Genomic DNA, 409,407 nt, shown 5'->3' on the forward strand with positions numbered 1-409,407 from the left:
TCTCCAATCCCCCAACATCGTATTAGAGATTCCTGCAGCAGGTTCTGATTTTCCTGTTCAAAGACGAACCTGAGACGAGTTGCAGTTTAATTAAGGTGCGCGGGAATCCTGTCAATCTTTGATGAACACGGCAAGGTCGTAACTTCAATCAAATTCCTGAAATGTCCAGAGCAAATCTTCAACAGCCGCCAGACAGACCTTCTTATAAAATAGCTCAAAACATATATCCGCAAAATGGCGGTAGCTGGTGAATCTGAATTAACAAGCTTGTGACACAGCAAGTCCAGCAATTGTCATGGTTACAAAAGAGCGGAATTGAAAGAGCTCCTACCGTACATTCACCACCTTTGGTAAAGACAGGAAGTGTAATCGTCTCGTTCTTGAGCCACACATCTACCAAGGAAACAAACAGTGCACCTCAGCTGGCTAGTGGAAATCACCACTAGGAATGTACTTTTGGCAGTATATCAAACATAAATTGGTTTGGGCCAAAAGAATTAAAGCAATTAATGAGGTCTTTCATTTTCCTTTCTTCATTTTGCTTTCTTTGGTTCGTTGTGCAAAGAGAAACAATATGACAATATTTTTTTTCCTCTGGATTTTTAAACTTTTGTAGCGTAATATTCAATTTTATTCTGTGAGTTATACTTCAAAACAATTAATTTTGTAGAAAATAACGTGAAAAATGAACTGATACCGCTTCTTGAGTTTCACCCTTTTCATGCTGTATTATAAGATGTACCGTTCCACCAGGTGGTCCCCTGCTATTGGCCAATACCCAAATGTCAACTAATTTCAAAAAGGATTACTATGCTTTCGTTTTTTTGTATTTTCTGTCAGTCTTCCACCATTTTGCCTCTCACGGCTCGTTCCCATACCATGACATACATGGTCGTTTATGTTGAGCAATAATATCGAAATAGTGCGATACGAAGTATTGCAATACAACTTTCAGTTTCCAATTTATCCCGTATCGGTTTTGAAATGCCTTATTTTCATAATATTTCTTTTTTTTTTTAATCAATCCGCCCTGGAGTTGCTTTCGTATTATGATTTTAATGTCAATGTGTGGTTTCTGAAAAACAAGAAATTAAATTTGTCTATTCTAATAATTTTCTTCAGTTTTTTTCCATCATTATTAATATGCAGGTATACTGTATGCCATAGATTTTTTTTTTTTTAATAAACATATACTATATCACAATACATATTGCACTTCACCTTTGCTGTAACACGGTATATGGCAATACACTTGCGTGTGGTGTGTTTGTTGGTGATCTGGAGGATGTCACATACTATAAGAACAGTAAGCACACACTCTCAGTTTTATATTCCTGGTCATGTGTGTTTCTTTTTTTTAATAGATTAAGTTTTGAAAAATCAGGACCTGGATTGCATGCAATTGCACTGGCTATATTCACGTTGCGGACAGTTTCGTCCTCTGATAGGACGCGGACTCACTGGCCACCTGTTTGAAAGCAACAGCGCACCAACCTGTAATCATCCTATCATAATCCACGTGTCATTTTGCCATTCCAGACACTGACACACACACACACATTGACAGCAGACTCATTCCAAATGTGGCAAGTGTGCACCACCATGCCGCCGCTACAGAAGTAGATCCACCCTCAAACATGTTCCCTGCCGCCCGCTCCTTCATGGAAATTGCTACTCCTGGCTTGTCACCTTTCATTCCATTTTCTCAAGGTCAGCAACGTGAAGGGCGGATGGCTGGCCGAGGTAATGAGTTTGAAATGGCATTTAGAGCGGCGACGGGGCTAGCTCATCACGCTATGGATCCAGAGGGAACAAATAGTTTTAATAAAGATAGGTGGCAGTCCAACCTTTCGGCTCAAAGAGATCAAAGATAAGAACAAGAAAAGACTAATTAGCAGAGATGCTAAAAATCAGTTTGTTATGTAGCTTCCTTTTTAGATTTGTATTTGTTTCACAGGGCGGCTCAGTGGAGCATGTCTGCTTCACAGTTCAGGGACCCGAGTTCAAATCCACCTCGCTCCAGCCTTCCAGTGAGGAGTTTGCGTGTTCTCCCCAAGCCTGTGTGGGTTATTTAATAAATTGTCCTTAGGTGTGATTGGTTTGTGTGAATGGTTGATTGTCTCTGTGTGCCCTGCAATTGGCTGGCAACCAGTTGAGGGTGTCCCCTACCTACTGTCAGCTGGGATAGGCACCAGCAGGCCTGCAACACTCATGAGGATGAGCAACTACGGAAAATGGATGAATGGATTTGTTTACATCGGTGATAGTAAGTAAAAACACATATTATAAGAATTAGATTTAATATGCATTATATTCATATAACATCTCAACCCAAAAAAGTTAAAATATACAATCGTGTTATTATTAAATAGTATTTATTTAATATATCCAACACATTATTAAAAAATACAAATTAAATAATATAGGAGCTTAAATATTTTCTTCAAAAAAGTGTGAAACCAAGAGATTATTTTCTTTTCGGAAAATGTGTATACGTACTTATTTGTTACATTGAAAGCGATCACAAACATTTTCACAATCTAGAAGATTTAAAATATAAAACATGTCAATGTGGCGTGATATACTAAACTTTTATTAGTATTAGGAGTAGTAAAATGTAAGAAAATAATGTTGACAGCTGCATAATAGAAGCAAACAAAAGTAAACATGTTCATCCAAATGTTTTCACAATTTATTTTAATCCATTACGCACAAAAAGTTGGCAAAACAACTAAAGTTGTTTCATGCTTTGATCTTGGTGGCGTTTAAAAAAAAATCAATTATCTCTGATAAACACTTGGATTGTGCAAAGCTGTTTAAATTAGGTATCCGTAAACAATTTGGTATCTTACAAATCACTCAGGAAGGATTTTGTCATCCAACAAAATGGTGGTGCTGTTGTCACAGCAGCATATGGACACAACCAGCTGAAAATCATATATTCTATTCATGTTCTGTAAATGTCACCTCACACTCGAGGGTGCATAAGTGAGCAAGCGAAGAAACAATCATATTTAGCTTGTCCACTTTTTCATTCAATCGTCCTTTCAGGAATAACACAGGGCGGTGGGGACAGCGAGGGGGCTGTACTAACAGAGCTGTTTTTCCAAGCGCCTCGCTCCTCTTCATCTCCACGCTATGGCAAGAGAGTGCTTGTTTACCCACAAGCCACCGGGCCTCGTTGATTGCCATCCCAACAGTAATGGCCAAGGATGAAGCGATCAATAGCCATCTTGCCCCAATTCCTCAAGCAATAACAATGAATGGAGAAAACCATTTACTTTTACTTACCTTTGCTTTATTTTGTGTTATGGCGAGGACTGCCATCTCTGATGAAGAGGAGATTCGACAAGGGGGGGGCTTTATCCACCCCCTTCTGTGTTGTTTTCCATTGAAATATGGTCAATTGCAAAGATCAGAGCAAAAACGGCTGAAGCCACAAATAGTTAATGAAACCATCAAAGGTTTTTCAGGTGTCATTGACAAGTGGATGTTACTTGGGACTGATGGGTGTTGCCCCGTTTCACCTTGAAGTAGGACAAAATAATACTAACCAACTCTTAGACAAAGCCAAGCAATGCGCTGTAAAATCAGTCAATTTACATTAAATACTGACCAATTAATTTACTTTAAAGTTGGGTATAGTCAGGGCAATTTGGAGAAAAACAACAAAGACGAACAATTTTAGCCCAACTTCTTAATCATAGCTACAAAATATAGTACAATAGAATACAATGATGTTATTGTCACACAAGTATACAATGGCAGTGGAGCGCTTTTTCAATTTGTGCATAGTAATATGAAACATAAATAGAATAAATAAATAACTTTAAAAAGTGAAAATATTGACCAGCTTCTCTACGAATTAAAGCAGTTGGTAGGAGTTGAGGAATATTCCAAGAATCAAGAATAATAGCAAACCTCACCCTCTTGAAACAGCCTCGTTAAGCAATCATCTCAGGAGGCGTGGTCCCCTTTTATGCTAATTGTACACATAGTTAATATTGACCTTAAAATATAATGAAAAAGGAATTGGAAGTACATTACTTTAAATAGGATAAAATAATCTGACAAGGATTAATTATCTTCCGTGCCTTCTAGTGGAACAGCATTTACACTAACTTTTGTTTATCACTATTTAGGCACAGGCCAATAGGAGGGGACAATTTGAGGTTTATAGTCCAGTGAGGCTAATTCGAGAACAAAAAATGCTGTTTTTTTTCTCGAATTTTGCTGCTGCAATTTATATACCGGTGTGTCTTATAGTGCAAAACACGGTGTCACCTTTCAATCCAGAATTGTTCATTTCTACCAATTACCCTGTGGGTTTAATTATCTAATGGTCATTTGCCATTCAACATGACTGTGCTGGGCCACAAAAGGTTAGCCAAGCGGTCAATTTTATTTATCCAACTAAATATAACCAAGAAGGTTATGGACACTTGCAATTAATCATCCTATCTGCACTCACATGCAGCATTGTTTCCAAATATACTGCCATAGCAGCCGGACGGGCCTCCGGAGGCATCCGCGCCTCACGTCATGGCCACAATAAGCGGTGTGGGGGTGTCAGTTGTAAATTAGGCGGCACCCCAAGAGTGCTTCTAGTGACGATTAAATCCCGAGCGGGGCCAAGCAGAGGACATGGTAAGGACACGGTGGTCTGTGGAACTTTTGGAAAGTTCATTGGAAATGACCGGGAACGTTTGCAGCGCTCGCTCCATGCACCTGAGCATTTTTGCCAGTAGGGGGCCCTATGAAGCTCTTCAGGGTAGCAACTTTCTATCACAAAGTTGGAACTGAGTTATTGGAGTTTTGTTTTATGGTGAGTCATCAAATTTGACCCCAAGCTTTGCCCACGCACAAGGGCATAGCTAAAATAAGTCGGCTTTTCTCATTGGTCTTTTATGATTCAAAATTTCTAGGGCCAATTTTGGCTTTCAAGGAACTCTGAAAATGGCAAACCTAACTCTCAAATGGCCATTTCAAACCAAAATGGCAGCCATCTTATACATATTCCAGCCTGGGTTCTTGAAGGATTTTTGTGGTGCATCTCATGATATATTTTGGTTGAGTCTACATGGTGTGTTGGGGGGGGGGGGGTCCTTAATTGATGTGATGTAACTAATAAAATGGCAAGAAATATTACATTTTCTTAAGGCCTTGTCCATTTTGGAGTGCTTAACTCTCACAACATAACTTCGGCTTAACAGGACATAATCACACTCTGACACAAGCAGGGTGTTAGGTCTCTTGAGGGACATCCATACTCAAAGTCTTTAATAATATCAGCATACATAATCAAACATATAGAAGGAAATAAAATGACATATTTATTTATCAACGTCTTTGCATGTGCAAAAGTATCCTATAACTGTAATTACACATAATCAATGTCAGTTTTTGTCGAATTTAAATTGGTGAAAACAGGTGCAGCTTTCCAATGAGAGGCCTGGGACAGCTGGTGTCAAACACACACACATACACACCCACACACAATCACAAAGTGTCTGCAGTGCTCTTTTATCCGTCCCAGGTGGAATTGTGTTGAACAATGGACACAGTGGGAGGGAATCCAAACCAAGGTGACCTATCTGGAGGCTTTGACCGTGTGATGGTGTTCTGGTGCTGGACATGTTGCCAGCTAAAGTGCACGAGCACACACACGATTATTGTTTACTGCTATATTCTGTCTGCTACTTCAAAATTGGATTTGACCTTGCAGGGTTGAGTTATACTGAGTTTTGATTTAATGGTGAGTCATTAAATTTCACTGCTATGCTCTGCTTACAGAGGCAATGTGGAAAAACAAATGTTTGGGCTCTTTCATGTAACCTGTACGCCTGCTTGAGGTGATTCAAATTTGGTTGCAATCAGACAAAATCTCAAAGACAAGTTATTTTTTTTACGACCCCCAAAAATGAACAAACTGATCTAAAAAAAATCAAATGTAAACATAGCAGGCTCTTATAAGCATGGCTGAAATATTTTTGGTCAGCCAACTAATGCGAGATGTTCCTCCCAAATTTCATGATGCTGAGTGAAATTTATGAGATCATCATTGGAGGAACCTTGGAAATGGATAAAATAAGCCTAAGAAGCACAATGTCAAATAAATGCCAGACTTCTTCTGTGTTTTAGGCATGGCTTTCTGAGACATTTTGAGGCCCTACTCACAATTTACATGTTTATAAAATTTCATATTCTTAGGACTCATATCAGTAGCTGAATTTTCAAATTCAAATGCTAGTGAAAATGTCAAATTTGCTGTGTCTTTTTGGCTATGTCATATGCATGTTTTGTGGGCCTACTCATAAGTGGCATGCCTACCAAATTTCACGTTGCTTAATGAAACCCACCTTGTATATGTTTCACCCCCACCCACCCACCTACTCATGGTTTGGTATACTTTTTTTTTTTATTCCCAAATGTGTGTAAATTACATGTGGATTTCATTGGATGTTATAGAATAGCAAAAGTCAACAGTTTCACATTTCACAATTTTTTTAAATGTTAAAATAAAATTCAGTGTTTCTACCATTACCAATGTGTGTGCGTGTGTGTGTGTTTGTGTGTGTGTGTGTGTGTGTGTGTGTGGGGGGGGGGGGGGGGGGGATCAATCATACCAACCTCATTGGACATGAAAAATAACTTAAAAAAAAGTTTGTTCGACACTGACATTTAACGTACAAATCATTGTGATTTGGCCAGATTGGATAAAACCCAAATAGTAATTAACGCAAGATAGCAAAGGTTATAAATTGCAACGTGAATACGAGTCAATGAGGCCGCACACTCGCAGCAGATCAAAATAACGCTTTAATTACCTTCAAAAACCAAGCATCTTGAACTTTCATATATATTGATCTTAATTATTTCAGCCCTAGAGGCTTCCACAAACACACAAAGTGAAAACAGAAGACCTCCTCCTCCTTCTCTTCCTCAGACATCTTCTGAAGGAGCTTTGACTCTCTGGGTGTGGAGGTGTTTCAGGGAAAAACAGCCCGGGGGCACCTGGCAGAGGATTTGACCTGTTCCCTTGCAGTCTGAGGAAGAAGAAAAAAAAACACTTTTTCCCACACTAGCCGCCATTGAAGGCAGCTATAAAGGTTTTTCATTTTTTTTTCTTGCCTCGGTGTTCATCTCACAAGGGCCCCGGCGATACGAAGGCATAGCGTGCGGGCCGCTCAACAATCTGGACGTTGTGTCGGGCGACCCACCCTGTCTGCTCTCGGCTTACGTTGGCCCCCAAAAATAAGATAAATAATAATAATTAAAAAAAAAAAAAAAAAGGCCTTGCACGTCTATCAAGGGGGAGGCGAGTCTTACGGCATCACAGCTAGTCACGCGATGGTGTGTGATGCCGTATTAAGTGGGATATATAATCTGCCCTTCACTCCCCACCACCCTCCCGCGTGTAAACGTCCACTCGGCTCATTTTAATGAACAGCATCCGGTTTCTCAGCACACCCAAAAACAATGTGCACTTCTTAAGGGACATCCTGCCTTTGAACACAGTCACTAGTAAAATGATCGGCAAATCAATGCGAATGTTAGTTCCACCCTTGGTAGTGGCCATTCTTTTTGGTTTTGGTTTTGTTTTGTTTTTTTTGTTTGGGGGGTTGTATGTCAAGAATTTCAAGTGGGTCAGCTACGGTATTGACATTATTTACATTCATCAATTGGTATAAATAAACTGGAGGTGTGCCATTTTAGGAGTATATTTCGAAACCTCTCAAGAATGAGACACCATTTTGAGGAAAAAAAAAACCTCTATAGTCCCACAACTTGGGATAACACAGAGTTTAGGGTTAGGGGAAAGATTAGGGCTGTCGTTATGTGGTGGGGTTCGCCCTTCCAGATGAAATCCATCCATAGGATAACTCAACCACTGATTCCAAAGATTCCATGGACTCAAAATTTCACTCCCTCAATTTGGAACACAGGGTAATGGAATTAGGAACTCAGCCCCGATAATTGGATTCCAAACTCAAATTTACGGGTGTGTGGTAGGAAGGACCGGGCGGGGTCTCCATCGACCTTTTTTATTTGACCATGAGACCACGAGGCACTATCATTTTTTAGACAGTCCTGGGGCACTTGTGGGTCGGGGTCGGACCTAGGATCTTCATGCAAATGTTGGTATAAACGTTGGACTCAAACTACTGCATATAGCACTTTTCTACCTCAGCTACTCAACACAATTTACACTGATTAATTCATTATAATAGAATTCTACCACGACTGAGAATACAAAAAAAAATGTTAGAGGTTATTGTTAGGGTTTGGGCTAAGGTTAGGATTAGGGCAGGAACTGAAAGTTAAAGTATGAATTACAAATCGAATGAAGAGTTCCATCACTTGTGAAAAAACAATTTTCTGTCGGGCTAGGGTTAGCAATATAATAAATACAATTTCACTATCATCCCATCACTGGTGGAAACAGAGAATTCTCTCCATGTTTATCTGCTATCTCGTCTTCCTATCTACCTCCGATAAAATGAAGTATTCTCCCTCGATCAAAGGGGGAAAAAGCGAGGAGCACTGAGAATTGCTGACACAGTTTTTCCGCCGCATTTTCACGCTGGAGTCACGCCCGCCGCCGCCGCCGCTCATGATGATTTGATGTGAGACGACGCAGAGATTCCAGAGGAGCATGCAAATCCCCCTACCCCACCCTGCACCCCCGTCCCCCTGCCCTGTAAATCCCGACACTATATAGCCCGCAGCCTGCCGGGAGAGTTTAATATCTGCTGCAGTGATTAAACTGCAAAGGTGAAACCGGCGTTGTCGTAATAAGATGTGTGGGGCTGGGTGACGGGCGGTGGCCATGGCCTGGGAAGGGGCGGTGTTAACGAGGCGGCGGTCCTTTTTTGACCTCCAGTGTTCGCACGCGATCTGCAGTGCTAATGTTGCTAATTTACACTCATTAGCAGCTACTCATTTAACAGTCTGGTTGTCATAGTGATGCATAGCATCGCATCATCAAGCTCTTTTGTTTATAGTCGTTGCATTACACTTAGGGTTAAAATGTTAGAAACAGCTAATATATTGGCAAATAATATATTTATTTATGTATTTATTTACTAGTGCTACTACTACTGCTATCACTACTACTACTGCTGCTGCTACGACTACATTTTTTTTTATTCAAAACCTTTCCAAACTTTGTCAATTTTACTAGATGTAGAATACAAAATATTGTAAGACTTAGGTCCAAATAGTAGTGTAGTGTAGTGTTAAAATTCAATTAAAAACAAGCCATTTTTTAAATGTTTTGATATTGTCATTATTATTATTATTATTATTATTATTATTATTATTATTATTATGTTTTCAATTTCTTCATTACTACTTCTACTATAAACAATGCATGAATATTAGTGACAGTTTAGTTTATGTAAGGTTCAAGATTTTTCTATGACAGTACGAAGTTGATCCAAATTCCGATGGTTTGGTCTTAAAAGAGGTCAGTTCTACCTGACTAAACAATGTTATATTCACATGACTTGTTGAGATCATGTTTTTGTCTTGTAGATCCCTTTCTATTTTTTTTTTTTACTGTGGCATGACACTGGATTAAAATGAAATTCATCTTTGAAACTAAGACACTAACAATTTGAGTTCATGAGCTACCCATCATAGTGCTGCTACGTTTTTAGCGCGTTTGTACTAAATCCCCTCAGTGGGATGACTACCAGGCTCTGATCCTCGCTACTGTCTCACTTCGGCTTGCTTGCAAATCTGCTGCCGCATAACGGCCTTCATCGTGAAACTTTGTCTATGATTTACACCGCATCAGTGCTGTCCTGACTTTTAATTTCAAATATTATGGAAAAGTTTCCAAAAGTATCAGGACTGGATCACAAGGGCGACTTGTATTGTACCTATAAAAAATTGACAACTTTAAAGTAGTGCTTTGAGATAAAGTTAAGATAAGTAAAATCTGTTTAATGAGACAATGCTCAAAACTCAAATAACTTGTCTCAAATCATTGATTCACATTAAAATCGTAAAAATGTCATTTATCCTTTTGAACAAATTAAACCGCATTTTTCTCTTTTTGCATCTGTACGAAAATGTCGGTACAATATTGACCTCACAGCTCTTCTCAGCTTGTCCCATCTCACAGAGGATTAATAAGCTCCGACTGAATATTCTAGTAAAATCTGAATGTCAGAATGTGTTGCTCAATGGCCACCATACAGCAATCCTACAAATGTGTTACTACTGTATATGTTTGTTTGTAGACATTCTAATATCTGGTAAGTAATATTGAAATGACTACTGAATTATATGACTTTAAAACAAAATAACAGCAAACATTGTCCGACTTCATGCAGATTTTTTTGGACCGTTATTACTTTACATCACCAAAATGGGTAAAAAAAAAAAAAAAAAAGCATGTTAATTTTTGAAAGAGCTAAAATCAGTCAGTTAAATCCACCCACTCATGTCTGTTTTTTACACCCTTCCATACCGTTTCAAGAGTGAGCTTTCTTTCAACATTCATCTCAAGTTCATGGGGGTGAAGTTAGTCTACACCACTGCACCCCCAAACACACACATCCTCATTTTCAGGGGCTGACCTCAAATTTCCTAAGACACAGACACTTTGAAAGTTTGTTTTCAGGCCCTCTCTAAGACAACATTCACACTTTTTGTTTTAAGCCTAAATGAAGACGATGACATCACGTGTATGTATTTGTGCTTGTTTGCTCAGACGTTGCGTGTCGCGATGCGTCCCGCTTTCCCCACAAAAATATCTTTTATTGGCTGCCGCTTCTCTTCTCATCAGTTGAAACTCAATTTCGCAGCGAGATAAGCCAAAAATGTAACCTTAACATGAACTTGCCGTGACCCCCTCCTGACCGAGCACGATGGTCTCGCTCCAGTGCTAAATAAGTCCAATGTGTGCCCGAGCACACAAGCAAACTTTCATTGAGATGACGGGCGTACACCCCCTTGCTTGTTTTTGATGCTATCGGCAGTTTCATTAGAGCGACTGAAGTGTGTGCTTGGCAATGTCCTCAACTTTTGAGACCCCGGCAGACGCCCCGGTCATGTACGGAATTATAGGAGCGTGTGATATAACAATAAGGAATTCTGGTGGCTTCATCAGAATAATTCAGTCTTCATAAAAATGTTGCAGAATAATGAATGAATTTGTACTTCGTTTCATTTGATGAAACATGCAGTAGTACCCTGCGAATGGTGCAGGAATTCATGTCGAGACAATGCAACAATATAGTGACAGGGGAGTGCTCAGCCTGCTAACATCACAATAGCAAATCAAGAAAACAGGTAAGCCGCAACATCCGCAAGCCAAGACATCAGTTTCAGCTTCCAGCAGACAGATTTCAACTTTAACAAAAGTTGGCAAAGGCTGCTCTAAAGACACACCACTGAAACATTCTAATAATATTTGCATGGTTAAAAAGGAAGCCTCAAAATGACGTTTGTATGGGTCAATTTTTACATCATAAATTTCAATAGTGCGTGAAAATGTGTGCTTGAAAAGCAATTATTGGAGTTGAACCTGGAATGCTGTACAAAAAGTACCGTTTGGATTTGGGGGGAAGAAAATCCCTAGATGGACATCTGTCAATCAAAGCCATCACGTGAGCCGTCGCTGCGTGTTCCCAGGACTCTCTCCTCAGTGTTTTTGCAAAAACAGATCCGATTGCTCCTCAAACATTGGGCTGCCGCGGCTTTTGATAACAACGCAATAATTCAAAACAAATGATGGTAGCCTTTGATGGGAGTACTTTTATGGGTCACGGAGACTCGGCACGGCCGCTGACATCTGGTTGATTTTATCTCCTTGAACTTTATCCTCGGAAAAAAATTTACTGGCTCTCTCAGACAACGGATGCGTGTTGAGGGCTCGACCGATAGACGGATGGATAGATGGATGGACAAAAAGCAAGAAAAGCAGGCAAGACAGTGATGTTTAGCCCGTAATTTTGAGAGCATTTTGAGATTTAAATAAAAAAGGAATTGTAATATTAAAGCATAAAAATAATTGTGCATTTAACTTAAAGAGTTTCAGTGTTAAAGTTTTAAAACCATCTCCAAAATCTATGAAATTCACTTTTGACCCAAAAATAAGACAATTTGACTTAAACTATTTCTTTCAAATACCACATAAAGCTTCACATTCAACAAAACAAATAACTGAAAAGGAATGACAATCAAATTTGTCTTGAAAACTTTCAAATATTTTTTTTTCACTTTTAACTCACTCAATTGAAAAAAAAAGTCTTCTCCAAAATAACACTAAGACAACAATTTCAAAACCAAAATCCTACATAAAATCTTAAGAAAATAACAATTAAAATTTTCCTCTGGCAAAATGTCAATCCTAAAATAGGATATAAAAATAGCAAATTCTAATTAAAACTACACCAACAAAGCTGCAAATGCATTTCTAAAACCCTCGATGGATATCGCCTTCAACAAGAAATTATTTTAAAAATCCTCTATTCATTTATAACCTTGGAAAAACACTTTCAAAGTTTACAGTATATTCAAACAAGTTTACATTCAGGCTTCTCGAGAAAACCGAAAGGTTTCACCGCCGCACCACTGTGGCTCCTGTCTGGCAGAATGAGAAGCGTGCCGCGGGGCCCTGTGGGAGAGGAAGGTTTATATGCGGCGGCACCACCGAGGGGAACGAGGCGACTAATCGCTAAGCTGGCGAATATAAACAACACACACAGTCGGTCCACTGGGGAAAATGATGCAGCCAGTATAATTAGAAAGTTTAGGAGGAGGAGCCGCGTGAATGGGATAAGTTGGGAGTGCCGTTACATGTCTTGGGCCACCATTAGATGGCTTCTTTTAGCAGCGCTATAATGACCGTATTGAACTGCAATGTCAACCAATGGAAGGAGCTCTGCCAAGACTGAACTGTTAATGAAATATTAACAAAAACAAATGACACTCTTTCGATTTTTTTTTTTTTTTTTATTCAGCAGCTTCACTTCGCAACATATGATTTGGAAGCCATTTTTATCGTGAGGAAGAACCACAAAAGAGTTTCAAGGAGCAAGTCCTGGAAAGACGGAGGATGTCTGCATTTCTGGTTTGAAGTGGCACAGTTCCAGGAATCCTTCAAAAAATTCTCTTCCCAGATTTGATCACATAAAAGAATAAATTGGCTAGTCATGACTATCATGGAAAAGCTAGTTTCACTTAGCAAGGTGAAATCTGGTCGGCATATCTGTTATGAGTGTCAAAAAAGTGTCAGGGATCAATGTATGAAAACAGGGAAGAACTCTACGCTTCTGGTGCCTAAAAAATACTTGTTCTTGAGATTTTGTCCAATTGCTATCAAATACAAAAATGTATACACTGTAGCCAGTTTTAGTTCGTGACAAATAATTTATTTGTCATGTCTACTATTCACACCCAGTAAATATTTGTGGTAAGGTCAGGTTATGTCAAAATCAGACTTTCTGAAACGTTCGGAATATCTCCACCATTATGCTTTGGGGAAGCGGATTCTGTTCATTGTGTTACCTGATTTAAACCTTGACATATGTATCACGTCATGACTCAAAAAAAGCATTCCACCTTCTTACATTCTAGTCAATAAAACACATTATATTAATGTCACTCACCACAGTAATAAAATTATTGGTTTCCTCCTTACTCCAAAAGTATGCTTCCTTTGTTATGTTCAAGTTCTGCCCTGTTTGTCTCCCATACAAAGGAGTACTTATTGTATTGAAATAGGGCTCCTGAATTAGAAGCAACATATGACATGGTGATTTATTTTTTTTTTTTTCACTTTTGATTTTGGTGCATAAACGGCATGGGGGAACATATTGTAAATACTTTTGTATTGGGGAAAAAAATTGATCCCTTTAAGATAGAGAATGCACAGAACACAATCCAGTGAGGAGGTAATCTGGGGGTGTTTACAATTTTGGGTTAGGAAAGAGATTTGCTGACAAATGTAAAGTGCAATACAATACCATTGATTATAATTATTATTTATATTAACCCAAGTGTCTAATTGGGGTTCATAAAATGTGAAAAATGATCTTATTTGGGTTAGTGTGCTCATTTACAAAGCATTTATAACCAATATATTGCCAATAGTCAGGTTTTAAAATACTATATGAAATTTTGTCACAGACATGTGTGTGACATGTATGCGTTTAAAATTTTTTTGGTTGCATGTAAATGTAATCTAACAAAAAAAAAAAAAAATGAAAAGACACAGCAAGTCTGACATTTGGGTTTGAGTAGCCCCCATAGAAAATGACACCAAACCAAAAATTGATAGGCAGATTGATTTTTTTAAGAAGGCCCACACAACAGGCTAAAAAAGGCAAAAGAAATATAAATTATATGGATTTTTTTGCTTAATAAGCATGAAACGTGGCAGGCACGTCTGTCATGAGAAGACCCATAAAAAAGTCTAAAGAAGCCACGGAAACATGTTCATGTACGTTGTGGCATGCATATTCAGGAAATTAAATGTATGTTCACTCAACATACGGCTTGTTGACGATGAGTGTCTGGAGTTCGATTTTTTTGGTGACTTCTTTAACTTCTGATACTGATGATAGATGGCAGCAATTTTATAGGCTGACTTCAACTCTCCTGCCACATTTGTGATATCTCACACACAAGACATTGAAGCCATCTTGGCTGGCCAGCGTGAAAAGAGCTTATGTGGGTAGTTTTTGTCATAATCCTGCTGTTAATCTAACAAGGCCTTGCTGTTAATGCTCATTCCGGGACACTTTCCCTAGGTTTTTTTTTTTTTTTTTAAACGTTCCCACTTTGAGGCTTGAGGAAGGAGCTTTTAATTTAGCGGTGGCATTTGGCAAGAATCTCCCATCTCTGGGATTTAATCACTCGGAATTGTCAACTTGTCGTGCGTGATGCCTTGTAATTACGCCGGTAAAGATCTCTCGGCCATTTGCATGGGTTTTTTTTTTCCTTACCTCCAAACTTGGTTCAGAAACTTGTGGAATTCCTGGGCAAGCTTTTCTGCACCACAGTGCAGTATTCATTTTATTTTTTTATTTTTTTTTTTAAGTTTGCACGGGGCCTCGTTTTATGGGCTGCGAACTGACCGCAAACGCACAGAAAACACTGGAGCGTCCCGCAGCGCTTAGCCGCCGCCTCTTAAGTCTATGGGAAAGGGCGAAAAAAGATAGCGACGGCTTTCAAGGGGAAAAAGCCTTTAATGCAATTCCGACCTTATCTAAAACACCTACATATCTGTCTCCAGCCAGAGGCCTTTGAAAGGATATTTCAGGCCCTGGGATTGGAGGTGGGGAGGTGCATCTTCCTTCAGAAGCGGGCCAGCGGGATGAGTTATAGGCATCTAAAGAGGCTGGGAATCTCCCGGGCCGGGCCCGGCTTTAGCGAGCGCCTCCGACCACGGCCCAGAGGTCTCCCTCGTAGTCCTCAGTCTTAAGAATTAAGAAGGCCCGGTTTGGGTTACTTGGAGACTTTGGTTCACACGTGTTGCTAAGCGGTACAGTGAGGAGATGGAGCCGGGCTTTCATCTCCCTAATCGCTTTTATGATGACCTTTTCACACTCACGCAGTTCATGAAAATACATAAATGGATCTTTACACACCGTTGTTGTGAAAGAGGCAAGCTTAACATCCCATTTTGTAAGTGTTAAACCCCTCAATTGGATTGCAAGACGGCAAGTTGGCAAACTTCAAAGGTTTCACCAACTTTTTGAAAGGCGTCACCCTTCATATATATATATATATATATATATATATATATATATATATATATATATATATATATATATATATATATATATATATATATATATATATATATATAACATTTTATTAATAAATGCCTGAAAATTAAGAAATAAAAAATAGAAATACAACAAAAAAATTTAATTAATAATAATATATGTATGATAACATAATATAATATCCTCATCCACAAATGATTTTGGTCTATGTCGTTTAACAATCATTCCACCCTACTACTACTAAGTCCTAGTGTGCTCAGTGGAGGATATCTTGGCCTTTCCCAATGTTTCACGTGTTTGGGTGAGATGCAATTAACTGCCATCTTGATTAGAAAATGGACACAACATGGAACGCAAATGCATAGGCTGGGTCTCGGGAGGATATGTTGTGCAGATGTTATGACATTTGGTTTAATATATGCAATCCTTTGCTGAAAACGTATCATCTTCGGGGCATTATATTGATACATGACACACTATTATAGAACACGATACAAGATAATAAAATAGAGTATAATTTATTAACTGAAGATCATCAACATAATTATGTATCCAGATAAATCCTCTGATACTGTTATCTTGTTAGGTGCTGCCGTTTTGGCTCGCAATAAGGTTGAAATGGCTTTTATGTGTGTTCCTTCTTTTCAAATGTCTTACTTTTTAACACAAAGTTGATGTGATATTTAAAACCAACACATAAATCTGAGTGGACCAAGATACTGGCCCAAATAATAGCTTGCGTATCTCATGCTGGGATAATTACAGATGAGCAGGGCCAAAGACTGGGTAGACACGGGAACGACTATAGGGCGAGCTGGAATAGAAGTCGACAAAATAAAGGACAACGCCACCGGCTCCCGATGAAGTTGTACGCGAGATTACCAAGTGAGGCGTTTAATCTGATCTATTAACCTCTAAGGCGTCCTCCGTTTCAAAGCTCTCCGAGGTAAGACACCTTCATTTTCTTACTTTTTTTTTTCTTCTTCATCTCCTTCCCTCCTCCGTCTGTTGTTTAGCGGAGGTTTACTCATCGAGCAGTCTGGTTTGGTCCGGCCTAGGCAGAGATTAAGACAAATTCTGATAAGGAGTGGAAGTTGACTCTGGGCATTAAGGAGGATTAATGTGTAGCTGCGCATGTGTGTATGTGTGTGTGGAGCGGAGGGGCCTTCTCGACGGACCCCGCATTAATCCAAAATTAGTACAAAAGATCAGCTGCGGCCACCGAGGCGAACCTCGACGGGGGGGCTTTAGGCCAGCTAATCAAGTCTAACTTAGGGACAATGAGTGCTTGGAAGGTCAGTGAGGGAGGGAGGGAAGGTTCGGTGGAAAGGGGGGTCACAGAGCACCGAGGAGGTCTTTGATGACCACATGGTTTAATTTATCAAGGTTTGGGACACTTTAATGTTAAAGAAATATGTTAGTATTGTGTTTCACAGCTGAGAGGATAACGCACAGAAATAAATGAATTTTGTTGATGTTGCTACGCTAATACAACCCAAACAATCTTAAGTCAATTTTTTCTATCCAAAACTTGAAATATGTGTCATAGTTGGGCCTGTTTGGTTAATTTATTCTCGGTTAGATTTAAGGTTTTGCAAGTGTAACACAACACAAACTGTGGTCAGACCTTTGGTTTCCGTTTCAAAGCTTCAAACTTTGTCATAATTCTGCCTGCCTTTTTTTCTCATTTCCTTCATGGACAATGCTGCACTACACTGAAAAAGATTATATGAACAATGAAAAGTGAAAAAGAAAAATAGGCAAAAAAATGCAAGAAAATGTGATTCGTTTTTTCTTCAAACACGAAAAAAAAGCACAAAATAGTGCATTTAAAAAACTGTTAACATTACTCTAAAATATTCTGTAAGCTGCTATATTAGCAAGTTTTGTCGCGTCATGAGAATAAAAAAGGGTGTGGTGAATTAAAAACTATACTTAATTGATCTTAATCTCATTTAAAAAATTCTAAGCAAAACCCTCAACCAGGTTTGTGTCTTGAATTTAGATACGTTGAGTTACTGTGGTGGATCAAAATATTATATACAACAACAATAAAGTGGCTTCAGTAATCTAATTGTTTTAATAGATGCATTTGTAGCCATTTACCTTCTGCTATATGTGTGCAAGCACAAGCAGCAACCTTTAGTTTTGACTATTTTTTTTTTTGGTCAATCACCTAATAATTAGAAAATAACATTCAAATAAACCATTGTCCATCCTCTCCATCACAGACTTACTCAAACACAAGTTCAGGTGTACAGCCAGTTTTGCGATGGCTTACTAGAATTTCATCTTGGGTCCAATTGTTTGCTGTGCCCACTGTCGCAGCTGTGTGCTTTGCATTTATGTGGGCAGCTAAACTTGAGTTCCTTCAATGGTAAGCAAGCTCTTTCTTACAAACAATTTTACCATCAGGACATTTTTCAAAGCTAAATTTACAATTCATGGCAACGACAACTGTCATGTGCTCATTAATATTTTTATGTATTCCTTTTGCGCTCCTAACCACTACAGGAGCCTATTAGTTTATGCCAAATACAAAGACAGCCATTCAGTGTGCATTTCAGGGTCTAATTTACCGGTTAATCAGACACCCGATTAGGTTATTATTATTATTTTTATTTTTTATTTTTTGCAACATCAACATTAAAAAAATGTCCGTAATGCCAAACGACACTAATGAAATGGAAGACCATTTGGACCCATTCTAACTTCACAATTTTTTTGCACGATTCTATCAGTACTCTGTAATAGTTTTCATCTAGATTTCATATTTATTGTAAATCCCTACTCGGTCTTAAATACGAAGAAGAGCACTATCCAGTGACCCAACAGAAACATCCGTCGTCATGTGAGCGTGTCGCGGTGAACCGGCCAAAGAATGTCTTCTCGTAAATGATGCAACTGCGCACTGAGGGGTGGACATTGATTACAGCTTAGGTTTGGAAACTTCGAGAACAGTTCTGGCACAACAAAAAGTGCATCCTCTGCAACACCAAGCAGCAGCAAAAGAAGATGAAGAAGAAAAAAAACCCGACAGGAGCCAAAAGTGCTTTTAGGTCCAGTAAATTACGGCTGCGGCTTTCAAAGTAAAAAGCGTCACCGTAGTCGACGCGGGAACCACTTAAGAGGGCAGCTGCACGAGTGACGTGAATAATGGTGTCTAATTTGTCTCATCTTGGCAGAACGCGCCAAAAAAAAAAAAAAAAAGCTAGCCCCGCACCCTCCTCCGCTCGTGTCGCTGTTGTTTTTTTAATGCATGGCCACCCTTTCATTTGCATGACTGTTTACACGCCGGGAGCAACATCGACGAGGACGCGAGCACGTGCCAGAATGAAGCAGATGATTTTCTGCAGGGCACTGTAATTTGCCCCAACGCTGTGAAAGCCCTATAAATAAATACTGAAGAGAACTTTATAAGTGGAAAGTATTTACAAGTTCCTACTCTGGCTTTTTGCAGAGATGTTGTAAGGCAGCACCGAGTCCAGAATGTCAATAAAATTGTCTTCTGCAGGCCCAATGAGAAGGCCCTGTTGAACTTGCCCTTTAAGGGGGGTGCATTTATCCTGGTGGCTCTTCTAAATGTGTGGTTTTCAAACATCATCTGACAGCCTGGGGTGTTAAAACAAACCTTGCGAGTTCACAAAATAATTTAATTTATTAAATTAGCGGACTTCTTTTTTAAAACATTGCTACCTTTTGACCAGGAGTGCTCAATAAATCGATCAGGGGTGACCAATCGACAGCCAGAATAGTGTTGGGCGACTTGGTTGCTGCTCACTCTCTGGAAGCAAAAACTTTTGACTATTAGACTATTTTACTGTAATGGAGTTGATTGACGGACAGCACATTCAATGCTGAGCCAATCAAAAGACTGGAAACGTGTTCAAATTCATGTGTTCAATTAGTACTGAAGTCATCCTGACTACGTAAACAACATGATTTTGTTGAATGATTGGATGAATTACATCTATTTAGTTCATTTATTTCACTTGTATTCTGTTAAACAGATTGTTATCGTTGACATTGAAACGTGTTTTGTTATATGAGAATGAAAAAGGTGATTCCCAAATCGACATCAAATTAGATGGGTTTGTTTATGATAATATGCTTATGTTTACAGGAAACATGAAAAATTCTCAACAATCCATTCCAGAAAACAAACAGGAAACCCCTCGTGTGTGGGCAAATTCCACGGCTTACGCATTGACAAACACCTGCACAAGAATTCGCCCAAATTGAAAGCAGGTATTTTTCAGAGGCAGGTGATGCTAAATTGACAAATGTTTTTCGCTTACGTCATTTATGGTGGGCGTAGAATGCCATCAAAGTTTGATGAGCATTTTCTGGAATCGCCATGAATAAATGGTGAGCTTCGTATTTGCTTGCAGCATTTAATTTTTGTTGTTGTTGCAAGGTTGGCTCCAGTCTGAGTGGTTTGAAATAAAAAAAATAATGCACATATCAACACTTTTTTAAGCATATCTATCATCCAAAGGGTGCTGTGGTCGGCACTGCGCTATATTTCCTATGTTTTATTTTCCTAACTGAGTTTGCTTGCTCTCCGTCGGCCAACAGCTCGTGGAAAACTGACGGCTGTTTTTTTTTTTTTTTTTTTTCCTGCTTATTTTCAGTTGGACGCAGTGAGTTTGGACCAGACAGCTTCGTAGCAGTTATGAGTCATATTGAAAGGGGAGACATGCACTACAAGTGGCTGGCGGGATGGTTTCTTTTTTGTTTGTTGTTTTAATCCTGAGCGCACACATTGTGATGGTCTGACACAGCTAACACGTACCGCTGTCAATGCAACTTTAAATATATGACTAAAATTGCAGACGGATAGTAAATAAAAGTCTTCTTTATGAAATGGATAGACCCCATGACTTATTTCTATTGCTCAAGGTGGTGGATGTTATGAAGTTTCCAAGCTATTGCATTAATCATAGGTCGGGACGATGGTTCCGTGCAGAAGGTGCACATTTTTCTTTAAATTATTTTTAGTTGTGCAGTTTGCTTCTATGATGAACTGGGCCCTACTATAGCAGTGGTGTGAAGCTCATTTTTGTCCTCGGCCACTGTCAAGTTGGGGGTTCCCTTGGAGGGCCTTTTGACTGTGAAAACATAAAAATGTTTCATCATATCTTTAATTTATTACATATACATTACACAACAAATTAATTGATAAGTTTGGTTTTAAAATAGAAATCCGAGATGATAGTAAGTTCTGCTTGGTTTAAATTTAGATTAGATAAAAAAAAAAAAATAGCGTTGAGCAAGCATCATGGAAGCTGAGACGCTTGGGTTGCTTTTGTGTGACACGTAAAAAGATGTTGCTGACCATTTTTGGCCCCTGGGCCCTTAATTTGACACCTTTGTGTAATGGTTTACCGTTACATTTTAAATGAGTTTAATTGAGAAAGGAGAAGTTAAATTCTATCCAAATTTAGCCGATTTCAGCATGAGTTAGATGATAAAACGCCTCCCGGTAAAATATTTTTAGAGCCGATTTCTGGCCTTCCGTTCCCATTCCCATAGCTGTGACTTCATTACTCTCTAAGAATCTTGCATATCCACTTCAAATACAGAAGCCCACATAGGGGATTGGAAAAAAGTTGCCCAGCAGGTCGAGATTGTGTGTCTGTCCAAACAACAACGGGGCCACTCCTGCCTCATTGAAACTCAATCGCTTTGTCCACAATCCAAATCGCCGTTATTGGGCGGGGGGTCTGAAAAGGTGGCGGCGGCGGGACGGAGCGGCTGGTTCTCTTCGTCGCCGTCATGATTCATGGCCCTCACATCCAAGTACAGTAAGGAAAAACTCACTTCTTTTTCACGTGTTTTGCATTTCAGTCTGGCCAAGGGATGACATTTCATTTCTTAGCGAGTCATCTCCAAACAGGCCTAATTCAATTTGCACTCCAAGCTGTTTCTAATCCGCCGCTCGCCGTCGTCGTCTGAATGCGAGAACATGTGCCGTCTGATTGCCTTTTAATGGCAAACATGAAGTGTTCTGACACCGCGGTGGCGAAGACAAACGCAATGCGAGCACGGAGTCAATTTTTCGACATTTGACGTGAATCTCGTCGTTTGCTTCAACCTTACACTGATTATGGCCTGCGAGAACCATATTGGTTTTTAAACAACACCAGATCCAGTATACTTGAGGTGGCTGTGGTCAAAGCATACAGGGTTTCTGACAGTGCGGTGGACGCAGACAAACGCATCCAAGCACGGAGTCATTTGTTTTACATTTGATATGACTTTGTTTTAACTTTACACTGATTATCGTGTGCAAGAATCATTTTGGTTCTTAACTCATTCGCTGCCATGGAGGTTTACATTTACCAACTGGAATTTAAACATTTATAACACTAGCCACAATGTCGGCAGCCAGTAAGTTAATGTTTCTTTTTTTTTCTGCTCTTTCTCTGAATTTGGCGTTGAAGGACTCGCATCCATTAGCATTTAACTTAGCCTAGCAGTAGCATGCCTCCCCTTTTCGTTGCAATTATTCCTCTGCAAACGGTGCCAAACAGACCCGGCTTCTGTTCATCGAGATCCCACTGGTAGTGGCTCTTCAATCTTGTTTCTGAATTCTGGGGAGGGGAGTATTCCTCGTCCTCTGGGGTAGCCGAAGCTGGATACACCACCACAGTGAGGGCGGTGTGTCTATCAATCTTGTCCGAAGAGGACGTGGGGAACACCTACATTACTGGGATTTAAATAACAGATATCCACCTTATTGGAGCTGGCGGACATGTGGTTCATTGCAAAGTTTCCCAGACGGGGACAGATGCATTGGACAACAAGCTGCCGGTCTTCTTTTGGGCAAGCGTACAACACTCGAATGTGAGTGGATCCAACCGCAACTTGGAGGCAGTTCCGAGATCCTCGTGTGGAACGGCAGAGAATTTGACGTTTTGCCTCAAAGTAACTGATAATGCTAATTTGGCTAATTGAAGCCCATTTCAGAGTCTCATGCTGTGGACTCAAAGCCGACCACATTCTCTGTCACATACACAGACACCATATCAACCGTCACGCGGGGCCATGTCTATCTATCTATGTGTTTTTGTTTTGTTTTGTTTTTTCAAGAAATTGCTTATTACCTCCATTCATTAGTTAGGAATCTGTTTAAGGTTGAAGCCAATGCCTCTCCTACCTCACAAATAAATAAAGAACTGAAAAAGCGAGACAAACCCTTATGTTTAAATAATAAATTCTACTCTACCTTTTGATAAGTTCAGTGCATATGCAATATTCTTTGGGTTTGGAGTAAGCGGTGAAAATCCTCGAAAATTACTTGCACTATGGGGAACCCTTCTTTGAAAACAGCTGGCTGTGACCAATTTGAACAAGACCAGGCACTGCGCACTTGAGGTGGCTGTGGTCAAAGCTTGGAGAGGTTTGAACTTGGTCCCAGGATTTGACCTGGAGCAGATATGCTTATAACAGTTATAACAATATCAGTTCTGACATCGTTGTCGGCATAGACAAATGCATCCAAGTCACTAAGCTATATTTTTCACATTTTTGGCATTTATTTTCAACTTAACAAAATTCCTGTTATCAAACAAAGAATCTCATTTACTTAAAGTAAGATCAATTGCAATTGATTTTGTCACATAAAAGGACACATGACAAATTTGTGCGTTGTAGCCTCAGTCAAAGATGACAGGGTGCATTTTGTTCAGCGCCGTCTGGCTGTGTGCAGTGCCGAAAACACGGAGGGGGAAAGGAGTTTTAGACTTTTACAACATGGCCACCGCTTTACCACTGCTGGTAAACGACTTTTATAAATGTCTTAAACATGCAATTACTGACTTGTGTCTCTGAGTACCTCGTAATAATGTGAAAGACTTATTGGAGTTACGTAAACAAATGCTGCTACCACGACAAAACCACTACATTTACCAGAACAGCCAGCTAAATGTGATCAGTTCATAATGGCTTTGTCCTTAGGCATGTGGTATTTTGATTGTCAAGTTCTGACTAATCAGACAATTTGCAATACCTTTTTCTGTGAATATGCTCAGTCATTTTGACGTACCTACAAATTGGCTTACCCACACATTGACTTATTAATTTAATCAACTACCCAACAAACAGATTAACATACCCAAATACTGATTGCCAACTTACCTTCATAGCCAGTTCAAGACGAATCAAAGCTAATGTTTACAGACATTTTTTTTTTCCACAGAAAAAAAGTTTCAATGTTTTCATTTTTCTTATTAATCAGATAAAGTTCTAGTGGAATTAAAACGATTGTTTAGATCTTTTTTTTTTTTTTTTGGTCATTTTCCTGACATCTACCGAACATCTCGTTTTTTGAAATGCAAGGTACAATATTATAAAATTTAACATGCCGTTTATTTCGAGCATGGAACAAATTCACATGTAAAATGTGATTCACTATAAGAATAATTTAGGATACAAACTGAACTCACTGGAATGGATCAAATTTGTATCTACTAACTTACCTACCTTTATTCCTACCAACTTCTCTGCCCACAAACTTACGTTCCACTACATTTATTGTACATGCCTACTTATCTAAATAGCAAACAAATGACCAACCAAGGCAAGATGGTTATGGAAGTAAATAGGATTTGTGGTAAGTACTGTACTAGGTAGGTAAGTCAATTTGTTGTAACAAACCAAGGCAACTGCGATGAAACGACAGTTTTACGTTTGTGGTGCTAAAGCTGTCAAATAACTGTCATCTGTGGCTATAAAAAATAACTCGTCTATAAAATCTTTTTTTCAAGCCCCTTACGTGTCGTCAAAGAGCATAACGGGCCAAATATTTGCTGCTTCACTGAATGCAGTAAATGCAGTGTAAAGATTGCCAGTTGTGTGGCTTGTGTGTAGCTGTCGATTGGTGTGATATGGTCACGCATGATCCGGTCACTGTCTCAGAGGGGTGTCTGTCATCTTAGGATACAGTTTCAAAAGCCTGGCGCTGGCTGTAGTCATTAGTCTATGTCTCCTGACCAATTGAGGTACAATTATTGTGAAATTGATATCTAGCTCTGCTTTTCTATTCTCAGAGGGAAATATCTATAAGAATCCTATACAGGCCCGGGTAGTTGAAGGAGTTACTCTCTTTGAGGAATGGTGACTTTCTTTTAATTCTTTGGTGATATATTGGTAGGTTATATGATGGGTAAGAGAGTAGTTGGTAATGTAGGTAGTCACATCAATAAGGGAGGTAGGTTGGTACTGGAGGTAGATGGGTTGGTGAGAATATAATCAATAGGTCAGTAAGTTGGTGGCTTGGTGGAAGCGTGGTTAGCACATCCGCCTCAGAGTTCAGAGTCCCAAGTTCAAATCCACCTCACTGGTCTTCCTTCCAAAAACATGCATGGCAGGTATATTAGACGCTATAAATTGCCTTTAGGTGTGATTGGGTGCGTGAATGGTTGTTCATCCCTCTGTACCCCGCGATTAGCTTGCAACCAGTTCAGGGAGTAAGTCCCTACTGCCTATAGACTGCTATAGGGATAGGCAACAGAATGCCTGCGATCCCTGTGAGGATACGCGGCTCTAGAAAATGGATGGATTTATGCTAGGCCAATGGTATGTAGTAATGTTGGGTAGTAAGTAGATAGGTAATTAAAAAGATGGAAGATAGGGGATTAGTTTGATACATTCAAAAAAAAGTCAGTGGCCCTGTATTTGTATCCTATATTCAATTCTTTGGGCAAAATATGCCTAATCATCTTTATATGCAGGCCTCGTGGGTCAAGCGCACTACTGTTGCTTTAAAACTTTCTTTGCATTGGCCGCTTTCCCGGAAGCCAGCTGAGGTGCAGCAGGCTGCGGCTGGAGCAGATGACGATGTAAACGCAAAGACGAGAAACACTTCAGAAAGCTTCACGGACCTACCCTGAAACATTATATACATGACAGCAAACATGGAAACGCCCTCTAAACGCGTCGTGGTTAACCACCCGGTGGCCAACTTTGTTTGTGCGCCGCAAAATGTTGGGAGTGAGGCAGGGGGACGAGACAGGCAGGTTGCGTAGCGACTCTGGTATCCATATACCATGTTAGCATTTTAGAGTGTAATTCTAGAGCCTAGTGGGGTGAAAATAAGAAGGGAAAATACTGAACATTTCTGGCCTTCTAAAGTTGTCTCTAAGGGAAATAACCGCAAGTGCTGTGTGTAAATAACACAAATGACACTTGGCCTGGTCGCAGGGAGCAGTCATTCACGTAGCCCACATAGAACTTTTTTTGTTTATTTGTTTTAAACAAGTCATCAGAAGGGTGGTGGTTAGGTAAGTCAGTGACTAGAAGGGCTGTGCATGGATTGACCTCGCATCATAAGTAGTTTTGTAATGTTGTTGCATGTATGTCATTTAAAATTAGAGCTCAATATGTGTAGTGCAGATATCTAAAGTGTGTATGCGTTGTTTGTAGACAAGCAAGTTCCTTCTAGCAAAATACCTGGAAGTGAATGTGAGTGTATGACTAATTAGTCAGCTAATAAGCTTTAGATCAACTGCTTATTCATACAGTCATTAATTCCACCTTGTCAGAGTATCAAACCGCTGTCGGTTGCTTGCTGCTGGGCTTTCTCTCAGGCCAGTAACAAATGAAGGAGGGTTGTATTCTTAGTTATCTACCTTAGCTGGGTGCAGCTGATCCCTACTGGCAATGAGTATGTCGTTTTTACAACTATAATAAATGCAATAACTGACTCGGATGCTACTTTTGGCCACAATCTGAAAAAGGGTACCGGTTAAAGTGAGCCATTTTATATTAGAAAGGAAAACTTTTTTTTGTTTTGTTTTAGAAATTAAAAGCGGCCGTCAGTATAGATTACAGTTTTAGGGATTAAGAGAATGCGAGACTTTGTAAAACTTTTTGGGCATCCCAAACTTTCACATAGCCAGCGGGGTAACAAGAGGCAGATGAGTGGTAGACCCAACAGAGAGGAAATTTGTCCCACTAACTTCACCACAACAGGGGAAAGCTCTCAGGTCAGGACCTCAAGCTTTGAGTCGAGACAAGAGAACGCTTTGCTGACCTTGAGAAAGAAAACTTGAGATTTATCACTGGATGTTTGTTCTCATGTCAGCGGGCTGGCGGCTCCCTGAGGTCCCAAATGGATTCATCCATACACCAAGAATTACGGTTCCATTGGTGAGTATTTACAGTACATACAGGATCAATAGGGAGGTGGGTCAGTCAGTCTATCAAATAAAATTCAGGTAAATGTCCCGCAGGCCCATTAAATTGAAGCACATTAGTTGGTAAAAACAGATTTAGCTGGATCATGCATCATATGCGTCAAAACAGTTTGACATATGTGGAGCCTGATGCCCAAAGCTAATGTGTATTCTTACATCTGACTCCTATAATCAGCGCTTTCTTACGCAAACACACAAGTCATGATGACTTAAAGCAAAAACAGTAGTGGGTTCCAGTGATGACAGCTTCAGGAAGCACTCCGCCATGGAAACTTGCACAACTTGGCAGCAGTCACGCTTCATAAAATGTGTTTTTTTTTTTTCCTTTCTTTTATACGCACAAACCAAACTACTTTATAGCATGAGTTGTAGTTCTTTACATGTTTATTAATGTGAGTGTTAGTGAGAAGTGTTGATAATATTGTGGGTAGTGTAATTGGATAAGTTAACCAGGAAGAAAGTGGGTATGTATGTCAGTAGGAACTTTAGGTACATTAGTAGGTATGTAGGTCAGTAGGGTAGGTAAGTCAGTTGGTAGGTTTGTTGGTTGGTAAATTAGTTGGCATTTACAGTTAAGCTCATGAGTTTACAGACCCGATTGTAGATCGTCAAGTTGATAGGCAGAAAAGTTGATAGGTTTGTAGGTCACAAGTTGGTAGGTACTGTAAGTTGTAAGAGGGTAGGTTTGTAAGCGGGCAGTGTCATTAGTCACTAGGTTGGCAGGAATTTGATTCAGTAGGTTAGTGCATTGGTTGGTCTCCACTTGTTCCCTTGTTTTAAACATTCAAACATTCACACGTCAACATAATGGAGCAAAGTGGACATGGTCATGTGACCCCGGCGACATGATGCGACCTAGTGGGAGCTGAGGCTTGTCTGCCAGTCTGTCTGTGATTATCCTGAGAGCTACTGCACTACACTCAGCACTGCAGGTTTTAACACAAATGTTATTGTTTGTCACAGGAAACCAATCTGATTACTGTTTCTCTTCTCATGTGCCGCACTTAACGCCGCACTGCGGGCCCTCTGTTTACGCATGTGGTTCTGATCGGGATGGGGGGATGGCGAAGAGGGGACATCCACCCCTGCCCTGTTTTCATCTTTATTAAGTCACACTTTGGAGGTTCAAGCAAGCCTTGTTAAAACAAAGTGAGAGGGAACACAATCCGTCTGATCGCATTGGGCAATAGATCCGGTTTCATCTTTTGGGGGGTTGGGCAGAGGCGGCTGGGGGAAGGTTGGCCGCCCACTCACGTTGTGGTGACGTTTTGAGTGAAAAAGTGGTCGGAATCCATTACAGAACACAGGCACTGCATTGACAGATGGACTGAGACAATTGACTAAACTTACAAGTTGTTCAAGATGAGAACCGATTTATTGCTTTGACGTGTGAGCGTAGCCTTGAGTTACAAGTTCTATACGGTGACAATTAACTCAACACAATTTAATGTATTATTAATATTTAAACAAATAGAGAAATAATTTGCCAAATCATTTGGCAAATAGAGAGCAATTCATCCAAAACAAATGCTCCAAGCTGTTAAATGCGACAACTGCTCAAAATTTACTGTCGTGTCAACTAATAATAAAATGAACCAGACTAAAAATGTTGTATTGAAGTCAGCCACGAAGATTGGTTTTCAGTCAATAAGCTTAATGCTAATACTCGCTTCTATATTGTGTTGCTTAAACTCTTTATGCAATGGATTGAACAAAAGAACCTTTTATATATAAGTGATTTGATAGTTATTTTTTTACCTAATCTGATTAAGAATTGATCTTTGTTTCAAAGTAATTTTCAATTCAAAATGATTACATTAACAATTTCTGCTTCAATGTCTTGACATCCAAAGAATCATCATTATCTACCCCAGTCTGCTTTGCAATACAGAATGGCAAGAGAAGAAATAGATGTTTTCTTTTTTTATTTTATTAATTTATTATTTATTTGTTTGTTTATTATTCATTTATTAGGTTTTTATGTTTAAAGGGACCCCGTGTAAGATTTAGACCATTCATTAAAAAGGAAGAAATTAAATGGTTATAAATTTCAGTTCAGTTCTTAACAACCAACAGTGTGTTTGAAATATAATCAGAGGCCTACTGTAGTTATCATAAATTAAATTAAATGGGGGTAGGACTTCTCCAGAGGGTGCCATGTTTGTTATAGCTATGGACAATGGTAAATGCAGCACCTCCTGCTGTCCGTAATGAAAATTTGTCTGAATCGTACGCACTGTCTCTTTAAGAAATTTTTTTTTTTTTTTTTTTTTTTTTTTTTTTAACAAAAACTGTGTAGGACACACCTGAAACAGTAGAACATCACTTTTCAGAGTAACCCATTAATAAACAGGGTACAGTATCCGTCTTTTATTTATTGCCAGCTGGTGAGTGGTAACATCCATTTTAGCAACAGTCAATCCATTCATTTTTAATTTATATTCAATCTTTGAATCAATCATTAAAATATACATCATTTGTTTTAAAGTACTAGGACAATTTCTCAGTTATCGGATGACTTCTAAGTTATTTACATATTACGGCGCCATCTTACGGGGTGACAATGCCATTTATCCTATGCGGCCATATACCATCGAGGAAGCAAGAGGACAAAAGCAAATCGCTTCATGCGTATGTTGACTTTTTTTTTTTTCTTCACGCCAATACCTCATTTTTTTTCCAACCCCCATCTTTCCCTGACCAAACCCTCCACACCAGCTGTGGTCGGCACAAAAACTGATTTTCAGAGTGTTAACCACCATGTTCTTCCGGCCCAGCGGCAGGATTTCATTTGCAGAGCACAGGGGGCCAATATCTAGGGTAATTCCCGGGGTTTAGTGCCACTGATCTCTTCCCAGCTCACCTTGGGGAGAAAAATTAAAGTGGCGATAAGGCCTTCACCGGCCCCGCTGCCCCGGCCACCCGCACCCCCCTGCGCCGATGCCGTGTTCACCTTTGCGCTGGCCGCAGCTCATGTGGATGACATCGCCTGGCTCAAAACTACACTACTGTCTGCAAACCTCTCTCAGACAACAACTCTCAAACAACTCTCAGGTACATCCACATATAGCCCCCCATGACCGGACTGATGCAGATTATTATTAACATGTTCTTGCTCTTGATGAGTCAACAGTTTTTACCTCATTCACAATTTGTGACTCGTAGGGCAAAATGCCATCAACACAAGATTTGTGCACAAGCGTAATGAAAGTTAAGTTTGGGTAAGATGTCCACTTTTGGCACAAGTTAGCGTGGTGTTTCAAATAAAGTTTTGGTCAGGTGTAGGGTTTGAAATTAGGGTTTTATGTAAGGGCCGGGGTTTAAGTTCAAGCAGGTGTGGTCAATGGTCGGTTTTCAAACAAGACTTTAGTTTCAAATTAGGCTTTCAAGGAATACAGTGTTAACAATAACAACTTGAGACAGGCTTAGGATATTAAAGAATAGTTAGGAATTCAAATTAAGATTTAAAGGCAGGGTTGCAGATGAAACAAGGGTTAATATTTTAAACCAGTTTGAACCCATTTATATTTTCAAATAGCGGTTAGGTATTCAAGCCTGTTTTAGTGTCTGATAAGGTTTTAATTGTAGGTGTTGAGTTTTTGAATTTTGATAGTCCAGAAGTTTCTTGGAATATTTGTCTTTTCTTCAGTAAACTGTAACTGACATCTCAATGATTGATTGACCAGTTATTTCTTGTATACAAAAGTTTTCCATTTCATATGTGTATCATTTATACAATCTAATGTTTTATCTTTGTGCTTTGTGAAAGTGTGTTTCCAATAATAGTGTGCGTGCCAATGCTTTCAAGTCTTCAACCGGCTGGAAAATATAAACAAATATTTGCTACCGAGCACGTTCATATATACGCCCCAACCACATTTCCCCTTGTCCTCCCCAAAAGAAGCCACAACTTCACATGGAAGAACTTACTGGGGGCGGCTAGGAAAAACATGCTTTTGAAATTACAGTGTCAATGAGCTCCCTGAACAAGAGCAATTCACTAATTGATTCCTATCACAACATTTACATTTTGTCATTGTCTGTGTGTGCGTGCATTGCTTTGGGACACGTGGCATCTAAAATTAAAGTGAAGGACTATCAATTCAGGGTAAAGATTTTAAGTCAGGTTTAAAGAGAAGGTTTGATGCTATGGTTTATGTGGAATTCAAATGAAGGCTTTTGAAGCAAGGCTAAAGATTCAAAGTAGGGTTTCAAGCCACTGTTAGGATTTCAACTTGGACTTTCAAGTTGAAGTTAAGGTTTCAAATCAGGAATTACATCCTGGGGCACAAATTCAAGCCCGGGTTTAGGTTTAAACAAGGATTAGGGTTTCAAGACATGGTTGGATTCGAGTTTGGCATGTTACAGTGTCCTTGATGTGCGTCCACGTTGACATTGTGTGGAGAAGGGCAAAGTTTGATGTTATTGGGAGCAAACCGTGGCACTGAAACCAGAACTGAGGGTCCAGCTGTCTGGGTGTCTGGGCAGGGGGTCCCAGAGCGGATGGCAAGGGGGGGGCCGGGCAAGCCAGATAGAAATGACTCATTGTGATTGTAACCTTCACAGTGGAGAACCCAACCAGCTGTCCATGTGTCCATCCACTCGGAGTTGGCGCTGGGCAGCTAATGTCAACAAGCAGCACTTTATTAAATGAAGACTCTATTAAAATAGTGCCCGTAAACTCTGATGTTGCACATATGTGGATTTCTATGACTGAACTTTTGTCAACCCAGTCATATCTAACATCTCTTACAACTGGGTCTCCCAACTGGTCTCCATGGAAACAAACTCACTTTGGGTATTTTTAAATTTGTGCAAAACATAAAATGAGACTTGCACTCCAGGCAATGTGAATTCTATCTGGCATTCTGGGAAAAGTTAGGCTTTGGGTTGGATTTTAATGTAGTCAAAATAGGGTCAAGCAGAGTTTATCTTGGGTAGTTCAGGGTATCAAGCCAGAGTCACAGCAATAGTCATCAACACGGTACCCACGGGTACCAGGATGACCCCAAGGATCACAACAATAGCCCTATAATATTGAAGCCAAAGTTAGGGTTTTTCAAATCGGGTTTCAAGCCATTTTAGGGTTTCTCAAGTAGGGTTTAAAGCTTGGCCTAGGGTCTCAAACAAAGGGTTAGCTTGTTTGTTGTGAGGGCTTCAAAGTAGGACTTTAAGCCGGGACTAAGGTTTCAAAATATGGTTTCAAATAGGTCTTAAGCATGAGTCATGGCCTCAAATCAGGATTAATTACATTTTCAAAACAGACTCTGAAACGTCTTAAAGTGACAGTACCCTGGGAAGTAGGCTTGGTGTGGTCATATTTTAACACTCACTTATGCATGCGTGTGTGCGAGTTTGTTTGTGCCAGCAGCATAGCTGCATTCAAATAACGGCATGCATTTACACACACATCATCACCCTTACAATCAGCACCCCGCTAACGCCCCCCCCCTCTACGGCCCCCCTTTTGCTCTACTCTGATTGTATTTATAGGCTGTGATCCGAGTGTAAAACAAGCCCCGTTTCTTTTCAAATGCGCTGGGTGCTAATCTCCAATCAGCTCCGAGCGGCAGATAGTTAGCAAGGAGACACTAAAAATAGATTGGCGGGTAAAAAAACATTCCGAGGTTTACTTTGATCCCGCCTGAAAATAATTAGCGCTGGCGTAGCGACGGGCCATGTATAGACCAACTGCTGAGCCGAGGAGGCTTTAGCTTCGCAGTTTCCGACGGAATGGAAAACTCGCTGAGTGACATTTGGAAAAAAAAATAGTTTTGGGTGGGAAAGTGAACACGATGCATGACCTTGATGGCGATCGGGTGATAGCGAGGTGCCAGAGTCCAGAGCGGAACATTTTGTCGACGTGACGGAAGCAAGCCACTTTCGGAATCCGTTGATGCCAAAGCCTGACAGCTCCTAAATTCATCATCAATCACGGATGATTGACTTGTTTCCAACTGACAACGCTGTTCATTTTGGCTTGAACCAAGTCAAGACAAGAATACTGCTCAAGTCTATCACTTTTACTCTTTTTTGTCAGTCCACATGGGATAGGTGTTTAAATCAGGTTTTCAAACTTGGTTAATTCTTCAAAAAAGGTTTATGATTTCACTGAAAGGTTTAAGGTCTAGGGTAGAGTTTCAAACATGGGTAAAAGTATGGTCTTGAGCCAAGATTTGAGTTTCCTTGAAAGAAGGCTTTCAAACTGTTTTAGGGTTTCGAGCAAGTTTTAGGATTTAAAAGTAGGACTCAAGATGGTTTGGGGTTATTAAGTCGTGGTTGGCATTTAAAGCCTTTCATTCAGGGGTTAAGGTATCTAAGTAAACTTAGTGTCAAACCAGGGTTCATATCTCCAGAATGAGGGTTTCAAATCAACGGCTTGAGCTTAAAACTTTGAGTTTTAAGGCAGAGAGGATTTCCAAGCTTGGTTGCGAACCAGTATTACGATATTGAAGTATGATTTTATGACGGTGTTCAGGCAAGCCAGGATAAGGATTCAAAAGTGGAGTTTGCAAGTTAGGAATACCTTTTTAAATACTTATTCAAACAAGGTTTGGGGTTTATCAAAGTACAGTTCCTGGACAGCCTGGAACACACTTTATTACTACAATTGTGCGGTTTTTCTTCCCAAAATGTTGATATCAAATAGGTCATGAGAACCATGGTCATATTTTGTGCCCCTAAGAAACACTTTGGATTGAACCACACAACATAATTAATTAATTTTAAGACACTTTTACTATAATGATGGATTTCCTCCAAAAAGACCAGAGGAGGAAAAATAAAGGACACGGGAGCGCCTCTGTGCGGCATTGTTGAAAGTCTATATGTGTCATTTATTTTTGGAAAACTATACCAACTATTCCATCAGGTCCTCTTGGCTGCAGTTGGGGGAGCCTGGTGGTGGTGAGACGGGTAGTCAGCGTAGCATCTGTTGGGACGTTTAACCATCCCGACGTATTGTTTGCGGCAAGTGGCTTTGAACTTGATTCTGATCAGACAAGCTACTTGATTTAAAACACCACTGGAGAGCTTCCTGGAAAAAAAAGGGGGTGGGGGTATTTCTGTCCGTGGAATTCGATCCAAAGCATGCGGACGCTTGATTTTTTTGAAGATGATTTACGTCAGTGCGGCGTGGATAAATCCATATAGTGTTGAAGCGGCAGGACGAACAGAAAAAGTTTCTCCCGTCGGTAGAGTATTGACTTTTGCTGGTTAGACGTATTTCATCAACAAGGTCAATCATTAGCGCTCAAAGCCTGCAACCAGTCTTTTATGAAGCAAGAACAAAAGACAGATATTACATATTTGAGAGCAGCGGCAAGAGAATTGCTTAGAGCACGTCGATTGAGCCCGAACCGATATTCTGGTTCTCATCCAAACATTTGCACTCGACTAAGGTGGTAGTTATACTGTGTGCTTATTATTAATATTTTTTGCACAGATTCTGAAGTATAAATGAATACTTTTTGTCAAAAAATTTGAACTTCATATTTTGAGAACTTAACAAGGGAAAAAATTCCCTCTCTCACATAGTGCTGATTAGATGAAAAATACACTGTCATCATGTACCATTGTTTAAAAAAACGTCATTTTATTTTGAAAGTACAATGAAGAAACCCATTCTAATAACAGCAACGTATTTAAACCAGGGCCACCACAATCAATGCCATGAAACATTCACCTGTGTTAAGGTAAAGAAGGGTCAAGACTTACTGTATTTTTTAATGCCACAAACTTTTTGAATGCAGGAAAACCGATTTGTAACTATCGATTTTAAAGTTGCTTATTTACCTGGTATCAAGATAGGTAACAAATCTTGCAATAGCATGCACCACAACATTGTATGTTATCAGTTATGCTGCATCTAACTTAATAAAAAGATATCAGAAGCTGTAACTGTTACTGACCAAGTATGGACAAGACAGTTCATTTTGCAGTATCTCAGACCACTACACTTTTGTAATTCAGCATTGATGACAGATCCAACTTACTTAATAAAATAAGTATCATGACACTGTATATACGTAGGTATGTAGGCACTTACTCTAACGACTCAATACCAAGTTTTGTTGTATTACACACCTCACTGAACATGTAACGGTAGCAGTGATGACGCATCCTCCTTGATTTTTGAAAATGATCAGCATAGGCAATACTGGCATCATAATAACTTGGTATCGAATCAATACTAAATCATTCAGTATTGCCCAAAAATTCTTGGTATCAGCGATACTGGATTTGTATGTATTTGCTATCAGATGGATACCATCTCTTGCAGTATAGTACAGTATACTTAAAAGGATAAGTTGTACAGAAAACGGACAGATAGATGTGATGGTGGCAAAAAGGCCACAGGATACAACAGTCCCACCATGTGACAGCGTGGAATTCGTACCTCTCTTTGGACTCGGAACATAGTTTGGCTTCAGGGTGATCCATCAAGCCAAGGTGGCAAATAGTCTTCTAAATTTGGTTGCTACATCTTTAGCATGTGCTCATTGGGTCGAAGGGCAGCTGAGGAGAAAAAGAGCCTCAATGGTGTCTATGCAGTGCTTCTAGTTTTCTGTTTTTACTGCGCAAGATGGCAATTATTAACAGCTGGCGAAAGGCACCATGACACTTAATCACATGATAGTGTTTGTCCACACATAGCCGAGCATGTAAAGGTCTATTTTTATTTTGTTGATCATTTCTAGTCGTACTGTTGATTTCTTGTGTGCAATGTGGGGCAAACCCTTTCTTTGAAATGATTTTTATTTTTATCAATCAATCAATGAAAATAAATGATTCACAAGATATTTTTGAACAAGAACGTTAATGAGCAGCCCTGTCCGGGTTCAGCACCACGTGCCACCGAGTTACCCGACAGCCTACAAGATGAGTCGCCGCACAACTGGAATCATGCGGGGCGGCGAGTATCGAGTGTCCCGTGTTCTCTTCACAATCACCAATCAATGTCAAGGAAACAGAGTCCGGCACAAAGTCAAGTCGGGCGTGAGAGATGTTTCTTCTTGGCATTGGACTAGCTAGCAGGAGCTGGTAGATCTGACCTTTGCTTAATTGTGTGAATGTATATATATATATATATATATATATATATATATATATATATATATATATATATATATATATATATATATATATATCAAATTGGTTTTTAATTTGTTTTGTCGTATAAATCGGTAGGGCAACTAAGTGACTGACATAGGCATGGCCCAAACGGTCTTTTGGACTAAAATGAAAGAAAAAAAAAAAGAAATAGTGAGAAACACATTTTGACATGACCTACGTAAAATTGGTACAAAACAATAGTATCGCTAAATTCATCAGATCCTGAGACAAAAGACCCAAAATCAAGGTGCTACCCAAATTGAGTGTTTCATAACCACTGTCACCCATAATTTCTCCAGTTTCACAAATTGCTTTGAAAATGATAACTTACAAAATTGATCGTATACCTGCTGTACAATGACAGTTAAAGGCGTACCACATTCTAAACTCAAGACGCCTCAAATTTCACATTGCGCTAAATTTGTTGATTGTCAGCACCGTAATTTCACTAAATGCACACTTTCTTTTTGTGAGATTTCTTTGATGAAGCATTATGAGATCCTTTTCTTATGAAATAAATGCCTTGGTCCAAGGGTTGGGCAAAAACAACGATGCATAAAAACAAAATTCAATAAAATGACATTTTTGGTCTTGCCCATTTGGATGTCATGGGAGTTGTTTTAAGCGTGGCCCAGCACAAACAATCGAGTGTTGAGGTGCAAGGGAGAGGTTCATGTTACATTTGTTTTCACACATGTTAATCTCCGCTTGTAAAACTTACACAGGCCCAACGAGGTGCGCTCGCATGGGAATTCATGTCAGGCCGCCGAGCAGCCCGGCGCAAGAGGCAGGAGGAATTAATGAAGTCTGTAATGACTTATCAAAGAGGGGAACTGGATAGCTGTGGGGGGACCCCACCTGTTTATGAGGGTGGAGGGGCGACACACACGCGTGCGCACACATTCATATCGCCAGACCAGGGATTGCAGGTGGGGTTCACAAGCTCCCCCAGCACCGTGACAACAGGTGGACAGACATTTTTTTTATGATGTCTGCAATGCCGTTTGTTGTATGTGTGTATATGTGCAAGTATGTGTGTCTGCATGCTCTCACATGTGTGTGTGTGCATGTGTGTGTGTGTGTGTGTGCAATATGAGAGAATTGACTGCTGGGAGAGAGAAAAATCTAAATCGACTGTATCACAAGCAAATATGAGATACGTTTTTTTCATGTTACGAAGTGGAATAAAAGGTTTTTTTCACCCCCTCTTTCCGACGTTTTTTCCCGCTTTACAGCATCAACAATTAAAAATTCAAACTTGGTGATAAGTCACTGCATGCGTCACTCCATATGTCACTAAAATGCTGGTCTGATATTGATTGGAGTTACAGCTCCTAAGATGCTGGTCTACTATTCGTCGGTGGACGGGGATCACTTACTATACTATTTTGTTACAAATTTTTAATATGTATTTACAATTTTGATGTTTTTACCTGGAGTTTTAGACACATTTGCTAATTTACATAGGTTTCTATTGTCCGCCATGCAACAATTTCGCCTTATGACCCCAACTCCGGAACAAATTAATTTCATATGGTGGGGTCCACTGTACTTAATGAAATCAATACAATAAATAAAACAAGAAATGTTGATTTTATCCCTTGTGTTTGGTGACGACGCTTTGTCAACTTGGCAGAAAGTGCTAAACATTTCTTAAAAGATAAAAACAGGTTAATATCATCAGGAACCTGTTTTGTTTTGCTGTGTTCTCTCCATGGTTTATGTGTGTGCATGTGTGTGAGTCTTTTTTGTGGAATGAGTCAATTGAGTGCAGGCGGTGTCCTCTCATTGGCTGGCTCTCCTGATTGCCGCTGTATTTAAACAGCCCCCAGAATGTGAAGCAAATGGCAATTGTCAGAGACGTTTGTTAGTGTAAAGTAATGTTTGACTCATCTGATTTTGTAACTATTGTAAATATGTCTAAATAGTGTGTGCAGTCAGTAGAAGGGAGAAGCCAGTTTTTGTTAACGCTTTTCCTCCTGTTTTGGGGGTTGTACAGTTTGTCTGTGCATTTCCGTTCCAAAAACAAATCCTTTTCTACCTTACGTTTTAATCCGCTTTAAGAAAAGTCCTATATATATATATATATATATATATATATATATATATATATATGTGTGTAGGTATGTATGAAAAATAAATAACAAATGGAATTGACTTTTATTATAATTACGATAATGGTCTCAGGTTATGTTAGGCCAGCAGAGAAGGGCTTGCTGGCTCTGACAGTCCACCACTGCATACTAAGTAGAAACTACTTTCAGCACAGGCCAGTCTGACTTGGATTATGTTTAGGTATAATAAATGACAGAAAAATAAATAAATTAAGTCTCTAATGAACTTGGAAGATTTGACCCAGGAGGCTTAAACTGGACCAAACCGACGAGGAACGCCTCGTCAATTAAAACGGTATCAAATCCACTGCCAGCTGCAGCCTGCAAGTCATGTAAATATGCAAGCGTAAGACCAGTGATAGGAAAACATTTGGGGGAAAGGAGCCGACACAGGCAATTGCGTCTGCGACCACAAAGAATCCGTCTGAGGACCACGTCAACAGCAAGCATTATTTCACTCACGTTAGCTTTACCGTCCCATCAGCATTTTTATCCACCAATCAAATGCGAAGGAGGGCCTTTTTTTCCATTTTTCTTTTTTTAGTCCAAACTCCCTGGTCCAAATGTCACTGGCGTCTAATCAAACATCCAATATGCAAGCACCCGACATGATTTTAAACCACTTATAGGCTCTTCTACAACCTAATCTGGCCTATAGTCAAAATCAAAAATGTAATCTTTTCTTTATGATTTGTTTTAGCCAGCAAAGCTATTTTCAGTCAGAAACCACACTATCTGCCTTGCCTGTCGTTTTGGGATTGACTCACATTGCAGCGCTGAGTGATTGATTAAAGTCTCCAAAATAGACAAGTGGCGCTGTTGAAATAAACTAATGTGCTGTTTATTGCTTAATGCGACTCCAGCGTGTAATTTATGCCTGGCCGATGTTACTTTATACGTCTTCAGTGGAGCTGGAGAACGCATCACATGTAGACTTCAGTAGGGGAAAACGTTTATGCCCAAGTATAAATAAACTGACAAAAAGGTTATGCTACGGAACTTGTTGCCGTTGTAATATGGGCGTATCAAAGAAAACCCATTCACATGTTTTGAGCCAGGGATATGCAACTCAATAATTGTGGGTGGAAACGGTTGGAGTCATCATTGATGCATTTCTGGGGTCTTTTTGGAACATAAATCATTTGTAGTAACGGTACACTTACTAGATATGTTGCTTTTGGGACCCTTTCATGCAGAGATTCTGCAAAGGTTTCCATATCAATGTTTTTTTTTTTTTTTTTTTTTTTTTTTTTTATGCAACTGGAGGTTCAGTATCTTGCTCAAGGACACATTGACAAAGTCACAAAAGCTGAAATCACAGTCTTTCAATTGGAAAATGACCAGATGAGCTTTTGCCAAGTTGACTTGAAACAAAACAATCATAATTTTAACCCTCTTACTCCTATAGTGTCAACGTCCACTCCACATTGGCCTGGGCCCTGCATATTTTCTCATTTTTCCTACACAACACACCTGATTGAAATGATCAGATCATTATGAGCCCCTGCGGAGTCAGGGTGCTGCAATGAAAAACCTGGAAAACATGCAGGACAAAGGCCGTTGTGGACTGGAGGATGACGATTCTGAAGTAAGAGGGTTAAGAATATGAAGTATGTCTTCAGGAAAAGTTTTATTAGGCCACAGTATTTGTGAAAAAAAAATGTCTTTCTATTTATTCGAGAAAATCTATCATAATATAAAATGGCCAGAAAATATGATACACAATACTGAAAACGTTTTTTTTTTTTTTTTTCTGGTTTGGGAATTTCCGTTTGACAGATGTCTGGAATTGGGAATACTTAACGTACTTGCATTTCTGACACGTATTTTTAAAGCATACACTACGATGAACACCATCAATGGACTACCTCTGAAGCGGGAAACTTCACGTAGCCTATCGGTACAAACAAGTGGTTAAGTCACACGGAAAAAAGTCAACAAATTTCCAAGTTTCACCAAGACACTATCGGGAACGAGAAAGTCAGGAAAATATGGTAGATTGGGCTCAACCTATGATTCCATGTTGGTATCTTTTTAAACAAATCAGCAACCCCGGAAAAAAGCTACCTTTTTGAAGTCAACCAGTGACGTGGGAAAACGCTGCCTTCGACTGGGCAGCGTGAAAGGTCCTTTCGTTCTAGTCGAACAAGGCATTCAGTCCGGGCTTAATGGAAGTCAGCAACTATGAACTGGCTTCCAGAAACAATATTTTAACGTTACGCAATGGTTTCTTTCTCAGCGTCTGTTTGCGGTGAAGTGGGCCGTTATGTAACTGAGAGTCACCATAAAAAAGTTATAGCGCTAGTAGTGTCTGACATTGTCATGCCTGCTGTTAACAGCGTTTGTACTTGCGACTCTCAAGAGGCCTGATGTGTGTGCTCTTAGCTCGAGCTGACCGCCGCCCAAGCCAAAAGAGCAGCGGCGGGAAGTCATCGCCAAAAAGTCGAGAGCTACTGTGCCGCAGAGAAAAAAAAAAGTGAGGGGGGGGGGGGGGGGGGGGGTTGGCAGTGTGTCACTGGAAAGGCTTGTGAGGGAAGTGAGAAAGTCAGAACAGGGAAGGCAGATGTAAATAGAAAATAGAAAGGGTAGCAGCGTGTGTGGACACAACAGAAAGAAGATGTGTTTTGTGGAGGAGACAAGTTGTGTTTTAAGGAGAGTGAAGTTTTATGTGTGTGTGTGAAGGGGCCAGCTGACAGAACTCGACAATGTGGCCCACCATAAAAATGAGTTTGACACCCCTATTATAAACCATCATATTACGTTAAGAAAAAGAGCATATTATAAAATGTAAATCCCAATAATCAGTCGTTATGAGGCTAAAGTTATTTTTCAAGAAAAAAGTTTAGTCATAACTGTACATGGATTAGATTATTGCGAGGGTAAAGTTCACAGGGGAAAAAAAAAAACAGTGAGATCAAAGTAGTCATAGTATGACTATATAGTCGTATTATTTTCAGTCAAACAAAAGTCAATATTACCAGAATGAATCGGTATTTTTTTGCGAGACTGGATAGTCGCGATGATGGAGCGGTGGCTCCGAGCACGGCTGGATGTCTGCGCCGGAGCGCTCCAGCACCGCCAGAGACAGCTGGAGGTGTCAACGCCGCCGCCAAAACTCCGCCATGTGTCGGCACAAGAGTCGCCTCGCTGTCACAACAAGCGGATTCCAACGTCAACCCCCCAACTCTTCTTTCTCATTGCCATTTTTATCCCATGCATTGACGTACAGTACCTCCATGGAAAAACATATTTCACCGAGTGGACGCCCGCTGTATCTGTTTCCAAAATGAACGCGATTTATAATAGGGTGTGACAGGACGCCTTGAACGAAAAAGCAACAAAGCGGCTTTCATGCTTCGTTTACATTGCAACAATCACTCACTACCGGAGGGCTCGGATTCTTCTGAACCGCAGGGCCTAACGTTTGAGGGCTTAACCCCGCCGACTACAAATCAAACTGCTGGGAATTCATTACTGACTAATGGCTTCCAGAGCAGAAAGGACGCAACGATCACCTTTACATTTCCCGAGCCGGATATTTGACAGTCAAAAAAAATCAACAAAATCGTGTTTGTCATAATTGTAATGTTTGTAAAAAGGAAAAATCGCCATGTCTATCTTGTCATAAACCTGAAAACTGACTTTAAATGGCTTGTTTACCAACACTTGTGTCTCTGGTCACATCAAATACATGTGATCCTCGGTTTATGATGGTCCTGTCAGTTGCAATTAACTGTCTTTTTGGTGTCTTAAGCATACGTTGAAGGCACGCTACATCAGTGTAATACCATTTGGGTCACCATGATTGGAAAGGGTATTTGGAGTTACTGCGAGCACTAACATGGAAGGTTGGCCGGGCAAAAAAGCCACCATTTTTCAAGACTTGTCCAGTCTAAATTGACAGCCCATCATGTCAAAGGCGAAAGCTAAGCAGAGCTGCAGAATTAGCTAATATTTGTGTCTTAAAAAGTTACAATGGAATAGTATGCACTAAATACTCAAATCGGAGTCCACTATTGAAAAAGAGTAGTTAACTAGTAGCTTTGCGATTAAGTGTTGCCTCCAGTGAAAACGTAATGTTTTTTTTTGTTGTTTTTTTTTTTTTAACTTTGGGTTGAAGTAGTCATTCTGCTTTTAGTCAGCAGGCTAACAATAACAATACTCTGTTGACCTCATTGTGGCTCTGTGGGATATGATAGGACAGTCCTATCAAAACAGGTTCTGCAAAATTTAAAAAATGTTTCAAGAGGGTGAAAAGGTCTTGACAATTCATCCTATGTCTTCTTCAACGATGGATATAGTTGTTCTTTGTTCCTGTAACATTTGGATCTGAATCCAGCGATGGATTATATCATAGTTCCCATTTTGCCAAAACATGTTTTATAATGTGTGAAAATGGATTTGATGGGCGTATTCAGGGTGAGAAGACGCAGATGTCAAACTGTGATTCATCTGGATCTGATTGAGCGTTTGGCAGCAATTGAAATGTGAAACACGGAAAAAACCCATTGAACATGTTCAAAACTCACATCTCTGTCAAACCTCATCAGATCATTGCTTGATATGCTTTCATGACGTTTTATAAAAGTAAACACTTCTCAAGACATTCAGTGGTAGCCTTACCTTTATTCGTTAGTGACAAACATGGAAGCCTTGGTGGAGGTCAGTCACAGCAATCTTTATTTTTGTAAGGTTATACCTTTTTACCCTCTATATACATTTTTTTTACGTTGTTAATGCAAGACAATTATGTTCCTTAGCTTTACCTGACTTTGCTATCTTGCGAAAAAATATCACTATATTCTTTTAATGAAATATTATTCATCCCTTTTCAAATACAACTTCAAAAATTCAAACAAAAGAATTTGTTTCAAAATTATTATTGGACTTTTTTTGCACAAAATTAGGACATTCGTTAAAAAATAAACAAGTGCAACTGTGGTTAGTGCATTTTGAAAAAGTTACTCTCATCTAAGCTCTTAAGCTGTTGTATGGTATGATTACCGATTACTTAAACCTTGGTGGGGGTCTTGCTTAAGCTCTTCCTGTTCTGCTTCACGTCCATAACTCCGGTACAGTAAGTTAACGCCTGTCATGTATTCAAGTCGGAATACACAAGCACCACAATCCCTCGTCATATTCCATGCAGCACTTCAGCCTCATTCATCCCAGAGCTCCACTTTAAGCACTTTTACAAGGTGAGAAGTGCCAGTTCTTGCACAATTGAAAACAGAGCTGGCGTATCAGCTGTAGCTATCAATCATACTCGGATCAATCCACACTCGCGGCCCTGTGTTATAGCTGCTGGCAAGGCAGTGTAAAGGGTGGCCAAAGGGGTGGGGCCAGGCATCCAGTTACCACTGGAAAGACATGAAAAAATATGGCTTGAGGATTTTTGTGAGTGTGTGTAAAATGTCAACTTTTTTATTCTGAACAATACAGCTTTGTGCTCATAAAAACAACAAAAAAAGGCTGTTTGTTTTGTAAAACGCAACTATATTTACAATATTACAGTATTTTCTTTAAAAAAAAAAAGACAGAAAATAGCACATCTAATCTTCAAAACTATCTAAAAATTGGGGAAAAAATGTACATAACTTTGTTATTGTTAGCCCTTGAAAAACCTTGAAAAAAAGTAACTTAAAATATGGTTATTTTCTTTCTATTACATTTTATGAAAATAATTTTGAAATAACATTTTATCTTGGAAAACGGAGGACAAAAAATAGATTACAACTCCTGAAAATAAAGATGACCTACTATCGTGAAAAAACATACATTACACTAGTACATTATAATTATTTTTAGTATGGATCAAACCCGCTTCCAGTCAAATCATCAGGCTTACAATTTTGACTAGAAAGACGCTTCATTTAGTATTTTGAGTCTGCGTCCATCCGAAAAAAGAGCATGGCCGTCGTTACAGTGTATTTAGTATGGAGAAGACGGGGTCAGGGTTTAAATGAGGTTTATGACGAGAAAGTGTCAAGAATTATTGCTGACATTCTGAGTGATGGATCGCCCTTCACAGTTCTAATCTACTGTCAGTCAAATGTTCTTGATGGCTTTAGTGACCCCTGAATACTTTCACTAAGCAAGTCTCAAAAAACATGGCGAAATTGTACATGGCAAAATATATATTAGATTAAAGCTCAATTTGATGATTGTTGATGTCCCAGATGACATCCTGTCATAAAAAAGAACAAAGTTCAGACCATACGTGACAACGGAAAGAGTGGACAGGGTCAACAAAACAGAGGAGTTGGAGCCACCGGAGTTGGCGTCTCGGGTTTCCTAGCGCGGGTTTGACACATCAAAGTCGGCGCGAAGACGGTTTTAGAAGTACAACAACTGCCGCTGCGTCCGCCGCCGCCCTTTACGCACCACTGTCATCGCCACCGTGATGGGGCCGACTAGCCGTAAACCCAAACCACACACTTAATCTTAGCTAAACCAGATCAGGATGCCGATATACTGTAAAACCTTACACGCTTACGGTTAAATCATCAGTGGTGGGAAGTACCCAAATACAAATACTTGTATCAGCCTTTTTTTTCCACAAGTACTGCATCTTTTGTTTCAGCTAAAGATTTTAAGTATGCCTTACCTTTATAACTTATAAACGGGTTTGTCTGAACTTATAGGAAGCAAGCAAGATAACATTTCCTCTTGAGTCAAATGTGTTTAACTGCTGTTTATTCAAGGGCAAAGTTCGGATTGTGCCAACCTGGCTGCAAATGCAAGTTCTGGCTTTTAATGGGTCGAGCTAGAAACAGCACAGAGTTTGTCATTTTTCTTTCCTGAAATACGTTCGCAGCGCAAATGGGAATTGCGTCCCTGCATTTATTATTAATGGCCACCGCTGCCTTCTCTCTGGCTGTGATGGGAAATGGTCTCATTGGATTGGGGGTGCGGGGTGCAGAGTTTATCATCGGGAGATCTAATGCGTTGTTATCGAAAGCGGCGGAGTGGAAAAGACGGGGTTTAATATGGCATCAGGGGCTAAGTCTCAACTAATTCAAAACGTCATGCCCAAGATTTATTAGGCATCTTGTTTCCCTTCCAAACATCTGCGTGTTGACTTTGGTGCAGGTCGACTAAATAGAACAAATCTGCTATGACGTATTTGTCTTTATCGATTATGACAAAAACACGCATTACGGCGATTCAACAGACAGGATTTGAGCTCATGAATGATGCGCCACAAAGTCATATGCACTGGTTTATATTTAACAGTTTTTATTCTTGGCCTGCCACTTTTGTTCATGCAGATGTTGACTGTATTTTTTTACTTTACTACTTCTACTAGTGTTAGTTATAGAAAAGATACAGTCAAGTTTGACCCAAATAGTGGACTACATTTTAATCCCATTCAAAGCATGCAGAATAATATCAAATCATAGTAAAGTTTTCAAACACGACCGACGGTTTATCTCGCCCACAGACTTAGTCGTAAATCTAATCATGTCTGGCGTGCAGCACTGTTGACCATCGTAAATAAATGTTGCATTTTCCCACAAACTGCAGCAGCAACCTCTATGGCGCTAGGTTCATCTGATGTCTTTTACATGATTGCAAGGTTCTTAGCTTCTCGCTTCTCAAAGCATTGAACACGACCCAGAATTTGAATTCTGGGCCACCTAACGCCATCTAATAAAGGAGCATCTCATTCTCGTCTTAAACACACATAGAAGTGAAAAGATCAAGCAATCATCAACCATGGGCTGGATTAAATCATGGACCGTCTGGTGTCCCCTCTGCAAAAGTCTGGTAGCTGTTCGACGGTGACATGAGAACAAGCTTGTACTGTTCCAGCCAGGACGCCGGACTTCAAAATAGAAGTTTTGATCCATGTCTGTGTCAATTCTTGATTAGTTCACTTTTAATACATATTTTGCTGATACATTTTGCTTCAACATTTTTCATGTAAAATATGCATTGGCACAGTAAAGTTTAGGACAGTGCTAAATTCAGTTTGTTGCTTGATTTTCATCCTGAAGATCCTTTATGAGTCCTGCTTAAACCTAGGAGATGCTTTATGTGATGACTAACAGAGAGGGTTCTTTTGGCAGAGCCAGACAGAAGACAGAAATTATACTGCTTTCCTTTTTCATTTTCAAACTCATCAATCATCTCGGAGCTTATCTAAGGCTTTATGCTACCGTGATCATCTTATGCTAGCATGACTGATGCTATATATATGTTATTTAGTGTTTTTTTTTTTTTCATCAGAGGAACATCACACCTTAAAGAGAATTATTGTAACTATATTGGAACAATTCTAAGCAGTTCCCAGATGTCTTGATTTCTTTGGTCAAAATATTCCAAGGATCCAGAATTATACACTTTTCACCGTAATCTTCAGCCTGTTTTGTGGGGGCGGTCCTGCTTCATGCAAATGAGCCACTGGTCACCCCCACCGGTCTGCTGCGAAGTGTGCTTGCGTTAAGCACACTTTGCAGAGTTGGCTGGGTGCCCCGAAAGGTGATGCCTACTCTCTGCTGAATACCAAGAGAGTGGACTATGTGAGATACAAGCCTCATCGGTGACCTTGGTGACAGCAATAGTGATCTGGCCTTTACAGTGCCGCTGTGCTCACCAATTGCAGGGGAAAGGTTTTTTAAGAAAAAGAAGTACCACAGATGTGCGTTTGAAGCCTTTTGACGAGCTGGAGTGATACCGATGAGCATTCTAGCTGACATTTTTACCAAAGCCACTCATATTGCACTCACTGAGAAGAGAAAAGGCAGTTTTTTCCTTACGTTTTTTTTTTTCCCTCCTCGTGTCGTGCACCGGTGGACGTTATTGAACTGGAGATGAGGAGTCTGAATCCTGATTCCAGCTAATCCTTTGATTTGGCTGCTGCGGTTAAAAAAAAAAAAAGAGAGAGAGAAAATCTCTGCTTTGTGTGCCAAGGTAATTGGACTGACATCACGTAATTGGGTGTCAAGAGAGAAGAGAGCAAGTGGTCGCACTCCAAATTTTCACTTTTTTAGAGCTGAGGGAGCACACGTTTGCTTCGGAATTGTCATTGCGATCGTATCGGATGAAGAAGTTATTAGTTATAAGAATCATAATGAAAAATATTTATTCTGTGTGTGTTGTATTATGAAATAATTTTAGAATACATTTGTGATAGAAAAGGTGTTCTAGATCTAGAACACTGGTTCTCAATTTGAGCTACAAGAGGTTTGTGAAAGCATTTCATGGATATAGTCCAATTTTAACAGAGTTTCTGCTGGTATCATCAAATCTATTTTAAGGCTTTGCAAAGCCATTCTTTTCTAATCATGAGCAAATTAATTGGACCTGAATCAACCTATTTGTAAGGTGTATTACACTTTGCAAAATCTTGACCACTTTTATTTTGTGAATGTTAACAAGACTCTGCGTTGTAATTAGTGAGGCAAATTTCTGGCGGATGAGCCTGAAATAAACCAGACAATGTTAAATGATCTATCTTCTAGAGTTGCTGGTTGATATATACATTGAGACGCGACTAGTAATATAGTTTAGAGGTTTCTAAATTTCATTTTCAGTGTTTTTTTTAAGTTTGTCATTTAAGATCTATGTTTTTTTCTCTCTGAAAAATGAAAGGTTTCCATAAAAAATAACAATTTTATGATAAAAATGGAATGTGGGGCAGAGGGGGCAATTCTTGCTCCAAAGTGTCAAGTGACAATGACCCTTTGTTTCATGTTGTTTTTGTTGGTTGTTGCCATCAACCGGATATGGTGTCAGCTGTTGATCGATTTATTTCCCCTTAAAAGAGCCTCCGAAGTTGAGTGGGATTGGTGGCAAAGCCTTGGTCCTGTTAATACGGGCCCCTGCTGACCCGTTGGTATTTCAACTGCCCCTCCGCTGCGGCCATTGAGACGTTGGGCCTTTTATAAGCATGAGCTGCGTAGAAAGGGGTTAGCTGGTCCACCAGGGCCAAGCCCTAAACATACGTGAGGATCTGCACTCATCCAACCTGTGAAGTGCTCAATTTATGTCTTGCTGGCTAGTGGAACACACATTCAATCAATCAGCCCCTGCAGTGCTCAAGCCTGCTATAGAAATGTTTAACTGCATCCTGCACAGGAAAATCACACCTAACCAGCCAGTTTCATTTTCAGAATTGTATATTATGAGTAGACAGAAAAAAGCTCAAGAACTCTTGCCCAATAAGACTGACAAGTCTGCCGTTTTTGTTTGAGCATGAAATTCAAAGCTCAAAACCTACTCATGAAAACACCAAGCTTAAGAACTCAGCAGAAAAAGAACTTGACAGCTCTAGCCATCGACATGAAATTGGGTGTTCATTTAATTCAAGACACACGAAAAAGTCTACTGATCCCATCCTCAAAAAAAAAAAGAAAAAAAAAAGAGCATACATACGCACGCACCGACAGACACACACATGCACAGGAGGGGGTTTTCTATTGTAGTGGTGACATTTCACTGACATAATGCATTTACTAGCCCCTAACCCTCACCTAAATATCACAACAGATTGCCTCACCTAACATTGCAACCAAGATTCAATTAAAACATATACTATAAAATCAAAAGCAAGTCTTGACCCTCGAAATGAGATCTGAACTTGTGGGGTCTACCAAAATGGTCCCCACAAGTTCAAGAGGTCCCCACAAAGATAATAAAACCCATGGTGGGGAATAGAACATATTATTGACTTGCCTTTTAAAACATTGCCTGAGCATATTTTATAACAATGAAAAAGTCATTCCGCTGTACTGTGTGACAGTCTTATTCTGACTACACCATCAGGCTTGTGAAAACTGGTGCTAGTTAAAGATAAAAAAAAAAATAATAATAATAGTGCATGCACGATTCATTCCCAATAATTGCGTCAAGATGCAAGCACGGTCGCCAACAGGTGATTCTCACAAACGTGGAATGCGCAAATAATCAAAGTTGCGCACGTGCCATATTGATGACAACTGAACACATGACTAACATGCTGATATTTCCCGCCAGACATGCAAAATGAAGTCATGCGCGCCACCAGGGACCCGCAGTGATGATCCATCACATTAGGCATTATCACTCACGTTATGAAAAATGGCTTTGGGTTCCACTCCCCTGCTTGCTTTTTACCCACCCTCACCCCCAAAACAATCTCATTCCTGTTTTATGATACAAGAAGGTTAGAGAACATTTGGAGGGTGGGGGAACAGAAAATCTTTAGCGACCTTAATTACGTCAATCAGCAAGTGGGAGACTTTCCAAGCGTTTCCTGTTAGCTGAGCGCCGTTCGTGACAGCGCCGCAATTAATTGAAACATTAGAGAGCGGCGGGAATGCGGCCTTGGCTGAGGCCTCCAGTCCAAAGCCACATGCAAGGCTGCACACACGTCCGGCGGCGGCTGCAGCAGGGTCCAGATGTCGCTTTGTAGTCAAACTTTGCCCTTGTGTGAATGGCAAGATGGCATGAAAAGCACCACAATTAACTCTTATGTTATGATGTACGCTATACTCTCACATATGGTAAAGGCAAAAAATAGTAAAAATTCAAAATTTAGCATCAAGAATGCTAGTTTCTTGTAGGAATTAAAAATTTAATTAAGTATGGAAGCTTCATGGTGTTTAAAAAGATTGCTTATATTTTGTCCTTTTTTACATGTAATACTCCTATTGATTTTGGAATTATAATCAAATATAGAGTCAGATTTACCCCACTCAAATTGTCCCATTTCTGACCTCAATGCATTCGCGGCGAACGTAAACTACAAAGAAGATTGAAAGTTTTTGGTGAGAGTTTTTTTTCCAACTTCACAACTTGCACCTCTTTATTCAAAGGGACTTTTTTTTTCAAACTTTCATGGATGTATACAAGCTCTAAAACCCTTTTAACAAAGATATTTTGCGTTAGGCGTCCATAGTCAACACAACACATTCAGCAACAGTCTGTGACAACTTTCATGAATTATTAGCAAAAGATCAACACCAGAAAGTTTAAATTTTGCTTGTTTTTTCTTTTAAACGACATAGTCTCCAAGTTACACTCTTTACATTTTCCATAAAGCTTAGCGTAGCATCACACCAACTGAGCACAAATCTCTCCGCCGTCAGTGGAAATCATCCAAAAAAGCCGGCGAGGAAAGGCAGCAAGTAAATATGTATAATATGTACATATTTAATCCTGTTTATCTTGCCGTAAGGCCAGCCCATGTCCTATAATAGTCTCCAATAAGAACCTCGAGTAAACACAATCAAGGTGAGATTCTTAAATGACTCCACGCCTCCCCCACCCCCAACTGCCACCAAAAACAAATAGATAGATAGATAGATAGATACTTTATTCATCCCCGTAGGGATGATGATTGTTGTAGTAATGCCATAACATTAGCAGTTAGTAGTAGCACAGCATCGACTTCAAGGTGTCCAAAAAAAGAAAAGAAAAGAAAGATGCCCCTCCATCTCTTTCTGTGGTCTCTTACTCCTGGATTACAATCTCTTCATCCATTATTAATGAAGTTAAACTACTAGTGGCATGCTGAATGCGCTGCACGGGAGATTTGTGGCTAATCCAGCACAAAACAGCCCCAGTCACATAATGAAGGAAGGGGAGGGGGGCCACAAATGTCAACAGTTTCACACTGGGACTGGATTAGACACCCACCAGATCACATACACACACACACACCACTGAATGTGGCGCATACGCACTGGCACACACTTTATCACCTTTCCTGTGATGTATGCCAGCAAATGGATTAGTGAATCTGAAGTGCAGATTGGAGTGAAAGGCCAAAGGGTTGTTCAGGTCCGCATGTGACATTATTCAACACTGCTTTTTCATTAAAAAAATATAAAAAAAATATATTAAAAAAGGTCCAGTCTATGCTTGATCATATTAATTATTCTGATGGGAACAAGTAGATGCTGAATACACGCAGTCTTTTGTAGTGTAGAGTGGTGTGTTCAGGTGCAGTCTAGCTTTGATTTCTATTATGGTGCATTCAAGTGCAGTCTGGAATGGAGTTGTACTATGCTTGTACTTTGAAGTCAAGAAAATGACTTTAATGCCTTGAGGTGCAGTTTATCACGGTGTTCAGTTGTATAACGCACAGAACCATAGAAGATATTCTCCTGTATTGCATTCAAGTGCAGTCCAGCTGTGACAACCACCATGATGTTTGTCTGTGGTGCACTCCGGAACAGTTGATAATGGATTTCCGTTTGTGGTGCATTTGAGTCCTGACCAAAGATTTGGTGTGACCTATCGCTTTGATTTATACTGCACTATACTGTACTGTACTCTGGTCAATGGAAATCAGATTCAAGTCTGTGGTGCATTCAAGTGCAGTCACCCAAAAACCTTTATTGATACGCTGAGGTGCTGGCACATAATCCTGGAGATCTCTTGCTATGGAAAAACCAGGTCCATAACAAATACTTTGTTTTAGAGCATGCAAATCCAATCAAGAGATGACTTTCACTGTAGGTGAAATATAGAGTACAAATTTGAGGCTGTGGTGCCCAGCTCTGACCATTTTCTTCTGCATTTGTCAGCACAAAATCCGGTGCAGGGAGGAGGGCTGTGCTGTGATGCATTCAGGTGCAATGCAGCCATGCGAGGCGGCTCCATGAAAAGAAGGGATGAGCGTGAAAGAGTGGAACTAATCATAATGTGTAACAGGATCTTCGCATCCTAATTTGGGATTAGGCGTGTTGCATCCCATCCACCAGCTTCTCTCTACACTGGACTCCTGGCAGGTGATGCGCACAACACCGGCCTATCAGCTTTATGAAAATTCCTGCATAAATTATTCCTTTTTTCTTTCTTTGAGCAAGAATCCATTTGATTTTGGATGCAATTTGACAGAATAGATGAGGCAGGTTAGTTTCCCACAATGGTATTTTTCAATCCATCTTGAAACCTCCATTGGTTGCCTTTTACCACTGAGTTTGATTTGCAAAACATGATGCTAAATTTGAGCTAATTTTTCATCGTTCACTGATAGGATTAGAGCAAGATTTCTGCTCATTTTAGACAATATTAGACACAGAAATAGCTGCATCAAATCATGATGTCTGACATAAAACAAACATTAACAGCTGACAGCATCAACATGTCTTCCACTTTGAGGCAGCTAATCTCAAGGCATGTTTGGATTAGGGCTCTTTGCTCTACACATCTGGATGGGATGTGCCGGAAAAATGGGAATTGAGCACATTGAGCAAACTTGTACACTGTATAATTAGTCCTGTCACTCCCCTCGCAGGTTTTTCAAGATAACCGCTACATTTAATACAATAACAACAAAAAGCAAAGAATCCATAATTGAGAAATTACATGGTACACTTGATCAATGTTTTAAGTGGGTAAAATTAGTATGCCCAGGTGCTCTTACTCGACTGTTGCTAGGTGCTGTATCTTAGGCAGTGGATGACATGGATTAAATCAATTAATGAATGAATACATCTATAATAGGTCATTGGAAATAAATAAATTTTCCCTGTTTGGAAATGTCCAAATGCATTTGAATGCACCTCATGTCTCTGTGTGTTGTGTGATATCCACATTCCGTTTGTGGCCATCTGTCAACATGGGAGTTTTGTGCTGTGTCCTACAATAATGGCATCATTAACTTTTTTTCTACAAGTAGCCAATTTATTGTTGAATTTCATGGTGAATCAGTGGTAGAGTTTGACTGGTGTTCACACAAAGGAACATCCCACGGCTAGCCTGTTTTTACCTTATAAAATGTTTATACATTAAAACACACTATGGATGATATCACTTCGTAAATTGCCTTCCTCACTTAATTGTGCATTTTTTTTACTGCTACAAATGTCATGCATCTGATTGGCTTTCCACATATTTCTTTTCCTCTGCCAAAGCAGACCAATTAAGCGTTAAGACCACTCCCGTCTGGTGACCTTTTGGGCCCACCTCAGGTCCACTGACAGCAGCGTTAGCATGTTAGCTGTCCTGTTTTACATGATATTGACAGGAGCCGCGAGGCATCATAGTCATTTTATCACACCAATTTCATTCTTGGCCGCGTCGCCCTCAGGCTGGTTAGTGGCAGCTTGTCATTGATTTTTTTTTTTCTCCCATAATTGATCAGAGGCCTGCCCGAGCAATTTACCGGCCCGCTCACACCTGTGATTAAGGGACCCGCGTGTTTATGCATGCGCTGGCTAGTGAGGCTTAATAAATGAAATGCCGACTCACAGTGAGGCCTTTCATTTAATGTTGTGTCTTAAGTAATCCGCTGTGACAGCGGTTGTTCACGTAAACACTCGGGCCAGAGTGGAATTGAAGGCATCTCATGCACATCTCACCATTTCTTTAAAATAACCACCACCTTGAACAATAGAAATACACAGAACTTTACGGACAAAATAAAAAAATTGTGATTATCAATAGAGGCAATGCACTGTGTCTAGAGTAAAAATGCGTCAGCAGTTGTTCACCTAAATACAGGTGTTATTTCAAGGCGCACTGCACTAATATGCTGGTCAGCAAAACCACAAAGACGTCATCTGAGTGTTTACCCTGGAGATAATTACAGAATGCCAGTAGCACTCTTTTGGCGCAGTACCAGCCTGTGGACGGCCAGCTAGCACATAGCTACTGTAGCTCCCCCGCCCCTTGGGTGCCGCGACAGAGGCGGGAGCGAGCGGGATGAGCCGTAAAGCCGCTCAACGAGCTGGAGGGCTATCAAAGAGAACACCCTTTTAATTTGCTTAATTTACAGGCGGCTCCGTCCCCGCTAATAACCTTCCCGAAGTGATACTTGACAAATTGATTGGGAGGCGTGCTGGATGCCACCAAATGGAAAGTGTGCATAACGCTGGAAATTCAAGTTTTGACTCCAATAAATATGTGTGGGCAAATCTCAGGGTGATTACTTTTTTATATGGATAGATGCTACACATGGTTAAATAAAGTATAGGTTTAAAATACGCATATTTTAACCTCAGTACAGGTTTAACTTGTATTTTTGCCATTTAAAATTATTTATTTTTAATTAATTCACTGATTCTAATTAATTCTGAAAAACAAACATTTTAATAATTTTTCAAATGTATTATATTAAATAAAATAATTAAGCAATTAATTACTGAGTGCAACAAATACAACATGCAAAAAATTAGATTTGTTAATTTAACAAATTACAATTATGAAAAATATTTTGTACAATCATTTAATAATGTAATGACTGATGCTCATTACCCAATGTGTTTTTATAATCAATTGATGAAGCAGTTATTTATTTAAAAACAATTACTCAATTCAAAACTAGATTAGGGCATTTTTTATGCATATTTATAATAAATCAATTACCCAAATATTTTACCACATGAAGGAATACAAAATGAATCTACTTGACCAAATACAGCTCCAAACTAAAGCTAAAGTTATTTGTCTTGCACTTTAGCAACACATCAGCTGATTTGTGGCTTTTTTGCCCAACACTACAAAATGGCCTCACAGTCACACACAACCAGTTAGATTTGTCACATGTGGTTTGAGGCCAAAACAAATAAGAAACCATCCCTGAAAAATGAATTCTGCACGAGGACGGCGGCTATAGCGTGTCGTGCATGGCCGGTTAGACGTATTTGTTTCTGATTCGAGCGGAGCGTAATGGATTCCTGGTGCTGTGGTGTCAAACAATCGACTGCCTTTAAAGCTCTACGGAGGGGACACGGGGATTAATTTCACAACAAGCGAGGCAATTTGGCTGGAAGTATGTACACTATGCGGACACGTGGGCTTCACAGCTACAGGAGGTAATGGAGGAAAAAATAAGGAGTGTTTAGTGCCAATTCACACTGGGCCATTACCACCGGGCTTGAGCCACTTGCCAGTTATTCACAACAATCGCCACCCTGCACTATGAAAATAAACAGAACGAGTAGAATTTCTAAGTCATATTGTTAAGAAATAATGTCTTGGTCACACAAGGCTTATGCATACATAATAATTTCCACATTTAGTGTCATTGACAACACAAGATGTTAAAGCTCTATTTTTATTCGGCTCCATTGGCAGCTATAGAAATCAAAGATCCATAATAACTATACTGTCGGTGAAAAAGTTGATGTAATTGATTCTCATCCGTTATTCAGTGCAACTGCAAAATGTTCCACAATTAATTTGATATCTCCACCACCTGTTTTTCATAACCTCCATCTAACATAAAAGAAATAAACCAAAGGAAAGAGCCTGCTTAGTCATGCATGGAAAACATACTATTATGTCATCAATACAGCCACTCCTCTTCACATAACTACCCCCTTGCACAGTATAAATAAACCACAGTTCTACAAATAATTCAGGCCTGTTCAATTGACTTTACGAATGATAACACCACCTTGCACATTTGAAATCAGCTGATTGTCTAAAAACATCTGTCAAAAAAAGGGCCCGCTAAGTGTGGCAACATGGAAAACATGGAATTGTAATCATCTCCCCTCAACAGCTCTACATGATGAATGTTAATTCGTTCAAAAGAAAGAAAACAAACTTAAGATAATTTAGAATTAAAGGGTTTCGCAGTAAAGCACAAAAATGTCTTATGAATCATCCACTTGGCTCATCAGTTATTTTATGATAACCACCATCTCACACAATAGTAATACCTCAAATCACGACAAATAATAGTCAAATCAGGGCCTGCTTCAACATGTTTAAAAACATACTTGCATGAGCAATGCACCCACTCTTTTTCCCACTCAGTACTATAACCACCAGCTTGTATAAACAGGAATAGTTTAGCATTTTTGATTGTGGCAGTTATTCCCCTTGCAATTAACAGCTTTTGAAATTCATTTTTATGATTGACTTGATGTAATATGTGTACATTTTTGATCTGGAAGGAAGCCGGAGTGCCCGGAGAGAACCCATGCAGGCTAGGGGAGAGCATGCAAACTCCACACAGGAAGGCCAGAGCAAGGTGTATTTGAACACGGGTCCCTGAATTGTTTAGCGGACATGCTAAACACTCTTCCACCGAGCTGCCAGAAATAAACTAGATATAATTTGGTCAAAAAAGGGCCCACTCAGACACTGATTAAAACATACTATCCTATATCAAAATGCACACACTCCCCCCGGCCACTTCTTTTCATGAGTTTTCAAGTCTCTCCTTCCGTCTTCCTGCTGTTCAGTCCCGTAGCGCCACCGACAGCCAAGAAACATGAAAGCGTGTTTTTAAAAGTCGACACCTCCAAACGGTCCGGGCTCTCGTTAAGAGTCAGGAGAGGTCGCCGGCGGGGAGCGGGTCACCCCCGCTTCTTTCTCACATCAGCGGTGCTTTCAAGTGTCCTTCGCCGTCGCCGCGGATGACAACAGACGATCGATAAGGCGCTTGAAATGAAAAGCGGGAGCGAGGCGCTGCTTTTTTTGCCCCCCTTTCTCCTTCTGCAGCCCCTGAGGCGGAAGATTTGGAAGCCGCCGACGGGCCTTCTCTGAACTGGAGGCGCTTTGCACCTTTGTGTGCATGCGTGAGAACCAACACACTCTTGACAGCTAATGTTCGCCGTCGCAGCCTTCGATATGAAGAAAATAGCAGAAGACTACCATGAGTGTGTGTGTGTGTCGGGGCGGTTACAAGCTGAGGTCACAGCTCAAATCCTTCCATAGACAGCTATATGCAGGAGATCTGCTTCTGGAATTACTGCCAATGTTCCCTTGAGCAAGGCACCCATCCCAGCCAAAAACTAAAAACCAGTCAATAGTGTGCCACAAGAAAGAAATACCTCAGAAAAAAAGAATGAGAGAAAGAATCGAGTTCATTTAGGCAAAGAGCTTTGCTCTGGCTCATTACATTAGCTTCTTCGTTGGTATTGTTAGCTGTGACTGCAGTTGCAACTGTATGTTTTGCATTTATGTGATAGGCTAAACTTGAGCTGTTTCTGTGGTAAACAAGCTCCTCCTTACAAAGAATGCATGTCACTCTATCAAAGTTGCCACTGAAGCTTTTTTTTCATGTTAAATTTACCATTCATCCCACTGAGAACTCTCTACCACAACCACTACTACAAGACACCAACATCATTACCATTACTCATTTAGCGGCATTAAATAGTAGCTCCCTGTTTATGTTGTTAGGTAGCAGTTTCCTGACTACTGTCCACTGTTTAGATTGGAATGGGAGAAGCTCACTGTTATATCACGGTGTGTCACGATGTGACTTATGAGCTAATTTACATGCTCATAAACATTAGCCATGATTACAAGGAGCCATGTATTGCGATTAAAATAAATCGAATAACCCATCAGTATGAAAAGGCTCAATCCGAATTAAATTTCACTGAGAATCGCAGCCCTGGCTATGTCTGGTCTAGTCATTCTTCCTCTTAATGTTAGTGTGTCATGGCATCTTTGTATTCGCTTAATAAAATATTTCAAACTTGTTTGTAATCAAGATGTTGCTTCAAAAAGTGTTTAAACAATCACAAGTACTGTGTCATAAACATAGAGACAAAGGACTATTTTTCTCTGTATAAGACACAGAGACAAAAAAGACAAGACATCCATCAATCCATTTTCTGTAACTGTGTTTCCTCACGAGGGTCGCTGGCCTGCTGTCGCCTATCCCAACTGTCTTCAGCAGTAGGTAGGGGACACCTTGGTTGCCAGCCAACTGTAATATATTTTTATATATATATACAAAGGATATAAGTATTCAAAGTATTTTCAACAGCCATTTTCTGTCCCTGTGTTTTACATGTTGTGCATTGAATTACAAATAAAAGTCCCCAAAATACATTTTGCAAGGGGCTAGCTTACTCCAGGAATAATGCATCCTTTAGCTTAGGAAGAAGTCTGAATCAAAAGGAATTGTCTTTCCCCTCAAATTAGGCGAGTTACAGTTGCTTTTACAAAGTTACATCAATCCAATCAATGCTGCTCTACATTTTAATAAGCTTTATTACATTTTATGGTTGATAGTCGCTGAAGTTTTCAAAAAATGGCATACTCTCTTCATAAATGTGGGACATAAATTCAATTGAACAACAAATACATTTATTTTTCTTTGCCTGGACCTCGGGCCTATTTTATGTTGAATCTATTTTTATCCAACCACGTTCAAAATGGCATCGTGTTGCATGTTGTGCATTTATTTTGTAAACATTTGCCTTTCCAATTGGCCTGGCATGTTGACGCATGCGCATATCTCACCACAGAATGGGGGCGACCTTTACTTGCCAATTAAATAATATGTTTGCTTTCCAAATAGCATACAAAAACAGTGTATGCGAATGCGCGTGTGCGTTGCTAGTGTCTGCGCACAAGGAATTCCCACGTGCACGTGGGCGTTAATTACCACTTTAATGGGGAGTATGACTAAAAATGTAAAAAGGGGATTAGAAGGGGAGGGTGTTTTGAATGGTGGGTGCAAGTCCGGTGTGTTGCACGTCTGCCTTAACATACGAATATACGAATAATAAAAGGGGCAGGGGTGGTGTGGTCTATATTGCACGACTAACTGGGTCCACCTGTAAATATGCGTGGCGAAAAAAATAGGTCGCCATTGTGTTTAATTTAATTTTAGTGGAACTGATTAGTCTTGATTCAGGCTCGCCTTGTGCCGCCCCCGCGATTGTAGCGTGCGCGTGCACTAGCACAGCCCTTTTCCAGGCGCGCGCGCAAAGAGAGAAGGGGGGCTGTTGGGAAGAAGCCGGAGCGTCTTTCAGAGTGGAAAAAAAGTTGAAGCGTGCAGAAGAGGAGAAGAAGAGCAGCGGAAAGTGTGCGTGGACTTGCTCCTGACAGATATTTTTTATTTCCGATGAAGTTGACACTTTAATTTTCTTTATTTTGGGAAAAAAAAAAACTAAAAAAAAAAAAAAACTCGAAGGCGACAAGCAGGAGGTTCAATTTGTGAGCCTCTATGAGCGTTTTGAACCGTGGAATTTATCTCATCACGCACTTAGCAAGAGACGTCCACGCGTGGTAAGATAATGTGCCTATGTTTGTTTTTGTTCATTTTCTTTTTTAAAGTGTTAAATGGAAGTAAATATGGTTTATGGGTGAGCTGCACGTGAATAAGAAATGCCCTCACGTGCTCTAATGGAGTGCTTGCCTTAAATAATGACACTAATGGTAATAGTTAGTAGAGCAGATTTTACTTTTAAAAATTAATTTTAGGAAGTGAATATGGTTTGGATAGTAGATAGCTTTACGTTCTATGATTGAAATCGTTCGTAAATGACGAAATGAGGGCAAGTTATTGCTTTAATACGGCGTTAGAATTACAGTAAAACACATTCTCATATTTTTAATGAGTTAAATAAAACCGAAGATGGGTTTCTATACTAATGACACACAAGTTAAAAAATAAAATAAGCATTAATTACGAAATGAAACGTCAAAGTTTGTCTTAAATTATATACGTCGATTTGAATTCGACGGTCTCAACTAAAAACGTGAAACATTGCAGTAATTGATTAAAATGATGATTTCATTTATTCAATAAGTGAAAATATTTTTAGCCGTGTTGATCGCGTGACCTGCTTTAAAATACAAACATGACGTGAAACGAGGACTAATTAGGCCTAATTGACGGTATTAGTAACATGTATAATATAAAAATAACAAAACGAATAATGACATAACGTGAAATGTCATGGGTCAGTAATGTTGATAATTAAGAAATATAAATTTAATACACTGTAGAAATTCAACATCACGCGAGGCTATTAAGTCACTGTATATTTAAAAAAAATAACGGAAAATAATCTATTTTAAATTGCAATAAATAAATGAAAATAATATTAAACATTCATCAATATATAATTTATATGATGAGTTAACGGAACCTTGTGTGAAAAGGCCGGCTTTTCTGTCTACGCCGGGCTAGGTCACATAACCCTCTTCATTCCCCAACGTTAAATTAGAAGTGACAGATGGATGTATGATTTGCCATTTATTATGTTTGTTAATAATATGATAATTGTTATGCCGGCTATCATGAGTCCCTTTACTAAATGTATGACCCCATAATTATCACTGAGAGCGTAATAGTTCGGTTATTATTACATTATTGCAGTTGATGAATAAAACTACCAAATATTCCAATTAAGTGGTCGAAATAAGAAATTAGGACGTAACCCTCGACATATAAAAAGTTCAATTCCATATTTGCGTATTTGCATTTCTGAGACGAGTAACAGCAGGATGAGGAGAAAATGGCGGCGACTGACTTGCAAATTTGCATTATCATAAGCAAACATTCTAATAAAAGCCCATCTGTGCAGGCGTCGTATAATGAATTTTGTAATATGCTCACACGCCCACAGACTGACATCTCAATCAAGAGCCTTAATCCGGGAGATTTTAGCAAGGCCACGTCACGCGCACGCGCGACATACTGTACACACCAGGAGTAAATAACACCTTTTTGCCGGTGATTGAAATACGTGAAAACAGTCAGGGGAAAAAAAACGTGACTTGGAAACAAAAATGTTGACTTCTTTACCCCTGCAACCATGATGTTATTTATTAGAATTTAAACTGTGCATAGGCTTCGATCATCCAAGCACAAAATTTTAAAGTTATACATGAAAATATTTTTCACTGTATTTTGTTGTATTTTTTTGCCATGCTTTTACCCTGTGTGTTACCTGTTTGCCGTCATTAATTATGATCCCATTTGTATTTTTCGCCATGCACAGAAGAGGTTTCTTTCGTCATCATGGAATCCCATTGCCGCAAACTGGCCACCACCTGTGCACAAATAGGTAAATACTGTGTTTCAATACAATTAAGTTAATCAACATTGTGTTTTTTTTAACGGATTACACAAAGTACTTCAAAATAGATAATAATTGTAAAATGGTTATTAAAAGTACTGTTTTTAATTTTTTGGGATGCACAATGCACTTACCATTGATGAAATCATCACATTATGACGCTCACTAAGATAATTTGGATGGGGAAAAAAAAGAAAAGAAAACGGTTTGCAGTGAGAAGCAAAGTCTTCTTTCCATTTGCTTTCGTTGCTTTATAATTTAAAACCATTTTCCAGCTGGTAATATGCATTACATGGAAATATTGAAAAGTAACGCAGTGGAATTTCGCGCCTGATTTGTCACTGGTGAAGGAACCCGCATACTTGCGACTCATGCGTACTGGCTATTCATTGTCTTACAGTGACACCTGGTGGGCACTTTTTGGTTTGCAGCGTCACCGTGAGAGTTTGAAAAATGCCTTCAGAAACCGCAACTAAAATAGCCAATTTTGACAGTTATTATCACGTGGTTTTATTCACAAATGACACCAAAAATATTTCAAATTATTTACAAATAATTAAAAATAGTAATTAATAAAACTAATTATAAAATAAACACGATCCCTCAAATTTAATTTCAAGTCATTCTGGGGTATGAATATGTAACTTTCCGGCATTTGACCCGTGGCGTATGTCACGCTTATTGTTAATGACGATTGATTAGGACAAATAGAACGTGACAAAAAGTGTGTGCGCATCCAAAACAGTGCGTGTAATGTATGCAGCTCTCGTTGCGCTCTCCACTCTGGGGAAAAAGCACACGTATAATGAAAGCCATTCGTGAGAAGGAATACGCTAATGGAGGAATGTGATGTGTCCGTAATCCTGCTTTAAAAGGCTTGTCGTCTCCCCTCAACCCACCTACTCCCCGCTATATTGACTGAATTGTTAATTAATGGCCCGTGTATGACGGAGAGAGCAAAGATGAGGAGGCGTCCACGGATGAAGACATAATCCACTTCAACATTAAAATAAGACGGAAAAAGACTAACAGTACTATTTGGACGATTAATAATAGCATCGCTCGAGCATGCGTCCTAATTGGACGACTCGTCATAGGAAAGATGTATGTGGATGGAAAGATGCTCCTAATTGTCTATGAAATTTCATTGGTTGGGACTCAATTTTGAAATAAAAATAACTCTTTTGGATCAGGGTGCGTGCCAGAAATACTTTTGTCACTATTGCCAAATGTAATGGTTTTTTCATGAAAGTGAAAGTAGATTTAATTACCTCATTTTAATAAGGCGATCCGTAATAAATATTTGTAATTTCTCAACATTACTAGCATTAAAGAAAGTTTGTTATTTTGGCAAGTATTTTAGTAAGAAGCATAAGGCAGACGCATGGTGATTTGCTTTAGCGGGCCAGAGATGCTTCCCCCAGGACTTCAATTTGATACCTGCATGTGCCCTATATTACACGAGTTGTATATAATGCATGACTCCTTGACGGAAAAAAAAACAATCTTCTATTTACTTCTGACACCATCAATTGCGCCAAACTGTCATAAATGTGACCAAATTTGTTTCTTGTTACCTACTGAAACAAGTCACCGGGTGTTAGAAAGGTTTGGTTCGGCTTTATTTGCCGCCTGCATGCACAGTCCATACCAGGCTAGTTGCATTGCCAGCATCGGCCCAAACCATTTATTACGCGTGTAAACCGGGAATCTGGCTCTGTGGCGTCTCGCCCTATAAACATGAGACGGGTTCTGTTTACGCCGAACTTACTTTGGACCTCTCCGGACCCTTTGCACGCGATGGGTGCACTTGTCGTGTGTTGAATGTGCACTTTTAACCGGAGGGGAAATCCATTTGGCTATTTTTCTAAATGGAGCTTGGGTCTTGAGGGAGACTCACTCGGCGTTATTCTATTTTCCGAAATGTCGTTTTTAAATGATTGTTTTCCATTTCTTGTTTGATATAGTCATTGGCTGTTGGAGCGGGCGGTGGGGGGGGGGGGGGGGGGGGGTGATATCTCTTGTACACCTCACGCACGCGCCTGTCAAGGTAGCGAGTGGGCAGGGCTACGGGCGGTGACGTCACGAGAGAGAGAGAGAGAGAGAGAGAGAGAGAAATGAGCCAGAGAGGGAGAGCTGGAGGGTGCTGCGTTCGCGCGCGGTGTTTGTGCATGCGCGCCCCCAGCTCCAATATCATCTACCTGTCCTTGTCACTCCACTAGTCAGCCGCCGCCCGCCGTCAACGACGTTAGGATGGCAGCGCCCCACAAAGCAACCCGGAGCTCGATCATGTTTTATTGGAGCGTTTGAAAAACTTATACTGAAAACCCTCTCTACTGGCATTGGGATTTATAAGACACTTAAAAAAAATCTTTTTTTTTTTTTGGTTGGTTTTCGGGGAGCGATCGATGAACTCTATGAGGGATCCTTTAAATTTAGACCTCCACCCGCACCATACATTTACCGGGACTAAACTGGCTTCCGCCATGGCATCCGGTTTGCAGCCGCTGGTGCGAGCGGTGGACTCCGGCAAGCACCGCATGGACGCGCACGCTGTTTCAGACACTTCCAGCCCGGAAACTGTGGGTAAGATAGAACAGGCGAATGGGAGGGATGAATTGGGCATGCATCGAAGTTTGACATATGCAAATGACGGCTTAAATGTTGGCTCATGCAAATAACACACTGAAACAATATTAACACATGAATTTGTTTTGTTTTATTTGCTTTTTTTCCAACAGAGAAAGAGAAAAGCCAGAGCAAAAATGACGACTCGTCGGACGACCCGTCGAAGAAGAAGAGACAACGGCGTCAAAGGACCCACTTCACCAGCCAGCAGCTGCAGGAACTGGAGGCCACTTTCCAGCGAAACCGATATCCGGACATGAGCACTCGCGAGGAGATTGCCGTGTGGACCAACCTCACTGAGGCTAGGGTTCGGGTAAGTCTGCTGTGGGACCTATAACTCTTGAAACAGGACTACGCAAAAGCACGTTTCAGAGCATTGCATTTGGTACAATATAAAAATAGCACGAGAGGTTGAGCAAGGTACACAATTAAGACATTTTTTTTAATGGCTTCATTTTAAATAATTGCTCGTACCAAGAAAAATGTAATTTCAGAGCACGATGAGTATAGGACTGAATATTTAAAAAAAAAAATATTGAACATTTAAAACATATGATTTGTATTTTAACGCCTTACATGACAAGGGACAATTGTACAACCTAACATAAAAAACACAAAAATTAACAGCTTTGTACATTCAATTTTGCACTGCATTTTAAATTGCAGGATCAACGCAAATCATGAAGGGCATTCAGAAGTACCACAAAATAATATATTTCCAATCCATTGCAAAATTAAACATTTTAACAAATTTGTGACACGCGTATAAGTGCTTAAAATGCCGTCGTGACTCTCACATAAACATGTTAGAAAAAGAGAGGGACGTTTTTTTTTTATTATGTCCAGTCGTGACACGCATTCACGCATGAATGACTTTTCAAATAAATTTTACAAAAATGCATTTCAGAGCACATTCTCACGAATAAAATGTGAACATTGTATTTCAAAACGAGGGTTTTTTTCATCTCTGCAGGCAAATGGCACGTGCACCACTTAGGTGCTATTAAACAACATTTATATGCAACAATATTTTTTCAAGAGTATATTAAAAAACTGTATTTGTAATGCAAAATGATTGTATTTGATTGATCCATCTCTGCCCAAAGCACAATCGCGACATTTCAAAAGTGTCTAAAATTCTAAAATTGTCCCGATATCACCAAATATCTGAAAAGCAATTTGTCAGTGTAATTCCAACAAAACGTCCATACCGGGAAGGCGGGCGCGTGCAGTGTTAGTGTAGCTAATAATGTGCCCTCTGCTCAGATTAGCTGTAAAACAAATATGCACGCACTCTTGTTTAAACACGCCGCTCCATCCAGCCCAATTTCAGTCACACCTTAAATTGATACATTAATATAATTATACTCCCTACGTGAGAAGATAACGCTTTTTTTCCTCTGCACCCCCCTCCCCCCCCCCCCCCAAATTTACCCCAGCGGTGCTGTATGTTGGGTCCAATTAGGTTGGCCATCCTTGCAGTGACAGGAGTGACAGATACCGTGTGCGCGTTGTGAAAGAGGTGCAAAGCTGCACATTTTGGGACACTGGTGCGAGATTTTAAAAGTAGGAGGAGGGGGCAAACAGCATGGAATACACACCACGGAGGAGTGTGTGAGAGAGTGTGTGTGATGTGGACTGTATTGTGATAAGAACCGAGACGGAAGACGAGGAAATAACAACTCTGCTCGATTATTTAAAATTCTGTGGTTGTTAGATATTACGTCAAGAAATAGCACGTGCAAGCTTTACATTGTCTGATATGTCACCTTTCCAGATTATAATTATTAAATTATCTTGAATTATTTGGTTTGGTCAGCTTCGTGCAAAACAGAAAACATACAGCAGTAAATTTGGAGTATGTAAACATGATGTGATTACATGCTTAAATCATGCTGCTCGCAAATGGGGCATTGTTGTTTTAAATAAATATTCATTTAAAAATGCCACCTGTGGATATCTTTCGGCAGATGAGAGAAAAAAATATTTTTAAATGACCAATTATTTGTTTTTGTCTTACTTTCTAAAGTACAAAAAATATTTTGAAGTTACTACATGCAAATGTGTAAATACTGGCACAAATAACGGTGGGCCATACCTACAACAATCGTTAAGTTATTTTGCAACTAGTAATTGCGTAAGCATAAACGGCAAACATGCCACCATGTTTGTGGACATTATTGAATATGCTTGTTCAGTTAAACGTCTTTAAATTTAGACATTTGAAGTTTTGGAATTCAAGAAGTTTGTAAACATTAACCAATGTCATCATTTAATATGTTTATTTTCTTCCCCAAAATGTTTGTTTTTTCTCTAATCGGCATAAAGTATAAACAACATATGAAAAACGTTTTTTTTTCTGGCATGCTTGTAAGTTTGAGTCTTGGATGTATATATATTTATGTATTTCTTTATTTGAATTTGGAGATTTAACTAATTTTAGGTCTAATATCATAGTACTAAAATACGCGTAGACGCGTAGTATACATGCTAATGAAACACTTTCAAATCCGATAAATGAAACCACAAACACAATAAACAAAACAAAACAAAATAAAATTATCCCATCATTGTGACTGTGTGTGATGGTTTTTACGTGCTGAAACATAAAAAAATCTAAAAGCCTCAAAATAATAATAATATTAATAATAATAATAATAATAATAATAATAATAATGGCCATAGATGGCATTTTTTAAGTAAATTAATGAAACTTTAACAATTATTGTGGTCTAAAAATGTGTGTGAGTGTGCGTGTGTTTGTTTGTGTGTGTTAGTGTGTGTTGGGGGAAGGGCCATTTCTAAATTAACTTATTTTTTTTCCATTGTAAGACTGTATCTTTATTAAACCTGAGATCTTCTGGCTGGCCTCAAACCCTTTAACAGTAGCGAACTTTACGACCCGCGATCTTCCAAAAGTAGCGCATACAAAAAAAAACAATGGTTAGTATTTTTTTTACATGCGTAAAAACATCAATGCAAAATTTGAGGATCCAAATCCTCTCGGTTAGGGAAGGCGACCGAATCTCAAATGTCCATATGTTGTTATTGGAATACCTCAGGTGTGGTTCAAGAACCGCCGGGCCAAGTGGAGGAAACGGGAGCGCAACCAGCAAGCCGAGCTGTGCAAGAACGGCTTCGGGCCGCAGTTCAACGGACTCATGCAGCCCTACGACGACATGTACCCTGGCTACACATACAACAACTGGGCCGCTAAGGGGCTGACGTCGGCCTCGCTGTCCACCAAGAGCTTCCCCTTCTTCAACTCCATGAACGTCAACCCGCTGTCATCGCAGGCCATGTTCTCGCCGCCCAACTCCATCTCGTCCATGACGTCCGGCATGGTGCCGTCGGCCGTGGCGGGCTCCAGCCTCAACGGCCTCAACAACCTGAACAACCTCAGCGGGCCGTCGCTCAACTCGGCCGTGGCGGCGCCAGCTTGCCCCTACGCGCCGCCCACGCCGCCCTACGTCTACCGGGACACTTGCAACTCCAGCCTGGCCAGCCTCAGACTCAAAGCCAAGCAGCATTCGAGCTTCGGCTACGCCGGCGTGCAGAGCCCCGCCACGAACCTGAGCGCTTGCCAGTACGCAGTGGACAGGCCGGTGTGAGACACGCGCGCCCCACAAAAAAAAAAAAAGCAACCCCACCCCGCCCCGACACCTACGCCCACCCTTCAAAGGAGAGAGGGGAAAAAGGCACCACTTTTGAGCAGCAATTTTCCCAAAGGGGATGTACGTAATGCAAAAATACCTTCTATGGGGGTCATTTTGCATCTACAGGAACAAGAGACTACTATATTATTGTTGTATTCAGATTTTTTTCTCATCCAAAAAGGGCACTAAAAACTGAACCACTGATTTTGTTTTTTTAATTCCCCGTTTTTTGTCTGAAAAGTTGTGTATATATCCAAACATCTCCAAAGATGGGGTTCAATTTATTAACGCATGCGTTGTAGGGAATAAATAATAAATCATGTTTTGCTTGCAAAGTTTAAAAAAGGGAATGTAAATACTAAAACGCACTGCAGTGGTGCGTTTCTAACATAATATAAAATTATTATTATTATTAATGTCTGTGTGAATATCGATTTTAGACTAGCAATCCTAGATAAAGATAAAAAAAAAAAACGCATTAAAATGTTCCTGTAAAATATTTGGTACGGACCCCCCTCCCCAACAACATCCCCCCCAAAAATGTGTTTTATTTAATGGAAGTAAATATATTGTTCAAAGCCACCTTTGCTTGTTATTGAATCATCTTTTGCCCTGTTTGCTCTGATGGAACAATGAATGTCCACTCTACTTGTGTGACTAATCCGGCAACAATTGGGCTGCGCCAATCCACATCATGCGAGCGACAGATTAAGAAGACGATGCATGTCTGTCTGCGCTGGAATCAACAAACGAGAAAGGGACTACTTAACAGTGGCGGGGGCTCATTAGGGGAAGCGGGACGGGGTTTGGGGGTGCATGGTGAAAAATAGTTATAGCAACGTGGTCATTTGCATGCATTCAGTAGCACAACGCAAACATGCACGCTTCACAAGACTTCCAAACAAGCGGATGTTTCGGTGGGGAGTATTCAACTGAATAGGCCGGGGAGGAGACATTTTCTGTCGACAGCTGCAAGCCTCGCTGAGGAGGAAAATCCACCGGAGATGGTGTTTGTTGTGTGTGCGTGTGTGTGTGTGTGTATTCTTTTCAACTGTCGATTGCATTAATTGATTTACATCTTCTAATATTTTGTTTTGATTAATTAAAAAAACACATGATGCAATGAATTAAAGAGAAAAAAACTCAGCATCAAGTCCGCATTCTAATAAAGTCAATTTTGCAGGCATGCAAAATTGGTGCATAAAAGTTGGTGCATAAATCAAAACAAAAAAGATAACTTGCACAAACGTGTCAAAACATTAGAGGTTTAGAAGCAGGAGTTGTCCTTCTGACTAGCCGGATAGAAGACCCTCTTGCCAAGGCTCCGCATGCCCGGGTGAGCATGCAGAGGCCGAAGGATGACTTTATACTGACATTATTCTTTGCCTTTGTCTTTTTAAGCTTCAAGACCCCGTGCGAGTTTCAAGTAAAACAATCAAACACATTTGGTATATATAGAATGGAAAAATAAGTTATGTAGTATAAAAAAATACAAAGTCGGGGCAAAAGTAGAAAAGTGCATGCATGCTTGCCTTACATAAATATATTTATGACTAGCAAACGTGTCAATGTAGAGGTTAAGGGAGACTATCTAGCCGATCAAGCCGGGAAAGTCTATACCTGGGCTTTGCTAAAGGCTGCGACACACCCGGGTGCTTCACGCAGATGACTCATCGATTGACTTTTTTTTTTTGGCTTGCCGACTGTATTTATTATCTTTTCAAAATTCATAAACCTAAACTTTAATTTAAATTAAAGGCGCAAATTCTGCATGAGGAAAAGTTTGCGCCATGCAGGTGAGTCATGCATATTCTGCACTGAAACAACATTTAATTAAACATAGTAATGGTGGCAAAAGTGAAATATTGCATACAAAAGGCAACCGTAATAATGATTCACCAACGTGTCCAAAGTCAAATGTTTCGATGGGGAGTGCCTTGTTCTGCAAGTTGAAGAAGCACCAACCGTATGAGTCCCCCACGCCCTGGTGAGGAAGCTCCGTGCACAGGATGAACCGCTCTTATTTGGGAGGTTGTTCAATACGTTTACTCTATTTTAAAACTACAATATTTATTGTAATGCAATACATTTACTTAAATTAGAATGTATATTCTGCACGAAAAGGAACGGGGGAATGTTGCTTAAAAGAGCTGGTGTCATGTTGGAAGAAGCCTCGGGGGTCACCTCTCAAGAGGGGGATTACCACATGGACGAAGCGGGGGCTAGAAAGGCAAATCAGTCAGGACAGATGCTGTTTAATTAAAAAGCACGTCTAAAAATAATAAGGAGCAGTCCAACAATGCGACGAAATCTGCTTGAAGTTGTGTATTGCGCTGATGGGGGAATTAATCAACCGAGGCAAGGATAAGCTTCGTCTACCGCCGCAATACACATCTGCACAATCAACATGTGCACAGGAGACGGGGAGGAGGAGGAGGAGGAGAAGGAGGAGGAAGGTCCATGCAGACTTGGACATGTTCATTTAAAGACTTCCTCATTACGTATAGTCACATTGCTTGTGGCACATTTGGAATACAATCACGCTTAAATGTGGAATATGTAACCAATCAAATTCACTTCTGAGATTTCTGATGTCTTCGCATCTCGATTGGAATATATTGTTTAAAAAATTCTGACTTCTGTACTTGTTGATTTCAGATGTGTTCCGTTATGGCTGATTAAAAACAGAAATAATTTGGTCTTTCTTGAGTGCTGAGTGAGAGTAGGTGGGACATGCAAGCCTGGAACACCTGATTATGGAAGCATTTAAGAGGCACCCTAACCACACGCCAAAGCCTTCTTAAATTTAGCGAGTGTGCAAGGTGGACTAGACATTAAACCCTCCTAAATGATTATAATCACCTAAAACAACACATACAACTTGAATGCTTCTTCTCTTTTAAAGTCAGGTGACATATAGTGCTGTGGGTCAGGGGGTGGTGGACGGTGGAGTCTGGAGTGGGGTTATTTGGCCATGGATCAATGGTGGACCAGTGGCTTGGCTTACAGGTTGCGCAGTGTGACCTGGCACATTCTCACCCTGACAACAACAACAACAACAAATAACCAACACTCAAGAGATATTATCATAAAAAAGGCAGCATTTGTGTTGCATTCAAATCCACAACTTTGAAAACTGAATTTTCAATAATACAGCAAAATTTCTTGAGGGGAAATTGTTGATTTAAAACAAAGTATATTATGACCGATGACTTTCTTCATGCTGTTTAATGCCATTCCTAGTTGAGGTTTCCTGGAATATTAACATAAGTGAAATACAACTACACATTTTGTATTTAGACAAACACAGCATAACCTTTTTTCTGAATAGAGTCTGCAAGCATAATGCAAATAGACAGTGCAACAGGCAGGCAAGTAAAAGTGGACATCTGTCTGTGAGCCTTATAGGCAGATTGAGAAAAATGTTTTATTTGTAAAAGCTAATTGCTGTAGTTTTTATTAATTTAAATGGGGAGATTTGGAGAGGTTTTTTTTGTTTTAATTATGAGCATGGTGTTAGAACAAATTCATTTTCTAAATCAAAGCATCTTTGGAGACTGAAAAATCAATGAAAACACAAAACTTGTTGAAAGAAAATTGAGTTGCCTAAAATTGTTAACTCCAGTATTGGTCAAATTTACTGAATTGGCCATTTTCATATTCACTATTACCAGTTGTTACCTTTGCCTTTCTTGATTCATATTACTATGTGTTATGGTAATATACTTGTAAATTCTCTAAACTATAGGGCCTGGCTGGTCAATTAAATTGGCGAATTGGCTCAGATGGTTGATAAATCCTGATTATTTCAAAATAAATGAAGCATACTTGTGTTAAATGACTCAAACACTACAAATAAACACATATGACATGGATTAATGACCAAATAACTTAATTAATTTCATCAGACATTGTCATTCTTCCCAAAAAGAATGCTGCTAATTTTAGGGAATGGGTAACAGGCTGGAGTGAATAGTGAAACTCAGCATAAGATTGATGCCTCTTTAATTGCATTGGATAGAAACAAATACGAGTTTATTCATTAAAAGGTTTTGAACAAATATGTAATGTTATGTAATTTTCTTTCTGCCAAAAATGAGCATCGGCCTAAAAAAATTACTCATCAGTCAGGCTCTACTACCATACTGTAAGATGAGGTGGGCTATGGAATGGATTGCTTCTACTTTTATTTTTCTAATGGGAAAATTAATGCAAGACCAATCAAAGTCTTTGAATAGACTGTGTTCACCCTATGTCTCTCATGTATGAATCCCTACAAGGGGGCTTTAGGTGGGGGATGGGGTGGTTGAGGTGCAATCAGAGAGCGTGTGAAAGCAGACAAGTAGCGGGTGGGATTTTTGTAACGCGCACATTTCCTGCACTGTGAAGTTTCTATTAAAAGGACGGGATGAAAACAAAAACACACTCTGAGATGTTTTCTCTGCAAATCAATTTGGACACATTTGGCACCGATTCTCACGGACCCTTGAAATCCGTGCATTCAGGTGAGAAGCTCACATTAGATGGGAAAGCTGGCGGACTGCAAGGTAACTTTTAACCTAAAGGCATCTTGACATAAAGTCTTATAAATTGTTACATCTGGCACTGGGTCAGTGCATAAAAAACTAGTTCTTAATGTTTGTCTTTTAGGATATGTGTTGCATTAATATCAAAGAAATAATACAACACAAGGCAAGCCATTGGATGCTTGCTAAACTGTGGTCTTACAAAATGCTTTGTGCAATTTGACAGGCATTTTGCAGAGGAAGGTGAATGACTGTGTAGGGCTTGCCATTTTGTCATTTGTCCATTTGGGACAATACAGTGAGTTCAAATCAATTTGGGCTAATTTGGTACTAAATCTGAGACGCGCCATGTGTATTTAGCCAGGTCAGAGCAGTCATTTGTTTGTCAAGGCTTTAAAACTTAAAGGTGTCTTCTGAGCAAAAAGATCTGAAAAAAAATGCACTTGCTACTGAGTCAGAGTAACAACAACTGAATCCTGCTTTCCCGTATGCTGAAATTCCTTTGGATTGAGATGTCACTCAAGTGGCATTAGGTTATTTTAACACTTACTATTGTTGACCCATGCAGCTGGATGAGACCACATCAAAGGACGCCATATCCACTATACATATATACAGTAGTCTCTCTCTTTCTCTCTCTCCCTATAGCTATATCAAAAACACAAAGAGTGAGCCTGCAGGCTCAGTAGCTACCTAAAACCCATGCGTGCCTCCTCATGTCCAAAGCTGCTAGCATGTTTCATGTTCAGACATCTTTGCCACACACAAAAGATGGCGTCCTGTCACCCAACATTGACATCTAAATTGGCGTTTACATCGAGAGTTGCCCAGGCTGCAAATCCAAATTGAAAAAAAAGGGTAAAGACATGAGGGTCCTTAAATTTTCCTGTGACACTTGGTCTGCTTCGCCCTTGTTGTTGTTGCTCTCGCCATGGCGACCAAAGCCATGTTATATGTTGACCAAATGCTAATTATGAGTTTGCGCGATACGTCAGAAATACCCGCCGTGACTCAAAGGTTGAAATATTAGAACGTGCAGCCACACACGTCGCAGATATATATATTTTTTTTATTTTCATTTTTTGATTGACATTTTCAGAGTTGTGTCCATTTAACATTATATTCATTAACTGAGAACTATTTTTTACAATCATATATACATATAATCATATATACCGGTACATATGAATTTGTACATACAGGGCAACACGGTAGAAGACTGGTTAAGACATCTGCCTTACATGCAGAGGTGCACATACTGTGTGTGTGTGTGTGTATGTGTGTGTGTGTGTGTGTGTGTGTATATATATATATATATATATATATATATATATATATATATATATATATATATATATATATATGTGTGTGTGTGTGTGTGTGTTTTCACAAAACGAGTCTTTTTTGACACAATAAATTCTATTCCATTTCAAAAACACTATCCTTTTTTATTCCTAACTTTACAAATTATGAATAACAGCTTTAAAAGATTTCAAATGAAAGTATCACACATCAGAGGTGTTCATTTTTTGAATAGAAAGGGTACACTTTGAACTTTCATCTGAGCAAACTTGTCAAAATCCCATTTGTCAAAGTCCTATAATCCCTGACCGAATTTATTTTCAATAGACAGCATACAGTAGGTAGCGCATTCTCCTAAATCAACTGCTGCAGAGACAGAGTGTTGCCAGTATGCAACTGATTGACAGTATTGCAGATTTTAGTTGCCCATTCAAATAGAGCACCTGAAAATGATTTGCTGAACTTACCATGAGCTGTGCTGTTCTTGGTTTGTTTTAGGTATCACAAGCTTCCTACCTTGTGACAATCACATTGTCTACTAATCACTAATGTTAATACACTTCAAGTACAATTTTAACTTTTGGACTGATGGGAAATGACAATAAAGACTTTAAGAAGAGTTTGTTTTTGCGGAATCTCAAAATCAAAATTGCTAATCTCTTTGTCCAATTTACAGCTTTTCAGTGTGACATATGCTTTATTTGTGAAAATACACTACATGTAAACTCTTATGAGTCAAAAAAGTGGATGAGATTTACCAGTCCACCTGAGTTGGTGAGTACATTAAACTATGTATTTTTAAATTCATTAAAATGCTAAAAAACAGGCTGCATTTGCTTGGTTTTTTTCTTTGTGTACTCGGGGAAAGAAAATTACCTTGTTTCCCAAGCAATTTCATGGTAAGATAAACGAAAGGATGCAAAAAACTACCTATATGAAAAAAGAATCGGTTTCGTCCTTGTTTATTTTTTATTAATCGTGCTTCTATCAACAGTGTGAGAGAAGAAAGCATACTGAGAACAACGTCTCAGCAATGTATACGCTGCACCTATATGTCACAGATGGCGGGATTTCAGCTGGGTTGATATAGGAAAGCCACCGAGGAGCCGTATTGATTCGGCCGAGTGCTTCTCTCCTCGGCTGAGCTCCGCGGGATTGCCAAACGTCCGCATGCAGAGACATAGAGGGGGGAAGTGTCATTATAGACACGTACACATACTATCTGTTCACCAAGCGTCATTTAACAGTTCACATTTTCCCACAAATCAAAATACCCCAAGAACACGGAAAAAAATACATTGCACTTCTTTTTATTTATTCATTTATTTATTTATTTTTAAAGCGCAAGCTTGTTTTGAGGGGGCATTCCAGTATGTCTGTTTCCATGACAACCAGGAGTGGCACAAGAGATGTAAAGGAGCAAGTGAAAAACAGGGAAAACATGAATTACTGAAGTCACTCTTGGAAATAAATAATAGTAAATACTATTTCTTCCATCTGGTCTTGAAACAGCAATTCTTCGCACAGTTGAGCTTCCAAATGTGGGCAGAGAAATATGATGAGGTGCCGTATTTCAGATGGCTGACAACTACGAGGCTCAGGCTGACCGTTCTTGTGAGTAGGAGTCCATCTGCGCTTTACATCAATTCTCAACTAAGACTAATTCTTCTTTGCATGTATTTGCCTTGATAAACTGCTTCCTGTTGTACAACACATACATGCAACCGCACATACACACAGCTATTATTTAAATGTAATGTATTGTAAGGCGTTCAATTTCAAACTTGATGGATGAACAGGTACTCCACAAACCATTTAAAAAAAAACAACAACAAAACAACAACATTCATTATGTACTGTATATTGAAATAAATTATTGACTGTAAGTTGCTCAATTAAAATTCTACATATTACAGGAAATACAATTTTACACATTACATAGACACACAATCCAGTGCAAGTGTCTCACAAATTGTACAAGTCAACATAGAACCTTCCTGTCAACATTTGCGACCCTTCATTACTGTGCACTGTGGGAGGGGGGGCCCAGTGTGTTAATCGCTGCCGGGGGGCGTCATCATACACTCTTGAAACGGAAGTCATGTGGACGCGCGCACACACGCACGCAAACACGCACAATTGTGAATTTTCAGGAAGAGCTAAATGGAAGAGCTTTTATGTCTTGTCGTCAACTTTGAAATGATGACATGGTGACATAGTAAGTATATACAGTAGTATGCTCTGCGTATAGCATTTTCACGACTTTATTAGTTTCTCTCCTATATACGACTCAAACCTAACTGTTTTGCATTAAAGACGCTTTGTTAAGCGCTTAACTGTCTGTTATTTTTGCTTCCTAATTGGAAAAAAAAGAAAAATCTTTTATCTCGATCAAGGTACTTACAGATGATTTGAATTTGAAATAAAAGAACTACGGTATATTTTTTATTGTCAGCTCCATTTTCACATGTGAAATTTTGTACAATGTATTTGCAAATTGTATTAGCTAGATAACATAACCACGCCCCCTTAGAGTTTCCATGGCCATGATGTTGCATCAAGACTTGACCCGAGATCTGCCGTTTTTTAAGACAGGATCAGGCTTCATTATCATTTTCTAGGGAAAGGTAGACTTGCAATGCTAGCGTTAGATTATTTTGAATGTATAATGGATTGAAAGGTAGACAGTGATACATACGTAACTATTTCGTTTCAGCGATTTTCAGACCCCTCTAGCTTTCCCCCTCTAGGCTGTTCCACTCTACGTTTTTTTTGCGTTGAACGGAAAGTTTTGGGACACATCACGCATATTAACCAGCAGATGGTGCTAACGTTCTGAGTAGACCTAATTAATAGACACAAAACTGTTGTATGCCTTTTAAATGGTGTACAAAACGATGTAATACTTTGCTCCAAGAATGTGTATGGCAGTTTTTTTTTTTTTATTCCAGAAAATCTGGGTGAAGTTTTAGACCAAATATTTGTATTTGGAGGTTTTTCTGTAATTTTGGTAACATTCTGTGTAAGGAAGTAGTACAAATGTATGGTTACTGGTAGGGGAAACATATACCACTGCAAACTACAACCACAATAATAAATATTAGAATTGCACTCGTACCTAGTATAGGATTAGATCTCATTTGATTTGACTGTGGGGTACAGCTAATATTATGACCAGTGCGTTTGATAGGCCTCCAGTAGATGTGTCATCTTTGACTGTCATATCTAAGTAATAAAAGAACAGAAGAAGGGGACACAAAGGGGGATGGAGGAGGAGGTTGTCCGCTCTTGTCGCGGCCAAGGCAGGTGTATTCTCCTCACTTTTATGAGGCATCGCCAAAGTTAATGAAGCGGGAAAGGTCACGGCCATGTGGTGTTTTTCATCGTCTCTAAAGCAATAGGTCTGATTGGCACTTTCCGGGCCACCACTCTGTGACAGCAGCTGCTGCCCTTTTGCTTAAAACAATATTGTCACCTGGGCCTTATTGGCACATATTACACACAAGATCAGACATGGCACATATGCTATAAGATGCGTTGTAATGTAAACTATACATTATAAATCCAATTTGTTTGGGGTTGGGAGGACAAAGGGCATTTGTCAGACAGGTCAATGTGCTACAGAATGTATTATGGATGCTAGATAGCAGTGTTTTGGTGCACACTGTGCACTAACAGTTTGGATGCCGTGACAAACATTTTTTTTTACTAAAGTAAATACATTATTTGAAATCAACTAAATGTCCTTGTTGCACTGTGTTTGTCTCAGTTTGCTTTGGATTTATCGGGAGTTTCAAAGTAACTCTTAGTTTAAAATTATTTATTTAATTTTGTGATGGCTATATCTCTCATTGGGTTGACTGAAATGTCTTACATAAATACTGTAAAAGCACCAACTCAATATTGGTGCTTTAGCTATGGAGTGGCATCAAAATTCAGCCAGAAATACATCTAAAATAATATTTATGTATGTGTGTATGTATGTATGTATGTATGTATGTATGTATGTATGTATGTATGTATGTATGTATGTATGTACAAAAAATCTATAAAAAATAAAAATGAAGTAAAAACTACAACATTGTATTTTTCCTTAAGTTGCATGAAATTAATGGAAAATTCTAAGATCTTGTTTTCCATTTGTTCATAAAATACATATTTTGAACATATATAAGATGAATTTGAAATAAATAAACAAATAATACAATGAAACACAAATATCCAGTGGAAGGAAAATACCCCAATCAAAACATTTGAATGGACAAGTTCATTGCAAGGAGTGTACTGAACTGCAAAAAACTGAACAGAATTAAATGGCGCTGTAGTGTCTCATTTTGGACACTGGGTGGCACCCACGTAATTGTATCCACAACAGAAAACATTTGAAAAAAAATCTCAAGAGAATGGGTCACTGTCACTCGCGATCAGCAAGCTAGTTAGCACAAGCATGGCAACTGGTCACTTGAGCATTTCTGATAAAAGTCAGATTTTTTTTGTGTATTTTAACGTTTGTTGTAATATTCAATTTGCTCCTTCAATTATTTTTGGGTCAAAGTTTCTGTGCTTCATGAACACCAAGATTCTGCATCAATGGGCTGATGACGAAACTGGTAGACTCAGATTTGTGCAAATGATGATAGTCGCAGTGTTTATGAGTTTAATCATTTGCATGAGCCATCAGCTAGTAACTTGTCACAACTAGAAAGGATGCTGACAAAATGTTGACGAATTCCATCAGGTGATGACATTCGTATTTAGTTTTTATGAGGGAAACTGTATCAGCACATGTTTCACTTTCAAAACTTCTCCAGCTGTTTATGCTGCAATGGAAAAACATCAGCACCTTCTTCACTCTGCTAAAATTCAAGAAAAGGGCCGCATAACAGAAAACAGAAAAAAAAACCTCTTCGTTCCATACATACATACATACATGCATACATACATACATACATACATACATACATACATACATACATACATACATACATACATATATACACATACATACATACACACACACACACACACACACACATACATACATACACACATACATACATACATACATACATACATACATACATACATACATACGTACATACGTACATACATACATACATACATACATACATACATACATACATACATACATACATACATACATACATACATACATAAAAATAAATAATTTGCCGGCACTAGGACCCGTGAGAATTCACCAAATGGAGGGCGTGGCTACAGCGAGGAAGGCCGGCCGGCGGGTAAAGGAGGAAGAGAAGCTGCGTTCACATTCCAGTCAGTGCATCAGTAATCTCGACATTCGCTCCTACGTGAGCGCGACGTCCCGACGGCGGGGAGGGCGATGTGAGTGACGGGCTGCTACTGAACTAGACCTCCAGTCCTCCTACTACTACTATTTCTGCGAGCACCACCACGACCCCTTTTTTCCCCACCCTGAAGATTGAAGCCCGAGCTCGCCTCCCAGACGCCGCCAGCATGTCGGTGTTAGCCCTCCAAGAGTACGAGTTCGAAAGGCAGTTCAACGAAGAGGAGGCCATTCGATGGATGCAGGAGAACTGGTAAGCCTGAGTGCAACCTTTCCGCGTTAAACGCTTCGAATCCTGTACCGCAACGCCCCCCAAACAAATCAAATCTAACCGCTGTGGCGTTGCAGCCGCACGTACAAACCCGCCGTCTGATGCCCTTGATTCTTCTGTGATTTCACTTTCCACATCTTCCGCCCTTCTCTTTCACCAGGCATCAGACACCATGATGATGCTGTTAAGGTCATCATGTCCTACCGTGTCCAGGGTAGACCAAGCCTAGCTTAAAATGGAGTGAATTAACGATTTCAACTAGGCTAAATGCGGCACATTTTGTAGCCTGGCGGAGCTGTGAAGCTCAGTCTAATTAAAACCGCATATTTTTAAAACGTAGTAGGACTCATTCAATGTTACGCCTCCGATGCCAATTTTTAATGTACAGCCTTTGTAGTTCTTTCTGCTAAACACAGCAGGCATAAATGACCCAGCATTGTAGTGTGTCATTGATCTTTTCAAGTTTCACAACATAAACGTAACCATGAAAATGAATCACATATCACATGTTCAAGTATATGCATGAGGCCGCATGGGTCACAGCAGCGAGCCTGCCGTCCCCTGGTACTAAGAAAGCACCAATCAGAGGCCTCTACTGATGTCTGCTGACAGAGCAGTAGCCAATCACATTGCTGTTCTGCTTTGCAGACTTCAATCTTGAAGTAGATGTCACCCACATGGTCCTTCAAGGGAAAGTGCGAGGGTCTTACAGAAAACTAAAGAGGAAAGGAAGCAGGGAAGTGAAAAAAATGTCTTCATCAGCATGAGTAACAATAGGCCATGAAATCTTATCTCTGCAGCCTAACCAGCACAACCAGGTAAAAATTTTTATCAAAGAGTATTGTCAATGGCTGGTAAGTGCTTCTCACAAAGTAATTTTACAGGAACAGATAATGGAAGATACTTATAGACTCTAATACAGGAAATCCTTGTTTTGTTCAATTTGGGTATCGAGAAAACAGCCAGTCGGCGACGCTAAATTAGTTCATAGTTCACATGTACGTGACTTTATCTTGATAAGATCGTTCCACGCATAGCGTTTACTTTGTCTATAGATTAAAGGACAGTCTCACAGACGTCATTTTCTGCGCCCTTATCTTTAATGTCAGTTTACATAAGCGCTTACTGGTTCATCAAGGCCATTAAAGGACTGGAGGATTAAAGACAAAGAGGATGATTTGGTTGTTTTTTTTTTACGGCATCTGTAAAATTAATGTCTTTTAGTAAAGAAACCCACTTGGATGTTTGTTATTTTTTGCCCCTTCAAAACACAAAATAAGAATTATGAACAACTGTAAACCTCAATTGTCACTCGAATCTCAATCTTCAATGTTGACTTTTTGTTTTTGTTTTTTGTTTTTGATGGCTATTGTTTTCGCCAAAATGCCATAAAATGACAATAACAGCCATACATGTTTGACAGACTTTGAGTTCAAAGTATGCTGGTACAGTTTGTGTCAGAAAAATGACGCAAGAAGCGTGTTCAATTTGTGTGTTGCAGCATGGTGTGACGGTACATAGCTATTCAAACAACCGTTGAAGAATTTTGACTATTTATGGTGCTACATTTTTCCACATCCCCATTTCCATGAACCAAAATTCCACGAACCAACCTATCAATCAAATAAAGCCAAGTAAATGACAATGGTACTGTGTGTTCATTCTAGATCAATGGCTGCATGGTTTATTCCTCTAGTAAAAGCTCACAAGGCCTCAAAAGTGGGCTTGAAAAATAAATGACAACATTTTAACCTTAGAGTACTGAAGTGGGGCAATTTGCAGGGTCATTTTATATTCAAATCCATATAAAAAATGTGGTACCTCTACTTATGAAATTAATTGGTTCCAGAAATCATTTCGCAAGGTGAATATTTTGCAAGTAGAGCTACTTTTAATATGTAAATGTTCCAAGACCCCCAAAATGCTCAAACTCGTTCAATGAATAATACTAATTAATTATGAAAATATAAAAAACTAACAGACATCGCTGGTTGTGATGTATTATACAAGTCTTGTTAGAGAAGCGCTAGTGTCTGTCTCATTATTATACGCCAACAATGTCGTCTTTCGTACCCTAAATTTTCTTTTGCAACGAGAGACAATATATTTTGCAGAGGTGTTTCATAACCTGCATTTTTTTTTTTTTGTAACGAGAGGCGTTCGTAAGGGACTGTACCACTATAATGGTAAAAAGTAATGTTTCCATAACACCTCTTTAAATGCAGAATTTTGCCTAGTCATGTTGCAGGTTCACACTACCAAAGGATGGAACGGCATTAGAGCTGTCTACCAAATCCAAACCTAACACTGGAGACAAGGAAACGTTCTGTTAATGTAATTCCAGAGAGTTGTATCCATTAATGTGAGCCTGCTGGTGCTGTTGCCATTAAAATGACATTGATCAATCTCGACTGCTTCAACCTCTATGACCACAAGCTGGGCTGCCGGCCTTCTCGCTTGGCTTGTTAGATGTGGGCCAGCTCTTTAGGAATGAAGCCTGGAGTGCTGCACCCGTTTTAGCTTTCACATCAATCCTTCAGGGGAGGAGCACAGGGGCACCAAATTGTTTGATGATTGTATGCTACGCCTTTTTGGCTTTATTTTGGGCTAACGAATTATCTGTCATTGATTATGCTATCAATTAATTCTGCTACTTTTGTAACAATTAATATATAGTTCAAGCTTTTACTGTCTAATAATGTTTGCAATTTACTTAGACTCTTGCTGAACAAAGAAGCCAACACCTTCAGTAAATATGAAAAAGTCTTCTCACAGTTTGTGATTAAAATAAAAAAAAAAAAAAGATAATGAAAAGCCTGTGCAGCTCAGTAGAATTATATGAGAATTTAAAACAAGCAAGTAAGATAATGTGGTTGTTCATGTTAACGTCCTCCAAATTAGAATGTTATTGTGCTTTGTTGACAATTGGGAAAGGACGATTTTTGGCCCGGCCTTTTATCGGGGCAGGTATTTTCCATTTTGATGCATATCGGCATTTTTCTTATCAGAAAAATGTTTTTTGTTCTTATGTTAAGAGGGGCGTGTAAACTTTGTCCATCCACTTAGCTCTGCCCACAGTTGTCACGATAACAAAATCCATCCTTGCATTGGCACTCTGCAGCAGAGAGGGCAGGTCTACATCCCCAAAATCCAATGCCTCTTCCATGCATTGCTATGGCAACACAATCCAGCCTGTTTCCATTGTATCCTTTCGCCCAATCCACTTAATTCAAATGATCAGTGCATCAGCAAACTTTGTAGGATCCTGAAACAAACTTGATCATTTGAATCTGTTGTGTTGATCGAAGGGAAACTTTGAGAAACCCTGCTCTAAAGGGCACGTAAGTATATCATAAGCTACTGTGAAAAACCTCACTCAGTTGTGAGCCCCTAGAACAGTGGTCGGCAACCTGCGGCTCTGCATCCGCATGCACAACTTTCATCATGTTGTGGCTCTATGTGGTTTGGTAAAATAAATAAATGCTTGGTTCAGATTGACTACGTGGACAGCGTGTTCTGTGCGACGAGACACAATGTCACGTGAGACAGGCGATCACTTTTGGCAAGGTAAAAACAGGGAACGGAAATGCAACGTGACCTTCCAGATTAAAAAGACATATTTTCAGAGTAAGATATACCTGAACTATCAAAAATCAAAGCGCGTGACAAATTCTTTAAAGCGCTTGATGAATTCCTAACACAAAATAAATGTCATCCCAATTCCCCTGCTTGTGAGCTAGGATGGACTCAAATGTTGTTCATTATTTTCTGAAACCAAGAAGGTAATAACGTTTATTAACACAAACAACGCTAAGAGCTAAATTACCAATGGCGGTTGTAAACAGGAAATACAGAGTGGAGTTGCAGATTAAAAGCAATACAGTGGACCCCCGGGTTACAGAGTCCCTGCCTTACGTTTTTTTCACTTGGCCATGTGAAAAACAGCTGTCATGACCTTAGGGGGTTGGCTGTATTTGTGTTGTTTTGTCTCCATCTGCAGTCATTTTTAGGTAATTGCACTTATTTTCTGTTTTTGTCTCAAAGTTTACCTTAAGGACGAAAAAGATTCTTCCCTATCATCAAGCTTTGGGCCATATACATACTGTATATTTACTTTGACATTTGTTCATATCAGTAGTTGATTTTTGCTCACGTCTTGGAAATGCTTTTTTACTCTTGGACTTGATTTGTCCTTTTTACTGCACAATTTTTAGGACTCCAAACATTACGTCATAAAAAGGATTCAAAAGAGCCACAATCAGACCCAGGATTCTTTGGCAGATGGATGATGCTCAGTTGTGAAACATTAATAAAGATATGTATTAACTGTTTTAGCCCGATCATATGTATAAGATTTTCTTGAAAGGATTGTTGTCTGAACATACCCTTTAGTAACTCCAAAGTGTTAGAGAATATGAGGTTCTGTCAGGATTCGTAAGCATTTGATCTCTAAGAGGTTAAAGTACGTTGACATAATCAGCCCAAATGATATTCCTCACCTACTACCTAATTCCTTTTTCGTGACCTGCTTCGTCAGGTCATTTTGCACTTTTACTTGCATGATGTAATCATGACTATAGGTGCTTTGCTAATTAGATTACACACGCATGCTTCCGGCTCTCATGCCTGCCACCTCTTGCGGCTCTTCGTCATGCCACAGTATTGTAGTCATTGTGCTTCGCCTCCTCCTTGATAGGGAAGACAAAAGCAGAAAAACCTAACTTGTATGTACATTGTTCACATTATTAACTCGTGGTATCCAACAAAAAAATGCAGATTCCGCCCCAGATGGTCATGGAACGGTATCTGATTCTGAGCAAACAATATCACAGCATCACAATAATTAAATTACAGAAAGAGGATTTTGTTACGTTGGTCATTGATTTGAAAAAGTAAGGATGTTGTCACTGCCAGGTGTTCAAATTTCCATCCATAGTCTATGGTCGTATTGAGCCCCTCAACAAGAGAATAGGCTTTAATAGTTAGTTGATAGATAGGGCTGGGCAATAGGACCTTTTTTTTTTTTTTCACGTTCACATTTTTTTAGGTTATTTTATTTATTTTTTTAAAGAAAAAATACAACACAAATTCAAAACAGCTTTTATCATACATAACTCCCTCTTAGAATAAAAGTGCAAAATGTCTGCCTTGAATGACATACTTTTGTAGAAAAAATAAAGCTTAATAAAGTAAAAATTTAAACCTTTTTTCAACTTGTAGAAGATAAACATTGCGACTTATATTGCTTAGGGTAAGGTGCGGCATGACCGGAGGTATTTGCCTCCCCCCCTTTTTTTTCTTTTTAAATACATTACAAGGAAGACCAACCTGCCCACTACCTCTAGCTTTGATTCATTTTACAGCTAAGAATTCCTCCCCAGTCTTGACCATTGTAGATATGTGTGCTTAATCTCTAGCGATTTTGTAACACAACCAACCGCTTTAGTCATTGCTCTCCATCGTTCCCCTTTCTTATCAAACATGCTTTCTTGTGTAAATATCTCTCCTACAGTAAGCTGCTTTTTAGCAAGTGATTGTTGTTTGCTGCGGTCTTGTTCCCCTTCACAAAGTATGACAATTTACCTCTCGGGTCGGTGTTAGTTGCAGAACTGAGTAACTTAACTAACTTTGTTGTGTGTCTGCCTTTTGTTGCAACGGGCTTTAAACAAACGTTCCTGCATGGTGTTATTTGTTCCATGTCTGTCGGAGCAAACCCAAACCACTTCCAAAACGCTAACAATGCAAATCCTATTGGGGGGGCTGGTGCTTCACTCTCTTTGCCGTAGCCATGTTGTGCTAGCCAATTGATTGGTGTGTGTGTGTCGAGTAAAGAGAATGGAGGCAGAAGTTACGGAAGTCTATGAAGGCAATATACGCCGGGGGAGGACAAACTCGATCTTAATAATTTTAAAATTGTCCATAACAAAAATGTCAATCAAAAAATTGATTTCACCCGTGCCTAATGTTATGTAGGGACGTCACTCGTAAAGCTTTTTAAAATCAGTTAGCCTTTCAATTGTTCCATCGTATAATCAAATAAATACGCCGCCCCCCGATATTTTAGGCATTTTGGAGAAAGGATGAAATTTTGGTTCTTTTTCTATAGCCGCTCATTCTCATCGTAATTTTTATGCTAGGAAAACACCAATGCTATTGCTAATTTTAGCAGAGGCTGAGATGCACTGTAGTTGTTTACAAAGTAGATGTAATGCTGTAGCGTGAAGTATTGCTAATTTTAGCAGAGGCTGAGATGCACTGTAGTTGTTTACAAAGTAGATGTAATGCTGTAGCGTGAAGCATTCATTCTTCCTGTGCCTTAATTAATGTTTCATTAGTTTATTTCACCCACTTGTTCTTTATAATAGACATTAAACCAAACATGATGAATAATGGTGATTAATAATCATGATTTAAATATTGGCCAATATAATCGTGTTTATTATTTTTCCCATAATCGTGCAGCCCTACGATACAGTATATTAGGAGGTGACCATGAATCTGCTTAGAAATGGAGAGTATAACAATGGCGCTTGAGCCCCACCCCGCCCCATTTTTCTGAGGCGCATTCAGAAGCGATGATGTCACCCTGCAATCCTGTCTTGGCGTTGCTGCCATATGAACATTGTTATGTTCTTACTTTATGTCATCGAAACTAAATGACAGTTACGTCACGTGCCTTTTCCACGTTTGTTTGTTAACATAAGTCCTTTTTTTTTCCCCCAGCCTGCTCTTTAATCCTTGGTTTTGGCAGCTTGCTGTCGGCCTTCTGTAGAGCAGTCTTACCACCTGCTTATCAGAACGCTGTGCCTGCGAGCCATTTGACCCAAAATGGCACCATTGATAAGGATCTGGACACAGTTGGAACCATGTGCTTAAAATAGTTCAGCCGTGGAGGCAGTCTACGTGGTCATCAATCCGGTCTCGTTAGATAAACAATACAGAGATGATGCAAGCACTTTACCTCTCGTCACTGTTACGTATCAGTGGGAGAACTTCACCACCACCACCACCATCACCACCCCATGATACGGATACGTGGTAGAACCCCCACCCCATAAAAAAATTTGAAAAAACGAAAACACAAAAGGAAATCAGAAAATATGTACACCATTGTATTTGTATAAGGAGTGTATGTTGTAGACCGCTGATGTAATATTCATTTCATGCTTGTGTTTGCCGTATACAGGAAGAAGTCCTTCCTTTTTTCCGCCCTCTACGCCGCCTGCATCCTTGGTGGCCGACATGTTATGAAGCAGCGGGAGAAGTTTGAGCTGCGGAAGCCTCTGGTGCTCTGGTCCCTCACGCTCGCCGTTTTTAGGTGGGGCAAAGAATCGAGTGACGTTTGTATACTCATTTTCAATTGGTGGAGGTTTTCGTCAATCTATACAGAACCTCTTGACAATGTATTTTACAACTTACAAAAATTCAGTTTTGATTTCTGAAGAACTGTATCTTGCTACAATGTGTCTGTCATCGGCTGAAGAACCAGTAACATCAATTCTTTCCAGTTTAATGCAATGCCATTCAACACAGCTCACAGTACCTTTAAAGAACAGTGATATCTGCTGTTCTTTTTCTCTGTATGCCCTACAGTATATTTGGCGCCGTCCGCACTGGAAGTTACATGATGTACATTCTCATGACCAAAGGGCTCAAACAGTCAGTTTGCGACCAAAGTTTTTATAATGGGCCAGTCAGCAAATTCTGGGCTTACGCATTTGTGCTAAGCAAAGCGCCAGAACTGGGTAAGTCAACTCTTAACATATTTTTTTTTTTCTTAGAGATTGGCATCATCGGGATTTAAACAACTCTGGTTCTCATCACAAACAAATCTCGATAGCCATAAGTTGCGCTACATTCACACTCTTTTTATACTTGTTAAATAAAGGATGGCTGAAAATGTTCGACTCTGTATCATACGCACTTGTTTTCTCTGCGAGCTGAGGACATGAGCGGTAAATCTTGCACCACTTTTAAGTGTGTGTCAAGTAGCGGCACATCTTGGAGTCACTTTTTGAAAAAACATGTTCAGCTCAGGCTCAGTTGTTGTCATGCAAAGGGAAGCATGCGATGTTTCATATCTGTGATTTCTGTCGCGCATACATACTCAGGTACCACTTGTTCGCATCCCTCTTTATAATTAAGATGTCAATGTGCCCCTTTGGAAGAAACGTTTGGATGCTCCTGGTTTAAATGAAAAAGCCAATCTTTTATTTGTTTTAATCAAATGGATTTGAACGCATCGACAAAATTTAATTTCAGTATTTTAATGAACGCTGCTTTGAATTCCTAACAGGCTTATTTTTAACCGGTTATAATCTCAAATCCATGTAATTTGTTTGTAATTTTATTTTATTTTATCTTTGTCTACAGGTGACACACTGTTCATTGTGCTAAGGAAGCAGAAGCTGATCTTCTTGCACTGGTACCACCACATCACCGTGCTACTCTACTCGTGGTATTCATACAAGGACATGGTAGCCGGCGGGGGTTGGTTCATGACTATGAACTACCTGGTACACGCAGTCATGTACTCTTACTACGCGCTGCGGGCGGCCGGCTTCAAGGTGTCACGCAACTTTGCCATGTTCATCACGCTGACGCAGATCACTCAGATGCTGATGGGCTGCGTGGTCAACTATTTGGTGTACTCCTGGATGCAGCAGGGCCACGAGTGCCCGTCGCACATGCATAACATTGTGTGGTCATCGCTCATGTACCTCAGCTACTTCGTGCTCTTTGTGCAGTTCTTTTGGGGGGCCTACATGGGCAAGACCAAAACACCCACTGCTGTAAAAAAGACTGAGTAGAAAACACAAACAAAGAAAGGGTAGACTGAAAAAGTTGGACTCATGGCGGGATGATAGGTGGACCACCGTGATGAAGCCATTGCAAGCCGATGTTTAAACAAAAGTTCCTCTTCAAGTAGTCTTATCACAAAATCAAAAAAATCTGCCACAGGTGTGTGTTTACTTGACTTTTCAAACAGTACTGCATATGAAGAATTGTTTTTGTCTTGTCTGTGTGTGTGTGTGAGCGTTCTTACCTGTCAATATGAATAAAAGTTGTTAATTTTCAACTTTTTCTCAACTACTTGCCACATTTGCTCAGGTTTTGGTTCAGTCATTTGATCATTGGAATAAAATGCAGACATCAGCACACAAAATGACCGTTACATTACTTACAAATTGATTGGTGCTGCTTTTTATGTTTAAAAAAAAAAAAAATAATAAATACGGTTGGTTTTGAATCTGTAAAGTACAAAATGAAGGGATTAAAATACAAGTTTGGTGGGGATGTATGTTTACAAAAGGGAAATAAGCAATCATGCAAATTGTTAAATCTCTTGCACTGACTTAAGACTATCTTAAAGATGGAGTGTCTTGTGCTCTTGCACTGTATTGAGATTGAAGAAACCATGCAAAACTTAACATACTGCTTATTTTAGTTTTCTATTTGGTCTTTAAAGGACTAAACATCAGAAGTACAAATGCCATTGTGTGTAAAGTTTGAATTCTATATTATAAATCCATAGTGTTTGACAACAGCTCCCTCTCAAGTTCCAATGGTAAAAGGCACTTTATAAAGTGTACTTAATTTCTAATTGTGAAAGTTCATGTATAAAAAGTGACACTATTAAAAGCTTGATTTTGCTAACCAAAAAATATCTCGTTCTCATTATTCCATTTCGTTGTCATTTTAAATTGGGGTATTTTTTTTTTTTATTTTTTTTTTTGCTCAGCGCTTTTGAACATTTCGTCACCCACTCAGATAAACAAAGGCTAGGTTCACACTGCACACTGTTTGAAGTGACACTATTCGGATTTTTTATTTATCTATTTGCCCCTGTGCTATTTCGGCAATGTGGACGACACAGATTCACCTTTTTCCATATTTTTTTTATATAATTCTATGTAAAAAAAGTTAATACTGTTTTAAACCAAAAACGGATCGGATTCATGTTATTCTTTTCGGGTCTTGCTCGCTTTACTTAAAGCGAGAACATTATCACTGATGGATTCATGCTATTTGTGGTGGGTCTTGCTCCTCAACTGTTGCACTTAGCAAAGGATTCTGTACATTTTTATTTGAAGCTAATGCTGGTCCCAACCAAACCAATTTCCATATATCCCCCCTTTTGAAGGTGGAACGTTGCCGCAAACACAAAAGCACTGTCGCCATCCACTGGACAGTAGAAGCTTCTGCAGCCAATGAATAATTTCTTCCCCTAATGGACATGAAGGCAAGATCTACTGTTGTAGCTCATTGATAAGTCTCTAAAACTCCTCAGCTTTCCCTCAGGAGACACAAGTTTCAGGACAGCTTCCAGGTTCAGATTCTGGTTGGTGTGTTTATGCATTAGGACCCCCGCGCTCCCACCCTTTCTCTATTGTGATTTTTAAATCAGCCTAAATCCTTGTAAAAAGCAGTGTAACTTTGTCCCTGCAGCAGATCCGTGGTGTGACCCAGAGGATCAGCGCTAAAGCCTTTGAGTGGCTAGCTAATTCTCCGCCAAAGACCTCATCAGCTGTCATCCCGGCTGGAATCAAGTCGGGAGCGAGGAGGCAAAGCTTGTCCCATCTGGCAGGAAAAGAAAGTAACCTTCTCTGCAAACTGCCCATTATTTTTGTGCAAAAATGTTGCTATTTTATTGTCTTCATACACAGACAATATAACATCATTTGACAATCAAAGATTTGTCTTTAGCCAATGAACAAATTGAACAAGTGCAACAGTAATTTTTTGAGAAGTTGGAAATAAAGATTCAATAATAATTCCTAAATATTTTATTTTTAGGAGAGTGCATCAGTTTGAATAGCCTGAGGTTAATTAAATAAGTCACTGTATACATCTGCTTCAAATTTGTTCTTTACTTGGAAAGTACAAAACTAACATACGTTTTAATCACTTAACGTCTTCTTTTTAGGAAAGTGACCAGTATCGCTTTTTAAACTATCTGGGCTATTGTAAATATGTCACGATCTAATCTAAAAAAAAAAAAGTTTTCTTCTTTTTTCTTTTTTGCCCCTTTCACGGTAAATTGTAACACCAATATTTTTTCATATTTATTTTGTTTGCCTTTCCAAAAGGAAGCATCAATAGATTTTTCTTTTTAGAAAAATGTTACTTCAACCGTTAAACTTCATTTTAAAAAAAGTTGTGTGTGCAACACTAACATTTTGAACAGTCTGCACTAAATATTTTTTACATAGATCTTTGAATCTTTTCTTTTTATGAAAGTGTAACATAAAATTGTTTTCTTTTTAGTTATGAGCAACAAAAGCAAGTTGCTTTCTTGGCAGTTGCACCTTGATAAAGTTAGCTTGTCAGGCATTTCCACCCCGATCCTTTGTGAATTATTTAAGTCTTATCAAGACATTTCGACAATTCTCAGCTCTCTTTGGGTACACGTTGTACTTTCTGCAAGTTGGATGTCTCAATCTTTTAGCTCACTCAAGTGGCCCTGACTGCCTTTTAACACCCAGTGTCAATGATTCCTTTGACCCTGTTGCCCAAAACTGAGGTGTAATTCAAGATACATTGATTCTTCTTCACTTTGGTGTGGCCCTAGCCCTTTTTCAGTTAGCACTAATGGAGGCCAATATATAGATAAGTGTGTGCTTGCCAGGAAAATCATTATCCATGTGACACTTGAGGATTTTGTCCCCCACACCCCATCCCAGATAAAATCACAATATCAGTTCAAAAGTATTTTAGAACAAAACAAAGCTTAGAAGTTATGATTGTAGTTTTATTAATGGAAGTACGAACATGTCACAGTTTTGTGTTATTGTGTATAGCTGCTAAACGTTTACTGATAATCACAAAATTCTGCCTACCCAAGGATTACTGTTTAATATACAGGTAATGACATATTAAGGGTTTTACCCAATACACAAGAGACGTCAAAACTGGCCAGACATTCCCAAAAATATCATCATCACTATCCAGTCATCGATTTTCTACACCACCCACTATTTTGAATACAAATAAGGCAATGCCAGTTAAATTATACAGAATAAGGAACGTCAATAGCTCTATAAAACCAGACTAATCATCTAGTCATCTGCCCTTGTGAACAGACTAGTACACCAATGACCCCTTGTGTAAAATGCAGTTATTGCAAGACTTAAACTGTGCAGGAGTCGACTTCAATCTGGGGAGTTATGTCGCGGGATGGAGTTTGGTGACTGACTTGAGCTGTAGAGGAATGTCTGGTTGGTCTCCATGGCAACTGCCGACGCCATGGAGCACTCGTACGCCTGGTTACATTTGGACCATGTCCTTGACTCTTCCGACTGGTTGTCTCCTGATGGATAAGCAATATAAATCGATGTAGGTCCATTTCCACCACAGGTGGGCGTCCACTTTAGCTTCTAGTACCTGTCTCTGATGAGCAGGATGAACATATAGCTCTCCTGGGACAACCTGTTGCTGGGATGACACCGCCTTTTGTGTCGTTGTTCACCACTTTGCAGACCTACCGAGGTAATCGACGGTAATCGATCAGGAGCATGTTTCACAAAAAGGTGCTATAGTCCCTACATATGTTTAAGATACTTTGATGATAGGAGTGCCCATGTGGTACATCATCTTGTCTCTGGTGTATGGAGGCCTACAAAGAGGTGTATCGAAAACTACCTATGAAAAAATATTACTCCATTTTGGAAGCGCGCTTTGCCCAACTGACATCCAAAAGATAGCTCATGGCTTGCTAATATGCTCACCTGCCGTACCGCATCTTTGGTGATCTCCTCATCCGCCACATTGATCTTGCTCACACTATCTGCCGAGGGTTGCTTGTGGAAGAGTCCTTGAGTTCTTTACATAAGAAGATAAAGCGGTCTCATAAAAATAGTGTTTGATCAGTGTTAGGATTCAAATCACATAAAGTCATAAATTAAGGTGAATGGTTATGGATCTGGATGTCGACTGCTCAGATCTCAAGACACAGATTGCTTTTTCAATACAGTTATACCTTTTGCAGGTGACAAAGACTTGACCTGGTATCTGTGAGCCTCAATGAGAAATACACTTGAATTTGAACTACTTACCTTGCAAAAATGTGAAAATATCCATTGTCAAGATTGTGTGCCTTTTGGTATGATCTATGTGGAGATTTTGGGAGGTAGTGTGTGCAAAAATGTGATGGTTAAGTTCAAACGCAAGTACGGATCCTGAGTACAAAGTGGCTAGTGTATGAGTATATGCAATAACTCAGAAAGATTTTATTGACATATGACTTTGTTAACTCGAGTAAGGCTCGGTGCTCATAATTTTCATATACTGTATAATACATTATTTAGTCCAACTTCTGGATGAGCGGTATATAATTTGTCATGTAAATCAACATTTTTTTTTTTAATGTAATCCTGTGTAAAATCTGAATCAAAATGTATTCCTTTAGAGATAAAGACCTTTACCAAACAATTCAAATTTTTCTCAGCAGCAGAAAAAGGCAGCATTTTGACTCATGTACTGGTGTAGCTTGCCAGAGATTTACTAAGTAAATCCAGTGCTTGTATATTCTCTGTGAATGTGACAGGGCGTTTAGGTAAGTCAGTTTCAAAACCAGTGTACTTCTTCAGTGGAAACTATCACGATGTGCTGAGGGGCTTCTTCCCTTCCTCTCTTACAGCAAGGACAATGAAGCAGCAAACTCATAAAGAGCGCCCAAGTGCACTTGCAGTCAAGTGCAGAATGCAATTTGAGGCCAAGCTATTGGCGGCCACGCGTGGACATACCTCAGCGGCTCCATTTTGTCGCAACGAAATGGCCTATTTTGATGTGTAATTGCTGTTGAACAAGCTAAACCAAGCATGTAATTGAAAGCGTGCCACCTCCACAGACGGGTAGGGCGGCACTGTGACCAAGGCAAAACGTAAGGACGGAAGTGTGAGTCAAGAGTGCATGGCGAACTCCGACAGCCTCGTCCGTAAGCCGGCAAAACAACAGCAAAGCAAATCAGCTACTTAGTAACAGCTCAGGTGGAAATAAAGGGGAGCGGATGTTCCAGCTGTGTTGTCACTCAGCTGCGCGGTGGTACTACATGTTGCCACATGTGGCCCCCTGCCTGGAAGACACTTCCATCACACGGCTCACGCATGCCCAATTTTGATAGACATTTTCCTTTGTCACTGGAGCAGTACTACAAGAATGATGCTTACTATAACACAGCACTCTGCTTACAGTAATGTTGATGGACCTGGGGAGCTAGCTGAAGTTCCTTGGAAACATCATCGAAACCACCCTCAGATCAGACATTGTCGAGTTCTCTGAAATATCCAAGCAGGTTGTTATTTTGGAGCTAGAACTACCCTGGAGTGCATGAGGAGGCCAGCGAGAGGAAGAGGGAGAAGTAGTTGGGGACCTCTGGTCTAGAACACCTGAGACAATAACATTCATCATCACGCTCGAGAAAATGCAGACGCCAGAATTTGCATCAATCTCTAGACCTCTACAGTCTAGGATGTGTCACTCTTTCTAAGGACATGTGCCATTGTCTAGGGAAGAAGAGATCAGAATATTTACTGATTGGAAAAAAACACAGAAAGCAGAATCTTTATCACTCACTGAACCATGTCAAACTCTGAATTAGCAGACAAGATATTGTACAGAGTCCTCAGACTCACAAAAACTGAACTATGTATCAGCCTCCGGAAGAAAAATATCAGAATATGTTCATTCTCCAGACCTGCAGAGAGTAATCCATATGTCATGGCCTATACCCCCCAGAATTAAAAAAACAAACAAACAAAAAAAAACATACCAATCTCTACACATTCTGAGACCAAAACTTGTATCGTTTAAAACTGACTCATTTGCATCATTCATTCCTAATACATTGATTGATGTTGCATGTAACCTAAAAACCCCACCCCTCACCTGTAGCAGTAGGCAACACAAGCAGCGATGGAGAGCGCACAAACCAGGAGCACCGAGCAGGAGACGACCACTATGTTCCTGCGCTTCTCCTTCTCAGCCTGCTGAAGCTCCCACCATTCCAAGTCACTGAACTGACAGCGCTCACCATTGTAACCCGCCACACAGCTGCAACAGATGAATATTGAACAATCCATTACTTCGCTATAAATACTATATTATGCTGACAGAATAATACCTGGTTGAAGTTGTTAGAGTGGTATTAAATACACAATGTGTTTAGGATACCCTTCAAAGTGAGTTTCATATGGCAAGTGTAAAATTTGGAGTTTTTCTGTTAGTATTTTCATACCTGGAAGTTGCCCTAAATCGCTTCATTAAACCAAAATGGCTGACTTCCTGTTGCCAATTTGTCAAGGATCCCAGAATCTGATTGCCACTCATTTAGGCAAATGAACCAATCAAACACTGTTTCAATGAACAGACTTCTTGTTCAATTTCGCAAATGGGTCTTTTAGACTTTTTAAATATGTCGTGACATATACATATATCTAGTCTGTTCATCAGTGAAACTACTCCCTACTGAGTGAAACTTGGAAGAGTGCTGTTGAGTCCCCCCAAAAAGTGACATTTCATTTTTATATTTTCACCAGGGAACACAATGCTTGCAAAAATTGGTGAGTTTTGCATGTTAGTACCCCAAAAAGAGGATTCCTTCTTTGGAAGAATACGAATACAGTACAGCCATTCTTACAAAGAAATGTTGTGCGTGTCAGTTAAAAAAAAAATGGGCATTACAATATTATCTTTTTTTGAGCTGTCAAATCACATTTTCACGTGTCCATATTTGTAACTGTGACTTTGCTTTGTGTACCTCATACATACTAATACAGGCTTTTCATAACGTTATAATGCAGGTGGGGGTTTTATGGAACAACAGTGAGCCCTAGTGGTTGAAAATATTCATTATAACTAAGAGCAATGGCATTTTTGGATCCCCTCTACAGTAGTACAGTACTAGATATCCAGTTAGCAAGACAAAAAAAGTGAATTACTTGCAGGCGTAGGACTCCACCTCAGGGAAGTAATAGCAGATGCCCTGGTACAAGCAGTATGAGTCATGGGTGGAGGGACAACTCTCCACCGAGTTCCCAGGGTGGCTCGTCGTCAAAGATGGTGGCAGTTTGCGTACATCTGGCCAAAAAAAAAAAAAAAACATGGAATGAAACTGGAAATAGCTATAAATATTACTACGCATGCCATGCCATCCACTATAGTATTATCAAGCAACAATAAGATGCTAAAGAATTAATCTCACTCCTGCTCCCTGATAAGACTTTCTCAAAAAAATTGTCCTTTTATGTTCTGTTGCTCTTATGCAAGAATGATATAATACACGACCCACCCACACACAAGTGCCCATCGCCAGTGAAACCTTCTAGACAGGAGCAGGTCGGGGTGCCGGCATTCAGGCGACACTTGGCGTTGGGACCGCATGGCCCTGCCGAAAAACACTCGTGCTCATCTGACGGAGGCAATTTGGAAACACATCATTACAAAATTGGTTATTAAAATCAAAGGGAATATTTTTGTATTAGTGTTTATCTATTCTTACCAGACACCATTTTGTCTGTGAATGTCCTCGCTTCAACGCCCGAGTCCACGGCGGTTCTGTTAGAGGGTGTGTGCGATGTGCTTTCATCATTGAGAGTTTTGTCTGGGAGCGGTGTCACAACCACAGTCTTGTTGTTTAACCCTGACCCTGTCAGAGTCAAACATTCACCTTGACGGTACAAACTTGAACCCTAAACCCAATTACACAAATTCAACTCGTAAACCCAGACACCAATCAATTCAATCCCTAACCCAATTTCTAACTCCCATTCCAACACCTACAGCAAACCTTCCCAAACCCTAACCCCCAAATAACCTCTGATTCCAGTCATAACTATAATAAGAAGGACTTTTAATAAAGTTGACTTCCTCGGATTAGGACGAAAAAAAAAAACCCAAAAAACACAAGAAGTATACACAAGAAGTAGGACTTCCAAAATTGAAACTTCATCGAGTAAAAGTGGAAGATGGAAGATCAATCAAACTTGATGGGACTTAGAAGAAGCTCCCAACTCCCGACTTCCGAACATCCATAACCTAATTCAAACAGTGGACATTTACCAATGGAAGTGGAACCATGGAAATCAGCCTGAGCAATTCATGATTAATGGGCAGCCTCAACCATCAATCCTAACCCATATACATTCATAAAATAGATCTTTGTTTGCTTGCTGTACCTGGTTTAGCAAGCGGATGCACCACCACAACGGAAGCAGGTTGGAGCAGGTTGCCAAGCAGATGTTGCACTTCCCTTCCGGTCCGCTTGTGCACGCTCATCAGCTGCTGGTTCTCCTTGTCCACTAACCATAGCCTGTCCTCAAACACGGCTAGGTCAAACGGCCGGCCTGGGCCAGTTGGAAAGGGAATAAGGAATGTCAGTGATACAAAGGAGCACCAAGCATTGAGAACACCTCTGGGCCAGTTCATAACCTCACCTACTTGGTTCTCTTGCAGGATTCGTCGTCCGGAACCGTCCAAAGCGCAGGTCTCTATCCTGTTCCCATCGCACCAGAACAGACGACCCTCAGGGAAGTCGACAGTTAAACCACCGGGCGACACCAGGTTGGTGTTTGCAATCACTGTGCGGCCCGTCCCATTTAAAGAGCAACTCTCCACTGAAGGTTGATGCCCAATATCTGCCCAGAACAACTTCCTCAAAAAAAAAAAAAAAAAAAAAAGGAATCGTGTGGAATAGACAACATTTATAAGGATTTTATGAAATGTAATAATATAACAATAGTTGTTGTCCAACTGACTTTTCCAAGGGATGAACTGTGATGGATGTTGGCTTGTCAATTCCACTGCTCAAGACAGTAGTCATGTTAAGTCCGTCCAAGTTACTGCTGGCCACTATGGACTGTCTGTAATAAATGACATTTAAATCAATTGTATAATAATACCGTACTTTATATTAACCTGATACAAATATTGTTTGACATTCCAGGGTACAATCAGTCTAACTGATCCAGACGATTCAGCAACACTCTTGAGTTTCTGAATGGTAGGAGTGAAGCTATGGACGTATTTCAGGACAGGGCTTTCATTGGATTTTGTGGCATCTTTTTGGGTTCCACAAAACACACACAAAAAAGTTCTCAATGAATCGCTGGGGATTAACCATTTCGTAACTGGGTTGATATTTAAATTCCCATGTGCGCACCTCGTAACGGTCCAGTAAATTTTGCGATGAATCCAGTCAACTGCCAGCCCACTATTTGAATCTGGACCGTCGGTGATGATGCGTTGTCTGGCTCCGCCGTTGATATGAACCCGTTCGATGGAATTATGTGACGTGCTGACAAAGTACACCTTTGTGATGAAAGCACATTCAATTTACTTATTGCAGTTTACTGGGACCAAATAATATACAGTACAATCAAAAAAAAAAAAAAAACTGGCTACGTATTCAGTTATGAGACGTTACAGCTAGATGACCACTAGATGTCACTGCATATCTGCACAGGACACGTGTGCGCTGTGCCATTTAATTACTGTATAGTAGTTGTAGAGTTGTATGTTTATAAAATAATTCTAAGCCTGTTCTTCTTACATTGTTTGACACCGAGTCATAGTCCAAAGATACAAGTGCTCCTCTGGGCTCATCCACAAGGATTTTGCTCTCAGTGCCATCACTGTTTATTCTCTGCACGGCCACTAGATTGGCGATAAGCAGAAATGGCGGTGGTCCTAAAACAATGAACAAAAGATTACATGTGCAATCTTAAATGAGCACAATGAGATAATACGTGTTTAATATGCTGCCTGGCAATTATAACGTGACTCACCAGAGGCAATGCATCGTTTGCCGTCCTGGTGGAGCTGGTAGCCGGGCAGGCAATCACATTGCCATCTAGTGGGGGATACTGGGACGCATAGCTGACTGCAACCGCCTTTGTCTGCCGAGAAGCACCCTGCACCATCAAAAAAATTAACGATCATTTTGCCAAGTATACGACACCCTATGTACAGTAACAGGGAATGCGTAGCTCATAATATTGCATTATTGTCATATCTTCAAAACAATAAAAAAAATAACATCCATCCACCATGTGTTAAAAAAACAACATTAACAACAAAACAGGAGACTCAAACATTCACAGGAAGCCTCCCCTTAGGTGCCTAAACTTAAATCCAGCCATTGTACTTAATAATATGCTACACATTTGCCATTTCTTCTCCTGTAAAACAAAACAAAACAAAACAAAACAAAACAAAAACTTTTTTATTATTATCATCATCATCATCATCATCATCGTCATCATCATCATTATTATTATTATTATTATCATTATTATTATTATTATTATTATTATTATTATTATTATTGTTGTTGTTGTTTTGTTTGGTTTGCACTGATATAAAGAATAAAGTGGTACCTGTACAGCCCTGTCCGTCTTCTTTAATTACAGAGCCCTTTGGACAAACACACATGGGGCCCTCGCCTGTTGCTAGGCAACCATTACCACACTCTGTATCGTTGCCTTCACAGGTTAGGATCTCTGATGACAGGAAACAAACACAATTACAAAGAAATGCTGCAATTTACGAAGGTTGCTAAAAGAAGCATGCTGTCTGCTGTACGTTATCTTTAGATAGTCAACTATTGTAGGTTTCCTGCGTGTAACTAGCAACAAGCTGGTTATTTAAAATACCACTATAAAGTCGTCTTGTAATCCTATAGAAATAGGTGGAATTCTTGTGAGAAGCTGTCCGAACATAATCTTAGCTCACATCAGACTTGGAAATAATGGTTATGGTGAATAATGGTCAATGGTTTTATATCTGTAGCATTCATATGATGTAAAATGTCTGCTCAACAACTTCGACTTGATAAAGCTGGTCAAATATGGTCACTCATGGTTGTCATTTCATCGTCTAATTTCTTTGTCTTTGATGGCAGACCTCATCGTTTAAGATAAGGGAAAAAGTAAAAAGGTTTATGGTTTAATAAATATCCATTTTAAGATGGAAAATGAGTCCCAAATGAGCTCAGTTTTGTGACAACTTTATTAGTGCATAATACCAAGTGATATGCAACCTATACATATGCAATACAAATACAAATAAATGTCCCAACTCCATACCTCTGCATGTTTTTTGATCCGGTAGAAGGGCATATCCGTTCGGGCAGGTACAGAAATAAGACCCTGGGATGTTCTCGCAGCCAAGAGAGCAGCCATGGTTCCAGTGAGCACATTCATTCACATCTAAGGTGAACAGTAGTAAATAATATTTTAGTGTTGAGTCAAAGCTGATCCAACCATTGGATGGGTAATGCCAAGGACAGCTTTTGCCACCTTGACTGGTAGGGCAAGGGTGTTGAACAAAAACGAATGTTGGAAGAGGCACTTCATTACAGAGCGAACCCAATTACACTTGTCACCATCAGTGTTGTAAATCCGTAGCAGACACATTATCCAGTTCTGCCTCCCGTGTTACCAATTTCCTGGTATCAGAAGCTAACGGTGATCATGCTGTGTTCAGTAATGGTGCTTTGATTTGGACTTTTGTGTAAGTGTCGAGCTCCGAACTACAAACTCAATCCGAAGCAGCAGGGAAGCCCAGACCTCCCTCTCCCTGGCCAATTTGTCCATCTCCTTTGGGGGGGATCCCCAGGTGTTCCCAGGCCAGCCGAGAGACATAGTCTCTCCAGCGTGTCCTGAGTCGACCCCCAGGCCTCTTCCCGGTGGGACAAGTCCGGAACACCTCCAAGGCATTCAGGAGGCATCCTGAACTACCTCGACTGGCTACTCTCCACACGAAGGAGCAGGCGCTCCACACTGAGTTCCTCCCGGATGACCGAGCTTCTCAACCTATCTCCAAGGGAGAGCCCAGACACCCTGCAGAGGAAACTCATTTCAGCCGCTTGTATCCAGGATCTCGTTCTTTTAGTCAGCTTGTGACCATAGGTGAGGAAAGGACCGTTCTATCCTACTCTCACTCGTGAACAAAACCTCAAGATACTTGAACTACTCCACTTGGGGTAGGACCTGGAGAGGGCATTGCACCCTTTTCTGACTGAAGACAATGATTCCAGATTTGGAGGTGCTGATCTTCATCCTATCCGCTTCACACTCGGCTGCGAACTGCAGTGAGAGTCGGAGGTCACGGCCTGAAGAAGCCAACAGCACCACATCATCTGCAAATAACAGAGATGTAATTCTGAGACTCCCAAATCGGACCCTGCTCTCTGCGCCTAGAGAATCTGTCCATAAAGGTAATGAACAGAATTGGTGACAAAGGGTAGCCTTGGCGTAGTTCAACCCCCACTGGAAACAGATTCAATATACAGCCGGAATTATCCAAACTGTTACAGCAAATTATTTGCCAATCTTAAGAAACGTGTCCCCCTTACTCACAAACACATTTTAGTAAATAGTCAGCTCATAGAAAATGTACATTGTTCAGTAGAAAGGCACTCCAGAGACCCAACTATATGTAGATTTCAAAGAAAAGTAAAATTTGCATATCTATGAATAAAAACCTCACCTTCACAGTAGAGGCCTTGCTTACTGAGAGCAAAGCCTTCGCCGCAATTACAAACTCCCCGCTCAGCTGTACGTGTGCACACATTGATGCAATTGCCGCTCTGTTCATCGCATCCTGCTTGATGAGAGGTACCATTAATATTGTTTAATGCTTTCCACCATTACAAGAAACACAAATGGTCGAGTGAGATGTCATGTATAACCTGGAAGCCATGATGGTGTGTCGGCCACTGGCTGCTTGTTAGGATGAACTATTTTAATATCAACTGGGACCTTTGCCAATTGTTTAAAGTTGACATTCAGGTGTTCACCGCCTGTGTACTTGTTGACTCGCTTTATTGCTCTGGACGTGGCGTCGGTGTAATACACGTGTTTGTGGAAAACTGCTATTCCCAGCAAATCGGACCTGAGCAAACAAGAGAGGCAGTGTGAAGTACACAAGTAAAAAATGAAAAGGATTGGAAATAACTTCATTGTGTTTACTGAAGGGGCTGATCTATGATGTGTAAGGCTTTGCCGTTGTAGTCCGAGGAAGCGATGGTGCTTTCTCCTTGCAGACCAAACTGGACCCAGAACAGTCTCCTGTCTCTGTAGTCGATGGACAGTCCCTTTAACCGCTGGGAGGTTTTGATTAGCGTTATTTTCGCTTGTCCTGCAGTATCACACCGCTGAACGCTTGGGGTCATTCCATCGGACAGCCAAAACAAAAACCTGTAAAATGTTGTATATTTGTATTTGTTTGCTGATTTGCTCAAGAACGTTTTTCACTCTCTTACAATCTGAATCGTGTTCATAGTATATAGACCTGATCCAAATTTTAAGGTCCGTTGAAGAATAGATGTTCGATGTTCTTGGAGGATTATTGGACCATAATGAATTATTTCTTGTGAATTCTTACACAGGTATGAGGGGTGAGCCGCAGACTTTGTGTTTATGGTGTGATATCAAAGATTAGTGAATAGGGGAGCTCCATGAAGCAGGTGCTGTTAGCAGTCAAAAAAGAGGAATGACTGGTTGTGGAGTGTTGTTTATGTTACGTCTCACAAGTTATTCAGCACTGTAAAAATGAGAAGAAGCCTGTAGGTGATAGATGAGCTAAAAGTTATAGTATTTTATATCTGCTGCATCTCATAGCTATGTATCAGCTCCACCTTGACATGGTTATGTATGGTACGTTCTTTGTTGGTTTTCTGGAGCACAAAACACACTTTAAAATTCAGTTTCTTTATCATATGTAGGGTTTCTCCAGGTTTAAAGACTGAGACTAAAGACTAAACATTCAAAATGTATATTTTTATATAATGCATTTGTGTCATAAATGTTAACTGACATTACCTTTTAGTGGGGTCGATCACAATGGAGCTCGGCAGAGTCAAGTGCCTCGCGAGTGTCCTTTCACTTTTCCCATTTGTATCCATCCTCTTGATTCTGCCCTTTTTATCCCTGCTCGTCCAGTATACAGCATTCCAAATCCAGTCTACAGCCAGGCCCGAGATGTGTTTGTCTGACGAGTACAGTTTCTGCGGAACAAAACAACCAACCATTTTGTGGTAGTCCAGGGTTTGAAGTTTCAGCACATTTTAAAAGAGATCTTGGACAGACAAGCATCTAAAAAAAAGACTAAAAGCTGTACAAACATATCATCTTCACTGTTTGAAACCAGTGGTTCTCAAATGTGGCTACAAGTACCCCCTAGGGGTACTTGAAGGAACTTAAGGAGGTACTCAAGATTTAAAACAAACAAACATGCAAAAATCCTTTAAAATCATTATTGAATTAATTAACTGGGTTAGGACAATAAGCGTTCACCAAACAAATTTTATGTTTTGTAAATTATGCAATTTCATTTTTGTAAAAAGCCACATTCTCCCCCATACTAGAATGGTTCGACCCAACTTGTCATTTGCCTTCTCTGGTTACCTGTCAAGTTAATTATTTATTTTTGTGAACTCATCTGTACTATAATCCCAAAAGAGGACACTTTAAGTTGAATATTTTTTCTGTGGACACATATTTATTTATATATTTTTCTTTTTGATGTCTGGCATTTTAGGTTGACTATTTTTAAGGGACAAATATTTATTAGTAATTAATTTAATATTTTTTTTTTGTGAAGAGATCTCAACTGTAATCCCAAAACAGGATGCTTTATGCTGAATATTCTTCAGTGAACAAATATTTATTTAAAATTATTTATTTTTGAGAGCAGGTCTGATTATTTGATTTTTTGTGGACAAACATTTATTAATACTTAAGTTGATGATTTCTTTTTGTCAACAGATCTCGGTCCGTCATTTACAGTCCCTTCAGTCCACAGACTCCCTTCCGTCATCGCCGGTCTGCTTTTTTTTGGAAGTTTACCCAAACTGTTATCATTGTCAGCCAAATGTTTACGGCACTTCTGTCATCAATTCCGTCACCAAATTTCCTCGTTACCTCATTTATATTAAAAACTGGTCTGGCCCAAATTTCCCAAATTGATAACTCCAATGCCACCTGTCTGTGTGAGCCTCTGATGGGTGACTTATAGATGATTCCGGCATGCTTGTCCACCCAGTAGATTCGTTCCTCACTGAAATGGAAATCAAGCAGGATGGAAGATGGCACCCCAGCCACCAGCCGTCTCTGGTTATTCCCGTCCAGGTCCATCCTGTGTATTGCTTTACCATGGCCGAAGATCAGGAAGGGCTGTGAAGCTTAACACAAGGCATTGTTTTCATCTGCATGTCGAATAACAAGCACCTTCAAATTCAAGGCTACAATTAGTTGACCTTCTAGCCAGTTTTTGAATAAAGCCTTGTTCGTTACTAGTCGTTAACTGATCATTGTCCAATTTGCATTCCTTCAGGGTTTTGGCAGGACTGCGGCAACTACAACTTCATCTATTTCCAACAGTGTCAGAAAAAGAGTTACTGAGGTGGCCTCTATAGTGTCAGACCTTGACATAGCCTATGCCGTATTTTCACTGTTGTTCCTATCATGGAAATACTATGTGCAACCATGGATACTGCCTCGACTCTGTGGAATGAAGAAAAACAATGAGTGATGGCTGACAAACAACATAATGAAATTGAGGTTCATGGGACGGTCAACATTATTCTTAAATGTGTATGTTGCATTTATCCAACACTCAGCACAAAAATGTATGATTTATCATGTTTCATACTTGGGGATGGAATGCATGTATCAAGGTTGTGTAATCAAAGAATAGTTTGATTGTACTCAATTAGAGGCGAAAGCAGTCAGATTAAAGGTAATTTTGTTACAAAGACAAATTAATATTCATGGTTACATTTTTTATTTGAACCTCATCTGCACTAGCGGATTGAGCCACCTTGAAAAATGACCTGTCAAAGTGGGTAGCTAGCAGGCAATTTCTATGCCCGCACCTCGTTTGTAAATATTTCACTATCCCGTCACAAATCACCCATAGCTTTTAAATCGTATTACAGATGCCAGATATTTAACTTTTTATGGGGATTTTTTTTTTCACTTTCAAATTTACAATGATGTGCCTGTGCCTGCACACGTTATAAAACTTAATTTGTCCTCTTTTATTGCTTTCATTTCACTGATAATGAATACCAAGTCATGCGTAAATAATTAAAAGAAACTTTACCATACACAAAACTACACAACTAGCGAATTTAATTTCCCTTACAGAAAAATAAAGCCGCTGTTTATCTCCTAGGGGTGTTTCAGTATAAAATATTAATCATAGTAACAGTTTTGATTTAAAGCATTTGAGTGAATCCATATGTTGCTATAGTCCGCCTTGCACTTTGTTGGTGACCCCTGATCTCCTGTATAATATGATGCACATATGGCCATAATATCTTTAACCAATAAGACCTGATAAATACATGTTATATTGTTGGGTTAGGGTTAGGGTTAGGCTTAGTAATATTACATCAGTAATATTACAACTCCAAAGTTGTATTCATATAAAGTACAACTTTCTCCCTTGCTACTTCAAAAGTGTAATCTGATCTATCTATCTATCTATCTATCTATCTATCTATCTATCTATCTATCTATCTATCTATCTATCTATCTATCTATCTATCTATCTATCTATCTATCTATCTATCTATCTATCATATAAAGGTGATATTTTGAAATCCAATGCAGCTTATAATTATCTATCATATAAAGGTGATATTTTAAAATCCAATGCAGCTTATAATTAGTCCAAAGCCAAGGTAATGAAGGAGTATTTGGGTTAGTGCGCTTCATAAATTGACACTATGTAGGAACATTTTTTAAAAATAATACAACATTATTTATTGCAAATATTTTGTACAATGCAATTCATGAAATGTTGAAACCAACTCACCATCACAGCTACCATTCCTGGTCGCCCGTGTCAACCTCTCGTCCCAGCATGCCGTGCCAAGGGCCAAGGCGCCACTATCCGGCACCGTGAGATAGATCAGTGCCACTGTGAGCGTCACGGACAACATAATTCTTGTTCACTTTGCCTCAGGCATTCCCACAAACAGCAACGGCGTGGAAGAATTTCCCCGAGCCAAGCGACATTTGCGCATGGACCATTTGCATGTCACCCAGTGGCGAGGGTTAGATGTGTGAGACGGAACGTCCTCACATACGAGGTAGTGTCTCAAGTCTTAAAGTGAAAATACAAGAAAATAACCTACGTATCTTGCACATGCCCTGCATTGGCCTCCATGCTGCCAGTCTGTTGGAAGCAAAGGTTGAAATTCCTGACACCCTCTTGATAAATTTTGCACATGCAAACCCAGCTCTGGAGCAAAACCTCCTTTAAGTCGGTGTCCAGGGCAGAATGTGGAAAATGCCAGCAATGAGGTTGGGCCCTGTAGAAAAGTCCGACACAATAACAATTTGGCCACACACCTCCCCCCTAATAGACATGTCCCTTCTCCGTGTAAATTCCTGAATGTGTCCGGGAGAGTTACATGATAATTGTTTTGGTTCCAAAAATTCCATATATTCATGCAGCATTTTTACAAAATATCATAAATGGTAAATGTCAAAAAATGAAAATTGAGTGATTCATATATTCTAAGTCAGAATTTAATTCACTTTAAATTATGTATACATAAAGGCATCTGAAAAATTGACTTTCATCTCCTGCGGTGTCATCTGCGGAAGTTTGTGTGTGTAACAATTTAAACAATGCAGTCTTGTGGAAGCTTTTTTCAATTTGATTTCATGCTGGGGGGGTCAAATTATTTTTTATTTTTGTCCTTTATTAGTTGCTATGAGCATTTATTTAGAGCTGTTGTGAAACTGACATTTGAAGTGAGGACATCTGGCTTATTTTGGAGACGCACCACAACACTTTAGCAACGATGTGCAACCTCTTCTAATTCCGTATTTACATACACTTCGATGACAACTTAACCCTTTTTGAATAGAGAGATAAAGAAGGGCATTTTTGAAAATACATTTAGTCAATAAATAAGACATTTCAAGCCAATTAGATCAAATTGGGTAATTCTTTGTGTCGGAAATCACTGGTCTATTACTGTTCCTGTTCACGGCCATTTGTGAACCTACTTTTTGTTTGAGGGGGCATACAAACTCGACTGGTAACCAACAAATTGTAGGGCAGCTATTAATCTTTATATTCAAACCAGTGTACAATTTGGGGATCTAGCATATTTTTGAAGTGTTGGAGGAAGCCAGAGCACCCACAGAAAACCCATGCAAGCATGGTAAGACATGCAAATCCGACACAGGGGAGCCTGAAATGTAAACCCCCAACGTTAAAACTGGGAGAAAGACTTGTCAATCACCAGGCTCAAATTCAACTTTGATAAACTTCAAACATGTACAAAATGTTAAAAACTTTAAAATACTTTGGACAATAGAATTGATTTTTCCCTGACACCAGGGCGTGTAGAATAGGCCCCAAGCTTCTTCAGCCCTGGCCCGGAATGACTAATTTCTAGAGAACGGCATGGCCTCAGCGCATTATCCCTAATTGTTTGGAGAACAACTAGCAAATGTCAAGAACCAAATCCACTATTCATAGCCGTTGTGACTCGAGTCATTGTCAGCTCCCAAGTCACAAGTAACTTCGTAGAAAAGCGCTGGAAGATTTACGCAGCCCAATGAATGCTTTAGTCCAGCAGTGGCCCAGTCACTGACCTTTTCTCACAATTCTTCTTCCTCCTCCCATGATAGATGATGAACAATGAATGTGGTAATATGTTTGCTTTGCCTCGCTTTTAGGATGTCCTAGGCTTCAATGCAGCTAAATTTCTTCTTACGCATAATTCTGGGAGAGACTAAAAAACAGATATTTTCAGGTTAGATAACCCTTTTTTAATGTTCCAGAATCCATTTTAAAAAACAAACAATTGCAAACTGTGAACAAACAAAGAAATATTTTGTAATGCTTGGAAAATTTGGTCAAAATTACATGGAAATATTTTGATTTCATAGTCATAGTTTAACAAGGGAATGGAATCATATTTTAACAAATGATTCGACAAAATGGAAAAAGACACCATTTGCTCTTAAAACATCTTAACTATATTTATGAAAAATAGTCCTTTGTTTTTAAAAACTAATGCAACATTCATGTTTCTATACCATTGTAATGGTAACTGATTATTCGTGTTTTTCGTTTATAGGCACAAATGTTGCCATTCATAGAGATGCACTTTTTTTTTCTTTTTGTTCATCAAATAATCAAGTGATCTCCAATTACTTTTCTTTTTGAAGATGCTGGTTTAACACCACCCTCCCAAATAATTTCACTTATCATCCTACCCTGTCTTATTACATGAGTTGTATGACGACATTTCAGTTGTATTTCATTTTATTTCAAACAAATGTAACCTTGAAAACAAAAATATACATGAAGACAAAAAAGTGGCAACCTTTCAGAAGAGTCACATTCCATAAACAGTTGTCAGGTCAGGTAAGGCATTGATATTGTGTGTGACAGGATATGGCTACGAATGAATAATTTGTTTTCTCTAGATTATGATATTCAAATCTATGTTTTGGCATTGAATATCACAAGAAATAAACAAACAAAAGGTTTGATGTTACATGCAATTTCAACCAACAAAGCTGTTGGCTTGTTGTGTCATGTGAAAATCTTAAACATAGAGTACATAAGGCTGGATAAGGGCGTAACAATATCAGTCGACCCAAGGAACAAACCCATGGGGGAACTAAAAAGTGCCTTGTAAATCAAAGTTGTTTTAGTAATAAACATTGATTCTCTTGATTGCACTGCTTCCACTTTGTGCTTTCGATTTTTTCGTCCAGTCAGAAGTAACGCGCCTATGCAACTTCAGAATCAGATGTTTAAGTCAAATCAATCCCCACTGACTTCCCAGGTACAAAATGTATGGCCCACCACTGCTAAATCATCATCTAAAACTTTGGATATATATGTCTTATCTTCTCAATTCTGTTTTTGTTCTATGCTTATCAAAGGCATTAAGTACATAGAATCTTTCCAGACGTTTCTGGTATCAACAGAGATACTCAGAACGCGAACTGTCACTCTTGTAGGTCATCTGGGAGTCGATACTGGAGCGAGAGCACAGCAGTAGCCTTTCCGACTCGTGGGTGGGCCTCCTTGCCCAAAGCTCCGTTGGGTGAGGGTTCATGGTCCTTTGCTTCATAGTGATGGTCTCAAACTTGACATAACTATCCTTCTCCAGCTCTGCTTCATCTGGAACAGCCTCGCTCGGCTTGCAGTAGAGGGCAAGGATCTTGTAGACCAACAATCCAATGAGTGGCAATGCCAAGGCACAGGCAATGCCGCTGATGATGTTGAAAAACTGGTTCTGTCCTCCATCCTCTATGTTGTCCAGCGTGTAGAAGTCAGTGCACGGGTCCTTGGCGGCAGCACTACCCTTGGCCACGAGGCAAACAGAGTATCTAATACCAGGTGAGAGTTCCTCCAGCAGAATTTTGCCACTGCCTGCAGTTGTCTCCACTGTTCTTTTGTAGTCATCTTCGCCGTCTTCACCGTAAGGGGAATAAACAACAGTGAGGGGAGAGTTCTTGGGGAGCCCCTCCGCCGTCCATACCAAAACCGCACTGTCAGATGTTTCCTCCACTATCTCCAAATCTTTGACTGACTTCGACATCTCGTTTTTCTTACTTTTTTCATCCGACACAAACTTTCGTCCATCACCATTTTGCTGGCTCTTCGCTGGCTTGAGTAAACCCTTTTGAACAGCAGAAGTTGGTTTTGGCTTGGCTGAGAGCTCAAATGCAGTTGTCTGGACCATGGGCACGGTTGAAGTTGAGACGGTCATATCTCTTTCCGGACCGTATGCCCAGTCTGGACCTGTCGGTCCCGTCCCGGCATCGGGAATCAGTGGTGTGATTATGGTGCTCAGTGAACCGGCCACTGAAAGGGATATGGTGGCTTCTGCTGCACCGGCGTCATTCTTGGCTTTGCAGATGTAGTCCCCAGCGTCCTTGTGTACTATGCCATGTAAACTCATGATGGACCATCGGACGCCATCCCCTGGAGACTCCTGTACTGTAGAGGCAAGCAAGAAATGTCAAAATGAGGCTCCGGAAGTTTCTCTCTTTTTTTTTTTCCTAACATCTACAAATCTGGTCCTCACCACCCTTCCTTAAGCTTTGTAGGGACCTGAAAACAATCCTGATCATTTGAATTAGATGTATAATGGGAAAAAAAACCCATTGAAAATAGGTTGAATAGGGGCTCCAAAGGACTGCATTCAGACACTCTAGGCCTACGGCAGTTGTACGAGTATACAACTCCAGAATCAGTGCAACCACTACTAGAAATGATACAAAGACTAAATGTATGTTAATACCTGTGTTGTTGACCGGTGATCCATCAGACCGAGCCCAGTAGAGGCTTGGTGTCGGGTATCCTGTTGCATCACATCGCAGAAGAACATTACTACCCAGCGGAGATGTGATCTTGGTCGCAGATGTCATGACTGAGGGCTTCACACAATTATCAAGTTCGGCGCGCTGAAAGAGGACGCCAGATAGGTTCTCGGGTGCATTGCAGGTCAGGAACAGGTCCATAAGAACCACGGGCGTAACTGCCATCTTAGATATCTCGATCAACTTTGAGATCTTGCAATCACAGAACCAGGGATTGTCTTGGAGACCTGAAAATATAAATTGGGAGAATTGGGCTTTTGTTGGACTCATGTAGTTTAGATTGAAACACCAGGTTCATTGTCTTGACATGATTGGAAAGTTCCTTTGTCTTTTTTTTGGCATTTTCTTGTGGGTTTTTTCCCAATCTTTATTCAAAGTCAAAATCTCAAGGCACACTACAAAAAAAAGTCACATAATTTATACTGGTACTTTTACCTACGAGTACAGCAACTTACGACAACTTGCGAGGTTTCGCATTTCATTGGCAGCAGAGGACCCTACAATATCTGCTCTGCATCCCATTCCTCACTCATAATTTGAGGTTAGATCTATTTAATTTACTTGTTCACTCTTTAGGCTTATGCTCTGGTTAATTGTACCTTTCCTCTCACTACATTGTTTTGTCTGTCATTAAACTTCAATCAGATACAATTTTTGAAGAAAAAAAAAGTCAAAAATAATTTTCTGAGCATTCTAACATTACATTGCGTATTTCTCGCAGCACGCTGAATGATCTCTTATGACGGTGGTTTGCAATAACTGTTCTAGCCTCATAAAATTAGAGTTCAAGTGTTTTGTTATCAATAAACTATTGCACAAGCACCTGATGTACACAATAAGAAAACATGTACCCGGTTGTTATCAAATCCCTTTAACCAGATTAGCTGTCCTGACAGTGTCAGCCAGTGCATCTAATCTGGCCTTGGCCTTTATTCGATTTGCAGCCACTCACCAGCCATGTCAATAGATTACAGCATTTATGTGTTAAAATGAAGTGAAAAGTGTGATTTATCAGTGTTAGGTACTGACGGCATTTTTATGGAACGTTTTACTTTAAAGAATGAATGAGATATTTTTTCTCGTAAAAAAGACAATCCTTTGAAGTGTGTGCCTTGATATGCATATTTGACTGTACTGCAATACAGCAAGCAGGTTGTTACCGGGTGCACTTTCATGCAGTGGAATCACAAACCATATGGATGCATATAATGATGATGCCTTTACTTCTTGCAGGCTATGGACTATGTATATCATTTTGGCATCTATGATTCTGATAAATGCACAATGATGTAGAGAATGAAGGCTTGTGAACACTGTATACTTAACCTTGTTAATGCTTAGCTAAATTCCTGATTCATTGGTATACATGTATGTTTTTCATTCAGAAGGATGAACATGAGTAGGAATACCAAGAAATGAAGCATAACTGTTTTTAAATATTCTCCACTTAATTAGGGTTATAAATTAACCCTGGACAATGAGCTTGAACTGAGAGGCCCCATAATTAGAATTTGCTAAATTGATCTAGCCTTAGTGCGTGTGGGTTTGTGTAATTGAACCAATTTGGCTAGCTTAGTAGCAGGCTGATGGAACCAACTGGCTGTAATTAACACTGACCTGTCCTGATCATGACACGATCTTTGGTACTCACCCAGCACCACCTTCTGGGAGGCGTTTGATGTGACTGGCTCGCCGTTAAATGGTGGCCAGATATCCATGAGGTCTGAAGGCAGTGTGGCTAATTTGTTGCTAGATAGATCCAGGTATGTAATCTTCACCAGGTAGGAAATGGCCTCGGCGGGAATGCTGGTTAGCCTGTTGTTGTGGAGGTCCAAAGTCCTGAGCAAGGGCATCTCCTTGAGGGACTCCCATGGGAACACAGAGATCATATTGCCATCCAGCCTCAGCTCGTGGAGCACTTTGAGGTTGTAGAAACTCCCCGTGTCCACCGAGGTGATGGAGTTGTATGTGATCCACAGGTAACGGAGCTCTGTTAGGTAGTAAAATGCTTCCGTTGGCACTCGGCGGACGGCGGTCTTCTCCACTCGGAGCTTGACGGTGTCCACCGGGACGTTGACGGGGATGTCGGACATGTCAGGGTCATTGCAAAGCACAGACCTGTGAAGACATTTACGCGGTTGAACTAAAGTGCTCACATCCTGGAATTGAAACATACCTCTGGTGCCCCCACTAACGCTAACCCTTAAAGTTTACTGCACGTATTTACAGTATGCTATTAACATAATACATTCCCATTTCTTGGCTGACATTTTGAACATTTTGATTCGCAAAATAATCCAAAATGAGCCCATGAAAACTAATAACATCCTTTATATTTATATCTTTTTGTTTTCTTTTGTGCATAAGGTATTTTTTATTTAGATCATATATCGTCATTGCTTTTCTCATAGTTTAGCATAGCATTCCATTCCAGCAGGGTAGAGGTGGAGATCAGTGCTAAATAGGCCTCCCTCAGGGATTAATGGGACAAAACACACGAGTGAACACGCATCATATCAGTACATGCATACAAGCCAGCTTTTAAATTGTCAATTAAAGTTAATTGATTTAATTATTTTGGTGGAACCAATAATCCATGCTTATGACGCTGATTTGTTTAGGTGTATATTTGTTTGGGTTAGTGGTGTGTGCTTACAGCTAGACAAATTGGCTAAGGAGAACAAAGTGCAGACTTCTCTGCTAAAGCTTATGCCACAGCAACCCGACCCTGAATCAGTGGAAGAAGTTGGAAGGATGTTTTTGGTCACCTATCATATATCAATCACCTATCCTATATACTGTAATTGATTTTAATGTAAATGTAACAAAAAAGGTTTAAATCTTGACATAGTAATGTGTGGGAGGGCTTTATGCCTTTAAGAATTAAAAACATGGTTTTAATTTTTAACTCATTATTAAAACATACATGTTTTGCTTGAAATTATTTGTATTCAAATACATTTTTAGTGTTTGTAAAAAGTACATTTTATTGGTGTTTTCCAGTGGGACTGAAACTCAACTCCTATCATGAATGGAGGATTTCTTATAATCATATTGTATAATATTTTAAGATGAGCAGTTCCATAATAAATCTACGAAAATGTAAATATTTGAAGAGACTTTACCTTGTTCCCGTTCCTTCACCACGTCCATGGAAAACACAAGTGCACTGGGATGGACAGAAGGGACGAGCCGTGTTAAAGCAGCATATCAACACCAACATCGGGAGGATATGATGCATGATTTCACCAAGAGGACCCCGAATAGTCACTTGGAGCAAGGATCGGGGAAAAAGACATCAGGATTCATTACAAGTTTGAAGGATTGCTTCCAAAAAACAAACAGATGATAAAGAAAAGTGCTTTCAAAGTCCATAAGCGTGGCAGGCTGGTGATGGACTTACAGTACAGGTCACCTGTGAGATGCTAATCGCTCTCCTCCCAGGCTTGCTGAGATTAGCTGAGGATTTCTTTGCTTTGTAAGGGTCACGCAAGCTCGGCAGCAGGCCCTGTAATCGCTAATCGCCCACTTCCAGAAAGGGTTCCCCTTATGTGATTTCCACTAGGCCTTTGCAGAGCCCCGCTCGAGTCTTTCTTTTACATTTAATACCATGCTGTATATTATTTGTAAAAATACAAATACAAATATTTCTGGACCACATTTATGTTGTAAAGACATCAGTCACCACTTGATGGCAGTCAACACACATTTCTAGTGGTTCAATGGATTATTCTTAATGATAGAAGTGCAGATGGGTGGATCCTTGACCATACTGAATGTGAAGGCAAATCCATATGTTTTGTTATTTTAGAGTGTCACAATGTGTCACAATCATGGGCTGCAAGAAGGTTTTTAATGGTCCTAGGGATTATATTGGTTAATATTAGAACCACTTATAAAAGTTTGTCTTTTGTGCTTGTTAAAAAATAAAAACGTACTCAGGGAGCTTTAGGAAAATATTGCTTTATTTGTCTGCTAAAATCATATACAAGTATAGTTGTTTGGTTTTTGTTAGGTTCAATTTGGTTCATTAGACTGTGCGGGTTTATTAATTTTTTTAAAATACACATTTGTTCAATCCTGACCTCTGCATGTAGTATTTTTTTCATTTGGACCCCTGTTTATTTGACATTGACACCTCTGGCTGAGAAAGAGCCATAGTATCAACTGATCTAAAATCAAACATACACAAACCATGTTTTTAATTTTTGCTTAGTTTTTTTAACGTAACTATAACTTGACAAGTTTAGCAAATAGTCAATTCTTGTGCAAGTAAGTGTAACAGGTAAAATTGCTTGTATAATTTTGATAAGTATATAGTATAATACTTTGATAACATAATTCTAAGACTATCAAAAGTGAAGTTTCTGTTTTTCGACAAATACCCATAAAGAACCAAATTGTCAGTACATGTACTTGTAACTGGAAGCATGAAAAATGGCCTTGACAACCCATGTCTGGAATTGAATAAGAAGACAGATCTCTCTCAGTTTTGAACATTCGTTTTGAGGTCTTTTCCAGGACTCAGACTTTCACGAACTATGATTAGGATTTTTGCCCGAATCAGCCTCAAATGGATGTAAGTGTGTGACACTTTTTTTCTGTCTGTACGGTCATATATGCATGAATCTTGAAATTAAATTTGCTAATCACTTACAACATTCTGAAAATGTAAAAAGAGCAACAAAAACTGTAATTCTTAAAGGTTAGTCAGATGTTTCAAATTTCCCCTCAAACCATGAGTGTTTGCACTGTAAAGGAGGCAACAGCGACCCTTAGTGGTTCACAATGGAATTAGCCATTTTAAAATGGTCATCGACAAACACAAGGTCAAGTACACAAGTGAATTTATTTACGCGAGCAAATTTGATCATACAGGTCAAATAAGCCACTTCAAGCTGTTGGCACATGAATGTATACAAAACAAATCCAACTCCCTCCTTTTTTCATGTAAAGCCTGCTACGAAGCATTGGTAGTGAAAGTACAAAAAGACAAATACAAGGAGAAAGCCAATAAGAGAAAGCGAGAGAGCAGGGTCATTACATAGTAAGCAATGTCAGTACAAGTATTAAGCTTTAGGATATTTCCTCATCACAAACTAAATCACAACTCAAACAACTACATCTCTATATCAGTAGCATGAAGCATCATTATATGGAACTTTTTAGTACTGCACGTTGAAACAAAAGGGCTGGTCCAGCAAGACAGGCAAAAAGTGAAAAAAATAAATACAATAAAAGATGTGAGATAAAAAAAAAAAAAAAAAAAAAAACTTTTAGCCAATCTGACAATAGTAATGCATGTCCATGCCACGTTTAACATCTAAAGTCACAGTCTTTACTAACAATACAGTTTTCCAACTTGGAGCACAGAAAAAAATCAAACAAGCGTGTGAAACACCAACAATATTGTTGTTTTTTTGTTTTTCTTCTTCCCAACAGCCAATCAGATGTCAGGTTTCTTCATTTCCGACCATCTGTAGTTAACTGTCAAGAACACTTAAAGAAGACATGTAATGGAAAAACTGACTTTTGAATAGCTCGGTCTCTGGAGTGCCTGCTCGTGTAAAATATAAATGTTTTATTATTTTTTGCTGCAAATAATGATCAGAATGTTCCTAGATTATAAAGTAATACCATGGCTAATTTACATAATCCTGCCGTTACAGAGTTTCGCTGCCCGTGATTTAGGCTAGCTGCCATAATTGAGCAACGGCCATAATCCAGTTGCCAGACTACAAGGAATCATGTCAAAACCAAAAGGTAAGCAGAGCTGCAGTTTTAGCGCACATTTGCATTAGCTACCATGGTAATTGCCATTAGATTCTGATAACCAGAACATTTGCTGTATGAAAATGTGTCCCTATGTGAGTGTCTGGGCCAATTTAAACAATTGTGCCCTCCATCCATTGTTTTTCTTTTTTTTTTGTTACCTATGTCTTGGCCCCCTCATAACCAAGCTATTCCCAATCAGTGTGACCGATGTCGAATGTGCAGTAATGCTTCATGGATTTTAGCCCATGAATCCCAAAAAGCTTTTATGAAGCCATCTGGGAACCGCTTTAAATCGTGAGAAAATTGCACGATATGTCTCCTTTAAGTGGACCAACTTTCTTACTCTCCCATAACTCAAGTTGCAGTGCTTAATCACACATTGGAATGCTTTGATATATGTATCACTATATACATTGCAGAGTCTGCAGGAAAAAAAACAAACCTGAATTTATTATCAGTCATAATTGTAACAGTGGCTTATGAGAGCATGTGCTTTCATGACAATGGAATCATTCACAGTTCAGAGATTTATGATCCCTTTTACACAAATTTAATCCCTTTAATATATACTGTATCAATCAAAAAATAATTTCCCTGTTCAACAGGCTTGGCACACCTAGCAAAGTCATCAGTAGATTTTGGTCTTCATTGTTGTGTTGCTATTTTTTTTCTCAAAATATAAGTAGCTACTGTATTGTTGAGTGGTTTTAATCCCTGGCAATATTTACTGTACGTTTTTAAAAAATAATACTTCAGTCGTCCACATACAGTACATCGATATCACACATGAGATGGGAAATGTGCTTAAGAACCTTTTTTGAAGCCCCTGTTGACCTCCTCGTGAAGCAAAAACAAATTATGCCACCTTAAAACTAAAAAAAAAGAACTGTCCTCAACCTCCTGTTATATTGTCGGTAATTTGATTCATTTTACTATGAAAAAAATCTGTCCAATTTCTTAAAGTTTAAAAAAATAATTCAGTCAGTCCAGTTATTTTTCTTTTTATTTTAATTTTTTTATATTAATTATTCAAACAAGCGGTCACTTTAAACTGTGAGTATGCTTAGTGTTTCAAAGACAAACAATTCAGATTTTTTTTCAATCTCTTATTTGTTGTTATTCTATTGTTATTTTTATTATTTTTTACACTATATATTTTTTAAAAGACTAAACACATGGGTCACATTGACCTGTGAACATTTTGGTCTCTCAAATTAAGCAAACAAAAGATAATATTGTTCTCTCCCCCATTTTTCAAATAATTCCCAAAATATGGTATATCAAAACCCTCTTGAAAATGTTTAATTCTTAAATATGCAGCTAGTCTCATTGGCAGATTCACAAATGTAACAGGAGGATTAGGAGTATTTCATAGGCCAAAGTGTCAAATAATAAAATAAATTAAAATAAAAATCTACGACTGCTACTGCTAATTCTACAAACTACACTACAACTACCACTCAGCATTAAACGACTGGTTTCAATTTCAACAACTGCCAGAATGATAACAAACACCAGCCACGAGAGAGGTAAAGGGGCTTCTTTTTGTTAACTGAATTGCTGTTTGAGGCTGAGGCGGACCTCTGCCCAAACCACATTGCCATGTGATGCACCAGTGATGTTGGCGGTGGTGAGGAAGCCCCGCCCCCCACCCTCCCTAGGGTGAGACCCCCCCCCCACCCAACTTGGCTTCTTATGTATAAGCGTTGAGCCGTTCCTTTGAGCGAGTGGAGTGGATGTCGTGAAGCTCCTGCTCCTCCTTGGACTTGATGTCCTCATACTTTTGCATGCGGCACGCATCCTTAACGTAAGCCCAGTTTGCCGACAGAACCATCAAGTAGTGGATCTGGAGTGATATACACGGCAGAAAGAGAACATCCATGGTTTTAGGACAGAAAAAACAAACAGCCTAATGTCCATTTACTTCCGATTTACTGGGAGAGCCGTCTAACACAGGTACAGGCATACCGATAATGAATTATTGAATGTTCTTTATTTATCCCATGGTGTGGGATGTGTTAAGAATATTTTTTTCCTCCCCACTAAAATATATTAGAGGTCAACAATTATGAATTCAAGAAAATAAATACAAGAGTCCAAATGGAATATATGAGGCGTGTGTGAAAAGTTTTAAACATTGTGTATAAAAAGCTTGAAACCAAATAAAAAAAATGCTTCAGTGTCACTGCGGGGAAAACAATCAAGGCCTACACTTATAAAAAATGCAAATGAGTAATATTACAAGAATAAAGTGACTTTTTGAAAATAGCTTTTGAACCGGGTATTCTACATATTATCTCACCCTTACATCGAGTAATTAGCTCAAAATGTATTTTGTGTGGTTAAGGAAAAATAACACAAGATTAGTTGACTCATTTTGCAAGCCCTGATATAAAATGATGCTCTGATCATGTTTGTTGACTCTTTTGTACTTCACTTCCACAAAAGTCCAGCGCGTGGCAGCATGATGCAGGCTGTATTCTTGTAACTCGTTTCCATAGCAACGCAGCGCAGTGAATCATCGAACTGCAGTGACTGTCATTTAACAGTCTATTTACATGCACGTTATTTTCACTTATGGTGATTTTTTTTGGTAACTGGGCTAATAGTCTCCACATTTATTGTGTTTAGTATATTGGATTTGCTTTGCGATATCTTGAGTATGCATTTCAGACGTTACATTGGTGATTTTTTTTTCAGCCAGTCTCATCCCTAATTAATTAATTTCTTCATAGAAAAGTTGGATGCCTAATAAAATTTTCATCAGAATCATTAAAACTTTCTTCAACCGATAAAATAGCCTCTCTGAAATGATTGTGCGGTATACAGTAGGCGCAACCATCACGTTTCCTTTCTTCTCACTGTTTCCATGACGACACCATGACATGCCAGGCCTCCTCCAAAAGAAGGGAGGGGAGGGAAGCCGACAAACGTTGTCGTTTCACTGCGCAAAAATGCCTTCTCGCAGATTAACGGTGGTCTGCTGCCCTAAACTGCCCACCACCCACAACAAAGAAATTTGCTCCCTAGTTACCGTCGTTAAAAAAGATGGATTTAAAAAAAAAAAAAAGATGCCAACTGCAAGGTTAGATGATTGTACATTCATGATTTCCAAATGGCGTCTCACGCACCATAGCGATGACAGCGGCTCCTGCTCCGGCGAGGGCACAGATGAACAGGTGGAATGTCATGTCCAGCTGTAGCAAGAACATCAACGACAACAAGAACGGTTACCTGCAGTCATTGATTCGTTTTTGTTTTTGTTTTTTTACTTATGCACGTTGCTTTACTTTGCAATCACTTTGTTGGGATAATGAAATAAAGTTGCTCTACGTTCTTGTTCGAATAAAAATATCTGCATTTCAACAGACATGCTGTGATTGCCACATCATCGTGGTTATATTGTGTTTCAATTGGAAAGAGCCACTCTATCAGGATCAAAAGTAAACATATTAACTCATAAAAGGGGGTCATAAATGTCATTCATGCACAATACTTGGTGGTTTCTTGCTACCATTCAAAACAAGAGTTTTCTACTGAGTAACCTGCTCACCTCATTGGATTCGCACATCTTGTAGAACTTCTCAGATCCGGCACACACTGTCTTGGCTTCATTAATAGCCACAATACCTGCAATTTAATTATTATACATTATTGTACTACAAACGAGGCTCCGTTGACAATGACAAGTTGACCACCTTGCAGCTAATTGGATGGTACTAATTCCAAAGGATTTAGCTAAATGAGCCATTTAATGTTTTGACGGGATTGGCCATCCCTACCGTATTGGCGCGGATCCAGGCAGAGCGAGGTGCCCTCCAGCACAGTGGCGTTTTGGCAAATGCTCCAGATGTTGAAGTAGATGAAGACAGGCAGGGAGGTAAATGCAGTCACGCCCAGCCAGGCCAGCATGAAGATGTACGTCAGCATGATGAACTGAAACAAAACAATAGTTGTTCAGGCTAATACACAATCTAAATATTGTGTTTATATGCACTAAAACTGTTCAGTCTTCCATCAAAGTCAATAATGCCTCCTAATTCATTAAACCCTTAGAAGAGTCGAGACGTTTCGATTGGACAATTTTGTGGCATCTTAAGGTAGTTCATTAACTGCACCAAAAAAAAAAAAAACTACTCAAAGGCAAATTTCACAGAAATAATGCGAATTTGTGAAGATCTCACTGCAAATTGCGGTGACTGGACATCAGAGAACATTGATTACGTTGTGAAACACATTTAGTATCAGACTACGACATCATTGGCCTGGTCGTGTTCTTAAGTGTCTTTTGTTTAGTTTTGATTTGTTTCGTGCCTAGAATGTTATGCATCACAGCATTAAAACCATTGCTTTTATTTGAAGTTGCTGTGGAAAAAGATTTCGAAGTGAAAGCTTTTATCCCTGCATTTCCCCCCAAAAATCAAAACAAAACAAAACAAAAAGAAAAATTAGCTCTATGTATACAATGCAGTTTAATGATGAATCTCCCACATAGGATAAGGTTTATATCTATCTATCTGAATAACATTTGTGCTAAACCTTTCTTAGCATTAGTACAAATATCATGTTAGTGCTAGCTACGCCATCTTGAAAAACAATCTGATTGGCCAATGAGCACTTCCTCCGCCTCCCATGCAGCGAGCGGCAGATGGCAAGCTAATTTCACGGCTGACATAATCTTGTTATGTGCCGGCTCCACGATATGACATTTTTCATTATTGTCACAGCCTGGTAATTGAATGATTTGCACTGAAATGTAATTATAGAGCCCAAATGCGTTTAATATTGATGTGACGTTATTTTGTTCATATTTGCTCATTTTCACGTGGATCTGAGGGATAATCTGCAAACTTTATCCAGTTAGCATAATTATTAGCACAGATCCGAATGCTCTCAATCAGAAAAAACATGATGTGACCACATGAGAGCGGGTAAAGCCCGCTGAGAATCACTCATATTGATTAAATTAAGAATTTATTTGAATAAATGGTACTTAGCAGTGCATAACTGCATATATATTTATTTCTTTTTTTTTTTCCCCCTGGACTTAATTATAAGTGTGATGCCAACCAATTTCAGTTTTCTGTGCAAAATATGTAAAATTGTAGCGGCTTACACTCAGCACTCATTCAAGTACTGCACTTTCCCCCTTTATAATGACCATGAACTTACTCAACTCAGTACCAATGGCAGCGCGACAACTACAAAATGTATTTGATAGAACAAAAATGGTTAAATTAACTATAAATAGCATTTTTTAAAATGAGATTTATGATTAAATAATTCGTTAATTTATGATAAATATGTCATCGTTTGTGTAATTGAGTATTTGGTGAATGGCTTCATAAGGAAAAAACAATAATCAATTTTATACATGGATTAATTTGATTAGGTTGATTAGCCACACTTACATTAAATAATATTTAATCAATAAGTCAAGTTTATTAGTATAGCCCTGAATCACCAGTCTCAGAAACTCAGAAGTTCCCAGAACTATATACTAGTATTGCAAATTTATTACTTCATTATCAACACATTCACTGCCAGCCCAGTTAAGAAGGATTTTGGACTTGAAATGTTTTGAGTTAAAATGAGCTATATTCCGTATTTTCCACACCCATTTTTTCGACTATTTGCCGAAACCCACCCAAGCGCTGACGCAGCGTCCACAGGTTGTGATCTTGAAGTCTCCGTAGAGGTCTTTGATGGCCCCGCTGGTGAAGAAGCCCTCCACCATCAGCAGGATGCCGTAGACGAAGAAAGCCGAGGCCACACCATAGATCACATATTTGATGATATCAATCCTAGAAAATTGAAAAAATGTAATCGCTGAAAAATGCACGTCCCAAGTCAGTTTTTACATGTGCATATTTATTTATTACATACCAGAGAAATGTACACATACTACACGTTGGCTCAGGATTGCTTAATTATTAAAATAGTTGTCCATTAATTTGATAACTGATTGCTGATCAACTGATTCCTTTTTACATCTCGAGTGTAGTATCAATAGCATGTAGGAATTCAGAAGTCATAGTTTGAACAGTACAAATTACCATACTGTAAGGACAGTAACACCACTAATAGTTCCGTAACTGTGTGACGTAATTTCAAACAAGTGATGTCTGCTAGCTAGAGAAGCACTGTTTATTTACGGAGTATAAGCCAGTTCCACTTCCTGCACTTTATCTAAGAGGTTCCCAGAACGATGCTTTTATACTCACATTGTGAAGACGTCCAGTGCGTCCACAGGGCTGCGCACCACTTCAAAATAATTCTGCAGGATGGTGACGGTTCCGGAAAGAGCCTCGTGGCCGCAGCCGCAAAACAGGGCCACCCCGGCGTAAAGCAATATGGTGGCGATGAGCGACGGGTAGGGGATTCCACCCAGGCATTTGATGCAGCACTCCAGGCACCCTAAACACACCAAAAAAGAAGGAGGGAGGTCACTCAAAAAGGGCTAAAAGAACAGGCGACGCTGTAGCTTCACTCTGACAGTACAACATGATTTGGCCATTTACAATCTCCCAAATTTAAAGCCCTGTCGGCGGGCATCCACGCACAACAGAAAAAATCCATCAAGTGGACGGGGAAAGTAGGCCACAGTTCATTTTGTGGCTGATATATGAGTGCTGACAAGTGTATTCTCCTACTATCAAGAGTCTTTAAAGCCACACACCATTCACCAGCCAGCCTCAGATTTTCTCTCCGCATTTTGGCTTTGCGCCTTCAATTTGTTCTGTCGGTTGTCCTTACAGACCAGGCTGACCTTTTATCCCATTGCTTGAGATTTAAATTGCGATTACCTTTAACCCCATGATTCTTGGAGGCCAAAGCTTTCCTGGAGTATACGCTGTCAGGTTATAAGCGTGCTTAAGCACTACTTTGCCACAAATTCAATCCCCCCTCCTCTAGCACCTGGGCAAGTCTGACAATACTTGTTAGTCGTCTGGATACCGTTTCTTTCTTTTAATTCTTAGGGATATAAATTTGTAAACTGGCATGCATGTGCTTAGTGTAGAAACTGGCATAGCTTTTTCATACGAGGGAGAGTCTAGTTGACTCTTTTTAGGAATTTGGCAGAATGTGCTAATGGATGTTTTGGACTGAGACTGTTTTTTTATTTTATATGCCCTTAGCACACCTGACAATTTGGTGACAGAACAACATGTTCTCTTGGATTGTTTTCAGCAGCAGGTGCTGGGGAACTGTGGCAGTGTAAACAAATGACATTTGACCGCAGTTAAGTGCTAAACAATAAAAATATATTTGTTTCTTTTCAAGGGGACGTAGGTTTAGTTTATTTGAAGGAGTGGTGCAGGGCTGAACATTTTTAGGAACAATTTGAATGTGATTTTCCTAACAGTTATTGCAACCATCCCAACATTCCAAACTATTGCTCTAATACTGTAATGCAAGGACACTAAAGAGGATGTAAGCGAGGTAGTCGTTTTTAATGGTTTTTAAAAATTTCAAGTACTGCAGAGCTACTGCGCTACTTGCCATGACGTATAAATCCTCACCTTTCTCATATTTTTGAAAACATCAACAGCCCTGCGGGCTGCCGTTGTACATCTGCTTTCAAAAACAGCCAAGTGCAAGCGTGATGCTGCCAAACACAACCATATGTATCTGTTTTGTGTCCCTTTTAGCATAAAACAATGTGTTTAAAACACACAAGATCTACAGCTGTTTCTTTTCGCTTGTGTTTTTATTTTTGGATGGAAAAACAAACAAAAATAATTGGTTTGGGCAATTGGAGGACACATGGACTCGGCTGTCAGGATAGTGCTTCGGTGGGGTTTATTTCCTGCGCAAGGCGTTATCAGCTCTCGGGGTCTATTATCAGTGGGCTGCAATGAATTAACAAAGCTGTCTATTGACTCCGCACACTTCCCTCGTGGGATCAATACCTGGAATACAAATGTTGACCTGATTCTCACTGTTTGAAAGATTCCCCGCATTGTCAATCAAGGATTCCAGCTCTCAGAGTCTCTTTTTCTAAAGTCATCATTGTCCTCATCCCACTCCTGCTCTTCTCTCTCAACTCGTCACTCCTAATTCTGCCACGGGTGGGAGCAGAATATCAAGTAGCTGCTGTTGGCCCAGCGCCAGGTTGGCCCGGATTATCTTCATGCACGCCTACTGTACTGTAGCGCCTCCGTTGTTGGGCGCTGTGTGTTGGATGCGCCTTTTTTTGGTTGCATTATTTTTAGGCCTTTCTCCAGGCAAAATGTTTCACTGTGCAACAACCTAAAAACTACAGCTTCTAAACTAATTTACGCCCAGAAAGTATTATTGTATGTCAGATTTGCATGTGTTGTAAACATCCATAAGAGTTCAAGGAATTGTATTAAAACCATCAGTGAATTTATTGTAATATTGATCAATCATTGTTTCAATCATTAATACCAGGAAATGAGATTGGGCGTATGCTATTGCTTCTGATCTCCCTGTGTGGAAAAACATGGATGGTATGTAGACTAACCCGAACCCTAACCCTAACCCTAACCCCTAACCCTAACACTCTATTTGTTCTTAGGTGTGTTTGTGAGGATGAATGGTTGTTTGTCTTTGTGCGCCCTGCTATTGGTTGACAACCAATTTCGGGTGTACCTTGCCCATTGCACGAAGATGGCTGGGATAGGCTCCAGCACATGAGCGATCCTTTTGAGGGTAAGTGATCAAAGTAATGGATCAATGAATTAAACAATTATTTTACAAACTAAATAAATATAGCATGTTTTAAAAGTTAACAAATTCATTGAATTAAGAAGATCTTTTATTAATATAATAAATATTACAGGTCTGTTGATTTTGGAAATGCTTGGCAAATTAAAGAATGGAACCCCTCTGCCATAAGACCAACCCCTATGGCTATAGTAATGTCAAAGCAAGGTATGTCTGCAGTAAAACTATGTGGCAAGAAGACATAAGGTGCACCGTGCTCGTTGAAGGTCTCAGCCGTAGCAAAAATGTCACAAGTGCAATTTAGTACCACAAAGCGGCCAATAAATGACCTTTTAGCATGGGGCAGAACAAGCCTAATAAGACTTTATGTCACGCTGTCATGGCTTTATGATCTTAGTGAGAGTTTAAAGCTTCTCAATGTACTGGTGTATTGTCAAAAATCGATGGCTACGGTGACACCTCGTCAACAATCTACTGATGCTCGACAGCTGTGACCATGCAGCAGCATAAAATGGCGGAGCTGGGGGCTGCTGCTGGATGCGGAATCCATAATTTTAGTCGGTGCTTGCAAGTGTAGAGCATCCCACATTTATTATTGATGCTGAAAATGACGTTACCTAGAGGAGCCTAGAAGAAGCTCACATTCTTAAAGTGAAAACTGAGGGAAGGAAAGAAGCAAACAAGGCTGGTCTGAGTTAGACGGAAGGCTGACAAGTACGAGGTTTAAAGTATGGTCGGCAGGATTTAAGGATGCATAAAGACTTGTGTGATGAGAGGGAAGCAAGGAAGAAACTAATGAAGGAAGAAAGAAAAAAAAATATGTCCAGGTGAAGGAAGGGAGGAAGGATGAATGAAAAATGTGTTATGAAGGAAAGAAATAATGCATAAGGGATATAAGGAATGAAAGAAAAGTGTTTCTGAGGGAAAGGCCTAAAAGTGTCAAGTTCACAAAACCCTGTATACTGTGTTTTTTCGAGTTTCTCAGTCTGCAACACACCTGCTTCTACTGATTTGAAGTGAATCCAGGGTATTGCAAAGGGAAACTTGGGAAATATGCAGGACACATATGAAATAATATGGGATTAGGTCAAATTATTTTGTGGAAAAATATCAAATAAATTGCTGCAAATGCATAATTTTTGATAGGCGCAAATTATGGGCATTTTGAAAACTTAACTGAATGATTTAAACAATATATGCAAATTTGCAAAGTAAGCCATGACAGTAAAACCTACCTACATACCCAATGCGACTTGGTGACCTCTCCAGTCAAACAGACAGCGTTTTTTTTTTTCCAAAAAAAAAGCTCCCAAGAGCCCTCCCATGCACCTCCCACTTCTCCTCCATCTGTCTGTGTCATGTCCGACAGGCAAAAGGGACATCCATCCATCCATCCATCCATCCATCCATCCATCCATCCATCCATCCATCCATCCATCCATCCATCCATCTATCCATCCAATGTCGCTGAGTACTGACGAGTTGAATTCTTAGCCAAGTGTTTCTTGTTCAGTGATCATTTTCCCATTAAAAAAATCAATAAAATAAAATGAGAGGGATGTCCTCACATATGTGAGATACTATATTTACAAACACACTAATAATGCTATTCTTTTGGACAAAACACCTAAGTGATGCTAAATTTTTGAATATTAGTGTGTTCGCCAAAGTGATAATTAAAAAATGACATCGTTTTATATAGACTAAATTTCATTTGTGGAAAAACGTCCATCTCCTCCTTTGCATTTCCATCCTACCAAACAATCGAAGTATTTTCCCTCTAATCCTGCTCAACTAACTCAATGCACAAGAAGCAGCAATTTCAACATCAATCGCGACAAAGCAACTGCCCATGGTGTTATCGATCGCTCATATCATGTTTTCAGTGGCAAAGGGGCAAGGCCACACCCTGTAATGGCTCCATGGGGTTGCATTCAATTAAGTGCCATTCATTCCCATTGATCGTGATTCACTGAATTCAACTCTATTCTTCACATTTAGCTTCTACCAGTAGATCCTGGAGTGAACTCTGACAAAACATATTAATAAATAAACTCCTCAGCAGTCATGCTGAGAATCCTCCATCGCTCACAGGAAGACAAGTGAAGAGTAAAGAAAAAAATAAAGAGAGAAAAAGCGACGAAGGCTGAGCGGTGCTTTTATGCCCCGAGGGGGACCGTGCTATGCGGCTAATGCGTCTCACTCACTTTATTGTCCCACTGAATTTGTTGACGTACACTAAGTGGGTCACGGCTCTCAAGGCCTCAGCGCAGATTTGGCGCTGGCGTCGTCATGGCGACCATAGTGGTTGATTAAACATGCGAGGATGAAGAGAAAGAGGTGGTAGCTGGAAAACACGGTTGCCTCCAGGGGAGGGGGGCTGCACGTTAAAGCAAAAGGACGACGCCCCACTTCTCTCTAGTTTGACAGCATCGTTGTAACTCAAGCTACTGAAAGCTGATAGTTACAGGAAATAATACATATCAAAGTAAGCAAATGAGATCACTTCACTTCTAAATGTTTGTTGCAGTAAGCTTTTTTTTTGTTTTTTGGGCCATTTTGCTTGTGGAACTTTAACTCACTGCCAGCAGTTAAAATGGATTTTTGACTTAGATGGCAATCAGTGCCAGTGAATGACTCAACTTATTTGCTTCCAGCTCAGTAAAAACGGATGGTTGACCTTTATTGCTGTCAATTGCAGTTATTTTTTTTTAAATAAAGGAACACTATTTCTTTTAATATATTAACATGTCAACAACTAGAATAGAAACTCTAAGCTTAGTTATTTGATTAGGTATTGTAAACATAAATGACTAGGTGAACCATTTATTGATAATTCATTATTATTCTTCCTGGTTAGCTTTTTTATCTTGATAGGAAGCTCCTGTCATGTAGACATGTGCTGTAATTAATGTTTAATGCATTGACTAACTTTTATGTCCAATTGCATTTGAATGCACCATTAATAGGGAGTCGCGAGGAGGAGGATGTGAACAATAAATGCTTAATAAATGTTTGTTTTTTTTGAAAAGGAAGAAAAATTGCCTAGCAAGTGACGCCCCTCTCTGTCTCGTGTGTGTTCATGTGACATTCAAACAGATGCTTGCTGGCAGCGGGTTTTTTTCATCACAACAACGCCATTCTTGGTTTTAATCGTCTTTCAAACAAAAATCATAAATAGACTTTTTGCCATTTTTGCAAAAACTCTTTGGTGGCCAAAAACTTGATGCGCCCCTAATGTTTAGTAACTCGAGTCAAAATGGACACTGGTCCCTTGAAGCCTCTCAGCAAAAGGTCCTCGTTGTACTGAGTAAATGTGCAAAAAATGAGTTTGAAAAAAGTGTTAAGGCTGTAAATACGAAATTTTAACTGTAACTGTCACCGTTTTTTAAGACCCAAGACATCATTGCTTGCTGTCACATGCTGTCACTCTTTTTATATTTTCACTGGCCTTTTACCGTGGTAATTCGTTAGTTCGATCAGTCACCCATTTGTTTGATGTTGGACAAGTCGGACATTAATGGTTAGGCTCATTCGGCCTCGGTGGCGGTCCGCGCGCTACAGCATCGCAAGGTGGGTGATGCGTAATTAAATATGAATGATGGAACAGAAGGGCAAGTGGAGTCTTGCAGAGAAGATTCTTGGCTCAATAGACACTAACAGGTGTTCAATTCTCACTTTTTCCATTGGGCTAAATAATACTCTATGTCGCCTCAAACAAAGTGTCATGCCTCCCCCAGCTTATTATCACTGTTCATTATTCTCACTGTGCTGTGGTCAATGAATCTAAATCAGCTCGCAATGTAATCTTGTTGAGTTGTTTGTGCAGTCGAGTGCAAAGTAGCGACACGTTTGCTTGGCAGCTGAGTGGGCAAAATGTCCACCTTCTGCTTGTGACTCATAAACTCCAAATGTGAGGAATGTGACTTTTTGAAATACTTTAAGGCCAAATCCAAGTTCAATAGGCTTGATTGCAAATGACATCATATTTTAGAATTAAAATGCACAAGGTCTGATCTTTCAAACCTTTAGACGGTGGATGAAGATGAGATTTTAGGCACAAAATTCCAACATGGTTCAATCGACAAACACCACATGAAACAGCTGTTGGCTGACATGTAGAGGCTTGAAAATGTCTGGAAAGAAAGCAGTTTGAGTTTACATGCTAGATGCCAAACGACAGCTTTCACTGTGGTGTGGTCCAGCTAATGAATCTTGTGTTGCTAATTTTCCCAAAAAATAAACACAGTTATCATTTGAGGACTTTTAGCCCGTTTTTAGTACTTGTCCGAAATGTATTTCCTTTTAACGACCATTGCCTCGTTTTAGCTGAGGCATTGTTAAAATATTGTCCCTGCACGTCTTCTTTGTTGCATTACTATCCCTGTGCTTCCTACCCGTGTAAAATAATGTTTTAAGAAACGACCGGTACACTTGAACTTCATTTCAATCAATGAAATGTGAAGAGCACATCAAGCTTGTTTTGGTGACATTTGTCACCCTAATTCCCTGCTGCTTCCAAGCTTGAAACATCAATATTTTCTGTAACCACGATACATCTGTTAAGGATGTTTGAAGGATGATGAAGATTTGGCTTGTAAAAGTACACTTTTAAGTCCTTTCTGCTCTCATTTTTGTCTGAAGGCAATATGGCCACCTTACAAGGACAATGCATTGCTCTAAAATGCGGAATATGCATCAACCCTATTGATATAAGTATGCGTATTTGTCAGCTAGTTAGTTGGTTAGCTAGCTAGTTTGTTAGCTAGTTAACTTGCTAGCTTGCCCACACAAAATGTCAAATTTCTTCAAACCAGATTTAATGAAGTTGTTAATCGAAACAGAAAATGTCATTCAGTGGCGTAAGACCTTTGCCAAGTAGAGGTAATGTTGAAATAAAATAAAACAAAATCAGTAGTATTTAGCATCTCCTACTCAAGTAATCTAGTGATGCAAGAGAAGCTGATAAAGAACAGGTGTAAAGTATTTATATTTTATTACTTACAGCCACCGATCGCACCAGATCCACTACAAGGGCTATACCATACAAGAAAAGGGATATGTTGCCACCCCCCCCCCAAAAAAAAAAAAAAAAAGAATGGACATGACTCAAAGAAATGCATGGATGCCTCTTTTGGTCCGATGAGCATTTGTGTTGGAGGCAAAGGCTTTGCTGAATAGCAGTGCGAGGCCTCAGCTTGCACTTAAGAATCGTGACAAGCAAGTGAGCCAAGTCGAGCTTTCTTGCCCTTGCCTGAAGTAGTGTATGAGAAAATCCAGAAGATGCCAGGTACATCATGGTCATCTATGACTTTCTAGTTCTGTTCCATTCTCGTCGCATTCATTCTTTCCTTTCCACCTTCTACTGACATGTCGTGAGTGAGGGGGTGATGACGGTGATGGTAATGACTACTGTTGGCCAGCGCCATGGCAACAGTTCAATTTCCCATTTTAGAGCTGAATGGAGGCTCTAAAGATACACAGAGAAGCTGTGTAGAAAGAGCTACAAAGGAAAGTCTTGTGGGAAGGAGACTCTTTCATGGATAGGTTCTAAAATGAGTCAATCCCAACGCCCATTCATAAACGTCATCATTTCATGATCATCACATTTCAAAGTCCAAGCATCATGCAAAAACAATTTACTCGTTTCCTACTGAGGTTCATTTGGGCGAACTTCAAAGTGTTTTTGTTCATTCGCGAGTTTGGGTATTCGAGACTTTTTTCTTCTGCTTTTTTTGTCAGGACTATAATCATGGACCACCCTGATTTGGGGGCCATTTTGGTTTTATTTCTTCTAATTTTCTAGATGATGTTTCAGAGCCTTTAAATACATTTCCATGATGATGTGTTGTGCAAAATTTGGGGCCACCAAATTTTCCCCACACAATGTGAGTGAATCATGCAGTTGAATATTGATATTTCAAAACTTCACTGTAAATTGTTATACATAGCTAAAAAGTAAACAAGTGTGGAAAAAAAAAATCTGAAGCTGTACCCAATCATTTGGGTCCTGTATGTGACACTGCCAATGTTACTCAATATCCCCCCTCAAAAATTAAATGCATAACAAAATTGTCTTTGACAACACTTTTACCGATCAGCACAAAATTGTTTATACATGGAAAAATTAGCTTCCTGTTCAGACTAATTCCTGGTAGTGGTTCCGTCCAATCAGATGTGAATATCCTAGAGTTAAAAGGGGTCGGAAGATGCTACCAAAAGGGGTTTCATTTTTTTTTTCTATGCTTAAATCATCTAAATCCCAATTTGTTGGAGTGTCACCACTTGAAACCACAAAGAATCAATCTATAAATCTAAAAAAAAAATAATCGTGTCTTGACTCATTCATGTAGCGGTTTTCAGTATTAAGAAGTAAAGTACAGTGGTATTTTGACTTCTTCATTATTCGAGTTGGGCCGTTGCTTGATCAAATTCTTTGGAGGCTTTTTCTTGCGAGGAAAATTTTGAGGGACAGGCAAACTTTGGATAAATTGCTAAAGTGATGACGAAAAGAGCAATTAAGGTACTGTAATGGCTGCTTATGTGGGCAACGAGAGCCACAATCACAGATGGAGTTTATTAATTGAACAGGACTAACAAATAGTGTTGTCAGGTGATTCTTTTTTTTTTTATTATGAATCGCAAAATTGTCTGTATTTTATCGCAATTAATCACATTTTTCAAAAACCATACTCTTTTGTAACAATGAGTTACGAGTACGAGTAAAATGTATGAACTCTTGAAATTAACCAAATAAAAAATACTGGTGCTTTGTGTCAAAAAATGTTGTAATATCTTTCTCTGGCCCTTCAGTACGATTAATTTCCTGTAAAAGACAACTTTTAAACAAAACTACCAAATCTGACTCATCATTCCAGTCATTTGTTTTGTACTCTTCTCACTGAAACAATACTCCAAATTTCTCTTTATAGGTTTATTTCTGCCAAGGCAGTGTGGATGTAATTTTCCTTGCGATGTTACAATAAAGACATAAATCTAATGTCTGAACTTGAATTTCCAAGTGTGCATTTTTTTCCCATGAGCCCTCAAGAAAATGTCTAAAATGTCCATCTTATTCTTGTTTTTGTCAGTGACCCACCTCTAAATTTGGTTGCAAAGTTAGCAGATTTCAGCTGCCATAGGAAGTAAATACTGTAGACCTGAGTTAATTATTTTTATCGCTTTATAAAATTCCATTGCTGATGCTTTGTATTGACGACCCTAATCACAATACAAACATAAACTGAGAACTGCTTAAAGGAGATACTGTTAGCCATAACTAAGCTTCAGATGCTTCCAGCAACACCAAGTGCTAACCTTACGTCCCTCAGTAGGTCACACCTCTTAAATGCCACAACCAACACATGAATACATAATGCACATATGAGAAGCACTTTATTCATATGTGGTATGTTTTATGATGTTTTTATGTGAGACAGTGTTTTTCTTTTTTTGTATTTTTGGATGATGGGGGCTGGATTGGATCAATGGTATTTAATTTGATTTTGGGAGAATAAATCGAATTTCAACACTTGTCCGCCGTATAAATGAAACTCAAGGTGCCACTGCACAGCAAATACTTAATACATAGTAAGCATTTGTTGCAGTCTGATGAATTAAAAGATGGAGGCTTGTTCATACATACATACAGTAGACGCCTCAACAACCAAACAAAGGCAGTTCAGCTCAAACCCCCTAAATCCACCCCCACCCCTTTGGGTCACACCCCTCCGACGACCCAAACACAAGACACGCAGCCGTGCACACTCCAGTCGAGAGCGCCCTCTCAACGGACAAAAGAAGTGCGCTAATAGCTTCTCCTCATATACAATTCCACATATTTATTATAAATATTGAGAAACAACTCACCCTTCTGGGTCTGTCCCTCGTCCATGTCTTCTTCCATCGTGTTTGTTGTGTTTTAAAGCAGCCAAAAAGACACCTCTATGTCTATTTCAGTGTCTTTGATTGTTTTACGTCAAATGCTTTCGTCCACAAAATTCTGTCCTAGTAGTGATGGGATTCCAGGGAATGCTGTCAGCTCTCTCAAGCATCCGTCTTTGTGGTGCTGTCCATTGCACACTGCCGAGACAAGTGCTGAAAAGCCCTCCTTGGTCCCTAGTGGAGGAGGAGGTGGGGTGGAGGCGGTTGTGTGTTAGGGGGGCTGTGTGGAGCAAATGGTGGTCTCAAAAGCGCATGTGTGGTGGGGGAAGGGGTTGGGCGAGTGCTCGGCAAAGCAGGTGAAATGCGTGATGGGAACACTGCGACGAGCGTCTAGACCAGACTCATGTTTTAAAAAACACCCCCCGCCCCCCGCCCAGAATAGTCCAATCCCACTGCCCCCAAACCGAGCCACTCGGTCCGTTGCATTAATGCAGCGACACCCTTTAAAAAAAAAGAGGGGTGGGGGTTGAAGGGGAACATCTGATTTCTAAATGGGATTCTGCCTAATCGTATTAGTCGTACACATTGTATTGTAAAGGCGCTGATGACGCGTCGCCACATTGTGATCTTTTCCATGCAGGCATTTTCCATAATTCCCTGTCCCAATTCTATGAAAACTGACATTTTATATTCAGTCATCACTACCAGGAAGATTCAATTATGTTTTGTGTTTCATTATTTGGGGATTTCTTTAGAGCCTTTCAGACTTGAACCAACTCAAGAACATCATGATGTTCCTTGTGAGTTTGAGTACTGCCTCTTTCACTCACAAAAAAAAAATGTTCTGGATCAGGAAGGTTCAGTTAGGGTCTTCCTGAGTACCACCAAAACACTCGGATCTTTGTCTACCTACCTGTAACGCAGAGTGGGGTGTGTTGTGCTAAATAATGCTGATGGGTTGATAGAAGTTTGTGGTGTGTTGTTTTGTGTAGGTGTGCTCTTTCCTCACTCTCGTCAGCTGCCATTACACCACTCAGCAGTTGTTTTCACTACTGTGGTCAGTTTAATATTTTGATAGAATGGAATGAGAGAAGAACTGATCGGTGGAGGTACAGACACTCTGGAGAACTTAACAGGAACAAGGAGATCCAACACCAATTTACTTTAGCTACATGGAATGATGAGGGCCAGAGCTGGGCATTCCCTCCGCCAAAGCTAAGAGTCGCTGCCAATGAGTTCCTTTGACAGTGCTTCCACTTTTTCGGCATGTGCTTTGTAAGGCAAAGTTCATAGACACATCTGAAAAGAAACCTGGAAAACATGCAGGAAAGCGGCCCCCGAGGACTAAGTTTGGACACCCCCGTCATAAGGCACTCTCTAAAAGTGTAGTTGGTTCCAAGATGGTTCCATTTTGTGTGTTTTTATAAGTATATTATGAGGAAATTATTTGACATCAAGGGGCTTTGAAATCATGACAAAATTTAGCATGGTTGTAAAAATGCATGTCTGCTCTCATTCTATTCAATTTTCATAGTAGTATTCCCGCAACATTTGATGATGGAAAGATGGATGGACAAACTATAGATAAATGAATATATGTGGAATTTGTATGAGTAAATTACATAAACAAATACTGAAAATTTCACACCCTAATCATCTGCAGTGTGGCTTTGCTTTTTTACTTAATTGCCAAGTGTGCTAATGCTATTCAGAAATGAGTGTCATTACTTATTAATGTCCAGAAGTCATGGTGAATCAATATTTAAATAGTCAATGTAACACACTGCAAGCGGAATAAATAATTCATTCATGGAGGACCTTCTTGATGGATTTATTTAATTACACAGCTTGAGTGGACTCACTTTAAATTTGTGTGTTGAATTTCTTTCTTCGCAGGATTATGCAAACACTGAGTTTTACTTTAACGTATATGGGTGTAAATCCACTCGTGATTGAGGATGTGTTCTATTTTGTACACTACAAAGTATACTGCTGGATAACTAATAGTTCTCAATTTTAGTTTTATGTGAGATGTTGACATTTTTTATCTTTTAGTAATATTTTAGTGATTTATGACTTCACCAATGCCAATTCCTATTTAATTTCTATTTGTATTTCCACATATCGTATTGTACTACAATAGCTAATGTTGAAACCAAAAAATACAAACCAATATGCCATTTTTATCAAAGACCCAAATAGTTATGACACTCATGTATGCTTTTCGGCCTGGATAACATGACTTTGGTAATCAGAGTGAGAGATTTGTGTGTGGAAGTGGGAGGAGGGGTCCTCACTCTTACATACGCCCCCACCTAGCGAGCATCCTACCTCCCTCAGTGCAGCAAGGCAAAATCAGCAGATGGCAGAACACTTTCTAAGGGCATTTCAGACATCTTCTGGCTGTTCCATTTACTGGCACACACAGCTAATGTTCGTTAGCACGTCCACACGCTTGAGTGAATCTTACGTGATGGCTGCAGCACACAGGCTTAAAAGAGGCTCACAGTAAGCTAATTACCGTCTGCAGTGTGGGGTTTTCTGCGTCGTCGCCATAGCAACCCAGCCTGAGTTAGCTGAGCTACACTGATGTGAAGGTTTCAACTTTTCAACCCGTTTTTTTTTCATTAATGGAAAAAAACTGTGCATATGTGTGGATGCGCGGCAAAAGACGATAAAAATTGAAGTAGGCTTTACGCTGCCATGGAAACAGGACAGCGACAGACATGCAGTTGTAAGACACTTCATTAACACGTCAATTTTGACATTTGTTGTAGGGAATGATGGCAATAGAAATACAGATGAAACCCTCACACTTCAATTGATTCTTTAGCCATCTGTCAATTTCTATTGACACAAAATGACGGTGAGGGACATTTTTTTTCTTTAAAAAAAAAAAAAAAACCCTTGGCAAACTTCAGCCCAAAAATACCGCCAGGTGGCACTAAAGTAAAAGTGAAGCATAAGCGCAGTGAACAACGTTATTAGACTGAGTGGATGTTTTATTTACAGGCTGCGCTGCAGTGATTGACCACATACTGTATACCTATCAGTGTTGCCATCTAGTGGTGCTTTTAACCCAAACAGGATGATGTCATGTCTGCAGCGAATAATATTGGTTAGTAGTCTAATCCACCAGTCAAAACATTTGCACTTGAAAGTACATTTCTTTTTACTTTTAACAATTGCCATAATAACAATGTAAATCATAACAATAAGAATGATAATAACGGTAACATTTTCCAAGAGATACACAAAATATTTATCTATGGAGCTGAGCAGAAAAATACCTCATGAGTGAATTAACGCTTAAGTATAAAGAAATATTGATATTTGGTCAAAAAAACGTTAATTAAAATAAAATGTTTTGTAGTTTTCACAGTTCAATCTTTTACCCAGATAACTTTTCACATTTTTCTATTGACTCAGTTTTTATTTTTGTGGTTCAAATGATGCTTTATGACATCGAAGGACTTTCGTTCACATTTTCAAGCGTTAACTCTCCTGGTTATGTTGTGGGTCAAATTGATCCATTTAAAAGTTGAAATAAATGTTGAATTAAGGCTTATTTATAAATGTATGCATATTTTACCTTCCAAAAAACAAAATGCAAAGTGTTAAATTAGAAAACCAGTGAAGCTGCTTAGTTTAGTTTGACAGTACTTGAACATCGCGCGGCAATAAATCTTAAAGGTTGATGATTTACTCTGAAACTGCAACCATACAGTGTTCGTTTCTCATGTTTGCACTCACAACAACAAATCTCACAAATGAGGGCTGTTATCTTGAAAAACTTAAAAATCATGTCACTGGTAATTCAAGGCATCTCTGGATTACGTTTTGCTTTTTTTCCCGGTAATTTTGGGGTGGGGGGTTGGTTGGTAACTTTACATGCAGCACATACTTGGATCTGCATTAAGTGATGTACGATTGGGCGATTTGCTTTCACCGAAACCAGTAAAAATAGGATCCATGTTGTCTTTGTAAAACTTTGCATACAGCAGGCTAATTTCAGAATTGTGTACTTAATCCTTGGGGGAACTTTAAAAAGATCTTGTAGGCAATTTATGTTATTAAGACACTTGGGAACTGTTTTGAATAGGGGGAGGGGAACAATGTTTCCTTTAACAGCTTTGTGGAAGTCTTCTGGCAGGCTGGTTCACTTTGATGGTCTTGTACGAGACAACAGTACCACTCAGTGGTGACTGGAGGAACAGCTCTAGAAAACAGGACATGAAGTCGTTGGAGGCAGAGTTCAAACTAAAGGTACTTACTTCTTTTTTGTTGTTTTTTTTTTGTACCTGTCATGAATAAAATTACAGTGCTTGGTATGATGTAGCTAAAACTTAAAAACTGATCATAAAGGTCTTAGTTATCTAGTTATCTAGTTCTTACGTGATATTTGACCATTTAATGGTATATTCATGATCACATTGACCAGTAAACATATATAAATTATTAGAGATATTTTAGGATTGCTTTTGTCATTTATTTTTCAGTTATTTTTTTAAACAGCATTAAAAAAGATTATCATAAACCAAGACCCATGATATACACATAACAAGAGTAATTGTCATTGTAAAAAAAAAAAATATATATATATATATATATATATATATATATATATATATATATATATATATATATATATATATACTTTGAAACTTTGAATTTCTAAAAGACAAAAAAATGTTGCAGTATTTCTTAATCCAAACACACATTTCAAGAGTAATGTAAGAAAAAATATGACATTGTTGCTGTTGGGCGGAAAGTTTCTATGTCCAAATAAGGTAAATTTCCTGTTTTCCCAGTTCCCACTTCTTTATTTTAAACCCAATATTATTAAGTTTTGTTTAATCTTTGAAAAATAATGCTTTTGGAAAATAATTTCTTCGGACTATACTTTTATCAATGTATTATGATTTCAATTATGCACTGTAGTTTTTCTTATGAATAAATTATGATTACAAAAGTACACGAAATCAGCCTTACCAGATGAGTGCTTTTCATCTTGCCTCAGATCTTTCCCAGCTGTCTGTTTGAGTCTTGATTTGACCAGGCTTGAACGCCCTGTTAATAAAGAACATGACCCACCATTGAGAAGATTGTCCATCAATTAAACCTGTGACTTGACATAAAACGGACTACTGTCTCACCACGCTCAGACAGTGTCCGTTCCGCAATCTTGTCTTGCAGGTGCTTGCTGATGATGGCCTCAGCCATCCTCCCATTGCTGATGACGTCAGGCACGGCAATTACCTCGGTCGTTCTCAGGTTGCTCTTCACGGCCGTAGTGGCCGTGGAGCGAGCCGATGGGGGGAGGAGCTGCTGGTACTTCTGGTCAGAAAAATCCAAGTCTTGGCTTTGAACTGTTCGAGGCCTGAATGGAGGATTTGAGAATTAGCTAGAAATACGTATTATGAAAAATTATAAACAGTTTTATAGCATTTATTTTTTCTTTACTTTAACATTCAAACAAACGGCTAGCTAACACAAGTGTGACTGCTCGCACTTACATTGCAATGGCACCCAGGGTTACCACATAGAGGACCGGTATGTTTTCATTGCATCTGTTTCGGAATTTTAGCTTAATCTCACCTGTGCTTGGTCAGGATGAAGTAAACCTGCTGCACCAGTAACTCAGCCACTCCGGGTTTACAGTGCATTGTCCCATAGACCAGCTTCTCGGGCAGGTGCAGACGCAGGCTTTGCACTTTCTGTTGGTACAAACACAGATGCTCTGATTGAGCCATTAAAAAGAGTGATGACAGCACACTTATATTATTAGGACCTTAATGGCATTTCTCCCTTCGTAAAGGGACCACAGTCAACTGAAAATAGAATTCAACACATTATAAAAATGCAATTTAATATATTCCCGTATCGGGTTACTTAAAACTATTCTTCTTACTCGGCGTATCTTGTTCCAATTATCCTGCTTGGCAGAGAATGATGCTCCTTTGCTGTAGGAATGCATTTCAAAATCCCTGGGATAATAACGGCAAAACATCTCTGCCACATGGTAGCCAGTGGAAAAATCCCTGGGGAGAAAGAGGCCAACCAAAAATACCTTTTCACAACTTGACATTGTCTAGGTAATTGATGGAATTTATAATTTCATTAATTATCTTTTTTTTACAGTACCTGAGGAAGAAATATGTATTAAAATACATTTTCTGGAGGTCGATGTTGGGGGTCAGGGTGGGGGGATTCTATTACGTAGGGCTACCGATTATTTTAAAAACAATCAATTGTTGTTTTATCAACCAGATAAAAGTACATGCGATGTTCATTTCTATCCTTTTAATTAGACATAGCTCGTTCTTTCAAATTGACATTACAGAAAACGAACAAATGCAAATTTGAATTTAGTTCCTTGCATAAAATTGGCAAACAATTCGTTTTTCCGAGTAAGCATACGTTTGCAAGTCCTATTTTGAAAATAATAATAATAATAATAATAATAATAATAATAATAATAATAATAATAATAATCCTTTTGCATTAGACAATTGGATAATTTGAAATGAGACGAATTCCCTAAACTATTAATTATCAAAAATAGTTGTCTGAAAGAGGATCATGTTTCGAACAATGTCCTTGCCATTTAAATTTTGTATGAGCGAAAAAGTCTGGTTAAAACATGAGGATTATTGTGTATTTTCAAATGCCATTTGAGGATGTATTTACCTGCGTACGTTCATTGGCTGGACTGTCAGTTCGAGGCTCTGCAGCCATCTTGTGACGTCCCTCGGTAGCCCCGTCATAGTAATCTTTTTTTCTTCTTCTTTTCCAACCTCCGTCTCTTTTCTTGCTTCGAGCCCAACAACCGCACAAATCAAGCCGAGGTCTTGTACTCGTCGTATACGTCCTCCCTTTGTCATATGGGGGTGGCTTTAGCTAAAGCTAAAGCTAGCTAGTGTGACGTAGGGGCTTGCGTTGTATAGCGTGTATCTCCATAGCAACGCATCTTCTATCTCGAGGCTTCCTGGTAGAAGCACCACAAATGCTGATGTTACGCTTTGCTGCCTCGTTGTGGTCAAGATTGGAACTACCTGACACCACTGATTTGGAAATTTTTCTAGCGCAATAGATATTAAATAACACAATTTATTGAGTTTTTAACAGCTCACAAAACATACATTGACGCAACAATGTACAATAGCATGTTTTCAAAGTGCATTTTCCTTAAAATGTTTACAAAGTGAACATTCATAACGTGGGATGAGTATGGTATTGGCTCGCTCACAGACATTTTTGGGGAGATAGGCATCTCACAAAAGCTTTACTTGTGTGAGCAGGCACTCAAGAGACTCAACTAGTTGCATACAAGCTATTCAAACGTCCTTTTTTTTTTTTTTTTGGCCATATTCACTGATATTGCAGGAAGTTCCTGATTCGACTCGGCAGGGGCAGGTGACAAAGGAGGTGCAGTCGGTCCCGGCCGACGCATGTTCTGATGCACTGGCGGCACAGCTGACTCAGTAGTCGGGGCATGGCTACAAAATGAAAAAAACAAAACAAAAAAAACAAGTGTTTATGAAAGGCTTTTAATTACGAAAAGGAGGCAAGTATGACCTCACCTTCATAGAGTAGCAGAAAGCTTTCTGTCAAGCTGTTGGGTGGGGCAACATCCACAGGTCGCCGACACTCACCATCTCGGGCATTCATGTCGGCTCCAAAGTCAAGCAGCAGCTTCACCATCGCTGTGCAATCTGTCTCTGCCGCTGCATGCAAAGGCGAGTCCAGGGATTTTCCTTTTTGGACATTAGCGCCTGAAAGCATGACGCAAATTATCAAATACGCTTAAAATTAGCTCCCTATGAAGATGCTTTTAAATGCCTGTTGTATGGATCACCAATGTGATGCCCTCGTTTTCAAGTTAGGCTCCATATAAAAAACGCAAATACCATCATTTATGCTGCAGATAGCCAGGAGCTCACTGCATTTAAGATTTTTTTCTCCACCTCTAATAAAGCCTTGAAAGCCATTTTGTATTAGCCTCAAGACAATAGCACTGGTAAATATCACCAATGTATGACATTTAAACAGCTCTGATATTCACATTTACCTGAGGTGGCTGGTAAATGCTACAGGTTAATGATCCAAAAGATGAATTTTGGACCTTTCTGACAAGGAGAACAAAGGCAAAATCACCGATTGGAAAGGAATGATTTTAGGAAGGATTTTAAAAGATATTTCACTTTGGCAGGCCAATCAATTATTTTGGTTGCATTGTGCGAAGGGTGCTCAAATAATTTCGAAACAGCTTTCCACACACACATAAAGACTTATCTTCGACCGCTGATTAAAAAAACAACAAAAAAAATCCAGCCAGGGTGAGTGCTCTTGCGTGATTGCGTACATCATCTCACAAACAAGACGAGCAGGCTTTTCAGTGTCTGCCTCAATGGATGCTAAGTGAAGAGCACCACACACAGGTGTGTTCAGAAGATGCTTTCTAGTTTCTGAGAAGGATTAACCAGTTCACAAAATAGATGGGTAGCTATACATCCAGGGTCAGAGCGATATGGTGGCAAAAATGGCCACAAGCACCGCTAATCACCTTGTCCACCCCCACACCTAGGGGAAATGTTTGTGATTTTTATTACCTGCATATTTATTTATTTATTTTTTTTATAATAAAATACAATTATTTGATTAAATGTAGGACTTGGCAATACTTACTTGCTACTTATTTACTACTTAAAATCTCAGCTTTATCTAAAAAAAAGTTATTTTCTTATTGTTTAAAGAAAGTAAAATGACACATAAAAATGTAAAAGAACTTTTATTATAGCTACCACTAAACATACATGACTTCTCCTTAGAATTAAAGTGCAAGAACATCTATCTTAATTGAAATACTGTACTTTTGTAAACATATTGAGCGTAGCACAGTACGAGAGTGATAAAGGGCAAATTTAGTACTTTTTTTTTTCAACTTTATTCAAGAGAACCATTGCAACTGGTATCACTTAGGATACAAACAAAACAGTTTGAATAAGGTGGTATAGACCTGAAGTGTGTGTTTGTTAAGACACATTATTTTAAGACAATTGTCCTTGACTGGTTTAGGACCCAATTATTGGGACAAATCCACTTTAAATACCTCACACAAAAGGATAATTTTATAAATTTAATTTGTCAAGCGATTGTCGTCCTTGATCGGAAAAGGGCAAGATCGAGAAAAAAACAGCCTGGATTGTTTTTATGTGTATACCTGGCCTAAGTGTACTTTATACCTTATTTTTCACAAGCTGAAATGAAGCCATAATGTCAGACCTTGGAACACCTATGAAGACTGAAAAATTGGGGGATCACATTATTTGTGTCTGTTTTCTCTTTGAACTGAAAAACTCACACCGTGTGTCCAGTAAGATGGATGGTTTTGGCAAGAACAGCAAAGATAAAGTCATCGGCAGAAAAACAATGGCATCATAGCTGTGGTTTCATCATGCAGAGAAATCCGAAAAGTCTGTAGAAGAGTGATATACCTTCCCTGAGAAGCTTCCTGGCACATTCTAATTCCTGACAGACGCAGGCGGTGTAGAGCGGCGTGCCCAAGTGAGGGATGTCCATGTCTACATCCGCACCCCATGTCAGCAGAACCTCCACGCATCCACAATGACCTTGATGGGGGCAGTTGAAGAAGTTTTTATTCTCTCGCTCTCTCAAATAAAACAGAGTGTCCGCTCAATATTTTCCTAGAAAATATACATAATAGCTTTTACATCGATGTAATTGGCTTGAACGGTGCTGGACAATAGTTGCCATTTCATACAAGATTGGTAATTGACTGTCATTATTTGCTGAGTGTTCAATGATGTGGATGACTCATGATTGATTCTGCAAATTATAAATTGTATGAATGTTTAGTGGGGCATTATTACGCCTTTTACTGCACTAGCATGATTACATTATGTAAAGTTGGAATGTTTCCCGTTGTATCAGTTTCTTATTTGCGGCACTGATTTGGTGCTGTTCATTGATTAAAGGATTGTAATTTGATTGCAGTATTCATGAATTATTTCTTTTCCAAGTTGATTTTGTTACACCTGAACGCATGTTCACTTTATGTCTGATTCTTGAACGCCTTCTCAAGTTCTTTGATTTTTGTTTATCCGTGCATCTCTGTCCATTTGGGGCATTGCAAAGATTGATTAAAAAAGTTATTTAAATAGATGTATTGCATCATCTTGTGGTGAGATGTGTTCTTGGAGTCCCAGGAGAAAACTCATACGGGCACGGGTGTAACATGCAAACGCCACACAGGAAGGCCCGAGCGAGCTGGAATTGAACTTGGTACTCCGAACTGTGAAGCGGATATGCTAACCACTTTTCCACTGTGCTGCCCACACTTTTTGACATCTACATATTTTTAAAGAACAATTTAGAGCACTATGTCCTGACCCTGCATGGATTTGGAATGTGGGAGTAAACTGGAGCAGCCAGAGAAATCTCTTGTGGGCACGGGGAGAATATACAAACTCCCCACAGAGTTGAACGTGAACAAACAACCTTCGCACGAGAGGCGGATGTGGAACCAGTCTGCCACCATTTATAAAATATTTATTCTCTTATTCAATAAGCCATCTTTTTGTTGGACATGCTTTATTAATCGTTCTAAAAGATACTCTTTTTTGGAAACTAATAGACCAAATGTTTCCTGGGAAATATGTACTAAGCGAAGTGTGCTGACCTCTGCTGGTGGCTTCGTGAATGGGCGACGGCTGGTGCACGAGGCTCTGAGCTTTGGCACCATTTTCCAGCAGGACTTCGGTGCATGCCGCACTGCCAGCCACGCAGGCATTGAACAGCGGTGTGGCTCCATCAACCGTCGAGGCATTCACCTGCAAACACATAAACCTACCAGTTGGTGTTACCCTGGGGAAAACGGTTGACGTCATGGTTTTTGAAAACGTCACTGACGTCGGCACCGGCGTCGATGAGGGCTCTGGCGCAGGGGGCGTGGTCTCCAAGACATGCTTCGTGAAGAGGGGTCACCTGGTCCATGGTCACGCTGTTCACGTTGTGACCCTGAATGCACACACATGAGCCTTTAGACTCTTTGTGTTCTTAGTTTACAAATAAACATTAGCACACATGAAAGACCAATTAAAGCTTCCTTCACCTGCACAATGAGGGTCCTGAGGGCAAGGAGGCGACCCTGACTGGCGGCATCATGTAGTGGTGAGCGGTCCGTCCAAGATCCTGTGGTCGGCAAAGATGTGCTTGGAGCTTTGGTACTATGATTTATGAATCGGTCGTGAACGTTCTGACTGGGAAGTCCTTTACCACACGCGAGCTTGCTAATCATGCTACGCAACGTTGCACAGGTGTTAAAAAAACAAAGATAACAAGGTTAATGGCTAAGGTGAGTGGAGGCATTTGTACACAAATTAAAGTGTTTACTACGCTCAGCTAGAGCAGTCAATATGCAATTATGTATCATTTATTTAGGAAAATAATCAAGCATAAGTGAAACAAATATCAACATGCCCTACATTCGGTGAACACTTTATTAGGTACACCTGATTGATGATTACCTTCAGAATGAATGAATAGTTCAATTCAAATCTTTCTATCATTTAGTGAAAATTGCAAAATGAACAGGCAATTTATGGCTGTTTCCATTTGTGACTATCGAGAGAGGAGACTGGGCTATTTTGTCCCATGTGACCATGGACAGATTGCTGATCGCATCCCCATTGTAATGTTCACTTCTTTTATTGATTCTTGAAATATTTTTATAAAAAATTTTGCTCTCCAAAAATATACCTAAGCTTATCAGCCGCCTCTATTTTTCATGACTACAAACAGGTGACGTAGTATTTGTTCCTGACATTGTTTATTCGCAAAAGCAGTTTCCGCAGTCAAAACGCACCTTTGACCTTTATGAATATGCTGAAAACCCACTCTAAAATATTTGTAATTGCAAAATTTAGGCATTTTTCCCCCCTGGATTTCTAGTATTTCTTGAAAATTCAAATGAAAATAACGGGATGGGAGCCGACCAATAATCCTACTTAAATTCAAACTCACATATTCAACACTCAACTCAGTTTATCCTCCTGAGACTCAGCCTATTAATTTCTGTCCACTGATGTGTCTCAGCAAGACAGCAAGTTAATTGCATTCCACCCAAACACATGAAACATTGGAAAGTCCAGTATGTCTTCTAATGAGCAGGCAAGGAGGTGTTAGGTCGAGTTATAAAAGTAAGACCAAAACACAAATGTTTTCTGTGGACAAATATTTATTTATAATTTTCTTTTTTAGGACACTTTATTTTGATTGTTTTTTGTGGACAAATAATAATAATTATAATAAGTTAATGTTTTTTTTTTTTTTTTTTTGCTACTTTAATCCCAATAGAGGACTCTATGTTTAATATTTTTCTGTGGACAAATATTTATTTATAATTATGTACTTTGGGGAACAAGTCTCTCTTTGCAATCTAAAAAAAAGACTCACCTATAGCTTTACAAGTGTACAGTATTCTTAATGGCAGAGTAGAACATGAAATAAGTTTATAAGTTTATGCGCCAGTCCCTGTGATAGCGCTGTGACTTTATCAAAATTGTCCTCGTGTCTCCGTTGATGTTGTTGTGGTGTTGCGTTTGAGTGGGAGGGGGAATTTCTCTGCCATGGCTGGGAATGGAAACTAGGCCCGTGTGTGTGTGCTGACTGTGTTCTATTAATACATGAGAGAAAAGAAGCTGCCAGCTTTGCAGTGTTTTGCCACAGTAATGAATGTACAGTGGCCATTAAGGTGATTAGAGTACAATTTGGGATCACTCGTGGTCTCTTAATATGAATATAATGAAACGAGTCTAATGTCAAATTCAGTAGAATTAGTTCAGCACAGTGGCCTAGTGGTCACGTTATGAAGACACATAGGCACCGTGCGCAGACTTACTCGGATTCAAAGGCGTCCGGCGTTCACTCACCACGCTGCTGGGCGTAGTCGTAGAACTCGGCGGATATCCTGGCCGCCTCCTTGCGGTTGCCTCGGACGATGTAGAAGTAGGTGAGCAGGTTGAGGGAGATCTTGACAAAGAGCTTGAAGCAGAACAGTGCCAAGATGCTGAGGTAGACGTTGGACAACTGGGCCGCGAAGGGCTTGTTGCTGCCGGCCAGCTGCTGCGTGGTGTCGGACATTTCCTCGGCTTCTGTGACAGTGAAGGCGGGACACACCAGGAGTGGGGGAAAAAACAGAATGGAAAACATTCCCTGCAGCTGTTGCCTGGACTGTGTGTGACTACAGCGGTGTTATTGTGGGCAAGGGGTGAAGGTGGGGGTTAAGGAATAACACTTTGTGTGCTATTAATAATGATGTATCATAAATTATAACGATGCAACGCACATTTCAAACTGTAGGCTAGATATTGTAATTAAACTGTTGGGGTGATACTGCTGCCTCAGAGGTTGAGTCCGTTCTACATAACATTAGATGAAATTCTTCAACGATCGACTTCAACGATTAGGGTATAAGCATCTGTAATGGATGCATTGATTTCATAAGCCATCAGAGTTTTTGGTTTGACTTTCATCAACAACATGGGGTCCACTCCTTTTGGGTCCGAAAAGACCCCCCTTCCGGAATTAACCAATTTGTTTTTGATTCCAACGTTTTAATTCACCTGGGACTGGGACTTTCATTTTAAACATACAGAAGTGAAAAATGACATGTTTGTTTTTACTGTCTGTCGCATGCCGCCCCTCCCAAAAAAACAAAAAAACAAAAACAGTATACACATTTACATGTATAGAAACATATATATATATATATATATATATATATATATATATATATATATATATATATATATATATATATATATATGTACATTCTAGTACGCAAAAATACAGTGCACTGTCAAGTTAGATTTGATCTGCTATTTAGGTAATGTCTCCCCCTGTTGTCCTTTGACATGAATGGCGCTACATCTCATTCAAGTGTGTCTTTTTGTGACGTGCATTTCTACTTCCACTTTTTTCAAGTAATAGAACGCGAAGTTTTCTGGTACGAGCATGGACTTGCACTACCTGTTCAGTGTTGCCATGGCGACAGTTTTCGCCGTTGTCGCCCCGCTGTGTTGCCAAAACGCGAGTTGGAACGAGGATTTGAAGTTTTTGAACGACGTGACGGGTAATTTTACTCCATTTGGGGGTCGTTGCCACCTCATGTACGAAGGTAAAGGCAATTTTGAGATCTTCAGTCCTTGTTTTCAGGTAAGAAATAACAAGAGATGCGTATGCCATTACAGACCACGCCCCGTATTTTTTTTTGTTTGTTTTAAATTTTTAAAATACTGTATACAGTAATGTAAAACGTGACTTTTTATATTGAAAAGCTAGAATTTCATTTTTTTATTGTTAAATGTTTAGACATATCTTATCTGAGACTGTGAGCCTGCAATGTTTACTTTTGACCCTGTATCTGGTTTTCACATGCTGTATGCAATACCCTAACCTGTATTATAGTTGATTAATTATTTACTTTTATGTTGCTATCATTGTACCCTAGTGTACCAGCATTAACCCATCATTACCCCATAATCACGCTCAATTGCTAATTTTCCCAATTTTTACTGTCTGAATTTATTTTTTAAAACACAAAAATTAAACATGCAATGTCTTTATGAATGTTTTGTTTTTCTTTTGTTGTTGTTGGGACAAGCTAGGATGCTATGGAGCGTCATGCGTACCTCAACTCATTTTCCACACAAGCTCATTCTGCCAAGTACGGAATCAATCAGTTGTCATCCCTTTCACCTAAGGAATTTCATGGTAAGATGAACTTGGAATGCTGTACCATTGTTGTGATACAACTTGTGTCAGTACACAATTTGTGTGTTTCTACCTCAGGAACAAGTGCAATTTGAAAAGAACTGACTTGATTTCTATCTGCCTTACATGTGATCCATTGGGACAGGGCATTGAGATCTTTGTGTTCTCAGCAGATTTGTACCTGCGAGCAATCTCTGAGCGTGCTCCACCATTTCTTGAAGCCAAGACAAAGGCGCTGCCGGCCAAATTTGACTGGCGGGACCGAGCGGTGGTGGCGCCGGTCCAGAACCAGCAAGCTGTAAGGCAGAACATACAGAGGGGTATTTTTAGATGAAAAAAAAAAATCAGTTGTGGAGGTGTTAAAGAATGAGTAAACAAATGATTGCCCCTAAAGTAATACGAAAATTTATTACAACGGAATTACATCAAATGTGTTTTTATGATGAACGCTGCTATGGATTAGATGGTATTTCCATGCATTTCAATGGGGAATTACTGTACGCTTTGAGATGTTAGACTTTTGAGTTGTGAATGTGGCCACAGAATCAATTAAATTTAAAGTTTGTCTCAACACGTTTTTTGATAAAGGCTTGTGTATACACTAATTTAATTTAATGTTAGTCATGGTGGTACTTGGAGTGAGAAATGTTTTCGATGTGGTGTTTGCTCACAGATCTTTAATTAGCAACTGTAGTCATCTCGAAAGTATTTTGAAAATATTTTCAGTATTTCAATTCATTGTATTTTTTAATCAGTTTTTTATATTAATTTAAATGTTATTTGATTACATTTGAATGAAAGTACAAATGAAATTTGCTAATTTGATTTAGTATTTATTATTTTACATTTTATTGAATGTAATTTTAATCCTTTGCCACTTAAAGGACTTCAATTTAATTCACTTTAAATCTTGATCTAAAGCTTTTTGTCATTTAAAAATGTTTAATAATTTAACGTTCAAATCTGTTATTCAAATATACAGTATTGTAATGTTTTGGAGTTTGTTATCTAAATTTTTCATTAAATGTCTTTGGATTAAGGTTATTTAAGATATTGTATTTTACATGAAGGTAATATTTCAACTTGCTACTTTCTACTTGTTTTTTTTCTCTCCTTTATGAGAATGAGCGGGTAGGTTGACTTTTATTTCCATTGTTGTTTGAAGATTATGCAATGCTCGCCTTGTTAAAGGTCAAATCCACAAAAAAACGTGTACTCTTCAAAACTATTATCAGATAATTTCAGTCAGCAGATGGCACCATAAAACCACCCCTGCTGGGTTAGATTTAAAACTATTGAAAGAAGGGTCTAGATGTGTTTGAGTTCTTTCAAGATTATTGTGTGTCTATCTAATAAGAGCAGCATGTCTGATAATAGACTGCTTTTTAAGGATAAATTAGGGCAATTATTTGACCAGCAGGGTGGCACCAGGAAAGACAGCCTCATGCATTAAAATGAACTCTTTTTGTCCCAGTCTCCTTTACAAAGTCACGAAGAAGCTAATTTGGGAAAGGCGGGAGGATAAGAAAAATGTATTTCTGCTGGCGAGGGTAGCCATTTAGGACAGGATTTGGAGTAATACCTCCCTCAAGGGTTCGAACCTTAGCTTTTCTCCATCCTTCATCTTTTGCAGTGTGGGAGCTGCTGGGCATTTAGCGTGGTGGGCGCCATGCAAGCTGCCAAAGCCATCGCTGGAGCGCCGCTAGAGGAGCTCAGCGTGCAGCAAGTCATCGACTGTTGCTTTCAAAATGGAGGCTGCAACGGAGGCTCCCCGACCAAAGCTCTCCGCTGGTTACAGACGGTACTTTGAACTTGAAAATTCAGGCCTTGAAGACAGTTTTAATGGCAAGCTAAAATTGGTAAGCAGTCATGAGTTGACCCACAAAAAAGTGCCAAGGAGCCGTTCTGTAAAAATCACAGGAAGTCAATACTTATGGGTTTACAATGTCCATGTTGAATTGTCGCACGAAACCGAAAAGTCACCCCTCAAAGCCAGTTTGATTTAGCCACATGAACCCCTCAAAATGTTCGGATGAGTCATACCCTTTAAGCCACCATTTCTAGAAAGTGAAACATCTGCAGGGCGGCACAGTGGAAGATTGGTTAACACGTCCGCCTCACAGTTTAGAGGTTCTGGATTCAACCCCGGCTCCAGCCTTCCTGTGTAGAGTTTACACGCTCTCCCCGTTCCCGTTTGTGTTTTTTCCGGGCACTTGTATGTGGTTTTGTGTGGGTGTGGTTGGGAGTGTAAATGGTTGTTTGTTTCTGTGTGCCCTGCAATTGGCTGGCGACCATTCCAGCCATTCCTAAAGACGGCTGAGATAGGCACCAGCAAGCCAGCAACCCTAGTGATGATAAGTGGTTAAAGAAAATTGATGGATAGAAGGGATGGAAAAATGTTGCCCTCCATGACAGATTTAATTATGAACATGAAATTATCCTGTCTGTCAGGAGTAGACGCTCAAAAAAACTTGTCATGCCTGAAACACTCGGCAAGTCAGCCGTTTTGTTTTAAAGAAAACCATTTTGGGGTCAATTTGACCATTTGTATCATGTGTAAAGAGAGAAAAAAAAAAAACATCTTAATAATCCACCCACGAAGGGAGCCAAGACATGTGATGTAACCTTTATGGATGTCAACAAACACCAGAACCTAATACTGTAACTCAAATCACAAATAGATAAAGGAGACAGTCTATTGCAAAACCGTGTCGCTAATAGTAACAAGTGGCCGCCATCATTGTGGAATTTCATGAAACAAGCCCTTCAAATGTTTCTATATTACCACATAACAAATAACAATAGAAAAGAGAAAAACCTTTCGTGCCCCCCCCCCACTAATTGTATAAGTACTGCTAAAACTTTATCTTTGATATAAATCAACCTTCGACAACTGATTGCTACTTTTTTGCAACATTTATCCAGGTTTCAGGTGAGTCTAAAACAGAAAAAAAATCACCACGTGCACCACAGTGCCTGAAGAAAAAAATGATGCCATACCTTACTTATTTTATTGCAATTACACTTCACCTTGGGTCATTCCCCCCATCATCTCACTGGGGGGAATGCCCCACTATTTTGACAAGGACTGTGTGAAATTAAGCTCATCGTTTATATTCATTTAACATTTTCTCATCCATGTAGACCAGAGTGAACCTGGTGCCACAATCCGAGTACCCCTACAAGGCCAAGAATGGAATGTGTCACTTCTTCTCTTGTCCTCAAGAGGGCGTCGCCTTGCGTAACTTCACCACTTACGATTTCAGGTAAATATTTTTTTTTCTGCAGCATGTAGGCAATAAAAGTTTAAAAATTAACACCCCCTTATTTATGAGTTAAAAAGCAATCCATTTGAAGTTCAAGGACAGAGGAGGGTCCAGAACATGTCATATTTACCGTGTCAACACAGATATTGATCACTGAGTAGCACTGATCCTAACAAATACCAGGTGCACAATACTTGAGTTTTTGGAGTGTAAGATCTAGTTGAAATAAAACATAATATGTGAAGGGAAAATGATCTGGATTTGACTTTTATTCATCAATAGATTAAGATTTTTTTTATCTATTTGAATGAAAAAATATACTCGACATACATCCTGAAGATTTTTCACATTAATTTTACATAGAATAAAATGTAATTTTGTATTTAATGACATAAGCCTAATGAACATATATTTTGTATTTACTGTGTAGACCAGTTCGCATGTCTGTCTCACAGCGCAGGGATTGTGAGTTTGCCCTTGGCTCCGTCCCCTATATCTGAAGTTTGCATGTTCTTCCCGTGCCCGTGCAGAGTATGTGCATTTATTTATATGTGTGTCATATATGTGTGAAGTTTGAATGTTCTTCTTGTGCCTGTGTGGGTTTTCTTGAGGCTCTCTGGTTTCTTCCTCCATTCCAGAAACATGCAGGGTAGGTGAATTGGACACTAAGTTATCCTCACGTGTGCTTATGAGTGTGAATGTTTGTCTGTCTTTTTGTGGCTTGCACTTAACTGGCAACCAGCTCACAGTGTACCCTGTCTGCTACCCAAATGCAGCTACGATAGGCTTTAGCACACCTACTACCCTCATGATGGTAAGCGGCATGGATGTTGGATGAATGGATGGAAATACGTCTGGTTCTTGTATTTTAATTTGTACATTTAGAATGTATCAAAATAATTTAGCTTCAAATTGGGAAGGCCCCTAGGGAAGATGAGATCTGCCCGGAGTTCCTAAAAGCTCTGTAGGGCTGTCCTGGTTGACCCGCCTCTACAACATTGCGTCCCTGTTAAAGGCTATTAAGAGGGGCTGGAGAGGAGTGTGTGTCAGAAGGTCGAACCTCGGATTCAGGAGGACCAGTGTGGTTTTCTCCTCATCTGTCGAACAGGGTACCAGCATTACACCCTCAGCACAATCCTCTGGGGTGCTTGGGCGTTCGCCACAAGTCCTGCCACAAGTGGAGAAGTTTTGAGAATCGTCAGGTCATGTTCATGATTGCGGTCACAATGGCGAGATAAATAGGCAGAATATGTACCGATCTGTGGTGGATAAAGAAGGAGCTGAGCCCAAAGGCTTACTGTAGCTCTCTATTTACTGGTCGATCTATGTTTCTACCATCATCTATGGTCATGAGCTCTGGGTCAGGACAGAAAGAACGAGATCACAGATTTAAGTGGCTGAAATATCTTCTATCTTAGAATAACTAAATAGAAAGCACATAGTTATTAGTTTATACATAAATGAGACAATTTAATATATGTGACTGAAAAAAAAAGGTACATTTTGGAATAATTGCGACTATTGCTCTGAATGTACATGCCAGTCAGAAAATTCCTGTTAGAGCTAAGACATATCCTAACAATATTTTGTTATGTTTAGCACCTCAAAATGTTTATACTAGTATAACGATAACACATTCAAAATTGAAATACTATAATACTTTTTGCTAAAAACTTAAAAGTTGCTCTACGTAAAAGTTCACACTAAACATCTGTTAGTTGTCTAGTCTTCCTTTCCGTAGGACTGATGTATTTTCTACTCCCCCTAGTGGTCAGGAGGAGGCAATGAAAGCAGAGCTAGTGGAGAGAGGTCCTTTGTCCGCTGTTGTGGATGCAGTCAGCTGGCAGGACTACTTGGGAGGAGTCATCCAGCACCATTGCTCCAGTCGCTGGCCCAACCACGCTGTGCTTGTCATCGGATACGATACCACGGGTATGCCAAACAACACCACAATCTTTTTTTACATACTAAGTTGAAATTGGAATTATTTCATCGTCAACAACAATGACAACATCCATCCATCCATCCATTTCCTAAAGCCGCTAACAAGAGCTTGCTGGTGCCCATCCCAGTGGGCTTGTATTTGTATTTCTTTATTAACCATAATGTTCCAATGGCAGTGAGTAGCTTCTTTTACATTGACTTTTTACCAAAGGTGTGTTTTATTTTCAAGATAGTTCAAAATTAATTCAAACGGACCACAACCAAATAAATGAATGAATGAATGAATGAATAAATAAATAAATAAATAAATAAATAAATAAATAAATAAATAAATAAATAAATAAAGTCAAAGCCCTTGAACTAAACACACCAAGAAATCTTAAATTTAGCCTGATCCTGCTGGAGAATTGTTATGAATTCATTACTCAGCCAAGGCCAAATATGGCCATTAAAAACAAAAGAACACACTGATAATGCATAAACACAATCAACTGGTCTTTTTAGGTTCCCTTGTGTTTTATACGCAATTAATGTCAGACCAAACGACCATCTCTGAATAGTTCGCTGTTTAAAAAACAAAACAAGAATTGTCCTTATCAGTTGGTTGCCTCATTGGATGTTGACATTGTTGTAGCCTCAAGGTGCAATTACATCATCACAGTGTTATGTAAGAATTAGAAATGTTGTGTTTTATAGAAGTGGGGGTGCCATCCCTTTTGGTATGTTGAAAGGGCTGCAATGCCTTTAAAAGTTAGGTTTTGGAAGAACTGTTTTGAAAGTACCCAAAAGGCTTTGTTTTAATGGAATTTTTAAAAGGTTCCATGAATGAAAGGTGGTACACCATCTGTTATGAAATAAAAAAAAATAAAAAGGATGTGTGTGTGACTTGAAGGCTGAGCTTTCACCAGCCTTTAAAGTATTCGACACCCCAACATGATGCATATCCTCAATTATGCACTCACCCGTACAAATAAACAATTAAACATTTTGGATAATTAGTGCAAAATGAATAAACAACTTTTTAAAGTTTTTGTGGGATATAGAGTATGTCATTTATGTTCATATGTTGAAGGAGGAGCATGGGTTTATAAGTTTGGCAACGGCTAGTATTCAAGGTCCTTTTTGGGGTGTGTGAAGAAGAGGCTCTGCGATGTGCTTGTAATGTCAAATGATGCAACCCCGTCCACCGTACGCACCTTTCAATTGAATAAAATACAGCAATTTTGGTATTTTTATAGCAGTTGCATGGAGGTTGCTGCATCCTTAGTATGCGTTTAACTTTTTGTGACGTATTTGCACACAAAGTGATGACAGCTTTTTATACTTTCATACCAAGTTATACTCCACACCTGATACATTTCAGTGTGCTTGCTTTTTTTTGTTCAAACGGAAATAGGGGAAATTCCCTTCTGGATAGTACAGAACTCCTGGGGCACCGAGTGGGGAAACGAGGGTTACGTTTACATCAAAATTGGTGGCAACCTTTGTGGTGAGTGTAAACAATCCCTGTGTGTTTTCTTTTTCTTCTTCTTTTTACTTTTACACTCACTTTTGAGATGGAGTGTCTGCTGCACGTCACCAAGCCGTGTGGGACCAACATTAATATTCTTTTTTTCCTCGTGTGTTGCCAGGCATTGCAGATTCTGTGGCGTCTGTGTTGGTTTGACATGATGCAAATAAAATATTTTACAAGGGTGTCAATGTTAGGCTTTATTTAGGCATGCACAAACACTTATAATACAAACAAAAACTATGTACAACAAATATGTATTACCAAATTGTACAGATCCATGTGCAACGATTACATCAATCGCCTCATTAAAAAATACATTAAGCATTTTTTAAAATATAGCGCTTAGTTTCTTTTTGTTAGTGATGCTTCAGTCTCAGGGCTGTTCCTATTGATATTTTGACCTTTATGTCACAAAACAAAGCAACCAAAATATTAGCAAGTATGATACAGGTGAGCATAACAATATTAAATACAGTATACGGAAGTCAAACTGGGTTGGGTGTGATGAGTGTGTACCATATCGACATTATATACACATTGTTTTATATATATATATATATATATATATATATATATATATATATATATATATATATATATATATATATATATATATATATATATATATATATATATATATATATATATATATATTTTTTTTTTTAATGGCTAAGCTGTGCAAATTGTTTTAGATGCCGAACATCATTATTCCTTTTAATACTAATTGTATTTACATCCGTGCACATTGGAAAACAGTGTCTTATGTGGTTGTGTGGGAAGACAAACAAGATGAGTCTTTTTTATGTGTTTGTTTGGTTTCCTTTGAGTTTTCTACTCTAGTCTGAGTCCTCGCTACTGCAATAGGAGCTGTCACAGCACTCGGCCGTGTAGAGGAAGGTGTGGACGTTGGGGTTCAACTTTGGCACCCAGTGGCGAGGTACCAAGAATGTGGCCAGGTTGAACAAGTCCACAAAGACCTTGTAACGGTCACTGTGGGGAAAACAAAAAACACGTGTTTAAAGTAAACAGTAGCACGCAGGCTAACCAGATATCAAATGGGTTTATCAAAGCTTGGATATGGTCCATAATAACGTGAAAGGTTTATGTGTGTATGTGACGAACCGAATCTTTTGTGACTCAGTAATTTACATGTTTTGATACAATAGATGAACTAGTAAATTGTTTTGTGGACGGAAACCTAATATTAATTGCTCAATAACATTTATTGAGCAACAGCATGTGTCCCAACCCCAACATGAGAGCATGACTTGCATAATACCAGATTTGTTTTTTCTTTGCTGAGACTTTTGGCCTTGATCCATCCATTTTTGTGGGGGTGGTGGTGATGGGTGCGGGGTGTTACTTGCTCGCTACATGCTTGATATAAAAGTACTTTTTACGGAATTTGACCAAAGAACATTCAACGAAATGGTTAAGCCAAATATATTGATTGGAACAAAATGTCTTCTTGTGAATTTAATGTTCTTAACTAACTCAATGCCATTGATGAACACAGACATTAAAGATCCATTTTCACTTTACTACTGTACTGGCAGGGCCACAAATGTTCGCTCAAGCCGCCAGGCTTCATCGATTTCATCTGTAAAAGGCATTGCTAGAACGTGACAAGCTTGAGGGACTACTGCTAATCCTACCAACTATTCTGCTCCTATTGCAACCTCTACTACTGTTTATGGTAGGCCTACCACTAGGCATAAGAAAAAAAAATCTTTCTCACAGTCTGTCATGGGTAAAAGTCGATGAGGCTATTTTCCACTAGATGGTAGGCAGATATATGGACTAAAGCAATGGGACAAACTACACCTCGAGGAATAGTGTGGTGTAGTGCTTCTCTTCTTCTCTACAATGCAGGCTTGAATAACACACACACAAACAATACCTGACAGTGGATCTCAAATAATGGTACCCGGACGAGCCCCCCGTGCCTGCCTTGCTGCCAATCATCCGGTGCACCATGCATACATGATTGTCTACAACAACAACAACAACAGAAAAAGAAAAATAGTGAGACGTCAATTATTGATTCGCAAATGCCAGGGCAGGGGTGAGTAAAAATGTATTGAGTTGTAGTGGAACTGCTTCCCAAAGGTTTCTAACTTTTTAGTCGGGCAAACTTCCCTGCGCTGAGGCTATGAGCCAAACACTCGAGCGTTCCGTTTCATCATTGCTGCGTTTTTGTGCGGGATACACATACTCACATCTCCATTTTGTCATGAGCATGTCGATGTCCATCAGGGACGTGAGCAGCTGGAATGGAACCTGGAACCTGGGCTCCTCCCTAGTTTAAAAGAACACACACGATGGTTATTACCCGGTACCGCTACCCTAAAATACATAAAGTACTAATCTGACTACTGAAAGATTTCTAGGACTACCGACTGCAGTACTACTACTACTATTCTACTCCCACTACTAACAATCACGGGGGCTGTCTGTACATGTTGCTACCTGTAGAAGTAGATCATGAGAGCGCCTTGCAGAGCTTTGTAGGACAGCCGCCTCTCACCTAGTTGATGAAAAAGGGAAGATCAGTAACAACAATTGTATGACAGATTCTTAATCATTGAGTTCTACAAATATTCAGAAAGCATGCTGACCTTTACTGAGCAAATGCTCGTGACGCTTGACGTCAAACAAGGAGGTAAATACTTCCTTCTGTTTTAGCAGCTCGGCCATCATCTCCTCTTTGTCCTCACAGTCAGGCATTTGCTAATCACCACAAACATCACGTGAGTTCAAATCCACTTTCAATGTCAATTATGAGTGTATTATTACTACAGTATTATTATTATTGACATTATTATTTTTATCTTACCTCAATGTTTTGCTCTTCTTTATGGAGGCCGTCGAAGATGTTGATCTCTAGACTTTCCCAAAAGTTGAAGCCATCTGTTTCCAAGCCAGGGGTTCTCTCTAGCCATTCCTTTAAAGACAAGGGTTTCAGATTTAGCAAGTTAACGGTATTACAGTCACCACTACCTCCGACGCGTCCTGCCATAACTACAACTACTACTGTTACTACCACTATATTAATGTTCTAGTACTACTGCTGCTACTACTACCTACTACTTACACTGTATTCAATCATAGGATTTCTCCTAGAGTGGAGCCAAATAAATAGACTGAATCTTAAATTGCTATTACTAGTACTGTATCTACTTCTGCTTTAGCTAATAGTACTATAACTGCCACAGTTTACCAAATAATTTGGTTATCATTCTACTGATGCACCCAAGAGGTTCTAGTCGTGTCCTGAATTAATTCTCTTTCTAGTGAGGGAAAACTTTGTCGAAGAGAGACCTTAAAATGGCATGGATATCAAATAAATGATCTCGCTGTTTGCTACTACCATTACCTCCTACAACTTCACAAGTAATCAGTGGCACTGCTACATTGTTTGTCTTCTATCAGTTCTAATGACGCATATCCCTTCTAGTAAATAAACAGCCAGCCAAAATCAGTACAATCTGGTTAATAATACACATGTAACATATGTTAACGATGACAAGTATTATTTGTTTTTTCTTTACCTCGACCAGTTTCAAGAGTGTTGGCTCTTGTTCAGTGGCAAGCAGCAACTCGCCCTCCTGACCTTTGAAAATGTCACGGTAGTGCTGCCTGTTGTACGGCACCCTCAGGTTGTCAGGGACCCCAATTTTGTTTTCCAAAAGCCGAAACTGAAGGCTTTGGAAGCCGGAAGCTGGAGACAGATATTCCCTACACACAAAACCAACATCAAGTCAGCATGTTGCGTGGATAATTGAGAGGAAAAAAAAAAAAAAAACAGTGTCAAACCTAAAATCAAAAAAGTCCAAGGCTGTCATTGTCTCCAAGACGGCAAACTGTTCCACCAACAGCCTGAAGATTATCACGATCCTGTGAATGCGAGTGTTAACTTTGAGCATGTTGCGTTCATCTCGCACCTGTGGAGAGAAGACGTGTTTTCAATTGTTATTTTTTGTCTCATTCTCCACACTTCGACAAATTGTATCTGTAACATGCCTCCGGCGTGTTGTGAAAATTCAGCTCCTAAGACCAGTTTCACTTCGCAGCTTGAAATGAGGTAGGCATGTCAAACATCAGTAAATCAACAAAAAATGTCAAAAAGCCATGCTTTAAAAGTCATGTGAATTTTGATATTTTGCTTTGAAGCATCCATTTACGTGTAATTTCCCAATTTCAGTATCACCCCCGAAATCGTTTGAAAATTCAGCCAACAAAGCCACTCTCATTTAGCAGCATGGATTTTGGTTGGCATTTCCATAATGAGTGGGCCCACAAAGCAGTTTAGAAAAGCCCGTGCTTGTACCGTGTACTGTTTTGGTTTGGAACATCAATTTTATGTTGGTTTTAAGCAGTTCCTCAAAGACAAATCCTTTAAGGTCTTTTTAAAGACAAATCAGACATTTTGGGTGCACATGCACTCGCTCGTGAAAACTGACACATACTCATTCTTGTGCCGGGGTAAATTTAGTTTACAGTTTTCAGGAGTTTGGCAGACCAAGTTGCACCTTGCTGATCATTTCAGCAGACCAAGGGGGGGCTTCTTTTTTGTCCAATTTGAAGAAAGTAGACCAGGTGAAAATAGGTCCCAGTTGTGCACAAGCGCTTTACCGTGATTTTGTTAGATTAGGTTGAGGCACAGGCAGACTGATTCTGAACTCTGCAGAAATGTGTTGTTGATGTCATCGTATTTCTTTCAAAAATATGAGTACAACATTGTAGCATCCATCAGAGTTATTGCGAAAATCAATTCTTGGAATGAGTTTTTAATTGTTATCCTTATTACATTTGTTGAAAAACCACCCTGGACTATGACACTGCTATTAGACACATACAAGACAGATTGGAAATCCAAAATTGCGAAACATTTGAGTCTTTGTTAATGTGTAAGTGTTGGAGTGTGACGGTGAAGCTGAATGACTCATCATTGGATTGAGTATGAAACGTTTTGCATCTGATGAATGTCCTGCCTAATAGAAATTCACAAGCGAGCGTAAATAAATAGGATTGCCACTAAAGGAATTAATCAAGCCACAGTTCTCATCATCAATTCATCACCTTGGACTTTTTATACTTTTGATTGAAAGCCAAATGTTTGCAAAGAGCGACTCGCATTTGAGAACATTTTGCAGCATGAAAGGGCTAACTACTAAGTGAATAATTGAGAAAACAATCCACGGATCAATTGATGACAAACAAGGTTAATTGTTTGCTGTGGTTTGGATTGGATTTCAAGAGGTCGACTTTCACACAACAACAGCAGGAAGCTGGCACATATTAATCACGTAATGAGAGGAATGAAAAATGGGACTCACGTGTCCATTAATGAAGATCTGGCGGACTGAATCCAGCTCGAACAGAATCTGTTTAAACCACAGCTCGTAAGCTGCAGTAAAAGACAAAACACACATTGAGACTTGATGCTAGAGGTTGAATGGATATTGAGAAATTAATGTGAGCGGACAATGCTTTAAAACCACGAAATACAAGAAACAATATGAATAACATTTTGATTTTAATAGCAAGTTATTGCCATTTGTTACATATTGAATTGTTTTATATGTTAACGACTTCTCCATATAAATTGTTTTCATTTCATGTCATTAGTTTTTTTTAAACATTTTAATGCTATTTTTCATTTATTTAGTTTAATTTTTATAAATTTAATTACCCTTTTTGTATAGATGCAATTAAATATTTATAGTTTTATATTACATTTTACTTTTAATTGTATTTCATTGTTGTTTTTATTTAATGACATTTTTATTAAATGATTTACATTGGAAATGTGTTGCTCAAGAGGCACAGTGGAATCCGTCTCACATGTAGGGGTCGTGGGTTCGATTCTGACTCTAGCCTTTGTGCGCCTCTGTGTGCCCTGCAACTGACTGGCAACATTTTCAGGGAGTACCTTGCCTGCTGCTCTGAGATACTGGGGTCGGTTGGCATTGCAATTTTTAACTCATGAATTATTTGACATTTTCATTGCCAAAATATTGCAATTAATACAAATGCTTTATTAATTTTTTAGGACAAATAAGCCTCCCTGTATTGGCTGCTTAAACATACGTAAAACGAAGCCAGTAACTAATGTTGAAAAATATGAAAGATCCAGTAAATTGGTTTGTAATGATTTCTTAGTGTTTATAATCTCACTATAAGCAAACTACAAACCTTTCCTGAATTAGCCCTTTTACAACGTGACGCAGACATGAATTTTTCTCAATGTTAGAACGCTGTTCACCTTGATGTGTGACGATGAAGAGGTGCTCGTCATGAATCTTGTTGCCCTTCAGCTCACTTTGCAGCACTTGGGCCGTCACAATTTTATCCAGCTTGGGGGAGACAAACGAAATACTTAGACATTTCCAAAGTGACAGATAGTGTGATAGGTGATGCTTTTGTACCTTGAGGTAATCTCCATAGATGATCCCTCCTTTACTGGCCTTGTTGACGCCTGCCTGAGAGGCATCCTGCTCTTCTTTATGGTCCAGAGGCTGGTTCCGAAATAACCTGGGAAAAAAACAGACCGATTAAAGGATCAAATACCACATGAAAAATCAAGTCTTATTAATATCAAGAAGACGAAACGTACAAATGCCTCTTCTCAAAATACGGGCATCCACTCATGACTTGTACAGATCTGTCGCAACAAATGATATCACACTCTTGGAAATGCCTAAATATACTAAAATTGTCTTCTGCGTGTTGCATGTTTTTAAAGCTTGTCATCCTCCAATCAGAGGCGAAACCACTCATTGTCAGCTGGTACGCCTCCGCTCTGTTTACCTTGAACCCCATCATGAATCCGTGGACTTTGTTTGAGTAGTTTTAAGGCGCGGTCACGAGACTGCATCGGAGCCGTAATTGTAAGAAAAAAAAAATATGTGAGAAATGTATACATTTTCCCAGAAAAGTGCATCAAATCACTTCACTTTTTAAAATTTTCATATTCATATTTTTTCCATAATCTCATAATACTACTACACATCAAAACACGAGTGTTTTTGTTTGGGGACAATGTTCATAACTCAAAATACTTCTCTCAATATTAACCCATTGAAATGATTGGAAACACCATTAATTCCTTCCGGCGTTCTCTCGAAACAACAAATTATTGAAATATTTTTTTATAAGTGTAATTTATAAAAATCAATAAGCAATGACATAAATAGTAATTGTATAAATATGCCATGTAGTATTAAAAGCTTGTGCCGTCCTAAAGACATGTTTATACACTTTTTATTCATTTATTTGGTTTATTTATAACACCTTTAAACCGCACAACAAATTATTATTTGAAATGCTTGATATCATTTGCTGTACTTTAATATTTTAATTAAGCATTCATGTTTGTGTATTATAAATAGTGAGGTGCATATTTTACGCTGTGACTTTTCTTAATAGAAATGCTGTTTACCTAGGACCCACCACCTTAGCATGACGGTGCATCTTTTCACAATGCCATGTTCAGAAAACTTACAAATGAGGATAAAATAATGAAACTTTGTACTCTCATCGACAGTGTTTACAGGTCACAGGAGCCATAAAAAGTCCTCAGCTCTTCACATCCACTCTTTTTGGGTCGGTGGACTCGGCTGTAAATATTTGTCTTCCAGTTAATATTTTGTTCAGCGCTATCAACAACTAACTCACATGTCTGGTTTTCTGTCTGGGTGTAGCCTTATAATTGTTATTGTCACGTGTATAGAATTTTGGCTGGACAACATGGGTGTACAGTTTGATTTCGGGACACAAACTGTTCGGAGACCATTTCGGTAATCGGATTCTTTAAACTCTAGTATACTTGGCCATACACTGGTTAATTGGAAAACCTAGACATTTTTTTGTTTTTTGGAGGGAAAAGTTTAACAGTTATTTGTGGGGTCACTTTAAAGTAGCGCGCTTCACACAACGCTTTGCAACTCTCACATAAACATTACGTCACACTCGTTGCCATTGTAAAATTCTTGTGACACTTGCACATGTGACAAATGCTATGATTTGACTTCATTCAATGGGAGGGAGGGAAAAGGAAGAGCGAGACCCTTCACATTGTTACAGGTGGGAATTTGACCATCATTTTCAGTCAAAATGAGAGCTTTTGACCTCTTTCTTCCACTTGCATGGTTCTTCAAATGTCTTCCTCACAGTCGAAGGCTCACTAGGCATCATTAAAAGTCCCTCCGTCTATGCGGGATCATTAGCACGCTTGTTTTTCTCACCAAGGCTTCTCATGAGGAGTCCCGGCCGCCAGCTGCTTTGAGCTGCTGCTATGGCCTCGGAAACATCACAGGCGTGATAACGAGAAGCTATTTCTGAATGGGGACGGGAGCAAGGAGACCGTGTAAGCTTTGCTTGGCCTCTCATGAGGCCAGATGATAACGCCAGATAAGGCCGCACGTGTACCACCTGTGAGGTCTCAGCCACTCGCTTTACAGTACATATATGTACAGTACTCATGCACTATGATCTTTTTTGCAGCAAACATATGCCAATGTGGTAACATGCTAGGGCAGTGGGTGACTCACTTTTTTTTTTTCCAGGAATCAAACGAAGGCTCGTAGAAGATACAGAAAACACTTTTTTTTTCCGCAAACAAATATACTTTTCTTTTTTTTTTTTCCACTGCAAGGGTTATTCCAAAAATGAACTGATGGAAAACAACTTCCAGTCTTGAGCTAGAAGGATGCTAAATTTGGAGAGTTTGAGTTCGAACTTGAAATTTAGAAGTTTAATAACTTTCGATTTATACAAACCTGTTCTTAAAACGTGCATGTGTACAAAAAGGAGAGCTTAAGAAAGAAATAAACCAATCTTTGCAAAAGATCACATTAATTTTGAAAAAGCACAAATGTGGGTCCCTACCTGAAATATCCATCCATTTTGTTAGCCGATTCTCCTCAACAAAGGTTGCAGGCTTGCTGGTGCCTATCCCAGCTGTCTTTGGGCTGTAGATGGTGTACACCCTGAACTGGTTACCAACCAATCACAGGGGTCACAGAGACGGATGTCTTTTCACACCCACAAACACACTTAAGGGTAATTCTGAGTGTCAAATATACCGGTCAGGTTCACCATTTGTGAGAAACACAACGAAGTAGAAAAAGCATTTTTCCTTTCTCATGCACGAGGAGAACAGAGGAGGACCGCATTAATGCAATTCGTTCTGAAAACCTTCGCTGCACACTCTCTTTTTATTCGCTCAAGAAGTTCCTGATCAGAAGTCATTGCTGCACTGGAGGATTTGGGAGGGGAGACATTTGGCAGCAATGTAAACAATTGGGAGAGACATATGGGAACAAAGGAAACGATTAGCTTGGGAAACCCAATTTGAGCAGCAACCTGTATGCAGTTATGTAAATTAGGTAAAGTTACAATTAGGTAAAGATTGTCAAGTTGGTCAGAGAATGAAGGGACCCTTTGAGTTCTCTCTGAATTCAGACGTGCAGGCAGAGGCCAGATCATTTGCAGGGTAGCAGGGTTAGCGCTCATGAAAGAGGTCTGGTAGAACATATGGTTAAAAATTTTCTTAAGCCAAGCAGACCTGGGCATAATTTACTCTAGTCCTTGCACTCGATGATGCACTTGATGGCCTTACTTGATCTGGAAGGAAGTCCATGGAAAATGTAACCGAGAGAAATATGGACTGGCAAGGAGCCTAAGAGTCTGACGTCTAGCCAGTGATGTATTAGGGTTGGACGCAACATACACCAAAGAGGTGTCAGGAGCCGGCGAGGTGGTGAAGATGGGAACCGGGTGCCAAAAAAAGATTGAGCAAAACGGACCCACAGCTATCTGCCGGTTCAACCCAAGGCAAATGATAACCCACTAGCAATGCTAAGTTACACGCTATTAAATGAAGACAATCTCATTTCAAATTTGATAGATACATTAATATAGTATGAACATTCAGGAAGAAATATCTATAGGTTAGCCATCTAATTTTATAGTTGTTTATGAGAGCATCTTTTGGAAATGTCCTGCATTGGTGAAGGTTTGCATCTGCATATTTTAAAAGCTGAACCTTCTCTTAGCTCTGTGCTTTTTTAAATTACTGACTTGTCATTAACAAGCTCTTATGTCCGTTATGATTGTTTAACCCAGCTTGATTGCACGTTCCCACTCAATGTACCAATGAATCTCTCATGCGCACTTACGTGCAACATCCGGTATGTAACGCATGTTCGGGTGTGACGCGATGTGCAGGGAGGCTCTTGTAATGTTGCGCGGCCTTTGAAGTTACGCCTGTTCCTGCCAAGGCCGGCGGTCCCGACGGTCCACCGCCCCCGCTGCGCCACTGTGGTCTCAGCGTGAGGCTGCAGCTGGAACTCCGGTTTAGTCATTCTCTTTGATGCCTCCTCATTTAACCTGAGGGGGCTGCGAGGGGAGCCAGGGGGGGTCTCTGCCTACTCGCCAATCAACCCTCAGCAATTTATGAAGTGACTTGAGTTCACCTGGGTGAAGCTGCCACCCCCACCCCACCACTTCCACCACCACACACACACACACACACAGCCTATGCAAAAATTGAATGAAATCGGGTGTTGCATGTGCTTCCTTTGTGTTGCTTGATGTTGTAAAAAATTCTGTTTGTGCAAGGTATTAAAAAGGCATAGTATGTTGTGTTTAAAAATAATTGTGGACAAGACTTTAAAAAAACATTAAATTGAATAAGGTTTATCTTTTTTAACCCTTTACTGGGCACAGCAGCTGCTTAGGCTGATAGCCTAAACAGGCAAAAGGCTCAAAAGCATCCCTAACAGGCATTTCTTAATTTCTAACAGACCCCTAAAGTTCTATAAAATCCTGAAAATTCTTGCCTGTTAGGACAATAGAAAAACGTGTGCCTATTAAAGGTCATTTTTGCCTGTTTAGACTATTGTCTGAAAGCGCCCGCTGTGCCTGTTACAGGGTTAATAACACATCTACATGTTTACAATAAGGCATTTTTAAAGACCATGTCTAGTAAGAGACATTTAAAAAAAAAAACAACTTGTAAGCTGTTTATTTAAATCATACATATGCAGTAAGGCTTTCTCTTTTTAATGGCATGCAAGGTAAGATGTGTATTTTCTTCCTAAGATGTGTATTTTCTTTTGAGAAAATGAACATCTAAGACATTTTTTTTCAACTATCAAATACTGTAGTTTGGCGATTAAAAAGTAACACACAGAGAAACACATAGAAAAAAAAAAGAAGAGATAAAAATATGGACAAAGCTGACTATATGTGTTATTTTCTTGAACCAAACATTCAAATTGTAACTTAGCAACCTTTTTTAATGACCGACTGTGAATAGTAAGGCATTTAAAGAAACACAACTGTAAAGCTTTTTTTTTTTTTTTTTAAAGACCACAAAAGCATACTTCCAGTTCATACCACAGCAGTATCGATTTAAGTGACTGGCTGTCATGACTTGGGGTGCATTTTTCTCACGCACACATCAGTGGTGCAAGAGAAATGAAGGGTGACGGATGTATTTGCATTTGGTGTATTTGGCTTGCGTTCACCTCCATACGTTTAACTATAATCAGTAAGTGCTAAGCACATGTGATGATAAGGAGGCAGCGAAGTCAAAAAAAGACTTGAAAGATGAAAACCAGAGATGATTGTGCTCCCATTTAAGTTTGGAAAATCTTCTTTGAAGTGTGATATGAAAAAGAAGCATGTCAGTGTTATTCATATCAATTTAATGTGTTTACTTTCAAAGACTTGATGGTGAGGTGTAAAAAGGAAAAAAGGAGTGCTTTTTTTTTCTACCACTTAGACATGAAACTGCATGAATTTGATTGGATTTTTTTAAGTGACCTTATGGTTATTTTTATTTCATTCCTAACAAAAGGATAGACTTTCATCGCTGTAATGATTACTAGAAAATCAGGACTTATCTGATAGGAGTCAAACATTTTTCTCAAAATAAGAGAACGTTTCAGAAAATTTTGTAATTTAAAAAACAAATGTTTTCTTGAAAAAAAAAAACATTTGAGTATGATAGGATGATAAATAATCAACTTCATGCAATTGTTATTGAACTTCAATGTAAATAATGTATCTATGTATCTGCATTTAATTAACTTATTTGCAAGTCCATCAACAGTGTAAAAATGTCTTTAGAATGATATTGGTTGGTATTATTTGAGAAGGAGCTATTGTTTAGTGGGTGCGCCAAAGACTAAGAGGCAGCTTGCTTACGTGAGCTGCCTTCATGAAATATTTCTAATGAAACAATGAAATATTTAGTCAACAGGCGGTGGGTTGAATGGCATTATGCCCCGAAAATGTGATATTGAGCGACACTAATACCATCAATTGTATATGACACATCACCAGATTCATGGAAACAGGCTCGTAAAAGCATTGGTTAATATTGAAATATATATATATATATATATATATATATATATATATATATATATATATATATATATATATATATATATATAAAATTAAATTAAATTAATAAATTAAAGAAATAAAATAATGTATAGTTGCAAATCTGCCCTAAATAGAAGTTCTTGATCAGGACAGGAACGTAATGACTGGTTTCCGTCCCACAAAATATCAGTCAAGACAAGGAACAAACTCGCCTATGTGAACACACCGCTTCATCTCCATTGTTGCATTCTGCATTGCAAATTCAGCGTTCCTCATGGTTGCAGTTTGCACGGTGCCAGGTACTGTATATGCATGTAGTGAGAGAACCCACGCGGGCTCGGAGAGAACATGCAAACTCCACGCAGGAAGCAAGGTGGATTTCAACTAGAGTCTAGGAACTGTGAGGCGGACGTGCTAACCACTGCTCTACCATCACTATTTTCCATTAGATTCCATTAAAATGAACCTCCATGAAATTCTTAGATGAGAAATTGGCCTTGAAAAATTTTGAACTAAAAAACAACCTCAACATTTGACTGAAAAAAAATCCTGCAAAATAAAAGGAAAAACAGCACCTGGTGATTTTTTTAAACAGACATGAGCGCTTATATTAAGATCAACATGCAAAGAAACCATCCAAAATCCATCTGAACTTTATTAGTTATGTATAAACACAAACATAAATTACTGGTAGTTTCATCATTTACAAAAAGCGGGTTCCCGTGGGGTGCCCGAGGAGTCCATTTATGTCCTTTCTCCCTTTTTTCCCCTGCACACAATGAACACTTTCTATTTAAACATGGAAACAGTTTTTTTTTTTCAAAAAGCATCAAACATGTTGAAGTTTACAAGTGCTAAATCTCATATACATGTCTTTTTTCTATTGTTTTTTAGGCATGATTTCAAAAACAAACATTTGCTTTGCCCATTGATGACATAATGTGCTCGCTTGCCAAGCACAAGTGCACACAATGTAAACATTTCCTGGTCATACAAGAACTGCAGTGAAGCTGGACTTTGTGAAAACAAACTAACACCAAGGAAAAAGGTAAAATGGAAAAACATCATTGAAGACGCAAAGCAGCGATGAACGGGCCCTCACACCCCCTTTTTCAAACACTGACGCCTTGCTCGGACCATGAAGCAGGCGAAAAAGAAAAAATATATATCTTCACATTTCAGTCTCGACAATCTGGTAAGAAACCAGCTTCCATTTGGGGCTCCTTTGGTCGGAATACGTAGAACAATACCTAGAATTGGCCCATAACGATTGATTTAAATCAGAATGTCACATCTTTTGCTTTTGGGCTTGGTTTGTTTCATTGAGACTTTTTCCTGCGTCTTGTCATGATAGCCAAGTCGGCCAAATTTCATGTTGATTAGTAAACCTGGCGTGAGTGGCTTGTTTTTTCTTCTTTGAGAATGATCATCAAACTTTGAATTGGCCCAAAAAGGGTATATCAAAATGGCTGACTTTCCTGTTGTATTTCCAGGAGACGCTACTGAGTGACTTCAGTGATTAAGACCCCTCAGATCTGTTTTTTCATAAGAATTTGCAAAAGTTAGCGGGTGTATTTTGGAGTCTTCATCAAAAAGGCCACCCATTCATTCAGTCAGTCAGTCATTCATTCATTCAATAACTAAAGAGCGATTCCAAGAGAACCTCTACGCAGCGCCACGTGGTGCTTGGGCCCCAAAAATAAGCTCGTTCTCCCTTCACTGTTGCTCCATTTGAGAGTCCAGAAGGCTTTTTGTGCTACAGAGGATGTGACCTGTATCGCCCAGCTTAAGGCTCGGTGACTTTAAAAGTCCCCCCACCAACTCGCAATGCACAGCATTGCTTTCAACTTGGTACATTTTTCTTTTAATTTGATTGTTTACAAAACAGCGACCAGGGACATACACTTACTCACAAAAACTGAGGGGTATTGGGATGCATGAAAATCTTTCGTTCCGGATCAGTTCAATGCATCATGAGATACATTTGTTTTCCTCGTGGCCATTGATGCTCACTACATGTTGCTTTATTGTTTTTCTTCCTCTATGTTGTGAGAAATAATTTGTAACCCAGTTGTAACTGCAGTTCTGTGCCTAAGTGCTGGTCGTGATAGTGGTGGCCGTGTCTATTATCGACTACCGTAGCCCACAAAGTTGAATTTACTCAATAAGTGCCCTTTGGGGTTGTAGTGTAGCTAGCAATTTAGCACAAGCACTTACGCGAAAGGGAGTCTAGTTGCTGAATAGATGCGTAGCCCGGGTGCACCAGGAGTTTGATTGAACATTCATATGTTGATAATAGATAATAGAACAGTAGACCTCAGCTATTTGCAGAGGTTTGTGATTGGGCCTGCCTGTGAATAGCAGAAATCCATGTACAGTATAATGCCGACGATTAAAATACATTGATTGGGGGCGGTGTTGAGAAAAATTGTAAACATAAAAACAAGTAGAAAAATACTGGTAAAAGAAGAGTAAAAAATCTGTGGCCACTGAACCACAAGTAAGGGTCTGCATTAAATACTTGAGCAATTTTTCTATATTATACATTTAGAACTGATACGAAATGAGTTAACTGGGAATCATGTGAATTACTGTGATAAAAGATTCCTAATCAACTGGCTGTAGAGCTGCAAAGATTAATCAATCAAAAAGTAATTGATTCTCGAAACGATGGCAATTTTTATTAAATCAAGTAATTGTTTTGCGATCTAGTTTAATTTAAAATTTTCAGCTGATGATGTGAAGGGACATCACTGGAAACCCTTCTGAGGAGCTACGTTTTTTTTTATGGGTTTGGGTGAAGAAAAGAGTTGGAGGGGAAAAAAAATACCAATGGTCAGTCAGAATGTTTTAAAATTGGCCTCTAGTTCCTCTTAAAAAAATGAGGGATTCATTTATTCTTAAAACAAAGCATATTGATTTTTTGGGGGGTGGGTGGGTGGAATGGATTAAAAGCATTTAAATTCGTTATAATGATAAATCTTGATGAGATAAAACTGGGAAATGTGAGTTACCAGCTTTGCCGCCAAAGATCTTCAAGAACAAAGACCTAAGATATACCAGGGATAAACGGGGCATGACTAGCAAATTTAATTTCAGCCAAATATCCCTAAGCTTTTGTGAGTCATGTAAAACACAAACAGTCACCCCTAACGTTCTGTTACCTCTTCCCAATCTCATTTTGCCTCAGAAGGTGGATGTTGTCGGCGCTGTCTGCCAGCTCGGGGTACTGCTCGGCGGAAAGGGCGTAGTAGCCGTCATATCCGAGCACCTTGCCGCTGCTCAGCAGCTGCCGCTTCTCGCCCTCAGTCCACGGCCGGCCTCCCTCCTCGCCGTCGCGCAGTCGCTTCTGCTCCCTCGCCCAGGCGCCCGCCAAGGCGCGCTGGCGGGCCAGCTCCGCCACGCGGGCTTTCTCCTCGTCCACGGTGGCGCCGTAGCGCACGTGCAGCGCCAGGGCTCCCGCGCGCACCTCCACGTCGGCGAAGCGGCGCGTGCGACCGTCCATGACGGTGGTGGACTGCGACACGCTGACGTTGACGCCGTTCTCCAGCGTCTTGTGGCCGCTGGTCAGGTGCAGGGCTGCCAGGTCGGCGTCTGGTAGGCCCGGCTTGACGAAGTGGTGCGTGTCCCGCCCCTCCACGGTGAAGTGGAGGTCCTCCAGGTAGAAGGCATTGTTAAGGATGCTTGCCACCTTGATGCAGTCCTCGCCCGCCATGTTGAGGGTGTGCGCGTGTACGCTGCCCTTGTAGATGGCGAACATGACAGCGCGGCCCACTGGGGAAGCCGCCGCAGAGAACCACAGCCAAGGCTTCTCGCCGCGACGGCCTCGCCGCAGGTGCACTTCAGGCAGACGCTCAAAGGACAGGAGCGACTCGGCCTGGCGGGTGACTTCACGCTGCACTCCCGAGATTGACTGCAAGGACGCAGCAGAAGCAAGAGGTAACACGGATTTTAATAAGACTTTCCCTGCCACGTTCTCACTTTTTTTTCTTGGGGGAAAAAAAAAGATATGATTTCTCTGATGAATAATAGTTCTTTAAAAAAAATCCTTTAAAAAAATAAAAAGAATACTACTAAAAAAAACGCGAACACCTCAAAAAGGCACAAAATGTCTCGATAAATTAGCAGATAGCACATTGATACTGCAGGCTTTTCCTCTCTGCAGCCAAATGCACACGGATCCCCCTTGAAACTTCCTGTTAGGGACCAAAGCAGGTAGCCTTACATTAAAAACCACACTTTCAACTCCACAGCAATACCAAACACACTGCATGTGGTAGCACCAGACAGCAGCGAGAAAATGTATTCAGTTGTCTGAACTACACTGTTTGCTTTATTATGCAAATAAGAGCCAATTATAAGTAATATTCTCTTAGAAATGCATAATAGCAGCTTCATAACACACTTATACAAAGTAAGGAAATGAAGTGTTATTGCTTCTGCCTGCATTCCGAATAAAAAGTGATGCATCTGAGAGTTGTGCAACATTGGAAAGAAAAAAAATACTAAGAGCAGAAACTTTCCAACTTGTGACCCCCCCCCCCCCCTTTCTAAGAACGACTTTATTTTTTAAGATAAAAGTCACTTGATTACAAAATCAACGCAAATATTTATAGAGCGAAGTCAGGCTACCAAAGGAACATGATGTCGTCTGGTGCAACTTACCATCTCTGAAAAATACTACTACTATATTTTCATAAATATTAATGAAAAACCAAACATGTAAACAATTGCTAATTTAGACTGGACTCACCGGCAAATCATCCCACAGCTGACTCTTCCTCAGCTCGTACGATGGCATACTCAGGTCAAACTTTGGCACGGGAAAGCCAGGAATGGTGTTGTGAAGATGAAAGCCAAAAGTTACCAGCCAGCTGTTCACATCTGTGCGAAAAAAGATAGCAAAACAATTTTAAAGACCAAAGAATCTTATCTTCGAAATAGCTCTACTTTAGACAAGCAGTAATTTTCCTGTTATTTCCTGACATTTATTAGACAACAAAATAGAAGTGCCGTCAGAGTAACTATTTGCTGCCTGACATCACGGAATAGAATTGCAATAATGATCTCGTAAAAGCTTTTCCGACCGCACGGATTTCTTACCTGCCACATACTCTCTCACTTCGTGAACTTTGCTAATGGGGTTGTTATTCCGAAACATGTAAAGGTTAAAAGGTGCCGGCTCCTTGCCAACATCCCTCAGGGTGGAGACATCCGGCACGGTCCACCTGCCGGACATAATGTCGTAGTCCCTCTCGCCAAAGTGTAGCAGCTTGGTGAGCTGGTCGTACAGACCCCCGTGGAAGCCCAGCACCAGCTGGAAATCTGGGTTGGAGTCAAAATAAACCTCGCCGTAGGCCGTGTACTGCAGCTGCTTGACCAGCAGACCGTTACTGGTGAAGACGGCCAGAGGAGTGCCAGTGTTGTCGCAGGCAATGTAGAACTCCTCACCGCTGCTGATCTCCATGGCAAACAGGTGGCCCTGCAGGTCGTAGTACAGCGAGGTGATCTCCGAGCTGGAGTGGTTGTAGACGTGGGTAATCCGGGCCGGGTAGCTTAAATCGGCGTAAAAGTACTGCAAGTGCTGGCCTAGGCTGGTCTTGGAGGACACCCTGCGACTGAGCCCATCGTAGCGGTACTGGATGGTCCACCCGCTGCTTTTGCTATACACCCGCAGCAGGAGTCCCTTGGAATTGTACTCGAAGATTTCGGCTCCTCTCTGGCGAAGGAATCCGTCTTCATCCATGCGGTACTGGATGTCCCCGAGGCGGGTGATGCGGTCCCTGAGGTCGTAGCGAAGAGGAAGGAGTCTTGCGCTGTTCCCGGCATTGAGCAGGTGCAGGTTTCCGTTGAGGTCGTATGTGTAGCGCCAGGTCACCTTCTCATTCAGGTAGACAGTCTGCAGCTGGCCATCCACATCGTACTCGTAGCTATACTTTGTGGTGTTAGCAAAGGGTCCAATCTTGATCTCGCGCCTGGTGACACGGCCTACGTCATCGTACTGGAAAGTGATCCAGTACATGAGCGAGCGGAAGATCTCGTACTGTATCTCCTTGATGCGACCGTGAGCGTCAAAGTGCTTGGTGTAGGTCATCACCGCCGTGGAGATGATCTGGTTGATGTCGTAGTAGATGACGCCGAATTTGCCGAACTGTTCCACCTTGCCGGATATGTCGTCAAACTGGTAGAGGTCAATAGGCAGAGGCGTCTCGTTGATGACTCCCTGAACGCTGGTGACGCGCAGGCTATTGTCGTATGTGTAGTCGAAGCGGGCATTGACCATGCCGTCTTCGCTGAAGCGGAAGATTTGACGGTCTACCAGAGGTCCCACTTGCCGGTACCGGATGGAGCAGATGAAACCATCGCTCTGCAGGTTGACAGTCTTCAGGACCCCCGCAGTCTCATCATAGGTGAAGCTGACCCGGGTGCTGTCATAAAGGATCTCAGAGAGCTTGTTTTGACGCCGGTAGCGGTAGAGCACCCGGCGGCCGGTGCCAAAGTGGGACACCCTGAGCAGGAGGCCGTCTTCGCTGTAGTCCACAGCCACCGAGGCGTTGCTCTCCGGTGGGTGGTAGAGGTTTCGGTAGTAGCCCACAGAGCGCATCGTCTGCATGGTGTAGCGGGCCACGCTGGGCATGGTGATGCCTGAGAGACGGTCCAATGAATCAAAGTCGAAGATGTACTGGCGCTGACTGTGGAGTAGCAGAACCATGGACTGGAGAACCAAAACAGAGAAACCAAGTGACTTATTTGGTTATTTACTTTAGAGCTAACAAAAATGTCACTTTAATCATACCTTGATTTTTGAATGCCTTAACTCACAAGAATTCCACTACGGTATGTATCTTTAGGGGTGTCAAATTAGCAGAATAATTGCAAAACTATAATTACATTCACTGTTAAAGGACTATTTTCTTAATTGTGTTCATCGCCTTTTTAATCAAACTTTGTGCTTTCTGTATGTTGATTTGATCCATTTTATCGTTTTGCCTTTTTGTGCTTAGGTATTTGTGGATTGGAAAACATAACCTGTCATAGCCCGGTAGGTTCCTGTTGTGGGTGGGAGGGCAAGTTCAGTAGCAGAAAGAAAATGTGAGAATGAAGGAGCTTGTGAGAGTTGTCGTGGGAGTTGAGTTGGTGAATTTAACTTAAAAAAAAAGGCCACTTTTCATAAATGTATAGAAATATGCTTTTTTCGTAAGAATGAGCTTGCTTACTAATGTAGCCAGCCATAGCAACAAAGATGTTAATGCAGGAAGCAATATCATTTTGCCAAACTCAACAACACCCTGTGTTTGAGTGACTCTGAGACACACTGGCTGAACGATGTTTTATTTCAAGTTCATTTGGCGAGTGCCTAAAGAAAACTCGAAGTTGCGGCTAGAAATTGGGACCAGTCTCAAATATAGTAGAAGGTAAATTGTCACAACTGATTAAGTTAAGTGTGATAAATCTAAATAATCCAAATCTTTATCTGCCACAATAATACAATAAATCGACATCGACAGGTTTTACATTTTTCCTCCAAAATCTTGCGCTTATAATTTGGGGTTTAATGGGAAGTTTTCAGACTTTGTCACAATGCTCCACATACATGTATTGCCATTGTTTATATTACTTCTACTGTATTGTATGTGGGTAAATTTTATAGGTCACTAACAAAGCTTCTGAAAGTTTTTCTTTAAAGGACCTCATAAAAGTTAAAAATATTTCTAAATGCGACAAAAATGTGAGACATTTTGTGTATTTTTAGTCATGTATTTGTGAGATATTTCTTTTCTGGGTCTCCTTATGATAAATGCACCAGCTACATGTCATGTCAGAGTGAAACTGTCTTTGGGAACCGAATTGTTTTATTTGAAAGTTATCAGACATACTCTCTTGAACAAGTTCATCTTGAAAGAACCCTGGAAATAGCTTTTTGATTGATTTTTTGTTGCCAATTGGAAACAACAAATGATACAGATTCAAGAGGATTACAAATTGTTGAATTCATGATGCAGGAGCAGAACCAGTTTAGACAGTCAGGCGGGCTGTGGAGGACTCTCCAGCTTGAGAAATGAAAGAACACTTGATTGTGCCAACTATTGCTCATGAGGGGGAGCAGTTGGCCAGAGGCCCATTTCTTTATCTAAAAAATGTCAGGGGTGAATAGAAAAATCTGACTGGCACAAGAGTGGATCGCAAGGGGATAAACCAATATAAACTACCAGTATATTCACACAATTGTATTAATGTAGAGAATACCAAATGTAGGGTGTTTGGCATTCAGTAGACGTTTCATGTTAATTTCGGACATTTTGCATGGGGAAAAATGGATTATACTAATTTCATCAAGCACTTACCGAAAGCTACTGAAGAGGGGAAAAATGCAAAAGTCTCTCTGCTTTACAAACATTTGTTTTAATGTATGGTACTCAATTACACATTTATGTTATTTTTAAATTGCTTCTAAATGTGTATGGTATCAGTAAAGTGTGACAGTTGCACAGTATAATTGGCCTTTACATTGTGTGACTACATTGTTGACTTCAGTGTTTGTATACCACTTAAAAAGTCTCAACAGGCCATGGCTGATAAAACAGAGGAACCATTTCTGTCTGGGGTTGGCGATTTACGGTTCTTTAGGTTAGTCACAGGGACTCTTTCAAGATGAACTCAACCAAGAGATTTTATCTGACGGCAACAAAAAAACAGACCCCAAAACCAGTTGCTTAACTTAGGAACGCCAAGCCCAAAAAGATGTGGCCTTTGTCTCAGGGGTTTTGTCGATTTATGACCAAATTTGAATCACATGTACTGAACAGGTGGGTAACACCAATTGCAATTAAGTTGCAATTTCCCCATCACTCGCACACTTGCTCTGACCGTCAACATGGCTCAACAAGGACATGTGATGGGAGGGTGGCTCTTGAACTGGTTTACAGTAAATGCAGGACCAGAGTGCTGGCTGCCTTACCAAGGTTCATTGCCCTCTTGTGCTAAAATGTCAAACCCAGTCATCCGAACACGTCAGCGTTCCCCTGGCTCCCAGAGCTCTCGCCATTGCTCACGTCAGAGTGTGCACATGGGCCTCTTGTGGTCGTGCAATAAAGGCAAATCCCTCCGTGAGCCCAAGTAAATACTCTTTAAACGGGAGTGTCAGCCATAAAACAAGCTTGTTTTGTATTTGCTGACTCTGCGAATTCTAATGCTGATAGTTTTAGGATAAGGCAATAATATCTTTATATCAATGTATAGCAATATGAAGTGAAACGATGAACGTATCACAATATGACGTTTCCAAAATATCGCACATTAATTTTAAGACTCCTTATTTTCCTTATATTTCGTTATAACAAAGTATTCAATAATTAAAGTGGAACCATCCATTTCTTGGTTTTCGTCATCTTTATGTTTCCAACACAAGTGACGTCACAGATATGGCGTGTTTAGCTTATGGTTAGAGCTGAGTTAGATCCGGAGATACAATTGATGTCAGATAAATGAGTCAGCAATCAAGACAAAGTCGAGTACGTAGTTTTTCACAATAAGATGGTAAAATCGTCTATCTGGAAAATTTCAGCCTTAAAAAGAGAATGACTGACAGTAGCATTGTTAATAAAGTACATGTATGTTCAAGCGGCGATGAACCACTTTGAAACCATACATGCAATGTTTCCATACAGCCAAGCACGTCCAATAATATGGAAATGAAAAAAAGTGCTACTGGCAGCAGTCAACCATCCATAACGGACATGTTTTCAAACAATTCAACGGAGTATGATTGCAAGTCAGCAAAAGCCCAGGAGCTGACCAATAAGGTAAACAAAATTCTCCATTCCATCATTTCTATATTTATTTACTATCACATTTCCCATGGTGAAGGACATGCTTGAAAAAAAAAGGGGACATGCTGCTATTTCTTAGAAAAAAATGTTCACTGCTTCTGAAAAAGTCATAAATAGAATTTCTCTATTCAAATGATTTCTCATTTTTTTTCTAGTTGTTATTAATATATATGCCATCAGCATCCTGTGACATGAGCCACATACCTTTTGAAAGAAGTAAATTCAAAAAGAATATCAAAGCAATTCCTCAGTGTGTCCTCAGCGCTCTTTTGAGAGCTCTTTCTTTCTTGGATGATTTCAAGAGATTTGGAGATTTCAAAATCAATACCGAATATGCTTTATATATGTATTCATTTTATTCAGACGCCCGATCAAACATTGATATCACTTTTTTTTTTTAATTAATGCAAGCCAAAACTATTTTAAAACAAATCTGCACAGCTCAGCTTGCAAACGTCACATGACAACTTAGAAGACAAGTAAATGAAGTGCACTTATATAGTGTTTGGTTGTTGCCTGAGCATTTTCAGTTGACAGCAAGTGGTAATGTGGCCATCCTTTAAGGTGGACTTTATTGCTTAGTTTATATTCCTCAAACACAACAAGAATTGGAATGCAGCATTTCGACTTTTATATTATGGGGTTGAATTGAATCAATACAGTATATAGTTGACATGTGGTATTTTTTAATTTTTTTTTAGACTGCTCATGCATCAAACCGTTTTAGAAAGCCTTTGTGCCAACTATCAACATTTAAAAATATATTTTGTGTATTCATGGTCATCTTAAAAGAAACTTTCATCTGCATAAACGATGTAAAAATCAATGTAAAGCTTTTCAATGTTTTTAGACAGTCGATGTGTCAAAGAGTAGTTTAGCCATGTTACCATTTCTTCTCATTTATTTTGAGCTGAAAATGAATTCTGCAGTAACGTCGCAGTTCATAAATAAAAGATGATAAATGAGAATGTCCTCCCAGCAGTATCCACATAGTACAGTATATATATAAAACAGCACTTTAAAGCAAAGCCCAGGATACATTTTCATTTGGCTGCCTTAGTTGACCCCACAGAAAAAACAGCTGTCTACTTTGGATGAAATGATTTTGCAAGCGTACTTACAGATGTTTATGCAGATGCAATCAGGCTTGAAGGATTATGTAAAAATGGTGATTTGCACTGGAGCGGGGCATTTAATGAGGTTTTATGTTCGAGATAACCTTGTTTTGTGACACACTATCCCTCATAACTGAATTCCAAGCTATGTATACCTCGAGTGTGTCTTGTGTCCATTGTTACAAAGTAAGTTTCACTTGGCAGCATGAAATTTGGCTGGCATGTTTTTTCATGAGCATACCGATTGAAATGAAGACATGCCTGAAAACGCACATTTTGGTTTGAAGTGACTACTTTTACACACGGATGAGATTGTTCTGATTACTACCACATTTGAACCACCTATAAATGTCTAACTATGGCTGTCAAGTTAAAGTGTTAACTGTGGAGACTAATTACAAGTTTTTAAAGTGGTAAAAAAAAGCTCAGTTATATTTATCATAAATGATGGCCTACAGTGTACTTTTTAACCACGTTTTGTAAACCTTTAATGTGATGCGGTTTATTCATGAATTATTATTGCAGCACTTCAAGCAGTCAATACATTCCCCTAGTCTTGTCACATCTGACAAATGAAATTAACACAAACGCATCACAGTTGCGATTTTACGTAAATTCCAAGATGTTACCCAAGTAAATATCTGTTACGAGCCTCATAGAAAATTGTTGCTGAAAATGTGATTAATCTCTAATTATCGAAAGTTATACTCTAATTTTTGTTTTTCTCATTGCTTGTTGGTGTAGAGTTGCATGGAGAAATTTGACCAAAAGATTATTTTTATGAGATTTTCAGTGATGATAAGCTTTTGTCACTTACCTGCTCTAGGTAAGTGTAACTCCATATCTTTCCGTCAGCAAACACCCGAGACACCACACGTCCCTGTGTGTCGTAGCCCATCTTCTCCGTTGTTGGACCCCTCTGCAAAGTGCTAATCTGTCCGCTGCTGGTACGACTCACGTTGACTGGCAGCAGCTTACTGCTGGGCACCCACAGCACAGGATGCCCAGCGGTGTCATATATAATCTTCAGAAGAAATTTCCTGTGGTCATCATAAATCTTCTCTGTCCTGAGGGTGCGGTCGTAATCAACAGAGAGTATGTTGCGTCCATTCACCTGTTGGGCAGTAACCAGAGTAGTGTCGGTCGGGTTAGATCTGGACATGCATTTGATTGTGTGTAAAATCGAGAGGTGGGAAAAAGTCACAGAATAAGTCCAAGTCATTAGCGGTAACAGTAGTAGCGGGTAGTAATGCTTTACATTTACTCCATTTTATTTAGCCAAGAATAAGAAGTGAAAATTGCCTTAGCATGCCACATTAAGCTAATGTTAACATTTAGGTAGGGATGTACCATTTATAAACCTGGATGATTGTCGCTGATATTCGTTAAATGTAATCAAGACATCAAGCTCCACAGCTCAAACCGAGTCTCATAAATACCAACAAAGTCAAGTACAGTATTTCCAAAATTTTGGCTGTCCATTCCTAAAACCAAGGTATTACTCGACTCGAATCCCGCACATCCTGTAGAAGCAAACGTACCCTCAGCTTGCGTCCAAACACGATGACCTTTCCTCGAGCTTGCTCTTTGCGGAAGCGCCACTCCACCAGGTTCTGCCCGCTTTCGCCCGGCAAGCTCATGTTGCGCCTAGCCACCGTCGGGTTGGCGGCTCCGGCCAGAATGTGAGGCTCGGTCTGGTAGTGCGTGTCCATCCCATTGGCGTAGGTGACTCGCAATGAGTTGTCAAAGCCCACCTGGTAGCTGCTTTTGCACTGGTCTGGAGAGAAAAATAAAGTTTCATGACACAATAAGAGAGATGGGGCCTCAATCTTTGATAAGGAATGTGTTGTACTTTCTTGAATTCTTCAACTGCGTATTTGTCAAATAATTGATGCAGCCCAACGTAACTGTAAAACAACTCAACTGTTTCAGCCACAGTGCAGCCACGGCGTAATTGGGGAGTAAAAAAGGAAAGCCAACTTTGAGCACTGTTGGGCGGATACCAGTAGTTAGCAATGCTGTCCGAGATTTAAGAAATTAGATGGAGGCAGATGCTGCCAACTTTTATATTGAGGAATAAAAGCCTTTTATTAAGGATAGACCATGCGCCTGTTACCGCTAAGTTAGACCCAAATGACCAGACCTAAGTGAGAATATACGTGTATAGAACTGGAACCCTGAGCAATGTAAGATAGACGAACGGACCATCTGGCCATTAAGCAACAGGATGCCGTTTCATACGAGGCTGATGTGTTGGGTGACAACCTAATCCAGCCCACCAAGTGTCTCATCGTTTATGCTGACATCTGTCTGCAATGATACACGACTGCAGCTCACTCCGGCGACCCTTCGCACACACTGACAAATCACTCACCCAAGGAGAGAGAGGGTGTACTGGGAGTGGCTGCAAGAGGTGTTGGTGATGACGTAAAGTACAACTTACTGGTCTCCACTGGTCTCAACATTGGTTGAACCACGATGGTAGCTATACAGAGACATTGCTGTCCCTCATCAATACATGATATTGTGGCTTGTAGGTCTTTGAACTGCAGGAGGTCTTCATACCAGAGGTTATTTGGACTATAGGGGCCTTTTGACCGCAAGCTTTCTTGAACCTGTAACCCTCTGGTTCCCAAACCCTATCACCAAAAGCAAGTACTCTGGGAATACCAAAGGCCCTTCAAGTAGCAGAATCACAGAATACTGAAACTTATGACGTATGATTCTACCCCTGCGTGCTTTGATTGACGAACAGTTACAAAAACTCCAGTTACTCCAGTCAACCCTGGACTTGTCACTACTCAGTAACCAAGACTTAATCCATTTTACGCTGCTAATTCTTTACAGTGTCATGTGTGAGCTGGAGTCTACCCAAGCTGACTTCATGCAAGAAGTGAGGTACACCCTGGACTGGTCCCCGATGAACAAACGTTTGCAATCAGTGATGAATAACTCACCCTGGGAGAGGGTGTAGTAGGCGTGGATGCTGGAGGTGTTGGTGGTGATGCTGATTTCCTCGTCACTGAGGGAGCTCTCAATGTCCACAGTAAGGGCACTGTAGATGTCAGTGTAAAGGTTGTTCACCATGCCGGTGGGGAAGGTGACGTTCATGAGACGACCCTCACTGTCGTAGCTGGTTTGAAAAACAGATAGTAGTGGATGTTTTATTATACACCCCTGTTCTAACAGTGTGCCCTAACTTATCAAAATGAGCCAATTCCACCCTCACCCCTCTTATGGGGTGCTTGAATATGGAGTGAAATCCCAACCCAGGCTTGAAAACGTTATTAAAATCGCCTCTAGGACGAGCAAATTGAAATTATTGTTCAGAAGAATACATTACAACCCTGTTTATGCCGCAAGAAAAAGATATCAAAAAAGTTATAAAAGCAGTCAATAGTTTTTGATTTATTGATATTTTGTGGGGGTGGGGGATCTGTCTTGTAGCTCTTCTTTGAAACCTTAACCATGACTTGTAAGTTGTAACATTAGTTTGAAATCTTAAACCTAAACCCAGGCTTGCAACATGTTCTCTCAACATAATGGTATGAAGCTGTTCTCGGGTGTGCCAGTTGTGGGTAAATAAAATGGCGCTAAGTAAGTTTTGTGTAAACTTTGCGGCTAGTGGAAGCAGCAGCCAATTTTTTTCTTTTAATTTTCAATTGCTAAACAAACTAATCTGCTCCACTTGAAGGTGACTTCATTTGCATAATTAAATGAGTCTGCACAACCAGGGAGTCTTCACTTGTTTCATCTGGCGTTTCACGTAAACACATTTCAGCAAGCATAAATCAACCAACTCCATCTTGAAAGCCTAACTTAAATTCAATACTTTCATGAATCCCTTCTCTAAAGCCCTACACTTGCCTTGAAACTGAAAATACCAACTGAAAATTGTTACCCACAATTTGAAACCCTACTATCTTGGAACCTCACCCAAGCTTGTATCCACATTTTGAACACCTATGTCACGTGGAAGTGTCACTGTGTATGTTTGACAATAGGAAGGTGATGTGGGTTGTGGTTAACCTGGACATACATTTAAATCTAAAACCCGACTTCAAACCCTTATTTTGATGCCTTGATTCAACATGGATACTTTCCAACAGACAGCTTCGTACTTACTCGTAGAAGGTGGTCCATCCGATCTCCGAGGTCTTGGTGGCCAGCAGGCCGTTGTTGCCATGGTAGGTGAGCAGCACCAGCTCCTGTCCCTGTGCCGTGAGAGTCCTGAGCCCGCCGTTGGTGCCCATCGTCAGCCAAATCACCTGGTTGTCCGGGGCAACGATCCGCACCGGCATACGACTGGAGTCTCTGCGTATCCTCAGCGTGTTTCCGTTACTGTCCGTCACCGCAGTGATGTCATTCTCTGTGCTATAGCTGAAGGTATACTTAAAGTCTCCGGTGAGCAAGCTGGCCGTGTGCTGGTGCGTGCCGTTACCATCAAACACGTAGAGCTCCTGGGCGTCGGGCGACGCCACCTCGTAGCCATTGGAGATGGACACGGGCCCGTTACGAGACACGGCCCGAATGCGAATGTTACCCAGGTCGGCCACGTAAAGAGTCCCGTCCGGCGAGACCACCAGGGAGGATGGCGCATTGAGCCTTGCATCTTTGGCGTAGCCATCGCCCGCCTGGTAGCAGTCGCAGTTGGCGTCGTTCTTGCAGTCGCACTCCGAAGGCACCCCGGCCAAGTGCGTGATCTCACCGTCCACAGAGACCTTGCGGATGCGGCTCAGCTTCCTCTCGTCTGTCTCGGCGATGTAGATGGCGCCGTGGTAGGAGACAGCGATGGATGCGGCCGACTCCAGGGGCGTGAGCTGCGCCCGTTGGCCGCCGGACGGAAAGTTGCGCTCAGGCGCGGAGAGCGGGCAGTGAACAGGGCGTCCCACCGCAATGCTGACTTGGCCGTTGTCTGTGATGCGCAGCACAATGTTGTTGTCCAGCACGTAGAGGGAATTGTCCATTGGGCTCACCGCCAGGTCTGTGGGCCACTCCAGAATAACCTGATGTGCGCACAAACAAAAACATGTATATTTTTATATTTTAAAAAAAATGGTAACATTTATTTTTTGCTAACCGTTTTTACATAGAGGGTCCTTATCATAGAAATCAGCTTTTAATCATATTACAATATTATTTTCTCATAGTAAAAATCCCCAAAGTGTTATTTTTTTTTTCGTTGATCCATTTGAAAGAATTATTTGGCCATTCTGTGCCCTCAGCATTGGCCTGCACCGAGCAGATGAAAATGGCTTGCAAGGGCCTTCATAGACTGAGAACGAACATGAACGCCCTTGCACTGTCGCTACACTGCCTGTGCAGTGTTAAAACACGCCCACATCAAGCAGGCAGCCCGTGTTTTTTTTCTACTTTCTGTATCACACTAGAGCTGGAGTGAAGAGATTTTGCAAAGTTGGCCAAGTAAAGAAAATTTCATTAATTAGTTGTTTTTTTTTTTTTTAAATGTAGGACATCAAATCAAAGTGGTGAGAATATGTGTTTGAGGGCTCAGGGCTCAACAACCAGCAGGCGCTTGTGATCGTCATCATTTCACGGAGAACTGCATGGAGGAACTTGCCAATACAAGAGTGGATTTGCCAAATTACAAATGAAAGGTGGCACATTTCCCACAATTGCACGTGATGGAGAGGCCACAGCTGTAGGTACACTTTAGCTTCGTTGTATAGAAATGAACTATGTGCACTGGATGAATTTACACAGCATATTCATATTGTATAAAGACTGCTACTCGATAGGGCATTTTGCTTCTGCTACAAACCTTTTTATGTGTACTTCATTCGATGTGAAGTACTGTTTACATCTGCAATTGGATTTATTGATGTTGTAAAATTACAGTTATGCACATACGTTTACATACCCCAAGGTTATGTTGGCTTTTATATTTGTTATTTTTTTGTGGCCGGCAGTCTTAGAATGACATGATGAAAGGAGCATGGCAGCCACTCAATGAGAGGCACGGTTTCAGTCAGAGACATTTCACTTCCTAGTTAGAATTGTCACAGCCAAAACCTCTCATATTTCCAAAGGAATCGAATCACTCAATCTAAGGTAAGCTTTCAACATTTATATGCATATGTTGAACTGTGGAACATGATACAAGTCCTTAAAGTTTTAAAATCAGTTCCTTTCCTCTCATTAACCTGACCGGTCATATTATCGGATATTTTATTTTTATGTTGAAAACAAACAATACAAAGAACCAAAAAAGAAAACAAAAAACGATCACATCACTTAGGTATTACGTTTGGAAGGTGGATGGTAAATAAATTGTTAACTACAGTACTGCATGAACTGTTTTTTCAAAGACTAATTAGACCAATCAAATTGAAGTAAAATAAAATGACGGTAACGATGCAGCATTAAAAAATATTCACCTTGTGATGATATATCAACACATTAAAACAGGACCAGCAATCACAGTCAACATGTCAAAATGATTGGCCTGGCCTTCCAAAATGTGTCATTAAAGCTGACAGCGTGCTGATGAAATGTGTTTGATGATTAATAAAAACAATAACAACACAAAACTGATAGCCAAGCCAATTCTTTTCCTCTTGGATGCGTGACAAGCTTACGTTACGGTGTTATTGGCTCACCGCAAATGACTTTTCATTAATTGGCAGAGCGCGACCAGCTCCACTTTTGTCTCACGCCGTTTTAGAGCACCCACACAAGCGTCGATTGCTTTCTCGTCATTAGTCATTAAAGTGTTGTACGCAGCCGGTAAACAACCCCTCGCTTCAACTTCTATTCATGTGCCACTGTTGACGCTTCTGCTGTTGGCATCAATTGTTTTCATGCTTTAGATGGCTTTGTTGCTGCACTAAAATTTGTCTTTTTTTTTTTTGACACCTATTTTTCGTGGGCATGGTTGATGTCAATTTTGCCAAATCATGCGTATGGAACAAAGAATTAACTGATAAACAAACGGCAATAAAAAGAACCAGCTGGATCCAACTTGGCCCAGGCTTCTCCAACCAGACCCGCTCCAAAATTTCCATTTTCTTTTATTTTTTCCGCGGACGCGTTTTGTGGACAAGGGAGATAATTTTTGTGTAGACATTCGTACAAACAAACACCCTGATGCAAGCAGGCTGTAAGGGCAAACACCAACCAGACATGCATTACAGTGTTTAATTTTTGAGAAGTCATGCATACAAACAAACAAGAGAAAAAAGAAGAAGATACCCTACAAAATGCATAACAGTTAAAGAAAAAAAAAGGAAAATAGGAACCTTAGTTTTCTCTCTCTCAGCATTCCTCAGACCTCAATGCCGTTAATGCTCCAGTCAGACTTTTACCACAATTTTGTACCTCGATAAATTCTATAATTGTAAAATATTGCATGTAAACTATTCAAATATTTTGGATAATATACATATAACCCCACATCCTTTGTACATTGCAGAGTTTGAGAAAAAAAGGAAATTCAGCTCTGCAAGGTTTCTTTTTAGTAGTCCATCCACTTTATAATCCACTTTCCATGGGTTATGTCTCGGGAACTAGCAACAATAATGTAAAGAAAGCATTTTTCAAAAAAACAAGAGTGTTCTGAGCTGCAAACGGTGGGTCACTGTCCCAATTGCCCCGGATGCAAGTAGACTACAACACACTCCCCCAGATCAGACGCCATTTTTTTCTCTGCACCCATTTTTCAATGACACAGGTGATAGCAGTTTTCATTAATAATAAACAGCAAAGGTCAAGGTCAAGAATGAGAAACATAAGCACAATGGTTTTGTCCCACGCTAAGAATAAGTAACAATTTAGAATGTACTTTTGGAGGATCAAACCTATACAAGACATGCAAAAATGATCTAAGAAGATTTTTTTATTGAATTATTCATCATCCAAAGGTGTTTAAAGCATGACTTGTAATGTCATGGCCCCACATGACCCCCAACGGAAATGGACTGGAATTTTAAACTCTTTCAGAGCCAAGAAAGTCAAGAAAGCAATGTTAATAACCACATAACTCTCCATCATTTGGTCACAGCAGAGTTGAAGGAAAAAGAGGAAAATAGAAACTGCAGGTTTCAATCCCAGCAATCTTGCTACTTTGAAATAACTTTCTGCAGGTCAGGACTGTAGGAAGGCCGATGAACACGTACATTTCTATGCGGCAAAATCCTTTTCTGCCTCTTTATATTTCCTGCAATCGTCATCTGAAAAGCGGTAAAAAAAAAAATGTGGCACTGCTTCAGCAGAAGGTATTGTAACGATATGACCTATTGTGCCGAGCTAGCGAGGCCACTTTAAAATCATCTCATTGAAAAAGAGTTCCTTTTTTTTCATTTTTCGCTTAGTGGGGCTGCTTCATTACCGTGGATGCCCCGGCTCCACCGAGCTCTAATTCTGCTGCATTTCACATCAAAACCAAGCCCTACCTGAGTAATTACTCATCCCAGCACAGCATTCGCTGTGACTGAGAAGCTCACGGCGACAACAAACACTTCACGGCCTCTCCTTCAAGCGCATATTTTCTGCCGGCTACTTTTTGTTTTCCTTCCTTCAGGAGAATGATGACGCTTGTTTACTTGAGAAGCAAAGTGTAAGGAGAAAGCTTTTTCCTGACTCTCCTCGCTCCAAGTGGCTGATAATTGAGTTCTCTTGTCCAACTCACTAATAATGTGGCTGCACACAGAAATGCACTTTTAAGCTATTATTCCCCCATGTATAATTCAGGATAATTTAAGATCTCCCCCAAAATAAAACAGCTTTCACATTTATACAACAGCAATCAGAAATAGTTACATTACATCAAAATTGTACATGATCTTCGTCAGACTTGAGACATTCTTTCAATAATGAAAGGATATATTATTATATTCAACTCCAGTGGTTCTCAACCTTTTTTCAATGATTTACCCCCTGTGACATATGTTTTCAGCCAAGTACTCCTGAACGAGTGCAAAGCATTTTGGGGTTAAAAAAAATAAACCAACACAAACTTAACATGCCCGTGTTAGACATCAGTGTAAAACCCTTTCAAATTTCATTTGTATTGGTCCACAAAAACTGATTAAAATAAAGTGTCCTCTTTTCAGTCATTGAAGAAATCTGTTAACCAAAAAGATTATTTAATTCAAAATTAAATATTTTTTCCAACAGTAATCCATATACAGCGTCAGACCTGTTCTAAAAAAAAAAAAAATATATATATATATATATATATATATATATATATATATATATATATATATATATATATATATATATATATATATATATTTGTCCACAAAAATATTAAACAAAAATCATCCAGTTTTGGGTTACAGTGGAGATCTGTTCACAAAAATAAATCATTAAATTTAGTATTAATGAATATTTATTCCCCCAAAAATAATGAAAAAAAAAAGAAAAAATAACTAATTATAAAATATTTGTCCACAGAACATTATTAAACTTTTGAGATCATAGTAGAGCTGTGTTCACAAAAAAATCATCAGTTTGGGGGAATCTGGTATGAAAATATATCTTTAAATCAGCGTAAATTGGATTTTTTTTCTTTGATTATTTTTTTTTCCAGTTTTTAAAATGTTTTCTTTTTACTGAGCAGACTGCACAAAAGCATGCAGAAATATTCAGACTCATTTTTTCAAATGCTGCTGCAGCTTACCTCTTACTGAATACATTAATAAAATGTATCTAGCTTGTGTTTTCTAGCCTATGGGGTGTGGCACAATTTTTATGCAGTGTTTATAAACTGCCTTTGTCGTATCTGCCAATATTTAGCCATCTTTTTCAAACTTTTCAAACACCAACTGAAAATGTTGCAACAAAGGTGATTTGAGTTTAATCAGAACATTCTGTATTTTTTCTGTAGGGAAGCCCAGTCCCTTCTTCTATGGAAACGGTAGATTAAATAGATTTTAAACAAATCTATTTCTATAAATTTTGCTCCAAGTGATGTCAAATCCACAGGAGCAATGATGCTGCTAGTGTGTCACTGTAATTACCCCTGAAAAATATTTCATCCCGCATCGGTGACTTGAATTGACAGGCTACTGTTCTGTTTCCGTGTATCAAATAATTGATCAAATGCTTCCACACACCCCCTGCAATGTGCTCATACGGTAGTAATTGGCGCATTGAATCAGTAGTTCCATGGATGTTCGGGATGTCCCACTGTGTGAGTGGTCATTAAACACATCACGATTCAACTGCTGAGCGCGAATACAGTACTTCCTTTCTTTTGCATTTGCAAAAACCTGCTTAAAAAACTGAAGATCAAAAAATTGTGTTCAAGAGAGCAAGCAAATAATGGTGCACCACTTTCACTCGGAGTGCGCGCTTTCCACAGTTAATTACAATGGCAGCAGGAAGACGAGTCACGTAAGCAATTACAGCACGACGTGCTCCATGGAACAACTTCAAAATAAAAGCATTTGTGTGCTTATACTATTTGAAATGGTAAGTTTTTTTTTTTTTTTTTTGGAATGGCTTTTTCATCGCATTGGCAGCATGTTTTACTGTCATGCAGAACATTAACAAGTCGAGCATTCTCCTGTGTACTCCATTCCACTTCAAGCCCAATAAGCCAAAAAATAGATCTCATGCTCTGCAATGATGAGAAATCTTATTACGTACCAATCTCTCGAAGAGCTCTTTCCATTTCTTTTTTTATTTTAGAAAATTCCACAAACGTAGCAGCCACTTATACAAGACATACGCGTTCCACCAAAATGTAATTTTTGCTCCATTAAAGGCTCAATTACACCACCATGTTTTATCATTTTTATCTGTATTGTATTTTGTATATACTTTGTATTGTGACAAATTTTCATGTTTTTAAGAATCTTGTCACATTGCCAGAAGTACGATTCCTATCATTATCCTTTTTTTTGCTGTACTTTCTGATACTTTGTAATATTCAACACTGTCTGTTTACATACTATGCTCATGTCATTTTTACAAACATTACAATTATAATAAGCGTGTATTTAAAGTGCTTGTCATAAATTGTGCCCACTCTGTGTGTCTGTGACAGTATGCACACACATATTACGGTTACTGTGTGAGTTACCTGACTGACATCCATGCTGTTGTCGCAGGTCAGCGGTCGCGCCGACGTCAAGTCGTTAGAGCCCAGAAAGGTGGAAATAATGCCGTTCTGGTCCAACTTGCGGATGGTGGTGCCATCCACGAAGTAAATCAGGCCATTCTTGTCAACGGCGATGCCTGCAAGTCAGGTCAAGTACGTTGAGATAACAGGGTTGAAAGGCCACGGATCGCCTCGCACGAGTCAGTGGAGACGACGCGGCGGATTACATGTGTTGAGCTTGCCTCCCCATTATTCAGGTCACTGGAAAAAAGCACGTCATCAATAATTCACTGGATGCTTTTCTGCTTTTAAATAATTTCTAAGGCAGAAGTGGCAAAAGCTGTAGTCATAGCGTTGCGTACATACTGTATGTACCCTTGTCAGCCCGGCTAAAAAGCTCTCCCATCGGGGAAAGAGATTCTGAGTGCATTTGGAAGATTTTGTCTTGGGTGAAAGCCATAAAGCGGAGCAAAGCCTGCTTTTGGTCTTATTTATAAAGCTTGAGAATATGCATATTTTTGCCTTTGACTGAGTTATAACAAGCTACGGCACTTCATCTATTCATATAACTCATTCTGAGCTGTTATTCAATAGGTGAAGGTCATACAATGCACCAAATTTGCTGTGGTTATCTTGGAAAGACGAGGCCTGCAGCACATACAGGCGCGGCAGAACACTGTAATGTTCCACAAGTGGAATAGTGCGAAAAAAAAGAAAGAAAAAAGCTTTATACTCTATATATATTTATATGTGGTGTATACTGTATATATACTCTCTCTCTCTCTAATATATATATATATATATATATATATATATATATATATATATATATATATATATATATATATATATATATATATATATATATATATGTATGTACACCAGTTATGTTTTGCGTGGTTTGTTCGCGACCCAGTTTAATTAGTCCAAGGAAGTCATAGGCTAATTCTTCGTCACTGTAAAGTGATAGCATAAACAATCTCTTTCACACCTTCATGAGAATGCCAGGCAGCCCCAACAGCCAGTCCAAGCTGCCTCAGTAAATAAATAGGAAAACATGGAACACGCATGCTTAAGCGCATTAAGGGGGACAAGAAAACTAATACAGAGATTGGGTTGTTCCTGTAGTTATTTTTGCGACTAAGCAAGAGGGTGATCTATTGCTTCTGGACCAGCTTGTTTGTTAGAAATGTTGTGCTACATTCACATGCTCTTTTCATACATAGTCTACATCCTGAAATTTTTCGCCTTCATATCAAATGTACCTGTTTTTTCAGCTAGCTGAGGGCCACCTTTAAGTGTGGATCAAGCCACAGCACATCTTGGACCCACTTTTCAGAAACCTCGAAATATTTTATATATATATATATATATATATATATATATATATATATATATATATATATATATATATATATATATATATATATATATATATATATATATATATATACACACACACACACACACACACATTTTTACGATATAGTATTATGTGAAGAATGGTAGTAGTAGGGTCAAATTGTATATTTGTATTTAATCATAGTTGACATGGAAGGACTATCCGTCGTTATCATGGGCCAATAATATAATGGTGGAGGTCAGAAACGTGTGCCGTATGCTTATGTTTGGTGTTATTCTTGCTTTAGGGATTTTTATTTGCATTTGACTTCTTTGCCCCGTTGTTTTGTATTGACAGTACTATTTCTTTGCACCACATCTCTGAGGTGGATCGCGGTTTGTAGAAGCTTGAATTCCGTCTTTCAAAGGAGCTTTTATAAGGTGAACACGTTCGACTCAAAAGAATCCTTGGGAGAATTCGCCGCTTCGTTTGACCGTGTGAGAGTCCCAGACTGATGAAGAGTGTCACATCTGAGCAGAGTTCATCAAAATGTCTCAGAGAAAGATGGAGGGAGTGTGGGAAACACGCAGGAAAAAAAAAAAAGCCATCTGCTGTCTCTTCTGCGGTCTCGGCTTCCACCCACTCCATCATTACAGACTTTCTCGCCCAGGCTGAAAGGCTCGCATCGAGCGCAGTTGGCGTTGGGAGCCGGTGGTGGCGACAGCAAAAACAACGTCTTTTGGTTTGGGCTTTTCATCTTGAGGAATTTATCGAAAAGTGAACAATCACAGCGCAAATGGCACAAATGGACCGCCTCAGACAAAAGGTTGTATTCGGTGAGAACTTTATGGACAGGGTTTGCGCAGCAACAACATGAAAACAAAATAATAATTTGGAACCTTGAACAAAGAAACAGAGCCAAAGGTCATTTGCACTATGATGTGCTGTAATTGCAACACAAACACAACACAACACAAAACAAAAAAAAGTCTTGGCTCGAGTCTAGATAATTATTAATTTCCTATACTCCTCTGCTAAAGTACTGGAACACTGAGATCAACTGGTTTATTAATGGGTTTGCTGCACTCTTAATTTCTCAAACACTGACATCTTGTGACATTTTTCCAAAATATATTTTGGTTTAAATTGACATAATTAAGAGAAAAGAGACAAAGTACTTCAATGGGCTTTCTAACTGTTAAAAGTCTGAAACCCTGATTGGTGAAGGATTCATTTCAAGTGGAGGATGTCTATTTGAACAATGTTAAATTCCTGCTTAGAAAGGTCTTTCAGTGGTACACTTTTAAATGGCTTCGTTAAAACGTAAACGCCTGTAAGGCCAAAGCTCTGTGGCGCAATGATTTTTACATTGTGCCATATCTGTGATCAGGCCCTTTTTTGGTAACATATCAAAAAATGTCACTCTTTAGTACAAAAAGCACGGGCTCTAAAGTGCATGGTGACATCTATAAGCTTCTAGCTAATTAACATGACGCATAAATCCATCTGTAGAGTAAAAAGTACTGTGTTACAACACCTTTGGGCCCAGTGAGCGAGGCGTCTGGAGCTTTGCCACCGTCCCCGCAATGATTCTCGTCGAAAGGCAAGCAGTGTTCTCCGGTCCCGGCTACAACCTCAGCATTGGCCTGGAGGTCCTTCATTCCGGAGAGACTTTTCGGCCGGTAGATTCGCCGCGAGTTGGTGTCCGACACATACAGCTGACCAGTGACTGGGTCGGTGGCCAGATAGTAGCGGTGTGCTGGGTTGTTGCTGCATTCAAGAGAAGGCCATATTATTATTCATATTTTTGTTTCAAATCAGTGGTGCTCTGACACATGGGTGTTATTTGTTCTCTGAATTGGGTCACATCTCAAAGGACTTTATCACATTTTTCACCATTCAAATACATAGAAATAGTGTGAACCCGTAGCAGCTAAAAAAAACAACAACAAAAAAACAGCAACGTATTGTTTGCAATGTTTTTGTTCATAAGAAAAAATTGCATATATATATATATATATATATATAATATATATATATATATATATATATATATGTATGTGTATATATATATATATATATATATATATATATATATATATATATATATATATATATATATATATAATTTTTGTATTTGTTTACATTACTTGCATTTTCATTGTATTTAGTGAAACTCAGTTGTAATGTGATTTTACTTAATTTTATATTTAAAAAAGACAGAATGATTCCCTGAGACGAATACATGTGATTGATTATCAAAACTATTGAAAATAAAAGGTCAAACTGATAATATTTCTATTTCTACACGTGATATGCAACAATTTCAACAACAATAACTTGTGCGTCTTTGTACAACTTTCTTCTCACAGGCTATGAATCATTTCAGGCTTGATTGTATCTTTTCACGAGGCAACCTGCATTTTCCAAAGCATTTTCATCAACCATTGCAAACAAGATGCCATTTTTTTTTACTCTCTCCATCAGTGGTAATTAGACGGTAATTGGCCTACTCTAATTATACATGTGGTAATCACTGGGGTGCCAAAGGAATGGCAAAAAAAAAGGGAGAGCTTTATTTATGTGATGATGATCGTCATCATGGTGATGTTGCTTTTAATGAGCATGCACTAAAAAAAATAACACACCTACCTGTGTCTAAAGTCTTTATTTCTACAGGAAAAAAAGGAATAGAGAAACAAAAGATCAGAAGGTTTCCTATGAAAAAAAAAGACATTTTAAAACATTTTCCCCATAAAAGAGTTTCAAGGTGTACTAAAACATATTTAGTTTTAATTAACCATTTTTGTTCAGGAGGTGATCTTCTGCTCACATGATAAACCTGATTTAAATCCTCCCTTAGGTCGTCTGTGCCAAAGAGTAGTTGACGCGAATGCTTGGATTCAAGATAAATATCCAGGTACTACTTGATACAGTGGTGCTATGGTCACTTAATTCTTCTCTTTAAAAATTGAAAAATGTCTCAAAGCAAAATTGACAATTGAAAATATTCATAATTTTTTAATGTTTTTTATGCCTATTCATAAAGACTGGAATGCTGTATTTTTTTTCAGCGGCTTAGATAGTGAAAGTCACCCCAAAGTCAGTTGTTCTGTGTTAAATCTCTGAATGACTGCAGCAATTACTCAAACTCCAGCAACACAACACCTCATTCAGGCCTCCCAAGCTGTTGTAAACCTAGCTCCTTCCAAATTGAATACACTTGAAAAACCGTTATAAAAAGCCGGGAAAACACCCTGTTTCCGATTTATATGCACATGATTTCCTCACAGGTACTTTTTGAAATGCTTTTTAGGCAACTTCACTGGGGCTTCTATACGGGAACCACATAATTTTACACATCGCTATTTTACATATCTGAATGATGATGACAGTTCACGATGAACACGGTCATCATCTTGCCAATTTGAGAGCAGCCAACTGTCCCTGACACGGCCTCAGCCAAGTTGGCGCCAGGTCTGCTAGCTACCAATTACGTGCCGGAGACAGGATGTCTTTCCTAATTACAAGGACGGAACGGGAAATGATTTGTTGATGGGCTTTTCTTTTTGACATGTAAAGTTAGACCAGCTAACTAGAGGTAAAGGTAAAGCGTAAACAATTACTAGGAGTTTTATCAAGCGAGTTAGTGCATTTATTTTGTATCGATTTCTACTTTGGTTAGTTTGGTGAAACTGTTCTTCACAATTCCTTGAGCAAGTACTAATCAATTTTAGTTATCCTTAGCTAGTTAGCCTGTTTGACGAATGTAAAGTTAAGGAAGCACAGGTGCAATATACAGCATCACTGGCTTGGAGCAAAACCCTAAACCGCCATCAGGAACTCCAAAAATGGCGCGTTTCTTCAACCATTAACATTGCATCATCAAATAAAACAGCTGGTTTTTCAAACTTTAGATTGATTAATATCTTTTTCTAATAACATAATGTAGCAAAAAATGTTTCACATATTGCCTAGCCATCTGTGTTTCCTACCTGAGCTCCATGATGCTAGTGACGTTGCCCGATGGGTAAATGCGTCGAATGTAGTTGAAGTCACCCACGTAGAGGCTGCCGTCGATTCCCCACGCCAAGGCAACGGGTGCCAGCAGCTTGTTGCCCTGCGCCTGGCCGTTGCAGCTGGGGCACGAGATGCTTCGGCGGCGACCATTTCCCATGATGGTGGTGATGACGGGCGGTTGCAGTGAGATGAACTGGTTCTCGCCGCTGCCTTTGTAGAGAATGCCTACAAAAAATAGATGAGACTGTGAGTCACTCTTTATACAATGCGGAGTACAGTGGACCCCCAGGTTACATTGTCCCTGGTTTAGGTTTTTTTCAGGTTACGAAGTGGAACATTGCGGGGTTTTTTTTGGTCCCATTTTTACATAAGTTTTCTCACTTACTGGCATCAACAACAAATACAAATTTCAAGCTTGATGGTCAGTGTGCTTGTCTGCTTTTGTTCGGCGTCACGGCGTCTTAAGTTGCTGGTCTGCTATTGGCAGCATCACGGTGTCCCTAAGATGCCGACATGCGAAAGACTTGATAAATATTTTTTATTAATGATGTTATTTCATTAGATACAGTACATGTATATAAGTATCACTTACTATTCTATTCTTTTACTAATGTTTACTATGTATATAAAATGTTGATGTTTTTACCTGGGGTTTTATACACATTAGCTAATTACCACAGGTTTCCATTTCCTGCCATATGACGATTTCGCCCTACGAACGGAACAAATTACCGTAGGCGAGGGTCATACGAATGGGAAGGTGTAATCGACCAAGATCGTACATTCTATACACGCATAATCATCAGCTCATGTGTCCGGGATAGCACAAAGCGTCTTTTGTCAGTAGTGATTGTGGAAAAAAACAAAACAAAACATGTCAAGGCAAACGCAAGAGATGGACTTTTCCTTGACTTTGTTCGCAAACTTTGATGCCGTCATGAAAGAAGCAGTGGTGTTGGAGGGGTGGGGAAGAATCATCGCGCCCAATCTGTCAAGCCTTCCACAATAGGAAGTTTGTGAAGTGAGTCAAAGCGGCTGGTGTCTCGCTTGGAGCACCACTCCTGCCAGCGCCGGGCCGCTTTTATCCCGCCATCCGTCGGCAAACGAGGCATCACACTTGTGCATTGTAGCGCCTGTGATCAACAGATAGACGCCATGTGTGTGATATGCTAATGAGCCCCCCCACTGCTACATGTCAGGATTTAACGTTAAAGTGGATGTCGCCGCATGCGCATGTGACGACGTACTGGAGACTAAATATAAAGAACAAAAAGCATATGACATCTGTTTTTCTGCCTCACATGTTTTCACACTTAATGCAATATCATACATCCATATAATCACTTGGGTTTTCCTTCCTTGTCATCATAGAGAAGCACCTGGGAAATGTTGGCAACACTGGCTCATACTTGACATGTAGACCAACCAATGCGTGAAGATGTAATGTCTTTTACGAAGACTGATCTGGTGAGTGGATGCTTTCGTGAGGAATGAAAGCTGCGGCCAGTAATGATTGACAAGTACACCGATACTTTAGTGATTATACAACAAAATAAGTGGCTTCAGTCATTTATTGTCTTTATTACATGCAGATGGAACTATTTATGTTGTCCTGCATTAGTCCCAAGTGCTGGCTGCAGTCTTTTGTTTGACCCATCAGGAATGGTGCTGCTTTTTTTTTTTTGTCAATCGCGAAATAATAGGAAAAAAACATTCAAAAATCAACGTCTGTCCTGTCCATCACTGACTTGCTCAACCATGGGATGTTCTTGAGTTCAGGTTGGCAGCTAGCCTTGCTATGGCTTACTACATTAGCATCTCTGCTGCTATTGTTCCCTGTGGCTGCAGTTGCAGCTGGGAGCTTTGCATTTATGTGGTAGGCTAAACTTGAGCTGTTTATGTCGTAAGCAAACTTCTTGCAAATAACTCATATCACTCTACCTTTAGGAAAGGTATTGTTAGGGCTTTTTTTTTTTTCAAAGCTAAATTTGACAGCCAATTAAGTGACAACGTCGGGGTGTAACTAACATTTGTTGTCCAACCCCCAACAATTCAAGCACAAGAAGCCTGATGCGTAGAAATAGATCTAATGAGGACATAGAAAGCATGAATTTAAAGTTTTTAAATCAGATTAATGGGATCAAAAACATAATGCTTTAACTATATAATGAATTGATTAATCTGTTATTTAATCTGTTTTTTTGACATCCGAAACAGAACTGTTCAATCAGACTGTCAAACTCAAGGCCAAATGTTGTTCGCCATGTCACGCTAATGTGTGCATTGACCACAAATTACTTTCCAATTCCCACAACGCATAGTGATTACGTTAGTCATCAAGTGATGGCACAGAGTATGATCTGGGTCAGCATTTTGACACCAAAGGCTGAGCTAAGCAATCCTGGTTCCGACCAGATAAACATGTGAGTGATTTGTTTTTTGTAAAATGCTACATCTGTCACAGACTGTATGTTCATAGCAGCTCACAGTAGTTGCTTGTTCTATTACTTTTCCCCTCTCAACTGTAAAAAATATATTTTCAACAGTTTAGTTAATGGACAGGGCTTAAGAGAAGCACGGATCACGGTTTCAGCGAGAAACCCAAAGAAAAGAGGTTGTGTGGTCACTCAGAGAGCTCAGAGTTCAGCTGTGAATCGTTTTGGCCTGCTGCCGCTTGTTTGTTTGTTTGAAGCAGCACATGTGCATCCATAATGCGTCTTTGCCCTCAGTCATATTAATATTTATCCTCGGTGTCGCCTGACTTTGCTCAATCCTCCACTGAATTATTCAGTCCTGCTTTTCTACATTTTGACATTTGAGATTTATGGCCGACGTGGGGTTTTTCCTTTTCTTTGTGGGAGGGGGAGGCAGCGGGGTTACGGTTCGATATCTCTCCCATCTTAGCCGGCACGAAGATGAATCCAAATATCAGTGATTGCCTCCACGGCCGCCTCCGTATCGATCCCTTAACGTTGTAAACTTTGACTAATGTCTTCACCCTCTGACATGTTCTGCAGATGCATTTTCTATTCCTCCCCACTCTGAGTCATTCTTCATTTCTGTGCCACTTCAAACATCTGCAGATATAGACCCCCTCCCTTCCCTCGACTCTCCTCTTCCTCCTCTTCCTCCTATCATCTCTGTCATACTCGATAAGGCAAATTGCTGGTGTCTGTTCTTTAGTCATGTCCTCCACTTCATTTCTAGCGGACATACTCACATCACCATCTGCAGCTTGTCTCCATCTAGGAGAAGTCAAGATTGTGTTAGTGGTTCTCCTTCTAAGAACTGACACATAGTCTGAACTATGCCCGAGTGAAGACCATGACACAACTGGCCAATCAGTGGCTTGATTCTGTCCCCAATGAAGAAATCACCAAAGAGTAGGTAATATGTTGCTTAACTTGAAAGGAGAATAACATTTAGAGAGGAGATTATGACAGTGCCAACACATTAGTTGTGCTCCAGGGAATGACTGACATGAAGATTGACTAACTGTTACAGAACCGGCCAGCTTCCACTCCATCGCTGCCTCACAATCAGCAGCTTGTCTCCATCCAAGCTCAGGCCACCAGCTGACTCTTATAGAACCGCGGTTGGCCTGTTAGGAGGACAATTAAGACCGCCGCCACGCCTCCCAGCCCTCCACTGCCATCCCTCTAGTGGTGTCACCAAGGTGACATTGCCAAGGGTACTCTAGTTAGGCCGTCAGGTATGTCGGCTCGCCTCCCCGCCACTTTTGTACCATTAATCATCTGGGAAGCTGTGATGTCGGAATGAAAGCTTCTCTTTTTGCATATACGACATGCCTCAAATTAGCCCGGTATCAAAGGAGCGGAGTCCGGCTGTAATGACTCCACAGGAATCAAAACGTTCAGCAAATGTTTCTGCAGGGTGATGCACCCAAGGTCTTACTTACATCAAGCTAGCTACATTATTGTTTAAGGTTTGTATTATCACATTTTGTGAAACCTGACCAATTGAAAATGGCCATTTGGATGGAAGCTAATCATCAATGCTGTCTGACTGATGTAAAATGGCCAATAAAAGAGAGAAGAGAAATCAGTGATGCTGGCTGTGATGATTGAGGTGCAGCAGAGATGCAGAGCAGTCTATTTTAGCGTGTTTGGAAATTTGGTAGCCAGCGGTCCAGCAGACTGAGGGCATTTTCTATTACACACATCTGTGCACCTGACAATTCGGTGACAACGTAGACTAAATTGTAGACGAAGTGAAACCAGGTCTAAGTTGTGGCGATGGTTGCATCACACAATTTTGGTGGATTTGATTGGAGTGCTGGGAGAGAGATTACACGCTCCGCTGATGTGGGGTTGACGTCATCGTATTTAATTAGAAATATGACAAAAGTTTGCATCACATGCTAAAGGATCCACATTTAGAAATAATTCTATTGACTGCACTTTTATTATTGACCTCACCTTTATTGTATTATATGTAAGATCCCCTGGGCCTCAGCATAGCTATTTTAGTCATTCAATTATTTATGCTTGTAAAAAGTCATTGCCTGCAATGACTGACAGTCGAGCGACCAAAGAACAGATGACAAAACATGCCAATCATTACGCACTGTTCCACAGTCATGCTGTTATAAGCAAATGTTTCTGCTTCTGATTGATTCATTAATTCATTTTGTGTTGTTTCTGACATAAAGACTTCAACTTTAAGCAACTAGTCATTTCTTGCCTTTTCCTGAGCACACCAAGAAAAATAAGGCCTTCATCCAAACAGAACACCAACCTCCACACAAACATGCACACACAAACGCACTTTTTTGCATCCTAGCGTGAAAAAGTTTTCTTCATCCAAACTCAGGTGCGGATGATTTAAAATATGTGCTTAAAGATGTTTATATGCAGGCAGCTGTGGGCCTCCCTGTCATCAGCCCCAGAGCTCCGTGTGTGCACGTGCAGACACCAAACACCCCTCCCTCCCAGCTCCAGCCCGCGATGTCACAATTTTGATGGCCGCTGCCGAGCCGCCACCACCGACATCAAGCGTAATGCGTCGTGACCGAGCGCCCTTGAGGGAGACGACGCAAAGCAACTTTTATCTGCTCGCTAACAATGACAGTGAAAAGCTAAGGGGGTCTGCGGTACAGTTGAGGTTTTTTGGGGGGCTGATATAACAGTGTGGTCATTACACTTGTGTGGGACTGGTGTGTATTGTAAACGATGACAAATGTGAAAATAAAGAGAACAGTGGCTGCTTGCCAAAGTGACCTCAGACTTATTTCATGCCTTTTTATTTGCTCTCAACCACAGCCAAACAACTGCAACGCTGCAGCTAAACAATCGTTATTTTCTGTATTTACCTATTACCATTAGGCCATAATTTATTGACAAAATGTTAAAGAACCATCCTATCAATGTTTCTGCATGTATGATTGACAAGGAGACTGAGTGATGAACGATGGACGCAATTGTGACAAAACCAACCAATAAGCCATTTGCATGAATCACATTGGAAAACATAGTGATACCCCTTCTAATATTTGGCAACTACCCAACATTTAATGAGATGGAGACAGATCCAACCACATATGTAACGATTAACACTTGTCTGATCAGTGACTGAGGACCATCATTCCTGACTGCTACTTTATGGTATGCTGCGTGTATATGTGCACATCAGAATAGAATGTTAAGCCAGTTCCAGCAATAATCGGTAATGCTCTGCATTACAGTAAAAGATGCCAGAAATGTGGTAAGAATGCCAACTTCAAAGTAAACCTTCCCTTACAAAAATGTGGACACAATTCTCTGGTGCACTTTTATTTGGAAGATGTTCATCCAGACAACTTGACTTCACCAGACTGCAATGGTTGCGCCGGACTCAGGGTACAATTGTTCCGAAAACACATTCAATCACCACTTCACGGCGCTAACCAACAACTTTATTATGCTGACATTGACATATGGCACCAGTTGCCAGTGAATACCGGTGAAATTATCTGCTAGATAGCAGCGCTGGAGGGCTCCGACGAGAAAGACCTAAATAACTGCAAATGTTGATTCTGACATCCTGACACAGTTCCGTTGATCACATTTTAACATACTACTCAAATATTTTGTTTCTGGATGGAAATTAACCTCTTAAACCAAAATTTATAGGGAAAGACGGTCTAAAATGTAAGACTTCTAGAGAGGAAAGTAGTGTGCTGCAAAGCACAGTGCACATTTAAGTAAAACAAATGTAGATCATCAAAAATGCAGAGAAGTTGGTCACAGTAATTAGATAGGAATATGTTATTTGGGTCACATTATACAATTTATCCAGCGATTCAATATTTGATTTGAATTTTCAGTATGATATCCCAATAGTACTTGAGAGCTGCAGCCTGATTCTGCTCTCTCTTTTTGAAAATGACCCTTTTCCATAATATGTCCCTTTTAGGACGCCGCACTGCACAAACAAAAAATTTAAATTCCAGACATATGTTTCCAGTCACCGCGTCGTCCTATCAACTCGGCGGGAGTTTCATTACGCGGCTCTAAGTTTCCGCGGTTCAATTAAAGTCCCAAGGTCGCATGTTTGATGCCGCCTTGTTGCGTTAAAAAAAAAAGCCACGGCCCGCACCTATTTGTCTTTGTTAGTGGGGCTCAATGTTGTATTCGCGTTCTCGCACCGCCTTTAATCTGAATGTGCCCTTGCATCCATTCAATCAATGTAATTTGCTAATCAGAGGAAGGACGGACAAATAGGTTGGCATGTCTGAAAAAAGCGTGGCCTCACGTGGCCTCTTCCATGCTTCTACTAATGAGGACAGTGGCCAGTCCAACTGAGATTCTTCTTCTTTCGCCTTTCAAGTGTGTTTCCGTCTTTGAAGAGACTCCGACAATATTAGCAATAAAGTCCGCTTGTATCTACCTCTCGTTAAACTCTGTAATGAATCAGCCGTCTTGGTCAGTCCTCTGTGAAATGTTATTAGTGGTGAGGGGAGCTTAGGAGGGATGTGGCGCAATGACTTGGAGGAAAAAAAAAACAGGCTTCCTGGGAAGTTAAAAGAATATTAGTTTGCATGGAATATACCTATGGGGAATCTTTTTAAAGGAGCCCACTGAAGTGGTCTTCTAATTACATTCGGGACTGCCGCATGTTTGTACTCTTTGATCACAAAAAGTTAAAACTCGCATCAAACTTGTGAGTAAGCAACTCGTTGATCAAGGCGACCAAACCCATTTTCTACATTTTTTCTTTGCAAATGAGAATCTGTTCTCAATTGCCTTACTTGGTAAACATTTACATTACTGTAAACAAAAGAAATGATGATATTGAGGGCAAATGACGATAAAGCTATTGCCTTCAGTGATTAACAGAGTGGCCAATGAGTACTGTGTCACCTTGTTCAATTTTTGATCAGGCAACTGATTTGGACTGTCCAAACAAAGTTTTCTAATTAGATTCGGAACAGGTGCTTGTTTGTGCTATTTCATCACATAATGAGAAAACCTTTCATCAAATCCGTTGGGAAACAACACGTTGATCAAAGTGACCAACGAGGAATTGTACAAAATATAAAGGATAAATAAACGTTGTTATGATAAACTGCTTAGGTGGTAGAAAACACAACCACCACCATCACCCACAAAATTGCACTGATTTCTGATTTGGCTGCGTTTCCATGGATACAAACATTTCCACCGAGTGTCCTATTTGTACCTTTTCCTCACTCGCTTTGAATGTGTCACTCTTTTAAAACTGTCTCAGCTTGACTTGCACCTACTTTCATGCATCCCTAAATGGCAAAAAGAAAGAAAAATGTACGTTTCCTGGTGGTTCCCAAACCCAACCAATTTGGTAAAGTATCCTGTAATGTTAAAAAATGTCCTTGGTACAAGTTTTTACATATTAACAAAATTCAGTAATCACGTTGCCTATTAATCCACATGAAAAAGTCTCAAGGTCCCATGCTTGAGGCTGACACTCAAGAGGAAGTCGCTCATTTTTTAAGCAGCTATGGATGACCATCGGCAGTATTCTTAGACGAAGTTAACCTTCGGCATCTTGCTGGGTGTATACGTCTTTCATAATGGAACTAATGAAAAAGTTTTAAAGACTTAAGCATAAAACTGAACTGTAAGTTTATTTTGGTTCGAGTCAACCATTTTGGGTGAATTCCAGCATATCTTTAACTTTCAAACTTTCTGCCAAAGATTCCTTGACATTGAGTGGTTGATTTGTGAAGCTTGATTGGCAATAGACTGACCGATTGGGAAAATTAATTAATTAATTAATTTTTCCAGAAATTAAATGGACCTTTTACTCATTTAAAAAGTATTTTGCAGCCATTTAGGATAAATATTTGAGGATCCGTACCTGGAGTTGTAAAATGTTGATCATCTTTACATAAAACCTGTTTAATTAGGGAAGAAAAAAATATTCATGTGCATTTTTTACATAGGCCCAAGTCAGAATCAGGTATCCTAAACAGATGAGAAGAAGCTATTTTGCAGCTGTGTCATCTAATGTGAGCATAACTGAATATAACACCACTAGGCCAGACTAGATCACATCTCGTTAGATAACAGATCATACAGGAGTTCCTAATGAAGTGGTCCATGAGTTTTGTAGACTATATTGCAAACTAATTTTCTCAAACTAATAGAGGTCTGGAGCTCAGTTTGGTGTTACGGAGTAACACGGAAAGTAACAATAACGCCACTGTGCTTCGCAGCACAAGGAGGAAAACAGATTCATCACCATGAGTCACATGCTTTTGTTCAATTAAATATGAGACATTTTAATAAGGTCCCATTAAAGCTACTGAACCTCGTTAACACAGTCTACCTCGCTGGGCCCCCCGCTGTAGATATATTGTTATAAATAATCACTGCTTTAAGGAGGGAAAGGCAATATTTACTGTATGAGGTTTTTACAAGGCGAAGCGTTGCGTCAGTGCATAAAAACAGCGCTCCAAATAAAAATCAATGGCGTAAAATAACTGTTGTAGTGCATTTACAGTCCCTGAGAGGAGCTTGGTATGTGGCACCAAGGTCCTGAAGGTTGAAATCATTTGCTGAGGAAATCGAGCGAAGAAGAGACGGCAGAGGAGATAACCAAGATATACGCCGTATTTGGAAATGTTTAATTAAATCCCTCAATCTAATGTAACAATTGATTTTTACCCTTCCTCCTTCCATTTACTTTGAATCATTTCTGCATATTCTTCCAGATGAACATCTTCTGCGATTTGTTTAGTTGATGATCGTGTGCATGTGTAACCACGGTTACCAAAGTAGCATCTCAGGAAAGGGAAACCTTAGGAGCTGTAAAGCAGGGCCACTAATGGCACTCAGCATAGTTAATGTACCTGCACGGGGTCGGATGGACCACCAGATACTGTAAATAGCACCATCTTTAAGGTGAAGTGTTTTTTGCAAAAGTTTGAACGAGGCACTTGAGAAACCTGGTAATGCACAAATTTGAAAAAAGATATATTTTTCCCGGTGCTATTAACGATACGTATTACCTTTCAGCTTCTGTGGAACTACGCCTTATGTGCAACACCACCACCGTCCTAAGTTTGCCAACTTTAAAATAAACATGGATGTCGATGTAATGGCCTTAGTACGCCTTAATTTTGAAGCTGGCTTATAAAACAGAGGTTGCTATCAACTACTTTCACTCCTCCTCACGACTCTGTTTTTATAGCCGTCAAATCATGTCCCGACCAAATAATGTCTCTACCCACATGAACACACCACCATTAAAAAACAAAACAATAGCATTTGATCGTTGATGAAGGATACTAAGAAACTTCGAGTCTTGTACACTTTGCTCAGAATCTGACCCTCAATATATGCAGGGTAGTATATATGGGTAGTGAATTTCATGACTGACATTTATGCAAACTTTATGACCAATGGTAGATATTTCCAGGAAAAAAGGACACACAGTAACTCTCACTAACAAAAAATGTCAAAGAAAAAATGGATACTTGGGCTATGGTTATATTAGGACAACCACTGCAAGTGTGAACATGTCCAGGAAAAAAAAAAAAAAAAGAGTACACTATCACTGTTCATATTGGAACCATGACTACACAAAGTGGACTTACCCTGATAAAGGAAGAGAAGAAAATGAGGAAACTTGGCCATGAAACTGAATACTGCCCTTACTAAATCTGGCTCTTACTAAAATGTATTTTGAGGAGCACACGGCCAGAAATGCATGTTGAACCATCGCCAAAACAACAATGGATTTGCCATAAAATTACAAGTGAAAACTGGCGCTATTCCCACAATTGCGCCCTATGGAGAAGCTGTAGATGTAAGTACATGCTAGCTTTATTGTACAGAAATGAAAATTGTGCACTGGGTGAAAATAAATGGGAAGCCAGTGCAAGGATGCAAGGACATGACTAATATGCTTTTTTTTAAGTCACCAAAAGAGCTACTGCATTTTGGACAAATTTTAAACGGTGGAGTGCTGGCTAGTTGAGACCAACAAAGCAATATTCACAAGCACACTACCGTCACCAGACATGAAAGCAAAAAGGAAGACCAAAAAGTTACAAATGCCATCACTACCATCACTATTTCCACTACCAGTAAGTAATACTACTGTCACCATTACTACTGTGACTAGAGTTTCACTTATACACATTTGGTCCTTTCCACAACGACAACTATTCCTAATTTTGGTTCCCAATTCTATTAAGTAATCAGATACGAAAGATATGAATTTTTAAATTTTCACCCATAACAACCAGTGATTGAAAATTTATGCCATCATTAATATGCCGGCTTAATGGGATCATCACTTGAAGACTACCAGGCAATAATTAACAGAATCCAGGTTGGCGTGTTTTAAGAAATAGTTGCACACAGCAAAAATGAATCCACGCTGTTGTAAAACACACAGCCTTCTTTGCAGAGGTAATAAAAAAATGTCCCATCACCCCCATGCGTGGATATTAGAGGGCTTTTGAAGCCGATCACGACAGTAATGAGCAAATGAATCAGTGCGCAAGTGAGCCGTGCCGCCATTCCAAATCACTCGACGCTATCATGAAGATGTGCCCTTTTGATGAACACGCAGCTAATGACATTAATTCAATATAGCAAATGAGTTCTTTGCTCACTCATCTATCCGCAGCACGTTAATCAACAAGTACAATAAATGTGAAATAGTCTTGCGCGTGGCGCACGCATGAGCAGGTGCGACCGAATCCCTCACGACGGATTGTCGACCGGGTTGCGCGGACGATTCAGTGGCGCGCGCTAATGCCACGGCAATTACAAGTGGCCGGCCTCGGGCTAGCGCACGCGTGTCAGCTCGCCGGCCCGATCCCCTTGTTCTGACGGGCTGAAGTGCATTCCGCCACGCAGCCACCGTTCCAGTTGTCGGAGGCAATTTGTGTCACGTTTTATCTGCGAGTACGTCAAGGTCGCCTGTCGCGTCGCTCTGACGGACGCGATGAGGTTTGGTTTGCTGGGGAATATTGACATACTATAATAGGAGTTTAATTTTGGTGTAATGAAAAAAAAACTGATGGTTAATTAATTGCTCGGTGCAATGGAGACAAAAGGGAGTGTGTGCACGAGTTTAATTTAGGGGATTCACTCTCAGCTACGTTCCATTCTCCAACATCAGCTACATTTAGAGCACTCAACACAACCCTGGCAACAAAACAGGTGTTTAGAACATTCAAAGTGATTCTGTTATCCTTGGTTCATTTTAGGTAAAACAGTAAGTGCAACCCGGCTGCAACCAGAATCAGTCTTGACCCATGCGCTGTCTGAAGAAGGAGGAAACATGGTGTCATATCCATTGAAACAATTATTCCCCTCAATGAAAAACTAGCATTGATAATAGCGGGTTGGAACATTCAGGTTGGCGCTCCTTTGCAAAATGAAAACAAAATGTGAGTGTGAGTGTGCAAATACAACTAAAAAACTTGACCACGACCACTGCGTTTCCAGGAAAAAAAATAACTTGAGCTTACTATTGCCTACAGGAAACAGTGACGACACTTAATTAATGACTGCCACTACAACCATCCCCACTACCACTCTTCGATTCTTGTGGACATAACAAAGAATAAAGAGGACACTTGGAAAGCACCACCACTACTACTCGTCCTCATTTGTATAGTAACTCATTGCAATAGTAGACCAACTATCTATATTTTTTCCACCACTGCCTTTCACTAATGTATGACATTTCTGTGCACTTGTAGAAACTACATGTCGCTACAATGAGGTAGCAAAACTTCGCACTTGCCGACATCTGCTTTCTACCGCTACAAATAATGAAGACTCAGCTCTTAACGTGTATAATTGTATACTGTCCCTAGTAGTAGTTGTAGCAGTTACGTGCCATCAGTCTTCAAGGTCTTCGCTGCAGGCTCAAACACAATCAGATGTACATATCTACATTTACATGAAATGGTTATGATTTGTCTAATCGTATTTGAACATCTGTGTTGCCATGCTCATGGTATGTTCCCTACGCCTTCAAAATATCCATTGATCACACAGACCCATTAATTCAAATCAAATTTGAGAAATTTTAGATTCTCCTATCACAGCTTTCTGAAATGTCAACGTCCTCTCATCGCTTCAGGTATGGATAGCTTTTGATTGGTTGAGCTCTGTGTCCATCAAAGCTTTATTTATGATGCAGGACCGTCTCAGAAGGTGATTAAAAATTCAAGTTCAAGGAGCATCTTTCGAGACAAAAAGATGGACTTCATGAGGCTAGGTCAACAGACACTGTTGCTGGCTGGCCTATTTCAATATGGTTAGGTTACTTTTTTAGCACTTTCAGGGTAGTTTACAGAATGATTGAGTCGACATTAGCTTACAGACATGATCTGTGTTAATGCGATTTATTGAAAGTTTCTGTTTCTTATTCAACGGCACACATTGAAGTCTTTCATGAGTGAATACAGCTCATTTGTAAATACTGTACATTATCAAAAGCCAAAATGTGCACTGCAGGAGTGCGGGAGTGATATGAATGCTTAGAAAGGAAAGAATCTCCTTTCAATAGAATCTGCAAAGTTGGTTTTAGTAACATGGTCAATCGAGCCACGACATATAGCAGCATTTATTATATTATTTTTTGACGTGATGGCGATATTAAGAAGTGGATTAGGTCACTAAATTTCCGTTGGAGACCCAGGTCAGAAAGCCATGGCCTGCCACTGAATATTGCAAAACTACCCCTTTCTAGTAACATGTAGTTTTTGTAATGGTGCATCCTCCCCCTCCAATGAATATTATAAGACAGTAGCATAAGACGGAGTCGTTCATCTAGTGTGTTGAATTGGATTTATATATGAGAAAAATAGAACAGTAGTACATAGCTAATAACACTGAATACGTTCTCAATTGACATCTACACCTACTGTTACTAGTGGATATGTTGGGTAAAAATAGGGGACGTGGTCACAACCCCTTAAATTATAAAATGTATCCTTTTTGCTTTTTTCCTTGTTTTTTTTAAAAGACTATACCTTCACTGACTTAGCCCATCATAAATCTTGCCCGTGCAGTACGGAGAGCAACTGAGCTAAGATTTTGCACTGAGGATACAATCATCCCCGAGCGAACGGTTCTTACCATTCTGCACATCCAGGACGTGGTGCTTGTCCAACATCCAGCCCCCCATATTGGCGGCATCCACTTCAAAGCCCTGCAGCACCGCAGTCCTTTTCTCCCAGTGCACCACATCTAGGCACGATTCGTACTCGTAGCCCACTGAGACTGAAACACACAGGGCGGGGTAAGCCAATTTGTCATTTACGCCGGAAAATTTACAATACAGAGCACGCAGAGGTCATGCATCTAACCCACTTTAGTCATTTTATGCATTTTGTCCTGAGTGCTGGGGACAGATTCAAATACTGTCACTGTACTAAAATTGTCTTTTGTACAGCATCCCCTTATTTGCCCCAGACAGTGCCGGAGTAACCTACTAACAAGCATACATTCTTTAAAGAGTGCCATGTGAGCTAAGCAATCACAGCGGTAAATTATGAGCGTTTTCAACATACACACCATGTTGTTGTAATAATGTTGCAATAATGTCAGAACATACAAGACACATTGTCGTGACATAAAAGCCAGCCGCTGCACAATAATCGGCCTTTGCTGAATTGACTTAATGTTGCACTAAAGAACGATAATAAGGGATATAGCCATTCCTGCAGAAATTGCACAAGAGACATCCGCGTTCTTTAATCCATCATGGCAGATTATAGCAAATCTCAGCTACAATGAAGCAAATTCAGTGTTGCAATTCATTTTTTTAAGCATTTGTGAGAATGCTTGCTTAAGCAAGAATTTTTTTATTCCCTTCCAAGAAAGACTCTGAAATAGACTCTCAAAAATATGACTTTATACAAGAAAAACATATTTTTGTAATGTGTTTTTATAATCAGGAAAAGGTGTACTTTCATGCCTAAAAAAGAGAGTATAATTAATTTGTTCCAAGAATTAATGGTTGTAGCCTTCAGAGTACAATGTTTCACTTCCAGGAAATATGACGTTTTCCCTATTCCTTGTAAGAATTTTCTCCCCCCAAAAAAAACATCTTTTGCAAAATTATATACACTGTTTCGAAACAATCTGACTTTCGCTTTGGGACAAAATTTCAGAAAAAAATATTGGTTTGGATAATTATACTTAAAAAAAAAAAAAAAAAAAAAAAAAAAAAAACTTTTGAAATTGTGTTTTGTTCTTATGTTCACTTGCAACCATATCTTTTCTCTGAAAAGTATCACAGCCCATGGTTAATGTTTTCCAGGAAATACTAAAAGTTGAACACTCCCCTTTTTGTATTTGTTATGTTACCAAAATTCTACTCTGACTTGACATCGCAGTCAAGGTGGGGAACTGTGACTTATTTTGACAAAAAAGAGGCTCCTAAGAACCGTTTAAAATTATGGGAAAAAAATGCCTAACGTGTCTGTTTTAACTGCTGCTCAACTGAATTAATTCTGAGAGCGCATATAATTTATTTTGTGAAGAGCCACTGAGCAAGTGCCCACACTTGTCAAGCTGGTGTGATTCAATCATAAAGTCATTTATATGGTTCTTGACTCAAGGGCTCTATATATATCTCAACATTGCGCGTGTAAAAAGATGAGACAGCGGGCAGGTTGATTCAAGGCTTTGACACTGCCTACTAAATCTTTTTGGAGCGTTATAACAAACACAGTAAAAAAAAAAAAAAAAAAAGCTAATAAACAAATATAGATTAAATCAATCAAAGAACTCACCCACAGCCTCCGCTAGGCCGTAGACCTTCTGGCTGTAGGCGTCCGTCTTGTCCCAGATGAAAGTATAAGACAAGTCGGGGAAGGCCGGGAAGGACTTCTGTAGCTGGCGACCCATCACGGCCACCATGAGGTGCACCTTCATCAGGCCGAAGGGTAGACGATCCTGGGTCAGCAGAACTTTAAGGATGGGCTTGTAGCCGGATGCCCGCGAGCTCAAGTAGACCAGATTGAGGTCGCTCCCCGGGATGGCCACTTGCTCGTGGAGGACCTGCGAGGGAAATTAGCAACACGTCAATTTCTTACCATGGATATAAAAAGTCTACACAGTCCTGTTAAATTGCTTACAAATAAGACCCTGAAGAACAATCTTACAGTTTTACAGCAACATCCAAGCAACTGCATTGACTTCTGGCACAATCTGTTTATACCCCACAACATGACAGAAATCTCTTATGCCATGTAAAAATCAAGCTTTTAAAATGATTGTATTAAAAACCCTGAGTGTCAATTTGACCCAATTTGGGCCTTTGATCTTGATACATCAAAGATAAAGCGTTAAAAAAAAAACTAGGGGATAAAGATTACCCTGATTTTCAAAACAGGTAGACGTTCAAAACGGCGCCATGCATTCATTCTTAAATGCTTGCAGATGTGATTCTGTCTTTTTTAATTGCAATTTTTGACACTAAGGATGTGTAGCATCATAGACACTCAAGAGTTTCATTGGACATCGCCAATTTATGTACTCTCATCTTGAAAAAAGAATGTATTCGGACTATTACGGAAGCGGTGGGCAAGGAACCGCAAGCGGCTTTAGCAAAACATTATTGTCTGAGTTTTAACGCCGGCTCACCTGCGTCTCGGGGATAACTGGGCTGTCCTCAGGTGACGTCTTGTACATGGTGGAAAGCGGCGTGGCCAGGACCAGCGGTTCGGGCCGGCTCAGGCCCGTCAGGTAGCAGCCGGGAATGTCGTTGTTCTCCTCGCGGCGCATCACTACCGTGTCCATCACATGGAAGACGTTCCAGGGGATCCACACGGTGCGGCGCAGGGTCGGGAACGGCGCTCGCTCGTACATCAGGGTCAGCGAGGCGCCGCCGTTGGCCAACAGGTCAAACCTGCAAGTAATTAGTGGACACTTGAATAGGGAAAGTGATCACGTCAAATGCTTTTGTGAACATGCCTATGTCTCCGAACAGGAGGTAGGCCATTTTACATGAAATCTTTTTGTATCTTTTTGATGAACTTAAATGAAATTTGACATCAACTGTTCGGAAAAGAACCACTTTGCCTCTTTGTGACTGAAAGCGAAAACATTCTTAGTACAAGACCTTTTTTAAAATACACCCTCCATACCCTCTCATGCTTCACCACTGTTTGATATTTAGAATGGCGGGGGAGGGGGAAGGGGGATGGGGGGTGAATGGGGGAGGATTAGCAGAACCCTTCAGATATTCTGCTCTTTAAATCGCCTGACAAGGAGCGTGATAAATGCTTGAGGATGATCACACTTGGTTGACCAACAGAGCCACCCTTACAAAAAGGAAGGGTGGAAAAAGTGTGTGTGCGCGTAATCTTGCAGCTGTGAAGCCCCCCCCCCATCTGACACCCACCCCTGGCCCCCCTTTGCCCAAAGTGGAAAGCACTGGCGAAAGTAAAGCTGTTTTAGGTCAGCTGCACAGCTTGGCACTTGGCATATGTGTGTTTCTGAATTCATGCAATGTCACCACACCTACACGCACACACACGCACACACAGATGTTTCAGAATCCTCATGGGAGGTTGTGTGTGTGTGTGTGTGTATATATATATATATATATATATATATATATATATATATATATATATATATATATATATGTGTGTGTCTATATATATATATATATATATATATATATATATATATATATATATATATATATATATATATATATATATATATATATATATATATATGTGTGTGTCTATATATATATATATATATATATATATATATATATATATATATATATATATATATATATATATATATATATATATATATATATAGACACACACACACACACACAATACTCAATGGAAGCACTTCTAAGTCCTTCATTTCCAAACCAGTAACTTTTCCTCTGAGTAATGTCGAGCTAATTAAAGCCAGTAGACTCTCTAGACTAAAGATTCCAAATAGTGAAATAGTGTCATTTTTTTTTCTTTTCTAACCATCATGCCTGGTCAAACAAGAGTAATGAATTGGATTGGGGGAATGATAAAACCAGATGAAGGATGCTCTGAGGGAATACAGTGGGGCAAATCATGAATGTATTACTTTTTGTTTGGAATATGTATGCGCAGTATGTTTGACTGGTTCAATTTAGCGAGCTAGTACATGTTGGGGAAAAGGTATTCGGGTCAGATTCTAACCACTGAGCAAGAGAAAATTTAAAAGTGTTGCTTCTTTCTTGGTGCCGTTAACAATTTCCAACCCATCTGGTAAAACCTCCCACTAGATTTAATCAAAAATGGTTAGTCGTTTCGGATCTTGCTTGGGGCACGCAGAACGAAAGAGGGTCTTCTCCACCAAACGCCTGGAAGCACACATTTGTTCAAAATGTCTTGATAAAGTTTGAAATTAACATTCAAGGGTAATGTAATGTTCTTCCAATTTTGAGATATCAGTGAAAGTGGAGTAGGGACTATTTTTTTTCCTAAATTACTAAGAATACCCTGAATAATACAGAGTGGAGCCATGCTCCGCCCACTCTAGGTGGTATGGACCAAAAAGCTTGGCAATTACTGTCGCTCATCGCGTATGTAACTTGCTTCTGATTGGAGTTTGTATGGGCAAATCATGGAGCAGCAGTTTGAGCTGTAGTAAGAGTGAAGTCGCTCGATACGCTGCTGAAAACCACTCCAAAACGAAAACATACCAAGGCATTAATGTCCATATAATATTTGATGTGGTAAGGTTTATTTGGAAGTTGGTTGGCCTTCTAACCACATTTGGTGGCAACAGCGCCGAGCATTAACATATGTGATCTGTTTTCGCAAAATAGAGGAGATTAGTTTTACAAATACAACCTCCTCTGACTTGATGTTCAAGTCCCAGCAGCCAAAAGGTTTACGTTTTCATCAAACTGTATGAAAATAAGGCATTAATTGACGATGCGTACCACTGTGCCAAAAGCTTCATTGAGTTAATCTCAAAACTGGGGATTTAAATTTGACAGCACTAAAACTGCCTTGTCAATTTGTTGTATTCCTACTTTGCAGAATTCACTTATCACTGGTGTTTTCCATTCCCCAATAACCGCAAAAATGAGGGAACACTGTGTGTGTGCTTGTGGGTGTCCAGAATTTTGAAGATCTTTTTGCCTGTTTTCCAGCATAGGTGACACATTGTTAATGGATCATTTTCAACTTTGATTAATTGAATTAATTATTTAACTTAATTGATCTTAATTGCGTTAAATACTCTTTTGAAGGATCCACCGTGGAAAATAGACCACCCGTTGATGTTGCAGCTTAAATTCTGCAGGACGTGTACCTAATGAAGTGGCCATAGAGCGCACGGGAGGGTGGGTTTGCGCTGTCATTATGCGCACGACAACAACAGCGGTAGAAGGTCAGAGCGTAACGCGACGAGTTTAACGACACTGCGGCTAGATTGATTGTAGCCTCACTGAAGCAATGCATTTTAAACAGGCCTCTCCAACAACAGTCTCCGCCGCTGTGACATTTGCATCAGCAATTGTTGGTGCCGCACTCTCTCCATTTGTTGTGATTTTTGGCATGTGCGCCAGGACAACTGCACACTCCGCCGAATATAAACACGGGCACGGGGCGAAAGGTTGCCGGTGTAGCGCTGCCGGATGATTGCGCTTACATGCCGTCCTGTCTGGTGACGGTGTAACCGAAGTCAGGGTGGTGCGGGAATGACACGTTGACTCCGATCAGTGGCGTTCCGTCTCCGGTGAGGACTTGACCACGGATGACTGATACCAAGCTGTAAGGGGGAACACACACACACACACACACACACACACACGCACGCACACGCACGCACTTAGTTAAACAGTCGCTGCTGAACAGAACAGAAACAAATGAATAAATCCATGAAATGCAGATATAATTATGATAATAAAATTGTATGTTTTGTTACTTTAGCAATGGAGTAACCAATACTAAAATAACATACATTGCATTGCAAAATACACACACACACATACATCTATCTTAACCGCAACCCTAGCATAATAAATGTATCTCATACAATTATTGCTATTTTCTCATTACTACAACTTTTTCTTATCATCCCACAACTTTAATCTTATTTTTTTTTCATAAAATGAAATTGTTCTACTCTTTTTTTACCATCAAAAGATTCAAGTCTTTTTCATATGTTTTTTTTCCCTATGTATATTCTGACTAATGCATGCGGCTACTTTGGTAACATATCCAATTATAAAGCAGATGCTTTCTTTTTTTTTTTTTTTTTTTTTTACATAAACATCTTGCATGTAAGGCTCATTTGGTGTGTGAAGGATACTTTTGAGCAGGTTGTCTAACAAGAAGCAGCATGACTCCTAACTGGCTGATTCTCCCCTCAGGCAAGCTGATTTGCTTTGGCTCTGCGCAATAATACATTTTCACCAGCCCGAAAATGAATTTTTGAAAAAAATATTCAAGCACTTTGCTGCATAAACTCGACAGACGCGCGAATAAAAATCTATCAAAGACAAGGGTGGTGCCTTCAGGTGAACTTCCGCATGACTTAACCTTGCTGCTGTATTTTTTTTTAAGTCATGTTTCCACCGCGTTTAATTTATTCACCACCTCTGGAGCATGGAGAGGAATCGGAAACAGGCTCCCTCTTGCATTCATCACGGGGAGGAGAAGAAGAGGGGAAGACATGTTATCTCCAGGTCATTATGTAGCTGAGGCAGGCTTGATCAACAGCAGTGTTAACGCGTGCATGCTTTATTTGCAGAGCTCAGGCAATGGGGCCACTTAAGAGTGCAGCGCTGCTTCTTTCCAAGTGTCTCTATTTGTCTTTAGGACGCGAGACAAATGATACAAGCACAAATAAAGCCGGTGACAGCTGCTGACGCATTAAAATGAGAGTGTTGGTCGATGCTTCTAAGTTTCATTGTCAACCGCAGATGCCTAAAATTCAAGAATAGGAAGACGTTTCCCTTTTTTACGTTCTCAAAATTTTATTTCTGACTGTATACATGGTTTTTTTTGTACTGTATATTGATTTTGGGTGATTTTGATTTAAAGAATTCTATTAAATTTATTTATCTATTTTATATATTAATTAAGAAGGTTTATTTGTTATTCTGTTTTATTTCGACTATTTACTATTGTATTATTTATTAATTTCACAGCGAGAGTCCATGTATAACTGAGGCCCAGTGAAAAACATTTGGGAAAGTAAAATTCTCCCAAAAAATGCTGATTGAAATTTTAAAAATTGAATGCAAGATGGGGCAAGGATCAGTGTTCGAAAATATAAAAAAAATTGTGAATATGAAAATCTAGGGATACTGCATTGGGAGGATGCTGATCTTCATTGTACTTAAGACCATTAAGCACTCAGCTTTCAGTTGGACTAAATAAAAATCAAAACACAGTTGTAGCCACACACATTCCCTGTTTTACTCTATTAGCGCAAATCTTCCTTTGATTTGTGTGAGGTAATTGACACAATTAGCTACAATAGCTAACTTTAATGCATGTTTGTTATGAGGTGGACGAAAGAGAGAAAAACATGATTTCCAACTGTGCCCAGGGAATATTCCCTGCGACGGTTTCAAGTAATCCTTATGTAAATAGCTCGCTTTACTGAAAATATAGAAGCAGGCAATAACCCAGACCCTGGGATGGTGGGTAATCCTTATCCTCATTGTCTTCAGCTTACTGTCATGTTGGTGTCTAGCAGTAGTATTAGCGCTCGTGCTCAAAATATTCATTAGATTCTCTTTTCGCTTTCTTGCGGCTAAAAGAAAAGCAGGCCGTGTTAGAAGTTGAGCATACAGTTAATTAAATGTCACTGTATCGCACCACTGCAATACTGCATTTATTTATTAAAAGCTTCATTTTTAAGCCTTCTGGCTTTAGCATTTAGCTTCGAGCAATTGGGCAAACTGATTTAATGTGGTGGTAAACAGTGCGCTATCATCTTGTTAGCTTTGTTGAATGATTGCTTAGCCAGTTTTTTTTAGCATGTAACTCTCCTGTAAAACTTTGTGGAAATAACTATATAAAAGACTAGCACTTAGTGTTACCCTGCTGGATTTGAATTTGAGCCATAAGGAAAATCAATTTAAAGTGTCGGAAAACAGCGTAATATCTTGTTAGCACTGTCACGTTAGCGTGTGAGCATTCTACCTACCCACATATCTACCTTTAATTATTTTTTAATAATTGAGGGGGAATGTTGTTCACTCTAATTTGTAGGTGTTTTGGGCCAGATACTCTAAAGGCAATATGACAATTAAATAATACTCAAAAAGACTATTTTTCCACATACAAAAGGGTCACTATCTCCAGAACTCTTCATCTGATTTAAATTTTTTCCGTGTTCTGCCCAGACTGAACTGTCATGTTAATAAATTCAGGCAATTTGGATACCTGCTATGAGTTGCATTTCTCATGCTATGCAAACAGCTTAAGCAACTTTCTTCACATCAGCAATCTTGCGCAACTATGCTAACTGTTCTGTTAGCAAACTAGGTATTCCCATATCCTAAAAGTATATCTCTTTGACTGCCTGCTGGTGTGGCCAAATAAGAGTGCCCCATTGTCATCTGTGAGTGCATGCACATCTTTTGTCATGCTCTTTTTTTTTGTGTGTGTCTTTCCATGATATGAAAATACACAGACTGCCGGGATACTTCATACTGTCTTATTTTTCAGATGCTTGCCACAATATTTCTTTGTCTTTCCAGATATGGAGGATGATATGATCCTGTCATATCTCAATGTTTTTAACACTCCTGAGTGACTCAAATGAATATTAAATGAATAAAAACAGAACAAGGGTTGTGAAAGTGTATAGTCGTTCTGAGCACACTTATCAAAAAGCCTAATGATGCAACATTGCGGCATGGCTGTGCAAACACTGCTTACCTGCTGTTGAAGGGGTTCTCGCCTGTCACCACATGACTACCGCTGGGCCCCATCAAGAACGCCACACGCTCATAGAAGCTCCTGGAGGCAGGCAGGCCGACCGGGTTCTGGCCCTGCGCGGCGGCGGTGGCTGGGTCCAGCGAGCCTTTACAGTAAATCTGACCCTGGCAGGAAATCTGAGCGCAGCAGTCCGGATCCATGCAGTCCACCAGACCATCTGGGAAACCAGGAAGAAGTAAGGCTCAGTTTTGCTGTCCTGGTTGTGCATCTGTCACTACAGAGCACGGTCGAAGTTGTCCGCTTCTATCAGTCATTACAGTGAAACTTTATTCTGAGATGGGGACAGTGACTACAGTGAAGAGGCAATCAAAATGTGTTGTTCGATGAGTTCCATGAGTACGGATGTTAAAGTTGTGTGTCAGTCACTTCAGTGGACAGCTATGACCATCTGGGAAAGAGAGGAAGGCAAGATAGCGTCTCTGTTACGCGTCAAGCTCCGGTGCTCTGGCGACCTCTCACGTGAACCGGGCATCATTAAAGTGACAGCACGGATTGAATTATTTAACAACCCCCTGACGTGACCTCCAAATTTGTTGATGAGAGTGCTGTGTTCATGTCAATGAGGTTTTTCTCTATTATTATCTAGGTGCTGAATATTTTAAAGCTTGAAGGCACTTAAACAGACCATGTAGAGGGAGCATTTGATTTGAAAAGTATTAGGACACTTAAAGTTTTTCCAATGGTTTTATTTCATTTATTATTTCATTTCCTCTTCGATGTAATTATTTGTTTATTAGTATTTCCTTTTTATTATTTTTGTTTACATTTGATTGTTTTTTAAACTTTTAAAATGTGTTTTTGGTACTCTATTATTATTGTTATTTTTAGTTGTATTCATTTTTTTGGTAACCAACCCTATATGTAAGTAAAATGGATATAAATAGTTACCAAAAAATTGCAAAATATCATTGAGAAGCACAGGTCCAAACAGAAAAAAAGTTTAGGCACACATTTTTCTATTTTAAAACCTAAACAAGCAAGACTTTTCAGGATTTTATCGAAATGTAGGATTATGTTAGAATTTAAGCAACGGCTGTGGCGGACGCTTTTGGTCGTTTTGCTCGATTAAATTATCAGCCAAAAGCAACCGCTGTGCCCAGTAAAGTGTAGTTACACTTTTTTTTTTTTTGACATTTTTTGATGATAGTAAAGGTGTTAATGCCTCTCAAGTAGAAATTTGATGCAATTTGTGAGTGTGAAAAGGGCCTTTTTGTCTAACATCGGACACTGGGAAATTCATTCAACTTATTCCTCCTTCCTCATCTGCAAGAAACACACCAGGCCAAAACTGGCTTTAGGCAGCCATCTTGAACTGGTTAATCTCCCTACCTCCCTCGTTGTCCTTGCCATCCGAGCAGAGCGTCTCAGTGGCAACATCACATCCTAGGCCACGCCATCCTGACTGGCAGATGCAGTGCCAAACATTCTGATCCAGGACGCAGCGGCCGTTGTTGTTGCACAAGCCCGGGCAGCCGTCTGTCAACACATCATGTAGCAATGTCACACATCAGCACAAGAAGGAGAGATGAGTGGGAAAGAAGGCTTAGAGAGAAGACAGCGGGCAGAAGAGCAAACACAGAGTGCAGAAGACATCTGACAGGACGCGGGATGTGTGAGAAGGTTCTGTCGATTCACATGAGCGCATCGGTGTGATAAAAGCGTCTTAGTGACTCTTAATTAGAGCAGGACAAGGACCCGTGTTGGAGCTTTCTGGTGGTCTATAAAGGTGGTATTGTTGATCCTGGAATGAGGTTCCCGTGGGTCAAACTGCACTCCACAGTGAACCTACAGCCAAACACTGCACACTCTAATGAGATCCAATACAAGAGCTGGAGCAAAAAAAACAAACAAACAAAAAATCTAATAATGCTGAGGTTTTGATTGGAGAGGAAAAACATTTCAGACTATCCATGAAAACTTAATTAGATCCTGTAGTTAAGTAAATACTACATGAATGGATGCATAGGTAGGTAGGTGGGTAGGTAGGTAGGTAGACAGATAGATAGATAGATAGATAGATAGATAGATAGATAGATAGATAGATAGATAGATAGATAGATAGATAGATAGATAGATAGATAGATAGATAGATAGATAGATAGATAGATAGAAAACATAGGAAACATGCAAAATAACCTAATTTGGAAAAAAAAACTAAGTCTGCATTTTTGACAACTCTTGAATTGCATCCTACTATACATTATTTTATGTAAATGATGAACTGCACAGGGAGCTCATTGATTTTTACACATCTGTACGAGTGCTAGAAGAGGCAGACTCCATTTTGGACTCAACGCTCATGTGAAGTAACAACCACAAGGAGGGGACAAGGAAGCCTTTAATGTCAAATAATCATAATAAAGGGAACAGGGGAAAGGGAAGCGTCGGCATCCTGAGCGTCTACATGTACAGTGAAGGACAGAGCACTGGCCTCCACAAGGCCCAAACAAACCACAGCAGCTCCACTGGGTAAGACAAGGAAGGGGGCACGAGGGGACCGTGGAGTCTACTGGTTCAAGACGGACAGGGAATGACGGGACATATCAGAGGGAAAAAGGGGGTGGGAGAAGACATCATGGTCGACTTGGACATAGAACAGGTGTATCAACGTCGTGCTAGGGGGAGACAAAGAGCAGAGGGGGGTGGGAGGTGATCGTTTGTGACAATCTCCCAGGGGAGTGTTCAATTTACCTTTATATCCTATCTTGACCGCTCCTATTACACAACCCAGGAGAGGGAAACATTTAGGAAAAAAGGGAACAAAAGTGACTTAGCTAAGGCTGACAAAAAAGCAACATTTTCTTATTACTTGACAGTAGATAAAGCGCATGTATAAAATGCCCACCCGCCAACGCTCACATTCTCTGTGGAACCAGGAGGCCATTGTTATCATAAATGCTGGGAAAGAGTCAGTATGTTTGAGGCAAATTAAAGAATGATCACAACTATCAAAAATTAGCAGGGCTGAGCCAATAGGAGCCAAGGGTAAGGGTAAAAGAGATAGACATGAGAGATGGAGGTTAATCTTTAGGATCGTGTTTGGGGTGAGGATTAGGTAGATTAAAAATGAATGGTGAGGGTTAGGGCTGTTAGGTGAGGAAAGGGATTCAAATTTTGGATTGGGATTAAGGGATTAGAGCTAGGGCTAAAGTTGTGCCCTGCAGATGGATGCCGACCAGTTCAGGGTGCACCTGGATTGGCATATAGCGTTTGTTGATGGTTGCTAAGTGACCGAACAGGAAGTGGCCTGGTGCCTTTTCCCTCTTATTTAGATGTGAAATAGGCTGCGGTTTGGCAATATGGATTTACCGTATTTGATCATTGGCGAGCTACAGCTATGAGGAGCCTGCTTCAAGGTGTACTTCGGCTTTCTTCAAATTTGTCAGTACTGTTTTTACTGCGCCCTACAACTCAGCCAAAATGTTCATTTCACTCAGAAATGACTCCACCACTTTTTCTCCTATTACATCTGAAGCAAAGAAGTGTTTCGCCCAAATTAAACGTGAATGGTCCTTTTAACCAGAGTTGGAGTTACATAGAAGACATTTGTTAGCAGGTAGTTTCAGGAAATCTATGTTGGGTTAAATTGAAGAGTTAAGTGCTCGAGTAACAGGGAGTAGAGGTACAAATTAGGGCAGTGGGCCCCAATTCCAGACCTTGAGAGACCCATTCAAGCCTCTATTTGATGTTTCTCTCAACCTTATTCACCTTATTCAGTTCATCAGCAATCTTTTGCTGACAACAATCGGGATTATTCGAATCGGATGTGTTTGTAGAAGGAAACATGGTAAACAGGCTGGATAGAAATTCTTGAGGACTGGATTTGGGCCACCGTGGTTTGGGGGTTAGGTTCAGATTAGGAGTTATGGCAGGGCTGGGGTGAGGAACGCGATTCATGACTTGAGGAGTTCGGGTTAGGACTGCTGCTCCAAAGCAAAACAGAGCATACCAGGACTTCCATTAATACATCTGCTGGGATCAAATTAATTAATTTTCTTGAAAAAAAAAAAAAAATCCTAATCTTGGTGGAGACGGAAAGCCAACGCGAAACATGAGTGGCAGGAAATATTCGATATGTTAAAGGCAAAATAAAGGTGGATCGGAACAATTTGGCATGATGAGGTTATTCCCAAGCAAAACGTGTGTTGTGTTGTTATTTATTTATTTTACCTGACACTCTGGAATCCAAGGCTTTATATGGACAGCAAAGGGGAGACAAAGAGGAAGGAAGATAGGAACATAGAAAAAGACAATTATTTTAAGACCATGTCCACATAATATGAGCACCTATTTTCATGATTATATAAATATGTTTCAAACGCATACAGACCGATTCTAGACCTTTTTCATATTGGAAAAAAACCATATACTTAATACAATTATTCAAATGTAAAAAAAAAATATATTGTGGCTCTCAATACATGGTCACAATGGCTGTGGTAATCGAACCGACAGCCTCTCGGCTGGGATATGCTCACTCTACCACCGAGTCATGCTGTCGCATATATGTGAGCAAGCTGTGTGCGAGGATTCATCTGGGGTTTGCAAACATCGTTTTGTATTTTATCTTGTTTTATGAACATGCTGAAGTTTTGTGTTGTGTTGATTACAGACCATTTGATTTCTGTATACAGTAAATACTGTATTTATTCCTCGTAAGATCATTTAATTCACATGTGGGTGTGAGACAGACATGGTGCCTTTTTTGATCTATTAACAGCTGCTTTCCAGCTAAGTACATTCTATTTAGTATGAGGGTGACAAATATTAATCAAGGCTTCAACATGATTGGTCGCTGCTATAAAGAAAGGCCAATTTAATGCTTACACAATCACCACATCCATGGCGGTCAAACTGTTCGTTTACCACGGAGTGAAACATTGCATTTAAATTTGTGGCAGTGTGGCTTTCGTGTTTCACGGTAAACGTGACAACACCGCTTTCAATAAGATCGGATGTATGAATTTCCTCCATTGTTTATTTTTGTGCGTCGTGGAGCTCACTGCATGACTTTTCAGGAGGAGCTACATGATGAGGTCATTGCACAGCATGCCTGATGCAGTATGGAAGTGGACGTAAAAAAAAAAAAAAAAAAAAAAAGTACAAGACTGGATTTGAAGTGTGTGGATTTTTTCTGTCCAAAATTAAGTGTCTAGGACACAGGGCAGCAGCAGGTTTAATATAGACAATACGTACACAAGATGGACATACGCCCATTACTTTCAGTTCATCAGAGATAAAGCAAAGAAGAATATAATAGTTAGGTGCACTCTCTGCAGAACACATAAAAGTGAAATCCCCGTTATTTCAAAACCTTGTCAGCCAGATCCCTGTCGCAACTAGCAATAATGACAGGGTGAACTAACACTAATTTTCACTGTACAATTGCTATTATTAATAGGCTATAAATAGTTCTGGTTAATGTGTATCAAGATGAAGCATACAAAACCTCATACAAACAGTACGTTTATAACACAATAATGATGACATAGTCTAGCTGCTAATGTTAGCCCCAAAGAAACCATCTAATTTTGCAACGTCTGTCCCGAACCTAGCCGACTGCTTGAATTTTAATATTAACATTGAAATTGTGAAATGCACTCTTTTTGCCTGAAGAATAAACAATGCATCAATATGTCATGAAGCTAAGTAATAATGGGATTGAAATCCAAAAAAATATTTTGTATATTTTGTATCTTTAAAGGTTGACAATACAATACAGATTAAATGATTTTCAGATCCAGTAATTGCATTCATTCAATCAGAAAAGGAGTTTCGTGTCTTGAATTCTTGAATTTGTTTTGATATGTGCCATGTGGCCAATGTGGCTCATATTGAACCTCTTTGAAAAATTCCATGTAAAACCTGAGATTAAATGCAGTCAGAATTTCAGGCGCATTTTTATATGATAAAGAGTTTTTGAGATGTTCAATATCAAAATGTGCCCATGGCTTTTGAAACTCCCTGTATTATGATTCCAATACAAACCAACATCAGAAGGAGAAAATTCATCAAAGTGCCACTTTCCAATTCAAATATAAACCTCAAGCAAGCAGAGGACACTAGGTAGCAGAAATGTACGATTATCATATTTAACATATTTATTGAATGTTCCTAATTACAAAACTTTTACAAAAAAATTGTAAAGCAGGGTTGGCACTATGGTAAACTAAAATCAAATAAATCACCCAAAACAGAGGATACTATTTAAAAATATATACGGTATTAAGAAAAATACCCATATTCATGTGGACATAGCCTAAATTGGAGTTAGGCAACAAGACAAGACAGAAATAAACAGATTCAAAAGCACAAAACAGGATTCGCAGATGAAGACGAGTCATCATTTAGTCTTTTTTGTGTTGAGTTATCACACATGTGAGTGCAGTGTTGGACAAAACTGTGAGCTCTTAATTAGAGTGGCTAGTGATTAAGAAGAAGAATCCCAGATGCCAGCCATTAGCGGCCGTACGAATCACCGCCTAAATGACTTCGTCTAAAAACGCTTGCTAAAATATTCATTATGAACATTCTCCGTCTGCTTTGGTTTGGCACTAATGGGCTAGCACAAAGGAAAACACAGTTTCTCTTGATATTTGAACCTCTTTGTTTGCCTTGTCAGCTTCAAACAGAAGTGGGCTCAAAGCAGAACCATGCGGCGCCATTAAGCGGCATACCCGAATCACTTCTTCCGGCGCTAACGCAGCTTTGACGGCGGCTGTGAGTTGACACCACCTCAAACTGCAGAGCAACAGCTTGTATAAAAGGATCACTGTTAGGTAGCCAAAAACCAGCCAGCAAAGTCATCTATGTGAGCTCTGGCCATGGAAAATGAGATTAAGACACTTAATGGACAAATAAGGCCCTGAGAAAAGCGGATGTCAATTGAAACAAGAGCGCAGGGAATGTTTAAGAAAGTCAAATTGAAGACTTAAACGGCGCTTCGATTCAATTTAAGACTTCTCGTCTATTAAATATAGCCAGTAACACGTCGAGCTCCTCTTTCGCTCGGGTCATTTCAGTTAGGCCAGTTTTATTGTTGAATTAAGTAAGGAAAATGGAAGGAAAGTAAATTTACTTTTTAAGTAAAGAAAGGTTTGGAGTTGAAGTGAGAGCCAAACAACCAAAAAGGGTTTGCATTCAAGTGTGAGCGGCATCAAGGGTTCAGGTTAAAGTAGGTTAGGTTAAGTGATGTGTTTTACATGCAGTCTGAATGGTTCAGAAACCCAAATTTTGATATAACCTGACCTTAAACCAGATATTGACTACTTGTTAACAGAGCGAGTGACTGCAGTTACATGCAGTCAATAACTCTTTTAAAAGCAGAATGCTCAAAATATTTGAGTTTTTAAAAACCTGAATGAAGACAAGTAACCCCTTTTCAAGTAAATCTCCCACACAAGCTCCCACACAATTTTTGACAATAACAGTGTCACTGCACCACCTGGTGCTGTGGATGTACAATTACGCTTCACACATCAAAAGCAAAGCCTGTTCCTCGCAGTCACATGTGCCGGCCGATGGCATCGCATCGTGACCAGGGGGCCCGTCCCACTATTTGTGAAGGACTGGATTAAGATAATGATTAGAGTTCAGTTTTAGGCATGACAGAAGGGTACCGTAAAAGGTACCATTTACCCTAATGCCCCTACAGTGGTGAGGGTAGAGGTTCTTTTGATCTGGTCTGGGTTCATTCATGGCAACTGGTGTTTGTCTGCCTGTACTGCTCTTGGCGCAAGGACGTTTTGAGGATGTTTCCCGAACAAACCCCGACAAGACCAAAACAGCCACTATCCTCACCATCGTTCACCCCTCAGTGGGATAGTGGCTTATGAAACACTACTTTCCCTACTTAAGTAACAGTAAGGATCAAGGATTAAGGGATCTGGAATATGACCTGTTCCACCTGCAGTGAAGAAGCCTTACTGGATTGAAAATACATAATTAATTGCCGGCAGTCTGGTGTTGCTGGTTGTTTCCTAGGTGACGCATAGGAACACAGCGATTGGGCTTGCGAGTGGCCCCTCGGCAATATGGAGTTTGACGTTACGTGTCCAGGTTCAACCGGCAGACCACAGGTCAACGGTAGGAAGCGGCATCTCCAAAGTCATTATCCTCATTAGTGGCAACTGAAGTGCTGCCATTTCATGGAAAATGATATTCCAAAGAGGTCTTGACTTACTGTCCGCCCTTGACTCACTAATTCCAAAGTCCCACTTCACCAGATGAAAAAGGAGGTTGATAGATATGATTAATCGTTCAAGGTGACACGGTGAAAACTGTTTGGCAATGTTTCCTTTCAATGAAAAAATTCCCCCCTCCCAAAAATCTTTGGGATTTCTTTTTTTAATTTATTCTTCACAGCATTTTGCAGAAAAGTAAACAAGGTAACTATGTTACAATCTCTTTACAAGAAGAGAAAAATCATTTACAGTACTTTGCTGGTCATGGAATTTTACCACAACACTGTGCGTTTTACTCATACTCACTGTGTAGGAAAAGACACACCTTAGCCACTTTCTGCTGGCTTTTCATGAAGGTATTTGGAACATGAAACTTAGCTTTTGCTCATATTCTTCAGACACAAAACTGTGTTTTTCTAGCTGTGATACACTTACTACGCCTTACTACACATTTATGAACATAAACTGACCTTAGCTACACTCACTGACCTTAGCTACACTCACTGGTCATACTATAACCATCTGTCATTTGTCAGGAAGGTAAAATTAATCTTAACTACATTTTCCTCACTTGTCAGGCACTTGAGTGTAACTTATGTTTACTCACATGTAGGGAATGTAAACTATATCTAATATGTGTTAACCTTTAGAGCCTTTATTTTGTAAAAATCTAATTAAAGACTAAGGCTTTAAAGGATTTGCAGATTTAATTATTTATGTACTGCAATTGATATGTCACTATATCATGTTCTTGTTACATTACACCATAAAATGCATTTCAAACCTTTTCAGTAGTCCTGCAAAGATGACACCCAATGTTGAGGAACATGCCAATAGTGCAGGATTTTTTTTTTTTTTTCACAACACAGAACCCACTGACATTCACGCTTCAAGGTTGCCCATGTTGCCTCCACAATCTGTGGCCTTCTGTCAGGTGTCTGCATGTGTGCATGTGTTCGTGTGGGTGAGAGTGTGCGACATCTTGCTCACCGATGGTGCAGTGCTCGCCCGTCCAACCCTGGTGGCAGTCACACTTGCCCTCGCGACACACCCCGTGATCGATACAGCGTGGGTGACAATCCCTTTGCTCGCACTCGGCACCTGCCCAGCCCTCCTCGCAGTGGCACATGCCACCCAGGCACGACCCATGAGGGCCGCAGTCCACCATACACACCTCTGGAAAGAACAAAACAACACGTCACTTTCTGGCGATTCGCTCACATTGTTCTGCATCTTTTCAGCCTTCGCTAGTGCGTATTTAAAACAACAAATAGTGACTTCAGTTCTAAAAAAACAGACGACATGAGCCTTTTTCACATTATTTTCCATAGACAAGAATGAAGCCTGGTAGAAGGCAAAGTCAATTATACGTCACAAAAGCAATGACATATTCACATCGGAAACCATCGACACAAAGTATGTTTTCAAGTAAATATTGCGTGAAGGTCACTCTACATGAGAAAACAGCATGAGGATGATAATATTGTTCTGCACATGGCAGGATTTCACATTTAGAGTATGTGATAGATAACCATATCAAAGCTTCCCATATGTACCTCATGTATGTCAACAGAGTAGAAAAGCAGAAAGCTGACAGATGTAAGTGTTAAAACAAGATTACACACATAAAAGTGATCTGCTGTGCTTTAAAGTCTTTATTGCAACAGGATGAGATAATAGAAATTAAAACGTAAGATGTGGCTTATCTTTTTGTCGCACTAGACACTCTCGTTTTTTTTTTTTTTTTATATATGACACGTTAGACAGTCTAAATAGTAGGATGGTACTTTGTGATCCGGTGATTAATGTCATCTGCGCACATGACAAGCTCGTTTATAATCATGCAGTTAATAACACGGTTGGTTTGGAATAAACTTCTTTCTGTAGGATAACATATTGGGCAAGTGTACCTAATATTTTGACCTGTAATAAATGAAAAAGATAAAACATTAACTGCATTATTGCCTTTGCCATGCACTTAAAAGAAGTTAACTTAAAACAAATTATCTATGATTTGCCAACCCATCAGGAACTCAAACAATTCATCATGTTTTTGTTTTTTTAGTTAGTGGGGAATGTCAAGAAATCTTTTGCTACCTTTTGTTAATTGATGGGAATGTACAGGAAACAAAGCTAAGCTTTATATACATATAGAGACTGCAAACAAATCTTAGTTACGTTGTGCTATTTTCAATATATACAAACCTACAGGATTAACTTGAGGTGTACTCATGTGTTGGGAAGAAACCATAGATACTGCATTTTTGACTTGTACCTCTTATTTATCTTATTTATCAAAACCTCAACCCTATGTCATGCTCATGTCTATGAAAATGTACATGTGTTTGAAAATGTTTGGTAACGATAGCAGCATGGAATTTTGCAAACATGTCTACCATTAGTAGACACACACAAAAAAAAAAAAAAAACAACCCTTAAATAAGCTATACTTGAAAAGATTGAGCAAGTCTACAATGTTGGTTAAACACTGCTATTTTAGGGTGATTTGGGCTAGTTAAAGGGAAAAATGACAGTCTCCAACCAACTTTGTCCAATTGAATTTGAATTACACGTACTAGAGGGATGAGTGAAAAATTGTAAAAAAAAAAAAAAAAAATAGCTGTGATCATTGTGCATGAGTGGAGCATGAAGATATCGCTTTACATAATTACAGGTGTTATTTTTTTACTTCTTGAAAGTTGAAAAGGAACACAAGTGCTATGACTCACACTTGCTATTCAAAGATTTTCAGAACACAACAGCACAAACCTATAGCAATTGTGTATCTTGCGCTACAGTTTTTTTCCTATTTTCGTATGAGGCATGTGGGAAAAAACAGTGTGAGGAGCATCAGAATAGGCTCCAATACATCGTCTGGACTTTGACAAAAGCAAAGCGGGCCTCATTGAGTCGGCGTTATCTAGCCGAGGCGATACAACAGAGAGCTGCGGGCTGAGGCCAACGCTAGGCGAGAAGCAAGGATAAAAAGTGTGACAATCAGCATGGAAGCTGGAGTGTGTTCTCACAATCTCAAGTGACTTCAGGAAATATACACGAGGCAGTAAAAGTTTCACACTTTAAATTACAAAGTGCGTTTTAGCAACAATTCCGCATGTGTATTATGGTACATTATGGTACTTTCTCACCAGCTTCAAAAGCTTCCAACCTGTTTTTTTTTTCCTCCTTTAATTAATCTCTAAATGTTCCTGCTCATTGCTCCGCTCTCAGTACAATCCCAACCCGATCAAAGAAAACAACAAGGTCCTCACCTTGTTGTGTCACTAATTGAGTGCTGTCCCCGTACCACCCATGAAGGCAAAACACACGCCCACATTCTCCCAGCAGACAGCGATTACACTAGGATTATGTCACACATGGGACGCACACATTGAAAGGCCTCACCTCAAAACAGGTGATATATATATATATATATATATATATATATATATATATATATATATATATATATATATATCTTGTTTTTTCAAACAAGATGATGAATTCCCTGGAAAATATCACAGAGGTATTTGGGCTTCAAACAAAGAGGAACCTAAGCTGTTTGACTCTATTCAAAATGGTAGAAAGCTTACGCGCCGTCACAAATTGTCATGCTTTTTCGACCATGTCAGACTTTTTCTTCAATTGAGCGATGCTCTCGATTAAGGCCCCCCTACCCACCCAGCTCACACTGTAGATTATTAAAAGCACCTCTTGGGGGACAGTCATCGAATTGGCAAAAGGTTCCTCCTTCGCAAAGAATCCATGTAATCAATTTTTCATTAGCGCCAAAGTGTTTATCTGCTTTGAACACGCCACAGCCGCATGGAGGTTTGCGGGCGGTCGATCACAGCCGCCACGCGTGTTAATTAAAGTTTATTTAATTGAAGGAAGAACCACAGCATTAATTGTCCATCTTGTGGAAATTCCGTTCCCACTCGGGTAGGTTAACAGACTCCCTACTTTTTGGACTGAGATGATGTGCTATCGACAAATATTGAGTTCCTGACCTAATGAAGACATGAGAGAGACATAAAAGGGAAAACTCCTTTGTTGTACTAGCTTTTATTTCCAGTTGGAGAACCAAACAATATATGTGCCGTGATACAAATTTTAAAAAAGCTAAAGCAATATGTCCATTTGTAATACAAAATAGTGTTTTTTCTTTTCTTGTTGTTGCCAAGGTAACAAATGTTCTCTTTGTGGTATAGAAAATTGATGGTGTGGCCTGGAAATCTCTTATGCTGAGATGACAATGCTGTTCCCTTTGTTGAATTTTGGTCAGGTTGGCAACATTTGGTAACATTTTGAAAACCAATTGTAGCACTACTAACTAACTACTAACTGAATCTCACTTTTTCTATGGCATACTCTTTATTTTATGCACTTTTAGGATGGTCTGGTTTTTTGTAGCGAGTACAAAAACCATGATGCCTTGAGCACATCAAGAGACTCACTAATGCAGTGTTCCTCTCATCAGCTATATTCACAACAATCTCTAGATTACACAAAAGGAATAAAGAGAAGAGCAAAAAAAAAAAAAATCCACATTAAGAAAGAAAGTACACATAAATCAGGCCGACATAACAGATGTGAGGGTCTGGCCTCTGCACTAACACGTCATCCACTTGTGCTCGGAAGCAAATCCCGATGACAAATTAATAGTCTCAGATGGGAAACAATACTTGCCCCTTTAAAAAAAAAAAAAAAAAAGCAACTTTTCTTTCGGGGAGTAAGAAAGGCTGCGAATAAATCTGCGTCTCATATTTTCTAATAAGATACCTGGGTGACACCTTGAGAAAGAACATATGTCGGGCCCCGCAAGATTAATGCACAGTGTCAACATGGCGTTGTTAACATATGTCGGACCCTTTATAGCAAGCGGCACGCGCGACAAGTGTCACAACTTTTCACCTACTTTGACTATCTGTGAAGCAGAGCATAATGAAGCTTCATGAACTATTTTCTTTTCCTCCCTTTAATTTAATCAAGGCTGTAAAAACAAAGCGCGTCATCAGAAATTCATAAACCCAGAGCCTGGTTCGCATTTATCAAATTCCCGACTTTCAATCAGCGGGACATCGCAAATGAATAACTTTGAGTTTACGAAAGGAGAGGGAAAGACAGAAGAAATAATTTAATTCAGCTGTCTTTTCTGCTCAAAGACTTTCATGTCCGACTGAGTGGAGTGAATAAATTATTCTCTTGTAGTCTATTACAATTTTGAACAGTTAAGTTTATTAATTATCACAGATGAAATGTGGATAATGAGAATTCAAAGCAAAATTCTCACCGGTCATTTAATGTTTTAAATTACTACAAGTGGCCCAAAGCTTAACATCCCAGAACTATTGGGTTAATAAATGTGTCATTTCTCCACAAAGCTAAAAAAAATAATAAATAAAAACATATATATATATATATATACACACACACACAGCAAAAAAATAATCAGACCTAATATGACATGTGCTTAATTACAGCAAAAAAAAAGGGCACATTCGGTCAGCCACAAGAAAGCACACAACATTAGTGTCAATGATTACTGGAATGCAATCAATTCTTACACAATAAAAATTAAAATGAATACTACTATTACTCTTAAATATACAGTACATATTAAAAATAAAAAGATCTAGGATGTCCCAGGTATAAAAAAAATAATGATAATAATAATTTAAAAAATGTATGTAAATAATGTGACCGTTACTCTCACCCACCGCCAATTTACACAATATACACAATCACCTACAAATAAATTACTTACACATACCTAATATGATATTTATCCCCCAAATTGTATTTAAAAGACGGCATATTTCATTATCAAGTGTTAATTAAGGCTCAACCTTCTGTTGTTGTTTTGTGAGCGCATCAAAGGAAACATACACAAACTAAACTAATGTGTTGCCAGTTAATCTGAGTGTACAGTGTTGAAAGGCAAAATACGGCAGCAGCAAAAATGCATCGGGAGGTAATTAGCTTCTCTTTGATGCTATGAAAGCAAAGGAAGAAAATACAACCCTCCCCAAAACTATTATTTTGAATACAAAAGCATGAAACTAATTTCTGGATTTTGATGTATCAACAGGATGTCTAACCATATGTTGTTGTTTTCATTCAGCCCTGAAGGCCAGGCCTTAGCAACGTGAACATTGCTAGACATGTCGAAAGAAGTCATACCCTAAAACAATCAGGAAGTCTCCCATTTTAGGTTGAAATGAAAACGTATTGCTTATGTTGGCCAAATTCCATAGTTGCTAGTGTAAAGATTGACTATAAGTAATTTCATTTCATTTCTACCAAATGTGCATTTTCCTTAGAAGAGGGTGACTCAGGGGTAAAATTTTCACCACCAGACACACGGAAAAAAATCCCATTCCGAACCATTACAAAAAAATACATACATATACATACATATATATATACATACATATACATACATACATATACATACATATATATATATATATATATATATATATATATATATATATATATACAGTTGATCTATTCCTTCCCGTCCCATATAGAAAGACTTTCACTCCCATTTTGGAGGTCAGCTACATAAAAAAAAAAAAAAGCAAACAAACATCTGTCTGATTTTTTTTCTTTGTACTGCATAATCCCCCTTCCCATCTGCTCCCTTCAACCTTTTATTCTGTACGGTCCCAATACTGTGATTAAAGGTTAAGTCCCACAGGATTATAGGTAAAGTCCTGAAAAAAACGTTAGCCTCTATTCTACAGCCTCCTACACTAATGGACAATGCTACACTTTTTATCCCATTGATCCGACTGTCCGGTCCAGTTCGTCCATCCAGGCCGGTCAGTCCGTCTGTCCAAAGAGTAACTTGGATTTGTACAACTGTGACCAAATTTGACCTGTGTACTAGAAAGCTTGACAACCACCAGAGTTTGATTTCACCAAAAACAAGGAAACTATGGTGCCTCCACGTTTACAGAAAACTCAGTCCCCAAAATGAATTTCCCTCTGCAACAATATCAATGATATTTGATCCACCATAAGTAGGCCCCCCATAAGACTAACCATATGTACACATTTTATGACTCATAATTACACAGGGACAAGTCATGACATTTTAATATCGCAATGCATACATGACACACATGCAAAAATGGAAAGTTGTTCTGACCTATGGAGCAATCAGCTCCGGTCCAGTTGTCCTCGCAGACGCACGTGCCAGAGTCAGTGTTGAAGGTGCCGTGACTGGAGCACTGCTCGGGACAAGTGCTCTTCAGGAGCTCGCAGCTGATTCCGCCCCAGCCCGTATTGCAGTGGCACTCGCCGTGATGACAAGTGCCATGTCCGGAGCACTTTGGGTCCACACAGTCCACTGAGCACAAACAGTGAGTGGTGCCACTTGAACACTTTTCCACTTTTTGTTCGTCACATTCAAGATTATTTTCACCTGATTGGAAGTGTGATATGCCACTGTTACTTTTTTTCAACACATTATTAGTTCTTGCCATGAATTAACACTGTTCAGCTGTGACATATTTTGTACTGTAAATTTAATCATATTTCATTAAAGGTGCTGGAAAAACAAGTATAATTAGTGCCCTGTGTCTTAATTTAGTATAACACACTCAGTGGATGAATGTTAGCAATGCAATGCTGAACATTCGGCTATACCCCATCTTGCTGGGCAATCCTTAGCCCACATGACGGGTCACAGACACAACACCAACCTTTGGTGAATGCTTCCGCATTTTCCGAGTATAATGCACGGAATGAGCACCAACTGAGGCGGGTTTACGTTGGTTGATCAGAGTCATGGAAACATTTTGCTTCTCAGTCTGTGTACTTTTACAACGTTTCACATCAATCACTGAAGACTAAATTCTACACATTGTTTACAAAATGGTATTAGTCAAGTTTAGGCTCCACAGGGTGTTCTCTAAAAAACATGACAAAAAAAATGTTTGAAGTTTGCAAACATTAGAATCAATTTAGAATCAAAACATCTATTTTTTGTTTTGTGAAAACTTGTGACACGTTACTAAAACTATGTTTCCAAAGAGTAAGTTGGTTAAATAGATTGCTAAGCTTATCCAGATCTGCACCAATGGCTTTTCTAACAACTAACAAACAGACTACAGAAGCCAATAAAAACAATGTCCTTTCCATCTTCCCTTCAAAGGCAAACAATTCTTTCAATTGCTTCATGCATGTGAGGTCGCTAACCCATGCATGTAAATCTGAGCCAATAATTGCCTTTGGCCAGCGTGTAGGTCGATATCTTAAAATGCAGCCAAGTGGATCGGCTCTGGTAAAGAAAGGAATGACGCTCCTTCTTAAACGATGCCATTGATTGATTAGTCAGAACATGCGACTGCGAAACTTGGCAATAGGTTAGCCCATTAGCTGACTGAGTTAATTTATTCACCGGGCATCAATAACAACAGACGATGCATTATGTGCTTGACCGAGTCAAAAACACACATTAAACAGCTACACAAATGCAGTAGTTCTCAAACATCTCAAACATCAAAAGTATATTATCCAAATCCACCCTATAGGTCAACATTAGTGACCTATAGCGAAAGTAATTAAGTGTCAAAACACACTAAGAAACACATTCTGTGAACATACAAAAAGACACAAAAACTCTAAGAATAAAATGGAAAGAAGATACTCTCGAGTCTGGTTGGAGGGGTGGCATGTGATGCTGTTGTGTAAATGTGTTGGCGTGAACCGTGGTTAATAGCAGCTTGTGATTATGCTTTTTATTATTCTAAGTGAATGAACCCATCATGACATCATCACATATCACAATAGACCAGTGGATACCTCCAAGGAAACGGTATTACCTTGTTCGCAGTTGCTCCCTCTCCAGCCAGTGTTGCACACACAATTTCCTGAAACACACACGCCGTGGCCGCCACACTGAGGGTCCACGCACTGGCCTGAGGCCACGTCACACTCAGTGCCCTTCCAGCCACTGTAACACTGACAGCGACCTCTGGTGTACTGGCCATTGCCGCTGCAAAGAACAGGGCAGGCAGCTTGGAGACATGGAAAAAAGCAATGAAAAAAAATGTAAATTCAGGGTTAAACATTTCTTAGTTTTTTAATTGCTTGAATGAAAGCATTCTGGAACACATACGCATATACGATACATGTAAATATGTAGATTCAAATGTGTGTATGTACTGTATATTATATCAGGGGTGGACGTCAGGGCCAGCAAGGCCTTCTCTGCTGGCCTAACATAACCTGAGATCATGATCATTACTATAATAAATAGAATAACTATAATAAAAGTCCATTTATTTTTACTAAATATATATTGTGTATATAAGATTATTCTCCATATTCTGTTCTTTTCGTGTCATATTATATCCATTTGGTTACGCTCCTTTTGGTATTTTTGTTTAAGGTTAGAGTTGTAAGACGATTAGAATTTAGCTAACTTTGCCTGGCTGTTATAATAAACTGCGATTTGTAATTTAGCATAGTCTTGTAAAAGCTTGCCTGCTCTTGGTGGACTTCATAAAACTTTGTGTACAAATAATTTTAAATGGTTATTATTTTAAGTTTTGACAGTATCATGTAAATTATAAGTTTTTATTGCTGATGCAGGTTTTTTGACGTTTAAATGTTCTGGATAATGGACTGTGTAGCCCAGTAATACGTAAATGTGCTTCTGAGGGGCATTTGTTCGAGTCAAATCACGAAGGCATAGGTGTTAAACGTACAGACCGCCACTGATATATATATATATATATATATATATATATATATATAAAATCGACATAAAAGTGGATAATTACCTCTGGAACAGTACGGCCCGATGAATCCTGGGAAACAGTGACAGGAGCCAGCCGTGCACTCGCCGTTTCCGTAGCAGTTGTGCGCGCACTCGGTGACAGACTCTGCGGGAAGTCAGACTATTAATAACGCATCACGCTGCTGTCACCCTGCCGCAAATCTGGGGAAGATGGCTTTTAAAGTAACTTTTTGACAAGTGCACATTTCGCCACAAGACAGTACCCCATCCACATTCACCCCCACCTCCACCACCAAGCCTCCCTTGTTTGTATAAGGCAAAGGCAAAATGTATCCATTCCACCAAGGTTTAAGCCTCCATAACATGTCTGCTGGTATCCGTCAAATAAACGCCCCAAAAAGCATTTTAAATTAGAGCAAATAATTCAATTTCCTCAACACGTATTCCCCCAGTCTTTCCTACATTTTTATCCTCCTATCGCGGCCCAACGCCCTGATGATCAAGCCGAGTGAAGCAATCTCCCAAGTGTTTTAAATCTTCTCCGACTTGAAGTTAATCTGACACATCCTACAGGGTAAGAACCGGTGCTCGCTTGACAGACTCCCAAAAGGCCGTCGTTTTGATAAGTGTGAAGAGGGCAAACTTTTTTTTTTTGGAGGGGGGGCCTTATTCTCTATACTCTGGATTGTGTTGGGATTTTACGATTGTATTGGATGTTCCTTTAAGCTGGAGGTGGACCCCAGCAATTTCCTGCACACTCGTCAATACCTTCATATTTGGGAGGGCCCAATCGATAAAAGTCTTTCCCTCAAAGGAAATAGAGGGAAAAAAATGTTATCTCCAGCCTTTTGCTAAAGCCTACAAGTTGTTTGGCTGGAAGAATCAATGCGCATGCATGGCTTTTATTACAGCACGGCAGATGATGAGTAGCGATTCTCCAAAGAACAAACTTCGTCTGCCTGCAAGGTTGCGGAAAAGTCTGAAAGACTGACTTGTTTTTGCGGGGGGGTGGAAGTTTTCTCCTCCCCATCTTGATCCAGTTGGTTTATGTTTTGTCACGCAGGTGAAGCAGGAAAGGTGGGTTTGATTTGACAAAATTAGAGCAGAAACAGGGCTAGATTTTTTTTTCTTTTTTGTTTGTTGAAAAGTTAATAGACGGGCAACAGGAAAAAAAGAATTAAAACCCAGATAAAGGATCAAGCACCTGATGTGAATTTAGAAGAGGTCAAATTAAAGAGGGGAGCTTGTTGTAAAAATGTAAAAATTGTTTTGTCTTTAAATGAAAATGTGTGTATTTAATGTACTGTAATGAAGGTATACTGTAAGTACTCTGCATCAGAAAAAAAAAAACACTAAAATCAATCATTTTTAATTCACATTGGATGAAGCCAGATTCTGATGGGTTTTTTTCTTGATGCAAAAAAACCCCCAAACATGTTTAGTTGAAAACCGTCCCACCTTGGACGATGGTGTTGTAGGAGACCGCCTCAATGCTTCGTCCATCATTGTAGAAAGCCAGGTGCCACACGCCAGCTTCGAGGTACTGGATGAACCCCGCCTGATGAACCACCACCTGATGTTCTGGGTGGGTTCCCCTCTCAGGCTCGCTTGGGCCACGGTGTTCATTGGCGATAAGTCGGCTGCCATCCAGAAGTTCCACAAAGTCATACTGCGAAAAAACACACCCAAAAGATTCTAATATCTTGGTAAAATATTGAAGAGCAGGTTATAGATTTGACCGCAAAAGTAAGATGGTTGACAAACTTGGATTGAATATGCTTCATGTAAACATTTCTCACATAAACCTATTAGGCAAAGTATATAGTTGAAATGACAAACAAAAGCAACAGATGCGAGTGATTGTTTTAACTCTAAAAGTGTATGATTGTTATGCCTAGATGGCATTAACGAGTTCAACAAAACCTTTATAACACACACAGCCAATATGAATAAGTTATTGTTTTAACTAAATGAGTGTATGACTGCTGAGCTACATACTATATATATTATAATTTTAAAGTGCCCCGCATTGTTGTACATTTGTACTGCATTACCAAATGTGCTTGCAAGTTCTTGTGAATGTGAGTTTAAATTGCCTCTTGTGCACCACAGCTGTAGCTCATTTGGGCACAAAGCCGTGTAAGATCCGACTATAGCTCCCTTTTTATTTTATTTATTTATTTTTAAAATTGATTTGCTCCTTGATGAAAGACAATGAAAGACAAATGCAGTAAATTATTTCTGCCTTACAGGATCTGTACTACATCTTGTTTCTCATACGGAGTTTTGTGCATGAAGATGATTTCAACCGTTAGTGGATCATGAAGATGATTTTCAACCGTTATTGGTGGATATTGAAAGTGAGTTGCTGCACTAAAAATGGTGAAAAAAAAATCTCCCTCTCTTTTTGGCTTTGGCACATAATTATATTTCTTTTATTTGCATGGAAAGCAAAGCATAATTCAGTTATACAAATGATGGATCGAGTTTGCAGATGGCTAATAAAGTTTGCATTTGTTAAAAATATGCAAATGATCCAAAAGACCCAGAAGATGCTGAGTAGTAATGCTATCAAAAATAAATTAATTGAATTCAAAGGTGGTAATTATACAACATTTAAAAAAACTAAACGATATACTGTACAGCTCGGAAGAGTTCTTCATCAAAGCAAAGCAGGGGTCTAAATGTACTTTCTTCCCACGCAAACAAACATCGACTTACAAGACAAACAAGGCGTAATTCCTGCCTGGCAAAATAATTGAAGAGTTGCATCCGCTCTCACAGCACCCGCTGAACAGCTGGACCTCATTTGGACCTAAACTGTGCAGCACGTAAGAAAACAACCCGTCCCCCAGACAATCTAATGCGTACAGCAAAACACAGCAGATGCAGACAAGAGGATTCCCCGGTTTAAGCTATACGCAGACAAACCGAGCATCTTGTGCAGACTTTTGCTCGGAACTGGGAACCGAGGCGAAGCTTGCTATGCATACAAATTGTTTTTGTAGAGAGCTCGGATTGGACGCGTTAGAGACAATAATAGAGACACAGGGCACGAACATCTTCCCCCGTTGAAGATGTCTCATTGCAGAATGGACAACACCTACAACAGAGACTGGCACTATGTAAGGTGTACGCCCTGAAAAGAATGTGTAAACGATTGGTGGACAAATGACACTTATGGCTACATTTTAACTGAAAACAAAACATTCATTTCGACTAAAAAGTTAATTTGCCCGAAATGAATCCTTTGGAGTCCAATAATAGGACAAAAATTGAGTAGCACTGGAAGGCAATTTCTGATAGCGGTATTAACCATTTATGAGACTGGGAAACAAGAGGAATGATTCTGCCTTTGCTGTGTTATATAAAAACCATCATACAATCTATACTCACAAGACTGGCTACCCTGCGGAAAATACTGAAATTTCAGCAAATAAGGGAAGGAAGTGAGTCCAAATAGATTGTCGGTGTGGCTAGTGTCGAAAATGCAAGGAAGTCATAACAATACAAGTTAAATAGGATGCCCCCAAATATTGCCGTGAAAATGTGCCTCCATTGGAAGACATATGGGATTATTTCCAACCGATTCTAACCATCAATCTAATTTGTGTAAATTCTGTTCTAAACATAACCCCTACATTCCTAGTTCTAAACGATGTCCCCGATTCCTAACCATAACACAACATAACCAAACCGAGACGATAACACCAAACTTCTTCTCAACCCCTAACCGCAATACTTATGTATACATTATAACTGTATCCTACATCCACTAGTCCTAACTGCCTAATCATAACACCAGGATTATATTTAGTCATCTGGAGAATCAAGTATATATTATTTAATTATATATAAATATATAACACATATATTTTAGGTACATAAAGACCGTAAAATAATTTAAGAATATAAACTAACACATTCAAAATAATTTCTGTAAAGGAAGATAGCGTACTTCTTAATGAATAAAGCATTTCAATGTGTTTTTAAGTGGGTGAATTAAGATTTAAAAAATAAAAAAAAGTAAATTATATTAATCAAAGAAAACATCCAATTCAATAGCATTTTTTATTTTACAACTGCCTAACACAAACCCCACAGCCTATTCTCAATACCCTCAACTCCTACCCTAACCCCAACCCTACCCTTTAAAAACTCACCAAATGACTACAATAAAAGACTGGCTTCAACTTGGCCAAATTTTAACTTTTACCAATTTCCAAAATGTTCAGACAACAAAGTAAACCCATGCTGTATCATGCATATTATTTTTCAAAGAGGTACGGAACCACGAGGCTTGGAGCTAAGAAACAACCATCCTGTCGGCACCATCAAACAATCTGTTTCAGACATGCTGCTTTGCCTCCCGGTGGCAAATAATGAATTTGGCTCTAAATATTTCTGAAAGAAAAGTTAATAAGACGCTACATTAAAGTGGAATTTATTGTGTGACAATAAACCATTTTTGGCTAACGTTCGTAGCGCATAGATGAAGTCAACTCTTTCATTGCAGCGGGGGGCCGAGGGAAGAGGGCTGGGTGGATGTTATTAACCTGGCGGAAGTTGACTTCTTTGTGCTGGGGGAAGCAATAATACAGTCCCATCCCATATAGCTTAGAATCTTCCGGTCGAGTGCATCCATCTCGATGAGGTTGTTTGAACCCCCTCTAAGCTCATCTCTGACCAACAATAGTGGTGACATTAGGCGTAGGGAGTCAGAGGACAAACACAGCCTTTAGATTGAGTGACCTGCTACAAATTCTCCAGGAAAACAGCCCAACAAAAGTCAATTTTTTCCCCCTGGAGTTTGTTTTCTTTGTACGGCCGCAGACAAGGCCTGAATAGCAGGACGACAAGGTCTATATTTGACAAGAGGCGTAAAAGCTGTTACTCGTAAATGTTGTCTCCCCTTTGCTGGCCGTGAATGGGACGCTCAATATTGCCGGCTGGGCTCTTTCATGCTCAGTTGAGTAAATGCATTGATCTGCGGCTGAATGGAGTGCAGAGGCGGTCGCGATTGACACGCCGTCCGACGTTGACACAAAAAGGGTCGTCTTGTTAATTACTCTTCTTTCCTCTTTGATTTTTGAGTTTATTTCTCCCTCTATATTTCACTCGCACCCTAAATGTGCAGACCAACTCCCCTCTGTGACTAGTGCCATTCTCCTCTGCACTTAGGGGAAACCTCACTCTTATCCCTTAACCCTGGGATGTCCAAACATAGTCCGCAAGGGATGCTACTATGCACGTTTTTGATGTTTCATTCTCCCATCACACCTGATTCAAATGATCAGCTCATCCTCAAGCTCAGCAGAAGCCTCATAACTATGCCTGATCATTTGAATCAGGTGTCTTGGAGGACGGAAACATAAAAAAACATGTATCACAACAGTCCTCTAGGACCAGGTTTGGACAGCCGTCCCTTAAACCCTACTCCCTAATTCCATTGTTTTGTTTGTGACTGGACATCTTGGAATTTGTTGGCTTCATTACTGCGCTCTCACCTTAAAAATGTGATCCATCTCACCTGTGTGATCAACACAGCTCTCCTTTGCACTCAAGTGAAGTGCTTCTTCACTAGGACGGAATGTCAACAAGGCGAGATTGAGAGCTTTTTTTTGCAGGCTGCTAACGTCTTAGTGTCAGCAACATCCCCAGACATCAAGAATTTCCCAATCTTATTGAAGTGACATGTTGGAACATTTTGGAAAGACTTCTGTGGGCAAATGGCCGACACATAAGGGAGAATGAAAAATGTTTGCAAGGTGAATCAGAAGCTAGAGTAAAAGCTGAAGAAAAAAAATGACTCAGTCAAAAGGGAGTTTTCTTTAAAACTGTGTCAGACTGTAAGCATTAAAGTGTGTCGATTTGTTTGTGTCTATCATGCCAACCTATCTGAACCATTTGAGCTCTGCTAGCTAGCAGCTCATTTTTGTTGGAAGCAGTTATGATGGAGTCTGAGCCACTGCTAAACAATCGCAGCAGGTGCCATATGTCAGTATAATTAAGTCGTTATTTAAAACCCGGAACTGACATTTCAGAACAATGGAGACTTGAGTGAGGAGCAAAAGTTCCAGTAGAAACAAGTGAAACCACTGCTTCACGACACGCTTCTGGAAACAAGTTCACAATAAATGTATACCAAGGCATTGTACATATGTTATGTGGTAAACTAAGATTTAGTCTGAAGTTGGCCTTCTTACTTCATTTCTTGAGTGTTTTTTTTTTTTTTTTTTTTTTTAATCACAACCCACATAAAATACAAATTCCTCACCTGTGTGTGAGAAGGTGCAAGACCCTTACGCCCATATACACCTATAAGGGCGTTCTTCTGCACAGAGATGTTGAATTTCAGGAAGTGGGGCTTGTCCACACTAAGCTGGGAACGCCAGAACATGCCTGGCGGAACGTTTTGGCCCGCGCTCTTCCCAACATCCACTGGCCCAGTGTCCACAGAGTTATTCTCCTGGTGGAGAACAGTCGTCCTTCCTGGTGGATAAAAACAGAACAGTTTGTATTATATCTTTTTGCAATACATTACTTTGACAACATGCAAACCATCTTAATTTCGAAGTTGCAGCTGAGTTTCTATCTACATTGCTTGGTAGAGATTGATTTTATTCCATCCATTCATCTAGAGCCACTTATCCTCACAAGGGTCGCAGGCTTGCTGGTGCCTATCCCAGCTGGCTTCGGGCAGTAGGTGGGGGACACCCTGAACTCTTTGCCAGCCGATCGCAGGGCGCACAGGGACGAACAACCATTAAGGCACCAAATCACACCTAAGGACAATTTATTATGTCCAGTACACCTGCCATGCATGTTTTTGGAGTGTGGGAGGAAGCCGGAGTGCCAGGAGAGAACCCTCGCGGGCTTGGGGAGAACATGCAAACTCCACACAGGAAGGCCAGTGCGAGGTGGATTTGACAAGCTATTCACTGCGCCATCGAGGCATTCCCTGATCTTATTAGCGATAAATAAATTTCCCAGCTTCAGAGTGAGGCTTGTACACACTGGTTGACTAGTCCACCATACTAAAGTGTTTTCTCGCCACTTCACGCTTCACTTTTTGTGGCCTCAGTGCTTTGTGTTTTTTTTCTTTGTTTTTGTTTTTTTTTTGCAAAGGACCCTCAATTTGCAGCAATGCATGATGCACTGCATCACTCCCACGCTCAGACCTAACGTTACGTCTGAAGTAGTCTAACAGCCCTAATACACAATCTTGTTCAAATTAAGGCACTTTTGTTTATAACTAAACCACTGGTGTTCTACATCTGTCATCTACCAAACATGCGGAGCTTTCATGTGGGGGAGGGGGTGGAATGTGGCCAGATTGAACAGTGACAACACAGACTGGGGCTCGCCCTTTAAGAACAGTTGCAATGTAATGTGGAAATTGGTGGAGGGGCGGAGAGAGGGCTAGTGGTAGCATTCTGTGGTAGAGAGAGGTAGGAAATCATGGACTTCGGAAAGAAAGGTAGGGAGGGTGTTACTAAATAAATTTCATACACTTGATTTATGGAGGGACAATGTCACGGGGGTTGGGGCCCTACTTCAAAGAATTCACTTTTCACAGGCGTTTTACGGTCCCTTTTAACTGGGAAAAACGTAAGAACACTGTACCCCAAAATGATGTTTAGAGTATAATGTGGCTTAGTCTTTGATAAAATGTCTTTAGGTTGAAGAAGAAGCAGATATGCTGACAGCAACAGACGAGTAGACAATATTTTTCCCCTGTGTGTCCTGGAAGCGATGCCACTGCTTTGCACCGTACGGGTTGCCTCATTTCTTGCTGTGTTTCTCTGCATTTCCCATGGCAAACCTTGTTATTCAAAGTAGACCCTGAGGTATGGATGTGCCATAATGCTGTGTGTGTTCTTCAGGCAGTTACAATTGCTGCATTTCTTCATAATGGTCTAATTTTATTTTGTTTTAAATGGCACTTTCACTCAACAATTGTAATAAACTGGTTAGACTGTTGAGCATCAAGAGCATACTGTATGCTAGCTGGACACTGTAACCGTGTGTGCATGTTTGTACCCAGACACTACTTTCTTTGGTTCAGTGTTTGTGTTTAATGAGGCCATTGGCTGTCACTTTAACTCCAGTCAGAGGCAAGACTGGGAGACAAGCGCAACCTCTGGGGAGAATAACGGGCGGCTATTGATCGCCCTTTAAAGAGCCCACAAGCTGCCCCACACCATATTCATTAACAGCGCTTATGAGGATTTAAAAGTAGCCAGGGTTCAATGAGCCAATGTTACGCATTGTATTATGTGGTCAGAACACTGCATTTCTTTTATTTTTTTTTTGTTTTGATTTATTTATTGTTGTTGTTTTTTTTTTTTTTTTTAAAGACGCAGTGTGGAATGTTTAGGGTTGCCGTTTACTGGTGTTACGCGAATGAATCAAAATGAAAAATGGTCTGAATATTACACAGTCACGTTAAAGTTAAAAGTGAATTAAAATGTGCTGCCAACTTGCCAACGACTTAGAGAATGTTATTACATCATATTTGGGTGGAGATGATAGCGTGATGCTATTCATAATGCAATCAGGCCAACCAGTCAAAAAAAAGTAGAAAATGTAGGCATTCTAGGGATCTACAACACAACCACTGTCCAATATTTAATAGAAAGTTTAGAAGAAGAAAAAAAACAACTATTTCATTGATCACCTAAAAATTGTCTCCAAGACCCCTGCCCAGGATTAAATGTTCAATAAATTGGTCTAAAGCAGCCTTTCTGGGGTAAATTCCAGAGCAATCTGCAACTGTAGATGAGCCTTAATCTGAAGACTAAATTTGTAAAACAGTTTGATATTTTTTGCGCTGAAAAAAACAAAACAAAAAAAAAGCACTTAAATTGCTTGTGCTCCCTCTGCTCCGAAATGCCTCAAGATACCTTATCTAAATAGGAAGTGGTGCCAGTAAGAATGTTACGGTAAGTGATACATCTCAACTGAAATGCAATCTTTGCATGTCACGGTGCTTTTGGAATTTACAGGTACGTATTTTTTTTTTCTGCAAGTCTGATGTATTTTTTACATTAAATAATCCATAACAACTTGTTTTTTAAGGGTAGTGTAAGCTTACAGTGTACAATGACAGCGTTGTGAGATCCTAGTTTATGGTATACCCACATTTATGGCTTAAACCATTAATAACTGTCTTTAGTAGAGTTTGCATTACGTTTTTTTTTTTTTTTTTGCCCCACTACATATATATTGTATTATCCACTCATATTGGATCTTATTAGACTGTAACAGCTAGCTTGATGTAGATGCCACAGAGCATAATGAAAAATTAATTATTAATCATCTAGGGAAAAATGGCACAATAAGCAGTTGTCGGCTAGCGTTGTTATTATGGACGATAACTCAAATTAAAACATACATACATAAAAGAAAAGAGAGTTATAGTGCGTTTTTCTCACCGTCGGCGGCGAGGGCCGTGACGGAGCTGGGCGGCGTGGGGCCGGCTTTTCTGACTCCGCCATTTTCAAACGCTGGCTGGCTGTCCAACTCCTGCAGCTGCCAGTTGAGGCCAAAAAGGTGCATGGCTGTGAAGTACACAAAAAAGCCGTGTGGGCGCGCCGATACAAATGAGCCTCCCCGGAAATAAAAAGCCGATAAATAAGGCACCTGTGGGAAAGGAGGATTGTGGAAAGTATATATATATATATATATATTGTTATTGCTTTAGTCGTTTTTTACTTTTCAGTTATCTGTATTTTAAATTATTTTCATACGACCCTTTGCTCCCGAAATTTGAAGACTTTCACTTTCTGCTCCATACTTTTGCAAACTATAAATAATCAATCTCTGTAGATGACATGACAGGGGAAAAAAAAAAAAAGATGAACTTTTGTTTGATTATGTTCCGAGAGTAATAAACGATGAAAAAGACAAACAATGACACGGAGGAAAAGGAACAATAATAATTGTTATTATCATGGGACTATTGCTGTTTTTGATTTTATATTTTTGCTCATTAAGGATTGAGAATGCATGAGCCCTCATTTTTCACAGGCATTTATTCTAAACATGTACTCATTCTTATATTACTTTTAATCATATATTTTAAGCACTTCTGTTATTCATACGTTTTTAATCATACATCTTATCATAACTTCGTTTTACTCTGACAGTAAAAGTTATTTACGTTAACAGTTACTGTTTACGTTATCAAACACAAGGAGGGTCACCAAGGTCACAGAAAATGCAAGGCGGGTGTGGGAGAGCGAACAAATGTTTTTTTTTTTCTGTTTCTAATGGGAAAGCGTATACTTGTGTAGTCCAGCATTGTGTTCCAGCATGTGTCAGGGTCAAGCCAAGAAAGGAGCAGGTATCATTGTTGAGAAAAGAATAGACTGCGTTACATCACGTTTCTTCTTTGTACGCCACTCCCCAAGATGAAATTGATGATAAGCTGTAACCATATAATCTTGGACTGGATTGTCTAGAAGCAGTTTTTTCTCTCTGACCCGTTAGCAGGCCGGAGTCTCATGAAGACGAAAATGCCCAGAATTCTGTAATTATTGGACTTTGAAGATAAAGCTTCGATCAAAATTGCAAGTGAGAATGAGTGTCTTCTTAACTGTACTTAATTGTACTTCATGGGTCTTATTTTTAATTCATTACTTTTTAATTGACAGTAAACGAACAAGCAGGATTTTGTCATAGTCACAAGGTAAAAACCATTTTACAAATTCCAACATTCAAGGTTATTATACCGTCAGAATCTGATATCGACCCATGTCTAGCTTTTGATGTATCCATTTTTCTCCTCCCACAGTTGCTAAAACCCTGTATGTTTTTTTTTTTTTTTTTACTGTATCTACCCTTTGTCATTGTGTACGCTCTATCTCCATCTTAAACAACCAGCTGCAACAGACAGTCACTACACAGAGACTGGATTCTGTCCGAAGTTTCTTACTTAAAGAGAGTTTTTTTTTTTTTTTAATCCCCCCTTGTCCCTGTTCCCAAGCACTTATTGTTTAGGGTTCAGTTGGTCTTCCTTAATATATACTGTAAATAGTTCTTGCTGCTCAATCTGTCAAGTGACTTGAGAAAATGTATTTTTCGAACTGGCACGATATAAATGACTGACTTGACTGGAAGCATAGAGACGTAATGATAATGGCAACTGATTTAGCAACAAAAGATATTTTTCGCAACGTGAATGACTAGCACTAGCTTTTCCTCCTTTCAAAATGTATATGACTAGTCAAAGGAAAAAAATACTAGTAAGCTCTAATATTTTGTTATGATTTGATAGTTTAGCATTTTTTTTTTGTTAGTCTAGGGCAGCACGGGGGAAAACTGGTTAGCACATCTGCCTCATAATTCAAAGGTCCCAGGTTCAATTCCAGCTCACCCTCCGGTCTGGAGATTGCATGTTGTCCCCATGCTTGCTTGGGTCTTCTCTTGCACTCCGGTCTCCTCCCACATTCCCAAAACATCATGCACAGTAAGTGTATCGCCTTTAGGTGTGATTGTGAGTGTGAATGCTTGTTTGTCTCTGTGTGCCCTGCGATTGCCCCCCCCACTGCCTGAAGACAGCTGGGATGGCACCAACAAGCCAGCAACCCTAGTGAGGATACCCAGCTAATGAAAATGGATGGATGGTTGAATTGTTAAAGTCTATTCACTGTATCTTTACTTCTATTTAAATACAGAGTATGAGTGTATTTGTCCCTTCAGGACTCATGCAGAAACTCTTTGGAAAGCTGCTAAGTCATTTCTCATTGTTTGTGTGTGCATGTTTTTGCGGCGAGCCGAAACTGATAGCGGTCGTTTCAATCAAGGCGTGCAGGAGCCCTGTTGCTTTAACACGTTTTCACGCTGTTGGCACGGCAGTGTCGGCACATTAACACAGTGATGGTTTTATCAGAGCCTCGGAGGCACCAGCTATGAGGATTTTAATGTATCCTTTTAAATAAAACATTTGGTTTGGGGTGCTTTCCTCACCTGGAGTTGGCCTCCAGTTCCAAGCGGTTGATAGGTTTGTAAACAAATTGGTTTGTGTTTTAAAGCGTATCAAAATGTAACAAAGACACATGGTGTCTTCTTTCATTGGTCACAGGAACGTAAACAGGAGGCAGATTTGAAATCAGTGATAAGCAAATAAAATAGATTGCTTATAATCATGGGTAATTATGTCAAACCATTTAGAGTTGGGTGAACAACTGCACATACATCCCACATTCTTTAAAAGATGTCTACCTATTAAATAGACATTTTATAGAATTCCATTTTTGACTTCCCTCACTCAGTCGAAAAAAAAAGAAGCTATATAATAGTTTTACGTCAAAGAATCAAATAACCTCTCTCTCAATCATTTGTCAAAAAAAAACAATATTTATTTGCCACTACGAGTTGAAGTTTAAAGTTAAAACTTTAAACAAATGCAAGGAATATTTAATTGATCATTGTTTCAACTTTGATACATTCTAATTATGATTAAGTAGCTCAGCAGTAACATTTTATGGAAAATGTCAAAGAGACAAAAATAAATTCAATTAGATAGTAAATATGGAAATTAACACTTTCAAACAAACGGTACTATTACTCACAAGCATAAATTATTTTTGCATTGAGGAAAAAATGACAATTTGCAACTTAGAAGTGGATATTCTACAGTTCAATGCTAGCCAGCATAAAAAAAAAAGCTTCAAAACTCTTCACATAGTAAAAGAATCAAGGGTTCAAAATGCAGCAAACAAGGTAACATTGCCTTTTGAATCATTGGTTGAAAACTTTACACAAGGAAGTATGATTGTTAGAAGTGATAAGCAAATTAAACAACAACAAATTTTTTTTTGAAACATTTTCACATTTAGGTATAATGTCTGTATAAAGTATTACTAGAAATGTATAAATGTTCTTTAACTGAAAATTTCCAGTAAACGTCTATTTGCCAAACAATACCTATACAATTGATTTCACAAGAGAATTTTGTACTAGAGAGAAGGCAGTGTGTTATCACTTCAGGCCTGGTGTGCCTTTTGTTGGTCATTGTAAATGAAGTACACCGAAACTCTTTATTTCTCTGTCTGTAGCTGCAATAAAGATGCCAGTCCTCATTGAGAATGCGACTGCAGCTTTTAAAGAAAATGAGAAAGAGTGGCTGTGGCTGGTGTTACATAACAACACCTACTGGCTTTTATGCCATTTTCGTCATTGTTACGACACAATCTAAGTGCCTTCTTCTTATTTTGGAGGAGAGAAACAAAGTACATTTATGGTGAGCGAGAGTGAGTGTGAGAGAGGGACAGAGAGAGAGAGACAGACAGACAGAGACAGAGGGAGACAGAGAGAAGGAGACAGAGAGACAGAACGAGACGGACCTCCTCCCTCAAAGGCAACTATCCGACAAGAAAATGCTGAGGAAGCATCTTTATTCCCGGGCCATTTGATGTGCGGGAAAAAAAAAGCTTCTTTTTCCAGACGCCTCTGTAGATGGATATCGACTTACAGTGAACAACTTGAGAGGTTGAGGGGGGCCGGAGAGGATATCAAATGTAGGGCGCATCAGCCAAGAGAGTGAAAACTGCCCTGGAAAGTCTATCAATCACCGCTTTGTTAAGGAAAGCAGGGTATGGATCAAAATATGTGTAAGCAGACCAAAACAGTCTAATGACCAGTCCAAAGACAGTCTCATGCTAGTGACTATTATTGCAACAGTTCACATTCTCTTTGACTCATAAAGTAAAGTATTGCCTAGCATTTAATTCTTAACCGTACAGTTTATACTGTAGTCTATTTAGTCACATATTTTGCCTGTTTGGGAAATAGGTAGATGACACAGCAACCTTCTGGACAGACTTCGTCTTATCAAAGACATTTTATTTGATGCATTCCTGTTGCAAATGACAATTTTGGGGGCTGGAAGCTGACTTAACCTTACTCTCTCCACATGCATGTCTAAGTATCAGTGTAGGTAATTTGGTAAATTTGATGCGAGTGAAAGCAAACACATTCGGAGCTCTGTGTGTAGCAAACGTCCTCAATAGTTTTATTATTATTATCTCTGAGAATCTTTGAATGTCTCACTATTCATTTTGATTCGGGATACGAGGTTTCTGATTCAAATCAGAATCGATATTCGATTCAAAGAGATTCAATTCATAATGATTTCTGCTTCAATCTATAGTTGTGCAAAGAATAGTCATACTACATAAGTCTGCCTTGCAAGACAGAACAACAAAGGAAGACAAAGTGTTTTTTTTTTTACATTTATTAAGGAATATGCCTTTTCTCACAAAAAAACGCTACTCTTTGAAGCTAGCTATATGTTGTATAGTTTTTATAAGTATAAAATAAGATGAATCTTTAAAAAAAAAGCAGAACAAAAGTACATTCGGATAGTCAGGTGTGAGGAGGGAAGGCAGAAGAAGACATGACTGAATGCTAATTCTCTTGTTGTTCTATTTCATCATTTTTAACAAATTGATTCTGTCGGTCAAAACGAAAGTGCTGAAAATCTCTTTTTGACAATGTGATGGTTGATAATGGTTGATAACTTAACGTGATGATTTGTGAGGTTTCTCCCAAACCCCAGTAACATTGTCTACCTTATCAATTACTGTTTATTGCACCCTCATCCTGACTGCTTTTATACAGATAATGTTAATAGATTGCTATGCTCTCCTTTTACATACAATCCTGTTGACTATTCTTGCAGCTCATTTTCAGCTTTTTCTATCAACAGTATTCATTGAGTTACCATTGCAGCGTCTAGTTTAATCCTAAACCACTTATACATAGCAATTACGGATACATGTACGGTTCATTAGGTACGGTACATACAAGACATCGCCACGATTCTTGCCAACTGTTCACATTCACCTCCGAGCATAAAGAGTACAGTATTTGGCATCGGTCATTGAATTTCTGTCCATTTCATTCTTAAACGTTTACCCTCTCGACTTAATATTAACAGATATTAGTTAAGCTAATTATTCTGCTGTTGATGATTCTTATTGCATTTATCGCTACCATAACAATGTGGAAAGTAAACAATGTTAATTTAATTCTCAACTGATTATATTTAGTATACCCATTGATCCTTACAGCTTTTTACTTCCTATAATGCCACTGACTATTGCTGCTGCTCTTCAGGTATTTACAGAGTAACGTAAACAAAGGGCATTTTAATCGGATCTCACGTCAGGTCATCCAAATAGGATCTTATTTTGACTTACAGGTCAACATTCTCCATGTATCGCGATTCAGTGTTTGTGCCAATTGGCTCTTAAATCAGATTCTTCCCCCTCGAGCACTTTTATTCCACCTGGGGCCCATTCTCCACTTACCTCGTGAATATCCCGTCATTTCCATAAATTATTCTGGCAACCTTGGCCCGTTGCAATGAATATTTATGGCCCACCGTGAAAAAAATCCCCTTTCCCGCTTAAAGCTGACCTTTTATCTGTTATGTTAAGAGCGTGCCCCGTGGAAAACCTTTGCTGGCCGTAAATTGGGGAAAAGGTTGGATTTGTACGTTCGTTACATGTTAGTTTAAGCTTGGGGTCATTACAAAAAAAAACTCTTCATGTGTGGCTAAAAAAAAAAAAAAGTGTCATGCTTTATACTCTACTGCTAGTGTGAGAAGATAAATTAAAATATTCACATGTCACGCTTCGTGCAGACTGCCATGATAATCGCTCCTGATAGCAGAATGAGCGATGTGGCCCATCTGGACTCGGCGTGTGCCAAAAGCAACGCTGTGGATTCAGGACTTATAATCACAATTATGGACATGAGGATGCGGATGGAAGCATGTTACAGGGCACAAAGAGTCAGGACTTCACTCTTTGTTGCATGTGTAAACAATAACAGTGCATCTCAGTTTCTGGTCAGATAAATGATAGACACCACTGATTTATCTTCAAAACTTAGATTTTTTTTGTTACTTTTGTGCTTGTCTGAAATATATTCCTAAAAAGACAACAACATATTGATGTTGCAATCTACTAAAAACAAAAGATCTAAGCTGTTATAGCAAGTGCTAGATGTCAACAAGGCTTTGATCTGCTCCTCTCACTAGATCAACCTTATTAACACTTGGAGATCTTCGTTGCATTTTGTTTGTTTCCCAAAGCAATTACAGTATTGGTGTAAAGAAAACATTTCAGTCATCAAACTCATTTGAAAGTTTTACTGGTTAATGTCTTCTTGTCTTCCCAGAAAATAAATAAATAAATCCAAACCTTTGCTTTTTGTAACTTCTCTAAATAAAGCCAAATTATTGATGGTCCACTTTTCACCAATATAGAAAAAAAACAAAAACAGTGATACTATTCTAAACATGTTGTTCTGACTAAACTTAATGGTTAACAACCCTAACAAACATGGATGTTGTTCCTCAAAAATTGACTAAATATTAAATGTACCCTAAAAGGGGAAAAAACATTTGTTTTCTGAAAAGAGTTCAATAGAGCTGCTACACATAAAACAATTATGTAATCTTACATTTTGCAATAATGCAGAAATAATAGCGAAATAGAAAATACCAAATTGTCCTTAGGTGATGAATGGGTGCATGAATGGTTGTTCGTTTCTGTGTGCCCTGCGATTGCCTGGGGTGATGCCAGCCTACTGCCCTAAACCACCAGGGATAGGCACCAGCAAGCCTCTGACCCTTGTATTAGGATAAGCCGCTCTGGAAAATGGATGTATAATAGCTAAATAAAAATGTTTTTATTTGGAGACTGTTCATTTATAGTGCTTGATAAATTTGCTGCAAGCCATTTTTTTGTGTTTCTTTTTAAATGTCATCAGTTGTTTACACCAAGAAAATAACTTCTCTTCCCTCATTGTCCCAAATGTGAACCTAACCTCTTACGGCACTTGCTGTCTTAATTACTTTGGTATCTTCCTGACATTTAATAATCAAATCAGTGTACTGTTTGGTGGAAATGAGTCATTAGGGACAAGTGACTCCGAAGTGGATCATGTAATGCCCCAGTGTGTGTTGAAACCGAATTACACTCAAATAAGTGTATGAATTTAATGATATTAGCCCATAAACAGCAGCATGGGTTACGCCAATAAAGGCGCCATTACCACAGCTACAGATGTGGCACATTTACGACCTCACCAGACAGGAAGTGCTTGCATCTGACTCACGGGTAAAGCAGCTGGGAGACAATTGGCACCCTTGCGAGGCCATATTTCACCAGCTCACAAGGACCACCAATTCCCCTCGGCTGAATTAACACAATACAGAGCATTGGCTCAAACCATTGGAGGCGAAGATGGTTTATTGTAATGATTAACTTTTTTTGCCCTTTGGCAAAAAGAAGACACATTATTGAAGGTGCACATTCCTAAAATGAAGACAAAATATTGCTAAATTTACTTAAAAAAAAAATCACTCAAAAACAAGATGAACTAGTGTTCAGCAAAAAAAGTAAAATTGTTTACTCTTTGTCCCAAAAGCAGACAAAATAGTTTTTAACTTTTTCAAAAGAAAACTATTGTGTTACTTTCCTAAAACGATGAGGTCTGCATCAAAGCCATGTTTGCCAGGTTCGGCGATAGCAACCTACCACAAGTGTAACAAAGACATGACTACAGGTCTATTCATCAAAATCAACAATTATGTCAGGTAGAATTTGATGGATGCACGTGTCATTTGGCGTTTATTGTATGAAGAGGTCAAACGTGTTTCAGGTCGTTTTACTTTGCTGCCTAGTTGAAAACCACTCGGAAAGGCCCTGAGCTAAGATTCAAGTCCAGAATTATCACATTCTACGATGTGTATAGTATACAGGGCTATAGTTTGGAATGAGTTCTTCAATTTACGTGTCATTTAGGGGAAGGTTCATATTTATAGACTAAAATATGAACAGGATAAAAAGAGTCCATCATTAATTTTACCATGTGTCGCTTTAGGGAAGCTTTAGTGTTTGTTTGTGATAGGAATGGCTTATGGTTATTTAAGAGGAGTTTCCCATCAAAGCAAGCAGGACATTATGAACAGAGGCTAAGTGAGACGGATGCATTTGTGTCCTAATACAACACGTGCAATTTCCAACCACAAAAAAAAAAAAACATTAAAAACCAGCGTACATATATAGATTAAGAACGACGCCAGACGTGTTCTCTGGAGGCAGCCTGTCTGCGGTGTTCCATTTCACAGAATGACACGTCTAAAGATTGTCTAATGCCACCGGGAGATAATGGAGCCGTGTGTTTTTCTTGCTAAGACTGAAAAGGAAGGAAGGAGGCGTTGTCCTCGTCTGCTGCTTCCATTTTCCATTCCATTTCAAATGCGCTAATTACCAAACGCTAATTATCTTCTTAAATCATGAACATTCTTTGCATGGTTTCAGTTTATGAATGAAACACATTGGAACTGACTGCTTCCATGACTTTACCTTTGTCGCCTTCCTGTGCTCCCCGCCCCCCATAAACACAGACTGGGACACTCGCAGGTGTCTCATTGACAGTGACAAACTATGAAGAAGGAGCACAGGCGACTTGTTCATCTGGAAATGCAGGAAGGACAACTGAAGGTCAAAAAAAAAGACAAGAAGTTTACTGTATCTACTAAACTGCTGAGGCGAATGACTATGTCATGCTGGTTATACTACAATTAACATTATCTTGAAATGGAGATAACAACAGAGAAAAAAATAAAAGCACTATTATGGCGAAAAGATCAACACAGTATTGATTTGTTAAGGTGCCGTATGGATACAGCAGCTTCAAATATTGACACCCCTAACTTGTATTGTTGGCTCCCAGGGTGCAAAATCGATCCACTAGCGTTGAATATCAGTATCACAATGTATTGTATCATTTGCTCTCAGGGAATACTACCACCATGGCAGAATTTGATGGCTGTATCACAATGTGATCCAGCTTTCTCCCTAATGGTACACATTTACAATACAAACAGCATTAGCTATCGATATTGCTCGGGTACAAAATGGATAAATTATCATACTAATCAATATCAAAAAATGTGTTATATCATTTTTACTTGGAGCACAGCACTGGTAAATCATCATTAGTTAAAGATATGACAAGGCTACTGTACTCATATGCCAGCACTGTATTAAGTAGTAACATATTTCTTTTGAGTTCCAGAATTGATACACCAGCACTAGGTATCTACAATGCATGGGTCAATACAAAGGCATTATACAATGATTTGACAATTCTTACTCCCACATTCCAAAAACATGCATGGTAGGTGTATTGGACACCCTAAATTGTCCTTAGGTGTGATTTGGTGCCTGAATGGTTGTTCGTCCCTGTGTGCCCTGCAATTGGCTAGCAACCCCCGACTACTGCCCGTAGACACCTGGGATAGACACCAAGTCGGAGACCCCCGTGAGGATAAGCAGCTATAGAAAATGCATGTCTATCTATCTAGCTATCCACTCATCTATGCCATCAAGAATAGTGTTGAGCAGTACAATTTTTTTTGTAATTTTGTTACAGAGAAAAGTATATTTGTATATCTTAAGGTTTACTCTTGAGCAATCCTTGAGCTACTTCATTTAATCTTTGCAGTCCACAGCAACCTGGTAAAAAAATGGACATTATAGAAAGTTAAAGTGAATTTTTATAGAGTATAAAACAATCAGTATTAAGTTCTTATTGCTGTAAGCGGTGATTCTGCCCGTGTGGCTTAGTTTGCGTGGGTGAGCAAGACAATAAAGATCATAACGCTAATGGGTGTTCTTTTTTTTTTTTTTTTACAGCGCGCATGTTGCGATTGTGGGAGGAAGAACATGCAGACTGTGCATAGGCGGCCTCAGTCTTTTAATGGTAATTAAATGGCAGATAGGCTGCAGTTATATAGAGCAGGGGTGGACAAAACTGTTTTGCTCAGGGGGATGCATTTGATTTTTAAAATGGACAGATGGTCCAGGTCATTCAAAGAGGGAGGAAATAAGTTAATGGGCAGTGATGCTGTAATCTTATGTGAATATACATTTCTTTACCTTTGTCAAAAAATAATCATGGTTCTATTTCATTAAAAAAAATTCAGATTTGAAATTACGTCATTTTTATGTCGATCTAAATAAACAATTAGGGCTTGTTTTATTTTTCTTGAAAAATGTTAGTTTAATAGTGTACCAAATTATTTAAAAAACTTTTAACATATCTTACTAAAGTGTCTGGTTTTAATTTACGGTGAATATTGCTGCCATGTGTTACAAATTAACTGCACGTCAAACTGAATGATCGCAGTCACAATACCCACTTTATGCTCTATGTTTCATGCGGGTTTAGATCCAACACAAATATGATCAACTCAGTTCCTCTGCACAACTACTGTAAACCTAATATGCAGAGCTGATCATCAGTATGTTCCTCCTATTTGCAGTGTATAATTGTAATTACTTTGTAAATGTTGATTTTTTGGCATCAAGCAGTAAATATAGTTGTGCTTTTATTTTAATTCAAACCTCTAATTTTAAAATGACAGTTTTATACTGTAATTGTGGTATTAGAAGGACTAACACAAACTAATTAAACATGTGTATTAAACTTGTATTAAATGGAATACAAAAACAGTTTTTAATCTCAAAACCTACTCTAGTCCCATTTATGTTCTTGATGTTGCTAAATGCATTTGAGGGCATTATCCCATAATTATAACAGTCTTGCATTACAGTGTGGCTATGAACCAGTGTCATTAAGCCCTTTTAAGAATCAAATACTGCCTCATGCCTCATCAAGTTATGCATAACTGAAATAAAATAATCAAAGAATAATGAATGGAAGAATATTTAGTTTTATGAAGTGTTGCTGTTTATGATCCAACTGGTGTTACACCGATTTTATACATCCGTACAAAGAATTCTGAGGAACTTCCTTGATTCTTGCTCTGAATGGATATTTAAGACAAGTGAGGCTGTTGCGTGAGAGTGAGCAAGGATTGCACAGAGTAGACATGAAATGCAACCAATGGGATTTTACAAAAGGGAAATTATGGATGCACGGTAGGGTTGGTTGTCAGAACGTCGTACTCTAAACACAGTCATACCGCAACACAAGCCTTACATACACCATCTCGGTAGGAGCTGTCGTTTGCGTGCGTGTCGAGATACTTTAAGGACACGGCTGACAAGCCTTCATGGAGGTCGCAAATTATGTTCTGCAAAATGGATGATTAACTCTTCAGGCGGTGAGCATTGAATTTCACAACCCCTGTCGCCCACTTTGCTCCACATGCCCCGTTTGGAGAGTCAGGTTTATTTGATGGCCTAGAATAGTTAAGACTTATTAGTTCATATTTATTCGAGCTTTGTATTTTTTTTACCATGTATTGTTCTCATAACAGCTCCCGTTTGGTGTTATGACCTCAAACTGTGATCGGTCGATTTTAGTGACATTTTGCAGCTAGAAAGGTTTTTTTTTTGGCTTGTACTGAAGAAATTGTATTGTAGATAGCTGTCTTTTGCATTGCATTTTCCTTGTTTCTGCATTTTTTTTCACCAATTCTATGTGTAATTAATGCTATCTTGCTGTTCAATCACATTAGCGTCCATGTATAATAACTGCGTGAACAGCTTGATGAAAAGGACTGCTTAAATACCATTTCTAATTGAACCCTCACATTAATTGGTCCATTCACAACATATGTCGGCACTGACCTATGCAGTAGCAAAGGATGACTGACAGCAGCACAGCAACGGCAACTGCGATCAGAGCAGTGCACTTCCAGGAGCAGTGCTTGGGCGACTTCTTGAACTTGAAGGCGCCACGGGACAGGCTGCCGCGGGGCAACGGGCGCGCAGGTGTGGAGTACACTGTGCCTGTCGCCATGGTGTAGCCAGGGGCCGCCGCGCCAAAGAAGGGGGTGCTTCCGGTGCCTGTCTTAAACAGGAAATGCCTGCCGGATGAGGAGATTGAAACATTGATGTCGTTATTTCGAACAATCATTTTGCAAGCCTATTAGCTTAAGTCGTATTTGAACATTTTCAGAAAACAATAGCAATAAATAGCAAGTCATTTTTTAAAATTGATTCACCATTATAAAATAAGATACAAATAACTTGGGAAATAATGCTATTAGTCGCACAATATCGTCACCACCCACTAATGATACCACCGTCTTTGATATCGAGTCAGCATAGCTAAGTGGCTACAGGCTAGTTTTGATAGAGGTAATAGATTTGGCAAAACATTTCAGATTCAGTCAAAACATGTATGTGAACCAATGTGTGTAAAGTGCCCTGCATGTTTATCTTTACTTTCAAATTGCATTCTTGGTATTCAATGCATATTTAAGACATTTCAGTTTTTATCTTTTGCGGTATAGCATCCATAATTCCAGCACCAAATCCATACACTGATATTGGTCATTAACATTGTAAAGGTCAAGTATTGCTGCATTAAATGGACACTGTGTAAAATTTAGACCGTTTTTCATTAAAAAGAAATAAATGAATATAAACAGAAATAAACGTGCTCTTAACGACCGACAGTATGTTTTAAATATAATCATAGGTCTAGTTATCATTAAATCATATTACATGGGGGATGGCACTCCTTTGGAGGTTGCCGTGTTTGTTATAGCTACAGAAAATGGTAAATGCAGCATCTCCAACTGTCTGTAATGAAAAACGGTCAAATTTGACACAGTGTCCCTAGAACGTCATGTCATTGAATAAATTAATAGGGACAGACTAACTCTCTAACATTAGACAGAGTATCATTCACTCAAATTACAGTATCAACTTAATGAAAGCTCGAAAGTTTGCAGAGTCGTAAAAAGCTAAACCAAGGCCCTCACAGCTGCTGATGAGCATTTGAAAAGTCATCTAATAATGCGATTTTTTTTCTTGGCGCTTTTTAACAGTGTTGGATTCATAACAGCATGAGACGAACATGTTTGAGATTCATGAATAATGAATGCTGCTGCCCGCAAGCCGCAGCATGTTTAATATAGTCATAAATATAGATAGTTCCTAAAAAAAAAAAATAAAACAATTGCCAAACCCTTAATAGGAGTCAGAATCAATGGGGCTTGATAGCATAAATACTAAACCAACAAAAGACTACAATACATCATAAATACAATGAACTCACACCTTGCTCGTTTGACCTTTTATGACCAGACTTGTGCTAATAGCCCATTATACCTGCGCTAATTAAGAGGCTTTAATCAAAGGCATTACGCTGCCATCGTCCTATTAACTTTTAAACCCCAAGTGAAAAGCTCTTAAGTAAATGAATTAAGCCTTCTTGCCACTCTTCGCCTCCTGTAGATTAATACCCCCAATGGCAACAGATCTTGAAAACTTGACCCACTGACTTGGGACGAAAAAGAAACAAGTGTTTCTTGCTCAACTTTCTAGGTAAGTCTCTTTCTCTTTCCTTCCTTTTTTGGGGGGGTGGGGCTTCATGCGAATCATGTAGCAGCCTCCAATTGTAGTAAGAGGAGGATGGGTTGCCGTGGCAACTGCTCTTTCATACACAGTTTTGGGGTCTGAATCCAACAAGGATCTGCACTCAAGGGCAATGGCAAATACAATTACAGTGTTCCCTCGCCACTTCGCCGCTTCACTTTTTGCAGCTTCAGTGCTTGGTGGTTTGTTTGGTTTATTTCTTCAAAAGAATGTCACTTTACAGCAGGTTTTTATCAAACACATGTCCATGGCGGAGCAAATCCTGTTTCATATAATTCATATAACGCAGGCGTTTTACGATGCCCATTACCCGCAAAAAATGAGGGAACACTGTAACGGTATCATCTATAATCCACCGCCACAACACCCAAACCCACAAAATGGCTGCTTTAACAACACTAAATAGTCTTTTGTGGAAAGTAGGACATGGAATGAACCTCATGCACGTGCAACATATTGTGATCAATGCTGGGGCACAGAGAGCAAATGTCACACTTTGGACCTGTCTAGAGGTCCTTGGCGGCCCCCGATTGACGCAAGCTGTCTGCACACAGATGGAGGGGGGATTCCGTTTAAAGGTTAGTGTGCGTCACTCCCGGAATGACAATGCTCCAGGTAAATAGGAGGGAGGTGTTGTTCACATTATTATTGCTTGGTTGGAATAGCTTATCTGAGAAAAGAGCTTTGATGTGGAGAATCAATGGTGCATTTGAGTTCTATTTTTTAAGGAGTAAAGATGTGGAGGACCATGTTATCTTTTGATGCTAACCTCTTATTTACCTTGCCACCATATGTTCATCGCACAATGTTTCAAATGTAGCTAGAAGAAAGAAGGGAATGAGAGAATCTGTGAAGAGGAAGGAATTAAAATGCCCAGAGATATGTGAGCGAAGAGTGAGAAATCTTATTCAAAAAGTCTAATTCAAAAGTCTTATTCAAAAAGTAGTGGAAAGGTGCATGAAACAGGTATTGCGCAAGGAGAGCGGAATAAATTCCCCATGGTACCAAACTTTGGTTTCAAACCCTTTCTAAACCTTCCTTGAAAGCCAAAATCCTAATTTGAAATGCCTAAGTAAACAAAAAAAGCTGACCCTTATTTTCTGTTTTAAAAACTTTAAAAAAACAAAATTTTCAAATCCAGAGAAAAAATCCTGTGCGTGATTTTAAAGCACTATGGAGTAAATCACTAATTTAATTGCTAATTTGAAATGCTGAACCAGGCTTGAAGCCCTAATTAGAAACAATACTTTGAAACCCTAACATAGGCTTTAATATTTCATTTGACATCTAATTTGAAACCTTAACCCTTTGTACAAACCCCAACTGAGACATAAAACCGTCACCATGTTTGAAACCCTAGTTTTAAAATCTAACCTTGAAAAGAAACAGTGAATTTAAAACCTTAACTAGAAATTTTAACCCCAAAAATGCCCAGAGATATGTGCGCAAAGCTTGTGGCATCTTATTCCAAAACTCGTGAAACTGCAATTTGAAAGTTGCATGAAATGGGTATTGTGCAAAAGTTTGTAGCATCCTATTCCAAAAGTTGTGAAACTGCAATTTGAAAGTTTCATGAAACGGGTATTGCACAGAGGTTGTCTTATCACAACTGGGTGCTGCGTAGAAAGAGAAGCATTGAAAATCCTGTAGTGTACATGATAAAAAACTAATATAACAAATATAGCACACAACTAACTTTATTTACTGCTAATGTCAAAACTACAAATGCTATTCTACTGATGGCTTTTCATGTTTGTTCTCATTTTGAATTAAAGAAAGCACAGTGAAAATGAAATGCTGTAGGACACAACGAACAAACATCGCTGCCGCGTAATTGATTAGCACCGGCTTGATGCAACACTGCGCATCGCTATGCTAATCCGGCCGGCGGCCAAAGCAAAGGGACAGCCACGAAAGCCAATGAATGGTCTCAAGTCTGAGGGACTGGGACCTGCACGCTTGTCCGTCCCATTGGGACAACTGTGGCGGCAGAAAAGGCCAGCGGCGCTCTGCGGCCGACATGGCTTGTCATCGACGTGACATTTGAAACCAGTCACAAAAGAAGGAACAAGCGAGTGGGTGGATTTGTCCACGGCTAAGCTGCACTAGAAGAACACTCGAAACAAAGCCAATTGAAGTCGCCCAAACGGGTAATCCGCTCCTCGGATGCTAGGTCTTAGCTAGCAGTAGCATTACGAGGATAGAGCTAAATAATCAAACTGCTATGGTTTGGAAAACACAAAAAAAAACTACTGTTGTAGCATGGTGTCACAGCGTCTGTATTTTTGAAAAGGAAAACAAATTATCAATGTTCCACTTTCCTAAAATATTTGTCTTCTGGATCATGAAAGATTTAAAGTCATTTTATATGTAATTCTCTAAATATTGAAACTTGTCTGCAACCATTACTCACAGTCCCTAAACCTGCAAACTCATTAAAGGTTACACTTTCCTAAAAAGAAAAGATTTACAATGATTTTAACGCAATACATTTTTTTGCTCATCTAAATGTCTCAGGGATCGTCACCAGCAACGACCTCCCACAGGGCGGTGAAGCCCCTTCCGACACGCTCCCAATCAATTCCACACAGTCGACATTGTCAACGGAGAATGCCTCTCTTATATTGCACGAATGAACGCTTCGACGGAACAATTGTGAACAACCTTCAGACGTTATTCAAGCTCCCCACCAAAAAAAAGAAAAAAAAAAAGAGAAGCTTGTGGTGTACATGTGCTATGCTGGATCCTTACAATAGATTCTTTCAAACAAGAAATGTGCGATGATATCCCATGTAAGGGCTTTGAGCTTTAGAAAAGGCAACTGAAAACAAATGATCAAATTTGTTGGGCTGGGAAAAATAGATCTGAGGTTTGTCAGGGCTTTTTTTCTTTAATTGACTTTAAAGACACTATTACACGTGTGTTTTACATAAAACATGTCGGTGTGAAATAAATTGTGGGTGGTGTTTGTTGCACTTAAAATGTATTCGCTAGTGCGCAGGCCTTTATTTGTGACATCTTGTTTTGCCTGTTTCCCTCGCTCTTAAAAATCACATGGACTTGTGGCACAACAGGAAGCCAATAGAAAGACTTTGCTGATACCGTCATTTCAAAGTGATTACGCAAGACAACTGTGCTGAGTTTGGCCAAAGTCTGCGCGTGAGGCCATCACCTTTTATTTAGCGGTGTGTAGACTGTGAGGAGCGACAGATTACAAGTACAGATAAAGTGGATTGGCCCACTGGTCAGATGTGGAAGGATAGACTGAGAGAAAAAGTACAACAAGGTTCATGCTTGTAAAGTCTGGTGCATCTTGTGAATCTTTCAAGGGGTGTGACTGCTTCAGTTTTCCATTAAAGAGATTTAAAGAAAAATCGAGACTAGTGTGAGTTTCATGGTACGTCCGGACCAGTAGGAGACGTCTTGCTGCAATGGTTTTTCGCTTGAACACAACTAAACCATTTATCGAAATAAGATATTAACATAAAGCATGTGTGTCGATGAGCAGAATTTATAAACGCTGTTCCCTCAAAGTCATCATAACTACCTGACAAGCCAATAGCTCCTCCCATTTCAATGCTCAGACGTGTTTTTTTTCCACCTCGTCAACTCATTACTCTTACAAGCATAGTCATCTTCGGACCCGTTTAATTTGTTTGAAATGGAGTTGACCAAAAATGCTTTGCTGAAGCCTTCTTTACCCAAGTGATAACTGTGGCAAGTTCAGGGCGTGGGTCGGTTGCTCTTTGTTGTGTTTAACCCCCATCTGCTGACATCCACATGGGCTCTTGCATTTTTCAAGCTGTCTTTTCCTTTTCATTATGGGTCAAAGTCCACCATAAAAATTGTCCACACAACCTTATTGTTGACTCAATGAGGCAATAAGGCAGCACTTGACCAAAGTGTACATATTGGGAAGTGCAAATATAATATATATTTCAGTAGGTTGAATTATGTGCACTGGACTATGTTCAGTCTTTTTCACGTTTTAATAAACATTTGATCAGTGCTGCCCTCGGTTTGTAATTTTTTTTCATTGGAGCCCCTTGTCCATTTGACAATGACACCCCTGCCTTAAACCAATGGGAGGTCCATAGCGGAAGACCTCCAGTACTCAACAAAAAGACCAAGTTACAAAAATCACTTAGCAGCCTTGTGCCAATTAGCGCTGATGAATAAAGTCTTGGTCTAAATGTGTTAATTGGACATAATAGCGGCTCAATACTGTTGGAGCAATCAATTACAAGGTGAAATCTCACTCTATTGTGTTGTGTTTGGACTCTTCAGCGAGAGGGAAATGACATTCATTCCCCGTGGTCCCAAACAATGGTTTCAAACCCTTTTCAAACTTGCTCGAAAGCCAAAATTTTAATTTGAATCCCCTCCAACAAAAGCTTATTTTCTACTTTAAAACCCAACCCCCGGACTGAAGCGAAATAGTCCAATCCTTACTCTCAACCACAGTCATCATTTTAAAGCACTTACACGGGAGTGAATCCCTAATTTTAATTTCTAATTAGAAATGCTAATCCAGGTTTGAAACCTTAATTTCAAACCATACTTTGAAACCCTAACATAGGCTTTATAATCTCATTTGACAACTAATTGGGAACCTCAACCCTTTGTACAAACCCTAAATGAGACATAAAACCGTCCTAAATGTCGTAAATCCTAACCTGGATTCAAACCCTAAATAAAAACCCTAATTTGACTAACCAAAACTAACCTCGATTTGAAACTCTCATTCTAAATGCAATAACCCCAACCAAGATTTGTAACCCCAACGCTTGTTTTGAATTCTGCTTTGAAACCCTTTTTTTCTAAACCTGAAAATGTATTCTTAACAGTGAAGTAGAAACTTTACATTCAAGTCCAAACCCAGGGTTAAAACCAATTTGAAACTTGACTTTGCCTTAGCAAGCCTTGAAACCCTACTTTCACACTTTAATTTGAGTCCATAATTTAATCTTGGGAACATATTTATGAATATGAAATGCACTTAAAATTGCACCCTTATCTGAAAACTCAACTTTGAAACCCCAACACTGAAGTAGTTCCGTGAGTGCACGGAAGCCAACATTTTTTGATTCACTTTTCTTCAAAAATCCGCCGAGAGCTCATTCAGTACAGCACTGCTCACATTCGACGAAGACGTGTGGGAACAACTGCCGCCCTGTTTGGAAAACAATGGAAAAATGGAGGAAAATAAAAAGTAAACAATGATGTTTTAGCCTCGCTCATAAAAAAGCTAAGAGAGAAAGCGAGAAGCGGGCGCAGTGAATAAAATGATGCTTCACCGCAGGATTTGAAGAATTAAAGTGTCGGTTTTATGGCCCACACTCCATCACGCCGTTAGTGTGTCACCAATGTATCGCAAACGATGTCGCCGTCCTGATAAATGTTACACACTTCTACCCCCTTACAGTGAGGCTCCATTTTGTCTTGGAGTTGCCGGATCAGGTTCATTCCACAGTCTAATTGATATTTCATTAAGATATCACACTCGATTCTCCCGTGATAAGGCTCTTACAAGTCAATGGTGTCAGATTAGACATGAAGCCCTACTTTGAAAATCAAATTTACGCTTGAAACTGACTTTAACCCAGCGGTCATTAATACAAAACACCATCCCTGATTTTTGACATCAATTTAAAACATCTGGATTGAAACATACTAATCTAGATCGGAAAACCTGATTTTGAAAAATACCTTGTTTTGAAATCTTAATTTGAAACCATATCATTTACTTGAAACCTTAATTTAGGCTTGAAATGCTACTTTATAATCCGATCACAATTTTATACCCATAATTTGCAACCTTAACAAATGTTAAGAATTACAGTTTATAGATATAATTATAGAGTATGGATTTTAGGTTGTGGATAAGAATTATAATCTAAAACCAAAATGTGAAACCCTAATGAATGGGTCTAAGTGAAATTTGGAAATCTAAACTGGGTCGTGAAAAACAAATCCTGTTCCTTACTTGAAACCCTGAGTCTGTTTTTCAACTCAGACTTGAAACCCTAACTCCAACACGGAACGCTAGTGTGAAATTGATCTACCTAAATCACTGCCATCACTGTTCTAGCCATCTTGCCATGATTGAGCCCCACAGCCTGATCAAGTGCACCACCATACGCGTTGATAATTTGCACCAAATCCTATGAAATTCCCCTAAGAACAGGTTTTTCCATGTCAACGACGAAACGGGTGCTGGTGTGATTCACACCGAGTCAGGCGCAAGACGGGAGAGCTTGTTAAAAGCGAATTCTGCCGGGGTGACACCCAGGGTGCGAACATGACATGACGCAATCAAAGTTCGCATTACATGTCCAAACCTTAACCCTTACCCATATTTGCAACCAACACAGAAAGTGGAGTGGGCACTTTCTCTGCTAGCTAGTCTGTTGCTGTTTGTTTTCTGAAATCACTCCGCCAACACCTCTTCCATAGTATGGGCCCTTGAAGAACATGCACGATAAACAGGTTATAATAATCACTGTTGAGGTCCTACTAAGTGCGCAGTGAAAAAGCTTTCAAATGAAAGCACAACGTAATCTCAAGAACCTATTTTGAAACTTCAATGCTTCTCAACTCTGTTTTGAAACCCTAACTCAGGCCCAAAATGCTCCTTTGAAACCCTGAACCCTGGCTATGCAAATAAGGCTGCTTAGTCCAAAGTCCTGCTGAGTGTAATTGTCAAGCTAACAGAATAATTAATAGAACAGCACTGCTGCTCTTCAACAGATTATCACTACAGGACATGTTATCCCAACCCACGGCGGGATATTAACGTAACCACGGCAACCGAGCCTGCGCCGGGAAACGCAGGTTGGGAAGCAGGGCGCTCCACTTACCGGCTCTCCAAGGCCACATTGCTGCCCAGCACCCAGCTGTCCTGCAGCTGGACGCATTCCGCCGTGCTCTGCAAATCGGCCGCCAGGCCGGCGGCGGGCGGCGGGCTCGCGGCCCTCTGATTGGCCAGTGAGCCGCGGCTCAGGGATGTGATGGAGGGATGCTGCTTGTGGGGTGGCGGTGGGGGGGCCGGCGGCAGAGGGGGTGGACCCTGAGGACTGGACAGATGGTCGCCTGGAGAGAAAGAGAGAGAGGAGGGGCAAACGTGAGACTTCGAAGCATTCGTTTTCTAGTCAGCGAGGCGAGTATTTGATCCCCTACCCCAGATGTTTTAAAACCTCAATTTACAACCCTGACTGATGCTCAATCAAACCCACACTTGAAACCCTAACCCTAGCATGAAACCCGAAATTGAATCGTAGGGCTGCCTTGGAGCCTTACTTTAAATGCCTAAGCTTGTTTCGACTACAAAATTTCAAACCTCAACTTTTATTTAAAGCCATAACCACTAAACACTAGACTAGAAGTTGAAAACCCAGTTTGAAACTAGATGTTAAAAACACTTTCAAATCTTAATTCACCTATCAAACCCCAATTTGGGCTTAAAACATTGATTCAAAATCTTAGAAACCTTAACCCAGGCTAGAAAATATACTTGGAAACCATAACCATGAACATCTAATGTTGTACATTAAAGGGATGATCTACTTAATTATTTACAGCAGTAAAAGTTTGCATTTTGTTTTTAGATGATTTGTTTGTTCGACACCTTGATTCACATTTAAAACCCTACTCTGAGATACTAACTCATGTTATGAAGCCTAAAACAGGGTTGAAGCACAATTCAAAACAGAGCTCCTGCGAGATAGATTAACACAGGCTTGAAACCCCAATCTGTCTTCAAATAATTTCGCAGACTGAAAACCGTAATTTCAACCCTGATGCATTTTTGCAACCAACATCCACATTTGAAATCCTACTATGCTTGGCTTTGAAAATTGAATCCAGGTTTGAAAACCGTTAATTGAAAAACATACCCTTGTTCAAAAAATAACCCAGGTTGAAAGCATTTGAGGGAGCCATTAATGGTTTCCAGATAATGTGTTGATGTTTAAAGGAGTACAAATATGGTATTGAAATAACCGAAGGCAGTTTCCATACCTCAATGAACATAGTGTACAGTGCATGTTTTCACGAGCTGAGATCCAAAATCCCTGCCCACTTACACACCGCGCTGCCCCGCACGTACTCCATTATCAAATTGGCAACGGGCACAAGCAGATGGGCAACACACAGTGCAAAAATCCCCATTAGACCTCAAATAAAGTAAATACAACCAAGAGCAAGACATTAAACTGAGACGAGATGCAAGCATGGCAAAAAAAAAAAAAAAAAAAGAAATCCAGTCGGAGCAGAGTGCCCCTGACAGTCGGCTTTTCTCAAACAGAAGGTCAGTTAGCGAGGCATCTGCTCCTTTTACGGCCGCTTAACGCCATGCTTCACGTTTGATTACTGCCGGAGAAGGCTCTCAGATAACTAATGACCAGAACATCCATTAGCTCTCACTCAGTGAGAACAGGTTTTCCAATTTCACACAAAGCTGTGGAATTGGCCCCCCGGAATGGCATGGGGTGATCATCTATCCATCTCGGACCGTTTAAACAGGTAAAAAAAATCCGCACAGTGCTGACAAATCTGATTTGCTCCAATGAGCCACAAATGGGAAGAGGGTCGCCTTTCCGAGTTCACGCCATAGGGGGAATAATCTGTGTATCACTGGTTTCATCCTTTTTGAAATTGGCAGTTGAAAAATCACTCATTTTTAGAGTGATGTTTTTTTTAAGTCACTGAAAAAAAAAAAAGATTTTACCTTTCATTTTCGACTTCAGAATGTCAGATTTACTGATTGTTTTCAATAAAATTAAATACATTGATTGCTCATAGTCTTTTCATTACTTAAGATCCTGTCCCACTGAGGGGCAAACGTTGGCTCCATGGTCTTGTCAATCCAAGGTCACAATCATTCGCAGAAGTTCCCCAGACGTTCGCCTGTACTGGTCATGTCACAAGAATGTTAGAAAAAAATCACTTGCGAACTTTTGCGACCTTGGACGAACCCAGACGAGTTTATCGGAGCCGCTATCTGCGCTGAATCTGTCTTAACATTTGCCCCTCAGTGGGACAGGGACTTAAGCATTTGTCTTGGCTACATTGCTTCCAGTACATTTTTTTTTTCAATCGGATTTCAGTCTCTGCATTGCCGTGATAATCTAATCTATCCAGGGATCAGAAGTGCTATCTGGTGTAACTTCAACTATATTAGCAACAGGATTGTTCCTTTAAATTCAACTAAGGCAAAAATCTGGTCAGTCTGAGCAAATCTTTTCTGCTTCATGCATTCTAATGTAATAAAACATAAATGTAGATTAGCTGGTTTTAAAACAGACTATGGATTCAAAACAGACTTTCAAGCCAGAATTGCAGTTTAATATCGGTGTAAATTGATTTTTTTGTTGTCCGAAAAAAACAAAAACAATGAGTCACTTTTTTCAATTCTGAATGGCAATTGAAAATGTATAGAAAAATAACACATGCAATAAATAAATACTGAATGACAGTGTGCAAATTTCCGTGTTCCCTACCAGCCATTAAGGGCTTTTCAGGGGATGTGAAAATTCGGTGAAACCGCTCCAGTCAAAGGATGTTGTTGTGAAGTGCCTTTAATGGCTGTGCCATTTTTGTCCTTGTAAAAGTGTCCTTCTGTACATAAAAGGCACACGTTCAATGCAAGAAACCTTCACATTCAAAAGTTCACATTTCTCCCTCTTCAAGGTAAAAAGTGTTGAACAGGTAACATTTACTCTCTGCGGCATACGAGGCCCAATCATGAATCAAAAGCTAGGACACAAAAGTTGTTTTACTCGGGACTGTAAAAATAGTTTTGCCAGGGTTAGGGTGTCAAACCAGTGTGGGTTTTAAAGGTTGCAAAATATGGTTTTGAAACAGGGTTGAAGTTTCAAAGCGGGACATTAAACCAGGTTTAGGACTTTGAACCAGGTTTAGGGTTTTAAATGAGGGTTTAAAGCAAAGATTGGAGTTTTTAAGAGGGGCTTTGAAATTGCCATCACTGATGTTTCAATGTATTGATTTAGTAATATGTTCTATGAGGTCCCGCTTGTCTAAAATCGTATTGTGTGTTATTTCAGAATATGAATAAGGCGGCAAAAGCCAGCCATTTTTATCCATCTCATGGGGCAGCCATTTTACCTCTTACTTACATCATGGCTGCTCAGGGCTCAGGTACGGTTAGGGTTTTAAAGTAGTTTTTACAGTCGTGATATATGATCGGTCGTCGGAACGGTTGTTGGTTTTTGATGCCTTATTTAAAGCCAAAGGTTTATAGTGAACATCTGAAATGATGCAGCAGAGCACAAGTGTGCTTGTTTTCACCAGCAGTGTAAACACAAGGCAACGATAATGAATGAGACATCCCACTCATCTTCTCAGGGTAGACAGATAGACTGATTAGAAAAGTGCTAAGCGGGCTAATAGAAATGTGGATCAGTTTATTATTAACTTGAGCATTTTCCATCAGCAAGTACTCCAGCACAAACTTGATGTAGTGGAGCGGGAAAGCAAAAAGAGGAGAAGTGGTGGAGACGAGGGAATTACCGTAGCTCACCTGGAGCCTAAGTGCTGCGTTGATGGAAAGAATTAGGTTGAAATATCAAGGGAAATATGCCTGGAAACAAGGATTCACTAGCAATATGTATGTAAGGATTTCAAGTTTGAATTTCCAGCCTGGGAGAGAGTTTGAAACCAAACTTGGCATTTCAAAATAGGGTTTCAATAAAAAGCCTACACTAATAAGTGTTTCAAGCCCTGGCTAGAGTTTCAAATTAACAGGGATCGAAAAAGGTGCAAATTTTTCAAGGTTACCTGTATAGTTTAAGTCATGATTTCGATTGAGAGTTTCCGGGATGTCATGACCATGAAATGGTTTCGCATAAAGGGATTAAATGTCCAATTTGGCTTTTAGGACAGCGTTTATCGTTTTAAATTGAAGATTTAACCTGGGTTTTTGTTCTAAGAAAGGGTTGGTATTTCAAAACTGAGTAAGGTTTTCTAAAGATACATTACATTAGGAGGCCTATTTCCGTGCCTAAGTCGAGCGCAATGTGCAGTTTGTGCGCATGTGTGGAGTTTTCTTTTGTTGTTATTTTGCCAGAATGTAGCGCAGGTAGAAGAGGGTGTGTGTGCAGGTGTGCGTCATTGCGGGCACAGCGGGGATTAGCCAAAACATCCAGGGAAATCACTCCAGACATGGTTTCAAGCCAGTATTAGGGCTTCAGACAAGGTCAGAATGTGAAATTTCAGGTCAAATCCAGGTTAGGGCTTGCAAGCAAGATCTAGGGTTTAAAGGTGAGTTTAGGGTTTTAAATTAGGGTTAAATATGGGATTAGGATTGCAAAAAAAAACGGCACTTCCGGTTTCACATTACAGTTTCAAGCCTGGGTAAGTTTTTCAAACAATAATTAGGGTTTTAATTTAAAATGTCTAGCCTAGGATAGGGTTTTAAAAGACAGTCAAGATTAGTTTTTTAAATCCTGGCTAAGGATAAAAATTTGAGTTACAAGATTTAAATAAGTTGTACCAATCGTAAAAAAGCAAAGAGGTGGAGATGAGGGAATTACTGTACCTCACCTGGAGCCTAACCTATTTTAACGGAAAATTGTGTTGAAATATCAAGGGAAATATGTTTGGAAACAAAACTTCACAATTATAACAAAAAAGGAGGATGACGTAAACATGAGACATTTAGCAAAACAAAGCTTTTGTTCTATCATGACAGTTTTGAAGCAAAGTCATTAACTACAGCTATAAAGGGAATACATTTGTGAGGCAAAACAAATGTCTCAAAAAGTTGTATGAAAATGCAAAACGCTTCTCTTTTAATAATGACACCGCGCTTTCAATACAATGGGTAATGATAATAACATGAAGCGACTCACATCCCAAGAACAATTTTCAAAGGATGTGTTTGTTTGAGTAAAATGAGATTTCAGGTCAAAGTTTGGGTGTTCTCTGAGGGCAGAGGTGGCCAGGTCAAGACCTTTTCAATGTTTGCCCTCAACAACACACCTGATTCAATGGATTAGCTCATCAGCATGCTTCGCAGAATCTTGAAAATGACCCTGATTTGACTCAGGTGTTGTTAATGGAAGGTATCACCAAAATCAGGATGGATTGTAGCTCTTGAGGATCTGACTTGGCCACTCCTATATTAGGGTTTCAAGCAAATATTTCTAGTTAGAGCTTTCACCCAGCTTTCACCCAGCTTTATTGACGAAAAAAGGGTAAGGGTAAAATCTTTGACCTGAAGTGGCCTGCCTTCCAAGTGCACAAAGCTGTGTGTCTCATGATACAACTACAACACTAAATTAGTAGGATGTGACACAAAAATCTAATGCTGGACAATGACATGGCCAGTAGGACTTTCAGATGCAGGTTCGGTGTCTAGGAAGGCAGATGAAAAGCACTGGCTTTGAAATAGCATCAAGCCGGATAGCCCAGTAAAAAGATCCAGATCAGAAAAATCAGGATCAGAAAAGGGCTCTTCTTCCTGATGAATACTTCATGCCACAGCTGCAATGACCTGCTAATTCGCCTCCTTAATGAGGCTTGCATGTCTGTTAAAAGCAGTGGTATCGCGCCTCCGTGTTTTTGCACAAACATCTTCCTAAATGTGTCTTGGTATGAATGGGTTTTAGAAGTATTTACATGCACACACACGTAAACACGCACCACCACACATACACAAGAGAAGACACAAAGAGACTTCATCCCTGCCTGCAGGGGTGAAGTCAGAATATGAATGATTAGTTGATCTGTTAATTGCTAATTCTTGTTTATATTTATATAGGTCGGAGTTCATTTGGTCAGTTGTTGGTTAAGTAAATAGATAGACAGGTAAGCGATAGGTTGGGTCGATAGGCGAGTACATGTCTGCCTGTGCTTTGGTAAACTTGGATGGAGAAATGAAAAGCCAGGTAGATAGGTAGGTAGGCAGCCAAACAGGTAAACAGAACATGAAGTAGAATAGTAGTTTTGCTGGTAAATTAAGTCATCCAAAAAAAAAAAAAACCCGGCGCATCTGTTTTAAAAATTGAGCACAAAAGTTGGCCCACTCAGCCAACGCTCTAGCGCAAAGGACATACAGAGCCGCGGTTACCCAGTCAAGATTCCCCGAGAGTGGTCTGTGAATAGAGCATCAGAACTGTACCAGACAGGTTCCCCGTCATTGTGTCACTCACATTTTGCCACAATGGTGGCACTTTTTGACAGCCGGGCCTATTGGGTTCCTGTGACATTCATTTTAAATGAGCATTAATTCAAGTATTGAGAGTCCTTGCATATCACACGGTATAATGTTCCGGCACAAAAGTCGCTTTGCAGCCATTAAGCTGAGCGCACGTCATGAAAGACTTTATGTTCATTGTGTAAGTACCGCAAAAGGTCCTGTGCCATTTTGCTCTCCATTAAGAGACTGATGCCGCCACTAATGGAACTGAAAGGCCATTTGCTATGACTGGCTCGGCCTTGGGCAAACACAAAATGGTGTGTGCATACGATTCCTGCTACTATTTAATCTTTGTATGCGCACAACATGATCTCTGAAAGAAAACTCGCTCGGGATGCCTGAAAGCGCATGATAAAAAGCCCTTTTAGAATTTGGTTTAAATGAAGTGAATAATGGATGACTTCCAGGATTAAACACTTTTGGGGAAGGTAGGTTCTTTATCTGCAGTGTGTTCAATCGATAAAATAGCACAGACTTCCCTGGCTAATAAGCAGCGATCTCAGCGGTTTGTTTACTGACGTCAAAATAAAGGTAAATCATACAACTATAACAAATAATACAAATGAATTTAAAAAAAAACTAATTAAAGCCATGAATGAAGTTAAAAAGTTCAAATGATGATGTGTCTGTGCGTATTCTGGTAGATTAGTTGGAAGTAGGTATGTGAGTAGGTAGATTGGTAGGTTATTTGAATGTGCTGCTGGGAGGTAGGTAAGGTAGGTAAGATGAGTTACGTAATCTGTGGAGACTATGAATGTAGATAAGTGAGTAGGTTCCCTGGAAAGTAGAATGTTGGGTCAGTTGATACGAGGTAGGTAGGTAGGTAGGTGGGTGTAGCTGGGTTGGGTCGGTTGGGTGAGTAGATGGGTCGGTAGGAAAGTAAGTGGGTTGGGTGGTTAGTTACGTAGAGGCGGTATTATGAATTTAGATAATTGAGTTTGAAAGTACGATATCGGTGAGTTGTAAGAGGATAGGTAGATACATAAACGGCTAGGAAGGCGGGTAGGTAGTTAGATGGGTAGGTAAGTGGGTAGGTGGTGCCTGGGGGGATAGAAAGGACTTGGTTAATGGTCAAAGACCATTTACCATTTATAGAGTGCTTTTCTACCTCAAGTACTCAAAGTGCTATGCATTAGTATTCATTTATCTATTGATGACTCAGCATCAGGAGTAACTGGGGGTTCAGTGTCTTGCTCAAGGACACCATACCATTGTGCCATGCTTAGTCCAGAAATCGCTTAGTCCAGAAAACAAGGGAACTCCAAATTTGATCCCTTCTCGATAATGCCATCGGAACATGGCAATGTTCTTATTTCAGCAGAAGGTGCCAATGGAGGATGGGGTGCTCAATCGGGGGGGGGGTTGTCTACTCAGTGGAATTGGGTCTATCAGAACAGCCTTGCCCTGGGTGCGTTTTAGGGTGGTTGATTTACTCAAGGAGAGCTGACAATTTCCAGACTTCTTTTTTTAAGGGAAAGAAACGGGAGTGTTGTGAATTCCATCATATTTTCTGCCCGAAAATCTTCACTGCTCTCCTCCCTCTCTTCCTCCTCCTTTCAATGCTGTCTGATCAGTCAGCGAAACCTCTTTTAAGCCCCGTCTCAGCAGAGCGACGGGTAGGGGGAGTAGTAACCAATATTTCAAAGATTACATAATGGTTGCAGCATAGAAATAACCCTGAGTTATTTAGCAGGCATTCATCAGCGGACATTTGAATTCCAGACATTCATTGCAAATGCATGCCACGTAAATACAAGTTCTGAATGCAAAAACCTCCGCGTGAGCGCAGATGGCAGATGATCTCACAGATGATGACAGCTTAGCATCTCCCTTCTGACAGCTTGCCGTCGCCGCCGCCGCAAACGCACTCTTCTACCAATTAGCTCGCTGACAAAACCTCTTAGTTAATATTTAGCCTGTGTGGCTATTATTTTTTGTTTGACTGTACCAGACTGGTAAAATGTTACACTTCCATATTATTTCGGCACAGGTGGTAGAGTCTCTCAGAGCAACGTTTGATGATACCAGTGATAGTGTAAGTCCCCACGTTTCTCCATACCTGTCAACCTCGGGGTGTACTGAATCTTACAAAAAAGATGTTTCCACCTGCACAAATTATGCCGAAAGCATACAACTTGACAGGTCGGTTGTGTAACTTTTCTTTTCTTAGCTGCTGGTTCTGCATTTGTTGCGTTATAACTACAAATTTTCTTTCTATTGCTTGTTATTTGTGAATGGATGTTATCACGTGATCAGAAATCAGCTTTATACTTGACGGAATCAAGGTCACGCAAGAACATTATGAGGCACAAGAATGAGAATCTCTGTATAATCCTAAAATGCTCCAAACTGCCATCAATACTCTGCTCATTGGAGAGTAGGAACTATCAAATATCAAGGACTCAAGTTTAACTTCTACAACTTCACTATGATACGGTATCTCAGTGAGGAAAAGGAAAGACCAGATATTAAACTAAAATGGCCACAACAAACCAAAATGGATGAGTTCCTGTTTCTTTTGGCATGAGTTTTATGGGTCTATTCATGAGTGATATGCCCACCACATCTAATCTTGCAAAATAAAGCGTGTCTTTGGGGGTGAATTTTCCAAATATTATCAGGGCCCAAATTTTCAGGAATCAGAGATAACCTTATCGTAACCAACATGAACATGCCGACAAAATGTGTTTGTGAATATTGAAAAATGTTTGAGCCCGGGGGGCTCTCTGTGTCAATAGCTGGCTGGTTAGATGTTAGATGACGACATCATGGGACATAGAAAAAATAAGGGGGGGGGGGGGGGGGGGGTGCAGGTTATATAGTTTCACCCAAAGCACTTAATTATTAGGATTAAGAATTCATTTTTTTCTTTACTATTCATATCTCTGCATTTATGGCGTGAGTTGTTTGTGTGTGTGTGTGTGTGTGTGTGTGTGTGCCTGCCAAACTGACTCCCGACATGGTTGCTTTGCTCTCCCTAATTTCTCAATGATTTAAGCAATAATACGCAGTACGAGTATTTGGGTCGCGCTAGGTTGATGAGCGCATTATAAAGACAGTTTGTGAGGTTTTGATATCATGTTGGAGTCCCTAGAGCATATTTTGGAGCCACTGTCGGTTGAAGGACTAAGCTAATATTGCTAATGGCAATTAGTGTGCATTCTACTTTCACGTTGTGCTAAGCTCTAACTTTGGGCACCCCTGGGTTAAGACCTTCTAATTGTCAAAAATTGCCAGGCTCCCTGAAGTAGGCATTCTTCAGCCAAGAAACAAGCACCAATCAGCTTTGGAGTCTTTTTTTTATACATTCTAAATTATTTAGGATTATCTCATGGTTGCCAATGGATATTTCTAATAGAGGCATGGAATGCTCCATAGAGGAGATTTTATGAAATGACTAGGTTTTTTTTTTGTTTGTTTGTTTTTTTTTTAAAGAGGGTAAATACAAGACCCTTCATCAGCAATTGATAAGAGTGAGCGGATCTTCCGACGGTGGCCACTGACTGATTTCTTTAGTTCACAGTGCTTTTTCCCAAGCAACAATGACATGAAAGTCATACAATGAACACCATAAATGAGTGAGTAATTGTCAACAATGTCTGGTCGTTGTAGGGTCCTTACAAAAACAATAACGTGCTTCTACCGGATGGCCATTAATATGTCAACAGTGCTGAACTGACTAACAAATAGATGATTTGAAAAACAGAGAAAGAGATGTCAATGAGCGGAGGAGTCTGATCCAAATGCGTTGCTCAAATTTGGCAACTCCTAAATGCTCTGAAATGCTTGTGAGTGTGTTAAGTACTATGGGCCTTGAGAAGGGCCACATACCAGATAATCGGCAGGTGGGCCAACAGCAGCAGAGTGATATCATTAAATTTCGTCGACAAGAAAATACACAGCAGTATTTCGTTACAACAATCTATTTATTGACGTGTGCTCACAGACACAAAATTAGAAACAACCACATAATAAAAATGGTCACATTCACAATTGAAGTCTATATGATTACTGAGAAATTCAATTGAATTCGTGTTACTATTATTTTACTATTATTGAAATGATGCTGTAGTAAGAATTGTTAAAATTGCTTTTAAACTATGATTCATACGATTGCATTTTAAATAATTATAATCCTAATAATATCCATCATTAGCATTAAAAAATATTCCATTTAAAAATAGCATATTATCTACTGCTGGAAATTAAAATTATGAAAAAATGTATATACATAATTACATTCAAAGATTATAAGATAATCAAAATATATTTCAAACGGAAATATATTTTAAAAAATAGAAACAAGCAGTACAGTACATGATATTCACATATTACGATAACATACCATAATATTCCCTGACAGTAATTAGTAATGTAGATTACTACTAACAAATTAATTCTACAATTATTCATAAATAGTAAAACATTTCAACACTGAGAAAAAAAAAAAACATGGGTTGGGTGGCAATTAGCTGAAAAGCTATGTGGATTAAAAGATATATGGGTATTTTTGCAACAATTTCCATTTTTTTTAGGTTTGCAGTTGGTTCCCTTGCATTAAATTATGCGGGTATACCTAATGCTGTGGTCATTGAATATACAATACTAAGTATGTATTTTTCAGCAATTACATATTCATCTAGTAAAAAAAGAAGAAAAAAAGTTTCAGGCAGTCCATGGTAGTCAGTAAACAAACCATATAATGTAATTCAATACTGTACAAAAACTATTCAGGAAAAATAAGGCAATTAAACATTTTAACACACTTTTCTGAGTGTTTTAAAACAGATAAAATAAAGTATTTAATGCACTGCAGTACAGTGAATGCATTATCCTTATTCATTATTAATGTGTTGTTATTCAAGCTGATGAATGGCGATGAACAAGCATGAATTTTGGCGCCTTTATATTGCACCCCCTCCAGTCCCCTCAATCTCTCCCTGTTTTTTTGCTGAGTGACTTCAAACATTAGCACTTGCTCTTCCTTGCCAAACTACAGCGCTCAAAAAAAAATAAAAAATGCGTTCAGAGTTGGAAGAAGAAGAGCACGCAGCATGCAGCGTGAAAATCCCTCTGCTTTCCAAAGCGCTTTCCCGGGGGCCAAAGCTATGAATTGATAGCCCACAGTTGCAATACACTTGGCAACAGAGTAGAGTGAAGCCAGCGCAGAATAATAATAGCGCCATTCGTTGGTTTACTCTTAAACCGGCGTGCTTAGTGTTTGTGTGTATCCTGCACAATGAAGGCGGTGCATGCAAGCACATGTTGCGGTACACAAACACACACCAGAAGCCTCACAGCACGACCGCTGTTGTGGAAGACCTGCCGCTTAGTCCTCGGAGGCCGCGCTGTATGCGCAATCGGCAACACGATACGCCCCACGGCGCTTGGCTGGGGTCACTTCTGGAGTGCCCGCACACACACATGTATGCGCACACACACACACAACACGCATGAGCTAGCACGGCACGCAATTGCCTCAAGCGAGATAACGTTGCTACCAGCCACGGGCACAGTTACAATCTACGCCGCCATGCTCTGGCCAAATGCAATGATGAAAACTCAAATCCTTAGAAATGACTACATTGACCTTTGAACGGTTGCTTCAAACCAAAATAGCAGTCTTCCTGGGTTCTTTTCAGGCATTGTTTTTGAGACGTTTTATCAGTCTGCTCATGATAGACTGCTATTATGTTGTATGTTAACTGAAATGGGCTTCAGGTGCTGTATTTTGCAAAAATTCTATGGCACGCCAATGTCTCTCAAACCACATCATTTTTCAGATTGGTCGTTATCACAGTCTCTCTTAATTGAACCATGTATATCATGTTAATCAATATATAAAAAACATCCACCAAGTCAGACACTGTTTGTTTACAGCACAAGGGACCACCTTGCAGTCCAGTCCCCACGGAACATACCGCCTTAAATCATATGTGCGTGCGTGTGTGCAGCGGCTGTGAGGTTTTCTCGGCAGACATTGATTTTTACTAGCGAGGTGGTGTTGTCAAGGAGGCATCCAGCCTATGCACACTTCTGCTCTCCTGCACTTGGTCTCCACGGGTAACACACATACACGTAGACGCACGCACACACACGTGCACGTGCAATGGAAAGCCAGAAAGATGCCTCGTGGTTCGCAATGTCTAATTTGTGCCAATATGTTCAAGGCTGCTTAAGTCAGCACACTGATGGAATGATGTCCATATGTTTACAATTACAACGCACGCTTTCTCAAAATCCTATTTGTCAGATAGAAAACTGGCTTGTATATGCAGTTCAAATGGCAGCTATGACTTGCTCATCAGCACTTATCCAATATGTCCTCTTTTAGATATGCCAACAGTATATGTAATGTAGTTCAAGTTTATTGACAATTTTTTTGTTGCACGTCAATATATACCGCATGTAAAGTCCCCAAATAAAGTACTACTAATAAGAGGTTCTACTATTCATATGCGAACATACTGTATACAGCAAACACCTGGCTGTATAATGTTGAATGATTTACACTGGCCTAGACAATGTATACTACGTTGGGTATTAATGCCAGCTACAAATCGAGAAAATGAAAAGAGAAAATACAAATTTGTCATCCCGTTATATCAATCCGACCTCCACATTTATCGAGTATTTGAGCTTTGAGCTATACTTTTGTTGAAAATGTATGGCAAGTTGGCATTATATGAAGTGGTGAAAGCTGATCTGTCGTTTCCGGTTCGCTAGAAAGCAATGGGGGATGCATTATCATTACAAAAAAACAAAAAAGTTTCCTCATCAACTTTTATCAGCATCCTCATCAAAGCCATTTAGCGGTTGTAATGAATGCATTTGCAGCAGCCCATTAGCCCAAATGATCTTTTGGCTCCTGGTGCCATCATAGGCTCCAGTAAATAATGTTTTTTTTTTTTCTTTTCTTTTTGCAAATAACACACAACACTGATGTTCTCGCGCTACAGCAGAGTTTTGGTGCATTAGAAAAGATTTACGGTTGAACTCCTGACCCGTTGGCTATCTCCTTCTAATGTACATGTATGAGCCAGTGGAGTGCAAGCGGCAGTAATAACGCCCGCTGTGATCAAATTCCCCCAGTGTAATCATTTTCATGGATATTTATCTTTTTTTTTTTTTTTTAAAGACAAATCCCCGCGGGGCATTTTTATGTTGCTTGTTCAGAGCGAAGAGAAAGCAATTGTCTGCAGACGCTCGCACATCCGTCACTTGATGGAGCGCTTGCTCATAAACGCTACAAAAGAGATACAAGGATAAATCGCAAAGCATCGTTAAAGTTGTGTATTTATGGCACAAAAGTTTTTGCCACATCCACTTTCTTCCTGGATTTGAAAGAGTTGATTATGACTCAAAGGAACTTTAATGTATAAATTTCAAATATTTTCTATTTGTTGGCCTGGTAGTCATGACTGTTGTTGCGCAACACTGAAGACTCTAGACTCTGAGTGAGTGGTAGTGTTTTTGAGGGGTCTGGCCTCTCCATTTAGCCTCTTCCATGACTGCACTTGTACACCATACACTCTCTGAGCATCATGCCACAACGAGCATCACTTAACGCTTGACATGTCACATCGTTTGCTCTCATGACTGAATGGGAAGACTAAAATGTAACACCAACCTCACCTGGGCTTTTAATAACCAAACATACATACTTTAGGTTTCTTTTCTTAGCTCAATGTGCAGTTCATCCAACACCTACAGCACATGTCTGCATTGCTGAGATGCCACTAAAATGCAAAGACTGAAAAAGGTATTGAGGAAACTAATCGACAAATTGCCATATAGACCTTCTTTGTACCACATGACATTTTTTCCATTCATGTATGCACCTAAATATACCTAATATAATAACCTCCTGACTTACCGTGTACAAAATAAGCAATCAATTTACCTTTTACATTCAGGTTACCTATTTGAGAACTGCCTACCTGTTTAACAACTGGTATCATACCCATCAACCAACTGAACTACCCTACTTGTCAACTGACTTTTCAATTAATCATTTAACTGACTCATGAACCAACCTACCTACATACCATTATCCACCCACCTCTATACTCACCTTCCACCTACATTACTAATAACTTATCCATGCATCATCCTGTCATCCAAACAAACTAGCAACGTATCTCCTACTAACCACATCGACTACAATATGCCTTAATACCGACCTACTACGTGCCAACCCACCAAACGGACTAACTACCTACTCACATATCTTAAGTGGCCAATTATGTTGCCTTCCACAGTAAGAGTAGGTGAATCTCACCATGTTTCACATTCAGGTACACTTAATCACGATCACCATCAATCTGTCATGTCTGACAGTAACTTTAACTCGTACTGTAGGGAAAAAGAAAAAAGAATGTGCGTAGACTGAAATGTGTTTGTGTAGAAACAGTCTGGAGACAACCCCTTAGCAGCAGGTGTGCGTACTGAACATGTCTCCAGCCCAAAAGACAACGTCCGCCCTTCAGGTTGCCTCTAATCGCATTGGCTCAGCCCCCAATTAGATAACTGAGGCGCACACCTCTTCTGACAGATACGGGCGTTCACCAAATGTGAACGCAGGCCGGTCGGCGTTCACGCCCGGGCGACTCATTTCACACTGGAATACATCCATCAGAATTAGGATCATGAGAAGGCTGAGATGACTGACAACTGAGAAGCGAGCTAGGGAGAGAGGCAGCATATGGCCGAGCGTGAGCATCAATTGTCAGCAGCTGCCTGCACTAAGTTCCTCGGCCAGTATTAATATTGTATGAGAGTGGCGTGCGCACTACTCGCTTGGATTAGACATGTTGATACAGCAGCGCCGCCACACTTGTGCCTGGGATCAGCTTTCAGCCGGAATGCACACAGGAATTCCAGCTGTTTGCATACGCTTGCCTTATTATTATTCCCTTGTCTTGTAGAATCTTCGGTTCACAGCCCCTCCTGCACAAGATAATGAGATTCAATACAAGAAAACTCAGACTTTACAAGTCAGGTAAAGTTGTAATGCCCACTTTTCATGAAAAGGAGCGACGGAAACAACACTTGAGCTTCATGTTAAACGGAGAAATGTTGGTGACATCTCATTTACATGTTGCCTATCCATCAAATTAAGTCAGTTGTTGCCTTGGTGTACATTTGCAAATCAGAGCTTCCCTCATACCAGATTTTTCCAAATACCCATTGACCTATCCACTAACTACAGGCACAACCATCGACCTACAGATTGATCAATTTACTTACCTACCTTTCTACTTTCCAATCTTCCTATTTAACTTCTCCCCATTAAGATGCTTACCTCCTACTGACTTGCTTCAATTTTCGATCAACTGTCAATCATAAAATTAATATACTTTCCAAGATCCGGCCCTTCGTACCTTTCTTCCTCCCATACCTACGGCACGTCCCAACCCACACACCTATCTATCTACCTAACTACGTGTCTACCTACCCAACTACCAACCAACTTACCTAACAAGAAAATTAACTGCATAAGGCCTGGCAGGGGATGGTGAATTTCACATAAGAGGAAACAAGTCTCATGTTCCATCTCGAGCTACATTTAATCACCATCACCATCAATCTGCCAAGCCGGACACTATCTGATAGCACAGCGAATCATACTATAGCACTCTTATGATGCACACACGGACACAGGCGCACACTGTTAACCATCAAATTATGCTAATCCCTATTTATAATAGCATTCTACCGGAGCAAGATATGCACCGCTTGATTTAAAACAAGCAACAAAAAAAAGAGAGAGAGAATACTAAAGCGTAGCATGCTAATATGATATTAGGGAAAAAAATGCAGAGTGCATTTTGACTTTGTCCCAATATTTATTCAAAGCCGTGTCAATATTATAAGCCCTGTGATTTAGCAAGCAACCATATGAGTGCCTACATATTCATATGGCTACCTATATTGACTAAGTGTCTTGTTCCGGCTAAAGGTAGACAAGCCAGGCCAAGCGGGAAAATGTCACAGAATGCATACAGGAGATTCAGGGGATTATATTTGTATACCTAACCTAATAGTATCTAATCTAAGAGCATTATGCTAAATTTAACACCTGCAACCTAATTAGGACCCATAAGTTACCACCATGAAAAATACTACACTACACAGGGGACAGAGTCCTATTTCAAATAATGAAAAATGTGTAACGGATGCCACATAACCCATGCAATTACAATAGTATTTAAGGCATACATAGGTCAACATACCAACAATGAGCTACCTACCTCTATATTTACCTACCAACTTAGTTTCTGCTAAACCACTTTGCTTCTGACATACCAACATACCTACTCACTAAGTGAACTGCCTTCAACTTAACAGTGTCCGACCTACAGTAAGTACTTGTGGAATCTTTAACTGCGTCTCGATTAGATTCCGATTTTCAAACCACAATTTGATTCAGAATAATTTTTGATTCAAAATGATTCAATTCAAAATGATTTCTACTTCAATGTGTAGATGTGCAAGGAATCATTATACTACTTAATTCTGCTTTGCACAACAGAATAACAAAAGAAAAAAATTGCCTTCTTATTTTTTTTAAATTTTAGGTTTTTATTTGTAAGAAACATTATTTGTAAAAAACACATGTGGACAACAGCTACTCTTTGACGCTAGCTATAAATTTGATAGCTTTTATAGTACAAAATAAGATGAAACAAAAATAAATTGCATCGGTTTAATAAAGTATGTAGAACAAGATATGTTGTAATATCACACAAAATCATTGCATCAAAATATTATTTTAAAAACTTTTGCACAAAAGAAAGAGTATGGGCACACCTTGAAACATGTCCCAGATTGTTAAACTGCAAACATATCTGGAGTATTTTCAGTCACAACCACCAGATCTGTGACGGTCAAAGCCAGTTGTTTGGAGTGAAATGTTGCATTCACATTCACGCCCGTGTGGCTTTTCTGCATCAAATGAGGTTGCAAAGCGCGAAAAGACTGTGTTGCTCTAGATGTCCATGCATCACATGTGAGTGTTACCCTGATTGTTTCCATCAAGGTACCGGCAAGTCTCTTTGTAAAATTGTGGCAGAGCTGTCTCAGTTGAAAAATGTTTGGGCTGGTACAACGTACTTTGGCTACTTTCTTTTACTCTGGAAGTTACGAGCATAAATACTTTGCTTTCAACAAGGACAGGGAGGTGGAATTTCTTCCATCTTTTGTTATTGGGAGTCTTGCCATGGAAGATTGAGTTCCTCAACAAACTGCATGGGGACAGCATGAAATGGTGCACCTCCAACAGATCAGACGGATTTATTTTACCTTTTTGTAAATTAAAATTGAAATTTCAGTACGTTTTAAATCGATTCTGAATCGTAATAAACAAGAATCCCAATCCTGATTTGAATCCATTTTTGGGCACACCCCTAGTACCTACCTACCTACAGACTTAAAATCTATCCTCATGCTTACCTAGTACTTTCTACCTACCTACAGTAGCAACCTACTGATCTGCTAATTCAGAATGAATTGAGGTTGGGCAGTGCAACAGAAAGAAACAGAATGTAACAAGGGTCTACAAGCAAGCAAGAAAGAAAGGGAAACAATTACACCAACAATGCTTGAACATTTAGTCTCCTCAGTTTCAAATGTATATTGAGTGTTAAAAAAAAAGTGATGTAGCACAGTAAACATGTCCCAGGGTCTTTTTTCAAACATGTTACAGGCATCATATTCCAAATGAGGAAATATTTGTAAAAACAAAAAGTTAGTGTGTGAACATTAAAAAACTTGTCGTTTGAAGTGTATTCAATTAAAAATTAGTTAAAAGGAGAAAATCATTGTATTCTGTTATGATTTTTCATGATGTCGCAACCACTGCAACTTTTTTTTTCTTTCTATCCACCTGCCTTTGATTTACCTAGCACATTATAGAAAGAGCACAAAAAATAATTGGAGAGTTTTTCAGCAAATCCCGGCGGATAAACTCAGGGAAAAAAAAAAAGATTGCTGCCACAAGTTGTAGGGAGAGCAAAATAATTCCAAAACCTGGATTCCAACCTGTAGCTCCCACGTCTGCATCTAAATACGTCTAAATACAGAAGGATGCATTTTTGCCAGAGCGCAACAGATTCTCAGTCAGGTGTTTAGTTGGATAAGGTCAGCCACCCTGGAGACTAGCTTGGCGCTATTTTTTTTCATCAGCGTAATGTGTTAAAAACATGTGGCGGATGGAGTGATTTAAATGCTAAGCTGTAAGAAGATTGGGGACTGTGTGGGCTAAACACATACAGATAAACAAATGAAGCAGGCTTTGAGGACACAGGGCAAGGTGAAAAGCAAATACAGAGTGACCCTTGGGTTGTCGCTTACGCCGTCTTGTAAAATGTCAAAGTAAAAGGCTCAGTGGCGGCAGAAAGGGGTGTGTAGCAACCACTTTGATGGGAGGCCCAAATTTGATAAGCAGTTTTGAGGAATGGCGTTATCCATCCATTTTCTATAGCTACTTATCCTCATAAGGGTCTCAGGCTTGCTGGTGCCTATCCTACCTGACTTGGGGCAGTAGGCAGGGGACACCCTGAACTGGTCGCCAGCCAATTGAAGGGCACACAAAGAAAAGCATCTATTTGCACACCCAATCACACCTAAGGACTATTTCTTAAGTCAAACAACACACCCTTTATGCATGTTTTTGAGAGTGGGAGGAAGCCGGAGTGCCCGGAGAGAACCCATGCAGGCTCAGACGGAACATGGAAACTCCTGACAGGAACCAGGAGCGAGGTGGATTTGAACTCAGGTCGCTTTAACTGTGAGGCGGACGCGCTATTGACCCCGCCACTGAGCCGCCCGCAGTATATTATAAGAATATAAAATCGCTTCCAACTATCTTCTACCTCGCACCTACTCACTATTCACTTACCAACCTACATTCTACTGCTAGCTCTTAATCTTTGTACCCTACCTGCTTAGTTGAACGCCACTAAAACTCCATACTTTGTTGCGTCCTGACCTGAGTTGGCTATCCAACAACGCTTTGATGAAATGCAGCGCTAGGTGGTTGGCAGCCACTCAGGTTCAACATGACACAGCCGCAGCTGCTCATGGTCGCCGGTCACGAAGCGTTCGCGAAACCTGCAGCGGTTCTTGAATTATGAAGTGGTCTGGCTCACGCCGGGACGTGACATTACTCTTTGGGAGCGGCATAATGATCACTATCAATCTCTTCATTGTCGAGGCACATTAGAGGGAAGATCGGGCAAGGGAGGGCGGCGGCGGGGGTGGGTGGGGTGATAGTGGGAGCAGTTTGCCGAATACCGTCGAGAGAGCCCTGTTCCGCCGTGGCGGTGCATTAATCACAGCAGTGGGACGCGCTCTGTGTCCAAGATGAAAGCTGTCTGAGTAAACACTTGAGCTAATAGAGATGACACTGTTGTTCCAAGCCAGACGGAGCCTTGCAAGGTATAGCAGCACACTGGCAAACAGTTGGCCCACTTATGCAGATGATGTAACGGTTTTACAAGTTGTTTACCATGGGGAATCTGGTCTATTCGCACAACCGCTGAACCCAGAGGAGGAATAAAGCCTGTTATTTTAATACAGATTAAGTCATTATTAGTTAACAAATACATTGAAACTGCACCTTGAAACAATCATCTCATATTCACAAACTTAATAGAGGGAAAAAATGCAGACGGATTATCTTTCAACATAGTGTCTGTGGTTGGACTGGCAACTCAAATCTTGATTCTACACATTCCTATGAATTTGCTGCTTTTCCGGTAAATCAGCTTGGCTGAAGGTTGTCTCCCGATTGTACTTACCGTAATTCACCAAATATAAGATGCACTTCTTTCCCAAAAATGAAGGCCAAAAGTATGGGTGCGTCCTGTAAAAGGTAACTTAAAAATTAGATTTTTTTTGGACATCATCTGAGGAAGATTAATACAAGTTTTTGACAAGTCTTTGACTGGTCCCATCACCTTCAGGTTCGTCTCCTTCGCAAGTCACCACAGACTTTCCCTGGAGACTTCATAGTGCGTCTGGTGAGGGTGAGACGGATGCGGTGAATTTTAACCTATGTCTCAACAGATGCCTTCCCAGACTCGTTGAAATTCACTTTTATAATTCTTGACCATATTTTTTTTTGGAAGAAAGGGGTGAGCTAGGAAAACTACAACACTGTAAGCTTTTCAAGAAAGCAGGCTAGATATGCTGCTTATGTACTAGTCATTACAGAAGCTAGTAAAATGATACGATCTGGATTATCAAGGTCATTTGTGATTCCTGATTCAGAATGAAAACTTCAAGTTAATTAGATGCATGGCGCCATCAATGCCAATTGCTTTCAAAGAGCCCCAGCTAGGAGTCCTTCTTTGTTTGCTTCAAATACTACTACTATTTTGAAATGCCTGCACAACTGTTTTGTTATTGTTCAGATGACCTTGCGTTCCGGTGGAAAAAGCACGACTGGCATTTTTAATCAACTGTGCAAAGATGACCGACTGCACAGCACACATCTGACAGACTACAATATTCGATGGCTGTGATGATAGCCTGTCGGCTCAGATTAACAAATGCCAATGTTATTGACAAGACTCCTATTCTCTGATGTTTGAAAAAGAAACACAAAGCAAGTTTTATACATAAGAGTCTGTGCCGATATCCCAATGGCCTTTTGACAGTCATCAGCACGGCAGTAACGATCACACAATGACGTCCGATAACCTCCATCGAAGGTTAATTTCCGGATTTGTCAATTTGGCGCCTTTGGCTCCACAACTCCCTACTCCATTTTAAAGCGTGTCACTTTTTCTTTTTTTTTTTCCCTTTTTTAATCTAAAGCCATTTGTTGGCGCTGATATCCTCCACCAGCAGGAGAGTGGGAAAAAAAGCAACCATTATTTCACAATCAAGCAGGCTCAACAAAGAGTTCCAGAGAGTCAGTGGCTTGTGTTGAATGTGCTTAAAACTGTAATACTGCATCTGATATGCACCATAAAACATCTGGATGAAGGCCCCCTGACATGCGCAGACTAAAAATAGTAACATGAGGGTGGCGGGGCAACTCTGTGACACAATGATTTCATCCATTAAGTCCATCAATCTGAGTTTGCTCAGTCACTTTCAGTTAGCGATGATGTCTTAGCGCTGTTCGCCAAAGATGAAGAATGAATCAGTGTTCAAGGTGGATATATATCCTTAATAACTCTCTTATTATGTGATAGGTCCTGGAGCCAGTTAATGTAATTCATAAAATACTTATGACACATTTGTTGCAACATACATTTCAGGGGTAGTATTAGAGTTAACTCTTTCCTTAGCCCGTTAACCTCATAATCTTTTAATTTAAAATACTGAAAAAAAGGTTGTTTTGGGATTTTTTGGGGGGATTATTTAAAGTTGTCTCAAAACACACACACACACACACACATCAATCAGTCCATCAATCAGTATTTTTTTTTAAATGTAGAAAAAAAAAACTTCCTGCTGTACTAAATGTTGTTTTTAACAAGTAAACTTTGTGGAGTACATTTTACTCTAAAAACGATACTTGATCTTAGTCTCAATAAAGTAAAATGTAAAAGCAAAATTTATATAAAGAATAGTGTAAAAAAAAAAAATCTATAAATAAATATATCTATAAACATATGCAGCATATACAATATAAATATGTATATAGTTTATGTTTTACTGTTAAGACTCGGTCCAAATATACTCTATTTTATCAAGATGAAATTTAGTGTGTATCTTTAAAGGGCATCAGTTATCACACCACCAGGAGTGTGCCATCCGTTGGCTAAAATACTACAACAATGATGCGGAAGAAAATAATCAGAATACTGCACAAGCGTTAAGCATACAATATAGCCAAACATTAAAAATAAAATAAAAATAACAAATACATAAACATAGAACAAAGTAAACATTGCATACATTTTTTCGCCAAAACATACATAAGAAGATAGCTATAAAGAACCCTTTGTCATCAAATGTAAAGGCTGCTCTCCATGGAGGACTACTGAATCGTACTTAGCGTCCCACTTACGTTGCCATCATTTGTTGAGAAATCCTTGGCCTCTGTGTCCCGACCACCTTCACTCCTTCCATAATGGCGTCAGGAGGCAGTGGACAGGAACTGAGGCAAAGAGGCGCTTTTCATCCCTCAATAAAAGACCACTTAAACAGATAGACACTCATCAGTGTTGCTTTTTGTCTCCTCCCGTCCTAGAAGAACATGAGGGAATTCTGCATGAAGGTGAGCATTCCATCTAATTAAGGTCGCCTTTCATAACTGTCCGCCTATTTTTTTCATTGTTTTTTTTTTTCTCTTCACTTGTACATTATCCATCACAGGTCGATCAAAGGTGCCTTTTTCAGTTAGTGTAGCTTGTATGTTAGCACCTGATGCCTAAGGCAGTGGTTCTAAAAACTAGTTGTAAAAAAAAAAAAAAAAAAAAAAAACACCATCCATATATAAATCAGTGGACCAGAAAAAAAAAATATGTGGAGGCAAATTCTCATTGTCAAATGTCCTATCCATTTCTTTGTAAAAAAGCCAAAAATGATCATTCTTGTTATTATCCTAAAATAAGAAAATACAGAGTAGAGGTGTCGGAACTTGATCAAGTAATCATTTATTGTAAATCATTCTGGAAAATCTAAATTAGGCCTTCAGGATTTTCGAGATCTGCCGGAGCAAATGTTGCTGTCCTAAAATGAAAGACGATGTTTTGTGGAGACTTTTTGTTTTGAGTGCTGACGGTGGTAAGCGAGTGGTCTGTCTGTGACTTTGAGCTCCTCTTGAGTGGAGCATGATGGGGAGGAGTTTGTGGTAGCTGAAGGATTACAGCGAGTTGCAGGGTATTCATTATTTAGATGTCAGGGGCTGCTACACGAGAATGGCGGTTTATGGAAAACCCCAAATCTACAGAATGTGACATGTGTGTCACGACACCAGACCTGTTTTCGTATCTTATTTATATGATTATGAATGGCATAATGGCAATGGCATTTCTCTCTCTCTCTCTCTCTCTCTCTCTCTCTCTCGCTCTCTCTCGCTCTCTCTCGCTCTCTTCTCCATCTATTTCAATAGAATAGTCATGGATTTCAATTCAAAGTGAATTTAAGTGTAGGGCTCGACCAAATAATCGGCTGATAATGGCTCTTCAAGGATTGGCCAAAAATAATGAACCAAATTGCTGGTATTTGCAATTAATTTACCTCTATGTACTCTAACTCTAATTTAGAGCAGTTGGAAACAAGTGACACCAGAGCCATACCATAACTGTGTATCTTGAAATATATCTTGAAATCTGTTGATGAGCTCATTCTGCGGACCTGTCATTCAAAATAAAGCAAGTCTTGATTTTTAAAACCAATGCAAGGAAGTCACAACTTTACACATAACCTAAAGAACACGAACAAATACTAACAAATATGAAACACACAGTGCAACATAAATTAAGCATAAATGTGTTAAATGTGTAACCCTAGGAACACAAATACATGTCTGTCAAGCTAACCATGCAATGCAATCAGTGAAAAAATAAAAAGTTGTTTCGTTTTAGGGTTTTTTTGTGGGGAATTGGTACCAGGCCAGTCTGTGACTAGTGATAATCTACACATAATTAGCACAAAACCAAATGCAATCAATAATGCATTGAGCAAGTTTCAAAATTTTTTGACAGATCCATGAAAATGATAATAAATGTTCCACATGTGCAAAATCTGACTGGTTTGTCCTAATAGACAAAGAAAAGGCATATTTTTGCTTTCATTTGAAATATTTATTCGTGGTTAAATTTTTTGAAGTGAATTTTTGCTGTTAATTTATTTGATGAGCACCACAGAGGAAAGTCAAAAGTTATTAATTCTAATTAATGATTACAGTCATGCTCTCAGCTCAAAATCCCAAAATAGCTCATTATTTAGAACTAAAAGAGCAAAACTGCACGCCTCCACACTGAAGATAAGCACCTCCTGTATTTACCAAATGAAGTCACGCATTAATCACGGACAAATTAACTCAAACGTGCTTAATAACGCATTTAATCGCATTAATTCTACAATCCGCTAGTGATGAATGATCTGATCTGATCCAAATCTGCCCTAAAATACTTTTCTTGAAGTATTTAATCGTCTTTTTTATTGTCTTGTTGTCACAAAAGTGAAACAGAAGGCTTATTTTAGTTTCATAAGCAGGGTCAAATATTCAAAGCTGCACGAGGCAATACAGTGCAACTTCATTTCAAAAATATTGGTAGCCTCTCTTACAGTGGTATTTTTAAACTTGTTTGAACTGCTGCTTCCGGTTTTTAAATAACAATTTATGACTGAATATCTTTATTGGACAAACTTAAATGACCATATAAGAATTACACTTAAAAAGGAAGAGAAAATAAAATTACATTAAAAATACAGCATAAATACCAGAAACTAAATGAACATTTCAAATGTGAAAATAGTGAAACCTGAAATGGAAAACGAAAAGTCCATTCAAAAGTTAAAGAACCAACTTTTGTCCGATTTGCCATGTTTGTCTTTTCTGCCCTTGTGAAATAGTTCTCTATCAAAGGAAATGATTGCATGTGGTCACTTGATGATCCATGAAGATCCATCTATCTAGTGTGTTACTGTGACACCCCCCCCCCCCACACACACACACATAATGACAAATGGAAGGACACTGCGGCTGATATTTATGGGTCGCCGTGACCTGCGGTCTCAGTGTTTTGGTCACGTGCTGCGTTCTGTGAAAATGTGGTTAAAGGTTAAATCCAGAAACTGTGGACTCCATTTTCTTGTTGGTGAAACTCAGTGGGATAGAAACGTATCGACCGACCCGTGGCCATTTTCCCCGTTTCTTTGGACATAGCAGTCATACACAAGCAGAAGGATAATGAGTTGAAAGCTTTCAAGGAGACAAAATTTTCCATTAATTAGGATTGGGATTTACAGCAAATACTGTATCTATTTTCTTTTTTTGGACTATAGTTTTGAACAGTACTAACATGTCAAAGCCAAAAACTAAGCAAGGATGCAGTGCTGTGGAGGCAAATATTACCTAAGCAGAATTAGCTTCTGATTTTATTTTATTTTTTTAAGATTTAAATCGGATCACAAAACCATAGAGTGCCTGAACTTTTACAATTATATGCTACTAAATTAAGCCAAGGTGCATTTTTCTCCCGCAAAAATCAAATTAAAAGAAAAAAAAGAAAAAATTTGTCCATCCATCATGACTTCACATGATTACATTCATATCGCACTAAAATCATTTTAATTAGGTTTTTGGAGTGTGAAATGATCAGCAGAGTAGCGCCATCTAGGAGACTCTCACTTTTTCCTTTTTTTTTTTCCTTTATCCTAAATTTTCAATTAAAACTCTGTCTAGTCAAATTGCATAAATGCAAGAAAGAGTCGCACCTGAAAGCCTCGATTGTCTTTTCAGGGGAAAAGTAATTAAAATCTGATTTGCAGTCATAACAGTGAGCAAGGATGATGAAAAGTCTTTATAATGAGATAGAAATATGAAATATACATCAATTAAAGAGAGCAATGTTAGGAATGAACAGAACAGGACAGGCTCTAACGTCATTAAAAGCGAGAATTACACTTTTCACCCTGAAACCATTCAACCTTATTCAATCTGAAGGCAGCTTTTTCCACCTAAAGTGTGTGTGTTTCTTTTTTTTCTTTTTTTTCATTTTGAAATAGAAACTTCACAGGCCAATGCACCTAAATTGGTGGCCTATCATTTTATATTTATAAAGGATTTATGGGTGGGTTGTGATTTTACGTGAAAGTTTGACCTTTCTATTAGTCCTGCCATATTGAATGAGCTTTTGGGGATCACAACATGCTTTAAGAATTAACCCATTTTTTGCAAGCGAATAATCCTGATGAGGATTTAATGCTAATTTCAGAATTGCATCACTCGGCAGCACCCAAGTAAAAAATAAAAAGTACCCACCACTAGTTTTACCAATCCACTTAAAACCGGGTGAATTTTAATATAACTTGACACACAAAAAAAAATCTTAAGGACCCTCCCTCCCTGTGATTGAAGAAGTCGGCCATTTTAGTACAAAGAAATCTTTTTTTAAGGAGACAGTATGACTAGTATTTCGGCCGCTCGGTAATTCAGTCAAATGAGCTCTGATCTCAAGCAAGTTTCCTAAACTAGTTTTACCAACATGAGAGTCGGCGTTCATTTCTATCACATGAGATGCATGAAAAAGTCTCAAGGAACATTGCATGTAATAAAACAAACTCATTCATGATAATTCAAAGCTGATAGTTTTGGCTAAATTCAGGGCTCATCTTTTTCCTATTTGGGAATTCATTCAAATGCCCCAATTGGAAGAAAGCATCCAAGACAGCTGTATAATTGCAATTAATGTGGGCAATTAATGTGGGCAGAACATAAAATCAAAGTTTGATGATCGTGTTGAGGATTTGCCAGGAAAATGAGCGCGCAAGGGCCTCGTTCACTGCTGGTTTAATCTGAATTGTTTTCTTTTGAAAGCTGCGTGTTGACAGCCATGAAAGGAGTTATTTCAGCAATCATGGTGCGTTTTTTGTTATTTTTTTTAACGTATTAATCAACAACTTATGAACGTGTTTATTTTTACGTAATGATTCAAGAATTCACCATTCAACGTCAATTTTGAAATATCACAGTATCACTTTTGTCTGGTCAAGAACTGTAATGGAAACAGATATTTAATTATATTTTGAGCATTTGCTTTATGAGCGTGGTCAAGGAACATTTTAAGGACGTGTTCATTGACCTATTGTCTTTTTTTTAGTTTTTTGTTTTGCTATTTGCAGAAGGGCTTGCTCCAGTTAAATGTATTCACTGTACAATAAGCGAACACAGGAGTGGACCAGTCATAGATAAAAAGACAGCACAAAAGTTAAACTTTCCAGCAAACTTGTGTCATAATAATGAGCAGCTGCAAAGGCAAGCAAAAGATATCAATCTGAGAAGAGGAATTTCAGGAATGCCAACCGTCTGATAATAATAATTGGATTCAGTGATACCTTACCACACTTGACTCTACCCCAGACAGCAGTGTACACACCTCTGATCAAAGCCCGCCTGTGTTGCCCGCTCGCTAATACGTATTAATGTGCCGCATGGATAGTCTCTTTGATAACAGCGGGCCTCGGATTGCGCTCTAAAATAAATAGCTTGGATAACCCCGCTAACATCTTCCCCGTCCTGTTGACGGCCTTTTTTCGCAACGTAACTTAACTGAAAACATGCGGCTTGGAATTTGAACATGATTCTTATTCACGCTACTGAACAACGTGGATAGAAAATCAAAAGGAAATGACATCAATCCGTCAAACATTCAAAGTAACTTGATCATTTTTCTTGCAAGTTACAATAAGTATATAAATATGTATAAATATGGAACAAAATAATCCGGAGTGTAAAAAGTAGTCCATGGTGCATTTCTCAACTTCTCATACAATTAAAAAAAAAAATCAGCCCTTTTAAATTATTCATGAAAGTAACTAGCCAGTGAATAAAAAAAAAAACAAGTGTACACAACACTCAGTCATATGTGTCATAAAGTGTCTAATGATTACACACTGCTCCCCTCATCAGTTATTCATGATAACCTCCTCCTTGCACAATAAAACTAAACATGACAAATATGTGTCATACGATTATACGATCACTCCTTTTGCCAGATGCTTAGGTTAACTATCACCTTGTGAAATAGTAAAAAACAAAATGACTGGAAATAATCCACAAAGCCAAAATGGAATCCACTGCACAGGCATATGTGCAACAAACGTATAATTTCTATAATGTGATGTATCCTCACTTGTTACTTCTGTTAACCACCACCTTACACGACAGAAATAAACAGAACACAAAATAATACACAGCGGAAATGATCCCACTGCATGCACAGGTACATGTGTAATACAGAATATATTTCATAACTGACCATCGCCTCCCCTCACACGATATTCATGATAACCACTATCTTGCAAAACGGAAATAAAGACAACCACCAGTTATAATGTGATGGTCCGTTCACAAAGGGACGTCTTAAATTATAGTGACATCCCATCAGTCCTTTATGATGTCTCACATCAACGACGCGATTGCAGCGGCGGCGAACGTTACTGCGAAGCTCAGAGACCATGTCGTATATAGCAATACGCTACTCAGCAATGCATTGTTTCTCTCACTCTCCCTCTCCTGTGCGCAGCAACCTAATTTTTCAATGTAATTGCAAGTGACACGTATAAAGACGGCTGGATCGCAATGCCCCCCCCCACCACCACCACCACCACCACTGTACACTGCAGAAGTGGCAGACCCAGGGAAACACTTGCCTTGTAGGATGTGTATTAAAGACAGAAACGATGTTAAATAAAATCAAATCAAACTCAAATTAATCAAAATTAAATCAAACATATTTTGCAAGAAAATAGTACATTTTACATTTGGAAACACCACGAAGAGAGTTTTTACAAACCAGATGTATGGAATGCGGTACACAACCTTGAGCTTGGCAGCTGCCGTTACACCAAAACACGAGCCGCCTTGTGATGGCAAAGATACAATTGTCTATTGTTACATGAAACAGAGAGGATAAAGTATAGAGTTGGTAAGAAATCATATGCACCATCACTGGGTCTACATCATAGGAGAGAAAAAAATCTTGAATTATCAGAAAATGCATGTCATTATAAATCTTCTCTATGTTTTCACCTGGTTAGTTAAACTGAAAATTAGATTATTTGGAACTTTTGGGGAAAAAAAAAAATCACTATTTACAATCGACTCCATTTACACTGGCCAACACTCACCACACACCAATTACTCTTTGTCTTGGTGGCCATTGGTGTGCTAAGCACTTCAATCCGTCTCTGTCTGCAAGGCGAGTGACATCAACGCCACACCATTCATCAAAGTCGGGTGAAAAAGCAACACTTCAAACTGGCTTGTTTGCATACATTAGCCACCAGTGTAACATAAAGTATGGAATATGCGGTATATATGGTATTCAAATGTCGTGGGAAATATAGTCATCACTTTCTTGTGGTTCCTATCAGTCTACTATTCCAGCTTCCGATCAGAGCTTAATCGGGGCACCTAAACTGACAGAATGACCGAGGAGAGGAATGCTAAGAGTAGTAGCCAAGACGCCCACGGGCACTCTAGAGGAGCAGCTGAAATTCACAGCTCAGGTGAAGAATCCATCCACAGGACAATTGGAAGTCATGCACTCCACAAATGAGGCCTTTCCTGAAGAGTGGCAAGAAGAAAGGCATTGTTGAAAAAAGGCTCATTTGCTACTTGGGAGACACTGCGAACATGTGCACGAGGATGTTTTGGTCAGAAAAAACTAAAGTTGAACTTTTGGGTCTGAATGCAAGGCACTGTAGGTGGGGAAAAACTAACGATGTGCATGACCCTGAATACAGCATCCCAACTGTGAAATATGGTGGTGGCAACATCATGCTGTGGGTTTGCTTTTTTCAGCAACAGGAAACCTGGCTAGAGTTGATGGAAAAATGGATGGAGTGAAATACAGAGCAATGCTGGAAGAAAATCTGTTGGAGGCTGTAAAATTCTTGAGTACGGGAAGGACATACGTACAACGGAACAGTTTAGATCAAAGAATATTTGTTATACTGGGTCAGCCAAAGTCCAAATCTAAATCCCATTAAGCATTTGTGGCAAGACTGGAAAATTCCATTTCACAGATACTCTTCATCCAATTTCTCTGAATTTTTGCAGTTCCTTCCATTCCACTGTATAATTACTGAATGTAATACTTTGTGTTCGTGAATCACATAAAATTAAAAAAAAAAAAAAAAAAACATTGGAGTTGGTGGTTGTATGGTGGCAAAATTGTGAAAAGTTCAAAGGTTAAGAATCTTTTTTCAAGACAAAGCGGAATGCACAAACCTCCACCGAGACTCACCAATTAAAATTTGGAAAACACCAAAAAGAAAAATGTGCAGCTTGTTTCACGCTCAATAACAGACAAATCCATTACCTCTTTGGTGGAGGCAACTCTGAAGATCAACCATAGACCACCACCAGCAGTGACCCATTTCAAATCCACAAACCAATATAACTTTTGTTACTTAATGGTGTTTCATTCTACTTAACACAGCACTCACAAAGGCAATACATTCCGTCCAGGGCAGCAGAAAATGACGTGGAATTGAGTTAAGCATGGACCTCAACAAGGCTCAACAATGGGATCACAAAACAAATGATCAAATGGAGTTCATATTGAATAATGCCAAGTCCACTCACAGCAAGAATACATTACGTTCTCAGTGGAGGTTACCAGTATGTTCAAGCATAGAAATCCATCAAGGCAAAAAATTGGAACCCACAAAAAATGCATTCAAATAAGTTTATTGGGGTTAATTGTGCTTACCAAAGCATAAAAAACTGTTCCCTCACAGCTTGAGATAACAGCATTGGGCCTCCATCAAAGCCAATTAATCAAAATTTTGAATTGTGCAAAAAAAAAAAAAAAATCAGTACGTTTATGGAGTTTAATGTTGCTCATCAGGACACTCAATCAAACTAACAAGCCAATACATTTCCTCCTGAGTGGATGTAACCAGTATCAGCAGCAAACCTGTATCAAGGTTGAACTATTGAAACCACACCTCCTTGTGGAGGCATGACCAAGCTCAGACCTCCGCCAAGGCTCAACCACTTGGAACAGCACCAAATTGAACACCAGTAACCCTTTCGAGCCAACTTGCATCCCCATTGGCTTAATCCCAGACAATCCTGGCAACAATCAACCCAGATGACAGCATGACCCTCCTTGGCGGAGGTAACGCCATCCGAGAGTGCACATGGGGAGACACAACAGACAGTCTGCAGTCTCAGTAAGGGCCCCCAGCTAAGACAAGCACGCACAATGCATTTATTGTATGCATTGTCCATGACGTACACTCCGAGAGCTGCAATGCATTTTTAACATGGTGATCATCACAAGCAGGCTATAACAAAGAAGTTGTTACCTCGTGAGCAGATTCCCTGACTGGAGACTGAAAGCAGCACTTGTTAGGCGGCGGTGCAGCTCTGCATTGCCAGCCAGCCAGCTTGCAGCGCTCCCCCGATCCAACCCTTCCTCCTCCTCCTCCTCTTCTCCTTTTTTTATCTTCCGACCATGCTGGAAGCCCCCCGTCCCCCTCGAAAGGAATGTATGCAGCCGGCGTCGGTGCGGGAAGTCGCACGGGGTGTCGCGGTAGTTAGCGGGCGCAGTCGCTGTCTGCCGCACTCTCTCCACCACTACCAGCCTCCTCCTTCCTCTTCTTCTTCCTCTCTTTTAACTCACCCTCTCATGGGCTAACCCCCCGTACCGCTCCCCCTCCCCGCTATCATCACCACCAACAACACCCCTCCTCCGCCGAGTAGACGGGAGTGTTTTTGCACCACTATCGCAGATCGTGTTACACCGTCTGGCTGGATGGAGCATCCAGACAAAAAAAAGAGGAGGAACTTGACACATGTTCAATTGTAAAGTTGTAAGGATCATACCTGTATAAAATGTAGATGTACTGTAGATGTGTTATTTTTTTTTTTTAAATTAAAAAACATTTTGGATTCTTATATTGGATTCTTATAACAATCTTTGGGCCAGGTATTACTTGGCATCACAGTGACTCCCAAATCATTGGTTTTGCCCATCAAAGTGCCATTGTAAATTTGTTGACTTCAGATGCACCTTAACGTTTATTTTATTGTTTGTATCACTTTTTTCCTTAAATGTCTGACTCAATCTGCATTCGTGTGCTTGCATGCTTCATTTTGACATCTAACCAAGAAGATAAAATAAAGAAATAAACGCACCCTCAAACGATTACACTGATGCTATTATTAGATAGCGTCGTACCCGTGTTTGTCCCTCTTGACAACACCTGAGATGATGCTGATTCCTTTTGTTCAGGGAATAATGAATGGCCTCATTACAATTCCCACCTGGTATTCCTTAGCGAAGACCCAAGAATTAGAACTGGACACGGTCCCATGGGCAAGCAAATGTACTTTTCACACAACAGCAACACTAAGCATTTCCTCCTCCACAAAAGTGTTGTGTATCCCAATGGGTTTATTTTGGTTGGCTTTAAAATGCCACATTAACTTGCCATGCTAACTTCAAAATAGAGAACCAAACATCTAACTTCTCTTGAACACTTGCTATTGTTTTAAAAAGTACTACAAGGATGGATTTGACACGTGTTAAAAAATGCTCAAGTTTGACACGTTTAACACATACATAAAATCATTTTTTTAAAAATCTGTTAACTCTCTTCTATTTACTTCCTGTGGCAGGTGAACGTTGCAAAATTTGCAATCAAACCTATAGAGGAGTCAAAGTTGCACAACGGCTCATTGGTAAATAAAAAATCAAATAGAAAACTTTGCAAAGCCACCATACTAGTTGTACATCTTTGGCATACCATCTTAGAAAAAAAACACTTGCTCAAGTTACAAGTTCTATCAAAACTCAACGGAAAAAAAGACTTTAAAACTGAGTCAACTTCGGTAGCTATAACAGGTGTATTTTAGAGGAAATGAATTGAAATTTATTACAATAGTTATTGAAACAAAATATTATTTTTTATTTGATGATTTTATGCACATTCTAAGATTTTTTCCGGGTACAAATCCCTCTCAAACATTATAGAAAATATTTGTAGAAATATGCAATTAATAGTGAATTAATTATTAGACAGCACATTTGTTTTACTGTCTGTTGTAATAGTTCTGAATTACAATGTATTTTTTTTTACATGTTCATTTGATATGGTCATTTGATTTTTATTTTACTTTTTAATTTTTCACATATTCATAATGATTTCAGAGGTACGGGACTTGTGTCTGTAAGTGGATAAAAAGCGACAACAAAAAATTCAAAATGCATAACATCTGGACATAAGTTTTCAATAAATTAATCAGAATTAATGTCTTTGATGTTTGGACGCATTTCCATTCTAACAGATTGTATTTACTACTTTTCCGCAAGACGAATAAAAGTGATTTAATGTGATTGTTGCCGTCGTATGGCACAACATCTGTGGACATAAGGTCTGCCTTCAAAAGCTAGATGAAATCAACATCAAAGAAAATGGGGCATTTTCTTGCAATAATATGCCGTTTGTTTTGAGGGGGAAAAAAAAGACTTATTTCATGCATGGATTTTAGAGTGATGTGATACTTGACAATCGTTTTGGAGATCCCAAACTATGGCTTGCGGACCCCCTGGTGCACAGTAATTGGACTAGCATGAGGTATGAAAGCCGAATAGAAGGGCAGCTGTCTTGAGAACACGATTGTCCTGGGAATAAACCACATGATACGTCAACCGAGCTGCGGACGGTCACCCGTCTCCATTCATCCGTCGCCCGTCACGGCAGGATTACCCTGGCCGTTCCCTCTTGGAACCCAATCCACCAACGGCCAAGGATCTTCGTTTTCACTGCGGTGAAGGAAAAAATAAATAAAGGAGAATGGCCACAAGTAAAGCATACGGGAAACGGGCCAGTACGTCCTTCACATAATGTGCTTAATGTTCCAGACTAAAAGAGGAAAACAGCCTCACATTTCATCCACAAAGACGTGTTGCGAAATGGCGGCCAAAACAGTCTGGGACCATGGAGTGGCTCTTTTAATCCAGCAGGCCTTTAGAATATGGATTACGGCGATGCGGCAAGCAGGCATCGGCTCGACGGGGGGCGCGGGACGGGGTGCCGGGCATCAGGGGGCTCCCCGCTGGGACCCCCGGGTGAGAGGACGCCAAGAACCCCCCACCTACCGTCCCCTCGGTTTCAAGCTCGTAGAGAGAGCTGGTTTTCTTCTCGTACCAGCGGCAGCATACGTCGGGCGTGTGAAAGAGGACGTGCAAGAAAAGGTGGCAAAAAAGGCAGATCGGCAGGGGGTTGGCAGGGAAAGGGAGGGAGGTAGGGATGGGGTGTCAGGGGGTAATCGGGGTGCGGGAAAAGAAGAATCTTGGATGTGTCAGATCTAGCGTTTCTTTGATCAACTGCCGGAGAAATTAGTGTACAGTCAGTGATACCTTGACTCCCAAATAATTCAAGAGAATATAAAGGAATTGATTCATTAATGCGAAACTGAGCCACGGGTAAAAGGGCCGTACAAATTTCACTTTTCTCTTTTCTAAGACACGTACTGTATCAAGAAGAAGTAATCATTGCTGTATCAAAGATATAAATCCCTTTAGTTTACATTTTAAATTACTTTCCTGCTAAATGATGCACATGGAATTAGGTCACTCTCGTTCTCAGTGGCTCGATTAAATCACACACGACACACTGTAGAGTTTGTGCGTTGATGTGCCTTTCTGGGGCGCAGCCTAGTTAGTGGCATCAGGATTCGCCGAAAGGGCATTTACGATGGAGTTAGCTTTGTGTGAGGGTCTTAATCATGCTCCTGAGAAATGCTTGATTGTTTGCCTCGTACAATGAATGGCTGAAAGTATATCAGCAAGTGTCGCGGTCATTTTTCATTTTAACTGAATTCAAGCAGTGGAGTATCTAAACCCAGCATGTAATTGTAAAAACAGGAATGTGACATTTTCTAAAAAAAATAAAATAAAAATGCAACTATCGATTTAAATGCAGCTGAAATCTCTAACAGGTTAATTCCAGAGAAAACAAATGCTGACTAAAGCACATGATCCATACCATAGACTCTGATTTTGTAATTAATACATTTAATTTGCGATATTTAAGTAATTTTTAGGGCAATGGTAACGTTTGAAAAAACATAGTCATTTTAAGCCGTGTACTATGAGCACACCTGTTTTGGGGAGGGGGGGGGGGGGCATGTAGGGAACAAAATTAAAGGATCAATTTAGCTGCGGACATAGTATCCTTCTTGAAAACTATAGCAACTGTTAATATAAAAAGGTCATGTATCTTTTCTGCATAGAGTTGACCAAGAAATGCAAGGTTTCAAAATAGTGATTCTTTGTTTTAAATTCAAATGTATAGTTGTTCAAGTACGTCCACGTGAGACAAAACATTTGGATATACAAAAATCCAACACCAAGAAGATTCTACACATTTGTATTCCAAAAAGCACTTATTTCCACAAGACATTTAAAAGCAATCTCATGAACAAAGAAGCAATAACGTGTTAATGATTCCATGTTATACTCAAGGTCCAATCAAGTCGCTCTGATGTCATCCGTATACCGGTTAGGGCCCCCCAGGGTGGCGTATTACCCCGCTACCACTGAATCACTACGATATGCTTTTGATGTATGAACCAGAGTTCTAGTTCCTCACTTTTCTTGGCTTGACAACAGCATCGCTCAGCAGTGGCGTTCTGAAGGCGCTGCAATTTCCAGTCTAATACCACTTGACCCACATCGCTCAACAATGTGACCCCCCCCCCGCTGCGAAAACAAAAACAAACAGATGACAGTTTATGAGGTAGAGGCATAAAAAACGACTTAAGCAGGTTTTAATCTTGCTGGGGAGCTGCTGATGCCGTGTCATTTTTCCAGCGCATCATAAAGCAGTAATTCAATAGCTCATTTATTTCACTTAGGTCTGACTGGGGGTCTCGGCTACGAAATTAATTTCGCATGGAGGCCTACCTCTGACATGACTGATGAGCGGTGCGAAAGGTTTCGGGTTTTGCCATTAAGAACGCTAAAAAGCGTATTTCGTTTCGTCGATTGGTGTAATTAAAGTCTGCCTCCAAAGATCACAATTACAAGGTGGCGGCGGTGGTGTGGCGACCCGCTAATACTCGGACGAACCAACTGGAAATAACCTTTGGTCACAGGTACAGTAATAGATTTTGGTAAATGCACAAAGTCGCTTTGCTGAGAAACATGCTTCCTTGTACTACTTTAGAAGCTTTAATGCGGCTCAAAAGTGAAAGTTACTATCTTTGTCTGCACAGAATCTTTGACACATGGGTTTCCCTCATGCCTAATCACACTTTTTGTGGCTATAGCTCATCATTGAAATCAAGCTGCTATCATCGAAAGGAAATGTAGCGGTCCGCATCTCTTCCCTGCCATTCACGTTACCAAAAATAGAGGCTAGTTAGCTTGTTTTGCATATGACTGGCTTTTCTTGAACTCATTCACTGCAGATGACAGGCAGTTATTAATAGCATAAACTTGGGAGGGTTGACAATGATTGAGACGATGCCATGTAAGCTTCCTTGGCAAGCTACTGGTTAATTTTGTGAGTGTATGTGCTTTGGATGAATCATAGACGAAAGATTTTCCAGTTTTACCAGAGAAAGCATTTTTGTTTTGTTTTGTGTGTGAGCAAAACCTTCGCAACCACAATCAGCCGGTGACATGGCGACGCACTAATACTCAGCCGAATTTACTGGAAATTGCCTTTTGTCACAGGCACAATACTAGAATCCGGTAAATCAAGATGAAAGTACGGCGGTGCACTAGTGTCGCCATCAATAATAGATGGCAAACAAGTCGTCCTGATGGAACCCTGGGCCTAGCCTTTTGCGGAGGTCTTAGTGCCATAGCGGTCGGTGTTAATAATGCATAGTTCTACGCGGACCCACGGCGGTCCCGCTTGGCCTGACTGAGGCGCCACTTATCCCCGGCAGTGATTGGCTGTGCCTCGAGGGCAAAAGAACGAGATGGCGCAGTTACCTGCCCCATTTAGCCCCAGTAGTCAAACCTCAGTGTCTGCCGTCGGCGCTTGACATTTGGACTTTAGTTTAACTCTGGCGCCGTGTGCAGCGGCAGAGAGCTATCGTTCGGATACTTAAGACTTTTTTTTTTTTTTTTTTTTTTTTAATAACAAATGTGGGTCTATTTTTTAAATCCCATTTTCCCTGACAAAGCAGCCAGGGTGACTGACAGCAGTTCACTTCCGCAGTTCTGACTAGGAGCGGGTATAATAATTCACTAAATTTGCCCTTGGAGACGTTAAAATTTGTACAATGACTAAAGCTATACTGTAAGTAAAAAAGAACCATTATATTAATGGTTCCGTTTTGAATCAAATTAAATTGAATAATAAATAATCTATTAAAAAGAATGTAAATTTCAAGTTTATAGAAAAAACAAATATTTTTAATAATGAAAACTATTACATAGAAAAACAATATAAGACATTCAAATTAGGAAATAAATATAAATGTAACTAAATTATGTAAAATAATTGCATTAAATTAAATCTATGAAATCAAGGGTCAGGTGAGGCATGGCTCAGAGGTCGCGTGGTCATTTTACCCCACCATAAAGTTGTGAGTTCAAACGCTCAAACATGCCTGTCCTTGAGCAAGACACTCAACCCCCAGTTGATGGTGTGTGTGTCATCAGTAGGTAATTGAGAAGTCAGTGGAAAACCCTTTGAGGACCTAATGTAGAAAAGAGCTATATAGGCGCAAGTAAATGTACCATGAAAAAAACAACAACATGTCTTTCAGACTACAAACCGCAATGTTTTTTCTCATGATTTAAACCCTGCGTTTTATAATCCAGTGCGGTTTACCTTTCATGTTTGTGTGTTTTTTGCTAGTCACCAGGAGAGTCCACCAGTTACACAAATATGTGTATCTTATTCAATGTGTAAATTTATGGAAATAGAACTGAAAAGATGTGAAACAATGGCTTTATTAAAAAAATATAGTATTAAAAATATAAAATTACATACAAAATGAATAAGATTTTGGATAAAAGTTTGTGATGTATAATTTGATATGTGATTGTACACATGCATGATTGTTTGAATTATGTGCAATGTGTTTAAATGTTCACTCAAATAATCAATCAATTAATCAAAGGGAGAGAGAAGAAGATGGTATAGAAGTAAAAAAGTTTCTCAACCTATCAATTTGTGCAGACACTCCCCTCTTGCGATCACTGGCTGCAAATTATTATATTATATTGCTTGGCCTCGCCGTGCTACAGGGAATTTAGTGCGCTTCGCAGTCAACGCGTGACTGATACGGTAGTATGTGTGATTTCTTTAGAAATACCGGTAGTTTAAGTCATACTATGTCAACGTGATTTGCAATTATACATTGATCCAATAAAACCAGTAAGAAAAGTATCAACATATATCTATGTGTTGTACTTGAAAAACATCATTTTATATTTCACTCAAGAAGGGTTTGGTGAATGCACATATGAAACTGGTAGGGTTCGGTACCTCCAACAAGGTTAAGAACCACTGCTTTAGAAGTTAATACAAAAGAAAAACAATGCTTTGTTATAATCAAAATTATCCAGATGTGAAAACATACTGTATAACAGAAGGACAATCGTCAAATTAAATCACACAAAAAAATAAAAAAACATCACTTGTGATTTCAGTATAAAGAACTTACGGTGGCCCTAAAAGGAAAAATAAGACATCAAATCCAGAATTGTTGAAGCCTTATCAGTCAATTTGGCCACGTGTGTTCTCGACAAAAGGCAAAGCTCGCTCTGAAAACCAGAATTAAGCGACGCCTGTCAGCTTTCCCTTCGCCGCAGTCTCGCAGGAGTACAAGCCTAGCTTGTAAATTGAACTTGATGCCAGTACATCCCGGGCCGCGAAAAGCAGCGCTCGCCACACCACGAGCAACATTTGCCCGGCCGCTAGCTGGCAAAGCCGCGAGGGCCCCGTTCCGGTCCTTGTCATTGAGTTTGGAGATGTTACTCCCTTACAGCAGGTGGCTGGCTGACAACTCAATGAAAAATGTGTCTGGTTGAGGCCAAACTCAGTCAGGGGAAGCCCCCCGTTCCCCGGGACTCACCATTAATATCCCGATCCACTCATTCAAGGGGGTTACTGCTGACATCTGGCTTTCCATGTAATAGAGAGCTAACCTTTAAGCACCGCGAGGAAAAAGACATTTTTCATCATCCACTGTCCAGTTTGGGCAATTCCCCCACACTATCAGCTTCTGTCCTCATTTCCCTTCAGTTGTTTCCGATTCCCTGCGAGGAACTTGGTCGTGTACCTGCAGGTGATAAATGTGTAAGTCAAATAAATTCCCCCAGTTTTATCTTCCTCTCAGGCTTTCTTTTTTTTTTCCCATTTTATTTCGCCCCTTCGTAATTCATCCGATGACTTTACAGTAGCCTGAAGTTGATGACTCGGATGGATGATCAGAGCGCACATTTTGTTGTGCCCAAGTCGCCTTTCCTCTAATTCCTTGAAGCCAGACTCAAGTGTTAAGCCACCGTAAGAAAAACCCGTCACTTCCCCCCCACCGGTGCCCTTCCCAGTGCTGAGCCGGGCTGAAGGAAAGTCATTGTCTCTGCTGCGCACGCTAATGATGATTAGCCACAATCTGGGGTATTGAACGCACATCGGTCAAGCGCGTAGACACCCTCAAAAGGGGAACGACGGCCCACTGTCCTCACTGCCGCATACCGAACAGATTGATTGTGTTTCCTGCAGGGGATTTAGGGCCAATCTTTGATGTGTGCACGGTAATAATGTGGACGACAGTGTGAAATGCAAAGCAACTCGCTGGGAGTTCAAAGAAGCATTTTTTTTCTTTTTCTTTTTGAAAAACATACGCGCTATAAAGACTGGCAGAATGACATCGGACGTAAAGGATCGCCTTGAGAAAACAAAGAGATGAGTGATGCCATTGTGCGCTGAAAATAACAACAATAATAGAAGCTCCATGCCTTAAAGGGATTGGATTCATACAAAGAACAGGACGGGCAGCTAGTTTGGAACACTTTTTAAAAAACTGCTTTGCGTAATACCATCAAAAGCAGTTTATTTAATAAATTCCGATTGATTTTGAAGCAGTATGCAAGTTTTCATCACAATTCTTCTTTGGTTTCTTTGAAGCTTATTCAGTGTCTTTTTTTTTTTTTAAAGTAACCTTATGAAGCGATTTTTGCAATATCACAGTGCTCTGTAAATTCCAGACAATCCATTGCAGGATTTGATTTGTATAATTGCTTTAGAGTGCCGGTCAAAAGTCTGGAAACACAGTGAAATTCAAATGGTCTCAAACACATTAACAGGTCAAGAAATTCAGGCTATTAACTCTTCAAAATGTGAATTGCTGTTAACTTTACAAAATTCATCATAAAGCTGACAGAGAAAACACCAAAATGTACCAAGCTGTTATCTGGGCAGAAAGTGTTTTCTTTGAAGTAATTACAAAACATATTGTTTGTACTGTTTATTGTAAAGTTGATGACTTGGGAAGAATGAAAAATTAGGGGATATTTCTACCTTTTTGATTGGCACATTTCTTTCAATGAAACCGCTAAGAACGCTAGTTTTTGTTTACCTTACAAAGTATGTCTGATGGTCTCTGTAAATTCCTCCGAGCCAGGATTTCAATGTTCCTATGAGATATGTGATATGAGCAAAAAAATGTGGTATTTAGCAATGTATTTGAGCCAGGAAAAATGACAAGCTGATTCCAAGTGTTCCTATCTAAGATGGAAAATGTCGAACTGTGATGCTGGATAACTTGCGAGTAGTGTTGTTGTATATATAGTGTATCTTGCAATCTTTGAGAGGAAGAGGAATCCTCTCTCATTTTTAATGAAGTCCCAAAAGTCATACTTGTGCCTTTTTTTCTTGTTGTTGGTTTTATTGGCAAACGCCAAAAAGCCCCGCTTGAAGCTAAACGCAGAAGAGCTTCTAAGAGGCGGCCATGAAAAAGAAAGCGAAATGAGCTCCATGCAAAAAAAAAAAAAAAAGAAACAACAGGTTCGTAAACACAATATGTGGCACTTGACTCATTAAAGTGACTGTGAGCTTAAACACACGTCGCCGCTTTAATTATCAGGCTTATTTCAGACATTTAAGTATCATTAAACTATTGGAATTTTTGGACTTCAAAATGATTATCTGTTCATCAAAACAAAATGCAGTGCATTCACGCCCCCCCCACTCCCACACGTGCTGCTGTGACTGTAAATAAGGTCTTTATGTATATAAAAATGTAGTATGCTGCAGTTTTTTTCTTTAACATTAACAAAAGAAAAAAAAAAAAACTTTTGACAGATGTTAACATTTAAGCCTAAGTGTTAACTTTTAAGCCTGTCATCCGCGCGCTTCAGGGGGGGTCTGGCCCACTATCTGAGGAGGACTGCTTTAATGCTTGTGTGGTGTTAGTATTTTTGTTACTCACCCAATGTTCATGCTTCTGGTGGACCCGCAAGAGTTTCATATGATTTTCTGTTAAAATGCTCAACATGTTTACTTCAATTTGTGCTTACCCAATTACCAGTTATTTGAACTGCAAGCATGGCTTTTGATGAAAACTGAAAAAAAGTCCCACAGAAGCAAACACTATACGAGGGTTAAGCTTTTGTATTTAACATAACAGTGTTCAGACAGTGGACTATGCTCAAAAGTGACTGGATCTTCAGATAGCATAACTCCAAGTCATGGGTGGAGAATCTTAGAATAATTAGTTATTAGTTCAACTCAATATCATTCCATATAACTATTTTTTTAGTTTAAGTCATGAAATAAGATTTGAACCAATGAGAACAGTCTACCCACTTGCCAAAAATTCTGTCCACAATTGATTTTTATTTTAAAATTAAACATATTTAAATATAATTAAAATATAATGCTAAATTTATTTTATTATTTAATTTAAGAAAATGTATGAATTATTAGGTATTCTAAAATAAGATCATCATTTACAACTTTATTTTAATATTGTTTGTTTCAATTAAGTAACCCAGAACAATTTAATCTTAATTTTTCATTTACAGAAAATAAGATGCAAAGTCCACACAAACTGGCCCGATCTCACATTCGAATCTGATCTTCGAAACAGTAAAGCAGACATTTTAACCACCATTCCACCGCACTGCCCCAAAATGCCACTGTCCCTTGTCTTAAAATGCACAACGCTTTTCTGCTGTCAATCCAACAACATGAAAAATAAAAAAAACAAAGATGTTCAAAGATGACCGCTCATTATCGGTGACATAATCTGGGATTGAGTCGCCGTATGCCCAATTTGTGGCAGATAGTTTTTCCCGGCCGGTATCGATTCCACCCTGAAGGCTTCCTTCCTGCCGTCCGTGAGAGGTGAGGCGGGAGCGTGTGCCAGCAGTGTAGAGGTCACTCAGATAAATTGGCCAGGTTGGCTTTTAGCAGCTTCAGGGTCAGAACCCATTCATCTTATTAGGCTTGGTGGATCCTTTTAGCGAAGTCTTTGCAGTGGGATTAGACTGCGGAGGGGGATGCAGGGCTTGGGCGGGGCATTAGATGACAAAACATTTGGCAAATAGTTGACAGCATCTTGCACTTATTGTCTTCTTTTTGGAAATGTCACCACATTTTTTGCCACCGCCGACTTCACGGGGAAGAAAAAGGAACCCAAATGAACCAGAGTAGGCGGCTTGCCAATTAGTCCCCCCCAAAAAACAACAACATACTGTAATTGAATCTCTGTTTAAGGCGCAATAACACTAAAGGAAAAAAAAAAACTGTTTCTATGGAAACAGTTACACAGAGTCTGAGTAAAGACCCTTTATTTTGCAACCTGGGTTTTTTTTTTTTTTAAACAGCTAACATTCGAAATTGGGGAATTTGGGACTTGATTAGATGAGTTGAGTCTCACAGTTTAGTGCTTAATTCCCATCTCGCAAACACACAGACACTTTTTACGACTAATGCCACTAATTCCACTCCACAGTACAGACTAAGTTGCGTGCCTGCATGCTTTTAAAGTTTGGCTTCAGTGGACATTGGGTACAATGAGGTCACAAAGGATGACTTTTGTGAAAAGGAATACATATTTAAAAACATCCGTTAGAAATAGATAATTGAATAATAATAGTCATGTGTGGTAATGTGTCAGTTGCTATGCTTCATTATGGTGTTTGGATTGACGTCTATTTAACATTATTTAAGCTGGAGGCTCCCAGTGACATGTCACAACATCAATTTAAACTCTCAAGCTGTCATATCAAGCTGTATTTCAGGTTTCCTTGCGAGTCTAGTTTCAATCTTTTTCTGAGTTGTGGTTATGTTGCATTTTTGTGCACAAAGTCTTAAAGTCCTAATTCCTGTTCGCTAAGACCACTACTACTACTACTACTATTACTACTAATAATAATGATACCAATAATAACAAGAGTAGTAATAATAACAACAATAATTGTAATGATAAATACCAAGATTGTCTTTCATGCCATTTATTAAAATCACCTCATTAGGATTTTCCTATGTGTTGTTTTACATTTTTCAAATGTGTTATTACAATTTATGAGTTCAACAAAGTGCCCATTCCTGTACATTAGTGATGGATGTACCTCAGGGGCAACAAATACCCATCATTGTAGTTTCATGAGATTTTGCTGTTCTTTGCCTTTGTAATGACATTCACGTTCAATGATAAGTCCACTCTACGGCAAATGTTTCTTTTCCGAGTGTTTGCAGGCAAAAGTGAGGGAATTAAGGATTCCGTTTCATGTTGTGTTTGTTGGTGTTGGCTTATGTTTGATGGAGATAAAAAGCCTCGAATCCGAGAGGTCATGCTGAGATAAGAAGCTTAAAAAAAACAGAAAGGGAATATGCTTTTTTTCCTCTGTTGTTTGAGGATGAATCAGTTTACACGGCATTACAATATCATCAATCTACAATCCATATCTGCAAAGTGCTCTGCTTTACATCAGCGACTGGGCCGATCGACTCATCGGCCGCCGCCATCATAGCCCCGGATACTCGATACCCGCCTCTATAAAGTGACCACACTCTCAGGATGCTTTACACCGGGCAAGCATCCAAAGAAAGCTGGATGACATTCATTTTTAATAAGGACCGAAATATCCTCCTGAACGCTCCTCGCAAGCTGCCCCACCGTCATTCAATTTCCTTACATTGTAATTGATTTGGCGGCTCTCCCTTGACAAATTGCATGTTGTTAGCCCGAATGTGACGCTGACAGTCAAATTGAGCCACTGAAAGTTTAAACCTCTCCATTTTTTTTTAGCTCATACACTTCCATTGACAGCCATAAACAATAAAAGATCGTTTTTAAATACAGGCCAAAAATCCATTTTAACTGGTCAGGCATTCAAAGAGTTGAAATACATTCAAATAGGTTTTAAATGAGTGTTATTTCTTTGTTTACTGACTGCCTGACTAACCTTACTGACTGGCTGACTATAAAATATGGTTTGGGGGCATTTATTCATTTATTTATTTTCATTTTGCAAATGTTTCCAGGTTGGGGGTCAAATAGACCGAAAGCTTCATTTTCTCCAAAAAGAAAAATACAGAAGCCTAAATCTATTCCTTTTCTTAATATATTGGACTTCAGAAAAAAAATGTGGACAGTTTGATAAATAACGCACTTGAAGATTAATAAATCTAAAATTTAAGAATCCAAAAAATGGGAGAGACTACTAATCTTAAAATTGCAAATGTACAGTAAAAAGTTTTAACTTTGTTTTAAAATATGTAATATGCAGTAATGTTTCCACAAACATTTTACATTTAAAAAGTGCACATTTTAAAACAACAATATTGGCTTTAGCATTACACATTTTTTTTTCACAATATGTTTGTTAAAATATAAAAAAACCTCACTGTCCCTTTAGCAAATTCTTATAATCACGAATGATCAAGCAATGTAGTGCTCATTTTAATTGGTCTAAAGCCTGGTCAACTTTTTGTATCCAAATTGTCAGGTATGCCAAGGGCATGAAATAGAAAACATTCCCAGATAGAAAATGGGCAGCCAAAACGCCTGGAAAGACTTAGCACAGTCTGCCAAATTTTCAAACGTGGTAAACTAGACTTGCAAGATAATAAGGATGGTGAATGTGCGCCTGCCTACAGATATACTGTAATTAATTAATTTCAAGTGACAACGCATTTCGTCCAATAGTGCATGTTCAGCATATTGTGCATCGCACTGACGGAGGGAGGTAGCTGCTTCTTCCTGCCTCTGCCGCTGCCAAGGAGAAAGGACACGTAAGCACGGGAATGGGGTAATCTTCCTCCCTCTCTCGGTGGCGTAATGAGTTTGACAATGAAAGTGACACTGTGTCCTCCCAGGACCTCGCCATGTGATCAATCATAACAATGGCTCACCATTTCCTCCTCAGGAAACTGACCTTTCTCCGTTAAAGAAAAGACAAATGTGTATATGCGCGCGTGTGTGACATCATCACCTTGTGTCCAATAATGTGGAGCTACTACGCTGTCCTTTGGTGTGGAAGTTGCTTTTTATCCCCCCTCAAAATGACTTGAAAATGCTTTGCACTACGTTTCATTCTGCAGTGGAACACACTTCTTAAGTCTCGTAGTTTTGAAGTGTTCATTGTAACTTGTACACAGAATACAATAACTTTATATCCAGATAATATAATAATAATGATAATATTGATAATAATAATAATAATAATAAATAATAATGTGCAAAGTACAATACCCCATATAGTATACAGGATATAGTATTGTAAATGATTTATGGTATAGTATAATGAAATGTACATCAATAAAGCCCGAAAGAATTAAACAAGCCTATGTTAGTTAGTTCATGGGGCTTTTGGGACTTAAAGGGACAATGTGTAAGATTTAGATTTTTTTTTCAGTAAAAAGGAGTAAATGAAATGATTATAAGTTTTGAAAATGTGCAAATAAATGTTCTTAACGACCAATAGTATGTTTCAAATAGAATCGTAAGTCTAGTTATCATTCATTTATATTACATGGGGGGTGGCACTGCTCCGGAGGCTGCCATGTCTGTTGTAGCTACGGACAATGGTAAATGCAGCACCTCCTGCTGTCTGTAATAAAAAATGCTTTAAATCATTGTTCATTCAAGAATTAATTGCATTCTGCTAACAGATTTTAGACTTACCATGCAAGATCCAACAAAGCCCAGCCCTAATAATCAAACCTTTGGTCCGTGTCATGAGAACTTATTTTCCACTGTATGGGGGTTCATGACAGGTCATGGCGAATGCATCTAAGCAAATGCTACAGCTTGTTTAATTAATCTGTGTATGAATATAGTGGTGCCTTGAGATGCGAGTTCACTTATTTTCAAGACCAGACGATCCAAAAAGAAAAAAAAACAATCAAAAAAGTTCTTCGTGTCTCAAATGAACCCCCGTTTTGTGTGTTTCTCCAAGTACAAGTAAGTAAATCCAAGTAACGCGCAAACAGTAAATGAGAACACAAATCAAAGATGCGCCACGTTTGACCAAATCTAATTACTGTATGTACAATAGTACACGTATGTCCGATGTGTGCCCTAAGGGGTGCGGCCTAGTGAGTGACATCAAGCGTGTGAGCGTCTGGCGTGAGTTGCGGACTAGCGGCTACTTGCAAATGATCACCTTTTGTATTTGCGCATTTGAACAATTACCCCATTGATTATACAGCAGAATGGTAGAGTTTGGTGGTGTACCTGAATTTCGAACCTTGCACGCATTTTGCCTCTCAACAGAGCAAAAACAAGTCCACGCACTCATAGGTGAAGGTACCACTGTATATTAATATTTACACGAGCGGTGGGCTCCCCGGTGCCCTGTGTGGGCTCAGCCTGTAGGCCCATACAAATCAAGCACAATGATGTTAGGGAGTCCAGATCCTGCTGACCTCCACTGCCTCCTCGCCTAACCTCCCCACAAGAGCCACCATCTCGTCTCCCCGGCATCATAACTTCAGCTCATGCGCCGGGGTCCCTGCGGGCCCCTATGGCGTCGGCGGCCCCCGCTGCTTAAATAAAACAGGAGCACTGCATCGCGAAATATGGTGCCATCAAATTTTCTTTAGCAGCGACCGTCCCATGTCGGCAATAATACGGCCTCTCTCTCAGGCGTGTTTTTATGGGGAATTTTTTCTTTCTTTTATGCCACTCTTAGTTGTGGTTTTATGCCCCGAGCAGATGTAAACGCTCGTTTAATTGGATTGAAGGCAAAATGAAAGCCTGGTCATAAGGCGCCAGAGAGAGGAACAAAATAATTCAATTTTTGTTTGTAAATGGTCATTTTAAGTCCTTCTATCAAATGTTTATGCAGATAATTTCATCCGCAGAGGCTTTTATTTGCCTACAGAAGACTAAATAAAAAGAATATGTCAATAGACAATGACACGCCGCATCAAATTAATTTAATCACACCGCCAAACACACCGCTGTGATGATTTCCATGTTATTGTCTGAAAATGAGCTCCAGCAAATGCTATTTCGATTGAACTACAGTGGGCGCTTTGTTATCTTTCTTTACTTTCCAATGCAAGCTAGACATTTGTGTGTGTGTGTGTGTGTGTGTGTGTGTGTGTGTGTGTGTGTGTGTGTGTGTTTTTCTGTACACGTATACTTGTGAGAACCGTTTTGAATTTTCTACTGACATAGTGAGGACATTTTGGAGAACTGAGGACATTTAGGCCATCCTCACTTATTCAGAGCTTTATTTGAGGGTAAAGACTTGATTATAGTGGATAGTTTCGAATTGGGTTTGGGTTGAGGTAAGGGACGGGGTTAGGAAATCATTTCTGATGGTTAAGATTAAAGTTAGGAGCTAGGAAATGCATTATGTCAAGAGCGTCCTCACAAGTAGAGTCCTCCAAACCTGTTTGTGTGTGTGTTTTTGCATGTTTTGGATAGAAATAATAAACCAAATACAAAATAAGTCATTAACTATTTTCCAATATTACAGTTACAGTACAATAACAAATGAATTTTTTTGCCATGGCCCAATATACATTACGTACACCCATGGAGATGACAACATAATAAAAATAAAATTCATAGATAATCAAATTACTTTTTACAGATTTCCAACCAAATGAATGAAAATATTCTAAAAGGTTCCTATAAAACAACTTGGTGACTTTTGAACTAAAAACGAGAGTAAATGATCATTTACCCTTATCATCTACCCTTCACCATTGTTTAGGTAGCTTGTTAAGCAAATTTGCTTACAGTATTGAAGTTAAGACTAAATAAAAAGCATGCATCAATAGACAATGTAATGTGGCGTCAAATTAATTTTGTGACACCTTCAAACACACGGGGCACCGCCACACTGTTATTATTAGAAGATTATCTGCCTGCTTTGCTTTTATGAGAATGTAAAAGTGCAAAAAAAAATATCTCAGTTGTGGGCGCACATGGAAATAATCGAGGCAGCCGTGGTGACCGCGTCGTCTTCTTCTGTAGTCATCCTCTTGGACGCCGTTCAAAGACTTTTTCTTGGCAGCAAATCAGAATAAAACACGGCCGAGGACTATGCGTGGATTTGGAAGCGATCACATCCCGACGGACAACAAACTCTGCCCTTTTTCCTCATTCTTCATCTTTCCAGCTGCAAATTCTGCTCCCTTCACCTTGTTGCGAATATTCCAGACCGTCTGAAAGAGCAACACTTTGATATATTGAGCTATTGTTCCGGCTGGGGAAAAACCCTCGCTGTGATGAAAATACACTTAAACCCCCGAATGAACTCACAAAACCTTTTAATCAAACATTTACTTGTGGCTTTTAAAGACTGAAGAAATATTCTCAATGCCACAAAAGCGGATCCTCATGCTTAAAAAAAAATGGTGGAAAGTCGAGCGTTGGTATTCTCTGTCACCTAATGAGGACGTTGAAAAGTGTTACAGGCTGAAAACACCTGTAGGGTTTCAGAGCTATGCATCGCTGTATTCCTTTTCACTCGCATCGGTATCAATATCTTCAGGGAAAACAAAATGACAGTCAAGTCATAAACGTTTCATGGTTAAACTGACCAGGTAATGAAAAAACACAGCTCAAAATTGGATTTTTGCCTTTTTTTTTTTCAGTGGTAGATCAGTAACGGCAAAACAAGTAAACTGTAGTCAGGTACAAATAAACTTCTTTTTGCTCATTTGTTTTGGCACTTTTTGACTGATAGGAGTCATGCTCTAAAGTTTGAGCCTACCTGCCCCTAGCCTAATTTGGGAAAAAATGTCTAGCCCGTGAAAGAAATACTGATATTCATTATATAGTGTTTTACAAAATATTACATACAAAATTACAAAATATACATTAATAGTAAAAAGGCGACAGATATATATATATATATATATATATATATATATATATATATATATATATATATATACGGTAAATATAGTATAGTATATTAGCTAGCAATATTAGATGAGCCCAACTGTAGCTTGGTTTAGTCTGAACCGAATCTTCCCCCAGTTAAATTCAAAAGCCAGGTCACTTTGGAATTACACCACACAACGGTACAGCAAAAATCCCACTAGGGATATGAAAGTAGATGACATGAATGAATATATGTCAAAAAAAAAAAGAAGTCTGGAAAAAGGTGCTAAATCAGAACAGGGCTTTCAGGTCTGTAGTGTAAATCCGGAGCACAAAGGTCAGTGCTTGCAGCACCTGTGGCAATAAAAATGAGAAGCAGCCCAAAGTCCCGGGACGACACTGAGGAAGGGGATTGTAAAAGAAAGTGGACATGAAACTAAATGAATGGCTTTGTTCCAAGTCAGCCTGATGGGGAAGGCGTCTGCATGACCAGACATGCATGAGGAGAGAGCAAAGAGCATTGATGCACACGCAGAGGCCCACAAGTGCTTGAGAGTGAGTGACCTCAGCTCCACTTTTTGTATACAAGCCCAATAATAACCAAGAAAATATGCACATTTTGCGCAGGCTTAGTTTGTCCTTTGATAAACAACCAGCAAAATAGCTGTCAACATCCCGCTCTTCTTTTTTGTCATTAACTGTCAAATGGAAACCAACCACCTAAAATATGCTCTTTTTTTAATGAATAACTTTTTTTAACAAAACTTTAAAAAGTCAGAAGTAATTTCACAAATGATAATGTACGCAACAAACATGTAACCAGATTTTTCAACTACTGTACATTGGAAATCGTGTTGCTTCAAAGTTTCTATCTATTTTTTGTCTATCCAAAAAAGCAACAGAGGCAATTAAGTGTTTTTGTTGGATTTTGTCCTTTTTTCAGTTCAAAAATTTGAAATGCACACACCCACACAAGCACAGAATCCTTCATCACTTTAATCCTTACACTAAACCCAACCAGTGGGGTCAATTACACATGAATTATTATTTGCAGTAAATCACAGCCGTTAGAGCATATCATTCAGTACCCAGTTTTACAAACTTAATTCAGGCCATTAACATACACTCCGAACACAAAACACTCATCTCAAATTGTCTATCTTAACTGAAATGAATAACAGAGCTGCACTGTATTGTAACCATTAAACAGTTACACCAAAGATAAAATAATAATAATAAATAATAATAATTATTATTATTATTATTTATTATTATTATATATGCATAATCACATAATGAGTCAATGCCCATTCTTCCATTGCCTTAACATCATTACTACTCTTAGGTCAGCTACAGTATGGTGGTTTGTATTGTGTGTTAGCATTAAGCTAGCAGACTTTCATTAGCAATATGGTTTGGTGAAATATGCACCATTTGTTTTACACTTCAACTGGGAATAGCAATAAACAGCTTGAAGCAAGCGCATGGCCTTTTTTTTTTTTTGGTCCGCTCTCCACTATCTGCTGCTTGTTGTGAAGTTCGCTGTCATCATTTAGCGCTCATTAGCATTTTGATTGCAACTCAAGACACAAGCATGAAGTAGAACAAAATGTTTATAAAATATAGATTTACGCTTTTCATGGAAAAGAAGTAGATGTATTTCACTACTTTTTTTTTTGCATCAGTAAAAGACAATTTGACAATCAATCGCAAATACAAGTATTATTTTCAACACGATGGCAGAATCTCTTCTTTGATTGTTCTGAACTCCTGTACCCTCTGGTATTCTGCACAGATCCTTAGAATTGATGCTTGATGGTGAGACAGTGTTAACGTTCACACTAGTACGTCTCATGGGGACCTCGGAAGAGGTGTGGGTCATGAATACAAAAGAATAGCTTTCCACACCATCACAAAAGTAATTACAAGCAACGCAACCAAACCGACATACTAATCGGCATCGCCGATGATTATTAACTGGCTTCCGGGTTATTTTTTTGCACTTGGGCTATAAATAATGATGAAAGGATGTAAGGCACTTTCTCTGGAGGGTACCAAGTCGCACCCTCCCGCCCCCCTCCAGTTAACACCCTCCTCCCTCCTTGGGTGATTGACAACCGCGCAGTCATCGGTGATGGCGACAACCCGCATCCGTCGTCATCGCTTTTTTTATCCCCGGCCCCATCCCTCAGCGACAACGTTGACGCTCGGCAAGGTGACAGGAAATAGATGTTGCGCCACTTTAACGGCACTTTTATCGGGCAGCTGCGTCTCTGACAAGAACCCACGCTGACAGATGAACTTAGGGGCCGTGTATATTTTCGCTCACTTGCACAAAAAAGAACGACGGCAATCAATTGAGGAATCCATCCATGTTGTGCTGACTCGACCGTGGATAAATGTCTTACTAAAAAGCTTCACAACAATGCAACAAATTGGATGTAATTTGGTAGAAAATTGGACAAAAGCCCCATATTTTGCCATCAAAGCACCATATTTTGCCATCATTTCTGAGTGGCTTTCTAAAGTGTTAGTCGAGTTATTACAAAATAACAAGTATTATACTTTGGTAGGATTTTATACAACAGATTAATAATGCTGGGCAATTCAGAGGAAACAGACATATTTTAATTCTCATACAAAACTGACTTTTCTGAAGCACCAAAACATACAAAATCACACCTTCTGAGCCAGTATTGTCATTTTGTAGGCAAAAAAAAAAAGTGAGGAATCTGGTTCATTGTAAAAAGAGTGTTTGTTACCAATTAAGTGAAAAAAGTAGTATTTTCTTATTTTAAAAAAAAAAGTGTGAGATAAACATGTAATCCCAAAAAACTGAAACACAGGAATCTGTTTTAACCTCTATTTTTATTTGACCCGATAATGCTGCTCTATGTTTTAAATTCCAGGAAGCAGGTGCTACCAAAACATTAAATTTTTCAAGTATCCCTTACAGCTCAGCATTCTGCTGATGTAATGGTTTTAATGGTTAAATATTTTTGAATAATTTGTAAATAAACTACATTAAAACATCACATTACTCCCAACTACAGCAAAAGTTGTAATCACCCCAAAAAGTTCAAAAGAGGAAACTGCATTATGGTTTATATTGTACAACATTCAAGTGAAACCATTTGCAAAAACACATAAAAATATACCTTGTAAACATTTCAAATTTTGGATTTTTCTAGTTTCACAATAACTACTCATTTGAACTTTTTAAAAAGATAATGTGAGAAGTTCAATTATATATTTTATATATTTTTAACACATTTTAAGGTAATGAGCAACAAACAAAAAAAAACTTCTTGACTAGCTCGTCCTTCAGCGTCCTTTCATTTTCCAAACAGAAGCTCTCAGAAGATGAATTTCACGTGTAATACTGAAAATGCAATTTAAAGAAAATTCCACATAACTATCTATCCCATCGATCCACCATCCCATTGTGAGGTTAAGCTAAAATAATTACGACAATAATTAGTCAATGATGCTATCAGCGTGGATTTTAAGGCATGAAAGGCAAAAACTTGAGGCGGGAAAAAAAAAGTGTTTTTCCACCATTAAGATGCAAATTTATACGGCAAGACACTCCGAAGTCTAATCAGATCATCCACTCTGTGGGGGAGCATCGGCGTGGAGGAGAGAACGTTCCGCTATTATGTTAGCACTGTTAGTAGCTCGCGCTACGCCGTCACCGCCAGTCGATACAACATTTCACAATGTTGTCAGCGACCTTTGCGGCACACAAATGGTCTTGGAATATTACCAAGCATCCGCGCCACCATTTTTCACGACCTAATTAAACCTCGCCGAGCACATTTGCAACACGGATCAATTCAGCGTTGCAAAGAAATGAAGCAATTAAAATAAAATAAAATAAAGCCTTCTTTTTCATAACAAAAGATCTAGTAGTAGAAATTATTAGTGCATATGAATTTAGTTACTAACTTTACACTTTTTCCAGTAACGTGTTTTCTACTAATTACAACTTAGTATAATAATAATAACTGGGGGTTTTGTTGAGAACCATAGGAGGACTTTCACCAAAAAAGTATGATGTGCATTGATGGCAAGAAGATACCGCCTCTATTATATTATAAAAAGAAAAAAAATGAACCAGTATTATCATTTAATAGAATTTTGTACAATAATTCTCTTTCGACAAACACTAGCTAACCTTATTAAATTGTAATACTTTTGTTCCTGTTTAATTTAAACTTACATATTGCATGACCTGAGTTAATATGGAGCCTTGTTTTCCGCTGGGAAATAAACGGAATAACCAAAGGTAATGACATTGCTCCATGTAATGACCGCAATCGGAATTAAATGGGCAAAATCCAAGAATCACACCACAGCTTGTCTGCGATGACACATGTTTAAAACACATGTTTTAAACTTGTTTTTCATCAAGCTGTTGCTTTGATAAGTGTTAAAACTATCACAACTACGGTGCTAAAAGAGATGAATGAACTCCATATAAATAAATCACATGATGTTTACATCGATCTCTGTGTCTCACGCAGCTGCTTTAATTTGGTAGTGCATGCAAACAACAAATTGGAATAGATCACATTCGAGTGGCTCATTTATTCCCACCTTTAAAAAAAAAAAAAAAAAATCACGAAAACACCATATTTTCAAGAATCAAACCAATCCATTAGAAAGTACAACAAAGACCAGGATACAGCTGTGAATCCAGCCTCTCCAATCATGCTAGTAAGGCTAGTTTACCCTGTAGCCGGTGATAAATAAAAGCAATAAAACATTGGCATCTTATATTCATCTATTAGCAAGTGATGAAAGCATCTTGAGAGCCAGTTTTGGGACTCATCTTCAAAACAAACATCCCAGATGGTCCGACTTGTCCATAAAAACAACAACAATCTGATGTTATTTATTCTCTCACTGCCACGTTTGAGTCATAATCGCAGGCGGGGTGGGGGTATTGGAGGGGTTTCTGTGAGGGGGGTTGCTTAGAATCAGAAGGCCGATTCCCGCCGTCACAAGGCGGGAAAGTGAGATGAGGGTCTGGCAGATGGCGTGTCACCTCGCGTCAGCGTGATGTCCTGAGTTTGTGAGTTTGCTAATGTTAGCGCGGCAAGTTGATGCGAGAAACAAAGTGAGCCATGGAGAGGCGCGCTCGCACAAACATGTTGACGACTCGGGGGGTGTTGCGCTGCACTTTTTCTCGAATTCCGCAGTCATTTAGCAACTATTCATAGCACAATGAAATTTGGTAAACAGTACAAAACATTTAAAGTGGTCTCTTGAGATACAACCAATTTGTTCAGTGACCAAGCTTGCAATTCAAATGAGTAAATTACCCAGTTGTAATGAATAGAAATGTCACTAGGCAGACAAATTTACTTGGACACCTGTACAAACTTTCAGATCCTTGCAGAGGATAAAGAATAGATGACTGAGTGCAAAGATAGTAAAAGTGTAAATGTGATTGTGGCCAAATATCCATTGCTGGTTCGTGGACCCGCTTTGGGTGGGTCAAAACCATCTACTATGAACCAACTCGTTTTTGTATTCAGAGTTTTTCAGAACAATAGAGAGGCTTGGCAAGGTCCCAATACACAGCCTCAATGCGAATTAAAAAAAAAAAAATGCAATTAAAGAAGACACCTCCCACAAACTGTCTATATAAATCAACATACTACATTTTAGAAAATAGGATTCCAAAACACTGCAATATGCCAAACGTGTCTTACAACATTACAGCTAAAAATGAGGCTTGAAGGTGATTTGATTAAGAAACACATGTGTAAAAACACAGGCTAACGTTTCAGCGGGTGAATTTGTGAATTGTTAACTATGACTATGCAGAAGATGACCACATAGCAATATTTTACGACAGAATGTAACCTTGCCCTTTTTTGGCAGCCCTCCATGCTATAGAAATAGAGTCGCTGCCCTTCCTATGGTGGATAAGAAGCAGCCTTTACACACCTCATTAAGATTCGAGTCAAGCGAGTGGTAGCGGTGTTTCTGTTTTGTGCACTTGTACATGTTTTATGAGGGGGTGCAATATTGATTCTGAAGTATTCACAAACTAAAAGGTCCACCAGATTAACATTTATATCACAACACAGGCACCACAAGCGGCGTAATGGAATATTAGTGCATTAAAAATGCATGGAGGCCGAGGTGTATGCGGGACTCGGGAGGTGACAGGTTTTGTACAGTTATAACTCTGTCGCCGCGTAGCACCCGGGACTAAACCTTTAGCCAACACGCTGTACAGTAACTTGACACAAAGCATATTTCAACTCTTGTTATGTGAACTATAAAGTAATTCATGCAAATCTTTGACTGCTGAAACGCATAGGGTTGGTTTAATATCTCATCATGTATTTACCACTTGTGGTCAATTTAATGGAAATGACATGACTTTTTTCACAACTTTGTTTATTCAAATCGCTCAAAATGTGGTTTGGACGCCTCTTTCATATGGAACCAAGCGGAGGCAGGAGATTATATTATTAAACAGCATCATTGCTCTCGACACAGTCGCTTTTCAATGATGCAACCCCTTCAAACATCAAAATGTAGAAGGGGCATTTAAATTGTTAATAGCGTGTATACAAATACAGCAAAGCCCACTCATGGCTGAGGATACTTTTCAGACACACCGGGGATATTTTAAAAAGCTTAAATATAGAGAAAAAATGTCCTTTGAACACATTTATTGTAAACATGTTGAAAAATATTTTAAAAACCCACTATAAATAAAATTCAACAAAAAATTGCAACCATGAAAATGAATAGAAAACTGAGTATTGTAGTGTGTGCCAAGTAGAGCGGCATGTTACATTGACAAGCATGCGTCCCTGATTTTTGGCTGACAGTAGCTCTTGAATGTGCTCATTCTGTTCATGATTATTACTGTTCTCTAAGCATTCAGTTCAACACTATCTTTGACAGTTACCACAAACCTCAGACTTCCACGATACAGTATGGACAAAGTGTGTACTTACACATTTCTACAAAGGTAACAGTCTCAAAGTTTCTCAGTCAGTGATTTAGGACAGTGTTTTTTAACGTTTTGTGTGCCAAGGCACACTTAAAATAAATCAATCAATAAATCACGAACAATCTAAAAATCAAACATCTCCGTCACCGTAACTGACATCAAGAGTTCACTAAAGTGTAATGCAATCTAATTCCTTTTAATAAAACAAATGAAAGGATTACAGTTAAAACTAAGAAATAGCAATCTGCTTGTGTTATTTTGGATTAGTCCCAGTGAATTAATACGGACAATTAAAACATTGACATGTTTCATTGGCTTAACTCGAAGAAAGGCTTTTCCAAATTGGTTTGAGTGAGGCTATTGAACAGATAATGCTGGTGTAGAAAGGTAAGTGAGAGTCAGTGCCAATAAATTAGGAAAATTATGTATTTTTGCCTAATACTGCAATGAGTATCACATAAGTAGCCTGGAGACCTGTTCTGCAAATAATTTACAAGTGATAGAACGATTTCCTAGGAATTATACTACCGATTATGCATGTATGACATACATTACATATTACAGTTGATTTACATATTTACTACAGCTCTTTCCTAATTATTGTGACAAATCAATAACATGATCAGGGTCTTCGCATAAACTGGTAGCCCTTCGTATTACACAGTAGCAAAGAAGTAGCTCTCGGTTTCAAAAAGGGTGGTGACCCCAGCTGCAGTGGATCTTCTCCAAAACAACAACAAGCTGTGTGGGGGACTTCAAAACATTTTGCAGCACTTTTTAAGATTCATGTTGACCTGTGTGCTCTTCATCGTGCTGTTTGCTTTGAGGAGTAGTATGTTTAATGTGTCCCAAAAGTTTCATTTTGTACATATCTGTGTTGTATGTTTTTTTCCTGCTTTGTCATAGATATATATATAATTGTCGTAAAATATTTCATTCTCACGAAGGGACACTACGTTAGTTGCATTTTTTTTCTGCTTTTATGACAGAGTGAGTAGAAGAGCACATGAAGCTGATATGAAAAGTATTGCAAGCACACTGTAGTTACTGTGATGTCAGACTGGTGTTGTGATAAAAGAAATAAACACAAAGTTATCCCACTTGGTGATTCTTCATTCGACACAAATACTGTTTGTTAAAGTCATTCCCGTCATTTATAATCAAACTTGCACATGCAGCAGTTCAAATGGTACACAGTCCAACCGCCACACCGTCAAAGCACTTCCTGAATTAGTCACATGGTAGGTGCTTCAGGAAGGTTAAAACATCACTGCTAACTCGACACACACTTCAAAGTCTCTCCTCATATAGCCAGTCACTACAATGTACAGTGGACCCCGGCCTACGACATCCCTGCCTCACAGTTTTTTTCTTATTACGGCGTGATCTGCGACGTTTTTTCATCCCCTCTATACGGTATTTTTGCCGCTTTACGACAAAAACAACTGTCATGACCCAAGGGGTTATATTTGGGTTTTGTTTTGTCTCCATCTTCAGCGTTTTTAGGTGATTGCTCTTATTTTCTGGTCCCGTCAAACTGCCTGCGCTGCAATGCGTCACTCTGCTATTGGTCTGTGTCACGACTCCCTAAGATACTGGTCTGCTATTGGTCGGCGTCACTGTCAAAATGGAGGCATGCTACGGAATGGATCGCGTCTGAGTGAAGAAACTATTTAATTTACATTTTACTGCTTAATTCAAACTTAAATGGGTGAGCCATGGTCCCCAAGATTGCTAGTGATGTTAAAGAGAGAAGTAAGAAGATGATTTATATGGAAACGAAGCTGGAGATAATCAAGAAATATGAAGAAGGCTAAGCTAACCTGACCTAACCATCTGAATAATTTCCTATGGCACAGCTGACTATCTCCCACAGTGGTTAAAAAAGACTATGGTCATTTGCACACTATTGTGTAAAAACACAGAACCTTCACGACTGTGACGGCTCAGCTGTCATCTCATGTCAAAAGGTGCGCAGACCTGCGCAGATTAGCATTAGCTAAAAGCATTAGCTTGTGACATGCAGGGCAGAATGTACTTGCTTGGTTATGTAGGTGACAATTTGAAGGGCCATTTGCTGTCGGAGGTGTCAAATGTCAATTACATTTCTTTCTACCTTATTCGGCAATTCTCTTTGGGTTTTTCTTTTGAAAAGAATGAATAGCACAGGATGGCAACACCACGCGAGGCCTTGAAACTTGAAAAATCATCAGCAACTTGTCAGTTTTGTGAGTCATTTTGTTGGAAAAAGAAAAAAGTAAAGGTAGGCAGCATCAATATTTCCATTGATCTTTCACCTTTCCAACAATAATGATGTGGAAATGGACTTTTGGTGCATTCATTGCTTTTGAAAAATCGTTCTGTGGGAAAAATGCAACTTTCACTTTATGCTCATCATTCTCTGCTGAGGGACAAGTAGCCTAGCTGTACAAACTTTAATAACAAAATCATGAAATCCCCCCCCCCCCCATGGTCATAATTTAGACAGCTCCACAAACATACTGATGTGTCAGCTCCACAAACATACTGATGTGTAATGTCTTTTTTTTTAAGGAAAAATGCCATAAATTCAGAGTTGTCCACGTCAGGTCTTGATGTGTTGATGTGTTTTTTCAACTATTATTATGCAAAGTTTTTTTTTTAATTAAAACTTGTTTTTTTCATACATTTCTCCATATTAACCAAAAAGGTGTTTTTATGTTTCTAAAAAGCAAGAAAATTATTACTATAATTATAAGCCTTTTTTTTAACTATGCCTTTTTTCCTATAAAATTTCACTACTCATAAAATAGGCACTTTCATGCTCTGCTTTAGTTATTATAAATCACCAGGGGGTTTCTTTAAATAAATGGTTGTGCTGCACATTATTACATTTTAATTGGTCCCAAATTATAATTAATATTTAATAATTAATGAATGAGTTTGCCATCTTTATTACAGGTAAAACAGAGTACAAATTTTATTAAGTGTTTTTTTGGGTGGAAAGAATGCCAGTTGTGCAACCATTCTGCACTGTAGTTGTCAGGAGATGAGCGTGAATGCCAATGAAATATAGACTTCATTTATGACTAAACGGGCCTGAACGGCCCCTTGCGTAAGCTGCCGCATGCAGATTGGCTTGATGGAAGCCTTGTTTGAATGGCTCATTTCTCTGAGCTGCTTCATTAAATAGTCAAAGTCAAAAGACAAGTGCCGTCCAGCACAATGGACATTTTTTTTTTTCAGATCACATTTCATCCGTTTACAATCTCGACGTTGGAAAAATGACTAGAGGGTTCAAGTGATTGTTGAGGAGAAATGTGTTCTTTTTGCAGAATAGTGTCATCATGTTCTGCAGCTGTAAGAACAAACACCAAACTAATCGTTTGTGCAGCATGGAACATTTTGGTAACATTGCTCAGATTGGCACTGCATATTTAATGACAAATCCGTACAACTATGTGATTTTCCCAGCTCGGCAAAACATAGAACAGGATGGCAATCCTGACTCTGAAGTCTGATGTGTTTCATCAATAAGAAGCATTATGTCATTCTTTTCTGAAAAGAATAAAAAGAACAATGATCGCAATAGCTTGCAATGTTATGAATAAAAAGTGTTTGTACTCTGCAGTATCTTGCGTACTGTAAAACACATTATAAACACTTGGCTGTTCTCCACACCACAAAATTAATGAATGAGTGAAACCGACTGATCAAGTCAACTAATGAATGTGTGAGTAATTTAATCAAGGGGCACACTTCTACTAATGAATGAGAAACAAATGAACAATTGAACTAACAAACAAATGAGAAACAGCAAACTATGACAAATCAAAAACTGAGTGTGTGGAATAGTATATGGTTCGGGTTACTGGACTTTCAAAATTAAAAATTGGGACAGAGCAAATTTTCACCAGCAAATATTTGCAACGCATTTGAAGGGCCTACATCATGGTATTTTAAGCTTTCCAAATTTATATGCATATTAATGACACAATCCAATTTCTATGGAATATGAGGGTTTTTTTTGTTGTTGTTTTTTTGTGGCTAGATTTCTAACCAGGAAGCTTGTTCACTTGCCATCTCCTCTTCATTACATCATTGTAAAGCCAACCATCACGCTGAAAAAAAAAAAACAACAACAAAAACATTGTAGCGATCAGTAAGATCAGAAGTGAATGAAGAAAAAAAAAAAACAGGTGTTTTCCTGACATTGAAATAAACAGGAGTTGCCAACAAAGCAAAAGACTTGGCAAGAGAGCACACGCAGTAACCGTTGTTGCTCCCATTAAATCAACAAAACTACTACTGTACTCATAACAAGAGTTTTGCTCGTGGGTGAATTATTTACTACAAATGTTGGTTGTTCGGCTATGGGCTTCCAAACACACATTTTTGCCGCTTGGACATTTTCTACATTAAAACTTTGGAACTAATTAAAAAAATAGCTGTTTACTTGGCAAACCCTATCACTCCACTTCGAAATTCTCCTTCCCAACCCCAGAATGAAAACCAAAGTAAATATGTGAAATATTGCTCTGATAAGGTGGGTGTGTATTTACTCTTGCGCAGGCGGTACGGGGGCGGTGAAGAGATGGTACAAGAGGCTTCTATCGTCATAATGCCCCTCGCATGTTAATGTGCTTGTTCAGGGCAGTGCTTAGAACACAGAATAAACAAGGAATTCTTCAAAATGCATCAATGATGGAAAAATAACCCTTTGAGGGTGTTAAGGGTGAGAAATTAATGCCAAGGTTTGTTTGTAAAACCTCCAAGGTATTGTTTTGAATACATATTTTTTACTTCATGTTGCGCAGTCATGATCCCAAAGATCAGGAATATTAGTGATGCGACTTCCGACAGACATTACCAGTTGGGTGTCACATGTCTAGTAGAAACGGGGTGGAAGGTAGTCTAGTCTACTTTTACGAAATACTTTCATTTTGACATCTCAAAAAACATCTCAGAAGAGCCTAAAAACCTGTGGGGTAGATTTGAGGACATTTTTCTTTCCATGACCAGTTTACTTTTGTGCCAAACGAGTGAAAAAGACATTATGTGCATGCAAACAAATTAACAAATGAAGTAAGAGAACAAATGAGCAAGTAAACAAACTCCAACACGAGAACTGAAGAAAGAATGAGTGGCAGCAGTCTACCTAGGAAAAGAGGCAGTGACTTAAACAAAAGAACTGACCAAAACTGAACCAAGTAACTAATGGAAGAGAGACATCCAAAACACATAATGGCCCTTGAAAAATTAGAGGTAAAACTTAGTGTGAGGCCCAAAAAGTAAAAAGCTTTTTCTGCGACTCCCATATGTCTTCAACACCACTCTCGCTCGCGCTAAATGAAAAATACCTCCATTAAGGAAATGACTTGTCTCAAATGTCACATGCATCTTTTTTTTCCTCTAAAGAACATTGGACACATTTTTACATTTTAGTCTATGTAATCACATCAAATTATTTTAACTGTATGCCATTCTTTCATATCTTCTCTGTGAGATAATTACAGAGCATTTCTTTAATGGCGACAGCTCCCACGGAGTGTCTATCATACAATTCTTAACATTGCTGGCTGCTTGATATCCTAAAGGTAAATAAACTTTCAAATGTACATGGAGGCTAAGCATTCTTTCCCCATATATATATATATATATATATATATATATATATATATATATATATATATATATATATATATATACAACAGTTCTTCTTCTTCAACAGTTGGATTTTACAGAAAAATAATGACTTAATTAAATGAATTAAAGGGTCAACAAAAGTTATTCTTTGATATGAAACACTATTTTTATTTGCTGAATGTATATTAATTCCAAGATTTCACTCCAAAAATATGTTACAAGTTTCATAGTACGCAATTGTTAAAAATGTGATGAAGCATGAATAATAATGGAAAAAATTGCTTTAAATTAGTTAGAAATATTTCATCACTTGACAACACTATTTGAAGCTAACACATATTGTTGCAATGCAGGAGAAAGCCGGAGGATAAACAAAGAGAATTAATATTAATATTAATAATAAAAATACATCAGCATCATCCTCAATTTGCCCCAATGCAGCATCTCAGGTTTCCACCGCGATCGCATTTGCACTTCAAACCATCTCATCAAGCACGGTTGCCTTGTGCGCGCCAACTCACCCGCACAACACTTTGCACCCTCCACCTCCCAATCCGCCCAACTCAAAGCCATCTTTGATTACACGCTCGCCGCAGGGTGAACTTTATCCTACTCCTTTTCTTAATAAGGAGAAAACAACCAGGTGACGCCATTGGAAGGACAACCTCGCGTGTTACGTCTCCCACCTCTTTTCTCCCACCAATCAGCCTCAAAATAGATGTAAAGCCCCGCCCACTGCAGCCTCAGCCATCACCGATAAGCATGGAAAATCCAACTCACCCATCTCGTTGTCCGATTTGTTGTCCATTTCCGTGTCGGTGAGCGTGAGCGCCGAGTTCGAGCGACTGGAGAGGCACGAATTGCGGCCCCCCTTCCCCCACAGGCCGACGCTGCGCTCCGGGGACTGGGGCTCTCGGCCCTCGGGGGGGACGGCGGGTCCCCGGGCATAGGTGCCGAGGGGGTGAGACAGGCCCGTCTCGGGGCACAGGGCCAGGCCTCGGCGAGGCTCGCAAATGCCGAGCTGCCTCAGCGAGAACGTCTGCCCTGTAAAAGGGAAGTGATAAAAGTTAACAAAGCGAGCGAAAAACAAGCCTAACGACCGAGAAACGGTCGCGCTAATGTGGTGGAAGGTGAGGGGGGGAAAATGGCGGATGCAGTGAGGAGGGGTTGTGAAATCAAAACCTTGACAACACCGGGGGAAGTTCGAGTCAACAGACTGGCAAAACACCAAACCTTGAATGCTTTTTAAGATATTCAAGCTGCAGTTTTATATTTTAACCTCATGGAAAATCAAGGCTACTCACCCACATACGGGAAAAACAACAACAACAGTTTCATTGACAACTTGATGAAAGCGCTTGCTTATTCCACACGCAGTAGAGGTCAAAACAAATTGCAATTAATTGCCCTTCATATCACAAATTTTAAGATCAAAAGGTTAATTACCACCACAATGAAACTCCATTTCACCAGAAGGCGCATAAACAAGCAAATTTTCAGTCGCCGCTCATAAGAAAGTTACAATTGCTGAATGTTTGATTCATTATGTATTTTATTCAATTAGATTTTAATACTCTTTTTAATTGTTTTGTTATTTGTGTTGTTGGACGGAAAATAACTGATAGCCCCCAAATGCCCATGTAAATGTATTCAGTATTTATGGTTATTTAATTTAAGTGTATTTATTATTGATTTGCATTCATCAATTTCATTTATTCTTTTTAACAAATGTACTGAAATGTAAATACATTTTATTGACTTTATTTGTAGATGTTTATTTATATTACTTTATTGAATAATACAATGCCTGAAATGACCCATTCTAATAGATTTGGAGCACCTAATTTATTTATTGATTTTTTTAATCATTCTTATTTCATGGAATAACAATAACAATGTTTGCATTTTTTCATGTAGCTGTATTATTTGCTGTCATTTACTTTGAATAACGTATTTATTATTTCATTCATATCTTTCTTCCCACAAAGCCAGCTTTAACACACATGACAACAGACTTGTTCACAAACATGCACTTGTTAATAGTTCTACGGAACCCAGCTAACAAAAATAAACCTGGATTAATGAGCCACATTCTGCTAGTCATAGCACATCATATTATTTTCAAATATCTCCACTGCATTTTAATTATTTCAATGCAAAAAAAGAAAACATTTACACATATCTTACAGCGTTTTTTCCGTGATTGATGAAGGACACTCTTTCCTGGCCAGCCTCGCGGACATGAAAACGTCTGCAATCAGGCTGAGCGAATTTAAATGTCACCACGTACACTTGTAAAGTGAGCTCATATGTGCCGAGCTAAAGATGAAAACACATGAAATCTGGCATTTTCTTTGAAACGGCATATAGTCGGTGGCAGCTGGATTTGTTGAAAAAAAAATAAAGAAAAATAACTTGCCCACTTCACACGAAAAAGCATTTACCAGTGGGATATGTACCAGAATATTACATCATTTTCTTTCTAAATGCAAGCTTGTGGGGGGGAGAGCCACAAAATAAAATGGACTGGTTGACTCTTTTTTAATGACAGACTGTTTAAAATAATAATAATAATATTAATATTAATAATAATATTAATAATAATAATAATAATAATAATAATAATAATAATAATTAATTTTAAAATTTTAATTTTTTTTACCCAGTTATTTCATATGCAATGACTTATAAGTGGTTGGGGAGGGCGCTGGGGGGGGGGGGGGGCATCTTTTGTTTTGTATGGTTTCCTGAAAACACTAAAAAGACACTGAAATTCTTAGACTGAATTTTTGGGTGGATCCACTCATGACACATATACCATACCGACGATATTTTAAATTCAATTTGAGCTTATTCATTTTTTTGAGTACATTGTTTTTTTGCAATGTTGATGTTAAAGGTTAGAGTCTTAATGAGGTTTCAGTGTTTCCAAGTTCTTTTAAAAGTAAGGGTTGCAGTTTCAAGTTGTGGTTTTGTGACAAGATTGAGGTTTCATAAAAGTGTTTTTAGTATGGGGGTTCCACAACAGAAGTTTGGTTTTGAGTCGCTGTTTGGGTCTCAAGCCAGGGGTCGGGTTTCCAAAAAAGATTTCAAGCACAGATTTGGGTTCCAAGACAGAATCACTGATTTGAAGGAAGGTTTCAAGCCATGGTTACTGTTTCAAAAAAAAGTTTTTGGGGACAGTGTGAGGTTTTAAAAACAAGGAAGGGCTTAAAAGATTTTAAGACATTGAAGCATTCAATGTAACTCGGATCAAGGTTTCATAGCCAGGTAAATTTCAAGGACAAAGTTAGGGTTTTTACGTAGCGTCTCAATATTGTGTGGTTTGAATGGTTTAAAGATTAGAAAGCAGATTTTAAGATTAGGGGTTCAAACCAGAATGACTATTTCAAATCCAAATTTGAAAGCTGGCATTTAAGTCAGGGTAGGGTTTCAAACGTAGGGTTTCAAAGGTAAAGTTAAAGTTTTAAGTAGTGTCTTAATACTGATGTGAGTTTCAAAATAGGATTCAAGAAAGGATGAGGTTTGCAAAGTCAGGTTAGAAGTTTTAAGGTAGGGTTTGGAGTATGGGTTAGGGAATGAAATCAGAAATACTAGTTCAAAGTTCAGTTTCAAGTCAGGGTCAGAATTTAAGGACACAGTGAGGTTTCCAATCCGAGGTTACAATTTCAAGGTGAAGGTTTTGAGTGAGGGATTGACTCGGTGAGCTTCTTACCTGGCCTGCTGTACTCGGCACTCTCCTGGCGCACCGTCTCCTTGACCCGGCCCCCGAAGAGCATGCGCGCCGGGTCATGCTCGAAGGCCTGGAGCGTCTCGCTGGAGCTGTACGACTTCTGGGTGGGTACGCGGCAGGATGGCACGGTGGAGTCACGGGCGGGGTCCTGGCGCTCTGACGGGTAACGACACTCGCGTTCCAGTTCTCCGGCTCGCTCGCGGTGCTCCCGCTGGCTCCTGGAGAGCGAGCAGAACGGCCGCTGCTCCCTCACCCGTTCCATGCTGCCCGCATACCTTCACCTAGAGCCCGTTTTTCCAAACTTTTTGTCCCCCTGCCTTCTGACGGTCCCCGCTCAGGCCCACCTCCTCACTTCATTCGGTCCACCTATCGGAAAGACAGGAAGCAGCAATAAGTTAGAGTTAGTCGTATCCGCTTCTAATTGTCACACAAAGCTGTAAACCTTGAGGCCTCGCTTGACTTGAAAACCTTCCAATTGGTTCTCTGCAGTGGGTGCGTTGTGGTCACCGAAAATGAAGTCCAACAGATATCATGTGACTAACATGCACCGGAATACATGCACCCATATATAGGAATATGTTTTTGCAGCTAAAAGATGAAGTTGCAATTTATGTTAAGCCAAATAATAGATGCTAGATCAGGGGCCTATAGATCACAAATCATTGTGTGACATTCCCCCAAAACAAAACAAAAAACAAAAACAAAAACATAACTCCCAAATGTGCGCGTTTTCAAGTATTGCCTAATCTATCAGGTCTACTAGTTCCAATCAAGTAATAACTTAAAACTACTTTTCTTTTGCAGCATTCAGCATGAATCCATTAACACCAGAATGCGTGACTGCAGGTGTACATTATGAATTTTGAGTTTTGCCATAACAACCTTTTAATAGTTGAATATCATTTAACTCTGACTTTATTTTAGAAAATTTCCCCCCACTAAATTAATTTATTTATTTTTTAATAAAAAACAAGGGGCAAATTTGTTAAATAAAGTCCTGAAAAGTGTCACTTCAAATTAAAAATAATTCTGTCAGAATGGATGCTGTTTTATTTTATTTAAAAAAAAAAACAAACAAACAAGTCACGATTAAAAACACTTAAGTTTGCAAAACTGGGAGTCATTTTTTTGCAAGGGCTGTCTGAGTATAGCCTAGATTCTTCAACAATAAATGTCAATTTAAATTGTAGAAAGGAAAAAAAAAAGATAATTAAAAAAAAGATGTATCACGCAGTGGAAGACATTAGAATATACTTGTATTTCCTGAAGGCATTATAACGAATAGAACACAAAATGTTATGCTTTGAAGAAAAAAAATAATTGCTACATAGATACGTAGGCGCGTGTTAGTCACTATTATTATTGGTTATGAAAGAATAAAATAATCTTGTTCCCCTCCTCCTCTAAAAAATACAAACCAAACTAACTTGTTTATGACAAATGTATGTTTCTTTCCGGATGAAATTTGCATGGATTTTCATAAAATCTCCCACAAAAAATGAATTGAAGGTAAAGAAAATTATGGCAAATTAAGATTTTAAATGATGTCTGCGTTGTGATGAGAAGAAAATTAAAAATCATGAGTAGGACACAATTTTTACAATTTCTGGAAAACAAATTTGATCTATATTTATAAAAAGAAATCATCTTTAAGATTTTTTTTTCAAAAAACTTCTAAAAATCAAATTTAAATAATGGTCAACATTCCCCTTGAAACACCTTTTTACTAGTTAACGTTGTATGATTTTAGTGTAGTATCTAAAAAACGTTCATTGAGTTCACGCGTTACATCAACAAAAACATTTTTGAAAAAAAAACTGCGAAAACCTTATAAAATCGCCAAGCCAAGCTCAAAGGGGAACTGGATGAAAGAAGTGGACTAAAGGGAATGAGAATGTGACTAATCCATGGGTTAAAAAGAAAAAAAAAAACCTTGCTTGGAATGCGAAGCCCGAGTGTGTCAGGACTGTTTTATTACCGTCTTCACACACACTCACACTACACACACACTTTCATTTCTCCCTTGGCTGCGCTATGAGAGCAGGCTGTGGACTCCCGCTTTGCACCCCCCCTCCCTCAAATGAGCTCTACTTGGTTTCACTTCAAGCATGGACGCCTCCCAATGACACCGCGGTAGCTCGGTCCACTCTAGCTGCGACGTACGCCCCTGGGAGACGGCCGGAAAAACCGCAGTGACACGAGCTGCAGCCGAAATGAACATCGCCCCCGTATAGCCTTGATTGTATAAAGCTACGCACGCACACACACACACACACACACACTTAAGTAGAGTTATATTTGCGTCGTAACCTGTAAGAAGCCCTTGAGTGACCAGGCGTGTAAAGTACACGAACTCCCAGCATGCCTTGCTTCACACGTACGAGCCGTGTGGGAACGCTACCCGCCAGTTTTGCTTCGCTGCAAAAAAGGTCACGGAAGCTCTCGGGAGAAGACTATTGTTCGGACGTCCGCAGGCCCCCAAAATAAGATTCTCATTTGGCTTTAAAAGAAAAGCTTTGCAGACTTTTTGCGAAAGCAAGTTGGAAGGGAGATGGAGCATCACCGTCGTTGCTATGGTGATGCGAGGAGACAAAAACGCAGCTGTTTCTCAGTGACCTCAAGCCACTTTGTCACAATTGCTTGCTGTTGTTCATTTTTAGATATTTAGAATGGAAGTCGCTCATGGATTTTTCTTTTCTAGATGATTATGTTTCAGTTTGTGAAAAAAAAATCCAAAAATAATAATTAAAAAAAAAAAACTTTAAGGGATGGGAAAAAATAGGATTTTTTTTTCCAAAAGTCAAAATGCTGTTTGTTTTCAAAAACTCAAAAGCTGAAAAGTACTTTTTTTTCCTATTGCAGTGATTACACCCACAAAAAAATGTAACCCCAGTTTTTGTTTTTATGTTAATTGTATATACATTTTTGCCACACTAAAAACTTGAAAATGTGTATTTTATTTTACTGGATATTCATTTTTAGTTTTTCTCTTCTAAAAAGTAGTAGATTGTCCCATTCTTCATAATATAATTATTCAACATTTATTTTTTATTTTTTATCTTATTGAACACTCAATTGTTTTGACATGTGTTTGACCTCATTTTGCGAAGCAAAAATTTGTAATCATTGTTTTGTTTTTTTCTTTAATTTTCTTCTTCTTTTTCTTTGGCTGGCAGTTTCAGAAAACAAAAATGTTGGTCAGAAGCAGGCAAATTAATGTCATTTTCCTAAAAGCTTATTTTTTTTATGCAACTGGGAGATTAGTTCATTTTATATTACCATCCGCTGAATTGTTTGACTCAAAGAATCTTAAATAATAACAGCAAGCTAAAAGCTTATTTCGACTGATACGTTAAATACTTCTCATATTTTAATTACATTTTTGAAAACTATTTAATGTTTTATAATGGCAACTGTAACTCTATTTTTGCCATTTTATAAAAGCCAAATTTTGAGGACTTGAACACTTTTGATGTTACCTGAAAGTTATTTTAGTGATATTTTTAAGAAGCATACATCAAAAGACATAATACTATTGCAAAACAACGACGAGTTTGGTGAAAAAACAAAACAAAAAAGAACCTTCATATTTTATATATATACATATATATACATACACATTATATATATATATATATATATATATATATATATATATATATATATATATATATACATATATATACATACACATTATATATATATATATATATATATATATATATATATATATATATATATATATATATACACACACACACACACACACACACACACATACACCCTCACAATCAATAGTGATAATAATAATAAAACCAACCCACGGCTTAACATGAGTTTTACCTAAAACACACAGTAGATATAATGGAGAAGTGTGCAGTGAAGGTCTCTTACAATTGCTTGAAGGCTGCCATAGATGCATAAGTATACCTACACTTGTAAGACAATAAAAAAAAAAGAGGTTCTTGCTTGATTGTTAAAAAAAACAAAAACTTAAAACTTTCATTTTTCCCGCTGAGCATCGACACAAATATTTTAAGAGCCTGAGTAAAAAGTGATGTGCACATCTGATTACGTTTGAAGATTTTTGGAAGTAGGATCATGAATTCTTTAGCAAAATCTGTGTTCTATTTTTTAGTCTTCCGGTTACTCCCCCCTTACACACGCTCACACACACACACACAAATCCACCATCCTCCTCCTCTTACGTCTTGCATTTGAGCCTTTGATCGTGCACTTGAATCGGGGCAGGCAGCCACCCGTGAAGCCACTGTGGATCAGCGGCCGAAATTAGTGTCACAGCACCAGGGAAAGAGACACTTCGTTATCTATGGAACACTGCATACTTCCCAATGACTCCCATGCTAGAGTCGTCCCTCTACCTCGACTCTGCTCACCCACCATAGCGTGTATTAAAGTATATTTAGGGCTGACGTGACTGAGTCAATTGGCCCTTTGCGGCCACTTAAAGACTCAGTGGCAGTAACGCTGCTAAAGGCGGCTAAGGCTATATGCTAGCAAAGACCCTGTACAATACTATTACTACTTCACATTAACAACACCCTAGGATACACTACACGAACACCGACGATGGAAAAGAAACACTGACTAACACAACACCTGTACAACTACGCATTACAATTACATCCACTAGAATTGCAATATGATTGGCTGCAAATAAATGCAATACAACCATTAAAATATAAAAAAGAGGCTAATACTATAAACTAAGCTGTGTGCACCAAGCTACTGTGCAAAGGATAGCTACAGTTAAGGCTAATATCTGATTATATTTCAACCATGATTATACATGAAGAATTTTTATCTGAAATTATACTGTACACGCTTGATCTTTACCTTTGGCGGTTATGCAGGGAGTCAGGAGTTATAAATCCGATTTCATCATTACAAAACACAAAATGGGGTCCAGTTATTACCCGCAATAATACATGCACTTTTACCATTATGTTCTCGGGATCTGATTAGCACCGTATATATGTACGTATAAATGGTTTTACCACCAACCTCAATACATAGGGGGTAACATTATTGCCTGGAATTTTGCAGTGCCTTAACAAAGTATTAATCGTGTCAATCTGCCTTTGAAAAGAAATCCGACTACCCCTTAACAACAAATATAGGTGTGCTCCTAGTTTATGGTTAATTTATGCTAGATTCTGCTATAATGCAGGGGCCCAACATTGACATCAGGCACTTTGTCAGGGTAATTAAGTCATTATTTTAGTGTCATGAATTTGGGACTGAATGCGATTTAGACTCAGAAGAAGAAGAAAGATGAGTTAAGTAATTTTTTATGCTGTGCCACGCTGCAAAGATCAATTTCAAAATTAAGGCATACCAAAGCATTTGTGTCCATATTTTGTTTGGTATGGTAAGGTTTACTTTGGAGATGGCCTCACATTGGCAGTGTTTTAATGTTACATAAACAAGCACAGCAATAGATCATGTGCTGTGCAGAGACGAGAAATATTGCGACGTTCTAATCTCACGAGACCTCGTCGTATGAGCTCTTGTCCCATTTAGTTAGCTATCAGCTTTGCATTTAAGATTATGTACACTTTGAACACTCCACTTAAAATAGAGGCTTTTATCACTCTACACGAGGCATCAGGTCATTTTATTAACTATATTATACATGAGTGTCACACCAACAGGAAACTGCACAAGTGGTAAGGTTAAATTTCTATATTGTACATATAATTTCGGCTGTTTCCTTTGTAGACTATAATTTGTTTACATTATTACCATGGTAACCTGGGTTCACTTAGTAACCACAAATGGGCATCCATAGGAGCCGTGCATACAGTATGTCAAGTGCTGTTCATGGCAACAAAATAGTCCATAAATCAAATCAATAATCAGGAAACTCCCTTTGACTCAAAATTAAAAGTGCATCTTGAAGACTGACGCATGAATAAAAAATACTTGCGAAGGGTGCGTACCCCTGACATCTGCACACCCAAGCATTTTTTGCAAAACAGATGAAGCCACTGTCGCCCCCGAAATGCTGAAAGGGCAACTCTTCCCCCCCGTAAGCAATTTCCCCCACCCCGGTACTGTAATTATATTTCTTGCATCAGCCGACATCTCCCCGCCGATGACCTCTGTAAATAACGCTAATAAAGCTCACCAGTGTGGCTCCCAAAGAGTGTCCACTTGTCAGCCAGAGTGGCCTGTACCGCTACGGTGACAACGGGCCATCGGGGGCGGGGATGAGAGGACGTGGCCAGAGGGGCCTCGCGGCATCGGTGTCTGCAGAGCCTCCAACAATGCTCGCCTCTGACAGCTTTGCATAATTCATCATGTCGAGGCACTTTCCTGCACTCTCCTGGCTGTCGGTGCTAAGGGTATACTGGGGGGGGGGGGGGGGGGGGGGGGGTTCACAGGGGTGAGTTGGGGCAGCGTTCCATCAGATGCTGTTTTTTTTTTGCGTGTGTATTTTGGGGGAATTTGCCTGCAGCGTATTGCATGATTGCAGGGACAGCAAATTTTGAATGTCATCACAACCAGTTTGTCTTCTCTGTGGAGACTTCATAAATGAATCCAGTCGATCTGTGTAACAGTCAGGATTTCAGATAAAGCCGTTGAATGATTTTACAATTGAATCATCAATGTCAATGGAACTTGACGAAAATGATCGATATGGCAATGGTAGTTTCAACAGAATTGTCAATGGAACCCCCAATGGAAGCATCAATTCAACAGTAGATGTGGCCATCAATGGATTTGTCAGTGGAACCTTGGAATCCTCCATGGATCAGGCAATCCAACATCAATGGGCTGTCACTGAAACAGTCATTGGAGCCTCCACTGATAGAGTCAACAGAATGGTCAATTGTAATGGCACAAATACTGTAGTATGCCGAGCATGGCCGTGAATCAGGAAGTAGTCCACAATCTAACAAGCATATATATGGACTGGGAGACATGGAAGATTTTGCCTTTAGCACAGTCTTAAACTGTGAATTTTGGACACTGACAAGACCAGATTGCCTTCTCCTCTATGGAGGCTCAATGCCTCAATCCATTCGACTGTTCTGTTCTTACACTTCTTCCAATTGTTCCAGATTTGCAGTCCTGAGGCCGCCATGTGTTTTAGTAATGCTCTGAAAGGCTTTCTGCCAAATTCCATTTTTATAGCCGACTGTGAATTAAAGACGAGCACCTATATATTGTCATTAAAAGCTACAAAATTATGTTTTGTCAAATTTGGTTCCATTTGGTAAAATCTGGCAAAAAAAAAAAAAAACTATTGCTGTTGCCCTTTTCTTACTATATGGGTTTAAGTTATCTATTTAATTTTGAAATTGTACATGCTGAATTCCTGTGTACTCATGTTTCATCTTAAATGTCAAACGCTGACTTGTTCATCCCACAGGAAACAGTACAACATTCCTTTTTCATGTTGAAGCCTACGAGCTTTGAAGGGCTCTGTTATACATGTCGCCATTATTTTGTTTTGGGTGGATTACTCTAATCTTAAATCAACAGCAACTGTAAAGCAAAGCTGGGTAAAAAGAAAGCGCATGGAGGCGGCAGAACGAACAACAAAAGTTGACTGCATTTACAAAGCAATTCAATTGCAGCTGCCCGCTCTTTTTTCCCCCCAGTGACCAATGATCTTACTCTGGGCGGGAAGATGATGAAATCCTGCTGCTAAACCTCTTGTTTCACCGCCACACCAAGGATACGCCGGGGATGCGAATCTCGGACGTTACACACACTACACACACACATACACACTGATATCAACACGTCTCATCCCAAGCAGTTTGATTGTCTGCATTTTTTTTTCACGCCCATGCAAGCGCCGCATAATAAGCTGAGAGGGGATGTTTACAAACTCCCCAAATAACCCCTTGCCAGTAACACAATGAATTGTATTTATTCATGCAATCTTAGAAAAAAAAACCTAGAAAAAATGCAACCACAGCCAAATTCATTTTTAAGTGCAATTGTGCTGCATGGTTACCGAAGGGTGGATTGGGGGTGGGAACAACATGTTGATAAATGTTGCCGCTGTAAAAGGTTGCTCTTTTCACTATTGAGCCATTATTGACGTGCGATTTTTTATACAGTTGACAGCCTGAATGCAGCCAGCCAGTTTGTTATTCACTTATGAATAATTTGACTGCCCTTTTATTTACCAGCAAGGACCAGCTTAACTATTCATCTTCTTTATGCCTTTATAATGTATCTATCTATCTAACTATGGCATGAAAATAGATGAACTGGGAGGAAAGATTCAGTATATTTAGTGATATTAAACAAACTAAATAAATCATTGATTTCCATGAAACTTTGTAGAAGGCTTTTATTACGGCCAAGTAACTGATATACAAGTGGATAAAGGAGCAATTAGGGTTATTTACCTTTTAAAGAAACATCTGTCAATGGAACAGTCGATTGCATCGTCAACATAACTGTTAACGCAGCTGTAAAGTCATGTGTGACTTGCTTTACATTAATGACTGATTAGACTGTTGAGTGGGTTTTTGTTGAGGGGGATAAAACTTGTTTGTTATCAGATTGATCGTAGGATGAGGAAGTGCGACAATACCATCTTCGTGATAACAAAAGACAGAGGTACTCATACCTGATGTGTCACTGAAGATGAGTGGGCACAAGTTACACATATATAAAAAAGAAGCTCAAAGACGTATCACAATAATGACCGCACTGTAAGCTGCTTTGTCTGTCTGGTTGGTCCTTCTTTCAAGGCAATTAAATGATTTTTAAGCTCATTCAGGTCACTTGAACCGTCACTCTGTCATCTGAGCCAATTGGAACCCTGTGCCATTGGAACAGCAAATGATAACGCCAATGTGAATATATTAGTGTAACCGTTCATGGAACATTCATTGGAAGTAATGATTAACTGTTTGTGAAAGTTTAACCCTGTACTCCATGTCATAATGGCTTATAACTAACAAAGAAAATTTTTGACTTGATTTTCCCTTCGAAAATCTTTTTGGAGGTAGGTTTGAGGAATTAAACATGTTAAGGCACCACTGTACCGTGTTATTTTTCTTCATTGAAATGTAGCAAAAAACGAAGACATTATTTTTGTACTTGCGTAACTACTATTTCAATGGTAAATATCGAAATTGTCCATTTTTATTCAGTTCCAAATACTCAATCAAGCGTCAGCCGCGTTTCAGGGTCATATGCTGTTACTCCGACCAAACACATTTGAAATTCGGACGGCATTGCGCCAAGCCTGCCAGCGGATGCATTTTCATGCAGGGGGACGCTCTCAAAATGCTGACGACACGTACATTTCGATCGCACCCTGCACATAACACCACAATCCGGTAAGGCGTGCAGAAACAAAGTGGGGCGGCGGCCATGGGTGGGGTTTGAGCGGCGAGGGGGAGTGTAAGGTAGAACCGCCCTCCAGCACAATGGCGGCAGACAAGACAAGGGAACGAGATGTGAGTGCAGGGGGTGTATGCTGCAATTGCTGTGCAACAATTGTCACAGATACCCGTAAATAAAACATAATTTGAAGAAATATCTTCCTCTTACTTTATACAGAATATTATATCGACTTTGTTTTTTCTTAAGGCGTCAAAAAAAGAAAAACTATCAAGTAACTGGAGGATTTTATTCATCGCTTGTCAGCGTTTTAAGGCGAATGTAGGTCACCGCCGCGGACCGCCGTCGGCATACCAAGAGACTGCGGGCCTTATTAAAGAAACATCAATCTGAAAATTTAGCAACGTCGACGCCGTTTTTTTTGGCGTCCTTCGTCGGCTCAACCTCGGCGTGAACACACACTTTTTTCCCCTCCATGTTCCCATCAAACATGCACACCGGCAGTGCAGTGGACAAGCGTTAAAGACGACGCCTCGCTCCCCACTGAGCTGTCCGGAGTCCACAAAAGAACTGAGTGGAGATGCCTGGCAGGTCCACACTGGAAAAACTACAGTGTTTGATGCGGCTTTGAACAGGACAAGAGACCTGACGTTCCGATATTTACGGTCATTTAAGGCCACGTTCACATCGACGTAGGTTTTTTTTTTTTTGTTTGTTTTATGTTTTTAGTTGAGCACCAGACAGTTGGTTCAAAGGCCATGTTGAGGTCCTCGAAACACCTGAAAGCTCATCTAGCTTTTCATCTTCGGCAAAACCAACATGATGAACACTGTCCTCCCAAAACCCAAATTTCAACAATGAATATGAAATCGGATTGAAATGTCTATCGTAATAGGGCATACAGTGTCAGGGAGCCATGCTTGATATTAAAAGGAAGTTTGATTTTGATTCAAACCAATCATCCTGGGGCAAATTTCAGGGCTCATACTTTGACTAACTAAACAGGGAAATCTGGTGGACTAATTTAACTAATTTGGTGGATTAATTTAATTGGCCAGTGCCCAAAATTAAGAGAGAAACCAACCATTTTGGTTTGAAGCAGCTATTTTGTGGAAATTCCAGGGTTTGCATTTTGACAAACTCCAACTAAGAAAACAATCCACATGACCCCCAATCTGATGCAGGTGTTTGTGGACTACTGTACCATTGAAAGTCTTGGAAACACCTCTAATTCAGTAATTCAATCTTATATATATATATATATATATATATATATATATATATATATATATATATATATATATATATATATATATATATATTATTATGATTTACAAGAAAGAAAAGATCAAGGAAATGTCAATGTTAGATTGATCCTGAAATGATCAGCATTATGCAAAAATATTGATTGAATTATTAGGTAAACAGAATGTGTTTATAATTTAAATAATTTGTGTTTATAATTCAAATTGTCACTTTGGAAAATGTGTTTTAAAGTGGTAAAGGGAATTTTGTGCACAAAATGGGGCAAAATCATTCCAAAAACATCCTTTACACAGATGTGCCTCATCTGCGTGTTACAAATGTCTTGTCATAACATAATAGTGACAGACGCAAGCAGAGAGAGCACAATACATGCAGCGTATGCTCTCCCTCCCATTTTTGACATGCTCGCTCTTGACCCAGAAAGTCCAACAGAGCACGGCGAGCGATAAACGTTCATCTGCCGGTTAGCGGCCCGCGTCATCTCACGGCTAATCGCAAAACTGTCCACTCCATCACAAACAATTATATGTGTGTTCTTTTTCATAGCGACTGCCCACACAGTCTTACAATACATAAATCCAACACAATCATGCAGAACACACGAGGTCGCGCATACAGCGTGTGGCGGTTGCTGCGGATGTTGCCTGGGCGACGCAATTTCCCCTGCTCCAATGAAAATGTAGAGACGTGTATAACGACGCTTGAGCTCCAATTTAGAAGCCTAATTTTCTCTGGCTTAATCCTGCCACTTTTTCATTGATTATAAATGAACAGTGTTGAGTCATTTGGGAAAAGAGTGACAAACAGCAGACATTGTGTCTACACATGGCGTTTTCTTGCTTTTTGTTCTAACTTCAACAATTCAATGCCATCAATTCAATCTTCATCTTCTATTTGGAGCATATCTTGCTTTTGTAAAGCTTTCATAGGATGTTTCATGAAATGTTTTTCAAGGACATATGTATGGATTCAAACTGCCTGAGCACAACATGAGGCAAAATAAACCCAACAACTATCAGTTCAGAAGATTGTTTTATGAAGGACACGAACATGAATATGAAGGACATGTTCAACATGAGTCTCAAAAGGACTTTGACTTTTATTGTGGCTTCACTTATGTTAGGCGAATTATATTTCACATTAAGTGAATCTAAATTTTTAAAGATGTGTTTTGTTGTTTTTTAGGATTTGTCCTGGTAGATAATAAAATATCACTTTTATGCTCTGCTCCCACGCAATGAAAAATGCAAATATTTCAAAAAGTCTAGAAGCAAGTTCCTCTTTGAAGAACTGCTAGAAATTATAATTATTAAAAAGTCTGCTTTGAACAATATTGACAGACTTTCTCTGTAAAACAATTTTCAAAATGTGTGTGTTACTCATCGTTTTCCTTGTTAAATGACCCCCCCAAAACATCCAAATAATCCACTAAATGACAGTTTCACACAAGTGAAAGTGTCCTGCACTCAAACAATGACAAAAATTCTAATATTTCACATTGAGTTTTCCACCAGTAAAATTAAATAAATAAATACCTAGAATAAGTTCGTTTGAAGAAACACTGGAATTTTTTTTACTATTTCAATAACAATTTCTGGTGGTTTTGCTTTGTAAAAGAATTTTTAAAACATATTGTTGTCCTGTTTTTGGTAACTAAATGTACAAAATTACGCCTTAAAGTTTCAATCAAAATTTCTGATTCTGGTATCTTTTCACGCATGATTTTTGCAGTCTACTGATGATGAACATGCCTACCAAATGTCAAGGTGTGTACCAAATATCATGAATTAAACAGTTTATTTACCTTTCCCATAATCCTAAATGTGGCCAAGCTTGTTTTCCACTCTCAATTATTCATCAGGACCTCTGTGCGTCCTCGTAGGAGGAAATTCAGTGCGTAGTGGGGAAAAAAATAAATAAAACGTGCAAACGGCTAACGCAAGCCACACGGGCCATGTGTTAACAGTAGCGGATTAGCGGCGCCACAATTACGGCGAGTAAATACGACACGGATGACGCGGTGCGTCCGACCAGTTTGTCTGGCGGCATTAACCTTGGAACATTTGAACTATTGTTTGTCCGCCATCTCGAACTCGCATAAAAAGGTCGCGCCGTTGACGCCGACACGTTCATCGACTTTACGCCACGCTCGTTTTTACGCGGGCGAGACTGCTTGATTAGCCACTAACAATCTATCACACCTCCGAGGACCGGCTGGCGTGCGTCCCCCAAGGGCCTATTGTCATCCCACACAATATTTAATTTGCTATGGAGGGGCGGGAGAAATTCAGAGCCTCTGTTGTGTTTGGACTGTAGGACTGTTCTAATATCCTTTCAAATGGGCGGTGTACACAACGGTTGCTCACCCACAATTGACTCCAGTGGCACACACAACATTGTGGAGCGACCATGTCAACCATTTATGCACAAATTGACTTACTCAGTGTCAAACAAACACGCAACAAACATACAGCTATTACTGTGGCGCCTCAACGTACGAGTTTGTTCCATGATCTCACATCTCACATCATTAAATTGAATAAAATGTAAACGTTCCAGCTTGTCCCCGCTAAAACGAATTTATCTTCTGATTTGTAACGGTTATTTATAATATTTTACTGTACTACTATTTCAATGGGGCAATGTGCTGCTCATTCTTGTTTGCGCAGCTTAACCAACTGAGCCAAAGATGGTTTTCTGGGGCAAAGTGTTTTGGAGTCATTGTAGTTGCGGAACGGATTTTGGAAATGTATAAGGAACTACTGTTCATTCAGCTATCAATTTAGTGGAACCTGCTAAATTATTTAATTATCTAAACTTGCTTGAGTGTTTGGGTGCTGCTGTAGGTTGTAATGTCATTTAAATGGGCTGTGTTTTTTGTTTTTTTTAATCTCAGCGTGTGCACCTGTGAGTGTGAATTGGTTGCCGTCTTTTCGCTGATCCGGAAAAAAGAGACTTTTATTATTTATTTTTATTTTTTAATGAAGTTGGCAACTAATAGGGGATCTAATTACATGGGCACATTTGAGGAAATGCAATATTTATCTGATTAATAAACCCCCCAAAGATAGTACACTTTAAACTAATTACACTGTTACTTTTGTTCGATATTTTCCACAAAGGAGCGCTTAAAGCTTACTCCATAACTCTTCATTTCGTGTGAAGGTTTTAAATGTCACTCAGTGGCTTTAAAGCCACTGAATAGCTTTATTATTCTGTTGTTAAAAGGATATTAAAAAAACACATTTGGGAAATAATGAAATTTCATATGCAACTCTGACAAACATGGACACTGGAGAATTCATTGAGATATTCAAAGACAAGCTTATACTACAGATTTGGTGTGTTACCAAATTTTACTATGCATGTAAGATAAATGAGCTTTACTAAATTTTCAGGAATTAGAATTTTGAACGTTGAACAGAGGCTGCGCATGGCGGTGAAGTTTGATGGCTGGGCATCAAACTTGAACCATGAAACCAAAGCACAAAACTGAAATTTCCAGAATGTTTTAAAATGAAGCATAGGAGACGGGCAGAGCACGGTGGTGAGGTTTTACACCTCACAATAAACCAATAAACCCTAAAAACTTTAAAAGGTGAATTTTTTAAAAATTTTGCCCCCAGAGCAGATCTCACTTGGCAAGACTGAAATTGGTTAGCCTGTCTATCATGAGTATGCCCACAAAAAAATTCTCAAAAAACACAACATGATATTAAAACACCACATGGTGGGCATTTGAAACTTCAGCCACTGCAACCCAGCTTGCAAAAAAAAAACAAAAAAACAGTTAACCAGTCTATTGCAAAGGTAGTGTATATAAGCCAGATTTCTGGGTTTGACATTTTTTCATGAGAGGGAGATTCTGGGTCACCGATACAGCTCAGCACCACAAATGATTAGAATTTGCACTAATCTGCATAGTAATATTAGTGGCTCCAAAATGTGAATTAGTGACTACAACACAAGCTCAAAACCACACAAGATATCTTTACTATACAGCCAATCATACCTAAGGACAATTTAGTTTGCCCACTACCCCGGCCATGCATTTTTTTGAGCAACGATATTTTGTGTGGCGTAAATTCTACTTTTGGTGCCGAACTGTATCGGCGTATCTTGGGGCAAAAAAGTTTAAGAACCCCTGCTCTAGAAGTTGTGCCTAAAAAGACACACGTTTTGGTTGGAAGCCGCCAATTGTAAACCCGTGCAAGAAGTTTTGGCCGACTGCAACCGGATTTGGACCATGAATACTGTACATTAGACGGATGAGGAATGCTAAAAGAGAATTTTCAAACTTGTTTGTGGGAAGAGCATGGCGGCGAGTTTAGATGAGTGGTATTACACACAAAACTCGAGCAAGTTCCTCAGTGTCGCTTTCACTTAGCAACTTGAAACTGCGCAGTTAGCAGGCATCTCCAAGTGAACATTTATCCACATTTGTTTACAGACATTCTGCGTTTGCGCCATGCTAAAGCTGTCAAAAACGATCTAAGTTGCACAAAGCCTACAACGGAGCAAACCGTAACACAAGCAGCATGGCAAATGTTCCAAATGTTCAATATGGGCCAATAAGTGTCAGCCCATCGCCTCGCAAAGCAAGACAGAGGGCCTTCTTGGCGAGATTGGAGACATTTTCCACGCCGACGGCGAAAGGATGACAATATCCGTCACATTTAAGCAATCAGTGCAGACACTCGCCCTACCGTAATCAAGGTAAATGACGGTGGCGTGTGCCTCCCGTAGGGGGGGTTAACAAGCCCTTCATCTTGCCAAGACGAGAGTAAAAGTTCTCTCTTTTTTCCTTTGGTCTCAGAAATAAAAAAACCTGAGGCCGTCGTGACCTCCGCTGCAGGGCCACTTTGCGACGAAGGCTATAAATCAATGGGGCCCGTAACAGACGCACTTCTCCGACAAAATCGGATCAAGCGCTTGCGTAGTGAAGCACTTAAAGTACTTCTTCGCCAATGCTTCATGCTGGAGACTCAATAAAAGGCAAAAGAAAAGAGGGGGTGGGAAATGTCCAGACTTGACTTTGTGGCGGTTGCAATCGCATCTGGAATCGCTGCACTTGTACTCAAATGAGATCAAAGTACTAAAGAGCAGCCGAAGGAAGCCATTTTTCTTGGTAAGAGCAAGAAACCAGCGCCAAAGTGTTGCATTTTGGACTGGTTAACTTTTGCCTTTGATGCGTTATGAGCAAAATCATAGGAAAAAAAAACAAAATAACCTCACATCTTTTTTTTCCCCATAAAAAACAATTTAAGTCTACGTAATCGGGGGCAGGTTATCGCTCTAGCATCTTAAAGCTTTATTACCCGGACAGGTGATGTCTCATTTTCACATTATAAACTGTCAATCAAAGGTAAACAAAAAAATGACAATCATAAATCACAGGTCATTTTTACCAGTCATACAAATGCACAATGAACAAAAGAGTGATGTATTATGTGAAATCGACTACAGAGGCTGGTGGCGGTGTCAGTGGGGTGATAGAATTTGTGTTGGGTCATATGTACATGCGCCACATACACACAGTGTAGTGTATAAAGCTCTGCCTCCAAAAGAAAAAAGCTTCACATTGAAACAGTTGCAGCCCAGTTCAATGGATCATGCCTTCTATAGTATAGGTGGTCAGTGGAGCTCAGGAAGAAAAAAAAATTGACGTCTGTAGTTGTCAATGGCTCTAAATGAGTTAATCTTCCCGCGGTCTCTTTTTATAGGTAGATGCTGCGCTCATCAATAATGTGTGTAAATTGTATTATAATTCTTTACCCTTTAAAAAAAACAAAAAAAAAAACAACACTTTAATGTTATAACAAGGTGACCAGTGTCAATCGTAAATGCTATTAAGCAGTTTAAAAAATGACGGACAGACATGATCAACACTGCCATAGCGCCTGCTGTTAAGCAGTCATTCATTCTGCCGCAGTAGCATTAGAGCATAAAATTATATTAGGTAAATTATGTTAGACTAGTTACTTTATTTTGGAAGCACATCACACCATTTACACTCCGCAAGTTATTTGATATTCAATAAAAAAAATACACCTAATGAAATTGTTAGGGTTGCATGTAAGTTTAAAATATGCTTAAATATTGTTACATTTGAAATGTAAGTTAGACATAAAGTTTACCGATATAATATTTGAAAACAAATGTGCAAATGTGTTACACTTAAGAGTTAATTACAATTTAATTCCACTCACACGTAAGCAATTTAACTCTACTCAAACGTATGCACGCCAGCACAACATCATGTACACTTCTAACATTCAATTCAGTGATTATTCATGCAGCAGTAACGGAAGCCCACTGACTTCACAAATGCTCAATCACTTCACAAGCAATTTTTAAAATAATTTGTATTGTGTTCAGATCGACTCCTACGGGGTTATGCCATCGTGTATTATGTGAGGACATTTTGAGACATTCCTCAATGGAAAAACACATGCCAAAAAAACCCAGGCATTGGCAGGAGGGCTGGAGCTACCGGATTCTTCGGCCTTGGCGCAGGTCCAGAGTGTACAGTAGCTTCAAATCAAAGCAGACGAAGAAGTGTGATGCAAAACAACGCAGCCGTGACTCACGGAAACACATGAAAAAGCATGCAAAACACACACTTACGCATGCACACACGCACGCACGCACGCACACACACTCATAAAAAAAAAATGACAATTTTAATTGGGGAGAAAAAAAAGGGTCAGGCATATGACTGAGAATTGAGTGATGACAAAGGTTTTTTAAATCAATAATAATAATAATAATAATAATAATAATAATAATAATAATTGTATTCTATAATGGTTGTTTTTTACTCAATATAAAATATTTTTGCATTTTCTTGCTTTTTCAGTGAACACAAAAAATGTAAAAAAAAAACAATTAAAAGATTTTTTTAAAAATTCAAAAGAAACGAAAAATTATTCATACAAATATTCTAAGATAAGGCAAACCAAAATGTAAAAGAGTAAATTTCTTGTAAATTAAGAGTAAAAAGGTGTAGAAACTTGACTTAATTGATGACGTAAAATAAAGAAAGAGCAAGATAGAAAATACTTTGAATGAAAAGTGCAGAGGCAGTAAATCATTTTAAAAAGCATAAAATAAAATCCACACCTTAAAAGTTGAAAAGTTAACAAAACAACAGGTAATGAAAAACAAAAACTAGACTTCAATTAATAAGACTAAAAGAATGCCGACCCATAAGTCCACAAATCAAGCATTACTAAGCTCAATATGTGTGTGGGACACGCACCATAAGTGACGTCACAGTGAACTTGATTTTTGCCTGCGCTTACACAACACGTGCATTTCTCTAGGCGCATTTGGGCTCATTTAGACATCGCCATTTGATTTTAGGGTGAACCCACATCCTTGAGTGGATACACAACATGTCATTCGTAATCACCAAAAAATAAAAGCATATCAAACACAACTGACCTGGCCGGTGTGTCTGAGGTGTGTGCGCGTCAACTTCCAAACTTGCAGCGCACGCACAGCGGCAGCAGCGGCAGAGGCAGCGAGTCCACGAAGCAGGCAAGTTCACCCACGGCGCTGCATCGCGAAGGTCCCGGAAAGAAGGCAGCACACGCGTGGAGATGGCTGCCACGGGGTGCACAATGTTCAAATCTTCAGGCTTAGTCTCCACAAAAAGATGCTCGTGGGGCTTGGGTATCCTGGTTGCGGGGGTCCGGAAAGGATGGAGGAGAGGCTCCGTCTCGCTCAGCTGCTTCCTCCCGGAGACGACGTGCACTCACCAGCTGATCAAGTCCGCATCCCGCCGCCCGCCGCTCCTCCGCCAATCAGCAATCGGAGAAGAAAGAGAGATGGAGGAGGAGGGAGGGGAGTGGAGGAAGGAGGGTCAGACCGCTGATGATGATGATGATGACGATGATGATGGTGGCGGTGCGTCCTCCTGCAGGTGCGCAGCAGGCTGACAGCGGCGGCGAATTGTCGAACGAGTGCCTTTGCATGCTGGTAAGAAAGGAAACAAAATCCGATAGCATCCTGGCAAAAACAACACAAAAAGATTAAGTTTAATAAGAAGTTAGACAATGGGGGGTTCCAGTCAAAATAATGAGAAAAACACCGTGAGAATGGAAAACAATAAAAACGACACTTTAAAAATGAAGTGGTATCAAGTAAAATTTAAAACCTCAAGTATGATAGCAAAACCAAGTAATAATGCTCGGCATGACAGGAAATCTAACAATAATCAAATACTTTGTAACAAATCAAACTAGAAAATACATTTCCTGTTAAAAAGGGCGTGCGAATGCTGAAATGAAGATAAAACTTTTGAAACCATGACGAAATATTAGGAATACTTTGGAATCCTGGGATTTAATGGAAACATACTGACTGAGGTAGAATGATTTTGTGGAGAGATATTCGATACTAGCTGGGATAGGCACCAGTAAGCCTAAATAAGTGGCTCTAGAAAATGGATGGATGTTATGGTATATTGTGGGTCATTAAATAGCTGATATAGATATAGATAACAGTTTCAATAAGTCACCGGTCAAAAGTGTTGATATTACATGTAATAAAATGAAAATTTAATAGTATTATATTAATATAATTTTTATTATTGTTGTTGTTGTTGTTGTTGTTGTAGAATATTTTAGAAATTAAATATTTTAATTTTACTAAAAAAAGGAATGGGATGAGTAGAAGCCATTTAAGTTAGAAGTTTGAGTCCATCAAAAACTGGAAATTAGAGAAAAAATAAAAAATTCCCTTAGTTAGTTTCAAAAACATTCAATTTACAAAGAATATTCAACTTTCTATGAATACTGTTGTTTTGGGTGTGGGGAATTAAACTCTGGATCGCAGCTAAACAACAAATTAATTTATATTACACAAACATTTGATTGTTTTACAGAACGTATAGGTCAAAAGGCCAAGTTACCAAAATATGTACCAAAAGGTCAATTTAGTAAAATATGCACCTACCTTCTAAAGGATTGCAGATTTAATATCTTTGTTGATATCAGTTTCCAACAATACCTATTTTGTAAATACTGTCACAATAGTTCCAATAAGGATTCAAAGGAATGCAGCCACACCCTTTTTTGTTAAACATGTCTAAATTTGGTGGATTCTAGCTCCCTAAACCCCTCTTTAAAACTTTAAAATTTTAATTTAATACCATCACTATCAACAAGTGCAACAAATGTCATCGCAATTCAGAATCTGGTTGGTTCAAGCAACAGTGATTTGGCTTGGAAAGACCATTGAATGAAAACATCAAAACTAATCAGGAAAAATAAACAAAAACAATTATGAAAAAGAACCGAATGAAAGATGAGCAGTGTTGGAATTAGGGTGCTAAATGTGCTAAAGAATGTGAAAGTATTCTCATGACCTGAATTTCCTTTGGTTGTTTTTCCCCTGCTAAGAATACTGCATGCAGCTTGCCATGCCTGCATTTGGCTGTGTGCTAATTGGCCAACTTTCACATCTTCATTTTGTCACCTCTTCTTCCCTGACAACAGCAAGCAAAAAAAAACAAAAAAAAAAAACAGACGCGGGGTGATTGGAGGTGTTAATGAAACTGTCGGAGGAAGGCTAAAGATAAAGACGATGTGTATCACTTCCAGGCAGGCAAGCAACAGCAGACTGTTTGGAAATAACAAATGCATGCACATGATCCAATAGGACAGCAAAGCAATGTGAACGTACTGCATATGAAGTAATTGCAATCCCGGCTATTAAGGACTATCTCTGGAGATTTTATCGTCGCACTTTCGAGTGCTGAGGGCGGTCTGATGTTCTGCTCTCTGAGAAACCTAATCCGCATCAGGCGTGCTGACCTCCTGCAAGCGCGCTTGCCACTTGAAGCAAAAATCACATTTGCTTTGAATTAACGTCCGTATGGAAGCAAACAAAGCAGCGCTGATATATCGGGCAAGCAACGCAAGACAGCGTTTAGATCGTGCATCGTAATAATGATAGGCTGATGGGCACCAAAAAAGGTAAACAAAACCAATTTTGGAAAATGATCAAAATCATGCTAAACAAAAAGAGGAAAATTATTATTATAGTTTTTTAATCAGGTAGAATGGTTTGAACTTTGTGAAATCTGCCAAAATATCAAGTAAAAAACTAAACAAGTCAAAAAACAATCATTCGTGATCACAAGTGAAGCTCAGAACATAATGTTGATCAGCCCATAAATTGAGGGCAGATATTTTCCAGCTCCATTCATTTTAGGGATGTTTGATGGCACTTTTGTTTCCCACCTATACCAAATACAAGAACCCAAGCCAATGTCACCGATACCCCTGGTGCTTTTAATATATAATGAAAAAAAAATGCATTGATAATTTTATAGAAAAACGTGATAGCGTTTTCCTTTAGAATTACATAAAATTAACCCTGCGTTATCGCGTGATGTTTTCAAATGGGGTTTTGGACACAAATTTTAATATAGAGCCTACGAGAATTGTAAAAAAAAAAAAAAAAAAAAAAAAGGGTGTGTCCAAACACCTCATAGGACCAACACAGGGTTATTGACAATTTCCTATTACATTTTTCTATTCATACAATCAACTCAACTTTATTTATATACTGCAGCGCTTAAAAAGCGCCACTGCCGCATACAAAATACTTTACATAGCCATGTGAAAACATACAGCAAAAACAGTAAATTAGCACAAATTGAACTACCGCTCAGAGGAAAATGTTCAAAATAAAACCCAGATTAGGTAATTGCATTAATGTCCATATATTATTTGGTGTGTTTATTTTGAAGTTGGCCTACAAAATTGTGTTGTTTGTGTGTTATGTTATATTGTTGCGGTTTTCTTGGCATGTTGCTGCGCATCGAAGGAAGAGAAATGTATGACTAGATAATTGAAAATAAATTCTTGCATATGTACTCACATTTCTCAGAAACTCATTTCACTCCGAGTTGCAGACATCCTCCCATTCACGCAACTTACATGGTTGCTTGAAATAAGTACTACTCCATTTTCTCTTCCTCCTCCGGCAGCAAATGTGCAATGTCATTTGAACATGCAACCTTCACAAGAACTCACACGTTTTTTTTTTTTTTTTGTTTTTTTAACTGAGGGATTCACAAACCATGCGCAGCCTGAACCATGGCGATTGTTTCATACGGATCACAAATTAAGTCATACCACTAACAATTTGGGACTGATGACTGGTGCTTGAGTCTCAGTTTAGAAATTCCAGGTGTTTTACCTGAGGTGCAAAGTGCAAAATTTCTGCTGCAAACGCTCAACTGCGAGCCTTGCGATATTGGCTGATATATAGTCGTCTCAAATTATATACTGTAATTTCATGACGCAAAGATGGGGTGACCCAAGATTTTATATTTGCTCAATATTTTATTGTAAAATGAACTTTCGACAAGTAATAGCAGGCCAAACACACATTTTGTTAAATACAGTTATGTATTCCAATACATTGTTTCCTAACCAGGGGTAGGTGAGCACATTGCAGGATATACAAAGAAACTCATTCAAGCTCAGATAATTAATGAAAATCAAACTGTATACTATGCCTCTTAATATAATGCCTTTTCACAAATTTTCACCCGGAGCCGGCACTCCAGCCATATTTGGCGGTGCTGATTTTCATCCCAACTGCTTCACACTAAAGCAAATGCTGGAGATGGTGGCTCAATGCAGCCAACAGGACCACAGTTGCAAAAGTCAGAAACACAATACTTGAACCACCTAAAATCTATCCATGAATTTACAGTCCATACAGAATCAATGACCAACTGCAGACTAGAAAATACTTGTTCTTACTGCTGGGAATGTGGAACAAACTCTGGGGCTGGTCATACAGGGACCAAACAGGCCGTATCAGTACACTCCTAATCCCCAAGCACTCCATGAAACATGGTCAAAGACCTTCCCGAAGCCCACAAAAAAAAAAAACCCTCATGATTGGTTGGTAAACTCCCATGCACTCATGAGTATCCTGCTGAGGATGTAGAGCTGGTCCACTGTTCAATAGGCAGGATGAAAATGGCTGTTCATCCTAAATCTGAGATTCAACATCCTGACTTCTTCAAAGCAAAGCATATCTGTTGGATTGAGGAAGACTTTGAAGTAGCTCACAATGTCCAGAGTTGAGGTCAGAAGCAACCCATCCCTATTACACACAGAGTTAATGGCACACTGCTGCCCCCTTGCACTCCTCCAGGTTTCACTGTCAGCAGAACGATTGAGTCCCCAGCAGGAGCGCTCTATAGCACCCCCTCTAATAACTCCAAGAAGGGTGGGTAGTCGGTTTTTTAGCGCAAAAGCAGAAACAACACTAAGAACCCATGCACCCACTCTAAGGTGGAAGGAGGGTGGTGGCTACTCTCTCATCCATCCTGATGAACCCACACCTGCTTAGTGCTTATCTCAGAAATGGAAGCAAACAAAAGAGCTCCACACCGCCTTGTCATACGGGTGTCACATGAAAACATTTAGAGGCCACATTTATTCATTACAAAAGCAACAGGCCACTAATCCCTCTAAAAAGACATTTTTTGTCATTTCACGTGATGCGAACAATAGCAGCTGCAGATCACAGACCTTGCAGCTTCTGCTCCGAGGGGCCCCGAGCCACAGCGGGGGGGCCTCCACACCGCTGCATTCCTTCCCCCCACTTTTGTTTAATCCCATTCCCGAATTTAGTCCACGTCGGACCACATGCGGCGATGAAGTTATCAGCGAGGACAGCAGAAGCGCCACGGCCGCCTTTCTGCGCTTTGAGTTTGCTCATTGTAGACCAAGCACATCAAATAAAAAGCTGGCCTCCGTCAAAATGTATTATCTGCATGAAAGACGAGTGAGCGGCCTGCAATCAATCTTTGTCCTTCGCTGAGCCGTCAAGGGCATGCACAAGGAGAGCAGAGAAAGGAAGACCGACCCCCTCCCAACCCCGTTTTAGGTTCTCCTTCCATTTATTTGGAATTTTGGGCCTTTGCAGCAAGACTGCACTCGGAAAAATGTTAGTTACCAGGCAACATATTCACATTTTCAATGTTACTCCGCATGAGGGTTAGCAAAAGGTTAAAAGGAAAAAAAAAATAAAAAACTTGCTGCACAAGCTCTATATTCTTAAAATATTTTTTCGCTTCAAAAGAGAGCAGCTTATGCGAGTATTCCACAGAGTGAGCCCAGTAAAATAATAGAAGGGTAGCACCTAAAAATTAAGTGAGGCAAAATCTAGTCTTTATGTTATCAGGATTTTTGGTGTGACTCTGCCGTTACTCTGAGGGCAACTCCGGCCCTTCGTGTTCCCTGGCTCTCGCTAAGAGATAGAAATGAGTAGGTATAACAGTACCGTAACTCTTTAAGGTTTAAAAATTTCATATTTAAGCAAATGTGTATGCTGGAGTAATCTTTGTCTCAAATATGAAAAGTATATATACATTTCACATTTAAAAATGATGGTACCCTCAAACAAATGCGTGAAAATTGCTGGGAGTGGAGAGGGAGATTTCACTTTTCCCGTGGGGTTTATGGACCCCATTAACCGCGAAAAACAAAGGCAGACTGTATTCCTGTAAAATGAACTGTTGTGTGAGTGCAAATAAAATATATAACTTTGCTCCTCACTTCCTTCATACAACATATTATTTACGGAATGGATCAAATAAGGATTATGACATTACAGCCGATCACCGATCTTGCATAAAATGGCAAATATCATCTGATCGCAATTAAGCCGATCGGATCAGCACAATTTCTCGCAAAATTTAGTATGATTACAAAGAAAAAACACAATCATTGCCTTCTGTAGTCACCAAGAGCTTTACGCAGCCAGCTTCCAAAATGAGGTTTAAAGCAGGCATGGAAAAGAGAGAGCAAGGAAGTTGGCTGCTGTTGAACCGTGAACCAAGATAGTAAAAGTATTAAGTATTAACAAAGTCTTAGCGCAGGCACCTAATTGACTAGCGATGTTATTTTTTATTTTTTTATCAGCAGAGAGCCTCTCGTCTTTGTTGTTGCATAAATGAAGCAGCTAAATTCCTGTCCTATGATCAAACTCCTGCAAAAAAATAAATAAAAAAATTCAGTCTAAATTAAAGATTAGGGGAAATGAAAGGAAACATATTTTGACCGCTTGAGTCTGGAATTTTGTTCCTTGTCATGATGAGCAGCTCATGACATTCATGAGAGAAGGAAAGTAAGTCGACCTGTGAATCAAGAACTTTGTCTTTCCGCTAGTTCTTTCGACACCACATTTAACTCGTACATAGTCCACATAACTGCACAAGCAGCAGGAGCAACTTCATCTCCGAATGCATTCTTCCTTCACTTGTGAATAAACTCAAGATATTTGTACAGCTACATTTGAGGTTTGCTTTGCTTCCTCAGGACAAGGACAACCTACGATATTGACAAAAAAAAAATAATTTCACCGTTTACCAGATGATCCCGAAGAAGAAGATCCGGCAATCAGTTTGAGGCAACATCTTTAATTAAGGTTTTGAAGCGGCCAGGACAAAGTTCGGATTTAAAGTCAATATAGATGCTCGGTGTGACCTTAAATGCTAGAAATCCCTCCAATATGCCAGAGTTAAAACAACTCAGCAAAGAAGAGTGGTCCAAAATTCCATCGCAGCGCTGTGAAAGACTTGTCACCAATTATCACAAACGTTTGAATTCAATTCTTGCTGCCAAAGTTGGCACAACTTGCTATTTAAATTCTGGGGTAAATTTTTCACAAAAGTTCAGATAGATGTGTATTCTTCCCATATATTGGGAAAGAAAATCGTGGGTTGAGAATTAATATCGGTTTGGTGAACTAAAACCTTTGCGAGAGACCGATATGCAAGTAACAGAAATCAGGCGGGTCAAATCCTTTTTGACAACACTGTAGTTGAAGTTTGTTTTTGACGGTTACACCATGTTCTGTTTTCGCTGGGTAATAATATTTCCGATTGTTCTTGAATGTGTCACTGAACTCGGAGGAGAGGAGGGGATAGCGCCACAGCTGTGGATTTAGCGGCGAAGTAAAAGGGCTTAGTTCGTGTGTACTCAGTTCTGTTTTGGTGTCTGCTACAGCCTTCGGTGGCCCTGTTTGTGATTTATCATACAACAGGAGGCAAGTAGCAACTGATGTAATTTCTTTAAGAGATGCGACAGTATTTTTTTAATTAAATCCTTGCATCCACGGCAGGCAATCAGAGCAGACTACAGACATGAGAATCACTTGATGAGAAAGCACGAGAGCAGACAATGCCTCATACAAAAAAATAATATTCAAATATCAAGTAAAAGTAATTTAATAGATATCAAGCTTGGCAAACTCACGTGTTATTTATTGTGTGTTATTAGTCGATTATTCGATAGAATAAGCGATAGGATGATTGATTTTAGAAAGATTTGATAGTGAGAGCCCTATCAAAACAGCCATCTGATTGGTTTATCTGAAAGGGTGTTAAGCAGAGTATTTTTCTTTCTGTGATTCCAGCCAACAGCGGAGTTATAAAATTTGGTTTTACTAACCATCGGAAACTGGCTTTATGTGTCCTTGGTGCAGTTTGTTGCTCCCCGGTGCCCAATCTCCTGCTCGTCTTTTCCCCAAGATGGAGTACCATTAATAAAGGAATGTTGTTTTAGAAATCGTTTTTATGTGTACAAAGGATTGGTAGAGGAAAGATTTCTGTGCCATCCAAGAAGAGTGATGACCATAATGACATTTTTACAATTTTGAGGTTGTGAAAATAGAACTTTTCTGTCTTTACTCTCAATCTTATCTGGACTCAGACCTTGTGGACTGGGATTCAACTTGCGCTTGTATCTTTGTGACTCAGACTTGACTTGGAGTCAATGAAGGTGGACTTGACTGCAGTAGTGTACCACGGCCTCATTTTTGGAGTCGCTGAGGGATGCAACACTGAGGCCACCAAACCAATGCATTACATCACAAAAGTTTGGTTACATAAAAAATTCCAACAGGGCATGTGTCCTGCTGCAGGAAGATGTCTCTAGTATAGACTGCAGTAGAGGTAGAGCTTCAGCTAACATTTTGTTTCGTATGTATGTTGTTGTATTTTTCTCATGTCTGGTCTTATGGAAAGATAAAATCACTGTTTCAATATGTGGTACACATGTAGACCTGAGAAGGTTTCATAAAGGAGGCCACGTTACAAAATTATGCACTTCCCAGCATGAATTTGTCCCTCGGGGGGTCAGCCAGCGCGTCGGACGTGTTGGCAGCTGGAATCTCTTGTGAGTAGAAGGCAGCTTTTTTTTCCCCCCTCTTACAAGAGAGTGACCAGGCCAGGATGCAATATGCAACACAAGATGCGCACGAAAAGAAAAAAGGTGCCATTTTGAGGAGCAATCACTGGGGCACAGAAGCACAATATATCCCGAAAAGTGGACTTCAATTTCCGGCTGGTAATCAGCGCTCTGTAGGACGTCTTTTCTCGAGGACAAAAAAGGCGCACAAGTACATGAGAGCTTTTTGCCTAATCCGCATTCACTGCGGGGCACCAACAGCTGGGGGATATCGCCTGAGCCCTATTGATTTTTTTTTTTTTCGTACATGCATGCACACAGAAAAGACGGACACATTTACACAAGATGAGCGATGTAGTGCACTGTTTCTTCCTATTTTACAGAATGGATACTCAAGAAATTACCATTCACATCATAGGCACAATCAAGATTGCCATTTCTTTGGTGAAGTGGGGCAGATGGGAGCTGTGCCACAAAGCAGAAAAAGAACAGTCGGCAAGGACACATACTAAACTTGAAAAACAAACAAGCTGATTGGATACTGATGATGAGTTAATGTCATATCTTTGCTATTCTTTTCAAAAATATCTTAACCAGACATCCGGAAGCAACACCTGTTGCTAGGCAGAATTTATACAGCTCATTCATTTGGGGGCGTGGCTCAGCAATAGAGCACTCGCCTCCCAACTGGAAAGTTGAAGGTTTTGATCCCCTACCCTGTTGAAGTGTCCTTCGAGCAAGACATTGAACCCTAATTTCACCCCAGCAGATCCAGCAGCACCCTGAGTGGTAGCAGCCTCCCATTAGTGTACAAATGTATAAGTGTAAGTCTTTATAGAGCATTTGAGCTCCATATGGTATAAATGTGCACGATCTACTATTTGTGTCCTTAGCTTAATTTTTTTTAGAGCTATTAAAGAGGAAGTTAAGTAAAATAAAATATAAAAAAATTACAATGTATGTTCTATGTTTACCTACCTCTAGTCCTAAGAACGCCATTCTGATTAATATAGCGTTTGTCAAATACAAATGATGCAGCAAAATGTATCTGGATTAATGCATCTCAGTGGGCAGCCATTTTGTCACATCCTGTTGACTGAATGACATCACAATTGCTCAGAGCTCACAGCTAGACATGGGATCATAACCGGATTGGGTATATATCACGTCCTCCTCTGCTGGAGCAGCCAATCACATCGTCCTTTTATTGGTTTGTCTGTTTCAGTACAATTATAAATAAGCTATTGTGAACTATGAGCGAGTAGTAAGAGAGCAAGTGACATGGCATTTTATTATTATTTTTATAATATCATACCGTCAGAATCTGACATCATCCCATACTTGCAGCTAATCAGGTCATCGGTTTTCTTAGTATGGTCATGTAATGTCCACAAGCTGAATCATGATTTTTTTATTAACAGGAGCAAAGTTTAGCAAAACAGTTGAAAGTATTTGACAGCCGTTGTAACAGATTATCACCAAAGTTCTTTTTCTTCACCATCATTAAAGACCACGTGAGCATTGGTAAAATGTGTTGACTCATTCATGGGTAGCATTTACAAGTATTCTCCACATTCGTGAGCAAATGTTGGATTTAAGTATATTTCTATCTTTGTAAGCATTCGCCACTCAGTGAAATATCACCTTGAGGCACACTATACATGCCAACATATTAAGACCATTTCTGCTAACATAGAGCACAGGTGGCATGTTTATTTTCGTCATCTTCAGGCTTGCGTACGCAAATGTTTGCTGGATCTTCGACTGCTTGGGACATTGCAGGTAAGAGGAGACTGTGTGGCGACTGATACAAAATCGCATACAGTAAGAAGGCTGAGGCGCTTCTCATTCGCATGTTACTTAATCCAATAAAGGTTAGATTTAAAAAAAAAAAAAAAAAGTGCTTCCTGGCTTTGGCGCGAGAAACAGGATTTAATCGGGGCCAAAGAAAAGTACATTTAAGTTTGAGCGTGTCCCGTCTGGTCTGTTTCGTGTTTAAAAGGCAGGCAGGCGGACAATGGGCGGTGTACTTGGGTGTATTACAGGAGCACTGTAAAGGCGGCTGGCTTTGTGTGAAAGGGGATTGGACAGAAGTGCTCTTTTCATGTGGAAATGAGCGCTTCCAAAAGGGGACAAAACCGCAGTGAGCATCGCTTGCGCCTTCACGCCGATGGCAAACTGCAACGTGATGTTGATCAACAGGTGTGCGATACAAATTTTGTTCGACAGCTTGCAGCTACAGGGGAAAAAAACGATTCATATTTACTGATGAAATTCACAATGTACAATGAAAATCATGATCCGTCTTAATCGAAAGTCAGAAAGATATTCATTTAATACCAATGTGGTTGGCAAATATCATACTGGCAGCTGCTTCTAAGAATTTAACACTCTTTAAGCTAGGCAAAATGTCACCTGGTGTTACAGGTACAATTATGATTAACTGATATTTGGTAGCATCTCTGCATTTGGGGCCAGAGGGGCCTGGCCCCACCAGATGGCGCTAGTGGAGCACTGCAGGCTCAAAATAATGGTCTTCTCTTTAGAGCGTAATAATCTATTAACAATATCCTGAATAATAATATTTATGATTATGACATTACCAAGGCAATTCCGTTGTAAACATTTTGCATAATCCAAAGGCTTTGCCAGAGCCAAAAACAATTTCTCTAACTGAGATTCAAATAGGGCCGGCCATGAGCCACCAAAACCGTAGTGCGCATGTCTTCAACCGTCTCAGTAGACAGCCATGGGGCCCGGTCAATATGGCCCCAATATTGGATATTCGTCAGGCACAAGCTGTAACAATCTTGTTCAGTTTTGGCGGCTAGTTTGGTTTTCATTGAAACCTGAAGGACAATAAAAGCAACTCATCAATATTGTAGTCCCTTATCAGCAAACAATATAAAACGTGTGTGATTCTCTTCGTGTATGAGGGGGGTATTCAGATGTCACAGCATCGAACTAAGAGGACTGACTATGCGAAGTTGATACATCTGAAGAGGACCTTACAGTCACCGATAGTCGTGGCTCCGGTAGTTCCGCCAGGTGGCCTTGAGCCTGATATAATCTGTTAATGTTGGTGATGTAAGTATATGCAGTTTTGTACATAGCACATGTAAAGTGCGGGTAGCACGACAAGGAGCATATCCCTGGTCCTCTTTGTATTTCTTAAAAAAGTACTTCTTGTATTGGCTGCCATAATCAGGTCCTGTACTATTACATGGTACGTCTGGCTTTACTGAGAATTACCCGATACTTTTCTTTGGTAGCTCCGGCATTGTCTGGCATTCCTGCGTTGCCTGTCTTTTCTTGGTAATATTAGTGAGTCCTGCTGATATTATCCGGAACAAATCCTTCATACTCCTAGTAATATCTGGTGCTATTATCTAATACTATTACCACTACCACTACCTAATACTATTACCAGAAGCATTAACTTCCAATATTTGATTCTATTAACTAGTACTACTGCTACCTGTTTTATTATCTGGTAGCATTCCCTTGGTACCGGTGATATTACTAGGCGCAATCCACAATCAATCCAGCAGGCAATCCAAAGTCAGCCTTGTAGCAATCATGCAGCGTTGCTGTAATGCTGGCTAAGTGGCTCCATTATGCGCTCCCCGGCCGCTTATTGCACTCAGCGGCGGCAATAACGTTGATTCCGAGAGGACTCGGTTAAAAGTGGGCAACTTTTGTTTCTTTTGGCGCGTGCTCAAAGAAGACGAGGCGAACGTGTTCATCACAGGCTGAGCGAACGCTACTGTACTCGCCGGGCGCTGGCTAATGAAGAGATATGTCCTCCATTAGGCCGCCCCGCGCTCGGGCTACAGCGATTAGAGAAGCCTCCAGAGGGGCTTCTCCTATCGCGGCCCCTCCTTCACCGAGTCCAGCAAATCTTCATATCCGGCATCGTTTTCATAAATTGAATCCTAATGAGCGCGCTTGACACGGCCGTGATTTATGCTCTCCGAGGCTTTACCAAATTTGGCCGCTGCTCTGCAAATCATGAATGTCAAGGGTTTAATCACACTCCCGATGTCTCGCAGCCTTTATTGCAGGTTATGATAACTAACAAAAGTTAGCCGAAGCGCTAACAAGCTCCCCCAAGGCGTGGCGGCCATGTTGGCGGCAATATGTCGGCAAAGCGCTCTCTTTGGAACGTCGCTTGCCAGCACGTTGGGAAATTACCTCGCTGCTGCTGTGTGCTCTTCCAAGGACGCATTTAGCCAGCAGCGGCGATGTTGATGATGTTGTGTGCGTAAGGCGCATCCCGCACCGTAATTTGACTCATTGATTTTTAATTTCTCCCACATCGGAGCAGCACCGCCGCTAATTCGTCTGCCGATGTTGTCTGGAGAAGTGAGTGGCTTTTGTATTAGGCCAAATGTTTCTTCCTGCAAATCCTTGTAAGAACAAGGGCAACGGTAGAAGAAGTCAGCATGTGCGTTTCAGAACTGCATAAATCATGATTTTCCGGGATTTTTCGTGTTGTTTGTGTTATTTGTTTGTATTAATTACTTTCCAACCTGATTTTATTCGGAAGCAGTGGACCCATTCTATGTATTTTGACATTATATATTTTTTTTCCAGTTAGATTTCAGTTTCTATCGGTTGCTATAGAAATGTAATCAGTTGCACTGCAATGTGTAATTTAAACTATTTCTGCAATGGGGCTGCTTCCATAACCAATCAGATTTAAAATTTCTCCTCAGAGGGTCTGAGGCCTCTGATGTCAGCATTTTTCCCATCTCCTGACTGGCTGCTCAGAACAAAGCTTGTTACAACTAATTTGGATGGTAAGCATGTCTGTTGCGATCTGGACACATTATTACATGTATTCATTTTTTTCTGGTGTGTTTGGTGTATGAGGCATGTTAAATGGTTGCTGTTTCTGTTATGCTCAATAAATATGGATTTTGATGGTAGCTGTGACTATGCTGTGATTGTGGCCATATTAAAAAGACGAGTTAAAGGGCAAGTCAACCCCAAAAATTCTTTACATTTATGTTCTTTGCACCCCCAGTGGTCTAAACACAGTACTCAGCTTAATATAGTATTAGTAGGAGATAACCTAAGCAGCAATATTTATATGTTTGTGTCCATCACTGGGGGTGGCCATTTTGCCACTTGCTGTTTGATCACGTAAGGTTCACTGAACCGTGGTTGGTCGTTATTTGTGTCCTGAGCAAGTGTTGTTTTTTCAGGCTGCAGCGAGTGGCAAAATGGCCCCCTCCTGAGATGATAAACACGGGTGGATTTGGTGCTTAGTTCATGTTCAATGAATGCAATTTTAATCAGACTAGTGGGTGACCCCACATGGAACATTTTAATGTAAAGCAATTATGCTTTGATTTCCCATCTATGTTCAGACTTAAGGTCAGTTCCAATTTTTATGCCCACGCGAAAAGTATCAGACTTTTCCACTTCTGCCAGAGCGCTTTTTTTTTTAATCCAACCCTTGGCATTTTTATATCTAAATATTACCCAAGTGCTTAGATCAGGTATCACTCATTTAACCTGTTTGTCATCAAAAGGCGATACATGTCAGGCTGATCTTTTTTTATTAATTAAAAACAACATTTGCACAAAATAGAAGTGCTAAGATTATTGAAGTTGGTGTAATATTTTATCTGATTAAATTAGAAAAAAAGCGATGGGTGAGATCAAGTAAATGTTTGCATTTGTATCTACTAACAAATGATGTTTTCCAGTGATTCAGTAATAGTACAATGAAGAGGCCGAGTGATTTTGAATAGCACGTGTCGGCTTCTTGACGAGGATGAGGTCATATAAGAAGACGCACTCTCATCATATGTCACTGTCAACCCGTAATTGTCATCCTAACGATTTTGTTAGTTTTATCACTGCCTTAAATGCCGACTCGTTGTTAGCGATTTACGGCCACGTTTGAAGAGCACATCGACGGTGCTCTTCATCGGCGTCTTCCCGCGCTGTGACTGCTTTTCAATGACATTGCCCTTTCACCTCACGAAGCGGACGTCGGCCATTTTGAGGGTGCACCGCCGCTATCGACGCGATAACATCTCAGCCGACCCCGGGAACCCGTGCAATAAATTGAGACGAATGATCAGTCGATGACAATTTCCATAATCGTTATCCCTTCCGTAATTCATCAAGCTAATGATAGCGCGTCCCTCCCGTGTCACATTTATTCCATTTTGCGCGAAGCGGCTGGGTGGAGGCAGCGTGGCCCCCACCTACGTTCCCCGAAGGATTGATGACATGCTGCACGAGCACACGAGCGATGTGTTATTTGACCAAAAATAACAACCGAGGGGGGGTAGCCAAATGGAATCTAATTCTCCCGCCCACCTCACTCCCACTTTGCTCCATCAGGGCCTCATGCGACTCATTGAGATGTGCTATCATCATGTCCCTGATGGTGGATGTGATAAACACTGATACAAAAAAAAAAGATTAAAGATGTTTCATTTTCACCCAAAAACAATTTGTTGTCGTCAGTTGGAATGAGTTATAATGGGGACATTATCATGAGACTTTAGTGGGAAACTGTACCAAAAAAAGGTAACGAGAATGAGTACTTTAACAGTTGTAGAAAATGTCATTTTAACAATCAAAGTAACCATAATTTACAAAAAATGGGTAATTTTCATAGAGTTTGAACAGTAACGGGCAAACTCCACTGATTGAATTTTCTTTTTGAAAAATAATTCAATTTACTGATAGGAGTGTTTACTTGCACTTTTGGTGCCATAATATCAACTCATGTATATCAAATATTTTTTTCAGAATTTGCATCATATCTGAAGATACCATTTCCATTTTCTTTAATATATGGGTGTTTTCTTCAATTCCTCGAGAATATGCCTTTTCCATGAAAACTAATGCAAAGGCATGTTAAAACGGCATTTGATTGCGTTGAACATTGGCACTTATCGATGACGTAAAAAGTATGTTCTTAGTAAAACTTCAGTAAAAAAACAAAACAAACATTAGTAAGTAGTTGAAGGTGCGTTTTTTGCCAGCTTTCAACAAGTTCTAATTATTCTTTTCTATCCTAATCATTTTGGCAAAGCAGACAACTTGATTGACACATCAGCCAGACACTGTAATTGAAAGCAAGCAGAAAGCAAGCAAAGTAATGTACAGCTAAATGACCACTGCTTCTGTCGCCCCAGCAACATTAAATCGCTGATACAGCCAAGGTTTGCAGCATTGTCTTGTTACCAAAGAGATAGGTGGCGCGGACAGCCACAACTCAACAGCCGTAGCAAATGCTAGCCCGTGTCTGCCAAGGAGTGCAGCTCCATATCACGAGGCGGCGTGCGCTCGCTGAAGTGGCCGCTTGAGTAAAAACCATGTCTGGATATTAAGCTGTGTGACAAGCCCCCGAGGTTCTTATAAAGTTGAACTTTGAAAAATCCAGCACGCCCGCATGCAACCCTAAGTGAGGATGGGTGCGTAGACAATCTTTGAAAAATATAGCGCAGGGGACCTCTAGCAATCGGGCCAACTTTACACATGAGAGTGGCTGCTTTGGAGGCATCATTTTTGGGTTAGTGGTGTGAGTGTACCTCTTAGAGCTGACTTGAGAGGAAAAAGTCAAGCTTTTGCTTATGATTTGAAAGGAAACATGCACTATAAAGGCCTCCAAACAACTAGTCTTCTTCGAACGCACTGGGTTTGAGTATTTTGGTGACTATCAAGGAAAACAGAATTGTACATTCTTGTAATTTCTTTCATTAATGTGAAAATGGAATGATTATTTTCAAGATGGCGCCCACCGTGGCAGACGTCTGTCTCACTCTCTGTCGTAGGTTAAATTGCTTTGAATCAAACTGTAGTAGTGATATCCACATAGCATTTGTGGATCAATTAATCCATGTTTCTTGACAATATTAGCGATGTGCATTTCTTAGTTTCGCTTCATGCTCTCAAAACAGTTGGGTTAAAAATAAGCCCATTCTAGGTCTAAAGGACTGGCCCATTTTGGCTCAATTTGACCTAAAGTTCTGCATTGTTTTATGTAAAACAAGAAGATTCTAAAGGCCGTTTTGTCCAAAATGAAGTGCTTTCAGGGGTTATTTTCTGCAAAACAAACCCAGAAATACTGAATCAGTCCTGTTTTTACCCAAAATGAGATTATTTATATTCCAACGGGTTTTAGAGTGTGTAAACAGGACGAGGCACTACTATACAGTATTCCTGTTTTCAGCAGCATTTTGGAAATTGTTCGAGATTTACTGATTCCTCCAAAACCAAATTGATGAAGTTGAAAATGCAAATTAATATGAAAATCCTGATTTAAAAATACATCAATTGAGCTTGTTCGTGGGAAAGGGATCACCCCAGGCGGAGCATCCCGTTTTCTTAGTTTTTGTTTATTTTTTCGTTTTGACAACTGCTGCTCCTTTGTCACTCAAGCTGCCTCTACCAATAATGCCACTAGACAAAGTCTCATTACGTTGTTGCAGTACACAAGCGAGACTTGTGATCTAAAGTGCCAGGATCTGGCAGCCTTTTATATTCACACAAAAGCAGACAGCAAAAATAGACAGATATGTGTCATATGTGAGATATGTGCAGTATGTCTGTTTGTATGTATATTGTTAAGGTGTCACAACAATTGCATGTGTTTATCATTATTATGTTTGTATGGACAATTGTAAAACAGGCTTAAGTAGCTAGGATCATTTTCTTTGATGTACATTTATCAGCATACAAAGATCAACGTACAACTCACGTTTTTTAATGAAGTTGTTTATATTTTGACCAATATTCAAAAAGTGCATTTCAGTGGGCCACCGAAATTTGGTTTTGGGTTCCATCAGCAAAAATTTAAGTAAAAAAAAAGACTGAAGCGCACATTCACACATTCTAAAAAAATTGGGTGTTTTTTAATTATGTATCTCGTTTGCATAGCTTTGTTAATCAATTTATGTATCAGTTGTTCCAAGTATAATGCTGTCAAACTTTATATCTGCAAGGTTGATTATGTATTTTACTAAATAAAATTGTTTTCATAAACAAAAATGATCATCGCTTATGACTTATCCCAAACATATTTAAGGCAAAAGTACGACAAAGAATGTTATCAGTGCAAGTGGATTCCAAAAAACAAAATACAAAACATTTTTTCAAAATACAAAAATCATTTGATAAAATGTTTTTTTTTTAAACCTGATTATAAAAAATAACAAAATGCATGTATATGCACTAAAAAGACTTTGTTGGTGTTGTTACTATCATCAATAGCAAAGATTAGGAAGTTATGAGAATACAAAATTGAACAAAAGGTCAAAATTAAACAAAAATCCAAACAAAATAAAAAAGAACTTGATAAAATACCACCAAAATATAACCAAATTCCATTTTCACAACAATAAGGATAAAAAAATACCTTTTGCCATCATCTGCTATTGTGAATTAATTTTTAATCATCACATGCCAATTTAGTAAGTAATTATATAAAATGAAAAACTAATTTAAAAAAAAGCATTTCATTTGCATTAAAACATTTTGTTGTCTTCACTAACTTTGAAACGAGTTACAATGGGACATTATCACGAGAATTTAGCAGGAAATTGTACCCACAGGTACCCTAAATAAAGATTTAAAAAAGGGTTTCATTTGCACTAAAACATTTTGTTGTCATTAGTAACTGAGCAAATTAGTTCCAAAGGGACAGTATAACATGAGAGGCCCGCAGACAAAATAAGTCACCATTATTGCCTCCGCTCACTTCCAGGTACACATAAAAGAAGGAAAAAGTGGAAAGCCTACAAGTAGTCGATGCTGTCACCCAAAAATGCAAAAACTGGTTTCCAGAGAAACGGCGAGCCGGCGGCGTCAATAATGCAACGAGTGGCTGTCGCTGTTTGCTTTGGATTAGGCCTCAGACGGAAGTCATCTCGGAATCAATTAGGTTAAAACAATTGCACCGGTGTCTGGATCTTTTGGAAATTAAACCACCAAAGCCAGTTTGACTTGGGAAAATGATATTTGCTATGCGCCCCAGGAAAAACTCTGGACATTTAGGACATTTTCAGGGGCCCACAATCCAAATTTTGTACTAGACATTTTGTCCATTTGCTACTAGATATAAACTGGGTATAACAGACTGCTGGGTGGTGCTAAATGATAAGTCTTTTTTTTTTTTTTTTTTTTAATGATATCTGTTTGAGAACACAGAAAAAAGGCAGCGCTGTAATTAGTCATGTCCACAAGGTCAGTCGGTTTCACTTAGCCGCCTAAAATTTGGTATGTGTCCAGCATGAACAGTCTCCCAAGAGAAAAAGATGCCAAATTTGAAACACCAAAAGTATTTAGCAGATTTGTGACACGAAACGAAAAACCATTTCCGTTTTACAAAATGCACGTTTTAGTTAAGTGCTCTTAAGGTATCAGCCTTATTTCACTCTTTTTAATTGACCAACATCAATACCACCACTGTTATTGATAGTATCCATTTAACATGCACAAACACACGCATATACACACACACACGCACGTTCCATCAGCGCCAAAAGCACGGCAAGGTTCCTAATATGGGCTGGGAATTGTTTAATACCTCAGCGACATGCCCGAGTTTTGCACGTGCGTTGGGGGAGTTTACCTCTGCAGGGCAAAATCATTTGATATAAGAGCTCGGCCGTAATGGAGGTCTATGGATTTCATTTTTTTGTTGCCGAGAAGGAAAAATGGAACTGTGCCTTCACATAAATCCACTCATGGTCTCTAAACTCCCTGGGTAAATATATTATGGACTGGAGAAACATTGTTGTCTTTATTTGAGGAAAAAAAAAAGTGGTGGGGAACCAACCGGCAGATATGCCATAATGAAAAGATTATGAAACAAGAAAATAATTTGCAGATCATTATATGCTGTGTATATAGAAAAAAAAGAAATGATAGTGAGCCACAGTGATACTATTCTTTCTGGTTGACCCTACAGGCTAATGAAAGAACTAACAAAGGGCCATTCATTTCCATTTTAAATAGATGTTTTTTTTAAGACGAGGTGTTTTTTTATTATTTACATTTATTTCTATTTATTTACATCTGGCAACAGGACAAATCAAAGCATATTGTACGAGCACAAAATGTAAACGTTGAGGAGGGTTAGTATTTGTTTTTTAATACATAGCAGATTTTAGTACACTGGAAGCAAGTACATCATCGGTTAGGTTCATCATAGCGTATTATTATTATTATTATTATTATTATTATTATTATTATTATTATATTTTTGCTTAAAATTGCTTTCTGGTCAACTGATGTTATTAGTGCAATTTGATTCAATTGCATTAATTCATAAATTCATTCATTAATTCTAAACACTTTTTGCAGTTGATAGAAAATTAAAATGCTGCTTTATAGTCCAGTTTCAAACTTAATCAAGTATATTTTCTTAAAATTCTTCATGAAATTTTCATGAAATAATGTTATTTGAAGTGAATGAACCTTTTTAAACAATGTTTTCATTAGTTCTTAATGTCTGTTTATTTTTCAGGCCTAATATACTTTTTTTGTATTCTAAAATAAGTCTGAGATTTTCCAATGTTAATGACTGTTACAGTTACTAACAATGTTAAATGATTTTCAGGCACCTCCATTTTTTTGACTACATTTTTCAAAATTCTCAGGTGACGACAGCCACAAATATTTTTCATGCAAAATGAAGATTTTTTTTCAAAATCAATTGTAACTGTTTTAATCAGTTTTATTTAAAGTAGTAGTTTTATATGATGTCCTACTGAATTAAATTGTGGAAAGTAGAATCCTATGGTAAGTGGTTTCTCAGATACTATTGTCATGATTTTGTGATTGACAAACTTTGTGTTCCATTTCCTCCTGACTTATCATGTAGTATAGTCCCACTTAAAATGTTTCTCAACAAGAAAAGGACTCACAGTTTTTTTTGTATGTTTTTGTGTGTATATGCAACAATAACAATTAAGCTAGTCTGTCTGTGGCCTTTGAGTCATTGCAACAATAAGTCTGCGTGAGTCCATTGTTTGATTCAGTCTCCAAGCGCACGTCAACATTCACCGTGAGAATGTTTGCTGTTCATTTTCAAAAGAACAATAACAATCATTTTAACCTCCGTGTGATACATACTTAGGCAAGTTTACTTTCTTTATTAGTTCATTGGGAGAATCTTTTTGGACCTTTAAGACATTTGTAATCATCATCATCGTCATCATCATATCTTGTTCTCCAATCAGCGTAATCAGCGAGAAAACAACATCTGCTTACTGCCATTTGTTAGGAAATGAGAATGCATTTGAGTGTGATGGGAATTTAATTGCAAAGGCACAAGGTTGGTACAGTGTGTCATTGTAAAGCCTTCAATTAACTGAGCTGTTTTTACATTTAAGAACAATTACTGCACTTGTAGAGTCAATTGTACCGTTTGTTTTCTAAACAATACTTGTAATGGGATACTTGATTTTTTTAATTATTACAGCTCTGGACTGTTGCTTTTTTATATTGCTTTATTAGAGAGGTGTATTTCAGGCAAGTTATCATACTTTTTGCTGACATGCAATGATGAAAAGCAAATGTTTTCAAAATTGATTGTCAGCATTCTGTCTAGGAGACTTGGTTTAAATCTGGCTGCAATCTAACTTATTCAGTGAGGCATATTCATCTTTGCAGGGCCACTGGAAATGGTCAAAATCCATACAGGAGACTGTCTTTTCAGCTGAGACTTCTTGAGACGTTTTTGGGAGTCAAATCATGAGAGATGAGTCTACCAAATTATGTGTTTTTTCTGCTAATTTTTGGCGATTCCCCAAACTTCACTGAACACAAACTAAGATGATAAGTTACTGGTATATGTTTAGCATTTTGTCATGACCCATATGTTGAGTATGCATGATACAAACTTGGTAACAAGAGGACAAAATGTATATATTATTTTAAAAAGTGGTCTTTGAAGATGTTCAAAATGCCTAAAAACCTAAAAGGCTTGAACGAAAACAGTCAATCTTTTGTGTTATTTCTGGATCGCTGCATTCTACTTGACTGATAAGAGTGCATTTGTATTTGCGTTCAGAAAAAGTTTGCAGTGTTGGCTTTTCGCTATGGAGTCCATACTGTGCAGAGCTTGTGTCAGCTGTCATTCAGAGGTTAGAAAAATTTAAATCAACCTGACATGACGCGAAACCTCAAAAAAAAATTCAAAGACTGAGCACCAACTGTGGCAGGTCCAGTGATCCAGGTCAGAAAAGACATTCCTTCTCAATCTGTGTAAATTTTGAAGACTTCCCATTTGGGTTGGATCCCAAATCGAGCGGGGTATTATATAGTGACCTCAATAAGAAACGAAAATTGTTCATATTTCTTTTCATGTTTACCAATAGGCAGTAGCTAGTGATGGTAACTAGAAATTGAACCCTTATTTTATGCAGACCTTAACTCAATATGCTTCACATCATGTAAATAAAAGTACAAAACTGAAAAGTAGTTAGAGTTAAAAAGATTTAAAAGTAAAGCAAGGAAAAAAAAAACTGTCTTCACGCACTATGACCCATATTCAAATTTTGTCACTTGAACCAAAGAAAATTCCACCACACAGTTGCTGATGATGAACCACTATTAAAAACAGACTTTCTGGGAAGTTTAACTCCACCGTCAAGAACTTATCTCCAAATCGTTTCAAAGATGTGACTTTTTTTTTTTCTCGGCATAGAGAGCAGGAGCAGCGGGGAGTGGATATAATTGAGCGTTGCTTTCCCCTGTGGCAATTACCATTATTTAAATCCGATGCCTGCGTGCCATTGGATGAGCCGGCTCTCTCATCCCTTTCCTTGAAAAGGAGGCCCGGCTATTAGGCCGCTGACTGTCATATCTTTGAGAGAGGACTTCTCACGTTTCGAGGGATAACGATGAGATTCTTTGCCCGTGTCCTCATTGGATTCCTGCAATGTGTAGTTTTACAATGCCTTGCCTTTACATTTGCCTTCTTTTGTTGTGAGCATCTGCTTGAGAAAATGTCTCCTTCAAGGATTTTTTTTTTTAAATCCAATGTCATTCATATGTATCATGGATGTTACATTTTGTCTGTAGAAGCTTTTGGTAGCTGAGACTACTGTTCTCTTTACGCTATTGTGAAGGTGCAAGGCTCTAGTGGAAAATGGGGTCACTATCTACCATACGACGTATCTTCAATAGTGCATAAATCTACTTTACTCTTATACTTTTTATTTGATCATTAAATCAGTTAACTGTAATGCAGAACACCGTAATATCACAGAAATTTCTTTCGTAATTTACTCATCTCCAGACTGAGGCGAGCGGGTCTCTTTGGTGCATTTGAGTTCATTTTCATTTTGCGTATGTATGAACCTCAAGACTGGTACTCAGTGTCGGTTTACGACCTACTAGCAATTTTTAAGAGTTACAAACTTAGGAGATCTGCGAGCTTGTGTATGGAAGTTCATTAGATATTGTATGTGTTTGCAATAATGTCACCATATGTTCTGACAATTTTAAGAGTTGTTAATCAGAATCACCTTTATTGTTACTGTATAACAACAATAAAATTAGAGATTACCTTTAAAATGTAATTTAATGAAAGTAAGAAAAATGTTTCATAGAGTAGTTTACTAAAAAAGAGTAAAGTTCAGTTTCAGTAAATAGGGCATCAATTAATCCTACCAGCCATTTTTTGGTATTGTGTTCTGGACTTTGCTCTCAGTCAGGGAGTCGTTCCAATCTGATTTTGGGCGAGATGCAAAGTATACTCTGCACCGGTCTCTGACCAATCACACATATTTTATGATGACTATTATTTTAATCAAAGCTGTGCACTCTGCGCATGAGGTTCTTCTGACTTCGACTCGGGATTTCAATACTTTGAAATCCTCCTCAATTCCAATGTCCCGCTTGCTTATGAGGAAGCAGAGTTTGGGGACTCCAATGCAGCCTCTCGTATCTGTTGGGTTGAAGTCACTGAAGTGGTGAAAAAGGTCATCTGTGGCAGAACCCCAAGGATGAACGAGATATGCTCAGGGTCCCTAAAGGCTCTGGATGTTGTGGGGCTGTCCTGGTTTACATGTCTTTGGAGCACCACAGGGACATTGGATATGCCACTGAATTGACGGACCAGTTGTTAAGAAGGAGGGACAGCAACTACAAGTGGCTCACTCTCATTTGACTACCTGGTAAAGCTTATTAGGGGTTAGTATAAAATGCATTCTAATATATAACATTTTTGTATTACAACTAAAGATGCACAGAATTTTGGGCCCAAATTGCCAAAAATGCACTTGTCATGGTTGGCCAAAAAGCATTTAAAACTGAAAAAAAATACGTCAAAAAAACTAATGTTGCAATGACACAAAAACCAGCAGACATCTGTCTGAATTTCACAAGCACACAGGAAGAGGAGAACATCACGTCAAGAACATCACGTCACACGTGAATGCCAAGTTGCAAAGGCAAACTTGAAAATAAACACACCAAATAATACATGGACTACGACGCAATAGCCGTAGAAGGCTTTTTATGTTGAAGTTAACCTCCGTAGCTAATTTCAATGCAAAATCCATTTTTCTTTCTTCGGAAAGACTTCAATGACTTCCTTGTAGAGTTTGTCTGTGCGTTTCCAACAATAAATCCTTTTCTATTGTCATGGATGCCAATGCTTGAAGTCGCAACTGTGCCTTCAACGTGAGGCTTCTCGTTGGCCACGTTACAACTCGATTGGCTATTGCAACTGTCTATTAACTATATGAGACCGTTCACACATGCCTTTGCACACTACACAGAAGCCTGCAACTATTGATTGTGTATGCACTGGCCACATGCATACTTCATACAGCCTGGCGACACAAGTTAGAATAATTTTATGAATAAAGTATATATATTGAGTAAAAATTAATTTAAAATGAAATTGACTTTCATCATAGTTATTATAGTTAACTGAAGTTTACTATTGCTCTGATAATGTCAGGTTATGTTAGGCAAGCAGAGAAGGCCTTGCTGGCACTGATGGTCCACCGCTGCTTTCTAACACACACTCCAAATTCTTGCCATTTTCAGTTGTTCTCTGGTGTTTATTCTCTACAAAATTAGTTTTAATGTAATATTCACGAACAAAAAATTACAATCGGCCGTCGGGAATTAGTTGCTTAATCTAGGACAGCAACCCCAGTTGAGTGAGCCATAATGACCTTAATTGAAGCAGAAAATCTTACTTGTTTATACTTTCGGAGACGTGCCACTGATTGCAAAGGAGATAATCGATTGCTTGTTGCGTCTCTGCGAGATCAATATTTACAGGCGGGAGAGGAGAGTGGAGATGGCTGGCGGAGGAGGCGGTAGGAGGCAGTGGGTTCCGCTGGTGTCTGCAAAGATAAGCCGGATGAGCCTCCGAAAGAAAAGCTCTTTTCGGGAACGTTAAACCCTGAGAAAATCTCATTGCCATGTTAAAAAAAATAAAAAATAGCACTAAAAAGGGATTTTGACAGAAGTGCATCCAATACAATTAAAAAAAGGCTTTCAGCTGCACTGGTTGAAGCTATTTGCAGCTATTGTGGCAAGGATACATGTAGTAAATGTCAACTGAGCAGTGTGCTCCATTGAAGTGCTGCATTTCATAGTGTCGGATTAGGGGATTAATACGACCAATGCTGGGCAGCACACAGTGAAGTTGGATATAATAATTCTTCACCATACACATCATAACACCATGTAGTGATGCTGATGCTGATTCCGGCTGCTGCACACGTTAACATGGTCATTCAAAATTTGATGCTGTTGTTTCATCTTGTATGTTAAATGTTAGATCGTTTATTCTATTAGCAGAATATTCTCACTGCTGCTCTCATGTATTTCTACATAGCATTGTTAATTTTAATTCTGAACAACTGAAATAGACTTTTTGTTTGCTCATATATTGTTTTTTTTCTAGTAGTTGACTATTATTTAAATGCTCATATAAACCATTCAGTGTTTCTCTTTGTGCTGTTAATAATATATACATTTTTTTTTTAATTACAGAAGCGAGCAAACAGAACCAGCGTCCAAGTCCATGCTTGTTCACACACAGGAAATTACAGAAGCTTTAAATAGTTTTACTAGATACTTGTAGCAGAGCAGGTTAGAGACTGTGAGACTGCCGCGAGGTTTGGGCTCGACCTAGAGTGGAGCTTGTTTCCAACCAAAAATGAAAACGAGGAGGTAGGGCTTACATTTATTTCTATAAGACTCGATGAAATTCTCTCAAACTCTCCCTTATGCCCTCAAATGCTCCTCCAGCTCGCCCTCTCACTCGCCTGCATGCCACACACACACACACACACACACACACGCGCACACACACACACAACAGGAGGCAGGCAGCATACACGCAAAAAATATATTACTTAAAAATATAAATACAAGAATATATGAAAAACAGAGATGAGATATATTCTGTTTTGCTATATTGTTTTACATTGTTACCAAACTGTTGGTACTCCCTATACACAGTAACAAAGAAAATACCGGAATTTGACCCCAAACTTATACATAGGTGTGTCATGTATTTGGGAAATTATGGTGAACACTAACAATTTCCTCTAAAAATCATGATTAACATTCAAATACATGAAAAATGGGGCAAAACAAGACACGTGATTGGCTCCAAGCGCGACATCAACCAGTGGAGTGGATTACAACTCAACGGCAGGAGTGGAATCCAACTCTTGCTCTCATTGGTCGATCACGTGTCTTGTAGGAGTGCTCATGAGCTGATTGATGGACTGCATGGACAATCAGTTGAGGATAGTAAAGTACTACAGTATTCTCCGAGTGAGTGACATGCGAGTAAGGACTGTAGCAGACGGAGATCGGTGAGGACCAGAGAAAAAAGGGAACACTGTAGTCATTATTGACTGAAGATGATCAATTTGCGAAAATTAAAAAAAAAGGCATTCACTGGAGCGCAGGCTTTCTCCAAGGCCAAACAATCTTTCTGGAATTTTGCCATTAAGATTCATGGATCCTTCACAAAGAAATAGAAGAATACTCCTTTGTTGTGTTAACAAAACATCTTGCTACCCTGCATCCTTGGACCAAATCTCCAAACAAAATGTGATTATTTAGTTCTTTGCCCATGTCTCATCCGCTTTAATATTTTTCCTGACCAAATGAAAAAAAAAAAAAACTGACCAACGTCCTTATTGGATATTGAATGGACACGGCTCAATGATTCTGTCATACATGTGTGCCACTACAAACCAAAGTAGAATAAAAATGTTGGAAAATAATACTTTATTATTTTGGTGAATCCTGAATTTTTGATATAGCTCTTGTATTGGATATTGTGCAGATGTGGTGATGTACCCAATGAAATGTTCTTTGTGGAAACACTTTACGTTCATATATATTATATATTATCATTATTATTATTATTATATTTATATATATACATTTTACGCCAACTTAGGTCCCCCGATGAGGACAAAAGTACAGCAAAGAGAAGTTACTGCCACACCGGCTCCTGCTGCTGTCACTCAGCTGACATTTTTCTCATGATAAATTCATGACGGGCGGACACGGCTGAAAGAGTCGCGGGTTAATTCGGCAGGAGGCCCCCTTGGCCAACGCTGGTGGCACAATGACAGAGCACAATGTCAACACGTCTTCACGGCAGTGCAACTAGGCCGTGAAATGGACAGACACTTTTTTTTCCTCTTATGGGTGGATGGATGGATGGATGGATGGAGTTTAAGTAAAGCTTCCTTGAATGTTTTTTACCCTTATTCATGAACATTAATTTATCTAGCCTTAGTAAAGTAGACAAGATACATTTTCTCCTTTAATATGGAGAAATTTAATATCATTTAACATTTTAAAAAGATGGAAAAAAAATCCCAGTGGTGAACAATGCATTAGCTTTCTTTTAATGAAAATGATTTTGAAATAAAGTAATTCGAAGATTTAAAAAAAAAAAAATCATATTAAACATGCTTTATTTGATAAGACTGAGAAAAATAAGCATCCTCTGGAGTGGAGATCCATATATTTGTTTCCACTGTTGTCTCAGAAAGGCAGCGGGGTTAATTGCATCCCAACCCAAACGCATGAGACATAAATTGGAAAATCCAGGATTTTGTCTACTGAGCCAACAAGGACTTCGTAGTGTACTGTAGCTTGAATCAGTCACAAGTAGAACTGTCACTATGGAATAGTTTTAGAATCAATTACTCTATTGAATATTTCATAGATTAAATGACTGATCATATACATTTCATCTCTGTCAAAAAATAGACCAAAAACAAATGTCTACCGCATAAGACAGAAGGCTAGGTCTCAGAAGGATCTAAGGAATTCAAATATAGGAGTTGATTAAAAAAAACTGAATGATTATAATGAAAAAATTGAATGATTATAATGAAAAAAAATATAAGAACAGTGGTTTGCATTCAAAATAACCTCCTATTTTACAGTACAGTAAACGTTTTTGATGGCTGTTCATATCATACAAAAGGCTGGATTTTAAAAAACATGTTTTCAGGTTGGTAATTGTACCTTGAAAGGGTCTATTAACATGGGCACTAATCACTTAGCGATGGTGAGCACTTGTGCTAATGGCCACTGTGGTCTTAGTCTACCATAAATAAACCTTAAATGGGCTGATATTGTTGTTAAATGAGAACAGTAGCACTTTTTTTCCTGAGGATACAGTGAGGTGAACTGCCTATTTTTATTCACATTTGTTGCCTGGCAACCGGAAGAGCATAGTGCATGGCACCTCATAGCCACTGAAGCGTTTCCGCCACCAGAATTGTTACATTCAAACTGAAAAAAAAAAATATGGCTTTAGACTTGTGCATATTATGCATGTGTTTTCATGTGAAAAGCGCAGAAAATTGAATATGGCCATCCGCCACCATCTGAGTCATAAGTAATCATAAATCACAGTGAATCATACTGTATCGAAATCAGAGTGATGTGAATTATATTGCGCTGCAATTGGTGTGGATTGTAATTCGAGGGAAATGATTTAATCGCATTGTAGCCTAACTGAAATCACTCATAGAGCATCATGAGCAGAAGCAATTGCTAATAAACAAGCTAATCTAAAAGCAATAGCCAAATCACCCTCTTGCGAGGTGGCGAAAAAAATTGCAGGAATGAACCAAGCAAACCTTAGCTAACTGATGGACTTATGAAACTTTTCAAGGATGCAGGCTTCAATAATGCAACATCGCTGCATGAGCACAAACAGTGCGCTTAATGAGGAAGTGCACACTGAGAAGAGACGTTGAGGAAGATGTCGAGGAAGACGTGAGTAAATATGATTCACTCCAATTGCAAAATCATGTGATTAACTTGGATGACATTTTGGAAATACTGTATTGGTCATAGTGTCATTTTCTAAACGGTTTGTATCCAATCTTTGCCACATGACTTTCCTAAATAAACTCATTTATGGTCAAAGTATGGAGATCTGCAAGATTTTCGTAAAGTCTATTTCAGTTTAATTAGCACGCGTCCACCCTATCCAGCTGAGGGATCAAATAACCTCTTCAGCTCCAGGGACGCACTTCCACTCAGAAGGTCTTAAATCAGAATTAATGATTAAGAGGCTGGGAAATGTAAACGTCGCAAAAGCGGCAGCGTGACGGAAAAAAGGACAGAAGAAAAAAAAAAGAGGCTGATTCATCCTCGGTGAGGCTATAAAGGAAGGAGACCACAAGCTTGAGCCATTCATCATGAAAACTTGTGACGGACTGAATCCTCTTTGACGAGCATTCAGAGGAGATGTTTTGTAATAAAGTCCTGATTCTATTCCATAGGAACTTCACATCCATTTCAACCATTAGAATGAAAACACTATGGAATTTAAGCTACACCAAGACCTTATACTTGCACGATATGATACCCTGTACTGCAGGGCTAAACACTAACTTTTGCACTGGTCCCACTGGTGTTACTACTTTTTCAGTCGGTCGCATCACACAGCATGACACAGGTGGATTGGTGCAGCTTCTGCTGTGTTGTGGACGTTGTACAAGTCTGTTGTGGTAAAGAAAAGCTCTCGATATTTCGGTCGATCTTCGTTCCTGCCATCACCAAAGGCCACGAGCTGTGGGTCATGGTGGAAAGAACGAGATTCTGGATACAAATGGGCGAAATGAATTTCCTCCGCAGGGTGTCCGGGCTCTCCCTCAGTGATAGGGTGAGAAGCTCCGTCATCCGGGAGGGGCTCAGCGACGAGCCGCTGCTCCTCCACAACCAGACTTCAGAATACAGCAGTAAAAAATTGATGGATGAATAGATGGATGGATGGTTAATGTATAAAAATAAATTAAAAAAATGTCTCCTTTTGTCTCCTAGTACGTGAAATTGTAATTTATTTGAATTGTGAGAACAGTCAAAAATGACCACCCCTTTATTAAGTCAAAATTCCAGTTCTTTTATAATTGCTACTTTCAGAATAGGCAGGACTTTGGCACCATCTTGTGACCTAAAGCATTAAGAAAAGCTCATTAAAATACTGTACAGTTTTCAGCGAGAAGCTAAGGATCGATACAAAAAAAATAAATAATAACAAAGTAAACATCTAAGTACATGAATAGTGAGCCACATAAAGGCAGGGGTCCACTGGATTGAGTGTCTAGTGAAAATCATTCTTACAAACACAATAGTTAGTAAATGCAACAAAGTGAATCACTTAATTTTCCCCCTATGTTTACACAGCAAACATACAGATACATAGGCACAGCACAAGTTCAATTCTTCCCCCTCAGCCTACAAACCCAAACTAATGTACCCTAAAGTGAGAGTTAGCAGTCTCTAGTGTAAGCATTTGAACTCCCCTTGGACCAAAAAGCTGGCGATAAGATGGAGTAATGCCTCCCGATCCTAAAAATGGACGTCTCGTGAGCAGCCTCGGGCCTCATTAGCCACGTCGCCAAGTCACCGTTGGCAGGGCTGCTTTGGACCTGCATGAGGCCAACTAACGAGGACTATCAAGGCCACTCTACTTGCTTTCAGAAATAGGGGTACAGTGGGAGGTCGTTCCTGTTCCTGAAGCTACAATCGACACTAATGTGCCCCACCGGGCTAATTATAGGTCTCCAAGGTAACTGCTTTGCGTGTTTTCCAAGGACCAAAAAAGAGTTGGTGATGTTCTGAAATTCTAAAGGGTACAAAGTACTCTGAGGGCAACCACCTGAGTGGCAAACAGTTGCACCCTAAAATGCAATAGTGTAGTCTCGCAACACCAAATTTGATTTTTTTTCTTGAACTTGCTCATAGGATTTCCACAGGAATCAGGCTTAAAAGCAAAAAAAAAAAAAAAATTAATTAATTGATTAGAAGATTAGAAGCACTAGATTAAAAACACATTTTTTGGGCTAAATACTGTTCACTTCATTCCCATGTAATGAGAATCATACCAATTATATTATGATAGAGTTTGCTTTGATAAGTATGTGATATAAATCATCCTGACCCTGATATTTTAATATACAGTACAATTATGCTGCGTTAGTGCAAGCCAATTCACATCAACGTAGATTTAATAATTTGTGTGCCGAAATTTTTTAGCCATCCTTCATTTAACAAGTATGAAAAGAGCATGTAAATGTAACGCAACTTATGGCTAACAAACAAGCTAATCAAGAAGAATTAGTTCATCGCCCTCCTGCTAGGTGACGAGACAAGCCGCAGGAACAATACAGACACACACAAAGTAAACTTTCAAACGCCGATCAAAAATGGCAACATCAAAAATGGACACTGAAAACCGAATATTTAAAACAACGTTGGTGTCGGATTACATGTTCACGGAGATTCCTGGAAAACCCGTGTGTCTTCTGTGTGGAGAAAGTATGGTGTAATGAATCAGTATAATCTGTGATGGCATTACAGAACGAAACATGGACAAAAACAAGAATTTTGATGTGAAACAAAAGCTACAGAAGGTGGAAGAATTAAAACGAGGTTTAAATGTCAGCAGGCACTGTTCAGACAAGCTGGATCACAAAGCGATGCTGCTGTCAAGGCCAGTTTTATTGTGGGCAGAAAAGCTGATGAAGTCAGCCCAGCCATTTACAGACAGGGATTTTATCAAAAACTTTATGCTTATAGTTTGTGACACCGTTTGGCGAAGCAAAAGGCAACCCTTTTTAAACATGACCCTGAGCAAAAAAAAAAAAAAAACAGCTTTTGAGAAAGGGAAAAGATTTGATCACATATTACCCAGCTGTGGATGAGAGCATGACACTTGTGCACATTTATCAATTTTCATCTGCAGAGTGGACTCCAGCCTGAGCGTGATAGTGGCGTTTTAGCATTAAGTCCTTTGCATGGCACAACTACAGGACAGGATCTGTAGGAAGATGTGTCAATCTCCCAACCCCAGGTCTACAGGGGGGGGGGAACCGAAGCACCGAGTCGTTTATAGTAGGTGTAGGCCAAAGGTGATTCTGTCAGGTAGGTTATATGGACAGTGTTTGAGTACCCCTGTAAAAAATAACCCTCTGAAGTTAAAGTTTGATTCCCCCTGGATACGAGTTAACTGCCACCGATGTACTGTATTTTTCAATGATGCTTTCACAGAAAATAGCCGATATTATTTTATTTCTTTGAATAAAATGTAGCCTAATTTGTCATTTCCCGGAGAAAATATACTGATGGTGTCTTGAATAATATTACTCCATTCATTTAATATGCATGTAATGGGGATTCTTATATTAACAAAGTTTATCTATTGTGCTTTTTGAAAATTTAAAAAAATACTCATAAAGCAATAAACAATATTGCTTTGTTCTTCCATTCTAATTGTTTAGTAGTAAATTTGTAAGGTTTTCAGTTGGTTTAATCAGGTTCACTAGACTGTGTGGAGTCTTTTCTTAATTTATTTATTTATTGTGAACATTCAATCAGGCCACCTCACAGCTTGTATTTGATGTTTTTATTTGGCCCCATGTCCATCTGACTTTGACCCCCCAGTTTACAGTGTGCAATTTGGTTCATGAGACCATGACTCAGAAAGGCAGCACAAATTATGACACTCCAGTAATGCTGACTGTGTATTTGTGAATGAAAAACAGTGAATTGAAACAAGGATGTTCATTCTTTTAACTGCAAATACTGCACTTCTCCACTAAAAGTAAAGTGAGTGTACTCTCATTGAGTAGTCAACAGAAGCACACAATAGTTGCCCTGTAATTTCACCTGCGAAAAAGGGGCATTGAACCAACAGACATCTGACAGAATATCTACACTGATGATTATAACGATGGACATTGTGGCACCTTTCGCATATTTGGGTAGTATGAGTCAAACCCCATTTCTCCAAGAACACCAAACTAGGCAAATGAAACCGCGCCAAGCTGTCACCTTTTCAAAGATGACGATCAGTAAGAGTAGATCACACTCAAAACGACGTGGCCAGGACTTTGCCCCACATCCGATTGGCCTGTTAAATGAATGATGTCACAGCACAGACGCCACTCATTCCAGACCAGGGCATTATCTTCATGAAGGCAGAATTCTTGCATTGGAAATCATTACACTGCGCAGGTGTACCTCATAAAGTGGTTGGGTCATTTCTGCTCTGCTTCATTTTCTTTCTTTAAACGACCAATCACCGGAAGTCTCGCCTTGCCGCACACAGTCCATTAGTCCGCAATAAAAAGAAATGAGTGTAATCAAATATCAGGAGATTAGATTACATAAACTGTCACCTTCCATTAATCAAGCTCCGACACTCAAATACCCCCTTCTCCCAGGCCCTCCAGGGGTCCCCGACCCCAAACTCAGGCAAAGTGCCTGTGTCTTTCTCTATACCGGATGATGTAACCTGTAAACCGTGTCAAAAGCAGTCTATTTTTTTATGACTTGAAACTTCCATTCTTTTCTTTGGAAAACTTTTCAGCCTTTCATGTTAGCTTCTCTGGCGGTTTCACTGTGAGCGTGTACGTGCGTGTGTGCGTGAGTTTCACCAATTCAACGGCATGATGAAATAACGTGATAAAGTTCAAGTGAGTGACAAAAGATGGCGTATGCGATCTTGAAAACCTTTCACGAATAAATATACATTCATGCTAAGGATAAAGCTAAGGGTTTCCGCTGAATACTTCAAAAATCAAAGCCGAGTCAGATACAATAAAGGCTCAGGATAAATTTACGGCCATTCAAAATCTTCAAAAACTGGTAAAACTCGAAATCAACTGAGATAGACCCAGTCTTTACACAAAGTAGTCTTCTAGATACGGCTATGTGGTTATTAGTATAGTAAGGTGAATCCCTCAAAAAAAATGGTGGTCAGCAATCCACGCGTGATAATGTTATGTGGTAATCTGCAAATTCATTTGAATCCTTGAAAAATCTAAACAAAACATAATAAAATGCAGGCTTAGGATGAAGCCGAATCTATCAAAGAAATGTCAATTACACAAACAAATCCCAATAACTGCCGGCTTGTAGACAAAGCCGTGCAGTAGTCCACATATTTAAGAGAACCCACGAAAGCCAAGTGATTGTCCACATTGTCAGTTGAATCCCTCAAAATGATAAAAAAAAAAAAAAAAAAACAGAAACCAATATAAAACTGCTAAAATTGTGCAGATGTCCTCGATCATTTGAAAATGAAAGAAACATTTTAAAAGTTGAAAATGATGTCTATGTGGTTTTCCGCATTGCCAGTCCAATCCCTTAAAAATGGAAAGGAAAAAAAAACAGGTACAATTAAAGCTTTGTGCTATGGAGGGAGCGCTGCAATCATGAACAGTCAGTTCAAGTTGACAAAATCAAATCTAAGCGAGATAAATGTGTATTCTGCATCCATTTCAGCAATTACCAATCAAGCACAAGGCCACCCCGCCGCCATGCAGGTGAAGAGCTCAAAATGATGAGGAAGAGGACAATTATGGCGATAAAGTCCAACAAGTAGGCAAACTTCTTCCTGAACATCAAATCAAAGCTGGAAATTGAGTGTTAGGTTTGTTGTAAAATGGCATTAAAAGATTTAAACTATTTATAACTAATCATACTGTATTCGTTTAAAAATTGCAGTAGGTACAAGAATCTCTAATAAAGTCCTGCAATTATCATTATTAACATGAAATTGCATCTCAGTGGTTCATTACACACCTATCTACAGATTCTAGTGGCATTTAGCAACTTTTCCATACGCAACAAGCCAGTGTTGGGCCACAGGTTGTGTTGTACAATTTTTCGTAAAAGTAACGATCTAGTACTGCAGAAATATATTGATAATATGTGCTATATATTTTTGTTACTATACATTATACCGATTACTATGTATTGTAGGCAGTTGGTGATCATTTTCACTTCTATGGCACGTCTTTTGTACAAGTACGGTGGTCTACGGGGTATACAGTCCCAGTGGTATTTTCAAGTATATTGTTAGTATGCTATGATAGACCTAATCTACGAAAGTGGCCATTTTTAAACTAATTTTCCAAGTATCCCAAAAACCACTTGAAGCAGGAGGCTCAAAACTTTGAATTCTTCCATATGACATCATAAGACACTAGTAAAACATAAGTAACTCCATTTACAGCGCAGCACACTCTGATTACAATTTGATCAGTAAAACGACAATACAATACGATTCACTCCGATCGTGACATAACATACGTAATTTGGGTTACTCCAATGATTATGCAGTACGATCCACTTCAATCAAGACACATCATCTCAATTACAAGACGGTCCACTACAGTTAGGATACAATTCACTTCAATTACAACACAAGTCATTCTAATAATCACACACATTGAAATTAGGACTCACTCCAAATAGAATGGATTATGATTTTTTGAAATGACACTCCCATGCAATACATTTCACTTTGACGCAATACACTTCAGATCAACAACATCAAGGGGCACAGCTCGAACGGATTTTATGATAAATAAATTAAAAAATAAATAAATAGGAGGTACATAAAAGGCTATTCCGACACTTACACTCTTCACATCAGTTCTGCCGAGGACGCAATTACGTATGCTGCATGTAAGCCAGGAAGCAGCGGGGAGCATTAAGGGGGCCTTGGCGACTGGGATGCCCCCCTGCTGAGATGAGAGGGGAGGCTAGAGCCAAGGAGAGGGGGAGGCCCACCAATCAGGACCCGCAGCTCGGGGGCTGTGTTGCCCCCGTTTTTTTTTTCCTTGCGCTGTTATTCCGATTTTTTTCCACAAATCCCTGATCGTGTTTGCTTCTCTAATCGCATTCCCTGTATTTTAAGGGTCAAGCTTTTTTTTTTTTTTTAAAGTCCTCTAGTCTAAGCATTGTCAAAATGTGTATCAAGGGAACTTTCCTATTTCTTGTGATTTATTTATTTGTTGAATACTTCAACCAAAATTTTCAGAGAATTTTAATGACCCTAGACTTAAATTCAAGAAATTAGAGCAAATATGGATCGCTAGTCGATAGCTATCAGGCACTACTGACACTAAAAAGCAATGAGTGCTTACTAAAGTGGTCAACTTTCATTAGAACAAACATGAAGTCATCCGCCGTCGACACCCTAGGATGTACATTTTTTTGCTAGCCTTGCCAGTGGCTAACTAATTGACTTTGGACAAGCTCTGCAAAATTGCCACCGGGCAAGGCATTTTTCTATCCCTGACAGCAGCAGACACTTTGAGAATTCTTGTGACCCTCACAGTGCTCCAACACATTGGACAATTAACACCATCCACGGCAATAAGCTTCTTTAAACAGGGTTTGTTATCGACAAATCATGCATCAAGCGTCCTGTGACAACCGCAAGGGACGGAAACACCAAAAACGAACAGCACAAATTCAGGCAAAGCCAGGGAGAATCTAGTGCTGCACAAGAACTCATCATCAAAAGAAAAACGCTTGATGCAGCAGCTGCTTGGGAGAGGGATCAAGCTTTACTCGTTCCGACATCAAGGTTCTTCAAAGGCTTCTTGCAGACAATTATGACACTCTATAAATTGAATCTTCTCAATCTGCTGTTGAAATCCAGTTGGGACAACATACACATTATTGCTTTCAATATCGTACGTATATCGTTTAACTATGTATCATGTTGTTAGATTAATTTATTGTGTCAAGGCTGACGGACACGTTATTCATATTTTGTATTCCTCACGCTTTTTGGACATGCATCTTCTTCCACATACAGTAATTTATCCAATTTACATCAGTCTGATAGATTGCAAAAATTCACACCATGGGGCCTAGTATTTTTCTCATTACATTTGAAATTTACAGCATCCAACTCATTCAATTTACATGCTAAAATGTCTGATATCATATGATAATGCCAAATGACCAAAACAATTTTTACTTCATGAAACCTGGTGTACTTGTTGCTAGTGATAGCGCAACACAGCAAAAGTTTAGCTCAATCAGAGCAGGAGTTTGGGAGCTCAGCACACCTATATATTAAATTGTCACACACACATATTAAATTGTCCTTAGGTGTGATTTGGTTCGTGAGTGGTTTTTCGTGATTGTGTGTCCTGCGGTTGGCTGGCAACCAGTTAATGGTGTCCCCCGCCTACTGCCTGAAGCCAGCTGGGATAGGCAATAGCAAGTCTGCGACACTTGTGAGGATAATCGGCTCTAGAAAATGGATAGATGGATGGAGAATTATGATAATGATGTCAGGTTATGTTCCTCCATTGACTGTTTGACTCATTGGAGATCCCCCCCGACTCTCCAGAGGCCAACAGGCTGATGTTTCTGTTGAAACCAGAACAAATATGGTGGTCACATATGCACATACATTTGTTGGGACTCTTTCGTGCTTCCTCTTGAACACTGTTACCATGTCCCATAAAATATGCACACATTTCAAGACAACGTTCTTAAATTTAAATCAACAATTACAAATGTGCAGTTCATTTATTCCACGTGAGTCAAAGTAAACCTAAAAAGCCTTTCTGTACTGTTTGACAGAAAGATTGACTATCATGGTATTTTTTGATCGCTGTTAAAAGTCAAAACTAGGTCAAATGATATGACGATTATTGACTCTATAGCTAATTATTGCGCAGGCCCCCAAGCTACGACTCACGGACTTCAATTTAAGAACCACTGTCCCTCGCTTCGTTGCGGCTTCACGGCCACCCTGCTGCCACATCCTGCCGTCAGATTATCATTCCGCCGGCAGTCACTAAGGAGACACACACGCCATCCATCACAATGTACAAATTCTCAATGTGCGCCTCCCCCTAATTAAAAAGCCTTTCTACTTGTTTTCTTGCGAGATAATTAGACTTTCATCTCACCAGGATGCCGCAGCCCATAGATCCATTCTGTGCTTGCAGGGGGTAGTGGATATAAGGAGGGGGTGGTTTTAGGCAGAAATAAATAAAGAAATTCAAGAGGTCTTTAACCACTCTCCTCTGGGGTAGCAGTCAATAATTAAAGCAATCTTTCAATACCAAACATGAAAAAAAGTCTTGAGTGAACGGGCGGAAAAGGCTAACATAGTCGATTCTTGGAGGGAAACTGAGCAGGGGCTGTGGGAGAACTGCTCTTCGCCATTGATTGCAGCACAGGCGGCGCAGTGGGGTACGTGGTTGTCACGTTGGTCTTGTAATCGAAAGGTTCTGGGTTCAAATCTTGGCCTGGGCCTTTCTGGGGATATGCACGCAAGTCTCCTCTTGGTCGGCGTCACATTTTTATCACTTGTTGCCAGGCAGAATTTGTAACGCTCAATTTTAATGAATGGTCTATAGGTCAATGTAAAAGGCCCATTAGACAAGCACCATCAGTCAAGTTTATCGAGACAGTCATGTCACAATTGCATCCCCGCTCTATGTTAAATATTAAATGGGGCATAGCGTGTCAACTGTTTGTTGCTGGGCAGAATTCATAGGGCACAATCATGATTAATGGCTCACAGGGCAAAGAAAAAGCCCATACGTTTATCTGGACAAAGCAAATCGCTGATCTGTGTAAAATATGAATTAGGGATCATTGAGCGTTGTATTTCTGGCTCATATGACTCACTTTTACCACTTGTTGCTCGGATGTGCTATCATTGACTAGGCTGGGACAAGATCTTATACAACGAAATCTTGTGATATTAAAACACCATGGAGTTTCTTGTCACAGCCCAATGCAATTTTTTTTTTTTTTTTTGCTTGATGGGCCAGAAATGCACAGGAGTACAGAGGAGAATGTGCTGCTTGTTAATACCCGACAGTAAAAAACACAAAAGTTTTCAGAAGGCCAGCCAATTTCAAAATAACGTTTACCATAAGCACATCTATTTCTGTTGATTTCTGTTGTGCAAAGTGGAGATCAAAACAAATAACAGCCATGAGGAGCAATTGGCTTAAATTGGATGACATTTGCGTTTTTAGGCATTCATAAATACTTCCTGGTCCTGTGACACGTTGTCATGGGAATTCATGGGGCTCAATCCCAATAAATGCCCTATGGTTGAACGAAAAAGCCCACAACTGTGTGAGCAAACAAACTGATTCCAGGCTGTTGGAGAGTTGAATTATTGAAGAGGCCAGCATGGGGGAAAAAAACAGGGGGCGTCGTAGCGGCAGTCATCGGACGCACCGAGCTAACAGCGTCCGTCTGTTATTGAGGCGTTAATGAAGGAAGTCGAAGGAAAATGAATCAGCGCCTCTTTATTAGTGTGCGACAATGGCGATGATTGCACGGTGCGCGGAGTCACAGAGGTAATAATTACCTCACTTCTGATTGTAATGATGATTGGGATGCAGATGACAGCAATGACGTTGGCGGTGGAGCGCGGCTGCTGCAGTGATGACTGAGCATGCTGGGGTGGTGTGTCACAGTACAAAAGATACACAACTGTGCTTTGTCCATCAGTACTGTACTATCATGCTGTGCAAAACTATAGGGCCTGACTCAGTGCATTATCTTTAGTTGAGTTTTACGCAATTTGGAATGAAAAACTGTTGAAAGGAGCCAAGGCATTATGAACATAAAAATGTTCTGGATTATCTCTATTCATAGTCTGTTTATTATTTATGCAAATTGGTGGTCAGCGTGAATAACTGGCGAGCAGATCAATTACCATACACGAGAAAGCATCTCTTGGACTTAAAGGGACAATGTCTAATATTCAGACCATTTTTCATTGACTAAAGCAATAAATTAAATGATTGTAAATGTCAAAAACTTGCAAGTAAATCTTAACAACTAACAGTATGTTTTAAATATTATCGGCGGTCTAGTTATCATTAAATTATATTACATGGGGGGTGGCATGTTTGTTATAGCTACCACAGCCGGAGGAGGAGTGTGTATTGCTGCATTTACCGTAATACTCCCACGGGCGCATGCGGAAAATTACTCCTACTCCCTTAATGGGTTTGTATTATACACAGGTGTGTCTTATATTGGGGCATTTATGGTATTTCATTCACTAATCTCATATATGCTTAATCTTGCTGAAAATATCCAGATGCTTCATTTTTGGTTTTTGTTTTGTTATGTAGTTATCAATAATGGATGTCCAGACCTGTGAAGTACAAAACAAATTCAAGAATTTAAAAAAAAATGTCCAAAAAAATAACCAAAACATGCTTGCCTCATGATGAATACATTTTACATCCACCTATTCTGCATGTGTGACCAGTAATACTGTAAGTACAAACTGCTCCTAATTAAGTCACAATAATTTTATAATAATTAGTAGAAATGACAGATTTTTGGTTCGAGTTGTCTTATATGTCACTGGTTCCAAACCTGTCCTTTTTTTCTTTAGTACTTAAAAAAAAAAAAACTGAGAAATTTGGAGTATATCCACTTCTCAAGGGACCACTACGCCACCGTTTACACTGTATCATAAATTTTTACTCACTTGTCAAAGCAAAAAAAACAAACAAAAAATGACCAAATACTAGATCATAGCTCAAAAAACATCAGGTCATTCATATATCCAAAAACTATTGTATTTATACTGTGTGCCGATGCCAAGGTAATGTGTCAAAAGGGATCCCGTCTCACCTTAAAGGGCAGCGCAACTACACTTTCAAATGACTCATCCAACAATGACCACTTTAAATCTAAAACCAGAATAGGAGTACACAACATACAGTGCCACAATGAAAACCACTATCGCCACAATTTGTTGACAGTTTCACGTAAGCACCTGCCAAATGGAAGAGTCATCATTTTAACGTCTGACAGGCCGATGAAAGCCTTCAAAATCGATAAGAGGCCCGTCTTCATTATATAAGTGGCATCAGTATTCGCGTGTTTGTCCCGCTAGTACCCTTCTTGGCTCGGCAGCTAATGAAGTTAGCAAAGATTACCCGACTTAGGTAGGGTCTATGTGCATCCCCTATGTCAAGGGCACAACCAGGGAGGTTTTTTTTTTGTTTGTTTGTTTTTTTAAATCTGGCAATGACAAAGAATAGACCCGATAAATGCAGATGTGAATAATTGCAGGTAAAGTATTTACTCTTGAAATCAAAGCGACAGTAGTCATAAGCAAAAAAAAAAAAAAAAACACTTTCATGAAGTTATTTCTGTCAAGCTTTCAAAGGTGTTTTGAAGCCCTTCCACCAACCCCCTACTGAACCTCGCCAGCGTTACGCCTGTGGGTACCACACGGAGCCGGATATTCCTAGTACACAGAGAAACTGAAGTGATTGTAGTGTGTGCGTGTGTGTGAAAGAGGTCATGCTTTTAAAAGTCAAACACACTTCCAGACCAAGACAGTGTTTGGTAAGTATGTACACTTTCCAGATCTTTCAGTGTGTTTAAAAAAGGAAGTGGAAATGCCTCATGCATTTACTGGAAACAAACACAGTGCAGCTCAGCTTCTGACAAGAATGATATGGATACAAAAACAGCTGTGGAAAAGATCATTCATGAACTACTTTGAAACAGCAATCTGAGTGCTTTATTTCCAGATTAAAAAGAGAGCTTTCAATTTCCCCAAAGATCCGAACTGCTAAAATAATGTTTCATAATTTAAAAATTCTATTGAAATTTTGCAAGAATTATTGAGTACATATTAATTGCATAAAATATACAGGGTAAGTAACTCCCTATTTTTAAATTCTTAAGATTTATTCATACGTTGACGCAAACTCCATTTTTTTTCCATATGTTCTATATTGTGCACCAGTTAAATCTATTTTTGTGTCTTCTTTTCAGATCAATTATAATTTTGTCTGATATTTGAAAGCCAGCAAAAGTGTTTGAAATTCGGAAGCCAACAAAGCTAAAACATTTCATATATGTATGCACTGTATGTAAAAAAAAAAAAAAAAAAACTCATTTCAAGCCATAGGGTTGATATGGCTCAGTGCTAAAGTGTTCATGCCCCAACCGGAAGGCAGTGTGTGCATTTCATCTCCAATCATTTTGAAATGTCCTTGAGCAAGACACAGAACCCTAATTTTCTATCAGTGGACCTGACAGCATCCTGTGTGACGGCACCCTGTGTGGCAGCAACGATTGGAGTATGAATGAGCATGAGAATGGGTGGACATGAACCTTTATAAAGCTCTTGCAGCAATATTTTGGTGTAGAAAGTGCTTTAACGCCACTTCAATTACCATATGCATGGATCAACATGCACATACATGTGTATAACTTATTTATATACACACATACAGTATGTAAATACAGTTATTTTTTATACTGTACATGAGCCTAACAGCGCAATAACGACGGCTCAGTCTTCACCACCAAATACGTGATGTCGGGTTTCTCCTCCTCATGTCAGCGCTAATGAGAGCGTCTTCGGGGGGATATGAAGGCTTTGGGTTCACGTAAACGCTTGTCTAACTCAGCTATCAGGGGAAAGCGGTAATTGTTTGGGAACACTGGTGATGCGCTCTACGAGTTGGCCTTCACAGTGAGCGTGAGAGCGTTCGAATGGAGGACCAATTACACTTGTTGACAGAGCTGAGAATTTGGATGGCAACGTTAATTACACGCAACACACGTGAAGGCCACGCAAGATATGTTTTTTTTTTTACATGACAACAATGACGGGGAAAATTAAGAGCCAACACTCATTTGTGATGAGACACACAGCTGAGGGAAATGTTGGGGGAGAATAAGTTGAGCAAACGCCTGCAAACATGACCAGGTGAAAAGCCGTAACATTTTCTAAGGGACAACCAGGGTATCGCAACATACTGAGGTTTCTTCCTGCATTCCATATGCATGGTAGCTTCACCAAACATTTTAAAAATTGTCCTTAAGTGGGGTTTTTCATCTTTGTGTGGCTCAAAATAAGTTTAGGGTGTGCCACACCTACTGTCAAAAGACAGCTGAGATACTCTTCTGTATGCCTGCAACCCTTGTGATGATCAGGGGTCAAGATAATGGATGGTTGGATAAATAAAAATAGAAGTTGATAGACTTGTCATCGATGTGGCAGGTGCGCTAGGGTAAAAATGCTGCTTTAAAACTGTTGTCTGAGGTACATTTTCCTCTTCGATTTACTGACATCTATTGAATAAATAAGGTCCTAAAAAGGGGGTGGGGTGTACCAAGATGTTGAAAACCTCAAATAAAGCAAGTGTTTCTGAGTGAAAAAAAGGTGTACCTAAACCTAACCCAAATCTGAGCCGATCCATAAAGACTTTGTTAAGTGTGACCTGGAAAAAAAAAAAAAAAATCTTGCTCCGCCAATCAACACAAAACTGAGCGTGAAGGTATTTTTAAACTTTACAAATAATTTGATTGAAAGTTAATCTGAAATCATAACACATCGTAGTCATTAGCAAGAGACACATGCAATTTCAAGGCTTAATGTCCTGTTATCCAAAACATCTTTTCCAAGTCAACCAAACGTAACCAAAACTTGCCAAGAGGCAAGGAAGCCATATCTTTATTAGCACATCGGGTTGTTTTTATTTTAACTAAAGTGCAGATTTTATGTTGGTGCAACATGCGAGGAATTCTTTCTGCTGTTATCAGCGATAAAAGAAAGAAAAGGCCCATAATGAAGTTTATTTAATTCCTCAGGCAGCTAACAGAGATAAACAGTCACCAGCTGCATCCCACTAGACCACATTTGGGATTTCACAGATCCAATGTTTTGCTTTCTCTCAGAAAATCATCTACTTTGGTTTAAAGTTTGGTGTTGTGCTGTAACCATTTTTATGAAATTATTGAAGGAACCACAGATAAAAGGGCTTTGGAAACACTTTGTTGTGATGAATCCTTTAAATGATCATCAAAATATGACATAGCGCAGAGGCAAAAATCCTCACGATGTAGCCGTGACCACCTGCCTTGGCCTGGCAGGTAGAGTATCTGTTTATATAAAGGTATTGCCAATCCATCCCCATTTGCGCCTAGAGATCCTGCTCTTCTCGTTCTCTCAATTGCTAATTGCTGATTTTGTCTGGCCTCAGACAGCTGTTAATGAATGTCTGGCTTTTCCGCAACATCTTGTTTGTGATTGATAAAGAAGGATGCTTTTAACGTTAGAGATGAAGATGCGCACCTCCGCTTGTGTAGAGATTACTGTCAAAGCTTGGTTGTTGTTCAGGATAATAAACGCTGAAAACTAGTCTTGGGTCTGATTTATTCTAGGGCCTGAGCACCAGGGGTGGGTAGGCCCTCTTGGAATTGCTTTTGGCTATTCTTCTTCTAACGAATTGACCACCGTTTCAGTGTCAACATGTCCAAGAATTAATCAATTATTTTATCCTGCATTTATGAGAAGATGTATCAAATTCTGAGCATTTATCTTATTGTAACATATTATTTATCGTCCAAAAAGGGAATTACAGTTTATGTATCTGTCAATGTTGTGCACAGGTAAGAGGAGTTCTTTTGGTATATGGAATACAGCTTGACAGGACATGTGCATGAGCCTTGGCTTTTGATTTTTTGCCTCCTCCTATTTTGTTTACTTATTTATTTGGCGAGGTTCTGAAAAGTCACTTCAATGTCCATGTCGAGAAATTTCCCCGCCGCTTATGTCAGAACAGCCACTGCCTCTGTTACCGTCGGAAAATTACATTTGTCCCTGAATGTCTGCTGGTACACAAAAAAACACCAGTTTCATTTTCTAATGAGGGTTTGCGAAACAGCAAGTGTAATTACAGAGGCTTTTTGACCAAAAATATACTTTTCTTTGTGGGAAATTAGGACAGATCTCCGTCTGATCACAAAGCAGCCATTGTTGTTTGATTTGTTGTGATCAAGGTAAACAGCAGATTCTTTACCATTTCCTCAGACAGGTTGCTGTGAAATAATTACCATTCATATGTGTATATGAATACAAAAAAAGACTTTGTTGAAGATGAATATTGATGAATACCCTATCCTCCGGGGTATATATATTATTGCGAAAAAAAGAGCCCAGAGGTCAAAGGACTGATTACATTTTATGGTGTCTCTCCTCAGCCTAATTAAAGATCTAAAGGATAGCTGTTCCCTGGTGGGAAGACCGTTCCACTGTTTCATTCCATTGCCGCGTCATCCCATTTCGCTCGAGTCAACGCCTGACGTGCGAAAAGACGAACCAGTCTTCTCATTTTTGCTCCCAGGTTCACCCTACTGGCAGGAAGTGTAGTTTATATCTGCAGTTTAAAAAAATGCTGAGTTTTTACAAAATCTGACGTAAATCTAGAAAATGATAGGGGTGAAATCCAGTGTTGGGAGTAATGCATTACTGAAGAAATGTAATTACTGTAATGCATCACTTTTTGCTGTAACGTGATAGTATAATAAATTACACACGAGCTAATGCTAATTCTCACTGTACAATTGCTATTAATAATAGTCTATAAATAGTTCTGATCAATATGTAGCAAGATGAAACACACAATAACAATGATGTAGATAATACTAGTTGCTAACGTTAGCTCCACCAAAATCATCCATTTTTGAAACATTTGTCCCTAACCTAGCAGACTGAACTTGAATTTGAATATTAACATTGAAATTGTGAAATGTACTGTTTACTGCTTATTTTTTCAATACCTCATAAAATGACTAACTGGGCTTTCATTTTAAATGCCAGTAACTCAATCAATCAAAATATAGACAACAGTGGCATTGTGATCCACAATTCAAAACTTAATGAATGTAAAAAATAATAATTTAAAAAAAAAAAAATTAAAAAGACAATACCTCCAGATGTCATTCTATCTTGCAAAACCGGTGTAGATCATGACAATTCTTTAAACATCCATAGATTGAAGCAGAAACAGTCAATAAAATGATTTTGAATCCAAAATCATATGAAAACTCAGAATCGAATTATAAGATTAAGATTCCCACTCTTAGTGTTCATTTCCAAACTGTACATAATGTTTGGGTGACATACAATAAAATTACTTTAATGACCATTACACCTCTGTTTTTAATGTTGGTCGTTACGGTGGTAGCCGTGCTAAGTATTTTTTTAAGGCGGTACTTAGTGTGATAAAGTGGACAAGGACTCAGTAATGGTTTAAGCTGTAATTGTGCAACAAATAATGATTCCGAAATGTAGTAATAGTTTAAACTCATCTTACATTATCATCAATAATTAATTAGACTGCATAGGATTTGACTTTGAAAAACCTATCACATCAATAACATAAAAAGATATGCTATAAGGTGAGTACTCCAAAGAGGGGAAAAATAAAACACAATTGGTGAATTTGTGGATAGTGAAACGCTGATACTCATCAGCCACATCTTTGTTGAACAGGAACAGTTTGAGTTGGAACCTTGTGAGCTTTCCAAATGTGACATCACTATGAAGAGCTATGTTGCAATTTATCCACAACGTGATATGCAGTGTTATTTCATCTGTGTGGAACAAGAGTCGACTCGTTTAGACGTGTCAAACTTGACGGGGGGGGGGGGGATTTAGCATCGGGACTCATTCCCCGCTAATAAAGCAGATGGCGTTCGCCACTCGCTTTGATTCTCAGACAGGTGCCAATCAGAACTATGCCGACGACGGAACACAGACGTTACTCGCTTCATTACACTCCCTCATTAAGCTGGCGAAGGCAAGGAGGTCCATTCATCTGACTCCAAATCAATATTTCTCTCTCTTTGAGTGAACTGAGAAAAAACTGTGATCCAAACATGGAAGCAATGCTTCAATTACATTTGGGGAGGCAGTGGGGGTGGGAATAAAAAAAAAAAAACAACAACTTTTACCTCGCAAATGAGCGTGTTGTCTTTCCGTGATCAGAAATCAGTGGAGAAGAGAGGTGTCCTGAGTGGAGGCTCGGGTGGCCAGAGCAAAACAACTGAATTGGGGAGCACAGATTGGTTATTTGTCTAAATCGGCCAAATAACTTCTCCAACATTCATTCTAATTAGTTTCAATTGAACAGGCCGTGTTCTGGGAAGCGGAGCGAGCTGTGGTCAGTGCTCAGAAGATCGTCAGGGCTGATTGGATTACTAGGCCCCGAAGTCTATTCAATTGAAACGTCTCCAGTGTATTCAAACACACTCTGAGAGGTGAAAAATGACCTCAGAACAACGCGCCAGAGCCATTAGGCGACTGCCACCGCAAAGCCACATAAAGATGTTTCTGAATGTGGCATGGTTGGATTGGGTTTGAATGACAAACGGCCTCAACTGTAGGACGCACCGGAGTGACAACTTGGGGAAACTCAGAACTCAAAACGTTCACTCAAGTACCTTTGAGACTACAGGGAGCGAATCAAGCACTTCCTTATGTAGCCTGGAAGTTTGTGTACTCCTCTTTCACACGTATACACACACATATTTTGGGTCAGGAAGTTCAGGAGTTGTGCTAACAAATGCGGTTCCGGTCGGTTTTGGTCTGCTGCTGACAAAAGTGGTTTGAGTCGATTGGTCGGTTAGTTGAAATTGGGGGGGTGTCGTTTTGGGTAGGTAGACGAAAAATGCTGATCATTATTACAATTTAAGTTGAATATTAACCAAAGAAAAATCTGATTTGGCTTTATCCTCATGCAGTATGTTACAAATGATGATGCAAGGTTAATGGATGTTTTTTTTTTTTTATTTGTTATGCTGCTTGTTTATCATTCAGCTTTTTAGTTAACACCACTTGCTAGACAGTATGTGTAGCAGTTTTTTTTTTCCTCTGTTGACAAACTGTACGTGAACTGCCTCACCTGCTGTCACGGGGTGTGAATGCAAACATTTGGGCCACACGGGTTTATAACACCTGGTACCAGGAATTCAGAATTTTTTGACATTCTCGTCTGATATTCTCTCAAAATGTTGACTCAAGATCATGAGAAACCAACAAAAAAAGTATTTCTGGTAGGTGTGTCTTGGGACACTAAAACTCTAAATTTGTAAGGATGTACCAAGAGAATTATGCCCCCAAAGGTGTTTGAAATTACCCTCAGTAAATTACCAAATAAATTCAATTATTGCAGGACGGTGCAAAATTTTGGTAGGTCTTCTTTAAAAAAAAAAAAAAAAAACTAAAAGTTGAGAAATGGAACTCAATCTGTCCTCAAAAAGTGAGGGACCATTGTACAGTAAAATCCCTGACTACATATACAATGTCACATGTTCCTTTGGCTAAAAAGCAATGAAACTGCAAAACACAGGCAGGCATTATAACCGTATGTCCCATTAAAAATGAAGTCCACAGTTCTATGGATCTTTGCAAGCTTCAGCTCTGTTTTATTTCACTTTCATTCCTTAATGGCAGCCTTCCTGAGTTTAGGCAGGCATCCTGACAGATAAACTACTTCTTAAAAATGCCCGTCTGTCACCGGTGACAGACGGCAGAATGAGAAGCTTGTCAACCTGGCCCCTTATTAAATCATCATCACTACTCCATACACTTTGTCCAAAAAGAGTCAGCTTTTAAAAGATCTGTTATGAGAACACCTTAAAAAAAAAAAAAAAAAAAAAAAAGGTAGACACTCAATTCTTTCAGGAATGAATTAGATTATCCCGCATACACGTTGATGTGCAAATGATTTCATGGTGTCACGACCTCGACACTTGCAGCGATGTCCTTCAGGGATCTGTGATTGATGCGTGTTTTTGCAGTGGATTTACCTCGAAGCCCATGTCAACTTCGACAAACGCTGAAAACTAAAACTGGTTCTGACACAAAGAGCTTGTTGAAAAATAACATTTTTGATAATGTCCTTTTACCAACTCTCGGCTTCACCTTAAAATAAAAAAAGACAACAATAATGGAGGATTTTTTTATGATTTCCAAACTGTAAGAAGCTTTTCTGAAACTGTGGAAAGTCTAAACATGGCAAACAAAGGAAAGAAAAGAAAAACACTCCAAGGCAACCTCTTGGAAAAAAAAAAAAAACAGGTCCACAAGCACAAAGGGCAATGTATATAGTGACAATGAACTGAATTCAACTCTGCTCACAATGAACAGCATTTTGGAAAACATTGAAAGATTTATCAAAAATGAGGCTTCACTTTGTGTAGTTTTATCTCCACTTGAGGCTTTCTGCCAAATTAAACTTAATATAGTAGTTTAACTGAGCTAGTATAATGATAAGACATAAGGGAAAATGCTGTGACATCGAACAGCAGTGTTGGGAGTAATGCATTACAAAAGTAATGTAATTAATGTAATTTGAGCTTTATCATGGTAGTGTAAGGTACTACACACACAAAAACAGTCATATTTTACTCAGTACAAATGACAGCAACGCATGCTACAAAGCATTATGATATACAGCCCACCCAAAGAAACTACCCCTAAACCCTTTAAATGTATAATATTAATTGAAGCAATTGATTACATGAATGCAGTTTATTTGGTTGCCTTAAGATGATGTTATTTTACATTTTCAGCAATGTACACATCATTTACAATTCCACAGGAGCAATATTATTTATTTTGGGATAATTTTGAGCATCCAAGTTTACTTAAGTTTAGTTTAAAGTCATTCCACTGGATGTTTAATGAGCGTAATGAGCTACATTTAGAATGCCAAATCCATATTGCCAGCTATGTTGGCGAGAGTAATGCAAAAGGAATGCAATCAACATACTTCTTTCACGCTATAGTCTTCCCCTTTTCAGACAGGGCTGTGGCGTCATTTTGTGGAATTTTAGTACATTTCAGAAAAAGCAATGGATAAACTAATCTATGGGTGTTTTTTTTTCTTTCAATATTTATGCACGGCTTTACTGTTTTAGCTCCTCTGCTAACTTCTTGCCATAGTTACACAACAATGAACCTTTTAGTCACAAAGAATGACTTTACCTCTTGAGTTCAACCAACTCCCATAGTGTCAGTGGCTTGTCAGTGGGGTGGTACACTCAACGGTTCTGCTTTTGTACATTTACACTTTGAAAACTCGGTTTCCTCTTGAGTCGAATAACCACCCCTACGGGATACATCGGTGTCCAAACGGACTCCCTACCATACTGCTACTTCCAAAAACAGCTTTTAAGAACATTCCGGCTGGTGGGCGTAGTCAGGGGGAAAAAAACATTCATACATGTCACACAAGCAGGCGAGAAGCCAAAGCTGAATTATGCATAAGGTGTAGTATATATCCTGATATTGTTAGGAGGTGAAGACAGGACTATAAATACACGGAAGACTGAAAGACGGACTGCAGGTGAAAATTAACAGACAGTGGCGAGTGAGGAAGTGAAGGACTATAGAAGACAAGTTGTCAAAAAAAAATTGCTGAACTACCAGAGGACGAGATCATTTCACGCTGCACAGCAGGGGCAGACACTGCCGCTGCTAATTAGCACTTTTTCTCCTGCATAATTCTCACTCTGTGGATTATTTACATACCCGCCAACGGCCATTAACATCAGCAGCTAAATGAAGACGCCGTTATAAATCTCGTCAATTGGGGGGTGTTTAGAAAGCGCTAAATCTTTGCAGAAGTGTTTTTCCGAACGCACACTTGACGGCGCGCCTGATGACTGTTTGCACGGACAAACACTCCGCAACAATTTGAAGGCCTTATAAGGCCGACAGCATTTTTACCGAACACTTATGGTTCCTAGAGAACAAGTGACCCGACTTCAGAGTTTCCAATTCGAGCAGTCGTTTGCAGGTTTTTTTTGTTTTGACTTGCCAGCAAATATTTGAGATATGCATGGTGGCAGAAAAGTAAACACTGCACAAAATTATAATAGTGAATGACACGTCAAAATAAAAGGTTTCAACCTGTGTTTCCTCCTCCGACTTGAGGTTTACTGAACATAACTAAACGTTAAAAAAGGGAATTTTCTGTTACACATGCATTTGAAACAACTGCATATACAGTATATAAAAGTATTTAAATTTTACATATTCAAGACAAATATTACTGCAGTACACGTATTTACTTAAATCTTAAATTATTAAACCTCATACAGTAAGCTTGACATCTAACTAGACTGAAGCAAGTAGCTGACCGAACATGATTAAAAAGCAGAGTTTACACTTGAAATTCCAATGTATTTAAAAAGGTAAGAGGATCCCAAAGTTTTGGTTCCTCCTAGCCGGTCTCGTTCAGCCACTCGTGTATGAGACTCAGAGAACTTCCTCCACAGGGAAAAAAAAAAAAAAAAAAAAAGTAGCCTACTGTTCTCAACTGAACATGGAAATTAGAACTGTGCTACAGTTACGGTAGAAGGTTTAATCATTGAATATTTAATTACATATGTGTACTGCTGTAGTTGAACGTCGGAGTTGTGCCCATGGCATGTGCATGTACAGCTAACTCATTTGTCTGGCATACCGAGAAGCTTCACACCGTGACTCTCCGCAGTATAGCTTTAACAGGTTAAGTTCCAGACGTTAACAATTCTTTTACAATTTGATAACGGCTCTGATATTATAAGAGACAAAATATCAGAATAAGTCATTCTGAGTTCCAGCCCTGCTGCAACCTCAACCTAACATGACACCCACTGAGTTCATGGTGGAATAAAATATATCCATGTTGTCCAAAGTGTCTATTGATTCGCAGTCTGCCAATATGAGGTCACTTATTGATTGACAACTTCTGAATTCGCTATCAAGCAGTGAAAGCTAACACTTGGCTTATCAACATGTTACAAGTCAAACAACAATCTACCTCTGACCAAATCCAAAAATGAAACGTTTACAAGAACTTAGATTGAAATTGGTGGTACTTTTCCAATTATTTGATAACAATCCCTCATCAATATGTCGTTGGACCATTAAAAAAAAAAGAAAAAGAAAAAAAGAAGCTTGAAGGACTCAAATAAAGACTTATCTAATTTTGGAAGCAATCCTACATTTAGAGCCCCACCGGAAATTATCCTGAGGATACAAATAAAATAAAACAAAAATATCTGTGCACCAAATTCATTTTCCCACTCGAAAGGGTTCAAGTGTAATTTTGAGATAAGTGACCTTATTAATAAAAGACATGATGACACAAGAACCATGAAGCAATTATTTACTCGTTAAATGGGTTAGCAGGTTGGCCTGCAGTGGCTAAAGGCTAATTAACAAGGTGGGCTCGGTCCCTGCTGACGGCGCCATGTATTCCCGCTGCGAACCTGATGACAGAGTCAGGGAGACTGCATATTCACACAAGCGAAGGTCCTAAGTCACCATCATAAATGATAATATGAGGTTGTATTTAAAAATGTAGTGGGTCATGTTGTCCTTCAATTTTTCACCCCATTATACTTGTGTGATTATTGTGAATTAAACTCGATTGTATTAATCTACTTTATATAGTCACGTACATATAAGTCACCACATCTATGTAGGAATAAACAAGCTTTTGTTATTGAAAGAGATGATTATCAACCACCAAACAATAACAACACCTATAACTTCAAACACTTCCATTGAAGTTTCTTTTTTTAAACAGTAAAAATGAACAACTAATTGTTTGCACCAGAATTAACCACACAATTCAACGGAATATTAAATGGAGGCATTCAGAGAGCGCTCCCCAATACACTTAGATAACTCTGACCCCACTAACTGAAAGTCAAAATAGAATACTGAGACCTATGTACAAAGCATGTGAGAGTGCTCATTATTACCATCCAAAAATAGAATACACCAATGAAGCAAAATTTAAATGAGGATAAAGTCCCACTGAGCTCAAATAAAACCCGTTCTGCTCTCTTAGGGGCACTGAATGGAATCCACCTGCTACTCCAGGAAGACTCATTGTAATTTGCTAAAACAATTTTACCGTTCTGAACACTTCTAAAATAATCCCAATCCAATCATCTTCATTGGTATTGGTTAATTTGAGTTTAGTCATCTTCTCTTAATTGATTTCCTATTTGCCACCGAAAGAAATTGCAAAACTTCCTTTTTCCCGCTTCGTTCCCGAAAAGTAACAAGGCCCATGTACCAAAACTCCAAGATATGCAGCATGCAAGTTAAGGTACCACCACCATTATTTCCAGCATGACCTTAATACTGATATCAAAATAAGTGTATTATTTATTATTATGATTGCCTTTCATAATCATAATTTGCACAATCAATATTTTATAATATAATGTAAATCCTCTTGAGACCCAGCCTATTATTTTGTGTCCTCTGCAGTGGACATTTGTCTTTGGTCTATAGCTTTTGACTCATCCAAGCTACCCTTACATGTCATAGTAGAGAACATCCTGGTCTTTCCGAAGATTTCTCGTGTTTGCTTGAGATGCTATTAACTTTGTTGTTTTGAAAAATGGAAACAAATGAATTGGGTGGCTCTCATCGGGGTATGCTCGGTACACTGTTTCAACAACTTTAACTAATGAGATTCAAATAATCATAATAAATAAGTAAATCATGACAGTTAAATACTGTATTTCTATGCACTGTCTTTGCCAACAGATCCTATGGTGGTTCTCTATCTGCGTTTTTATAACATTGATAGGATAGGGACAATAATAGAACCCATTTCACACCTCGACATATACATGACTGGTGAAAATAGCTTAGTGTCATCTTCCCTTGCTAACGTATGTTCCACTGAGGCTCACAAGCAGATTGCAAAAATGAGAAAAAAGGAGAACACCAACAAGACATTGATCCCTAGAGGGGAATTCTAATACACCGTTAACAACCATTTATATTTTATATATATAGTAGAACTCCTCTACAACAAAATCACATTTGCAGCCAGAATGTTGCTGTATTGTCATTTCGATGTCATTTCTTGGTTTTACTATACCTGAACCACGTTGACCGTATCCCTCACATATCTGTCACTCAACATCTGAGTTTATTTAATATCAGCCATTCATTTAACATGAGGAACCTATTTGAGAGAAAGTAAGTTATGGTTGGAGTTTAAACAGAATTGTTATTTCACATTACAATAGGAATGAAGCACAGTCTTTGTAGCATGAGTAACTGGTTTAATTTGGTTTGAAATCACAGTCATAACTCAAAACACTTGTATCGCAAATCATCTTCCCTCATTAGAATTGGAATATGTGTTTAATAAGGTAAATAGAAGTCTATAATATTGTACTTTAAAGAAACAAACAGGCAAATACGGCCCTGGATTTATTGTTGCCGAGTTGGTTTACAACGAGGAAGCAAATCGTTCCATTTTGATCTTTATTCGACTAATTTTTGTTTACATGGGAAGGTGGTCTGGGACACATTAAAGTATTTATTTAACGTGTATGTAATCACCATACTATACTGCAGCATCGGCTACCTTATCCGGGAAAACTAACAGTGGGTAATAAACACTTAAGCACAACACAACATAGCACCAAAACTGGCAGTACCTCATTAACAGCCTTGGCTCTATGCAAGTTTTGTGTGTGTGTGTGTGTGTGTGTGTGTGTGTGTGTGTGTGTGGGGGGGGGGGGGGGGGGGGGGGGGTGCCATCACAACATGTCACACTTTGTATCACTTAAAATACATACACACTAATGTTTGGACTTTAACAGCACAACAAAAATTATTTGTTTAATTAGAGTGCTGCCAGTTGGCTTAAGATGATGCGCAATAATCTGACAAAGTCTTCAGTCCAAACGCGTTTGTTTATTGGAGTTGCTACTGTACATATGTGCATTGGACAGTGTATTTTTATCAAACGGAGAACATACAGCCGGTAGAGGTCTAACAATTGCACCAACTAAGCGTGGTTTTAAGGTCAGTCACGGTTCGGTTCACATTTGCTACAATAAGGAAGAAAAACAAAACATTTCTTTTGTTTAAGCAGCAACACATGGAGTGTGATGTTTGAATAACAGGAAAACAAAAAAAGCATTTAGAAAGATGGCCTCCTGCGCAACAAAAGTGTTATGACAGCTCGATAAGGATTATATTTTTTTCCAGTACTGTACTCTGTCCTAAATGAAATTTTACAAAATGCTCACATCCTTGCATTTATGTTACCATATGGCATGAATAATCTTGGAAAACACACCAAAACATCTTGCTGATGGATAAAATAATTACACTGTGCACTGATTACTGTATTCCAAATGACCAATAACTATGTATTTTGTAATACTCGACTACAAACAGTAAGTGAGGCAAATATTGGTATGAATGTCAAACTTTGTAACTGCTCCATGGCCTTCAGACCATGACATTTTTTTTTGGTTGTGTACTCTACTGCAGATCGTTGTCAAATGCTCCTAAATGGATGGAACGTAAAAAATAACTCCTTGCACAGTATAACACCAACGGATCGCATAACTGTTGTATCCGTATGACCATGCAGACACATTAAATGACTTCAATATGGTGTTCTAAACTGTGGCTTGCACATTGAACCTGTAAGGTATCCTAGAGTGCCATAAACCTGCAAACCTCCAGGTGAGCCACCCCAGGTGCCTTTAATCCACGCCGCCATGTTGTAGCGATAAGACTTAAAAACAAGAAGGAAAAAAAAACACTTCAGATGTTCTCCAGTAGCAACATGGGTCCGCAAAACACAGGAGAAACGCAATCGGCGTCTCCATCAAACAATTCCACTTCTCCTGCCTCGTCACGCTGAGCTTTTTTTCCCCCCTTTTGAGATGCTTGTGCGTCTTATCAGAGCGTCTCAGGCGGGCCGCAAACAGCTGGAGAAAAAAATGAAAAGGAAATAAAGATGCCAATGCTGGGGAGGAAAGAAAAAAAAAAGAGACCCCATCTTGCTCTCATGTATGAAGAGGACTATAACTCCCTAGAGTCCTACCTGTGGTTTTGTGATACATTTACCAGCTTTTTCCTCAAAAAGCCAGTTTGGGGGTAATTTAGACATCAGGATTTATTGGCTGGAAGGATTCTGGACCTTGCTCCGTATATTTTTTATTATATTTATATATCTTCCTGGAAAGTATAGCCTTAAAGCAAAGTTTGTTCAAATGTACAGTTAGGATGTACTTTTTCAAACTTTCTGTCAGACATATACAAAATAGATTTGGTGAAATGCTAACTTTCCAAAACTTGTTATGAGGATATGTTAACGTGGCAAGTGCGTAACCTGAGTAGAAAAGGAGCAAATGCCAAATGATAAACGTTTTACCTCATGTCCTGTATGTCAGTCTTATTTAAAATAAAAAACTGATCAAAACTAACAAGCAAGCATTCAGTACGATAAAGGGCAACAAGATAACAACCTAAGCAGTAAAGTGCTGATGTGGATCAATAAAGGCTTGGCATCTTCTCCTTTGTTACATGTATGTTAGGGTCACTGAGTGACTGGTGTAATGGATCATTCTTTGAGTCGAACGGTTCACGCATCGCAGTCAGGGCCGCAGATGTGAATGAAAGATTCCCGACACCTCGGTAGGCTTCCCGTTGCACTTTGGACCACTTGGAAATGTAATTTAACGTCATCTATCAGTCTCGATGGGAGCTACAATTTCATTTACAGACCAAAGAGAGGCAGCAGCGGCAGCGTCATTAGCACTGGAGGGCTTGTGCGCGGTAATACAGCAGCGCAGTGCTTAATGCTTCAGCCCCATCCTCTGGATCACAAGCACCACTGCATTAGGAATGAGCCACTGAGACTTCAGGAAATCTTACTTCACTCAAATACATTTAGGAAGCAATTCAATAACAAGGAGTAATCACCTGGTATCTATTTTGTCATTTTACAGTAATCGCTTGTTTTGGAAATGAGGTAAATGTTTATGGTTGTTTATCACCTAATTGTTCCAGACAGAAAGACAAAAGAAAAGATTAAGTGATGCTCATATATTATGCTCATTGGAACTAATTGGAAGCTTTACATTTTCTTTATGTAAAGGAGCCAGTATGTAATGCTAAAAAAAAAATGTAAACTAAATTGAAGATTGAGTTAAATTGGTATATTATAGTGTAAGTTAGCAATCACCAAAATACAAAATCTCAACCAAATCACAACTCTACTGACGAAATGTGCGGATGTAGTTAATAATTGACTTAAAGGTGCAGTAACATATGTTTACCCAAACTTGCCTTCACTTTTACAAAGTTTTCCATAACATAATATTGCATTTATCGTTATGGAACTGTGATTTGGGTCCTACAACATTGACTAGTGTTTTATTTGTATGCCTTGGATTTGACTGCGTACAGCAAAAATAAATGAATAAATAAAATAAAAACCAAAGGGGTGACATACTTTGTCAACATGTCACATAACGATTCCACAAAGCCCACTTCCCTTGTGGCCCCCCCTGCTAAAAATAGCGTAGCTGACTATGAAACGGCATGTCAATGAAAAGCCGCATGAGACTGTCTTTCAACACTCCTTTCGAGCATTGAAATAAATCCCTGCATTTTTGCAACGCTAGTATGCTACAGCATCAGCTATGAATCTTTTATGACATGTCATTTTTGGACGTTTCCCTCTCAGCGACATGGCGGCACACACGTGACACACATCTTTTCTGCCGCGGGCACTGGGCTAATCTGCTGTTAATCCACCGTGTCTGACAGCGAGCTGGGCGTGCACCTCGGACGACGGTGAAATGGAAAACACAGAATTAAGTCAAAACGTGAGCCAAAACCATGTCATCTTTAACATAATAGAACATTGTTTATACTAGCGGTTCTTGCTGAATTCAAACTCTGCTTACGTTTTTTAGGGGAGTTTTGAAGTTCGGTTGTGTTGTCATTCGTTGTTCTGTCTTTGAGGCAGGGTGTTTTTTAAATTTTATTTTGTGTACACATTTAAGTTACAGTGAGAGCGTCGCACGAACGACTGTCTCACATGTAGATGTTGTGGGATCGCTTACGGCGCCAGCCTTCCTGCGAGGAGTATACATGTTCTCCTCGTGCCCGCATGGGTTTCCCCAGCTTCTGCCCACATTCCAGAAACATGCGTGGTGGGGACATTGGATATTCCAAATCAGGCATGTCCAAACCCGGTCCTCAAAGGCCGCTAATCCTGCATGTTTTTTGCAAGTTTCCGTCCTCCCAACACACCTGATTCAAATGATTCTCTCATCAGTAAGATCAGCGGAAGCCTGATAACGGTCCTGATCATTTGAATCAGCTGCATTGGATGACGGAAACTTCAAAAAGGACAGTGGCCCTTGAAGACCACCTTTGGATATGCCTGCTCTAAATTGTCCTCCGATGTTATAGTGAGTGCAAATGGTTGTGAATTTTTGTATGCCCTGCAATTATTGCCTGGCAGCCAGTTCCGGGTGTACCCCTCCTACTGCCTGTAGACTGCTGGGATAGGCACCAGTAAGACAGCACCCCTAGTGAGACTAAGCGATTATGACAATGAATGGATTAATAGATAAATCAACTACTTATCTGAACATTGTTTGTCAAAACCTAAGATGGATCATTATAAAATTCAGAATTAACTGATGTGACAATATGTCAGATTAATACCGTTTTTCATTAAAAGACCCATCACAAGTTAATCCGTTCATTTGTTATTCGCTTTTTGGTTGGTTGGATGATTGTTTCATTTGTATTTTTTTTGTTTATTTACCTGATGGTTGGTTAGTTGGGTGGTTGTCTAGCTTTATATGATTGACAGGCGAACAGTCAAGGGTGTGGCCCACCTTCTACATGAAGCCAATTGACTGGCTGGTGTCTTTGACAGGATTAAAAAAAAAAAAAAAAACGGATGGGCTGCAATGATGAATGGCTTTAAATGTCAGTTCACTCAACTATATGTTGATTAAAGAAACAAGGCTGTTTTCAACAAAACCCCATCAGTATTTATCGCCACAATATGACTGGGAAAGAGCCATGAATGAACAATTTGCATTCTCACTGGGATTTCTTTGCAGCGGTTGAAAGACGAACTAACGGAATAATTCCCGCCATGTTGTCATAAACATCAGCGGGGAATTCTTTTCCCAAGTGACGCCTGATAGATTTGGGTCACGTTCCTTTCTGAACACGGACGCCTCCCTGCAGACTAGTTCCTCCTACCTAGAGTGTTTATGTCACATTTTTATTAATATATTTAACATTCTAACAGCTGCTTTTTTAACTCATGTTTTAACCTAAATTTGCATTTACATAACATCTCAATAATATATTTTAAAAGCTTTCTTGGCATTGTAATGCTCTCGCCTGTCCTTAAATTGCGTGTTCACTGGTACTGTATATTATCCAGCAGATGGTCAATTTTTGCTGACCTGCAAATTTTCACAGGATGTGGCTTACAAGTTTGAAAGAGGTTTTGTGATTCTTGGGTCAAAAGTATGTTTGTTTGTTTTTTTTTAATGCTATTTGCTGTTTTTTATGATGCAAACTAATGTTGAATTGTCTTAATGTGATGTGTCAACAAGGTATTGGTTTGAATGACATGTTTCTGTTTTTCATGCATTGGCTATGCAAAATTGTTACTCCCATTACATTCAGTCCTGTTCTTCAATCAAAAGAGTTGCACCACAAAAAAAAAAAAAAAAAAATATATATATATATATATATATATATATATATATATATATATATATATATATACACACACAGTATATATCAAAGTTCCCTGAGGCAGACCAATAGGCCCTTGTTTTCATCTGATCGCTTTGTATTTTTTTCTATTTTAGAAGTGGCCTCTAACATTTTCAAAAATGTTTTGTTGTACTTATATCCATCCATCTATTTCTATAGCCACTATGCCAGTTGTCTCAGGGCTGTAGGCGGGCGACACCCGGAGCTGGTTGCCAGCCAATCGCACGGCACACAGAGACAAACAACCATTCACACTCACACTCACACCTTTGGCGTGTCCAATGTACCTACCATTCACGGAAGGCCGGGGTGAGCTGAAATTGAACCCGAGGCGGCTGAACTGTGAGGCAGACGTGCCAGCCAGTCTGCCACCGTGTTGCCCTTGTATTTATATACAGTACATATAACACTGATATATAAAACACTATACATTACAAGCATTTGTGGGCTCTAAATTTTCTATTTATAACAAACTATTCTCAATGTTCTACCTGGATAAATAAAGGTTTAAAAGGGTGTTCTAAATCTAAATTTGTTTTTAAGCTCTCATAGTAGGTCAAACTTGCTCTAATCTCAACATCGTGTCTGCTGCAGATGATGAATGCAGACAGTTAGATATTTCAACAGGTTTTATCCCCTACCAAAATAAACAAGTACCAGTGAGATACTGTTGAGGTTAGCAATTCAAAACATCGCGTTTTTTAATTTGTGCTTTTGTCTAACATGATTATATTTTTCACAAATGTGCACTTCTAACAGTTTTGTCATTTTTTTCTAATATTTGTGTTTTTCTGTTCCGGTATATTTCATTTCTTTCATAATATTTTCATAATATGTATTCACAATAGTGTGCTCAACTGGTTTTCACCTCTACCGGTTCGTTCCTGCCGAACAAAATGAATCAACAAGCAGCTTGTGGGTGATTATGGAAGTAATCACTTCAAAGAGGTGATGTTCTATAAGTCGCCGTGCTTGCATCTATTTTCTCCTCTCGCAATCTGTAAGACTGGACGTTTTGTTTAAAAGTAAAAAAGAACAATGAATAAAATATCAGAGAAAATTGTATGTACTGTATGAATAATGTAAAGCGCCTCTCAAGGTCGGACCACGTTGTTAGTAGTCTCCCCCCCACCTGCCTGCACACTGTTACTTTTTGATCTTGTTTGCTGAGAGGGAGTCATTCTAGTCCATCCGCTTGTCTCTTTGACGCCCATGGTGGGAGAGACGCTATTTTGAGGGGAGGTGGAGGGAACAGAAGAATCAGGGCTCAGCATGAGTATGTGGTGTGAAGGCGGCGGAGTGCCGTGTTAGCACATTTGTGCCAAAAAGTTTCTCAGCACAGCTTGTTTGCTTCACTCAGTCACAATTAACATTCTCACTGGGCATTGGCTTTGCGGGTTTCTCATTAAAAAGGTACAAATAACAAGGGCCCGACCCATCAATAGTCTGGTCAAATGCAATTATTTGCCACTTACTTTAACCCTTTGCAATTATGTACTGTAAACATTTACGGCAGTCGTTGCATACGGGGAACATTGCTGTCACTTATTACACATAAATCCATACCATAACCTTGCATGCTTAAATATATATTATGACATTTGTTGATGAGGTCATTCTGTGAACCTGTCATCCAAACAAATCAAATCTTAATTTTTATAAGCAATGATAGATGAGTAACAATTAATCAATTATATTTTTTCTGCTAAAAATCAGCATCGGCCAAAAAAAAAAAAAAGCCACATCTGTCGGCATTTTCTGTTATCAAACCTTCCTTGTATATGTATTCCTTATTCATTTGAGCATTAAGAACATTATAAAATTATGCAAAACAACTGTATAGTAAGAACATATTAACATAATAAATTAATTTATTAATTAAATAGTAAATAAATTAAACCTACCTGCCAAGTTCTGTCTGGTTTCTTTGCTGTTGTGGGTTTTTTTTTTTCTTCACTTTCAGCTCATTTCAGTTTTGGGTTCATGATGTGTTTCTCTCGCGTCTGTCGTTAGTGTGATTTGTTCCACCTGTAATCCGCGTGTTCCCCCCCCCCCCCCCCCCCCACCCCCCGTGTCTCAGCCAATCAGCTTCCCCTACGTCTCGTTCTCTTCCAGGTGTTTGTGTTTCCTAATTATTGTGAGTGTATTTAAGCTCCAGTGTTTGTCGGGTCATTGTCTTACTTCTTTGTCCATGCTGCTCATTGTCTGTTTTGAGAGAGAGGGACTGCTGTTCCCCAATGAGTTTGGTTTATGTCTGAGTTTGTTTGTTACTTTACCCTCCTTTTGATTCTTGGGCTTTGCACCAAAGTTGATGAAACCTTAATTTTGAGCATCACACCTTCCGGCTTCCTCTGCAATTTTAGATCCACCTTTCCCACACCCCTCACCATCATGCCATGTGAATGTGACACTCATCTTTCACTTAAGGGTCCAGTGAAAACATTTGAAAGCAAGGTGACTTCAAACACGAAGATTTTGAACACATTTAATTATCATCATAATAGTTGTAAAAATAAAAAAACCTTTGCATGACCAAATTACACCAAAGAAATCGTTGAAATACATTTTCAATTACTTTGAGGCTTTTTTTTTTCAAATTAACCACATGTTTAATGTGAATGATTAATATGCATTCATGTATCTAGAATATCTCAAATGAACAGTTGCAGTGCTTTAACCTGCAAACAAATAAAATAATAAAACAACATAAACATTAAGCGAATCTAAAAGTGAAAGTAGCATCAGTTATTGAAGACAGCGAACATTGTGAGGTTTGTTGAAAGTGAGTTGGCATCATCCATTAGGCTTAACACCATACTTAACTGTAGAAGCAGCGATGTGTGCATCCTGCTACTCAAAGTTACCTGATTTCCACTTTTTTTTTTTTGCAATCACTGGTAAAATCTCAATGTGCCACCAAAGACAACAGCCTGACAAACAGCCAGCAACA

At 39.3% G+C, this 409,407-nt stretch overlaps 10 protein-coding genes across 18 annotated transcripts; 3 read left to right on the forward strand and 7 right to left on the reverse strand.

Moving 5' to 3' along the window:
- Positions 1-58,857: 58,857 nt before the first annotated feature.
- pitx2 (paired-like homeodomain 2) lies at positions 58,858-67,762 on the forward strand. 2 transcript variants are annotated; one of them, XM_088432108.1, is made up of 4 exons: positions 58,858-59,097; positions 60,819-60,884; positions 63,638-63,837; positions 66,587-67,762. In XM_088432108.1, exons 2-4 carry the CDS (start codon positions 60,839-60,841, stop codon positions 67,133-67,135), a joined length of 795 nt encoding a protein of 264 aa, XP_088288234.1. In that variant the 5' UTR covers positions 58,858-59,097; positions 60,819-60,838; the 3' UTR covers positions 67,136-67,762. The 2 variants fall into 2 exon arrangements, with proteins under 2 accessions (XP_088288234.1, XP_088288233.1); XM_088432107.1 differs by lacking the exons at positions 58,858-59,097; positions 60,819-60,884 and adding an exon at positions 63,059-63,482.
- Positions 67,763-78,256: 10,494 nt separating this feature from the next.
- elovl6 (ELOVL fatty acid elongase 6) lies at positions 78,257-87,684 on the forward strand. The gene is made up of 4 exons (XM_088431867.1): positions 78,257-78,587; positions 85,792-85,923; positions 86,199-86,350; positions 86,979-87,684. The coding sequence occupies exons 1-4, from the start codon at positions 78,505-78,507 to the stop codon at positions 87,413-87,415; spliced, it is 804 nt and encodes a 267-aa protein (XP_088287993.1). The 5' UTR covers positions 78,257-78,504; the 3' UTR covers positions 87,416-87,684.
- Positions 87,685-90,343: 2,659 nt separating this feature from the next.
- egf (epidermal growth factor) lies at positions 90,344-104,876 on the reverse strand. 5 transcript variants are annotated; one of them, XM_088431785.1, is made up of 22 exons: positions 104,427-104,876; positions 102,587-102,786; positions 101,426-101,610; positions 100,574-100,801; positions 100,294-100,496; positions 100,092-100,205; positions 98,687-98,809; positions 97,979-98,101; positions 97,388-97,513; positions 97,153-97,289; positions 96,763-96,911; positions 96,359-96,463; positions 96,038-96,255; positions 95,780-95,947; positions 95,104-95,250; positions 94,894-95,013; positions 94,544-94,682; positions 93,492-93,656; positions 91,334-91,427; positions 91,167-91,247; positions 90,990-91,086; positions 90,344-90,915 (listed from the first exon to the last, which is right to left on the reverse strand). In XM_088431785.1, the coding sequence occupies exons 1-22, from the start codon at positions 104,551-104,553 to the stop codon at positions 90,758-90,760; spliced, it is 3,207 nt and encodes a 1,068-aa protein (XP_088287911.1). In that variant the 5' UTR covers positions 104,554-104,876; the 3' UTR covers positions 90,344-90,757. The 5 variants fall into 5 exon arrangements, with proteins under 5 accessions (XP_088287911.1, XP_088287914.1, XP_088287910.1 ...); XM_088431788.1 differs by having other exon boundaries at positions 91,167-91,221; positions 100,092-100,208; XM_088431784.1 differs by having other exon boundaries at positions 100,092-100,208.
- A 1,547-nt stretch (positions 104,877-106,423) lies between these two features.
- Positions 106,424-112,407, reverse strand: lrit3a (info leucine-rich repeat, immunoglobulin-like and transmembrane domains 3a). Its single transcript, XM_088431789.1, has 4 exons — positions 112,102-112,407; positions 110,628-111,094; positions 108,898-109,203; positions 106,424-108,593 (listed from the first exon to the last, which is right to left on the reverse strand). Exons 1-4 carry the CDS (start codon positions 112,215-112,217, stop codon positions 107,569-107,571), a joined length of 1,914 nt encoding a protein of 637 aa, XP_088287915.1. The 5' UTR covers positions 112,218-112,407; the 3' UTR covers positions 106,424-107,568.
- Positions 112,408-113,806: 1,399 nt separating this feature from the next.
- gpm6aa (glycoprotein M6Aa) lies at positions 113,807-131,689 on the reverse strand. Its single transcript, XM_088431624.1, has 7 exons — positions 131,312-131,689; positions 120,976-121,168; positions 120,399-120,555; positions 118,534-118,687; positions 118,305-118,381; positions 117,883-117,948; positions 113,807-116,597 (listed from the first exon to the last, which is right to left on the reverse strand). The coding sequence occupies exons 1-7, from the start codon at positions 131,346-131,348 to the stop codon at positions 116,445-116,447; spliced, it is 837 nt and encodes a 278-aa protein (XP_088287750.1). The 5' UTR covers positions 131,349-131,689; the 3' UTR covers positions 113,807-116,444.
- Positions 131,690-134,053: 2,364 nt separating this feature from the next.
- spata4 (spermatogenesis associated 4) lies at positions 134,054-138,271 on the reverse strand. 2 transcript variants are annotated; one of them, XM_088431667.1, is made up of 7 exons: positions 138,017-138,271; positions 137,471-137,551; positions 137,238-137,367; positions 136,925-137,043; positions 136,483-136,706; positions 136,319-136,396; positions 134,054-135,545 (listed from the first exon to the last, which is right to left on the reverse strand). In XM_088431667.1, the coding sequence occupies exons 2-7, from the start codon at positions 137,497-137,499 to the stop codon at positions 135,451-135,453; spliced, it is 675 nt and encodes a 224-aa protein (XP_088287793.1). In that variant the 5' UTR covers positions 137,500-137,551; positions 138,017-138,271; the 3' UTR covers positions 134,054-135,450. The 2 variants fall into 2 exon arrangements, with proteins under 2 accessions (XP_088287793.1, XP_088287792.1); XM_088431666.1 differs by lacking the exon at positions 137,471-137,551.
- Positions 138,272-138,452: 181 nt separating this feature from the next.
- asb5a (ankyrin repeat and SOCS box containing 5a) lies at positions 138,453-144,609 on the reverse strand. 2 transcript variants are annotated; one of them, XM_088431716.1, is made up of 7 exons: positions 144,280-144,609; positions 142,461-142,540; positions 142,259-142,366; positions 142,029-142,179; positions 140,824-140,958; positions 138,982-139,101; positions 138,453-138,825 (listed from the first exon to the last, which is right to left on the reverse strand). In XM_088431716.1, exons 1-7 carry the CDS (start codon positions 144,557-144,559, stop codon positions 138,698-138,700), a joined length of 1,002 nt encoding a protein of 333 aa, XP_088287842.1. In that variant the 5' UTR covers positions 144,560-144,609; the 3' UTR covers positions 138,453-138,697. The 2 variants fall into 2 exon arrangements, with proteins under 2 accessions (XP_088287842.1, XP_088287841.1); XM_088431715.1 differs by having other exon boundaries at positions 138,910-139,101.
- A 669-nt stretch (positions 144,610-145,278) lies between these two features.
- On the forward strand, positions 145,279-153,028 carry ctso (cathepsin O). The gene is made up of 8 exons (XM_088431938.1): positions 145,279-145,564; positions 146,017-146,122; positions 146,296-146,420; positions 147,756-147,923; positions 149,267-149,388; positions 151,157-151,320; positions 152,729-152,821; positions 152,964-153,028. The coding sequence occupies exons 1-8, from the start codon at positions 145,364-145,366 to the stop codon at positions 152,996-152,998; spliced, it is 1,014 nt and encodes a 337-aa protein (XP_088288064.1). The 5' UTR covers positions 145,279-145,363; the 3' UTR covers positions 152,999-153,028.
- A 1-nt stretch (position 153,029) lies between these two features.
- Positions 153,030-159,588, reverse strand: tdo2a (tryptophan 2,3-dioxygenase a). The gene is made up of 12 exons (XM_088431937.1): positions 159,465-159,588; positions 159,277-159,382; positions 159,114-159,204; positions 158,185-158,255; positions 156,662-156,789; positions 156,397-156,583; positions 155,682-155,789; positions 155,464-155,575; positions 155,315-155,372; positions 155,065-155,144; positions 154,746-154,836; positions 153,030-153,835 (listed from the first exon to the last, which is right to left on the reverse strand). The coding sequence occupies exons 1-12, from the start codon at positions 159,581-159,583 to the stop codon at positions 153,682-153,684; spliced, it is 1,305 nt and encodes a 434-aa protein (XP_088288063.1). The 5' UTR covers positions 159,584-159,588; the 3' UTR covers positions 153,030-153,681.
- Positions 159,589-165,884: 6,296 nt separating this feature from the next.
- LOC148413684 (teneurin-3) lies at positions 165,885-347,307 on the reverse strand. Of its 2 annotated transcripts, XM_088431015.1 has the most exons (32): positions 347,279-347,307; positions 346,962-347,123; positions 328,893-329,276; positions 325,958-326,221; positions 263,236-263,467; positions 254,618-254,856; positions 242,429-242,554; positions 239,269-239,483; positions 234,450-234,660; positions 233,035-233,136; positions 232,072-232,266; positions 230,394-230,594; positions 224,231-224,416; positions 219,228-219,248; positions 217,749-217,772; positions 216,387-216,533; positions 214,998-215,214; positions 211,750-211,869; positions 208,726-208,990; positions 207,873-208,140; positions 206,212-206,355; positions 192,598-192,847; positions 191,255-191,275; positions 190,140-190,372; positions 187,243-187,397; positions 180,318-181,198; positions 179,150-179,325; positions 177,734-177,969; positions 177,010-177,306; positions 170,351-171,962; positions 170,001-170,131; positions 165,885-169,160 (listed from the first exon to the last, which is right to left on the reverse strand). In XM_088431015.1, the coding sequence occupies exons 3-32, from the start codon at positions 329,170-329,172 to the stop codon at positions 168,408-168,410; spliced, it is 8,202 nt and encodes a 2,733-aa protein (XP_088287141.1). In that variant the 5' UTR covers positions 329,173-329,276; positions 346,962-347,123; positions 347,279-347,307; the 3' UTR covers positions 165,885-168,407. The 2 variants fall into 2 exon arrangements, with proteins under 2 accessions (XP_088287141.1, XP_088287140.1); XM_088431014.1 differs by having other exon boundaries at positions 346,962-347,303.
- Between the last annotated feature and the right edge of the window lie 62,100 nt (positions 347,308-409,407).

Source organism: Hippichthys cyanospilos, chromosome 13 (assembly GCF_059441005.1).
Source record: "Hippichthys cyanospilos isolate Australia breed blue-spotted pipefish chromosome 13, RoL_Hcya_1.0, whole genome shotgun sequence".
Taxonomy (NCBI): domain Eukaryota; kingdom Metazoa; phylum Chordata; class Actinopteri; order Syngnathiformes; family Syngnathidae; genus Hippichthys; species Hippichthys cyanospilos.

What these genes read in the sequence shown, in the direction of transcription:
- pitx2 (XM_088432107.1), top strand. Translation starts at nt 63,305, where the DNA reads ATGAACTCTATGAGGGATCCTTTAAATTTAGACCTCCACCCGCACCAT. An exon ending in TTCCAGCCCGGAAACTGTGG is followed by an intron (nt 63,483 to 63,637) that starts GTAAGATAGAAC and finishes TTTTTCCAACAG; the next exon opens with AGAAAGAGAAAAGCCAGAGC. An exon ending in TCACTGAGGCTAGGGTTCGG is followed by an intron (nt 63,838 to 66,586) that starts GTAAGTCTGCTG and finishes GGAATACCTCAG; the next exon opens with GTGTGGTTCAAGAACCGCCG.
- elovl6 (XM_088431867.1), top strand. Translation starts at nt 78,505, where the DNA reads ATGTCGGTGTTAGCCCTCCAAGAGTACGAGTTCGAAAGGCAGTTCAAC. An exon ending in CGATGGATGCAGGAGAACTG is followed by an intron (nt 78,588 to 85,791) that starts GTAAGCCTGAGT and finishes TGCCGTATACAG; the next exon opens with GAAGAAGTCCTTCCTTTTTT. An exon ending in AAGCAAAGCGCCAGAACTGG is followed by an intron (nt 86,351 to 86,978) that starts GTAAGTCAACTC and finishes CTTTGTCTACAG; the next exon opens with GTGACACACTGTTCATTGTG.
- egf (XM_088431784.1), bottom strand. Translation starts at nt 104,553, where the DNA reads ATGTTGTCCGTGACGCTCACAGTGGCACTGATCTATCTCACGGTGCCG. An exon ending in ATGACTCGGTGTCAAACAAT is followed by an intron (nt 96,912 to 97,152) that starts GTAAGAAGAACA and finishes TTCATCACAAAG; the next exon opens with GTGTACTTTGTCAGCACGTC. An exon ending in CCAAAGATGCGGTACGGCAG is followed by an intron (nt 91,248 to 91,333) that starts GTGAGCATATTA and finishes ATTTTTTCATAG; the next exon opens with GTAGTTTTCGATACACCTCT.
- lrit3a (XM_088431789.1), bottom strand. Translation starts at nt 112,217, where the DNA reads ATGCATCATATCCTCCCGATGTTGGTGTTGATATGCTGCTTTAACACG. An exon ending in GGTGAAGGAACGGGAACAAG is followed by an intron (nt 111,095 to 112,101) that starts GTAAAGTCTCTT and finishes ATGTCTTCACAG; the next exon opens with GTCTGTGCTTTGCAATGACC. An exon ending in ATCACCGGTCAACAACACAG is followed by an intron (nt 108,594 to 108,897) that starts GTATTAACATAC and finishes TTGCCTCTACAG; the next exon opens with TACAGGAGTCTCCAGGGGAT.
- gpm6aa (XM_088431624.1), bottom strand. Translation starts at nt 131,348, where the DNA reads ATGGAAGAAGACATGGACGAGGGACAGACCCAGAAGG. An exon ending in CGAGGGACAGACCCAGAAGG is followed by an intron (nt 121,169 to 131,311) that starts GTGAGTTGTTTC and finishes TGGTGTGTTTAG; the next exon opens with GGTGCCTGGAGTGCTGCATC. An exon ending in AGATGTGCGAATCCAATGAG is followed by an intron (nt 117,949 to 118,304) that starts GTGAGCAGGTTA and finishes TTCTTGCTACAG; the next exon opens with CTGGACATGACATTCCACCT.
- spata4 (XM_088431666.1), bottom strand. Translation starts at nt 138,210, where the DNA reads ATGACAAAGGGAGGACGTATACGACGAGTACAAGACCTCGGCTTGATT. An exon ending in CAGCCAATGAACGTACGCAG is followed by an intron (nt 137,368 to 138,016) that starts GTAAATACATCC and finishes CTTTCTCCCCAG; the next exon opens with GGATTTTTCCACTGGCTACC. An exon ending in AGATGAAAAGCACTCATCTG is followed by an intron (nt 135,546 to 136,318) that starts GTAAGGCTGATT and finishes CCTGTTTTCTAG; the next exon opens with AGCTGTTCCTCCAGTCACCA.
- asb5a (XM_088431715.1), bottom strand. Translation starts at nt 144,559, where the DNA reads ATGTTTTCCATTCTGTTTTTTCCCCCACTCCTGGTGTGTCCCGCCTTC. An exon ending in TCAGGACCCTCATTGTGCAG is followed by an intron (nt 142,367 to 142,460) that starts GTGAAGGAAGCT and finishes GTGTGCATTCAG; the next exon opens with GGTCACAACGTGAACAGCGT. An exon ending in TCACGAAGCCACCAGCAGAG is followed by an intron (nt 140,959 to 142,028) that starts GTCAGCACACTT and finishes GCCCCCATCAAG; the next exon opens with GTCATTGTGGATGCGTGGAG.
- ctso (XM_088431938.1), top strand. Translation starts at nt 145,364, where the DNA reads ATGGACTTGCACTACCTGTTCAGTGTTGCCATGGCGACAGTTTTCGCC. An exon ending in TTCACCTAAGGAATTTCATG is followed by an intron (nt 146,123 to 146,295) that starts GTAAGATGAACT and finishes TGTTCTCAGCAG; the next exon opens with ATTTGTACCTGCGAGCAATC. An exon ending in AATTGGTGGCAACCTTTGTG is followed by an intron (nt 152,822 to 152,963) that starts GTGAGTGTAAAC and finishes GTGTGTTGCCAG; the next exon opens with GCATTGCAGATTCTGTGGCG.
- tdo2a (XM_088431937.1), bottom strand. Translation starts at nt 159,583, where the DNA reads ATGCAACACGCAGAAGACAATTTTAGTATATTTAGGCATTTCCAAGAG. An exon ending in TTGGACTTTTTTGATTTTAG is followed by an intron (nt 156,584 to 156,661) that starts GTTTGACACTGT and finishes TTTTGTGTGTAG; the next exon opens with GGAATATCTGTCTCCAGCTT. An exon ending in CTCATGATCTACTTCTACAG is followed by an intron (nt 155,145 to 155,314) that starts GTAGCAACATGT and finishes CTTTTAAACTAG; the next exon opens with GGAGGAGCCCAGGTTCCAGG.
- LOC148413684 (XM_088431015.1), bottom strand. Translation starts at nt 329,172, where the DNA reads ATGGAACGGGTGAGGGAGCAGCGGCCGTTCTGCTCGCTCTCCAGGAGC. An exon ending in CGGGCCGTACTGTTCCAGAG is followed by an intron (nt 232,267 to 233,034) that starts GTAATTATCCAC and finishes CATGTCTCCAAG; the next exon opens with CTGCCTGCCCTGTTCTTTGC. An exon ending in CGGCCTAGCGGAGGCTGTGG is followed by an intron (nt 206,356 to 207,872) that starts GTGAGTTCTTTG and finishes TGTGTGTTTCAG; the next exon opens with TCTCAGTGGGCTACGAGTAC.